At 37.4% G+C, this 544760-nt stretch overlaps 10 protein-coding genes and 2 non-coding genes across 14 annotated transcripts; 4 read left to right on the top strand and 8 right to left on the bottom strand.

The window, feature by feature from the left end:
- Positions 1-2860: 2860 nt before the first annotated feature.
- Positions 2861-5288, bottom strand: smim19 (small integral membrane protein 19). The gene is made up of 3 exons (XM_059346499.1): positions 5037-5288; positions 4151-4275; positions 2861-3326 (listed from the first exon to the last, which is right to left on the bottom strand). Exons 1-3 carry the CDS (start codon positions 5153-5155, stop codon positions 3268-3270), a joined length of 303 nt encoding a protein of 100 aa, XP_059202482.1. The 5' UTR covers positions 5156-5288; the 3' UTR covers positions 2861-3267.
- A 2154-nt stretch (positions 5289-7442) lies between these two features.
- Positions 7443-20789, bottom strand: fam199x (family with sequence similarity 199, X-linked). Its single transcript, XM_059346338.1, has 8 exons — positions 20699-20789; positions 17693-17871; positions 16119-16338; positions 15865-16023; positions 13950-14111; positions 13056-13239; positions 12382-12485; positions 7443-10267 (listed from the first exon to the last, which is right to left on the bottom strand). The coding sequence occupies exons 2-8, from the start codon at positions 17857-17859 to the stop codon at positions 10094-10096; spliced, it is 1170 nt and encodes a 389-aa protein (XP_059202321.1). The 5' UTR covers positions 17860-17871; positions 20699-20789; the 3' UTR covers positions 7443-10093.
- A 75-nt stretch (positions 20790-20864) lies between these two features.
- On the top strand, positions 20865-30568 carry commd5 (COMM domain containing 5). Its single transcript, XM_059345460.1, has 7 exons — positions 20865-21096; positions 23052-23212; positions 25715-25743; positions 25844-25894; positions 26272-26367; positions 27077-27152; positions 29797-30568. Exons 1-7 carry the CDS (start codon positions 20976-20978, stop codon positions 29896-29898), a joined length of 636 nt encoding a protein of 211 aa, XP_059201443.1. The 5' UTR covers positions 20865-20975; the 3' UTR covers positions 29899-30568.
- A 6335-nt stretch (positions 30569-36903) lies between these two features.
- LOC131981687 (LON peptidase N-terminal domain and RING finger protein 3-like) lies at positions 36904-50576 on the top strand. Its single transcript, XM_059346091.1, has 12 exons — positions 36904-37827; positions 41927-42045; positions 42170-42292; positions 43186-43302; positions 43405-43588; positions 43699-43774; positions 44690-44804; positions 46645-46766; positions 47401-47559; positions 48314-48476; positions 48586-48735; positions 50224-50576. Exons 1-12 carry the CDS (start codon positions 37140-37142, stop codon positions 50380-50382), a joined length of 2175 nt encoding a protein of 724 aa, XP_059202074.1. The 5' UTR covers positions 36904-37139; the 3' UTR covers positions 50383-50576.
- Positions 50577-66778: 16202 nt separating this feature from the next.
- On the bottom strand, positions 66779-144226 carry zgc:66433 (uncharacterized protein LOC321250 homolog). Of its 3 annotated transcripts, none has more exons than XM_059346202.1 (16): positions 144115-144226; positions 103915-103997; positions 94594-94774; positions 91650-91776; positions 85611-85748; positions 85451-85510; positions 78811-78966; positions 78626-78719; positions 76619-76913; positions 75973-76528; positions 73282-74488; positions 72157-72260; positions 71141-71303; positions 70880-70998; positions 70016-70109; positions 66779-67503 (listed from the first exon to the last, which is right to left on the bottom strand). In XM_059346202.1, the coding sequence occupies exons 1-16, from the start codon at positions 144177-144179 to the stop codon at positions 67013-67015; spliced, it is 3933 nt and encodes a 1310-aa protein (XP_059202185.1). In that variant the 5' UTR covers positions 144180-144226; the 3' UTR covers positions 66779-67012. The 3 variants fall into 3 exon arrangements, with proteins under 3 accessions (XP_059202185.1, XP_059202186.1, XP_059202187.1); XM_059346203.1 differs by having other exon boundaries at positions 75988-76528; XM_059346204.1 differs by lacking the exon at positions 144115-144226 and adding an exon at positions 126872-127491.
- Positions 144227-147309: 3083 nt separating this feature from the next.
- dcps (decapping enzyme, scavenger) lies at positions 147310-153067 on the bottom strand. Its single transcript, XM_059346211.1, has 6 exons — positions 152852-153067; positions 152200-152350; positions 150809-150954; positions 150609-150722; positions 149349-149459; positions 147310-148659 (listed from the first exon to the last, which is right to left on the bottom strand). The coding sequence occupies exons 1-6, from the start codon at positions 153050-153052 to the stop codon at positions 148393-148395; spliced, it is 990 nt and encodes a 329-aa protein (XP_059202194.1). The 5' UTR covers positions 153053-153067; the 3' UTR covers positions 147310-148392.
- Positions 153068-154094: 1027 nt separating this feature from the next.
- On the top strand, positions 154095-178629 carry ids (iduronate 2-sulfatase). The gene is made up of 13 exons (XM_059346563.1): positions 154095-154271; positions 156009-156145; positions 156224-156401; positions 157186-157274; positions 158636-158836; positions 165360-165530; positions 165621-165747; positions 167080-167256; positions 168412-168518; positions 172842-172958; positions 173378-173488; positions 176123-176248; positions 176336-178629. Exons 1-13 carry the CDS (start codon positions 154196-154198, stop codon positions 176414-176416), a joined length of 1698 nt encoding a protein of 565 aa, XP_059202546.1. The 5' UTR covers positions 154095-154195; the 3' UTR covers positions 176417-178629.
- Positions 178630-194860: 16231 nt separating this feature from the next.
- aff2 (AF4/FMR2 family, member 2) lies at positions 194861-458584 on the bottom strand. Its single transcript, XM_059346008.1, has 26 exons — positions 458439-458584; positions 380707-380827; positions 365856-366525; positions 364120-364553; positions 313123-313167; positions 305528-305614; positions 300472-300508; positions 297649-297709; positions 289293-289347; positions 274348-274385; positions 244815-244932; positions 241905-242007; positions 241644-241794; positions 241253-241468; positions 238733-238937; positions 227884-228939; positions 227657-227772; positions 220297-220534; positions 214721-214854; positions 211903-211966; positions 211153-211289; positions 207174-207245; positions 203738-203831; positions 201066-201118; positions 198963-199186; positions 194861-197809 (listed from the first exon to the last, which is right to left on the bottom strand). Exons 1-26 carry the CDS (start codon positions 458489-458491, stop codon positions 197688-197690), a joined length of 4704 nt encoding a protein of 1567 aa, XP_059201991.1. The 5' UTR covers positions 458492-458584; the 3' UTR covers positions 194861-197687.
- Positions 215752-215823, bottom strand: trnaw-cca (transfer RNA tryptophan (anticodon CCA)). Its single transcript has one exon. It is a non-coding gene; the product is annotated as a tRNA-Trp (tRNA).
- LOC131982408 (U6atac minor spliceosomal RNA) lies at positions 387415-387498 on the top strand. The gene has a single exon (XR_009395393.1). It is a non-coding gene; the product is annotated as a U6atac minor spliceosomal RNA (small nuclear RNA).
- Positions 458585-482953: 24369 nt separating the features above from the next.
- On the bottom strand, positions 482954-509839 carry fmr1 (fragile X messenger ribonucleoprotein 1). The gene is given in 15 exon segments (XM_059346006.1): positions 482954-485930; positions 487613-487692; positions 489475-489675; positions 490766-491000; positions 493556-493646; positions 493648-493936; positions 494694-494772; positions 494970-495140; positions 496026-496142; positions 499276-499369; positions 500648-500796; positions 501580-501651; positions 502574-502667; positions 503535-503587; positions 509135-509839. Coding segments are annotated over 15 exon segments (1989 nt in total). The 5' UTR covers positions 509186-509839; the 3' UTR covers positions 482954-485717.
- Positions 509840-515978: 6139 nt separating this feature from the next.
- On the bottom strand, positions 515979-543834 carry rab33a (RAB33A, member RAS oncogene family). Its single transcript, XM_059346007.1, has 5 exons — positions 543612-543834; positions 536980-537529; positions 524504-524644; positions 522805-522885; positions 515979-521081 (listed from the first exon to the last, which is right to left on the bottom strand). Exons 1-5 carry the CDS (start codon positions 543722-543724, stop codon positions 520857-520859), a joined length of 1110 nt encoding a protein of 369 aa, XP_059201990.1. The 5' UTR covers positions 543725-543834; the 3' UTR covers positions 515979-520856.
- Between the last annotated feature and the right edge of the window lie 926 nt (positions 543835-544760).

Here is a 544760-nt window from a genome sequence, read left to right as displayed (position 1 = left end):
GAGGTACTTGTACTTCCATTTTATGTAACTTTATACTTCTACTTCACTACATTTTGAGGTAAATGTACTTTTAGTCCACTACATTTAGCTGACTGCTTTAGTTACTTTTCAAGTCGAGATTTAACAAGAAACGTGATACATTTTAAGTGATTAGCTATTTTTATCAGTGAAACCTCTTAACAGTATATTAAGTAGTTAAAATGAGCTCTGTCTTGAGAAAATGGAGACATGCTGCTTACATCAATGCATCAATATTAATAATACAATAATATATTTAGAATGTATTTACCAATCTGAGTGGGTCCATTCTGCATTAAGAGTACTTTTACTTTTGATACTTTAAGTACATTTTGATGCTGATACTTTTGTACTTTTACATCAGTAAGTTTTTAATGCAGGACTTTTACTGTAGTGGAGTAATTCTTTAGTGTGGTATTAGTACTTCTACTTAAGTAAGGGATCTCAATACTTTTTCCACCATTGGTTGTTAACCTTATTACCACTTATTGTAAGTCGCTTTGGACAAAAGCGTCAGCTAAATGACATGTAATGTAACCCACTAATAGGAAACTTGAGCTGGATCTAAACCGATTTGAGACAGATTAGTTTATTTAGTGAAGCATAATCTGCATAGACTGCTGTTTAAATCACACAAATATTCTGCTGTATGTGTGTTTTGAAGTTTACCCCATGTTAATTGATCAATCAAGGCTCCCAGTTGGTCTGTTAGCTTCACTGCAGCTCTCTGTCTGCAGGAGCTGAGTGGACAGCGGCTGACTAAACTGACATTTACTAATTTACTTAATAGTTTTCATTGTGGCTTCATGGGGTAAAAAATCAGCAATGTTTGTATGTATTGATATTTATTGATTTTATATCCTCTGCCCAGTGCCAACTGTAGCGAGTGAGGAGTAATGTAGTGAGAACTAGTGATGTACCAATGAAGCCTCATGAACCATTTTCTTTAATTTCTGAGTCCACTAGATGGAGCTGTTGGTTTATAGAAAAAGGTTCACGCAATGGTGATTGAGTGTGCTTTTAGCTCTTGGTGGATCAGAGAGCTCCATCTAGTGGGCTCAGAAATTAAAGAAAATGGTTCATGAGGCTTTATTGGTAAATCACTAGTGAGAACGCAAACAGACGTTATGTTGATCAAAACTAATTTATTTATCCCCGAGGGTAAATTCAGTTAGTCTGGTAGAATCTCTGTTAGAATGAGACAGCCTGATGGCTGTAGGAGAGAAGGATCTTTTGTATCTCTCCGTCCTGCAACAGAGAGAGAGGAGCCGTCCACTGCTGTTTTTTTGCTCCATAAAGGTTTTGTGTAGCGGATGATCTGGCTATTTCAGGATGGACTCGGACATGTTGACAGGACATCTCTCCACCACCTCCTCCAGTGTGTCCAACCTGGCTCCATTCAGAACCAGCTCTTTAGACCAGTCTGTCCAACCGCCTTCATCTCTGTGTCTGATGCTGCCTCCCCAGCAGACTGCAGCATAAAACAACACACTACCACCACAGACTGATAATACATCTGCAGCATCTTACTACAGATGTCCAGAGATCTGAGCTTCAAGAAGAAAAAGAGGCGGCCCTGCCCCTTTTTGTAGAGAGCGTCAGTGTTTAGGGACCAGTCCAACTTATTATCCAGGTATACACCTAGATACTTAGTACTTGGCACCACCTCCATGTCCACCCCACAGGTATTCATGTGTTTGATAAGTTTACAACACAAATGTTTTATTCATTATTTGTGTGATTTAAACAGCTGTCTATGCAGTAAATGCTTTACTAAACACGACAAAAATTTTAAAAAAGCAGGGGTCTCAGTGAGATGAACGCCTCACACCCTCAGTGGGGATTGACATGTTTAATCCTATTATTCTAAATTGGCCCTTTAATTGCTTCTGACCTTCTTCATAAGGAATACAAGTTGCCTGGGTATGCCCATGCTGCCTTGCACACTCGATTTTGTTTCGAACTGCAAGGCGGCATGGTGTCCATGGCCGATTCTTAGCCCTGCTTTTAGTATCCAATCACAGAACGGGGAGGGACGGCAAGACGATGACGTGTACTACTGGACAGACGGAAGCTTGTAGTTTTCTTACAGATCCAACATGGCTGCAGCAGACGCCAAGCTCTCTTTGGATCTAGCTGTAGACACTGTTCTAGATAGTTCAGAAAGAAAGTTTATTCTAAAAGAAGAACGTTTGGCTTTACACTCCTTTATCACCACCAAAAAGGATGTTTTAGCCTTGCTGAGAAACAGGATTTGACAAAAGCCTAATCTACCAACTAGCCCCGTTAGTGGCTAAACTAATGGGGTTTAGTGAGACCCCGGACGTTGTGCTCGTCTCACCATTGATCGCCTTGATGGAGGACCAGATATAATTAATAAATATATGTCTGAAGAGTGTGCATATGTCGAGTGTCCATCTTCCTTCATATATATCTTGCACAAACGGCAATAAACGTTTGGCGCCATCGTGTAAACATCAGTCGTCTTTTTCCTCGATGCTTCCTCGTTGAATTTCTGTCACTCTACATATGTCATCTGGTATAACTGATACTAGCTAAGAGCTACATACAGACACTTATGATAGACATTCGTAGCGCCCAATAAACGGCTCTGGAGGATCATAAACCACGCCTCCTCTACGGAAAAATGAAAAGGCAGTGGCCAGACTATATCTCATTTGCGATATAGTCTGGTGTTAGCCAGGCTAGTATAGAAGCCCCAGTTGGATGAAAACGGAATTTTTGTGATTTTGTTGTTGTTCCACTAAATCAGAAACCCAGAACAATCATTATTCTTAACTCGAATCAAGTCAGGTCTGAAAATGAAGACATTTATTGACTGTTTTATGTGTGTTATGTGCTTTTATTTTCACATTTGAGAATTCAGATTTTACTACCCAGCCAACAGAACATTTAAAAAAACAAATAAAAACAAATGGAAACCAACTAAAAACTATGTTACATTTAAAAGATTTTCTATGTGCAAAAAAAAGACCTCCATGGTGGAATTTCATTTAATCTCACATCATACTGAGAGCATCTCAATAACATCTGTACCTGCTTCATGTGTTCTAGACAAAAACAGACAACAGATTGTGAATTAAGACGCTTCTGAATCAAGGAACCAAACAGAAACAACCTGGACAGGAGTGGTGTCTCTTGTTCTCTGTCTCATCATGACAGCCATCTTAGTCTTTTCTGATCGGCTCACACACACTGGAGTGTTTGCTCCCACAGACCTTCCTGCTCTCATTCCATAGAGAGCTGCACACTGTCCGTCTGGCCCTGCTGCTGCTCAAATTTCCTGGCTAAAAAAAGACAAGAGAGAAGAATATTTCAATTTATCACATTACCCAGAATGTAAACAGACATGAAACACAGGTACCTTTTAAACCGATCAAGGTCTAATTCATCAAACTAAACATCTGTCAGTTATGAAGGGTTTACCAGTGGTGGAAGAAGTATTCAGATCCCTTGAGTAAAAGTACTAATACCACACTGTGAAATGACAAGTAAAAGTCCTGCATTCAAAACTTACTGAAGTAAAAGTACAAAAGTATCAGCATCAAAATGTACTTAAAGTATGAAAAGTAAAAGTACTTGTTATGTAGAATGTACCAATCAGGCTGTTTTATATATTCTAAATATATTATTAGATTATTTGTATTGATTTATGTATGTATTTATGTAACTTACTACTTCAAATACTGTTATGAGGTTTAATTAAAAAATGTCTAATCACTTTAAATAAAAAAAAAAAAGAAGTATTTTTATATTATATCTTGACCTGTAAAGTACCTAAAGCTGTCAGCTAAATGTAGAGGAGTAAAAAGTACAATATTTACCTCAAAATATAGTGGAGTATAGTGAAGTATAAAGTTACATCATTAGAAATATTCAAGTAAAGTACAAGTACGTCAAAATTTTCCTTAAGTCCAGTACTTCAGTAAATGTACTTTCCACCATTGGGGTTTACAGAAGTAAAGAAGACTCTCTGACGTTTAACAAAATTATATGAATAATAATAATGGCTTGACAACATTGTTACATAGGGTATGGTGCAAAACACATTTTGGATGATAAACCCAAATCTATGCTGTGTTTTTCACTACTAATCGACACTAATGCTCACCCAGGGAGTACATCTCCAGCTGCTGCCGCAGGCGCACCTTCTGCAGGCTGTCGTAGAAGTTTGGCTCCGGGCTGCTGCCAACAGTGGGAGGCAGAGCGAAGATACGCATGATCTTCCTCTTGTTTCTACGTTAAAGGTAAACAGAGAGATTTCAGAAATATTTTATGACTTAAATAATGGCATTACATTAAAAAAAAAATACATATGGAGATTTATATGAAGCCCGAATTAGCCAGAAGACCCCAGAAATAATGTATAACTTAAATATTGCATGCATGGTGTACGATTTTTTCCCCATGAAACCAAGAAAATACGAACATTTTCAAAAGGAGTTTGGTGTGATATTTAATATTTAAAAACGAGACGCAAAGGGTGAACAGAGAGGTTTCAGGCTATATTGGCTATAATAAAGATGGAATTACATGCAAATATATTACATTTAGAGAATTATATGAAGGCCATGAGACCCAATACATTTTTTATAACTTAAATATTGATGCATGGCGTGCGATTATTTCCATGAAACCAAGGAAACATTAAAATACGAATATTTTAAAAAGGACTCTGGAATGATTTTTAATATTTCGAAACGAGACGCGAAAGGTGAACAGACAGGTTTCAGAGAGCAAGACAGATATAATGAACAGGATATATTTGCTATAATTAAAATGGCATTACATTAAAAAAATATATTACATTTAGAGAATTATATGAAGGCCGAATTAGCCAGGAGACCCAATAAATATTTCATAACTTAAATAATGATGCATGGTGTACGATTATTTCCATGCAACCAAGGGACTTTTAAAATAGGAACATTTTCAAAAGGAGTCTGGTGCTGTACAGAGTGTAGCCGTTTTATCCTCTGGTGGTGCAGTAGACTCACTTTCTGGCGTACATGAGCAGGCCGAAGCTGACCAGGATCACCAGCAGGTAGACGTTAGTCGCCTCGTTCCAGGCTTCGTGCACCGAGTAGTCGATAGACTCGGGCTCGTGACCACCCATTGAAACACGACAACTACACCCAGATGCGGGTAAATATGTCAAAGAGGAGATTTAATATGTCCGCTATCTTAGCTCATATCTATTCAACCATATCAACAATGTAAACACTATGACGCCATATCCGCCTTCTTCCTCTCCTCAGCTTCCGTGGAGCCCACTCGCTCCGAGGCGCGCTGTTGCCCCCTACAGTCCACAGTGTCAACTACAGCCTAAATGGAGTCCAGCTAATTTGAACATCATTTGGGAATACCTTGCATAGATGTATATTTATTGAGTCAGGGTCTCTGCAGGTTTCAACAAATCAAATTTAAGACTTTTTAAGACTTTTTGAAGACCATAATGAATACAATTTAAGACCCATTTCACATCCATATTGGCAAAAAAGTACAAAAGACATGAAGGAAAATTGGAGGCCAGGTATGACTTGCAAAGTTTATGAATTTATTCACAACTCAAATTGTGACCAGGCTGCACAGGTAATAAGTTCTGTTTTGGAGTTTTGTTACAGTGTCCTCAAACATCAAAACATATTTTTTATTTTTTATTTTAAGAGAATCTTAGACATTTAAGGCCTTAAATTCAAAGACGCACATTCAGAGACGCTTAGCCTTTTTAAGACCCCGCAGATACCCTGTTGAGTGGAAATTAATTTCTTCTAAAATGTGATTTAAAAGGAAAACACAACTAAAATCATTGATCAATTACCTGTAAAGTGATCAAATCTTCATAAATTGAAACAAGCTCTGCAGGCCTGGGAAATTATTTAGAATCATATAGGAATTGGAATATTTAAAATAAATATATATTTTTTAAATCACTATTGTTATAGTTAAACAACTTAAAGTTGCTGTAAACAATATTCAAACCATTAGGCTTATAGAACAGCAAAACACTTAAATTTGACAATTTTTTGACAAAAATTAACATACTTTTTTGACTGACTTATTTTACTTTTATGACTTTTTTTCAGTTTCTGGACATCGCATAATTGGTGTTTTTCTGTCATTTCATTTCCCATTCTATGGTGTTTTTTCACTATTTTTGGACAAACTATACTACCACATGTATCAACAGAGTATAATTGGGCCATTTCTAGCATTTTTAGGCATTTCAAAGTTTGACAGTTTATGACAAAAAGCAACATACAATATTGGTACATAAAGTGTTTTTCTGTTTTTTTTTCTGGCACATTATGCTCTAATATGTATCAACAGACTACAAATGAGCCATTTTATAAGATATTTAGGCATTTTAAAATTTGACAAATTTTAACAAAAATCAACATGATATAGTATGACTTTTTTCAAGGGTTAATTTTTGGACATCCCATTATGTGGTATTTTTCTGTCATTTCTGGCCATAAAAATCCAGAAATACTTGGAGCAGTGTTGCTAGCCATTACTGACTTTAAAGTTTGTTTCATTCGCAGAATGCAGGCTCTAATATGTATCAACAGACTATAATTGACCCATTTTAAGCATTTTAAAATTTGACAATTTTTGACAAAAATCGACATGCTATAGTATGACATTTTGGGACATCCCATTATATGGTGTTTTTTCCACTATTTTTGGACAAACTATACTACCACATGTATCAACAGAGTATTATTGGGCCATTTCTAGCATTTGAAGTCATTTTAAAATTTCACAATTTTTGACAAAAATCAACAAAATGGTATTGATAAATACATAGTTTTTCTGGCAAATTATGCTCTAAAATGTATCAACAGAATATAATTGACCCATTTTAAGCACTTTAGGTATTTGATAATTTTTGACAAAAATCGGGCCATATTATGCTCAAAGAGATTCAATGCAATTCAGATTCCCTTAAAGACATGGGAACAATAATATAAAAAGGAGAAAATAAAGGGGAAGGGGGGAGAAACAGAGGTCGTTGGGGACTTGGACCAAATGACTTGGGTCACAAGTCTGGAAAAAATACACAAGAAGGGAACCTCTGCACCATTTCAGTTTAGCAATGCATAAAGAATTGGACATTGCAAATTTAAACCAACAAACACGAAATAATAGCAATAAATAAACTAATAATGAAAATGTAAAAATAAAAATAATAAAACAATAAAAATCATAAAAATTATAATTTAGAAAATGATAGTAAAACATGTAACAATAAAAATATAATACAAATAAATACAAATCCTAAAAACATTATTTCTCCTTCTTTAATGATGGGCTTGATTACAACCAGCAGTAATGCGGCCTTATATTTTGTATATGTGATAGAACAACCACACTTGAAGAAAATGACCTGATAGACAAAATAGGATGCAACAATGTAAGTTTATTGTTCAAGTTTACAGTCGATCCGAACCATCCAGTGGTCTGCACACAGTCCTGCCTGAAGCACCAACATTCTGCTATTCAATATGCTTCACTGCAGGAAACACGGCTCCATAGTGGTGTTGAAGAAACTAATACATGTAAAAACACGTTAGTATTGTAGCGGATGGTTAAAATCTGTAACTCAACTGGTGTTACATAATTCTAACAATGACACTGAGGGAAAAACAGAAAGTTCGGTTTACACTTGAACCTTTTTTTAACCATATTTAATCAGGTCAATTTCATTCATTATCAGCAATGACATGGTGCCTTATTTACACAAATACCTTTGTTGCATCACACTGGTTTATTTTTAATTTTTTTCAAAATTATCTTACTTTTCAAAATAGAGTTTTACTAATTCATAACTACAGAATACATAAAGCTGCATTTAACATAATTGCTGTAATTAATAACTTTATACATGAAACAAGGACAAAGTATTAGAAATAACAGCAGGCTTTTAGCCCCGATAACTGCAGTGGTTCATCACGTTACAGATGAGAGCTGCAGGAAAGTGTTTCTCACACGATAAGACAGGAAAAAACACACACACACAAAAAACAATATATGTGGTTGCTACTCCTAGCAAATATGAAAACGGCATGGTAGCTACAACTCCACAGAAAGCCGAGGTGTTAGTGCTTCGTCAACACTTTGTTGTAGATTTTTACGGAGCAAAATGAGCACACTTCTTAAAGTTAATGGGCCAATGTTAGAAGAAACCAGCTCAACTTTAGCGCCAAAACCAAACCAGCAATATCGTACATGGACAGACACAATATGATCTGTAAAAACTTCTTATAAAGACTTCACTGATGCTCAAATGCTTCAAAGTTATCATGGTGGTCAAATCATTCAAAAATCTACAAAGGAGTAAATGATGGAGAGCCTGTGACCATTTAGTTCTGTCTCAGGCTAAACACACAGTAGGAGTGCTGACAGACAAACAAAAAGGACTTTAAAAAAAAATGTCTGACACGATGACCCAACTCAAGTGACACAACAGCTAAATGCTTCAAAATAAGACTCAAAATATTGCAAAGAACCAGTGGCAATTGACAGCATTTAAGCTACGATAACCAATCAGTTCACTACCTTCTTATAATAACTATATATATACACATAAAGGGGGGAAAAAAAATCGAAATCAAACCTTTATCACCAAGGAAAACCTTAAAGCAAGCAGTAAATATGCTGTTATTTATCATTTATTTACAACACATAAGCTATTTTTTTAACAGGTGTATGCAAATAATGAAGCAAGTTGTTAGTTATTGGAGCACACAGGGACTGTGTGTGGGTGACGTTTTAAACATGCAGATTCAGTGCTCCCTCTAAGCCTTTAGGGTGAAAAGGGGACCACGACACTCAGCAGGTAGAAAGACAGACCAGCTCACTTCCATTAAAACAGTTCTTTCATATCTGGGAGTTATTGTATCATTGTAGCATTGTAGAGAAATTGCTTATCAAGTCAAAGTTGTAATTTCACGATTTTGTGTCGTTTATCCTAGGTGTGTCCCTATAACAACATCTGGATTTACAGTGAATCTGTTTGATAAAACTGCTACCAATTGGTTCTAATTGTACTGTAGGCCTTTATGCTCTAACATTATCGGCAGCAGTTTATCTGAACAGTTTGGCCTGTGCAGATGTAGCCCTGTAGAGGATGGATGTACAGTCATGGAAAAAATTATTAGACCACCCTCGTTTTCTTCATTGTATTGTTCATTTTAATGCCTGGTACAACTAGATGTACATTTGTTTGGACAAATATGATAAGAACAAAAACAAAAACAGGCTCATAAGAGTTTAATTTTAGAGCTGACATCTAGACATTTTCCATGGTTTTATTGATAATGATTTTGGTTATTATCAAGAAAAACATGTTAAATGTCTAGATATCAGCTCCTAAACTCTTTTGAGGTATTTTTGTTGTTATCATTATATTTGTCCAAACAAATGTACCTTTAGTTGTACCAGGCATTAAAATGAACAAAAAAATGAAGAAAAAGGCTGGTCTCTTAATTTTTTCCATGACTGTATGTGCAGAAACGTAGCCCAAATATTGCTAGCTGGCATATAGTTATGAAGAAATAATACATGGTTATTGCAGAGCAGCATCTGTGTAATGTGGCCAAACTCTTAACTGCTTCTCTTGCCTGATCTGTCCTTCTGCCAGCGGTGGCTGTATTAGTAGCAGTGGCTATACAGCATCTAGAAGCTGAAATATTTGGCCATTGTAGTGTATATTTGTGTATCTGTTGTTGCAGCATTAGCACTGGCTATCAGCAGGCTGGCCTGAGGTCAGTATCTAATCAAAGCAGTTTCTTTTGCGTTATTGCTACAGCTATCAGTTTTAGCACTAGCAGTACTACACTAGTATCAGCAAGCGATAGGTCAAGCTATGTTAGAGGCTACTACAAGCTATTTCTGCCAATCAGACGTTTACTTTTACAAAATGCGTGGTGTTAGCGGACTGGAAGCAAATGCATGCAGTGATGTGGAGCGGCGTGGTCTAGGAGCTCTATGGCGGTGGCTGTGTGGTGAGGGGACAGGCGTAGAGGGAGCACTGATTGATTCACTGCTGTCACATCAGTATGTCCAGGTCGTCGCCGTGGTCGTCCTCCTCTGTCACCCGCAGCGCCAGCACCTCCTCGTTCAGAAACAGTCCACTCAGACGCTCCTTGCGGGCCTGTCGCTGCTCTTTCATCTGCCGCTTGCGGAGGGCTTTCTGCTGGAGCTTACGCTGCTTGGACCGTTTCTGGAAGACGGAGTGACGAGAGAGAGAGGTTAGAGATGAAAACAGGATGAAAGTGTTGAGGTGCAACATTTTTTTTTTTTTTAACATGTTTTTATTTGAAGAAATGAACATTGATCACAGATATTCAACATACATCATTTTCCCTATTATCTTTCCCCTCCACTATCCCCATCATGCTGTCAATACGAAAAAAATAAGTAAATAATGAAAATAAACTTGTGAGTGAGAAGCACACCTCAAATGTTATAGGCATGAAAATATATACAAGGTTAAAATAATACTGTAATACAAACTAAATAAAGATAAACAAAATAAATGAAATAAAAATAAAGGAAAGAAAAAATATATAAATATATTAATAAGAGAAAAAGTGGACATCAAGACAGTACAAATCGCTATTTGCCTTCTTTAATTTTTTTTGAGGTGCACCATTATGCGACATAAAATGAAGCAGAGCAGGGTCAGAGTTAGTTTGAGGCAAAGAAAGCCTGACTGATACAGGATTTGATGCTGATACTGATGTATGAGGGGAAAAAATTCACCAATAAAGCGGCCAATATAGTGGGTTTTTAGATAATAAAAGTGAATGAAAGTGTCTTTACTTTTTAGGTTCAGCACTTATTTTGTAGTTTTATCTTATGAAACTAGAAGACCTAAGGAATCCCTTGGAGCATGTCAGGATATAATGTCGGGAAGTTACTGAAATAACTCTGCAAAGCTAGGCTATTTTTCATTTGGATTTTCAAAACGGTCATGTGACCTCTGATGTCCTGATATCTAAATGAATGAAATGAGCTCTCTAGGTTACCACAAGTCTCCTCTTTACATACATACCATGCTACCAATGCTGATAACATGCACTTTAAGGCAACAACCTAATATATTTTCTCATGCATTAAAATGTGGTATGTCTGACAACTTTACGTGTATATTTGTGCACACTGAGGTCCCTAAACAGGCTTTGAATGACATAAATTGGGTATCAGTGGAAAGCTGAGACTCTTGTGGATTCAATGAGCCCAGTTTCCTTCATGTGAGCTGTTTTAAGTCATCAGTAGTGGCCAGTTCATTGCAGTGAGGGCATTTCTTGAGTCTCGATCTCACTGTTTAAAATGAGCTGCTGTGACCTCTAGGATAATCACAGCCTCATGAAAATGTACAACCATAAACTAGAGACCTAGAGCGTTCAGAGGATGTGCAGCTTTCCTAGACAGTTATATTGTAAAAAATAGTAATATTGAAAGTAAGGGCTGTTTGAAGTACAGAAGTGCTCGTCATCCAATCAGACTTCAGATAGCAACAATGTTCTGAGCCTCATACACCTTATTAGGTTTACTTCATTAATTGATTATGTCATGTTTGTTAGATTTTTGACCAGAACAACCTGACAAACAGTGCTGAGCTGAATCTCTAATTAATCTTCAGGTTCACAGCTTTCAGATGATGATCACCACTTCTGTGTAACCTGACCTGCTATCTCCCCCTAAACAGCCACTGCCCACAACCCCCAGTTCTCAGTAAAAGGTCTGTAATAAGAGGTTATGGAATATTTAGCATTATTATACATCATATAAACCATTCCCAGAGATGAACACTCAAGATTAAATAAAAATGTAACAAATAAATATAACTGTTTGGTGTCATTTGCTCACAATATAAATAAAATCTTTAAAAAAAAACAGCTATATGAAATCTTTTCTAAATCCCCCCTAAGCATAATTTCCTGCACTATGTTGTCATAAAAAATATGATGTTGTTCAATTATTTTGATTGAAAGCATTCATGTTTTCTAATTATAATCTCTGGACAGCAATGATGCTTCATAACTTGCTAACCAATATGTACCTTGTGTTTTCAAAAAACAATTTGCATGACAATTTTGGTTTTCAAAGATGCAGAAAATGTTGTAGTACTAAAATTACCCTGACAAAACTTTTTCACATTTTTTAAAAATAGGTTATCTAGTCAAAACCCTTATCCACCTTATACTAGACTCTTCCTGTCTGTTCTATGTCATCAAAATGGAATTAGAAACATCTAGTGTAAAAGTAACAAGACCAGGAAACTAGACATTGTTTTCACTTCACTCAGAAACAAATGTTGATGGTTCTTACTTTAGAGTCTCGTATGCGTTCTGCAGCACTGGAAAGGTTGCCATCGCTGTGAGCTCTGCTAATGTTGGCAACGCTGCTTCCACTACAGGCCGATGCCGTACCACCTGGAACACAAGCAAACGTAAACAGTATTACTGACTGCAAAATAATTGAAAATTATTTTGAAATGTTACTTAATGTTGGAGCTGCAACAATTATTCGATTAATCGAACAATAACCGATTGTTAAATTAATCATCAACTATTTTGATAATGTAATAATTGGTTTGAGCAGTTTTTTAAAGACAAAAGTCCAAATTCTCTGATTTCAGCTTCTTCAATGTGAATATTTCTGGTTTCTTTGTTCCTTTATGACAACAAACTGAATATCTCTTTGGTTTGTGGACAAAACAAGAGATTTGAGGACGTCATCTTGTGGTTTGGAGATACTGATTGATATTTTTATACATTTTATTGACCAAACAAATAATCGATTAATCGTTTAAATAATCGACAGATTAATAGATAATGAAAAGAATAATTAGTTGTAGCCCTAGTTAATGTTACAATTTCTTATATTTTTTACCAATAAAAGGGCCTTTCTGTCACTGTTCATTCACAGCAGCTGAGCGGACACTGCCCCGTCGCTGCAGGACCCTGTTGTGGAGGCACCATTACTGCTATTTATGTGCTCACCTGCTACAGAGTTGGAGGCTGTGGAGCCGGTGGAGGAGCTGGCAGAGCTAACCATGCTGGCGTTGCTGCTGCTTGCTCCACTGACTCCTCCGGTGCTGGCGCTGCTGTGGCTGCTCCTCTTCCAGCCCTCTCTAGTGCTGCTGGCCCGCTGCCTCGGGCTGTGCTCTCTGATGTAGTTACGCACCTGGTGACATCACACAGGTCAGAAAAAAATCTACTTTAAGCATGCTGCATTACTCTGGGTTACAATTGCATTGGTTTAGAAATACATGAGCAAGGAGTTATTCTCTTCAATACACAACACTGACCAACAGACATCGTGGCATTAAATAACCTAAATGCATTTAAATTTATTCTTCACATGAAATGGATTACATATAAACCCTAAAAGCACAGGTGAAAATCAGACTTTCATGTTCATGGACAACTGTTTTTATAGGGAATGACATTTCTTTGCAGACGGTTACTAAATATTCTTTGTTAACATATTTATTTGACATGTACAGGTGCATCTCAATTAATGAGAATATCACAGGAAAGTTTATTTTTTGTCAGTAATTCAATTAAAAAAGTGGAAATAACACATTATATAGCTCCATTACACGAAGAAAGAAACATTTCATGTCTTAATTGATTTAATTTATTCTAATTATAATGATTATGGCTTACACTTAATGAAGACCTAAAATTCAGTGTCCTAAAAAAAATTGAATATTACAAAAGACCAATTTTAAAAAGTGTGTTTAATATGGAAATGCTGGCCTCTGAAAAGTATGTCCATCTATATGACTTGGTTGGGACTGTTTGTCTTGAGCTAAATAGACTTTTCATCATATTCTAGTTTATTTAGGTGCACATGTACAGTTGGTGGTGTATTTCAGAGTTACTGCTCACCTGTTTGAGTTTCTCGTCTGTGAGACAGTTGAGCTCGATGATGAACTCGCTGTCGGTGGGAGAGATCTGAGCGCAGGGGTCGATGATCTTGATGATGTCCAGCTGCTCTCTGAGGCCCATCTCTGTGCTGACCTTCCGACTCAGGTACTCGATGTACTCCACCTGCAAGTGGAAACACAGACGTGTAGTTTGAGATTTGTTCCTTTTGTCAAGGTATTTTCTATTTAACAGACTACTACTGAAGCAGTAAGTAGGGAATGAAAAAGTCAAAACCAAGCTAAATTCAATCTATAAGGTTAAAAACTGTCCAATAAAATATTGTTTATATCATAAGAGCCATCTGACTCGATAACATTTTTCTATAAGTGATTCGTATTTTAAATGCCGCTGTAATATGTGGCACTTAGCACCATGCATTATGTTCATCGTACATTACTACAACAATTCACAGAATACAAGACAGCAAAATAACATTGCATGAAAACAATATTCGTAAGAGGAAATAAATCATGAGGAAACGTGGCTAATTATTACTACAGCATTTTCATTGTGGCAATGCAATGGCATTATTGGGGCTTATTTTTTTACAAAGCACCACTTGACTTGGAAGACATGAAATTTCAGTGCAAATGTTGATATGTAATAATTTCAATAACAACTTGAACCAACTTGGATTCCAGGTGCCAATGAGTGAGGCAGAATTGTCAACGAACCATAAGAATAACTTTTCTACTGAGATGTTAGATTGTAAACAGAATGCCATCACACTGCTGGCCCAAGTTTTGGAATCTGCAATGATGTGGCTTTTCAAAAATTAATTATGATATCCGCCCGTCTTGATAAAAGACTTGCCACCATACCCTATTTTATAATGAAAGGGGAAGTAATTCACTATTTTTCCATCAGTCATTTGAAAAGTGGTACTAATGTGCAGTTTAATGTATTAAATGTGATATTGTACAGTATGTTCTGTCGGGTGAAGTGTATATAATAGTGTAAATAATGTACGTTGCTTATAATTTTGGGTAAAGTTCACATTCAGAAAATCACTTCTTTTAATGTTGTTATCCAACTTCAGCTGTACGCCACATAGTGACACAAAAGCTTTGTGCATTTTCAATTTTTTACAAGGGATTCTGTTCAATATGAACTTTAACTCATGGACTTCGATACAGACCTTTTTTTGCATAAACCTGTTGGAATGTTTTGAGATCAGAATACAACTAGAAAAAACCTTTTTGTTTGGACGTTACTTTAACGTAACAAAAACGTTACTGTGTCCATTGCTTAATATTGCAGCTGGTAAACAATAAAACAGACCATTTCAATGTATTTATATATATAGAAATAATTTATTACGTCCCTAGCACTAGACTAAACTGGTCTAATTTGTTCCCCTGGACAAATACTGAATTTGGAAAAACTGCTTTCAGTTTCTCTGCTGCATCTACCTGGAACATCTTACAACATTTTCTCAAACTCAACACAATTATAACTATGGGCCAGTTTAAAACTATGATAACCAATAACTCTGCCTTTCACTGCAACTGTTCAAATTTTTTTCAACTGTTTTGTCTGTTGTTTGTTCTTCAGTGTTTTTTCTCTGAGCTCTCGACATCATTGTAAATGAGGGGTTGCCCTCAATGATTCCTCGAGAAATAAATGAAGGATAAATGAAAAATGAAATGGTCTTGACAGCGCAGCTCCAAAAAATGAAGCATACAGAGTAACCTGTTTATTTAAAATGCAAGTCATGCCACAATCTAAAGATTACCAGAATCTTATATTAACCTAACTGGGACCTTAACTAGAAGAAAAACTAGTAGAGGGGTCAAGGAGGAGTCAGTTTCACCGTGGTTTTATCCTGAGAACTTAAAAACACAATAATACAGATAGGTGTGTTGGCTTGGTTTACTTGTTCATCGTTGGTCATGGCGCTCCATGGTAACTCATCCAGGTTGCGATGAGGGTGCGGCTTTGGCTTTCTCTTGGAAAACAGACAGGGTGAACTCGGCACGCTGGGGATGATGTCAGACAGGACATCACTGCCGCTGGCAATGTCACTTCCTGGCAACTGGGAGGACAGAAGGAGGACAGGCGGACAATGAGGGAGCAGAGAAAACACCAAACACCCATCTCAGTTATATAACCAGCCAGCAAACAACCAACCTGCCACTCAAATTCGCTGTCGGACCAGTCCCAGTAGGTGCTGATAGAGGAGGAGACATCGCTGCAAACACTGCCCTCTGGGAACAGGTCCAGAGACGTCAGTTCTTGGTCATCCAGAAGGGAGTAACAGTCGTCCTGATCCCCCACAGACACAGAGGAGAAGAGCTCCTCGCTGCACTCTGAGCTGGCAACACTCGTCCCACAGGAAGTAAGGTTCCACCTGAGGAACACCAAAGTATGTTCTATGATTCATTTCTGGAAATCTTCTCATCATTTCCCTCAGACTGACAGTTCAACCATGGCAATGCCTTTCTCTGTGTACCACATTATAAAGTTCATCTTAACAAGGGGATATACAAAACATGGATGCCTGAGGAGTCACTGAGGACACTTTTTAGATTTTAGGTTTCTTCAAATTAAGGTGATAAAATGCTTCTTTCACATTTTCTAATGGCAGTCATTTTTAGTACCATGTGACAATATAGTCACACCATGACCCTAACATAGTGGCAAGAGGTGTGTTGGAGTTCTTGATTTATAGAGACTCTATCCCACATCGGACACCGTTCATTCATTCCCTGATTGGACACATCTACAATGCTGCACTTTCCGGTGTTTTCACAGTCATTTCGAATAAGAACGCCACCACCAGTGAAGGTATAATTGATTTATACATATTTAACAATCTACGGGGGAAATTTAATTTTTGCAGATGGAGATTTACATGTCTAATTACAATACGAAAGTAAATCGGAGAGAAAGCAGTAAGAACGCCTGAGTGACACTCAGGCTTTATATTTACTGTACTGTATTTTATTGTAAAGGACAGAGGCATGGTGTGTTGATAACGATGGTTGCTAACAGTTATACTTATTTGGCTTACCCAGAAAAATCCAATTTCCCCCGAAAAACTCAGCAGCCCCCATTGTTTTATTGTTTTACAGCAAGAAGATCCAAGTGTCCGATTTGGGATACAATTAGCACACGGCTAATTCACCGGCGTTAGTGCCCTTTTGCTGACTCTGGTAAACCCGAGGCTGTTTTAACGTACACTATTAAAACAATATACGGTCTGAAAGATAAGAAGTTAGACTCTAGTTTCACACCATTTGATTAATTGGAATCATAACATGATCCTTTATAGTAGTAGTTAATGTGAGATGTTGACAGAATCTTAGCCGAACGGTGTCCGGTGTGGGATACAGTTACGCTATGTTGACACCTGTGTTTCATTACTGTATTATTTCAATTGAAAAGCAGCAAACCACCAATTGCCTATTTTATATATGGATGTGAGACAGTGCAAACACAGTGTGAAATATAAAAATCCTAGTGCACTGCCACAGTTGCAAACTGACTTTTCTGTCATTGTCAACCACAACATGTGCAACCTGACAAGCACATTAACATTAACATTGGCAGTGAGATGAATACCACAATGTGCAATGGCAGATTGGCACATCCTGCAGCTGTTTGTGGTCCAGCTTTTGTTGCTTAGGAAGCTCTAGCAGAAAGCTGGATTTTTGAGACAGGTGACATACATTTACACACACAAACACACGCTCTCTACTTGCCTGTTACTGTGGAAGCGGTGTAGAGGATCTGTTCTGTGGCACGATGACAGTTGACAGCCAAAGTCACTGACATCCAGGGTTCCCACATCACTGAGGTTGGCTCTTTGGGAGAGGAGAGGGAAAGGATCCTCTGGAGCTAAAAACTTCTCATACAGAGACTCAGACATGGCTAGATGTACCTGAAACAGAAACAGAGGGACTTATCAACAAAGATAGTTTCAGTTATTACCACCAAGTTCAGTAAAAGACATCTGAGACACACACAAAAAAGTAGTAAGTATCATTTGGGAAAGGTATTTTATTGGACTCCACGAATTTCACAAGTGTCAGTGACCCACATGATATGAATCTTTCGTTTAATTAAGTTTGTCTGTTTAATTTACTGATGCCATGTTTAGACAACATATATTTTGCTGATGTCCTTCTTTACTAATAAACCTAACTGTATTCAAGATAAGATATCCTAATAAGTAATAAGAATAAGAATTTAAAAAATTAGACATATTTAACAGGAATACATCAACAGTATGTTTGTGATCAAGTTCAAGAAATATTCTTATAGATTTTACATCAGATTTTTTACTATTGCATTTATATAAATATATAGAAATAATTTATTACTTCACATTCTGCTGGGTATATTGTGAAGACCTACAAGGCCTTATTGATATAATAATGCCATGATTAATGTATTGATTATATTTCATTTGATATTCTGAATCTGTAAAATAACTAAAGCTATAAAGTATAACGTTGCATTAAACAGAAACAGAAACAAAAATACAAGCACCTCAAATTTGTATTTGTAGGTAGGTTGTATTTGTACTTTACTTGAGTATTTCCTTTTTATGTAACTTTATACTTCTACTTCACTACATTTTGTAGGCAAATATTGTACTTTTAATCCACAACATTTAGCTGACAGCTTTAGTTACTTTTCAGGTCGAGATTTTAACATGAAAAACATGTAAAGTGATAAGACATTTTTTTTTTTAAATTAAACCTCACAACAGTATATGAAGTATTTAAAATGAGCCCTACCTTGAAAAAAAATGAAAACGCTGCATACATAAATGCATCAATACAAATAATCTAACAATATATTTAGAATATAAAACAAGTTACCTGAGTGGGTCCATTCTGCATAATGAGTACATTTTGATGCTGGTACTTTTGTACTTTTATTCAGTAAGTTTTGATGCAGGACTTTTACTGTAGTGGAGTCATTTCACAGTGTGGTATTAGTACTTTTAATTGAGTAAGGGATCTGAATACTATTTCCATTTTTATGTAAGCTTATAATTCTACTCCACTACATTTGAGGCAAACATAGTACATTTTACTCCACTACATTTAGCTGACAGCTTTAGTTACTTTTCAGGTTGAGATTTAACATGAAAAACATTTAAAGAGATTACTTTTTAAATAAAAGTTACCCCATTAACAGTATTAAGTAGTTAACATGCACTCTCTTTACAAATTTAAAACCCTGCTTACATAAATGCATCAATATATATTTTTCAATAATATATTTGGAATATATAAAACAGTCTGAGTGAGTCCATTCTGCATAAAAAGTACCTTTGATACTTTAAGTACATTTTGATGCTGATACTTTTGTAGTTTTACAAGTTTTGAATGGAGGACTTTTACTACATTACTTTTTCTCCATACATAAATGCATACATAAATCAATACAAATAATCTAATGATATATTTAGAATATATAAAACAGTCTGATTGGTACATTTTGATGCTGATACTTTTGTACTTTTACTTCAGTAAGTTTTGAATGCAGGACTTTTACTTGTAATGATTTTACATTCCACAGTATGTATTAGTACTTTTACTGAAGTAAGAGATTTCAATACTTCTTCCACCACTGCTGGTAGGTAAGTTAACTGAAAACTTATTTTCAATCATTAGCAACTCGAACTAATTTACATTTTGGGCCTCTGTTGGTAACATTAGTGACGTTAGTGTACAGAACCAATTCATATACCCAATATAGCTTTTTTCTAACCCACTATGGATGTTTACCCTCTGGAGTCCATCTATTTATTGAAAATACACGTTTTATTTGCAGTAATAACTTATTTATATATTATATTTTTATATGATATGTAGACAAGCTGAGAAAGCCAGTTGAAAGTACAATCATAGGAGCTTTCACAGTGTGCCATTTATGTTTCTAGATCATTTTTAAAATGTGAATTTTTTTTTCTACAATGAAAACTATTACTATTTTTAATTTACATGCAAATAGACTGTTTTGTAGTTTTATTATTTATTTCAGTTTTTTTGTGTGTATAAATGGTTACAAAAAAAAAAAAAAAGTACATTTCAGTAGACACCTGTGTCTTTTGTTTGTATTTTGGGTTCCTGGCAGCTTTATACTTTGTTAATTAAAATAAAATGAAAAATCTGACTGATAGCCAAGTTTGTGTGGAGAAAAAGGAGCCATGCATGTGATGTAAGGACAGACTGAAAGATGCTAAACAGAGACAGAAATTAATGCATAGGAAGTTGACAAATTTGAACCAAAATCTCCTGGACTTCAGAGGTTTAAAGAAAGTGCTCATCATGGTTATTGTTGACACTAGATGCCATGCTCGCTACTACGTGCTGCTCTTTTCTACTCCCGTAATTGTTGTTTTTCTTGACAACAAAACAGAAATGCTTTACTGTGAACAGTCCATCGTACGAGAAAAACACAGTCAAAATGAGAACAAGCGTTAAAATAAGAAGCTACGTTAGTGTGGGTACATGTTATATAAAGCGCTTTAACCGTGTTTGGTTCAGGAGATGATGATCGCTCTGTGACTGAAACACAACACAGCTAGCATCGTTAGCTCCCGTTAGCTGCTAATCCTCCAAATGTCCACGCAGCGTTTAGCAGGCCATTAAACGACACCTAACTTATCATTTCCCCCACAATCACTAGTGTGGACGCTCTTTAAACCTGGTAAAGTTGGAATTAAGAAGCTATCTGTGTTAAATACCAACCTTTTGTCGTTCAAATAATCATCATTTCTGCCACCTCCATTTGCAAATCCTTTCTTTTCTAACCGTTGATCTGAGCTGTCACCGCGAGACTCCCGGGAGCGCGCACGGCGTCATACGACGTAGAGGCAAGCACGGCGTCATGTGACGTAGAGGCGGAAGCTGTCACATCAACAGAAAACTAGCAAAGAAACGAGATTCTCGACTCGTCTGTGCTTAAAAATTAAACATTTTTGCGTTTTGTTACCTCAACATACGACATATTAGTGCATGGTCAGTCATGACTTCAAGCCATTCATTGGACTCCAGCTTTCTGGGAGGCAGAATACCTCCAGAAATCGAGTCAATGTCGAAAAACCTAAAGGATGTGGACCAAGAGATGTTCAGAAAAATACTGAAAGGTAAATACTACCAGGCCTGTCACCATAACACATTTCATTAGGTCGATATACAGTCATGGAAAAATGTATTAGACCAACCTTGTTTTCTGTTAATGTTGATGCCTGGTACAACTTAAGGTACATTTGTTTGGACAAACATAATGAAATATAATAACAACAAAAATAGCAATAATAGAGTTTAATTTAAGAGATGATATCTAGACATTTTCCATGGTTTTCTAGTTAATGAGTTTGGTTATTGTCAAGAAAACCATGGCACATGTCTAGATATCAGCTCTTAATTTAAACTAAAATGTGTAAAAAAAATTGTTATCATCATCATATTTTTTTTAAACAAATGTACCTTTAGTTGTACCAGGCATCAAAATAAACAATAAACTGAAGAAAACAGGGGTGGTCTAATATTTTTTTCCATAACTGTGTTTTCCCAGAAACTATCACAATAAACGATAGTATTGTTGTGTCTATGTTTTAGTTTTATAACAATATTAGAGCATAATAAGTATATCCTTTTCCACAGCAATGATTTTTTAATTCTCGAGAATATTAAACATTGGAATTGAAATCTGGAGAAGAAATACTAAAATATCCTACATAAATAAAACATAAATAAATAAACAACAACCAAAACAAATAAAATAGACTTTCAGGCTCTTTTAACAAAACATGGCAATGAGATAATCATTATGTATTATATTATTTTATTATTAAAATAACATATAAACAGCTGGAATGGCTGCTTGGGAATTATGGGTTTTTTTCAGCGATTCATACTGCCTGTCAAACATTTGCAGCATTACTTTAAAAATAAACACAAGAAGTCATGCATGTAAACCACAATATATTGAGTCCAGAAAAAAACTATCGTGTCCATTTTTACATATCGAACAATAAGTCAATATATTATTTATCGTGACAGATCTAAATATTACATGTCTGCAAGGTGATAAAGTAAAGTGTTATTGTCTCCCTAAACAGCTATTGTAGTATTTAAAGCTTGTGCATTGTGCTAGGGGCATTTTTTGGCTTTTTCATTTTTGATTTTTGATTAATTCTGGCTGTGTTAATGCGTATAGCATTCCGTTTGACTGAAGTAATCTGTGTAGCCAAAATAAAACGTGCTGCATACATTTTGCATAGTGTCACACTTCGCATCGGGCTTATATTTTTCACCAGATTGAGATATTTCCTTATGTTTGCGCTGTGGGGCAAATACATTACATTTTCTTGGTTTCCATTGGGGTGACTGTGCTGCTGTATTATGGAGCAAAACAGTGTTTGATGCAAATAAAATAAATATTGTAACTAATCATTGACAATGCTGGAAGAAGTATTCAGATCCCAGATGTTTGGTTTGTGGAAAAAAACATGAAAATAGTCAGAAACGCCATCACCAGAACCCAAAGTGATACCACAATGTTTTGTCCAACCAACAGTCCATATTCGACATTATTACTAATACATTACAATTACATATAATGGTTTCATTTGTAAAGCTGGAACCATTGTGTCTTACTTTCCAATTGATTTTCTGTCAATCATTACATGTAGTTAAAAAGTACAATATTTCAAGCACAAAGTGAATAAAGAATAAAGACTTAAGTACAGTACCTGAGTGAATGTACTCAGCAGTGGTGGATGAAGTATTCAGGTCCTTTACTGAAGTAAAACTGCTAATACGACACTGCAGAATTACTCCTTTATAAGTAAAAGTCCTGCATTCACAAATTACTGAAGTAAAAGTACTAAAGTATCAGCATCAAAATGTACTTAAAGTATCAAAATTACTTGTTTTGCAGAAAGGACCCATTCGGATTCTTATATATATTCTAAACCTTATATTAGATTATTTGAGGCTTGTGACCTGCCCAATGCTTTGATAAGTCGATATGGTTCTAGTAGCTGAAGCCATTAATAATGTGTCTTAATGTCCCTGTTAATGATTCTCTGTCCAGCTGTGGTCAGCGCCCTGGAGGGGAAGGACTGCAGGGAGGTGATGAAGTCGATAGCAGAGAGCAGCACCATCCCTCAGGAGAGGCTCAGTCACATCATAGCTGGGATGTACAGAGTGCTGTCTGAGGCCATCCGCATCCCCACAGCATCACTCAAACAGGAGGTGAGCTGCTGTTAAACACTGGACATTATACAGTAGTGTTCAATATATTAGCAATCCAATGTGACTTACCAGATTAATCCAGGTTTTTAATATATTTTTTATTGCTACATGGCAAACAAGGTACCAGTAGGTGCAGTAGATTCACAGAGACCCAGCGTGATATACAGCTCTTAAGGCTGTGCAATTGGGCAATTAGTTGAAAGGGGGTGTGTTAAAAAAATAGCAGTGTCTGCCGTTGACTTTACAAACTCAAAACTATTTTGTACAAACTTTTTTGTTTCTAGGATTTATCAATCCTGTGATCACTAAACTAATATTTAGTTGTATGACCACAGTTTTTTAAAGCTGCTTCACATCTGTGTGACATGGAGTCAAGCAACTTGTGGCACCTTTCAGCTGTTATTCCACTCCAAGATTCAATAACAACATTCCACAATTTATTTACATTTCTTGGTTTTGCCTCAGAAACAGCATTTTGTAGCAATAAAAAATATACTAAAAACCTGGATTAATCTGGTTAGTCGAAGTTGACTGCTATTATATTGAACACTACTGTATGTTGGAACATGTTGTCACAAAGCACTACATTTTGTGTCAGTCACTTGGCAGCTTACAGATCTGCCTTTTCCACAGCACACACTGAATGCCTCTTTAAAATCAATTAAATTCAAATTCAAAATGACTTTATTTATCCCCGAGGGGAAATTCAGTTAGTCTGTTAGCTCTGTTAGAATGAGGCAGCCTGATGGCTGTAGGAGAGAAGGATCCTTTGCTTTAAATTTTTTATCCCACGATTTTTGTAACCCATTTATTTTTCACCCTGTGCCAATTGCCTATTGCATGATCCTGGGCGCTACCTTGTCTCTGTCAGCCTGGGGAGAGCCCTGAACTAGACTCATGCTTCCTCCGATAAATGAGCAGTTAGCAGACTGCTTCTTGTCACACGGTAGGACGTATCGCGTGGGAGGATCACGTTATTCCCACAGGTTCGTTTCCCACCCATCAAGCACCCCGACCCACCAGATGCTGAGCAACCAACCAATGTAGCGACTAGGATCAGTTAGGGTTGTCACGATACTAACATTTTCAACTCGATACTGATACTCAGGAAAATATTCGATACTTGATACCACAGAGATAAAAACAAAGACCCCAAAATTTAACAGAAATATTTTTATTAACAAGAAAAATGCAACATGTAAAAATTAACAGAACCACAGGTTAAATATTTATAATAAAAAACAGTTGTGCAAAAAGAAACTACAACTATGATAACAAGGTTCAGGTCTGAGGTAGTGCAAAAAATAAATAAATACAATAAACAATAACAATTAGAACAATATTTTGGATGCTGTGCACAATATTAGGCAAGCTGGACAAGTCGACTTTTCTCTGCTTCATTCTTGGACTTCAAGAGAGAAAATAACACTTTTCATCGATACTTTTGAAAATGAGTATCGTATCCGGATACAACGTTTTAGTATCGATACTTTTTTGAGTATCAATACTTTTGACAACCCTAGGATCAATGCATGTTTTTGGGACAAGGGGGACAAGGGGAGAACATGCAAACTCCACACAGAAAGGCCCTTTTGCCGACCCCAACCAGCCCCACTGGCGTTGGAGACATGGAGGTGGGGACACACCTCCAACCCCCACAGCGGGAATCAAACCCAGGACCTTCTAGCGTCCACTGCTGTTTTTTTGCTCCATAAAGGTTTTGTGTAGTGGATGATCTGGGTATTTCAGGATGGCCTGGAACATGTTGACAGGTCATCTCTCCACCACCTCCTCCAGTGTGTCCAACCTGGCCCCAACCACAGAACCAGCTCTTTAGACCAGTCTGTCCAACCGCCTTCATCTCTGTGTGTGATGCTGCCTCCCCAGCAGACTGCAGCATAAAACAACACACTACCACCACAGACTGATAAAACATCTGCAGCATCTTACTACAGATGTCCAGAGATCTGAGATTCCTTAACCCTTTATCGGGCGAAGAACCGTATTTGGTAACTTCAGCGGATATCCAAAATAAAAAATAAAAATATTTCGAGAAAAAGTTGCAGATTTAAGAGATTTAAAGTGGCAAATCTGCACAAAAAAATTCAGAGATTTATAAGAAACAAGTGGGGAAAAAAGCAACTTTTTTCTCGCAGATTCACCACTTTAAATCTCATGAATCTGCACATTTTTTTCTCACAATTTATTTCTCAAAATATTATCCCCCTCCCGGGGGAGGGGGATAATATGTGGGGTTTTTTTTACACATTCTGGCTGTATGTAATATCCTCCAATATTCTCTAGGGTTGAAATTTGGAATTTGCAAGTATTTCAATGAGTGCCCTATTAAGGGTTAAGAAAAAGAGGCGGCTCTGCCCCTTTTTGTAGAGAGTGTCTGTGTTTAGGGACCAGTTGTTATAAAAGCATTGAATTACACAATTTGAGATGGGAATATTTTACATTTTTAATGAAATAATATGTTTTGTTTGTTTCCCTGTTTAGGCCTTCAGAGATGATCTTCGAGAACTGAGGCAAGGCTTCTCATTAATCATCACACCATCACTCCTGCTTATACACAACATACTTTCAACCTCAGATGCTGAATTTGTCATCTCTGTTTTGTCACTTTAGAATACCTGAAGACTTCATCACAGATTTCTCCAGTGTGGTTTTTGGTAATCGGTACGTTGATTTACAGCCTCTGAATTTAGAAACTCAGTCTCTGTTTTTATGTAGTTTCATCTCTCAGTAACAATATAACAAGATTTCTGGTATTTCAATACACAAATAGTCGATTCTTGTGTGAATCAAATACTTGACATTTAAACATATGAAAACTTTAGTGCAACAATTATAGAGAGTAAATATTGAAGGAAAGAAATTAAGGAAATATGAGCATGCAATTTAGATGATGTATCATGATATCTTGATATATGATCTAAATATACTTTTTTTACCTCAAGAAAACAGTCTGTTAGTTTCAAGGCAGATTTATGCGTGACTTTCAGATCAGTGCTGCTGTTATGGATGGCAGAAAAATCTTTGCTTCATTTTTGCAGGCGTGCAGCTCTAGATGCAGCGACGTCCCAGAACGACCCACACCTCCCCACATTAGAAGACTTTAAATGGAGAGTGGATGTCGCCATTTCTACAAGGTAATGTACTGAGGAAGAGGAGGGTCAACCTGTAGAATGTAAAGTGTTTTATTGGTAATAAATGCAGCAGAGGTGGGTAGTTAACTGAGTGATGATGCTTATTGCTTACAAATACAATGTAGAAATACACAGAATGATAACAGACATGACATACATTTTATGAATGCATAACATAAAACAAAAAGAACACACAGACAATACGTAATTACATTTCACATAAAACATGGTTGACATCACAAAACAAATACAAAACAAAACAACACAAACAGACAGCTTCATCAATTAAAGTTGATATTTAGATAATTACTTTTAAGTTGCTTTTTAAAGCTATATAGATTTAATTGAGTAATGTGATAAGGGAGTGAGTTCCACAGTTGCATTGGCCTATATGTATATATATATATATATATATATATATATATATATATAGTAAAGTGAAACAACCTCCAACTGTATGCTTTGTTAAATAATTATGTGCCTCTGAAGTGAAAGACAAATTTCTATAAATAATAAGAGGTGATTTTGTTATTATGACATTCTTAATAAAAACCATCAGTAATGACAAAAATCTAGTTTTTACATCTAACCAACCTAATGATTTGTGCATTTTAATAACATTAGTTCTCCATCCACAAGAGAGAGCTACTCTTGCTGCTTTATTCTGGACCAACTGCAACTTCCTTATATTACTCAATGTGTGTCTCCGCAGCTCTTTAGCCCGGGCCCTGCAGCCTTCTGTTCTCATGCAGATGAAACTATCAGATGGGACCTTTCACCGCTTTGAGGTACTTAAACTATTGACATGTTGTTACAGGCAGTTTTACAATCTCCTTAAAAAATAACCTGTTTTCATTCAGAATATACAGTATATGCCCAGCAGCGGTGGAAAAGTATTCCACTCCCTTAAGAAAGTAAAAGTACTGATACAACACTGTGAAATTACTCCACTACAAGTAAAAGTCCTGCATTCAAAACTCATTGAAGTAAAAGTACAAATGTATCAGCATCTAAATGTACTTAAAGTATTAAATGCAAAAGTACTTATTATGCAGAATGGACCCACTCAGATTGTTTTATATGTTCTATATATATTATTTAAAAATGATCGATGCATTTATGTTAGCAGGGTTTTAATTAGAAAAAGATAGGGCATATTAACTACTTAATATACTGTTAATGAGGTAATCTCTTTGAATGTATCATGTTTTTCATGTGAAATCTCGACCTGAAAAGGAACTAAAGCTGTCAGCTAAATGTAGTGGAGTAAAAAGTACAATATTTACATCTAAAATGTAGTGGAGTAGAAGTATAAAGTTACATAAAATGGAAAGACTCAAGTAAAGTACAAGTACCTCAAAATTGTACTTAAGCACAGTACTTGAGTTAATGAACTGGTCAACTTTGAGGGCCTCTGTGTCCCGAATGGTTAATCATTCTGGTAATTTAAACCATGTTCTAACTCTCTCATAAAGATTAACATGTAGGAAAAAATACACTCAGATCATGAGTCTGAGTTCAGGAAGTGATTGATTTGTGCCCCTGGTGTTATTTGGGCACTGCAGCGTCTCTTCAGCCTGAGGGGAGAAAGCAGTTGGTCGTTAGCCAGTGGGCTAATGTAGGTCTGTTTCAGCTGTTACATAATGAGATCACAGTGGAATAATTAAGGTAACTCTTATTAACTACAGCCTAACCTAAAACCATGTGCTTCTGATACAGTATTGTTTATTTGTTAATACAGTATCTGCGTGGTTCAACATTTATTCCAAAACAGAATAGAGTAAAGACTGTAGAACTATTGTGTCTCTGGGATTATTAGTCTTTATTACAGATAATTTTTAGAATAATAGCAAAACCTCTGACTAGGTTCCTTTTTTGTAGTTGTTGCAAATACAGTCATGGGAAAAAATGATTAGACCACCCTTGTTTTCTTCAGTTTCTTGTTCATTTTAATGCCTGGTACAATTAAAGGTACATTTGTTTGGACAAATATAATGATAACAACAAAAACAGCTGATAAGAGTTTAATTTAAGAGTTGATATCTAGACATTTTCCATGGTTTTCTTGATAATAACCATCTTGTCTAGATATCAACTCTTAGATTAAACTCCTTTAAGCTATTTTTTGTTGTTATCATTATATTTGTCCAAAAAATCTACCTTTAGTTGTGCAAGGCATTAAAATGAACAAGAAATTGAAGAAAAAAAGTGGTCTAGTAATTTTTTTCATGACTGTATATATAGTATACTGTGCTGACAGTAGAATTTTTTCATGCACAACCCAGAAGCAACCATTGTCATATTCTAATAACTTGTATTATACATTTACAAAAAATGTGCTCATTTAAATAACTGCAATTAATAATGACTGATTTAGAAATAATCCAAAGAGTGAGCAGAGGTGATAAACTCAAATCTTCAATAAGTTTGTGAGGCACATTCCTCAACAGGGGGCGCCAGACTCCACACCTGCAGGATAATTGCAGGATCGGCGCTGCTGTTAAAGTAGGTTACTCTGTGGACAGAAGCAGGAGGGAGGACTTCTACTACGGCCGTCCCTCTACCTGCTGCCGTGGTTATGTAATCAGATTACAGCAGAATTAGAAGATTAGTAGAAACAACATCCGGCGTGCAGAGTCTATTGATGGATGCACCTTATCTCCGTGGTTCCCAGGATCTCTTCCGGAGTACAACTGAAGAGTATCAACAAACAAAACAATCAAACAGAAGAGGTGGCTGCACTTTTCTTTCCCTCTGTCTGTACGGAGATGTATCTTACTCAGTACAGTGACAAACTGATAATGACTCACAGTCAGCTTGAATCTTCAACACAGATATGAGAGGCATAGTGATGCTAGTAGCTATAAATAAAACCCCACTGTTTGTGCATTAGTCAATTAGAATAAATCGTTTTGGAAGTAAGCCACCTTTACACTGTAGGGAGGTCAGGGGTCAAGCTCAGGCCTTTTTCAGAAACCAGTCACTATTTTAGTTTTACTATTTTTTGCATCTTTAACCCTTGTGACTCACTTTAAAAAAAGTTGTTCTGAAGTCCTTAGAGGACAAAAAAGTCATTTTTTTCTTTCACATTCACTGAATTAAAATGTTCCTTTTCTATAACTGCTGTGCAATACAAAATATTATTGGGCTTTTTGTCATGTCTACCAAATATTAATTCATTTTCAGAATTTTAACCCTTTAAATACCAGTTAGTCACATAATGTCACTGTTTTCTCTAATAAAATCCCTCACAAAAATTAAATTATTTTCTTTATACTAAATGCAGGGGGGGATTCTTTTCTCACAATATGTCAATTACTTATTTCTGTCAGTGCTCCATTATACAGCAGCAATAACTTTATGATCAATGATCCAATGTTATCGATGCAAAGTAAAACAAGATCTGCCTTTTATTGTCGTTTTCTTGCTCAGGTGCCTGTGTCCAAATTCAATGAGCTCCGTTACAACGTGGCTCTGATTCTCAAAGAGATGAACGATCTGGAGAAGAGGAACATTCTCAAAATCCAAGATTGATGCACCGTGCTGGCCTGTTATTCATGAGTTTTGCATAGAATATCGCTCATTTTAATCATTTCAAATGTGATGTTGTGAAAGATAAGAATACTCTGCCTGTCATCATGTAATGATGTGACGGTGTTGGCATCCAACATGCTTAACTGCTGACAGAGTGCAAAATGATCAGAACAGTTAGCCAGCTGGCTGCACCACAGGAGAACCTGATGACCACACTGAAGACAGAGAGACAAGAACGCCCAGTCTGTACCAGGAATCTATTAGTCTACATCACTCTTCTCCTTGCCTAGCTGTAAACTGAACATATAAGCAGTGTTCAATTCAGTGGTGAGATATGAGACAGCTGCAGTATCCATTGTGCCTAAATACAAATTCAGTCAAGTGAGCACTCAGACACTCTGTTACTGAGTAGCCACTTTAACTGGTCTCATGTGATCTGGTCTGACGATGGGCACATCACAGAACAAACTACTAGATTTATTTTCTACTTGTGCTTTTATACATGTAATTCAATCTGACAGAACAAATGTATCCTTCAGATTGTAGCACTGCTGTATAAAATGTTAGTTTTCTGTTGTTTTGGATGTTTGCCATAGTAACATACAAAAATGTTTACCTCTTGAACCTCTTTTCTCTAATAAAATCTGTCCATTACTGTATTTGTAAAAAATGATTTGTTCTTATTTTACCTCTATGGGATCATCATCATAATCCATAGCCAAGTGGCCATGGGTGCACTGTGATGTGTTTCACCAGTCCTTTCCATTTTTAAACATATGTTTCTTGCTTTTGAAATGAAAAAGGAAACACAGGACAGACGGGTAATAGAAAAAAAAGACCCCCCCCAAAAACGTACAAATAAAACAAAAGACCTGAACAGAATCAGCACATCACAAGTAAAGAAATAACATTAGCCACTGTCATGACAATAAAATAAATATACACATTTACACAAAAGTTGTACAAAGTAGTGATGTGCCAATGAAGCCTCATGAACCATTTTCTTTATTTTCTGAGCCCACTAGATGGAGCTCTTGGGTTCATAGAAAAAGGTTCAAGCAATGGTAATTGAGTGTGCTTTCAGCTCTTGGTTGAACAGAGAGCTCCATCTAGTGGAGTACATGGTAAATTAGGTTCAGAAAGAATTATTAGGCTACGATTTTGCTAGCTTGTCAAAGCCACAGGTTATCTTGTCGGAGCTCGTCTGAAGCATAACGGTAATGACCTTCTAGTACAGCATAACATTAGCTTTTTACTTCTGTCGGCTGCATTAACGCTGAAAACATCATAAAAGTGGTGTTCATTTGATTATACTGCTGAACAAAACGCGTCAGCATCAGAAACGTTTGTTTCCCACAGAGCTTATTTTCTTGCAAAATCCAAAGCAAAAATCCCATAGGTGAATTTTCAATAGACCCCCTTGGCAATGCTACTTCTGGTTTGGCCTACAAAAATATGTCATTTCTTTTGCTCTCTATGACTGTAACAGCACTGTAATGTCACTATCAACCTTTATCCCTCCATAATACCATTTAATCCATCCATCCATTTTCATCAGTTTATCCGGGGCTGGGTTGCGGGGGCAGCAGGCTAAGCAAAGTATTCCAGGTGTCCTTCTCCCCAGCCACAACTTCCAGCAATGGGAGGCTCCCTCTGGATGTCTGAGCTCCTCACCTTATCTCTAAGGCTGAGGAAACGCATTTCAGCAACTTGAATCTGAAATCTCGTTCTTTCGGCCTATACCCAAAGCTCATGACCATAGGTGAGGGTTGGAACATAGATGGACCGGTAAATCAAGAGCTTTGCCTTCCGGCTCAGCTCCTTCTTCACCACACAATCCGATACAACGCTCGCATCACTGCTGACTCGGCACCAAACCATCTGTCCATCCGATGCTCCGTCCTACCAGTGCCATTTAATGGAATGCCGATACAAATAAATAGGCTATATTTTACACAAAACATCTGTTCTTTATGTTTATAGCCTCAGTAACATACATGATCCTGTGTTCCCCGACAAATCAGATACTAACACAAATCATCTAACTAAAAATTAACTAAACTCACAGGAAGAGGGTTGCCGGTTCCACTCCGGCCTACGGCTCTTCTGTGTGGAGTTTGCATGTTCTCCCCCTGTCAGCGTGGGTTCTCACTGGGTACTCTGGCTTCCTCCCACAGTCCAAAAACATGCACATTGGTTTAATTGGTGACTCTAAATTGCCCGTAGGAGTGAATGAGAGCGTAATTGTCTGTCTCTATGTGTCAGCCCTGTGATAGTCTAGAGACCTGTCTAGGGTGGACCCTCCTCTCATCCAATGTCAGCTGGGATCGGCTCCAGCCCCCCACGACCCGAGTGCGGATAATCGGTTAAGGAGAATGAATGAATGAATGAATGAATATGTTCTTGCAGTAGCTCATTTCTGACTCTTGTCATATGTGACCTGGATCCCTTCAGACCTTACATTCCTCCATGTTTCTGCATTCTTTACTTAAGGGATTTTTTTAGACAAGCACAAGTGCATGCTTGTAATGCATCACATAAATACCCATCTTTCGTTCCAGCCAAGTTAGATCTTGTATAACAGTGTATAGGGGCGCCTGCTGGTCCCACCCGGCCCAGAATACAGAGCCCAGACAGCCTGTGCTAGAAGACCTGGCTAGACTGCATTGCTGGCCCATTTAAATACTCACATAACAAAATCCTCAAGGTGTCATGGGACTCAAGAATCTGTGATTATCGTGTGTCTGACTGGCCGTGTGTTTGTGTGTGTGTGATGAGTGTGCATGCTCGCATAATACTCTGAGTGTCCTCATTTGCATATATGTCAGTCTGTCTGTTTCTGCATGTGTGTCAGTCTGTCTGTGTCTGTATATGTCAGTCAGTCAGCGCCCATGTCTGTGAGTGGGATTGAGTTCACAGGCTAGACTGGCCGACCTACTATTACCAGCACCACTACTACTGACACTGATAGACTGACCAGCCTATAATCTCCCCTCACACACGCACACATGCACACACACAGCAAACGGGTCTTATTTTGAGGCTGCAGGATATAGCCTACTACTCCAGGTAATGCTAATAATACCTTATATCAGAACGATTTAGAGGGCAATCCTGTAACAACAGTCATTAAACTCTGGCCTTAACCTACTTCTAGTCTTACAGTGAGTCTGTGGAACGGGCTCAACAGCAGCAACTGTGCACAACAGTCACTATTACAGGATAATGCTAAAGTATACAGTCATGGAAACAATTATTAGACCACCCTTGTTTTCTTCAATGTCTTGTTAATTTTAATGCCTGGTACAACTAAAGATACATTTGTTTGGACAAATATAATGTTGATAACAAAAATAGCTCATAAGAGTTTAATTTAAGAGCTGATATCTAGACATTTAACATGGTTTTCTTGATCAGGATTTTGGGTATTATGAAGAAAACCATGGAAAATGTCTACCAGGAATTGAAATGAAAAAGAAATTGAAAATGGGGAGGTCTAATAATGTCTGTCCATATATATATATATATATATATATATATATATATATATATATATTAAAGGAACAACAAGAAATTGAAAATGGGGGGGTCTAATAATTTCTGTCCATGACTGTATGTATATATATATATATATATATATATATATACATATAATTAAAGGCTGTATATATATATATATTAAAGGCTGTAGCAGCGTGTTTTATTGCTTATCAACTCAGCTTTTATTTGCAAGAAGAGTATTTCAGTCATCCTTGAATAATTATAAATAGGCTTGCAATGCTACACATTCTCAGTCATAAATTCTATATACTCATAAGATGTGTACAGTTAAAACTTTGTTTTTAATGTTTATTTGACAAGTGGGGGGAAAAACATTCAAAATGCACAATCGAGTGGGTTTTCTTTTTTCTAACACACATGCATATTTTGTGTAGATTTATTTTCAATTCAGCAAACGTCATCATTAGATAATAATTCATTGCCATGTTTAAACATAACATTTCAGAAAACTTGCAGTATGAAAAATAATTGTCTTAATGTAAGTAATCAACTAAGGATGTTTCATGGTGATATAATTGTTATTTTTATTGTCATTTGTATATTTAAACATACAATTTCATAAAGCTTATAGTACAAAAAATAATTGTCTCATGTCTCACTGTAAACGATTAACTCACATTGTAGATGACACTTACATATGTGCATATTATGCTATGATACAGCCAGTGGTGGAAAGTAACTTTGTACATTTATTCAAGTACTGTACTTAAGTATAATTTTGATGTACTTGTACTTTACTTGAGTATTTCCATTTTATGCAACATTATACTTTTACTCCACTACATTTATCTGACAGGTTTAGTTACTTTACTGGTCAAGATTTAACATAAATATGATCAATTTAAAGTAATTAGACTTTTTTAGATTTTTTTTCAAATTAAACTTCATAACAGTATATTATGTAGTTAAAATGATGCATGTTTTAACTAAATTAAAGCACTGCTTTCATAAATGCATCAATATAAATAATCTAATAATATATTTAGAATATATAAAACAACCTGAGTGGGTCCATTCTGCATAAAGAGTACTTTTACTTTTGATACTTTAAGTAAATATTGATGCTGATACTTTGTACTGTACTTTTACTTCAGTAAGTTTTGAATGCAGGACTTTTACTTGTAGTGGAGTCATTTCAGTGTGGTATTAGTACTTTTACTGATGTAAGTGATCTGAATACTTTGTATACCACTGGATACATCCTTACTTTAACAGCATTCTAAATGTGTATCAGAAGATGTCACATTTTTTGTCATTATAGCACTTTTATGCAACAAAGAAATTAACAAAGTGTTGGTAAGTGACTGTTGCCTGATAGTTTGAATGTTTAATAAGTTGATTTCTGTCCAGGTTTTATTGCCCTATGTTGTCTGACCCAGGGAAGTCATTAGTACATGCAATTAATGGTCCCTTCTTCTGCAGTTTATGTAAGAGCTGAACAGGTTTACCTGCCCAGCCCTGCCTCTCTCGACTGTCTCGTAGACAGAGTGGTTAAGATGTTTGTTTACTTCCAGAACTGACTGCAAGGTATTTTCTAACCGTCAGCATTCAGATGTTTTACTTAAGTCAATGAACTAAGTATTCGGATCCCTTACTTAAGTAAAAGTACTAATACCCACACTGTGAAATTACTCCACTACAAGTAAAAGTCCTGCATTCTTACTGAAGTAAAAGTACAAAAGTATCAGCATCAACATGTACTTAAAGTAACAAAAGTAAAAGTACTCATTATGCAGAATGGACCCACTCAGATTGTTTTATATATTCTAAATATATTATTAGATTATTTATATTGATGCATTTATGGAAGCAGTGATTTAATTTAGTTAACACATGCCTCATTTTAACTACTTAATAAACTGTTATGAAGTTTAATTATTAATATTATTAGTCTAATTACTTTAATTCATAATTCATAATGTTTATGTTAAATCTGACCTGTAAAGTAACAAAAGCTGTCAGCTAAAAGTGGAGTAAAAATTTCAATATTTGCCTCAAAATGTAGAGAAGTAGAAGTATAAAGTTACATAAAATGGAAATACTCAAGTAAAGTACAAGTACCTCAAAATGATACTTAAGTAAAGTACTTGAGTAAAGGTACTTAGTTACTCTCCACCACTAACTCTGTGGCAGCAGTTAGTTTAAGATCATCAAAGTGCTCATTAGCAGCATTCATATTCCCACATTTCTTCATGAATGCTGCATGTGGAAATCCACATAAAGTGTCTGGCTGACATTGTGCTCAAACTGCTCCCTGTGTAATATAACATCCAGTATAACTTTTACAAATGTAAAATTCTACTTGACCAATGAAGTATGACTTTATTCTGATGTTAAAAAAATTACATAAGGCATTTTTTTTTGTTGCTTTACTGTCACATAACTGCTTATAAAACAGTAACAGGTCACATAATTGCTGCTTTTCTTGTATAATGACATGGACAGAGAAGGAATGCCACTGAAAACCAACACCCATGGTTTAACTATGCTGCCCCAGATACTGAACCAACACCTATTTTATTTCAGACGACCAAATAGATCACTTAATGACACCCAAGATGTTTTGGTATGACTTGGTACATAAATCAAACTATAGAGCATGAATCTGCCCCTGTGCTCATGTCGGGCAGTAGATTTTTTTTTTTTTTACTATATGGAGTCTTGGGCTATTTTATCCATTTTTGAATCCTTTTCATGTCTTTTTATGTCTTTGTAAGTCTTTTTTGGCAATTTTGTGTCTGTTGTGTCTTTTTTTTAGTCACTTTGTGTCTTTCTTTAGTCATTTAGTGTCTTTTTTTAGTCATTTTGTCCCTTTTTAGTCATTTTGTGTCTTTTTTTTAGTCATGTTGTGTCTTTTTTTAGTCATTTTGTCCCTTTTTAGTCCTTAAGTCCAACATAAAATGTGATTTTGAACCTTCTTTTTTACTTTCAAAACACTATCATGCTAAATAAAGAATTTTAAATGTTGCAAATGTGAACAAAGGTTGCAAATATAACATATAAGAGATAATTTTAGATAATATTAAAAGATACTTTTATACAAAAATATATTTGAGCTTGTCTCCAGTTTTACTTGGTATATCATCATCAAACTGAAACTGGCCTCATGGAGTTTACAGCCAGAACTTTAGAGGTAAATTTACAGTAGGGCTCCACGCTGCTTTGTTTTCTAGTCTGGATGTCAAGAAGAAGTCATGATTTGGCGCAATGGGAGACTCGAGAGGGTTAAAAACATGAATATATCACGTAACACACGTCCCTTAAAGTGATAAAGTTTGTTATTTTTTGGGGAAGCCTGCAGCTCTGCCCTGTGTGACCGCCAGTGACCTGGCCCACCTGGGCTCCACACTGACCCGCCGCTGATTACTCACGTCCCGCATGCAGGTCAGACAGGCTCCGGCCCCCAACACCCGAACTGTTACATGGCAGATTGTTTTGTAACAGTTTTCCTGAACTCGTCCAATGAGAACAGCTGGCCGGCATCACATGACACAAATTTACGTAACCGTTTTTTTTCCCCTTATGCGCTGCTCCATTGAGAATAATATGGGTGCTCCCTGGACTCAGCAGTGTGCCGTCAGTGTGGTCATTCGTTCCCCAGCAGCAGGCATGACAGACAGCGGGGGTCTGGAGCAGATCCGCACCCATAGGTGAGTGGAGAGACTTCATACTTGCTGACTATGGGGACAGAGAGGGAGAGTATGCTGCAGCTGGCAGCAGAGGCTTTCCAGTTGAAAAACTTCGACCTGGCTGCGGATATCTACGAGTGCCAACTAGCGGGTCCCGGAGATCCACAGAGCCGGCAGGAGCTGATGGTGAAGCGGGCTGACGCGCTCGCATTTGGGGGTAAATTCCCAGAAGCTTTCGACTTGTACCGACAAGCGTCAGAGACAGAGAGACTGAAACCTGTCCACCTGAGCAGCCTCATAGAGTACCTGTCGGACAGTATCAAGAGGCAGGACTGGGGGGACCGGGGCCCGGGGAGAGGAGAGGGCGCGGCGGCAGCAGCAGCTCCATCCTCCGGAGTTGGAGCCACAGGTTTCGGCTATGAAGACATCACTTGCCGGATCTGTCTGAGCTTTCTGTTCGAGCCGGTGACTCTGCCGTGCGGACACAGCTTCTGTAAGAAGTGTCTGGAGAGGGAGATGAAGGAGAAGGAGCGGCCGGTCATGTGTAAGGAGTGCAAGGACAGCTCCAGAGTGGCCGACGTCCAGACCTACAGGGTCAATGTGGTCCTCAGCAACTTGCTAGCCAAGTGGTTCCCGACCTCGCACCAGGCCGGCCGGCTGAGGCGGGAGGGCAACGCGCTGTACGCCGAGAGGAAGATGGAAGCAGCGCTGGAGAGATACAACCAAGCCATACTCATAGGTAGGACATCCACTCAGCTCTCTTATAGGGTTCAGCAACATATGCCAATGCAGTTTGCATTCATGCATTTTTTTTACTGCGTATGTGCATATTTTTGCAACTTTACCCTTCTGTTAGACTACATTCCCAACATGCTTTTAAGTCTAACAAGGTTTTTTTTTTGCTGCATAACAGCATGTCACTTGACTTGTCATGTAACCTGAAATACATAGTAGTAGTAATAATGATAATATAACGCTGTTATAACGTAAAATCAAGTCAAAATCAAGTCAAATTTATATAACACATTTCATACGGCAGGCAATGTGCTTAAAGTAAAAATCATGACTAAACATTGCATTAACATTATATATAAATCAGATAAAATAAACCTCAATGTGACATACATAAAACATATAATACAGCATAAAATGAGGGTAGAGTAGGTTAAGAGGTTATTGTTTTATCATTGTTAAAAGAAACAACAATGATACTGCTGTGTTTCATAAGTGTGTTATATACTGTAGCTGTAGCTGTCTGCCTCTGCTGGCATCTGACTGAGCCTCAGCACTGAGCCATGTGTTGGATAACATGATTATGTAGGCTGGGCTAGTGGACCAAACATTTCGTAAGCACGTCACCGCCCCCCTCAGCTCCCTGTTGTGTAACGTCAAACAATGATTCAGGCTAATGTAGGTCAAGGGTACAATTTTAGGTCACCACTAGAGACAGCGATGCTAAGAGCTACCAGAGGATTTATATAGGCGGAGGGAACCCACAGACAGGGATTATAAACTGTTATATGCAAGGAGTTAAACTTTATATATATTCAGTTATTAGGATCCACAGTTTAAACTAAGGGTAAACTAACTTTTAGTGAAGTTAGTTTACCCCCAAAACACATTATGCATTTTTAAAATAATGTTGTAAGTTGCAAGATATCTGCCAGCGAGATGTCTTTTTCATAGTTCCTACATGTAGTTGCTCCCTATAAAATCTGTGGGCATCTTAAGTATCCGGGTGATGGTTTCTGCAAAGAATAATTGCTGTTGGAGTTTTCTAATGTTGTATGTTGCAAGATATCTACCAGTGAGATTATTTTATTGATTGTTTGGTTTGTGAAAAAAAAACATGAAAATAGTCAGAAACGGCGCATCTCCATTACCCAGATCCCAAAGTGATACTACAATGTTTGTTTTGTCCAACCAACAGTCCAAAAACCCAACATTATTACTAATAAATTACAATTATATATAATTATTAATAAGAAAAGCAGTAAATGGTTTCATTTGTAAAGCTGGAACCATTGTGTCTCGCTTTCATATTGATTTTCTGTCAATCATTATATGTATTATATGAAAAAATATCAGATACATTGAAGCTAGTGTAGTAAATAGGTACAATATTTCAAGCACAAAGTGAATAAAAAAGACTCAAATACAAGTGCTGTGAATTAGTACTTAAGTACAGTATCTAAGTAAATGTACTCAGCAGTGGTGGATGAAGTATTCAGATCATTTACTTCAGTAAAAGTACTAATACCAAACTGCAGAATTACTCCACTACAAGTAAACGTAAAAGAGGATTTATATAGGCGGAGGAAGTGTGGGGATGAAACCCACAGACAGGGATTATAAACTATTATATGCACAGATTTAAACTTTATATATAGTCAATCCACAGTCTGGAAGTTAGTTTACCCCCAAAACAAAGCATATTTTTTATGTTGTAAGTTGCAAGATATCTGTCAGCGAGATGTCTCTGTCATAGTTCCTACATGCAGTTGCTCCCTATAAGATCTGTGGGTATCTTGAGTATCCGGGTGATGGTTTCTGCAAAGAATAATTGCTGTTGGAGTTTCAGATTTTTTTATTTTAGTGCATGCATTGAGCACCATACGCTGCATGCCATACAGTTTAGTTATATTGGAGAGAGACAGACATGTCCGACATACACTTACATATCTGATTATGTATTATACAAAGCTGGATCAAGTAACTTGACTGGAATTGAGTCAGATCCCACTGTGAAACAGACTCTGTGGCACTTTGTCAACTCCTGAAAGTGAGAGTCTCCTCTGGCACACAAGTCTTATACTTGATCCGACCTCTTTTAACTTCACTGTGTTGTGCTGCACTGTACACACTCTTTATACGTTTAAAGTTACTAGTTTCACTGACAGTTGAATCCTCTGAGAAGCAGTTTCCCTGACAGCTGATAGAAGACACAGATATCTGGTCCCCACCAGTAGATTATTTATCTCCCAGCAGATGCAGTGGACCAGTAATTGTCTGTTAGCACCCACAGTAATGCCATGATATTATCCTGGGCTGTTTCCAGGATGTTAGTGTGCAACAGAATATTCAAAGTGATTCAGCTTGTTTAGCAAAGGTGATTCACTAAATAATAATTAACAAAGAATGACATAACTCTCTTATTATGAAAGGGCCGGTTTCAAACCACAATGACTTGCAGAGCCGGCCTGTAGGAAATGTTGATCTTTGATTTTGGCTGAGGGGTGAAGGGCTGCCCAGTGACTTAATTTGAACCTGTTATTAACTTAAGGCAAGCAATCAATAATGCTTGACTAAATAATTTGTGCAAATAGTTTGGGAGCAAGGCGACTATAGGCGTGTCGCTTGTTGTACTTGCAAATCTGTTGCGTATATCAGTATATTTTATGCAAATATATTTGATGCCATTAAGTGCGTGTGTGCATGTGTGTGTGTGTGTGTGTGTGTGCGCTTTGCATCGTCACATTATGGGAATGAAACATTATGTGATAAAATTTATATTTGCATCCGGATTAAGCTTTGGCAAAAGGTTGTGTCTAGACTTGTCGTAGTGATTATGGGTTTGATTAGGGCAGGTCTTCAGGGAATTAATGCAAGTCAGTACAACGTCCTTAGATTTATAATTATCTCAGGTGTGTGTGTTAAAAAGCAGTATTCACTCTTGAAAATATACGTTTCCAGCAGTATTTTTGCTCGTTCCTCTGTCCTACATCTGTCCACTTTTTACAAATACTATGCCTGATACTCTAAATGCATTTAAATCTAAAACCTGTGGCACACCTTAAATTTCTTAAATTGCCCTGTGAAATAATGCCCTCTTCTCCCCTATATCCCCATTCCTGTTTTACTCCATAGAATGATTTGCTACCTGTGTCTGTACTATAGCCGGGGAAACGTTTCCCTCTGATTCCCATAGGGGTAGCTGCGACGTTTGCATAAGTTTCTACCGTTATGAAACCTGGAATGTGGGTGACCTTGATAGTGCTGTGCGGTTTTATAAGGCAGCACTTCTTTTTTTTGCGTAACATGTTTTATAATGTGGGAAACTGATCAGTTTTAAACATTCCTTCTTCCATGTAACTTGAAACCTTATGTCACCAGTAAATGCTTTTAAAGACATAATAAAATAAACAAGTGGTGGCGATATATATATATATATTTTTTTAATCCTGCAGTATGTTGTGAAACAGTTGCTGCAGTATAGGGGTCATGAAACTGACACAGTATGTTACGGTTTTAAATGTGGTTGAACAAAAATCAACGTTTAGTTGATTGACAGAGTACCTATTTGCAATTAAAGTTTAAGTCATTTACCAAGAAAAAATGCCCAAAAACGTACTAGTTCCAGCTGCAAATGTGAGGATGATAATGTGGCTTCTCTCTGTTTTAGATCCAGAGGTTTTTGAAATAGTGATTTTTTTTTAACCCCCACTGATAATTTAAAAAGATTGAACATTGCAGGCCTTTTTTCTTGTCACACTTACAGGTGCATCTAAATAAATTAGAACATCGTAGAAAGTTTATTTATGTCAGTAATTCAATTCAAAAAGTGGAAATAACACATAAAGATCCATTACACACAGAATGAAACATTTCATGTCTTAATTTATTAAATTTCTTATTATATAATTATAATGATTATGGCTTACATTTAATGAAGACTCAAAATTCAGCGTCTCAAAAAATTTTAATAATACAAATTTTTAAAAAGTATGTTTAATATGTGAATGTTGGCCTCTGAAAAGTATGTCATCTATGTGACTCAATACTTAGTTGGAGCTACTGGAACCTCACCACCTGACTGTCTTTCTCTGTCTCTTCCTCAGCACCCATGGACCACATACTGTTCAGTAACCGCTCCCAGATCCACTCCAGTCTGAGACACTATGAAAAAGCTCTGAGAGACGCAGGGATGGCCTGCAGACTCATGCCTTACTGGTCCAAGGTATGGCTGACCTTCTAAAAATATTACAGTCATCAGCTTATGTTCATAAAAAATATAATCATTCTAATTAATATAATATTTGTACATATGTATAGCTATAAAAATATGTTCCTCCTGCCTACAGGGTCATATCCGTAAGGCCCAGGCCCTGGTGTCCCTGGGCAGGACGGAGGAGGCTCTGAGGGAGTACCTGGTCTGTCTGTCCATAGAGCCTGACTGTAGACTGGCCAAGACTGAGGCGCACAAGGTAAAGCCAGCACTACTGTTGTCATGGATTAATATCAGTTTAAAGTATACTTGTACATTTGTTAATCTTCCAAAAGACAATATTGTTATTGTTTTTCACATCATTTCCTCATTTTGCTGTATAGTTAACAGGTTAAAACTTATTTTTTGCAAATTAAAGCACCTCTGTGTACATTAATGGAAACCCATTTCTGAATTTATTTTCCAATTAATGACTTAGTATTTCAAGTTAATGACTTAGCAATATAGCAAAAATAATGGCATAACGTTTCAGAAATAATGATTTAGTATTTCAAAATAATGGCTTAGCATTTAAAAAAATAATGGCTTAGCATTTAAAAAAAATAATGGCTTAGTATTTCATGACAATGGCTTAGTATCTCAACATTATTATGTAATATTTAAAAAATAATGATTTAGAATTTCAAATAATAATGGCTTAGTATTTCAAAATAATGACTTAGCAATATAGGAAAAATAATGGCATAACGTTTCAGAAATAATGATTTAGTATTTCAAAATAATGGCATAGCATTTTAAAAAATAATGGCTTAGCATTAAAAAAAATAATGGCTTAGTATTTCATGACAATGGCTTAGTATCTCAACATTATTATGTAATATTTAAAAAATAATGATTTAGAATTTCAAAAATAATGGCTTAGTATTTCAAAATAATGGCTTAGTATTACAAAACAATGATCTAGTATTTCAAAATAATGGCTTAGGATTTCAAAATAATGGCTTAGTACTTTGAAATAATGGCTTAGTATTTCAAAACAATGATCTAATATTTCAAAATAATGGCTTTGTCATGAGACATTGCCATTGAAATTGTTGTACTATCATAAATGCATGCAGAATAATCACACCGCTGCATGTTGTCTTCTCTCAGCTCCTGTGTGATCTCCTGGCTCCAGTTACTGATCAGGTCCCTGAACACATCTCGGACTGCTCCAGTACACTGTTTTTCAGAGGGCACATCAAGAACAGCATCCACATTCCCTCCCAGGTAAGAGATGCTACACTTTTGGCAGTCAGCAGGTTTAAAAAAAAAAAAAAGCATGACATTAAGGAGACAAGAGGTTTCATTATCCTCTTTCCTTTTTCTCAGATCTTTAGTCCTAGCTTGATGTCATCAGCGTCCACATCTGAGAGCTCAGAGGGAGGTGAGGTCAAAGGTCAGCGAAACCCTGATGTCAGGAGGCCGGACCATCGTTTCCTCCTCAAAAGGAAACAGAGGAGCACAGAGGAGGAGGTGGAGGAGGGAGGAGACGATTGCAAGAGAGCAAAGACTGGTGAGCTTCTGGAGTTTGCACACACATACACACAGTCAAAGGCACACATGTACACTCTCTGCATTATCAGAATTTATGTCTTATTTTTATATGACAATTTCTCCATTCAGAGCCAGCAGAGGGGACTGATCCAGTGAGTTCTGCAGTTCTGGACCCGACAGATCTGGAGTGTTCTCTTTGTATGAGGTGAGATTTGCTTTATAGCTTGACTCAGAGTTGCACCTTTATTATCACACACCATTCAATACAGTAAGCAGTTGTGTAACGTGCTAAATTACCACTGACATTTATACAGCCTGTTATGAAATCATGGGTTATGTGAAGCTTTTAGGGCGTCATTACAAGGAAATACAGCCTTGAAGAAGGAATATAAAAGAGTCTTTGTCTTGGCTGGCAGCCGGTGTGGGACCAGACAGCAGACATTCATGCCAATATCAATATCTTTTCACAATTTATAAACTAAATGATTAATGAAGGAATTAGGGCTGGGCCGATATGGACCAAAAAACATATCCCGATATATTTAGGCTGAATATTGATATATGTTATGTATCCCAATATTTTTATCGCAAAGTGAGAGCAAATGTTCAGTCAGTCAAATATGACATGTCACTGGGAGTTTTATTGAAACCGTTCACCTAACTGAACATAAATACTGTATAACAACAGGAGTACCTTTTTAAAAAAAATCAAAACTCCATAAAGTGCAAGTTTAAATTAAAAAATATCTTAAATAAAAATAGCCGATGAAATCAAATCGGCCAATCTTTTTCTGAAATAAATATATTTATATGAGAAAAAGAATATCAAACATTACAAAAGAACTAAATATGACAAACCCTAGTAAGGGCAGCATTAATATAATATATATTTTTTAACTGTATCGATATATGCGATATGGTCTAATTCTATATCACATTTAAAAAAAAAAAAAAAATATATATATATATATATATATTGATATATTTTTTATATCGATATATCTCCCAGCCCTAGAAGGAATTAAAAAAATAACTGGGAGAATGTTTTCTTATGAAAATGATCAATAGTTTCAGCCGTGTGTTCTAAGGTTCTGTATGTTTTTCTGTGTCTCCCAACCAGACTTTTCTATGAGCCAGTGACGACACCGTGTGGTCACACGTTCTGTCTCCGCTGTCTGGAGAGATGTCTGGACCACAACCCTCAGTGTCCACTCTGTAAAGAGGAGCTGTCCGAGGTACGTGCTGTAATGCTCCCCTATAGTGTTACTATCACACACACTCTTATCTTTTGGCCACCGAAAAGGAATTACGCACATAGGGAATCCCGCAGGAAACCCTCCCAAAATCCAGTCACGTCAACTATGACGACCACTCCATTCACAAATTTGGATCGGTATCAAAAATGTGCCACACGTGAACAGGCCTACCAGCGAGGGTGAACAAACGGTTACGCGCCTGCAGTCACAAATAAAACAGCAAACAGACCAAAATCGCGATCAATCAAAACACAAACCTAAGTTACGATGAAGCGTGATTATCAGTCAATGCAGTAGTGTGCATGAGTGTAGCTGTAATGTAAAAAGAAGATGTTGTTCAAAACATTGATTTAGTGTTTCAAAATAATGTCTTAGGATTTCAAAATAATGGCTTAGCATTTTAAAAATAATGGCCTAGTATTTCAAAATAATGGCTTAGTATTTCAAATAATGGCTTAGTATTGCAAAATAATGGCTTAGTATTTCAAAATAATGGCTTAGTATTTCAAATAATGGCTTAGTATTGCAAAATAATGGCTTAGTATTTCAAAATAATGGCTTAGTATTTCAAATAATGGCTTAGTATTGCAAAATAATGGCTTGGTAATTCAAAATAATGATTAAGTATTTCAAAATAATGTCTTTGTTTTTTAAAATAATGGCTTAGGATTTTTTTTAAATGGCTTACAATTTAAAAAATAATGGCTTAGTATTTCAAAATAATGGCTTAGTATTATAATATAATGTCTTAGTATTTTCAAATAATGGCTTAGTATTTTCAAATATGGGCTAAGTATTAAAAGTATTAAGTATTAATGTTGTGTGTCCGCAAACAAAACAACAAAGGCATAAAGGAGAGGGACCGTCACAATTTGCCGATATCCCAATCTGACACCAGTGCTCTCTTAATCCCAATTTAAATCTATATAGCCTTCTGTGGAAGTCATTGGGGTCGTTTTTATGTAAGGTAACATGAGTCCAGGGGTCGCTTTTGAACTAAAAACAGAGTTGGTGGCCTGCCACAACTGATTGAATGTAACCAATAGTGGAATTGACGCACAAACTGTGTTTAATATGGAGCGGTTATGTCACGGCTGATACCCGATGACTCAATAAGCTCACTATCAGGGCCAACCACACATACCCCTTTTCCACCAACGTGCAGCGGGTTCTGTTTCGGTTTGCACAGCTAATTCCAAACCGATTTTCCGGAGAATATCGACCATAAATAAATTTGTTTGGAACCTGAAAAGTCAAGCTGGAATCAGGTTTTGTGGGCTTGCATATCTTATAGTGCTCTACATCTTCTCATATATAGTTATTCCACTTGGTCTGTATTACAGTATACTCCTTTTGTGCATTGCGCAACACCCTCTTTTGAAGACAACCTTAATTAAAATGGTACTGATCAAATGAATGCAGGCTGGTTCCCAGCTGAAGGCTGACCCTAACCACTTTGAGAACCAGAGCTAATTTGATGGAAAAGGCACAAAACTAGAATACAGCACAAATATCCATACCGTGATTCGATTCCACTCCAAATATAATGAGTTCTTCTTTGGCCCACGCTTCACCCTGCTACTAAGTCTCATGAAAATCAGGCCAGTAGTTTTCCTGTAATCCTGCTGACAAACAAACAAACAAACAAACAAACAGCCAAAACTTTCTTTGCAGAGGTAATAAGATGAGGTTACAGGTTAAAATAGAGAGCAGGCCTCAATATGGATGTCGCTGAAAACTATGTGAGTTACTATTTCTCTTGTGTTTCTGCCACTATAAACACAGCTCTAACATAGTCTCTGTCTGTATCTCTCTCCAGTACCTGGTCCAGAGGCAATACTGTAAGACCGTGTTAATGGAGAACCTGATATCCAAGTATCTTCCCTCCGAGCTCTTAGAAAGACAAAAGATCCACAAGGATGAAATGGCAGAGCTCTCAAAGTAAGTTTTGTGTTCTCATCTGCTCCTTTCTGCTATCTAAATATCTGCTTGCACCCTTTTTTTCCTTGCCAAATGCTATCTTCACACAGATTATGGCTTGTGTTAGAATATGTGTGACTGACATAACATGCTATGTAAAGACCTTTGACGGTTTGACCCACTAACCCACAGTAGATAACACGTGTCTGACACACTGACCTCTTAGCGTGCGTCATCTCAGGCATCAAGTAGCACTGTGCTGACGGCTGGAAGGGACCCCAATAAAAACCTCCTAAACTGGAGGGAAATTGATGCCCTCCAGCAGTAGGCAGGATGTTTTTGTATTTAGCCTAAAAGCTAGGTGTGCGTTTTCTGGAATTGTAGTTTTAAACTATGTATTTTGTTAACAATTTTAAGACTTTTCAATTAGATAGATAGATAGACAGACAGACAGACAGACAGACAGACAGACAGACAGACAGACAGACAGACAGACAGACAGACAGACAGACAGACAGACAGATAGATAGATAGATAGATAGATGTTAAAAAATATTAATAATTTAAATTGGCTCACAAGTTGAGATTGAGAGTTAATTCTTGACCCCTGTGCACCACATTAAACACATGTGTCTTTGTTTTTGTCTCTCCTCAGTCTTAACAAGAATTTGCCTATATTTGTGTGCACCATGGCCTTCCCCACTGTGCCGTGCCCTCTCCATATCTTCGAGCCCTGCTACAGACTGATGATTCGCAGATGCATAGAGACGGGAACCAACCTTTTTGGCATGTGTCTGGGAGACAACCTCAAAGGGTCAGTATTAAGGAATCATGTACGGGTGCATCTCAATTAATTAGAATATCATAAAAAAGTTTATTTATGTCAGTAATTAAATCCAAAAAGAAGAAATAACACATTATATAGATCCATTACACACAGAATGAAACATTTCATGTTTTCATTTATTTAATTTCTTCTAATTATAATGATTATGGCTTTCATGAAGACCTAAAATTCAGTGTCTCAAAATTTGAATATTACAGAAGACCAATTTTAAAAAGTATGTTTAATATGTAAATGTTGAAAAGTATGTCCATCTATATGACTCAATACTTGGTTGGAGCTATTTGACTTGAAGTACTGGAAATGGACCTTTTCATCGTAGTCAAATTTATCAAGATGCACCTGTAATGTGTGTGGCATGCATTTGTGGAAAGGTTTTTTTTCCGCAATTTCTTTAAGCTTTCTTAGCTTTCTAAATTTCTTTCCACCTCAGCTCTTTTAATTAACTGTGTATAGATCCTGGAAGGACAGAAAAGTCCCCATTGAAACCAACAGCCATCACAGCATAAAATAATGTATTCTGTTATATCAGACAGAGGTTATAATAGGTTTGGATTTTTCATTAGTTTTAGTTTAAAAAAAATTTTGTGAATTTTTGTTTTCAAATTCATTTAGTTTTATTAAGTTTTTTAGAGTGAGTTTGCTCATCATTATTATTTTTTATTTTTTCAAAAGGCTTAGTTTCCAGAAAGTGTAATTTTGCGCCCTCCTCTCTTGTCTGCAGGTTTGCAGACTACGGGTGTCTGCTGGAGATCCGCGATGTGAAGTTCTTTTCTGACGGACGTTCAGTTGTGGACACCATCGGCAGACGGAGGTTTAAAGTCATTCAGCACAGCGAGAGGGACGGATACAACACAGCTGATATCGAGTACCTGGAGGACGTGAAGGTACGAACAGAGAGAGAGGGTACAGGTGGAGAGAGAGGAGTAGCTGGGAGGGAGATGGAGAATATCTTATAACTCAATTGTGTGTGTGTGTGTGTGTGTGTGTGTTTAGGTGGAGGGTCTGGCAGAGCATGAGCTGCAGTCCCTGCATGACACGGTATACGACCAGGCGCTGGTGTGGGTCAACTCCTTGAAGGCCGAGCAGAAGGAACGCATAGAAGGACACTTTGGACCCATGCCTCAGAAAGAATCTAAACTTCAGGTAAACACTTAAAATTTAAAGTCACAATTTTTACTTAAATTATTAAGCCTTCTTTCAAATGCGTCTTGTGCTTAATTTAACATGAAAATATGATGCCGCAATTACTGAAAACAGGTTATTGACATGTCGTCGTGTGTGTACGAGTCGATAAAATAAACTTATGTCATAGAAGTCATTTGTTACCAACCCAACTTGAGTAAAAACATGAAACTCAAATTAACCTAAAATGGACAAAGCTAGGTTACCATGCACCATGGTTACATGGTTTTCATGTGGTCATGTGTTAAGAGAAATGCAAAGCCAAATCTAAGAAAGAGCTGTAAAAGTTTGAAAATAGCAGTTTTAAATGTTTGACAATACGTGTGGGACTTGTTTGTTTTCAAGACGTTGAAAAAGGGCTAAAATTATCATTATAAAACTCCAGCTGTAATATGCACTCCACCATTGTGTCTCACTTTAAAAAAAGTTGCTCTTTTGTTCTTTAAGGACATAATATCTGCATCAAAAAACTACCAAAAAGTCTATGTATTATTGTTTACATGATGCAAATGTTGAAAAACACAATAGTGTCTGTTGACTAAATGCTCAGAATTTTTTTCCAGTTTGGGATATGTCAGTAATATGCAACAATATTGACTTTGACGCACTTTCTTCTATAATGCAGCAGTATTAATCTAACCTGATGCTGCCAGATGGTTTGTTACACAGAACCAACTGAGGAAAAGTTACTAGTAACCGCTTAGAAAAGGGCAGACACTTGAAAAAAAATACCTGGCAGGTGATTGGACAAACCATTTGTCTATCACCACCAAAAATTAAGAACTCTTTTGCAACAAGCAAACTCAAGCTCTAAGCTCCCAACAAGCCACCTCAGACCCATTTTAGCTGGATGAAATTTCTGTCAGTTGTGATAGAAGCGATGATGTTGCAGCATCTACGCTAACCTCTTCAGGAGCCGCTGTAGTTGTTTAGAATGACCAGTCACCTCTCTGTGTCGTCACACACACACACGTAGCTGCCAGTAGCTCCTCACAGGAAGCCGATTGACCGAAGCGCTGGCTTAAATGCATGACTTGGAGCGTGGCGAGGCGGGTTTTACGGTCTCGTGATTCAGTGATTCTTGCATGATCTCGTACCTGCCGTGCAAGGTAAGCAATAACTCTAGTGGAAACCAGGAAATGGCATGAGGCTTCATTGGCACATCACTAATTATAACCATGGTCTGATATAACAGAATACATGATTTTATGCTTTGATGGCTGTGGTTTTCAATGGGGACATTTCTGTCCTTCCAGGATCTAAACACAGTTAATTAAAAGAGCTGAGGTTGAACTTAAAAAAATGCGGAAAAAGATGGTACACCTTTTGCAAAAATGCATGCCACACCCATTAAACCAGCCGGAAATGAAAAATTTCCCATTGAGGCACAAGTGTTTAAGTTACTATTTAGTCTTTAAAACGCTCTCATTGTGTCTCCTCCTCCTTTAGGACAGTCCTAACGGCCCCTCATGGTGTTGGTGGTTACTCGCCGTTCTTCCATTAGAAGGCCGGGCCCAGCTGCCGTTCCTGGCCCTCACCTCTCTGAAAGACCGCCTCAGCGGCATCCGCAAGGTGCTGCTCCTCATGACCCACAGCAGGCACCGGTGACAGTGAATCTCTCCCGGAGCGTGCACCCGCCTGGAAAAATGAAGTAACCGCCTCCTCCAAAGCAGCGGTTGACCTGTTGTTCTTCCTTTTGATGCTCAAAGAAACTGATGCTGTTGCACCTTTCCTTGTTGTAGCGCCATCCCATTCAGAAAGCAGCGCCGGACTCCTCTACACAGAACTCTCTTTAACAGAAAGAAAAAAAAAAAAAAGCAGAGAGAGATCTGATAGATATCTTCATTCATTCAAAACATTCTCCCAGGAACAATGCAGACTTAAGCTCAGGCAGGAAGGAAATCTGAGTTCTCCAAACGACATTACAGAATCACAATCATCCGCTTCCGTTGAAAAAATCGGATGTCACTGTAACAATGCTAATGCGCACACGCTAACTACGACAAACTGTTGTACTGATATGTCTTCATTTGTCCAGGTTCCACTGCTGCCTTTCTGGTCTTCTTCCATTTTTGTAGTTCTATGCTCTTCCTCTTGCATACATGTTTTCTGTGTGAAAAACTTTGCAGTATGATATGAGCAAATTCTCTCCAAAAAAGCTTCCTGTCTGAACATAGCTTTAAAGCAAATTCTCCAGTTCGGACATTCAAATTCATCTACTGCAAATTCAACCAATCAGTGTCCCCCATTCTGTAAATGTACATAAATTCTGTAAGAGAGCAAACAATGGATTTGCCATTTTGTGTAAAGGCACTCACTACTGTTGAGTGAATAATGGTAATAATACTTATAAGATATAAATAATTGATATGTCCGATAGACATCTATGTGTTCACTGTTCTGCCACCTTTTTGTCACTTTAACAACAATCATGTTTTGGCTGCTATTCTGTCTTCCTTCCTTCACTTCTGTCCCTGTCTGACTCCACATCATGCAGCTGAATAACAACAGACTGAACATTTACATTGGCGTGCTTTAAGGCTCTTGTTCATGTGTTTTATTCATCCATTATTTTTCTATTTGTTGGATTTTATTTATTTTTTCATTATTTATGCATGCAGTGGCATTGTTTACATTTCACAGAATGACATGTTGAGCTGCTCACTTTCCAAAGGTTTTTTTTAAATTTTTTTTAAAGGGATAGTTTTTGCAGTGTGGTTGTATGAGGCACTTATCCATATAAATTAGTGTATTGGCGGTAAGCATGCTCCCAGCTTGGGGGAAGCAGACAGGAGTACCAGCATCGAAGCTGGGTTGCTTGTCTAACACTGTCTCAACTATTCAGACCCCTATTGCGACTCTTTTTCAAAAAAGCGAATAGCGACAAATCTAGCTACTTTTTCTGGTGTTTTTGGAGACTTTTGGGGACTCGCTCCTACTCTTCTTAACAAGTAGCAGGCGCTGTCCCAAAGCACTCACAAGCTGCCCAGTCCTCCCGCAGCAGTCTCTCCCAGCAGGAGATGTTAACCCCTCAGCATCCAGTTTGCACCAGTCTGCAAATGAATCACGCATGCACGAAATCGCCGCTCAGTAGCGGCTCAGAAGCAGCTCAGAAAGAACCTACCTGAGGTACTTTCTGAGCCACTACCTGAGCCGCTAACCAGTGAAGTTGGGCAGATCTTGGTCAGATCCTCTCTCCCACACCACACCCATATCGGCTCACTAGAAGAAAAAGTACTTAATGGAAACACGCCTAAAGTCACACAATAACAAACAACGTACATGGGCCTTTTTTAGCTGGCACAGTAGCTTCTGTGCTGGTACTCCTGCCTGCTGACCACCATCTACTGTAGGCAATATGCTGACTATATGGATAAGTACCTCATACAACCCCTCTTTAAGAATCACAACTATCCCTTTAACTTAACATTTAACCAATAATACCTAGGGTATTTTTGTAAAAACGTACACGATCACGAGGGGTTAATGACTTTGAGCCAATATGGCTGCCACTAAAAACCGTCCAGGACACACTGAAGAGTTGAGGGCAAATTCTCTTCCAGACCACATATTTTTAGACCACTGGTGACCCAAATCCACCCAGTATTTCTATTGGCCTGTCACAATCCGAGTTATGTTGACTTAAACATATTTGTATTCCCTCTCTGTCAGCAGCCTCTCTGTACCAGAGACATGTGTAATTCTTACAGGCTTTAAGAGAGCCTGTCAGTAATGCAGAAATCAACATCTGGATTTCTGAAACCATTATGTCCTAAGTGTATTTATTCAGTATTTATTCAGACTTATTTTGCACGTCAACTTTGAGTAAGGGAAAGAAACTGTGCAGACGGGTCTCAGGATGTGTACTTCCATTATTGTGAGAGTCAGGATACTAGTTTATAGATTACCTCAGAGTAAAGTGTGACCTTCTGGTGGATAAATTGGTACGGTCCAGAAGTGTAAGGCAATTTGCATCGTCGAGCAGACCAACACTACTGCAAAAGATCTGCATTCATATGAGTTTGACTGATGTATGCTATCAGTAAAGGCCAGTGCCTTAATTCTGTGGAACAATTTTACATGTTAACTAGCAAACACCAGGCTCATTTTAAGGTTCATTTCCCACCCTTTATGGAAATGCATCCATTCAAACCAGGATTTCACAAAAAAAGAATAAGTATAATGGAAACAACACAAGAAAAACACATTTTTAGGACACATTTCTGAGAAAATGTTTGAAAACATATTGAGGCCTTGCTGATGTCTGTGACATGACTGTTTTTACATGGCAAGAGCTCATCTCTGGAAGATGCAAGAGATTAATGAGCTTTGCCTTCAAAATATTTTATTTTATATACTACATGTGTTTGATTTTACATGTTTCTATGTCTGTCGGGTTCTTTGTATTTTATAATTTTCTTCACTTAACTGGTGCGTTTGTGTGTTTTTATTTCATGTGTTATAGTACAGGGAGTGTCACCTCAAATCAAACATGTTTATTATTTTATATTAAAGCCATGTAATATAAAATGGAGAAACTGATAATACACAATATTTTATTTTCACCATAATCATTTGTTGAAATTTTTTTCGATGGTTGCAATATGATATAATCAAACAGCAATACTGTATTGCGATTTATTGTGTAATGACCCCAGTTAAATTCTATTGGAAGATGCTTGTCTAATAACAAACAACAACAAAAAATGATTTTAACTATCTCTTCACCATGGTATAAAACATTAGCCCAGTAACATTTGCTGCTAACTGGAAACCACTGAGAAGCTGTGATGCTCAAACTGGGCAGGAAAGGGAAAAGCCATTCAGTGTTTTTAATCACACATATATCATATTGTATGATATGTAAAAGCATATCGCACACATGTTTTAGATTAACATAAAAATGTATTTCCTGATAGATGTTAAGATGAAGCAGTTTGGCAGAAATGCCACCTAAACTAAAGTCACACACCCTATTATCATTCTTACATGAGTAAAAGTTTAAAATTAACATGAAAAACTCCCTGATATCTGTGAATTAAAGTTTGTCTGTGACAGCAGTTCTAGTGCCTTACGTAGGACTTCTTCCATTTTCACTTTCACTAGAATGGCACCTACTGTATGATGATAATATTTTGTGCGACAACCTCCCTAAATAACATCTCAACATAATGTCTTTAAGAACTTGGACTTTGTGGCGAGATAAAAAACTAGCATTATAATAAACATGATGACACTAATTAAAGCTAATCTGTTATGTAATAAAAGTAAATAAAGCAACTCTCTAAAGCTCACTTATTAGCATGTTGTGACATCTATATTTGATTAGTTGTTGGTTTAACTGTGGAGAAAAATAGACTAGCTGTTGCCCACCGCATCTCGTCTTTATGCTAACAGCTAACACTACTTAGCACACAGACTGTATGTTAAATTGTTAATTATAGTATCAGCTAGCACCAAAAGCCAGTTAGCTTACCTTATAACCTCCCTTAAAACAAACAAACAAACAACATAATTTGACAATTTGTGAGTTTTATTAGATTACTAATTAATGTATTAGCTAGCACCAGCAGCTAGTTAGCTTAGTTTATAACCTCCCTTAAAACAAACAAAGAAACAAACAACAATATAATTTGACAATTTGTGAGTTTTATTAAGTTACTAATTAAAGTATTAGCTGGCACCAGCAACTAGTTATCTTAGCTTATATCCTCCCTTAAAACCACAAGTTGTTTTTGTTTTGTTTTGTCTTTTTAAACAAACAAACAAACAAACAAACAAACAATATAACTTGACAATTTATGAGTTTTAGGGCCATAGCTTCTTAAAGACATTGTGGGATAAAAAAAAAATCTCCCAACCGTTAATATGGTTGGCTTATATTTTTAAGAGAAATTACAGCACCTAAATACTATGATTTTTATGTGCTTTTTAAATGTATGGAAAAGGATGAATTTTTTTTTTTTTTGTGAGATTCAGTATGCTTGGGATGTTTCCAGAGCTGTGCTGTAAGGTGGCAGCGCAGGTTATAAGCTATGACCAGGTCTGAATAAATACAGTGGTATTTACTTTGGTGTCAAATATTGAATCCCTGAAGTTCAGGAGCTACTGTTGTGGCTTAATGGTATTATTGTGACATCTTGTAGCACTCCAGACTCATGATAACTGCTGACAAATGTATGGAGGCCAAGTAAGGCTGTGCTGGCAATTCTTTTTCACTCAATATAACTAAATAAATAAGCTTGTGATTTAAAAAAAAAATCATTGCATTCATGGCCGTCCTCGGCTTCCATACAACCTACCACTGACACCAACCTTTTTATTCTAGTTTTAGTGTTCTGTGAGCTGTAATATGACTTGTGATTTCAACACCTACAGTTATTTTGTTAACCAACAACAACAAGAACAACAAAAACAATGCAGATATAGAAAAAGTGGGGTCCCTTTGATCTTCTCTTATCCAGCTATGCAAAAACAGTCATATGGTGAATTATTATTGCCCATGGTTATCTTAACCTTTCAAACTTCAAGAGGAAGTGTATAACTTCCTGTAGCATCCTCGGGGGGCCACAAAGAAAGAAAGAAAACTATGCTTCCTATTTTTGTTGTTTTCCTGTTGTTGTTGAAAGTGTAATTTGAGAGTCTTAAAAATAATGTTAATCATCTGTGTCCCATCACTGCATATATATATATATATATATATATATATATATATATATATATATATATATATATATATCAAGTTTGTGCTCATGTTAAAATGCACCATCTCCATTAACACAGAGAGAGACTTTGTGTCAACTAAAACTGTCAATTCAAAGGTTTCTGTGCTAAGTATTTGATACGGAGCCCAAATACCTGAAGTCTTTGGAGGAGCACTTGATTTATCTCACTTGGCAGAGTGAACAGCTTGGAAATAAATTGTATAACCTCTTGAATATCCTCTCCTGTTACTGACAAATGAGCTGACAAAATTCTGATTTAACATTTATGCTTTGCTGACTCTAAAGGTCTTCATGTCTTAAAAAAAAAAAAGAAAATGTCTCCAAGTGCTTATAATTTCAACTCCATTGCCTCTAAATGTGTCCAGGTAAATTAGCACAAAATGAATGTATGTATGTCTCAACATCTCTCTGATTTTTTTTTTCTGTACATGTCTGTTTTTGATAGTAAAACTTTAGTATGCATTACTTTTGCAAAAGTCTAAAGTCTTGAAGCTACAACTTGTGAATAAACCAAAAGGTTTGTGTTCTTGGTCCTGCATGGGATTGTGAACACACTGGACTGGACTGGACTCTGACATCTCCTTTGTTTGTGTTCTTCAGGGTCGCCTGACTCTCTTAGAAAGTAAAACAGATCAGATTACTGGATCACTTTGTATTTAATAATTCACAGCATTCTTTCAAAACACAGTAGTCTGGTCAGTGTTGTGGGCATTGGTGGAAAAAGTATTCAGACCCCTTACTTAACTAAAAGTACTAATATCAAACTGTGAAATTACTCCAGTACAAGTAAAAGTCCTGCATTCAAAACTTACTGAAGTAAAAGTACAAAAGTATCAGCATCAAAATGTACTTAAAGTTTCAAAAGTAAAAGTACTCGTTATGCAGAATGGACCCACTCAGATTGTTTTATATATTCTAAATATATTATTATTAATGCACTTACATAAGCAGTGTTTACATTTTCTCAAGGTAGGGCTCATTTTAATTACTTAATATACTGTTATGAGCTAAATAAATATAGCGGTCTAATCACTTTAAATTTATCATATTTTTATGTTAAATCTCGACCTGAAAAGTAACTAAAGCTGTCAGCTAACTGTAGTGGAGTAAAAAGTACACTATTTGCCTCAAAATGTAGCGAAGTAGAAGTATAAAGTTACATAAAATGGAAATACTCAAGTAAAGTACAAGTACATCAAAATTATACTTAAGAACAGTACTTGAGTAAATGTACTTAGTTACATTCCACAACTGTGTGGGAGATAGTTTTCAGCAACATAATTTGTACAACTCCAGTTTTGAAGATTTTCAAGTCAAATGTATTTTTCTAAACAATAAAATTTCTTTAAAAATAATTCACTGTAGTTTTGAAAGGCTTTCCAAAGAGAGACTAAATCATAAGGAATTTTATATTAAATAAAAAAAAAAAACTGGAGCCATTTTCACATTTGTAGGATAGGCCTACTTAGAAGCTACAAACAACAGACAATTAGCTTTGCTTAGCATAAAGACTGTAAACAGCTAGCCTGGCTCTGTCCAAAGATTACCAAACCCACCGTTCAGCAGCTTTAAAACTCACTAATTAATGCATTATATTTTATTTGAAAAAACTGGTAAAACTGGTTATTATGCTAAGCTAGGCTAACAGTTCAAACTTTTATACTTAAGTCAGCGGGTCAATTTGACCCGGAACAGAAGAGGCGTGTTGTGTTCATTTGTCAACATTACTCCATTAAAAAAAATAAAAATAAAAATAATAATACATTTTTTAAAAAACAATGTTATGTAAAACTATTATATTTTATATGTAGGTCTTTCCAATGTACATAAAAAAGTTTCAACATGCATTTTTATGAAAAAACGAGTGAACCATGAACTGTGAGAGGTAAAGAACAGCATTGCACTAAATATCGATTGAAATGGTTAGCTATGGATTTAATGATGAAATATAAACAGTGTTTATTGTGATTTTTGGTTTCTGAAACTTTTGAATAATTAAACATGCCCGGGGTCCTTGTTTCCTGAGAGACAAGAGATTTGATACAATCAAAGGAGGAATGTCAGGTGAGGTGGTATAAAGAGTAACAAAGTCTGCAATTTAAAAGGTTACAATATATAGTTGCAGAGTTAAAGGGAGCAAAAATTAAGAAGAGTAACATTTGAAGTTGAGTCATGTAGATAAATTGAACACCAGAGTGTTTGCATGCTGGCACTTAAAACACTTTAAAAAAATAAGTCCTATTATACAGGTGCATCTCAATATATTAGAATATGATGGAAAAGTCAATTTCCAGTAGTTGAAGTCAAACAGTCCCAACCAAGTATTGAGTCATATAGATGACATACTTTTCAGAGGCCAACATTTACATATAAAACATACTTTTTAAAATTGATCTTTTGTAATATTAACATTTTTTGAGACACTGAAATTTTAGGTCTTGGTTAAATGTAAGCCATAATCATTATAATTAGAAGAAATTAAATAAATTAAGACATGAAATGTTTCATTTTGTGTGTAATGGATCTATTTAATGTGTAATTTCCACTTTTTGAATTGAATTACTGACATAAATAAACTCTTATGATATTCTATTTTTTTTAGATGTATCTATATATGCAGTGTTTTTTAAATACAGTTACTCTTCAACAACATTAAGTATTAGGCAAGCTGAGTTAAATAGTGTATTTTAGGAGGTTAAAGCCAAAACAAATGGTCGATACAGTAAATCTGCACTACTGCTCACAAAACCAATTGGGTCATGAAAACATTCCTCTAAAGTAGAGGGTCTCTGGAGACGTCTGCAAACCTCTGATGGACACGGATTCAAGCTGAGAAAGAAGAGGGCGGTGGTTTGGTGTGTGTGTGTGTGTGTGTGTGTGTGTGTGTGTGTGTGTGTGTGTGTGTGTGTGTGCTGGGATAAATAAGGCAGAATAAACAAGAGTGAGACGCCAAGAAAAGACTGTTGAAGAGAACAAAACTGACACGTAGAGCGAAAACAAGAATGTGTGAAAGAAATGTTAAATGTGGACAAAGAGAGAGAGAGAGAGAGAGAGAGAGAGAGAGAGAGAGAGAGAGAGAGAGAGAGAGAGCTTCAGGCTTTTGGAATTTGGGCACCAAAACCAAAGAAAGTGACAGCTTGTTTTCACACATACACAAGTCTCCAATATGTTTGACTTGTGCATTCATACAAAACCAACAGAGACCGTTAATGTGCAGCTGAGGGACGGAGATATACAGAGTGAAAGAGGGGAAGCTGGACAGACAGGAAGACCGTTTATGCAAGCATTGCAAATGTAGGTCACTCAGCCAGAGTTAGAAACTTCTAAAGAGGCAGAAAAAGTATTAGAGAAAGTGAGATGGAGGAGAAGAGCAGTGTCTCCTTTCCTCCCTGGCACACTCTTTTATTTGTTGCGCGTCAGTATAATTACACTGCAGATTAGCAAGTTTAGCTCGCTGCAGTCCCATAAGGACTCTTAGAGATTTGAAGGCCTACTCATCATGCCAGTCTCTGCGCCTCTAAATATAGAAGTATAGAAGTTTTAATGACACCAGCATATTGCATATTATACAGTAAATTTCTGTCATCGAAACCTCTACTTATTGTCTAGGATGTATGCACCTTGTCTATTGACTAGACTTATTCAAGTGCACCCACCTGTCTTCGTTGTTGAATAATCACTCAACCAATAATATAAATTAACTTTGACTCATTATGAGTCATTTCAGTCATTATGTGTTCGCAGTGAACATGTTGGTCCACCACTTTAGTCCACTCTGAAATATCTAAGCTATTATTGGATGGATTTCCATGAAATATTATGCAGACATTCATGGTTCTCAGAGGATGAATCCTATGAGGGATGGAAAAATGACATAAGTAGAAATAAATAAATACATTAAATAGTGAATAAATGTATAAATAAATAAAAAATAAACATAGACATAAAAAAAAGTATAAATAAATATATACATGTGGAAATGTAGAAATAAATATGAATTGCATGTAAAAATATAAAATGTACATGTATCTTTTGCATTTATTTATTTAAATATTTATTTATTTCTACATTTATTCGCTTTGTCATGTATTTATTTATTTCTACTAGCGACTTTGGTAACCTTGATGCCACACTCAGTATTAGATTTATTGTTTTTCCCTTCACCTTTCTTAGCAAACTTACAAAACACAAAGTACAGCTGGAGCTGGACGGGACAAATACTACTACTTCTGTGTTAATTAGCTGATGTTAGCATGCTAATTCCGACACAAAATGGCGCGCATGGTTAACATAACCTGCTAAACAATAGCATGTTAGCATTGCCATAGTTAGTGTTCTGATGCTAGCATTTACCTCAACGCACTACTGTGCATCATAGCAGATTAGTGATGTCCCAATGAAGCTTCATGAACCATTTTCTTTATTTTCTGAGCCCACTAGATGGAGCTCTTGGTTAATTGAAAAAGGCTCAAGCAATGGTAATTGAGTGTGCTTTTAGCTCTTGGTTGAACAGAGAGCTCCATCTAGTGGAGTCAGAAAATAAAGAAAATAGCTTATGAGGCTTCATTGGCACATCACTTAGCATGACTGTAGACTTGAAAACAAAAAGGAAACTGTTGTCCTTAAGTTTGTGAGTGGGAAAAGGGCTTGTCACCTAATAATTGCCTTAATTTTTTGGGAATAAATTTAGCTAAATAAATCACATCACGATCTGTCTGCAAGGAACCCCTTGATGCAAGTTTCATGCATCTTACTGTGGAAGATTCAAATGTCTTAATTAACCTACAACAAATCAAAGATGGAAATAAAGTGAAATACCATAAACATTTTAAAGTTTATTTTCTTTTTATGCATGTACGTACTGTGTATAATGAATTAAATAACTTAACTTAAATAAGGGAATTTTAATGCCACATTAGAGTCAAAACACAACTGTAAGGAAAAGAGAGGAAAAGTGACAGGAAAGGACAAGATTGAATCTGGTTGTGAGGACCTGTAATCTGTCTTTAAATATTTCTTGATGTCATCAATTGCACAGTTGTTAAATATGTCATTGGAAACCAAGCACTGTCTGTTTCTCTGCAGGCTTTTACAGTCAGTGTTGTCATTGTTGTGTTAATTGAAATTCACTGTCACAGTGGGGATCAAATGTGCAGCTATAGTGTCACTGGAAACAATGACAGTTTGAGAATCCGACCTTACCAGGTCCAGTTTATGTACAGAGGTCCATGAAGTCAATGAGGTCGCTGAGGTCGGGTTTCTACAAATGTCTGACCAAACCTCAAAATATGCTGCTGTGTTTCCTGTGGATGTCCGCCTCATCCTCAGCTGCCAAAGAGATGTCGTATCCAACAAAACCCACAGTGAAGCTTTGGCAGCCTATCTGTCCATCTGACCTCCAATGAGACAGCCTTGTAGCTTTAAATGTCCACTTCAAACTGCAGACAGCCAGGACTCAATATGTATCAACATGCCACAACCTGACTGCTATCCCAATATTTGGAACAAATTATATTTAGATGCTTTGGCAACATTATTCTCTAAACTGTGTATGGATGGATGAATGCTGACTTGTGGTTTATAAAAGCTCTGAGTGGTGGCGATGACTAGAAAAGTGGTATTTAAATGCAGTTTACTATTTACATACACAAGACTGAACATGTTTGACCAACATCATATTGCAGAAAATAAATTGCAATCATACTTAATATAATGTTAATGTTCCTATAATGTTCCTAAATTTATTTAGCCCATTGGCTTTATGATATTGATTAGCTTGCTGTTTGCCAATTGCAGCTACAGCTAATGTTTTGAAGTAATCTGGCTAACCTTAGCTTAGCTTACAGTTAGCAAGATGGCCACCAATGTGTTACATGACTCTTGGCTAGTCAGAGCTTTGTAGCATTACATAATTAATTCTTAGCTGAAACCAACTCTTGTCAACGTTAGTAGCACAGATCAAATTAGTCGGTGAAGTTCTTTGGCAGGCTAGCCGGCTAGCGTCACAAAACAAAACTGTCGGTACATAGAACAAGTACATTTACTCAAGTATTGTACCTAATTACAAATTTGAGGTACTTGTACTTTACTTTAGTATTTACGTTTTTTGTAACTTTTTGTAACTATGCTTCTACTTCACTACATTTTTAGGCAGATATTGTCATTTTTACTCCGCTGCCAGCTTTAGTTACTTCACAGGTCGAGATTTAACATAAAATATATGATTAATGTGAAGTGATTAAACTTTTTTTATATTCAATTGGTATATTAAGTGATTAAATGAGCCCTGTCTTTACAAAATGAAAACACTGCTTACATTAAAGCATCAATACAAATAATGTAATAATATATTTAGAATATAAAACAATCTGAGTGGGTCCATTCTGCATAACGAGTACTTTTACTTCAGTAAGTTTTGAATGGTTAATCATCTTGGTAAATTAAACCACGTTCTAACTCTTTCTCATAAAGTTGACTTGACAGTGGTGGAATGTAACTCAGTACATTTACTCAAGTACTGTACTTAAGTACAATTTTGACATACTTGTACTTAATTCAGTATTTCCATTTTATGTAACTTTATACTTCTACCTCACTACATTTGAGGCAAACTTTGTACTTTTTACTCCACTACATTTAGGACTTTTACTTGTAGTGGAGTAATTTCACAGTGTGGTGTTAGTACTTTTACTTACGTAAGAGATCTGAATACTTATTCCACCACTGCCCACAACACTGACCAAACACACTGACAGTCACGAAACATATGAACAAGTAACGAGTTTCCTGTCCTGATGCAGCTGCCATGTGAGGAGGGAACGTACTGCTTGAAAAAATGAATGAATCACTCAGAGACTACTCTTACCTCCCTAGTCATATAAAATATCATTTCAAAGTGAACAAAACTTTCACAAGAGACAAACCAATACCACACACTGTTAGAAAGGTAAGTTAGCCTACAGTCCATTCAAACATGGACAATACAAAGGGATCAAGACATGTAAAGTACTCCTTATAGTATTTTTTATTTTAACACTGCAAAAAACATGAAGCTTACCAAGTATTTTCTTCTTATATCTAGCAATAGTATCTTAATTATATTGTTTTTGGTTTAATTTACCTACTGACCATATCTTTATGTGCTTATTTAATTATTAGCATTATTAATATGTGCTTATCTTATTGTTTAAAGACTTTTTTTTAGGATTTAGCATTTTTTTTAAAAACTTTTTCATGCTTTTCAAGCTATTTAACTGTTGAATATGGTGAGTTTTTACCTAAAATATTGGATCCAAAAGCGTTTTAGTTGCATGTAATTTGAATGGTATTTCAAAGCATTTTCTTCCTTCCAAAATGTGCTCGTTTCAAGTATTGCTGGCTTATTTTAATGTTACTACAGTCGGGCTATTCAAGCTGCATTTGCTCAAAATAAATATATTTGGATTTATTTCATCATTGGTTTTTCCAGTGCCTAGATGTTTTTTGAATTTATTTATTTTTTACCTATTTAAAGAATTCTTACAGAGAAAAAAATATAATTTATAGGACACTCATTGAAATACTAGATTTTTCAGTAAATTGAAAAAAAATCAAACATAAAGTGTTATTGGAGGATATTGGAGGACTTTTTTTTCTAAATGTTTAATCTTTATGTTGCAAATCAAGGTCAGTTGAGTTATTATTATTATTATTATTATTATACTGATTGGTCAGATGCCATGGCGTTGCTATCTGTGATGTAGCCTGATCTTCGCTGATTAGCTGGAAGAAATCCATGTGGTTCTATGATCTCAAAGAGAGCGGGGGTAACCCATTTTGGATGTCTGCTGAAGTTACCAAATATGGTTCTTATGGCCCGATAAAGGGTTAACTTACTGCACTGGCAGGTAATTTTACTTGTTTCAAGCATGTATTTGCTTAATTCTAATAATTTATTTCTTATTTTTGTCAGTTGGTTTTTGCAGTGAATGTATTTCTCTCCTTTGGAAGAATGTTTCATGTAATGTCTGACACAAATACCATCAGACATGGGAGTGGTGTACACTGATTACAACACAGACTTACAAATGCTGTTAACACTAAGTTTTTCACATCAAGATTAGTAGCTTTTTGTTTATTTTCTTCAAAAGTTTCTGTGCTCTACTGATGGTATAGTGGCCTCAGTCAGCATTAATCCCCCCCTCCCCCTGGGTCTCACCCAGCGTCTCTTTCAGTGGCGCTGGTCTCACCTCACCTCTTTGATTCGTGCCAAGTTGGTTAGTTATATAACCTGTAAATGAGAAGGTCAGCACCCAGCAGTCATTGCTATGGATACTTGGCACGGGGACACACACATCGTAGATCTTGGCTGGTCTAGTTTGGAGCCGTGTGTGTGTGTGTGTGTGTGTGTGTGTGTGTGTGTGTGTATCAGAAGTAGGCCAGCGGCAGCGTTACCTAACTCACCCAGAAAAGACATCTGGGGAGTTTGAGCAGCCCTCCCACTGATTACAGCTTCCTGTACACATGCACGCACACACGTTCACATGGTCCACCAATCACACACATGCAAACATTGGCTGATGTTGTGCACACAATGATGCACACAAACATTTGGCTCAAATTCTGCCCACACAGGAGAGAAAGCTGCATACACCAACACAGATGTGCACACACGCAGCTGCATGCAAAGACTGTACTGTTAGTGTTCAAGACACACGATTATTTTCATTATCGAGTAATCTGTAGATTATTTAAACGATTAATCGATTAGTTGTTTGGTCAAACGTTGAAAAATATCAATCAGTGTTTCTCAAACCCAAAGATGACGTCCTCAAATCTCTTGTTTTGTCCACAAACCAAAGAGATATTCATTTTATTGTCATAAAGGAACAAAGAAACCTGACATATTCACATTGAAGAAGCTGAAATCAGAGAATTAGGACTTTTTTTTTTTTAAAGTGCTCAAACCAATTACTTGATTATCAAAATAGTTGACAATTAATTTAATAATTGATTGTTGTTCGATTAATTGATTAATTGTTGCAGCTCTCGTTGGTCATATGATTTTTTGGGTATAGGTTTTTAATAAGTCAGTATTATTTATTGTATTATAAAATGAGTTTAAGTTTTAGTGCTCTGCATCACAAATTGACTCACTATAAACACTGCAGATGGAAAATCTATTCAGTGAAATTGGGCCGCTAGTTTTAAGTGATAAAATAAATCTCATTGAATGTTTAAGGTTGATTAGATTTTTTTTCTTCCATGAAAGTGACTTAAAATGTGCATATGTAATTGAACATCTTGCTTAAAGGGTTGTTGTGCAGATTTTTTAACTCGAAGGTCAGTTTACTCACTGTAAGAAGTACGATTCAGCATGTAAAAACAGTTTTGCAAAATAGTAAAGTGTGAATACATTTATTTAATTTCTGAATTAATTAATTTCCTACAAAAACTTTTCTACTTACAAACTTGTTGTTGCGTTTGAAAAACATTGCATTTACCAGTCATGGAGAGACTATAATATGAAATATGTCTTATGTCAAGGTGCATTATGGGGAATGTAGGATCCAGCCTTTTTAGAGCTTGATTGTATTCCATCTAAACTGGATTTAATTATGATAATTAAAAGTTAACAAACCACATATAGTAATTAGTTGTTTTTTTTGGCCTAAATATGACAACTGTGGGAGCCCTCTTATCATGACCTCAGTGTCCGATTATGAATTTCTGATCATGTTTGTGATCAGTGGTGGAAGAAGTATTCAGATCTTACTTCAGTAAAAGTACTAATGCCACACTGTGAAATTACTCCACTACAAGTAAAAGTCCTGCATTAAAAACTTACTGAAGAACAAATGTACTTAATGTACTTGTTATGAAGAATGGACCCACTCAGTTTTATATATTTAAAAAAATATGATTAGATTATTTGTAAGCATAATTTTACTGTTTACTACTAATATGCTATTATGTGATAATTGCATGTTTTTCATGTTAAATCTTGACCAGAAAAATAACTAAAGCTGTCGGCTAAATGTAGTGGAGTAAAAAGAACAAGATTTGCCTCAAAATGTAGTGAAGTAGAAGTATAAAGTTACATAAAATGGAAATAAAGTAAAGTGGTAAAGTACAAGTGCCTAAAAATCTACTTAAGTACAGTAGTTGAATAAATGTACTTAGTTACATTCTACCACTGTATGTGATCAGTTATATGAAACATAAAAATAGAAGACCCTTTTTTTTCACTAAACAGTAAAACATAGATTTCATATAACTGCCTTTTAGAATTAATATAACGTTTGTCACATAGCAACACCATGACAGAGATAAATTATTTTGTTTGTTCTTTACTGCACATTTTATGTACAAGACAAATTTAAAGGCAATACAAAATAAAACAAAATGCATAAAACATATATAGTTACTGTGAGATAGATACATTTCATTCCTTTAGTGATGCTTTGCATCCTGCAGCAAACCAATCTCCAAGTGACTTATTAGCAGTGTTTGGATTTATGGATCATTTACATGTTTGGTTATTACTGGAAGATGTTTCTTGCTCTTCAGCAGCTCACTGCCAACCTGATGAAGCTCTGAAATGCATTAAAAAAGCATGAAAGTCAATGTTTTTCTTGATTCCTGAACAGATGACTTGTTGGAGTTTTTGTGTAGGATGCAAACATACACTGTCTGTAGTTATGTATTCATAATTAAAAATATAATTTACATTGACAACCTGGAACATGTTGGACACACTCTGCACTCGCTAACACAACAAACATTAGTTTAGTGTCAGTGGATCGTGTTACAAGAAGTATAATAGTCTAAAGAAGCTGATAGACAGACAGCAGACTGAGGGTGTGGATCAGCACATTTCAACCAAAACTCATGACCAGAAAATTCTTATTCAGCTTTCTTGGATCTTATCCCATTTTACGCTCTGATCACAATATTTTCCACATTCCTCAGATGTGAGCATGTATCACTGCCTTAAAATAAACACACACACACACACACACACACACACACACACACACACACACAGACAGACAGACAGACAGAAAGACTTTTGTCTTCATCTCTTTATCATTAGTTTGAACCAACGTTGTGTGAATAAAAATTCCTCTTAATAAAATAATTCTGTCTTCCCTGAAATATTTTGTGACATCGGGTGGAGTTATTTGAGATAAAAATGTAGATTTTCTGCTGTGAGACTGCAGGTATTTCCTCTCATTCAGGCACATTTTAACATACTAAAAGACTAAAAAAAAATATGGATCCACTTCAAGTCAGACGTATTAATGTTTGGGGTCCTATCCTCTCATTTAGAAAACATGAATGTACAACATATAGAAAGAAGGAGTTAAAGCGTCTTTAGCTGTGATTGGAGGGTTTGGACCAATCTGAAGACGTAAGCCAGAAAGATAGAAAACGACAAACAACTCTTTGTGTGCAAATGCATTTTGGTCCATCCAGACCCCTTTCAGATCCGACCCGCCCGGGCCTCTGTACATGACTGAAAGCTGTGCCCGTCACTGGACGATCTGGGGCATCTCGCTCCAGGCTTTGGCCTTCTTCTTGGCCAGGGCCATCCAGGGAGGCTCATCCTGGGGCAACGCTTGTGGAGGCAGGCCCCGCTGGGAGGCCGGGGTCGGGCCGGGAACTCCCGCAGCTCTCGAACCGGACTTCTCTGGGGCGGCGGTTCTCGATGAAATAGGAGGGGAGGTAAGTGTCGTGCTCTGGGTCTGGGGTGCCTTAGATGACTCTGCAGTTTTGGAGGGAGGAGGCGGGCTTGTGCAAGAGGGGGATTTTTGGGAAACGGGGGGTGAGAGGGATCGTTGGGGTGCGTGAGGTTGGGCTGGGGGTTTGGCGGTGGCAGCGGGGAGGTGGGGTTTTGGAGGGACAGGACAGGGCAGCGACTGGGACTTAGGAGGCTGAGGTGGTACCGGAGTTGGAGGAGAGAGAGCTCTCCTGGTCTCCTTTTCTACAGACGCTGAAGGCTTACTGGTCTCCAGCGGACTCACTGGAAGAAAAAACAAGAGACAAATGCCCAAATTAAAAGAGTCAGAGGAATAAGAAAGCCCAAGTCAGTGCCAAGTCAGAAAAAATGGTGATTGTTAGTGATGTGCCACTGAAGCCTCATGAACCATTTTCTGTGCCCACTAGGCAAGGCAAGGCAAGTTTATTTGTATAGCACAGTTCAACACAAGGTAATTCAAAGTGCTTTACATACACATTAAAAACAGCAAGACACAATTGAAAACAGTAAAAACAGTCAATTAAAACAGGGAAATGGAAATAAAAATACAAATAAGATAAAATAAGATACAGCAGGATAAGAAAAGAGATAAAATAATAAAAAGCACAAGTCAAACATTGCGTAGTTAAAAAGTAAGGGCAGTAGAGTAGAGCAGATAAGTGTTAAAGTTAAGAGTACGCTGCAGTAAACAATAGTGTTTTTAGTCCTGATTTAAAGGAGCTGAGCGTTTGGGCACTAGATGGAGCTCTCTGTTCAACAAAGAGCTAAAGCACACTCAATTACCATTGCTTGAGCCTTTTTCTATTAACCAAGAGTGCCATCTAGTGGGCTCAGAAAATAAAGAAAATGGTTCATGAGGCCTCATTGACACATCACTAGTAATTGTAATTGATATATGGTTCTTAATTTTTTTTCATCAGGTGGAAAAAGTCTTGACTGGATCATTTTGTTTCTTAACAGGTGAAAAAACCCTACCTATTTAAAGATTTTAAATCAAGAAACTTAAAAAGATTATCCTGACTTACAACATGGATCAACAGAATATTTTTAGCACTTGCCTCTCAGGATTTATACACAAATGTATAATAAATACAGAGGAAACTGTATCAGATTAGGCAATTAAGAATATATCAGCTGCACTAGTATCATAATTGTTTTTGGAGTAATAACACAGCAGAGTGAGGAGCAGTCATATTATGTGAAACACAACAGTTCAGTGATCTGGTGATCTGAGTTTTTAGAATATGTGGTTTATTTTTCCAAAAGTTTGGGGTCACTAGTCTGTGTTGTTTTCCGCAAAAACAAACTGTTTTATTAATGAAATGAGTTACAAAATGAATCAAAAATATAGTAAAAAGGATTTTTGTCAAAAAAGGGTCAAATTTTAAAATGCCTAAAAATTCTTTAAATGGCTTTATGATAGTATGTTGGTACATATTAGAGCAGATTATGGCCAGAAATAGAAGGAAAAAGAACATATTATGGGATCTATAAAAATGACCCTTGCATGTAGATTTTTGTCAAAAATGGTAAAATTTTAAAATGCCAAAAAATGATAGAAATGGGTCAGTTATTCTCTGTTGATAGTATAGTTTGTTCAAAAATAATGAAAAAACACCATATTATGGGATGTCCAAAAATGACCCCCTTAACAAAAAGTCTTATGTTGATTTTTGTTAAAAATGGTCCAATTTTAAAATGCCTTAAAATGCTTAAAATGGTCTTATTATAATATGTTGGTACATATTTGAGCAGATTATGGCCAGAAATAACAAAAAAAAAACATATTATGGGATCTCCAAAAATGACCCCGTCAATAAAAAGTCATACTATAGTTTATAAATCTATTTCAGAAGAAAAGCCGTTTCCAGCTTTAATAGTAATTTACCACATTAACAATGTCTCAACTGTTTGTCTGTTATTTTAATTTTAAAAAAAGTTCTTTCCAAAATAAGGACATTTCTAAGTGACCACAAACTTTACTGTGTAGTGTATGCATATATAATTTACCTTCACTACTTTCCTCAGCAATTAAGAAGAATCTGGATTATTATTCTGTTAAATGATTATCTTTATCAGTCATGTCTGAGTGCGTCAGGGAACACGGAGGGTAAAGTATGAACTGAACTGTAGTCAGCTGTTGCAGTAGCACAGTTTGTCCAGATGAGGTCAGGATTGTATTAGCTTTACTGTCCTGCAACATGTGCAGACGAAATAGTAGAAAAGTGGAGTTTTGTGAACTCAAATCACACATTTAGGTCATAACAGGAGTTCAGGATCATTCAAAATTTCAATTACACTCAAATTCACAAAATAAAGTCTGCTGCAACTGATGTATAATTGTAAATGGATTTTGGCAGTACAATGTGTTTTGTACTTTCAAATGATTGTGTGTGTGTGTGTGTGTGAGTGTGTCAAGGTTATTATAGTTAACGAAAACTAACAAACTAACGAAAACTAGAATTAAAAAAAAAAAATTGTTAACTGAAATAAAAATAAAAATGAGTTTTTTGAAAAACGATAACTAACTGAAACTGTATTGTGTGGTTGCAAAACTAACTAAAACTAACTAAAATTATAGTGAAAATGTCCTTCGTTTTCGTCTTTGTCAACTTTTTTCATACCCCATTACAAAAAAACTAAAACTAACACTAAAACTAATAAAAACTAAACTAAAACTAAGCATTTCCAAAAAATTAAAACCTTTTTTAAAAAACTATTATAACCTTGGTGTGTGTGTGTGTGTGTGTGTGTGTGTGTGAGTGAGTGTTCTGACCTTTGCCGGTGGACTCAGCTGCTTTGTTGCCGTGCTCCCTGCTCACAGCTGAGCTGACGTACATTGGCAGTGAACTCTTCCTCTCTTGTTCCTCCTGATGACAAGAGAGCAGAATTGAACATTGTATTTTTTTGGACCACTGGAGAACCAAACCTAAACATCACGTCAGCTGAGTCGACTCCATCAGCAGCGTACTGGACTGGAACTAACACACTGGTCATGTGCAGATCAGACTCTAGCAATACAAGTAGTTACTTAACCCTCCAGCAAGAATGTTTGTGGGTTAATTTGACCCGGAGCAGTGTCACAAAACCAAAAAATCCCAATAAACATTGTTTATATTTCTTTAGTAACTCCAATAACTGCAATGGTGTTCTTTACCTCTCACAGATCATAGTTCAATGAGGAGAATTCACTTGTTTTTCACAAAAAATGCATGTTAAAGCTTTTTTTACGTACATTGGAAAGACCGACATATAAAATATAATGGTTTTACATGACACACACACACACACACACACACACACACACACACACAGCCACACACAGCCACACGCACACGCACACACGACACACACACACACAGACACACACAGCCACACACAGCCACACACAGCCACACGTACACGCACACATAGACACAACAAACACACAGACACACTTGGACACGACACAACACAGACACAGACAGACAGACAGACAGACAGACAGACACACCCACCCACAGACACACACGCAGACACAACAAACACACACACACACACACACACACACACACATGCAGACACACACACCTGGACACAACACAGACAGACAGACAGACAGACAGACAGACAGACAGACAGACAGACAGACAGAGCTTACCTTCCTGACAGTAATCTCATCCAGTGAGTTTTCTTTATAGATCTTCTGTTTCTGTTTGGCTACAGAGATCCAGCTGGGAGAACCTGATCCAGGAGAAACAGCACGAGCTGCAGCTGGGTCTGCATCAATAACACAGCAGACACACTGTTACACCACAGGCTGACTCATCTGGAGGCTGGTCAGCTCAAGTTTTGGGCAATTACACAAGCAGTGTGCACTAAGTGGTAGAATAAGAAAATGTTTTTATGTGTGAATACACACCTGACATGCGCTTGGTTTTCCCTCCACCGTCTCCGTGTACGTCAGGTTTCTTAGGGAGGGCAGGCTTGTTGCTGATTGGCTGACTTATGGAGGGCTTCATGCTGATTGGCTGCGGTGAGTCGACTTTACAGCTGGTTGGCTGAGCTGGAGGCTCGGTGGTAGGCTGAATAATAGAAGATAATTACAAAATTAAATACAAAAAAAACAGCATTAATTGTTTTTTTTTGTCCACTAGAGGGCAGCAGGAACAAGCGATAAACAACACTCTTGTTGATGTTTACTGATTATTTAAGGATGCCCATTAAAAGCACATGGGTGTGCCTCCACTAGGGCTGGGAGATATATCCATACAAAAAATATATCGATATATTATTAAATGTGATATTATCGATATAGTTTTTTTTTATATATATATATATATATATATATATATATATATATAAATGCTGTCCTTACTATTGTTTGTCATATTTAGTTATTTTTTTATTTTATTATTTTTAATAATGTTTTTTTTTTTCTCATATAAATATATTTATTTCAGAAAAAGACCAGCCTATTTTATTTCATAGGCTGTTATTATTTAGGATTTTTTAAATTTAAATGTGCACTTTATGGGGCTTTGATTAAAAAAAAAAAAAAAAAAAGGTACTCCTGTTTTTATGTATTTATGTTCACTTCAATAAACGGTTTCAATAAAACTACTTGTGACATGTCATATTTGCCTTTGACTGAACATTTGCTTTCACTTTGCGATAAATATATGGGAATAGATATCATATACATCGATATTCAGCCTAAATATATCGAGACATGACTTTTGGTCGGTGTCGCCCAGCCCTAGCCTCTAGTCTTTACTGGGATAATGAAAAGTTCCCCCCATCCACAGCAAATAATTAATTATTTCCCTAAATCTGAACTATGCAATCTGTTCCAAAGGTTTTTGAGAATTTAAGATTCCAGAAAACTGCTTGAAACAGTGTGTTGCTTCGAGATGTTTCATATATGAAGGGGCTCACCTCTGTGGTTTCTTCCTCCAAGCTGAAGCGCTGCAGAGTTGAAGTTTTCCTCAGCCGAACTCCAAACGGATTTTCGGGGTTTCCCTCCGCTACCACGGAGCTCTCTGTAGGGTGGAGGGAGGAGAAGTTGGTCTGTGGTTTCACTTGATTTTAACTCCTACAGAAAGCTTACCTCATGTGACTGAGAGCAAACTACTGTCATTGTAGAGCAAAGAGAAAACATGTCTGAAAATAATACTGCTTGGTTCCCAACATTTTTGGTCTGAGAGGCCCCACAGCCTTATCACATCAACATGCACCGCTTCAGTGGTTCCCAATGTATCACCCAAATGTACAGTCATGGAAAAAAATATTAGACCATCCTTGTTTTCTTCAATTTCATTTTAACTAAAGGTTTTCTTGATAATAACCAAAATCATTATCAAGAAAACCATGGAAAATGTCTAGATATCAGCTCTTAACTTAAACTCTTATGAGCTATTTTTATTGTTATCATTATATTTGCCCTAACAAATGTACCTTTAGTTGTACCAGACATTAAAATAAACAAGAAATTGAAGAGAAAAATGGTCTAATATTTTTTTCCATGACTGTATAACACAAAAAAAATGTTATAAAAATTAATAATTCTATTTTTGTCAATAATAAGGTTGGTTTGGTCAGAAATATTACTACTACTGTTACTCTTAACACAAGATAAATTAAAGCTGCAAGCAGTGGTGAACTGGCCCGAGCAGAGTGCACTGACAATTATTTGTTTCTTACCAAGATAAAAAAAAGTGTTACATCATTTATATTCTTTTAAGAGTTAATTTCTTATTTTCAGCATTTAACATGCTTATTTCTAGATTTAATAATCTTAATTTAAGAAATCTTCTGTCCATTTTAATATCTGTCCATGCAGCAAGATCATTTCCCTCAGATTTAGTGTTTTTATCTGGTTTTTAGACACACCTTTTTTGCAGTGTACAAAAGTACCTGTATTGGAACAGAGGCTGAGAGGAACTAACTAGTGGGCGGAGCCAAAACACTCCGCCGCTTTCCAAAAAGTCCTCACGCCTCAAGTGTCCTAAAGTCAAGCAATCTACAACAGTCCTCTCCCCTGGACATGGTGGACGTTCTTACCTTCTGTGCTGGCAGCAGGTGAGCTCAGAGCTCTGATGGATGGTGGTGATGTGGGAGAGCTCGTCCCTGCGTTCCTCACTTTCCCAGGGCTCATCACCACTTCAACCTTAGCTGCTGGACTCGCCGGCTCTGCTTTCACCTCCGGATCCTTCTCAGCCTCCGCTTCCACTTCAACAGGGCCCGACGAAGTAGTTGAGATGCAGGCAGACGGAGAGGAGGGAGGGGTGGAACCAACTTCTCCATCCCCGGCAGACAGAGACCTCTGCCAGGCTGCAGCGATGGTGAAGCGGGCTTTGCTCTGATCTGAGCCAGCGGACGGCTTGTTGTCCTCTTCTTTTACCGAGACAGCAGCTGTAGCATCTTCTTCTTCTTCTACCGTCTCCTCAGCTGGTTCTTCCTCTGCTGATGCTGTTTTTTGCTCTGTCTCACTTTCTTTGGGGTGTGCAGCGGTTGGGGACTGTTGAAAGAAAGGCGTGGCTTTCTCTGAGCTCGGAGAGAGCAGGTTGATGTGGATGAAGCTGGTCTTACTGGGAGTGATGGTTCCACTCTCTCGTGCCTGAGTCTCATCGTGTGACTCTGGAAGAGACAAAGAAGGCGGCTTGGAAGAAACAGGAGCTTGTTCTGTGGCTTCACTTGGATCTTTTTCCACTTGATTCATGTCTGGTTTGGCTGTTTCCACACATTCCTGCTGCAGATCTGCTTTACTCTCTTCCTCTTGCTCTGATTTCTCTTCTGTGTGCTCCATCTCTACGTCATCCTCCACCTTCTCTTCTCCATCTTCCCTCTTGTCTTCAAAGCTCTGATTGAAGCCTGCTTGACTCTCATGCACTGTAGCACATACCTGATGATCCAGCTCTGCTTCATCCTCACGTGTGTCATCTCCAGCCTCCTCTTCCTCCTGCACGGCCACTTCTTCCTCTCCTGCATCAGGAAACATCTCCGTCATCTCTTCTGCATCATCTCTCTCCTCTTCTACCGCCTCCTCTGCCTCCTCTACTCTCTCTTTCTCTCCATCCTCCTCTTCACTCTTCTCCCGTCCCTCCTCCTCCACCTCTGGCTCTTTCTCCAGCTCTATGGCCTCATCCTCTCCCTCTCTCTCTTCTTCTCTCCTCTCTTCCTCTGCCTGGACAGTGTTTTCTGCAGGCACATCAATTTGTTCCTGGTGGGTGACTTCCTCTTCCACTTCTTTCTCCTCTTCTTCTTCTTGCTGGAATGTAAAGGAGAGAAAAAATACAATACAAGTTTACAGGTGCATCTCAGTATATTAGAATATGATGAAAAGTCAATTTCCAGTAGTTTAAGTCAAATAGTTCATATACGTCTATATAGTCATATAGATGGACATACTTTTCAGAGGCCAACATTTCCATATTAAACATAAAATAAACTTAAAATTGGTTTGCAATATTTAAACACTGAGTTTTAGGTCTTCATTAAATGTAGGCCATGATCATTATGATGAGAAGAAACAATAAATAAAGACATGAAATGTTTCATTCTGTGTGTAATGGATCTATATAATGTGTTATTTCCACTTTTTTAATTGAATTACTTACATAAATAAACTTTCTATGATATTCTTATTTATTGAGGTGCAGCTTTATATGCAAATTTTATCAAATGCATGCAAACTGAGCTGCAAGGTAGACTGACATATACAAACACATTTGTTTTTCAGTGGCATGTAGAAGTGGTTTTAGAAAGATTCTAGCAGGCAGGCAGCTTTTTTCAGTGAAAAATCTCAGTATAACCTAATTTTTCACTCCTACTTGACTGTCTCCAGTGGTGGAAGAAGTTTTCAGATCCTTCATTAAAGTAAAAGTACTAATACCACACTGTGAAAAGTATTCATCATGCATTAAAATGTTCCCTGACCCTGTTTGCAGTGGTGGAATGTAACTAAGTACATTTGAGTATTTCCATTTTATGTAACTTTATACATCTTCTCCACTACATTTTGAGGCAAATATTGTACTTTTTACTCCACTACATTTAGCTGACAGCTTTAGTTACTTTACAGGTCGAGATTTAACATAAAAAACATGATCAATTTAAAGTGATTAGAATTTTTTTTTTTTTAAATTAAACCTCATAACAGGTTTTTTGGAGCACCTAATACTTTTTTTGAGCCCCTCATACCACAACTGACACCACTGAATATGATTTTGCCTGCTGATTTCCAACAGCACCAGCAGAACATCATTATATACAGTCATAGAGAAATGATTAGACCAGCCTTGTTTTCTTCAATTTCTTGTTCATTTTAATGCCTGGTACAACTAAAGGTACATTTGTTTGGACAAATATGATGATAAAAAAAATAGCTGATAAGAGTTTTATTTAAGAGCTGATATCTAGACATTTTCCATGGTTTTCTTGATAACAATCAAAATCATTAACAAGAAAATCATGGAAAATGTCTAGATATCTTAAATTAAACTCTTATCAGCTGTTTTTGTTGTTATCATTATATTTGTCCAAACAAATGTACCTTTAGTTGTACCAGACATTAAAATTAAACAAATTAACAAGATATTGAAGAAAACAAGGGTGGTCTTATCATTTTTTCCATGACTGTATATAAGGAGTTTAGGGATGAAGGTTCTCGTATTCTGTACAAAACAGAAGATTTTTCACAGTTTTTTAACCTCAATAACTAAACAAACTAACAAACAAATCACAGATACATACACCATGTTGACTGACTTGTTCTATCACTCGTTCTTCTTCCTCCTCCGCTGCTTCCTCTTCTTCTACTTCCTCAACTTTCTGCTCTTCTTCAGCATCTTCAGAAGAAGGAGCCCTCAAAGTGGCTTCTTCTTCCTCTGTGGTGGGATCTGACGAGAGGGAGGCAGCAGGAGCAGCCTGATCACCAACAGGCTCCTCTACCTCTGCCTCCTCCTCCTCCTCCTTCACCTCCTCTCCTTCCTCTATCTCGACCTCTTCTCTTTCCTCCTTCTCCTCCTCCACCACCACCACCTCCTCCTCCTCCTCCTCCTCTATCTCCAGCACCATGCCCTCAGTCTTCATGCTGAGCGAGCAGGACGCCAGTGGAGTCTTCAAGGAGCTCAGCACCTCCTGTAAGAAGGAGCTCTCCTCCTCCTCCCTGTTCTCCTGGACTCCATCTTCTTCTTCTTCTCCGCTCAGTGCCAAGTCGCTTTCAACGCTCTTGTCCTCCACTCCGTAGGAGGTGCCTGGAGGGTCCAGCAGGTACTCTCTGGGAGCAGCAGGGGGCTCTGGTGTGGCTCTGGAAGCAGATATGAAGGAGTCAGATTGATAGAAGGAGAAAGGACTGAGAGGGAGGAGAAAACAAGGAGGAAATGATGCTGATAATCACCTGGGACTGTCCAGAGAGGAGGCTCTGGAGCTGGGTTTGGAGGAGGACAGGGGCTGGGCGTCAAGGGCGTCCTCCCCTGAGAGACACGGCTCAGGAGCAGAGGAAGAGTCCGGGTGAGAAACATCCTGTTCAGCTTCAGACTCCTCCTCTGCCTCCTCCTCCTCCCTGACCTCCTCGTCTCCTGACAGGGAGCGTCTGGAAAGCTGTGGCTCCTCCTCCTCCACCTCCTCATCTTCCTTTTCCTCTTCTTCTTCTTCCCTCTCCACCTTTGGTTGCAGCTCATCACCATCTACAACTGGGGTCAGAGGTCAACCTGATACATTACAGTGGCAGTGTAGGAGCCTAAATGCAGTTTTTTGTTGTTAACAGAATAATTGAAATTCATAAGAAATAATAATAATAATATTTACAATATGTACATGTTTTGATATTTACAATATATGTGGATAGATATATTTGTGTTTGGTAATGGTAATTTGGTAGGTAATGTGTTTTGTGGTCAGTCGGGACAAGCGGGGAGTGGAGCCCGATAGTTTTTTGACCTCCCTCTATCTCTATCCACTACTTTTCTAATTTCGTGTATAGGACGCGATTTTTATTTCATTTTGTGACATTTTATATTTTGTATTTTTCCTGCATTTTTCTGAGTAAACATTCAAATTTACCGGCTGGTCTCTGTGGATTTATTGGATGTGGATACGGGGAAGAGTGGTACGAGCGTCAAATTGAGGCTTCACCTACAGGCAGCAACAATATGGAAGTCTACGACTGTCAATGTTTTTTCTTTTTTGAACGATTTATTTATTGAAATTTTCAAACAAAGTACGACATTTCAGAATCAGTACAATTAACATTAGGTATTAAGATATTAGGTAAGAATCAAGCTCTATTTCAATTCTGACCATGAACGTCACCTATAGGAGCAGCTCTATTATGTAAAAAGGTTACAAATCCTCCCCAACATTTATCAAAGACTGATGGTTTTTTCCTAAGATTAAACATGATCTTTTCTGATGGCAGGTATCATGAAAGCTCTTTAAGCCACAAAGAAACACCAGGGGGTCCTCACTCTTCCAGTTGATAGCTGTACATTTATTAGCTGCAATTAGGGCTAATCTGGTGAAGCAAGTGTTGACTCTTATATTAACTGGTAAAACAGACAGGTCCCCCAATAGTGTCAGCCATGGATTGGCTGGGATTTCCACCCCCACAATTCCTTTAACATTGTCCAAGCTAGATCTCCAGTACTGCTCCAAACATCTACACGTCCAGAACAGAGAAGGGATCCTGTTTCAGTCTTACACCTAGGGCAGTATTCAGAGTAGTTACTACTTATCTTATAGAGACGATGAGGCGTCAAATAAACCCTGTGTATAAGATTAAACTGTAACGACTGTCAATGTTCAATTAAATAATTTAACCATCTTATCTGATTTGTACGATGGCGTATTAGGGCCAAGTATGAAACAATAAAACAATACGGACCCGGGGGAGGGGGGAATATTTTGAGAAAAAAAGTAGCAGATTTATCAGATGAAAAAGTGGCAAATCTATTAGAAATAAGTAGCAGAATTATAAGATTAAAGTGGCAAATCTACGAGAAAAAAGTAGCAGATTTATGATGAAAAACGTCAGAAAAAATAGGCTACATAGTAGATTTGCCACTTTTTTTCATACTTCTTCATATTTTTGTGTGCATAATGTATGACAAAATTATAGTTAAGAGTCAAATTTTCAATATAATAGTAATAAAAATAAAATAGAAAAAACATAAGAAATGTGTAATATAAATGCAATTGTTAAAACAAAAAACAAATTTCAGATTAAACTTTCCTTTCATTAATGTTGTAAGAAATTGTGCATTTTTAAGTATTTAATTTGCACACACAAATAGAAAATGTAAACTTAATTTTAATTGAATTCAATAATTTCACATAATCACTGGGCAGTCGGTGATTTCAATTAATGCAGAGTTATTGATTTAAGAAAAAGAAAGGTTGTGCTGACCTTCTTTTGTCTCCTGTTGCTCTGAAGCTTCTGTTCTGGATGAGTTCAGTGTGTCCTCCACCACAGAGTCTCCCTCTGGTTTCATCTCCAGCTTCTACATGGACAGCAGACATCACCACAGTCAAACATTGCATTTTATTTGTTCTATCTGTCAGGGTTTGTGCTAATGTTGGTGCGTGTCTTACAGTCACAGGTTTCCTCCTGTTGCAGGCTTTGTGTCTCAGGCCCAGCTTGTGTTTGGCAGCAGAGTTATCCAGGCAGCCGAAGGGACTGGCCGGCTGGCTGAAGTCCCCCGGGACCACCAGGGGGCTCACTGCTCTGCTGGAGGTGGCGCAGGACAACTGGGAACAGACAGAAACCAAATATCACTAAAAAACAACAGGGGAAACACTCCAGAGGGATTTGAGAACACAGGCAAAGTTGATTATGATAAAAAGTTGGACTGTTCTTTATTTGATGAAGGCAGCAGATATAGAAACCAGAGGGAACTAACAGAGAGAGAGAGAGAGAGAGAGAGAGAGAGAGAGAGAGAGAGAGAGAGAGAGAGAGAGAGAGAGAGAAAACCAGCACAACACATAGAAAACATCCACTCCTCTACTACACAATATATCAGCTGACACATTCATATATTGTTGTTGTCTCTTTATTTACTATTTTTACTTAATGAATTGTATATTTGTCATTGATTTGTCTCACATATATTTTCCATTTTGTTTTATTGATTCTTATATGTTTCTGTTATTGTGTATTGTCCAAATATTTGGAAAAAGTTGTTTTAATATTCATGATTTGAATTGAAATTGACAGAGAGAGAGGGAGAGAGAGAAGGAGGAAGAGAGAGCGAGAGAGATAGAGAAAGAGGAAGAGCGAGAGCGAGAGAGAGAAAGAAAGAAAGAAAGAAAGAAAGAAAGAAAGGGCAAGAGAGGGAGAAAGAAAGGGAGAGAGAGAGCGAGAGAGAGGGAGACAGAGGGGGCGAGAGAGCAAGAGAGAGAGAGAGAGAGAGAGAGAGCGAGAGAGCCCAGCTGTACAAATATTAGCAGTCCTTATCTGCAACACTTACTCTGTCACCAGTAGAGATGTATTCCTCTCTGTCCTCTGACACATTTACACTTGTATCAACATAACATCTTAGAGTTTTTACCTTTTCTCATCCAATAATGTATCAAAAACAACCCAAAAACTCAATATTAGTCACAGTGTGACATCTCAACACATGCTCAGGCTAACTAAAGGAGTACAGTGACAGTTTTATGTGACACATTTCTATATTGAGATCTATGTTCTGCTGAGAAAAAGTCAACAGCAACTCTAGACCTCCTCCCTTTGCTCCACTGTACAACCATGATTATGAACAAGTTGGGATGCTGTGAAAAGCGTAACTGAAACAACGTGCTTTGTCTGCAATCTATCTCCAGCTGCAAACTGTACAAAGACTAGATATCTGATTCTTAACCTCTTCTTAAAGTTATTGTTTTTCACTCATTCTGTTTTTTGGAAGTTAAACACAGCGACCCTGCTGACTTGGTGTTGTGTTTGGTTTGTGGCAGAAGTTTCAGAGATTAATACCTCTAAACATCAGCAAATGAAACCAAATCTATTGAGGTCATAGGATATTATGATTTGGGTGAACAGACTATTTAAGACTCACATTATAATCTGATTTTGAAGCTCAAAGCTAGACTGAGAGACAGTGCGACAGTTAGGAATATGATCTTTGTTTACATCTAGATCTCTGTTTAGGGAGTTATCAGGTCTGTGTGTGTGTGTGTGTGTGTGTGTGTGTGTGTGTGTGTGTGTGTGTGTGTGAGAGAGAGAGAGAGAGGCGGGTTGAGGCAGAAACGCTATAACTACAAGCAGACAAGCTGACTGCCAGAGAAACCATTGGAATGCACTCTGCACAAACGCACAGATACAGGCACACACAGACACACACAGACATGCAGAGTGGGTCAGTGGAATAACACGGACTGTATTATGGACAGAAGAATAAAAAAGAAGGTCATAAAAACAGAGACAAGGACCAAGAGACAGTGAGGAAGAGGTCAAGGAATAGACTTCTATTTAAGGTTGAAGAGCAGTCACACACACACACACACACACACACACACACACACACACAAAAACAGACAGACAGACAGACAGACAGACAGACAGACAGACAGACACATGCACAACCACACACACACATACAAACACACACACACACACACACACACAAACAGATAAACACATAAACACATGCACAACCAAACAAACACGCATAACCATACACACATACGCAGAACCAAACACACAACCACACACACATAAACACTCAGACAAACAGATACACACATAAACACTCGTAAACACACAGACAGACACACACACACACACACACACACACACACACACACACACACACACACACACACACACACACACACACACACAAAGCACATGACAGCTATTTACAGTGAGACAGACACAGATATCATAAATCAGAGCTGTACAAAATCACAAAATTTGGCTTAAAAAGCTTAAATTAAACATACTTAATGGAAAATTGGACAGCTGACTATTTAAAGTCTTTTCAGTACAACCAAACATTTTTAACACACCGAACATTAACATCATTCTGTATTGAACCAGTGGAGTCGCCCCCTGCTGGCCATTATATGAAATGTAGTAGTAAGGCACTTTTGGCTTTACTTTTTAGAGCCAGAAGATATGTCCATTTCTTTTATATGGTCTAATGCTTTATCAGAGCTTTTTCACTGAAAATCACACTGATGAGAGCAGTGAGAGTGAATCCACAACAGTGAAGACGGTGGTTGAAACCAAAACAACAAGCTTAAAGACGCTAAAACAGGAAAGTTTCTCTGTGGTTTCTTCATAATGTACAGCAGATTTTACAGTCAACACAGCAAATTGTTGATATAAAATTATGAATTAGTGCAGCTTTAGTACACAGAGTTAAAACAACATATCAACAAATAAAGCCTGCACTGCTTCTATTTACAGTAAATAGTAGTGATGTGCCAATGAAGCCTCATGAACCATTTTCTTTATATTCTGAGCCCACTAGATGAAGCTGTTGGTTTATAGAAAAAGGCTAAAACAATGGTAATTGAGTGTGCTTTAGCTCTTGGTTGAACAGAGAGCTCCATCTAGTGGAGTCAGAAAATAAAGAAAATGGTTCATGAGGCTTCATTGGCACATCACTAGTGAATAGATATGAAGTCAGACCCAAGTGCTGGAGTGATTTTAGGCTGATATGGACACACTGTCTGTTATCCCTGCAACTAAATCTAAGTCCATTTTAGGATGAAAATAATCAAATAAAAATCTCAAACAAACATTCTTTGTCTCCATGAAGTCTGTCGTGAATTCTCTGCAGCTCATGAGTCCCTGCAGTCCTCCTTGACCACATTCCTGTGTGTGGAATGCACTTTAAAAAGGGATATTTTCAGGTTTTTGTCTGCATGTCTTTGTAGCGGGCCATTTGTGGTTCTTTCCAGTGGGAAAATGACTGGCCTGAAACCCTTCAGAAATTGCTAAAACGGCACTATCATTAAATGCTCATTTGTCATACTTTGCTGACTGTGCTGTTACCCACATTATAGCCAGCAAAGCTAAATGGGTAGCTGAGGTTTTTTAGGACATTTTCCTTATCACGAATTGGCTCTGTCCAGCTGAAGAGTACTTATAATTTGCAGTGAATTGTTTTAACTGACAGTGCTGCTGGGGATGTTTCAAGTCACATGGGCTGAAACACAAACACTCATACAGTAGGTCAGAAGACAATTAGAGGATACAGAGGGAGAAAGATCCTAATCCTAAACTACAGAGGATGGGCTTGTTGGCCAATAACTTATGTTGGAAATGTCATACAGAGACGGGAACATTTGTACATGCATTCTGGGAATGTAAACTGATAAAACCATTCTGGGAAAAAGTTATAGACCACACGGGGAAAGGGTTAAATATTACAATAATTAAATGTCCGATGTTGTGCCTGTTAGGGCACCACACAAAGCTGCTGATGGCATCAGTGTGACCTTATCGCAGGTCTAGGCAATATGGCAAAAAAAAAGATCAGGGTATAGTTTTTCCTTTCATCCGATCTTGATTCTTATCAAGATTTTTTCATAATGTTTTTAAACTGCCAGTTTTAAAGCATCTGTACTGAAAAGTAAAGAAACTAGAGATTAGTGCAATATTTTACTAAAATACAAAGTAAATAACAAAGCAAATTAAATTAGATGAACATAGAAAAATATAAAAACTAATTTTACTCAACAGTACAAGAAATGTAGAAAAATATAAAATAACGCAGTGAACTACTTTACAGTCCAGAGTGTTTTTGCTGTTAATGTTTTGATAACTTAATTGAAACAAGTTCCATTCAGTAATGACTTGTTTCTCTGTAAGTTTTCATATGTCCCATGCTATTGAATGCACCATACCCATTCCGGTGCTATTGAATGCACCATACCTGTGGGTGAATTGCCATGCTGTGAATATTAGTTTTCTCTCGATACAGCGGAGGATAGATTGTAATTTCCTTCACTCTTTCCCAACATTCACATGTTCCAGTTTATTGCTCCAATTTATGGCTGACATCTATTTTACTGCCCTCAGCTCTGTGTTTAGCTCCACATTCAACTTACAAACAAGAGTGGAGCAGGAAAAGGTCGACTATGATGGGCTGTTGTCACGTAAATATGCTCACAGCTGATCACCATAATCGACCTGAAATTTAACGTGATCACTAAGTTTCCCCCAAAGTTCAGGCAGTGGCTTGACCTTAGTGCTGGACCATACTGTCTTATGAGCATATGTTAGTCAGAGTTAATAATAAAAAATTAGAACTTTAAAAAGTCATGGGACCATTTTGTTGCCTATTGTACTGTGAATGTATCGTGATGAAGTAAATATGCTGCTTTGGTGCCTGAAATATTATTCTCTTCTGGGCTTATATTTCCTTGTTTTCTTTTCCTTTTCTAAATGTATTTTTTGGTTGGAAACGCACTTGCGATCAATCTGGAGACATATCACTGTAATGTATAATACCAATGCTGTCTACTCTATTGTTGTTGTTGTTGTTTTTTTACATGAAAACTAAATAAAAAGTGGAATTACAAAAAAAAGTAAAGAACAGGGGTTAACAGACAGATAAGAGTGGGGGAAAATAGGTCAGTTTTTACGTCAGTTGTGTTTCAGTGATTAGATTGGGAAGATCATGAGATGTTTTCACTGTCATAGTCACATGAGGAGAAATGACACACAGCCTGAAGGTTTCTCTACAAAGCTGTATCACACAGGCAGAGGACTTCAGTAGCTGTCAGGCTAGACACGGGGAATTCCCTCACTGTGCTACATGAAGGAAGTTTGTTTTACAGTAGCACCATTGACTGGAGTTTAGAGGTTCACTCTTGTTCCTGAGGGCAGCCATGTAGCTTTGTAATGTGGAAGTTAAATGTGTTAACTGTAGAAAACGTTAAATTCTTCACGGCAGTACATTGCTGAAGTTCTTCTGTCCCCATGTACCTTTGACAAGAAGTTTTTCGGTTCGGTTTCTTTGTCTGTCTGTAACCAAATCAAAGCTTCAAATTGAGATGTATATTAAATTCACTTTATTATATGTCTCATTTTAATTCTTGCGAAAATTTGCAACCATTTGCACGAACCGCATTCTGTGAAATTCCACGCTCTTCTCTAGCACAACTGGGAAACCATAATTGATTCATCTACAGGCCCTTTCATAGTGCGGTCCCACAAATGTCCCTCTATATTACCGAAGAGATCTGTGCCTTAGAGCGTTCATAGTGATCCTGCGATGGCATGATATTCGTGCCCATTCATAGTGCGTCCTGGAACGTGGAAGGGTAGTGGGAGGAGACGATACTGGGAGGAGACGACAGTTAGAGGAGACGATAGTAAGAGGAGACAATAGTGGGAGGAGACGATAGTGGGAGGAGACGATAGTGGGAGGAGACAATAGTGGGGGGAGACAATAGTGGGAGGAGACGATAGTGGGAGGAGACGATAGTGGGAGGAGACAATAGTGGGGGGAGACAATAGTGGGGGGAGACAATAGTGGGGGGAGACGATAGTGGGGGAGACGACAGTGGGACTACACAGTTAGCTCTGCAGCAGTACAGTGTGTATGTGTTGCAGCAGCATGTGTTCACTTAGCGACCTCTGTTTGTTTACAACAAGCACAGGACACAGTTGCACAGTTAGCAATGCCGGTTTGTTTACAATAAGCGGCAGATGCTTTGCACAGTTAGTGACGGCGGCCGCAGTCGTTGTGCAGCTGATGAACATGATTCGATGACTGTAGGACCAAGTGGGAGGTGTGCGTTAGGCGTCACACACGATTTCAAATATTAAACCTAGCCGGGATGGCCAATTTATAGTGGTCCCGCTTCCAACAGCCACAGCAATTTTCCACCTGTATGACTACCTCTGGAGGAAGTCAGGAAAATTGTTGGGATCACTTGATCCAGGCATCCTGCTTTGGGCACATTCATAGTGCAGGCAAGACAATGTCATGGTGTGAAACAGCACTATGAAAGGGGCTTATGATAAACAGTCACATGACAAATATTCACTAAAAATCTAGATTGATAAAAAGAACTTTAGGTAAGAGGAAAAATATGTATTTTTGGGGTGAAGTATCTCATCAGTGTGTTTACATGTTTTGAGGAGCTCTACCGCATATATATGAACATATTTTTGTTTAGCATCTCCAGAGGGAGCTGTGAAGCTGATCAGTTGGGCATAAGGCCTACAATGTTGAAAGTGACTTCCAACAATGTTAAAGGAGTGTTTGTTTACCTGATCATCATCACTGTCTATCCCCTCCAGACTGATGGAGCTGTTCCTCTGAGTCTCATTCTGACATGGAGAGAGAAGAGAAAGAATGAGAATCACAGTGTTCAAACAGCATTCAGTTGGACTTCAGACTGGGACATGACTCAATAGGATTCTTTTTTACCGTGACTGTGTGTGTTGTGTATTCAGGCGGACTACAGGGCAGGCCGTCGTCCTCGGACATGGTTCCAGCATCGTCTGTTCTCTTCACACACATGAGGGACGGAGGAGAGCCCAGTCTGATGGCCTGCTTCAGCTGGAGCTGCACAATAAAAAGTCATTTGTTTAGGGTATCCACGTTGTCTTAAAAAGTCTTAAACATCTAAAAAACAATCATTTGAATTAAAGGCCTTAAAATGCCTAAAATTCTCTTAAATTTTCAAAAAAATGTCTAAAATACGACATTGAAAGGTCTTGAAAATGTATCAATGTTACTTTTATTTAAAACTAATGCATAAACTTCAGTCTTGCTTTTAAATGTTTCAATTTTTGAGGACGATATAACATAACTAGAAAACAGAACTAAGTACCTATGCAGCCCGGTCACAATTCTAGCTGTGAATAAATTCCTATACAGGTGCATCTTAATAAATTAGAATATGTTGGAAAAGTCCATTTCCAGTAGTTCAAGTCAAACAGCCCCGACCAAGTATTGAGTCATATAGATGACATACTTTTCAGAGGCCAACATTGACATATTAAACATACTTTTTAAAATTGGTCTTTTGTAATATTACATTTTTTTGAGACACTGAATTTTAGGTCTTCATTAAATGTAAGCCATAATCATTAAAATTAGAAGAAATTAAATAAATTAACCCATTGACGCCGGGAAAGCATTACCGCATTTCTACCATTAAAGCTGGGAGCGCTGTTGCGTCACTCTAGCATTAAGGCCGGGACAGCGGATATGTCATTTTGTACGTCATTTTTCCACCTATTTTCGGTCTCTTGGCCAATGAAATGCATCAGAATCATAATCAGAATACATGCGGGAGTGTTGCAATGCAACATCGGACTTTTCCAGAACTTTGAAATCATGACGGAAGACGAAGATGACGGAAGCTCAGCAGTAAGTGACGGGAGCCATCTGATGAATACAGCGCCGATGATTTAATTGCTGATCCGGACTTTGAACCCTCGGAACCAATCGACCGGCATTTATGGATGAGGAATATGTTTTTACACAACATATTTTCGCAAAAGAACAGACAGATTTGTGGCCATCTGGAGATAATAATAATATTATTAATAATAGGCCTATATTGTAATAATAATAGGCTAATTGATTGTGATGATGAAGAAATCATGACTGTTTATGTTTTATATTACTTTATGCGTCGTTGAGTACCCTGAAAAGTGCAATATATAAAATGTATTATTATTTATTATTATTATTATTATTATTATTATTATTATTATTATTATTATGATAAAACATTTTTTTTATTACAGTAGGTTAATGAGAACTATGTCTTGTTCTTCAAGTGGTCATATCATGTTTGCATCTTGCTAATGGGCATGTATTAGTATTATGCATAGGATTTTTATTCAGACAAATGTAACATTTGCTGAGTTTGTTGATTTTTAAAAAAAACTTTATTGAAGGTTTGGACAAATAAACTCAACTTCGTATGAAAGCCACGGGTATAAGCTCTCAAATACTTTTTGAATTCCATTTTTATCTGCTACAGAGGCTGAAAAATCTATTATTTAGTAGGTGTTGAATTTCCAGAAAAACTTCAGGTTTTAGGGGGTCATTTGAAAATCGCCCATAGGTTTTCCAGGCATTCGTTTCCAGGCGCTTTAGGCCTTAATGGGTTAAGACATGAAGTGTTTAATTCTCTGTGTAATGGATCTATATAATGTGTTATTTCCACTTTATGAATTGTATTACTGACATAAATAAACTTTCTATGATATTCAAATTTTTTGAGATGAGGCTGTACTTTGTCAGTCATTTCTGGCCTCCAAATTTCCTCCATATCTTTTGTACTTTTTTGCCAGTATGGATGTGAAATGGGTCTTAAATTGTATTCATTATGGTCTTAAAAAGTCTTAAATTTGACTTGTTAAAAACCTGCAGAGACCGGCTTGTTTGTATCCATGTCCAAACAGGGCCACACTTGTAGATCTCACAGGAGGAAGTGAGAGTGTGTAAAAATATGTGTTTGAGTATGCATATGTGTGTTTACAAAAATGTACTGATCTTACAGTCTGAAAATCCCTGAGATTGAGTATGATTAACAGAGAATGACTTGTGAGGACAATCAGCTGGCACTCAAGCGAAACAGTGTGTTTTTTAGGCCTTATGTGTGTGTGTTTCTGTGAGTGTGTGTGTGTGGTAGGTATCACAGAAACTCAAACTAACAGACTTGTTATCTGCCTGTTACGTGTTCCCCTGTAACAGTCACTCAAGGTCTCATTGACTCAGGTTCAAAGCAAACACTGGACAACACAGCTTTTCTTTGACACAAAGATACCGACTGCTGCTGTTTTCCGTGTTATTATTTAAATATTGTTACAGTAAAGGCTAATATATACTCTGCAAGAACAGAGAAATGTGTTCTCTCTCTCAGGGCTGCGAGAACAAAATTATGTCATTTTTGTTCTTGCAGCCCTGGGAGAGAGAACACATTTCTCTTTTAAAAACATACAGGAGATACCTGGAGGTATCATATGAAACTAGAAGATCTAAGGAATCTAAAGGCACCATGTGTCAGGATATCGTGTTGGGAAGTTGTGGAAATAACGCTGCAAAGTTAGGCTTTTTTTTATGTTTCATTCAACAAAATTGAGAGCAGTGAAGCTTGTCTGTGGCTTTGACTCTCATTGTGGAGAAAGTGGGATGAATAGACTTAGAATTTTCTCTTATTTGACAAAACAATTCTTGATTGAATTTAATTTTGTGGACACAAAATGCAGTTAAACCACAATATATTGTATCGCAATACTCACCATATCGCAAAATGCTTAAAATCACAATAATATCGTATCGTGACTCAAGTATCAGGATAAAATCGTATCGTGGGGCCTCTGATGATTCACACCTCTAATATATTACATTGTTTGTTTTAAGTTACATATAAAATATCCATTTCCATGAGTCAAGTAATTCTAACACAAACCATTAAAGTACCAATTATGTAATTAAATCAATCAAATCTGAGATGAATAGAAATTGTATGTAACTATAGCTATACATAATTTACAATGATAAGAATTATTTCATAACGTGTTTTTTGTTCCAGTGACAAATTTATATCCAATTGAAATGACAAAATGCTTAAAATCACAATAATATCGTATCGTGACTCCAGTATTGGGATAAAATCGTAACGTGGGACCGATACGCTGATTCTGATCTGTGCACAGTGTCTTTGTATTTGACTGTGGAACTTTCTTCTTTTCTAACAGGCAGCTCAGAGGATTAAGGTCAGGAAATCTCCATTAAGATTGTTTTCCACTGTTTATGCAAATCAGTGTTTTCCCTTCAAGCTCTTATTTCTATCTAATATACATACTTATGCAGTTTTGCTTATGCGTTGATTACTATCATCTGTGTGGTTGCCGTCTCATCTGCAAACAAACCTGAATTAAAGACTTCCTCTGACTTTTAGCTACAGGAGAAAGTTTCCCTTTTTAGTAAATCCCCTGCAGGCGTTTGTCTAATTCTCCCTGTGCTGTAGGTAGCTTAGTGGAGCAGTTGATCTGGAGGTCACTCAGTCTGTCTGCGTGGCACATCTTCCCTTTTTAGCCCACTGTTGTGACAGACGTTTGTTCTGTCTGTCTGCTTTTCTTTTCATCATCCACTCATACTTCATTTTGCTTTGACAGACGCTTCGGTTTCAACCTCCCTTCGTGATACATCAGCTCTGCTCCTCTGACTAAATATAGAAACTAAATATACAGCAGATCAGCTGGTCCGGCTCCGTCTCTCTCTGTCAGACGCTTTATTGATAAATCCTTCCTGTGACAGCTCGGTGCAGGCCACTCTCACTCCCGCACACACACTCTTTATTTCTCTCTTATTCCTCATTAACCTGCAGTGAATTCCTCCACAGGCAGGTCAAAGGTCATGGAGACTTGTTGACATATGAGCTCAAACAAGGCTTCCCCTGAATATTAGAGGTGTGAGTCACGATACAATATTATTGCCATTGGACAAAAATGTGTCACTGGAAGAAAAAACACGTTATTAAATAGTCCTTATCATTGTAAATTATGTAAAGATATAGCTATAGTTGCATAACATTTCTATTAATCTCAGTTTAATTGATTTAATTACATAAATGGTACTCTTCTGGTTTGTGTTAGAATTACTTGACTCATGGAAATGGACATTTTATATGTAACTTAAATGATTCAACCTGACAAAAATGGACCAAATTAAATTAAATTAATTAGTTTAGAAAACAAACAATGTAATATATTAGAGGTGTGAATCATCAGAGGCCCCACGATACGATTTTATCCTGATACTTGAGTCGCGATACGATATTATTGCGATTTTAAGCATTTTGCGATATGGTGAGTACTGTGATACAATATATTGCGATTTAACTGTTTAACTGCATTTTTTCTCCACAAAATTAAATTCAATCAAGATTTTATTTGTCAAATCAGAGAAAATTCTCAGTCTATTCATCTCACTTCAGTCTTTTTATTTCTCCACAATGAGAGACAAACCCACAGACTGACCAACAAAGTATTCAGTCAAACTGAACTGAACTGATATCAAACATGTATGGAGGACAGCAACTGCAGCATTTTATCAAACTTTCACAAACAACAAGCTTCACTGCTCTCAATTTTTTTGAATGAAACATAGAAAAAGCCAAACTTGCAGCGTTATTTCAACAACTTTATAGACACAATGTTCTGACGCACATGGTGCCAATAGATTCCTTAGATCACAGTGAGCCAGCTATGGAACACTAAATATCGATACTTGGCGGCCATAGATCGATATAATATTGCCACACAAAATATCGCAATACTATGCTATATCAACTTTTTCCTCCAACTCTAATACACACACACATTTCCCTGGTGTTACAAGCATACAGAAAAAATATTAATTTGTTGCCACTTTTGCCAAAAATCAAACTGGCAATTAAAACTTATATATATACAATTGCATATAAAAAAAATAAGACTTGGTTAAAGTGGAAAGTAAATTAATACAGGTGCATCTCAATAAATTACAACATCAAAGAAAAGTTTATGTATGTCAGTAATACAATTCAAAAAGCGGAAATAAGACATTTTATTAATAATTTCTTCTAATTATAATGATTATGGCTTACATTTATTGAAGACCTAAAATTCAGTGTCTCAAAAAAAAAAAGAATATAACAGAAGACCAATTTAAAAAGTATGTTTAATATGGAAATGTTGTCCTCTGAAAAGTATGTCATCTATATGACTCAATACTTGGTTGGGGCTGTTTGACTTGAACTACTGGAAATGGACTTTTACATCATATTCTAATTTATTTAATTATTTAATTTAATGTATATACTTTTTTATAGGAGTTTTTGGGGAAAAAAGAAAAATACATCAAAGCCAGTGTTATTGCTAATCATTGATATATCTCTGAGACTGTGAAATAAATTAAAATCCAGCATATTCCTTAAAGTGAGCCCACTACTGCCTCCGAAAAAAACTGCAAAAATACTGACGGCCCGTCGGAACGTTTAACGATTACTGCTTTGGTTTGGAGTTGGATTTTGTGGTTTTTATATCATTATTTCTCGGAAATAAAGCAAAATTGAAATCTAAAACTTTGTCACAAGATAAAACAGACATCAAGGGGTTAATTTTTAGTTATAACTCAATTTTGACCAAGAATGTAGTTACTGCAATTAGGCTTGTTAGGGCAGTATAGATTCCTTAGATCTTCCAGTTTCATATGATTTTCCAGTATATTCTTAAATTGAAAATGATATGGCCTCTGTAAAAAAAAAAACACTTCAAAAATACAGGCGGCCCGCTTCTAAACATCGATACTTCGAAATAAAAAATGCAAAATATTGTGATACTATGCTGTAACCTCTATCATACAGTTATGGAAAAAATTATTAGACCACGCAAAATTTCTTCCCCCTGAATATCTATATCTCATACTCAAAGACCAGGCTTACTATTTATCTGTATTTACCTGTAGGGATTTCACTTTTCCATGGATGCTGTCCTGAGACGCCCCCAGAGCCTCGTTGGCCTCCGACAGGTCCGACACAAAGACGGAGTCATGTGACAAGGCCTTGCTGCCCAGACTGATCTTTGACCTGTGAGAAACAGGAAGATAAAGAAATAAACAGAGCAGAAGGTGAAGCTTCACAGATTTGAAAACCAAATAAGCCAAATAAACTGGAGGCTGAGATGGATGAGTATTTTAAAACAAACACTACTGACTCATTGTTTACCCCACTGGTATCATTGCTCTGCTGTTTTAAGTTGATATTCTCTTTTTGCTTGCTGCACAACCACATTGTCTCATATCCCTTCATGACTATAAGGACAAACTCAAGTGAAACTGGAGCAGATATATCCTGTGACACTGAGGAAAAGTCAAGAGGAGAGCAGGAAGGAAGTGGCACAGCTTAGGAAAACAAAAGGAAATCAGGGCTGTTCACAGGAAGACACATTCCACTATTTGTTGGGAAAACAGGAAACCCCCAGCCTCAGCTGGAGAAGAACAGGAGATGGATGTTCAAACATGATCTTCCTTTTCTTAAATTATCTTTGTCCTTTTCACACAAGAGGAGATATTTATCTAAACGAACAGAATCAGTAGAAACAGAAAACTGGGCTGCAGGGAAATAAATAACTGGAATCTAATATTTTATTATCTGCTAGCAGTATGTACTACTGCTAGAAAACATTGATACACTTGAATACCAAGTTGTAATTTGTCGTTATACCGTATTGATTCTCAAAAACTCTAATTCAAAGTTTACATACAGAGATTTGTAGCAGACAGACTGCACATAAAGTAGTGCTTTGATGTAAAAGTGGGGGATATAATATACAGTCGTGGAAAAAATGATTAGACCACCCTTGTTTTCTTCAATGTATTGTTCATGTTAATGTCTGGTACAACTAAAGGTACATTTGTTTGGACAAATATGATGATAACAATAAAAATAGCTGAGAAGAGTTTAATTTAAGAGCCGATATCTAGACATTTAATATGGTTTTATTTATATTTCTTTGCTTATTATTGCTCATGCTTGTATGCTACACAGTTTACCTCAGGAGAGAACCTGAATGTTTATCCATTTAATGTCTCTACACTGAAGTTTAACTGGGTGTCTCTTGAACAAGGTTATCACAATTAGCGAAAACTAACAAAATAACGAAAACTAGAATTGAAAAAACATTTTTGTTAACTGAAATAAAAATAAAAATGAGTTTTTAAAAAAACGATAACTAACTGAAACTGTATTTTGTGGTTACAAAACTAACTAAAACGAACTAAATTATAGTGAAAATGCCCTTCGTTTTCATCTGTCAACTTTTTTCATACATAAACCTTTTTTGTTGATATGAAATCTATTTCATCTATCTGGTTTTATGACTTAATAAACTTATTGGGGCTGAGATGGATAAGACAAAGGAAATAAAGGAACATTTATTGTGACCTTACTGGATCTGGCACCCAACAAATACCCCATTACAAAAAACTAAAACTAAAACTAATAAAAACTGAACTACAACTAAGCATTTTCCAAAAAATTTAAACTAATTAAAACTAGCAAACACTAAAAACTAAAACTAATTGAATTTGAAAACAAAAATTGACAACGAAATTAAAACTAAAATCAATGAAAAATCCCAAACTATTATAACCTTGCTCTTGAATGCTTAAGTTAAAAGAAAATAAACAAGAGCTGTTGTTCTGAAACATTGTGTCCCTTCATAGATGTCCTGGTAAACAAGAAGAATTTTAACAGCTTTTTCTTTTTGGTAAAGAAATCACATTTTAAAGGATATCGTCAGATTATTGTTATCGGAAATTGAAAAAAAAAAAATAGAGCTTTTTTTTTACCCATATTGCCCACCTCTCATTTGATGTTGGATAAACTTTTTTTACGTTATGCATATGGTGGTGTGTTCTTTATACTATGAAAGTTTTCATAAAACACAATATGCTACCTTGCTTACAGTATTGTAGTTTATTGAACTGTAACCTCTGTATCATTATACGTATTGCCAGATTCTTGCCAATAAAAAGCCCTAAAAACGACTATGTTTTATTACTGAATCTCAATATGAACCTTTTTTTTAATCTTTTAAAAAAAAACGTTCATATTGACCAGCGGTGGAAGAAATATTCAGATCCTCTACTTCAGTAAAAGTACTAATACCACACTGTGAAATGACTCCACTACAAGTAAAAGTACAAAAGTATCAGCATCAAAATGTACTGAAAGTATCAAAAGTAAAAGTACTTGTTATGCAGAATGACCCACTTAGACTGTTTTATATATTCTAAATATATTATTTATATAATATATTATTATTCATTATATATTTAGGTAAGCAGCGTTTTTATTTTCAACTAATATACTTTTATGTGGTTTAATTAATAAACATGCATACACGTCATAAATTAATATATTTTTCATGTTAAATCTCGACCTGAAAAGTAACTAAAACTGTCAGCTAAATGTAGTGGAGTAAAAAGTACAATATTTACCTGTAGATGTAGTGAAGTAGAAGTATAAAGTTACATAAATGGAAATACTCAAGTAAAGTACAAATACCTTAAAAATTGTACTTAAGTACAGTACTTAAATAAACAGTTTCAATAAAACTACTTGTGACATGTCATATTTGACTTTGACTGAACATTTGCTCTCACTTTGCCAAAAAATATATATCGGGATATATATCGTATATCGACATTTAGCCAAAATATATCAGGATATGACTTTTGGTCCATATCGCCCAGCCCTATTTTATAAATATTTAGATTTATATATATACGGGTTTCCATATTGAAGTATGTTGTAGTATTACTGCTTTTAGTCTGTGTATGTGACTGTGTTAATGTCTCACTAAAAGTGTTGCAGTGACAATAAACACTTGTCTTTTCATACCCAGAGCCCTTTTCCTTCTCTGATCGAGTGAGCGTGTTATTTTCGGATGTTTTGCTGACATTGTCGGTGGACTGGCTGCCTTTAAGCCCCGCATCTGCTCCTGCTCCTGCGGCTGGCGGCTCCTTTCTCTTCTTCCTAGCGAAGAACTTTTTAAATGTCTGGAACTTGGACTTTTTCTTCCCTGTGCAGAGAAATGAGAAAAGAGAAGAGTTACCTTCCTCTGACAGCCCCACAGTGAAACTCTGTATAACTGCACAGCGATATGTTAATGAGACGATTACACACACAGCATCTTTACACACACACACACACACACACACACACACACACACTGCCCTCACGTGAACTCTAGTTGGAGCAATTAACCGTGTGTTGGTGGTGAAGGCCCAGGCAGGTAGGCAACCCTGGAGAAAGTGCACACTGAGACCGATGTGTGTTTACACAGACACACACACACTCCTCAGCTTGTAAAGCTTCCCTCCCAGTGAGTCCACCTCCATTAGCACCGCAGTGGAAAAACTCAACAAGCCTTTTATAACTCCTTAAACAGCTACAAACTGCTTTCACTGCTTTCAGTCAGCGAGGCGCTCAACCAGACCATGAAACATCCTCTGGTCCTCTCTCTGTCCCACAGTCAGCAGGGACAACATTTAGTCTTCTATTCTAATCACATTGGGGAGAGAAATGCCTGCACTTATCTTTGGGTTTAATAACAAGACGAAGGCTATATTCACACCAACTTTTGCTCTGCATGCAAAGACGCCGTCATTTATCTGAATTAGAACCAGCGGGCGGCTGCAGAACCCCGCAGCACTGCAACACTGCAACACTACATCATCTGGCAAGACACTGCAGTGGCCAATCAAAAACATGCAAGCACACATCCTTGATAGATCACATTGTTTCAAGAAAGCTTCACTGCTCTGAATTTTTTTTGAACGAAACATAAAAAAAGCCTAACTTTGCAGCGTTATTTCGACAACTTAGATCCCTTAGATCTTCTAGTTTCATATGATACCAGTATCACCAATATATTCCTAAAAGTGAGCCTGCTACAGCCCCTGGAAAAACAACAACAAAAAAATACTGATGGCCTGCTGCTAAATATCAATACTTGGCGGCCATGAATCGATATAATATTGCCACGAAAAATACTGCAATACTATGCTGTATTGATTCCCCCCAACACCCCTATCATATATACAGAATTTTTTGGAAAAAAACTGCTAAGATCTCAGTAGCCCCTTTCAAACCGCCGTTTCAAACTGCAATATTAACGCCTCTGTGACGCACATGATCTCCTAGTTTCATACGATACCAGTATCTCCAGTATATTCCTACGGCCTCTGGAAAAAAAAAATGGCCGGCCAACCAGCAGTCGGAACACTAAATATTGATATTTTGCAGGCATGAATCGATATAATATTGCCACGCAAAATATTGCAATACTACGCTCTATTGATTGTTTTCCCACCTCTAACAGGTGACAGCAGCAAGGAAGAAGAATACAGGGATAAAAGGATGTCTTTTTCTTTTATTTGTCCATTTAGAGTCCTAAAGAGTGAAATGCTAAATCAGGAGAATACTCTTTAAAGATGGTCATAGACGAATCTGCATTTATCTGAGCTGTAGGAGCTTCACAGCACTAAGCATTGCATTATGTTGGACTCAATGACCTCTGACCTGACTCAGGATTGTAAATGAACATTGCAGTAAAGAAAAAAAGCCAAATCCACCCATCTTTAGTGTAACAAAAACTCATTTAGAGCATCTCTGATGGAGAAATGATTTTCAACGTATGGACCAAGATTGTGGACAATGTTGAGACACAGAGCAGATGGGAACTGTGAACAAAGAAGCAGCTGGAAAAACAAAACAACTGTTCCAAATCCAACTATTTTGAGAATCCACATCCCTGGGCCACAAAAATGCTTCACAAGAGACTTTAAAAAGACACATTCTTTTTAAAACAAGCTGTATCATTTCTGTGTTTCACCCGGTGGGGAATCCTTCAGCATTCCTCTCTTTCTCTAAAAATACACTTTCTGGTTGGAGCTAAATCACAGTGAAAAATGTCTGGAATCTCAGGAGGGTATCGAGGTCAAGGCGCTTAAGATTTCTGAGTCATTTGTTAAAGAGAATGTCCTGAAATGACCAAGCTTATATAGAATTAACACTTTGTCTCATACGAGAGTACATACAAGCACATTTCTTATTTGCATAACTGAGAAATAGTTTACAAATACATTGACATACATCCAGTGGTGGAAGAAGTATTTAGATCTCTTACTTCAGTAAAAGTACTAATACCACACTGTGAAATGACTCCACTACAAGTAAAAGTCCTGCATTCAAAACTTACTGAAGTAAAAGTACAAAAGTATCAGCATCAAAATGTACTTAAAGTATCAAAAGTAAAAGTACTCGTTATGCAGAATAAACCCACTCAGATTGTTTTATATATTCTAAATATATTATTGTATTATTTTTTTAACCCTTTGATGCACAACATGGGTCAAAAATGACCTGCATTCATTTCCCATGTTATTTATTGCTTGCTGTGTGTTTCTGTGCAACTTATTTTATGATTGAACATTCTAAATATTCTTTAAATATCTTGTTTTTGATAACAACAGATCATTATTTTAATTTTGCTTCTCATAATTTATGAAGAAAAAAAGTTTTTGTATTATTACATAGCTAACTACTTGGCTAAGTAGCTTGCTAAGCTAACTATTTAGCCAAGAAGTTAGCTAAGTAGTTAGCTTAGCAAGCTACTTAGCTAAATACTTAGCAAAGAAGTTAGCTTAACAAGCTACTTAGCTAAAAAAATGGATATGGCTCATTTTTCAACCATGTTGTGTATTAGAAGAGTAGTGACAGAAAAAGGGATTTTATTCAAAAATGAATAAAGGAAAACATAAAAATTAGGATGTGTGATGATCAAAAACAAACTAATTGAGGAAAACCTGGAATACTGAACGATGAATTATTGCAAAGATATAGAACATAAAAACTGTCGGGTCACTTTAGACCCATGTTGTGCATCAAAGGGTTAATGCATTAGTGTAAGCATCATTTTACTGTCAATATAGGGCTAATTTTAACTACTTATACTGTTATGTGGTTTAATGTATACATTTTTACTAAAGTAAAAGTACAAAAGTATCAGCCTCAAAATGTACTTAACTAACTTAACCTCACTCAGATATATAGTGTAAATATGTTTTTACATTATTTGTATTGATGCTTTTATGTAAGCAGTGTTTTAACTTTGTAAATAAAGGGCTCATTTAATTACCCAATACACGGTTATAAGATTTCATTTTTAAAAGTGTGATCACTTTCAATTAATCATGTTTCTATGTTTTTATTTACGTTATATATTCTAAAAATTTTATTATTGATACATTTATATAATCAGATTTTACAATTTATCAAAATAAGGCTCATTTTATCTACCTAATATACTGTTATGTGCCTAAATAAATATAAATGTCTAATTACTTTAAATGTATCATGTTGTTACGTTAAATCTCGACCTGAAAAGTGACTAAAGCTGTCAGCTAAATGTAGTGGAGTAAAAAGTACAATATTTGCCTCAAAATATAGTGGAGTAGAAGTAAAAAGTTACATAAAATGAAAATACACAAGTTAAGTACAAGTACCTTAAAAATGTACTTGATTAAATGTACTAAGTTACTTTCCACCACTGCATACATCTCACAAAAAAGTAGAAAATCAATCTGCAGTTATAAACTGTCTGCACGGAGGCCTAAATATAGCATCTACCATGCTATTTTGATCACTTTCCATCAAACCCATTATATAGAAGAATATTGCCATTTTTCATCCAGTTTCTGTGAAGAAACGTTGGCTGCAAATTCTCTCCAGACCTCAGAATGAACTGCTATATTTACTTGAGGAGCTTCCAACCTGCTTTTGATGACGCTTCAGAGGCCTTTCTGCACTGCCAAGATGAAAAATCAGAGGGAAACACCAGCCGACGGTGCCATTTATTCTGCTATTTTAAGCACAATACACTATTAAGTTAAAGGTCTGCAGAGTGTTGCAAAAGGCCACGGCTTCAATGGAAGGTCAGAGGAGCTCTACGCTCATTGTAACAGTTATTTTACAATATGCATTCTCTCTGTATATGACCTCACACGTATATTCAAAATAGCATCATGGGAATTTCAAGGCAGTCGTTGTGAAGATGGTGACCTTTGACATGGACACAATGTCATGGATGGAGTGAAAAAAGAGGAGGAGAATTTGTAGAGTCCACTACATTTAGCTGACAGCTTTAGTTACTTATCAGGTCGAGATTTAACATGAAAAACATGATACTATTAAAATTAGCCCCGTCTTTACAAAATGAAAACACATGCTTACATAAAAGCATCAATACAAATAATACTTTACTTGAGTATTTCCACATATGTAACTTTGTACATCTAAATGTAGTGGAGGAGAAGTATACTGTAAAAAAAACCCTGTTGTTTTTACGGTAAAAAAACAGCAGCTGTGGTTGCCAGAACTTTACCGTAATAAATACAGTAGAACTTTTTTAATATTACGGTAAAAAGATATAAGCACTGTTGATTTCACGTTTAAGATTGCTATTTTATTCCATTTTTTAAATGTATAAATATAAAGTATTTCCAAAAAAAGAAACGCTGTTCTGCCATATAATTGACAAGAAAATACTTTACAAATGCTGCATGAATTTAACATTTTACCATTAAATATTACAGTATATTTGTGTTAGAGATATGATGTTTAATAGTTAGAAAAAGTATTTTTACAAAAGATAAATGCAAAAATTACAATGATGGCTTGTATATATATTACAGTATATTTTTGTTACAAACACGGTGCCAGTACATTTTACAGTAGAGTAATGTATATATTTTTTAAAAACTGTAAAAAAAAATACTGTTTTGGCTGATATATACATTTACGGTGTTCCATTGTTACTGAAACTGAATTAACCCATTTATCACTTTACGGTCATTTACTGTCATGGTTTAGCAGTTTTTCACCGTAAAATCTACAGACATTTTTTACAGTGCAAATATTGTACTTTTTACTCCACTACATTTATCTGACAGCTTTAGCTACTTTTCAGGAGATTTAACATGAAAAACATGATGAATTTAAAATGATTACACATATGTTTACATTGAACCACATAATAGAATAACAATTTAAGTAGTTAAAATGAACCCTATCTTGACAACAGTAAAATGCTGCTTACATTAATGCGTCCAAAATAATAATCCAATGATATATTTAGAGTATATAAAACAATCTGAGTGGGTTCATTCTGCATAATGAGTACTTTTACTTTTGATACTTTAAGTACATTTTGATGCTGATACTTTTGTACTTTTACTTCAGTCAGTTTTGAATGCAGGACTTTTACTTGTAGTGGAGTCATTTCACAGTATGGTATTAGCACTTTTACTGAAGTAAGAGATCTAAATGCTTCTTCCACCACTGGATGTATGTCAATGTTTTTTGTAAACTATTTCTTAGTTATGCAAACAAGACATGTGCTTGTATGTGTACTCTTATGATACAAAGTGTAAAATCTATACAAGAGGCACATCTCTGCACTGTTCTGGGGTCAGGATCATTGTAGTAAAACTCACTGTTGATGGATTTGGGAGCTACAGATTCTCACAGCAACAATTGTTATTTTGTCACCAAAAGTGATGCATTTTTGTTTTGCATGAAAGACACAAAGAAGTGGGAGATGAGGAGGTGGAGAGAGGATGAGGGTCTGCAGTGTGTTCTTATGTAACAGGTTGATGTAATACTTTAGATCTCAATTGTTGTCAGTGTGTGTGTGAGCCACTGCGATTGTCTGATGAAGTCCTGACTGCAATGCAAAGCACATAGCAGTATTTTAAGTGGTTAAAATCAGCCCGACCTTGAGAAAATGTAAACGCTGCTTAGATAAATGCTTCAATAGTCATATATAATATATAAAACAGTCCGAGTGGGGCCATTCTGCAAAACGACTACTTTTACTTTTGATACTTCAATTTCAGCTACTTTTATTACATATTCTACTTTTTTTCCCCCCACTACTATAATTTCAACTTCAATTTTGATGCTGATACTTTTGTATTTTTACTTCAGTAAGTTTTGAATGCAGGACTTTTACTGTAGTGGAGTAATTTCACAGTATGGTATTAGTACTTTAACTGAAGTAATAAAAGTAATAAAACTCTTATATGAACACACTGATCTTCTGCCAGAGGTAGAACCATTTTGTTTTTTTCGCATGTGAAAGATCTTTACACTGATACGCGTTTTTGTCAGCACTCAATTACAATTTTGGTCTGTTTTGTAAGATCAATTGCATGTAAATTTGTAACTGGAACAAAAAAACAACATGTTTTTACATAATCCTTATCATTGTTAATTCGATACATTCAAATAGCTATAGTTGCATAACATTTCTATTCATCTCAGCTTTAATTCATTTAATTACATAAATGGTACTTTTCTGATTTGTGTTAAAATTACTCGACTCAATGGAATGGACATTTTATATGTAACTTCAATGATTCAACTTGACAAAAATGGACCAAATTAAATTAAATTAATTAGGTTAGAAAACAAACAATGTAATATATTAGAGGTGTGTTTATCCTGATACTTGAGTCACAATACGATATTATTGCCATTTTAAGCATTTTCCGATATGGTGAGTACTGTGATACAATATATTGCAATTTAACTGTTTAACTGCATTTTGTGTCCACAAAATTAAATTCAATCAAGAATTGTTTTGTCAAAAAAGAGAACTGACCTGATATCAAACATGCATGGACGACAACAAAAACTGCGGCATTTTATTAAAACTTTCCTCAACTTTAAACATAAGCATAGCCTAACTTCGCAGCATTACATCGACAACTTAGATCCCTTAGATGTTCTAGTTTCATATGATACCAGTATCTCCAGTATATTCCTAAAAGTGAGCCTGCTACAGCCGTGGGAAAATCACCAACAAAAAAAACACTGATGGCCCGCTGCTAAATATCAATACTTGGCGGCCATGAATCGATATAATATTGTCACGAAAAATACTGAAATAATTCAAACTGCAATATTAACGCCTCTGCGACGTTTTGCCTTCAATCTGAAGTTGCAGAGGCGTTATTGGGGGCTCAACTGATCACGCCATTAACATGCCATCGCGGAATCAGTATTAAAGGTCTGAAGGCAAAAATGAGGGTGGAGCTTGTTACGGCACTTTTGCAGTAACACAGTATAGGAAAAGAGCTGGTGTGAGTGTTTTCTGACCGTTTACTCAGACTTTCTCTTATTTACAGTATCGTGCCATCCAAATGGAGCAGGTCTAAACTTGTATCAGCTCTATTTACAGACTCCAACCCTCTCAAACTGCAGATCCAATTAAAGCACAGCAGCACATTCAACTGGGCGCCAACCAGAGATAAGCTGCCGGCCCGGCACCGTCACTGGGCCAACACCAGCAGATTGATATGGACATGAGTGACAGACTCTGTGATCTGTGGAGTCACGTCCAACGTCAGCTCTCCCATGGGAGTCACATACAAGTGAGGGACCCAAATTAGTGCTAATGGTCTGTTTCCTGCTGTAATACAAGTGGATTTTTTATGAAATGTCAGAATTAAAAGAGTTCAGATGTGGTCTGAAGCTGCAGCATGAGAGACTGTTTCTCTTTGACCTCCCAGTGCTCTTCTTTCCTGTTCCCATCATATCAGCAGCATGTGTGCTCTCCATCTGTATACACACTGTGTATCTGGGTTTGTGTGTGTGTGTGTGTGTGTGTTTGTGTGTGTGTGTGATGATAGCTTTCTCTTTTCCTTCATTTCCTGCCAACAACAGTGAGGAGATCTCGATATTTAAAGCTGGGCTGATCTTCTCTGCTGTGTCTGTGTACATAATCTTATCGCTGATACGTTTTACAGTACTACCATGTAGGGCTGGGCGATATGGACCAAAAGTCATATTCCGATATATTTAGGCTGAATATCGATATACAATATATATATATTTTTATCGCAAAGTGAGAGCAAATGTTCAGTGAAAGTCAAATATGACATGTCACAAGTAGTTTTATTGAAACTGTTCAGTTAACTGAATATAAATACTGTATAACAGGAGTACCTTTTTTTTTTTTTTTAAAGCTCCATAAAGTGCATATTTAAATTTATTTTTATCTGAAATAAAAAATAGCCTATGAAATAAAATAGGCTAATCTTTTTCTGAAATAAATATATTTATATGAAAAAAGAATAGTGAACATTACAAAAAACAAATCCTAGTAAGGGCAGCATTTATATATAAAGAAAGATTTTTTTTATAAACTAATTCCATATCACATTTAAAAATATATCGATATATCGCCCAACCATACTACCTACTAACTATCACACTAATAAACTTTGTTATTTTATCTTATCGGCAGAAGCTGCAGCTCCTAAGAAACCATTTTCACTTCACAGCTCATGCAGAGTTACAGATGTTTATAGTAAAGTCTACAGCCACTTTATTAGGTACAGCTGGTCAACTGCTTGTTTATGCAAATATCTAATCAGCCAATCACATGGCACCAGTGGTGGAAAACGTACTCAGATCTCTTACTTCAGTAAAAGTACTAATACCACACTGTGAAATGACTCCACTACAAGTAAAAGTCCTGCATTCAAAACTTACTGAAGTAAAAGTACAAAAGTATCAGCATCAAAATGTACTTAAAGTATCAAAAGTAAAAGTACTCGTTATGCAGAATAAACCCACTCAGATTGTTTTATATATTCTAAATATATTGTTTCTTTAATGCATTAATGTAAGCGGTGGTTTAATGTATAAACATGTGTAATCATTTTAAATGTATCATGTTTTTCATGTTAAATCTCCCGAAAAGTAACTAAAGCTGTCAGCTAAATGTAGTGGAGTAAAAAATATAATATTAACTTCGAAATGTAGTGGAGTAGAAGTATAAAGCTACATATGTGGAAATACTCAAGTAAAGTACAAGTACCTCAAAACTGTACTTAAGCACAGTACTTGACCGAATTTCCCTTCGGGGATGAATAAAGTAATCTATCTATCTATCTTGAGTAAATGTACTTAGTTACATTCCACCACTGGATGACAGCAACTCAATGCATTTAGACATGTAGACATGGTGAAGACGAGCTGCTGGTGTTCAAAGCGAGCATCAGAATGAGGAAGAAAGACAATTTGTTGTAATGAATACATAAACAAGGTGCGTTCCTTCACTGAAAAACTTTTATCAAATCAGATTATTACCTGAGCACTCTTCCACGACGTCAGCAGGCTCCTGATTGGCCATCACATCTGGAGGTCCTGATGCCATGGCAGCGCTGTCACTGCTGTGAGACACAGAGAGTTCATCAATACAAAACAGTAATGTAACAGGATTAATTAGAGTCTCTGATGATACAGTAATATCACAATAATGATGGTGTCACGATACACTGTGAAAAATGTCTGTAGATATTATGGTGAAAAACTGCTAAACTATAACAGTAAAAGACCGTAAAATGATAAATGGGTTAATTCAGTTTCAGTAACAATGAAACACCGTAAATGTATAAATCAGATATTTAGAACATTTTCTTTTTGAAAAATACATTACTCCACTTTAAAATACACTGGTACCGTGTTTGTAACAAAAATATACTGTAATATATACAAGCCATTACTGTAATTTTTGCATTTCTTTTTGTAAAAATAACTTTTGTCACTGTTAAATGTACTAAATACAATATCTCTAACAGAAATATACTGTAATATTTAATGGTAAAATCTTTAATTTATGCGGCATTTATAAAGTATTTTCTGGTCAATTATATGGCAAAATAGCGTTTCTTTTGACGGCAAAAACTTTATTTTTTACGGTAAAAAATTGAATAAAATGGCAATCTTCAATTTGAAGTCAACAGTGCTAATATCATTTTACCGTAATTTTAGAAAAAGTTGCACCGTATTTATTACGGTAATCTTCTGACAACCACAGCTGCCGTTTTTTTACCGTAAAAACAACAGTGATTTTTTTTTTTTTTTACAGTGTACGGCGATTCAGCCATAGACAATAACCTCTTATACATCACGATATCTGCCTAATTGAGGGAATTATCTATTAATTTACTGCATCATTGTGTCATTTTCACTACATTTTGTTTCTTTTTGCAGGGCTCTGTTATCTTGTAGCTATTTATCCTAATGCGCCTCCATCTCCTTATATAGCTCCTTATATATGCCAGCCTCAACACTTGCAGTGTGATCAAGATCGCTGGATTACAACGTGATTAGAGTCCACATTTGGGCGTGTCGTGACTGCCAGTAAGAGTGGCTCGGCATGTGCAGGCAAAATGTGAAATGACACAGGACTGCACACAACAAGCAACCGCCTCATAAAATCTTATAAAAAAAACAAAAAACCTGCTGGATAAACTCCAGAATGCATTAACACTGATGTATCTCTTCACTCCTTAAAAGTTCAACATGTGTGTCATGTTTCTTAAACTGTTGGGACAAACTTCAATTTGCTATTTTAAACTTAAGCTGTTGTTACACTTCAGCTTGATCACCAATCACTACAGTCCAAACAGTCTCAACAGAAGCATCTCAGCCATGTTTCCAGTGCTCTGCTCTGCTCTGCTCTGCTCTGCCAGCTTCAGGTGTCGATGCCCAGCAACCCCCAACACAAACTCAAACACATGAAATCACATTACAAACTGATGTCTTGTTATTTCTGCAGCATGGAGCTCATTAGACCGCTCAGTGAGGCTCAAGTGGACCGGACAACAGTAGAGGTTTGTATCAGATACTAGAGGGGCATCTCAACCCATTAGACTATCATCCATCCATCCATCAAGTCAATCATATCAATCATACCTTTCAGAGGCCAACATTTCCATATTAAACATATTTTTTAATATTGGTCTTTTGTAATATTAACATTTTTTGACACACTGAATTCTAGGTCTTCATTAAATGTAAGCCATAATCATTATAATTAGAAGAAATTAAATAAATTAAGACATGGAATCTTCCATTCTGTGTGTAATGGATCTATATAATGTGTTATTTCCACTTTTTGAATTGAATTACTGACATAAATAAACTTTTCCATGATATTCTAATTTATTGAGATGCACCTGTACTAGAGGTGGGGGGAAATCGATACAGCATAGTATCGCAATATTTTGCGTGGCGATATCCATCTTTAAAAGCAAGACGTGTCTGTGTGTGTGTATGTGTGTGTGTGTGTGTCTAGGGCATATCTCTCTGACCGTTGGTCAGACTGACCTCAGATTTCGTATGTGGCTTGAACATGGCACGAAGGTGTGCATCCTCCATTTTGAAGGTTTTTGAATTCATTTTTCAAAATATCATTATTCACGTAGGACGTGTTGCGGGATTGCACTGTTTCTGATTGGACGTCTTTTAGGGGAGCTCCGCCCCACTGTGTGATAGGCCTACACCTGGTCACCAACACAATTCACTCTGGATTTACACGCCGGACTCATCTCATCTGGAAGTCTATTTAGCCTACCTATCTTTAGGAGTTTTAAAGTGCGTTACAAGGTTCGATTTTCCATATAATAAATAATATTCTTATAGTTTACAGCGAATATCAATGTTCAATGTGTATGTGCTGGATGGTGTGGTACCTTATGAAAAGTAAGTGTTTTATGGAGGTGCAGACGTTGTAGTGTTGCATGTAATGTGCAAATTCTGTTATTTGCGATTAGCATGCTAAGCGGAGATTTAGCTTTATTCATTTCTTATTTTGCATCTCCCGCTATACAAATACATACTTCCTACGTGCACTGCACTAGTTGTATCAATTCATGGCCGTCAGTATTTTCGCCATTTTATTTTTTTCCAGAGGCCGTAGCATGCTAACCTTTAGGAATAAACTGGAGATACTGGTATCACATGAAACAAGAAGTTCTACTGAATCTATAGGCACAATGTGTGTGAGGATGTTGTGTCGGGAATTTGTTGAAATAATGTTGCAATAACGCTCTTTAATGTTTAATTCAAAAAAATTGAGAGCAGTGAAGCTTAAAGTTTAAGGAAAATTTGATAAAATGCTGCAGTTGTTGTCCTCCATACATGTTTGATATCAGTTGAGTTCAGTTTGACTGAATACTTTGTTGGTCAGTCTGTGGCTTTGACTCTCATTGTGGAGAAATAAAAAGACTGAAGTGACATGAATAGACTGAGAATTTTCTCTGATGTGACAAAACAATTCTTGATAGAATTTAATTTTGTTGACACAAAATGCAGTTAAACAGTTAAATCTCAATATATTGTATCACAATACTCACCATATCGCAAAATGCTTAAGATCCCAATAATATCGTATCGCGACTCAAGTATCAGGATAAAATCGTATCGTGGAGCCGATACACTGATTCACACCTCTAACAGATACATTTCAGAATCATCCCCGACAGGAAGTTGGAGGTCATGTGATAGTTCAGCTCCAGCATGTTGAGCTTTACATGACCTTCTATTCTCGTCTCTAATGTAATATAATGAGATATAATGCACTTTGTCTACTTTATTTCCTGTGCAGGTTGGCAGGAAGCTGAGTCATGACTGATATGGTTTTCAGTAAATCGATCTCTCAGAATAATAGTGATACGTCAACATTCATTTGGTGCAATCATCTTCACGCCGTCTATTGACGTTGTGAGAATAGGATCAGAGCTGCAAGACATGTTTTCTTCAGCCAAACTTCTTATGTACAACAGAAGACAATCAGCTTGAAAGCTTCCAGCTGTGATGGGATACTACAAGGTAATACAGATGTGCAACAGAGCTGAAGCAAAAGCCGCCTGCTTTATTTCTCACTGGTCTCTGTGTCATAACTTTGGAAATATCTCAACAACTGTTGGATGGATTGCTGTGAAATGTTGTACAGACATTAACGGTTCCCACAAGATTCATCCTAATGACTTTGGGGATCCTCAAACTTTTTATTTAGCAACACAATGATTTTGTTATTTAAGGTTTCATCATAGTTCCAACAGGATAAATTGCAATAACTCAAAAAGGACTTTTCATTAAGTGCCAAAAAGAGTTCAATTTCTTTTATCTTCCCACTACTATGATTTGTGACCAATAAACCACAAAATAATTGCTGAAATGATAATAGACATTATTATCGGATTTCCAAATCCTTGACGTAATTATGTGACAAATGCTTCTATCAGGAAAAGTAACCAGATCAAAGCTTAAAATAGAGATATTTCTTCAAAATCACTTTATTATACATCCAAAATTTGGCAAAAAATAAACAGTTTGTATAGGCCAAATCCCGTAAAAAACATTAAATTCTTCTCTCCTCAGTGCAGCTGGGGAGTCATGAATGACCCCACTGAGACCAACAGTCACATGGAAAAAAGTATGTGAAACTTTGACTAAAGCGCAGGCTGAGAGGTTGGAAGTGGTAGTGGAATAATTATGTTTATAAATATGTTATATATATATATGTTTAGAATATATATATATATATATATATATATATATATATATATATATATATATATATATATATATATATATACACACACACACACACACACACACAAAACCATGGAAAATGTCTAGATATCAGCTCTTAAATTAAACACTTAAGGGCTATTTTTGTTGTTATTACATTTGTCCAAAAAATGTACCTTTAGCTGTACCAGGCATTAAAACTAACAAAAAAATGAAGAAAAAGCGTGGTCTTTTTTCCATGACTGTATATACATAATATCTTTAAGGATGGGTTAAATATAGACGTTGAATTTCCCCATTGTGGGATTAATAAAGTAATTCATTTTAATAATCCTAATCTTAAAAAATAATGTTAATCTATAGCATGCGGAGCACCCATCGACTGGTTAATAAAATTGTGTTAATACAGCTATTAATAGAACTTTGTGAATGATGACCTTGGGATCAGGTAAAATGGTTAAATAGTTTACCTTGCTGTAAACCAACTCCTCTGAGTAAGTTATTAAAATCATAACACAGACTGAGCATCTACGTCAACAGACCCGTCTCCATGGCAACTGAGCAAACTCCATCCACTGGTGAAGACCATGTGATATAACTGACAGCTCCCAGAAAAGCTAATAAGTCGAAAACACTAAAATATGCTTAAATATGGTAGAGAAATGACTGTAATTTCTTCAATTCTTCTTCTTCTTTTTTTTTTTTTTAAAGTTAACTAGACAGCCATGTTTCCCTGTTAGCTGTTAGTGAGAACAGGCTCTTTCTCTCCATTAAGGAAGCGGCTGGAGAGCTTCTTGTCAACGGTGTTTACAGTGAGTTTGTATTATAGAAACAGATGGAACATTCCAGAGGCCTGTTGACGTGCTGAGGGGTTTTCGTCAGTATTGGAATTACATAACCATGAGCTATTATCATCATCTTAACCCTTATAATAAAACCCTTATTGAAATCATGAGAATCATCAACGTCACCATCTCAACCTTCCTCTCCATCTCCAGCAGAAAGACAAGTAGAATACTCACTCATATAGTATAGTAGTATAGTAGAACGTCATATCACTTCTTACATAAACTGCACTGCAAAAAAGGTGTGTCTAAAAACAAGATAAAAACACTAAATCTGAGGGAAATGATCTTGCTGCATGGACAGATCATTTAACTTGACAAGATTTCTTGAATTAAGATTATTAAATCTAGAAATAAGCATGTTGAACACTTAAAATAAGAAATTTACTCTTAAAACAAGATAAATTAAAGCTGCAATCAGCGATGAACTGGCCCGAGCAGAGTGCACTGTAAATTATTTGTTTCTAACAAAGATAAAAAAAACTTTAGATTTAGAAGTGTTGGATAATTTATCAAATTTTTTTTGCAGTGTGTAAACTGTATTTACATAATTAAAATTTTTCTTTAATATTGTTGCATCACATGAGCATAAACAAAGAGACATGCTGTTGATTTTGTTGTTGCTGTTATGAGCTGATAGTGCTGGACTAAGCCGTTTCCTGTCTGATGCTACAGGAAGACACACACACACACACACACACACACACACATATATACACACATACACACACACACACACACACACACACACACACACACACACACACACACACACACACACAGGTTCAAGAGCCTTAATAACATCACTAGGAAACAGACACAGATAACAGACATTCATACAGTGTGTTGTCTATGATATGAACTCAGGACGCTCCAGGGAGAAAACCCTGTCTAAATATCCAATAATGCCACCACAGGAATACTAGATCTACCAAGTAACATGTATACGTGTTTGAAATTGAAATGGTTGAGATGTTTGTTGTTGATTTTTTGTCAGTGAACTGCTACAATATGATCAAAAAAGTTGAAAATCTCATAGTATCCCCTGATTTAGGCCCAGTTCAAACAGATATTTTTGAAAACAGATATTTTTTTTTATGGTTCCAATTGCTTGCTGGGTCAGTAGTAGGGCTGGGCGATATGGACCAAAAGTAATTTCCTGATATATTTAGGCTGAATATCGATATACGATATATATCCAAATATTTTTATCACAGTGAGAGCAAATGTTCAGCCAAAGTCAAATATGACATGTTACAAGTAGTTTTATTGAAACTGTTTATCTAAGTGAACATAAATACTGTATAACAACAGGAGTAACTTTTTTTTAAACTCAAAGCTCCATAAAGTGCACATTTAAATAAAATAAAAATCTTAAATAAAAATAGCCTAAATGAAATAAAATAGGCCAATCTTTTATTTAAATAAATATATATTTATATGGGAAAAGAATAACAAACATTACAAAATAACTAAATATGACAAACCCTAGTAAGGGCAGCATTTATATGTAGAAAAATATATATTTTTAAAAACTATATCGATATATGCGTTATGGTCTAATTCCACATCACATTTAAAAATATATGGATATATCGCCCAGCCCTAGTCAGTAGGTTGTGATAACGGCTCAGACTGGTCTCCCCTCAAAAAACATCAATAAAAGGCGTTTGTACATGCAGCAAAATACAACTCACATATGCTTTAGACTCTCCTCAAACCACAATCTTGCTGACATAGTAGTAGTAATTGCATCAACGGCGATTTTCTTTTGACCTTGACCAGGTAAGTGGTTTTGCAGCCTAAATTCACTAAAACTGCAGCCTTTTTTTACAACCACGAACCGTACGTGTATGTATAATAACGTGTATACAATTCCTAGAACTCTCATTTTGACAAACGCTTATATGTGTTGTTATGGGTGGTATTGACAAATGGTCTATTCTGTCATTTAGGTTGAAGAAATCTTGTTGTAAAGGCTACATCAAGACTACTTAAAACACCCACTAGATTCAAGAGGGCCTGATCCAGAACAGTTGTTTCTGAGGGACTTTATATCACAGACACTGAGATGGAGCAAATAACACTTGCCGCAGGAGAGGCCTCCATTCATCCATAAAGTGTTGAAGCAATAAGTTAGGATTTAAAGTTTGTCCAGGCGCTGGTCATCTCACGCCTGGACTACTGCAACTCCCTCATGGCAGGTCTGCCTGCCAAAGCCATCCGACCTCTGCAACTCATCCAGAATGCAGCTGCTCGATTGGTCTTCAATCTTCCACAATTTTCACACACAACACCCCTCCTCCCTCCCTCCACTGGCTACCAGTGGCTATTATGCTTCAAGACTCTAGTTCTGGCGTACTCCGCTGCTAATGGTTCAGGTCCCCCTTACATCCAGAACCTTGTCAAACTCTACACTCCTGCCCGTCCTCTCCGCTCTGCATCAGACAAACAGCTGGCAACCCCCACCCTGCTGGGTCAACTCGCCTCAAAACCACCTCCAGACTTTTCTCTGTCCTGGCTCCCAAATGGTGGAAGTGGAAGCAATACCTCGGTTAAGTCATGGTCACCTAAACAACCTTAAAAAAAAATGCTCTTCTTCTTATCTTCTTTAACGTAAAGCACTCCTGTAGCGATTACAGATAGCTCTTAAAGTGACATTTAGTCATTTAGCAGACGCTTTTATCCAATTCTGACAATTCTTTAAGGAGTAGAACTATGGTGTGGTGTCTGGATTGCCTTGGACCAAGGGGGGGCGGAGCCAGGCGCCGTTCACTGGAAGAGCGCATGTCTGTATCAGGGCGTTCAAGTAGCTGGGTGCAGTACCGGAGACAACTTTGTAGACGAGCATTGGAGATTTGAATTTGAAGCGGGCTGCAACAGGTAGCCAGTGGAGCTGGATGAGCAGCGGTGGGACATGTGACCTAGTTGGCTGGTTGTAGACCAGGAGCACCACCACGTTCTGGATCATCTGAAGCGGTTTTACCGTGCAGTCTAACTTATGTACTTACTTGGTTCCTGTGGTCTAAGGCCAGTACCATCAGGTTGAATGCACTTATTGTAAGTCACTTTGAACAAAAGTGCAGCTAAATGACATGTTATGTAATGTAATTTAAAAGTAGTTTTTAGACCTAGCAGTGCTGACAAAATGAAAAAAAAGGTGTTCCATCATTGTTGTTGTTGTTGTTTCTGGTGCATGCTAATTACATAAATCAACAATGAGCATGCACATATTGAGGAAACACTATTTTAAATGTCCACACGGATATAAAAAGAAACTGTTTTGAAAAATCGTTAAGGGAAATATCAAAAAAATATGCATACATTTAGACAGGGTCTTCATCACTGGCAATATTACAGCTGATACATATGCTACAGCTACTGTGAAGGCATATGTGGAAAATAGTTCTATTATTGTTCTTGGTGAGAGTTAGGTGGGAAAATCTACACCTCTCTCATGAGTGTGGGATCAATGTCCCCATCAAGTTCTCAGCAAGAAAATTCACGTATTTCCTGAAATAAAAAGTCCTTAAGTCAAGCGGAAGGACCATTTCATGGCTAAGTTCGAGGTCAGAAGGTCAGGGGGTCAAAAAGACTGACCTGCGGCCACTTCCAAAGCCGGCTCCCCATGGTGACATCCTCCGCTTCATCTATGAGAAGGATGGAGGGATGACGGGGAAGGAGAGGGACGAAGGGAGGCGGCCAGAAAGACAGAAGAGAGAGGACAAGGATTATAGATGCGAGGATGAGTAAGGCCAGAAATGAAGAGCCAGGGGGAGTGAAAGAGCGAGGGAAGACAGTGAGAAAACGGAGGAGACAAACACAAGACAGAGGGAGGGAAGGGGTCAGAGAGAGGGGTTGTGGGAAAGAGCAGCATGAGAGGAAAGAAGAGTCAGTTAGATAAACAGATGGATATTAGGAAGAAGAGAGGGTCAAAGGAAAAGACAGACTTGCAGTAAACACAGAGGCCTTTCTGTGTAAATGATGGCGAAATGATGGTAAGAAAACATTTTTCTCATTCACACATATTAAAAGATGTAAACAAAAGGCTTGAAAATGGCTTAACAGAAATAAACTCGGATAGAGAAGAGAAAACAAATCTAGGATAGATGATGCAATAACTCAGCTCAGTCTTTAGGAATGTTCTGATTAGATTTTGTCTACAGTTATTGTCAGAAAGCTGAGGCTGTAATCAGTGGTTGTGTATTATTGTACTATTTATTGACAGTGGCTTTACCAGGTAGTGATAATTTAAAATGATCTTATTCCCACACAAACAATCAGACGTATCCTGATACTTTGAGTCACGATACGATATTATTGTGATTTTAAGCATTTCACGATATGGTGAGTATTGCAATACAATATATTGCACTGCACCTGAATACACCTTAATAGGTTTGATTCAATAAGTAATTGACTAAGTCATTTTTATTACAGATTTTTTTTTTTTACCAGAACAACATGACACACAGTGCTGAGCTGTGGTTCTCAGCTTCTCCCCCTAAACATCCAATCAAAAATCAATCAAATCAAAATTACTTTATTTATCCCAGAGGGGAAATTCAGTCCACTGCCCACAACCCCAAATTCTCAATAAAATAAAATCCCCAGAGGCCCCACGCTAAGATTTTATCCTGATATTGGGTTCTGATACAATATTATTGCGATTTTAAGCATTTTGCGATATGGTGAGTATTGGAGAGAGATGGACTGAAACGTTATTCTTTCCTGAGAACTGGAATACATTTCAGCAAAAAATGGATTTGACTAACGCAGATTCATTCCAGAACTGAGAATACATGTGGATTTGTTTTTACGTGACACTAAAGACTTGTAATCAAATGTTGCGATACAATATATTGTGATTTAACTGTTTAGCTGGATTTTGTCTCCACAAAGTTAAATTCAATCAACAATTGTTTTGTCAAATCAGAGAAAATTCTCAGTCTGTTCATCTCACTTCAGTCTTTTTATTTCTCCACAATGAGAGTCAAACCCACAGACTGACCAACAAAGTATTCAGTCAAACTGAACTGAACTGATATCAATGTATGGACCACTGCAGCATTTTATCAAACTTCCACAAACAACAAGCTTCACTGCTCTCAAGTTTTTTGAATGAAACATAAAAAAGCCGAACTTTGCAGCTTTATTTCAGATATAAGGGCGGCTGTGGCTCGGTTGGTAGAGCGGTCACTCACTAACCGGATGGTCAGTGGTTCGATTCCCTGACCATGGCAGTCTACATGTAGAAGTATCCTTGGGCAAGATACTGAACCCCAAATTGCTCCTGATGCAGCGTTCATCGGTGTGAATGACTTCCCAATGGTGGCAGGTGGCACCGTTTAGGGTAGCCTCTGCCACCAGTATGAATGTGTGTGTGAATGTCGCAAAGTGACTAGAAAAGCACTATACAAGTGCAGGTCCATTTACCATCACCATTTTACCATTTCAACACGATATCGTGATGCACATGGTGCCTATAGATTCCTTAGATTTTCTTGCCCGCTACAGCCTCTGGAACACTAAATATTGATACTTGCCGGCCATGAATCAATATAATATCGCCACGCAAAATATCTTGATACTATGCTGTATCGATATTTCCCCCACCTCAACAAACAAGTCAAATCCAGAATAGAAGAGATTGCAACCTACAGTAAACCCTGAGTACATAATAGATCCACTGGTTCATCCATTGGAGAAACCTGCACCCCTTTACATGAATCTGATGGCCAAGGTGTCATGTCTTAAAAAGCATTTATGTTAAAGTCATGACGGCTGTCTCATCAGGTTGGACCTCGTAACATTTCTGTATCGCTTCCAACATGGCTCATCAATAAATTGAATGCTGTCAGATAAAGGCTGCAGCAGCAAAAGGTACAAAATACAAAGAGATAGATTAGATAGATAGATTAGATAGATTAGATAGATAGATAGATAGATAGATAGATAGATAGATAGATAGATAGATAGATAGATAGATTAAATGTGTGTTTTTGAGATAGATTAAATGTGTGTTTTGTAACATTGCCCAACCCTCATGATGCAACTTGGGCAAAGAGGGGTTAAAAAACCCTCGTATAACCACAGTCAATACCTCACAAACAGTCTCGCCGTATATTTTCACCAATGTCTCAAAAACAAAAAGCTTTTTCACTTGGAGGCAGCAATGTAACATAAAAGGGCTTTAGAAACAGTCTATATTACACATTTTACAGCTGTGGTAACCAAATATAATGCATAAACTAAATTAAACAGTGAAACATAATTTTACAGCGTAACATGTTGGAGAGGGCGTGGAAACCTATAAAACACTGAAACTATATTTCACAGTCCAGCAAAACATTTAACAAGCTGGAGCTCCATCTTTACTTTATGTTCTCATATACAAGAGCAACTTAGTTCATCTGGTAGGTCTGAACATGTTACTTTACAAAAAGCAAAACCACAACTCAGGAACAATTGTTTTTTTTTTTTTTTTACTTTTGCATTGCAAATTTGATTTTTTTTCTCTGGCAGTTGTTTGTTAACTTGGTTTTATGAAAGACACTTCTGCAGTGTTGCATTTGTTGCTTTCATGTTTTTGCAAAAGAGAGCGAGAGAGAGAGAGAGAGAGAGAGAGAGAGAGAGAGAGAGACAGAGAGAGAGAGAGACAGAGAGAGAGAGAGAGAGACAGAGAGAGAGAGAGAGAGACAGAGAGAGAGTGTGCATCGGCCTCATTACGTAACAATGGATTAGTGCGTCAAGGTATTTGTACCATTAGGGGGTCTGCCTTTATTAGACACATGAAGCCACATCATTAACACACACACACACACACACACACACACACACACACACACACACACACACACACACACACCTAAGTGCCATGCCATCAGCTGTTTAAGATAAGTGTTATCCAGCTGGTTTGGACCAAACTGATGCATCGTGACTGGACTGCTTCAGTGTTCAGGTCCACACAATGAATTCGACATCTACTGATTAGTGGGGGTCAATATTGTAGAAATTTGGATAAAAATGGGACATGTTGGGGACATGTCCCCACCACTTTTTGAAATGGAAGGTTTTGTCCCGGTCCCTTTCAAACTGCAAATTTTGTAAAAAAATTCTGAAAAATAGCTTGATCCAGAAATGTCAACTAATGAATGAGAATTCTTTGAAGGCGTTGGTAGTTGCATACAGTATATAATATGACAGTTATGTATTAACATAGTTAGTTATCCAGGGTGTACCCCGCCTCTCGCCCAATGTCCGCTTGGATCGGCTCCAGCCCCCTGCAACCCAAGTTGAGATAAGCGGTTAAGGATGACTTAATGAATTAATTAATGATTTTTTGGGCTTCTATGGGACACGAACAGCGGTCTCATGGGTAAAAGTCTTCTGTGTTTGATTAACCCAACCATCAACCTTGACCTCCTTCCTGTGTGGACTTTATCACTCTATGCTGTATCACCTGACTTCCTCCTTTAATTCTGTCATACTTACTACGGCCACTGGAGGTCACCGCCTAACAATAATTATAAATATGGGTCAAAATCATACACTGTATATTAAGATCACAGCTTCCATATTAACATCTTGATCGCCCCCTGGTGATTGGCTGCAGTTTAGGTCATAAACCCCGCCCTTTCCATGTTAGCGAATGGGACATGGGGCAAACTAGAAATTTAAGTACACAATAAATCATTGGTTTTAATTACTTTTTGATGCTATAAAACAGGAGTGTAATGTCATGATTGACAGTGGAATTGTGCTGCAATTGGATTTGGTGGGTATCACCACTGTCTTGACTATTTGTGGACTATTCTGGCTTGAGTTTCGTACAGCAGGAGGTGCCTCCTCCAACAGAGATGCCTCGTCCATACAGTCTATGGTCATAATTAGCTGCTTGCACGGTCGAGCTACGGGGTTGTTTTTTAGGGTGAGGACTGTCCGGGTAATAACTGAACGCTGAGCTCTTTTGTTGTAGATTACCATAATTTGTCCACTGGGTTCTTGTCCTTGTGACGTAAAACAAATCCAATCTAGTTCAGCCTTAATCCCTCAATGGAACCCGCCGGCAGACTCAGAGCTCCAGACTTACAGTGCTGAGTAATTGGCTCTTGTCCGCAGCAACATGCAGATGTCGGACACGATGTCTGACTGCAACCACTAAAGATTCCTTAATGGTATGGCCAAAACACATGTTTTTAAATGTAAAATATTTTTTCTATATGTTCATGTGCATCTTCTTACTTAACTAAAGGGGGCCTCTATAGTATCTCCTATGTTGGACTTTGAGCTTTTACAACACAAATCCACTCCATGCTAGTCCTAATCCTTCTGCACCACCAGCACTGGGCTAATATGGACCTGATTGCATTACTACAGCAATTAGAGACCACAGAGTAAGAGATTTACAATGAATCAGCAACAGAGGCAGAGCTTAGGAAAGGACAAACAGCTTCTAACTGAGATATTTTGACACTGGGAAAAAAACACACACCAGAAATATGACATCCACTGCTGCAGAATTTCAGTGGCTTTAACGGCAAACTAGTTCAAGGAATCTCTTTACGCTTACTTCCTTGGATAACCAGATTAAATTACAGTAACGATTTCCACTAGGTTCCAACAGAACAAACCCCTTGGCTGTTTGGCTGTACACAGGGAAAGAGCTAAACCTCAGTCATGTGAGAGCCGTTAAAGTATGAATGAAATTCTGTTTTCTGTCGTACAATCCATCCCTCAGTGCTGGTTTTAAATGGCCTGCAGAATATAGTACTAGAATAAAAAATAGGGATGTTTTCGGTGATGATCACAGATTTGTTCTTTCTGTGTGTTTGGTGGACAAATCTGGACAATTACAGCACTGGCTACTATATTCAATTTGTCATTTTAGTAGCAGGGATTCAAATCAATATATCCTTGCAAAGAATCCTTGTGGAAAACCTAAAGAAAAAACAGCCCTAAGATATATTTTTAGGAGAACTCTAGAAGACGTTCCCCATGTTTGAGACCCAAAAGCAAACCCTTAGCTTGAGTCCCAGCAGAGCGAGAGGAGATGAGAGGCTGAGCGAGGCGGTGCAGATGAATTGGCCGCAGTAATGTGATGTTAGTGGGTCTGTGACGAGCCACAAGCCTTCAAATTGCAGAGAGAGATGCCGAAAAGAATCAAGAAAGAGCTGCGAGGGAGGAGAAGGATTTCTTTTCCCAGTCAGCTGAAATGATAAACTTGGCTGACTGAGATCAGCCACTGAGTACAGATATAGCTATAGACGGACATGTTGTATATACAGACATAAGCAGCGTGCATGTCAACTTCAAACTGTGTACACAACATCAAGTATGTGCTATATGCCTTTTAAGGAGGCATGCTTTAAAAGCTTTCAGCTCGCCATATCATATGCTTAAAACAACCTGAGATTGTGTCGACTTGCTCGAATAACAGATTAGGGCTGGGCGAAAGAGGGGTTATATATATATATATATGTGTGTGTGTGTGTGTGTGTGTTTTTAAATTGTGATATGGAATTAGACCATATTGCATATATCAATATAGTTCAATTTTGTCTCTTTCTTTATATATAAATGCTACCCTTGCTAGGGTTTGTCATATTTAGCTCTTTTGTAATGTTCGTTATTCTTTTCTCATATATAAATATATTTATTTCAGAAAAAGATTGGCCTATTTTATAGCATAGGCAGATTTTTTAAATTAAATTTAGAGCACTTTATGGAGCTCTGATATAAAAAAAGGTACTCCTGTTGTTATACAGTATTTATGTTAACTTAAATAAACTGTTTCAATAAAACTACTTGTCGTATTTGGCTTTGACTTTGACTGAACATTTGCTCTCACTTTGTGATAAAAATATCAGGATATATATATCTATTGTATATCGATATTCAGCCTAAATATATCAGGATATGACTTCTGGTCCATATCGCCCAGCCCTATAACAGTTACATTATAGAGAAAATGGCTCTCGCTATTGTGCACCTATCTTTATTGTGCGCATGCTATAAATCATACTAGGATTACTTAAGTTCCATTCAAAACTCCTTCATCAGGCAGAACCTTTGCTTTAATGGAGAGATGGACTTAAACGTTCTTCTTTCTTGAAAACTGGAATTCATTTCAGCAACAAAAAAAGGATCTGACTAACCCAGATGCATTTCAGAACTGAGAGTACATGTGGATTTGTTTTTACGTGACATTAAAGACTCGTAATCAAATGTTGCAATACAATATACTGCAATTTTAACTTTTTAACTGCATTTTGTGTCCACAAAGCAAATAAGAGAAAATTCTCAGTCACTTCAGTCTTTTTATTTCTCCACAATGAAAGTCAAACCCACAGACTGACCAACAAAGTTTTCAGTCAAACTGAACTCAACTGATATCAAACATGTATGGACGACAACAACTGCAGCATTTTATCAAACTTTCAAAAACAACAAGGTTCACTGCTCTGAATTTTTTTGAATGAAACATAAAAAAAGCCGAACTTTGCAGCATAATTTTAACAACTTCCCAACCCGATATCCAGACACGCATGGTGCCCATAGATTCCTTAGAGCTTCTCGTTTCATATCATACCAGTATCTCCAGTATATGAAGTGAGCGTGATTCACCTTTGCGACCATTAACTGTAGGTTGGTGGTTCTGGCTAGACACTGACCATATTAATTCCATTGTTATGTATGTGAAAAATACTGCCAGCCCGCCAGCCATCGGAACGATAAATATTGATACTTAGTGGCCATGAATCGATATAATATTCATTCATTATCCTTATCCGCACTCAGGTCCGGGGGGAGCTGGAGCTGATCCCAGCTGACATTGGTACACCCTGGACAGGTCTCCAGACTATCACAGGGCTGACAGATAGAGACAGACAATCACACTCTCATTCACACCTACAGGCAATTTAGAGTCACCAATTAAACCTAAGTACATGTTTTTGGACTGTGGGAGGAAGCCGGAGTACCCGGAGAGAACGCAGACACAGGGAACACATGCAAACTCCACACAGAAGAGCCGCAGGCGGGAGGCGAACCGGCGACCCTCTTGCTGTGAGGCGAGAGTGCTAACCACTAGTGATGTGCCAATGAAGCCTCATGAACCATTTCCTTTATTTTCTGAGCCCACTAGATGGAGCTCTCTGTTCAACAAAGAGCTAAAAACACACTCAATTACCATTGCTTGAGCCTTTTTCTATAAAGCAACAGCTCCATCTAGTGGAGTCAGAAAATAAAGAAAAATGGTTCATGAGTCTTCATTGGCACATCACTAGGTAATGCCATGATTCACAGTGGAATTGTGCTGCAATTGGATTTGGTGGGTGTCACCACTGTGCAGACGCTGGCGGACTTTTTTGGCTTGACTTTTTGTTGATTATTTGGCTTCACTTTTGTACAGCGGGAGGAACAGATACAGTCTATGGTCATAATTAGCTGCTTGCATGGTCGAGCTACGGGGTTGTTTTTTAGGGTGAGGACCGTCAAGGTAATAACTGAACGCTGAGCTCTTTCGTTGTAGATTACCATAATTTATCCACTGGGTTCTTGTCCTCGTGACGTAACACAAATCTTGACTAAACTAAACTAAACTAACCACTACATCACGTGTAGCAACGATATAAAATTGCGATACTATACTATGTCCAGTCTTGAAGCTAAGCTAAGCTAACCCCCTGCTGGATTTATCTTTCTTCACTGTAGACACATGACAGTGCGTCATCAATAATTAATTTAACTCTTGGCAGAAAAGCAAATATTTCCCACAGTATCAAACCAGACATATCAGAGATTCAGACTTTGTCAACAATTAACACTGTAGATAAAGGAAAGTAGCGAGACCTCGAACATTCTGTGATGGACTACTGAACGCTGCTCAAGGTCCAGTCTGGTTACTTCCTTCTGCCATCTTGTCACATGTCTCTCAGCACGCTATCTAATAAAACATTAATGTGGAACAGCACGTAAAAAAAGGGAAGCATCCACACAGGATAAACATCTTTCACTCTCCCATTACTCTCTTCCCAGATGTTAAAACGCTTTTACATGGAGTTTTGTTATTGTCTAACCCATCTCCATTACTTGAAGAAGCTCATTTTAAGCCAAAGGGCCATAAAAGGATATGAGAAATATATAAAGAATGTGTCCAGATAACACAGCTCCATACCAACATTTCTTTGTTCCCTCCTCCTCTCTTTTTCTCCCCATTCTTTTACCTCCTGTCTGATTATCTCAACATCCCTCCTCTCTGTTTCTTTGTCCTCTCTCTCGCCAACCACACATACCTAACTGGGAACATGGCCTTTAAAACCGCGGTATTTCCTCTTGACCCATTCAACCATTCAACGCCTGCATAGTCAGCAGGAGACGGTGACCACGAAGGAAATTATTCATTAGATTTCAGTCCAGAGCTCTCAAGAATGTCACTGTTACTTTGACTTTGTTCGTATGCCTAAAAATGCAAAAAAAAGATACAAGAATGTGAAAGCACACAATAGTATTAGTAGTAAGAGTTTGTGTCCTAGTGTGGTATCATGATGCATGAGTCAGAAGGGTTTAATGCTGCTTATATCATTAATCAAAATACAGGATGTCTGCATTAATATTTTGGGAAAAAACACTCTCAAAATGAAAACCTCTCCATTGGCACAATCTTGAAATAAATGTTTAGCTGACCAACATAAAAAATATTTCTGTTACAAAAAAGACAAACAAAAACTTCACTTTTGTGCAGCTGGCAGCAGCAAATTCAGGTTTTTGTTACTTTTTTTATGCCGTTACTTGTACGACTGGGGCTTTGCTATGCATGCTGACCTTTGTTTTGGGACACGACCAAGTTAACTTCTCATTACCAGAAAAGCTAACTTTGTGTATATTCTCGGTGAGCATTTTCATTCTACTAGCTACCATTTAAGGTAAGCTAGACAGAACTTCCAAAAAGTGCTGGTGTTGTAGTACTCCAGATTGGTCATTTTTGGAGGTTTTTGGTCTTGTCTCGGAATTGAGGGCATTTTTACTCGGTCTTGTCTCGGACTGGGCGGACTCTGGTTTTTTTAATGAGACCGGTCAAGACCACCGCTGATTGGCTTTTTGTCCATGCGTTACTGATAAGAGTGAAAACGGACCCTCTCAAAAACAGCTAATAACTTCAAATCATTGTGCTGCTCTGAAAACAACAGGGCAAAGATCGTTTTTGTTGTCACATTCATTTAAATGCCAACTTAAATAAAAAGAAAAATCACATTTTAATGTTTTGTTATGATTTTCCTTTGATATATGGTCTTGGTATGTCTCAGTCTCGTACTCTAAAAGTCTTGGTCTTGTTTCGCTCTCTGTCCCTCCCGTCTCGGTAATGTCTTGGTCTCGGCTGGTGTGGTCTTGACTACAACACTACTGCACAGGAAACCCATCTATACATTAATCATGTACAGATAATTATATTCAACAAGGCTCAAAATTCTCAGTCTCAAGCCCACCTTCGAATAATCTGACAACAATTTAGCCTCTAAGGAGAACATCTGATGTTTCTGAGGTTCTGGTATAGTCAGAGGATATACGGATGTAGGAGCTATTTCATTAGTTTGATTATTATATTATTATTGTTTATTTTGTTTTTATTCTTGTGTGTACACACTCAAGGCACAAAGCACCAGACCAAACATGTATTAGGCATTGATTAAGGTAGCAGGTGGTAGTGACAGGTATTGCTCCATTTTGCTTTGAACTGGAAATTAAATGAACCAAAACGTGGATCCTGCCTGGACAATGGACTTCTTTTTGCCTGAGTACATCCGAAACAAACTTGTGCATGTGTGGCCTTTTGTGCAAGTTTTAAAAGTGAAAGAACTATCTTACAAATAGCCACGACAACAGATAATAGCTATCTGGGCCAAGACTTCTTCTGTCAAAACTACTCAGACTATAATCCAGAACACTTCCAGTGCCAAAATCTTGTCCCAATGGTTCTGCATTTATATGTTCTGTTTTTCCCAAATTTTCAATGATATACGCAGAATTCCAGTCAAAGTCATGATTTAATCCTGTCAAGCATCATAATGTCAGTGAACTGGTGACCTTTAGCATACGGTAAGATGCAGAACATCTGTGCTTCTTCAAATTACACTGCATGACTGCCAACAAAAACAGTTGCCTTAGATGTAGGAAAAGCCTTAGTTTCAAGTTGACAGAGCAACTTTGGTGCTTTAGAAATATGAATTACTGGGATTTTAATTACTGCATGCCTGCTTCTTTATTTCTAAACTGAACAGGACTTATATATCCTTAAAAGTCGGGTCATCTTCAGGTTAAAAAGTATTGTTAAAAATACCATGATTGACCAAATAGCTCCAAAATGCCTTTTACCCCTGAGGTTTGTTTACGATTTCTAAGCCAGTCTTTTTGTTTGGGGGTTTCTCTGGGCGTCTGGCCCTCCTCACTCTGCCACATTCTCTGCTCCATCTCCTGCTGTTTGAAACGGGGCTGTGCTCTTAGCAACAAGCCTTACATGGACTCAAGACAGAAACTGACCAAACAATCTCATCAGTCACTCTGCACAGTCTACATTCATTTACAGTTGCATCACCACTTCTGCTGAACAAAATCTACTGTAGTTACATAATGACTGTAAGACCAAGGAGATACTGGGAAAGATGGTGAAAAAAGGGAAGATGCGCTCCAAACCACCACTGAAAGACTAAAATACCTGAATAGTGCATGTTGCATCATGAGTTGTGGTCAATTAAGCCTTTCCCTTAGGAAAAATGAGTTGCTCATGTGTTGCTCAATTTCTTCTCTGAGATCAGTTTGAGCTTCACATATTCATATCATTCTATAATAGATCAACACTCTACAACAATAGATAAGCTAGAAAAAAGGGACAAAGACAAAGGAGGTTGAGTTGAGAAAACCATTTGAGCAATACTTGAGAAGTGGGATCAACTGAGGAGATCTCATAGCTGTCAATGTCTCAATTGTCATGTCTCAATTCAATTCTCCTTAAAAAAATAACCATGACATAATACAACTATGAGATCTCCTCAGTTGATCCCACCAAGGTTATAATAGTTTTGGATTTTTCATTAGTTTTAATTTTGTTGTGATTTTTTGTTTTTAAATTCAGTTAGTTTTAATTGTTTTTAGAGTGAGTTTGTTAGTTTTGATTAGTTTTTATTTTTTGGAAAATACTTAGTTTTAGTTAAGTTTTTGTTAGTTTTAGTGTTAGTTTTTTTTTGTAATGGGGTATCTGTTGGGTGTCAGATTAAAAAAGGTCACAATAAATGTTGCCTTTATTTCCTTTTATTATCCATCTCAGCCCCAATAAGTTTATTAAGTCATAAACCAGATAGATGAAATAGATTTCATATCAACCAAAAAGGTTTACGTATGAAAAAAGTTGACAAAGACGAAAACGAAGGACTATATATTTCACTATAAATTTAGTTAGTTTTGTAACCACAAAATACAGTTTCAGTTAGTTATCGTTTTTTTAAAAACTCGTTTTTATTTTTATTTCAGTTAATGAAAAAGTTTTTTCAGTTCTAGTTTTCGTTATTTCGCTAGTTTTCGTTAACTATAATAACCTTGGATCCCACTTCTTAAGTATTGCCCAAATGGTTTTCTCAACTCAACCTCCTTTGTCTTAGTGATGTCTTTGTCTCTTTTTAGCTTATCTATTGCTCCGAAAGGTCCCTAAGGAGAAGTAACTCAGAAACAAATGATCACAGAATGATACGAATATGAGAAGCTCAAACTGATTTCAGAGAAGAAATTGAGCAACACATGAGCAACTCATTTTTTCTACGGGTTGTGAAGCCCTGTGCTTGTGCAGCACACAATCAGTATTTACCCGTCAAAAATTCTTAATAATGTTTTAAACAATATCTTCTTGATTTAACTCAGAGGTTAACAAAAGTAGCCTTTTTAGCTGCCAACTGTCAATTTTGTCCTCTGAAACTGTTGCTAGCAGCTGTAGCTAGCTTGTAAATTAAGCTAACGGTAACTCCGCAAGTTTTCTGAAAACGCTGTCTCCTGCTGACTTCTTTTTAAAAGTAAGCATTAGAATTAGGTCATATTGTTCATGTTTTGAAAAGGTTTGTTACCGCTTGCAATAAAACAACATGAGGGCTTTAAGAGTGAGGCCTCACCAGTGTGTTTGGCAAAATTTTGCTATCCCACATAGCAAGTTTAACTGTGATGGCTGTAATGTACATTTACAGTACATAATCCCAAAAAGGTCTGGAAAGACCAGCTATCAAATCTACTTTTTATGTCACATACACACAGTAGAAAAATATGAAAAATTCACCCTTGTATTATAATTAAGTTACTTAATGATATGCACCTTGGTGTAACTTGGATGCAATGTTTTATTAGCATAAGCTAGTTAGCCAGACATGCTAATAAGCTAACATTAGAGAACACACAATTCCAATTACACTTTTGCTGGCTTTGGAGCGTGGAGACCCAACAAATGTGCAAACATCCCAAGTTTCTGGGATGTTTAAAAAAAAACTTTTTTTGCTGTCCTATATTCAGCCTCAGTTAAAATCTGTTTGCACAGGCATCCTTTAATTCTTCGGATGCGTTGCTCGATAGAAAATCTTTTCTGAGAGCATAGGGAAGGAGTTACTCTGTATACGAGTTTACTTTGAGGGCACCATCAGTGATATTTTCTTGGTTTGTCTGCATACTGAAAGTTTGTAGAAGGACGTGATTAATGTTAACCTTGGGTTAAGTTTAAACCACTTCTAGAATGACACAATTGGGGTTCTTTAGTTGAATCTGTGTGTTTTATGTCCTGCAGCCCACCCCTAATTCACTTTCTCCCTGTGTCACACACACAAACAAAATGTTTGTCTAAGTCAGCTCTGCTGAGTGGGCCATAAAAGCTTGTATTGTTGTCATGTCATGAGACTGAAAGGCCAAAGAAAGTGGAAGGGGGTATCAGAGCGTCTCCCCAGCTCTGGTACATAAAAAGATACTTTACTATAGTGAAAAAGCTAAAGGCCCTCATTATCCTAACCCTCTGTGGTCCAATCACACTGCCAAGCCCGCTCCTAAATATAGCCAGTCAAAGCATTAAAACCAGTTCCAGCTATAAAGGAAAACATTCACTACAATTTAAATGAGGAAAAGGTCTAATATATCCACAGCTATCAAGTATCAGCAACAATATGACTGACCCTGCATCAGAGAGAATTTACAGGAATCATGTTCATTCCCTGCATGAAACTAGAAATGAAAGCGAGGTTAGTTCTGGGATTTTCTGACTAGTCATTCACTTCCAGTGTAAAATAAGTCTCTTCAGTCAATCAGCTCTGAGTCATACAGCTGACTGTCAGCGCCTACTACAAGCCATCAATTGTCTCAGTAAACAATGAGAAACAAAAGTTCCATTAGACAGCTGCAACAAAAGACACTGTCAACTCTGGGAAAACCCCCAACTTGCTAATTAAAATCAGCGCACTCTAAGAAAAGATTTGTAAATTCTGTCAGAATTTGGATTTGTGGTTTGGTCAACATGTTTGGCTCTTCAGTACAAGACACTGCCAATTGTAAATGAAATAAATACATTCAATTACAGAGTGTGTGACTACTGACACATATTGAGATATCACAAGCAGTCTGTGGCCCCAATAAAAGTGACAAATCTCTTTCCAGGGCCAAATAACAACCACATCCTGTCACACCAAGTGTTAAAGGTGTTGTACATGTTGAGTCGTGTTGTTAATAGCATGATGTCAGTTGAGATTGTGCAATGTGCAGGAGATATTTTATGGCTAATACATGAGTTTCACAATATCATTTCATCATGATCATTTACCAGTAATACATGCAACTAAAAACATCATTAGAAAAAGGAAACTTACTTCCTGCTCTTGAAGCATCCATACATCCCAGCCATGTTGTAAAACTGCAAAAAGATGCTTTCCTGAGACAAAATACTTCTTTCGCCCTCAAAAAAACGTTTTGTCCAAGAATATAACCCTCAAATCCAACAGCTTGTGCTGTTGTCCCACATCAGACTCCCTTCTCTTTTTGAAAAACCACTCTCTCTTTGCACTGGAGAAGACTGCGCTCTCTTCCAAGTCAAACCATCTTCTGGGGTTCCTCCCCCTTTTGAGCTCCACTCAAGTCAAATTTCGTACAGAGCTCCCTTCTCCAAACTTTGGCAGCAAAGGCACAACAGCAAGCCAATCCTTACCACTCCAGTACTCGCATACAACGCCAGCCAAAGTGGGATCAGTATATCACATAGGAAGCTCAGAAATATGGAAAGAAAGTTTGAAAAGCAGGAATCTTCTTTTCAAATCAACCAGGAATGTCTTCGAAAAAAAAGGCTTTTCCGCGAGAATCGTGTCTCACAGAAGAATCGCAGAAATCCTACAATCAGCAGTGAGCTAGAGGACAAACAATTGACTAGATGAGTGAGTGAGTGGCTGCTGCATGCCTCACTCCTCTCCTCCCGGTCACCACGGCTGGTAATGCAGCAGAGGGAGGGCTGGAGGAGGGAAGAGGATAAAGAGGGTGGAGTGAAGGAGGAGGCGAGTGTGAAGAAGAGGCTGCCCCCCAATCACCCCCCATTATCCTCTTTCTTTGTCTCTCTACTGTTGAGTTACATACAAAAATATTATTGTAAACTGAACAATGGCAAATCTTTCATTTCTATGATGAATATCTTTAAACAGATGCATTACCTGTACAGTGTTACTTTGACACTTTACGGAACAAATAATAATAATAATAACTTAAATTTATGTAGCGCCTTTCACGAAACCCAAGGACCTTTTACAATACAATGCAGTAGGCATGACTAAAAAATTGAGGGTTTGAGTTTGAGGGGTTAAGTGACTCCATAAGCTTTTGTGACATGAAAAAGGTTTTGGAACATATCCAGGGAGGCACATTGCAAAAAAGGTGTGTCTAAAAACAAGATAAAAACACTAAATCTGTTTAGTTTCAATTATTAAATCTAGAAATAAGCATGTTGAACGTTTCAAATGAGAAATTAACTCTTAAAGCAAGATAAATTAAAGCTGCAAGCAGCGATGAACTGGCCCGAGCAGAGTGCACTGACAATTATTTGGTTCTTACCAAGATAAAAAAAAAACAACCTTTAGATTTAGAAGTGTTGGATTATTTATGTTGTTTTAAGAGTTAATTTCTTATTTTAAACGTTCAACGTGCTTATTTCTAGATTTAATTACTTAATTTAAGAAATCTCGTCAAGTGAAATTATCTGTCCATGCAGCAAGATCATTTCCCTCAGATTTAGTGTTTTTATCTTGTTTTTTGACACCTTTTTTGCAGTGCAGCTTTGGGGGTTTCAGCCTGGAGAGAGTTCCAGAGGCTGGGGGTTGCGGAGCTGAAGGCAGGAGCGAAAAAGTTTTTCGTTTGGTGCGGGGGTGATAAGCAGACATGTGTTAGAGGACCTCAGCTAATTGTCAGTTAGAGGAAAAAAAGCAGGACTGACAACATGAAAGCTTGAATTCAGGCTGGTCTGTCATGATGGTTTGGAATAGTTATAAGGCGTGTTTCCATTAGGGTAAATAGTGGCTGCTGGGAAAGTCTCAGGCCACGCCCTCTCAAATGTCCGCTCACTCGGCGTGGCTCCATTACAAAAAAAGGCCCCAGAGGGATTTACGAGACTCTGGAGGTGACGAATGGTTTTCAATCGTTGCGTAATCACTTAGCGACAGTTTCGACCGTGATGTCACATACGCGAAGGTTTTAAAAAATGGTGCGTGCTGTTGTGGCATCGAGTACTACGTCACATCCCGCTTATCGTTTTATCCAATAAGCAACCAGGCTTTTTCACGGGACGAAAAATGGCCCTGCTCTTTGACAGGGCCAAAAAAAAAACTCCGGTCAAACGGTCACTTGGGGCGGCTCACATTCAATTTAGGGGCGTTTCGGCGAGGGAGACACGCCTCACTCCGAGTATTTGACTATAGTGGAAACGCACCTATAGTTTTTTTGTTACCATGTAGGAAGTAATCACTTTTACTGACATGGGGTCTATCTGAAAGATGATGTCAACTTGCAACTTGCAGTTAACATAATACGAACAGAACATTTTACCACCTTTTAGCTCATTGTTTTGGTTGTATGGACTTCAACTTTACGTTACAATTTTGTTCCCTTCGTCGTTGTTTCCAGCTGAAGCAGTCAGAGTCAGAATGAAAAACTGTGATGTTCAGCGTTCATGCAGTCTGTTTGAACTTTTTCTTCTTTTTTTTGCCAGTGTGCAAAATGCTAGAAGACTGTGACAGTTGCACTACTGCGTGTTTAAAATAAATGAAAATAAACCCAAATGCCATTATTTATTTTTATTTTTTATGTTACACCCCTGCCTACTAGACCACTGGACGTACCCACATGTTGACTATTATTTTACTGTAATATCTTGCTTTCATGACTGACACAGGTGACGTATATTTGAGAGTTAATACAACACAAGCAAAGATGACGTCAAGAAACAACACAAGAGTAAGTGCCATGGGTTCAGTTTGAGTCCATTAGGATTTAAGTGCTTTTAGGTCACGCAAGCGGTCAGTGCAAAAGTTTGTTTTATTGTATTTTATTGCATCTATATCAACTGAGAATAATGAAGTGCTGTATGTTAATGAACCTTGAGAACATGCTGGCAGAAATTTACCTGACAATTTAAGACAAATAAAGGCGATATAACATTTTTAAAAAGCCATTTTCTCAGTAATCCAGGGACATATTGGACATCATATCTATTATAAGTACTAGGAGTCCATTCAGTATAGACTTTCCTGGTACACTCTGTTGTTCTACTTTCATTTAATGGATTTGCATTTCAAAACGAATCAATATACCGCACTTAGTGATGACAGCACTGATTTTCTGCTTGATAGATGTGATGGGACCTTCATAATGGAGGTCGTAGTTTGATTTAAATGCAACTGCAAACTACAGTCATGGAAAAAATCATTAGACCACCCTTGTTTTCTTCAATTTCTTGCTCATTGTAATGCCTGGTACAACTAAAGGTACATTTGTTCTGACAAATATAATGATAACAACAAAAATAGCTGATAAGAGTTTAATTTAAGAGCTGATATCTGATGATAATGATTTTGGTTGTTGTCAAGAAAATAATGGAAAATGTCTAGATATCAGCTCTTAAATTAAACTCTTTTGAGGTATTTTTGTTGTTATCATTATATTTGTCCAAACAAACGTACCTTGAGTTGTACCAGGCATTAAAATGAACAAGAAATTGAAGGAAAAAATGGTCTTATCATTTTTTCCATAACTGTATGTAGAGAACAGAATGTGCTTCCCCCAACAGCAATATGGATGCTTTGTAAAATTGGAATTCAAAGTATGTCTGTGATGCCACATGTTGCCATGCACTACTGTATATTAAGAGAGAAAAATGTGCAGCTTGTTTGAGTTAACTGAACACTGAAGTGGCCAACTCCTGCATGCCACTGTCCATCAAACGCCTGCACAAAAACAGATCCGCCAGTTAATCATTCTATCTATCTCAGTAGGGGGTCTAGTGGTCGTGAAACAGCCTGTCGCAGTTAATCACTGTAAGTAGGGAGCTTATCTACCTACAGCCACTACAGCTCCAAGTGCTTATGCATGTGTGGCTGCGGACGGTTGATCCTGAGACTCCCTGCTGCTAAAACCCCTCAGACACACTCACAATCAAGAGAAGGACTCAATTTTAGATATCTGGCCAGTTTACTTAAATGATCACTGAGGAATCATTACAGCTATCAGAATAGTATCATGTATGACAGGGCACATCTTTACACGTTTCAATAGTCCAAGGATTAGTGAGATTCCAAGAGAAAGTTTAAAGATTTACTTCTTGGAAAAGTGCTTTGTCACACAATTGAACCTCTTCACTTAATCTTCTTCCACGTATACACAGGCATTTGTTAAAACGTCTTTTTACTCTAAATGAGACCATAGTTTAAAAAATGTACATCATGCTGGAGTAAAGAAGGCTTGAAACTAGTGATTGAGACCATAAAAGCACTTGAAAAATATTTACTCAGTTAATAAATCAAGTAAGAAGAAGGCTTATTTTCCTTAGACATCTATACAACTAAGACTTCTTTGTGCAACCAGTGGAGTCGCCCCCTGCTGGCCATTACAAAGAATGCAGGTTAACATCACTTTTCAGACTATCCAAAGGGTCCAAATTCACCCCACCAACAATATATCTACACCTGTTGTTTTGGCATGCTCTTCACAATGCTTCAATTGTTTTTAGCATTTACATTCAGAAAGAGATTTTTAAAAATACAGTACTTGAATGGACGGGATTCCTTCTAAATCCCTGTTTTCAAAATGACCCGCGTCCATGTGGACTAGGCCTTATTGCCAAAGTGTCATCTTGAGGCGACTGACCTACAAAAGTTGACAAAATCATCCAAAACGCATTAATCATCAGACCACTCACAGAGGAGTGGTGATAGTGGAATGAATGTCTCAATCCCAGCATGCCCAGACTGAATGTTGTCTGTGTGATTCATTCCAAACATGTTGAAATTGATCTAAGCTGTCCAAGTCACTGGAGCGTGTGTGTGTGTGTGTGCGTCAGTGTAAACAAAGACAGAGCCGGTCTGTATCAGTTCCAGAGCTCTGCAGCTCCTTTTCAACAGCATAACACACAAACACACGGCCACTAAGATCAGTTTTGGCACACTGGGGCTGAGAAATTCCTTTAAACACACACACACAGACACACACGTTGCCAATAAACCAGCAGGAAGGACCCTCTCAGAGTGAAGTAGTGTTGACAAAGGATTTCCACCATTTTAATGTATGCGTGAATCAGTGCTTCCTCCGATACATTCAGGGTTGTCTCGGCTTTGCTAGATTAATTCCAGGAATCAGGATCCTGGGATTTCCCATCCTGAATCTCTCTTTGCTGCAGTGGGGAGGTCAAGTCACACAGGAAATCTAATTAATAAGTCACATAAACCTAACAGGAGTAACAAGTTTACAATTTTGTTACTTGATTCTGCAGCCGTAAGGACATATTGATTATTTTTGACAGACTGACACATCACAGCTGAAAGTGATACTCAGGATGAGAACATGAACGTATTCTGAAACATAAAGCTTCATATTCAAATATTTGTGAAACATGTTCAGGCTTCCTCTCACATACAACCAATTAGACAGGGTAAGTTGGCGTTTAGCTGCCAGACAGACGCACAGGTTTGATTGAGAAATACAGTACAGACTGATGTTCATGGTGACAATAGACCACTGTAATAATGAGTTTTAAACAATGGTGGAAGAAGTATTTAGATCTCTTACTTCAGTTAAAGTACTAATACCACACTGTGAAATGACTCCACTACAAGTAAAAGTCCTGCATTCAAAACTTACTGACGTAAAATGACAAAAGTATCAGCATCAAAATGTACTTAAAGTATCAAAAGTAAAAGTACTCGTTATGCAGAATGGACCCACTCAGATTGTTTTATATATTCTAAATATATTATTTTTTAAAAATTATCGATGCATTTATGTTAGCAAGGTTTTAATTTAGTAAAGATAGGGCATACTTAATTTGTAAATAACTGTAGAAAATCACTCACATTGGATGAGGAATCTCAAAATCACGACGTGTAGTATACTGGAGCATACAAGATTTTAAGACTGGACTTTCTTGTATAAACAGACCATTGAACCAGTTACACTGTTGCCACTACAGAGGCATCAACTCTATCTTTTGCTAGTATCACACCAGGTTGCTGAATATAACCAATAAAAATCCTGTCACATTTTTTTCTACCATACTTAGATAATATATAATTACTCCAATGTACTTGACATTGGAGTAATTATATATTATCTAAGTATGCATCATCACTGACAAGTGACGCAGACCAGAACTAATGAAACAATTGGGGGATTGCTCAATTAGGAAATGACGCATTCATTCATTATCTATAACCACTTATCCTAACTAGGGTCGTGCGTGGATTGAAAGAGCCTCCCTGGCAGAGTTTGGCACTGAGTTGTAGGTTAGTCAGTTGAAAGGAAGCAGGAGGAGGGTTTTCTTCAGAGGATTTTATTTTTGAGGTTATATTTTGTAATTATGGCTGATACTGGGGCAGGATTAACCAAAAGAAAAAGAAAATAACTGACCAAAGAAGCTAATAAATTTAACCTCGATTACGGTGGGAGCATATTTATTCAATGAAACAGGTCGAAAATGTGCGTGACAACATCCAATCAGAGTGAGCCATCGTGGAGCTAAACGCGGAGCTGAGGGCAGCGAAATAGATGTCAGCCATGACTGAGCAATAAACCAGGGAGGTAAAGGTGAATGTTGGGAAAGAGCGAAGGAATTTACAATCCATCCGCCGTTGTATCGAGAGAAAACTAACATTCACAGCACTGCAATTCACACACAGGTGTGGTGCATTCAATAGCGTCGGAACGGCTATGGTGAGTTCAAGAGCGAGGGACATATGAAAACTTACAGAGAAACAAGTTATTACTGAATGTAACTTAGTTCAATAAAGAAGTTAGCAAAACATTTATAGCGTGTGCTTTCTAACAACAACAAATCTCACAATTTGTTTATCTTGGGTCTTGCATACCTGCAAAAACACTGAGGAGTGTAAATTAGTTCACTGTGTAATTTTATACTTTTTACATTTGTTGTACTGTTGAGTAAAAATTGTTTTTCTATTTTTCTATTTCATCTTATTTAATTTGCTTTGTTATTTACATCGTATGTTAATATAATATTGAACCTAGCTCTAGTTTCTTTAGTTTTTAGTACAGATGCTTTAAAACTGGCAGTTTAAAAACAAAAATAAAAAAAATCATGATAATAATCGAGATTGGATGATATGAAAAAAATATATCATGATCCTTTTTTTTGCCATATCGCCCAGCCCTACTATCAAGTCTCATAACTTGTGCACAACAAAAAATGTTAAAGCTGCATAAATAACGTTTTTGGCCACTGGGGGGCACAACATTAACACGTATTCACCTTATAAAGTTGTTATGGTGAACATGTTAGCAATTACATACCCATTTACAATCACACACAAAGCAACTTTTGCATTACTTTGAAGTCAAGTCCTTTACTTTTTGCTCCCCACAACTCACTTTTTTGTCTGTCATTTGGTGCCGGGCAGTTAGTGTACAGTGGGTTTATCAGAGTTATTTTTGCAGTTACCAGCCAAACATTAAAGCTTGTAAAAACCAAAACAATGAGCTGAAAGATGGTAAAACACTGTTTACAGCTGAGGGGAACCGCAGAGTCAGGTAATAATTATCTATAGGTCTGTCATCATGAGCAACCCCTTTCACGTCACACATTTGACGGTTGTAAATAAAACATTTTGATTAGTGCAGCTTTAATTATATAAGTGGGGTTTGCCTCTGTCCAGGTATCCGGCACAGCACTCCCAATCCAAGAATGTAACTCTTCTTTTAAAGTGGGAAAATTAACTTGGCTGCAAGTCTTTTGCAAAGGAATCTAAATACACCCCTGTGGAGTGAGATTTATGACCTTTCACTACATGAAACACCTGGATTCTTACTCATTTTACCTAGAAAAAAAAACAACAAGAAGGGTTTTCAAAACACAGCTATCCAATGTCTCCGTGTATGAATTTCTCAATCCCAACATGTCAAAACGTATCCCAGAGCCGTGGCGCAATTCTTCGTGAAATATGTAAATGTGCACCAGTGTGTGTATATATGTGTATAAGCCTGTATCAATCATACAGCTTTCTGTTTATAGAGCCAAGAGGAATGTCGGTCAGTTTCCCTTCGAAGAAAAAAAAAAATGGTTGTTGGTATTTCCTGAAACGGCCCGAGTCTGGACACACTGAGAGAAAGAGAGAGAGAGAGAGAGAGAGAGAGAGAGAGAGAGAGAGAGAGAGAGAGACCAGCTGGAAGACAAACTGGATGTTTGTCCTATCAATAATAATTATAATTTCTCTTATCTGTGTGAACTGGACTTTCAGAACACACTAATAGCAACATGCAGGCCAATTTGAATTCCACCAAAATTATGCTGTTATCTCAGTTATCTATATTAGGCCTTCTGTATTTTATTATATATGTCATATACCACTTATATATTTAAATATATTTATTCATTGATGTTCATACTACTACATGCAACAACCTGTTTAACCTATTTAACATACTAAAATATATTTTTTCCAATGTGCAATATCTGTAAAAATGCAAAGTACTTTCAGGAAAACAAAACTATTAATAATAAATGCCAAATAGCAGAAATGTATGTTCAGAATGTGTATAGAATGTATGTATGTCTTTTTTTTAATTTGTATTCTTTATTCTGTCTTCTATATCTATGTGTCTGTATCTTGAGCTGCTGTGATGACTAAATTTCCCCACTGCTGGATAAATAAAGTTATGTCTTATCTTATCATGATTTGTTCCCCAAACGTGTTTGGCTTTCATTAGTGCAGTTAAAGAGTTTTTTCTCTGCTTCTTTCATATTCATTCAATCAATTAGGAAGTAAAGACTATTTTCTAGGGAACCGTTGCTGCATCTAGATTGTGATTGTGAATACAAACAAGCCAGGGATCCCAGAATGATAACAGCTACAGCCAGACCTTATGGAGGCCCAGCTATGGGAGAACAGCTGGTACATAACCACATGATGATTGTGGTTAGTCATTTACTTATGCTGTATGAGGTCTCAAATGTGCGTCACTTTAGATAAAAGTGAAATTAAACTGTAGCATTGTAATGTAACATTGTATCATGGTGACAACACATGTATGTGTTTCAGCCGCTCCAGAAATGAGTGCCTTAGTTAGCTAGCTAACGCTGTCGTTAGCTATACCCTACTCAATACTCCTATTCCCCCATTTTCGACCAAAGCAGTTCCAGCAGTTCGGAGCTGGTGGTACAGCTGGTTTCAGTTGGTTCAACTTGAAAACCAGCTCTGAACCTGTTTGCTTTACCACAGGGTCTAGAGCCACGTCATTACATCTCTGATCACGTCTGTATATGTTAGGGCTGGGTGCTATATCGACATAAAAGATATATCGATATAAAAGACATATAGATATATCGATATATTTTTAAATGTAATATGAAATTGTTTAATAGGCTTTATGTGCACTTTATGGAGCTTTGATTAAAATACTGTTAGACAGTATTTATATTCACTTAAATAAACTTAAATAAACTACTTATGACGTGTAATTTGTTGCTTTGACTTTGAGCATTTGCAATATAAATATCGGGATATATATCGTATATAGATATTCAGCCTAAATATATTGTGATATGACTTTTGGTCCACACCGCCCAGCCCTAGTATATGTCTCCGCCCTCTCGGCAAATATAACAACAACAACGTGAGCATGCTAGCGATAGTCTGCTAACAAGTTGGTCAGATAGCCCCGCTCCCAGCCCCTGATGTAAGCGGTCCGCGGTTGAAGACCAGCACAGAGTTGGTGTCGCTGTGGAACCAGGTTTCCTGATCGAGAGTCGGTTCTTTGGCGTTCGAAAACCATGATTGGGCACTGCCCGGGAACCGGCTTGGTCGCAAAGGGGTACTAGGGGCTAGGAGAGCGGCTGAGAGACTTTTAGACTGAGCACTAGTGCCGGCCATCAGCCCGCTGTTGAGCTAATTTTCTGTATCCAGTGTAGCATTTAAACTAAATATGGTGAAACTGGTTAATTAACAACTAAATACTGTAGCTAGCTTGCTCATTCCATCATGCTTTAATGCTACACTGGTTACTGAAAATGAGCCGACTAAATTTTTACTCATCTGGTGAGGGCTATTTGCTGTGTGTGGATGAAGTATGAAGTTGTTCAACTGTAATCTTTTAGTGGCTAGCTCTCTATGATTCATACCACTCTACTGTTTGATTATAATGGAAAACCTTCTCTCAGTGAGTCCACGACTTGCTGGAAGTCAATTAATACGAAAAGCTAGTCCGCTACAATGTCTTTAGTACACATGAAAGTCGTCGGTGGTCGTCACCACCCAGACCTTCCTGCTTTACTGATGCACCAAGGTTATAATAGTTTTGGATTTTTCAGTTTTAATTTCGTTGTCAATTTTGATTTTCAAATTTTTTTAGCTTTAATTCGTTTTAACAGTGAGTTTGCTAGTTTTAATTCGTTTTTATTTTTTGGAACATGCTTAGTTTTAGTTTAGTTTTTATTAGTTTTAGTGTTAGTTTTTTTTGTAATGGAGTATTTGTTGGGTGCGAGATTCAATAAGGTCACAATAAATGTTCCTTTATTTCCTTTGTCTTATCCATCTCAGCTCCAAGTTTCCAAGTTTACTAAGTCATAAAACCAGATAGATGAAATAGATTTCATATCAACCAAAAAGGTTTACGTATGAAAAAAGTTGACAAAGACGAAAACTAAGGACATTTTCAAAAAAAATTTAGTTAGTTTTAGTTAGTTTTGTAACCACAAAACACATTTTCAGTTAGTTATTGTTTTTTTTTTAAAACTCTGGTTTTTATTTAAAAAATCTCTTGTTTTTATTTAAAAACTGTATTTTATTTCAGTTAACAAAAATGTTTTTTTGATTCTAGTTTTCGTTATTTTCGTTAACCATAATAACCTTGGTTCACACTATGACCAACAGATACACAGCAACAAGTGTTGGGTGTCAGTTTGTAGCTTTATTTTAGTCATGGGCTTCCATTAAAAGGACTTGTAGCTGGTTGCTTTGTCGCTCGTAGTGTGAACGAATCCATTCAGCTGCTTCAGTCTGAGGTCCTGTGGCGAGTTTCACAAATAGATTTTAGACTGGTCCGCAGTGTTAGGTCGCTTTTTATTTTGCTCTTGATTAGATTTTTACACAAACAAAGACTGACTTATTTTAAGCATAAAAAATTAGCCACCCTTTCCCCAGGCTAACTCTGGGAGTCATGTTTTCACGTGTCACTGACCTTCTGACCACTGGTACCAAATAACAAAAAAAAGAAAAACATGCCTCATAATTTTTGTTTTTCTAGCAATGTTGTGGAGCTCATAATGACAATGGAGAGAGAGTTTTTTGAGAGCACAGTAGAGCACCAAGGAAACTGTCCTGTGTAATGGGGCCTCATTGGAATGAATGAGGGGCCATGTGCTTATGCACATCCTACCATGACCTACAATTAACGTGCTATATACAAAGACACCAGAACAAGCTCAGATCAGACCCTGAGGCATGACAGCTAAGAGTGAATGAAGCTCAGTGTTTTGCAAAAGCAAACTGTTTGAATTTTGGTGAATTTTTTTGCTCACCAATACTTAAACAGTGGATTTCCCCCAGTTACATTTCTGGACTTGTGGCCGACCAAGAGGCCCTGCTTTTCTTTTCTTCTCTCTCCTCATTCCTCTTTATTCTTTCCATTCCCTTCCTCATCTCCATCACTTCTTTTCCCTCTGCTGTTGGCTCCAGTTCCTCCCGCTCACCCCTGCAGTGCAATGCCTTTTCCCTCTCCTCTGTTTTGTGGTTTCTCTCTGTCTCCTATTCTCTCCATTATTACAACGTGCCCATGCTGATCCAAATCTCTGTACGGAGGAGGAGGAGGGGAGTCTCTCTGTGGCTCTCTGAATTCCACCTCACATCTGGAAACCATCTTCCCTCTCTCTCTCTCTTTGCCAATCTCTCGCCCCCTTTCTCTGTCGCTCTATGTTGTAATGTAAATAGGCCTGTAATCATACTCCTGCACTAAGCCTGCCGCACTGGGTGGTGTGTGTGTGAGATCTTACACATAACACACTCCAACAAGCTGAGATTTCTTCTTCTTTCTCGCAATCTCAGGTCCCAGCTGAGGTTTATGGGGCGATAAAAAACAAACAGCCGTCTTCAACTTTACTTGCTCACTTACACACATATTCTGTGTGTGTGTGTGTGTGTATGTTCTTGTACTTCCTACATAGTGAGGACCACCACGTTTTGAACCAACAGAGTGAGGAAGGCCAAAATGTCCTCACTTCTTTAAAGGCTTTTTTGGGATTTCAGACTTTGTTTAACGGTTCAGGTTACAATCAGGTTTATGTAAAGGTAACCATGCATAACCATGGTTAGGGCTAGGGAACAAGGTTATTATAGTTAACGAAATAACGAAAACTAGACTTGAATAAGATAACTAACTGAAACCGTATCGTATGGTTACAAAACTAACTAAAATTATAGTGAAAATGTCTTTCATTTTCGTCTTTGTCAACTTTTTTCATACATAATGAAGATGGATAAAACAAAGGAAATAAAGGGAAAATTTACTGTGACCTCTTTTAATCTCCCACCCAACAGATACCCCATTACAAAAAAACTAAAACTAATACTAGTACTTACCCTGTCTTGTGAATACACAAATTCAAGCATAAGTTCCCCTTGTGGTGTGATCTACAGCCAAATGTGGTGAACTCACAGGTCAAAGGTCACCTCACTATTGTGGCATGTTTCACCACAATGTGTAGTACAGCATTTCACCAACACACCAATTGTAGTTTTGCTCTTTCAGTACTTTGAGATCTCTCAGGTCAATATTAATTTCCCCTCCGGATCACAATGACATCATATGAGTGCAGGGCTATTTTGAACAATTCTTTAGACTTTTCCTGACTGGCATGTGCAAACCCCTCCACCTTACATGTCACCCCATTACGAAAGGGGGACTTTGGCATGCACAAGACAAGACTAGGACCGCATTTGGTCAGTCATATACTTCATTGCACCATTGCACGATAGAATGTATCCGTGTCGCTCCCAGTGGGGATTCCAGTTTGAGGAACAATAGCACTTTTGCACCACTCTGTGCCGTAATAATTACCTTTGAAATGAAATGAGTGTAGTACTTAGACTTAAAAACTCTTTCGTCCCCCTGACCATCAGACTGTACAACAGCTCTCAGTTGGGGCAGGGAGGACAATAGACAATGGACACTTTCATTCTCTGATTTGCACTACATTCCTGGTCATCTTTGAAAATGTTTAATTTATCTGCACATTATTTTATTCTTCTTTTATTATTTATCTATCTATCCTTATGAGGCCAATGACACTCAGTCAGTCAGTCAGTCAGTCAGTCAGTCAGTCACACACAGAGCCGTGTGTAGGACAAAATTAAAATGCAGCTTACATAAATACAAATAATGTATTACCATATTTAGAATATATAAAACAATCTAAATTGGTCCATTCGGCATAAAAAGTACTTTTACTTTTGATACTTGAAGTACTTTTTGATGCTGATACTTTTGTACTTCTACTTCAGTAAGTTTTGATGCAGGACTTTTACTTGTAGTGGAGTAATTTCACAGTGTGATACTAGTACTTTTACTGAAGTAAGAGATCTGAATACTATGACTGTATGACAGGGATATGACTGTCATTAACTTGCATTGTAGCGAAATTCGTGTCAGTTTCACGGAAATTTGAGTGATTCTGATTTTGAGTTAAGCAAATCCGTGGCTATTTCATGGATTCCTGTGAGACCAGGTTGGCAAAACATTGTGGTGTGATAACATGAAACGCAAAGAAAATGTTTTAAACGTTGTGATTAGAGCGGCAACAATTATTCGATTAATTGAACAGTAATCGATTATTAAATTAATCGTCAACTATTTTGATAATCGAATAATTGGTTTGAGCAGTTTTTTTCCCAAGACAATAAATCTGAATTCTCTGATTTCAGCTTATTCAATGTGAATATTTCTGGTTTCTTTGTTCCTTTATGACAATAAACTGAATATCTCTTTGGTTTGTGGACAAAACAAGAGATTTGAGGACGTCATCTTGTGGTTTGGGAAACACTGATTGATATTTTTATACATTTTATTGACCAAACAACTAATCGATTAGTCGTTTAAATAATTAACAGATTAATCGATAATGAAAATAATCGTTAGTTGCAGCCCTACCAAGTCAATGCAACTGTGGGATTTGTATCATTCAAGCATGGTGACGACCACAACCAGTTCCCTTTCAATAATGTAAGAAATAATACAGAAGTAATAGTCTCACATCAACTTTTACTCCTGCACAGAATGCAACTAACAAACAACAAACATACGAGTGCCAGAGAGCATTCAGTAACACTTTGATTAAGAAGAGAGATTAAAAAGATAAATAAAAAATAGATATTCCAAATACTCTTGTATGAAGGCTATTAATGAACTATTAAAAACTTTAATTGGCTGATTGAACTGCAATTTCTATGTCTTGTTATTCAATTTGTGGGAGATTCATCTACATTACATTAAAAAATATACATTAATGTTGCAACTTGTTAATCTGGGATTTACCCGACTTCCTTTAACAATATATTTTGATCATGAATTTAAAACTTTTGAGTTTTTTTAAATTTATTGTTTAAGTATCATTTAATTGTTTTTTCTTGATTCATGACTATATTTGTGTATGATTTTATTGTATTTTAATAACTGTACAGCACTTTGGTCAACTAAGATTGCTTTTAAATGTGCTCTATAAATAAACTTTGACTTGACTTAAAAAGTTGTAGCTTCTTTGACGGACCATTAAAGTGTTCTTGACATGGCATCATGATATGATGATCAATAAGGAATATTTTATCATTTATCATTTGTGCCAGAGAGCATTCGGTTCCACTCGTAGCAGAACACAACAACAAGCTTCATGTCTAATTGTCTAATGATGTATCAGTGAGTTATCGTGATAGGATTTCCTCACAGAGGGCCAGTAAACAGGACATCCCTGTAAAACCTCTGAGGGTTTGTTCAATGACCCAGTGACAGATGACCTGATCAGCCTGTAATCAGGAAGCCTGTGACAGTTGACGGGCCACAGAAGCATATTTATCAAGCTTCTCAGTCAGATTAGCAGCACTGATGCCCTTAAGCTCATGTACCCTCAAGCTCATGTACCCTCGTCCAGAGTGATAATGCTAACTCCATTTACTGCAAATGACTAGTCTAACATCATCATTTATCAGCGCTGTGTGTGTTTGCTTTACTGCCACAAAGGCACACTGCAATCCTACATTAGGCTACAGTATATCCTCATGAGGATCAGATCAGCTGATCCAGGATCAATAGACTCTTTCATCCTGTGACACTGACAGACAGCACCACTCTATTCTCAATCAGTCAGTGGCTGTGTTCTGGATTACAGTGGTTCCCACACAGTGAAAGATAAATAAGTGTTTAATCTGGACCGTCCTTGACCTGCCGCTACCAACACTGAGCTCACACACACACACACACACACACACACACACACACACACACACGGTCACACTGACGGAGTGTGTACGTGAGCTCACAGTAATGCAGAATGATGAAGAATTACTTTTTAAAAAATAATAATTTTTGTGGACAATTTGCATGGGAGTTGGTACACAGATGGATTTTTTTTCTATATGCATATCAAAAATGCATATGTTTTATTATGCTTAAAAGCAGATGTTGATCATTACCAGGATTCTACTGACAAATTAAACAATTTAAGCCAACTGACCCCAAACACACTTGTGGCTTAGATTACAACCTGACATGCATATAAATTACCCAAATTCATATCGATTATTTATAAAAACTTTTAACCTCCACAATGACTGTTAAACTTACAGTTTAGCCCACATTTTAGAAAAGTTAATAAATATATAGCCTAGAAAAAGTAAGGATAGTAAGTTTGAATATCATATGCTTCCCTACAAAGTCTAACTGCAGTAACTAGCAAAGGGTAAAACTGAGAAAAACTGCTTTTAAGTTTGTTTTTTTTAAAAACATTTTTTAACTGGCCAGCCAAATGGGTTATAGGTAGGTAAGTGATATGACACTTATTTCTACATGTATTGATTATGTAATTTTTATGCTAAAGTATCATGATGATTTATTTGACCTTTGACCCCAAAAATGTAGTTACTGCACTCTGGTTTTGCTGTAAAAGGTTCTAATAGTAATGCACAAATACAGTGCAGTAACTACAATGTTGTTTTAAAAGTGTTTAACAATTCTAATCAAATATTTCTGTATTTTAGACTTAATATTATCAAGTAATGTTATATTTTAGTCTAAATATAATATTATTCCACTTTTTTACTTAATTACTATCTATCTAGATAATAATAAAAAAAAAATTCCCTATCAAATAAACTTATAATTTCTATTATTCTTGTCTTTAATATTATACTATTCAACACAATGAAGAAATACAAGGCTACACTGTATCACAGTAGGATTAGTCTGAAATAAAGCAAAATTTAAATCTAAAACTTTGTCACAAGATAAAACAGACATAGATAACAGACAGAGTTAGTTTTTTAGTTATAACTCAATTTCGACCAAAAATGTAGTTACTGCAGTTAGACTTTGTATAGTAGGGCTGGGCGATAAAGCGATATACTGCCCTTACTAGGGTTTGTCATATGTAGTTCTTTTGTAATGTTTGTTACTCTTTTCTCATATAAATATATTTATTTCAGAAAAAGATTGGCCTATTTTATTTCATAGATTACTTTTTATTTAAGATAGTTTTTATTTAAATGTGCAATTTATGGAGCTTTGATTTAAAAAAAAAAAAAAAAAGGTACTCCTGTTATACAGTATTTATGTTCACATACAACCATTTCAATAAAACTACCTGTGACATGTCATATTTGACTTTGACTGAACATTTGCTCTCACTTTGTGATAAAAAATATCAGGATATATCATATATCGATATTCAGAATAAATGCATCAGGATATGACTTTTGGTCCATATCACCCAGCCCTACTTTGTAGGGCAGTATAGCCTAGACTAGAGAAAGCAAGGATAGTACGTTTGAATATCACATAGATGTCCCATATAAACTTATTATTGGACTTCAAGAAGTGTTGAGAGTAATTCCAGCTAGAAACAGCCACCTCCATGGTCCCAGTGGTGCCAGTAAACATGCTCCAAACACTCTTTTCCTCCATCAACTCCAACCGATGCACAAACAGAAACACAAAGCTTACAGGGCTCTGTATCGAGCCATGTATCGATCAGCAGTCAAACGTCACGAGCCCCCGCAGCCCAATAACTCATCTCGGAGGACAACAAAGCTAAAGTTAGTCTGTCACACAGCTGAAGACACTTGAAGCTCCACAGAAACATGTCGGGTCCACCTACCGTGTCTGCTCTGTCTCACACGGTGTCAGAGTGAACTCATCCCTCAGAGACTGGAACCAAGACATCAGCGCTGTTGGTGGACTAATGATTGGATTATTTGTCTCCGTCCTGCCCTGCGTCCTGTGCTGCACGGTGCTGCGTTCACTGGCGGCTCGGAAATCACCTAAATCGTGAAAGTGTTGACATTTGTAATCGTCAGCTAAAGACCTACTTTATCAGCCGGGCGTTTTATTAAGAAGAGAGATTAAAAAGATTAATAAAAAAATAGATAGTTGCAGATAGGTATTCCAAATACTCTTGTATGAAGGTTATTGATGAACTATTAAAAACTTTAATTGGCAGATTGAACTGCAATTTCTATGTCATGTTATTCAATTTGTGAGGGATTCATCAACTTTACATTAAAAAATATATTAATGTTGCAATTTGTTAATTCAGGATTAACCTAACTTCCTTTAACAGTGACTTTGAATCATGAATTCAAAACTTAAAACATTTTTAGCTTCTTTGACGGACCATTAAAGGGTGCTTGACATGGCGTCAGGATATGATGATAAATGGTGGAAAAAGTATTCAGATCCTTTACTTCAGTAAAAGTACTAATACCACACTGTGAAATTACTCCACTACAAGTAAAAGTTCTGCATTCAAAATTTACTGAAGTAAAAGTACAAAAGTATCAGCATCAAACTGTACTTAAAGTATCAAAAGTAAAAGTCCTTGTTTGCAGAATGAACCCACTCAGATTGTTTTATATATTCTAAATATATTATTAGATTATTTGAAATGATGATACATTGACTGATTAATTTCAGAAGATATATAAGAACTTTAATTCATCATGGGGGTATTTATGTTTAATCTTGACCCGATAAGTAACTTAACCTGTCAGCTAAATGTAGTGTAGTGTGAGTAAAAAGGACAATATTCACCTCAAAATGTAGTGGAGTAGAAGTGAAGTTACATAAAATGGAAATACTCAAGTAAAATACATTCCACCAATGATGATTTAATTCCCTTACAGGTTTGGGTTCTGTTAATTAGTTCCCATTTTTACGAGGAACACTGAATGCACCTTAAGCACAAAGCCCAGCACCGGCCTACAGACTTATGATGAGATAAGAAAATTATCTCTACTTCAAGAAATCTTCTTCCTGTATCAACTGTAAACACCTCTTTGCCTGTGTGATTAAAAGTTGAAGGCCAGCTCTGGCTGTCACAGCTGATTCATGTCTCTGCCTGCAGGCTGCTGTCTGTCATCTCAACAGAAGGATCTTGTAGCTGTGAACCTCTGGCATCATGGCTATCAATCCATCTAAATAAGCTTCTCAAGCTCCAAAAGTATGTAGTCACTGAGGTTGAGTATAGTTTGGTGGAAAATGATCACCTTGTGTTAACATGAGCTGCAGTGTAACATACTATTTGTTCTCTTTTTGTAAAGAAAAGGGAGACAAACAGAAACCCCAGTTACTATCACTGTCCAAAGACTGGGGCTTGTTTTTGTATTCTCTAAGTTTGTATTTAGTGAAAAGAAAGTTGGGTCTTTTTGGGTTAATGCTGCCATCTGGTGTTATTACTGGGTTACAGACTCCACTAGAAATCACAGACCTTCATTCACACCCACTCCAGCACCAAAGACCTTTGCATTAAGTCAAAAGTGCATGTAGGAGCCAAAACTTGTATTTTTGCCTATAATAATAATAACAATAATATCTTTATTTGTCATTGTAACAGGTACAACGGAATTAAGTGCATTCCTTCTTCAGTGCAAAAGTAGCAATAAATAAGTAAAAAGTCACTATGGACATAAAAAAAAAGTGCATACAAACCTCTAGGCATAGGCAACATAGGCGGTCGCTTAGAACACCATCTGCTTGAGGGGCGCCGCCTTTTTTGAGGGAGAAAAATAAAAAAATAATTTTTTTTTCGAAGGCTATTGTCGCCCTCATAAATCACAAAATAAAGAAACAGATAAACAATGAAATTTGCTCACTTGTGGTGCTGAGTCATTTGACATGTGGTCATTGCCTTGCCCCCCTTAGACGGTCAGATCGCTATCACAGAGGTCAGGTCACGTCAAGTGGCAGACAGGTTATGTTTTGATATATCTTGCAAGATGAAACGGCCGTCAAAGTCCTGATGCGCAGTATTGAAAGAGAAGAGAAGAGGAGAAGTCCCAATATAAAGGTAACGTGTCATCTTTTTTGAAATGCCGTTTTGTGTGAAGATATTTAATTTGTATTAGCTTGCTACGTAGGTTGAAATAAAGCAATGCTAGCTTAACACAGCATTTTTCGCGGGGTTTGCACTTTCATTGTCTCTCTTGTCTCTAAATTTGTTAGCGGTCTCCAGCTGTGCTTCTTTGCAAATTTACTTGTAAGTTAATAATTCTATAGACAGACAGTTGTATTATATAGCCTGGTTGGCACCATGGGCAAACAAAAACGGGAGTTCCCCCCTCCGTGAAACAGCAAGCGGAGCTGTTCAACACGAATGGCTCCTGCCTAGGGCACCAAATGGGCTAGAGCCGGCCCTGCACATCCACATTCATAAAATGTAAAAGATAAAAGCTATGCTTTGGTAGCACCGTTCAGTGAGATAATGGCTGTTGGGTAGAAACTGTTTTTTAGTCTGTTTGTCCTGGTTTTTATGGATCTGTATGTCCTGCCTGATGGCAGCAGTTCAAACAGTTTGTGACCGGGGTGTGATGAGTCTTTCAGGATGGAATTGGCCTTTTTGAGGCAGCGGGAACGCTGCAGTTCATCCAGAGAGGGAAGAGGGCAGCTGATGATTTTCTGTGCTGCCTTAATGACCCCCTGGAGCATTTCCCTCAGTGCAGCTTGTGAACAAAACACAGAGGCAGTATGTCAAAATACTCTCAATTGAGCAGCGATAGAATGACACCAGCCGCTTTTGAGGGATGTTGTCCTTGCTGAGAACTCTCAGGAAGGAAAGTCTCTGCTGGGCTTCTTCACTAGCCCAGTGGTGTTGATGCCCCAGGTCAGCTCCTCCATCGTATTGACTCCCAAGAAGCAGAAGTCCGTGACCCTCTCCACACACCTGCGGCTGGATGGCTGTCTTTTTGTTTTTTAATTTTGTTAGGTATGGAGCTGGATTAGGGTCAGAAGTGTACACATTTTTTTCAGGTTAAATACAATTATGATCAGCTCTGGTAATTCTTTTGAATACATTTTTATTTTCATTTTTCACTTTCATGTTTCTTTCAGTTGCAGGTTTTATCTTTTCAGATTCAGATCTTATTTTTTACAGTTTAAAAAATAATTCAGTTTCAGATCTCGCTATAGTAATCGCTATAGTGCATCCATGTTGTTTAGTTTAGAAATGCAAGTACAGTGATTTTATTTTGTCTCAAATATTCCAAACAAATGACATCACCAGGCTGCATAGAAAAAAAGACTATTTAATTCAGTCAACAAATAGAAAACATATGAAAAACATTAAAACAGAGACTGGTTTGACATCTACCACATCCACTCCCATATTAATTTTTTTCTTATTATGCAGCAACAATATGAAAAAACACCTTGCTGAGGATTTACTGAAACATGTACGATGTATCCAAATGTGTGTACAGTAAAATATGTATAATATGTTGGTGATGGTAGGTATTGATAGAAGAATACAGCTAACTGGCTAATAGTGATGTGCCAATGAAGCCTCATGAACCATTTCGGATGGAGCTCTTGGTTTATAGAAAAAGGCTCAAGCAATGGTAATTGAGTGTGTTTTTAGCTCTTTGTTGAAGAGAGAGCTCCATCTAGTGGGCTCACAAAATAAAGAAAATGGTTCATGAGGCTTCATTTGCACATCACTACCATTTAGCAACCAAACTGATAAAAAGACAGAAAAAACTATGTCTGTCAGTTGATTGAAAAGAATTAAATAATAATTGACCAAAGACCAAAGCTTGTAATAATAGACATTTGTCTGTAAAAGGGAGACTTACTAGCTACCAGGAGAAACCATTTTCAGTCAGATATCTTGAGGTGGGAGTCACCTTTCTTGCCAAAATTATTTATTATTATTATAATTATTATTATTATGTAGACCTTCCCTTTACTATAACTTTAAAACTCATCCTACTACTGCCCCTGAACCCCTTTTATTTTGCAAGAACTTTTAAAAATGCTTGAAATATTTTAAATTAATTGCAAAAATAGACATGTTAATTTGAACAGGACTACAAAACACGTGATGGATAAGCACACAGTTGTGATGGGACGGTACCAGTGGGAGGTATCAGTGCTCTGTGGTAGGTCACAGCCTCCCCGCTTCCTTGAACTTGCTGAGCAGTCCGTCATCTGCCCTCAGAGGGAAGTACAGGGTCCTGGTTTTGTAGTACTGGGGATCAGACTGGAGGTTTTGGATAACATCGGCGAGGAGGTGGGCCCGCTCCACGCCGCAACCCGGCGCCTCGTAGCCCAGCTTGGTGAAATGGACGTGGAGGTGGTAGTAGGATGGCTGGTAGTGCAGGTAGACTCTCAGCTTACTGGCTGGAAGCTTGTAGCACTGCAGGATCGCCTCCTAAACAACATGATGATGCACGATTATAATATTTAGGGTCACATTACTGACAGCTGCTGGAAGAAGAGGACTCTTTCTGCTCTATTTTATACTTCCAGAGTGGACCTTATGACCTGAGAGATGGGTTGATATTGTGCAAGCTCATCCAAGAACTAATTCTCTGAAAAGAAGAGTGCTTTATAGAGCGAGTAAAATATGGAATGAATTACCACTTCATATCCGTCAAGAAAAAAGCAAAATATCCTTCAAAAAGAGATTAAAGATGTACTTTGTCAGTGGTTAATGTTACGTGTTGGGTTTTTTTTTTTTTTTTTGAGGTTTTTTTTTTTTTTTTCGTTTATTTTGGCTGAAAGGACGCTACTTTTTATAGAAGCGATGTTTGCCTGGATTCATGATGTCCAGGATTACAATCAATGATACTGGTTAAAGCTGTATTGTTTTTTTCTTTGTATTTTATTTGTTTTCTGATCAAATGCACTATGTGCTGCACATTTGTAATGTATTTTGTGCTTCATTTTGTAATGTACTTTTGTGCTGCACTTTTCTAATGTATTTTGGAATGTATTTTTACTGTTGAAGTTGTTGTAGGACTGTTGAGTATTACTTGTTGGAATGTGGACCCCAGGAAGACTAGCGAACTGCTAATGGCTAATGGAGATCCTTTAATAAAACATAAACATAAACCTCACCTTTCCTTTGTGGAAGATGTTCTGCAGCAGAGGTAGATGTTCTGACGTCAGGTCTCTCAGACTCCTGATGTCTCTCTGATGTGTGATGGCAATCAGGTATAAATTATCAACCTGAAAGGAGACACATATCATGAAACTGCAAAGTCCAAAAATTTACTTTTTGTCTTTCACTCTTTTATCAGATTTACCACTTTTTATCCATTCCTTTGAAGTAGTGATGTGCCAATGAAGCCTCATGAACCATTTTCTATATTTTCTGAGCCCACTAGATGGCGCTCTTTATTCAACAAAGAGCTGAAAGTACACTAATTACCATTGCTTGAGCCTATTTTTATAAACCCAAGAGCTCCATCTCATGGGCTCAGAAAGTAAAGAAAATGGTTCATGAGGCTTCATTTGTACATCACTACTTTAAAGTCTTTAGTCGCTCTGATGTCCTCAGAGGACAAAAAGGTCTGTGTGAAAAACCTGCCATAACATTATATATTAATATTATCTTCCTCTTTCACAGAGTTAAATGTTTCATCGAACATCAGTCCTGATCCTATCTATCAAATTCCTTTTCAGAATTCTAACCCTTTAAATGCCAGTTTGTTTACATAATGCCACTGTTGTTTTTATGAGAAAGCAAAACAAAATAAAACATGGAAATTAAAATATTTCCTGTATACATAATGCTCTAGATTTTTTAAAATGTCCTGCACTTGTAACCTTAGAGGAAAAAAATGTCCCCTCTCTAAAACTGATATAAAACACAAAATGTTCCACTTTCTAACCAAATCATTTTTATTTTTATTATTTTATTGGGGTTTTAGAATTAACATGACACATACATTAATTAGGGTTTACATGCCCACATTCATAGATAAAGAAAAGACAAGACCAAGAACCACTGAAACAAAGAACAAAACAAAAACAATAGATAAATAAAAAATAAAAAAAATATTTTTTTATTTTATTTTAATAATTTTTAATTTAAAAAAAATGTAAAACCTTTAAATGCCATTGTTTACATTATGCTACTGTCACTTTTAATCAAAGGAAAAAAACTAAATACTAAATACCAGAGTGAATTATTATTATTATTATTATTATTATTATTTCATTAATTTTTTTTAACAGTCTGGGATATGTCAGCGATTAGCTTAAACACTGATTTCTCAAATCTGATCGAATATAGTAAAAAATACAATTTGAAGACCAGATTAAATTAAATGTCACGTCTAACCATGTCTTTCCCATCACGTCCTGTTATCTTACCTGTTTCTGGTCCCATTTGAAATCTGGGAGGAGGACGAAGCCAACTTCTGGGTCTGGATCTTCATAAACGATCCTGTCAGCCTCTGCTTTCTTCTCCAGGATGTTGTATACCCACTGGAGGGTCAAAGGGATGTTAAGTGAATGATAATGTTAAAAAGTAGCTACTGATGCACATGAGGGGAAGATGTCAGGATGCTGACCTGCACACTGAAACTCTGCTTCTGAATGTAGGGCAGCGTGATGGACTCATAGTCCTCCCCCTTCTCCTCCACCAGGAAACTCTCTTGTCTCTGGTATTTCTTTACATGCTTCTCTGTGGCTGGACACACCACTGTAGTCTTGATCTCTGCAGAACACAAAACACACACACTATCAAAGCTTGGTCCACCATGTGCAATTACCGTCTAAGTGCAGTAATATTTATAGTAGTGATGTGCCAATGAAGCCTCATGAACCATTTTTTTTTTATTTTCTGACTCCACTAGATGGAGCTCTTTGATCAACAAAGAGCTAAAAGCACACTCAATTACCATTGCTTGAGCCTTTTTCTATAAACCAACAGCTCCATCTAGTGGGCTCAGAAAATAAAGAAAATGGTTCATGAGGCTTCATTGGCACATCACTAATTTATAGTGCAATAATATTTATATTCATATTATCTAATAAGATTACCTCTGTATGCTACCTCCTCATTCTCCTCCTTTTACATCTATATAGCTATTTATTCTACATTCCAATATTTTCATGCCATTTGGCGATATTTTTATACCTTCATTGTCCTTTAGGTGTGTTTTGTATTGTTGTTCTTAATTGTTTTATGCACCAATAGGAGTTGCACTCTAATTTCATTTATATACAATGACAATAAAGGCTATTCTATTCTATTCTCCAGCTACAAATGACACAAACATTGTTGTTGTTCTGGCCTGGTGGAAGTGTGAAAGAGTGGAAGAGTGAAAGGCAGAGACCATTAACTTTACCCAACATTAGCAGTGGTCATAAGACGTAGATAAAAACCTGTCCGTGTACATAAAGCACTGATTCTGAAAAAGTTGGGACAATGTGTAAAAGAAGTGAAAACAGAATGCTTCAAATTCAACATGAATGGTTATTTTCAAAATTCAGAAGTTTCAGTTAAACAACAAATATTACTGTCTCTATATACAACCTTTTTTGGGATAGGGGTTCATAGGGTCATAGGAGTAAGTGTATTTTATTGTACTGTATAATAATGTTCAATAACTTATTTTAAACTCACTTTCATAATGTAATCAACTATAGATGGATATGTTTGTTCTGAGTCTACAATTTAAATTCTTTCAGTCAAATTCCCCAATCAACTTATTAAATTAATGAATGCCTGAATTAATAAATAAATAAAGCATATAAATACACATACATACGTATATATATATATATATATATATATATATACATACATACATACATACATATAGATAGAAAAGCATATATGTATTTCAATATTTTCATGCCGTTTCAATTACTTATTCGTGTGGGCGTTTCAGGTGTGTGTATTTTTTTTGCCAAAGTGATTGCTGGTGTCACAGGACTTTGAATCAGTTAATCATACCGTTGAGTTGAGGGGGAGCTTGTAAGAGATATGTGCTGTAGATGTCGTTCCTCATCTGCAGCTTCAGCCTGGAGCCACTGAAGAGCTCAGCCAGGCTGTCTTCTGTGATGGGAGTCTTCTCCAGGATAACCACAGCCTCCTGGTCTGCAAGCTGCGGATGACATGTTCAACTGTTGTCTGCCTGTGCTGATAATAGGACGAGTATTTTTCATAAGCTATCGTTGTTATACTCCTTTCAATAATACTAGGTAGAGGTGGGGGAAATAATCGATACAACATAGTATCGCGATATTTTGTGTGGCAATATTGTATCGATTCATGTATCAATATTTAGCGTTCCGACCCCCTGCTGGAATTTTCGGTAGAATGCAGCTTAAGGCACTTCCTGGTTTGACTGCATGCTCAGACCCGGAGGTTGCTGCCTGGGATTCAAACCTCTAACTACTAGACTATTATTTTGAAAAATCAAACCGGAAGTTAATATTTCATTGTCGCTTCTCAAAACTACTGAGACCACTTTCAAAGTCTCTGCTACTTAAAAAAAATAAAACTACAAAAAACGTTTCCCTCTAACGTTACTAACATTTTATCTCAACTGCGTAACCACCGCTACAGTTATCTAAATTCATTCTAACGGCTATCTTTACCTTACCTTTCCATGGATGAAGATGTTTTTCTCCCGCGCAGACTCACTCAAGATGCTGGACGTTTTAAAGTCAGAGAGAATATTTTTAGACTCAGGTTCCTTTTCTCCTCCACCATTCTCACTGTCAGCTTTCGCCCTCTTTGCTTTCTGAGACAAATCTTCAGTTCCAACACTGTCTGCTTCTCGTTTGGCCGCGGTGTCTGCCATGTTTCTGCTGCTGCTGACTGCAAGTAGCCCAAGATCGTCTATCTATGAGGAGACAACTCACTCAGCAACCAATTCTGATCCACTAAAGAGAAGGTGGAGCTGTAGGGAATGACACTTAGGTCCAGTGGTGTAAGAAGTATTCAGATCCTTTTTACTTTACTTAAGTAAAAGTACTAGTATCACACTGTGAAATTACTCCACTACAAGAAAAAGTCCTGCATTCAAAACTTACTGAAGTAAAAGTACAAAAGTATCAGCATCAAAATGTACTTAAAGTATCAAAAGTAAAAGTACTCGTTATGAAGAATGGACCCACTCAGATTGTTTTATATATTACAAATATAATATCACATTATTGGTATTGATGCATTTATGAAAGCAGTGATTTCATTTTGTAAAGACAGGGCTCATTTAATTACTTAATATACTGTTATGAGGTTTAATGGGGAAAAAAAGTCTCTAATCACTTTTTGTTCAGTGCTCAAGTACTGTACTTGAGTAAAATTTTGATGTACTTGTACTTTACTTGATGATTTCCATTTGATGTAACTTTGTACTTCTACTTCACTGCATTTTGAGGTATTAGTACCTTTACTTAAGCAAGGGATCTGAATTCTTCTTCCACCACTCAACACTACCACACATTTCATAAATAAAATAAACTGTCATTATGAGAGTTCATGAATTTTTACTCTTTGTTTAGTTCTTCAACTTATTGTTACTTAAATAAATTATCCAGTTCCGTTTTATAAGGGACTCCCTTGATTTCTTCTATTTAAACAAGTAGGAATCAACTGGGATTTTTCTTGTTATAATTGCAAAAGTAAAAATGTTTCAGAGTGAGACCTCTCTTCAACCGCATCTCTTAACTGCATGAAAAACCCATACAACACCGGCATGGTATCAAAATGATTGACACATCATTTAACTAATGTGATTAGCGTTTTAGGGCGGGGCTAACGCTGAGTGGACCAATGACAACATGTCACTCGGGCGACGCGATAATCAGGAAATTATTTAAAGAAGACAACAACAACACGCTCATTTGTTTAGACTCCAGACTCTGGGACGAGGGCAGAAACTGTGGACGGGATGCGAAGTTAACTTCTTCAGTAAACCTGAAGAGTATTGTGTCAAACCAAAATGTCCATATGTATCAGAATATGGCTTCTCCTCCTGGTTCTTCACACGCTGGCTGTCTCTGTTGCTGCCAGAAGAGGTAGAGTTTGTTCCTTACTTCACAAATGTTGAATGATAGCTAGCAACACTTGTCAATATGTCGTTATGTGAAGGCTTCATGAGGATTTTATTAAATAAACTAGTTGTCTTGTTATCTCTTGGCTTGTGAAGTTATTTAAGTGGTTTGTGTTGCTTGTCTAAACGGTAAATCTTTCTAATTGACTGACGTTAATGAGCGCTTATGTTCATTTAGTGGCTGTAGCTGAAACAAGCTGGGGTTAATTCATTTAATTTACTCACTGAATGGTGCTTTGTGTGCAAGCTTTACTTCTAGGCATTTTTGAGTTTGACATTATGAGCTGAAGTGAAATCTGCTAGTTTCTGGTGTATGTGGTGTCCAGTGTCAGTAAAAACTGTACTTGTTGCTGTATTAACACCTGGTTTACCAGGGACAATTGACCTTACCAGTGGTGGAAGAAGTGTTCAGGTTCCTTTTCAGGTTCCTTACTTCAGTAAAAGTACTAATACCACACTGTGAAATTACTCCACTACAAGTAAAAGTCCTGCATTAAAAACTTACTGAAGTAAAAGTACAAAAGTATCAGCATCGAAATGTACTCAACCCGTGTGTACTCCTAAAAAAAAGTATAACACCCATGCTCCTCAGGGGTCAAAAAGGACCCCATGACATCAGACTGCTTTTAGGACATGTTTCACCTTTTCAGGCAACTCATGACCAAATACTTGATATATAATTTTTTTATTATTGGTAAATTTTAGTCAAATATACAAAATTAGACCTCATTTCAAGAGAAAAAAAGTAATATATGCATATGTGCAGGGGCACATATTCTGAAAATGTAAAGCAATTCTATGAAACTTAACCTATATGAATTGTATGTTGAAAATTATTTGGGGGACCCCAGGAGTACAGGAGGGTTAAAGTATCAAAAGTAAAAGTACTTGTTATGTAGAATTAACCCACTCAGATTGTTTTATATATTTTAAATATATTATTACATTATTGGTATTGATGCATTTATGTAAGCAGTGTTTTAATTTTGTAAAGACTGGGCTCATTTAATTACTTGATATGCTGTTATAAGGTTTAATTTTAAAAGAAAAACATCTTATCACTTTAATTATGATCGTCATGTCAAAAGTAACTAAAGCTGTCAGCTAAATGTAGTGGAGTAGAAGTATAAAGTTACATCAAATGGAAATTCTCAAGTAAAGTACATGTATCTCAAAATTGTACTTAAGTACAGTACTTGAGTTAACGTACTTCATTACATTTCATTACTGGACCTTACCTGCTGTTTGTTATTTGACAGTGCATTTTATGTAACTTTGAAATTATACAGAAAAAAATGCATAAAAATGAAGTTAAAATAAATAAATAATAAAAAAAATAGTGCACTTCCATAACCTACTGAAAACTCATAAACATTATATTCAACATTTTTGGTAAACTATATTAGACCTTTTTAGAGCATCATCGTGAAACACCATGAGTTAAACAGAGTGCAACACAATCATTTTTATCTCAATTATCTTGTTTTCCTAACAGTTGGAAGCCAAAATCTTAATTGAAAATAAAATCTGATTAATCACCCAGCCCTCGCTGCTATTAAGCTCTCCTTAGCAGCAACCTGGAAACTGCCTAAACTCAATACTTAACAGGTTCATTTGAAAGCTGTGAGCAATAAAAGAAACATGAACTAACTGTGTGTGTGTGTGTGTGTGTGTGTGTGTGTGTGTGTGTGTGTGCTTTCAGAGAGGAGAAATGTCCTTTTCATCATGGCCGATGATTTACGGACATCATTAGGCTGCTATGGCGACTCTTTGGTAAAATCACCAAACATTGACCAGATGGCATCCAAAAGTCAAGTTTTCCTCAATGCATATGCTCAGGTCAGTTGGTGTATGTGTTTAATGTCTGAAATATAACCTTATGGAAATATTCAAATGTGCATTTTCTTTCTCTCTCAGCAAGCCGTGTGCGCTCCCAGCCGAACGTCAATGTTGACCAGTCGGAGACCAGACACCACCAGGGTCTACGACTTCAACTCCTACTGGAGAGTCCAGTCTGGAAACTACACCACCATGCCTCAGCACTTTAAATCTAGAGGATACATCACCATGTCTGTGGGCAAGATATTTCATCCAGGTAACATTTAATAATAGGGGTGTGACGATACACTCAGCTCACGAGATGAGATTTTAAGAAAACAACAACTCTTAACGAGCCGCCGGCCCCTGCGACGTCATTCTGGCTGCTTGCTGCTTCTCCTCCTTCTCCTCCTCTTCTTCTTTTCATTTTGCTGCCTCCACAGGTCACAAATAGAAATTTGGATAAATCACAAATCTCGCGAGACTGATTTTCAAAGCGACAAGAAATATCGGTGAGATTAATCTCGCAGCGTCACACCCCTATTTAATAAAATACACTTTTAATACAAATCTTATTAGAGGGACTTCCTCCTACAGTCCAAAAACATGCAACTTAGGTTTAATTGATGACTCTAAATTGCCCGTAGGAGTGAATGAGAGTGTGATTGTCTCTGTGTCAGCCCTGCGATAGTCTTTAGACTTGTCCAGGGTGTACCCGCCTCTCGCCCAATGTGAGCTGGGATCGGCTCCAGCCCCCCGTGACCCGAGTGCATTTGAGCAGTAGGATAATAAATAAATAAATGAATGATTAATTACAAGGGAAAAAGCATAACTTCACAAGCAGGGTATGCTGGCACAGCAGCAAATTAAGGAAGTGACACAGAGCTCCCTGCTGAGTGGTTACCACTGAAACTGCAGAAACAAGCAGATTTACAGCAACTTCATGTCTGAGCTGCTTTTTCCTTTTTTAGGAGAAGCTAATCTGCATGATCTTGTTGTTGCATAAAACATCTATCGAATTGTTTATTAATAAATATTGCTGTGTTTTTTTCTTCCTGTAGGTATTGCCTCTAACCACACAGATGACTACCCATACAGCTGGTCCATCCCCGCCTACCACCCTGCCTCATTTATTTTTGAAAAACAAAAGGTGTGATCTCTTACTCACATACAGTGTTAACAGTTGTCTTACTAAGTACACTTAAAACATATCCAGGGGTAATGTCAGACGACTTCTCACCCTTCTGCTGTACATTATCGGGACCACCACTCTGCAAACGTATCCAGAGAGCTACTTAAGTTTTTATCGGACAGTAGAGGCGGGGGAAAGAGGCTGTATCGGGCTCACTTTTAGGAATATACTGGAGACACTGCTATCATATGAAACGAGAAGATCTAAGGAATCTGAATGTGCGTCAGGATATCGTGTTGGGAAGTTAAATAACGCTGCAAAGTTAGGCTTTTTTATGTTTCATTCAAAAAAATTCAGAGCAGTGAACCTTGTTGTTTTTGAAAGTTTGATAAAATGCTGCAGGTGTTGTCGTCCATACATGTTTGATATCAGTTGAGTTCAGTTTGACTGAATACTTTGTTGGTCAGTCTGTGGGTTTGACTCTCATTGTGGAGAAATAAAAAGGCTGAAGGGAGATGAATAGACTGAGAATTTTCTCTTATTTGACAAAACATTTCTTGATTGAATTTAATTTTGCTGACACAAAATGCAGCTAAACTGTTAAATCATTGGTCAGGCTCTAGTTCCTGTGTGAAACTGCTCACCACGAGGTCTGTGGATTATCTTGAGCAACCAGGTCATGATTTCTGGACAAAGATCTTGCTGTTGAGATGAGTTTTTGAGGCCCTTTGAGCACCACAAGCGAAGTGACTTAGTTAGTTATATTCAAGATAAGGCAGACATCTCTCATGTCTGCCTTGCTGTACATATTAAACTATTTGCATTTTTACAAACTCTCCTGTCCTCTCCTCTCAGCTCTGTGTAAACAACCTGCAGTTATCTCAGTGAATATTTTTCATGTGAGCATTTGTCTCAGCAGAATGTGGGTGTCACTTTGTAAATTTGGACATTGACATGTAATCCTACACGCCCACCAAAGTTGCACAGTGCAGGAAAAGGCTTTGGGGGTGCAGAATGTGAATGAAAGAGGCACCCTTCTCCGTATAACAAGTCGGTGTATGGTAATGATTTAGGATCTCTTATTCTTAGGTAAAGTAGTTATGTAATGTTGCTTTTAGTGCTCCAAAAAAATGTGTGTCCTGTTACTGAATGTACGGTGACCATTAACTTTGAAGTTATTGCTCCTATTGAACCAATCTGAAAGCAGCTACCTACTCATCCTTTAGTTTTCAGGTCTGTTTAGAAACAGCTGGGTGAACTCCATGTGGCATCAGTTCACCAGACCGTCCAACAGAAACTGAAGATAGAAACTGACATCTCCGCAGGAACTGTGCAGAAATGTGACTTGTAATAGTTTGTCTAAAAACCCTCATTTCCAGATGTGTAAGGGAGACGATGGTGAGCTCCACGCCAACTTGCTGTGTGCAGTGAACGTGACGGAGCAGCCTGGGGGGACCCTCCCCGACCTGGAGAGCACAGACGAGGCTGTGAGGTTACTGAAGAGTCAGGCCAACCATGATGCTCCTTTCTTTTTGGCTGTGGGATTTCACAAACCACACATACCCTTCAGGATTCCTCAGGTACGTGCCCCTCTTCTCTTCTTGAAGTGTAAAACACACCAGGGTTAAAACAACAGTTATATTAGGCGTGTTTCCACTAGGGGGAAAAGTGGCCACCAGGAAAGTCTCAGGCTACACCCTCTCAAAAGTCTGCTCACACTGCATGTCTCCACTACAAAAAGGCCCCCAGAGGGATTTAGAGACTCTGGAGGTGACGGACGGTTTTTGATCGTCGTGACGGATTAAACATGGGAGACATAACTGTGGCCGCCGCCGCTAACTGTACACAAAGTCAGTAGCTGATCAAAAAACAAAGCAGCATGGCTATTTATGCACAGCGTCTTCGCTGATCATAAACATTGGGATCTTGAATTAACGACATCACTAACTGTGCACAGAGTGTCTGGTGCTTGTTGTAAACAAACAGAGATCACTAAGTGAACACCTCCTGCAGCAGCAGCACATACACACTGTACTGCTACAGAGCTAACTGTTAGCATCCAGTCTGCAAATTGCTGATAGGCTAAGGGGTTAACATTCCCTCCGGCTCTGCAGCTGGGAGAGACTGCTGCAGGAGGACAGTGCCGGTTCGACTCGTTCTTACTCTTCTTAAGAACAGTAAAGTGCTGTCCACTGCTCCTTGCATGGTGTGTCCACCAGTTGCTTTTTTGAAAAATAGTCGCTAAGGGGGTCTGAAAAGTTCCTAAATATAGCAACAAACTTGCTAAGTTGGCAACACTGCTTCGCTGGCTTTTACAAATGGCGTGTATTGTCCTGTAGAGTACTACGTCACATCCTGCTTAGCGATCTATCCAATCAGTAACCAGGCTGTTTTCAGGGGAGAAAAAAGACCCTGCTCTTCTACAGGGATAAAGCTCCGGACGGCTCGTATTCAAATTAGGGGCGTTTCGGCGAGTGAGACCCGCCTCATTCCGGGTATTGGGCTGTAGTGGAAACACCCTTATTGTGAAAATCTTCATTGAATATATATTAGCTGCAGGTGACAGGAGGTTCAGGAGGTTTAAACTTCAAGACATGTCATAGTGACAACGTGATCTTTAAAATAACCACAAATATTAGACCAAAGGACACATGACTAGAATATAGTGAAGTGTATTACGTAAATATCATAAACATCCCCATTCTGTTCACTAAATTGTTCAATTATTTATTTATCAGTTGTTTTTTGTTGTTACTGTACAGTGACCTTCAGTGATAAGAAAGGCGCGTAAAAATAAAATGTATTATAGCATATACTATGTAATTTGGGCAACAAAAACAATATCACTACCAAATTCTACAAGCTTTTCATTCTCATTCAAGCTGTTTCTGAGATATTGATAGAATTCATTTGAGTCCTCCTTAAATGCACCAGTTCCTGCACTGCAATTAGATTTCCTAAAGTCTTATTTTTAATTATGCTCGGCCTTAAGATTTGAAGAGATGAATAGTTGCATGACAAATATCTCTCCACTTGATTTATTTGTTTATCTGTATTTTGGTCGAGCTCTCCGGCCCTCATGAAAGCAGCACGGTTAAAGAAAACACAAAACAGTGTAGATTAGAAGATAAAGACACTTGGCCAGAGGGTTTCACATTAGATACAAACCTCTGGATAATGTTTTCAGTGTGGAGCTAAAGTGACTTAACTTGTGCAGTGTTTAGCTGCAAGCACTGGTGTGCGATATGTTGCTCTGGAAAGAGCCTACTGTATCTGTCAAGGTCTTAAATGTTCAAAGTTTGATTTAAAAAAATAGTGCAGTTAACCCTGGTATCTGAGCAGCAGTTTAAACCAGTTCAGTCAATAGTGTCATTTGTTCATCTACTTGGCTCTTCACAGTGTTGTGCATGGTAAATCCTTCTCCTGTCACATGATCACACACTGTTTGTGTGAAGATACTTTTGTGTGCAGTAACGGCCTCACTTCTAAAGATGATCCATTCACTCATTTAAATGCCAAGTGCTACACTTTGGCAATCCTCAATAAAATGTATAACCATTTAGTGACACTGGTCAGATAAACTTGCAGTGATTACTGTGAGTCAGCTGCTGACCAGCAGTTGGTCATGCACGTCTGATGGGAGCTGCATGACTGGATGATGCTGTGAAGAGCCCTCATGAACCTTGACTGATGAGTTCCTGACTAAAGCCAGACTGCAACAATACACTCACTTTATTAGGTACACCTATTCAACTGCTAGTTAATGCAGATATCTAATCGGCCGATCACATGGCAGCAACTCGATGCATTTAGACATGTAGACATGGTGAAGACGAGCTGTTCAAAGTGAGCATCAGAATGAGGAAGAAAGGTGATTTAAGGGACTTTAAACGTGGCATGGTTGTTGCTCTGAGTATCTGGGAAATTTGTTTTGGACTAGACATTTGGAGAGGGTGTTTAAAGGAAGTAGTTGTAAAAGAGACAATCAGAGACATGCGGTGGCCAGCTTGTTGCAGGTATTTGGGTCACTTGAGGTTTTCTCAAGCCACAACAGCCTCTGTCCTGTAAAATGTTCTAACCACACTAGAACGAGTTCTCACATCTCATGACATTTATGTATGCTCTTTAACAGTCTGAGAATATTTGGTCTTTGTAAAACTAAAAATGAATCACGAACATACACGTTGTTTTTATTTCTTAAGAGGTTAACGCAAATATCTAATCAGCCAATCACATGGCAGCAACTCAATGCACTTAGACATGGTGAAGTTGAGCTGCTGGGGTTCAAAGCAGCTGTGGCTCAGTTGGTGGTTCGATCCCGACTATGGCAGTCTACATGTGGAAGTATTCTTGAGCAAGATACTAACCCCAAATTGCTCCCGATGCTGCGTTCATCTGTGTGTGAATTAATTCCCAATGGTGGCAGGTGGCACCAGTGTGCCCTGGTAGCCTCTAACACCAGTATGAATGTGTGTGTGAATGGGTGAATGAGCGTAGTGTAAAGCGCTTTGGATAAAATCGCTATATAAGTGCACTCCATTTACAACAACCACTCTAGTTTACTCTAGTTTACAGAGAACGGTCCAACAAGAGAAAATAAAAGAGTCTTGATGCTTGAGGCCAGAGGAGAATGGAGACTGGTTCAACAGGAACTCCGATAACCTTGTTACAATCAAAGTATGAAGAAAAGCATCTCTAAACCACAACATGTCCAACCTTGAAGCAGATGAAGACCACACCACCACTTTGTTCCCCCAATAAAGTGAGAGTGTAGTGTAGTGTGCACCAAAGTATGTCCATCAATAATGTGTTGCAAGAGGAAATAATATTCCCATATTGATATTTTCACCAACCCTAATTGTCACACTTATTAGGGCCTCGGGGCAATCGTACCGAGCACTACTGTTATACTGTGGATTTCTTCTTCTTCCTCTTCCGGGCGCAATTTCGTCCCGCTACTAGTCCTACAACTTGAAGAGTTGCAGGACAAATTATATATCAAAACGTGCAGTTTGATCGGGATCGGTGTGCTATTACTTTTCTCTACAGAATACAAATTTTTCGCGACATAAGTCGCGAAAAACTGCCCAAAATTTTGCATTGAAATGAATGGGACGGCCGACAAAAAATGAGCGAAAAAGAACAATAATTGGATATTTTTAAACGTCTACTTCTCCGGCATAATTTCACCTAGAGACTCCATTTAAACTTTAAACAGTAGACACAAGTCTTGTGTATTGGTGTATTAATCCACGTTTCGATAGGTCATAGTTTTTTATCAATCCCTGTTCAATGACCATGATCATTTTTGGAGAAATTCTGAGATTATAATGGGTGTGTATTGCACGAAATGTTCGTGTCACAGTGTGTGACATCATCGCCAGAGTGTAGAGGGAGAGAAAAAATTGTCAAAAAATAAATTTCAAAACTGCACTCCAGGCTGCAAATTCCACTCTACAGAAATAATTTATACTTAGAAATGTAGGAAAATTTGTCTTCTCACTCATAATCCTCTGGTAAAGCTGTCAGAGTTATAGTTTGGGCGTACGACGCACAGATTCGCCACCAAAACCACCAACAGCCTCATTGGCTCCCATATTAAAAACGCAGGGAGATTTCGGAAAAAGGGAAGATGGAACAGTTTTTTTAGATCGCTCTAACAAAGCTATTTTTTCATTTTTCTTAAAAAAAATCACATGTAGACGTTCAGGAAGAACTCAGGACGCAAGTAATTCATGCTAGCAAGGTTTGATACAGTAAGCTAGTTTTGCAGAAATTAATCCTGTTGTATTTCTGTGTGTTTTATAATTGTTATTGCATCTTTCAGTTTGAAAACTGTAGCTTTATCCAACTTAATTCTCAGCTCATTGGCTTATTGACGTATGGCTACAGAACTGAACAATTGGCCATGTTTCAGTTCAGTTTGTTCTGATACACAGTCAGAGATCAAATTAAAAAATACACAGATCGATTAAAAATTCCACGTGATCGTACAAATTCTTAACAACCATTAATCGATCATCGATTGATTATTCCCATCCCTAATGGATATGCATTAAGCTAATATCTGCTGAACGGTCAGTCTAACTCTACAGACTGAACACCACAGGTCTGTGAACACCACAACTCTCCGTGGCAGTAACTGGATGCATCTATTCTTCTGGTGGAATTTCTGTAATGCTCATCCATGAAGACGGACATTCACTTACTGGGATGCTTTGCACAATCCACTTAGTCCCCCAGTCCCTATGCTAGTGGAGTGGAAAGTCTTTGTCCTGCTGTGAGAGGCGCTTTGGCTTGACAGTGTTGTCGTCGACAAGCACTTAAAATCTTGGAGAACCATGATTTTTTTTAGGAGACCAGGGACTGAGCACACGGTGCCAGAGAATGAAAATAAATGATGTTGTTAACACGGAGGAGAGAGCATGTGGAGATGAGCGTGAGAAACAAGTGGCATAAAAACTAACTGTGATAGAGAGAGCAAACATTAAGTTCCCAGAGAATTAAACACCTTCTAAGCCAGTAGATAACAAAAACATTGTTTTTTGTAATTTACAGTGTTTTAATTAGGTTCCAAACATCAAGGTGCTAGTTTTGATGTGGAGCTGTGTGTGTGTGTGTGTGTGTGGGGGGGGGGGGGGGTAGTAGAATAAAGCGAAGGAGAGATATAGGTACCGTATGTGAAGTGAATTTAATGAGGACTGATGTAGATATATGGGAGATGCAATTCAGCACGAAGGAGGAAGAGAGCATGATGAAGTGGAAGATGAATGAGAGCGGATACGGACTGAACGCAGACGAATATCCGCATGCCGAAGAGGTTTCATACAAAGAGTAAGCAGAGAGATGAAAAGGGAAAAGGTCAGGCCAGCTCTCTCTGCCTGCATGTGATGTGTGCTACATGTGATTTGCCTCATTGTCTGAACACACACACAACTGCACTGTGAAGCTAAAGACATCTGGAGTCTTATAGGTCTGTAACTTCCCACATGTTAATGGTCATAAGGAATTCCTAAGTAATCACCAGGTCTGGTATTGATGTCAGAAGAGCAGCAGGTTAGTGCTGATTCATGCTACATCTTGGTAATAAGAGGTAATAACCAGCTGATATATTGAACTTGATTTAATGAGGTAGAATCAGGGCTCCAGTACTGTAACAAAATTTCAGAAACCATCCTCTTCCTTAAACGTTCCCTTTCCTCCCAACTGTCATCTCTTGTGTTAAAGCCAGTGGTTGAAGAAGTATTCAGATATCTTACTTCAGTAAAAGTACTAATACCACACTGTGAAATTACTTCACTACAATTTAAAGTCCTGCATTCAAAACTTACTGAAGTAAAAGTACAAAAGTATCAGCATCTAAATGTACTTAAAGTATCAAAAGTAAAAGTACTTGTTATGCAGAATGAACCCACTCAGATTGTTTTATATATTGCAAATATATTATTGAATTATTATTATTGATGCATTTATGCAAGCAGTATTTAGGGCCGCTACTGACTAGTTTACGCTGATTGGAACACGGTTGAGACTGCGACTTTGCATGTGTGATTCTGTGCAGACTGATGCAAACTGGAAGCTGAGGGGTTAACATCTCCTGCTCTGACTGCAACTGGGAGAGACTGCTGCAGGAGGACTGGGCCACTTGTGAGTGTTTTGGGACGGCTCTACTCGTTAAGAAGAATAGGAATGATTCGCCAAAAGTCTAATAACACCAGAGAAAGTCGCAAGATTTGTCTCTTGCCGCTTTTTTGAAAAAAGTCACTAGAGGGGTCTGAATAGTCGCTAAATATAACAACAACGTCACAGGTAAAGTTGGCAACACTGCTTGCTGCGTAGGTCAGTTGTCACATTGGAACTGTGTTGGTTAGCCACTACAAAAGTACCTGTATGGGAACAGAGGCTGAGGGGAACTAACTAGTGGGCGGAGCTAAAACACTCTCTTTCCAAAAAGTACTCGGTGGAAACACGCCTATTGTTATTGCAAAAATACCCTCAATATCATGATATTCTTTTAGGACCCTATCGCCCATCCCTATTTTGTATTGTCTATCTGGTTAAATATTTTGCATTGTTTGGACACCTGTTGCTTTTATATTCCAGGAGTACCTGAGTCTATACCCCATAGACCAAATGACTCTGGCCCCTGACCCCAGTGTCCCTGAGCTCCTCCCCCCCGTGGCCTACAACCCCTGGGCCGATGTGAGGAGGAGAGACGACGTCCAGAAGCTCAACATCAGCTTCCCCTATGGACCCATTCCTAAAGACTTCCAGGTAATGACTGGCTGCTTCTCACCACTTGGTTTCATGTTGCTGCTCCCTGAAACATCCACTTATAACAGCGTTGTGCATCATGTCTTCCAGCTGCGTATCCGTCAGCACTATTACGCTGCCGTTTCTTACATGGACGCTCAAGTCGGCCGTCTGCTCAGCACTCTTGATGAGCTGGAGCTGGCTGACAGCACCATGGTGGTGTTCACCTCAGATCATGGTGAGGAGACCAGAGTTTGAGTTCTAGTCAAAACACTGACATAATTGTTCATTCTTCAAATATAGAGCAAAATTAATAACCTGGATGTTGGTTATCAGGTTCCAGTGGTGGAGTGTAACATTTACTCAAATACTGTACTTGCGTGCAGTGTTAAGATACTTGTACTTTACTTGAGTATTTCCATTTTTATGTAACTTTATACTTCTACTCCACTACATTTTGAGGCAAATATTGGACTTTTTCCTTACTAACTGATGCCTTTAGTTACTTTACAGGTCAAGATTTAACATGAAAACATGATGAAATTACTTCAGTTTAAGTAGTTAAAATGAGCCCTAAACACTGCTTGCATAAATTCATCAATAATAATAATGATCCAATAATATATTTGGAATATATACAACAAACTGAGAGGGGCCATTCTGCATAATAAGTACTTTTACTTTTGATACTTTGAGTACATTTTGATGCTGATGCATTTTATCTAACTTTATACTCTTACTCTACTACATTTTTATTTTATTTGTATTGAACTTTTTATTCCTACATTTAGCTGACAGCTTTAGTTACTTTCAGTTCAAGATTTAACATGGAAAACACGAATTTAACAAGATTACACATTTTTATAAATTAAACCACATTACAGTTTATATAGTTAAAAGAAGCCCCACCTTTACAAAATGAAAACACTGCTTACATAAATTCATCACAACAAATAATCTAATATTTGTTACATATATCTAAGTGGGTCCATTCTGCACAACGAGTACTTTTACTTTTGATACTTTAAGTACATTTTGATGCTGATACTTCAGTAAGTTTTGAATGCAGGACTTTTACTTGTAGTGGAGTAATTTCACAGTGTGGTATTAGAAGTTTTACTGAAGTAAAGGATCTGAATACTTCTTCCTCCACTGCTTATTACACATTATTTATGCAGTATGAAGTGCTCCTTATCTTTGACCACCAGATGGCAGTGTTGTAACAGCATATAGTGCCCTTACTTCCTTCCACAGTTTAGCTGTCCTCTAAAAACCCTGCTCTTTCTTGCACTACCTCCTTTTTTTTAAACTTTGTGACTTGGAAACTCAATTTGTTTTAATGTCTCCTTCAGTGGAGGATGTTGGAGTGAATCCTTTCCATGGCTGTTTGATATATACCCAGTAAAGCTCAATCAAATGCCATCTTTTTCAAATATTAGATGACTTGGAATCTTTATCTAAAATGTTAATTTTCTGCTATAGAAAATTTACCACTTTCAGTTCAGTTTATTTCCACCATCTGCCTCAGTGTTTGTGAACTCAGTCTTTGGTAACATGTCTCTTGTTGCAGGCTGGTCGTTGGGAGAACACGGTGAATGGGCTAAATATTCAAATTATGACGTGGCGACACGTGTCCCTCTTATCTTCTACGTTCCCGGGGTCACCGCACGCCGTCAACGCCTGTCGCCAGTGGAGTCCACCTTTCCCTTTATTGATGTCCTCACCCAATCAGAGCTCAGCTTTAAGAGTAAGACCCCTTTAGTTAATGTAGACTTACACAAAACATGTACAATGCTTTAACCATTTCATAGCATCATGAAGTCACAAAAGGGAATTTAATCTAATATTTTGGGTCCTAATTCCTCCATTTAAAAAAAATAAAAATGAAAAATAAAAAAAGTAAACAGATTGGCAGTTAAAGGGTTAAAAACTCCAAAATATCATTACAATTTGATATGTATATTTTAGGCTGAAGTAGTTGTAAAAGATTGACTCATTTAAAGTGGAAAAAAATATTAATATATAAGACTTTTACAGCAGTTTTGGGGAAATGGTCATTTTGTGTCCCTAAGGAACTTAATTAGTAAGTTTTATTTAAATCTGACATTGTAGAAAAAATAATGATGCAATAAAATCAATGTTGTAGCCAATCATTGACCCATCCCAAGGCCTTATAATAATAATAATAATAATAATAATAATAATAATAATTATAATTGCTAAATACCCCTTAGGTTTTTTTAAAAAATAGAAATGTATTTTGTTTGTTTTTTTGTTTTGTTTTTTCATAAAAAAGTGGGATGTTGTGTTAACAGACTGGCAGTTAAAGGGTTAGAAAAAACTCTGAAATATCATTAAAATTTATATTTCAGGATGAAGTAGTTGTAAAACATTGACTCATTTAAAATGGAAAAATTTTTAATGTATAAGATTTTTACATCAGTTTTTGGGAAGAGGTCGTGTTGTGTCTCTAGGGAAAAATTGGTACGTTTTATTTAAGGATCACATGAGGGTTAAGAGTAAGACCCCCTCAGTTAATGTTGACTAACACAAAAACATGAACAATGCTTTAATCATTTCAAAGCACCATGAAGTCACAAAAGGGAATTTAAGGTGATATTTTGAGTCCTAATTCCTCCATAAAAATGTGTTAAAACATGCATTATTACACCAACTTGACTTTAATGAAGTCTTTGATATACACAGAGATCTCCCAGAAGTATTTAGACAGGGATACACTTTGATATTTCGCCTCGGACAGTTTTAACTTCAAGTGCAAATGGTGCAACGGTGATGAAATCTAAGAGCAGGGCGTCGAGTAATTTCTTGTGGATGTCTTGACTAATTTGCTGTCGTGGCTATGTAAGGCTTTCTCTAATTGGCTGAGCCGTCTCTCTTCCAGATGACAGAGTTATAAGAAACATGGTGGAGCTGGTGGATGTTTTTCCGACCGTCTCCTACCTGGCCGGCCTCAGAGCACCTCAACCATGTCCTGACATCTCTTTCCAGGTACGAACGGATGACAGTTATTGCATTTATTGAATCTGGTATTTTTCACTTAAGCTATGCACTGATAGCTGAGTTTATACTGAACACTAGAGCCTGACCAACATGCAATTTTAGTAGTGGTGGAAAGTAACCAAGCACATTTACATTTACTAAATAACTGTCCTGAAGTACAATTTTGAGGTATTTGTACTTTACTTGAGTATTTCCATTTTATATAACTTTTAATTCTGCTTCACTACACTTTTGCTTGTAGTGGAGTAATTCTGCAGTGTAATATTTGTACTTTTTTTTTTTTTTTTTTTCCAACAAATATTTATTGAGTTTTGTTTTACTAAATTGACACATGGGTCACAAGAAAAATATAAAACAAGCAAACATGGCAGCCAAAGGTAGCATAGTTTAAGAACAAGAGTCCTTGAGGATCCATTCAAAAAAGAGAACGCGAGTATAGAGCAGGGGTAGGCAACCTGAGGCTCCAAAGCAACATGTGGCTCTTCAGGTCGTCTGCAGTGGCTCCCTGTGTCTGTGATAAAATTATTTAATTATATACAATTAAATTGTAAAAATGTGCAGCTAATATGTGGCATGGCATTAAAAAGTCAACTAAAATCTGCATCATAGCTTACGAAACTTATGAAAGTTTAGTCTTAACCTCAAAATTTTGTCAACTTCGAGTCTAGTTTAGAGTTTTTCTTGCTAGACGAGCTTTCGATTCCAAATTTCCGGAGATATTTCTTCGGTGTCCAGCCTCTTACTTGCACTTTGGCCTTAGCTGCATTCTTCATATTAATAAATACTCAATTATGGCATATTAGTCATGTTGATAGGCTCATTTAGACTTAGTTAGGCCGTTTTATCTTGTTCGGCACAAAATAAATTTTGCGGCTCCATTCCAACATTTTTTCTCTTTTTTTTTTGGCCAACAATGGCTCTTTTGTTAGTAAAGGTTGCAGACCCCTGGTATAGAGGAAATGAACATAAGTATAAATATGCAGAGGGTAAAATTATTCTGGTCCAAGTTTGTTTATTAAATGAGCCAGATTGTTGTTCTTAATATAATGTATAAAAAGTCCCCACACTCTTTAAAACTCCTCTTGTTTATTCTTAAGCGTGTATGTAATTCTTTCCAGGGACAAACATAAAGATAATTCCTTAAACCACTGTGATCTGCTTGGTTTACCAATGTTTTTCCATGTTGAAGCAATCACTCGTTTTGCCTGTAACAAACACAAATGAAGAAAAACTTGTTCATGGTAATTTATGTTATGCCCCTCTGGGTATAGACCAAGTAAACAAAGTCTTGGTTCCCGAACTAGTGTAATAAATAGAATCTCCTGAACTGATACACTAACCTCTTCCCAAAACTCTTCCATTCTCGGCCACAGCCAAAAGCAATGAAAGAATGTATCTTTATCTTCATCACATCTAGTGCATGAATCCCGTATGTTACTGTTAAATTAGTTTAATTTTACTGGTGTAATATACACTCTCATTAACCAATTCAACTGTAGAAGTTTTAGGCGTTTATTAGCTGACTGGGTTTGGGCTGCCTTACAGGCTCTTATTTGTAGTGATGTGCCAATGAAGCCTCATGAACCATTTTCTTTATTTTCTGAGCCCACTAGATGGAGCCCTCTGTTCAACAAAGAGCTAAAAGCACAGTCAGTTACCATTGCTGGATCTTTTTTCTATAAACCAACAGCTCCATCTAGTGGGCTCAGAAAATAAAGAAAATGGTTCATGAAGCTTCATTGGCACATCACTACTTATTTGTACTTTTACTGAAGTAAGGGATCTGAATACTTCTCCCACCACTGCTCATTATTAGTTTCACTGTTAATAGAATTAGATTTCCAGTGGAGGCTGCTGAGGATTGTTTCCAACTCCAATAATTTAAGAGTGTTGTAAAGTCCAAAAGTTGTCCAAAATGTATCTAAAGAAAGAGATGAAAGATTGTTGTGAATATTGAAAATGATTACTTCTAACGAAATATTCTGCTTCAATCTATATTTGATGACTTTTAGAAACCTCTTCACTGCAGTGGCTCTAACGGCACCATAAATTACATTTATATAATCACATATTCATTAAATATTGATTTGTTTAATTGAAAAATATTCCATAAAATCATCACCCTTACCATTTGATTATAGAAGCTCTGAATGTAAAATAGCATTTGGTACAGCCCAATGGAAACCTGAATAAAATTGTGATAAATGAAATGAATTTGACTTGATAACGTAAAGCAAATAAAGGTCATGAAGTTTTAAATAAGGAACAAGTGCTTGCTACACATATGTGCCGCAACAAAAAAGTATTTATTCATTATTAACAAGATGTGCAATATAATTTTCAACACAATGGACTATATTATGTTCATTATAATGTGCAATATATCTGTGTATTACATCCTGCCATTTAATCACTCTACTCACTTTACTCCTAGGACACTTTATTTTTTATTGCAATATTAATATTATATATTGTCATTGTTACCTATTTTGTTTATTGATTTTTCTTATATTATCCTATATTGTGATTGTTTTTGTAACAATCTGGAACCAGAATTTCCTTCGGGATTAATAATGTTCTATCTTATCTTAAATGCTATTTTTGATATTCTGTAGATATATACAGGTGCATCTCAATAAATTAGAATATCGTAGAAAAGTTTATTTATGTCAGTAGTTCAATAACACATTATATAGATCCATTAGACACAGAATGAAACATTTCAAGTCTTAATTTAGTTAATTTCTTGTAATTATAATGATTATGGTTTACATTTAATGAAGACCTAAAATTCAGTGTCTCAAAAATTTTAATATAACAAAATACCAATTTTAAAAAGTATTTATAATATGTAAATGTTGGTCTCTGAAAAGTATGTCCATCTGACTCAATACTTGGTTAGGGCTGTTTGACTTGAACTACTAGAAATGGACTTTGAGAAGATCTTGAGAAGATCCTGTATCTATAAGGTAACGGTCTTGAAATCATTCATGGGACTGTCGGCATGCTGATGTTAGCATTAGACTGTAAGTTCAGCTTCGTAAAGCAACTGTAGACTCTTTCTAGTTGTATCAACGTTAACCCATCAGAACCCAGACCTATTTATCATTAAAGGAAAGTTATGGGGGATATGTAGAACACATTTATGATGTTTTTAAAATATATATATATTACCCCAAAATGTCAAAGATCTGAGAAGGCAGGGCGTCCCAGTGGCTCACACTGGTAGAGTGCTTACCATTAAGGCTGTGTCCTTGCTGCAGCGGACCCGGGTTCGAATCCGGCCTGAGGTTCTTTTGCTTCATGTCTTCCCCTCTGTCTCCCCCTTTCTATCGGTCACTATCTAATAAAGCAGTAAAATGCCAAAAAAATAATCTTTAAAAAAAAAGATCTGAGATGTGACATATGTCACATTGGGTGTTTATGGTATTTATGTTTATATCTGTATCTCTTATTTTAATATTTATAATAATTTGAATAATAATAATAATAATAATAATAATAATAATTTGACACCTTTTCTGCTTACAGAAACACAAATTTGCCTTTTTCTCTGCATCTCCACAACATTTATCAAAATTGTGACATTAATAGTGCTGTTTAAGAAATTATTTTTCAGATTAGTTTTTAAGTAACAAAATAATAATAAATTAATAATAAATAAAATCAACTAACCATGTGCCTTTTTGTTTGCATCTCCATAAGGTATATCAAAATTGTGACTTTAATTTGTAAAGGAAATATGGTCATAACATGTAAAATACAATACAGGACACCCTATTAAAGGATTAGAATTGTTAAATGGGTGTAAACAAAAAATACGCTTTTTGAAATTAGCTACTTTTTCACATTTCTGTTTCCAGTCACAGGCACATTTTGGAGAAGTCGCATCTTGTCAGTCACATGACCACCACACCAGTATGTGTTGCTTAGGGATTTATTGAGTTAAGGTGAAGCATCAAGCTGAATATGGGAATTTCTAGAAGATTTAAAGTGTTTGTTACACGGTTGTCAACATGTGTTCTTCAGGTCTGTGTAAACATCTGTTAAACTTCTGTAATTAACTTCCTTTCATCCTTAGCTGAAACCATGTGCTCATGTCTTGTTTTCTTTCTACAAACTGCACCAGAAGAAACCAAGTGAGACCTTCTGCTACCATTGTACAGTCTGTTGGAATGGCCTTGTATTAACATTGCCAAACAAAATGAACGGAGAAGTAAACACAGCGTAAACACGCCTGATCTGAATGTGGCCTAACGGACTCTGACATTTACTTCCTTTTACTCCTTGCTCTGTTTTTGCTGCTTTCAGGAGCAGTTGTGCACAGATGGAGACAACCTGGCCTACACCTTCCGACACCGCGAGCGAGGAGAGGATGAGGAAGACATTGCTTTTAGCCAGTACCCTCGACCTGCTGATACACCGCAGGTACCAGACGCAGTGTTTGGAAAAAGCAATTCAACAAGCTTTCATGAGCTGCATAAAGGTTAAATAATTTCCCATCGTTTTAATTAATGTGTCACACTGTTCCGTTTAATGAACGGATTTGCAGATGCATATAAAACAGTGAAATTAGTGAAGGTCATGAAAACTGGGTCCTGTTGAAAGACTGCCGCTCTCTGACCCCGCTGCATTATGTGCTCCATCGTACTGGAGCCGCCGGCCGCGGGCACGAGATCTTTGAATTAACATATCCAGATGAGTGGTGCACCTGCTGCAGGTTAATCTCTGCACGGAGCCGTTTGGCAGCCGTGCCGGCTCGCAGGACGACTTGGCAGCTGTAGAAAGCAGAAAGGTTGCTACAGTTTAAAGTCACTGTTATAGTTCAGTGTTTTCTTTTCTTTTAGGTGAACTCTGACCTCCCTGACCTTAAAGACATAAAGGTGATGGGTTACTCTCTGCGCTCTTGGGACTACAGATACACTCTCTGGCTGGGCTTCAACCCGAAAACATTTCAGGTTGGTGTATCACACACCTGCACAGCATGAAAATCATCTCGCTCCCATCTGTCTTTCTATTGGATTGAAGCACATTTCCACCAATGTGATGAAAAATGAAAAGGTCCTGCAAGTCATAATGTCAAAATATCAAAACAATGGCATGCTTGGTCATTATTTTGAGATACTAAGGCTACGTTTAAATGATGACGGTCTGAACAGAAGACGCAAAAGTGGTGTTGCGTCTTCACTTTTTATTCCGTGTTTAGACGAGCGTTTTCAGGAGTAAATCTGCGGCATACGGTGACGCAAAAGTGTGTGGAATTGTAATGGGTATCATGCCAGGCGGCATCACTTAGGCCTCGTTCAGACTGCCAACCAAAAACAGATTTTTAGCCCATCTGAACGCGGCCTTAAAGCGATTAGAGCATCTTTGGGCATGTGGAAGTTTTCACGCCACGCATTTTCATCAGCTACTACTTCCACAAAGTTCTCCACCATCCACTAGATCTCCCAGGTCTCGTCCAAAGCCGTCTGGCTCGCCTCCGACCAATTGGTGCATCCAAAATGTGATAGAGGTAATTACAGATCCTTCTCTGTTCACTAATACTATCTGTACATATCCTGTACATTTGGTGGAAAGACTCCTGTAAGTTTATTAGAGCTGCCAGAGCAGCTTGAAGGTCCCACGCATGGAAATAATCCTGCATGTTTGTTTATTTCCCTGTACTGGGGCATGTATGTGACATAAACATGTACATGACGTGAGCAGATCTGAGCAGAGTTTTGTATCTTGACAGTGTAGATGGACATGCTACGGAGGAGCAGATTACAGTTTTACACTCTCGAGGGTGGTTTCACATTTTTGTGTTTTTTAAGCCCCAAAAACGCCGTCACAGTCTAAACGAAAGGCACTTCAGATAAAATATTTTGACGTTTTTACCCGTAAGCATCCTCTGGGCCTAAGCCATTAGTAACATGACTTACTATATCAAAATAACGACTTGGTAAGTCATTTTGACTAAGTCATTACTTTGACATAGTAAGTCATTATTTCAAGATACTAAGGCATTATTATTATTATTATTATTATTATTATTGTTAGTAGTTATTTTAGTTTAGTTATTTTATTAGTTTAGTTATTTTGAAATAAGTTAATGTTTCTAGATACTAGATCGTTATTTTGAAGTACTAAGGCATTATTTTTGAATTTTGATATACTTACTCATTATAATCATGATTTAGTATATAAAAATGAGATTCTTAGTCATTATTTTGATATACTTAATCATCATTTTTTTATCAACAGTAAAAAAAAATGATGACTAGTAACTCATTATTTCGAGACTTTCTCATTACAACAACCAACAACTCTTTGATCTCAAAGTTTTCATCAGGCAGCAGCCTCCGTGTCTGAGCATGGAGGAAAACCAGGAAGTACCTTAAGCTGCATTCTACCGAAATTTCCAGCAGGGGACGCTTAGTTTGGCTGCAGAAAAATTCTGTCCATTCATTTCAATGCAAAATGAGAAAAATTCTCACTTGATTTATTCCCTCGGAATTTTTTTTAGGACAACACTATGGTCTCAATCACTAGTAAAAAATCTTAAAGACAATTTGATGTTAATAGTTCAAATAATGGCCCCATTTAAAAGAAAATAGAAGATAAAGAATCGTATGATTTGGGGCGTGGCTACCTTTGATTGACAGGTCACTAACAAGGCGAGCCGTCATCAGGAGAGAAGCAGAACAATGCGTATCCACGGCAACGTGTCAATAAAGTTATATATTACGTTATATAGATATAAAAAAGAACGTTTAGCGGTTTGGTCTCATAACTTTGACCCTTTCACTGTATTTTCACTTAATGACGTTTTGTTCATTAAAAATGTCTTGTTCAGCGTTTGGTTGGACTAACAGACACTCCAAGGAGTCACTGGTCAGTTTTCTGAGGTCAGTAACATACATTGTTTTTTTCTAGCCAAAACTAACATCCCAGTTAATGCTCCAGTTGGTAAATGGGGTGCACTTATATAGCGATTTTATCCAAAGCGCGTTACACTACGCTCATTCACCCATTCACACACACATTCATACTGGTGGCCAAGGCTACCAGGGCACACTGGTGCCACCTGCCACCATTGGGAATTCATTCACACACTGATGAACGCAGCATCGGGAGCAATTTGGGGTTCAGTAACCTTCCGGTTACTGGACGAACGCTCTACCAACTGAGCCACAGCCTCCAGTTAATGCTAACATGAATTAGCAGCAGCTTCTCTCAGTCAGGTTGAGGTGTAGAGAGGCTGTAGTCAGTGATCAGATCCCTCTCACTCCTCCACAGTCCAGATATGGTCTGCTCCCCGTATCAGACAAGATGGAGACGAGTGTAACGCTGAACTCGATGCTTCCAACGGGCCGCAAACCAATGAGTGACGTCACGGTCACTACGTCCATTATTTATATACAGTCTATGGTTTTCATGTTTTTTTTTTCTTTTACTGGCACTAATGGGCTCTTGTACTATTATCAGGTTCAGTCTGGGTAGCTGTGTGTGATGGATCCATCCGTCTTGTCTCGCACAATATGTTGGGGACATTTACCATGACGGTAACAGATTATATCCGTCTATCATCCATCTGCTTCCTGCATTAGGTGAATGTCTCAGATGTCCATGCTGGAGAGTTGTACATGTTAGCAGGCGACCCTGGTCAGGATCAGAACATCTACAGCGACTCGGACCACGGTGTGATGACGACAAAGATGGCCAGCCTGCCTCCTGTAAGTCTGAGTTCATTTCATAGAAATACACACAATTCACACTCATTTATTCATTCATTTACTGACTTGTTTTCTGTTGCGGTCTAGACTGCGAGTCTACAGATGAGAATGAGGCTGCAGCTCCTCTACCTCTCAGCAGGGAGGAAAACAAGTAGAAGGAAGGTGTGATGACAGAAATAAAAAACAACAGATGGACGGATGGAGACAAGTACAAAAGGGAAGACGGATGCATGCAAAACTATCCAGAAAGGGAGATAATTTCGTTTAATATAATGCATACTTGATTTAGTATTAAGTGGAATCACTATTAATCTTTCAGGCTCAGCTCTTCAGGCTAATGTTCCTTGTTAAGAACTCGTTGGCAGGCAGTAAAAAAATCACTGGTGCGGATTCTTTCTTTGACAAAGAAACTTTTTGTCTTCCTGCTGCGAAACACAACCCCCAATGTTGTCGTTGTCGCACCTGCCACTCACGTCTGTGTAAACTTGATAATTCACTCGTGAGAAGGAAGTGTCATTCTGCTTTTACTTGACTTAATTTTAGCAGAAAATAGACAGACTTCAGACTTCTACAGTAATAAAAAGATCAGATCAATTTCCCTCTCGTGTTTATGATAATATACAGTCATGGAAAAAATTATTAGACCATTGTTTTCGTCAATTTCTTGTTAATTTTAATGCCTGGTACAACTTAAGGTACATTTGTTTGGAAAAATATAATAACAAAAATATCTCATAAGAGTTTAATTTAAGAGTTGATATCTAGACATTTTCCATGGTTTTCTTGATAATTATTTGGTTATTATCAAGAAAACCATGGAAAATGTCTAGATATCAGCTCTTAAATTAAACTCGTATGAGCTAATCGAAGAAATCGATCTAAAATTGTTTTCCTTGACTGTAGAGTTAGCAGGTAAGGCACTTCAACCCTAAAGTGATTATTTGTAATTGTCATTTACCCCCTTGCATTGAATTCTGAAAGAAAACTTTCTACAACAAAAACAAAGAACCCAAAACCTGAGAAAATCATTGATGAATTCAAATAAATGGAGTCTGTGTTTAACAGCAAAACATCTGTTCAAACTCACACAACTTGTGCAATATAATCAAAGTCTCATTTAATATTTATTCGTATACTCACTACTTACTAACAGTCCCACTCTCGCGCAGGCATTCTAATTGTTTGTGCATGAAACAGTAATGTGTAAATTATTTAAATAGTTAGTTTTTAATGTAAATGCATGTTTCAGGGAAGTACTGAGCATATGGCTGGCTAAAGAAGACTTGCATTGTGCTGCAAAATGTGTGTGAGAGTTTTTACAGCACATCGAAAATGTTTCACTGTGGAGGCTTGTGAGGGAAACCAAACTTCAAGAGTTCAGCTAACACAGGGTGTGTAATTGTTATAGTATAGTTATAGTATGTTAGCATGAGGACTGGAAACAGAGGAAACGGGTAGCCTGCCACTTCAAAGCTTATATGTGAACAAACAAAATGTAAAAATGTAATGCACTAAAGTCGTCATGAAGCCACAACTTGTTTTTCCATTCCTGTTTGTGCTCAGACTTACTGTAATAATAGAGATTGAACTCGTTAATTAGTAAAATGTAGAAGTTGTTGTGGCATTATTTTCCAGTCTTTATGCTAAGCTAATTGGCAACTGGCTCATACAGTCATGGAAAAAAATATTAGACCACCCTTGTTTTCTTAAATTTCTTGTTCATTTTAATGCCTGGTACAACTAAAGGTACATTTGTTTGGTCAAATATAATAACAACAAAATATAGCTCAATAAGAGTTTAATTTAAGAGCTGATATCTAGACATTTTCCATGATTTTCTTGATAATGATTTTGCTTATCAAGAAAACTATGGAAAATGGCTAGATATCAGCTCTTAAATTAAACTCTCATGAGCTAATTGAAGAAAACAACGGTCTAATTATTTCCATGACTAGAGCTTGCAGGTAAGGCACTTCAGCCCTTCATTTTAATGCCTGGTACAACTAAAGGTACATTTGTGATAACTGATAATGATTTTAGTTATCAAGAAAATTATAGAAAGCTTAAAGAAAAATAGCTCATAAAAGTTTAATGTATCATTGTATTTGTCCAAACAAATGTAACTTTAGTTGTACTAGGCATTAAATGAACAAGAAATTGAAGAAAACATGGTTGGTAATATATTTTCCCTTGACTGTATGTAGACACAAGACGGCTATAGATCTTCCAGTGTAACTGCTAACTAAATGAATAGTTTTCCGTTGAAGCTGCTGATGGACACGTGTGATTGGCTCTGACGACTCTGCCTCCTTGGTGAAAGAATGATATCACATGGATCAAGCTGGTATCCGCTAAGACTGTTTCATCTGAAGGAATATTGAGGGGAAACCTGAAGAATTAGGCCTTTTGATTAATAGCGACACCAGTTAGTGTTTTTGGAGCAGGAGCTCCTCTGTGTTCTATTGATCATCCAGTCAGCCTCAGGTGTCGTCTCTTCACTTTGAAGCACCAACAGCTAAAAGGGACTTGCACGGTTTCGTACTGTAGTGTTAAACAATATGACATTTCTATTTGCACTTGATGTCACTTGCAGCTATTTTGCCTTTCCCCTCCTTGTAAACAGTCAGTTCAGATCAATTTGCAGACCTAAAATGAAGTGAGTAAAAGCCACCCGTAATAATTCAATGCAAATGAAACAGACTGGAGCGACATTTTACTGCTGTTCCAATGCATGAACATTTTGTGCTGTGGCAATTTAGGAAGAAAGCAATTTCAGCTGGAGTTTCAGGTCCAACAGTGAATTGCTGGGATTCGGTCTGTCAGCTTTTATTGTAGGCTGCACTGGCTTCATATTAATGGGATGCAGATGAATCATGTAATCAGTGTGCTGCTATCATATGTCTGAAGAATTCTTAAGATGGGAAAATTAGCAGATTCATTAAGGATTCGTCAATTTTCATTGCTGACCTTGTATCCTTTAACAATACCAGTACTAGCAATGTAAAGTGTCCATACAGACTCATACTAACAATGGTGTAAAAAAACGAGCTTATCCTTGGGTTTGGTTACATCAGAGCAGCTTGGAGCTCCAGCTGTCTGAAGGGAAAATAAAAAATAAATGCTGCAGGAATAATTCAAATCTCAAGCTTGGCAAGGACACGCTGTTAATATATTTATGTCTGTTTCGATTAGTTTGTTAAAAAAATAAAATATTTGCTGCAAAAGTTGGCTTTTTCTTTTTCTAACTTCTGATCACAACCTCCTCCAGTGTGTTTGTCTGTGTCTGTGTTTGTCCTGCAGAGACAAAGCTCACTTTGCAGCCTGTCCACACACCCCACCACTGTGTTGTGATGCATTCTGTGCTCACCCACAGCAGACGTGTAAAGCTGCAGAGCAGTGAGGGAGCTCCTCAGGGACTTCTCCAGTCTATTCTGTGTTTTCTCTCCTTCCTCCCCTCTGTCGTTTGTCTCCTCTGGAGCAGAGAATGCTTTTTGCTCTCTGGCGCTGGAAGAATTTGGACCCGACTGAATATTTCCTAATTTGTGCACGATTCCACAGAGTCGATCTGTCCGGGAACACACAAACGGTTAAAAGCCTTGTAATTGCATTTTGAAATATAGTATGAATTCAGTCTCATGCCTTTTGAGTTTGTTACCGTTTTCAATTTCTGGTCAATCATGCAGAACATGTGTCGAACCCAGCTTGAAGTGAAGCCTGCACGCTACAAATGAAAAGTCAAAATTTCCCAAAGACCAGGGGAACACTTCACATCTCTCCTGCCAATTTTACCTCTCGTAATCATTTCTCTTTTCATTCCATTTTCCTCTCCTTCGCAAAAACATACATATTTGACTGGGCGGCAGATACATTTATTTTTATGATTTCTAACTATTTGTGCAATGAACATTTGAGAAATATTTGTAAAACACAAAACTAATTTTTCCTGTAAACTTTTATTGTTTCCTTTTTAGCACAGCAGTTGGCTGCCTATTAATTGTGATGTGCCAATGAAGCCTCAAACTATTTTCTGAGCCCACTAGATGGTGCTCTTTTATCAGAAATAATCAAAAATGGTTTTTGTTTTTGTTTGAAGAGGTGTGTAAAGAAGTGATGTGCCAATGAAGCCTCATTAATCATTTTTCTTTATTTTCTGAATCCACTAGATGGAGCTCTCTGTTCAACAAAGAGCTGAAAGCACACTCTGTTACAATTGCTTAAGCCTTTTTCTATAAACCAACAGCTCCATCTGGTGGACTCTGGAAAATAAACAAAATGGATCAGGAGGCTTCATTGGCACATCACTAGTGTAAAGCATTGTTACACTTAATACCTTATTAAAGTCCTTTAAAGTCTTCACTAAATATGAGTCTCGACAGGCATTCTTTCTCAACTTTGCACAGGAGGTTTAAAAAAAATAGGGTTTAAATCATGAGTTAGTCTGCATTTTTGCAAAATAAATAAAATTGGGAACCAGACCCAAAATCGAAAAAAAAATAAATAAATATATATTTTATATTTTTGCATTGTAGTTTATAATATGTGCACAAGCCAAAGTAAAAAAGTATTAGTGGCATAACGACTTCACAGTACACACAGTGGCTTTTGTATGCATTTGCACTTGCATAACATGTTAATTAGTGGGCTTTTGAGTTGCTGATAGGTGCATTTTTGCTAGCCTTTTCCCTAGTGATGTACCAATGAAGCCTCATGAACTGTTTTCTGAGCCCACTAGATGGTGCTCTCTGTTCAACAAAGAGCTCAATTACACTCAACCCTCAATTACCATTGCTGGAGCCTTTTTCTATAAACCCAAGAGCGCCATCTAGTGGGCTCAGAAAATAAAGGAAATGGTTCATGAGGCTTCATTGGCACATCACTACCTGTTAATGTCAGGGTTACATCTTGTCATGTGTAAGTAACATCTTCATATATAATGAATTAAGTAGACTATTGCTGTCTTTGACCTTACTTTATCACAGCGTTCAAATAACGACACCTGTGTTGTTTGTTTGCTATATTCTAGCATCTATTGAGCAACATTGGCATCAGTAGCAATGGCCACATAAACTATTTTCTTTAACTCTGTTTAAGAGGGCTGAAAGCACACTGAATTGTCATTCCTTGAGCATTTTTTTCTTTAAACCAAGAGCACCATCTAGTGGGGTCATCAAATAAAACTTAGTGATTTCTAAATTAAGCTTCATGATCTAACTTTGAGCTTTGTTTCTGGCAACTTGATGAATATAAGTCCAGTATATGCTCTCCTTAGCTCTAATTTTTGTTCCCCACCTGCAAACGCTCCATTATGTTCACCAGCCAGTTGCTAACTGTCCATCTGCTGTTTGTGGCCGTGGTATTGGCTGATCTTTATTGGAGCTTTTTGCTGTCTGAGTTGCACTGTCATGTTTTGAAATAGAGGTCTGAGTAAGTGCAGCTGTAACCGCTCTCCTCCACTCTGCCTGTATTCATGTCAGCTCATATTTCTGCCTCAGTGGTTTTATCAGATCAATATTTATCATCACAAGCAGTGATCTCTGACCACGTTCAAATTGATCTAATGGCAATTACATTACTGTTTACCTGCTGTTTTCTCCCTCTCCTCTGCTGCTGCCCTTTCTCTTTCTCACTCTGTCTTACCTGCTCCTTCCCTCCAATGCACTCTGTCTTTGTCTCACTCTCATCGTCTATCATTATGTTTCATACACTGGTAATCGCATTACCGCTATGGGCTCATATTCTGGCAGGTCACGCTGCCTTTCTGTTAACGTTGCCGACATACACAATTACATTAGAGAGAGGAGAGAGAGTGTGTAAAAACAGCTTAGCTCAGCTGCATCATGACTAGGGTTCGTCTCAAGGGTGTGTGTTCGTGTGTGCATCAATCCGGTAATAGTACACAAACTGTAGTATACTCTGAAACCACTTCTTCAAGTCTTTCGGAGGCAGAGTATTTCTCGGAGGAGCGGTTTTTCACCAGAAATTCTCTTGAATGGCCAAATTAATTTTGTAGACTGGGCTGTCTCCTTCTTTTGAGGCTGCTAAGCCGCTTACAGTATTTTATCTGGCCAGTTTTACATCATAGAGACATTGTAGGAAAGTTCTAATATGCTGTGGCTGGTAGTTAGTTCGGTGTATTGCTGCAAAAGTATCCACTGTGCTCACCAGCAAGTCTGTGTGCTGTTTGGTGCTGGGCAGGTACTGTTGAGCAGTTTTATGCAAGATTTTTGGCTGCAAAAACAACTGCCTGCTGTGGTTTGAATTACCAAATGATTATAGTGTGACCCCACATAATTCCCAGCATAGCAGCGTTCTAATCAGCCTTAATAACTGAAAGTATTTAAATGCTGAGAGCTGACTTACTGTGTCTCAAGCATAGACTGGATAAAAGATGGGGACATGGCCACTGTGAAGTCACCCATTGGTTTGTGGAAAACCGTTCTGAAGCCTTGAGTTTGGCAATTTTTAGCTAGTGGAAGGGATCCAATCGTACGGTTGTGCCACTTCTCATGTGAAGCTCAGTTAGAGAGATGGCAGAGAGGACGGCCAGTAAGTCTTTAAAGTAAGTAACTCAGCTCTGACCTAGTTAACTGGTTCCATGCTGAAACATGATGTCCTGTAAGCTTTACAAGCCTGTTTTAATGTTTTCATAAAAGCAGCTGTGCCTAATATTCCTCCGCACAGTTCACTGTCAGATCCCAAAGCTGCCAAAGGCTGCACAGGTACCTCATGTCATGTACCCTCGGTTAACTTTCATGTTCTTAATATCATTCAATTATTCATGATTGCAGTTGAAAGTTTTTGAAAGTAACATTACACTGGTACCCAATAGTGTCCATCACAAGGTACCGGCCCGAAGTAATACCCTACTTTATCGTCTTTGTATCTCTAAATTGGACCAAAAAGCTGTATTGAAGAAGAATTGAAACCAGGCGGCAACCTCAGAGTCTGAGCATGGAGGCAAACCAGAAAGTGCCTTAAGCTGGATTCTACCGAAAATTCCAGCAGGGGGCGCTAAGTTTGGCTGCAAAAAAATTCTGTCCTTTTATTTCAGTGCAAAATGAGAAAACTCCTCACTTGATTTATTAGCTCAGAATTTTTTTTAGGACAACACTATAGTCACTAGTAAAAAATCTTCTTCAAGACAATTTGATGTTAATAGTTCAAATAATGGCCCCGTTTAGAAGAAAATACAAGACACTACACACTACATTATTTATATACAGTCTATGCTTGAAACTAGCGATTTAGACCATAAACTCATTAGGAAAAAAATTACTGATCTGACAAATCAAGTGAGAATTAGGGTCTTTCTCTGATAGACTTCATCTGAATTGGACTTGTTTTTGCAACCAGTGGAGTCGCCCCCTGCTGGCCATTAGAAAGAATGAAGATTTAAAGTGCTTCTTTACTGGCTTCCCTTTTGTAGACTTGGAGGTTGCCACTTGGTCTCAAGCGACACTGGCAGTCTTACATTTGTTTTGACCAGTAGGAACATTTTGGAAGTCCAGTACCACAAAGTGCAAGATGTCGTCATCTTTATGAGCAGGATTTTGTCTGTTAGTCCCGTACCATAAGCCAGTATGATTTATATGTCATACATGCCAGTGATTCCCTCCCCATTCTTTATTTCTGACCCACTATATAGACATCTGTACTGGCTCCAAAGCATGTGGGGCATCAAGGAAGCAGCCAATTAGAAGTCAGACAAGATGTGATCTGTTGGCTGCCAATGTGAAACCAGTTTAATCAGGAGTCATTCAATTAGAGCTGACGAGCTCTTCCCTCGTTAACGCCTCGGAGCTGTGAACCACAGAGCTGAACAGAAAGCCCCCTGTTTGAATCAAGCCACTTTTGCAGTGGTTAGTGCTGTTGCCTCCTCTGGGTTGATAGCTTTTTGCACGTCCATGCCCAAAGGTCCATAGTCTTATAATCCACCTTCTTGCCTGTGTTGGTTTTCTCTCACAGTCCAAAGACAGGCAGGTCAGCTTGATTGGCGATTCTAAAATGCCTTTAGGTGTGAATGATTCTGTCTCCATGTTTCAGCCCTGAGACATGCTGAACACCTGTCGAGGGTGTACCCCGCCTCTCGCCCAATGACAGCTGGAATTAGCTCTTGCCCTCACACTCGGCCCTCTAAAGGATAAGCGGGTTTAGTTAATGGATGATGGACTTTTAAACATGTGGCAAAGAATGAGGGGCACTCTATTAAAATTGCCACTCTGCGAATTTAGACAGAGGGAATTAACTTTCTGATTGGGTTTCTTTTAATGCAGTTGAATGGCTGTAATCAGCTCTTTGCTGGTCGCTATTGAGCCAAACCTGTGGTTTTAAAATGAATTTTTAGTGAAATGTCAATTATAGCAATAACAGGCTAGTGTTAATGAGAATGAATGAGATCAAAACCACCATCAGAATAATCAGTATTTTTAAAATAAAGTTGTATATTATAATAATAAAGCAGTATGTTTCTGGTCAATGCTCTATAGGCTTTAGTGCTTACAGCACCTCAAGAGGGTTAATACTTATGTTTTGTTGTTTTTATAGATTAGAGCAGGGGTCAACAACCTTTGCCACAAACCTTATTTTCAGCCTTACAATGAAGATAAAACAGCCTACTAAGTCTACCATCAATTAGCCTACCAGCATCACTAGAAAGTCATAATGAGCATTTTTTAAATATGATTTTGTCAGAATGCAGCAACTCAAAACTAGACTTGAAGTTGGCAATATTTAGAGTTTCGGGTTTTAGACTTTCGTAAGCATTTTAGTTGACTAAAATGTTAAAACATTTTTCAATGTCATATATAAGTGACATATTTTTTACAAATGAAGAATTCAAATTGCTTTGGGCCTACACCAGTGATACATGAACATTAAAATGTAAAGAAATGACACAGGGAGCCACTGCAAATGGCCTGGAGAGCCTCATCTGGCTCTGAGCCTCGGTTGCCTACCCCTGGATTAGAACTGTTAGCCTACAAAACAATTACATCTTTAGGTTTTAAAAGTCAGATTTATTGTTTTTACCATTTTTATTTGAATTTCACATTTTCCTCTATTTGCTTAATTTGATTAAGCATCAACAGCTGTACAGATGTTATGGATGTTTATATCACAGATACAGCGACCAAAATTACTACTACTTTTCTTTTTTTTTCCTTAATATTTTTATCAGGAGGTAAGGCACATTAGAACAGGAACCAATGTTATAATTACATGGAGTATCACATCACATCCGCATCACAATTGAAAATATAAACATATCAATACAATAGAAATACTGTGCATCATGATGAATGAAGAGCAAGACATACGGTCTGCCTCCTAGGATGTTTTCTTATTTTATATTTATGGCCCAGTAGGAACATGATCGGGTGACTAACAAACAATGTGTAAATCAAAAAATATTAATAATAATAAAAATACATAAAAAAATAAGGTGAAAAAAAATAAAAATAATAATAAATAAAAATTAGTAACTGAGGATTCTTGTATATAATAAGTAAATAAGTGTTTTAGCTACAGGATGTAGACAAAAATACAAGGGAAGCCAAAAGACAGGACAAGAGAGAAATACTACTACTTTTCTACAAGACACAACCACTTTACTACATGACATGCCTATAAGATAACTGCAGGTATAACGTACTTTTGAAAAATCCAAACCATGATCTTTTCCTCAACCTAACAAAGTCATTTTGGTCCCCAATTCTAACCAAGTAGTTTTTGTTTTGGCTGAACCTAACAAGGTGGTTTTAGCACCTTAACCTAATAATCAAACTGACTATTTAATGAGTGTATCATGCAGTACTGTGAACCTGCAAATGGACCTACTTGACGTTATTACCATCTCCTCCACTGCTGTTGCTATCAGAAACGTTTGCCTCTGAGCTGCACTACCCACTAGTGGACATTAACACCCATGCCAACGTTAATGGTGCATGGAAGTATGTGGGCAGTCACGGTTACATCGTTTGAAACAGACGTACCAATTTTCATATCTAAAGGGTGCATGAATGTTCTTTAGAAGCAGATTAAGGATTTCTTTTTGTAAATCCTGGATGAAACATTGCTTTTAATTTGAAATAAAGCTCAATTCATAATAATATACATTTTTTCAAATATATATTATTATGAATTGAGCTTTATTTCAATTTTAAATGAAGCTCAGTTATTTAATTCTATTATTATAAATTGAGATTTATTTCAATTTTAAATAAAGCTAAATTCATAATAATATTTTTATTTATATTATATATAATATTATGAATTGAGCTTTATTTTCAAATTAAAAGCACACTTTTGAAGATGACTTTATTTTTACAAAGAAATCCTTAATCTGCTTCTAAAGAACATAATAATCTGGATAAGAATAATATAAATTTAAATGTATATGGCGCCTTTCAAGAAACCCAAGGACGCTTTACAATACATTATTCTATAAAATAATAATAAACAGGATTGGTTTAGCCTGATATCTGCTTGTTAGTCTGAATTAATTAAGCTACATTGCCCTTAAATTATCCCTCTTAATCCAAAAGTATGTATTTGATTTAAATACATATGCATTCAAAACCAACTCTCTGCTTCTATTTAAAGGCCCCAAGCTGAGACTCTTCATTCACATAGTGTGTAAGAATATAACATGGGAATGGATAATGAGCTTCTCACAACTTTAAAACTCTGCCAGCGTGTTGCGACTGCTCCACCAGAGTGCTCACACAGGGGAGACTTGCTCATCGTCCGCCTTCATCCCAGCGCCAGTCCACATGTAAAAGTCAATAACGGCAGCGTGCAAGTGCTCATGCTACATTAGCTGTGTTTCTATCCAGCTGTCTTTTTAAAAAAAACGTCACAAAGAATAAATCCAGCAAGTTTCAGCTGAGCTGCTGAGTGGATGTGGAGATGCAATCATTGCACACTTACAGCAATTTTAATAGTGATGTTAAAGTTAGTTTCAACTGTAGAGAAAGAATCTACTCGGGTCAGATTTCCCACTGGGGCTAATGGATACTTATTGCTGCAATATGCGTGTGTGTTCATACATTTTTTGCTCTCTGTGCATGTGTGTACAAGTGTGTTATTGTGTGTGATGCTTAACCATATCTCTGAGAGCTTATTTGACTGCATGGTTACCTATAGCAATTAAACCTATAAATCTAAGCTGTCAGTGTGTTGGCTCTACACCAAGGACACTCAGCCAATGTCTCAGGGTCTGCAAATAGGCTCTCCACCTCCTTCCTCATTTAGGGAAATACTTAATTAGACGGGATTTATGTCACCCACAAAATGCACACTTTAATTTGGACTTTAACACAAGACTCCTTGTTTTTCCTCCGTCTCTATTCTTCTCATTTCTCTCACACACTCTCAAGTCCACTCTGCTCTTTCCCACCGCCTCTCTCAAGACACACGGCCTCTTCCTCCCTCTTGAATTCTAATGTGCGGCTATATTCAATGAATTAATCATGCATGGTGAAGTAGGCTAATAGTTGCTATGATGTAGAAATAAGAGTCCATTAGTGTTAATAAGAAGACTAGCTTGGCTCTTATAATGTAATACATCAAGGCCACTCAAAGGCAAGGGTCTTATTTGTAAAAGAATCTTGTTGAGTGTGAAAAGATTTTATTCATTAAAAAATGTATTGTAAGAGCACATATTGTGGTGTTTAAGGAGGATTCTTTCTGCTTTTGTTACCTTTACTGAATAAGAAACTTCATGCAATATGAGAGCAAGGTATTTTTGTTTTCTTGTAATGAATCAGAAAAATGTAACCTCATCATGAGTGCAAAATCTTTATAAAAGCCATTAAAAGCTCATTGAAAGACACAAATTATACAACGAGAGCAACCGGAGCACTGGTTCAAACAGATTTTAATCCATATTTTTAGAGACATTAAATATTTAAAAACAATGGAACTGCATCACAACTTCTGATCATCACACAGAACAACTTCATTATAAAAAGAACCATATAAAAGGCCAAAAGATAGCACTGATAGAAACAGAAAAAAAAAAGCTGAAGTTGTGCAACACATTTAAAAATACAATGCGATCCATGATGGACAGATGTGTTCAGGTGTTGTTTTGCAGAAATCTTTACAATGTCGCTTTTAGCCTGTGATGTACATCAGAAGCACAGACAGAGATTTGTCAAGCTGTCAGAGGCACTGTGTTGCTGCCTGTCTCAAAACCCCCACCAATGTCTGGCTTAGAATGAGCTAATTTGACCATATTGGGATTTTAACATTAATACATGCCACATGAATTTTGATTCCGTTGGCAAAGTCAAAGTCAATCATTGCCAAGAATACTGTCTACTGGTAAATCTGCAGAGTCAGGTTTAAGTCAGCAGATTTACAAGTAAGTAAGTCTTTGTTTGGAGAAAATCAGGTCTTAACAATGGTAGGCCTGGTGGGGCAGAGCAGCTACATTTATTTTTTAGAGTTGTGGCAGTTAACCTGTTGACCTGGGCCCAACCTACATCACAACCAAGACCCAGGAACCCAAGGTTCTCAGTCAACACAGTTTTCTCTGAACTACCTGTTTTATGGGTTGTTTTATTCTGAGCCAGTTTGAATCCCTGCCTGATTTAGCACTGCTGCCTGTGTCCCAGCAGGGTTACAATATTAGCTATTACGAAAGAACTGCACATGGGACAATGAAACCATCAAACCTTGGCAGAGGTTGCTATGGTTTCCAATAGAATATAATGGTTGGCTGGTTAAAATAATACTGCTTTAAAGTTTCCCCATTTACTGTAAAATGAATACACTGTCTAATTATTAGTGAAAGAGTTGATTTTTCAACTGACACATTTTTACCAGATAATTTGTTGCTTTAACTCCAGTATGGCAAGTGTTTTATGTTTACTACTGCTTTACCCTGATACAATAGCTTTGTATCGACGACAATATAAAGTGCCTATTAAAGGAATTTAGCTTTTTCCCAGAATAAGAAGTTTGATACCACTGTCAGGTCTATACGCTAAATATGAAGCTTAAGCCAGCAGCTGGTTATCTTGTTTTAGCATAAAGAGTAGAAGCAGGCGGAAACAGTTAGCTTGGCTCTGATTAAACTCTAAAACCTTAAATTACCACCACCTCTAAAGCTCACCAAGTAATTTATTGAAAGTTAGCTTCTAATGAAGACAATGAACTCAAAGACGATGCCTGGATAGCATTGCCAAGCGACTAGGCTATCAAGATAGCGATTAGCTTATGTAGCGCCACTGTATCCCACATCGGACAGCTTTTGGCTAACATTCTATCAAAATTTCACATTAACTACTAATATAAATGATCATGTTATGCTTCCAATTAATTAAGTGGTGTGATACTAGAGTCTAACTTCTTATCTTTCAGACTGTATATTGTTTTAATGAACGTTAGCCTTGGGTTTACCAGAGTCGCTAATGCCGGTGAATTAACCGAGTGCTATCTGGTCACTTGGACCTCCTCGCTGTAAAAGAATGGGGGCTGCTAATTTTTTCAAGCTAGCTGCTTCCCAGTTTCCATTCTTTATGCTAAGCTAGGTCAATGTCTCCTGGTTTTTGGTCGATAGGTAACAGATGGATGTGAGAGTGTTATCAGTTTAACTCTTGGAGAGGAAACATCAAAATATTTCCACAAATGACTAACTATTCCTCTAAGCGTATTGGTACTGCACAGTTTATCAAAATTTTATAGAAATCTCAATATAGACTAATGTAATACCTAAACTGCAGGAAGGTGTAATACTTCAAAATACCATTCTGAATTGAGTATTGTGGTACACGATATCCAGGCCTACAATTAGAATTCTGCAGACTTTGTTTGGCACCGATTCTTGCAAAAAAAAAACAACACATCATGATCATTTTAATATATTTTTCAATGAAACTCAGAATATGGCTGTGAAAAGGGTCATTCCCTCCAATATGGTTGGTCTCTGGCAATTGCAAGTCAACAAAACTGCAATTAGGTATTTTTTCCCAATAGTACAATCATTTTATTATACAAATTGTCCCACATTAGTTGATTTTACTTACCATGAAAGTGAATAATGATGGCTTCTGCTTATCAAGTATGAATTAAAAATTATTATTTTCTAGAACTGACCTGTGTTGTAGTGACAGCGTATTATTGCCTCCCTCCAGTGACCACCGGGGGATAAATGGAGACTAATCTCTTTCAAATATTTGCATGACTGTTGCATGACTCTGACAACTGGGAACAATCATATGGGGAAAAAAAACAAGAAAGAAAAGCAGCTCTCTAGTAGATTACAGGAATTTGAGAAGAAAAGCAAACTTTATTATCCTTATAAATACTGCTAGTTCATTTACTGTATGAGGCAGTTTTGGCAATTTCCTAAGCAATCAAAGTGTATCTGTGATTTTCTGAAATGCAAACAAATATTAGAGACACTCATCACTACTGGAGAGATTATCAGTGTATTATCGGCTTGTAACCATCTGTTGTCAAAAAATAAATCAGTCTGTTTAGCTCTCTATTGTAATCACACCAGCAGCGACGTTGTTTCTGTCACTGCTGCTTTTGATAAACAAGTTGACAACTGTGATAATGTAACAGGAGCTAATGAGATATTTAGTAAGATGTCAGCAGAATAAAAGGCCATGCTGAGGCAGTCTGTCCCCGAAATGTCTCAGAATATACCGACATACTGACATTGCATATAGTCAACAGAACTGTTGCATGAGTTCAACATTTACCATAGCCGTCATGTGACATGTAGCATAGTGGGATGAAACTGATGTTTCCCATGATGTCACCAATGCAATGTTTCTGACATTTTACAGCATATTATTGTATAAGTATATTGTACCGCTGCATATAATCAAAATAAGGAGCATTGTGTGAAATGAACAATAACCATATAGTAACATCACTGTTTCACCATAAAAACAAAACAACATCGAACATCATTGAATTGGACTGAGCAACACTGTGGATCCACTATTGACTTGAAACGACTGAGGTCTAACAGAAAAAGTTTGTGGGTTTGTTTGTTGGCTGTTCTAGAAATCCATTGGCTCATTGGGACACTGCTAATTTGGCTTCATGACCTCAAATAATTAACAAAAAAAAAAGTTTAAAAGGCATTTTAGTTAAATAACAGGGAGTGGAGTTTGTTCAACATTTCCAGGCTTTCAGATGAAGAACCACGAGTCCATTTTAAAGGAATAGTTTCACATTTGGGAACTGCGCCCATTCCTTTTCTTGCTGAGACATACCACTGTCTTGTCGTGTCATGTGTTAAATATGAAGCTAGAGTCAGCAGCCGGTTGGCTTAGCTTAAAACATTTTTTTAGTGATGTGCCAATGACGCCTCATGAACCATTTTCTTTATTTTCTGTGCCCACTAGATGGCGCTCTTCTTATAGAAAAAGGCTCAAGCAATGGTAATTGAGTATGCTTTCAGCTCTTGGTTGAACAGAGAGCTCCATCGAGTGGGCTCAGAAAATAAAGAAAATAGTTTATGAGGCTTCATTGGCACATCACTAGGGAAACAGCTAGCAAAAATTCACCTACCAGCAATTCAAAGGCCCACTAATTAGCATGTTATACAAGTTTTTTTAATGCATACAAAAACCACTGTGTGTACTGTGAAGTCACTGTGTCTGACTCTAATGCTTTTAAGCTTTGGCTTGTGCACATATTAAACAAACCACAGCGCAGGGATAGGTGATAGGCCAAAAACATAAAATCTAGATTTTTTGGATCACGATTTTATTTATTTATTTTTCTGCAAAAAATGCCTGAAGACTAACTCATGATTTAAACCCTATTTTTTTAGACCTCCTGTGCAAGGTTGTTGAGAAAGAATGCCTGTCCAGACTCATATATGTAGTGAAGAATTTAAAGGACTTAAATAAAAGGTATTAAGGTAATGATGCTCCATGCACCTCTTCAAACAAAAAAAACAAATTTTTTTGATGAAATGTGAAATACGATCACAATCTCCCCTGAGTTACAGCCTTAAATAATGGCCAGAAGTGTTTTTGCATAAAATGATGGTGTCACAGTAGAGTGACCTTGGCTATAACATGTCATCACTTCATCTTTTAATTCTATTATGGATTTTTTTTTTTTTTTGGTAGTAATTAGCCTATTTATTCTTAAATTATGGTCAAAAATGTATTTTGTGAAATTTACATAAATCTGATCAGTGAGTTGACGTTTGTGCCAAATTTGAAGAAATTCCCTCAAGGCGTTCCTGAGATACAGCATTAAAAAAATGGGTGGCTAGACTACCCAAAAATATAATGCCTTGGGCTATGGCTGTTGCTGCCTTGGAGGCATAAAAACTCAGATAATGTGGTACAGTCATTGCTAGAGACGAGCTAAACAACTTTAATGTGTACTCTTTTGACTAGTGATGTGCCAATGAAGCCTCATGAACCATTTTCTTTATTTTCTGAGCCCAATAGATGGAGCTGTTGATTTATAGAAAAAGGCTAAAGCAATGGTAATTGAGTGTGCTTTTAGCTCTCGGTTGAACAGAGAGCTTCATCTATTGGGCTCAGAAAATAAAGAAAATGGTTCATGAGGCTTCATTAGCACATCACTACTTTGGACTTTCACAATGTAGATTTTACACATCATACAAAAATAAACATTCCACCTAATTCAATTAATATCATTTATCATCCAGCCTTACAACAAACTACATACAATATGTTAATTAGTGAGCTTTAACAGTGTTGGTAGTGTTGGTAGATTTTGTGAGTTTTGTAATAAAAAACAAGCCGTTTCCAATCTTTATGCTAAGCTAAGCTAACCAGCTGCTGACTCTTATTTAGGGAACAGACACAAGCGTGGAATCAAGCTTTTTATCTGACTTTCTGCAAGAAGCGTTTCTCCTAAAATGTCATCCTTTTCCTGTTAATTGACTTGAAGTTCTTGAACATTACCTCCATCCGACTGTTAACTTTAGTGTTGTGCATTTAAAGCGGCTCTGTATTTTCAGGTGATGTGTAGAACATTCACACTGTAAATGACTATGCAACAAGAAATACATTGACTGTTTTTTTTTGTTTTGTTTTTTTCAAAATGGACACAAGTAGTTCTTGGTCTGAAGCTATTATTTATTGCATGCGATGGTTTACATTTTTCAGGCATTTCAGACAAACCCATACTTGCTCAAATCATCAAGAAAAAATCCCCAGCAACTAATGCAAATTTGACACGTTAAATCACACATTTTTCTTAAAGCCAAACCCTGGTGTCGTCATAAACGCCAGTAAAAAGCTTGTGGAAACATTTTGATTTTACGAAAAACAATCTCATATTTATACCAATATGGTATGGAAAATCATTTAGGTTAATTCTTTGTTCTTAAATAAATAGAGCAATTCCCACCGGACACAAATAGAGGCACTTGAGTTTCTTTTTTTTTTTTGTCAAAGTGAAAATTACTTTTCACATCCGCATTGTCTTCCATACACATTCAGCGATGGTCAAATGATCCAAAACTTAAAAACTCATGCTTGATGTGCTGGATTTACACAGACCATTTAAAAAAAAATCCAGATTTTAAGTATTTATAGCACAAGTGAAAACAATTCATTTTATGTGCAATAAAGGGTTAAAAATCAGATTGAATTCGGTGCTGTGTAAATGCAGCCATAGCTTGTGCATGGACACACAGTCACACACTCATTCTTTGCTCTCTCTCACACACATTCACACGCGCACACACACACACACACACACACACATATATATAGATACCCTACTCTCTTGTTTCACTTCCTCATTCATACACATTGAATCATTCACAAGACACTAAAAAAACAAAAACAAACACTGTTTCCAGGAGTCACAGTCTGTACATTATGGTACACAAACATCAGTATTGTCCAGCCAGGTAATGATTTAAATAGACTTGACAATCAACTGTACACATATACACACTAACAACACAACACGACAATTGTTGGGAAACGACTACAAGATATCCAGCGGATGATCTGAGCTCATTAAGCCCATGTTGCTGCAGAAAAGCCGATGTGAGATTTTCACCCTGTTTACTTGATCTGCACATGGGTGTGGGCTTAATTAGAGCCAAATCACGCTGAATCTTGTAGTCCCCCCCCTCCCCATAAGTGTTTGACACCTTAGTGGGTGGGTAACTATGGGAAGTAGAACTGAGTGGAATTTCAGAAAAGTCCATAACCAGTAAAAGAGGAGCCAGACAAATGCTTTTCTTGATGGAAGAAAACCCTGATTTGTAGGACGAGTGAATGCTCGTTCTGCTGAGCTGTTAACTCTTTGGACTGCGACTTAACTAGGTCTTGTAATCCTCATTTCAGCTAGCTTGATGTTAGTTATCTTGATTCTGTACTGAGAGGCTGAGATCTTAGAGCTTTTACTTAAACAAACCACTGATCCAGATCACATGTGCTTGATGGATAGCTGGACGAGGTCAGGCTATCCTGAGACTCACAGTATGTGAAGCTTTTAATGTAAGTGTCCCAGCATTAATGGGAATTGATGGGAATCAAACAGCAACTCATTTTTGGTAGTGATGTGTCAATGAAGCCTCATGAACCAATTACTGTATTTTCTGAGCCCACTAGATGGATCTCTTGGTTTATAGAAAAAGGCTAAAGCAATGGTAATTCAGTGTGTTTTCAGCTCTTTGTTGAACAGAGAGCTCCATCTAGTGGAGTCAGAAAATAAAAAAAATGGTTCATAAGGCTTCATTGGCACATCACTGCTTTTGGGACCAAAACGTGTCCATGGAAATGGGTATCAAAAACTATCAAGTATGAAAAGCTGGAGTCAAACATCAAATTCTTCATCCTGTTCACTCATTGTTTGATGTTTAAAACAGAAACTGGACCCAGATAGAGGTTTTAACATGAATAATTAGATTTCTTGATCCAGAAACTAATGCAGAATTAAGAATGAAAAACCAGATTCAAAATTATAACCCTTAAGATTTCACTTGTGGTTTATGTAGACACCTGTGATCACCAATGGTAACACTAACAAGGTCTTAATAATGCTAGTCTTTTATAAGTCCTTTTGAAATTACATTTTCATCGATCACTTGGGCAGGAAACGAGATTTGAGTAGCTACAGCAAAAGAAGAGGAGAATCTTGCGTATCTGTTTAAATTGTAGGTTTGATGTGTTCTTTTTGGCTGTAGATTAACATGTACAGATGCAAAAATGTTTCCTCTTCAAAGTGCCTGTGACTGGAGTTGCCTTGGTAGCCAGGGTGTTACAGCTAGTGATTGCCAAATGAAGCTTTATGAACCATTTTCTTTATTTTCTGGGCCCACTAGATGGCGCTCTCTGTTAAAAAAAAGGGTCGGTTGCACACCGAGTTGCCATCTAGTTGCTATCTCACGACAATTTTGATTTCAGGTTTGATTCCATATGAGCTTTTGGTCAAAATGACCCATCTCGCGGTTCGCGGAGCATTCTAAAAATATTGCACGTCATTATACATACATGTACAGTTTGTGGGAAAAAAAGGCAGCAGTTTCATTGAATTAAGGCTACAAAACCACTGATCTAGGTTTAGGTCAAAACAATTCCCAGCAAGGCGTTATAAAAGACAGTTTAAACAGTAAATAAATGTACGTAAATACTGGAAGTGAAGTACCGTATTTCCTCAATTTAAAGCCGGGCCCCTATTAATGACCAGCCTCATTTAGTAACCGGGTGTAAAAACAATTTTTAGTAAATAAAAGCCGGCCTCTTTTACCGGTGTTATGTCAAAGTCTGTTCCCCCGTCGATATGTGTCCCCCTTACCTTAACCTGCACCAACCTGACCCCTGACCCCAACCAGTCCTCCTTTAAGTTGTTAACATGAGCCCAAGTTTACCTTAACCCCAAACAGTTCTCTCTACAAGGCCTAACCTTAAACTTAAATCCTAACTCCAACCGTGGAGGTGATGCTACGGAGAACACCATTCAGGAAACATCATTTGACGGTAACAGATTTCCACACAACACCTGTATTTTGAAGTTTGGCCACATGAGTTAGTACTGTAGGTAAATATCGTTGTTTCTCCTGCTGTCCTAGTCATTCTCCGTAAAGTCGAGCCGTTTATGCTCGTTCTTCTAAGCTTTTTAGTAGTTTAGACATTTTAAATCCTGCTTAAAATGAACATTCAGCGTGCTGTTCGTTGTTTGTTTACATCCGAGTACTTCCAATATGGCCGACATCCAGGTAACTGGCTACAATGCGCTGTGTAAAACACTCTAAAAAGTCCCGGTCAGAGCTGCTCTGATTTTCTTTTTTTAACAAAAGCCTCCTTCAAATAATAGCCCGCCCCTATTATTAGCCGGGTCCCAAACTGATTTTTTATTAATAGAAGCCCCGGCTACTATTTGAGGAAATACGGTAGTTACGCGGTCGACCTGACTACTGGAAGTGACATAGTTACTTAAAACTGGATATCAATACAGGTGTGTTTTAAAATTCTGGTTTGCACTTTGGTTTGACTTGGGCATAAAAAGTGCATGTGTACAGCATTCAAATCCAGCACAGGAATGGCTGCACAATTATATGAAAGGTAACTAATAAGTGTTAATACATTCAACGGATGAGGCAGAATAAATGGCAGCCATAAATTGTACCAAGTTTGATGTGATGAAATTCTTAAGGATTAGAACTTAAAAAACATGAATTTGACAGCCTTGTCATCTACAATGGCATCATAACAGTCCTTCTGCAGAAACCATTTAGTATCCCTGTGACTAATTACTGTGAGCTGTTAAATTACTGAAAGAATACACAACAGAGGAATAAATTCAGCCTCCATCAATTCAGCTCTAGTGGTTGTAGGTGAGCCGCTTTCCTTTAACAGCATGGTCCTTATCTAATGGATTGGACCGGTACTCAACTTGGATCGATATCAGCCTGAGGCTTTAATTCTAGTCCCAATCACAGACACATTTCTGGGCCACTGCTGGAGCAGATGAGCCTCTGTTGAGCTCCTTCCTTACCTTCAGCCTCCTTAATCACATCAGCCTCTCACATATCTTTTTGAAAATGATCCTCTCTTAGTAAAAAAAAACCCTTTTACCTTTCCTCTCTGCTTCTTATTTCTATTCAGGGACACGGGGAGGTTTGTAACATCTATTGTCCCTTTAGGAGTTTAAGCTACCTGGACTGATATACAGTCGCTCCAAAAAGCAGCATCAGCCAAATGTTTAATGTGCTAATTTGTATTCTGTGATTCACAGTTGAAATTCCCAAACTTAATTACTGTTCAGTCCTAATTGCAGGTGAATTTCAGCCCAATTAATCCACCCAGTCTGTGCCGTTACATTACTGTGGGTGGTGTCGGGTCATTTGAAGGATCCCAGTGGGAACTGAAGCATCGTCATGAGTCTCATCTCACTTGTTATCCCAGTTCTAGCTCCCAGGCCCATTTCTTTATCTTTTTTTTGTGTTTTGGCTCTGGTCCAGTCCTTACAGCAGGTGAGCCTCTAAGCGGAGCCAGTGCAGTCCTTGTCTGATGTATCGGACCAGCTCTGTCATGCTGCTCTGCTGACTCAACGCCTCCATCACAGAGTCCAGCTCCTGGAAAAACTCTACAGGAGAGAGAGACACAGTTACTGAGGGTTACTGTCTCTGCTGCTGGTGCTGAAATGAAACAGATGACTACAGTTTGTGGGGTTTTTTGATAGTGCTGTGGGCATCAAGAAGTCATTCATCCTGAACTAGACATTTAACATTTAAAACTTGGCTTCAACACTTTCCACAAACGACTGAAGGTCTTTGTTTGTTCTTGCTGATCTGTAATCTAATTAATGAAATGTAGTGGTGGTTCAAGGCAGCATGATAGTTAGCTCAACACATTGGATGTTGTTTGGTTTATTTAGTGACTCAGGCAGCATGATAGTGTAACGCAGGTATTTCTCTATGTTAACTAATTTATAGTCTCACTGGGTAATTGATTATTACTAATACCACACTGTGAAATTACTCCACTACAGTAAAAGTCCTGCATTCAAAACTTACTGAAGTAAAAGTACAAAAGTATCAGCATCAAAAGTAAAAGTACTCGTTATGCAGAATGGATCAACTCAGATTGTTTTATATATTCTAAATATACTGTTACATTATTTGTATTGATGCTTTTATGTCAGCCGTGTTTTAATTTGGTAAAGACAGGGCTCATTTAATGACTTTATATACTGTTTCATTTAAAAAAAAGTGCAGTAAAAAAGTGCAGTAGAAAGTACAATATTTGCCTCAAAATGTGGTGGAGTAGAAGTATAAAGTTACAAAAAAATAGAAATACAGTATAGTAAAGTACAAGTACCTCAAAATTGTACTTAAGTACTCTTCTTGAGTAAATGTACTTGGTTACTTTGCACCACCGATTAAGACCACTTTTATGACCACTTTACTTCAGTAAGTTTTGAATGCAGGACTTTGACTTGTAGTGGAGTGATTTCACAGTTTGGTATTTGTACTTTTACTGAAGTAAGGGATCTGAATACTTTTTCTGTCACTGCTGTACACAGAAACCATGTTTCTTTTCTTTTGTAAGACATATCAGACATACTGGTTTTAGCTGGCAAACTGTCATTTGTTCTTTTTCTTACTCGATGGTATGAATTAACATTTCTTTAGACTTAAATCATTCGTTTAATTAAAGCTTCTTTTCTTAATGCCTGCTGTGAGGTGTCAAAAAATACAATACATGTAAAGTAATTAGTTTGTTTGTTGTGATCCTACCTTGGCTATCAGTGGCCAGTCTGTCAGCCGTCTCCCAGTGTTCATAGCTCCGCAGGATGTTGTTGGTGATGTTAACGTGACTGGCAGCCATGTGGTGAATCCGCTGGGGAATAGCCACACTTCCTGACGAGCCTGGGGCTCCTCCAGATCCTCCCCCTGCTCCTCCACCTCCACTGCTGGCTGGGGAGGGGCTGAGTGAGAGGGGAGATGGAGTCCCATTGACCCTAGAAAAATACAGAGAGGCAGTGAGTCCCGGTAACACCAAGAGAATTAAACAGGGAGCTTCTGTATGCTGGAAGGGCTTTTGAGTTGCTTGATAACATACAAAGAGGGAAGTGTGCACCGCAGTCTGTCTGCCAACAGTTTAGTTGTTACATATTTTCCAAACAGACTTTCTGGTGTCAAGGATGTGCCTGCTGAATAGCGTCTTTATTAGTTTTCTATTTTTAAAGATAAGAGTGCTAAAAAGTTTGTGACTGCTGTCAACTGCACAAAACAAGAAAAGTATTATTTTTAAGTGGCTGTGGGTGAAAGATGAGAGGCTGATGGGAAAAAGAACATTTATCCTCTTCAGGAAAGTAAAATATGCCACAGGGATGATAAGCATCATTTTGAAGGTAAGTTCAATAGAAAATGTGTTATTTAATTGGTTTTATTTTTGATTACTTGGGAAATGGCAGCAATCTGTAAACACGAGTTATGTTTGCAGCCATGAGTTCGATATTAATTCTACTTTTATCTGTTTTTTTGTGCTCACCAGCTAGTTGCTAACTTTGCTGTTTGGTGCTGAGCAGCTTGTGTACAGTGGGTTTTCAAAGGCTTTCTACTAAAAACAGCTGCCTGCTGCCGCTGGACACAAAGTTGATGAGAGCCGTGGGAGTGAATAGTAAATTTACCATCCAAACCAACAATGAGCTTAAAGGCTCTAAAATGTTCAGTAAAGCTGAGAAGAATAGCAGACCGAGATTATTCTCGGTGGGGTGAGTAACACCTTTCACATTATATAGAGTCATATTATATCATCAAGACTTGAGTCATTGTGGCTTGAACTTGAGTCAATTAATAAGTTAAGTTAAAATATTTTATTTTATTTCATGTAATGCTTAATTAAATGTTTATCTGTTGAATAATTATGACTTGATTTGCCTTAACTTGCCTTAACTAAGGACTTGACTTAACTTGCCTTAACTAAGGACTTGCCTTAACTTGCCTTAACTAAGAACTTGACTTCCCTTAACTTGCCTTAACTAAGGACTTGACTTAACTTCCTTTAACTAAGGACTTGCCTGAACTTGCCTTAACTAAGGATTTGCAGAATGACTTAGGATTTGCTTGTGACTTGCACCAAATGACTTGGGACTTAGTTGTGCCAAATTGGAGAAAAACTTTCTCACTTTGGGTGGGATGATGTTCCTAATTATGGTGAAAATGAGTCAAACTAAATCACAGTGTTTTGTCTTGGCTATGCAGGGGAACTACAGCAAAATTCAGACAAAGCAGTGATCATTTCAGGCCATAAGGCTATAAAAGGTGTTAAATGTGAGAGGGCTTTCTGATATTCACTGTACAGTAACATCCATCATGTTAATATAAACGGCTCCCCCTGCCTGCACAGCTGGGTGTGTGGCTCTGGCAGTGATGTAATGTCTGTGATGTGGCCTTGACCCTTGCTGACCCAACGACTTGTGCCTGATCCACACACACACACACACACACACACACACACACACACACACACACACACACACACACACACACACACTGAGCTCCAGTCCTGCTGTTGTGCAGTGTCAGAGCTGTCCAAAGTCATTAGCTTCACATCCACAGCTCCTCCACCCCTCTCCCTCTCCTCCTCCATCTATCATCACTCCCTCCATCACTCCTTCTCACCACTCGGCAGCCCCTCCAGTCTTCTCCTCCTCCTCACATCTACAACAAATCAATCTCTTTATTTGCTTCCTGAGGGGTTTGTTTGAGCAAGTGGCTGTCATGGGCGGCATGGTATTTTGCAGCAGAGCTCCGGTGAATTATAAATTCTCAATTATCTGTGTGAATGAAGGTGTGTGTGTGTGTGTGTGTGTGTGTGTGTGTGTGCGTACTCACTTCCCATTGGTCCTCCAGGGAGAAGGTGCTTGGTGGGAGCTCTTGGCTGAATTCTGGGTCACAGAGAGACACATTTATTACAACATGTTTTTATGGGTTAAAGTATGTACGTTAGAAGATCCAGGAAAAAGGGAAGAGAGTGAAGAAGGACAAATGATGCACCAGAAGTCGTATTTTACAGATTTTGCCTGTGCAGTATGAAGTTGCAACCAAAAGACTTTCATACTGGAAATGAGAAACAGTTAGCCTGGCTCTTGCTGAAGGTAATAACATCTGCCTACCAGCACCTTTAAAGCTCAACATTTAACTTGTTAAAACTTGTTTGTTTAATTTGTATATTATCCAAAGTGTAAAAATTACAAGTTGTGTGCAGATGTTTTACCCTTTAACAGAGCCAAGCTAGCTGTTTCTAGTTTTATACCAGGCCATGCAAACAGCCTGCTCCTGTAGCTGCTTATGAGCACACAGCTAAGTGCCTTCAATCTTCTCTTCTAACTCTTAACAGTTAAATGAGAAAGCATATTCTGCAAAGTGTGAAACTCACTCACTGTTTATTTATTGGCTTGGCACACATTAATAAACATAGCTGTGAAGGTGCCAGAGTTTTCCAAAAGGCTGTTTGCAATCAGCTATTTACTAAGTGATAAACAAGGCATAAAAGCTCAACTAACTGGAATTAAATCTGAAGTAATTACCTTTTTATTTTAAACAGGGAGCTGGAATTCAGATAGATCAATATCTACAACCTAACACTTTATTTTATGTAGTTTTTAGTACACCGAAATGTTATGGTAAACTTTCATTAACTGAAAACACTGTGAAAGGGTCAAAGCTCTAAGACATAACCAGTGGTGGAAAGTAACTAAGTAGATTTACTCAAGTACTGTACTTAAGTACAAGTTTGAGGTATTTGTACTTTAATTGAGTATTTCTATTTTATGTAGCTTTTTACTTCTACTCCACTACATTTTTATGCAAACATTGTACTTTTTATTCCACTACATTTAGCTGACAGCTTTAGTTACATGTTAGGTCGAAATGTAACATAAAATATATATGATCAATTTAAAGTGATTTGACATTTTTTAAATTAAATCTTTTAACAGTATATTAAGTAATTAAATTAGCCCTATCTTTACAAAATTACAAAAAGCACTGCTTACATAAAAGCATCAATACAAGTGATGTAACAATATATTTAGAATATATAAAACAATCTGAGTGGGTTCATTCTGCATAACGAGTACTTTTACTTTTGATATTTTAAGTACATTTTGATGCTGATACTTTTATACTTTTACCTTATTAAGTTTTGAATGCAGGACTTTTTCTTGAAGTGGAGTAATTTCACAGTGTGATATTAGTACTTTTACTGAATACTTCTTCTACCACTGCTGTACACAGTAACACATACTGGTTTTAGCTGGCACTTCTTCATCATTCTTTTTCTTACTTGATGGTATGACTTAACAACACTTAAATATTCAGTTTAATTAGACTTAGGTAAAGGATCTGAATACTTCTTCCACCACTGGATATCATAGACAGTGCACTGTGTTTGTGACATGGGTAGCCACCCCCTTAAACGATACTGTGTTTTATCACCAATTATACTCTAAATGGGACCATAATAAACAAAAGTAACACCATGCTGTAATAAAGAAGAATTGAAACTTTGGTTTGAGAGCATAAAATGATCAGGGAAATGTTTACTGAGATCATAAATCAAGTGAGAAGTAGGGTAATTTTCCAATTGACTTTTACACAATTGGACTTAAAGCAGTGTAGTCGTCCCCTGCTGGCCATGAGTAAGAATGCAGATTTAAGGCACTTCTGCATTGGCTTCACTCTCATGCCTCCTGCTTGTGCACACAGCATGTAGGCACAGAACTACTCACTGGGCTTTCCCACTCAATACAGCACAAACTGAGGAATTAACAGCTTCAGTTTACATTTACCATCAGCACTGATTAGACATCCACATACAAGACAGCAAATTTTCCCTTAAATATTAATATAACATGAATCGAACCCCACTGAGCCTCCAATTTGCCCCATACAGCATGTGTCACCCTGAACATTAAATCAAATGTTACTCAGTGACAAGCACTTAAAACCCACACGAATGTGTCATGTGTGGATAATTATTTTACAGATCTGGTTAGACTGTTTTTGTGCCGTTTCTCTTTTCAAAGCTCCGACTGCTTTCATTCCTTTTTTTTCTCTCCTGTCAACACGTACTGTATGTACACAGCCTGCGCACACATACACAGCTAAACCCCCAGTCAGTCCCTTCCCAGGAATCCAATCCCATCAATGCAAATGCGGCACTGTGATAATGACATCCTCAGTAATTAATTAAACTAAACATAATTAATCAAAACAAGCACATTAAACCCTAACAATCCACTGTGATGATTGATGGAGCTAATTAATACATTAATATCAAAGAGAAAGAATGGATTTTAATAACGCCATGCAAAATTAATGCACAGGCACCATGAAAATGAATATGAAATGTATTTGAGGGATTGTAATTGGCTTTTCATGTTTTTCAACCACAGAGGGAGAAAATGAGAGAGAGGAAATAAAGTCCCTGTCCAAATGTGTGTGTGTGTGTGTGTGTGTGTGTGTGTGTGTGTGTGTGTGTGTGTAATCTGTGTGTGTGTTACCTTGAAGTACTCCATGAGCGACCGCGAGTACTTGACAGCGTGGTCTTTCTTCAAATGGAACATCCTCAGATACAGCAGAGACAGACAGCGGTTACTATGGAAACAAAACCATTAGAAGGCAGATGAATCCTCTGTACAAATTCCCTTTAAAGCTCCATCCTCAATATTATTTTCATGTCATCCACACAAAATGCACCCGGACTTCAAAAAACGCCCCACAAGTCCACACGGATTAGGAAGAACTTCAGTGGACTGAAGAACGTGGGAAATGTTTAATACTAGCATGTGATGATATTAAAATCCACATCTTTGTGAATTTATGAAGCACAAACATGGTGACATGTTTTTGAAGCAAAGAAGACAAGGTTTTATCACCCTTAGAGGAGATTTTCTATGTTTTCTAATAGAAAGTTTGCATGGTGACAATTGTAGCTGCTATATTTTCACAGATTGGTTCTCAAGAGGCACACTGCAGAAACCAACCGACAAAAAATGAGAAATTAATAACTAGAATTAAACAAACACATTCTTGAAACAAGTTAAATCATCTGCCAGTGCAGTAAGTAAATTTTTCTTGTAAGAATTCTTTGAATAAGTACAAAATATCTAGGCACTGGAAAAACCAATGATGTCTTAAAATAAGTCCAAAAATACTTATTTCAAGCAATTGTGGCTTGAAAAGCCCAAATGTAGTAACATTAAAATAAGCCAGTAATACTTGAAACTAGCATGTTTTTTTTGGTCATTTCAGTATCTGTGGGTAGATACTGGTTGGTAGAAAATGCTTTTGAATAACATTTAAAGTTCATGCAACTAAAACTCTCAATTCGATCCAATATTTTAAGTAAAAACTCGCCATATTCAACAGTTGAATAGATTGAAAAGCATGAAAAAGCTCACAATGTTAATCCTAAAAATAAGTCTTTAAACAAGACTGAAATCCCTGTGAAGAGGTTATTACCTAATTTTTGTTACAAAAACACACATGTTCTTAAAATAAGCACATGAAGCTATGGTCAGTAGGTAAATTATACTCAAAACAAGATAATTAAGATACTATTGCTTCATATAAGAAGAAAATACTTGGTAAGCTTCATGTTTTTTGTAGTGCACAAACAACTGATTCAAGACAATTTGTGGCTTCCAACAGTTTTCTTATGTGTGGCAGTCTTCTAAAGTGTTGCAGGTCTGTTACGAGCTCAGAACAGATTGTCTGCACTGGGGACTGCATAATAACTATAGTGCCTTTACAAGAATACATTTGGAGTTTCACACTCCAACAGCTGCCTCACAGTAGCCAGGTTTCTATCCAAAAAAAGTGGGAATGAATGCTTGTTTTCATCCACGACCGATTATTTCAAGTTGGTTCTTTGAGATAAACAGTAGGTGGAGCTAATTCTCCAACTGGAAAACCATTGCAGAAGAAGAGGGTGCAACAAGATGACGTTAGAGCGTCACTCAAACCTTAAATGTTGTAAAACAATGTCTGTATGTTAAATGTTGACCTGAAAAATAACTAAAGCTGGCATCTAAATGTAGTGGAGTAAAAAAGCGGGATACAAAAAACTGCATTATAAATTTGTGCAATAAAACTGATATGTGCAATACAAATAATATGTGCAACACACTATCTACCTCGTCTATACCATTTTTAGTATTTTAAGTGGTAATTTCTATCAATTTTTATATTTGTATGACATCACATGTCCTTGTTTTAGCTCAGTGTTCTACCGTATTTCAAAATGTTTTACTCATGTTTGTTTTGTTGTGGCACTCCCAATTTTGTTGTATAGTTGACTTTATAAAAACAAAAGAGGCTATTTGATTTGAAAAAGTCAAAAATTTGCCTCAAAATGTAGTGGAGTAGAAAAATGAAAATACTCCTCAAAATTGTACTTAAGTACAGTACTGACTAAATGCACTAAGTTACGTTCTACCACTGAAAATTGGCTGCTGCATCTCAATAATTTAGAATATCATAGATAAGTTTTTGTCAGTAACTCAGTTCAAAAAGTGGAAATAACACATTATATAGATCCATTACTCACAGAATGAAACATTTCATGTCAATTTATTAATTTCTTCTATTTATAATGATTATGGCTTAAATTTAATCAAGACGATCGATCTTTTGCAGTGGCTGCCCCTAAGCTGTGGGACAGTTTACTGCTGCATATTCGGTCGTCAGAGACTTTGGACATTTTTAAATCTTCTCTTAAAACTCACTTGTTCTCCCAGGTTTTTGAATCTGTGCGAGAAGAAAGTTGTTTTTGTGTGCTGTATTGTACATTTTCTTTGATTTTTTTGTTATTCATTTATGTATCTTTTGGATTTTTTGTTGCTTTCCACTTATGTATCTTTTGGTTTTTTTTTGTTGTTAATCATTTATCTAAAGCACTTTGGTCAACTTTGGCTGTGTATAGGTGCTCTACAAATAAATGTTATCTTGACCTCGAAGACCTAAAATTCTGTGTCTCAAAAAAAATTGAATATTACAAAAGACCAATTTAAAAAAGTGTGTTTAATATGTAGGGCCAGGACTTTAATGCGTTAATTAAGATTAATTAATTACACAGAAATGAACGCATTTTAAACCCACTTATTTTTGCACCACGGAACGTTTCTCACTGGATGAGTTTCAGGCGGACCGATTATACTGGAGCACCAACTAGCGTTCATGAGTTCAGACAACAACAAACCACAGTGAACATGAAGGAAGAAGCTGATGAGAGCGCTTTGGTTGGCCCCGTGGATGATGGGACATTTAGTTACAAAAAAACAACGGATGGAAGCGTCTATAAGAGCATGGTTGTTGCTATGCAACACGTAATTCACATATCACCGCAGCACATCCAGCCTCAAGTATCACCTCAATGCTAAACATATAGCAGCTAGCGGATAGTGTGGTAGCTAGCGTGGATTGTGTTTTACTTAAAAAACCAAAGTATTCTAGTTTACAGAAGGTCTACCTACCTATAGGCTACCTGAATTTATGAAATGTACTATATTTCGAAATATGCTATTGCTACACTTAATGGCAAAAATTGCACTGGTCTGTTGGACTTGAACAAAAATAAACAATATTTTTGTTGCTTAAGCTTATGTATTCAGTCATTATTCAATGGTATACTAAAAATCCATGTGAAAAAAATTACTTCTCGCTGTTCTCAGGTCAAATATTCATATGCGATTAAAATGCGATTAATTAATTACAAAGCCTCTAATTAATTAGATTAATTTTTTTAATCGAGTCCCGGCCCTATTAATATGTAAATGTTGGCCTGTAAAAGTATGTCCATCTATATGACTCAATACTTGGTTGGGACTGTTTGACTTGAACTACTGGAAACGGACTTTTCCATCATATTGTAATATATTGAGATGCACCTGTATTGTACTACACACACATACACACATGTTAAAAAGCGAATCGTACCACAACACGGCGAGCTTCTTCTCAGCGACGGTGGCTGAGTGGCTGGTGAAGTTCTTCAGCCTCATGGCATACCTGTAGACGAGAGAGACTCATTACTCTGCTGCTGACATTTCCACTGATTTATGTTCTTAAAATGTATAAAAACACTTTATTTTTCTCATGATAGTGAATAAAAGTCTACTCAAGGTTTATATTAATTAGAAAATCAAGGTTAAAATCATTCAAGGAGCTGCTCTTTCTGAGCATACAGAGTATAAAACAGTGACAGTTACGGCACTTAGTGCTTCATTCATTCAGTTCGCTGACAGCCGCCATCCACTCTGCTGAAGTGCCCTTCAGCAAGACGCTCTGCAGGTCAGCTTTATCTCACTCCGCGCTTCCTAATTAGGTATCTTCAGAAATGCTGTAGGGGTCAGCTGTTGCCTGGTGCCCTCGGTGACCTGACGTGATTGCTTAGCGAGGTGGTTAATCAGTCAAAGTGAAATTCAGCCGTGACAGGTGAGAGCAGTAACACCTTTATACTTCATTGATCTCTGGAGGAAAAATCTTGTCCTTACTCCTGCTCCCTCCTCAGGGAGGTCAAAGGTCAGAGTCACAGATCGGCAAACCACGCAGCTGGTGACCATTCAGCATGTTGCTCAAGGACACTTCAGCAGGATGGATGAGCGGAGCTTGAACCTGAGTCCTTCAGTTAAAAGACTCTCTCCCACTACAGCACCCTGCTGTCAACCTGCCTGCTTTCAAAGCACCCAGTCATTTGTTATTCTTACTTTGCTCTCTTAAAGCCGCACTTAGTGACTTCACACACCGGCAGCTGTGAGAGGCAGGAAAACAGCAGAGATGCTGTAATGCAACAGTGGCTACACTCTGCTCATTAGCAGCCCGCAGGTCTGTCATGCTTTAGACAACAACGATAAAATAAAAAAAATACAATGTCGGAGAGTCCAGACGTTTTTGAATAGAGCGCTGGCTTCACGCTAATTAGGGCTTAGCTTTTATTCCCAAACTCAACTTTTGATTAGTCATTTTGTGTGGGCAGAGGGGTGAACATGTGCAACTGCACAATATTATTTCAGCTAATAGGCTAAATCTACAACAGGTCAGGGAGGTTAGGCTGATAAGAGAGGTGTAATTTTCTACATATGAATTCTGAAACAATATAATTTGGAAGCAATTATTTGGAAATGTGCGGAGACAGTGCACAAGATGAGTACCCACTTATTTTTTTTTTTTTCAGGAAAGAATCATTGAATTACAGCATATATTAGCTGCTGACTGGTGCAGTGTGTGAGCTGCTGTGGACTGCCAGATAACTTTCCACAACAGAACTGCTATATTGGTATATTTATATATTTATGAGGACTTTGCCAGTTAAAGTTACTTTATATTTTATTTATTATCATGCTGTGCAGTGTATTAGTTCAGTATTATTCACTTTAAATAAACAATGGTTGTTGATAGAGTAACAAAACACTGTAGTATTTTTATAGCACGCACACACACACACACACACACACACACTTGCCAGATACAGCACCTCATTAGCAAGTATAAGGTAACATGATGCTGCTCTAAATATGTGCATTTTTATCATATATTTAAAGAAGCGATGACAAGGTCATAGTTCATGTTAACATGCTGTCTCTCACAGGTTTGACATGTACAGCGGAGTGTATCTGCTGTAGCTGCTTGCTTTCTATAATGGCTCGGCAGTGTTGCCGACTTGAGTCCTGTGACTTGATTCAAGTCAGACTTAGAATATATATTCTAAATATATTATTAGATTATCATTATTGATGTATTTATGTAAGCAGTGTTTTAATTTTGCTAAAAGATAGAGCTCATTTTAACTACTTAATATACTGTTATGTGGTTTAATTAAAAGAAAATTATGCATATGTTTGTTCATGTAAAATTATGCATATTTTTTATGTTAAATCTCCTGTAAAGAAACTAAAGCTGTCAGCTAAATGTAGTGGAGTAAAAGGTACAATATTTGCCTCTAAATGTAGTGGAGTAGAAGTATAATGTTACATAAACAACAAATTAACAAATTGACACTTGTTTGAAAAACATCAATAAAAGACTTGACTAAAACTTGAGGCAGATGACTAAAAAGGACTTAAACATTTTTTTCTAGATATTGTTAAATTGTAAACATGACTGGGTCATTTCTAGTGCAATGTGCATAAACTACTACTACAAAACCTCACAATAAATGTATGTGAATGTATCTTTTTAGCTAACTTAGTAGCTTACTGGCTGCACACAAGTTAGAAAGAACGCTATATTATAATTTTACAGCCCCATTCTCCATGTTGTTCATTCAGAAGGCTTGTTATTGATGGATTATCAGTAATATTAATAAGGTGTAACCATATAAGCTGCAACACTTTTCGTTAGGACTTGAAATAAAACATTTTATGACCATTGTGACTAACAGCAGGGACTCGATTTCACTCGCTTAATTCTCACAACAGTAACTTGGGACTTGTCTGAAACTTTAAATATTTAATAACTTTAATATCACTTGCTTGTGACTTATGTATGACTTACTCCCTACTTTTGGTTAGGACCAGAATCAGATTTACTGTATAAAGTATATGTGCAACATACAAGGAATTAGATTCCAGTTTTCAAATGTTCCAGAGTTACTTATAGAGACAAACAGTTAACAACAGAAGAAACTGAGCTGAGTTAAAGAGAGAGTGCAAACAATAAACAAAAATGCACATATATGCCAATAGTGACAAAATAAATAAACAGTTAATACAAGGAGTGGATGATTGGTCCAGTCTATTTATGGTGACTGAACACTGGATCACTGTTTATCACTGTGACAGCCTGGGGGGAAAACATCACTAATAATGACAATGTAAAGTGTATCATAATACAAAAGAGCTATTGGAAGGCCATGTGAGTTTGGGATACTGAGAGAAAGTTATTGTATCCAAAGAAAGTACATGAAATGCTTTACACTGCTATGCTAATTTCAATCTAACACCTATTAATTAGATGTGGGAGTGAGTCACACATGTGCAAGTCACAAGTCAAGTGATAACATCTGATGATCTCCCACAGATTCCACATTTAACTTATTTAACATTTAAAGAAAGTGGTCATAAAAAGTTTTATTAGACTGGCCACAAAGTACTCTTACATCCTGCCCACGCCTTAGAAATCTTACTGATATTTGATCATTTCTGTAAATACTAGTGATGTACCAATGAAGCTTCATGAACCATTTTCTGTGCCCAATAAATGGAGCTCTCTGTTCAACAAAGCGCTGAAAGCACACTCAATTACCATTGCTTGAGCCTTTTTCTATAAACCCAAGAGCGCCATCTAGTGGGCTCAGAAAATAAAGGAAACGGTTCATGAGGCTTCATTGGCACATCACTAGTAAATACCATTATTTGTTTTTATTTAACTTGTTTAGAGATTTGTGATATGACAGAAATGATTATCATCATGGGATGTCCAAAAATGACCCCCTCTAAAAAAGTCATATTATAGTATGTCTGTTTTTGTCAAAAAATGGCAAAAATGTAAAATGCCTAATAATGATGGAAATGACCCAATTATACTCTTTTGATACATATTACAGCATAATATGGCCAGAAATTAGAGAAAAACACCATATTATGGGATATCTAAAAACTGAATAAAGTCATACTATAGCATGTCGATTTTTGTGAAAAATGGTCAAATTTTAAAATGCCTAAAAATGCTAGAAATGGCCCAATTATAATCATGAAAACTGTTGCAACCTGCTCACGCCTTATAAATCTTACTGATATTTGACAATATTGACAATTATTGTACCAGTGATGTACCAATGAAGCCTCATGAACCAATTTCTTTATTTGTATTAGAAAATAAAGAAAATGGTTCATGAGGCTTTATTGGCACATCACTAGTAAATACTATTATTTGTTTTTATTTCACTTGTTAAGAGACTTTTCTGTCCATCCAGTACCTGATTAGCTCCACAGTCTCAGAGTACATGGTATACGGAGATTTGGCCTCTAGCGGATCTCGCTCCATCGCATTCCCACACTCTATGAAGGAGAGGGCGCCGTCTGCGTAGTTCACCGCTTTACCAAATTTGTCCATCTACAGATACAGACAGAAAGACAGACACATGAGTGACAGAAAAAGCCAAAATGTGACAACAATAAGAAAGACAAATTATAGCAGCGGAGAGACAGAGAGAAGAGAAGCCGTGAATGAGACAGAGACAGAATAAGCAATGTCTTAACAGCATTGTGGCAGATGCACTCTTTGAATAATCTCCCGCTAAGATGCAAATCCCCAGATAAATGTGGGGAAACAACGAGTAAACATAAGATAAATAACAAGTTAAATAAATCTCATTTCATTGTTCGGGTGGGGATCAGATAATTCTTTTGATATTGTATAATCCTGCAGACATCATCAGTCCTTGAATGCAATGTTCCCTTGGAGACAAAGGGTGCAATAAATAACACAAATTATACAGTACAGTACTTGATATGAAATAGATTTTCATTCTTCGGAGGCTCCTCGTGCACACACGCATGAGCAGTGACACACACATCTCAGCGAGTACACACATAATTACAGTCTACGCTGCAGATGTTAACATTGTGTGTCTTCCAATCATTTTCTTGCTATCTGTGTGTGCCTGCTCTATGTGCTCCTGCATGGAGGTGTGAATGTGTGTGTGCTGTGGAGGACGACATCTTACCAAAGCATCAGCCTTGTGCTTCAGTCTCTTGGCCTCCTGCATGTAGTAGTCTGCACTGTGAACTCTGAAACAGCACAAAGAAAACATAAACAGTATGTCTCCACTGACACGTCGTTTAACAAAAACTAAAAAAAACAACCCTGCAGAGTGATTTACATAATCACTGGCTACAAGTAGCTTGCAGTGAGTTATATACAGTAGCCTACTTAGGTATACAAACCTCAGGCTTCCTGTAACCTTAGTATAACAACAAAACATGTTGTTTCATGAATAATGGAAGAAGCCTTTGGGACAAATAAGTAACAAGATGTATCATCCTTCCAGGTTTCAACACAACTGGACCAGTGGTGAGGTAGTTAGAGATGTTTTCCACAGTTTGGCCTATTAGTGCGTTGTTTTAAAATATCCAATATACAGCACGATGATGGCTTAGCTTTCAACCAGCTATGTGTGGGTGGTAGGCTATATGTAGATGATCAGTTTCTGGCTTGCCTCCAAGTTACCAGCACCCGGAGCTTCATGCTCATTTCTCCAGCCACCAGGTGTTAATGAGCATGTTACACTCGCAGTTGGTTTAGGTAGGGTCCCATTCTACTGTGTCAAGCCTTGAGCATTGACTGTTTGAAAGAAGTAGACGTAGTTGACGTCACCCACTGCTTTGAGGACTGCTGTTTCTACAAGTTTGGTATTTTAGTTGTGGACATAGTAAAAAAAAACAACCTATAGTTCAAAAGAAAAAAAGGAAGCCCTACTTGATACATATCAGAGCATAATATAGCCAGAAATTACAGAAAGACACCATATTATGAGATGTCCAAAAATTAAAAAATAAGTCATACAGCATCAAGTACGTCAAAAAAGGTCAAATTTGAAAATGCTACAAATAGCCCAATTATACTCTGCTGATACATGTGGTAGTATAGTTTGTCCAAAAATAGCAAAAAAACACCATATTATGGGATGTCCAAAAATGACCCCGTAAAAAAAAAATATATATTTAGATTTTTGTCCCAAAAAATTGTCAAATTTTAAAATGCCTAAAAATGTTTAAAATGGTCTTATTATAAAATGTCGGTACATATTAGAGCATAATATGGCCAGAAATGACAGAAAAACACCATATTATAGGATGTCCAAAAATGACCCCCTCAAAAAAAAGTCATACTATAGCATGTCGATTTTTGTCAGAAATGGTCAAATTTTAAAATGCCTAAAAATGCTAATTGTACTCTGTTGATACATGTAGTAGTATAGTTGGTCCAAAAATAGCGTGAAAAAAACACCATATTAGGGGATGTCCAAAAATGTCCCCTGAAAAAAAGTCATACTATAGAATGTTGATTTTGGTCAAATTTAGAATGCCTAAAAGTGCTTAAAATGGTCTTATTATAGTCTGTTGATACATAATAGAGCAGATTATGGCCAGAAATGACAAAATACCATATAATGGGATGTCCAAAAACTGAAAAAAATGTCATAAAGGGCTACCTTGTAATCGTGTTATAGTCTATTTTTACTTTAAATGGGAACAAAATTTAATAAATAAACATCATCCAGCAATAAAGACGACCTGAAACTAGTGATTGAGACCATAGACTGTTTACTGAGGTGATAAATCAAGCGAGAAGAAGGATAATTTTTGCATGAACTTCTATACAACCAGACCTCTTTTTGTAACCAGTGGAGTCACCCCCTGCTGGTCATTAGAAATAATGCAGGTTTAAGGCACTTCTGCATTGGCTTCACTTTTCAGACCCGAGGGCAACATCCACTCTTTTTATACCGTCTGTTGTCTCAGGTGTGTAGAGTTAAGTAGATCTCTGTGGACCTGCCTTCAGCTCTGACCACAAGGTGTGTCATAATTATTAGAAAGAAAGGGAAAAAAGTGTTTTTTGATTGATGACACAGTGTTACATTATGTCATGTTTTGTCCAGTCAAGGTGCTGCCCCCAGTCGTAGGCTGGAGCCTGTGTGAGTGTTGATTGGAGAAGAAGAGTGGTGTGTTGGGAGGTTGAACACCACATGCGCAGCAGCAGTCTGGACTAGTTTCAGAGATCTGGTGGCAGTGTGACATGTAAAGTTCAGAGGAAGATGACATGTATTGCTATTTTCTCCGACTGCAGCTGCTTGTTAATTGGTGGAGCATCATGCTGCTGTCAGTGTCGGGGTTCTCTCTCTACCTGGGCCTGTTGACAGGATTTTGGATCACGTCTAATTATCCTTGGTTGGATTGTGTGTTTTAAAAAAAAAAAAAAGAAAAAAATTCATGAATTCAGGTTTGGACAAGACCTGTTTTCCAGGGGTCCCTTTTGGACTGTGTACAAACTTTTGTATCTCTCGAAAGTGTTATCATAAACATTAATTCTAGTGGTATTTTTAGCACAGGGGCTGTCAAGCTTTTCCATGAAAGATGCAATGACAGTTTAGAGTTGATACACTTTTGCTGAATAAAGAAAACCGTCTTGACTGAATGTTTTAGTTATCTCAGAGAGAAGACTCATACAGCATCATTAACGCAAATCTTCTGATGCAAAAACAGACAGATAACATTCATACAGTGGAATAATCAACACACTTCCATGTAGAGAGGAGACACCTGCTGTCTCCTCACAGAGGAAATCCAGGGATTACTTAAACAAGCATCGAGGGATGCATACAGACTGCGGGGTCTTATGAACAACAGAGATGATTAAAATAAAAGTGTATTTATAAATCACTCAGCTGTCAGGCTGTCAGACATCAAACAAGAATCTATTGCACTAAATGTATAGTAAGTGTACACGTCAGCATGTTTTGTATACACTGTAGTTGTACGTACGTGTCGCTGAATGACAGTCTGGGCCTGCGAGGTTCGGCAGGTTCTATCAGCGGTTCCGACCACACCTCTGAGTCTGACTGTCCGTTGGCATGGTAAGCATCTCCGTTGGGCTTCTCGCCGTTGGTATCAACTTCCTGTAGGAGAGATGGCATTCAATCCATGGTTATAATAGTGATACAATGTGTGACTTTCAGCACTTCATTGACAGTGATGATTCACTTTGGTGCTACTTTCTTGAAGTCTTTACCACATGAACTCAGGTCTGTTACAACAGTGTCTTCCTTTAAAAGCAGACTAAAAACATCTTTTTTTCTCAAGCTTTTAGTTAGGTAAAGGGTAAAAGGCTCTTTTAAAACCAGTACTATTGTTGTTTCTTTTAACAATGATAATACCACTAACTCTTACCCTACTCTACACTCATTTTTTATGCTGTCTTATATGTTTTTATTTTATGGTTTATTTTATCTCTTTTATGAATAATGTTAATGCAATGTTTAGTGTATGTATATTGTATATTTTTTACTTTAAGCACATTGAGTTTACGCCTGCCGTATGAAATGTGCTATATAAATAAATTTGACTTGACTTGACTTGACTTTACCAGCTGAGTTAATTGTCTCACTGTCTCTAGTAAAACGATTTTTGTCAAAAAAGGTGAAATTTTAAAATGCCTTAAAATGCTTAAAATTAGAGCACAATATGGCCAGAAAAATACCATATAATGGGATGTCCAAAAGTGACCCCCTCAATAGCATATAGATTTTTGTCAAAAATGGTCCAATTTTTAAAATGCTAGAAATGGCCCAATTATAGTCTGTTGATACATGTGGTAGTATAGTTTGTCCAAAAATAAAAAAATATTTGGGATGTCCAAAAATGTTTGAGAAAAAACAACATGGAAACAGCCAAAATGGCAACCTGGAGGCTTTAAAACAGCTATCTACATCACAGTCACTGCATCCAGTAATGTTATACAGCTTGTGGATACAATGCCATCCTGTCAATCCTTCATCTACCAAACAGGAAGACTTTGACCCTGACATGATTTGAACACGCAACCTTATGATCTGGAGTCAGATGCGCTACCGTTGCGCCACAGAGTCCTTATCTAGAGGCAGACAGGTAAACTTCTCCATGTGATTGTTTAGAGGTCCATTAGAAAATAGACCTACTTCTCACTGAATTTATTACCTCAGTTAACATTTTTCTAATGAGTTTAATGTCTCAATCACTGGCGTTAGCAGAGACATAGCGTTATTCTGGCTTGTATTCTTCTTTCATGAGCTAGTTACAAAAAAACGAAGATGGCGACGGCCAAAATGGCGAAGTCAAGGCTTTAAAAGCAGAGTTCACAAACCTATGGGTGAAATCACAGTGACTGCATCTGTTACCGTTATAGCGTCTATAGCAGCATTAAGCTTGCTCTTTTCTATGACTTTCGTGAACAAACTGTTGACCCTGACATGATTTGAACACACAACCTTCTGATCTGGAGTCAGCTGCGCTACCGTTGCGCCACAGAGTCTTTACTTGAGATGTTAACTGTTGATACATATTAGAGCATAATATGCCAGAAATAATAGAAAACACCATCAAAACGTCCAAAAATGACCCCCTAAAAAAAGTCATAATATAGCTGTTGATTTTTGTCAAAAATTGTCACATTTTAAAATGCTAGAAATGGCCCATTTGTACTCTGTTGATACATGTGGTAGTATAGTTTGTCCAAAAATAGTGAAAAAAACACCATATCATGCAATGTCCAAAAATGACCCCCTCAAAAAAAAGGTAAAAAATGGTCAAATTTCAAAATGCCTAAAAATGCTTCAAATGGGTCAATTACAGTCTGTGGATACATATTAGAGCACCATAGGGCCAGAAATGACAGGAAAATACCATATTATGGTTCGTTTTTTAACAAAAGTAATCGATTGTTTTTTATTTTTTTTACTATTCCTGTTCTGATATCCAACGCAGAGCTGCCAAGTGTCACGCTTTGAGTGTGACAGTCACGCAATTTAACCCATTATCACACCACACGCCACACTTGACATTTCTCACGCTTATATTTCCCCATTCAATACTCTGTATTTATTTTTTTCATGATAATAAACTTTCGTCCTCGCGGCTTGCCGTATCTCGAGTATCTCTGATTGACAGACCGAGATAACCAATCCCAGACCAATCCATCAGTCCTTTGTGCCTAAATCTAACCAACCGCGGAAGGCACCACGCAATATAAACCAATCAGAAGCAACGAAAGGCGGGTCTTGGCGTCTCTAACTTTCTTTCACACACAACAGCGCCGACATTTAAAACCCGCTCGATGTTGCTTGAAGACAGATGGTAATTAACTACTCAATTTTGTTGACAGTTGATTCACTGTTTCTCCTTGAGTTTCCTAGTTAATATGTACTGTTTTAAGGCTGCTTTAAGTCTATCACTGTCCTGTATTTGTTGCAGAGCTGTGTAACATTTATTTGCCTCTTCTCTTGACCAGTTCACACTTGAAAAAGAGACTCTAACGTTAGTCTCAATGTGTGTGTGTGTGTGTGTGTGTGTATGTCAGAGTTACAGACTTGTGAATATCAATTTAGACCCCTCTAAAGCAGTGTTTCTCAAAATTCTAAATTTCAAGGTCTATCCTTAACTCTGACAGTGTACAAATGGAACCAAATTAGCTTTATTGGCATGAATGGTATCAACCTTTGTTGCCAAAAGCAGAACATACATACAGACATGCAATTCAATTACAATACAATTAATACAATACATTAAATATTAATACAAACATATTAAATATTTTACATTAAATATATTTCATATTAAATCTCTCTCCTTCGCGCTCTCGCTCTCTCTCTCTTTTGGCAAACATGGCGGAAGGCGGAGCAGACACGCCCATAGACAAATAGACGCAGCATCAGCTGCTGTGACGCAAGAAATTCGGCCGCCATCTTGGAGTGGTGATCCGCTCCACTCAGTGTAATTAGTTTGACAGGAGCATATAACTGTCAGCGCATTTAATTAATCTTACCTCACTGAATACTACTGATTTTCACACGTTTTTTTGTCATACGTGTAGCTATGATAAAGGACACATGTTTTGGCATGTTTTATTATTCATAGTTGGCTTAACAGTAATTGAATATTCTTATATGCTATAAGTGACCAGACGTCCGAGATAAAAAAAAAAAAAAAAATTAAAAAAATCACACAAAATGACAGAAAAAAACCTAAATTACTTTAAAAAAAAAGAAAGAAAATGACAGAAAAAAGGACACAAAATTACTAAAAAAGACACAAAATGACCTTAAAAAGACACAAAATGACCAAAAAAAGACACAACACAACTAAAAAGGACACAAAATGACAAAAAAAAACCTAAACTACTTAAAAAAGACACAAAATGACAGAAAAAAGACACAAAATGACCTAAAAAGACACAAAATAACTATTAAGGACACAAAATGACCAAAAAAAGATATAAAATAACGAAAAAAATCACACAAAATGACAGAAAAAAAACCTAAATTACTTAAAAAAGACACAAAATGACAGAAAAAAGACACATTACTAAAAAAAGACACAACATTACTAAAAAAGACACAGAATGAACAAAAAAGACACAAAATAACTAAAAAGACACAAAATGACAGAAAAAAGACACAAAATAACTAAAAAAACACACAAAATGACAGAAAAAAACCTGAATTACTTTTAAAAAAGACATAAAATGACCTAAAAAAGACACAAAAAAACCAAAAAATAACTAAAAAGGACACAAAATGACAAAAAACTAAATTACTTAAAAAAGACACAAAATGACAAAAAAGACACAAAATGACAGAAAAAAGACACAAAATAACTAAAAAGGACACAAAATGACCAAAAAAAGACACAAAGTAACTAAAAAAGACACAAAATGACCAAAAAAAGTGCCATGGGAAAGAGAGAAAGATGGCCTATATTTTGCATTTTGTTGTCCAAGTAGCTGTTACTTTGTTCAGTGACAATAAAGTTCAATCTAATCAATTCTAATGACTGTTGATTGAGGGTGTGTGGTGGCAGCGGGGCTCAATGGGTGCTCAGCAGCCCTAAAGCTCTGACCCTCGACTCGCCCCTGGCCGCTGGCATGTAGGTGAGGACATCAGTCTTAAGGAATAAATCGACGTTAAAAGGCCAAAGGCATCATGGTGCTAGAGTCTCACTCTTGTCATTTTCTGAAACTTGGCAGCCCTGCCAGCGACACCAGTCACGAGTCAGTATGGGCCTGAAAATCAGCCTAAAACAGCCCCTTAAAGTATTTTTTACACTAATACTAGAGTATTTATGCACTGTAGCATTGCTGCTTTTACTTGAGTAAAGGATCTGAAAACTCCCCCCACCACTGAATAAAAACACTTATATAAGAACATCTTTTAGTGATTTTGGCTCCTGAAACCCCTGGAAGAGCCGGTAAGGAAATACAGTCTGACTCACATCGGTGGAGATGTGCTGTAGATTCATAGCTTTTAAGCGTGGCATGTCATTAACTCAGGAGTTATTTTTGGAACAGTGTCAGTGTCAGGTGAGCAACTCAATTTTGCAGGAAGATAATGCCACCAGCCTACTATCACTCCAACATAGTGTAAACCCAAAGTGAAGCCAGAACCAGGAGACATGCATTATCTTGAAAAGCATTAACAATGCTGTGAGACTTCCTGACCCATATTCATTGTCGGGATGGTAAAGGACCCAAAATAACATTAAATGGCTAATGTTTGAGTGGTTAAACATCAAGACCTACTGCTACTAGGTATGTAAATGTTACTTTAAGTCGGCAGAAACTCAGAGGATAACAACTGCTATTAACGACCAATCTATGTAAACAATAAGGAAATAGAGGGGAAACAGAAGAGTTTTAGGGGAAAAATGTCTTGCTGTGCCATTGGATGTAAGAACAGTAAAGCAAAAAAAAAAAAAATGTCCTTCATTCTCATTGATTACTCTATCAAACACTCCCTTTAAAGCTAGACTGAGACATTTATGGTTGGAAGCCATTAAAATGGGTCAATTATAATCTGTTGATACATATTAGAGCATCATGTGGCCATAAATGACAGAAAAAACACCATATTATGGGATGTCCAAAAATGACGCCCTGGAAAAAAAAATACTATACTAAAAAGACACTAGCATGTCGATTTTTTGTCAAAAATGGTAAAATTTAAACTGCTAGAAATGGCCCATTTGTACTTGTTGATACATGTAGTAGTATAGTTTGTACAAAAGTAGCAAAAAAAAACACACCATATTTTGGGATGTCCAAAAACTGAAAAAAGTCAAACTATAAAAATGTTAAAATGCATAAAAATGTTGGAAATGGCCCAATTATACTCTGTTGATACATGTGGTAGTATAGTTTGTCCAAAAATAGCGAACAAACACCATATTCTGGGATGTCCAAAAATGACCCGCTCAAAAAAAGTCATACACATATTAAAGCATAATATAGCCAGAAATTGCCATGTTTCAGAAAATGCATCGATTTAATCATATTTTTGATTATCTAAATAGTGATATGTTTGAGTACTTACACTGCCATTTCTCGCATGTGATGACACCTTGCCTTCACCTCTCCTGTGTCTGTGTGATGAAGAGGAAGAGGAGGAGGAGGTGGGGCAGGGCAGCACCCCAGCGGCGCCGCCCTCCTGGCTGAGAGAGGAACTGCTGTCACAGGTTCGTTTACGAGGGGGGTCGTCGGAGAGCGGGGACAGGAGGGGCGGGAGCAGCTTGTCATCGCGCCGCCGAGACTGCTTCCTGTTTAGTGAGCTGCTGAACACACAGAAGAGACACAAAAGGGAAAAAGAAGTGTGATATTTATTTATTCATCCTAACTGAATATTATATTTCTACTAAATGTGTATTATATGTGTTCTAATTAGCCGCCTATCGCTAAACTGTGATTCTTGTTTCCATTAACACCCCAGCACGGCTTAGTGATCTGTGAGGAAGAGAGGTGTGAGGCAGAGCTGCAAGTCCCAAGTTGTTTTTCAGCTCTTATGTATATAATAATTAATGCACTTAATAATGAAACATGTCCAAACAAAGGATCACAATTAATCTTGACAATAAGGGGAAATAATCATGATAACTGAAAAATGAAAAACCACTGAATCCACAAAGAATCTCATCATAAAAACACACAGAGATACATTTATTTTCTACCACATGTTTATTATTCATACTGTTATTGTGTTTACTCTTCAACAGGCCTTTCAGCAGATAGAAGTTCATGTGCCTTGGGGAATCTGCTGCAATCAGATTTTAGCTGCTGTCAGTCTCTGGAAATTACTGCACTTAAACGGTTTAAGTGGTTTTTCAAATTTTGTGCGAAAATTACTTCCACTTTCTATATTACTGAATCTTTAGAGCAGTATTTCAGCCTGAAATTACTGAGCACTAGTAGGAAATCTTTCATGATGAGAAAAAAACTGTTAATATTCAGTACTAAAGGCTGTGTTTTGGTGTCTTTAAAAAAAAATTGATTTCATGTAAAGTTTTTTTACTTTTGGTGTCAGAGGTTCTTCCAGAATGCTGATCATAAAGTATAATTTGAGTAACTTTTGCTTGAGTCTTCTTGATTGTTTCTTTTGCATTTCAGATACAGAACATGGGCTCTATTTAAACCATCTACAGCACATGTGCATGCTGCATTAAGGGCCAATTCCAATTTTCTGAGTTAAACAGCACATAAGCTGGCTGAAAGGGGTTGTGTTTATTAATCATAGGTGTGTTTTCGTGAATTAAACCAATTAAAGTGTCATCTCCCATTCTCTGATGGCAGATTCTGCAATTTGGAGAAGCGAGCAGTTCTCTGCCTCTGCTGTCTCCCAGTCCTCTGTCCCATCAACAACTCCATTTGACTGCATGTGAGCAAATACACCAATAACCTATTAAACAGCTGAAAAGTGCTGCTACACATGCCTGTGTCTTTGTAACAGCAGAGTGTACATGTGTTGTGAAAGAGCCTATGGAGGCAGATGTTATTGTGCTAATAATGCACCCTTTAAACAGCAGGAAAATACTGTGCCATTGACTTTAGACCGGGTTTTGTGGGTCAATAGTGTAATCACTCTGCTTCCTCAACATAGCAATGCACCAATCATGCATCTGACCACACCTCATTTTAAGACCAACACACACTGTAAAAAAAACCACTGTTGTTTTTACGGTAAGAAAATGGCAGCTGTGGTTGCCAGAACTTTACCGTAATAAATATGGTGCAACTTTTTGTAATATTACGGTAAAATTACATTAGCACTGTTAAAAGTTGTGCTCTGCTTTGCTCAACTTTGTGCTAAGTGTAAGATAGGTCCCCAAGTGTCATGCTTCTGACCCCAAACAGCTCCTCCCAGCGGCCTTGTGTCCTTACAATACCCTCCAACTAACTCTAACTCCATCAAGCCCCCCCTGAACTGATGTTGGACTTACTTTCTGGGAACTTAACTTGTTGTGTTGTATTTTATTACTCAACATGATTCCCAGCTTCGGAACTGCCAAGCACCTGAATGCAATATTGTCTTCTCCAGTGTTGCGGTTCAACCAGTGACCCTGTTAACCGTCAGCTTTTAGCCAAATGCCTTTGCGTCTGTGGTTGACATAAATATGACTTCTACTTTTACCCTGTTACCGTATGTTCAGCTTGGACTGGGTCAAACATGTTTAGTTAATATTGAGACACTGATACACGAGACAGGATTTCTGGTTCTGCAAATGAATGCACCTGGCTTGATTTTACTCTTATCCCCAATATTTCCGCAACATTGTCAAAAAAAGTACAGTCTGAGACACAAAGATCCAGCATGTTAACCCCACCTCTGAGCTAACAATATCTAACTATCTTATTGAGATTTCGTTTGCAGCTGCTGGATGATATTTTCCTTCTAAAATTGTTGTAATTCTGCCTTCCCTGCAAGAGCATCAACGATTATTCCCTCAGCTGCCTTATTGCTGCTCTTGTGACTCATATTGTTTGCAACACAACAGATAATATTTTTATGTTTTTCCTCTGCCTGGAAACTCTGGGGGTTTGATGCAGCGAGAAAAGTTGCTGAGCTTGCAGAACAACGCCCCGGGCTCCGACATTAGTGATAATATACAAAACCAGGGAGACAAAGACTAATTAGTTGCTGTAGTGCGTGTGTGAGTATGTGAGTTATGTGTGTGTGTGTGTGCGTGTGTGTGCTTTAGCGTCTGTGTACAGCATAATTGATGTGTGCAAGCGTGTTTGTGTGCATGACTATGCTAATTTGTGTGCATTTGTGTGTGTCTATCCTTAAGTGGATGCTGGTGTGTGCAGGAAAGCATGTGAGAGCTCTCATAGCTCTTTTAAAGGGATAATAAGTTGAGAAATTTAGAGCCCCACAGCACAAAATGACCACAGTATATCTGCCAGATATCAATACATTAGCAATGACTCAACAGTTACATGGGCAGGTGGCAAGATTCCTGGTTCCAAGTCCAACTGAAATTATTATTTCTTTGTCAGTTAACAGCAAACATATCTGCTCTGTAGATCATTTATCCTGTGGGTAGAAACCAAAAGGGAGGAATTTATGTTTAATATTTTTTGGCTTCATGATGAATACATTTTTAGAAAACTGATAGACTGAGAATTTATTTCCATACAAGTTAAAAAAAAAAACAAGCTAACAACTACTACTAAATTTGATATCACAATATTTTTTTGCCTTATGTTGATATTCGATATGACTCGATATTCATCGCGTTAAAGTTTATAAATGTATAAAACTGAATTGAAGTCTAAATTGATTTATATTATAAACCAGAAAGTTTATTTAACAATATAAACATCACAAAAAAATAAACTTTACTTGTCCCCGCAGGTATTTAAAAATATAATAATCTCAAAATAAAAGACGCCACTGTAGCAAGCAGGGTAGAGGTCTTATATTTACACACACAAGCTTGGTGGCTGGCATATAACGCCAAATATATAATATATAACACCATACAGTGGTGGAATGTAACTAAGTACATTTACTCAAGCATTGTACTAAAGTATAATTTTGAGGTACTTGTACTTTACATGAGTATTTCCATTTTATGTAACTTTATACTTCTACTTCACTACATTTCGAGGCAAATATTGTACTTTTTACTCCACTACATTTAGCTGACAGCTTTAGTTACTTTAGAAGGTCGACATGAAAAACATGATAAACTACAAGTGATTAGACATTTTATATTTTATTATTATTTATTAAACCTAAATGACAGTATATTAAGTAGTTATAATGAGCCCTACCTTGATAAAATTAAAACGCTGCTCACATAAATGCATATATAATAATACAATAGTATATTTGGAATATATAAAACAATCAGAGTGGGGCCACGCTGCATAACCAGTACTTATACTTACTTTTGATACTTTAAGTACATTTTGATGCTGATACTTTTGTACTTTTACTTCAGTAAGTTTTGAATGCAGGACTTTTACTTGTAGTGGAGTAATTTCACAGTGTGGTATTAGTACTTTTACTGAAGTAAGGGACCTGAATACTTCCACCACTCATGACATATATATATATAATATATTATATAATGGATATAACGCCATTGACAGGTGACAATAATACTACTGCTACTACTACTACTAATAATAATAATAACAATAATAATAATAAAGTTATAGACTTTTCAAAGGTTTAAAATTATTGGAAAATGTTTGTCTCTAAGTACAACAAATACATTTAAAAATTGACATTATGTTTTTACTCAAAAAGGGATGATTTCAGATTTCAAACAGATGTTAGGACTATTTATGGTCCAAATCACAAACAAAGGTAAAATAAAACTTCAGGGGTAAAAACTCAATCATTAACACGTCTTTTCTGATGATTTGTTCTGAAAAACAGCCTGTCTAATTAAAACAGTGATAATAACTGTCAAAGTCACAGTTTAGAAATTGCTGAATGGGTCTGAGCCGGATGATCACATCATCCACTTTACAGCTTCCATAAAAAGCCTCTTAGATGATAAACAGACATGCTGCGACGTCTGCCATACAATGTCACCGGTTCAAGTCCAGGTCACCCCCTCTCTCCCTGCTGTACACTCTTTGATAACGCTGGGATGGTATAAAAATATTTTCTTCTGCAGCTGTCACGTTGAGGCTTATTTATAGCGTCAGTCAGCTTAGTCTGTTTTTAATAATTCACATGGAAAGCTGAAATTCAGTTTGTCGCTCCTGTGTCACAGCGTGGATTGAACTCACCTCTCCGGTGGCTTCATCACCACATTAAAAATTTTAAGCCTTCCTAAAAATACTCAGGAAACTTGTCTGATTCTCTTCACTAGTGTTTGTCCCAGTCACATGAGAATGTGGTGTTTAGGTTGGAGAATGGTAGAAGGAAAAGTTGAGTTTTACAGGAATTACTTAGTTCTGCAGCTATTTTATAGGAAGGTCGGCTACTTTTATTCTTGATAAAGAATGAGCATGAATACCTGTCATCCTTGTTAACTAACATGGTTTAGAAACACACTAGCAGTGCAGTGGAGCAATGATTTTATAACTAGGTTATCATTTAATTAGTTTAAACCGCACACACGACATTTAACCTGCAAGCAGCCATGCATTACCGAACAGGCCCAATGGGCACAGCCTTTACCCTGCAGAGAAACGTAGCGACCACACAAAGATGCAAAATAACCAGTGGTGGAAAAATAATTCAGATCCCTCACTTTAGTAAAAGTAATAATACCACACTGTGAAAAAGTGTACAAAAGTATCAGCATCCAAATGTACTTAAAGTAACAAAAGTAAAATTACTCGTTATGAAGAATGTCCCTATTGTTTTATATATGCCAAATATATAATAAGATTATTTGTATTGATGCTTTTATGTAAGCAGTGTTTGAAATGTTGTAAAGATAGGGCTCATTTTAATACAGTCATGGAAAAAAATATTAGCCAACCTTTGTTTTCTTCATTGCATTTGTTCATTTTAATGCCTGGTACAACTAAAGGTGCATTTGTTTGGACAAATATAATAATAACAACAAAAATAGCTGATAACAGTTTAATTTAAGAGCCGATATCTAGACATTTTCCATGGTTTTGTTGATAATTATTTTGGTTATTATCACGTAAACCATGGAACATGGCTAGATATCTTAAATTAATTAATTAGCTCTCAAATTAAACTTGTATGAGCTTTTTTTGTTGTTATCACTATATTTGTCCGAACAAATTTACCCCTAGTTGTACCAGGCATTAAAATTAACAAAATGTATCTAATATTTTTTCCATGCCTGCATTTAATATACTGTTATAAGATTGGATTTAAAAAGGTCTAATCTCTGTAATATGATCATGATTTCATGTTAAATCTCAACCTGTAAAGTAACTAAAGCTACTTTGGTAAAAAAAGTACAATATTTGCCTCAAAATGTAGTGAAGTAGAAGTATAGAGTTACATAAAATGGAAACTATCAAATAAAGTACAAATACCTCAAAATCATATATAAGTACAGTACTTGAGTAAATATACTTAATTACTTTTCACCACTTAAATTAACCATAAAGAACCACAAGAGGCCTACAAACAGATTCAAAGCAACTGCAAAGAGACACAAAATAACTACAAAAAAGGGTCAAAATAGCCACAAAGAGACACACAATGACCAGAGAGAGAGAAATAATGACTACAAAGAGACACAAAACAACAAAAAGGGGCAAAACCACAACCAAGTCTGCCTTGCTTCTATGTAGGAAAGATGTTTAGGCTTTAAGCATGCCTCTGTCAGGGTCCTATTGTCTCATTTCTCCAACTGTCAATAAGGTATCAGCCGAGACAAACAGTTGAAATTTGACAGTCAGGTTAAGTTCATCTGTAAAAAGGTCAAACCAAATCTTAACTGTTTTCGTTTTATCAGAAGGAAACTGTCACATCAAGCAGCAAAACTCTACATGCATGCTATGATTCTTTCTCATTTATCATACTGCATCACATCATGGTCTCAGGCTTCAACAACCACTATGAAACCTTTAGTCTCCATATACAAGCAAGCAATAAACATCATGGACCAAAACCAATGAAATGGCATCACTGCCGCATCTTAAGGAAACACCTTCTCACTTTTGAAAATTTCATTAACCTCAGTATTCTAAGATTCTTTTTTAAATGTTTGAATAATCATGTGTCAACACTGTTTTCTGAAGTGGCCATCAGGCGTCAGAGCGACCACACCAGCATCCACTGGTGTCTCATCCCACAATGCAACACTTCTTTCTGCCAGTCTGCTCTCTCTGTAAAGGGGGCCACACTTTGGAACTCTCTACCCACTGAGTTAAAATGAGAGACCAACAGTAAAGCTTTTAACAAAGGACTCAAACAGTGGCTAAAATCTAATCAACAGTGCACACATGAATAGTTCTTAACTGGTTTACTGCTTGATCCTATTGCCTTTGCTCTGTTGCCTTTTTGTGTTCCTTATTGAAATTACTTGTACTTCTTTGACTTCTTTTTCTTTTTCTTTTTTCTTATCTTTGTCTGGTTCTTCCTTTTTCCATTCTTGTTATTTTAATTGCCCTATCTTTTCAAAAACAGCCTATGGACAAGTGTTGCGAATTAGCACCTGTGCTAAAACACTTAAACAATGCATCTGGTCTGTCCAATGTAATTGCTATGTCCCTATCAAATAAACACTAAATAAAATAAAATAAGTTAAATACTGTGCACAAAAGGCAGCAATGCTCCAACAAAGACAATGCAACGCAGATGTAAACAATGTAGGTTTATTCTAAAACCTCAGCTTTGCAAATGTTTATATATGAAAAGAAATGGATTCAACAGAGCCTCAAGGATGCACGTTATTTGTTTTGTATTGTATCGTAATGCAAACATAATAAAGTACATTAATACTCACTCTGTGGAGCTGTTCTTGTGGTTGTGTATTGGAGAGATACAGGGCGGGAGCAGCTGACAGTCTTTGTCCAATCGCAGCTTCTTATTGCCGTTGACTGATGAATCACTGTGGTCCGACTGGAACACAGAGGACAATGCTGGGATTAATGCTGGGATGAGAAAGGACACAGATGAGGATGTTGCATGTAGAACAGGATGAAATGTTTGGGGAGCTAGACGGAGCCACACCTTGTGTTTCCTCTTGCTCTTGCTAGTGTGTTTCTCTGTTGGGACCACCATGTTTCCAGCTGCCTGCCTCCTGTGTTTGCCTCCGCTCTCTCCTCTCTCCGTCCTCCCTGCCAGCCTGGGATTACTCTGCTCTTGTAAAGGGGGGTTGTCCAGGACCCCCAGACCTTGGCATACCTTCTCTCTGTCCCTCCCCGTTGTCCTGTCCCTCTCCCCAAGCCCCAATCTCTCTCTGTCCTCTCTGTCCACCTGCTGCCTCTCTCTCTCCGTTAATCTGTCTCTGTCACCTTGCCTCTCTCTGTCCTGCACTAATCGCTCATTTTCTTCCTCTTGCTTTTCCCCTTTAGCTAGTTTCTGCCTCTCTCTCAGCCCCGGCCACTCTCTTTCAGTCTGCTTCTGTTTTTCTCTTTCGGCCACCCCTATCCTCTCCCCCTGTCTTTCTCTGTCTCTCGCCTCACGTCCTTCCCTTTCTGCCAGTCTGGATCTGTCCCCCAAACCCTGGCCAGGCACCCTGCTGAGCAAACTCAGGTCAATTTTCACCCATAAACTCTGGATCTCTTGGTATTCCCTTAAGGGGGACAGAGGCACCTCTAGTCCGATGTTGGGGGGAGGGGACATGGACTCTGGCTCTTTGCACTGTCCTCCTAACCCTCCAGGATCAGGGACTGAAGTGCCAAACGAACCACTTATGTTGCTAATGCTTAGGGAGTTACAGCTACTACTGCTGCCATTACTACCACTGCTGATGCTACCATTACTACTGCTGCTACCATTAGTGGTCACATTGCTACCATCTTTGACTCGGAGTCCCTTCCCTCCAAACGTCCCCATGCTGCCAGCAGAGCTGAGGCATGGGAGGAGAGGCGTGTGTATGTGTGTGTTGGACAGAGTCTGTGTGTTAATCGCAGAGCGTGTCGTCTGAGGTGGCAGAGTGGGGATTTTGATGGCTTCCTCTGAATCCGACTGGCACTCAGAGGACGAGGAGGAGGAATCTGTTTCGATAAATTCTCTGGACTTGGGTGTGATTTTGGTGCTTGGACCTCTGTGTTTCCTCTTGTCCTGTTTTGGAGACAGAAATGACAAAGGACAAAAGAGAGTGAGATGTTTCAATCATACTGCCAGTAACTATTCATATGCACAGACAGATTATAAAATAAGTGGTTGCAGCCGGTGTGATGTCACCCATTCCTTTGTTCTATAGCATTTTAAAGCCGACTTTGGAGTTTTAGCCAAGGGCATCATGGTGGATCTGACTGAGAACCAGAGATGGGAAAAAAATTGATACAGCATAATATCTTGATATTTTGCATGGAAATAATATATCGATTCATGGCCGCCAAGTATGGATAATTAGTGTTCCGATGGCCGGAGGGCTGTCAGTATTTTCGCTGTTTTTAATTTTTTCTGGAGGCTAAAAATTGAGAGCAGTGAAGCTTTTTGAAAGTTTGATAAAATGCTGCAGTTGTTGTCGTCCATACATGTTTGATATCAGTTCAGTTCAGTATGACTGAATGCTTTGTTGGTCAGTCTGTGGCTTTGACTCTCATTGTGGAGAAATAAAAAGACTGAAGTGAGATCATGAATAGACTGAGAATTTTCTCTCATTTGACAAAACAATTCTTGATCAAATTTAATTTTGTCGACACAAAATGCAGTTAAACAGTTAAATCGCTATATATTTTATTGAAATACTCACCATATCGCAAACTGCTCAAAATCCAACTCAAAACCAAAATGGACCGCAGTAAGTTCACTTTGACTTTGATACTGTGTAGCCTTGTATTTCTTCATTGTGTTGAATAGTGAAGGCAAGAATAATATAAATTATAAGTTTATTTGAAAGGAGAATTATTATCTAGATAGTGATCAAGTAAAAAAGTGAGATAAATTTATATTAAGTCTAAAATATACAAATATTTCAATAGAGCTGTTAAACACTTTTAAACACACTTATAACAAAATCAATTTAAACATGTTTATTCACTGAAAACAAAATATAAAAGCTGAAAGAAGACAACAACATTGTAGTTACTGCACTTTGTTTATCATTACTATGAGAAGCTTTTACAGTAATTCACAACCAGAGTGCAGCAACTACATTTTTGGGGTCAAAGGTCAAATGAATCGTCATGATTTTTGAGCATAAAAATGACATCATCAATACATGTAAAAAATCACCTATAACCCATTTGGCTGACCAGTTAAAAAATGTTAAAAAAACTTTAAAGCAGTTTTTCTCAGTTTTACCCTTTGTGCAGTTACTGCAGTTAGACTTTGTAGGACAGTATGGTAAATGGTAAATGGAGTGCACTTATATAGCGCTTTTATCCAAATCGCTTTACACTACACACTACGCTCATTCACCCATTCACACACACATTCATACTGGTGTTAGGGGCTACCAGGGCACACTGGTGCCACCTGCCACCATTGGGAATTCATTCACACAACAATGAACGCAGCATCGGGAGCAATTTGGGGTTCAGTATCTTGCTCAAGGATACTTCGACATGTACCGAACCACCAACCTTCCGATCAGAAGACGACCACTCTAACAACTGAGCCACAGCCGTCCCTATGAGAATCACTGCAGCTGCTAATCAGGAATGTTCAAACAAAAACCCTCATAACTTGTAATGTCTCCACACCCTCCAGTGTGTCAAATTCTAAACCACTACCATGATAAAGGAGGGTTTTTGTCTTGCTTAAATGTTATCAAACAATGCATTTTTAAGCCCTGTGGGGAAAAAACTGGTGTTGACAGAAAGTATAATCAGTGAAGCTAAAGATATATATTACCAAGTGTGATTGTATCATGCTAATGAAGCAGCACATGCTTGTTCTACTAATCTGTGAGGTGAAATGAAACATGTTTGATTGTCTAATTTTGTATGTTGGTGATAATCACTGCACACCAGCCACACAGCTGAACACAGGCAGTCTGATGTTTGATCCAAATTTGAATATGCATTTTTTATTTTTTTTTACTTTGAATTCTTCCTCAGATGTAATGGCAAAGTTTTTTTCTTTATCACAGACCATTCACTGAATGTTTCTACTCAGTGATGGCAACAATGGGATTCAGCCTTGATGCTGCATTGTCGACTGTATGAAGGTTTTCACACACGAGTCCTCTTACTGGTGCAGTCTAGACTGGAAGCGAATAAGTGATTCCTTTTTCTAAAAGCTGAAATATGTTGCAGACTACTCGCAGTCATTTGTCATTGAACCATCACAGTTCACAAGAATACTTTTTCTCCTGTTCTCTCTGCCTCTATCTGCTCAGGACATTACATGCTTTAAAGGTTAAATCTGACGTTGTACAAAGTGCTTTTGTAACCAAGTATTCACAGCACAAGCCATGTTACTGAACATCCAGCCTTGGAGCCTTTGTATCATGTGAAATCACTCACTCTCTCCATCTCTGTTCTGTCTCTGCATCAAGTAAAAAAAGCACCCAAATAAATTCATTTTACAACTAAAATTGTCTCCGTCCACACAAGCCTTTTAGTACCATTTCAAAAATAACTGTGTACACAGGATGTCTACTAACGCAGCTGGACAATAAAATTATTGCAAATCCATCAATTAATGTGTTGCAGGCAGTCGTAGCATTATAAAACTTATGCAATTTCACAGCAGCTAGCATTGACAACAAGGTCAGCAATACCTTTAGCTTTTTATTAATTTTGAATTAACCATTGGTAGTCAAGGGTAAATGCTAGATTATACCTACTGAACGTAATTACTGGAAAGTAGTGTTGTAGTCAAGACCGCACCAACCGAGACCAAGACATTACAGAGATCAGAGAGGACAGAGACCAAGACATTTGGAGGTTGAGACCAAGAAAATACCAAAAGCATATTTCAAAGGAAAATCATAGCAAATCATCAAAATGTGAGTTTTTATTTTATTCAAGTTGCATTTAAATAAATCCGACAACAAAAACAATCTTTGCTCTGTTGTTTTCAGAGCAGCACAATGACTTGAAGTTATTAGCTGTTTTTGAGAGGGTCCTTTTTCACTCTTATCAGTAAGGCATGGACAAAAAGCCAATCAGCGGTGGTCTTGACTGGTCTTGTTAAAAAAACCCAGAGTCCACTCAGTCTGAGACAAGACTGAGTAAAAATGCCCTCAATTCCGAGACAAGACCAAAAACCTCAAAAAATGGTCTTGAGACTGGTCTCGCATGACCCGCCCTACTCTGCCTCTGATTGGCTTAGCCTGATATTCTTACCCTAACCTTAACCAATCTCAGTCCTTATGCCTGAACCCAACCAACCCAACCGCTGTCCGATGAGTACGATGTAGCATCTATAGTCAAGGACATGCTGTGACTATAAGACCAATTCAAGAACAGAACATTGGTGCCTTTGTCGTCATTTTCAAAGGTCTATGTTTCTGCCCACACAGACTAAAAAGCACTTTTCAAACCAAAACTGGTCAGCAGCATTATCACAATTCTCCATAGAACTAAGTTAAAGTAGGAAAAGTTATGCATTTTAAAACAAAAATTGTATTAGAGTGGATGTAGCCTCAGTCTAACCCCTAAAACCAGGTCAGTGGCACTCAGCCCCAAGACCACTGGTTCCTACTGAGGATGCACATTTTCAAAAACACATTTCTGTTACCTATTTTCCTAATCAACTGGGCAATTTTTCTCTTCAAACAGGAGGAAAAAGTGCTTTTGTTGGGTGCTATATACAAAAAATTTGATTGATTACAGTGATTACAAAATTCAGCCGCTTGTCTGTTGACAAAGACCAGAAAGAGAGCTCCTATTTTAAAGTCTCTGCCTGTGTGCTTCAGAATCGATTTTAAGATCCTTTTACTAGTTTATAAATCTCTTAATGGTCTTAGTCCAGCCTATTTATCTGATTTACTGTTGGGTTACTGTTCCTATGGACCCTTGAGGACCCTCAGGTCTTCTGGCCTTTTATAAAAATACCAAAAGTTAGAACTAAAACCCACAGTGAGGCGTTGTTTTCTCTCTGTGGTCCACATCGGTGGAAGACCTGAAGACCTGAGACCCTCAGAGATGCTTCAGATTTTTAGAGCAAAGAGCAAACTTAAGATTTATTTATTTGCTACTATAATATATATATATATATATATATATATATATATATATATATATATATAATGCTCTGCTTTTTAATTATTTATTTATTGTTTTCATCTTTTTTATCCAGCTTCTTTTTTTTTTTTTTACTTTTTATTGTTATTATTATTTACTTTTGTTTTTTATTTTATTTTATTTGACTTTATTTCTATTTTATTTTATTTTATTTGATTAATTTCTAACCTGCCTAACCTAACCTGGCATTTGCCTTTTTCTGTGTTTTATTATTATTATTATTATTATTATTATTATTATTATTATTCTCTCCTTTTTTTGTGAAGCACTTTGTGTTACATTTCTATTGTATGAAAAGTGCTATACAAATAAAGTCTGATTAATTGATTGAGTATTCAGGGCTTCAACAATAATAAAGCTCTATTGCACAAACAAATAAGATTTAGAATAAGACAAGAAGAATAAGACATCAGATTTTAGCTACACAGACAATACTTATTGTTACATATTTATTGTTGGTTTTGGTATTTTTATAATATAATTGGTTGATAATACTACTACTTCATACCACTACATACAACAACCTATTTAACCTATCCAGCATGCTAAAATATATTTTCTCCAATGTGCAATATCTGTTAAATGCAAAGTACTTTCAGGAAAACAAGCAAACTCAAAAAATATATATAAATAATAAATGCCAAATAGCAGAAATGTATGTATATGATGTGTATAGAATGTATGTACATGTCTTATTGTTAATATTCTTTATTCTGTCTTTTTATATCTATGTGTCTGTATCTTGAGCTGCTGTGACAACTAAATTTCCCCACTGCTGGATAAATAAAGCCATATCTTATCTTATCTTATCTTAATAAGAAAAATATAAAATAAAAAACTGTCTTATAGCCGCTTGTGCTATTTAAGTTGTGTGTGAAGGATGGGAGCCAGCAGGGAACCAGCCTGCATAGTTTATTTGTTTAATATCTCTGCAAGGTTACACCTGCATCTCTGACCTTGTTCTGCATCAAATCATAATCTACTCTCAGATGTTAAATGCTTGATTTTTTAATGTGAAACGATCAATGAGTGTTGTTAGAGACAAAAGAAAGCAGTGATGCCTGTACAACATGAGAAAGCAACAACAGAGGTAGACGCAGCGAAGAAAAATAACACTAATGTTCCCAGTCTGGAGCAAAACCCACTCGCTTGGCAGACAGCAGGCAGTTTTCTCAAACTTTTGGAATCACTCCAATGCATGTTGCCATCTGCAAAATCCATTTTCAATAAACGCCATGTTGTGTTTTGTTGAAAGAGAAAAGAAAAACTGTCCCGTTTTTCATGCGTCTTTACACTGCTGGCGAAAGCTTTTTCTTTCTCTCTTTTTTTCTTGGGCAGAAGTGTTCTGCAGAAAGTTCTTGACCCCAGCAGTAGCTATCCTGCCAGCTGTGCTGCATGCTGAAGGCTGGCAGAGGTTCAAGCGTCATGATGGCACCCACAGCAGCGGGGAACATTCACTGGTGCAGGTGGACACTCACTGTAGACTGCTGTTGGTATCACACCTCTATATGTTAAAAAATGTCGATTTAAGTTTTTTTGGCAGGTTTGCTCATTTCAATTATATACAAAATGTCCATCTAATTCAGTCAAGTCATTTTACGTAAAGCATTTATGCATATGAAATTCAATAAAAAAAGAGATAGATTATATGAAATGTATGTAACTATAACTAATAGAATTTACATTAATAAAGTTTATTACTGTTAATTAATTCTGCTTGTGTATGTGACCAAGCAAATGACAGTTTAATCATTTAAATTTTTCTCGTAGATTTGCCACTTTTTTCCTCATAAATCTGCAACTTTTTTTACCATAGATTTGCCACTTTTAATCTCATAAATCTGCAACTTTTTTCTCGTAGATTTGTTGCTTTTTATTTTAAAAATTTGCTACTTTTTTCTCTTAGATTTGCCACTTATCACACCATAAATCTGCTACTTTTTTTCTTGTAGATTTGCCACTTTTTTCTCATAAATCTGCAACTAAAAAGTCTACTTCTCGTAGATTTGCCACTTTTAATCTCATAAATCTGCTACTTTTTTCTCCTAAATTTGCCACTTTTCTCATAAATCTGCAACTTTTTTCTTGTAGATTTGTCACTTTTAATCTCATAAATCTGCTACTTTTTTTCTCGTAGATTTGCTTTTTTTTCATAAATCTGCTACCTTTTTCTTGTATATTTGCCACTTTCAATCTCATAAATCTGCGACTATTTCTCGTAGATTTGCCACTTTTAATCTCATTAATCTGCTACTTTTTTTCTCGTAGATTTGCCACTTTTTTCTTGAAAATATTACCCCCCTCCTCCAGGTCTGTATTTGTTTTTTTATACTTCGTCCTAATACGCTCGTAGATCCTAGACTTATGTTAAAAAAGGTAAAATAAAAGCTTGTAAAATAAAAATCTTCAGCTGATGCTGAAGAGGAGCCAGGTCTCAGCTCCATCAGCCTGTTAGCTAACTGGGATGACTTGATGAGGTTTGTCTACAAGGTTTTCAACCATATTTAAAGTCATAATGAAGTCATGGAAACCGGAAGGAAATTTGTTGTTCAAAGCCAACAAATATAATTATAGTGCGAGGCACCGTGTCATAAAGATCAACATAAATCAAAACACGGCACATCCTGAAATAAATGCTGCAGTACGTTGTGTGAACTCTTTTGTTCTTCCAGACACAGGCGAGTATATTTAACTCTGTCTTATGTCAACTTCACTCTACTGTGTCTCTCTCTTGAGTTACATCAGGTCAACATCTATAGGATTAATACCAATATCCTGTTAATGATTTGTTGATGCCAACAGAATCTGGACCTGCTGATGATTTAAATTTAATTTAGTATTATTAATTTCTGTTTATTGAGAAAAACTCCACTTATCTTTTTCAATAAAAGCAGAGGGTCTGGCGAATAGGCATGGCAAAATCTCTCAGCTGTGCCCCCTACAACATTCCAACGGAGCGGCACCCTCTGTACACCATCTTTCAAAGATTCCAATGAGCCTTGGGGACCATGTTTAAGTTATTAAATATGTCTTTCAGATAATAAACATAAATAAAATACCTCATTTAGAGAAAATTGACCCCATTCATTTTGGGTGCATTCATCAAACTGAGAAAATATCCTGAATGTTTAATACAATTTTAAATAATCAGCTCCGAGTAAAGGCCACGGCACTGAAAACACTAAATGGCTAAATAGCAAAAGCCATGGTGCTCAAGTTTAATGACATTTTGATAATTATGGGGAGCATTCACGTAAAGGAACAAAATTTGGTCCATATATGTATCATGGGGAGAGGCACCAAAAAGCCTCTCTGACCCATACCCTAAACCCAACAGACACTTCGTTTTTGGTCAGTTTTTGGCCATTTCCAGGCCGTACTTAATGATCCCCTCCTGGATCGACTTCAAACTTGGTCAATCTGATCAGAAGACCTGTTTGATAAAAACTTGTTGACAATTTTTTTTATGTCTAATGTTTAAGTATGTCGGCGTGGCATGCCGCCAAAATATGGCATTTTCGCCATTAATCAGGAAGTTGCAATAACTTGAGCAAACGTTATTCAATCCTTTCCAAATGTCTCATGCATGATGAGCCTCCCGGGCTGATTCCATCAACATGTTCATATTTTTAAACTGTTTTAATTATGTGTTAACGAAATAATTGTCTTTTGTTTAGTTGTCAAGCACCTTGTAAACTTATTTCAAAAGGTGCTATACAAATAAAAGTTATTATTATTATTATTTATAGGTGTGTTTGAGGGTTAAGACTTCGTTTAGACCATGGGTCTCAAACTCGCGGTCCACGGGCCAATTGCGGCCCTCGTGACGATATTTTGTGGCCCTCACCTTGATATGAAAGTTTAATGTGAGTTTTAAATGAATGTCTCTTTACCGTGTTGTGTGTGGAAGGTCCCTTTATTGCGCAAGCTGGAGCTTTGTTTCACTTGTTTCTATGACGACGTTAACAAAAAGAAAGGCAGCTGCTACCAGATCGTTTATTATCTGCTGTGTTGTTGTTACCGCAAGAAGTGGAAATGTATATTACATACATTTCCACTTCTTGCGGTAACAACAACACGGCAGATTTTGTGTCTTTTTTTAGTCATTTTGTGTCTTTTTTTTTGGGAGATTTTGTGTCTTTTTTTTGTAATTTTGTGTCTTTTTCAAATAATTTTGAGTCTTTTTTTAGTAATTTTGTGTATTTTTTTTGGTGATTTTGTGTCTTTTTTTTTTTAGTAATTTTGTGTCTTTTTCTAATAATTTTGAGTCTTTTTTTTTTTTTAGTAATTTTATGTCTTTTTTTGGTGATTTTGAGTCTTTTTTAAATAATTTTGAGTCTTTTTTTTAGTAATTTTGTGTATTTTTTTGGTGATTTTGTGTCTTTTTTGGCCATTTTGATACTGCCTCCAGTGGCCCCCAGGTAATTTGAGTTTTAGACTCCTGGTTTAGAGGTTACAGTTAGATTTAAGCAGTCAGTTGTGATGGTTATGGTAGGGTAAGGGGCTGGGGAATGCATTATGTCAATAAAGGGTCCTCATAAAGATAGAAGTACAAAGATGTGTGTGTATACTTTACAGCGCTGGTGTGATCCCATCACAAGATGGTCTCTAGTTGTTATAGAATCTTCATTCCTGCTTTTTTCTTTAAGTGTCTTTGTAACATAAAGTCAGTTTACTGTTTCTTTCTCTCTCTCTCTCCTTGAAAATACCTAATCTTCATAAAACCACCGAGTGTTCACTCATTATAGCTTAAGACGATGGTCTTTGATTCAGTTCTATCTACTGACTCCCTCTCTTACTTTCCATATTTCGATAAAACCAGTCAGTGTTGAGCCATAATAGTCGTGTAATAATACCGTTTTTATCCCGTGGAACTTTATGGCTTTGACAAATCATCCAGAGACAATAAGGATGAAGTGATCATTACAGGACACACGGACAGCGTTACATCTGCGCAGCACTCGGTTGGAAGCGCTTTCTTGACATATTCCAGATGTTGATAAGTGAAGGGTAAATGTCCTGAGGTGCTGTGTCATGTACTTCCTCCTTGAGAAAGTCATTTGAATGGAAAAAAGGGGGATTGTTGGATTAGCACTCAAGCAGTCATAAATAATTACTGGATTAACTTTGAGAGATTATTATGAGCGAGCGTTCAGGCCATCGCTGAGAAGAAACATGGAGAAACTCTCGATGTCCTCCCACACACACACACACACACACACACACACACACACACAATTGTACTTCTATCTTTGTGAGGGCCCTCATTGGAATAGTGAATTCCCTTGCAAGGTTAAATTTTCATTAGTTTTAGTTTTTATTAGTGTTTTTGTATTGGGGTATCTGTTGGGTGGGAGATTAAAAGAGGTCACAGTAAATTTTGCCTTTATTTCCTTTGTCTTTTCCATCTTCATTATGTATGAAAAAAGTTGACAAAGACGAAAACGAAGGACATTTTCACTATAATTTTAGTTAGTTTTCTAACCACACAATACAGTTTCAGTTAATAAATGAATTATATTTTTTCAAACATAAACCTAATTGTAACATTGAAGTCTGAAATCTCAAAAAAGCCTTTAAAGAAGTGAGGACCGGCCAAAATGTCCTCACTTTGCAAAAATGCCCTCACTCTGTTGGTTAAAAACGTGTTACGGTCCTCACTATGTGGGAAGTACAAGAACTCACACACACACACACACACACAGAGAACAAACCTGGTTTACACTGACAGCAGGTATTGGCACGGGGGTTTGCTGCAGCGGTGCTGGTGGAGTAACTGTGTTGTTGTTTGAGTTGGTAGCACTGCGAGGCTCTTTCCTGGGGGCTGTTTTCCCACTGGGGGGTTTGCTTCGTGGCCTTGGGGGGTTCTGAAGCTCCAGGGAGGGGGGAGGCAACAGGTCCTTCTCCCTAGCTGCGGGGCTACAGTGGGGAAAAAATACAACACGATAGAGCGTCACAATCCGTATTAGATTCACCTTTGAGCAAGGCACTGCTGCTGTCATGCAGTATTACACTGACAAACAGTGGAAGATAATGGCTGCCTTGGCCAGCTGCAGGGGGTGAATGTGTGTTAAAATGAAAAAATATAAGACAGCATGAAATAATTGAAAGCAGCATGCATCCGGCCGCGCTTGTTTGGATGTGGAAAGCTTAAAAATGGAAAGGGGAAGGGAAGAAGTAGTTGAAGGAGAAAGAATAAAGAATCTAAGCTGGGAAGTCTGTGTTTTTCCTCCAATTAGCCTAACATCCAGCTGAGCAGCCAGTTTGGCACGGCATCTACTCAATCTGAGCATTTTTCACAACAGATGTAGGAGTGACAGTGTTCAGTGGCTAACTGCCAATATGCTCAGTGATCCACTGGAGCCTCTGTAAGCTCTCCATACTAAGTGACAGTGCTGCCTTATCAGTAACTGTAATAGTTTCACCAATAAAAAGTGACACTCCATCTTTCATTCAAGGATTTTTCAAGGACTTTCGAAGCTTAATTTCCTCAAATTCTAGGTCACAGAATGGCATAGTTAGAGACATGGATCAAGGTTTATTATGGTTAAACTGAATATTTTTGATAATGAGGGCTAGCAGGCTTGGTAGAAGCACAAATATAATGTTTTTATTTTTTATTTTAAGAGTGAGGCTTGATTAAGTTTGTTACAAGCACGCACTTGACTTCTCCAGGCAGGTCATGTGTGGAACAATGACACGACCGTGAGAGACACATGCAGACGGAAAACAGTTTATTTACTCACGTTAAGTAAATAGAAACAAGCACTTTCAAATACCCATATCTATTTGTTTCTATTCCCAAGGCCTTGATTGATTTGCCCTCTGTACACCATCTTTCAAAGATTCCAATGAGCCTTGGGGACCATGTTTAAGTTCTTAAATATGTCTTTCAGATAATAAACATAAATAAAATACCTCATTTAGAGAAAATTGACCCCATTAATTCTGGGTGCATTCATCAAACTGAGAAAATATCCTGAATGTTTAATACAATTTTAAATAATCAGCTCTGAGTAAAGGCCACGGCACTGAAAGCATTAAATGGCTGAATAGTTGGTGAGCAAAAGCCTGGTGCTCAAGTTTAATTACATTTTGATAAGTGGCAACTGAAATGTGAAGCCACTTCAGAAGTGCCTTTAACCTGCATTCTATCATATGGCCAGCAGGGGGCGACTACACTGGTTGCAAAAATAACTTTGATTGTATAGAAGTCTTTGAGAAACTGAGCCTACTACTCAATTTATTTATTACATCAGTTAACATTTTTTTTAAATGATTTTATGGTCTCAGTTGCTTGTTCCAAGTCTTCTTCAAACAACAAGATGTTGAACTTGTAAATGATGGTGCCATTTAAAGAAAAAAAAAAGATGATGAAGCAGGATATGCTTTAGGGCATTATGGGGCTAGCCCCCTGAAATGGGAAATACGGGGAGGTATCTAGACCTGGCACATCTTATCTTTGTTATGATAAAAGTAAGAATTATAATTCAAATAGGTCTCTTAGTCCTCTGGAGTCCATCTATTCATTGAAAATACACGTTTTATTTACAGTAATAACTTTATTTATATATGATATGTAGACAAGCTGAGAAAGCCAGTTGAAAGTGCAATCATAGGAACTTTCACAGTGTGCCATTTATGTTTCTAGACCATTTTTAAAATATTAATTTTCTTTCTACAATGAAAACTATTACTATTTTTAATTTACGTGCAAATAAACTGTTTTATTATTTATTATTATTTCTGCTGTTTTTGTGTGTATAAATGGTAAAAAAAAAAAAAGTTTTTTAAATGGTACATTTCCATAGAAACCTGTGTCTTTTGCTTGTATTTTGGGTTCCTGGCAGCTTTATACTTTGTGAGTTAAAATAAAATGAAAAATCTGACTGATAGCCAAGTTTGTGTTGAGAAAAAGGAGCCATGCATGTGATGTAAGGACAGACTGAAAGATGCTAAACAGAGACAGAAATGAATGCATAGGAAGTTGACAAATTTTAACCAAAGTCTCCTGGATATTAGAGGTTTAACCAAATTTTAAAGAACACAGTTCCAGTCACTGGAAACAAATTTCAGTTTTATCTGAGGTTGCCATGATTTACTAATGACCATTAATAATTTCTAGATTTATAAATGAATAATAAGTAAGATTTACTTTTGTGACGCAACTAGAAACGGATAGAAAAGACATATGACTTGTCAAAAATGCTGAGGAGGAGTCTTTTTTTTCTTACCTATGCTGGTTTGTTCTGCTCCATGTCTGGCTCTGATTCTCCTCTGCACTGTTTGACCTCTCCGTCCGTCTGGGCTGTTTCTTCCCCGTGGTGTTTCTCCTCGGGGTGGTGACCTCTGGCCCTGACAACAGGCCTGGCGACATCCTCATCTTTGACCGCTGGCCCTCCCCTGAGGCCTTCTGGCTGAGCTTGGCCTTGGCCTTCTCTCTGCCTGGGCTGCAGGAAGCAACAATTGATTTTTATTTTACGGTTAGAGACACATTTCTGTCAGTTGTTGCCAACAATTTGTTCATCCTGCTGTCAGTGTGAAATCCATTCATTCATAAATTAATTCAACAGATAATTTAAAAGTCACTTTGGCATATTTCCAGTATACACTTGTAGCTCGTACCAGAAGGCTCCCCTCGTGTCCTTGTGCTCCACCGTGGGTGCAGCTGGAACCGGGGTGCTGGTGGATCCGCAGGGCTTGGCCTTGGCAGCCGTACCCGCCCCTGGTGCTTCACTCCGCGGGGAGAAAATCCCCGGACCCTGGGTGATGGAGCCTGGGCACAGGACCATTGGAGCAGAATAAATATTCCAGATCAAACAAGATATTTTTTGCCACATAACGTAGTTTCTATTAGAGACAGCAGCTGTAAGCGTCCACACCAACCTGTGCCATGTTCCTGCTGTGGGGGAACCAGGGGTTTGGTCTGAGCTTGGACCTTATTCAACCAGCTGTCCAGCTGCCACTTGTTGGCTGAGGGCGGCTCAGGCTACAAGGGAACACAAGCAACAAGAGATTTAGAATGTTAAATAAATCTGGAGTCAATACACTTCATCATATTACAGCTATGGTAAATGGGGTGCACACCTCCTTTTTAAGATATTTTTTGGCCATTTTCAAGGCTTTATTGAAAGTGAGAGAAAGAGGGGAAAAAATGTGGGAAAGGGCTCTGAGTCAGATTCGAACCCAGGAGTGCCACCAGGAACGCCCTACACCTCCTTTTAATAGCTCTGTGTTAGGGCTGGGCGATATATTGATATGAAAAATATATCAATATATTTTTAAATGTGATATGGAATTAGACCGTATCGCATATATAGATATAGTTAAAATTTGCGCTGTGAGCTTTGCTCCAGGCAAGCTGCTTTATGTATATATATATATATATAAATGCTGCCCTTACTAGGGTTTGTCATATTTAGTGATTTGTAATATTTGTTATATTTTTCTCATGTAAATATATTTATTTTGGAGAAAGATTTTATTTCATAGGCTATTTTATTTAAGATATTTTTTTATTCAAATGTGCACTTTATGGAGCTTTGATCTAAAAAAAAAAAAAGGTACTCCTTTGTTATACATTATTCATGTTCACTTAAATAAACAGTTTTAATTAAACTACTTGTGACATGTCATATTTGACTCTGACTGAAAATTTGCTCTCACTTTGCGATAAAAATATCAGGATATATATCGTATATCGATATTCAGCCTAAATAGATCAGGATATGACTTTTGGTCCATATCGCCCAGCCCTACTCTGTGTTTGAATGCGAGTCAGTGGCCTCTGATGGGGTTCTAAGATTCCTCCTTCGATTTTTCGGTCTTTTTGCATTAATTTGCAGGAGAAGAAAAGAAAGCAGAGTTTCCTTATTGTTTGTTGTCCTTCTTACATAACGAGCACAACCAGCACTATGCCAGAATTTGATAACATGTACTGCTAAACAGCATGCAATCTCAACATACTAACCTGCTTAAACGAGAATCATAAATTTACTCTGGTTGTTTATCATTCTTGACAGGGTTGTCTTAATAAATAATCCATTTATTGATCAGCTGAGCTTGGTAACCTCTAACATATCCAGGCTAAATTTGTGGAAGTGACGTTGTTTGTGGATGTTGACATCACCATTTAATTTTAGTTTACAATAAAATTGTTCAACTTTTGTGGCTGACATAAACACATTATGCCACAGGATGTTAGGAAGCCAGCATTTTAAGCTTATGTAATAATAGCTTGTGTTATCAAAAAGAAACCAGGTCAGGTAGGTTAACACAGTGTCAATTTGAGTAATGTTATTTTGCTAAAATACAAGGTTGAAAATAACAAATTTGGAATAATTGTGTTTTCAGACACAATCCTCGGTTAAATGTGGTTTAATTTTAATTGTGATATGTCTGGAAGAGACTGATAATAAAGTTTTGAGAATATATACACTTTATCTGTCAAGAATAAATCACATTGTCACAATAATTTCATGAAAAGAGTAGCCTGGGTATACCCATACTGCCTTGCGCGCTCAAATTTAATTTCGAACCTCCAGGCAGTCTGGCAACCAGAGAGCCCTGTTTTAGGGATCCAATCACAGAGCGGGGAGGGAAGGCAAGACGATGACTCGAACTACTCGGCAGACGGAAGCTTGTAGTTTTCTTACGGATCCAACATGGCTGCAGCAGACGCAAAACTCTCTTTAGCTGTAGATGGTGTTTTAAATAGTTTAGAACGAAAGTTGAAAAGCGAAAGGTCTCTCGGCGGCTCCGCTGTCCCCCGGCTCGTAGCGAGATCCGAGAGGTGAGAGACCCGCAGCAGCTTGTTTATTGTCCATAAAATCAGTGCATGTGTGTGGCTGAATGACATGAGGGGGAATGAAGCGTGAAAATAAATAATCTTGCAGAAAGCGAGAACTGGAGAAGCAAAGCAGCAAGCAACACTCTCTCACAGACACACACACAACAAACATCAATTTCTGTCGCTCTACTACGTCATCTGGTATAACTGATACGATTGGCTAAGAGCTACCTACAGACGCTTTTGATAGACATTCTAAGCACCCAATAAACAGCTCTGGAGGATCGTAAACCACGCCTCCTCTACGGAGAAATGAACAGCCGTTCATTTCTCGTTTCCAGACTAATCTCATTTGTGATTAGTCTGGTGTTAGCCAGGCTATGAAAAGAGGTAAAAAAATATGTAAATCCAACTTTATGGGCGACCGTGTTAATGCATAGGAACATGGGAGAGAGTTCATTATTACTGTGCTGGCATTTCTGTCCAACCAAAAAGGATGGCTGTATCTATAGTGTCATTGCCATATCAACATTTAATTTAGTCTGAAAAACTCAGATTTATTCATTCTTTTATTTTTGTGAGATCTGAAAGTAGCCAATGATTGTTTGAACACTCTCCTTCATGATTTCCTTCTCTGCATGTCTCTCTCTCTCCTTCTCTCAGTGCGTCTGACTGCGTATAGGTCTATGAAACCAGACAGCGCTGAGCCATTAAAATAATGTGATAAATAATGTTATAATTCAGCTCTCTGCAGTTGGAGTTTTATGACTTTCAGATCACCGCCCAGAGACCGTGGGAAGGGACCGTTTAATGTACAGTTGGTAAGACATGCTGTGAAATGAAAAGTGGTCAATCAGGAAGAATAAAAAAACAATGAAAGTGCATCTCTTCATGAAATGTAAACAAAATTGGAGGCACTCGTCTGAACTGGAGACACACGTATTATCATTATCTTTTACTGCCAAATGTTGAATGATTGCAAAACGGAGATTAAGTTGCCATCTTACCTCTGGAGTGTGTGTGCGGGAGGCCTGATTATACTCGCTGTCACTGGAGCTGCTCTCTGATTCGTCTGTGTCCGACTCTGAGCTGCTCTCTGATTCGCTGCTGCTCCCTGATGCTCCACTATAGACAGGGAGAAAGGAAGGAAGGAAGGAAGGAAGGAAGGAAGGAAGGAAGGAAGGAAGGGAGAAAGAAAGAAAGAAAGAAAGAAAGAAAGAAAGGGGGAAGGAAGGAAGGAAAGAATGACGGAGGGAGGAAGGAAGGAGGGAGGGAGGGAGGGAAGAAGGGAAGAAGGAAGGAAGGAAGGAATTAGGGAGGAAGGAAGGGAGGAAGGAAGGAATGAGGGAGCAAGGAAGGAGGGAGGGAGTGAGGGAGGAGGAAGGAAGGGCGAAAGGAAGGAAGATAGGAGGGAGGAAGGAAGGACAGAAAGAAGGAAGGGAGGAGGGAAAAAAAGGAAGAAGGAGGGAAGGAAGAAGGAAGGAGGGAGGAAGGAAGGGAGGAAGGAAGGAAGGAAAGGAGGAAAGATGGAGGGAGGAAGGAGGAAGGGAGGGAGGGAGGAAGGAAGGAGGAAGGAAGGAAGAAAGGAAGGAAGGAAGAACAAACATATTTCTGTTAGTTATGTGTTTGTGTGTTAAACTAATCATTCCAACAGTGAAAATCAAAAGAGAATTCATTCTAAATCCACTGTCACAATGAAACAAAACTAAGACAGTTAGTGCTATTTGATATTTTATATTAACCATCAGTTCGAACTGGAAGGAAAAAGGAAGTCTCTCTGCAAATTTAGAACAAAAGGTCAAACTTTATGCAGATGATGTTTTACTTCATCTTCAGGAATGATTCAATCCACTATACTCATCTAGATATGCCAAACTTCATATATTTGAAAACCCAAGGGCAACACTGACTGGTTTCAACTTCACTTACACTCTTCTGCTAGGAAAGATTTTAGATGAAACCTTTTACCTCATATCATTATTACAAAACCTTTACAGCCCAATGGACTCACTGATTATTTTCACCTCCATAATGGAAAAATTGTTAATGTTAAAATTTAAAGAATATCTTTCATATGTACAAATATCTAACGTTACCAATATCAATATTTCCTGAACTGAGAACCTGATGGGTAGCTCCTGGTAAGAACAATTCACAAAACAAAACATTCTTTATCACCTTTAAATGTAGCCCTGTCAACCTTAATGACTCATCCAGGCAGTTAATCAATATCAAAGTTATATAAGGCATCCTTGATGTTATGACAGCTTCACAGATCAGAGATATCGCAATCGGCTGAGAATCCAGCTGAGTGGAAATGAAATACATAAAAGGACCTGGTACCAAAAGTGAGTTGAATCAAGTCGAGCGAGCCTGACTGGTCTCCCCCAAAAACGTCAATAAAAGGAGTTTTATGTTACTTCCGTGGCTCACATCACCCTCATAACTACTTCACTTTCAGCATTTACGTAAATGTATTTATTGTTTAAACTGTCTTTTATAACGTCTTACCAGGAAATTATTTGCCCTAAACCTAGGTCAGTGGTTTTGTAGCCTAAATTCAGAAACTGCAGCTTTTTTTACAACCGTAAAACGTGTATGTATGATGACCTGTGTGCTGTTTTTAGAACACTCCGCTCTGTACTGTGAGCCGTGAAACGCTGATTTTGACAAACGTTCATATGAGTCTCTATGGGTGGTTATAAAAAATGGTCTATTCCGTCATTTCAGTTGGGTTGAGATCATGTTGGCAGAGCCGTATTACATAGATTTATATCTATATATTAATATTTATTCTTATGGAAGTTTCACACATCAGCGATATGGAGATTGGCTGAGAATCCAGGTGAGTGGAAAACAAAATACAGAAAAGTATCTTCTACCAGAAGAGTTGAGTCAAGTCGAGCAGAGTGTTGTCCACAGACAACATTTGTTTACATTTTACTTTCATATTAAAGAATGAATTTCCAGCCTAATATACAGGTGCATCTCAATGAACTAGAATATCATAGAAAAGTTTATTTATGTCAGTAATTAAATTCAAAAAGTGGAAATAACACATTATATAGATCCATTACACACATAATAAAACATTTCATGTCTTAATTTATTGAATTTCTTCTAATTATAATGATTATGGCTTACATTTAATGAAGACTTAAAATTCAGTGTCTCAAAAAAAATTACAAAAGACCAATTTTAAAAAGTATGTTAAATATGTAAATGTTGGCCTCTGAAAAGTATGTCATCTGTATGACTCAATACTTGGTTGGGACTGTTTGACTTGAACTACTGGAAATGGACTTTTCCATCATATTCTAATGTATTGAGATGCACCTGTATATAATAACTTAACTATACTCACTGCTACTGCTGATTTCTACTGTAAAATGTATTATTTTTCATTCATTTTATAACCTTGTTTTGCAGTGAGAACCCTGTGTGTCTCTCGTCAGTTCATAACATTCTTATGATATATCATACTCTGACAGTATCTATTGTTGTTTCCTGTGGTGGAATTCTTCAGGTGGTGTCGCTGGATTTTCATCTCATCATTAGCTGGAAGAATCTAACTCTCTGCTCAGAAAATCTGCTTCACACTCCAGCTCATTGAAAGAAAACACATCCTCTACACCAATATAAAGACAACACATTCATCTCCTTGATAGACTTGATTTAGAGGTATGGGGGAGGGGGAGGGGGGGTTCTTTCCACTGTTATCACAAACAACATCAAGATAATTTCTAATCTACTCCAACTGCCTCAATTAGCAGAACGTATCATCAAACTCTTAAGTAAAACACAACTCTCTCTAAGCTGTATAAATTAATCTTTGTTTATCCGTTCTGTTGTGTTTTTGTCTCATTTCACCAGTTTTAGAAAAAAAAGGGGATAATTATTGGGGAAGCCAGCCACCCTGTCACTGATTCAATAAAAAATGACACAAAATATAATAAATGGCAATTAATAAATGCATAAACACAGCTTTTTGAACCTGTTCAATTGTCTCATCCTCTCTGGTGCTTCGCTCGGCCTTGTGTTCATCCATCCTTCCACACTGCTTTGAAATGGCCTCCTAGAGGCAACACACCCGCTCGTCCCGACTTAAGAACACACACAGAACGCACTCGCACACACAGAAACTGCAATTATGTGTAGTTCTCTTTGTGTGTGTGTGTGAGAGTGTGCATGTAATTTCAGTTCAAGGCTGCCATCACAGCAGGCACCAATCTGTGTGAGCAGTCAAGCAGCAAATCCATCAACTGTTCCTGAGGCAACACACACACACACACACACACACACACACACACAGTGACAGATACTGTATGAAAGCAGTCTCTGCCCTGTTTTTCTTCTTCTATCATTACTCATCTCTTCTCTTTGTCTCTTCCTCCGTCTCTCTTTCAATTCCAATTAAATTTTCACCTCACTTTGCTCTATTAGCTTCACAGTTGAAACAATATTGGCAAAGCATCGAGTTAATCTCCCTGTATACATGTTTGTGTGTCACGTCTTCCCTATGCAGACCCTCCTCCGTGCAGCCCCCCTTTGAAAAACATATAAAAGCACTTTCAGAAGCTGTACGAATACAAGAAAGCTAGTTAGATTCTGATTTCAATAAACAACGCAAGCACGGAGAGAACTGAGAGATCTTGTCTGACTGAGTTTTTATTTGCGCTGGCTGGTAAATCAGCATCACAATAAAACAAGAAATGTAATCAGAAATACAATTCCCATTAAGTAAGTTATCGCTCATTATATTCAGCTTTCTCTCTAAGCAGAATAATTTAAATTTCTTTCATCTACATTTCCCAATAACCCGGGGAAGTTATTGATGCACGTATAAACAAATCACTGCAGGCAGGAGATGGAAAAACAACAGGAGAGCTCAAAGACAAGGCAGTAAGAGAAACATCTGCCACATCAAGTGCAGATCATCCTTATACCTGCAATAATTCATTGTTTTCTTGCCACTTAGGGGCAGCAGAACAAGCTGTAAACATAAAATTGACATATCGCCTTAAAAGTTAATATCCAATATTCTGAGATCGGTCTGTTTAGCCTCTGGGGGCAATGGCCAGTATTACTGAGGTTCTGATGCAGCCAGCAGACATCTAGGCAAAAACTTCCTCTTCCATGCACGGGTCATCGATTACAGTCTGATTAGCACCTACTAAAACTACTTGTGACATGTCATATCTGGCTTTGACATAATATTTTTAAATGTGATATGGAATTAGAGATTTGTTTGTATGATGCCACCTTTGCCAACTCCATGAGCCAGAAAATGGGCTAACCTTGGTCGAATGATGCATAAATAGTCCATTAAATAGTAGTGATGTGCCAATGAAGCCTCATGAACCATTTTCTTTAATGTGTTTCTTTAGTCCACTAGATGGAGCTCTCTGATCAACAAAGGGATAAAAGCACACTTAATTACCATTAATTGAGCCTTTTTCTATAAACCAAGAGCTCAATCTAGTGGGCTCAGAAAATAAAGAAAATGGTTCATGAGGCTTCATTGGCACATCACTACTAAATAGTACAATGATTAGTTGTAGTAACGTGATTTTAGACACGGCTATGCTCAGTAAACATGATCTTGGGTTTTTCAGATTCTTCCAATGTTCTTGTCTGGAGACGTGGTTCATTTAAAAGTACAATATGTATTCCCTACTGGACTATAATGTATGTGTTGTGCTCATCAGCTGCTGTCGCTGCCTGAAGCACAAACAAGATGTAATCTGACAAGTTCTATGTTCAAATCACTGAGATGTGACGAGTCTTGGATCAGGATTGTCAAACAGTGTTTCAGTTTTATTTTTTTCCCAGTGAACAGCCTGTTCATACATGGATTACTGGAAGACTGGGATAGATTTGCCAGACAGATGGCGATAAGAGACACTCCTGGACTTATGTCTAAGGCTGGTTTTAAATGTCCCTTATTGCCTTTAAAGAATCTTTTGATGTGTAACTAAAGAGAACCAAGAGTCCTGTGAGTCAGCCGCAGATCTCTGTTCTACAAGAGACTCATTAGCATTCTTGATTTAAATCCAAAAGGAGATTGACCAGACTGGAGCACAACAAGAGTGTGTAGCATTTTAATTCTTCTTTTAAACTTTTTGAATGGACAAACTGTTGGAGCCAAAATAGGATGAAAGTTAGTGCAGCAGCCGTCACTGAGTATGTTTGTGTCTTTTTGCACATTTTTTAATTTGTGTTTTAAAAAAACAAGAGACAAAATATTGCAAACAAGTTTTTCTACTCGGCTGAATAAAAGCAAATTGCCACAATAGAAAGACTTAGCAAATATATCATGCTGTCTCAGTTTTCCCTATACCAACAGCTATTTCCAGGATTTTATGAGGAAACTAGGGATTAGACCATAAAAACAAATGGCTGGCTTGACCACATATGGGCAAACATCTATGCTTCAGTACGTTTTGTCTGTCTCTGTGCTGCAACCCAGTTGCCAGAATAAATATTGGCATTTTACATTTTCTGAAAAACCACAAAGACGATTTTTATCGATTAGTATGCTGAATATGAACATTTCTGAACTGCTGTGACACGTTCTCATTGTGACACACGGCTGGTTTGAACACACCGCAAATGTGTCACGACCATAACACGTTGTTAAGATTACGGATTGCTTTTAAAGCTCTTTGGTTGAGGTTAGGCACCAACACTGCTTGGTTAAGGTCAGGTGAAAATAACAGGATTAGGCTTAAAAAACACTATTCAACTGTTTTAAAGTGCTTTGCTGGTTGGTGCCAAAATTGCCCGATCGTGTCGATTCGCCCTTTACAACATCAGGAAAATTAGACCCTACCTAACCGAGCAATCAACACAACTTCTGGTACATCTGCTTAATGACATGGTAAAAATGCAGAATTACCTGGTTTGGATGTGATCACATCACTAAATGGGCATTATCTGCGGTAATCGTTCATAGAGTCCTGCTCCACTTTGTTATCAGCCCATTCAATCTGCTGCTAGATACGTTGTTGGCAGAGCCCTCCAGTGGACAAACGAATTATGAACAACGCTAAGGGTGGCGTGATGTTATTGAGTGTGAAAGGGAAAGAGGAAGCCCAGATATATAGCATAAGTCACGTAAAGTCGATGTAAGGGGCAGGTAGAACTAGAGGTTGGAGGGGTCAAACAAAGCCAGCACTGAGACTGGGGTTAGGGTCCCACATGAAAACAAAAAAGTACATGTTATTTAAAGTAGAGTTACTTACTGCTTCACATATTTATGTTACCAAGAGATTTATTACACTTCCAGTTCCCACAGCGACCTGGTAGCACCTTCACTTCCAGCATTTTCGTGCATTTATTTTACTTTTTAAACTATATTTATAACACCCAACCAGGACAATTTTGCCCTAATAAGTAGTTTTGTCGTTTAAAGCTCATTAAATGGTCTTTTATTGAAGCATCACCAGCGGTGGAAAAAGTATCCAGATCTCTTACTTCAGTAAAAGTACTAATACCACACTGTGAAATTACTCCACGGCAAGTAAAAGTCCTGCATTCAAAACTTACTAAAGTAAAAGTACAAAAGTATCAGCAAAAACGTGTACTTAAAGAATCAAAAGTCAAGTACTCGTATGCAGAATGGACCCACTCAGATTGTTTTATATATATTCTAAATATATGATAGGATTATTATTATTATTGATGCATTTATGTAGTCAGTGCTTTGTGAAGATAGAGCTTATTTTAACTACTTAAAATACTGTTGTGAGGTTTAATTAAAAAAAGATTAGAAAAATACGTCTAATCACTTAAGATTTATCATGTTTTCATGTTAAATCTCGGACTGAAAAGCAACTAAAGGTGTCAGCTAAATGTAGTGGAGTAAAAAGGACAATAGTTGCCTCTAAATGTAGTGAAGTGGAAGTATAAAGCTACATACAATGGAAATACTCAAGTAATGTACAAATACCTCAAAATTGTACTTAAGTACTGTACTTGACAATATGTACTCAGTTACTTTCCACCACTGAACATCACTGCTTAGTTTTCAGTGATCGGTCATTAAATGGGCTGATAACAACATACTGCACCTACTAGAATTCGTCACTGGACAAAAAAACCTCCAACAAATCAGCATCTGTGGTAGAATCGTGAAATAATACAGAGTGGTTCCAGAAGACATGACCTCATTGTCCCCATTGGCAGCTATGACCCTGGACATAAACATTCAGTAAAAACTGGGTACATATGTTTTTTTAGACACTTCTGTTTACTGGACAATAATAATAATCACATTCTTATGTTACCAACGCAACTATTACAGATCTAGTTCTCACGTTCGGCATTTTGTGCATTTACTTTGCTTTTTAAACTATCTTTAATAATGCCTAACCAAGACATTTTTGCCCTAAGAGAAGTTCTTTTGTCATTTAAACCTAATGAAAGTAAAGCCCTTTATTGAAACATCACTGCTTAGTTTTCAGTGATCGGCCATTAAATGGACTGATAACAACATACTGCACCAACTAGAATTCGTCACTGGACAAAAAAAACATTGGTGGAAATTTACTAAGTACATTTACTCAAGTACTGTACTTAAGTAAAATTTTGAGGTACTTGTACTTTACTTGAGTATTTCTATTTATGTAACTACACCACATTTTGAGGCAAATATTGTACTTTTTACTCCACTACATTTAGCTGACAGCTTTAGTTACTTTTCAGGTCAAGATGTAACATAAAAAAGATACATTCAAAGTGATTAGAGTTTCTTTTTAAAAATAAAGCTCATTAATTAAGTCGTTAAAATTATCCCTAGAAAATTAAAACACTGCTTATATAAATGCATCAATACAAATAATCTATACATCTGAGTGGGTTCATTCTGCATAACAAGTACGTTTACTTTTGATACTTTAAGTACATTTTGATGCTGATACTTGTGTACTTTTACTCCAGTAAGTTTGAATGCAGGACTTTTACTTGTAGTGGAGTAATTTCACAGTGTAGTATTCATACTTTTACTTCAGTAAGGGATTTGAATACTTCTTCCCCCACTGAAAAAAAAACCCATACACATCAGCATATCTGTGATTAAAAAAAAAAAGAGTAAAATAATACAGAGTGGTTCCAGAAGACATGACCTCATTGTCACCATTGGCAGCTACGACCCTGGACATAAACATTTGATCATAACTGGGTATATATCCTTTTTAGACACTTCTGTTTACTGAACAATAATAATAATCATCTGTGGTTCTCTTTCAATAAATCCAGATTGATTGGGGAACGATGTGCAGCCAGTCTAGACAGACAGACATCACAGATTCAGTCCAACTGCTTCTCATTTGGCCCCCAAAAAATAATACCATTTGGTGGATACTTTTCATCCCAAGCACCTTGTTGTTTGATGAGTTCCTACATTTTAACTCTGGGAAACAAATCACTCCCCCTGGTGGGCTAGCCCACATTGCTGATACGACATTTGGCATGAAATCAAGGTGAGATCAAACATCAAGTGTCTGCTTTGTAGAAATGTGCTGTTTCCCACTTGTCATTAGCGCTGGAAATGTTTGATGAGATCGGATTTTTGGGATTGCTGGGCTTTGTCACGTATGACAGTGCATAAGAGAATGTATTTTGTATTGGCTGTCTTATATTTACAACATGAAATGTCTCTTTGGCTTGATGAGAAAATCTCCCCAATGGCTTGTACATGCCATATAAAATGGAGCGAGGCACATTTAATACATTTGATGGTAGTCTTTTTATTGCCTTTTCATTTGCCAAAAGATAAAAGAGACTGGAAGCATGAGACGAGTCTATATTTCCCACACTGATATGTTTGTGTTTTTGTTTAAATAGCACCGTGTGAAGTTAAAGGAAAGCGTGAGTGTCTTTCCCTCTCAATGGGATTTTCAGTTGAGTGCTCTCTAGCCTATTTTATTCTGGCAACACAAACAGAATGTGCTGGAGGAACAGGATGAAAGGAGATGAATATGTGTGTGAAAGCATTACATCTGGCTCGCTTTCCTCTTTTTTTTTTTTTTTAGGCTCAGGAATCAGCCATCAGCCGTCTAAAATAATTTAATGGCGTAGTCGGTGCCAAATTAAAATGCAACGCCAGCTGGTGCAGACTGACAGACTGGCTTTTACTGGACATTTTAGGTACATTTCTCTGAAGTTTTTGTTGAAGTGAAGACGTATAAACTTCACCCAAGAGTGAATTTGTTGAATATATTTCCCACAAAAAACAAAGTTTCACCCATGTGTAAACAGGTATTTTTGTACCTTTTATTCAGTTATACTTCTATTAAGTTTATTTCCACCTCAGCTCTCATTGTCAGCCAACTATTCTTAATATATTTTGCTACTTTCATTACTATCTTATGGCAAGCCCTTTTAACATTTAATCAGCAGGGCTGACTAGTACTGATTTAGTTTCTACAACTATAGTCATGGAAAAAAGTATTACACTACCATTGTTTTCTTCAATTTCTTGTTCATTTTAATGTCTGGTAGGTACAAATATAATGATAAGAACAAAAATAGATCATAAGAGTTTAATTTAAGAGCTGATATCTAGACATTTTCCATGGTTTTCTTGATAATAACCTAAATCATTATCAATAAAACCATGTTAAATATCTAGATATCAGCTCTTAAATTAAACTCTTATGATCTATTTTTGTTCTTATCATTATATTTGTCCAAACAAATGTACCTTTAGTTGTACCAGGCATTACAATGAACAAGAAATTGTTTTTGTAGAATTTTTTTTTTTCCATGATTGTATTTAACAGGGCTGACTTGTACTGATTTTGTTTCTACAAATATATTTATTGCCATTTTATCTTTTTAATGCACATAAAGACATAAATGTACCTCCCAACTTCCTCTTCCTGTGTCAACAATTCACACACACCTACTACTTACCTCTAGATAAATGTAGTTGTCACTAATGGAAATGACAATCCAACATGTTCTGTAAAGCAATTTTTGACACATTACAAATATGTTACATGTAGAAATGGCTTGTTGAAACTGTCTTTAATTTAATTATATGTATCACTAATTCATTTTTGACTAGTAGGAATAAGGATGACAGATATCTACAATTAAATGTTCTAGGCCTACATATTGAAAAAGGGCTCAGCATTATTTCATTAAAATACCACAAAGCCAATGGTCGACTTTGAAATTACCATATTAATTTTGGATATGTATCCAGAATTACCATATTAATTTAGCCTATGTAGCCACAATTACCATATTCATGTTACACATTTAGCCCAAATTACCATATTATTAATGTTGCACTTATTATAATTATTACATGTCAAAATTGAATTTTCGATATCTGTTATTGAATAGAAGTCAATGGCAAAGTTGACTAGTATGAATTAAGTTAAATTAAATGAGAACTAGATGTCTTTGTACAATGTTGTAGATGCAACATTGTACAAAGACAATATATTCAAGGTTCAATGTTTTAACCCTATTCTTATGTTGCAGGTCAAATTGACCTGTAATATAAAATGTAATATAAAACCATTGTATTTTATATGTGGGTCTTTCCGGTGTATCTTTTTAACATTCTTTTTTTTATTGAAAAAAGAGTGAATTATCCTCATTGAACCATGATCTGTGAGAGGTAAAGAACACACCTAAATATTGATTGAAATGCTTAGTAATGTAAAATTATTAAATCATTGAAATATTAACGGAAAAAAAAAAAGTTCTGTTCCTGAAAAAACAAACATAACAGGAGGGTTACATATACACAAAAAGTTCTGAAGTCGATGCATTTGGTTTAATTTACCTTTTACACAGCATCCCAACTCATCTTATTTTTTAGACTTGCTTGTGAGATGACATTATAGATAAGCTGGCCTAGAATTCCAAGTAACAAAAAGCAGTTGTTGATATGCGAAATTGTTAATAAAGCTTCTAATTAGTTATTAAAAGGGCTTGGCTTACACTGTAAAAAAACAAAAAACTGTTGTTTTACAGTAAAAAAAAAAGGCAGCTGTGGTTGCCAGAACTTTACGGTAATAAATACGATGCAACTTTTTGTAGTTTTACGGTAAAATTATATTAGCACTGTATATTTCCCATTAAAGATTGCCATTTTATTCTATATTTTACCGTAAAAAATATACATATATATCTTTTAAAGATTTTACCATTAAATATTACAGTATATTTATGTTAGATATGATGTTATTACATTTGACTCAACAGTGAGAAAAAGTATTTTTCCAAAAAATGAATGCAAAAATTATGGCTTGTATATATATTACAGTATATTTTTGCTACAAACACGGTGCCAGTGGATTTTACAGTGGAGTAATGTATTTTATTTTTTTAAATAAAAAAATTCATTGTTAAAATTCATTGTTACTGAAACTGAATTAACCCATTTATCATTTTACGGTCTTTTACTGTCATGGTTTAGCAGTTTTTCACTGTAAAAGCTACAGACATTTTTTACAGTGTATGCTTCCACATTCATGCCGCCATAATGTCTTTCTAACAGTGCAGAAACTAAAAAAAACACAAACACTATATAACCACTATGTTATAATTTCCTCTTCAATAGGTCTTCAGCTTGTTTAGGACGCAGAGGCTTCACTCTCTACTTTCTGTGTGTATGCCTGAGTCAATGTTGCATAAGTAACACCGATAAGACTTACAAAATAGCCTTTGTCAGATCTTCAGGCTCCAGCGGAGGCTTTGGTGTCTGTCTGTTTATTTGTGTGATAAAATCACAAGCACAGCAGGGGAAATGAAAGCCTCACAGCCTCGACAAAATGATCTGTTGGTTTGATATGTCCAGTGGGTCTCACAAGATCCACACGACACCCACATACTTACAAGCTCCAGCTAAGCTAGCAGCTACACTTTGGTGTACAGTGACTTAGAAATCTGACAGTTTTCACGGTCGGCGCCATCGACAAGGTCAAGTGGAGAACTGGCTGTAAGCAAATAAATGTCTTTTTACAATACACCTGAGAGTTGGAGGCTGCTGAGTGGATGCAGGTCACTTCACTCGTGTTATCAGTAAAAGGAACGGACTGAAAGGATGACACTGAGAAAAAAAAGTCACCTCTTTTATTGATTGCCATAAGGTGAGTGTGTTGATGCAGCAAAGGTGCGAACCATAAGCTGTTTAAAGGAAGCAGCCCCAGTGATGGGGTTTGTGGACTACCGTTATGTGTCTAAATCAGGGGTGGGCAATTAATTTTCCCAAGGGGCCACATGACCAATACCACGAAGGTTGCCGGGGCCGGACCAAGACTCTGAACTAAATTCTGCTCATTATTAATTTAATCGCTTCATAAAATACAGTAAATTATCTGGTTTTGAGCTGCTACTGATAATAACGATTTAAAATAAATCTAGTGAACTATCAGTTAAAGAGTCAAACGTCATTCAGCCAGGAATGCTACTAAACATACATTCAAATCACAAAAACAATATAGAGCATGTATGTGTATTAACTTTATGCAAAAAGCTATACGTGTTTTTGACAAGGTACCTCGGTTACTCGGGTAACTCAGATACGTAAATCGCCTTCAAAATAAAAGCACTGCGGTTGTATTTATTACTAATTTCTGGGTTACCTCACGTGGGCCGGACAAGGACAGCCAACGGGCCGGATGTGGCCCGCGGGCCGCCCAATGCCCAGGTCTGGTCTAAATAATACATGTGCATGTGGTAAAATGTTTCTAGCTTCTAGGTTTGCTTCCACATTATGTGGCCAACTGAAGTGGTGGTTCTCCTCCCAGTTGGCTAATGGACTAATGACATCACTGATTTTTTATTTGCTGTTTTGGCTTGAGGAAAGTTTTATAAATATAAAATCTCCATTGATCAAAAAGAGAGTTGTAGTCAAGAAGTAGGGTCACTTTCTCATAGACCTCTATACAACCGGACTCCTTTTTGCAAGCTACGTCCACTTCTTTTCTGATCCAGTCTATGATTTTTAATGTTTATGCTGTTATCATCTCACCATTATAATCTTTTTTCATAGTTCTGTTAGTGGCTGTGCAACTGCTGTGATGTTACATACGTATATTTTATGAAAAGTCTGAATGATGAAATGCATTTCCAACATCTGAAAACATTAATAATTTAAATGTAGCTATTTTATTGTGTTATTGTGCACATGACAGTTTGGGAATTGTGGCTCCGGTTTGTTGAACTTTGGTTTGTATTCATTAATTCATTATTCATTACAACTTATCCGCACTCGGGTCGCGGGGGCTGGAGCCGATCCCGCTGGACAGGTCTCCAGACAGACAATCACGCTCTCATTCACTCCTACGGGCAATTTAGAGTCACCAATTAAACCTAAGCTGCATGTTTTTGGACTTTGGGAGGAAGCCAGAGGACCCGGAGAGAACCCACACTGACACGGGGAGAACATGCAAACTCCACACAGAAGAGCTGCTGTGAGGCAAACGTGCTAACCACTACACCACCGTGTAGTCCAAGGAAAATTTTATAAACATAAAAAAATCCATGGATCAAAACTTAACAAGTTAAAGAGTCGTAGTCAAGAAGTAGGGTCATTTTCTTATAGACTTCTATAAAATCAGACTCCTTATTGCAATCAGTGGAGTCGCCCCCTAGTGGTCATTACAAAGAATGTAGGTTTAAGGCAAATCTTTTGTGATTTTAAGGCACTTCTTTTATGATTTTTCATGTTTACACTGTCATCATCACAACATTATTATCTTTTTCCATAGTACTGTCGTGGCTGTCTAACTGCTGATATGTTACATACCTATATTTATGTCTAAATGTAGCTGTTGTACAGTGTTATTGTGTACATGGGAGTTTGGGAATCATGGCTCCGGTCTGCTGAACTTTGGTTTATATTCAGCAATCCTTATATTTTGTTACATTTAGGAATTGTACTTTGACACTTGTAAGTACATTTTGTTTTTCTTCAAGCTGTCCTTTGTGTCGGGTGTTTGTTCTGCCTTTTAGACTTAAACACCAAACATGATGAGATAGCTCCCAGGATGTGGTAGGAGGTCATGGCTGATGTTTACCCTCCACTTTTCTCTTCTCCCAATACTTCAGCAGACTGTTTGGTCGCCTGAGACAGGATGTCAGGACCGTTTTCCCTCTTTAGACTGACGCTTTGCATGTTCAACCTTGGCATGAGCAAATTTCTTGTTTACCACCTGTACCTATTGACTACCTCCTGAAGGCTGCTGCCTCCCTTATGAACTGCTCAACCTCCAGCAGCTTTGTTACTTTCTTTAAAAGGATCTGTTGAAGTTCTGATTTTATATTCCCTCCTAACAAGTATAGTGACAATTGTACAAAGATTAAGAAAATAAATTGATTTATTTCTTTGTTTTTTTCACTATCTATTTTCAGTGAGTTTTGTAGCTACTATTGAGGATGAATCTTAATTTTAAGGATAATTGGGGAGTTAAAGCTAGAGTGTCTGATTTTTACAGACAAATAAACATCCATTACATTCAAGCCCTTGCTAAACAAGTTCACACAGTGCTAAATTAACTGAATAAAGATTATTTGTAGCAACATTCTGACATGTTTTTACATTTTTTTTTCATTCTACATTTAGACAATAATGCAAGGGAATAAAATATTGCGGAAAATTTGATAGTTAACAGTTGAATGAATAAAAATAAAAATAAAAATTGTGATTTCACATCTTACAGAATTTTGCTGCTGGTTAGCATAGACTGTACGTAAACACTGTATGTAGCCACCTTGGCGCTACCTATTAGTTTGTTCACTTCTGCTTTGGAACCTCAAATTTCCCATTTTGCCCAGGGCCAGCTTTGTATTTTGGAGTATTTTGGTTAGAAAGGTGTGTCAACAGTTTAAAATGAAAAGCCAACTCCTTTGTGTGTCTGTTATGATCACAAAACGCTGAACAAGACATTTTTAGACGACCAAACTGCTAAAATTAACTTTCAAAGTACAAGTTCAAAGTACTGAGACGAAAACACACATTGAACAATGGAAGATTAATGGTAGTGGCTTGTTAATTCCAAGGTAGTCGTGCCCTAAAACATAGCCTGCTTGATTGTCCATTTTACTCTCCATGGAACCATAATTCACTAAATGAACATCATGCTTTATTGAAGAAGACTTGAAACCTGAGAATGACACCATGTACCATTGTAGGCCAACCATGAAGTAGCATTTCCATGGGTTCTATTGAGAATTCTCCTATGGGATTTTTGCATTTGTGATTTTGGATCACAGCAGAAAATAAGCTCTATGGCAAACACACGTTTCTGATGGTGACATGTTAATCTTCACAAATTAACACCACTTTTATTATGTTGAGGCATTAATGCAACTGACAGAAGTAAAAAGCTAACGTTATGCTGTAGCTCGCTTTCCTCTTTTTTTTTTTTTTTTGGCTCAGGAATCAGCCATCAGCCGTCGAAAAATAATTTAATGGCATAGTCGGTGCAATATTAAAATGCAACGCCAGCTGGTGCAGACTGACAGACTGGCTTTTACTGGACATTTTAGGTACATTTCTCTGAAGTTTTTGTTGAAGTGAAGACGTATAAACTTCACCCAGGAGTGAATTTGTTGAATATATTTCCCACAAAAAACAAACTTTCACCCATGTGTAAACAGGTATTTTTGTACCTTTTATTCAGTTATACTTCTGTTGAGTTCATTTCCACCTCAGCTCTCATTGTCAGCCAACTATTCTTTATATATTTTGCTACTTTCATTACTATCTTATGGCAAACCATTTTAACATTTAATCAGCAGGGCTGACTAGTACTGATTTAGTTTCTACAACTATAGTCACGGAAAAAAGTATTACACCACCATTGTTTTCTTCAATTTCTTGTTCATGTTCATGCCAGGTACAACTAAAGGTACATTTGATTGGACAAATATAATGATAACAACAAGAATAGATCACAATAGTTTAATTTAAGAGCTGATATCTAGACATTTTCCATGGTTTTCTTGATAATAACCAAAATAATTATCAAGAAAACCATGGAAAATGTCTAGATATCAGCTTTTAAATAAAGTCTTATGATCTGTTTTTGTGTTTATCACTATATTATATATTATTATTATTATTATTATGTTGAAGCATTAGTGCAACTGACATAAAAAGCTAACGTAATGCTGTTGTGAACAACACCACGGTCTCATCACTACCGCTAGCTTCAGACAGTCTCCAACAAGCTAACCAGCTGTTTTAACAAGCTAGTGAAACCATAGCCATATAAATTGTTTATTAACATAATTTACAATCTACAAGACCTTGCAAGAGTTTTGAAAAACACAACTAGAGGCTGTGAGGTGACTAGTGAGAGAGTTCAAGTCTGTGTCCCGCGTGAATTAATGTCCCTGACAACCACTGTAGTGTCATTTAGCCTCAGTGAACATCTCTTCAGCTTATGTTAACCACAGACCTTATTTCAGGCATCTAACCACCAACCCATTCAAAATCCTCACTGAGTTTGAGATTAGACCCCAGGGCGCTAAAATGCTAACTTACTTCCAGGTTTAAGATCTCATTCCTGTGGTGCCCTATACAACTGGACTTCTTCTCACAAACAGTGGAGTCGCCCCCTGCTGGCCATTTGAAATACTGCAGGTTTAAGGCAGTTTCGTATCAGCTCACTTTTCCACAGGTTGATGCTTGGTCGTTAGTCAAGAATGAATCAGGTGCGTGGGGTTGTGCTCGGGGAATTCATTACCTCTGTATTTCTAAAATCCTGGCTGTGGCTCTGCATATATGAATGCTTAATATCACTGACTAATCTGACAGAAGAGTATAATCAATGCTTGCAGACATCACCGCTTCTGTAGCTGAAGAAGTTATTGACTGATGATAATATGAAATATTCCACATATCCACACATAGTCCACATATTGACTCCCTGGATCTATGACTTATTTATACATACTGTACTGTCCTATTCATCTTACATGATTTCAGAAAATGAGCAAATATTAACATCCTATAATCATTTTGCTTCCCTCCATGTGCTGCTCCGGAGCCTCCAGGGTCCATCTGTGTTACAGTGTACGCTTCAGTTTGGACTGTGTCACCATTAATTAACCAGCAGGAATTGAACATAAGGAGGACAATCAACAGACAATAGACAGTTACAGCTTCTATTTCTCCTCCCTATCGCCTCTGCTGGAAAACTGAATTGATCAGCCTGTGAAAACAATGGAGCGGATGGCTGGGAGCCAGACGGGCCGCCGCTCTGATAAACTGCAGCCAGAAGAGGCAAGATGTAACCGAGTGTGAAGCGGGAGGATCAAGCTGAAAAGCAGGTAAATATAGGTTCTTAAAATGACTGAGGAACTGAGTGAGAATATGCAGAATTATAACGGTATTACAGGATTGTGGAGTGAAGATGTGGAGGCCATCTGGGCTCAGTTCATCTGTCATCTTATCATCTGCCTTCAGCTCACTGGTTCTGCCCTCCACTTGGCAGGGTTTCCCGCAGCACAGCTGGCTTTACAATCTCTCTCTCCGTCTCTCTTTCAATCACTCACACTCTCGTGTGTGTGTGTGTGTGTGTGTGTGTGTGTGTGCGTGTGTGCGTGTGTGTTTGCATGCATACTTGCATGTGTGCTTGTTTATCCGACTCAGGGCTCCGTGTAAACCTATGATTTATGGAGCCTTTTGAGGGGATTTATGAAATTATTGCAGTTACTCCATTGCAGTCACATAAATATCTAAAGCTTCTTGACTTACTCTGTTCAAATGTATTTGTTAGGATAAAAACCCCTTGAGATATACCCTGAATTTTTGGAGGGCGTCCAAACATATATCACAGTGGCTTCACAACAAAAGAAGAGGCGACAGAGTGAATGAAAAAATATCAATATGGCAACATGCTGACAGATAACAGACACATAAAGAAGACAAACCACATTCATTCATTAAAGAAAACATTTTATCACTATAATGTGACCAAAGTGGCCAGTAATTGATAAACACTTGAGTGTGAGTGGATGACTAAACACAATGAGATGTAAATATTAGATAGAAACACATTGTTTTCTTAGTATGAGGATCAGGGAAGCAGAGATGTTGGATGATTGGAATAAATACACTGCAAAAAAGGTGTGTTTAAAAACCAGATAAAAACACTAAATCTGAGGGAAATGATCTTGCTGCATGGACAGAAAATTTCACTTGACAAGATTTCTTAAATTAGGTTTTGTTAAATCTAGAAATAAGCATGTTGAACGCTTAAAATAGAAATTAACTCCTAAAACAAGATAAATGATCTAACACTTCTAAATCTAAAGTTTTTTTTATCTTGGTAAGAAACAAATAATCTGCTCGGGCCAGTTCATCGCTGCTTGCAGCTTTAATTTATCTTGTTTGAGTTAATTTCTTATTTTGAGTGTTCGACATGCTTATTTCTAGATTTAATAATCTTGATTCAAGAAATCTTGTCAAGTGAAATTATCTGTCCATGCAGCAATATCATTTCGCTCAGATTTAGTGTTTTTATCTTGTTTTTAGACACCCCCTTTTTTGCAGTGTACATTTAATATGAGCTGATGCCGCACAATGTGCCTTCACATAATTGCATCATATTGTACAGTGCTGTGAGAGAAAAGGCTCCAAGGCCAGAGCTCCAGAGTCCATTATATGCTGTGTTAAGTGGAACAATGTGTTATTTTAAATGAGATTCCACACACAACATCACAATAGTCAAGAGTAGAATTATGAGTTGAGAGGCAAGTTTTTGAACAAACGCAGCATGCAAAGCAATTTCAAGATCGATGTGAAATATTGATTTCAGAGTTATTATGGGAGCAAATATGTTTTTATTTACTGTTTATGAGAAAAGGCAACTTTAAACAGCTTTAAATGGGATTTATTTAAAAACAGGGTCTCTGCAGGTTTCAACAAGTCAAATTTAAGACTTTTTAAGACTTTTTGAAGACCATAATGAATACAATTTAAGACCCATTTCACATCAATACTGGCAAAAAAGTACAAAAGACATGAAGGAAAATCGGAGGCCAGGAGTAACTTACAAAGTCTATGAATTTATTCACAGCTCAAATTGTGACCGGGTTGCACAGGTACTTAGTTCCTCTTTGTAGTTTTGTTATAGCGTCCTTAAAAATCTAAACATTTAACAGTGAGACTGAAGTTTATGCATTTGTTTTAAATAAAAGTAACGTTAACACACGTAATTAAGACATTTTATGAAATTTTTAAGATAATTTTAGCCATTTTAAGGCCTTAAACACAAATTATTGGAAATTTCGAAGTTTTAAGACTTTTTAAGACCCCGCAGATACCCTAATGTAGTTTTATGTTGTTGTTTTTTTAAATCAATTTGCATGCATAAACCTGTTATGTAGAGGGGAACTTTGGTATTAAAGCTAGAAAGTTGAGAGCACACTGGGCTGCATGGAACATCTTCATGGTTTTACACATTTATAAAGAAAGACCTGTTGAGAGTTTGTTTCAGTACAATTATTAACTTATGAAGCTTTTTCTTGGGCTTTGTTTAACCTTCTGGAGTTTCAGGCTATTGTGGCCATTTTTGAACCCTTTTCATTCTGCCTGAATATAGCACTTAAAATAATGTTTACCATGTTGGTATCATATTTTCAGCACAACCTCACCTCCATACATGTTTGATATCAGTTGAGTTCAGTTTGACTGAATACTTTGTTGGTCAGTCTGTGGCTTTGACTCTCATTGTGGAGAAATAAAAAGACTGAAGTGAGATGAACAGACTGAGAATTTTCTCTGATTAGATAAAACAATTCTTGATTGAATTTCACTTTGTGGACACAAAATGCAGTTAAACAGTAAAATTGCAATATATTGTATCAAAATTTAGAACAAAAGGTGTTGCACACTGCACTGAGCTTTACAGTGTAAACAACAAATATAACACTAAGATTGCATTTCAGGCAAAATCTAATAATTTATGGCAAACGCTTCATCGTGTGTCATAAATTATGAATTTCAAGCGTGAAAAACAAAACTTTTTCACCTTTTTACAAGCTGGTGGATTCCTTTCAGCAGTGTGTGTGTGTGTGTGTATTTGTGGTTATGTGTGTGTTTGCCTGGGGCAGTACTGTGGGGAAGGCTATAATAGGTTTCCATTCCTACATATGTAGTGTAATGCTCGCTGGCAGCAGCAGCAGTGATGGTGTTTGAAGAAGTGCATCACATTTGAACTCATGTCACACATGATGCAGCTGACTGGCAGAGTGCATCCATGCTGCCTCACCTGTGTGTGTGTTTAACCTGCCGACATGTTCACTTACTGTTTATCATCATACACACATTCATTCTGATGAGGGATATTACAGGTGGGGCAAATGGTATGACAGATGTCTTCTTAAAGCAGTTTTGCATCCCTGCAGTTAAATAACTCATCAACGAATTTCTATTATTTAGTATAAAGACATTTTAATATGAATATAATATGAAGCATAATATGAAGAAGTAAAATTTGTTGACGTTTTGCCCATAGACTAAAAACAAGATAAAAACACTAAATCTGAGGGAAATGATCTTGCTGCATGGACAGATAATTTCACTTGACAAGATTTCTTAAATTAAGATGATTAAATCTAGAAAGAAGCATGTTGAACGCTTAAAATAAGAAATTAACTCTTAAAACAAGATAAATTATCTAACAAATCTAAATCTAAAGTTGTTGTTTTTTTTTACCTTGGTAAGAAAAGTTCATCGATGCTTGCAGCTTTAATTTATCTTGTTTTAAGAGTTAATTTCTTATTTTAAGCCTTCAACATGCTTCTTTCTAGATTTAATAATCTTAATTTAAGAAATCTTGTCAAGTGAAATTATCTGTCCATGCAGCAAGATCATTTCCCTCAGATTTAGTGTTTTATCATGTTTTTAGACACACCTTTTGGCAGTGTAAGGCTGCATTTGCTTTCATTTCCCTGGGATATATTTGATTTAAAAAAGCATCAGTTCCAGAAGGCCAAAACAACCTGATTACAGTAGTAAACACTCAAGTGTGAAAGGCAAAATGCTCAAAACACGCTGCCAGTAAACGTAACCTTAAAGGTGAGGACACACAGAGCAAAATAACACGAAATCTGAAAATATATTTTGTATCATCCTTTGTTGGTTTCAAGGTCAGCTAACCAACGTTTCAGTCGCTCGGTCTCTCTGACTGTGTGTCAAACTGGTTCTAAACGAACATCAGGAGGATGAAGTTTCACATCAGTCCTGGAGCTCATGTGTCTCAGAAACATGACATCTGTTTAAGAACTGAACAATGGGGCTGCCTCGATCCATTACCTGTTCATCTCTGCTGAACCGAATGATGCTGCGGTTATAAACTCCATTACTACCTGTCTTTTGGCAGAAATAAATGGATGAGCAATATTCATTCATTCATTATCCTTAACTGTTTATCTGCAAACGGGTCGTGGGGGGCTGGAGCTGATCCCAGCTGACACTGGGCGAGAGGCGGGGTCCACCCTGGACAGGTCTCCAGACTATCACAGGGCTGACACATAGAGACAGACAATCATGCTCTCATTCACTCCTACGGGCAATTTAAAGTCACCAATTAAACCTAGGTAAATGGTAAATGGACCTGCACTTATATAGCGCCTTTCTAGTCGATTTGCGACCACCCAAAGCGATTTACACTACAGACTGCGCTCATTCACCCATTAACCCACACATTCATACTGGTGGCAGAGGCTACCCTAAACGGTGCCACCTGCCACCATTGGGAATTCATTCGCACACTGATGAACGCAGCATCAGGAGCAATTTGGGGTTCAGTATCTTGCTCAAGGATACTCTGACATGTAGGCTGCCATGGTCAGGGATCGAACCACCAGCCCTCTGACCGCTCTACTAACTGAGCCACAGCCGCCCAAAGTGCATGTTTCAGGACTGTGGGGAAGCCGGAGTACCCGGTGAGAACCCACGCTGACACGAGGAGAACATGCAGAAGAGCTGCAGGCCGGAGTTGTACTGACGAGCCTCTTGCTGTGAGGCAAGAGTGCTAACCACTACACCACCGTGTAGCCCATGAGCAATGTAGAAGCTGTGTAGCCAGAGGGGGTCCTTGAAATGACAAACTTGTTTATTTCGGTTTGAAGTTTAAAAGGTTTAAAGATGTTCGACTCCGGCCTGCAGCTCTTCTTTGTGGAGTTTGCATGTTCTCTCTGTGTCAGTGTGGGTTCTCACTGGGTACTCTGACTTCCTCCCAGTCCAAAAACATGCACTTACCAGAACTTTACCGTAATAAATACAGTGCAACTTTTTCTAATATTACGGTAAAATTATATTAACACTGTTGATTTCACTTTTAGGATTGCCAATTTATTCCATATTTTACCATGAAAATATAAAACGTTTTTCCATCAATAGAAATGCTGTTCTGCCATATAATTGACAAGAAAATACTTTATCAATGCCGCATAAATTCAAGATTTTACCATTAAATATTACAGTATATTTTTGTTAGAGAAATGGTGTTTAGTCCATTTAACAGTGACAAAAAATATTTTTACAAAAAATAAATGCTAAAATTACAGGGAGGTCTTGTATATATATTACAGTATTTTTTTTCTTACAAACGCGGTGCAAGTGTATTTTACAGTGGAGTAATGTATTAAAAAAAACAGTAAAAAAAAACAGTTTTGGCTGATATATAAATTTACAGTGTTTCATTGTTACTGAAACTGAAATAACCCATTTATCATTTTACGGTATTTTACTGTCATGGTTTAGCAGTTTTTCACCGTAAAATCTACAGACATTTTTTTTACAGTGCAGGTTTAATTGGTGACTCTAAATTGCCCGTAGGAGTGAATGAGAGCGTGATTGTCTGTCTCCATGTGTAACCCCTTTGATAGTCTGGAGACCTGTCCAGGGTGGACCCGCCTCTCGATCAATGTCAGCAGGGATCGGCTCCAGCCCCCCACGACCCCAGTTCAGATAAACAGTTAAGGAGAATGAATGAATGTTGGACTTTTTATATTTTGCCATCGTAACGTTTTTTTAAATCGCATAGGTCAGTACTATTTGGGGGTCCTTGGCATGGCAAATTTGTTTATTTCTGTTTAAAGTTTAAAATGTTAAACGATAATAATAATGATATACTGTATAGTTAAGTCGAGTGGTGTGACCTATCTGATGTTTCTGCTGGGCTGATTTTATAAAACATAAAAACGTAATACATTTCAATTTTTTTACGCATTTTTTATTCATTATTTTATTAATTAAACCACAAAAAAGTATATTAAAATAATAATACAATAATACATTTGGACAATCTTAGTGGGTACATTCGGCATAGCAAATACTTTAACTTTTGATACTTTAATTAAAAAGTTAATGATGAGCCCTTTCTTTACAAAATGAAAATAATGCTTACATAAACGAATCAGTACAAATAATCCAATAATATATTTATATTATATAAAACAATCTGAGTGGGTCCATACTGCTTAACGAGTACTTTTACTTTTGATTCTTTAAGTACATTTTGATGCTGATACTTTTATACTTTTACTTCATTAAGTTTTTAATTGAGGACTTTTTCACAGTTTGGTATTAGTACTTTTACTGAAGTAAGAGATCTGAATGTTTCTTCCACCACTGATTCCGCAACCGTGAAATTCTTTAAACAGGTTACTCTGCCTGTACATATACGACCTTTATTGACGTTTTTGAAGGGAGACCAGTCTGGCAGCAGTGATTTCCAGTGATGCCACTTTTTAGGTTGACAAACAAAACCAGTTGGTTCTGTTGCACCTGAGAATTCAGTTTCTACCTCTAAGATGGTCCTCTTCTTTTGGAACTAAAACAAAATTTTCATTAGTTTTGGAAGAAATATTCAGATCTCTTACTTCAGCAAAAGTACTAATACCACACTGTGAAATTACTCCACGACAAGTAAAAGTCCTGCATTCAAAACTTACTGAAGTAAAAGTACAAAAGTATCAGCATCAAAATGTACTTAAAGTGAGAGATACAAACGTTTCATGAATCATTCGTGAACCCTGTCGTAAGATGATTTATACGCTGGTTTCTACGTTTGATTGCTAAATGAGGGCCAGTGTGTGTATCCTTGAATTCTGAATGCAGGACTTTTACTTCCACCACTGGTCAGTAGTTCCTCGCTGCTGTTCACTCAGCACCATTAAACTGTCAGTTGGTGATGCAGGAGTTTTCAGCCCCTAAACAAACATTGTAATTGGCTCTATTGCTGCTAAAATAATTAGAATAGAACCAGATCTACATAGCTGCAGGCACTTTTTCCTCACCAGGGTATATATATATATATATATATATATATATATATATGATAAAAGATAGGACATAATGAAGAAGGAAGCAGATCTTCTGCAAAGATCTTTAAAGATTACAGAGCAGAAATATAAAAATGATACAGTTGAATATACACTACGGTGGGATGGATGGGGTGGGTGGTTGTATGTGTGTGTGTGTGTGTGTGTGTGTGTGTGTGTGGCAGCAGAATAACGATTGGTATGTGGGTGAGGTTGTCAGAGCAAGGATTTTTTTGTGCGTCTGTATGGATGGTGTGAGGAGTGTGGGTGAGGGAGAGTGTGTGTGTGAATGTGTGTGTGTTGCTCTCCATGGGGGATATAGCCAGTGGATCGCTCGCAGCATCTCTAGTCCCAGCGTCCCCCCGGATACGTGTATGTGTGTGTGTGGTGCTCAGTAGATTGGGCTGCAGAGTGAATGGGCTCATTAGCGGTAGCAGAGTAACACATGGCCTGGGGCACACACAGACACACAGCACACGCTCTCTCTCACACATACACACACACACACACGGTCACACTCCAGACTTGCATACTAATGCGTTCAGACTGTGAACACAACGAGTCTCATTTATAAAAGATTCTTATATTCTTATGCAGCAGTCTGAGCTTTACAACACATTCCAAGCACAAGATGAACTTATGAAAAATTTATCTGCGTGCCAAAATCAGCTGTTTACATGAATTATCTCCAATGTTCTGTGATGTTACAAATGAAACTAACAATTTTTTTCCAAATGATTAATTAGGTGACATGTTCCCCCAAGATGTTACAGGAAGGAAATAATGTATCACAATGTGAAGCCCACACAGAATATAACTGTGGAAAATGGAAATAGACTTTATCACCTCCAGAAATGGCAAAAAAAGTTTTTTGGACAGTTGATCATGTACATTGTGTCCTAAACTGGGAGCAGCCACAGAATTTCTGCTTAAATGAGATTTTTTGTGTCAGCATTGACATGAATATGGAATAATATGGATTTTTTAATAAACACCAGCAAACAAGCATGGCATTGTTTTGAGAGGTGGCAGAACTATGGCCGTTTGGAAGAAACCTGCCAACTGTAATTCATTTATTATTAATTAATCGATTAATCGATGCATGCATACATGGGTAAAATAAAAGATGTACAGTACTATGCAAAAGTTTGTCATGATAATGGACACTTTTATTTTGAAAGGACGAAAACAGACTTGATCCTGTCAATTGTAAAACTAAATCAACTGAGATTAAACTGTAAAGATTAAATCAAGGAGTTCATTTTTTTTTTATGTTTTAGCTCCCGAAGCGGCATGAGGTCTGATATGATCTTCATATTTAGGTGTGTTTTGTTTTTAAATCATGTTTAGATAAAATTAAACTCAGTAATTCATGCTTGCAAGGTTTGATACAGTAATCTAGTTTTGCTCAAATTAATACTCTTGTATTTCTGTGTGTTTTATTATTGTTATTGCAACTTTCAGTTTGCAAACTGTCGCTTTATCCAACTTAATTCTCAGCTTATTGACGTACGGCCGCAGAACTAATCGATCGGCCGTGTTTCAGTTCAGTGATACTGATACGCGGTCAGAGATAAAATGAAAATGTAAAAATACTCAGATTGATTAAAAATTCCACGTAGTCGACCAAATTCTTAATGACCATTAATCAATCATTGATTAATCATTCCCATCCCTAGGCAAAACCATTCATTATATGAACTCTGGGTAATGAAGTGAAGTCATTATAACCAATTCAACTAAAGAAACTTTTCCAACGTGCACCACAGTAGCTCCAGCCTCCCTGCTGGGATGAATGACAAGAACAAGGAATCTTCTGCCTCACATTCCACTTTGAAATGTGAAAAGCCGGAGAGAGGCACTTTCATTGACCCTGAAAGGCTTAAATATTCTCTGTCAGTCGAGTCTAGATTGTTATTGCACGCTCACACTTGTATAGATCTTTTGTGTCTCTTTTTGCCTTCAAGGAGCTTTAAGAAGCAGCAGTGAATTTAGTTCTGTGTTAACCCGCGCTTTGTTGGGCTGTTTAATCTAAAAAATGTCACTATGTTTTGTAAAATAGTATTTTTTTTTATATGAAAGGTGCAAGGTGACTCGTAACCATAACTGTCAAATAATAATAATTGAATAGACTACAGACTAAAGTATTTCTCTCCGGAATGTAGTGAAGTCATAGACTGTATAAAAGAAATGGACCATCTGAATCTGAAAGGTGAAGCCACTGCAGAAGTGCATTGAACCTGCATTCTTTCTCATGACCAGCAGGGGGCATGGCAGATTGTATAGTCTTGAGAAAACTACTCTACTTTTCAATTGAGTCTTTTCTTAAGTGAACATTTTCCTAATGAGTTTATGGTTTCAATTGTTAGTTCAAGTCTTCTTCAATATAGCATGATGTTAATTTTTGTAAATTATGGGTCAAATAGACATTAAAGCAGGGTAGGCGTGGGTACTATGTGATCAGCTGCTACCATGGCAACTTGTTAATCATAACAGGGACATAGCAATGCCTATAAATGGAACTGTGTGCATTTAACTAGCTGTGAACTTGTTTTGGGGTGTTGTCCAGGTTTTTGTCTTAGGAAGTTGGCCCTTTCACAGTATGTTTTCACTGCATGAAAGGCATAAACTGTATCAGAACATTTCGGACGCTAAAATATCTTGATGAGCATGTGTTTGTATTAGAAAACACTTTTTCTCGTTGTAGGTACATCTCTTGTTTTATGCCTGGTTTTTCTAGCCAAAATTAGCCCCTAAGTTACTATCACAGTTAATGTGAATTATGGATGAACCTTGCTGAGCAATTACTGTAGCTAGCTAGCTCAAATTAGCTGGTAACTTGCTTTGCTAATGTAGCTTGTCTCTGCTGGGCTTGTAACCTGTGTTACAGTCAGTTCAACCCCCTAACCTCTCTACCCTCTTGTTCAAATGTGGTCATTTCTGACTCCAAAATGCCAAACTCAAAGCTACAAAACTGTAAACCAATGGGTGACATGGTGGCTTCTTTTTAAACCCAGTCATCAGAATAAATGTTAGCATTATGTTTCTGCAAACCACAGATTTGCTGAATCTCAACAGTCTTAACAACGGATATGGAAATGTGAATGTTTCTGAGCCGATGCAACTCGTTCTCAATTCCCCCTTTTCGCCCTATGTGAACCTAGTTCTTTTGCTGGTGCTGGTGCTGTTTCGCAGTTGGCTCAACTAGCCAACCGTCTCAGAACTTGTTTTCTTTTCCACAGACTCGAAAGCCTTGTCATTACATCAGTGTACATGTACTACACAATTGTGCTGCTCGTCTTGAATGCTATGGATGGCAATTACGTTCTAATTGACACTGAACCTAAGATGTTAATGTTAGACTTTGTTGTAAGCTAACGCTAGCCCGCTAACACTAGCCTGCTAACGCTAGCCTGTATCAATTACATTGCAATTAAACAAATCAAAATAAAATGAATGTTAAACGTTTTAGTTGGTCTTGTTAGTCAGTTTATCCCGCCCCAGCCCCTGACGTGAGCGGTTCGTAGTTCAAGACCAGCAAAGAGTTGGTGCTGCTCTGGAACCAATTTTTCTGTCCGAGAGTCGGTTCTTTGGCAGTCGAAAACAAAGAACTGGTTCAAGATTTGTTGTTCCCCGATGGTGGAACCAGTTCCTACCAGAGCAGGGGCGTCCCTCTCTACCTTTAAAAACCTCCTGAAGACCCAGCTCTTCAGAGAGGACCTTCTCTCCTAGCACCACACCACAACTCTGCTCCTTAAAGAATCATCACTAGACCTTATTGCTGCACTAACGGCTCTTATCTCACTATACCTTGATTGTTTCCCTTTTTCTGTAAGTCGCTTTGGATAAGAGCGTCTGAGAAATGACTAAATGTAAATGTAAATGAAAAGATTAGACACCGGCTCTGAACCGGCCCTGGAGCTGCCTTGGTCGGAAAGGGGTAAATGTGACACATGATGACCACAACTTATTGTCAGGTAAAAAAAGAACAGGGGGAACCAATAATTTGGGGGACTTGCATTGCTTCTAACATCACACTGCTTCATGACCGGGCCAAAAACAACAACAAAACATTTCAGATTAAAGTACCTGTGTTTTGCAGAAATGGAAATTGCCAACATTTCTAGCTGGCGACCATCTTTTATACATTCCATGAGTGGAGTACAAGATGAAAGTAGCATAAAATGTAAATTGTGAAGTAGAGTACCTCAAAATTGTACTAAAGTACCAATGCTTTATCTCAAAACAATATTAAAGAGGAGGTTTCTGCACACTTTTAAGCGAGTTGAATAAAAATCCAACATTACAGCTAGGGCAAAGCTTTTCATCTCCACAAAAACCTTGATATCCACCCATATGTGCACCATATGCTCCGTTTTTGGATGAACTTCACATATTTAATTTGTGTTAAGCCCTAATGAGACTATGTTTAGGAGAAAAAAGCTGAGGAAATCTTTCTCGCTGACCTTCTCCTGTTATGTATGTATACTGTATACGTATGATGACACACAGGAGTTGATGTCTCAACCGTAATCCCAGGTGAGCCTGCAGAAGCCTGGCTCGGATGTGGAGAGATTTATGCACTAACCTACAAATAGTGAGTATAGAGGACATCTGCTGCCTAATTCCAAACGGTCCAGAGTTGAGTGTGTGAGTGCAGGCTGATGACTGGGGTTATCAAGTGGGCACCTGCCATCACAGATGTTTCAGTGAATTAGAGCCACTACACCTCCAGAAAGCTGAATAGTGTATGTGTTTGCAATAACCTTCAGACATTACTAATCCTGGACACAATCTCTGATCCACAAACACTTAAACAGCATCCAGTAACCTCAGCCTCTTCATCTTTTACATTTAATGTGATATGCAGCCACAGTGACGTCTTTGACCTTAACAGAGAATCGTCCAGCACTGACCACAGCTGCCTCGACTGTATGTTTCAGGGCAAAGAGCATTTATTTATAGCGTGTTGTTTGGTTGCTATTGAAAGTCACACACTGACTTTATATACTCAGCCAAATACACACACACACCTGCACACAATAGAGAAGAATGATGCTTTGGATAAATGTCCTGAAAGCCCAAAATGTGCAGAATACGTTACATTCTCTCAGCCAAAACAACAAACTAATGTGAACATCTTTTCTCCATTTGGTTGTAACACAATATAAATATACCATTGAGGTGAGTAAATGACAATTTTAGAACAGTGAGTACAGCCATTTGTCTTACCTTAGAGCTGTGCCTCTGGCTTTGGGCTTGTCAGTCACCTGTCAATACACACACACACACACACACACACACACACACACACACACACACACAAACAGTGAGTCAGATTTTTTGGATACAGTTTTATTGTTTATTGAACCCTTTGATGCAAGTTTTTATGTTTTTGCAATAAATTAATTTCATCATTCAGTATTGCAGGATTTCCTCAAATAACCTGTTTTTGATCATCATACATCCTAATTTTTTTTTCATTTCTTACTTTTTGAATAAAACCCCTTTTTTTATCACTACGCTTCTAATGCACAAGGCCATTTTTGTTGTGCATTAGAAGGTGTTTATACGTTGTCACCAATTCACCAATCTAAAACCTGACAAAGAAGACACAAATATTAACTATCCTATTTTGTTAGATTTGTGTTTTTCCAATGGAAATTATTATTTGGAGGCTCTAATAAGTCTCAAATGTTAAATATGTGATTTTCCAATGTAATCTGGTGGTTCTAACAACTCTTTTAAAGTTAAACCTTAAAAATAAGACAAACATAGTTACACATATACTCAAATTGTTAATTCAGTGTATCACTTTTTGTATCACTACGCTTCTAATGCACAAGGTCATTTTTGACCCATGTGTGTAAACTTGATGTAATAATACAAAACTATTTTTCTTAATAAAGTATGAAAGGAAAAATGGATATAATGATCTGTTGTAATAATAATAATAATAATAATAATAATAATAATAATAAAAAGATAGTCAAAAAGAAGGTGTTATATTGTGCAAAGGTTTAAATTGAACTGAAAAGTGAATAATTAATGGATACAGAACATACACTAGGTAAATTGCCTCTTCGGTTGTTTAGTTATGAGGATGTTTGAATCATGATATTAAAAATAAATAATAACACAAGACAAAAGTCTTAGTATTTTGAAAATAAAGTTTAATATTTTCAAATATATATGTATATATACCATTTTTTTTATTTAATTTAATTTTTATTTCTTCTTCATTGTTGGTTTGTTGGTTTATTTCATTGGTTGGAGTTTTATTCATGCTTGTTCTGTCAAAGCACTTTGTGAACGCTGTTTTAAAGGTGCTATATAAATAAAGGTATTATTATATTTATTACTATTATTACTCTGTATGTGGGAAAAAGACCACAATAAAATAGTAGAAATATATATATATATATATATATATATATATATATATATATATATATATATATATATATATATAGCTACAGACTTTTCACCAAGGCTTCATAAATTAATAGGATTAGAGAAGGACTTTACAGGGAATATACTAAACTACATAATAAATAATAGACTGTACTAATTGATTCACTCGTTTAAACTTCCACTCTTCTGGCACTCTCTTTTTTTCCCTCAGTCTGCTCTCTTTCTCTCATTCCACTTCAAGGTTTTTCTTTCTTGTCATTAAAAAATAAAACCCTCCTTCTTCCCTTCCTTTCTCCTCTCCTCGCCCTGTCTCCTCGGTGCCCTCTCTCCTCACCCTGGCCTCTGTTCATCTCTATTCATACTTCCTCTCCTTTCAGTCAAAGAATGGGGTGATTAAGTTTGTCAGTGAAGCCTTTCCTCCCCTCCCTTCTCCCCTCTCATCCTCTTTTTTTTGCCTCCTCTCTCGTTCAACTCAGAGTCAATTTTGTACATGACTACATCAATTACAATAACAAAACACAAACAATAAACTCAATTTCTGCAAATATCAGCCATTAATTCATCTCCAGGCACTGAAACCTGACAATTAGAATGAATTAGTCAAACAAAAACAGGACCTTTTCTCGCCTCTGGCTGCTTGTTCTCGCCGTCTCTCCCCCTCTCTCAGAATAAGGTGATTAACTGGACCAGTGAAGTTTCTGATAGATCGATGTGTGCTGCAGGCTACAACAACAAACCTCCTCAGATCTTTGGCTTTGGGAGACTTGCAGAGGATCTATGAGTGAATATATTTAGCCAGCTGGTGGCTTTACTTGGATTTAAATAAAGAACAACCCTACCGGTATTTATTCACTCAATCTCTTCGGTTACAACGCGGCTGGAAGTATTGTTCCTGACAAAGAGGGCACACTGTTTTACCCAAAGCGAGACAATCATACCTTAAAGCTTTAGAGACGTAAATCGCTCTGTATATGATTTATTTTTATTTGATAAATCTCCATATCCCCTTCTTTCTCATGTGGGTGCGAGGCATCACTGTGTTTCACATCAGGCCTGGCGATACAGTTTTAACAAGGCTTTAAACGCCTCCGCAGCATCTTCAACCGGAGCTCAACAATGAATTCTTCGCTCCTCTATACGCTGTCACTTTACTTTGCGCGAGACACTTTATAAAGCATTTCTAACACCTGAACACCGGGTTCAAAATCCTCAATATCTGATGCAACTCTTGCGTTGAGGTTGCACTGCTGAAAATATAGCAGCTGCTGGATTTTCACTAGTGCAAAACAAAGTCTCTCCATATCCAGAATTTGAGCATCTTTCCATCAGCTGCAAGCCGGATTTAACACAGCCGCTCCACCAAAGACTTGTTAAATTTCCCATTGACATCTGGCTGTGCACAGAAATAATATTAGCCTTTAGAATTATATGCATATCTTTAATCTTTTTGAGCCACATTACATATTCATGCATGATTAGACAGACAGTCACTGGCCCATAACTGTTTCCTCAGCGACATGTGATCCCCACTGTGTACAGTAGACAAAATGAACAAATGTTTTTCTTTCTCACATGTCAACCGAGATAAGATTTTTCTATTTACCCACCTGCCTTTAAGCCCTTTTCAGTCACTTTCACCCTTCCATTTACTCAGTGACCTTCTGACCTCGCTGATCGATGCCTTCCTATACCTCACACACACTCTTGTTTACTGTAGCATGTGCTGACCATCTGTTAAAAGTTATCTCAGTTTGAAGGTCGATAAGTAGCCTCTGCTCTTTGCTTTCCCCCCCTGTACTGTGTATATGACACAGGAGAAAAACCACTGGACACAACCTGAGTTAAGTCTTGAGATGCGACACCACCTCATTATCTCAACAATTATCATATAAACGTGATGCATTAACTGTATTTTAGCACCTTGTCAGCAGAAGCTGCTAATTTTTATTTATTTGCAATACACCATAATCATTTTTCCAAAAACTCAGATGTTGTTTTGACTCCTACCTTGGTGTCCTTGAGTTCGCTACAAACATGCTTCTCTTTTCACATTTTCTTTATTTATAAAACATTTTTTAAAACTGCATGTTTAAAACCAAGCCAAACTGTGATTTCAGGCTGTGGATAACTACATGCTTTAGTTGCTTTAATGATAAGTTTCCATTGAAGTGGTGAAAACTTGAAAAGTCAGACCTGCTCACTTAAAGTCCGGGGGGGAAGTAAAATCAGAGATTTGTATGAAAATAGATTCAAAACTTACAAAATAACAGTTGAAAACATGTAAAAAAAAAAACCTAAAAAAAACCCCTTGAAAACTACAGTCATGGAAAAAATGATTAGACCACCCTTGTTTTCTTCAATTTCTTGTTCATTTTAATGCCTGGTACAACTAAAGGTGCATTTGTTTGGAAAAATATAATGAAAACAAAAAAAATAGCTAATAAGAGTTGATTTTAAGAGCTGATATCTAGAGATTGGTTTGGTCAATGGTATTCTTGATAATAACCAAAATCATTATCAAGAAAACCATGGAAAATGGCTAGATATCAGCTCTTAGATATCAGCTCTTAGATTCAACTCTTGCGAGCTATTTTTTTTATCATTAATATTTATCCAAAAATAAAGTTGGATGAAGCTACAGTTTGCACACTGAAAGTTGCAATAACAATTATAAAACAAACACAAATACAAGAGTATTAATTTGAGCAAAACTAGCTTATTGTATCAAACCTTGCTAGTATGAATTACTGAGTTTAATTTGATCCAAAACTTATTTAAACACAAAACACAATTAAATATGAAGATTACTGTGAAAACTAACCTCATGTCTCTTCAGGGGCTAAAACAAAAAAACATTGAACTCCTTGATGTTATCTTTACAATTTAATCTCAGTTGAATTAGTTTTACGATCGACAGGAAGTCTCTTTTTGTCCTTTCAAAATGAAAGCGTCCGTTATCACAACAGGCTTTTGCATAGTACTGTATACATATATTTTATTTTGCCCATGTTTGCATGTTTTTATACATACTGTAGTGTGTATAAAAACATAGCGATTAATCAATTAATTGACAATAGATGCTCAAGTTGGCGGGCTTCTTCCAAACGCCCATCCCGAGTTGAGGTGCCCTACCTTGCATTAAATGTAGAGTCTCTCGACTTTAATTATTACATTTTTAAAAAATGTATTATCAGTCTCTTATTAAGCACCAGGGAAAAGGATCAGTGGTGCCACATCACACAGCAAAGTCACGTTTTTAATGAGTGAGGCTGTTGTTTAAACGGTCATCTCGTAGCGGCTTTGATAAGAGATGAGCTGCTTCACGATTAGTCTGATTCAGCTCTGCAGGTAATTGACTGATTGATCACTCATACATTTGCTTCACAGTAATTAATCAAAGCCGCACGTAGCAATGTCAGGACATGAACAAAACCTACTGAAGATGGCTGAATTCCATTTGGCTACTCCAGTTTCAGGGTGCATAGTGACACACATCACTGTCACTGGGATACTGTGATGGACAGAGTCTATTCATGTTATTAGTAGATCTGAAACAATTACTCGACTTACCAATTGCCAGGAAAATTATCTATTTTTAAATTTATTTCAGGCCAAAATGGCAGACAAAGCTGTTTCAGCCTATCAAATGTGGAGATTTCCTGCTTTTCTCCCTTTTATATCACATTAAAGTGAACCCTCTTTGGGTTTTTAACGGACAAAACAAAAAAATTAAAGAAAGATTTTTAAAAATGTAGATGGACACTTTTTCTGACTTTTTTTTCAGGCCAAATGATTAATGGAAAAAAAAAATCAGCAGATTAACTGAGCATGAAAGTAATTGTTGGTTGCAGTCCAAGTTATGACAATAGTCACACTATCTGCTGCATGACAACAGAGTCTATTGACATTAGTTTAAAGTTAGTAAAGGTCAAGCAAACCCTGCATGCTATTATGTTAATTTTCCCACTCACAGATATGTCTTAAAGCTACACAACTAAAAGTTATATCCTGTGACATTTTGTTAAAGGGGACATTTTTTTGGATCACATTCATGCTGGAACATGTTCCATTGTGTACTTTTTAGTTTAGAGATTTGATTTTTGATTTTTCATGTCATATAGTGCCCCTACAGTGCCGTTATTCCACTGCTACATGTAACTACATGCTAACATCAATGAAACCTGTAATCTTAGTTGCTGATGTTGCTTAGGCCTATTTCTCAATTTAAGGTCAAATTCCTGCAACAAGTTCGATTGTGTAGTTTTTGTTTAAGAGCTGTTTTTGGTGGTTTTTCCCTGGTAGGAAATGCTATTGCAGTGTCGTTATTCCACTGCTACATGCAGCTGCATGTTCATGCTAACGTCAATGAAACCTGTCATCTTAGTTGCTGATGTTACTTATTTCTCAATTTCAGGTCAAAGTCCTGCTGAAACATGTTCGATTGTCTATTTTTTTGCTTAACAGCTGGTTTTTGTGGGTAGAAAATGCCATTACAGTGTCGTTATTCTACTCCTACATGTAGCTAAATGCTAACGTCAGGAAAACCTGTTATCGTGGTTTGTGATTTCTTCTCAATTTTAGATCACGTTCCTGCTAGAATATGTTACATTGTGTAGTTTGTACAGAGATGGTGAGAGTACACATGTGGCAGCCCCGGAAACACTGACCAATCAGAGCAGACTGGGCTTTTTGGGAGGGGTTCTTAAAGAGACAGGCACTAAAACAGAGCATTTCAGACATTGTGTGAATAGAGGTGCAGCAGCCATGGGCAGTATGAGAAAAATAATGTGTTTTTTCAACATTAAAGCATGTAAACTTGTTCTACCCCAACCTGAAAATGAGCATACCAGGTCCCCTTTAAGCTGATGTATTATGTCGTTTTACAGTACATACACTGCCCAGCACCTTCGTAAACCTGTCTCAATATTCTCGCAGCCACGACTGACTGTGCTACAGTGTGTGGTAGATGACCATGTTCCCCAGTGTGCTGGACATTTTTACCAGCTGCAACTGTATTTTTATATAAAGACAGAGCTTTTAAGCGTGACTTTGCTCTGACCAAGGTGATCTGTCATCACAAGCTCGCAGAGAGAAAAGAGAGAACTGCAGGGAGATAGAGAGACAAAGGACAGTCCTGCAGCGGTAATTGGGTTGCTGTTTTTCTGTCAGTTTCTAAAGTCATTAGGAACATCTCTCTCTTTCCTTCTATCTCTCGTTTCCTGTCCTCCTTTCCCTCTCTCTTCCATCCCTCCTTCCTGTGCTCTTTCTTTCAATTCCCTCCTCTCCTCTGTCTCTTTGCTCTGTGCCAAAAACATATTCATCATACTCCTCTGCTGCCCTCACAGCGTTGTGCCACAGCATACTAATGACAGTGTGTGTGTGTGTGTGTGTGTGTGTGTGTGTGTGTGTGTGAGAGAGAGAGAGACAGACAGACAGAGACAGACAGAGAGAGAGAGAGAGAGACTGTCAGCATGTGTTTATAGTTATGTGTTTGCTGGCGTAAATGCTTGTGAGTATAAGTCGGTGTGTGTACACTGTATGTGCTCGTATGTGTGTATTTGTGTATTTGATTAAGAATGTGTGTGTGTTGTGTTTTACTTCAGGCTATAAAAGCTTGATAATACACCATGCACTCATTTGCTATAAGCCTGTTAACAGCATGCACAGAAAAATGCCACAGAATTCATCTCCATCGCTCTCATTCTATCTCTTTGTCTCTTCCTCACTCTTCTTCTTCCCCTCTCTTTATCTCCGCCTCCTGTCTGCATTGTTATCAGTCTGTCTCGTCTGTCTTTGTCTCTCTCTCTCCCTCTCTGTCCCACTAACTTATTCACTTTCTTCTCTTTCTCTCTCACTTATCTCTGTTTATGTTGATCACTCCTGATACTGTCACCAAAAGAGAAAGAGATTGACGACAAGATAAAAATACACAGGGCCCATGTGTTTTAAAGAAGTAGTTCAACACATTGTGAAAACAGAGTGACGTTCAAAAAACACTTTGTAATCCTGTGTCTCTGTGTTAAGAGTTGTCACATAACCCTGATTCCAAAAATGTTATGTTAAAAGTGAATTAAAGACAACGTGATAATTTGCAAATCATTTGTGAAATATATTCAACTAAAAACTGTAGAAAGACAGAATATTTCAAGCCCAAACTGATAAAACTGACGATAAAGCAAGATATGCTTTAGGGCGTGGCTACCTTAATGATTGACAAGTCATCACCACAGCAACCTGTCAATCAGGAAAGAGGCGTACAAGTGCCTGTTCTTGAGCACATTTAAAAAGCCTTGAACTTGTTTTTGAGTGTTGTCTGTGTTTTTGTCTTTGAGCCTTTCACAGTGTGTTTTCAATTCATGAAACTTAATTACAACATTTTGGTTGCCTAAAAATGTTGTTCAACGTTTGGCTGTTCTGACAGACACACTCAAAGGAGTTTTTGTGTTTTTTTCTTCTGGTAAATACATTTTGTTTTAAGCCTGTTTATCTTTAGCCAACACCAGTGTTCCACTTAATATCACAGTTAATGTGAATTTCAAATCCACTTTGCTGACCAAGCTAGCTAGCTAATGGTAGCGTTAGCTCACTACTTAGCATTTGCTATTCTAATGGTGTATGGCTCCATCAGGTCAGTAAAGTGTGTTAAACAGGTGTCAAACTCCTGGTCTGAGCAGTGAAGGAAACCCGGAAGTGCCTTAATTGGCGGTTGCAAAAGAACTCCTATCTATCTCAATACAAAATGAGACGACTTCTCACTTGATTTATTACCTCAGAAAAAAGATTATGGTCTTAATTGCTAGTTTTAAGTCTTCTCCAAAACCATATGATGTTAACTGACCATTTGCAAAACTCCCAACCCCCAAGGTCCATCAAGCTTTGATCTCTGAGCGACAAGGTGAAACGGTTTGCATATGGGATTTGTGATTCTGACACTAGAGACCCTCAGAGTTTAGCAAGAGAGGACCCCTCTCCCAACTTAATATCTCGAATATCGACAGGCACACAAATGTCTCCAAGTTAAGCTAGCAAACATGAGCTAACTAATGATTGTCTAGCTATGCTAGATGAGATAACCCAATTTAACAGTTATGGTTGCTGTCAACTAGTATTCTTACCACTACTACCATCAGCCAACTATTGGCTAACATTCTATCAAAATTTTACATTAACTACTAATATATGGCCATATTATGTTTCCAATTAATTAGGTGGTGTGAAACTACTTTCAAACCATAGTGTTTCAACCATGTATGTTAGCCTTGGGTTTACTAGAGTAAAGGACGCTTTAACGCCGGTGAACAGTAACTAAGGGGGCGGAGATTTTGCGAACGGTCAATTGTGTAAATTATGGTCCCATTTAGAAGAAAATAGATGTTAAAGAAGCTTATAATTTGGGACGTGGCTACCTTGTGATTGACAGGATTGCTAACGTGGTGAGCTGTCAGTTAGGAGAGAACCAAAACAAGAACAGAACATAAGTTCACAAACTAATTGGTGGCGACACTGTGGCTACCTCCACACTAAGAGTAAAATGGAATATGTGGATTGAGTATAGCCATGGAAAGGGTAATGAATCCTTAAGTGAGGACGCCATATGAGCTGTAGAGAATCTCTACCTACTGAACACCTCCTTCACCTACGTTGTAAGACCAGGAGGGAGGAGATGATGAGAAGAAATGAATAAATTAGACCTCAGCGAAACACACACCTCCTACTACAGTAAGATACTGCTCTGGTTGGGACTACGAGTCACTAGCATTCGGTTATACAGTGAGAGAGAAAAGATGATCTTGATATAAAACAGCAGGGTTTCCTCTACATGTAATTGATTGTGGCGCACAGCCACGGCAAAATAAAAGCCACCACACCTTCAGAATAATGGTTTTGTTTTTTTTAACCTTTTGTTTTATGTTTATATTAATGTAAATTATTGTATGAAATGTGATTTTGGCACAAAACATGGTGTTTTTCATGAAATGTGAGGCTACGCTGCCATAATACCATTATTTTGAAAAGCCAACATTGGAGTCACCACCTGCCTGGCTGGCTGCAGCGCGCGAAAGACGAAGAGAGTAGAGATGACAGTCTGACGTGGAGGGAGAGAAAAGGGTGAAAGAAAGGTACCTAAGTTACATTTGATACAGTTTTGTTCAAACCAGTTAAAACCAGTTAGAGAGATTCTTATTTTTATTTTATTTTTGTACCATTGACACATGTTAAAGAGAGACTACTTCAGGCCTAATAAAGCATGTTGAGTCTTTGGTTATACAGTAGAGAAAGATTTAATTTGTTGTAGATTCATTTTTAACTCTAACGCTGTTTGAAATAGTCATAATTTCACATTTTAAAATTCCTGTTGTCGTCGTCACCCCTCTCTTCCACTCGGGCAGACCTCCCTCACAGTTTAAAAAATCCTGGAGGAAACCCTGAACAGTTTTCAGTTCATGTGTCTTTAAGGAGAGATAAAGGCACTGTGATGGACTTCAGACAGGAGAATGAGAGACAGGATAAACATGAATTTCATCCTGCCTGTTCATCCTATACTAAGAGTAATATGTATCCCCTATGATTAAGGAAGCCACTTGCTGCAGTTCTGAATGCACTCTAACTATCTGTAATTAACAGATCTACTTTCAGCATAATTGTAATAACTAAAAACCACTATAAATGACCTGCCATCATTTCTAATTATAATATCTGCCATCATTGTAATTATACAATCAGAAGGACAGTTAAAAGGAGATGAGGGGAATGGGTATCTTTTCATTAACAGAAAATATCTCACAGACTCTTTGATGAGTGCCGATATCAGTCCGCACAGTCGGGGAGGGGGCAGCAGCACGACCCCCACCGACTGCTTTGAACTCATCTTTGGCATCATTAGAGCGTGATGATGGTGATTAGAGGAGAGAGGGCCACCACGCCAATTTCCATACCGGAAAACAAGACGAGAAGAACTGCATCGCTCATGTGTAAAGTGTCCAACAAGACGCTGAACTATGGACCAATGGACACTGCACTAAACGTGGCAACACACCACAACATGATGCATAATAACCAAGGTTAAATAAACCAAGGTTTATCAAAATCAGACCAATGCTGCAGTAGGTATGGCCATTTAGTTTGAAGTTTGAAATTCTGACCTTAACTCTATGGAGTTTTGGGCTATTTTGTCCATTTTTGAATACTTTCCATCCTGCCTGTATAATATGTATAAATGTCATGTTGGTATTTTTTTTTCAGCACAACCTCACCTATATGACCTAATAATAATTTATTTTTTATTCTGACTTACTGGATGAAAATTTTGAACCAAAAAGAAACAAAGAAAAACCAACATAAATGTGATCTAGTGATTCTGTGTGATCCTGTCATCCAACTCTGGTTTTTAGTGTGACTCTATTTCATTTGTGTCTTGTGTGTTTAGCCTAACAATTTTGGTCATTTTGTGTCTTTGAAAGTCATTTTGTGTCTTTTTTTGTGTCTTTTTTGTGTCATTTTGTGTCTTTTTAGTTATTTTGTGTCTTTTTTTGGTAATTTTGTCTCTTTTTTAGTCCTTTAGCCCAACATAAAATGTGATTTTGAATCTTTTTTTTTAACTTTCAAAATACTATGATGCCCAATAAAGATTTTTAAATGTTGCAAATGTGAACAAAGGTTGCAAAAATAACATATTTAGATCCAGTTCTATCATTTTATACTAAATATATTTGAGCTTGTCTCCAGTTTTACTTGGTATATCATCATCAAACTGAAACTGGCCTCATGGAGTTTACAGCCAGAACGTTAGAGGTAAATTTACAGCAGTGCTCCATGCTGCTTTGTTTTCTAGTCTGGATGTCATGAAGAAGTCATGCTTTGGAGCTTTTGGAGACTCCAGAGGGTTAAATTATTACATTTTGTGTGTTTTTTAGCCCTCAGAAGAGTGTGAAGTGTGCCACTGGAGTAATTAGAGACTTTTGGATTGTTTAATTGCAATCAACGAGTAATTCAATCAATTTAAAAAAAAGCTTTTATAACTTGATGAATAGCATTTGCATTTAAATGAAGCTCAACAAAAGCCAAAGCGACAAATAATAATACAAATATCTTTAATAGAAGGTTGAAGCGCTCCAGGTATTACTGTGGACTTAAGCTCATAACAGGTCTTTAAAATTCAAGGTCTTTAAATATTTAATGCAACAAATTCAGAAAAATATATTTATTTTGAGGTGCATGTTTCATTGTCCCTTTTTCGAAGCATTCCATTATTAATTACATATTATACAGCATCACAACTTGTTTGGAGTGGTATTTCAGTTTTAAGGTACTTGTACTTTACTCGTACTTACCTATTTCCATTTCATGTAACTTTTACTTCTACTCCACTACATTTAGCTGACAGCTTTAGTTACTTTACAGGTCGAGATATAACATAAAATATATAATCAGTTTAAAGTGATTAGACATTTTTTTTAAATTAAATCTTATAACAGTATATTAAGTAATTAAATGAGCCCTGTCTTTACAAAATCAAAACGCTGTTTACATAAAAGCATCATTACAAATAATGTTATAACATATTTAAAATATATAAAACAACCTGAGTGGGTCCATTCTGCATAGCAAGTACATTTGATACTTTAGGTACATTTTAATGCTGATACTTTGTACTTTTACTTCAGTAAGTTTTGAATGCAGGACTTGTACTTGTAGTGGAGTAATTTCAGTGTGGTATTAGTACTTTTACTAAAGTAAGAGATCTGAATACTTTCCACTATTGGTCTCTTTCAACAAAGCCATTATTGAGAACATCCCTAGGGAAGTCCTGTTTGGTGGCTGTGACTTGTGTGGCACCGGAGAACAGTAAGGGGCTAAATTCAAATGGGACAAAAACACACGTTTCTAAAGCCTTTAAAGTGGGCACACTGTACAAGCTCATTTATGGGGAAGTATTGCTTCAAAGTATACACTGGCTGGTTAATATAAACTCACAACCCTATAAGGTCATTTCTGGAACTGATGGATAGTTAAAAGGTACTTCTAAGAAAGTGGAGCCCTTTTTCATACAATTTACAGTATCCTGTGACTGTTACAGTATAAACCTTTTACAACTTTAATGTCATCACTTTACTGGAATTGTTAGCCAGAATTTGTTGACCACAAAAGGTCTTCCTCAGGTCTTTGTACCTCCCTGCACATAAACATAAGATAAGGCATTTGTGTTTAAAACATAGTGTCATCCACGTAGAATTAAATAATGAAATAGTAATGTGCATGTTCCTAACTTATTTAATTGTTAAATAAGTTAGTAGTTGCATATCCTCTTTTTTTTGCCAGTCATTGTTTAACGTCTGATTAGTAGTGATGTGCCAATGAAGCCTCATGAACCTTTTTCTTTATTTTCTGAGTCCACTAGATGGTGCTCTCTGTTCAACAAAGAGCTAAAAGCACACTCAATTACCGTTGCTTGAGCCTATTTCTATAAACCAAGAGCGCCATCTAATGGGATTAGAAAATTAAGAAAATAGTTCATGAAGCTTCATTGGCACATCACTACTGATTAGCAACTTCACTGATACTTTTTCTTTTTACTTTTGAAAAAAAATAATCATAGCAGAAGATAGCTGATTAGACTGCATTTTGGCCAATGCTCTCCACACTGAATTTTTACCTGCATTCAACTGCAGCTTGCTAAAAAAGATTGGTCAATACCAGTGGAGGAAGAAGTATATAGATCTCTTACTTAAGTAAGTACTAATACCACACTGTGAAATTACTCCACTACAAGTAAAAGTCCTGCATTAAAGATTTACTGAAGTAAAAGTACAAAAGTATCAGCATCAAAATGTACTTAAATTATCTTAAATTTTCTTATTTATCTTATTATAACTTATTTAAGTATAACTACTCATTATGTAGAATGGACCCACTCAGATTGTTTTATATATTCTAAATATATTATTGTATTATTATTTTTAATTCATTTATGTAAGCATCATTTTAATTTTCTCAAAGTAAGATACATTTTATCTCCTTAACATACTTAGATGTTGAGGAGTTATGAGGTTTAATTTCAACAAATGTCCAATTTCAATTTAATGTTCATGTTAGATCTCGACCTGAAAACAAAACTAAAGCAGCCAGAGTAAAAAGTACAATTTTTGCCTCAAAATAAGTGGAGTAGAAGTATAAAGTTGCATAAACTGGGAATACTCAAGTACAAGGTCCTCAAAATTGTACTTCTAAATATATTATTACCTTATTATTATTGATGCATTAATGTACGCAGTGTTTTACTTTTCTGAATTGGTACTCGGTAGTACCGACGGAATTCGGTCGGTACCTATAAAAGTACCGAATTCGGTACCCATCCCTACATATCACATATATTGATATAATTAAATTTTTGTTCTTTCTTCATCTATAAATGCTGCCCTTACTAGGGTTTGTGTCATAATAATTATTTTTGTAATGTTCGCTATTATTTCCTCATATAAATACATTTATTTCAGAAAAAGATATTTTCTTTATTTTTTATTTCATAGACTATTTTTATTTAAGATACTTTTTTTTTTTTAAATGTGCGTGTTATGAAGCTTTGATTTTTTTTAAAAAGGACTCCTGTTGTTATACAGTATTTATGTTCACTTAAATTAAAAGTTTCAATAAAACTACTTGTGACATGTCATTTTTGATTTTGACTGAACATTTGCTCTCATTTTGCCATAAATATATCAGGATATATATCGTATATATCTATATTCATCCTAAATATATCGGGATATGACTTTTGGTCCATATCTCCCAGCCCTAATTCATATGCAGGTTATCTGTTTATAGATTAAATTAAATTAAATTAGGAGGGAAACACTGTATTTGATCTGGGGTTGAAAGGGTTAAATACCTAAATAAACAAGACTGATAGTGGTTGGATGCATGGATTTATTGATGAAACAGTAAACGAGAAGAGGAATGGATGCTTTTAGAACAGCTGAGCTGATTCCAGAACAGATGAATCAGTAAAAATAATAAATTAGGGCAGGGACGTTAACGCTTTAATTAAGATTAATTAATTAATTACACAAAAATTAACGTGTTAAAAAAAATATTTATTTGCATTTTAATCGCACTTATTTTTGCACCGCGGAACGTTTCTCACTGGATGAGTTTCAGACGGACCGATTATACTGGAGCACCAACTAGCGTTCATGAGTTCAGACAACAAAAAACCACAATGAACATGAAGGAAGAAGCTGATGAGAGCGCTTTGGTTGGCCCCGTGGATGATGGGACATTTTGTTACAAAAAACCAACGGATGGAAGCGTCGATAAGAGCATGGTTGTGTTGCTATGCGACAAGGAATTCACATATCACCGCAGCACATCCAGCCTCAAGTATCACCTCAATGCTAAACATATAGCGGTTAGCGGCTAGTGTAGTAGCTACACTTAATGGCAAAAATGTCACTGGTCTGTCGGACTTGAACAAAAAAAAACAATATATTTGTTGCTTAAGCTTGTCATGTATTCAGTCGTCATTCAATGGTATACTAAAACTCCATGTGAAAAAAATGACTTCTTACTGTTCTCAGGTCAAATATTTATATGCGATTAATTAATTCCAAAGCCTCTAATTAATTAGATTAATTTTTTTAATTGAATCCCGGCCCTATAATAAATACAAAGATGAACTTAATGTAATGGATGTAAGTGCATGAGTGATTGGAGCACAGATGGAGCGAGGGATGATTTGCACAGATAAATGAATAAACTGAGCTCACCTGCTGTTCGGCCTCTTCCTCATCGCTGCTGATCTTCAGGTCATCCTCCAACATTCTGCACGAAGACAAAGGGACACGTATTATTGTGGCCCTGACCCCCCCTGTCTGCTTGTATTAGAGCGGATATGGAGAGTCGTGATCTGCAATTCCCTTTGAAGAACCTTTCTGGCAAACGGTTTAATTACACAGCAAAAGCAGCGCTGGTTCATGTTGGGGAGTGTGTGTGGGGGGGATGTGGACAGTGGATGGAGCTGCTAAAAAACCTACCAGATGTTCGGCTTTTAGAGCTCGCAGAGGAAAGCCAGATTGTTTTTTCACCTGGAAACTTTCTGTCTGACAACCGCTGACCTACGGCCAAGAATTCCTCGGAAACAAAGAAGAAGTGCTCGCTGAGATCAGTCCCTCAGACTGGATTGTACACTTTGGTGGACTTCTAATAAATAACAAAAAGAGCTGCTCATTGCTCTGTTTTCTTTATTAGTCTTATTTGTTTTATCCTCCCCATGTTAGAGATGAAACTCTAACAATATAGATGTGAAGGCTGTAAAAAAGAAATACAAGATGGTCGATAACATGACCCCCCTCAGAGCTTCACCTGCTCCTTACCACACAAATTATTCAGTATTTATGTGCTGTGCATTGGCAAGCTCCCATGTTTTATTGCTTTATATAAACCTTCCACACAAACTACTGTTATTTTAAGCTGGCACTGCTATTGTTATGACAGGAGAATCCCCTAAAGGGATTTTTACTGCCTCACGAACCACTCTTGTCAGTGCTCGCACCGCTAAAAAAAACACTCCCCAGTGTTGTGGTGTTTTCAGATGGGACCGTATGAGTCGTGAATAACTGAAGCACAATAAGAAAAAGCTTTGCAGATAAGGGGCACAGTGCAGCACGCGGCGATGATAGATATGTTTGAATGAATGAATAATGGATTCATGTTTTATTTCATAAGAAGGGACAGATGGAGAGAGGGAGATAGTGAGTGAGATGGAGATGATAATGATGGAGAGAGGAGCGAGTGACAGAGGGGGATAGAGAGAGAGAGAGACTGAATAGAGACGGAGGAGAGGAAGCATGGAGGGGGAAAGGAATAAAATGCAAGAGAGAGTGGAGGCATCTAGGAGGACAGACACAGTCAGATATAAATGAGTTATGGACTAAAGCTTCTATGACATGCAGAGCTCAGAAAGTACAGCGTCAGATTTTTACAAGGCTCTTAATTGCCTTCATAAAATGGAGTCTTTATTTCTTAAAGTGAAGCGGTAGTAGAGCTCCATTACTTGCGGAAGTTTGTCTGAGAGGATGTTAATATTTTCCGAAGCTAAATCAAAGCCTCGCTCAGCTAATGACTGATTGCTCAACACGCTGCAGTAGAGAATTTCTGATGTACTCAGACTGCAAAACAAAACGCACACATAAATCTCTTGCAGCTGACTGGCTTTAAGTCGAAAGCTGAACAAGTTTCCACCAACTCATGTCCACAGTCAACACCAATGGGAGATCTAGACCAGGGGAAACTGAATCTTACTCTGTAATACTCAACTTGTGTTGCCCGGGAGCCATTTTTGAAAAACGACCTCTAAAAAATGGACAAGTCAGTTTTTCCATCACTAAAATCTCACCTATGGAGCGTTATTAAGACCCCTTCTCAACAAGCCAGACAGGCTATGGGATGGTTGGTACCAATAGATTCCTCAGGCCAAAGGAAGAAGGTATGGCTGGTTGTTTGTAAATTGAGCCATAGATCAAAAATGAGAAGAAGGCAGGGTGAACAGGAAAAAGCAATCCGGGCACTCCAATATATATATAGAGTATAAATAAAATGTCAACAAACGAGGAAGGAAATATTAAAAAAGCCTTTGTGACAGTGATAATGTCACATCATTACCATGAGGTAACAGCAGCCAGTGGAAGGCAATCACATGACCAGGATAATAACCAGACATGTAAAACATACACCAATATATTTACTCTATATTTAAAACAGCCAAAACTACAGTTCACTGTTAAAAAAACCCAACAACTGTTGTTTTTATGATAAAAAAAACGGCAGCTGTGGTTGCCAGAACGTTACCATAATAAATACGGTGCAACTTTTTTTAATATTACGGTAAAAAGATATTGGCACTGTTGATTTCACGTTTAAAATTGCCATTTTATTCTATTTTTAACGGTTTTTCCATCAAAAGAAACGCTGTTTTGCCATATAATTGACAAGAAAATACTTTATCAATGAAAAGGCATAAATTAAAGATTTTACCATTAAACACATTAATTACAATATATTTTCGTTAGAGATATGGTGTTTAGTTCATTTTTCTCAACAGTGAGAAAAAGTATTTTTTACAAAAGATAAATGTAAAAATTACAGTGATGGCTTGTATATATGCTATATTAAATACATATTACAGTGTATTTTACAGTGGAGTAATGTATTTTTCAAAAAACAAAAATGTAAAAAATAATGTTTTGGCTGATATATACATTTACGGTGTTTCACTGTTACTGAAACTAAATTAACCCACTTTTCATTTTACGTCTTTTACTGTCATGGTTTAGCAGATTTTCACCGTGAAATCAACAGACATTTTTTACAGTGTTTCTTAAAGACAGTCATACCAGCTAAGATCTAGGCCAGAGGGGGTCCTGCCTTGATATTACAGGGACACTGCCCCCCTTTAGAACCCCCATTGACAACTCTCATTTATTTAGACCAGCTCAGAGCCTTTATTCTGTCCCTTCATGCTTTCTTTCCTACTGTGCTTCACACTGAGGTCTACCCTATCCTTTCATTTAGATTTTTGTGCTAAGCTGTCATCACTGACTTCTGCAAGATCAACTGTTAATGATGCTTGAGCTTCTGAACATGGCGCTCTTTTCATTGTCTTTTCATGTTCATCACTGCACACTTCAAAGTTTTTACTGTATTTCAAAGTGTGCCGAAAATGTGAAACGCATAACTTTCTGTGTGGTAGAAGGTTGCCTAAGGCAGTGGTTCACAACCTGGGGGGCCGGGACCCCAACACAGGGCGCAAGACAAAGCTAGGGGTCGCAAGATGATCAAAAGAATTGTAGAACAGAAATATAGATTTTTCCGCAGCAGCAAATTACCTTATTCAAACTTTCTTCTAATCTTACTTTTTTCCATGTTGTGAGTTAGTGGGTAGTTTTACTTTTTAAAACATGAATGAAAATAATCACTCTTTTCTTTTAGCCATGGACAGAAGACATTCCTCATTCAAAGGTTGTCATGAACCAATGTTTGTCCTGACCCCCGGGGTTTGATACTGACAAAATCAGCGTAAACACTTCTGTGGCAATATTAGATGCTCAGAGCAAGTCGGGTGATGTAGTATAATGAGCGACAAAGTCTGTGTAGGGAAGATGTTGGGGTGGATGGATGGGTCAAAGAGAACATACTTAGGTTCCATAACCAATGCATTCATTATCCTTCTCCGCTTATCCGCACTCAGGTTGCGGGGGGCTGGAGTGAGAGGCGGGTCCACCCTGGACAGGTCTCCAGACTATCACAGGGCTGACACATAGAGACAGGTATGGTGAGAACGGTGAGAACCCACGCTGACACGGGGAGAACAGAACACAGAAGAGCCGCAGGTTCGAACCAGCGACCCTCGAGGGTCTTGTTTCTCGTCTTCACGCTTTCTGGATCCGTCTGGGTCCAACATGTCTTGCAGTATGTCTTTGCTTTCACTCAGGGGTAGATTGTAAAAAAAGTACAGTGGTGCCACTTGAATGTACACTAGGTGTGAGGCAAGAGTGCTAACCACTACACCAACGTGCAGCCCCAAAGAGTGAAAAGGGGAGACAGAGGGGAAGACATGGGGGAAAGGGCTCCGAGCTGGACTCGAACCTGATTCCGAGGACTGGGCCTCTGTGGTATGCGCTCTACCAGGTGTGACACCGGGAACGCCCCCAATGCACTTATTTTAACCCAAACCAGGACCTTTTCCTAAACCTAATCTAGAATCTAACCAATTAAATTTGTTTGAATTCACAACATTAAAACTGCGACTCTAGTGAAGCAACATAGGACTACCCAGTGCATTCTAAAGTGGTGCCATGGGTCCTAACCAAGTGTCTTTCGAGACAAATTGGGTAAGAATGGGCTGTGTTGGGTGTAGACAACGTTTTGTTTCAGGGCGTCATAACCCACAAAGATCAGGGACCACTGGTCTATGCACACAATACCAGAACACACTTGCAAAAACGTAATGTTATTGAGGCTTAAAGAAGCACTAATGTGCGAACAAATTTAATTTGACACTCACGATTATTTCTCATGTTGCTTAACAGATGAAACATTGTTTGTTAGACAACAGAAAAACAGCAGGATAGGTATGTTTGATGCTGTGTGTTAGGATATGTTTTTTTGCTTTCAGCCACAGCTTCCAGCTGAGGCTTCATTGGCTATTCTCACTCATACTGAGCCCTTATTAAAGGAAAAGATACATATTTGTATTGTTAAAAGATCTGTGTCTGTTCACACATGGATGCATTAGAAAATGAACATTCGCTCCACACTGAGATGTTTTAGCAGTGCTGAAATCCCATGCTAAATTTACATTATTACATTATATTCACTTAGAATAAGTGCATTCATACTCAAAATTGTATTATACTGTTGATACAACAACACTGGCGGCTTATTGTACTCCTCTGACCAGTCACCTGTTACTTAGCGGTGATAAAAAAAAGCATCCCAGTCTGTATTTCTCACACACTGAACATAACAGAAGTGAACTGGTAACCCCAGCAGAGTTAGTGCTTTGCTCCGTCTGGGATGCTACACTCTGCAGGGCACCATGTGTGACTGTGCACATTGTGACAAGTCCAGCACTGCTGTTAGAGAGCTCAGTGATAATAAAAGCAACAACTCTGGGTTTTTCTGTTTCTGCCTGCAGGTGAGACTACCACTCTGCAGACTGAGCAAACACAAAAGCCAGTTCGACTACACAAGAGCCTTCTTCCGCTCTGTTACATACATGCAGTTGTCTTAATATCATGTTATCGGATGAGAGCATAATGAAACTCCTGGAGCGGGAAGGTACTCTCTTCTCTAATGAAAGAAAAGGGGAAAAAACGCTTTTCTTCCTAATGTGGCATTAAGGTACAGAGCCTATTTGCAGGGATTACTGTTGGATGAGTTTTCTGTAATGGTCTGACATAGTAAACATTCAGCAAAGAATATAGCAATTAGCCTCAACAGCACAATTACTCTTGAATAAGACGAGCTAGGCCTATTCATTATCCCCAACATTTTACGCTGTTGAGCATCACAGTAAAAACAGAGAATAGCCTAATGGCTGCAGTAAACTAGGCATTGTTTTTAACCAATAACAATTATTTTACCCTAATAAACAAAGCAGCATTTATGCTTGAATACAAGATGGGAAAAAATTACACCTCAGGGCAAACAATAGTAATCAAAAGAAATAGGCTTATCGGCTTTGGGAGGAAAATAGTGTAATAAGCTACAGAAAGCACTACAGCTCCAGAAGACATCATCCTAATGGAGATATAATTAACTATGTAACTACATACCCAAAGAGGAGGAAATGAGAGTTTACATGCTGAATTACCGCTAACTATAGGCTGCTTTGACTTTTTCTTTACTTGCAGGATTTTTGCATCATCTTTTGGCCATCATGTCTTTTTCATTTTCAAAAGCTCCTTTTTGACACCACGCTTGCCACATTTTCTTTCCCTTTTTTAATTAGCTTTCATCAAATATATAAATAATGCATTGCACTTAGCACTTGAAAACTCTCAATTAATATGACAGCGGATAGAGCTAAAGAAAAATCCTCTCCCCCTTAAGATGAAGGAGGAAATTAAACAAGAAGAAGCAAAACATTTAGAGGAAAGTAAAAACTAATATTTTTTGGTTTTAAGTCGCACTTGCGTCGACAAGTGGATTTAGGCAATGTTCAGATATTAGAATTTAATGAATTTTCTTTGGTTTGGTTTGAAATTTAGTTCCTGTCAAATCTACATTTGACTGTCCATTAAGCCCCACCAATTTCAGCTAATGTTGCTAGACTTGTCAAACTTTCCCATTATTGCATGTTACATGTGATGACTTAGAGGAATTTTTGAAACAATGGTTCCTTATCTTAGACAAAAGCAGGCTTCATAGTAATAGTCAGTGACTATCTATTTCTACTATTTTGCTGGCTGAAAGAAAAACTGCTGCTAGCAGATTTTATAAGCTGTAGCTTGCTATCCAATTAACCCATTAACCCTCCAATCAAATCTGACATGTTATAAGTTAAATACTTCCTAAATATTATCCAGTTAACCCTAAACCTCACCCCTAACTCTAATCCATGCTATGTTAAGTGAGTACAAAGCTGAGGTACATGTTGCTCAGGTTCTCTAGGACCCTAGGAATGTAGGACTCTAAGACCATCGAACCCTGGAAACATAGGACTCTAGAGCGTATAGGACCCTAGGAACATAGAACTCTAACACCATAGGACCCTCGGAACATAGGTCTCTAAGACCAAAGGACCCTGGGAACATAGAACTCTAGATCATAGGACCCTAGGAACATAGGCAGGGACCATAGGACCCTGGGAACATAGAACTCTAGAGTCTAGAGTTCTATGTTCCCAGGGTCCTATGGTCTTAGAATCCTGTGTCCCCGGGATCCTATGGTCTTAGTTCTATGTTCCAGGGTCCTATGGTCTAGAGTCTAGACCATAGGACCCTGGAACATAGAACTAAGACCATAGGACCCTGGAACATAGGACCAAGTCCATAGGACTCTAGATCATAGGACCCTGGGAACAGGGCCGGTTCTAGCCCATTGGCTGCCCTAGGCGATATTGAGATTTTGCGCCCCCCTCCCCGAACCACATCCATTCCATGTATTCATTCTGATATAGGTACACTATGTTATATGTATTATGCTGTACACTAATATTTGATACATGAACTACAAGCAAGGTAATGGTCTCAGAACATTTTTATTTTTAGAAACTTTGGAACTTTACCAACAACAACTGAATTGAAAATACGAATAAATAAATAAGAAAACACAGATCTTCATCAAATTAAGAATGGCAAAGACTGAAAATAAATAAAATGTAGACATACAAATGCAATAAAAATAAACATAACGTGTTTTGTTTTGTGACTTGCAACTGCATCGTCATGACGAGTGACGACACCCATGCACGTATCATATTTTATATAATATAATATTATATTTTCATTCGAAATATGGGTTGGGGCATGTTCATTTAATTCAATGAGGGTTTTTATTGCCCATGCTTTTTAAAAAATGTTTCGTTAATCAATGTTGTTAAAACAAAGATGTATGCTTAAGGGCGCCACAAGGGGGCGCCCCCTGCCAATTTGGCGCCCTAGGCAGCCGCCTTGGTGGCCTGTAGGAATAACCGGCCCTGCCTGGGAACATATGACTCTAAAACCATAGGACCCTAGGAACATATGACTCTAGACCATAGGACCCTAGGAACATAGGACTCTAGACCATAGAACCCTGGGAACATAGGACTCTAGACCACAGGACCCTGGGAACATATGACTCTAAAACCATAGGACCCTAGGAACATAGGACTCTAGACCATAGCACCCTAGGAACATAGGACTCTAGACCATAGGACCCTGGGAACATAGGACTCTAGACCACAGGACCCTGGGAACATAGGACTCTAAAACCGTAGGACCCTGGGAACATAGGACTCAAAAACCATAGGTCCCTGGGAGAACAAATTTGTATAACTGGGCAAGAGATGACCCTGGGAACACTCGCATCTTACATTTGAGCAGATAAACATGCTGTCTAATCCATTCCTTACACTTTGACTATTGTGTTTTAATTTCAGAAAGGCTACAGGTCGAGCTATGTAGTTGCAGTTACAAAGCTATGATTGGAAATCACTGTTCAGGGGAAAGGGCTTAGCAAACTGTCACTTTCTAAAACAAAATTATTGAGCTTCTGTGGTCAAGCACGGGATAAATCAGAGTCGCGAGGCGGATTTACAAGCCAAGATTTCTTCCTTTCCAATCTCACCCTGCCATGAATCCTGCTGTACAGCTCTGTGAGTGAAGTGGAGTGGGCTGCAGCCAGAGATGTTGCAATATGCTCCTGGCTCACGTTAAATTAATGTAGCTGCACTTTCCCGCTCTGATCCACACAATCTTTTTTCCTCCTACCAGCAGTGAATTTCATCCAAGAGTCAGGCTTAATTTTACCTTGAGGCAAACGCAGCAGCAGAGGCAGCGGCGGGTCAGAAATTCACTGTTTATGTTTGTGTGTGTGTGTGTGTGTGTGTGCGTGTGTGTCGGAGAGGGAGATACTCACGACTTCTGTGGTGCAGTTGGTGGTTTCGCAGCAGGCTTGTTAGCTGATACAGTACATCGCTCTGCAACACAACAGAGGACATTCAAAGTATCACTGTTTTGCATGTGTCTTGGTTCGTGTGTGTGTATGCACGTGTTGATTAGTTTTTGACAAGCAGCCAGACTCAAATCACTGTAGATGTGTTTTACAATTGTCACGCTGGAAAACATGACACTCTGCTCCAGTGTTATTCAATTAGAGAGTGTGTGTGTTTGTGCTTTGCTTTGGTAACAGGAGTTTGGGTGAAAATTAAATCAAACTGAAATGCACTGCCTGACAAAAAAAAATAGAGGTGATGATTTATTTTCCAAATGGATATACAGACTTTTAGAGCAAAAGCCTTTCCATGTATTTTGTATTCTAGTCAGTTGTGTTTTCTTCTGTTCGTATCAGAGAGAAAAACCTGCCTGTGGGGAAATATTTCAGCTTTATATACATCACAAACATCTCAGAACAGTACAAGATGGGGGTTAACACGAGAGCACCAGTTCAGAAGAGCTTTTGATGATCTGATGCCCTGGAGTCACAACTACTGTATTGTACCAAATGCAATTTAATGATATATATGATGACACAAAAGAGATTCTGTCGACTGATCTAGAACTTTCTGTACATTTCTGTATGTATATGTGTGTTTTGGCAGCTAATATCTCTTGTATTAGGCAAAATGAGGTAATGTTGCAAAACAATAAGCATGTTTTAAGGTACTATTGATTTATACAATCTATCAGCTATTTACACAGTAAATTAACCAAAAGAGAGCTTGCTCTTCAATATGATATAATACATGGTCGCTTATGAAGTTGGAATCATTTTGTTTTCAGACACAATCCTCTGTTAGTTGTGATTTCATTTTCATCGTGACATGTTTAAAAGGTTGATTAATAACATTTTCTAGAAGATAAACACTTTGTCAGTCAATAATAAATCACATTGTCACAATCATTTCATGGAAATAGGTAAAAAATATTTTATTCCAACTTTATGGGCAACCGTGTATTAATATGCCGAAAGAAAAGTGTCAAAATAAATTATTTTTCCTCAAAAAACTTAACTCAAGATTCACATACTGGCTTTTTTCTTGTTATCTGAACATGGTCTCACAGGAATCTGTGAAATAGCCAAGGATTCGCTTAACTCAAAATCCGTTCAATAGCCACAGAATCACTCAAATTTCTGTGAAACTGACACGGATTTCGCTACAATGCGAAAAGTTAAATGACAGTCATATCCCGTGGCTATTCCATGGATATTTTTTCCTATTGGTTTGTTCCAAATCAGGTGACTTTCAAGGTCCCGGCGGTCAGAACAAAAAACATAGGACAGTTCTCTCATTTTTAGTGAAAAAAAAATCAATATTTTGACTAAGTTTCTGCATAAAAATGGATTTTGATTATATTTCTAGCGAGAAGTATATGTTTTATTTTCTAAATATTCACTCAGTGAATGTACATAATCACTTTGTATGTTGGAATAGCCACGGGATATAACATATGACATGATATGTCATTAACTCGCGAAATCCGTGTCAGTTTCACGGAAATTTGAGTGATTCCGTGGCACACAGTTTTGCTGTAAAAATATAAAAATTTCATGTAAACTTAATGAAGAAATACCACGATGACACAATTATCCTAAAAGTAATGGGATTATTCAGTATGAATTACAGTTATTTTACGGTGAAGTTCTGGCAACCACGGCTGCCGGTATTTTACCGTAAATTAAACATTTTTTTTTTTTTACAGTGTAACAGTAAAGCTGAACAGTATACTTTCCTTTTGGATTTAATTGGAAGCTTATTTTAAGCCTTAGAATAAAGATAACATGGCCTACTAGGTCTATATTAGCCTACCAACATTGAAAATAGGTCATAATGAGTATTTCTTTTTTATGATTTTGTATGATTTTTGTATGAAATATCTCAGGAGATTTGGAATCGAAAGCTAGACTAGCAAGTGAAACTCAAAACTAGACTTGAAGTCGGCAAAATTTAAAATGTAAGGTGCTGACCGGTAGATTTTCATAAGCTATAATGCACATTTTAGTTGATTAAAATGTTTTTAAAATCTTTTTGCAGTCATGTATAATCTACACATTTTTACAATTGAAGAATACAAATCAATTTGGGACAGCACCAATGAAAAATACAATTTCAAATGTAAAGAATTTGTATAATTTTTTGTCAGAGCCGCAGGGAGCCACTGCAGACGGCCTGAAGAGCCTCATGTGGCTCCGGAGCCGCAGGTTGCCTACCCGTGAACTAAACTATATATCAATATTTCAGTGCAAAAATACATATCCTCTGACAGAACATTTGATCTACATTGCCCTCCTCTAAGTCACTGCCGTCAGTTCAAACACCTGATAATCAATCTGTGCTCCACTCAAAACTTAAGCATGAGCTTGAAAATAAATGATCCAAATGTGTAATTGTCCATGAACGGCAGCGAATCACGGTTTGGTGTATTTCAGTCCCCCACACTGAAGGCCTGTGCTCCTATGTGTGAGCATCCTCGCTGCTTTTCATAATACAAAAAAAACACGGAGTCCACAATCAATCAAACCAATTTAGCCATGTGTGTAAAACCATGTTTGTCTGATTACTTGTTAAGATGAACACAGAAAGATAAAAGCAGAGGTTTGCAGAGTTCCCATGGCTATGAATTCATTTCAACATCAAGCTGCTTTTCCTCGCATTTCTTCTGGGTGGTATTGCCTTTATGGCCTCTCCGATGTTAATTACCATCGAGCTTTGAATGTGAGTGTTGATGCTGGGAAACTTACTCTGGGTGTTGTAGCCGGAGGTCACATGCTGTGACTCCTAGAGAGAGAGAGAGAGAGAGAGAGAAGGAGAGAGAGAGAGCCAGAGGGCGATGAGTTGAATGAATAAACCAACAGATGTCATTATTGATTTCACAGCAGCACAACGATGCCATTACACAGGATTCAGATCCTCTCATCTCACCGCGTCGACGCTCCACCTCATTCTTAAAAACTCACTGGCAGGATTAGTGTGACGCTGCGGGCTGAAAGCGCCACAACAGTCTTTCCTAATTCATTAACTACCAGGTCAGATTTACTGCCTCTGTGTTTACATCGCCATTTCTTTTGACATCGCCACCAATGTGATGTTTTGCATATTAAAAATGATTCATAAAAGCATTGAGCGGCGGAAAAACACCTGCTGTTTCAGTCAGAATACGACTGCCATTCCTGAGATAAATGTTGAATATAACATTTATGTTGGTTTTAATGTGACAAACACTCCCACTATTTACATTACAGCGGGTCATAAAACATTTTTTTGTGGGAGCTGGAGAAACTTTTCCAACATCTATCTTCTGAAGTGGCAATTCTTTAGTCCTTGCTTTTATTGTGTCTCAGTCTTTGTTGATTACTGTTGTCGTCTTGCTGCACTTCACTTCTCACACATCACCTGTCAAACAAACAGTGTGGGTGGTGCTACAGTGTCATTCCCTTGAAATTTCTGTGGGTGACGTTCTTTTCTTTGAGTGTTTACCGTTCATATTGAAAACCCACTTATTCTTTTTTTCATGAACAGCAAATTATTTGTTGCATGCCACAGGCTTTTTCTCAGGAAACAAGAAAACAGCGACCACATACTGAGTTTTTAAAATAGAAAATGGAAAAAGCTTTCTTTAACTCAAAGTGGGTTGAAATGTTTCTTTTGGTGCCAAACAAACATTAGAACAACTTTTTAATTAAAAAAAACCCTGGTTGGAATGGCATTTAAAATGGTGAAACTTTGTGGCTCAAACCACTTTCTCTGATCAATCACTGGATTTACTTTAAGGGAGGAAGCAAATCTGCTAAAAAAAATAATCCTGTCATGTTCAATTTTGGTGGAAATAATGACCAATTCAATGTGTTCATAAAAATCCATGGAATGACCACACCACTTTAACAATGCATTGCATAGTGGTAGTGCATATGTTACAACAAGTTCTCTAAACCATACCATCTCAGAGGTCATTTGTTCCTGTCCTCAAACACAATGTGGTTAACACTGTGCTGTCCCAGTTCAGCCTGTTCTCCCGTCATAAACATTAATGTAGGTCCATACCTGTCAAGTTTTGGATTTGAAAACAAGGGAAATTTTCCGGCGCCCGCCGCGAGCAGTCCCACCACCCCAACCAAGCTCCAGTACCCCTTACATTTTAAGACAGGTGTAGAAGAAAGCTAAAATCACCACTTGTCAACCACTTATAAACTACAATTGGCTTTATACACAGCTGCACTACTTCCTGAACTTCAGCCAGCTCCTTTGTTTCCTGTCTGCCATTATTGGACAAACTGATTCATCCAGGTGTGTCTGACCTCAGTTGTCACGACAACAATAATCAGACACACCTGGATTAATCAGTTAGTCAGAACCCTATGGATGACGTCAAGGTGAATACGTCAATTATTTATTTATTTAAAGATATTTTTGGGGCATTTTATAGCTTTATTAATAGAGAGATATTCAGAGTGAAAGGGGAAGGCAGAGGGAAAACGCTCCGAGCCAGATTTGAACCCGGGCCGCCCGCTCACGAGGACTTAGCCTGTATTTATATGCGATCTACCAGATGTACCACCAGGGACGCACCACATTTATTATTCATACAGTCTATGGTTGTCACTCATCTGACGTCACACACTAACCTCATGACAGCTGCCACCTACAGTACCTGTAGTAGGATACTGTGGGTGGCAGTTATCGCGAGGCTAGTGACAGAGCTCAGATTGGAATTTTTTTTTGTTTTTTTCCCGCCCGGGCCCGGTTAAAATACGGGAGATTTACGGGAAAATTCTAATACGGGAGGATGGCGGGAAAGAAGGGTAACATACGGGACTTTCCTGGCCAAAATGGGATACTTGAAAGGTATGTATAGGTCGCGTGTACAGGCAGCGAAAAACTAGCTATGTTTCCATATCTCAGCATCCGCTGTAATGTGTCCGCTGTCATCTTGCTGATGTAGTAGCGATTGACAGCCAAGTGAAGTTTATGAAGGGCGGATTCCCGCATTGGGTTGGAGGATAGGGTATGAAAGGGTCGAAAAATCGGCGGACTTTCACCCAGGTGAGCGGGGTTTGCGTCCCGTGTGAAAATGAATGAGACACAACCTCTTCTGCCATTTTTGTTGGAGAACTTGTTGCTCAGTTTCATTAGTGTTTAGGCAACACAACTACTTCCTTGAGGTTAGGGCAAAAAAATTCATCGTTGGATGATATAAGAGGATTTACAAGCAATTACATTGTTTACTTTTGGTGTCATGTGGTACACAAACACTGGTCTCCTGGGTCAAATTCCTGTGGTTTTACTTAGTTATCCAAAAGTGTCAGAAATTAGAAAATAATTTTTTTAATATAATTTATTTAATAACTCCATTACTAAACATTTCAACCAATAGTTAGTGCAGTGGTGTTCTTAACCTCTGACAGATCATGGCTGAATGAGGATATTTCACTCATTCTTCATTAAAAAAATGCATTTTAAAATGTTATGTATGTACAAGACCTATATATAAAATACAATGGTTTTACATGACATTGATTTAAAAATTTGAAAAATGTATTTTAATTTTTTTTTTTTTAATTTTAAGAAAAAATACTTTTTACTAGATTTTTAAACTTTGAAATGGGTCAATTTGATCCGCAACATAACAGGAGGGTTAAATCAGCCTGGACTAATACCAATCTATGTTTAGAATTGTATGGATGTTAAAAAAATACTAAATGTTAATAGTTTATTCATAAATGGACTTTGGGGCAGTCTGCAGGACCTGATGAAATATAGACAAATCAAACTTCAAGAGATTTTTTTTCCCCACCCGGCAACCCCGAACATATTACTTTTAATAGCTTACAAGTGACTTTAAACCAATAGATTCATTAACAATTAATAATGCTATTTATTACAACTTGAAAAAAACATTTAAAGACTGTGTGTACAAACTTTTGAAAGTAATAAAATATTTAATATGCAAATATTAACAGCTACAGTAGAGACTGTAGAAAAGAAGTGGCTCTCTTCTAGAGTTCATCCGGCTCCTTACCACTCACGGTAAGGAGGTGAATTAAACATGCAGTACTTCATTAACACTGTAATTTCATTGGCTGTCACTTGTGCCACTGCATGGTATGAGGCAACAGTAATGTGATTCTATCACAGCAATCACTGCCGCAGTGAATTTATGAATCAGATCTAATTAGCAGACTGAAGATTCTCAGTGACAGACTGCAGTTAGTTTTATGATGAGCCACCAATACGTGTGGGAGTTTAAGTGAAGGTTTTCACCACTTTCACATCTTTTTCCACTCACTGACTCATGCACAAATAAAGGAAAGGATGTAGTCAGAGCACAAGTGGAGAACATGATAACAACATTTTCCAAAGCATACTGTGCTACTAAATTAATCTGCACTGGAGCCTTATAGCATGCCCACATGGGCACAAGGCAAATTTACTCATGCAATTTTGACCACTGGATCACATTTATGTTCATTATTTTAAGTTTCAGCCATCCACCGTGGCTGAAATAAGCACTAATGCTGCTTTGTACTTGTTGTGGAAGTCCCACAACAATCTATCTATCTGTCTAGATCAGGGATGGGCAACTTAAATGCTGCCACAGGGCCACATATAGGACAGTGCACTTAACCAGATATGGTGAAACTGCAATTTTAAATATGTTTACAGTGCAGTAATTTAACATATTTCATGCTCAAATACATGTACACTGCAAAAAAAGTGCATCTAAAAACACTAAATCTGAGGGAAATGATCTTGCTGCATGCACAGATAATTTCATTTGACAAGATTTCTTAAATTAAGATTATTAAATCTAGAAAAAGGCATGTTGAACACTCAAAATAAGAAATTAACTCTTAAAACAAGATCAATTATAATCTAAGTGTGTTTTTATCTTAAGAACCAAATAATTTGCAGTTATAGGAATACAAAAGGTTTGAAGCAAATAAAAAATAACCACTTACTGTGAGTTCTTTTTTCAGTGCAAGAACTGGAGACCAACATTAATTGCAAGAAGTAATTTTGTGCATTTTTACACTGCAGTTTTAAGATTTCATGCTCAAATGAATGTAGGTGTACTGAGGGCCACTTCAAGTGAGGGTGCGGGCCATATGTGGCCCCCGGGCCTCCAGTTGCCCATCCCTGGTCTAGATAATACAAACCAAAGTTGCACACTTCCACGATGAATTTCAGAATTATGTCTGGATGACGGCCTGTATGGTGCTACTACGGTGGTATGTACCCAACATAAACATTTAGGTGGATTTAATTGCAATAAAAGGATAAAAAGTATGCTGAAATATCATCATCGTGATACCAATACTTAAAAAGTCTGAATTCATTTTTTGTGAAGTCTGTGCACGAGACAACAAGGAAACAACTCTTAAATTGGTTATTTTTCTAATGGAGTTTGGATCAGTTAGATCTATGCTGACTGCAGCTTCTACATCAATATGTACACACAAAAAAGGCAGATTAAGGTGGATTTAATTGCAATAAAAGGATAAAAAGTAAGCCAAAATAACTACATAATTATACCAATATTTAAAAAGTCTGAATTCATGTTTTGTTAAGTCTGTGCATGTGACAACAAGCAAACAACTTTTAAAATGGTTGTTTTTCAAATGGAGTTTGGATCAATTAGATCTAGGCTGACTGCCGCTTCTACATCAACATGTTCCCAAAATAAGAAGATTTAGCTGTGATTTAGTTGCAATAATTGATTAAATTGTGAACACACCATTCATGTGTGCAAACAGCTTGAACATTTACATTTTATTTTATACAAAGAGACTTGGCACTCACCTTGTTTGGGATGGGGAACTTGGTCTGCTCAGCCTTCCCAGGAGTGTGTATGGCTGTGAGCGGAGGAGGCCAGGAATGGGTCATCTCCTAAACACACAAATACACACATTTTTACCACATTTCTGGCAGTATTCCAAAGTAAATAAAGCATAAAACTACCGGTAAAGTGTGGAAAGCACCTGGTGAATAACAATGATGACTGAAGTTAAGCAAATTCAAACAAAGGGACTGCTTATGCAACATCTCTGATGCAGAGGAGTGGAGTCAGCATTCAATCAAGGTTGTGCTGAAGCATCCCCATCAGAGTGGACTTTAATATAACTTAGAGTACAAACTGAGAGGAGCATGGGGAGTTAGTGGCACACCAGGGATCAACACACTCACAGTGAACTGAGTGCAGAGTTGTTGAATTACCAAAATAAAAGCTGACTCCAGTTGGTTGCATTACAGCTAAGCAGCACAGCAGCAGAAACAGCATCCAATTTCAATTATTCTAATCACACAGCCCTCTCTGTTGAATTCCAGTCTCAGTATGTGGAAGCTTCAATTAGTTAACAAGATAAGCATGTGTGTGTTTGTGTGTGTTTGTGTGTGTCCCGCAGCTATATAATCTGTTAGATATTGGATGTTTCTCTTTCTCACAAACAGTGGAAAGATACTGCATATATTGGGAAATGTGCTCACAAAGCAAAGTGAGACTAATTTTTCATATAAGCGCACTCTTGTTTGCATATGCACCCTATTTCAAGAAAACAGAGCCCCATCTGTTAGTAAATGTTGAACTTTACTTCACACATACATATGTTCACACTCACACAGCTGCCGTACAGCAGGTCACTAGGTCAGAGGGCTTGAAAGGTCACTGACATCACAATTTCCCATCATGCGTCTCTTCGCCCCCTCAGGAGTGGATGACTCATATCCACAGATGACTCATGTTTTGCCTGTGTGTGGGTAAGAGTGTGTGTAGATGTGAGCCGTGCAGTTCAACGTGATTGAAGATTCCTGAGTTTAGTCTACGTGCATGTGTGTGTTTTCCCTCTCTCATGTTGTAATGCACTCGTTCTGACGACATATGGTGCGTTGCTAGGCAACCCCTCCCTGACATCATCATGACCCTCCTAGTAGAGTTGCTGTGTTTTGACAGACGGTTCTCCTGATGGTGCGTGTGTGTGTGCATGGAGTTAAATATGCATGAGTCTATAAATGTGTTGCTATAGTATGTGAATCATGACTCAAACCCACATGACAATGTGATTTTCCATTTATTATCTACTAGTTACATTACTCATAATCTCCCATCTACACATTAACACAAAGTGCAATGTCCACTGGTTGCATGAATAGATCTTCACACAACAGGGTCTATATTCGTGTCAAGCCACCCAGGAAGAGAAACCAGAAAAATCAGGCCCTACCTAACTCAACATGCCACTCAACTCTTGACACAAGCTGTCATCATCTCAAAACTCAACTACTGCAACGTCCTCCTGACGGGCTGCCAGCCTGCACAGTAAAACCCCTTCAGATGATCCAGAACGCAGCGGTGCTTATGGTCTACAACCAGCCAAAAAGGTCACGTCACACCACTGTTTTTCGGACCAAAATGATATGAGGAAAATGTAGTGAATATTAAGTTAACTGGTTCTTATATCTATCTTATTACTTAGACGGGGCAGATGCATGTATATGGGCTATATATACTGTATGTGTGTAAATGTTTATATGTTTATATGTACATCTCTATAATGGTGTCTATGTGAGTATGTGTATGTATATGCATATGCATCTAGCCTACACTGTTGTAGTTTATGTTGTTGTTTGTTTTCGAAAAGAAGAATTAATAAAACAAAAAATGAAAAGGAAAATCCAGCTCCACTGGCTACCTGTTGCAGCCCACAACAGATAATGTTGGCCTACAAAGTTGTCTCCGGTACTGTACCCAGCTACCTGCCTTGATACAGACATACGCTACCTCATGACCATTGTGCTCTCCCAATGAACGGCGCCTGGCTCTGACACCTGTTCGTTCAAGGCAATCCAAACTCTTTGCGTTTGTCGTTCCCCGTTGGTGGAACCACTACCAGTTCCTACCAGAGCAGGGGCGTCCCTCTCTACCTTTAAAAACCTCCTGAAGACCCAGCTCTTCAGAGAGGACCTTCTCTCCTAGCACCACACCACAACTTTACTCCTTAAAGAAGCATCACTAGCACTTATTGCTGCACTAACGCCTCTTATCACACTATACCTGGATTGTTTCCCTTTTTCTATAAGTTGCTTTGGATAAAAGCGTCTGATAAATGACTAAATGTAGGAGGAGCACTAAGCTTTAAAGCCAATTTTTGTACCAGTGGAATTACAACTTCCAGGTTTGTCAGGTGATCCTATGAAACCTGTAAAGATTTTTCCTGTAGGGTTACATTATGAAAATCTGTAATCAATGGACACTTTATTTGAGCATCACTTTTGTACAACAACCTTTGGAAAGTCTAGAAGAGTTGTATTATTACCACATTTATACATGAGCTTGTGAGTAATCACTCCGGTATGTTCATTAGTGCCGGGCCTCAACGTCCATCAACTGAATCATCCCCAGTGTTGGGGCCAAGTCCTTAGTGTTCCAGTCTGAGTCACCAAAGAAGAGCCGAATCGAGTCATCGATACCTGAGTTAGAGTACAAGTCCAAGTCACCAGGAATTTGAGTCGAGTCATCATTACCTGAGTTCTAGTTTGAGTCACAAAAACCGGGCTTCGAGCCCGACTTAAGTCCAAGTCCAGGAGTCAGTACGCCTTTTTTTATTTTATGTTTCTAGCCAACTTGTTTTAAAACCAAAGCACTTCAAAGAGGTCTTATGCTCTTGATGGCTTTATACATAATATTGATCTAGAAGAAACAGAAATAGCTACATGTGCCAGGAAGACATGTTGGGCTTCATGAAACAGCATTTTTGTAAAGGCATGTAGACTTAAAACTTATTTATTTTTATACAGAGGTAGACAAAAGCACACTTCTCATTTGTGAATGGTGACTGATTTGTTGGCTAGCTGAAATGACAACTAGCAGGTTTTATTAGCTGTTTTCTAGCTAGCTAATTAAGCTAACAACTAATTTGGCTTCACAAACTCTCTCCAGATGAGATTTTTATGTTTCCAGCAGACTTGTTTTAAAACCAAAGCACTTTAAAGAGGTCTTGAATATACGGAAGCGCACTGCATTCACTGGATAAAAAAAAAATAGACACCTTTTCTCGTAATTACGAGATCCTGATCTCAAAATTACGAGATCTTTTCTCGTAATTATGAGATCCCGATCTCATAATTACGAGATCTTTTCTCGTAATTATGAGATCCTGATCTCGTAATTATGAGATCCTGATCTCATAATTACGAGATCCTCGTATAAAGGAAACGTCTGTAAATCCTCTCTCAGTGGCAATGATGGCGCTATCGCAGTTAATCTGCTACTACTACCTTCTCGGTTTGAGACGGGAAATACTGATGTTTCTTAAAAATGAGGATGGTATTAATATTAGTATGTCAACACTGCGTGACAAAATAAAAGTCCTGTATTAATAAATACTTATTATCAAGCATAAAAAAGAGGGGGAAAGTATCATCATACACTAGTATAGGCTACTGTTCTCGGAACCACCCTGTGGCTAAACATCAGCACTGAAGCCATAACTTCACAAATCCTCATTTGCAATGATTATTATGTTTATAATGTGTGTGAGGTTGTCGTTGCAGCTGCTGCCCGTTCGTCACTATGCTGACAAGTTGCCAGTGACAACGCGTTGCCATGGTGATAAGATAAACAACATAAAAGTACTTCAGAAGTGATCAGCAGTACCGGCGATACCCGGCGCAGTTATTACATGAAGAGTAGACCTGAGGGCTTTAGTACAGAGGAGGCTCAACCAGGCTCTGTGTTCATGTTCTGGCTCAACAAAACCTTTATCCCCGGTTAGAGTTAACTGGTGTTATTTTCCGGTTATTGTCCGGCTCTGAGCTTTGTGCTCTGTGCGCGTTCTCATCAAAGGAGCTGCGATCGCGAACAAGCTTCCCCCATATTCCAGGGATTTATTATGATGCAGCTACTGCGTTGCCATGGTGATGAGATAAACAACATGAAAGTAGCTTACTTCAGAAGCGTTCAGCAGCACCGGTGCTGCCCGGCGCTGTGTATAACATGTGGCCTTCCCAAACATCAGGCTCACCCGCCGGCATTAGTTATGATTATGATTAATAATCAATAATAATTATGTTAATAAATGTGAACCGTGCATGGTTCAGAGAACAGTAGCCTATACTAGTGTATGATGATACTTTTCCCCTCTTTTTACGCTTGATAATAAGTATTTATTAATACAGGACTTTTATTTTGTCACGCAGTGTTGACATACTAATATTAATACCATCCTCATTTTTAAGAAACATCAGTATTTCCCGTCTCAAACCGAGAAGGTAGTAGTAGCAGATTAACTGCGATAGCGCCATCATTGCCACTGAGAGAGGATTTACAGACGTTTCCTTTATACGAGGATAATTACGAGATCAGGATCTCGTAATTATGAGATCAGGATCTCGTAATTACGAGAAAAGATCTCGTAATTATGAGATCAGGATCTCGTAATTACGAGAAAAGGTGTCTATTTTTTTTTTATCCAGTGAATGCAATGCGCTTCCGTATGAATATGCTTTTAATAGCTACATACATAATATTTGTCTAAGAGAAACAGAAAAAATGGCTACGTGTGCGAGGAAGACATGTTGGGCATTTTTATAAAAGTGTGTAGAGCTAAAACTTCAGTCCCAGTAGATAAGACTGTTCCTCTATGACTGTTTTGTTTCTAGTGAACGTAACGTTAGCTGGTAACGTTAGTTCTGGTATTGTTAGCTCGAGTCCGACTTGATTCCAAGTCCAGGAGTCAATACGCCTTCACTGAAATATCCTACCGAGAGGTCTGACAAGAAAGCACATGGCTCCTTATTATGCAGAACGTCTTTCTGCTTAGAGTAGTGTCATAGAGCCTCCATGATGGCAAGAAATTTTGAGAACTGCCATTTGTCTGGTCTCTTATGACATGATATCCTCCCTTACTACTACCTAACTTTGAGTCTAACTTGAGTGCGAGTCCAGGACTTGAGTACTCCATCCCTGAATATCAGTGACCCTACTTGAAATTCTTCAAACAGAAGAAGCAGTAGTGTTTTGTTTTTGTTAGTCAGTGTGCATTGGACTACATTAGCCATTAGCTACATTAGAGTCATCTCGGACCTTTCCAAACGCACCACCAAGAAGAAAATAGACCACATTGATCGTCCCACCCTGACCCGTTGAGTTGAATCCCCCAAACAGACATCCAGTGGATCCAACCCATTGGGATGTGTAAAAATGACTGCATTTGAGGATGTCAATGTGGTCAAAATCACCACTAAAACTCATGCCGGTTGATTTTCTGATTCCGACTGGTCCAATCTTTGTATTACCAGCCAAATCTGATTCCAATTAATCAATCATAATCATGATTAGGGGACAGCCCTATGTTTGTTAACCTAAAAATAGGCAAAACTACTGAAGTGTGGGAAATGGGATGAAGAAAAATAGTGTGGTGAAGAGAAAACAGCTTGAAGACTTCTGAAAGGCTTCCCACAGACATTGGAACCATGACAGAGATGTGGCAGATCCAGTGGACAGTCTGACCTATGTTAATGAAAAAGTCTGTAGATTGAGGATGAACCCACTGTAAAGATGGGTTAAACTGATCCCAAGCAAAAAGTGGATGTAAATATAATGTTGCTTCACCCAAAATACAGAGAAAAACTGAACTGAAATATATCACTGCAGGTAGTTTTACTCTTACTTGTCCAGGTACTGTTTTGATTTTGAGATGTCTGCATTAACTCCATACAATGGAGTTTATTCTGGATATTTATGGCTTCACATATAATGTCATGTAAAAATAATTAAACGACCCTTGTTTTCTTCACAGTAAAGCACTAAAGGTACATTTGTTTGGACAATATAATGAAAACAATAAAAGTAGCTCATAAGAGTTTAATTTAAGAGCTGATATCTAGACATTTTCCATGTTTTTTTCTTGATACTGATTTTGGTTATTATCAAGAAAAACATGGAAAATGTCTAGATATCAGCTAAAAAAACTAAACTAAAAAAATAAACATTGTTTATATTTCTTTAATAACTCCATTTCAGTTCAATCAATATTAAGTGCAGTGGTGTTCTTAACCTCTGACAGATCATGGCTCAATGAGGATAATTCACTAAATTTGGAATAATTTTGTTTTCAGACACAATCCTCTGTTAATTGCGATTTTACTTTTATTTTGATATGTCTGGAAGAGATGATTAATACAGTTTTGAGACAATATAAACTTTATCTGCCAAGAATAAATCACATTGTCACAATCATTTCATCGAAAGAGGTAAAAAAAAAATATTTTATTCCATCCGTCATGAGCGACTGTATTATTTGGATAATTCTAGCTGTTTATAGTTACCTTACAATATACTTTAATATTAGCAGGGAGCCATTCACGCATGGGAGGCAGAGAAATTATTCCTCCCATCATATCATAAGGAGGTCTGAATGGCCCAACCACTGTAAAAAGTCAATAGTCTCTTGCAGGTTTGAAGTCAGTTCAAGCAGCTTTACTTCTGAACACAATATCTGCGATACACACTGTTACCCTGAATTGTGAAAACATCCAAAACAACAATGTTTCTGTGACAACCGACTTGTAGCTGTGCCGTCACAGAAAGGGGAAAAAATGAACCGCGGGCCTCCGCTCCGATTCACCTCACCTCACATTTTGAACTCCCCGATCTTTCCACTTGACACGGCTAAAAACCACAGACTGAATTCAATAGCGCACCGATATTATTGACAAAGGCTTTTCATGCAGCTCACAGCACACTATCTGTCACACAGCCTGTTGGCCAGCGTATTGATTTGTGAAGGGAGAAAGAGGGGTGAATGACAGAGGGCAGAGAGGGATGAGGAGAGGAAGACGGACAGGGGAGAAAGAGAGAGCCAGGGATGTGACAAAGGAGAGAGGAGATAGAGACTAATACGCAGAGGAAAGAAGGAGATAACTTGACATAAAGCAGCCAGAGAAGGTTCTCGTCTTTATAGCTGCAAAGATTTGTGGGAAAACATTTCGGCTTTGACATCACCCTGAAGGAACACAGTACCAAAACAAAGAGACAGGACAGAGAAGAGGGGGAACTGTGGAAAAAAATATGTTGCTTGATGTACTTTTGATGACATGCAGATAGGGAAAGAGCACGATGGAGAGATGAAAGAAGAGGAAAGGAGAGGATTGTGGAAAAGATTTCTGCATGAAGTCATCTTACAAAAACAAAAAACTTGTATAATCATTGACCTGAGCCAACACATCTCCTTCTTTCCACTCCCTCTGCTTCTGCTTCTCTCTCTCTCTCCTTGTCTTTTCTGCCTAAAATCAGACTCTCTGGAGAGAAATGAAGGTCTTTGTGAGCAAACAGAAAACAGCTGATAATCAGTGCAATTACTCAGTGTGTGTGTGTGTGTGTGTGTGCCCAGGAAACATACCCGCAAAATCTCTTCAACACAGCTGGAGTCATTTGGTAGGCTGACCTGGAGAAAACAAAGAAAAGAGAGAGGAGACTGACTTCAACACTATATATAGCACCATTACATTACATGTGAAGCAGCAGACACACACAGAGTTATAGGCAATGAAAAAGTAAAGCAGATTCATCCACAGCACAGTGGTAATTGACCATTCTCTACGCCCCGCTCCCCCCACGTCAAGCTTTCTGTTCTCACACAGCACAAACAGTTTACAACAACACTTACAGCAGATATACCACTCACTTTTATTTTTATACGGAGGTAGACAAAAGCACACTTCTCATTTCTGAATGGTGACTGATTTGTTGGCTAGCTGAAATGACAACTAGCAGGTTTTATTAGCTGTTTTCTAGCTAGCTAATTAAGCTAAAAGCTAATTTCTCAAGCAATTTTTTTCCAGATGAGATTTTTATGTTTCCAGCCAACTTGTTTTAAAACCAAAGCACTTTAAAGAGGTATTATGCTCTTGATGGCTATATACATAATATTTGTCTAGAAGAAACAGAAGCTACGTTTTACGAGATAAAACTTACTTTTATTTTTATACAAAGGTAGACAAAAGCATACTTCTCATTTCTGAATGGTGACTGATTTGTTGGCTGTTTACAGCTAGCAGGTTTTATTAGCTGTTTTTTAGCTAGCTAATTAAGCTAACAACTAATTTGGCTTCACAAACTCTCTCCAGATGAGATTTTTATGTTTCCAGCCGACTCGTTTTAAAACCAAAGCACTTTAAAGAGGTCTTGAATATGCTTTTACATACATAATATTTGTCTAGGAGGAACAGAAGAAATAGCTACGTGTGCGAGGAAGACATGTTGGGCATTTTTATAAACGTGTGTAGAGCTAAAACTTCAGGTAGCCTATTTCTGGTAACGTTACCTCAGATAATGTTAGCTCTGGTATTGTTAGCTCTGATGCCACATGGTGAAAATGTGCTATATTGTGACGTAGACATTATTTCAGTGTAGGCTAACCTGTAACCTAGTGATGTGCCAATGAAGCCTCATGAACCATTTGATTTATTTTCTGAGCCCACTAGATGGCAGCCTTGGTTTATTGAAAAAGGCTAAAGCAATGGTAATCAAATGTGTTTTCAGCCCTTTGTTGAACCAGCCCATCTAGTGGAGTCAGAAAATTAAGAAAATAGTTCATGAGGCTTCATTGGTACATACTACTGTAACCCCACAAACTAATAGAAAACCTAAGCCCGTTTAACACACAAACACTGCAACCTTAAATTATCTAGACATTACCTGGAGGAGCTCTATGTGAAATTACATATGAACAGTGTTGCCAACTCCTCAGTAAGGAAAGTAGCTATTGGTCATCCTAAAAGTCGCTAAATGACGTCATTGGCTAATTGCATAATTGACCATGTGCATGTAATTGTAATGGATGCTGTAGGACAGAGGAATAATGCTGCGGGAGGACTGGGTCGCTTGGGAGTGCTTTGGGACGAGGGAGGGGCCCGTGACACCACCCGCTGCTCATTAAGAAGAGTAAGAATGAGTCTCCAATAACACCAGAAAAAGTAGCAATATTTGTCATTTGTTGCTCTCTTTGAAAAAGAGTCACTAGAGGGGAATATTCGCTAAATGAAGCAAAAAAGTTGGCAACACCAGGTACGAAACCAGAAGAATATAAACTTCAGAGGATAAGAAAGAAGAACAATTTTTACGATGATGCAAACATAAATGTCTAACTGTAAAGACACTGAGGTTGAGGAACTTGTGATGGTAAGGGCCGACGGCAAGTAAGTAAGAGATTTGATTGTTTATGACCAAATTCTGAATTTGAAACACTTTTTTTCATCATGTTCTTCTCACTCTCTACCCGAGCGAGTGAACTTTTTTAACTTTTTCAAACTTCTGAGCGTTACCTTATGTTCGCTCCACCCTGCTAAAGCATTGCTACAGTACCACCTACACCAAGAGTTCGGAGCATGCCAAAGTGCAGTCCAGAACCCATCTGTTTATTACATGCCCAAAATGATTTCTGTCAAATTAAAAAAAAAAAAAAAAAAAAATTGGGTGAGCGTTTGGATTAGCAAGTTAGTTAGCCAACGATAACATCTTAGAGCAGATAAACACAGAATCAAATCCTTTCCCTACCATTTTGCAGAAAAAGAAAAAAATATATCACACAAGTCTTTATATTCCAAGAACTGCTTTTACTGCAGCGCTATTCACACCACATTCATCTATTTCAAAACATACATTTAAAATTGTCTTAAAACTGCTCATGTTGGTGATCTAAATTAACACTTAGAAAGTTAAAAAAAAGAAAAAAATGCAACAATGCAAAGAGGCAAAATTATCTTTATCCTCCTCACTCTAACTTTGTGTGAGTTATAAATACTGGTTTGTGCGTGTGGGCAGAGAAAAGTAATGGAAGGACATTTAGAAAGCTGGGATATTTCAGTTTTCAAATTAAAAAAAGCCATAAAACGCTTGTGGCTTGGCTTATGTCGTGTTAACCACAGGGCCATTTCAGCTCCACAACTGATGGGACTGCCTGCAGTTGTATTTAAGGAGAAAGAAAGAAGCGGCTTGAGCTTAAACATATGCAACTACTCTGATTGAATTTACCAGTTCAGTGGCTGCACACTGCTAATCTGTGTTAACATGTGCTCTTGTCAATAAAGTCTTTTCTATTGAACAGGACTGATCTGGACTGAAGACTGAAGTGACACCAGATGCCTGGGCTGTCAATTCTGCCAGCCTTACACACAGTTTAAATGGTCATGAAAGGTCAGTGTCAAAGAATGAAATTGAACCTTCAAATTACAAATTCAAGCACAAGTCGAACTAAAATGACCATAGCCAAGTTGCAGTTTATATCCATGTCTTCCCAGACTCATATGTAGTTAAGACGTTGAATGAATGTACTAAAACGCTATAAAATCACAACATTTTTAACTAATATACATTTTTTTGGTGAGTCATAGATTTGTTCACGACAGATGGTTGTTCCAAGTGGCAAAAACTGCAGTTCCTTGAATGGCCAATTGAGGCTGGCTCCAAAAGCAAGTCAATCCCCATAGACCCCTATGTTAAAATTTCCAACTTTAAAGCAGAAATAAATATTTTTAGACCCTAGTAAAATAAATAAATAAATAAAAAAACAGTTTTCGTCTTCATACCTTATATCCAGTAGTGGAAAAATGATTCAGGTCCTTTACTTAAGTAAAAGTACTAATACCACACTGTGAAATTACTCCACTACAAGTAAAAGTCCTTCATTCAAAACTTACTGAAGAAAAAGTACAAAAGTATCAGCATCAAAATGTACTTAAAGTATCAAAAGTAAAAGTACCCGTTATACAGAATGGACCCACTCAGATTGTTTTATATATTCCAAATATATTATTGGATCATTCTTCTTCTTCTTCTTCTTCTTCTTATTATTATTATTATTGATGCATTTATGTAAGCAGCATTTTACTATTGTCCATATATGGGCTCATTTAAACTACTTAATATACTGTTTTGAGGTTTAATTAAAAAATGTCCCATCACTATAAATGTATCATGTTTTTAATGTTAAATCTCAACCTGTAATTTTACTAAAGCTGTCAGCTAAATGTAATGGAGTAAAAAGTACAATATTTACCTCAGAATGTAGTGAAGTAGAAGTTTGAAATTACATAAAATGGAAATACTCAAGTAAAGTACAAGTACCTCAAAATCATACTTAAGTATAACACTTGAGTAAATGTACTTTGTTACTTTCCACCACTGCTTATATCCACATACTGTACATGGCAAATGTATGGAGGATATATTTTTACATAACTCACTTGTTTTATTTATATTAAGGCTTAAAAGTTATGAATGACTGAGGGCACCACTGCTCTGTATGACAGGTGGGTGCCGTCACAGGCCTCATTCAGCACACCTCAGCTCATTACTGCTCCACCTCTTTGCCTATTATTGGGTGAGCCGGGATGTAGGCGTCCATCAGCATATGGTTATACCCAAAAATGTTTATTGGGAGATCACAGTGACCACCAAATAGTAATCAGCTTATCTTTGAGTCCAAGTAGATGTTGATACCAAGGTTGAAAAAATACCTTCAAGGCGTTTGTGATATATTGTGTTCTCAAGAATCAGGGTTCATACACTTTTTCAGTGGTCAAATTCAAGCACTTTTCAAGGACTTTCAAGGTCCATTTTCAAGTTTTTCAGGTACCTTTCAATGGTTGTAAATGAAAAATTTGATGAGTACTTTGATACTAAAAGGGGTAATTTCACTTAACCATACCACCAGCAATTGTATTACACTTTTAACAACTAAAAGTAGTTTGCTAATCTCATAAAACATACTGGTATGGGAATTTAGGGGCTAGGAGCAAAAGGAAGCTCGCAAAAATCATCAACTGGCAGTTGGTGGAACTACACACGACCCAAACTAGGAGGAAAGCCCCACAAATACTTCAGGAGCCCTGAAAAACTCCCTTCAGTAAGAAGATACAAGGTAGAGCAACAAGAAACATCTCAGAAACAAGAAGACCCAGGCGGATCGCTCTTCATTTCAGATAGGCTATGTGTTGGACGGACAACCTGAAAGCATAATATCACCAGTGTGGAGGCATAAAAATGAACTCTCTGTAGTTGGAACTCTCTGCTGTGTCAGGTCAGCCAAAGTGCCTTTTTGCTGCTAATGCAAACTACAGAGTCTTTCTTCTTCTGTTTATTCCAAACAAACCGTTATTGCTGCTGCTGAAAACACGACTTTGTAAGCCAATGCCTATACAAGTCACATGAATAAAAGTCCATTGCCATATTATCGCTTCCAAAAAGTAACTGAAAGCAAAATAAAGCAATTGACTGGGCAAGATCTGGGCTTAGATCAATCCAACAAGCAGGCTCATTAAAGGAGAAGAAAGAGAGCGGCGGAGAACAGCTGGAAGAAGGCACAAAGACTGAGAGACTCTGTGAGCAATTCACTGTACTCACGTCTAACATAGTACAGCACCATAACCTCTGTCACACACCATTACTAATAGCACCAACATGAGCACAGGAACAATTTAGTAACCATGATGAGGGGGGTGACATCATCTTCAGCCTTAAATCACTGACCGTTAACATAACAAAGCAATGAAAGTGATTCTAGCTGCAGTGTGTGTGTGTGTGTGTGTGTGGTAGACAGACAGACAGAGTCTCAACTGCTTGAGCTCAACAACAAAACATCCATCTGTTTTGTAGACATGAGCTGTGCTTCCATACGAGCTCATTACTCTACATCAACATTATATTTATTAGACAGTGAGTCAACAGGAAACCACAGTGGGTGGATGAAGACGTGTGCTTTCCAAAGAAACATTTGAGGCTACTTTCAACCAAAAATGTAAAAATAAAACAGGCGTGCTACATTTATATTGTGTAAAAAAAATAAACCAATACTTTATTTAGCAAATAAAAGACCATTTTTATCATTACAGGATCAAATCGTGAGGTTCATTTTAGAAGGTAGACAGAAACTAACTTTAAATCCATAGAGCCAAGTGTCATTTGACTCTGTGTAAACAATCACACTGTTACGCCAATAAAAACCTTGGTAGCACTTTACAATAACAAACTAAGTGATGTTTATAGATGGTTTATAGACCAATTATTAACCATTTACAAAGTGCTGTACATATTTAATCTTTACATGTTTAATTTCTTAAAGTTATATGAATCATTTCAAAATCATTTACATACTTAATATGGTAAAAATGGTATAATGAGTGCAACTAAAACTATTAATAAACTATTAATTATAATTTAATTGTTTGTTAATGGTAAAGTAACTATAAACTTACATTAATATACCATGTTTTTGCCATTTTTAAAATTATTTAGACAGTTGAACATTAATAAATTATGTATTTGCCATGCTAAATGGCCTATATACGGTTTATAAATGATGATTAAACATTAATAAACTATCTGTTTACCATTTATAAATGAGGGTTATTGTAAAGTGTTTCCAAAACCTTTTTTAAGCTCTGTTTTGTGCCGCTTTTTTCCACAATGTTCACCAGCCAGTTGTTAATGTTTTGCTGTTAATGCTTTCTGCTGTTTGGTGCTGGACAGGTAATGCACAGTGGGTGTTTTTGTAGTGGTTTTGCCAAAAACGACAGCCATGAAATTGAGGGCCATAAAACTAAAAACAATGAGCTCAAAGACACTAAAACATTCTGTGGAGTAAAATGAACTGCAGGGTCGGGTTACTGGGTTTATTGCTATAAATGAAACCTTTCACATTACACACAGTCATTTCCAGAGGTGTGGACTTGAGGTACACACTTGATGACTAAAGACTTGTCCTGATAAAATCAAACCAGACGTTGGAGCTGGAAACATTGTTGGACAGAGGGACATCTGGAAGACCTTGCTGAGCCTGGACCCAGTTAAACAGATGAAAATGGATGGATGGAACTTTTTTTTTTTCTTTTCTGGATTTCTGCAGAATTGCATTTTTAGGTGATTAGATGGCGAGCACTTCTGTTTTGGAAACTGCTGTGAAACCCCCTTATAGTCAATATACCTAGGCAAGGCATACATCCTCTGAATGCCCTAGGTTTGTTTTAGTATTGAATTGGATTTTTAGGTATAATGACAATAAGGAGGATAGATTGAACATAGGCTACTGAACCACTTCTCTAAGTTTAGGGGGAAAAAAGTTCCTGGTTAGGCATTATAAAAGATAGTTTAAACCTACAGTACTCCTGGGCTCCTTTTTGACCCCAAATCATTTTCAACATACCATTAATATAGGTTAACTTTCATAGAATTGCTTGAAATGTTCAGCATATGTGACCATCTCCATTCTTTATAGATAATATACATTTTTACTTTCTTTAAACATTTTTACGTGTTTTATACATTTTTATAGCACCTGTGCTCCTCAGGGGTCAAAAAGGACCCCATGACATTAGACTGGTTTTAGGACATGTAGAAAAAAAATATTACCAACTTTTTTTTTTCACCTTTTAAGGCAACTCATTGATATATCATTTTCATATTTTTTTCATTATTATTGGTCAATTTTGGACAAATATACAAAATTAGGCCTCATTTCAAGAGAAAAAAAGTAATAAAACCTGATTTTTTTTCAATAGTTATAGTGAAATAATAATTTCTTGATGGGAATGTACAGAGTTGGTTATGTCAACTTTTAGTGAAACTTATGTTTTGAAAGCATTGTTCATTTTTGAATGACAGCAAAAATAAAAAAAGAATCACACCTGTGGTCCCTGAGGTGCATGGGTGTTATACTTTTTTTTAGGAGTACACAGGGTTAAAAAGTAAGTGGATGCATGTAAAGGCTGGAAGTGACGTAGGTACAAGGACGAGGTGACTAATACAAGTGACGTAGTAACGTAAAAACCCTGGCGCAAAAACACTGACAGGGGAACCTGGTCTTACAGGAATCCGTGAAATAGCCACGGATTCGCTTAACTCAAAATCCGTGGAATAGCCACGGAATCACTCAAATTTCCGTGATACTGACACGGATTTCGCTACAATGCAAGTTAATGACATTCATATCCAGTGGCTATTCCATGGATATTTTTTCCTATTGGTTTGTTCCAAGTCACGTGACTTTTAAGGTCCCGGCAGTCAGAACAAAAAACAAAATGGCGGCCAGTTCTCAAATTTTTTGTGAAAAAAATCAATATTTTGACTTAGTTTCTGCATAGAAATGGATTTTGATCACATTTCTAGCGAGAAATATATGTTTTATTTTCTAAATATACACTCAGTGAATGTACATAATCACTTTGTATGTTGGAATAGCCACGGGATATGACTGTCATTAACTTGCATTGTAGTGAAATGTGTGTCAGTTTCATGGAAATTTTAGTGATTCCGTGGCTATTCCACGGATTCCTGTGAGACCAGGTTGGACAGGGCCTACTGCTGACTGATACTAAACATAGTCCACTACATACAGTATGACAATGACAAGTGGGCCGTTTGTGCATTATAGGACACAGTGCCACCTGTGTAATTTCCCTAATAGTTTCACACTATACCGTATAATACCATTTAAATGTGTTTAAATTCCCTCTTCAGTGTAAAACACAGCTGACTGACAAAAAAGGAAACACTCATATGATTTCAGGCTCGCTGAGTCTGTCTATTTCCGTCTCTATCCATCCATCTATACATCTGTCTCTCCTCTCCTGCCTCACTTTAACCATCACTGTCCATCATGCTTGTGTTTAGCTCAGTGGAGCACAACACTGCTGACACCACCAGGGTTTGGTGTTTGCTTCCTGTTTGCAGTATGGACCTCTAAACCAGATAGCATACTGTATGTATTCTAATAAAGTGTATTCTTAGCCCAGAGAATAGAAACTGTCTTTAATGCACTGCAAAAAAAGGTGTGTCTAAAACAAGAAAAAAACACTAAATCTGAGGGAAATGATCTTGCTGCATGGACAGATAATTTCACTTGACAAGATTTCTTAAATTAAGATTATTAAATCTAGAAATAAGCATGTTGTACACTTATCCCTCTGGGGTCTGAGCCTATTTGCTCTTTATATACCACATAATATTTACTATACCCATGTTTGGTATTTTTGGTACAATCATTTTTTCACTTTAACCCATTTTATTAACATATTGAGGCCAAAAATACACAAAAATCATGAAATCTGAAATAAAATTATACTATTTAAGACAATAAAAAACACACATATGCTCAATGAACTGTTTTGGACCTAAAAAATGTAAACATAGGTTGCAAATATGAACATATAAAGGTAAAATTCAAATATAATAAAACTATACACAAAAAAATACCATAAAAACATGTTTATTTAAAGGAGCAGTGTTAGATGATTAGTCCCCTTTTTTCCATTTTTACAAAATGCCACGCCTGCCTCGTCCCATCCTACTTTTACACTTGAATAAATATTTTTGTACTATCAAATTAAAACGATCATATCTTTGGTTTTACATGACTTTGGAACATCAAACAAATCATAGACCCCAGAGGATTAAAATAATAAATTAACTCTTAAAACAAGATGAATTAAAGCTGCAAGCAGCGATGAACTGGCCCGAGCAGAGTGCACTGACATTTATTTGTTTCTCACCAAGATAAAAAAAACTTTAGATTTAGAAGTATTAGATAATTTATCTTGTTTTAAGAGTTAATTTCTTATTTTAAGCGTTCAACATGCTTATTTCTAGACTTAATAATCTTAATTTAAGAAATCTTGTCAAGTGAAATTATCTGTCCATGCAGCAAGATCATTTCCCTCAGATTTAGTGTTTTTAGACACACCTTTTATTGCAGTGTGGCTTTTAATAGACATGTGAATCGTACATGTACTATGAGTGTGTGGCAGTCTGTGTGTGTGTCTCCAAAATACTGTGAGATCACGGTTAATGTCAAGGACTAAAAGATGGAGGGAATATAAAAGAGAAATGAAAGATGAGTGAGAGCCGGAGAGGAAGTCTGCAGGAGGAGAGAGGACAGAATTCAGAGAGAAAATAGATACCAAAGAAAAATGAGAAAGAGAGAGAGAGGAGGGGGGGAATATAGCCGAAGCAATTACTGAGGCAGAAATCCTTTCTCTCTGAAATAGCTGCTCAGATAGATAGACGTCTACACACATGAACACACTGACTGACTCTCTCTCTCTCTCTCTCACACACACACACACACACACACACACACACCAACCTAAAGGCAGATACACTCGGGCAGACAGGTACATGTGGATACACAGAAAGACACAAGAGCCTATATTCACCATCAAACACAGTGCTTCATACCTTTTACTTTCATCATTGATTCATACGCTGATTATTTTCTATCTTCATTAATTGCTTGACCTATACACATCAGCAAATCCTCGCAACTGAAAAGCCGGAACACGGAAATAGTTGGCATTTTGCTTATAGAACGACAAACATTTAATCAAATGCTGAATTAATTGCCAGTTGTTTTTCTGTTTGAGCTACACAGACACACACTAATTATCACCTTGCATGGTGGAAAATCTACCTTTTGCAATTAAGTCATAAAGTGACTTCACTTTACTGAAGAATAGTTGTCTAGTTTTGTTTTCTGGTGTCAAAAAAAGGTCATTTTCTACCAACATTGAGTTGGTTCTGGCCAGTTTGAAAACCCAAGTACAAACTGTTCAGAGATTTCTAACCTAAAATACTGTAAATTTGTTTGGATTCGGCACGGGAAAAAGTCGGAAATAGTTGGTTCCTCATTGTAACCAAAAATGTCAGGTTTTCCTTGACCTGAAGAGTGAACTGGACATTTTCTGCTGGTTGGAAAGAGAGCATGGAGAAGGAAACAACGGAGAAGTCAAGTGAGAAGCTGTCAGAATAAAAGAGTGCAGTGGTCTTATTAAAAGCTGGTCCGTACTTATTTTCTTTGGATAAAAACAAATATGTGTTATAACAGAACAAAGGTTCACCGGTAATCAATGCAAGCTGCTATATTGCTGCTACAGTTTGCATGTTGTGCATTGTGCAATGAAACAATGACCCACCACTTTTCCATTCTTTATGTGTTGGGGGAATGGTCATGCATTAACATGATTACCAAATAATCTTGCATAACATTTTGCCATTTATTTGAAACCGGAAGAGACCATATTTGGACTGAGGAGACGCGAAGACGGGTGTATCTAAAAATAAACTATTAATGCTAAAACATGTATGTTATTTACTGGAAAATTTAACAACTGACTCCCTGGAGTGTCTTTTAGTACAACCAAACGCTGAATAAGATATTTTCCAATGAACAAAATGTTCAAATAATCTTTCATGAACTGAAAGCACACAGTGAAAGAGTCAAAGTTCTGAGACGAAAACACAGACAACAAGTTCACGGCAGTTTAAATGTACACACTGCAAAAAAGGTGTGTCTAAAACAAGATAAAAACACTAAATCTGAGGGAAATGATCTTGCGGCATGGACAGATAATTTCACTTGACAAGATTTCTCAATTAAGATGATTAAATCTAGAAATAAGCATGTTGTACACTTTAAATAAGAAATTAACTCTTAAAACAAGATAAATTAAAGCTGCAATCAGCGATGAACTGGCCCGAGCAGAGTGCACTGACAATTATTTTATTTCTTACCAAGATAAAAAAAACTTTAGATTTAGAAGTGATAGATAATGTATCTTGTTTTAAGAGTTAATTTCTTATTTTAAGCATTCAACATGCTTATTTCTAGATTTAACAATCTTAATTTAAGAAATCTTGTCAAGTGAAATTATCTGTCCATGCAGCAAGATCATTTCCCTCAGATTTAGTGTTTTTATCTTGTTTTTAGACACACCTTTTTTGCAGTGCGAAGTGCCATGGATAAGCATCGTTTTGATTCTATTCTGATGGCAGTTGGTAGTGTTAGCGACCTGTCAATCAACGTAGCCACACCCTAAATCATAAGCTGCTTTATGATCTATTTTCTTCTAAATGGGACAATTATTTACACTATTAACATCATATTGTTTTGGAGAAGAGTTGAAACTAACGTTAAAGACCATAATCTTTCCCACGAAAATAAACAGTAATAAATCAAGTGAGAAGTCTTCTCATTTTGTATTGAGATAGATAGGACCGGAGTTCTTTTGCAGAAAGTGTTAGCGATTTTCGAAAGACTGCAGGCTGAAGGCATTCTCCGGTTTGCTTCACTGCTCAGAGCAGGAGGTTTCTGGACCCGAGTTCAAATCCAGCCTGAGGTTCATTATGCTGCCTGTCTACCCATTCAGTTCTCTCTGTCACTATCAAATAAAGCTGAAGAATGTCCAAAAAATAAAAAGGACTACGCTGTAGTTGCTTTTCATGAGACAATAAATATTCTGTCAACATATCCAGTGGTGAAAAGTAACTAAGTACATTTACTCAAGTACTGTACTTAAGTACAATTTTGAGGTATTTGTACTTTACTTGAGTATTTCCATTTTATGTAACTTTATACTTCTATCCACTACATTTTGAGGTAAATATTGTACTTTTTACTCCACTACATTTAGCTGATAGCTTTAGTTACTTTACAGGAGACTTAACATAAAAAACATGATCAATTTAAAGTGATTATGCTTTAAAAAAAAAAAAAAAAAAATTAAACCTCACAACAGTATATTAAGTAGTTAAAATGAGCCTTACCTTTAGAAAATTAAAACACTATTCACGTAAATGTATAAAATAATACTCTTATAATATATTTAGAATACATAAAACAATCTGAGTAGGACCACTTTGCATCACGAATACTTTTGATACTTTAAATACATTTTGATGCTGATACTTTTACTAAAGTTTTGAATGCAGGACTTTTACTGGAGTCATTTCACAGTGTGGTGTTAGTACTTTTACTAAATACTCCTTCCACCACTGATCATACCTCGGACTCAATAAATCATTAAACACATTTGCTAATAATCAACATTTTGTTTAGATAAACATAACATATCCTGTATGATATTGGTACACACAAAGGTTCAGATTATTATTATCATAATTGTGAATTATGTGGTTCTGATTGGCTGAATGAGCGCTCATTACATCAATTTGTCACATTGGCGAGGAGCAAGTTTACACTCCACACGTCGCCACCTATAAAATTACATTACAAACACATTTTAATGTGATCCCACTCAGATGATTTCCTTTTATATCGCTGTGTCTTTTCATGTTGCAAATCCACCAGAGTGTCTTGTTTCTTTTGTACTGGAATTAAAAATCATTAAGAGGTAATTATAGTATTGTGTTTGAGACTAAACAGGCTCCTCTCTCTGTATGTGTGTGTGTGAGGGAGAGAGTGAGATGAATGACTCAGTGAAAGCACGTGGGATGACAAAATATGAATTAATAAAAACACCCCAAAAGACATACAGTCTATTCATATCTGGAATAACATGGAGACAGATGAATTTGACTTGGAGATTGGCAGGCAGGAAGAGATGAAAGAAGAGAAACAATGAGAAGATAATGAGCAAAGAAATAGAAAGATATGCAAAGACAAAGTCAAACAGAATCAAATCTAGAGCCGGATGAATGTAAACACCGTCTCCTGCTCCGTCCTCTGAGAGCTATTAACTCATCCTCTCGCTTTTATTTCACCACCACTTTTTTTTTCCTCACGAAGATGAGGAGAGTGTTTACTCTTGGTTGGCTAAATTACACAAAGTAACTGAACTTCATCTTCCGTCGCGGCCCTCCTCGACACCGGAGAGACCCAGATGTGCCACGGAGAAAAACTGTTGCTTAGCTGTCATGAAAAATGTCAAAGTCAAATACAAACTGTCAATCATCCAGCCGGGCACGATTGAAGTTTTGAGTCGTATACGGTTCAGACTGAGGTCCAACAGGGTTTTGGAAAATCTTCAAGGATTTTTGGTCCGCAGGCTTCTCGTTTATTCAGTTTCATCTGCTCCTTTTATCATCCATATTTCAGCTGTTTACAGAGCTGGAGTGACCGCCATCACTGGGATTACCAGCATGCTAGATAGATCATAAGCACTGCCCTCAGAGGAGACCGTGTGTGTGTGTGTGTGTGTGTGTTGGTTCAACAGCTGCTCTGTGTGCTTCAGTGTGATATGTGTGTGCATGTTTGTGTATGAGTCAGCCTGCCCAATAATCTTAAAATTGTTGAGTACATATAAAAGTAGGTCTTTCACCTCATGTTCTCTCTTCACACACTTTCATTGCTTCACCTCTCAAATTAAATGTAAGTAAGACAGTTTTCTGGCTTCTCCGGGAAGTTTGGTTGTGCTTTTCTTATTTTATTATCGCAGTACTATAGCAGTTGGTCTAATGTAGATGATATGTAGTGATTACTGGAAACTATATTTTGTATGCTGGCGTACACAGTCTGGCCTTAGTTTTCTGTTAGAAAAACTGCAGCTTCTCCAGAGAGATTTGTTAACCTCTTTTAATTGCTTCACACATGAACAGGTACAGGACTGTGGTGAGATTTCACAAAAATAAAACTGTGCGCGGGATCACGCATCACAACATGGCCACCGGTCCGGATCCATACAAACGCACATTATACAGCAAATAAAAATAATTAACCGTATAACGAACACTAAGTTATACCAGGCAGTTATGATTAGGCTCTGTTTGACACAGTAGCGACACACTTAACTGGTACTTTTTCTCCGGAACTGTTCGTCATTCATTTGGGTCTACTCAGGACTATTCAGGTCTTTCCGGTGACGTTCGGCTATGTCCCAAACAGGGCAGAGCAGGGGAGTCTGCACATTACTCTCATTCTACTGCTGCAACGTGTTGTAGTGGTTCGACAGTGCCGGGGTGCCAGTCAGAGCTAATCTGACAATTTTCTTTTGTATTTTGATTTGTCAAACTTACACAGGACCCATGCCTAACCATGCATGGACCCTACTAACAACCAGAAATCAAGTATGACCTTTTCCAAAGGCGACCCATTAAACACAAAACACACACACACACACACACACACACACACACACACACACAAGCATTTGCAATTCAACACAGTGTAGTATTATACAATTCAGTGTCCCAAATTCAACCCATAATTCAAACAACCAAAAATAGTCTCTTTCTTTCAACCAAAAATAGTCCTCTCCAGCCTGAAGAGTGTTTAGTGTTTATTTATTGGGTACATGAAGACTTCAGGTACCCAATAAATAAACAAAATATTCAGATTTTGGAAAATAAAAAGTTGGTCAACCAAAACCCGAACAAAGTGCCGCCTCCGGCGTCTAATAGAGCAGCTTTGACCGCGGCTTTACCTCCCGGTTGGCGGCAGACGTCGGAGAAGGACCATCGGGTTGAAGCCAGGAGTTTTGGAGCAAGAGGATTAATCCAATGGTGAGAAGCGAACACTACAGCATATAATACGGACTGAAAACCCGCTGCCAGGGATTGGCTGGTTAACGAAGCAGACACAGCATGGACTATACTCTAGAAATGTACTGTAGCCGTGGGCCACCATCTTGAATTCCCCATACCGGCATTTTTTTGATTTGCTGAACAGAGGGCCTGCTCGACTCCGGGGCGTTCGCGGACGTGACAGCATCGCTACAATGTAAAACTGTTGATGGGATTCATTGGTGATGGGGCAGGATGTCTGACACTAAAAATTAGAGGTGTAAATCAGCAGAGGCCCCACCATACGATTTTATCCCGATACTTGAGTCACGACACAATATTATTGCCATTTTAAGCATTTTACGATATGAGTATTGTGATACAATATATTGTGATTTAACTGTTTAACTTGTTTTGTGTCGACAAAATTAAATTCCATCAAGAATTGTTTTGTCAAATAAGAGAAAATTCTCAGTCTATTCATTTCCCTTCAGTCTTTTTATTTCTCCACAATGAGAGTCAAACCCACAGACTGACCAACAAAGTATTCAGTCATACTGAACTGAACTGATATCAAACATGTATGGACGACAACAACTACAGCATTTAATCAAACTTTCAATTTTTTTTAATGAAACATAAAAAAGGCTAACTTTGCAGCGTTATTTCCCGACACGATATGACACACATGGTGCCTATAGATTCCTTATATCTCATGGTTTCATATGATACCAGTATCTCCAGTATATTCCTAAATATACCGGTTGTCGGAACGCTCAATATTGAGACGGCCATGAATCAATATAATATTGCCACGCAAAATATTACGATATTATGCTGTGTCGATTTTCCCCCCTCTTCTACTAAAAATATCCTCCTGAACAATATCAGCAGTAGCACTTTCACTTCACAGCCAGAGGGTCGCAGGTTCAAATCCGGTGAAGTTTTTATGTTCTCCCCGTGTCAGTATTGGTTCTCTGTGGATCCTCCGGCTTCCTCCCACAGTCCAAAGACATGCAGCTTAGGTTTAATTGGTGATGCTCTGACTCTAAATTGCCCGTAGGAGTGAATGAGAGTGTGAAGGGTTGTCTGTCTCTAAGGCTACGTTCAGCCTGCAGAATGGGTCCAAATCAGTCTTTTTGCACATAATGTGAGTCAGATCAGTGTAAACAGGACAAATCACTTTGAATTTGGACTTTTTAAAATCAGACCCTTTTATCATATGTGGTCCTCAATCGGATACAGATCTGATGCTTTCCAATGTGTCCTCAGTCATGTCACAATTCATGCAAGTTTTATGTCACTGTTGAGTGACAATCGTCACAATTCTGTGCTGGCGTGGGTGGAAGTCACTCGGGTGCAGGATTACACAATCGATTATTACAATCCTTGCTCCGACTCCTCATCCACACACACCTCCCTACAGACGGAGCAGCCTTTGCTCCACAAAAAGCAATTATTAATAATGTTGCTCTCTTCCTCCTCATACTCCACCTCGTTACCATCTGCTCATAACTTCGGCGACTTCCACCGTAAACGCTGACTCCAGTATCCTCTATGTACCTCAGCACACAGCTTGTGACGTCTCTTTGTTATGTTCTTCATGCGGGTCAGTTCAGGAGTGTGACCAGTTCACACTGGTGTCTGATATAGGCCACGTCTTAAATATAATGTGAACAGCCTAACAAAAAAATCTGATCTGAACAAAATTGAGCATTAAGACCTGCAGAGTGAACGTAGCCAATGTGTCTCCCCTGTGATAGGCTGCAAACCTGTCTGATAAGCAGTTAAGGAGAATGAATGAATGATAGTACATATTGATAGGTATATTATGAGTATAATACAATTTTCTTAAATTGTCCAGGACTCTTTTTCTATATTATAAAAAAAAAACTACAAAAAGATTCTTTACTGCCTCAAGCGAAGGAGTTCAAGTATCTCGGGGTCTTGTTCAGCAGTGAGGGTAAAACGGAGCGTGAGATGGACAGGCGGTTTGGTGCAGCCAGCTGAGGTGGTTTGGGCATCTGGTAAGGATCCTCCCGGGCGCCTCTCGTTAGAGGTAGTTCCGGGCACGTCCAACTGGTAGGAGGCCCCGGGGGAAGCCACAACACGGTGGAGGGATTATATCTCTCTCCTGGCCTGGGAACACCTCAGGGTCCCCCAGGAGGAGCTGGATGTTGTGGCTGGGGAGAGGGGCGATTGGAATGACCTGCTTAACCTGCTGCCCCCGCGACCCGGCCTCGGATAAGCGGATGAGAATGGATGGATGGATGAATGGAGATTCTTTGCCACTTCTTAGAATTTCTCCAACATGTTACAGAGATGGACGGCTGCACAATGTTTTGTTCAACACATTCATTGTGTAATGCTACAACGTTTATGCTGCGTGATTCAAAAAGAAAACACACAGTTCTCATTTCCCATTACTAAAGTTACTAGTCAAACTGTCCTGTATAAGACAGGTGGCATTATGAAAAGTGTGTTGATGATGTGATGCTGTATTAATCCTTGAGAAGCTAAAATATTCAACCAGGGGATCCACCCAAGGTGGACTAGTTTGATATGTAATACCCCGCAAGAGATACAGAAACACAGCAGTATGATCAACTGACTGACAATCTCTGTAATATGTGTAACAACTTGAATACACATTTTGCATCATTTTTCTATCCATATATTGTATATGTTTGTGGTATTGTGGATTGTTTGTCATATATGTTGTCCCCAGGGTCAACACTTCAGAAACACTCACTCTGTATCTCAGGCAGAGAATTTGATATGAAGCCAAATTCATGAGGATTTTTGTACATTTGCTAACATAAACGCTTAAAAGAGAATACTTAAAAATTCTTGTCTTCAGATCTAAAAATATTACATCTCTCATGTGAATGTCTGAAAATTAAATATTCCTTTTTAATGTAACTTCTAATTACATGTTTAATGTCAATATTAATATGCGCCCATAATGTATGTGTTTATTGGAAAAAGGTGTTTTAGATGCCATAACTGGTATGTTTATAGATATATTGATTTTTTGGTGAGAAAAAAATGTCTTCTTTTTTTTTACAGCAGAAAAGCAGTTATAATAGCTACATTGCATTTATATAAGCCTGGTGCAAGTTCCTGGTGCTGTGCATGCTTGCCTACTGGTTTACTGTGACACTTAAACAGAAGCCATAATAATTTAGATTAGTTACAACCTGTGGAGAAAGAAGTATTCAGATCCCTTACTTCAGTAGTAGTACTAATACCACACTGAAATGACTCCTCTACCGTACTGGTCCCTGTTTTCTCCACACTCGGTTCACGGGGATGTCAAAGGTGAGTGGGACCTCGTCCATGTTGGTGATGTGTTCTGGCCGGATCTTCTTTTCAGTGATCTTGTTCTTGCAGTAGGTGCGGAAAATGGCCAGCTTTTCTTCATAATCCTTTGGCAGTTGCTGCGAGATGGTAGTTCTTGTGCGGATGGAGAGATTACGTCTTTTGATAAAACAGAAGCACCAAGAAGGGCCTCCTCGAAAGTCGTTGATATTCATTTCACGTGCTACCGCTGTTGCCTTGAGTTGAATAGAGACTGTAGAGACGCTTCTACATGCTGTTCTCTGTTCAATAACCCACTGTTCAATTTTGTCCTCTAACTGTGGCATCTCGCTTTGTTCCCTCGGAAACTCTGTTTGGTCTCCTTTACCTGGCGCAGATCGTCTTCTTGCGTCCTCCACTTCCGTACCATTGATTCATTCATGTTGAATTCTCTCGCAGCTGCTCTATTCCCATGTTCTACTGCGTGACTGATAGCCTTGGGTTTGAAATCCGCTTCGTAAGCATGTCTCTTAACAGGTGCCATTTTGGGGTCCTTATACACGGCGTAATATATTACCAGTATGTTGAAGCACAGTAGTATGTATTACTCCGCGAAGCTCCTGACTACGGTAGCCGTAATGATCAGACAATCCATCAAGCGATGTGGCTTCGTAGACAGATTTTTGAGTGCCGTGCACCACATAAAACTGGTTCGAGGTCAGTAAGCACAGCCAGGATTAATACATCAGACGCACCAGATTATAAAATGCACTTTCAATTTTTGAGAAAATTAAAAGATTTTAAGTGCACCTTACAGTCCGAAAAATACGGTAAATGTCCTGCATTCAAAACTTACTGAAGTAAAAGTACAAAAGTATCAGCATCAAAATGTACTTAAAGTGTCAAAAGTAAAAGTACTCAGACTTTTAAATATATTACAATATATTATTGGCTTAATAATTTTGATGTTTTTATTATTATTATTATTATTATAATTTATAATCCCACTGATATTAAGAACCTCTTTTTCAAGGCAGACCTGGCCAAGATAGGCAGCAGCAAATACAAAACAGTTATAGAATGAGTAGAGTAGAAGTGTAAAGTTACATAAAATGGAAATACTCAAGTAAAGTACAAGTAAATGTAATAATACTTGAGTAAATGTACTTAGTTACATTCCACCACTGGCTACAACTCTGCTTTTCCTACTATGACATGTCAAGATATTTGCAGAAAAAGGCATCACTTCTTTATTTTTTAACATTACTTTAGGAGAATAATAAATTGGGAGTTGGTCGATTGTCGTGTTTGTGCAGAACTCTCAGTATTGATGCTGCTTATTTGAGTTGTAGGTTTCTTTGATGCAGATCCATCTTGGTGGTGATGGCTGCCTTCTACTGTCGTTGTCTTCCAAACTAACTGTCAGCCGAGGCCACTATAGAGGTAATGTTACATTATACTACTGTACACATACACATATACCAGTTCTCCCTCTCTTTGCTCGCTCTCTGTCCCCCCCTCTTCCTCTCAATCCCCTCTTTTCTCTTCCATGTGCCTCTCTGTTTCTCTCCCTCTCTTCCTCCATCTCATTCTCCCCACACCAAGCTGTGGAGAGGCAGATAAGGAGTTGATTTACCATCCAATTAAATGTCGTCATTGAAACATTGCTTCAAAAAAGCCAGTCGTTTTCAGCCTGCGCTAATTGGCTTTCCACTAGCATGTGCACGAGTTAGGATGTGTGTGAGCACTCTTGTGTGTGGGTTTGTCTTTTTGTGTGTATCTAATGCTTTGCGTGGGACCGGCGGATTCAGATTGTGGTTGTTCCCCACTTTAGAAGAGGGTCGTTTTAAGTTCAAACTAAGTGCTATATGTGGATGTTTTTGTCTCTTCTGCCAGAGTACGGTGCTTCATATTCTTTCTTTTCCTTTCTAAACATTCAACCGTCCAACTGAGCCGAGTTACACATTTTGATTTGAACAAAAAAAGCTCAAAGCTCCACGTTTTTTTAGTTTTTTTATATTAACACTGAATCGCTGTACATGCAGTGGTGCCAATTTGGTGACTTTCTCGCTAGATTTAATGCCCTTTCAGACCCTCTTAGCAACTTTGTTTCTAAAAAGCGACTGGTGACAAATTTAGCGGCTCATTCAGACCATCAGGGAAAAGGCGAGAACTATATTGTTATTCTTCACAGTCGACAGTGCAGGGTCTCTTCCTCTACTCTTGCACCATGAGCAGGTAGGTAGTCAGCCGACCGACCTCATCAGAGCACATACAAGCTGTCAATGATGACGCTACACCTCCCCATATTATTGAATCAAAATAACTATACTACTATTAAATATACACTAAAATAGTGGTAAATAGATAATGTCCTCCAGTGCCAAGTATATAGTTTTTGACCATTTGGGATTGTACAATACAGGCCTAGTAGCTTGGGTTAGTGCAATAAAGTTTTATAAAAATAATTATAATATACAGTCATGGAAAAAAATATTAGACTATTTTTTCCTCAATTTCATGTTCATTTTAATGCCGGATACAATTAAAGGTACATTTGTTTGGACAAATACAATGATAAGAACAAAATATCTCATAAGAGTTAAATTTAAGAGCCGGACAGATGAGCGCAGCTATCCTTTTTAAGGACATTGCATTGACTTCCATTCATTTGGACAGCCTAACCCTAACCCTTACCCTTAACCTAACCATAACCAATTCAGTTAGCCATAACTTTACAACCTCAGAAGTTATGTTTTGCCATATTAGGGCCAGTCTTTTGTCCCCATGAGGACAACTGGTCCCAACAACTCCAGTGTTTGTACGAGAAAGGGTCCCCAGAAGGTAACAAAAAAAGTGTACAAACAAACACACGCATGCATGCACGCACACACACACACACACAGATTTGTGTCACTGTTTGGGACATTCCATAGACTTCCATTTATTTCCTGGATAAATACCCTTACCTTAGCCATTAGCAGTACTTACCTAACCTTAACCACTGACCCAAAAATCAGCTTTTCCCCCTATCGGGACATAGCTTTTGTCCCCAATTGAACAAACCTCCCCCATTAACTGGTCTTTAGTCTGAAATGTGTCCCCGAAGGGTCTAAGAACACAGACACACTAAAGTATAAGAGTCTACCTTTCTCCGTCACTTTCTTTCTCTAGCACACAAGCGCACACACACACACTGAAAAGAGGGGTTTTATAGAATTTTAATAAATCCATGGGAAAGCGGTCTCAAAACTCATTTATCAAACATTTAACACTGACTTAGCCATTAAAGGGGGCGAGAGAGGAATAGAGGAGAATAGATTGAAGAAGAGGAGCTATGATCAATGCCAGTGGACCATATAATTGCACCAGGAGTGGTTTAGCTGAAAACATTAGCCTTGTTTTCTGATGGATCACATCCTGGAGCCGGCTATCCAAGCTAAACGCTTCAATCTGTATTAGTATGACCCAGAGTCATCCGTCTACAGGAGCTGTGCCACTAAAATTAGCAAAAGTTTACTACACAATTGATAAGCTGAAAGGTAAAATGCTATGCTGTCCTTTCAAGGGAATCACAAAGTACTTGAAACCCATCCTTTCTCTTGTTCCTTTTGTTGTTTGTTCACTTTTTTGGAAGTCAAAAACTCCTCTCCAATCCAACTTTGCATTTCCACCTTTATCTTTTCTTGGCCTCCACACATTGATTTGCAGAGAACAAGGACACATACGGTTACATATGAAAAGAACTACAGTACACGTCTCCTCAGCAACAACAAAGACTGACACTGACCTTCCATTGAATCATTTTTTTTCACCTAGTGCACCATCAAGCGTGCCAAGATGAGAGTTTCCATCTCACTCTCACCCCATTACAGCATCTTTTCTGGCTGTTCTTCTCTGAAAAATACTTCCAATCTGTGACAAGTGAAACTATCAGCTTCAAAAACCATTTGCCTCCACTGTTATGTGGAAATTTCACTATAATGTCGTGACAGAACTGGCTGCTGTGTCACTTCCAAACTTCCCATGTTCAAGTCATTGTGCTTCATTATCACACATGCATATTCTGTGTTCTTGCTCTGTATTTATTAGATTCAATTCGCTGTGCATGTTTATCTTGTGTTACTGCTGTTGATTGGCGTTTGTGATTAACAAACATTTCTATGATTCATAACTGTTAAACTGTCTCTGGTTTAGTTTACGGCCCTGCACTCCCACACAGTCATTTTCCATATTCTGGCTGATTTCCATACATGTTGGTGGTACCATTAGAGTTATTTTAGTATTACGTCACAAAAGTCCATAATAAGAATGATTAAGGGGTCCTGCAATAATTACGTTACAACAAAAGATGTTGATTGACAGCCAAACAATGTTGTTTGAATTCTGCGTAGCTGGAACATTGAGAGACACATTTCTTGATCATGTCGCGACTCCCCCCAAAAAATACTCCATAGGTCCTTTGTTCAAGCAGCTTAACCATCCGAGCCACCACCTGTTTGCTGTTTGCCCTCCTGCCTTCAGGAAAATGCTACAGGTCACACAAATCACGGACAAACAGACCAAAGAACGGTTTCCTTCCCACACAAATAGGTACCCTAAATGGACAATAACACATAATTTGCATCGCCACTTTATCTTTTAACTATATATTATCTTTTTAGAATATTTATTACATGTGCGTAATGTCTGAATGTCTTTTCTAAGCACCCTATATATGAGAAGCATACACAAATTTTGTTGTATTTTTTGATGACAATAAAGGAAATCTTGGAATCCTTAATCTTATTACGACCCATATTTACATGTTTTGTTAGGTGGCGACCTCTAGTGGCCGTAATTATTACAACAGGGGCAAAGGATGAAGTCAGGTGGAATGGTATAAAGAAAAACAAAGTCCACAAAGAGAGACAGTGCTGTCCCCTCGGACTTGCACGTCTTTGTCTGAGGGTGGCAGTATTGCTAAAAGAGTAGAGCAAGTTGATAAAAGTTCAGAAGAAGTGGTCATCTGCAGCCTTACTTCAACAGTGTCAATCGTTTTAAGAATAAAGAGAACATATGCCTGTGTGTATTATATATGTAGAATATAAGGTATGTTGCTGTCACTGCTGTTTGAGTAAGGTGACGTTATGACGATGCTAATTTGTTAGCCTGTATATGGGGTCCTGCATTATACGTTAGCATTAAGCTAGCAGACTTTATTATTTGTTATTATAATGGAAGTATTGAGTGCTGTTGCTAACTGTGTTGAACATCCTTTGGTATTTAGATATGTATAAGGATATGTTTACATATAATGTGCGAAGATAATATTTAAATTTTCTTTGTTGTATGTATTTCAGTTTTACAGTCAACTTCAACTGGGAGTGATATTAAACCCTTAAAGAAAGGAAACATTGCCTCTCATTGGAGAATTGTTCGCTATCTTAAAACTAGACACAACACGGTCAGGGAGGGCAGAATAGAGACAGACGGGGTGATTGGATGAGTCAAACTCAGGACTTTGGCCCAGGACATCAATTTTTATATTCCATGTTAATCCAAATGTCAGATTGATATGTTTTAACTTGTTAACTCTATGGAGTCTTATAGGGCTATTTTGTCCACTTTTGAATCCTTTTTGTGTCTTTTTAAGTCATTTTGTGTGTTTTTTGTTCATTTGTGTCTTTTTGTGTCTCTTTTGTGTCCTTTTTTTTCGTAATTTTGTCTGTTGTTGTGTCTTTTTTTAGTTATTTTGTCTTTTTTTGGTCATTTTGTGTCTTTTTTTGTCATTTTGTGTCTTCTGTGTTTGTTTGTTTTTTGGTCATTTTGTGTCTTTTTTTTAGTCATTTTGTGTCTTTTCGTGCCTTTTTAACTTTAGTCCAACATAAAATGTGATTTTGAATCTTTTTTTTACTTTCAAAACACTATCATGCTCACTAAAGAATTATAAATGTTGCAAATGTGAACAAAGGTTGCAAATATAACATATAAGAGGGTTACATCCAGTTCTATAATTTTATACAAAATATATTTGACCTTGTCTCCAGTTTGACTTGGTATATCATCATCAAACTGAAACTGGCCTCATGGAGTTTACAGCCAGAACTTTAGAGGTAAATTTACCGTAGGGCTCTACACTGCTTTGTTTTCTAGTCTGGATGTCATGAAGAAGTCATGATTTGGCGCTTTTGGAGACTCCAGAGGGTTAACATTATTACACAAAGTGCTGTTGAGAAAGATCATGATGCATTGATTGTCAATTGGTTAATTTTCACTCATATGCTTTGGTACTCTTTATCTCCGATAAACTATTAAAAACTGCATTTAGTTTCGTACCCAAAAGGCTTTTGTGTTGTTGGGTTATCTAAAGCAAAGGTGTCCTTTGATCTCATTCCTTCAAAACACCCACTGCAACCTATGGGTCTAAGTATGATATTATATAATAATATTAAGAACATTTAATTAAATGCTGCTAAGATAATCAATACCGCTTGCAGCGCTTATGCAGCAGCAGCCAAGTAGCAGCACTGTAGAGTTACTGTTGTGTATGACATCTGTATTATACGACAAGGGGAGGGAGATCCACTTCTGTGATTAACTGTGAACAGAACACCTCCTACATACACCAACACACACTCCATCTTCCTTTCTCTATTTCATGAACACACATTCAACGAAAACCCCTTTTATAAATACACACAGCTATATTAATGGAAAGAAAGGGGCTTTATGTAGTCACACACACGCACACCTCTGTTTTAATTAGGGACTAAAGAGAGAATGACTGACAGGTGTGTTTGTGTATGTGTGTGTGTGTGTGTGTGTGTGTGTGTGTGTGTGTGTAGGGGTAAAATTCAAGCTGAGTATATTTGATTTGTTCCGTTGGAAGGATGTGTTTGAGAGTGTGTTTGTGCTCGCAGTGTGTGTGGTCTGTCTGTGTGGCTCTCAGCATGATGCCTGTGTACCAACTAAATAAGTGGCTCTTGAGAGGGGGGACAGCGGGTGGAAGGTGGAGGGTCTTTGGCAGTACAATAGGGCGTCAAATGTGTGTGTGTGTGTGTGTGTGTGTGTGTGTGTGTGTACCCCTCTATACATTTGCATGTCCATCCGTGCACACACATACATAATTCCCAGAGGACGGAAAAAATCCCTTTTGTCCACAAAATCAATGGAATCATTTCAACCAATTTATTGTGTCTTGCACTGATGGGACATTTTATGTAGATTGCTGCTGTGCCCGTTCCAAACATGCTGGTTCACAACGGGACGGAGCATTGCTGCTTGCAGCTTTCTCAAGAATATCAATACAACCTCACACTCGACACTGTGTTTCCTTTGGTTCTGAACAATATACATGCCATGACATAAGCCAGTTTTCCATCCAAATATATCACATATTTAAACCGTGTTAAAGTTAATTAAGAGAAGCAGTAGGTGGCAACAACTTGCCAATCAGAAAACCATTATACAGCAGCAGATGAATATTATGTTATTTAAAGACTGTCAGTTGAACCTTAAGCAGTAAAAGACAAGTTCGAAAATAGATGGAAATATCACATTTCTGCTAAATATAACTATGTTCAGTATAAGTCACTTGGCAACCATTTAAATATAGAATAAATAAAAATAAAATAAATTGCTAAATATTATAGTATGTTCAGTATAAGTCACTTGGTGACCATCTAAATATAGAATAAATGAAAATAAAATAAATTGCCAAATATTATAGTATGTTCAGTATAAGTCACTTGGCAACCATTTAAATATAGAATAAATAAAAATAAAATAAATTGCTAAATATTATAGTATGTTCAGTATAAGTCACTTGGTGACCATCTAAATAAAGACTAAATAAAAATAAAATAAACTGATAAATATTACTGTATGTTCAGTATAAGTCACTTGGCAACCACTTAAATCAAGTATAATTAAAAATAAAATAAACAGAAAAATATCACTGTATGTTCTGTTTCATCCACTTGGTGACCATTTAAATAAAGAATAAACAAAAAATAATTAATAACTTAATAAACACCAGTGTATGTTCAGTATCAGTCAATTGCTGGCTATTCAATTTTTTTTATTTTTTTTAAATATATGTATAAATGTTCTGTAAAAAAGTATGTATGTAGTTATGTAATTTAAAGACTGCAAGTTGAACCTTAAGCAGTGAAAAACAATGTTGAAAATAGATGGAAATATCACATTTCTGTTTGTTTCATATCCATTGCCCTCACTCCCTGTGTTTATCAGACCACAAATTTGACAAGAATTAGCCTACCAGCACTTTAGGTGGAGAACAGCCACCCACTATACCTTCAGTTGGCAGCTTGGGCAGCTATAATTTAACCAGCAGAGACTGCTGGATGTCACAGCGAGCTGGGGGCCAACAGCTTAGTCTAACCAGCAACCACACTGCAAAAAAGGTGTGTCTAAAAACAAGATAAAACCACTAAATCTGAGGGAAATTATCTTGCTGCATTGACAGATAATTTCACTTGACAAAATTTCTTAAATTAAGATTATTAAATCTAGAAATAAGCATGGTAAGGTGGTTGATGAGATATTCTGTTTGAAAAGGGAAGACCAACTGGGTTGGGGGCTGGAGTAATGTTTTGTATGTTTTCTACTTGTTTGTTTGTATGTTTGTTTATTTGAGGATGTGTTGTGTTTCACTAAACAGATTTATAAAAAATAAAATAAAATAGAATGCTTTTCCAGTCTGTTTTTCATGTCTTAACTTTCATGTCTAAATCGACAAAAATGAACACAGTAGCTTCATGATTACTTTAAGCTTTTTTTTTTTTTAATTCTCTGCAAATGAATCACTCCACAGGCTGTCATAGGCAACTGAGAAAACCTGGGAAGACCTTAGTTTTTAAGTTACGTTACAAATCTTTCACACATTGGCATCAAAAGCAATTAATACATGTAAATTGCTTAACATAGCACCTTTAATTAAATTCTTGGCCTGGGTGTCTACCAAAGTGTTAACATGGAGCAGGAAAAGCAGCAGAAAGACATGGAGGGTTTCATAAGAAAGCAGCATGAGTGTTCTGTTGACCAATTTTATAAATCATCTATACATTATTGTGGAGTGTCTTGGCCCTACGCTGTTATCTTTACTCTTTCTCTCTCTCTGCTGTCTGGTAGAAGTACCATAAAACCTGCAATAAAGAACAAGCTACATCTGCACAGGTCACCCAGCAGAGACATCTCAGCACCATCACAGGTACCAGCGTTGGCCCTCGGCCCGGAGCCTGACAACCACGGAGCTATAAAATGAGGTGAGACCTATGTTGCTTCACAGGCTAACTGTCTGAGTTAACAGTGCAGCCAGAAACACTGCTGCAGTATTTCACACTATGGTGGTGCACACACACTCACAGGATTACAGGTGAGCCACACACAAACACACACGGCACACTTTGGTCATTCAAAGGCTCTTTCCTTAATTAGCTGTAAATTAAAGCCCAGCCGATGTGAGATTGAGACTCATATTTGAGAAGGGAAAAATTGACCAATTACCAATGTGCTCGCCAGTATAGTACAAATAAACATTTTCCATGTGGGCTTTCCAATGATTTTCCACTTTGCAGAGATACTCAGAAGGCTGCTTTCTTAAACGGATAACTTCAAGTTAATGGATGTCGACATATCAGGTCGATATTTGAGTTTTTTACTTGTATCGGCATCGGCCAATACGTGCGTGCGTGCGTTCGCCGATCAATTAGCCCATTTCACTGAGCCAACACCAGGCAAGGCTCGGTGCAACATCTGCCATTCTCTGGTGAGCTGCTGCTGATACCAGAAAAAAGAAAAACACATCAAATATGTGGATCATCTGAGACGCCACCACCTCGAGGCCTAGAACAACATACACATTGTTTGATATCCAACTGTTAATATGTTTTGTTTGTTTTATTTATTTATTTATTTTTTGTTTAAATTGAGACTTGTGTAACATTTGTTATCATTGTGTCATTTTTATCATGTAAATGGAGGGGAAAAAGGCAATATCGGCTTCAAGAATCGACCCAAACAATCTGCAGCACATATCAGGGATCTGTTAAGACTGATGTCAAAATAATCGGTATCGGCATCAGCCTTAAAAAACCTGTATCGGTCGACCACTACAAGTGGTTAGTACAACAAAAAGAAAATACATTTAAGAATATTTAACATTATTGTACACTATATGTACAGTGAAGACACTGTCAAGAAATCAAAGTATAAATAAAAATAAAAGCTAAATGAACGGCACTTTATAGTTAGTAGGAAAAATTGACATTGATCAGAAGAATAAATAAAAATAAAATAAATTGCTAAATATTACTGTAAGTTCAGTATAAGTCACTTGGCGACCATTTAAATATAGAATAAATAAAAATAAAATAAATTGCTGAATATAACTGCATGTTCAGTATAAGTCACTTGGGAACCATTTAAATATAGAATAAATAAAAATAAAATAAAATGCTACATTTTATAGTATGTTCAGTATAAGTCACTTGGCAACCATTTAAATGTAGAATAAATAAAAATAAAATAAATTGTTAAATATAACTATGTTCAGTATAAGTCACTTGGCAACCATTTAAATATAGAATAAATAAAAATACAATAAATTGCTAAATATTAGTGTATGTTCAGTATAAGTCACTTAGCGACCATCTAAATAAAGAATAAATAAAAATAAAATAAAAGGATAAATATTAGTGTATGTTCAGTATAAGTCACTTGGCGAGCATTTAAATCAAGAATAAATAAAGATAAAATAAACAGAAAAATATCACTGTATGTTCTGTTTCATCCACTTGGTGACAATTTAAATAAAGAAAAAACAAAAAATAATTAATAGCTGAATAAACAACAGTGTATGTCCAGTATCAGTCACTTGCTGGCTATTCAATTAAAAAAAAAAGTAAAATATATATATAAATGTTCTGTAAAAAAGGCTTCCATATCAGAAAACATATACGCCTTTATTAGAAATAGCACTTTAAAGTTGCATATATTTATATTCTCTTTCAGCTGTGTGTTTAATGAAATGTTGACTGTCTGCTTCTGTTTAGCAGACTCATTGTTTCCTGTGTGATTACTTCAACAGTATAACTGTAAATGAACACTTCTCTCTCTTAATCTCTCTCCTTGACTCCTCTTCTATTATTTCCCCTCTCTTTCTCTGTATCTCCCTCACTCCCCTTTCTCCCTCCTCTCTCTCACTCATCCTCCCTTCTTCCTCTCCTCCCTCTCTTTTGCAGTTTAAGTCTAAATCAGGGGATTTGGGGGTCTTAAGAGCTGAGGTGTAAAACACCGACTGGTTTTCTGTAAGCTCCTAAGAGGAGAAAATAATCCAACACAAAGTCTTTTTCTCAACAGCAGCTCTCCTCCCCCCTAATCACCCTATTAGTTGCCTCTCCTCTCCTCTCCTCTCCTCTCCTCTCCTCTCCTCTCCTCTCCTCTCCTCTCCTCTCCTCTCTCCTCCTCTCCTCTCCTCTCCTCTCCTCTCCCCTCCTCTCCTTTCACTCCTCTTGTTTCCTCTCCTCCCCTGTCTCCTGTCCTTTTCTCCTTTCCTTTCCTCTCCTCTCCTCTCCTCTATCTCCTCTCATTTACTTTCCTTTCACTCCTCTCCTCTGTCTCCTCTCCTCCTTTCCTTTCCTTTCCTTTCCGTTCACATCCTCTCCTCTCCTCTTGTTTCCTTTCCTCTCCTCTATCTCCTCTCATTTCCTTTCCTTTCCTTTCCTTTCACTCCTCTCCTCTCCTCTCCTCTCCTCTCCTCTCCTCTCCTCTCCTCTCCTCTCCTCTCCTCTTCCCTCCTCTCAATCAATTCTAATAGGAGACCAAGCAGTCTTCCTCTAAGCTGATGATTTGGTGCCTGGGGTCCAATAATTTATCACATACACCAAATAACAGTGTCTTGTTAGTCATCAGTCATGGTTGTTTGCCTGAGTTTGTGAGTGTCTGTTTATTCCTGTACTAATGTCCGTTTAAATCATCAGCGCTGGAGCCGAGGCACAATGACGAGGCATTTCTTCTGATTGCAGGATGCCTTTTGTTCAATCAACCAATCACGCTTCATGTTTATTGATACTGAGCATTTCCATAAATCTCAGGCTTCGTGCCGAGGTTCATCTCTCTCTGCCAGACTTCTGTAATATCAAGGAACAATATACATAACAAAAAAAAAAAACACCAAAAAAAAAAAAAGAGAGAAAGAGTGAGGGAGCCATTTAATCGTCTATCTTCCATGTAATCTCTCTGATGCATTCTCCCGTTCAGGCTCCCAGAGAACTAAATCATAAACAGAAAAAGAAACAGAAAATGTTGTTTCCTCTCACTTTCCTACCCGGTCATGTTTCTCCTCCCTCTCTCTGTCTCTACGATGCTCTCTCGCCCATCTCTCTCATCTTCCTCCTCTCACTTCCATCCTTCTCGCTCTCTCTCTTTTTTATATTCATAGGATTTTAAAATGTCTGTAATGGCCCTGGTAGATCAAAACACTCCCTCTCCCACTGTGTGTGTGTGTGTGTGTACATCTGCTACTGTGTGTATGTGTTTACGTCCGTGTGTGTGTGTGTGTGTGTGTGTGTGTGTGTGTGATTTGCATATCGTGGCTATGCTCTGATTGGCAAACTGGCAACGCAGAGCCCAGCGGGGCATTTTTTATTAAAAGGGCTCTACCCCACACACACACACACACACACACACACACAAACACACACACACACAAAGTTAGGAACAGCCACTGGCCTGTATCAGAACCTAATGAATAATACTAAAGAGCTAGCAGTAGGGGTTCTCCGTGTATTGTTTTGTAACGCCAAGAGTAATAAAGATTTTTATTACCATATTTTTATGGGCACCAGACATAAGCTGTTATGGAATAGTCGGATATCTTATTAGCCGTTCAGACTGAGTTTTTTATCGTCTAGGATGAAGTTGCCTTGTTATTCATTATATTTTACTAGTCAAGATGTATAAAGATGTTTTAGTACTTTAACACCCTGGGGTATTAATATCGTTGCTATAACTGTGTGAATATGTCATTATCAATCACATATCAGAAATGTGTTCAGGACGAAATAAAATAAGTGTCAATTTGGAAATAATCTGAGGAATGATCCTAAAAAATGACATCCCTCTTTTATTATAAAGTATTTCAGTCATTAAATTACTCACTACATACTCATATTTGAGAGGAGAGTGGGCAATCCACTTTATTTGGCAGCATGTAAAAGTGTTAAAATTAGCTTAACAATAAAATGCTCCTTATGGCACCTACACACTATATGACTGTACTGATCACATTACACTTCTGTCCGTCTTAGAATGGGGTATTTTGAAGTTGTTGTGATTTGCACATTTGCACGACAGAGGGGTCAAACATTACAAGAATAGTAAATAACCTGCACTTCTACAGCACTTCTATATATACACTCACCACCACCACTTAATAAAGTGGTGGTGTGGTCTTCATCTGCTTCAAGGTTGGACGTGTTGTGGTTCAGAGATGCTCTTCTTCATAACTTGGTTGTAACCAGTGGTTATTGAGTTCCTGTTGAACCAGTCTCCATTCTCCTCTGACCTCTGGTATCAACAAGCATCAAGGCTCTCTGGATATTTTCTCTTGTTGGACCGTTCTCTGTAAACCCTAGAGATGGTTGTTAGATCAGCAGTTTGTGAAATACTCAGACCAACAACCATGACACGTTCAAAGTCACGTGTCTTGGGGTATTTTGTCCATTTTTGAATCCTTTTCATCCTGCCTGTATACACCACTTAAAAAAGGTTTAAATGCCACGTTGGTATATTCTTTTTCAGCACAACCTCACCTCAATTACCAAAATTCATTTTCATTCATTTTGTGTCTTTTTAATCATTTTGTGTCTGTTTTTAGTTATTTTGTGTCTTTTTTTTGTCATTTTTTAGTCCTTTAGTCCAACATACAATGTGATTTTGATTATTTTTCTTACTTTCAAAACACTGTCATGCTCAATAAAGAATTTGTAATGTTGCAAATGTGAGCAAAGGTTGCAAATATAACATATAAGAGGGTTACACCCAGTTCTATCATTTTATACTAAATATATTTGAGCTTGTCTCCAGAACTACTTGGTATATCATCATCAAACTGAAATTGGCCTCATTGAGTTTACAGCCAGAACTTTAGAGGTAAATTTACAGTAGGGCTTCATGCTGCTTTGTTTTCTAGTCTGGATGTGATGAAGAAGTCATGCTTTGGATCTTTTGGAGACTCCAGAGGGTTAAATCACCTTTCTTCCTCATTCTGATGCTCACTTTGACCTTCAGCAGCTCATATTCACCATGTCTACATGCCTAAATGCTTTGAGTTGCTGCCATGTGATTGACTGATTAGATAGATGCATTAACAAGCAGTTGGACAGGTGTACCTAATAAAGTGGCCGGTGAATATATTTCGGATCTTTCTTGCACAGGACACCTCAACATATAGGCTGGCATCAAACCACCAACCGTTCAATCATTGGATGACTCCTCACCAGCCGCCCCAAGACATTTCCCTCAGAGGAATCCCTGACAAGTCTGTCTGGTCTCCAAAATACTTTTTAGTCAACAAAACACATACAAGAAGTAACATGAGAAGAGAAGATGAGAAGAATACCATGCTACAGATGGTTCTTCCAAAATTGGATTTTCTCTTAGCTATCCAAGTAATTTTTGTGTGGATGAAATAGGCAGTGGTTCTTAGCTTTCCAACTATTGAGAAGCCTTTCACTGCTATAAGCCGTGTTTCCTTTAGGGGGGAAAGTGTCCACCTGGAAAGTCTCAGGCCACACCCTCTCAAAAGTCCGCTCACTCTGTGTGTCTCCACTACAAGTTAGCCCCCAGAGGGATTTAGAGACTCTGGAGGTGACGTATGGTTTTCACAGTCGTTAACTGTGAACAACGTCAGCAGCTGAAAGCAGCATGGCTAATTATGCACAGAGTCTCCGCTGATCATAAACATAGTGATTGTGAATTAACGGCTTCGCTAACTGCGCACAGAGTGTCCGGTGCTTGTTGTAAACAAACGAGTTATGAAGCCTTCGTTAAGAAGCGTAAGAAGGAGTCGCTGGATTTGTCTCCAGTCGCTTTCTTGAAAAATAGTCGCAAAGTGGGTCTGAAAAGTCGCTAAATTTAGCATCAAAGTCTCTAAGTTAGGAACACTGCTTTGCCGGCTTTTACAAATGGCGTGTGTTGTTGTCGTGTAGAGTACTACATGACGTCCTGCTTAGCAAGCAAGTGAGCCTCATTCTGGGTATTGTCCGGCTATTACCCGGTAGTGGAAACAGCCCTATAGAGACAGAGTCAAGCTCCGCCCCCACCAAACAGGAAAACAATCCATTCTCTCCATTGACTTTGTATTGAATGAAGGAGCCTCCTTGTCAATTGTTTCAAAACAGAAAAATCTTAAAGCTGCTGTGTGGTAATATGCACTACCAACAGGCTAAAGAACCCATAACTATGTATTTTAGAAGCTGATGAACCAAAAAAATACTTACCCTTTAACAAAAATATAGTCTGTAGAACAACAGAGAGTCTAAAAGGAGACATTCTCAGCTACGTTCTCAGAAACACCTACAGTAGTCTACTATTTTATCCAATTTCTTTGTGTGTGGATAAAATAGGCAGTGGTTCTCCTGCCCAAGTTCAACTAAACTTTTTTAACTATTGAGAAGCCTTTTACTCCTATAGAGTCAAGCCCCGCCCCCACCAGACGGGAAAACAATCCATCTCTCTCCATTGACTTTGTATTGAACGAAGGAGCCTCCTTGTCAATTCTTTCTCTTAGCAAAAACAGAAAAATGTCTAAAAGCTGCTGTGAGGTGAAATGTACTACCAACAGGGTAAAGAACCCATAACTATGTTTTTTAGAAGCTGATGAACCAAAGCTGCATCTCAATAAATTAGAATATCATAGAAAAGTTTATTTATGTCAGTAATTCAATTCAAAAAGTGGAATAACACATTATATAGATCCATTACACACAGAATGAAACATTTTTTTTACTCCTTTTATTTTCTGTGTATCTGACAATGTCTTGTTATTGTTCTTGCTCTGTCTCTTATTGTTTTTCTTTTAATGTAAGAATTGTTTAAGCCTAATGACATAATTCTCGTTGTGATTAACTGCTCTCTGTAGAAGCACTTTGTAAACTGCTGTTTTTTTGAAAGGTCCATCCATCCATCCATCCATCCATCCATCCATCCATCCATCCATCCATTTGCTTAGCCTGCTGACCCCGCGACCCCGCCCCAGATAAGCGGAGGAAAGTGGATGGATGTTTTTAAAAGGTGCTATATAAATAAAGTTATTATTATTATTACTATTATTATAGACCTAAAGTGTCTAAAAAAAAATGAATATTGCAAAAGACCAAGGTAACACTTTACAATAACTCTCATTTATAAATGGTAAACAGATTATTAATGTTTAATCATCATTTGTAAACCGTATATATATAGGCCATTTAGAATGGTAAATACATCATTTATTAATGTTTAACTAACTACATCATTTACATCATTTGTTACAAACAATTAGATTAAAATTAATAGTTTATTAATAGTTTTAGTTGCACTCATTTTAACATTTATAACACCATATTAAGTATGTTAATGATTTTGAAATGATTCATATACCTTTAAGAAATTGGTTGAAAACATTTAAAGATTAAACATGTATAGCACTTTGTAAATGGTTAATAATTGTTTTATAAACCATCTATAAACATCACTAAGTTGGTTATTGCAAAGTGTTACCAAGACCAATTTTAAAAAGTATGTTTAATATGTAAATGTTGTCCTCTGAAAAGTATGTCATCTATATGATTCAATACTTGGTTGGGGCTGTTTGACTTGAACTACTAGAAATTGACTTTTCCATCATATTCTAATTTATTAAGATGCACCTGTATATACTAAACTATGACAATTATATAGTCTGTAGAACAATAGAGGTGTCAAAACGGAGCCTACTTTTTACAGTACATTTTATACATTTTGCAACAAATACGTACTTCAGTAAAATCTTGAATGCAGGACTTTAACTTACTTTTACTTAAAAGGATCTGAACACTCATAATTCTTTTATTAAAATGTCACAGGCGGCTTTAAACTATGAATCAAATTCTTGACTGTGCGAACCCATGACACCGGGTACATGCTACCGCTGGCACACTAAGCCCTCAAATCACTCCAGCAGACCAAGTGGAAGCTGCAGTAAAAGTGCAGGGATTGACTGCTGTGACCCCTGGTCGACGATCAGTGGGAGCCGCAGCGTGTCGAGCTCTCAGCCCTGCACCGGCTTGAACCACAGACCTCACATTCACCGGGGTTGCGTGGCTGGAAAATTTTTAAAACCAGCAGTTTCATCTGACCAGCTTCTTGAAAAATGTCTAATTCAGGAAGTGTGAAGGGGGAAATTTAGTGCTGTGAGGAACAGCACTCTGAAGGGCGATAATACACACTATGAGCGTCTGATACTGACAGCAGAGATCAATGCTGATCATAGCAGCTAATCCAGCCAACAGAGTTATAATGTTAATCCTCAGGGTAAACAGTCCATCTCAAACCTTATTCTGTGTTATAAACAGCATCACTAAATAACTGCTCTGTGGCAGCCGCAATCATAAAACCACCACACTGTGTCTGTGGCAGGGGAGCAAATTAGCACAGCAAATTATCCTTATTAAAAAATAGACTAAATCTGTTTCTTTTACCTGAGCTCCCTATATATTAAGAATTAATTCAAAACGAATGCCTTCATGATGCCCAATCAGCCACAACAAAGTGTAGTCGACGCATAATTCAAAACCTGCCTAACACTGCTAAATGTTTTTTCTCCCGACTCCAATTAAGTTATTAAAGCACATACAAATAAGATATAATCCAGAGGATGAAGGACGCTCTCTTTAAAATGCATGCTACACCGTTCCACGCATCAGAAAAATATGCAACAATAGCTCAGAAGAATATGAATTCCCCTGAGAGAAAATTATAATCAGCGCACCTTAAAATGTTACTTTAAGAATATATTCTACATAATTAAAGTTTTAATGCCTGTACTGACATTCTTGATATTAGTTAATGCAGCCAAGTCACCTCGGATTTGCAAGTAAAATATATATATAATTTGCTATTCCTTTTTGGCATATATTCAGTTGAAAACTGTACAAAGACAATAGGTTATGTTCAATCTTTTGTTATTATAATTCTGAATTTAATGCATTCCGTTTTGACATCTGAAACAACATTAATGAAAATTGTGATTACATTAGTATCACAGAGAAATTCATTCATTCATTCGTTCTCCTTAACCGCTTATCTGAACTCGGGTCATGGGGGGCTAGAGCTGATCCCAGCTGACATTGGGTGAGAGGCGGGTACACCCTGGACAGGTCTAAGGACTATCACAGGGCTGATATATAGAGACGATCATGCTCTCATTCACTCCTATGGGCAATTTAGAGTCACCAATTAAACCTAAGCTGCATGTTTTTGGAGGTGAGAACCCACGCTGACACAGGAAGAACAAGCAAACTCCACATACAGGAGTGTCAACGCTGCAGGCCAGAGTTGAACTGACGACCCTCTTACTTAGAGGCAAGAGTGCTCACCACTATATGGGGTCATCCCTATTTTCCTCGCTCGGGGAACATAGGGCCTTTTTTCTAAAAGGGTTCCCAAAAAGGGTCCTATGTTCCCCTGAAGCAATACATACCGGGGAGCATAGGACCCTTTTTCTGAAAAAGGGTCCTCCGCAATCTATCAATCTTTACAGTAGACTCTGAGCATGGGCAGCAGGCCTACCGTCACATGGCCCACCTTAGCTCAAGCAGCCCTAAACTTAAATTTGCACAGCAGCTATTTTCTGGTTACTTTGCAGTTATTTTTTTTGCTTTTTAAATCTAGGATTACTCATGTAACTCATGTACTCATGTTTGTATATTCCCAGCCCTTATCATATTGTCTTGCATCGAGGCTTAGCTTTTTCCTTTTAGGGTCAGGGTTAGGTTAGGTTAGGGTTAGGTTATTTGCATATGCGCGTCAAACAGCCCATAGGCCTAGGCCTATTTGCCATGGAATTTGGCAGGAATGTTAGAAAAAGTAACAGACCGGGGACCCTTTTTGGGAAAAGCGGGGAAAAAGGATCCTATGTTCCCCAGTCTCATACAAAGAGGGGAACATAGGACCAGGGGAACATAGACACGCTCCTCACTATACCACCATGTAGCAGAGACAGAGAAATGTGATATTAAAACATTTATGTGAAATGATCAATTTCTGAAGAAACAACAAAAGTCTTTGCAGTAAACAAACACTCAATAGGTGAAAGATTGAGGTCCGCCTGTTTCACTACAGTTCATGGAGGCCCCTCTTTGATATAAAGACGTTGCTTCAGGATGTTTAGCAATTTCTAAAAAAAAAACAAAAAAACAATAACAAAAACACATTTGCAATAATATTATTGGAAAGGACCAACACCTTATCATTCTACCCCCTTTTATTGAAAATTGGGGGTTGTGGGGGATCAGATTTTTAGGGGGAGATAGTAGGTCAACAACAAAAGCCACATAGAAGTGTGCATCATCTGAAAACTGGAGATCTGAAGTTTAATTTAAAATGCAGCTCAGCACCTTGTTGAGCTTCTCTGATCATAAATCTCTAATAAAAACGACTTAATTCAGAACATTATGTATTGTTTTCTGAAGTCCATTGTTGCAGAAATCTTTGGGTTGATGCCATTTGTTACACACATTTGGTGCTGAATGAGGCTTTTCTTTTTTAATTTGAGAATTAATTTAAAAAAAAATCAGATTTTTGCGCAAACTTTGGTGCCTTATAAATATATAATTATCAGCAAAAACTGTAATTTAGACTGAGAAGTCCCTTTATTTTTTAGGGTACGGTGTCCTTGTGACATTACGGTATTTCTTCCTTATCTTAACATAAAAAACTTTGTGTTTTCTACAATTGAAAAGTTTTGTACTATTCCTTGATTTAAAATAATCAAAAGCATCTACTCGGTGATATTCCATTTTCAATTTCACGCTTTATTTCTGGTGCAATTTGACATTTTTTGCCTGTAATTTCTACAAACATTTTTTACAGTGGTAGCCTTACAAAAAAAGGAAACGACAAAAAAAATCTGATGTTCCGCCGGCGGGTCAGTGGAATGATAACGAATATAAGTAAAGTTTATATTCTGTTTTTTAGGTTTTTTTTAAAATATGGTAGGTGTAGCATCACAGCCCACTGTTGGTTACATAGGAATGTATGTGAGTGTGTATGTGTGTGTGTGTGTGTGGGTGTGTGCTCTCTGAGGAAAAAGCAATCTGTGAAATGTAAAGACAAATGTAGCAATGTACGTTTGACTTTGTCAGCAGTGTTTTAACTGATGCTGACATGCTATTTGCTCTCTCTCTGCTTGTACATCTTCACATGACATGACACAACATCACCACGTCGTGATCTATCTCCACACACAGACTCATTACCACTAGAGCCAGCTCCAGAACATCTTGTCACAGACCACAAGATGATTTCAGCTGTTGAACTTGAAAACCCACAGAGACTAGCCCGGGCTGCTGCCCTCTCTGCTCTGTGATCTCCCTTATCACGGGGCATCTATTGCTGTGATGACACCCTGCAGCCCGCCGCTGATGGGAGACCTCCACCGTGCTATTTGGCTAAAGTATATTTCTCCCCAAGCACCCTCTTCTCTATCTTACTGCAGCCACTCCACAGCGGTTTGATTCATTGGACTGTATTCTTTGTTTCTAGAAGATGACTTTACGATCATTTTACTATCAGCATAAAAGCTAAATCATCTCATCTCCCTCTCTCTGCAGAGGCAATTAGTCAGCTCTATGAAAATCAAATAAATTAAAGTGTTAAAAAGCTTTCATTGAGCCACCGAGGAGCTTTGAATTTACACCACTATCACCACTCAAAGTTCCACAAGATACTCGCTGCCTATATCAACGTATATAGCCTGTGATATAGTGAAAAATGGCGTTGTGTGTGTATATTCGTGTACGTCTCGGTCGTGAGTTGACAGGCAGCCTGAGGGAAAGAGAGGCCTGATGGGTATTATGCAAATGAAGCCAGCTGTTTGCTGCATTGGCAGACTCCTCATAACTCTCTTCTAGTTCTGCAAGAAGTGAGAAAATACTTTATCCCCGTTTCCCTCGTCGCCTCATTCTCTCGCCTCTCTTCTTTATTTCCTCAGAGAAGGTATTTCTATACACCGTAATTTTATACACACTCTCCTCTCCACATTTTACCGTTATTCCCCCGCGCCAGCCCGACTATCCGTCTGCACCGTTACAGTAATGAATGTACAAACAGGGAAAGCTTCCTTAAGCATTTGTTGACTTGTACAGTAGAAAGTAAATTATTCGGAGGCTCTGAATCCACAGCTCACTGAAAAACAAACAGTTTTCCATGAATAGGTCTCATGTTAATTCAGATATTTCACTACTGCAGACACTACGATTTAATTTCAGTGGGTAGAAACCTTTCTCTGCTTATTGTCTCTCAGTCTGATGCTCTCTCATCTCAGTAATTGCACTTACCATGGTCTGCTTTGGATATATATACTAATTTAAACATTAGAATAATAGAAATTATACGTTTATTTGACAGGGAAATTATTATCTCGACAGTGATGAAGTAAAAAAAGTGAGATAAAATAATATTAAGACTAAAATATAACATTTCTTTATAATATTAAGTCTAAAATACGCAAACATTTATAACAAAAACAATTTGAAAATGTTTATTCACTGAAAACTAAATATAAAAGCTAAAAGAAGACAACAACATTGTTGCTACTGTACTCTGTTTTTGCATTACTATTAGAACCTTTTACAGGAATGCAGTAACTACATTTTTGGGATCAAAGGTCAAATAAATCATCATGATTTTTGAGCATAAATATTCCATTATCAATACATGTAGAAATAAGTGTTATATCACTTATCTACATATAACCCTTTTGGCTGACCATTTAAAAAACTTTAAAGCAGTTTTTCTCAGTTTTACTCTTTGCTGGGTACTGCAGTTAGACTTTATAGGGCAGAATGTGTCAGCCCTGTGATAGTGGACCCCGCCTCTCGCCCAATGTCAGCTGGGATCGGCTCCGGCCCCCTGTCACACTCTGTTTTTGCATTACTATTTATTTTGTGTTCTGGTCTTGTTATTTCCTGTTTTATTTTGAAATAATAACTCGTTTCAGGTCACTTGCCCTTCCCTGTGTGTCATCTGTCTGATTGTCTCCCCTAATCACTGATTGTGTTCACCTGGTGCTCCCTTCCCTCCATGTGTTCCAATAGTCTGTGTTTTCCCTTGTCTTGTTCCAGTGTGTTTGACCCCGTTACCATACCAGCCACTTATCTCCTTCTTGCCACAGCTTGTCTTGTTTTTCGTCCCTTTGGATTTCTCGCAAGATCGATTTTTCTTTGTAATTTATTAGTTAATCGCTGTTCTTAGTCCATAGTTTTTTTAGTCAGATGTTTTGTTTTTCTTCCTTTTGGAGTGATTTTGTGTTTTTTATTATTTTTCCCCCTTTAGTCCTTATCCAGTTTCTCATAGTGTTTTAGTAGAATCTTTTATTTTTCCAATCAGGTTTTGTCCCTCCCTTTTGGAGCGCTTTTAGTTTGTAGGTGTTATTATTTAATAGTTTTCCCCCTTATCTTAGATTAGGGTTTTTATATTTAGTTTATTAGTGTAGATAGGTTCAGTGTTTATCCTCCATTGGAGCGACTTTCTTTGTTTAGTTTTTACTCAGAGTCAGGTGTTTTATAGCCCTTTTCTTTCACTCTGTGAGGACTTACCCTGCTGCATTCTTTGAATAAAGAAACTTTTAAGTTCACCTGCTCTGCATCTGAGTCCTGACTTGAGCCCAGCCTGACACTTGTGACCCAAGAGTGGATAAGCGGTTAAGGATAACGAATGGTTGAGCGGGTTCTGACTGGAAACAATATAGCTTTTTATATCTACAATGAGTATTGATGAAGTATTGATTGGAAAACAATGACCAGCACACAGGAGAGGAAGTCTTAACCTGGATATCAGTTACCCAGATATCTGCTGGCAGCCCAGCAATATTGGCTGTTGCACACAGAGGCGAAGTCTTTATCAGACTGATAGCCAATGGGTTCTGATTGGTACTTTGAAGGTACTGTGCAATGTGTTTGTTGGAGCTTTTTCTCTAAAAACAGAGCCGGAAACAACGTGGATGAACCATGAGACTGAACCAAATAGAAATGTTGTGGGCTGTACATCCAAAACAATGAGCTTTGCGGGAGTAAAAGAAATTCTCAGATCGAATTTATTTGATATACTATGGTTGACTGATAAGAAAATAAATAAATAAATAATAATAATAATAATAATAATAATATATATTTATTTGACATTAAGTGTATATATATCAAGAATATCTCTTATTTGAAGTGTGGAGTACCAGGGTTTAGGCCTAGATAAGTATTTTATACTTCAGCCTACTCCCTTTTTTTTTGGACCAAAATGATATCAGGAAGTGCATATTGGATATCAAGTTAAGTGGTTCTTATATCTATCTTATTATTTAGACGGGGCAGATGCATGTATATGTATAGGGCTATCTGTATAATGGTGTCTATGTGAGTATGTGTATGTATACGTATATGCATCTAGCCTACGCTGAGTAGTTTATGTTGTTGTAATGAAAAAAAATGAAAAAGATACTAAAATAGATGGTGGAGCTGAGGGGAACTGCAGAGTTGAATGAAAATTACTTGTGTAATTAACCTCCTAACCTCTACATGCAGCCTTGTTCACAATATATGCAATAAATTCATTGGTAATATAAAAAAAAAAGTGCAGCTTCAATGTAGCAGCTAAAAGATCAGGCCTTCTTCTGAAATAAGTCTGTTGTATTGTCTTTCAAAACTTACATTACATGTAAAAACACTTTGTAATTCAATAACTCTTAAGGTATTACAAAGTCACATAAATCCTCAGGCTTATAAAATGCTTTTATAATGGAAAATACTCTTATCTTTTATCCTCAAAGGGGGAAAAGAAGCAGAGGAACATTTCGGCTTTGCAGACACAACTTCCTTCATATAAAGTCAAGCTGTCACCATGCTTTTAGTGACACTCAATTGTCTCCACTGCATTCTCGTTCAGGTAAACAACACTCAAGTCAAGTGGATATACAAGAGTGTGTTTGTGAGGCCCTGTGAGCGAGGCTGCGAGAAGGTAAACATGGAGGTGACAGGTGACATTTCCAACAGCACTGTGACAAGTTTCATTTACATGTAGTTCAAAGTATAGAGCTGATGTAATTTCACACTGATTTGAAGGCCTGCTGCGGTGTTTCCGTCAGCTGTGTGTAGAGGTGCCTCACCACTAATGTAGCGGTAAATAAGAAGCAGGGTAGACTAAGACCTCCAGTCAGTAATCACCACGAGGCTAACACCAACCAAATCAATTCTGCTCTCAGAGAAAGCATTCATTTACGCCTTTTTGCATGAAAAGATCCTGCCTTTATATAACACACTGGCTTGGTAAAAGTGAATGTGGGCATTTACATTTATAGAAAAAAATGGATGTCAGCTTACTGAAGTGAATTTAAATGGACTCTCTACTACATCTGGCTGCTTGCCCTCTAACGTGTCTGTCAAAGTGTTTATGTTTCAGCAGAAACGGGCTCTGATCTCCAGCAGCAGGAAGAAGAAAATACATGCTGAACAGGTTATATAGGGACAGAAAATATCACTTTTACAAGGTTTTTTACCTGAGATTAAAATAGTTATTTTAAATATTTTGCTCCTACTTCAATAGATGAAAGAACTTGATTGAATTTAATAAATTAACTCCATCTTTTTCAGTTTTAAAAAAACCTTTAGATAGTGAAGTGCAAATGGTGCTCTTCTGTGTGGCGTTTGCATGTTCTCCCTGTGGGTTCTCACCAGGTACTCTGGCTTCCTCCCACAGTCCTCAATTAGTTTGTTTTTGATCATCATACATCCTAATTTTTATGTTTTCCTTTATTCCTTAGCTTGCTAAGCTAACTACTTAGCTAACTTCTTGGCTAAGTAGTTAGATTAGCAAGATACTTAGCCAAGTAGTTAGCTATGATAATAATAATAATAATAATAATAATAATACAAAAACTTTTTTTCTTCATAAAGTATGAGAGGCAAAATGGAAATAGTGATCTGTTGTTATCAAATACAAGATATTCAAAGAATACTTGGAATATTCACTCATAAAATAAGTTGATATCAAAAGACAGAGCACAGAAACACACAGCACCATGAAATAACATGGGAAATGAATGTGGGTCATTTTTGACCCATGTTGTGCATTAGAAAGGGGGTCAATATGTTGTGCATCAAAGAGTTAAGAGGTCTAAATTGCCCATAGGAGTGAATGAGAATGTGATTGTCTGTCTCTATGCCCTATGTCAGCTGGGATTGGCTCCAGCCCCGTGTGACCCAAATGCGGATAAGCAGTTAAGGATAATGAATGAATGAAGGAACCTTGCCACCAGATAGCCCTGTTAGCCCGAGGAGAACTGAAGCAGTTCTATGCTTCTGTATCCTTTTTTCTCACAAGCACCAGAATTGCTGCCTTGATCACAGTGTTTCTGTCATTCTTAGACTTGTTGTACTGTTTTGTGTTTTACAGGGTTATTTTGGATTCACGAAACAAACTAAGCAGGCAGCGGTAGACCAGCAAAAGTAAAAGGTAAAAAAAAGTAAAAAGTAAAATTACTGGTTTTGTCAGTGGAGTCTGGTGGCTCTGAAGAGAGCAGAGATAGCGGCTTCAGTTTTCACCATGAAAACTCAAACAGAGCTGTCAGACGGCAAGTTAAAGTGGTGAAAATATTCTTAATTTAACTGATAATCCTTTTTCTTCAGGCGGCTAAAATACACAGCCGTACATTGAGCCGTACATTTACTCAAGTACTGTACAATTTTGAGCTACTTGTACTTTGCTTGAGTATTTCCATTTTATGTAACTTTATACTTCTACTTCACTACATTTAGAGGCAAACATTGTATTTTTTACTCCACTGACAACTTTATTACTTTACAGGTCGAGATTTAACATTAAAAAAAAATATTCATTTATGTACATGCATGTTTATAAATGAAACCACATAAAAGTATCTTAGTTAAAATGAGCCCTACCTTGAGAAAATGAAAACACTGCTTACATAAATGCATCAATAATAATAATCCAGGAATATATTTAGAATATATAAAACAGTCTGAGTGGGTCTATTTTACATAGCAAGTACTTTTACTTTTGATACTTTAAGTACATTTTAATGCTGAAACGTTTGCACTTTTACTTCCGTAAGTTTTGAATGCAGGACTTTTACTTGTAATGGAGTAATTTCACAGTGTGGTATTAGTACTTTTACTGAAGTGAAGGATCTAAATACTTCTTCCACCACTGCTCAAAACATAAAGTTAAATTTTTACTCCAACTTATTACACAGCTTTGATTACAGCATTCTACATTCTGTTATGTCTGAATAGCATACCGCTGCTATGAATAATTAACCTAATAATGTTAATTGGAAGCTATTAAATTTGTATTAAATCCACCAAATCAAGTTTAAATGAATATTTAGTATCAAATGATTGATTTCTTTAGTAAGTAGATGTGTAATTAACAAGATAACGCACACCCTGTTTATTTTGCAATAATGACTCGCTCACTGTACATTACAAGACATGTCTTTGCTCCATCTGCTAATAACTATTATGTGATATGACAGAGTTGACCAGGTACATATTGTCAACTAAATGCCTGTCTAAACAGATATGTCTTAAATTGACATTTAAAAGAATCCACAGATACTGCGGACCGTAAGGGTGCAGGCAGAGCATTCCACAGGTGTACTAACTTAACTTTTAAATGATTTATTCTTATTACCATGCTATTGGTTGCTTAATGAAACTACAGTCGTAACAGCTAAACATCCTGATATATCACACTGACTCAGTCCAAAGCCGAATCATGCAGTTCCTCACTTTCAGATGCTGACAACATCGAAATGTGTGTGCGTGTGTGTCCAGAGGTAGATTTAAACCTACTGTAACTGTTGGGAAAAGATCAATAGTGTTATCACTCTCTCTCTCTCTCTCTCTCTCTCTCTCTCTCTCTCTCACACACACACACACACACAGTCCCTAATCAATAATTCTATAGTGCTAACAGAAAGCTTCCACAGCAGTTTAAAGGCTTATTGCACATATGGACAAACACACACACTTGCAAAATCACTGAACACTCAACAAGACAACTGCAAGCTAAATCCTAACCTGAACTCATTTGAAAACCGTTAAATGTAAAATCAATCCTGCTGATACACTCCACAGGAATTTTCTCTTAAAGCTTCAGCATTCATGTGTTGGGGATTTAAGGATGCCTCTTTTATGAATAAATGATACCTTGCACAGGTCGTCAAATATGTAAATAAAAGGGCGTTATCGTAAATGCTATCCCTCCCATAAGGATACCAAATATGTAAGGATGAACCTGAGTGACACTTGTATGGATCTCACGGTTCAAAAGTGTGGTAAGATGGCTCCAGATTTATTAATAATTATCATAAATAATTATTCATTATAATAAATGATATGACTTGGTTTACTCTAAGTCATAGCTCATTGGGGCACCATCTATAAAACAGAAAAATATAGCCAATTCACCTAAATCAGTCTCATAAAGTTACTAAACTATCAATTTGTAACTCTGGATAATAATTTACCTCAATAATTATAATCAAATTGTCATATTTATATTTAGTAGTGGTTGAAGGAATTGTGAATTCTTGTCATAGAAGAGGTTGGCACACCGTTCATAGTTAAACATTAAATGGACAGCATTTTTTAATCAAAAAGGTATTTATTCTAAATAAACAAGTAAAAGCAAATAAAACCAACACATGTGATGCATTAGAACCACCACTCACAAACTTTGAACTAAGGTTATAATAGTTTTAGATTTTTCATTCGTTTTAGTTTTAATTTTGTTGTCAATTTTAGTTTTCAAATTCAGTTAGTTTTTAATTCGTTTTTAGAGTGAGTTTGCTAGTTTTAATTAGTTTTTATTTTTTGGAAAATGCTTAGTTTTAGTTTAGATTTTATCAGTTTTTGTTTTTTGTAATGGGGTATTTGTTGGGTGCGAATTTTAAAAAAGTCACAATAAATGTTGCCTTTATTTCCTTTGTCTTATCCATCTCAGCACCAATAAGTTTATTAAGTCATAAAACCAGATAGATGAAATAGATTTCATATTAACCAAAAAGGTTTACGTATGAAAAACGAAGGACAGTTTTGTTTTCAGTTTTAGTTTTGTAACCACAAAATATAGTTTCAGTTAGTTATCGTTTTTAAAAAAACTCTTGTTTTTATTTTTATATCAGTTAACGAAAATGTTTTTTCAATTCTAGTTGTCGTTATTTCATCAGTTTTCATAAACAATAATAACCTTGCCTTGAGCCCACTTGTTCACTAATCAAAAGGTAAAATGTCGACATTTTTACCCTCGTTTGCCGGCGTAAAATGAGCAGCAAAGTCTTTCATTTCTGTTCAATCCTCCGATTCGCTGCTATTTGCTGTTTAAGCTGCAGAACACATCCAATAACTCATCTAACCAGAACAAATACTACGATGATAAGGTGCTGTAATCAGTCAGTCATTGTCTTCCTCCAGCCCTCGTTACTCTCTCCACCACCACCCTCCATTTCTTATCATCAGTCTCCCCTTTTTTCCTCTCACATCCCTCTCTTCCTCCCCCTCAGTGCTGTATTGAGTTTACATTTTCCTTCCAATAAATTCTCCCCGGAATAAATATGAGAGGAGTGAAAACTAAACGGTAAGCAGGCGATAACGGAGCATCCGTGGATGTGTGGGTGAAACAAAGTGACAGAAACCACTCACGGCCATGAATGTACTTACTCTCTTTTTCACCCTCTGTAAGAAAGTGTTGAAAGTAAAGTATATTTTAATTCCCTCCCTGTCTCCCTTGCTTTCTCCTTTCTCTGTGCCATATGCTCAAAGCTCCATCTCGGGCTCATTTGGAGTGCTGCACACACACACACACACACACACACACACACACACACCAGCTCTATCAAAGCACAGGAACAGCTGGCTTGCTCGATATGGATGACTACTCGCCTGTCAACCAGTTTCACACAGCACACACACACACGCAGATCATCAAGCCCGGTGTTTCTTGCTGTTTTGAAAAGGAGAGTGAGTGAGAGATAGAGAGAGAGGGAGCGGGTCAGAGAGTTAAGTGAGTGAGTCAGAGAGTGAGAGACTTGTGGAGGAGTTTGGTATTGTCACATTCATTTGACATTTCAATTAGCCCAATGTGTGAATGTTCACCATTATATCACTTAGCGAAATAATAACGGGCTTGAGAAGAAAAAGAGTTGCTGTTATTATGGAAAACATGCATTCAAACCCACAATGTCAGGAACACACACAGCATGTGTCACTTAAACTCAACCGAGCGCTCATGAATACATTTTAGATTCTGTTTCTGCCGGGGAGGTGGAGGTGGAGCTCTGTGGATGTTTGTGTGTGGTGGGGTAAAAAACTTTTTTTCTGTTTTGGCACCATTTCTTCAAAGTTCTCCAACATAGACGGCAGAATAGGTCATGTGTCAGTCCACAAATTACGGCACATATGTACGTATCTCAGCTCGCGGTACAGCGCAGCGTTCTAAAAATAGCACACACGTATGGTCTGTGGTTGTAAAAAAGGCTGCAGTTTCTGTGGATTTATGTTGTAAAACCACTGACCTAGGTTTAGGGCAGAGATTCCCAAAGTGTGGGGCACGGGCTGCCACTAGGGGGTGCGCGAGATGAAAAATGTAATGGCGGTCTGATGATTACACAATAAAAATTTTTCCCCACACACAATAAAGACTTGTAAATAAACATTTCCTTTGTAAAATGTAAAATCAAAAACTGTAATATTAATTAATTAATAAATACAGGCTATTTAAAATGCACTTCATCTTAAAATGAAGCGTAGAAGAAGTTATCTTCTTCCAGTTTTCCAACCTGTGTTATGATGATGGGTTTTTTTTATCTCCACGCTCATTTAAACTTGCTGCAATTTTTGTTCAACGCGGCTCAAAATATTATAACATTTTCCCAACTTATCTGCTCTCTGCCTCTGGTCCTGAGCCTGTCATCATCCTCTTTGCTCTTAAAAGTGGAAGCTTTCGCATAACTTTGTTGCATTATATTGAAACTGTGTTTCAGATTAATTCAAATGCGAGAGCTCATTTTTGTGATGGTGATTATTTTATTATATGTGTGTTCTGGTCATTTGAGCATGATTAAACATGCCGCCTTTAGTATGGCTATAAAAAAGCTTAATGCATTTTTTTAAACATTTTTTGAAGGTATGGGGGAATGGGGGTGCATCAACCCGGTTGGGACTTAGAAGGGGGCGCACAGCTAAAAAAGTTTGGGAACCGCTGGTTTAGGGCAAAAGACTTCCTGGTTAGGCGCTATAAAAGACGGTTTAAACAGTAAATAAATGTACATAACTGCCAGAAGTGAAGTAGTATCAAAGGTTCACTGACTACCGCAAGTTAAGTAAAAAACGTGATTCATGTAGTTTCCGTAAACAACGTGACTTAAGTTAAAAATGGTTTACTTTTTTTATTCACATGGGACGCTAACCCGGCTGTCCTGGGTAGATGTCCGCTGTTTGTTCAACCCATCCACCACCCCAACCTCCAACTGATCCACGAATCTGCCAAACTTCTTTTGGCTGTCAATCACTACTATGTCAGCAAGATGGCGGCTTTTGCTGCCTGTACACATTACCTTTATTGACATTTTTGAAGGGAGAACAGACTGTTTTTTATGGAGAAATTATCTGCCAAACTCTTTCAAATCCATCAACTCAACTCTTAATTTCATTTTATTACATACTCATCAGCACACATTTATGCTGCCGTTGCTTGATACTAGAGATGTATTTGGGAAGAACACTTAATTGCATTCAGTAATTGGTTGCACCAAATATGTTTATTTTTAAAACGCATTGCTGACATTCTTAATGCCAACATTATCTACACAAAGTGATTGTTGAAAGAAATTAAAATAAGAGGAATCTACAGAGTGAACCATCTGTGAAAACTTTTTTTTCCTGATCTTTTTGGTTTCCAACTCTCTTAACTGGAATATGAGTCTGTTTTACTTCAATGGTCTTAGTGTTTTGGCTGCGAAACAAATTGTGATTTTTTTAATGTGTTTTTTTCTGACAGTGAGATAGAAAAAAAAGATCCTTTAAGGCATTAGGTAGGTAGTTGGGGCTATTTTAGCAATTATGTCACTAACATAACTAATACTCTGCTCCGCTATCACACAACTTTATTAGTGTGTTTATCTGTTTGTGTGTTTACAGATATGTGTGTTGCATCAAAATAAAACCCATAACATCTGAAACAACAGCATCTGATTTCAGCGTGTTAGATGTATCTAAATAATAACTGTGAACATTATCACAATAAGTTATAATTTTGTGATGTAAATAAATAACACAATTCAATCATTAACGACTCCTTCTAGACATGTTTCAAGGTGTAGCCTATATAAAATATCTTTCTTCGAATAATAGGCTAATGTGACTGTATTTTGCACCCACGGTCAGTATTAGTAGTGTGTATAGGCAAACAAAAAAACAACAACCACAACGACCAGTATTCATTGAGTTATGACATTTATAGGATGTTATTACAATATTGAAAGTTGAATGAAGTTGATGTGCAATAAGTCCCTCAAAACGTAATAGTTACTACATTTGTGGGAAATCACGTGTTATGTTTGTAGTAGGCAGCGTCTATTTTGTTTGTGGAAAATGTATTATGTTTGTGGGATTATTACATTAAAAGCAGCAGATTTTTATTACGTTTGTGGACATTATTACATTCGCGGGCATTACAGGCTACTAATTACTAGGGTTGTGAACGATAAACCGTTACGGATACCGGAACAGCGAAACGGTTCTCGCGCAACATCATGGGTCTCTCCGGTCTCTTATTTTGCCTCCCCGCTTCCCTGTCTTGCGTTGTTTACTTGTGAAACGTTTTAAGAGACATGAGACGTCCTTTATTTCCTCTGAAGTGTCACGTGAAGCGACGTCTGTTTCTAATGACGGCAGCAGAGGATCACAGCTGGATCAGCTGTCAATCACTTTAACAGCTGTAGACATGTACTTATAATGATAAGTGTTTTCTCTGTTTAACAAACAGCTGCACATGAATAACAACCTGCATTCTGCATTTTACTGTGACCTGTGTCCTGCTCAGGGGCACAGGAATGCCTTTATTTTATATGATTTTTTTATTAGCCTAATATTTGCGTCTGTATACAGACGATCCTGGTGATAAAATCATTATTTCATATCTCAGAACATGATTGTGTCCACTGAGCACCGGCCAATGTTTTATTAGGTTAGATGATAAAGGAAAATGTAAATGTCACTCATATAAAACCTAAAATTGTATCGTTCTTACACAGTATCGATTCAAATCGAATCGGTTTGTAATAAAAGTATAATGGTTTTTGAATCTTATCGTAACCTGTGTATGTAGATGCGAATTGAATCGTTTATCACAGAGAGATGTGCAACCCTACTAATTACCAATAATTATATTTTAGAAAATTATTTGTAAATTGTATGTGATCAGTTCAGAACACCATTCAATACCAAAGAGCTGAACATGGACAGTAACAGTGTCGGTGTTGTTCTCTTACCTCCCCCGTGTGGCTGAGACTCAGTTTTGGCAGTTTGTTCTTCGTGTTCCCAGAGTTTCCTCCGTAAGCCTGACTGCTGTTAAATCCCTCTGTGGCCACTAGAGGGGGTTTGAGCTGGGGAGAGTCACTAGGCGCCTGGTCCTGGCCATCCATTGGTCGAACATACGCCGTGGGCTTCTGCTGGACTGCGATGGGCTTCCCTGATAGGCTACCAGGTGGGAAGGTGGGCGTGGTCAGTCCAGATGTAGGAGTGGTTAGACCTGGAGTGGGCGTCGTCAGAACTGATGTGGAAGCGAGCGGAGAGGATGATGTGGAGAGGTGAGAACCAGACTCATTTTCAAACGGGGAGGATTTAAAATGTCCACCATTTTCTGTGTTAGTGGAAGACTTGAAATGGCCAGCATCCATGGTGGAAGATCGAAAATTGCCACCGTCTATAAAGAGAAGGAAAAACCAAAAAGAGAAGTCTAAATAACCAAACCAACACCTGTTCTAGTGGAATATTACCCCGCTCTGTGCTGTCAAAATCTGATGACAGTTGATCGCCAAAAATCCCATCTCCCAGATGGATGGAGCCAATCACAATCAAAGCAAATTATGTGTTGCTTGATGGTTTGGAAATCAACTGAAAGATGTGGTTATCATCAAATGCAGATGTTAATTTTCAGAAATCCCGCCCAAAAGGTGATAGAGTCTGTTCTGCACTGAAATTATTCACTGAAATTATTCATCAGCCCTCATGGCTCCAAACAAATATCACCCATGAATATCAAAATATAAGAGGTCCTCCCTTTGTTGTGTGAATGGAAGATTTAATCAACCACATTCTGAGATATTCCCCACTACTGAAGGAAAAGCTAGACATATTGGGAAATGCTTGATGAGAGATGAGAAGACAGATGCAACTCTCATTTCTGAATGCCACAGACAGCAATTTATTAGCTTATGCCACATTCACGTCATGTTGTCTAGATCTTAATCATGGAGACCAAATGAAAAGACCAGTCGTGGCAGTACCCTTGTTTTAATTCGGAGATGGAGATATCTGGAAAGTCTGTTTAAAAAGAGTGTTAGCAAAATGGTTGTTATCCCAAATCACTGGAAGTTACATGCAAATTAAATGCAAGTATACTCAGTACCAGTGGTGGAAGAAGTATTCAGATCCTTTACTATAATAATTTAATAATAAAAAAATAATTAATGATAACACATTAACTAGGGTTGGGCGATATATCGACATAAAATATATATGTATATATACAGTCATGGAAAAAAATATTAGACCAACCTTGTTTTCTTCGGTTTATTGTTCATTTTTATGCCTGGTACAACTAAAGCTACATCTGTTTGGACAAATATATTGATAACAACAAAAATAGCTCATTAGAGTAATTTAAGAGCTGATATCTGGACATTTTCCATGGTTTTATTAAGATTATGGTTATTATCAAGAAAACCATGTAAAATGTCTAGATATCAGCTCTTAAATTAAACTATTATGAGCTATTTTTGTTGCTATCATTATATTTGTCCAAACAAATGTATCTTTAGTTGTACCAAGCATTAACATGAACAAGAAATTAGAGAAAACAAGAGTGGTCTAATCATTTTTTCCATGATTGTATATCGTATATCGATATTCAGCCTAAATATATCAGGATATGACTTTTGGTCCATATCGCCCAGCCCTAACATTAACAACACCCCTACCATGAAGCCTTTCTGTTGGGCCTTACCTGCGAGGGGGAGGGTTTTGGAGGGGTGGGAAGAGTGCCTCCTCCCAGAAGAAGAGGAGGAAGAGGAGGATGAAGAGGAGGAAGAAGGGCTTGAGTCCCCTTTTAGACCGAGTTCATCTTTGAGTGAGCTAAACAGCTCTTCGTGTCTCTGCTGCTCCTCCAGTAAAGACATTTTCCCTCTTCCACTGGTAGCTGCCGTGACCTGGCCCTGGCCGTTCTGAGCCAACCCCAGAACGAGGCCTGCTCCTTGGCTGCTCTGGCCGTGGCCCGCCCTCGACCACTCCATGGAGCTGCGGGACTTTTTTGAATTCTGATGTGGGACCGTTGTGGCGCTTGATGACGATGTGGTTGAAGCAGGAGGTTGCATGGACGTCGATGACGAGGAAGAAGCGTTTCCCATCCTCTTGTCTCCACCTCCCTCTGTTCCTCCTCCTCCTCCTCCTCCTCCTCCTCCCCCACCTGTTCCTCCTCTCAGGGCTTCGTTGAAAAGCTGGGACTCCATGGCGGGTCTCTCTGTCGTCGAAGTGGTCGGGGTCTGCAGGTTGTTGCTGCCTTTGGGGATTCCCACCAAGTGGCTCTGGTTAGAATGGCTGGTTAACAGGTCTTTCATTTCCTCGTAGGAGCCCAGTGTGTTCTGGACGCGACTGGCCAAAGCATCACCTTTATTAGTCTGAAAGGAGAAAAAGAAGAAAAAGACAAGAGGGAGGGAGAGAGAGAAGAGTATTAATTAAGTCTTCCATTTTTCCATTTCTTCAGGCTTGATGAAAAGCCCTCTTAATTCATCCGGAGAGGAACAGTGAGAGACGGATAGGGTGACCACTGACCACACATCAGGACCAGATGATTAATTAAACACATGCCACCCTTAAGAGGGTCCTGTCCAGGCTGGTGCAGTAAAATTAATGGGGCAAGAATCATTATAAGCCTGACCCCACATTCTCAAGCAATCATGGCTTGGAGGACAGTGCGGGCCTCGCTGATATATGACGCTGTAGCAACTTCAGCTGCTACGTGCTAATGCTGAGATGTTCCTCAGAATAGCTCCAGAGTACCTTTTGTGTCAGTCATTGATGGCTTCTTTAATGATGAAACTACACATGAATTTGATCATTTGGCGTTTTTGAAAGGACAAGGGCAATCAGCAGCAGTTTCACTACATCTATATTGGGAACTAGATTCTAGCAAAAAAAAAGCTGTGCAAGTGGAGGAAAAAGTGTAGATTTCTTCAACAAATTGTGACACAAATGTTAATCATGAGCCAAGTCTGAACGGCACCTGTGACGACTGTAAGCCCTAATATAATTTAAATGGGTGAGTTGTATAAATATACACGCTCCTAACAGGGGAAATTAGCTATAGAGACTTTCACCCAGAGAACATGGTTTGTGTCCGGCATGAAAACAAAAGTAAACGACTTTTACGTGGCTCACGTCACCTTCGTAACTACTTCACTTCCAGCATTAAAGACATTTATTTACTGTTTAAACTATCTTTTGTAAATGCCTAACCAGGAAGTTTTTTGCCCTTAACATAGGTCCAAAATTCACCGAAACTGCAGCCTTTTTTTACAACCTCGAACCGTACATTTTCAGAACAGTCTCTGGCACAGTGAGATGCAAAACGCTCAGTCCAGTTACTTCAGCTGCTACATGCTAATGCTGAGATGTTCCTCAGAATAGCTCCAGAGTACCTTTTGTGTAAGTCATTGATGGCTTCTTTTAATGTTGAAACTACACGTGAATTTGATCATTTGGCGTTTCTAAAAGGACAAGGGCAATCAGCAGCAGTTTCACTACATCTATATTGGGAACTAGATTCTTGCAAAAAAGCCATGCTAGGGGAGGAAAAAGTGTAGATTTCCATCCCGTATTCTGACAATTCTTTTCTACCTGAGCGACAAATTGTGATGCAAATATTAATCACACGTAGAGTCTGAACGGCACCTGTGACAACTGTAAACCTTGATATAATTTAAACGGGTGAGTTGAATAAAAATACATGTTCCTAATGGGCGAAATTAGCTACAGAGACTTTCCCCCAGGAGAACAGGGTTTGTGTCCCGCATGAAAAAAAAGTAAACGACTTTTTACGTGGCTCAGGAACCTTCGTTACTACTTATCTTCTGGCATTAACAACATTTATTTACTGTTTAAACTGTCTTTTTTAACACCTAACAAGGGTTTTTTTTGCCCTAAACATAGGACAGCATTTTTTTGCCTCAATTCACCGAAACTGCAGCCTTTTTTACCACCACACACCGTACATGTATGTTTAATGACGTGTGCTATTTTTAGAACAGTTTCTTTTACTTAATGATGAAACTACACATGAATTTGATCATTTGGTGTTTTTGAAAGGACAAGGGCAATCAGCAAGAGTTTCACTACATCTATATTGGGAACTAGATTCTTGCAAAAAGCCGTGCAAGGGGAGGAAAAAGTGTGTCTTTTTTACCTGAGCGACAAATTGTGACGCACATTTTTAATCACGCGCCGAGTCTGAACGGCTCCTGTGACGACTGTAAGACTTAATATAATTTAAACGGATGAGTAGCATAAAAATACACGCTCCTAACAGGGGAAATTAGCTATAGAGACTTTCACCCAGAGAACAGGGTTTGTGTCCCGCATGAAAACAAAAGTAAACGACTTTTTACGTGTCTCACATCACCTTTGTAACTACTTCACTGCCAGCATTAACAACATTTATTTACTGTTTAAACTCTCTTTTATAATGCCTTACCAGGACGTGTTTTGCCCTTAACATAGGTCCTAAATTCACCGAAACTGCAGCCTTTTTTTACAACCTTGAACCGTACATGTATGTGTCACAATGTGTGCTATTTTCAGAACAGTCTCTTGCACCTTGAGATGCAAAACGCTCAGTATAACAACTTCAGCTGCTACATGCTAATGCTGAGATGTTCCTCAGAATAGCTCCAGAGTACCTTTTGTGTCAGTCATTGATGGCTTCTTTTAATGTTGAAACTACACATGAATTTGATCATTTGGCGTTTTTGAAAGGACAAGGGCAATCAGCAGCAGTTTCACTACATCTATATCGGGAACTAGATTCTTGCAAAAAGCCGTGCAAGGGGAGGAAAAAGTGTAGATTTCCATCCCGTCTTCTGACATTTCTTTTCTACCTGAGCGACAAATTGTGACGCAAATATTAATCACGCACCGAGTCTGAATAATGTAAGATCTACAGCCTTTAATTTAACGGTGACATTTCATTATGAGTTACAGATGAATGATGAACACGAGAAAAGCTGAAAAAAATCAATGTGGCATTGTAATTTTAAAATACATTACTTTTGTGGTTTGATCAATAGATCCAGCTGTAAGGGAAGGTCTGACAACCTGCGCTCTGCTAATCACCCCTGTGGTAACATGGAGTGGCTGTCAAGTAAAGCTGCAATAGGTTTAAAGGTTGAAATGTATGAGAGGAAGCCAGTAAGACTCTTTATCTAATTTTCAAGACAGGGTGAAACGGCTTGTATTTGGAGAGGTTAATGAATTCATGAATAATGAATGTATATTCATAGAAAGCAGCAGCTTAACTAATCTTTGGTAATATTTCTGAAAAGAGCATCAAGTTACACATAGTAAGAAAAAATCCTCCTGATTGTAGTGGAACTTAACACCAATCATGCAGATCTGTGAGCGGCTGTCAGGGTCGATTTACAGACCACATCTATTTTCACAGTGGTCAGAAGGATAAAACCCACACATCATGCTAATCACTTGCAGGTTCAGAGAAATAATGTGCCAGATAATTAACATGATCCATGTTTTTCCTATGCAAACAGCTTCAGTCAATAACCAAATAATACTGTTACAACAAGGCAATGATCCATGGAGAGGTCTGCTGAGGAGGGAATTCTCTCTGCGGATGTGTTAAACACTTCACAGTCTTAAAAATTACTATGACACCACCCATGTATTTGCTCTAATGGAGGGTAATGCGAGCATCATTTGATAATAATTGTTGCCCTTTTTTAACCTCTACCAATGAAGTCATAATCTCAGATTGGTTTTCTGTGTCTTGGAAAACTGCTGGCCCAATTTTCATGAAACTTGGTTAAAGGCTGTAGGATTTCAGAACATAGTCTGGTTACGTTTGTCAGCTTACTTGTGCGAAGATTGATATTACTTAATTGGAAACAAAAGGCAGCCCCAACTTATCCGAATCTTATGACAGATGTTATGAGACATTTAGGGCTGGAGAAAATCAGATTCTACTGAAAAATCAGGAAACAAAGTTCTATAGAATTTAACAACCATTTATTGATTATTTTAACCAGAACACATAGTCTGAGGGCAAGTTATAGAAGTGCTCTTAATAGAAGGAAAGAAATTTTATTTTAATTTAATTTAATTTATGTATTTGTATTCCTGTCTCTGCTTATTTATTTATTTTACTTTTGGAGAGTGTATACATGTTTGAGTACATATATATAGGTATAATCTTTTTTTTATTAATAATTTTTATTTATTTATTTATTTTTATTTTATCTCCTACACCTCTCTACTTTTCATTTTGACATACATACGTTAATACAACTTAAATTACCTTTTTAGGTAAACGTGTACTTGTAAATGTGTATGGTGTCTGTAGAGACTGATAAGTTTTATGTTCAAAATGAGGAAAATCAATAAAAATAGTTTTTCTTAAAAAAAAAAAAAGGCTGGAGGGGGGCCAACCCTTTCAATTTCGGAGCAGAAATGATTCACAAAAACAATTTTATACTTTCATTAACATTACGAGATAGAGTATCTGAGAATAATCAGAAAGATGGCAATCAAATTTCCTTTGTTTATTCTGAAAAACGGCACCTGTGATGACTGTAAGCCTTAATATAATTTAAAGGGTGACTGGTATAAAGATACAAGCTCCTAACAGGGGAAATTAGCTATACAGACTTTCCCCCAGGAGAACAGGGGTTGTGTCCCGCATGAAAACAAAAGTAAACCACTTTTTGCATGGCTCAAGTCACCTTTGTAACTACTTCACTTCCGGCATTAGAGACATTTATTTACTGTTTAAATTATAACGCCTAACCAGGATGTTTTTTGCCCTAAATATCAGTCAGCATTTTTTTGCCTAAAGAAACTGAAACCTTTTTTACAACCACAAACCGTCCATGTCTGTATAATAACATATGTGCTCTTTTTTAGAACGATCAGCTCTGTACCATGAGCTGCAAAACACTCAAATATGACATTATGGGTGGTATTGACAAACCAGCCTCTACTCCCGCCAAAAACGGCAATATAAGGCTACGTTTACATGTTGACGGTCTGAACAGAAGACGCAAAAGTGACGTCACGTCTTCACTTTTTATTCCGCGTTTAGACGAGCGTTTTCAGGAGGAAATCTGCTGCATACGGTGACGCTAAAGTGTGTGACTTAAAGCCATAAGAGCATCTTTGGGCATGTGGAAGTTTTCACGCCACGCATTTTCATCAGCTACTCCTTCCACAAAGTTCTCCACCATCCACTAGATCTCCCAGGTCTCGTCCAAAGCCGTCTGGCTCGCCTCCCACCAATTGGTGCATCCAAAATGTGATAGAGGTAATTCCAGATCCTTCTCTGTTCACTAATACTATCTGTACATATCCTGTACATTTGGTGGAAAGACTCCTGTAAGTTTATTAGAGCTGCCAGAGCAGCTTGAAGGTCAGACGCATGGAAATAATCCCACGTTTGTTTATTTCCCTGTACTGGAGCATGGATGTGAGGTGAACGCGTACGTGACGTTAGCAGATCTGAGCAGAGTTTTACGTCTTGGCAGTGTAGACGGACACGCTACGGCGGAGCGCATGACAGTTTTACACTCTGGAGGGTGGTTTCACATTTTTAAGCCCCAAAAACTACTTCCCATAAAATATTTTGTCGTTTCTAGCGTCCTTGTGTAAACAGGGCCTAAGTTGTGTGTACAGGCAGCAAAAAATTAGCGATATTGACGGTTACGTCAATCACGTTGAACGTAACTTTTTTACTTTTTTAACGTAAAGCATAACGTTTTTTTTTTACGAAACTTGGGGTAATCACGTGGCCCTTGTAATTAATTCACTTCCGGCATTTACGTACATTTATTTCATGTTTAAACTGTCTTTTATAACGCCTTACCAGGAAGTTTGTTGCCCTAAATCTAGGTAATTGGTTTAATAAGATGAATCCACAGAAACTGCAGCCTTTTTTACAACCACAAACTTACATGTTAGCTATTTTTAGAATGCGCCGCTGTACTGCGATACGTACCTACGTGTCATAACGGGTGGTATGGACACAAGACCTCTTCTGTTGTTTAGGTTGGACATCTTGTGTTTATCTTGGCTTGTGACTTGCTTATGGAGCCGGCCTCAAGTGGCCATTTAGGGAACTGCAGCTTTTGGAACTTCTGGCACTGTCAACCTTGAAGGTTGCCACTTGGGGTTGACCCACTAGCTTCTAGTGATGTGCCAATGAAGCCTCATGACCCATTTTCTGTATTGTCTGAGCCCACTAGATGGAGCTCAGAAAATTTATAGAAAAATGCTCAAGCAATGGTAATTGAGTGTGCCTTTAGCTCTTGGTCGAACAGAGAGCTCCATCTAGTGCAGTCAGAAAATACAGAAAATGGTTCATGAGGCTTCATTGGCACATCACTACTAGCTTCCACTGTTGGGGCTTATGTACCATCAAAACCCGTGTGCATACAGAAAACAGCTGAGCAGCGCTCCAATGTAGTGAGCACTATGTGTGAAAGGGTTAACAGACTAACTGTTCCAGCTTTAGAGTAAAGCCCTCGTCATGCTGAATGGAATCCCTTGGGGACCTCATGTGATTTTGGTGAACTAATCACCAGGAATATAAAGCATGTTGTACATTCAGTGTGTGAGATAATGGAGGGTTGTGTTTCTCTCAAATTTACAGACATAATTTATATCTTATAAGGGCTGTTTTTAAAAGCCACCAAAATCAATAGCCAGATGAAATGTGCACCCAATATGCCTTTAAATGTCTTACTAATACTTTGCACTGCAACTTTGCACAATTTCTCAAATGGGAAGAGGCAGAAAGTCCATTCATTGAGATGGGATTAATGCATCAGATGACCTCTATGTCTGATGAAGTATGTCTATTATTTGTGATGAAATGTTCACAGATAGATTGAGGACAAGGTAGATTAGCACAAAAATATATCTGCAACTATAAAAAAAAAAACAAGGTTGAATCTCAGGTAACAGTCTCGGGTGTACAATCATACATCCTTGTGGTTTTGAAATCAACAAAAAACTAATCTCTACGTGACTGGAAGCAACATTCTCCTCTTGTATCGTGTCTTTCTTCACTTCACTGTATCCTTCATTTCTACACTCTAATAAAGCAGCAAAACCATGAAAATACCAAAAAATGAAACAGGGCAAAGAACCAAGCCTTATTTACAAAAGATTCATACAAGAAAGGAGAGAATTGCTTTCAAATAATCTTAACAGATGTAATTTCTGTGTGTGCACATACACACACACACAAACACTACACACCGTGGCGAGCCAAAGTTAGCTGTGAATAAATTAGCTCATCTTTTCTCCATCTCGGGCTCATGAATAAAAGATCTGGTGGCTGAAGAGGAACAGAAAACACATTTACAGAGAGGCAAAATGGAAAACAGAGGAGAAGGAGAGGATGAATACCTATGTGTGTGTATGTGTGTAAGTGAGTGTGTGTGAATAGATCATCCCAAATAGCTGCTAACAGCATAACGCTCTTTAACAGGATTAGAAGAGGGATTAGCTAATAGCTGACAGAGAGAATGAATACTGGAGAGAAAGAGAGAGAGGAAAAGACAGAGTGACACGCGACACATATACAGGTACAGAGAGAGAAAAATAAAGAAGAGACAGAGCGGGAATGATAAAAGTTCTATAAATCCTGTGTGATAATGAAAACGGGCTGATATAGATCTCTAAAGGAGCAGTTCAGCAAGTTCAGGCAGCACTTAGACACACAGAGGGTGCAGAGAGGTTGCAGAGGCCTTGGTAAATCCACTGAATTGTATCAAGCAAAGCAACACCCACAGAGGAAAAAAATGAAATTGTTAGTGTGGCAAATAAATCATCAGAAGAAAGTAGCAAAGTGTGCCAAAGCTGTTTTTCAAGTTTAGCAGCAGTGAGAGATAAAGTGTATGGAGGGAAAAGATTAGTTGGAAAGAGGTGAAACAAGTAAACATGTTTTCCCCTGTGAACGATGCAGTCACCTCTGGGCCAGGCACAAACACAATCTATCACCAGTTTCACTTTAGTCATTTTACCTTCAATTAGAGCTCCCAGTTTACATGTTTGTCTCTGTAATTAATAATATCTTCTGCATCAAACTTCAGTCAGGTGCAGAGAGCCAAAAACGAGAAAATAAAGACAGTCCCACTGTCTATCAATTTATTAATTAACTCATTCATTTTTGCATTAATTGCATTTCAAATAAAAAAATAAGTGCAATTTCTCTTAAGTAATAGCATATTTCTCCTCTCTCACTGGCTTTGCCTAGTGTTGGTGGCTTCCTGCCATCTGGAAAATGACTCCTTTCTAGTGGTCAGATTTTGGTAAACTTTGAGTATGTTATTAAGGACATCTAATACTACAAAAAAACAGCCGAGAAAACTTTTGTTAGAATTTTTTTTAGGGTTAGGTGTTTTATTTCATATATGCTTTCCATGTTTTCTTTTGCTAAGAGTTGGTAGAAGTGACAAAACACCAGTGGTGGAAAGTAAATAAGTACATTTACTCAAGTACTGTACTTAAGTACAATTTTGAGATACTTGTACTTTACTTGGGTAACAATTTACTTCTACTCCACTACATTTTGAGGCATATATTGAACTTTTTACTCCACTACATTTCTACTACATCTATCTATCTATCTATCTATCTATCTATCTATCTATCTATCTATCTATCTATCTATCTATCTATCTATCTATCTATCCATCCATCCATCCATCCATCCATCCATCCATCCATCCATCCATCCATCCATCCATCCATCCATCCATCCATCTTTTGGTGGAGTAATTGGTATAACTACTTTTACTTAAGTAAAGAATCTGAAGACTTCCACCACTGCAACACACCAAACGGCATATTTAAAAAGCATTTAAATAAATAACTTAAGAGTAACTTAGTTATGCAACTAGTTAGTCTTAAAAGTAACTTTCCCCAACACTGTGTTCATTATTAAAATATAATGCGTGCATTTCACGTCATGTTCGGGGGCCGCACAAAATGTTTCTGAGGGCCACCTTTCGTCCACGGGCCGCACATTAAGCAACTATAGTCCAAGGCTTTTAATCCTATCACACTGGCCTCACAGCATAAAGAGCTTTAAAAGATTTACAATTTAACAGATTATGTATTAAATATTTAGAAAGAAAAACACCTGATAAAAGGCTGAAAAAAATGTAAAAACTATGCATACAACCTTCTTATTTTGGCTCTTTAGGATCACTTTAATAATTTCAACCCCTTAAAAGTGACGCCAAAGTGCATCATCACCTCAAGACTCATCTAAATAGCAGCAGCTGTGAAATATTACAGTTCACACCGCCCAGTCCAGTCACACACACAAACACACACACACACACACACACACACACACACACACACACACACACACACACACACACACACACAAACACACACACACACACACACACACACACACACACACACACACACACAAACACACACACACACACCTCGACCTGACCTCAGCACCATTAATTAGTGGGAAACAATTAGTTGGAGTACAGAGGCACCTCGGATTAGATTCATTATGAGAACAACCTCTCATGTGCTGCCGAAACCTCGAGCAGCATCTTAGTGAGGAGCCCTCGTGTCCTCTGCGTTCACACACAGCAGCAGTTAAACACACTCTGTCAAGATTCAAAGCCAGTCTGTCCCAAGGTCGATACACTTGGCGGCATAACCAAGTGTTGAAGTGCCTGGCGCTAGCAAATGAGAGTTAACAAACCAAAATCAATTTTAAACACCGGGGCAGGAGAGTGGCCATGGACTTCATGCATGGCTGCTTCACTTTCAGCTAAAGAAGAAACAAAATGATGGCATCTCAAGTACCTTGGGGCTGAACAGACCACAGCCTTATGCTCAAGGATATTACACTGTTGGTTTCATGTGGAGAGCGAGAGAGGAAAATGGTTACAACAGCCTGGGATGATCCATCGGCCATCATCAGCTTTATCAGCCACAGAAACAGCATTCAAGTGCATTAGGGTGCGAAATAAATGTTTGGATAATTGTTTGGTTAGTAATAACAATTCCTTTCAATTGATTGCTTGCACAAGGCTAAATTGTTTCATATGAGCCTAAATCACAAAACAGGGCTGCTTCAGACGAGAGCGGGCCATCCTCGCTGATTAAAATGTCGTAAATTCACTCCGTTTTCCACAAATGAAATTCTGGTGTCAGGTATGTCCATTCTCCTCCCGCTGAGATCAATCAAAACGTAACAGGGAAATATAAAACTGTCCCCTAAACAGCAACGGGAGAGCACTCTGTGTGGAGAATCAGAGCTCGGACACGTTGTAAAAATGACGTTAGGCTTAAAGGATTGCTTTGTGTTACAGTGTTAAAGGGGACCTGTTATGCTCATTTTCAGGCTCATACTAGTGTAACGCAGATCTTTCCGTACGTTAACTAATTTATAGTCTTACTTGGTATTTGACTTACAACCTCCACAGTATTTATCTCTTCAGATAAGATTTGTTAGAACTGCCACATTTTCAAAACGACCAGATCCTTCTGTTCCCCTTTTCCAAAAACTCAAGATAAGGACAATTTTTCAGATCAATATATACCAAATATGCATTTTTATCTTTAATTATATGTGTATTCCAAATTCCATTCCTAAAGCTTTCAGTGAATATTTCCATGTCAACTCACAATTACATAAGTACAATACTAGACAATTAAAAAAATCTACCCTCGATCAATTTTCCTTTAAATACAGAGGATCAATACTCTGGAATGATCAATTTAATAGTTCAATACAGTTTTCATCTCTGAACACATACAAGAGCAGTTTAGTGGCTGCTCTGATACTCAGGTCACTAAGTAGTACACACACTCATACACAGGCCCCCATGCACACACACACACACACACACACATTTCTACACTTTTGTTTTGTTTTACTTTTAATATTATTATAATTTTGCTTTGTTTTTATGTTTCATTATTTTTTTTCCATTTCATAATTACTTGTTTTTGATTCAACTTGTGAATTTAAATATAGCTAGAGGCCTGTTGAAGCCCTTTTGGGTTTCTTGCCGCTACCTTGCACCTTCCTTTTGTTGTTATCTCTTTATCCTTGTCTTTTGTCTTATTATTGTGCAAAATATATATATTTTTTTTTTTAAACAACCCCAACACACCTTTCACCAGATCAAAAGTAATTACACAACAAAATAACTGTTTATCTGCATTTTGTGTTCACAAAATTAAATTCAATCAAGAATTGTTTTGTCCAATATTTCTCCACAATGAGAGTCAAAGCCACAGACTGACCAACAAAGTATTCAGTCAAACTGAACTGAACTGATATCAAACATGTATGGACGACAACAACTGCAGCATTTTATCAAACTTTCAAAAACTTTAAGCTTCACTGCTCTCAATTTTTAAGCATTATTTCGACAAAATATCCTGACGCACATGGTGTCTATAGATTCCTTCCTAGTTTCATATGTTACCAGTATTTCCAGTACAGGTGCATCTTTATACATTAGAATATGATGTAAAAGTCAATTTCCAGTAGTTTAAGTCAAACAGCCCCAACCAAGTATTGAGTCATATAGATGGACATACTTTTCAGAGGCCAACATTCACATATTAAACATACTTTTTAAAATGATTCTTTTATAATATTAAAACATTTTTGAGACACTGAATTTTAGGTCTTCATTAAATGTAAGCCATAATTTCAAACTGATAGACAGTTACTGTAGTGAAAGTTGATACATTGGTTGTTTTAGATTTAAAGTCAAGTATTCTCTTGATTATTCATTTCTTTCTTCCGTTAAATGACCAGCATGTTGTTAGTGTGGAGCCTGGAGACCTACAGTCTCTTACGCCCCTTTGGAGCACATTAACACTACAGGGGAAGGTGTGGAAGGACATACTCACTGTGCTGCCCTGCAGTTTAATTCATCGTTCCAGACAGACAGTATTTTAAACAGCAGTAAATAACCGGATACGGTCTGTAATAGACATTCAGCAGGACATAGCCAAAAGCCAGAGGGAGAGACGTGAGGTCAAGACATTGAGGAGAATTTGGAGTCAGAAGTCTGACTCCTCTCCTGGAGACATAAAACAAATATTGATATCGTTCAGTATGGCTCACATGTCCAGAGAATATCATCATCTCCCATGTCCATCACAAATTAACTTCTATAAATCCACTTTCTGTTCCTTAAAACTGCAGAACTAGTATTACAGGACTAGTATTACCTTGTGTTATAGTGTTACGTGCAAATGGGGCTTAAGAATATAACAAGGGGAAAACAGCTGAATTAGCTAACGTTAGCATTGCTAACTCCAAAGTTTAAAATATGCAAACCAATACGAAAACTGAATTAACATGTTGTGTCTCATTAATTTTTTTAATTTCTAAATAAAACTGTCCCCGAAACAGCAACAGGAGAGCACTCGGTGTAAAGAATCACAGCTCGGACACGTTGTAAAAATAACATTAGCTTAAAGGATTGCTTTGTGTTACAGTGTTAAGGCTAACTATATTCCTCAAGAACTGAGAAATGTGTTCTCTCTCCCAGGGCTGAAAGAACAGTTCTTCAGAACCTGTCACACCAAGCTGCAAACTATACATGCATGCTATGATTCTTTCTCATTTATCATACTGCATCACATCATGGTCTCAGGCTTCAACAACCACTATGAAACCTATAGTCTCCATATACAAGCAAGCAATAAACATCATGGACCAAAAACCAATAAAGTGGCATCACTGCTGCATCTTAAGGAAACACCTTCTCACTTTTGAAAATTTCATTAACCTCCGTATTTTAAGATTATTTTTTAAATGTTTAAATAATCATGTGTCAACACTGTTTTCTGAAGTGGCCATCAGGCGTCAGAGCGACCACACCAGCATCCACTGGTGTCTCATCCCACAATGCAACACTTCTTTCTGCCAGTCTGCTCTCTCTGTAAAGGGGGCCACACTTTGGAACTCTCTACCCACTGAGTTAAAATGAGAGACCAACAGTAAAGCTTTTAACAAAGGACTCAAACAGTGGCTAAAATCTAATCAACAGTGCACACATGAATAGTTCTTAACTGGTTTACTGCTTGATCCTATTGCCTTTGCTCTGTTGCCTTTTTGTGTTCCTTATTGAAATTACTTGTACTTCTTTGACTTCTTTTTCCCATTGTTCTGTTGCTGTTTTTTTCGTTGTTTTGTTTTTTCTTATCTTTGTCTCGTCCTTCCTTTTTCCATTCTTGTTATTTTAATTGCCCTATATTTTAATTGCCATATCTTGTCAAAAAACTGCCTATGGACAAGTGTTGCGAATTAGCACCTGTGCTAAAACACTTAAACAATGCATCTGATCTGTACAGTGTAACTGCTATGTCCATATCAAATAAACACTTAAAAAAAAAAACTTTGTTCTTGTGTGGTGTCCAGGAACACCTGGACACCTGTTGTTTGATTGGTCAGAAATTTGAATTTGAATGAGATGTGTGCTGCAGTGGGAGGGCCCTATGACGACTTCCCAGGAGTTCTGCAGTGGAGTTTCTCGTGAAGTAGGAAATGTCCTGGCCAGAAAGAACTTTTTTCTTGTTCTTGCCACCTCGAGAACAAGAACAAATTTCTCTGTTCTTGTGGAGTATGTAAAGGACTTTAAAGGGTTTAAAGGGTCATTTTCAGGTTCATAAAAGTATTTTGGGGGTTTTAATGTCTTTAGAGGCTTTAATGTTCAAAAGACACATTATTTTTCTCATAGGCCCCATTGCTGCTGTATTCACCGTCTTTAAGCTCCACTCCTGTCTGCTCTGATTGTTTAGCGTTTCCATGTTCAGTATACTGGCACTTTTTAATTTTATTACTCCAAAGTTTGAAATATATACCAACCAGCCAAAAAAGTTGTGTCTTGTGTATTTAATTTCTACACGAACAAAAAATGTAAAAATGCCAAATTGTGGCTTTGGGTAGAGTTTCATGCTGTCAATAATTCTTGACAAACTTCCATTCTTTATTTTGTGCTCTGCTAACTGCCTCCTTAACGGACAGCAGAGTGGTATTCAGTGATCAAGTACTCAAGTACTGTACTTAAGTACAATTTTGAGGTACTTGTACTTTACCTAAGTATTTCCATTTTATATAACTTTATACATCTACTCCACTACATTTCAGGCAAATATTGTACTTTTTACTCCACTATATTATTATTATATTATACAGCTTTAGTTACTTTTCAGGTCGAGATTTAACATAAAAAACATAATACATTTAAAGTGATTAGAACAATGCTTACATAAATCCATCAATACAAATAGTCTAATAATATATTTAGAATTTATAAAACAATCTGAGTGGGTCCATTCTGCATAATAAGTACTTTTACGTTTGATATTTTAAGTACATTTTGATGTTGATACTTTTACTTCTGTATGGTGTGGTATTAGTACTTTTACTGAAGTAAGGGATCTGGATACTTCTTCCACCCCTGGTTGTATTAATCTTTTCACTTAACTATTAGAAAAAAAAGCCAATAATCACATTTTTTTCAAAATAATTGATTTATGACCAAATAATAAACTAATTGTCTTACTTTATACGGTTCTCCAAACAGGTTGAATCCAGTGGAGAACAGGTCTTCATCCTGCTGGACCTCCTGGTTCCTCCTCTCCCACTCTCTCCTCTTCAGGGCGCTGCGATCCGACTCCAGATGACTGGAAGGACACAAAGAGGAAAAAGCTTGTTAGCATCTCCCGCCGAGGCCGGCATGCTGCCTGCCACCAATCAGACTCACTGTTTCTTTTTCACGAGAATTGCTAACAAGTCATGTTTGGATCTATAAAAGGCATTGGCTGGAATTCTTCTCCTGCTGTGTGATTAGAGCGGCCGGGTCGCTGGTAAAAGGGAAATGAGAGAGTAAATGATGTCGGTCTGAATATGCCTCAGATTCAACATAAACACTAGAGAAAAAGAAAAAAGAGAGAATCCTGGTTTCACAGTGACACCATAGAAAAGACGAGTAAATAAACAAGTAAATATACCGTATATCCAGCTTTATGATTTATGAAGCTGAATGGGTTTTTTTTTCTTAAGATGACTAGTAATATTAGACACAGGCTATTTATCAAACCTGGTTCTCTGACATGTCGCTGGATATGATATCCATTCACCTCACTTCCAACCCATGCTGTCCTCCACTGAAACTAATATTCTGATAACCTCTTCCTGTTCAACATGTACACGGTGCCCTCAGTGTTTGTTCAGACAGCCAAAAAAAAAAAAAGATATGTGTGTTTTGTCCATCTCTTTGAATCAGCTCAGCCCTGAGTTTAAGTAGTTATTTTTCTACTCTGGACTTTTGAATGAAGCACTCTAGCCTCACAGCTAGAGTGTCGCCAGTTCGACTCCGGCCTGTGACTCTTCTATTTGGAGTTTGCATGTTCTCTCCGGGTTCTCTGGCTTCCTCCCACAGTCCAAAAACATGCACTTAGGTTGAATTGGTTGTCTCTATCGGTGCATTTCCATTAGGTACTTTTCGCTCTAGTGAGCCGATATGGGTGTGGCTTGGGAGACAGAATCCGCCCAAGATCCGCCCAGCTTCAACGGTTAGCGGCCCAGAAAGTACCTGCCTCAGGTAGGTACTTTCTGAGCCGCTACTGAGCCGCTTTTAACTTGTCGACGCTGATTGGATACGGTTGAGACGGCGACTTTGCGCATGTGTGATTTATTGCAGACTGGATGCTGAGGGATGAACATCTCCTGCTCTGACTGCAACTGGGAGAGACTGCTGCAAGAGGACTTGGCCGCTTGTGAGTGCTTTGGGACGGTGCCTGCTACTCGTTAAGAAGAGTAGGAACGAGTCTCCAAAAGTCTCCAATACCACCAGAAAAAGTCGCTAGATTTGTCGCAAGTCGCTTTTTGAAAAAGAGTCACTCGAGGGGTCTGAATTGTCAGTAAATATAGAGACAAAGTGGCTAAGTTGGCAATACTGCTTGCCGCGTCGGTCTGTTGTTACATTCAAACTCTGTTGATTAGCCGCTACAAAAGTACCTGTATGGGAACAGAGGCCGAGGGGAACTAACTAGTGGGCGGAGCTAAAACACTCAGCCACTTTCCAAAAAGTACTCAGTGGAAACACGCCTTATGTGTCAGCCTGTGACAGTCTGGAGACCTGTCCAGGGTGTACCCCCCCTCTCGCCCAATGTCAGCTGGGATTAGAGCCAGCCCCCCATGACCCCAGTTAAGTGGTTAAGAATGAATGAATGAATGAATGAATGAATGAACTTTTGAATGATCTCCAGCAGTGTAAAATGTGATTTAAGAAGCTGTTTGATCCTCATACCCCTACAAAGTGCTTATTCAGTGCTACTGCAGCCTATCGTGTTGCTGTGCCTTGTGTCTGGATCTGCAGGAGACAGTCTGATTCCAAAAAAAATGTTGTTTTTTTCTTTTAAGAAAAAGATCAGCCAAGGTTAAAATACCTCAAAATCCATGATGAATAGTACAAAGGTTGTTTCATTTAAAGTGGTATCTGCTGTAAAAGATCTGGTGTGTCTTTTAGATGTGAAGGAATGGTGGTAAAAAAATTAAAGAAAATAACTGTACATATAACAGATACCTCACTCTGTGGGTTCAGCATGGAGCTGAGGCCAAGAGGTAATTTGCTTAGTTTAGCATAAAGATTGGAGGAGGTCTCCAAAGTAAAAAAGTTTGCCTTAATCCAGTCTGAAAGGCTTCAACATGCATCTCATTTCTGTTCACAAACAGATATTTAAGCATGAAAATGTGTGGTTTTAAGGCGAGTTCCATGGTGTAATTATTCTATTTCTTGACAAGCAAATATATCCATCACTGTAACCGACTGCTTTTCACAAATAAATAGCAGAAATGTATGCATATAATGTGTATAGAATGTATGTATATGTCTTATTTCTTATACTCTTTATTCTGTCTTCTATATCTATGTGTCTGTATCTTGAGCTGCTGTGATAACTTAATTTCCCCACTGTGGGATAAATAAAGTCTTATCTTATCTTATCCTATCTTATCCTATATAACTCATCAACATGTCCTCATATCTTACAAAATACGACAGTTCGAGTTAATGTTGTGAAATGTAACTACTTTTTAAGGTTGAGCCACCAAAAGTGCTTGGCTGAACTGAGGCAACAAAACTACTCGGTTAATTTTAGAAAAAAAAAAGATCATGCTTTGAGTCTAAATAACTACTTCAATATGTAACTAGATTAGGTAGAACGTGACTTAGGACGTGACATAGTTACCTAGGTTAACTTGTAACTTTTGGTTTCACACAGGACACGAATAGCGGCGTTCTGGGTCAAAGATCAATGCTTTTAACCCAAACAATCACCACAACCTTCTCTCTTTGCAGACTTTTTTGCTCTCATATTACGCTGCCTGAATTCCTCTTTTGCTCCGGTTATAATTACGATCACATCAACTGACAACAAATGTCCATGTGGGTCATGTTAAGCTGTGGCTCGTCGCTAACAAATATGTGGGTTACAAATACGGCCAACCTCCACTTGTTTAAGCATTATGGTAAGAACGTGTTAGACCTGCCTTGAAAATAAAAGCAAACACATGTAGCTTTCAAAATAAGAGCACATGGATGTGTTAACAGAGTCCATCACATAATTCACAAGAAGACTGTCAAAATATGATGACTTAAAATATCACAGAACCCTTATTCTCCTTCACAATAATTCATTAGAATATGCAATGATTAAGATGGAATAGTGGCATGAGAATGTGAGAGAGGCACCAAATTTAGGCTTTTAGGGCAAAAAATTCTCCAGGGGAGCATGTCCCCGGACCCCTCTACTTTCTTCGGGTCCCCCCATTACAGTCTCAGAAAATCCTGTGGGAAACAATGGTTCTAAAGCTTGTTTTGCAGTCAAGTGTCATTTTTTAAACTTTGTAAATTGCTGATTTATATTTCCACACACACACACACACACACACCATCCAGGGGACAAATAACCCTTTACCCTTTACGTGTCATCACTGTCAGTGTTTATTTTTCTTTAGCATAATTATTTTGAGGATTGCATATAATTTACTTCTGTATTGGGACACAAAGTGCTAATATAATAAATAAAAAATTAACTTATACGTTTTTGTAGTTGTATGCTGCATTAACCCATTTAAGCCGGGAAAGCATTACCGCATTTCTACCATTAAAACCGGAAGCGATGTTGTGTTGCTAGACACGTCGTTTTGTTGTATTTGTAGTTTTTTTCCACCTATTTTCGGTCTCTTGGCCAATTAAATGCATCAGAATCATGATCAGAAAACATGTGGGAGTGTCGCAATGCAACATTGGACTTTTCCAGAACTTTGAAATCATGGCGGAAGACGCAGAGGGAGCTCAGAAGTAAGCGACGGAAGCCATCTTGATGAAAACAGCACCGGCGATTTTATTGCTGATCCGGACTTTGACCCCTTGGAACAAATTCGGCATTTATGGATGAGGAATATGTTTTTAGACGACATATTTTCACCGAAGAACAGACAGATTTGTGGCCATCTGGAGATAATAACAATAACAATAATAATACTAATTGATTGTGATGATGATATTAGAAATCAAGAATGTTTATGTCTTATATTACTTTATGCGTCTTTGAGTCCCCTGAAAAGTGCAATATAGATAAAATGTATTATTATTATTATGATTATTTTTTTAATTTTTTTTATTACAGTAGGCTAATGAGAACTATGTCTATTTCTTCCAATGGTCATATCATATTTGCATCTTGCTAATGGGCATGTATTGGTATTATGCATAGTATTTTTATTCAGTCAAATGTAACATTTGCTGAGTTTGTTGATTTAAAAAAAAAAAAAAAAAACTTTATTGAAGGTTTGGACAAATAAACTCAACTTCGCCCATAGGTTTTCCAGGCATTTTTTCCAGGCGTTTTAAGCCTTAATGGGTTAATAATGCATGGTTGGCACACCTATTATTATTATTATTATTATTCACCCAACAGCAGACCTATGCAGATTGTAATATCATACTGCTTCTTCACTTGACAAAAAAACACTTCAGATCAATATCTCTTTGGTTTCCAGAAATGTACAATGCTAACATTAATTGCTGGCAACCAGGCTGCCTAAGAGCTTCTGCTTCCAGTCTGCATGTGATGGTAAGCTAATTATCTCCTGGCTCCTGCTTAGCAAGAAGACAAGACTTATTCAGAAAGAGACCGAGTAAGCAAGCCAAGAATATCTGACCTTTGTACAGCCTGTGTTATATTTGCAAAATGCATTAGGAGAAAAAGTAGCCAAAAACAGTCCATCAGTGAATGATGAAATTAAATGAATGAGTGTCTTTATGCTACGAGGTGAAGCAACACACACTTGATTGTTCATGTTGTTTAGCATGGCAATAAATTGTCTTCTTCAACAATATTAGCCAAAGCTCAAAAAGGCAACCCTTTTACAGTTTTTCTATTTATAATAAGGTCAATATGATGTAACATATGCCATTAGCAGGGTACTTTCATTCATGAGTGCATTCATTTTTAACGTAGGTGGGCCCAGTGGGAAATGAAGCCCTAATCCAGGCAGTGTTTATGACGTGCTGTGCCCACTGAACCACACCACACTGCAAAGGACAGATGCATTTACGTCCTGTCGCAGTGTCATTGGATGGATCCCAGTAAAATCTGCTTTTAATCTTTCAACATTATTGCTATGAACTCTGGTTTTCTGTCTTGAAAGCTAGAATTATTGCTTGTGGGTATAATTCAAGATTGTTTCTTGTAGCATATAAAATACGAGACAGCTGACGGGAAACGATGATAAAAATGATTGGAGATTGGTCTGTGGGGAACAGAGAGGGTGGTGAACTCCAGGTTTTTGGAACATTTTTCTTACGTAATCATGTATTTTTAGTGAAAACCCCATTTAATGCAGTTACCGATTCACCCTGGCCCTCTAAACTTTTCAGTCACCAGCCTCCAGTGAGAAATCTACAAGCTGGCAGCCGAACTCGACTCTCAGAAGTACAAAGTAATGTGTGCATATGTGTTAGTGAGTGAGTGTGTGTGTGTGTGTGTGTGTGTGTGTGTGTGTGTGAGGGAGAGTTATGCATGAGGAGGTGGCCTGCTGACCCCGGAAAGGGCATCCTGTTGTACCACATCCACTGCGAGAGATGAGACAGGCCGGCTAATTAGCGATCAACACAATTAAAAGAGACTTTCTCTTTTTCCCTACCAGACCTTGCCTTCAACAATTAATCTGTCAGCAAGATGTGAGTGGGAGGGAGAAAGAGCGGAGAGGCAGTGAGAGGAAAGAGAGAGGGGAGGGAAAAAAATCACAAAGACCCATGGGACGGGAAAAAAAGACCCAGTTTCAGGGCAACAGACAGTTTCTTAAAAAGGAAAGAAAAATAACAGAATGATGAAAGACAGAGTGGAGGGATGGGGGAGAGGAAGGTAGAATAGGAGGAACAGCAGTGGGAATAGCAGACAAAATGACTGACAGGTTAGGTGTTTGTGTGTGTGTGTTAGTGTGTGTGTGCATGTGTGTAACAGCAGTATACGTAGATGTGATCATTGTGTGTGCTGGGACTGCTGGTTGACATGTGCATTGTCTGTCAGTGCAGAAAGATAACTGACAGAGCTGTCACTATGACAAATACACACATGTATACAGTACAAACACACACACACACACACACACACACAGCGCTGCAGTCCCATGCTACAGATCACTGTCTCTGTCACACACTAGACGTTCACACGGAGGGAATCAGGTCAGACGAGGTAATTAACACATCCAGGGTTTATTTCCAAGCGTGTGGCAGGAACAGAGTACGGCACTACCTGTCACACACAGGTTAAACTGCTGCTTGGTCTTTTTACACATCAATGGATTGACTTTTTAAAAAAAATTTTTTTTACAGGTGTCTGAACCGTAGCGCTGCGGTCAGCCAGGACAAAAAGAACCTTTGCTACCGTGGATGCTTTGTTGTAAATCGAGGTTTTTGAAATATACAGAACTGTTAACAAAAGGTTAGATTGGCAAAAGTTAAATTACAGTGAACCTGCTAAGGGGGATCAGTTCTACCAGTACCAGAACTTTTATTGCTGCTTGGATTGTTTGAGAGCATTTACAATTTTTTGTGTAACATTTGGAATTACCAAAAAGAGAAAATTTAAGTGTATTTGTCATTGTTAAGACTGCCCATTATTCTAAAACCCCAATAGTCAGAAAAATGTCTAATTGGACTTGAAGCCCATTTGTCTGACAGCCCATTAACCCAAAAACAGTGTTGTATGAAAGGAAAGAAGGTTAGCACTCCCCTTGACAAGGATGGAATTGGTCCCTGTGGCAACCAACACATTAATTTTATATTCAGTAGGCTATGGAGTCTCCCCCATACCAGGATGGTTGGACCCAACCTGTCATATGCCACTTGGCATCACCTGTCAATCACTTGAAAACTCAAAGATGGAGTCGTGGTTGAAGCGTAACAGTTATAGTTTTAAATGGTTATATGCTCACTGTTTTTACTACATTAGTTTGAATCACTATATTTTAGTGATGAGAAATATTTGCAATACATTTAGTCATAGATTATTAACATTTAAAATGTTTCAAATATATATATGTATATTTTTTGTTTATCAGTTCCAAAGTTTAATAAATCAGACACTGATGGCACAGCGCTCTGTTTTTAAGGCTTTTTTTTTTTTCAACCAAAAATGCTTTGCCCTGGTTAGGGGGTACTTGGCTGAAAAATATTTCACAGGGGGAACATCACTGACAAAAGGTTGAGAACCTAAAAATACCCTTGAGCAAGGCACCTAACCCCACCAACGTAGCCCCCTGGGATTGGTTAAATGCAGACCATTGTGGGATTAATAAAGGATAGATCTTATCTTAATCTTAAATGACCACTGCGACAAAAATACACACTCTAGCAATACGCCCTTTCATACTGCCAGTTCAAGCCAAGATAATACGCTGTAATGTCTCGCCTGGAGTATGAAAGCGCCAGAGGCAGGATAGGGCTCACCATATATCGGCTAGTGATGTGCCAATGAAGCCTCATGAACCATTTTCTTTATTTTCTGAGCCCACTAGATAGAGCGCTAGGTGTATAGAAAAAGGCTCAAGCAATGGTAATTGAGTGTGCTTTTAAGTCTTTGTTGAACAGAGAGCTCCGTCTAGTGGAGTCAGAAAATGAAGAAAATGGTTCATGAGGCTTCATTGGCACATCACTAGAGTGGCCAAGCCGGCAAGGTGTGGAATACATGACAGTCATCAAATCATGTTTCGCTGGAGTCTGTAGAACCTCTACAGCTAGAAACAGCATGGCAGCAGTTCCTCCTGCTTTATTGGTTGAAGTAAAAGTATCTTAACCCATTAAGGCCTAAAACGCCTGGAAAAAATGCCTGGAAAACCTATGGGCGATTTTGAAAGAACCCCCTAAAACCAGAAGATTTTTCAGCCTCTGTAGCAGATGGAATGAAATTCAAAACGTATTTGGGAGCTTATACCCGTGGCTTTCATGAGAAGTTGAGTTTATTTGTCCAAACCGTCAATAAAGTTTTTAAAAAATCAACAAACTCAGCAAATGTTACATTTGACTGAATAAAAATCCTATGCATAATACTAATACATGCCCATTAGCAAGATGCAAACATGATATGACCATTGGAAGAAATAGACATAGTTCTCATTAGCCTACTGTAATAAAAATAAAAATAATTATCATAATAATAATAAATAATAATAATACATTTTATATATTGCACTTTTCAGGGTACTCAATGACGCATAAAGTAATATAGGAGATAAACAGTCTTGATTTCTTATATCATCATCACAATCAATTATTATTATTATTATTATTGTTATTATCTCCAGATGGCCACAAATCTGTCTGTTCTTCGGTGAAAATATGTTGTCTAAAAACATATTCCTCATCCATAAATCCCGGTCGATTGGTTCCAAGGGTTCAAAGTCCGGATCAGCAATAAAATCATCGGCGCCGTTTTCATCAAGATCGCTTCCGTCACTTACTTCTGAGCTCCCTCCGCTATAGTCGTCTTCCACCATGATTTCAAAGTTCTGGAAAAGTCCAATGTTGCATTGCTTCACTCCCGCATGTATTCTGATCACGATTCTGATGCATTTCATTGGCCAAGAGACCGAAAATAGGTGGAAAAAATACAAATACTACAAAACAACTGCTGTCCCGGCCTTAATGGTAGAATAGCACAACAGCGCTTCCGGTTTTAATGGTAGAAATGAGGTAATGCTTTCCCAACTTAAATGGGTTAAACCATTTTAGACCACAAGATAGCGGCAACAAAGAGTGGAGCCTTTTTTCAAAAAATACAACTAATGGTTCATGCAGCTTAAGTTGGACATAATTAATTTTAGGATCTATGGGGCTTTGGAGCAATGGCCGTTTGTTTTCAGGATAATGAGCTTTCAGACAGATGGGCTGTTGGTGCAGTGGGACATTTGTTGGACTATTAGTGTTTTGGAATGATCCTCTGACCAGCATGGGGAGCTGGGAGCCAACAGCAACTCTAGAGTAATTTACAGAGTTGTGAGGTTAAATGAAAACCTGTTGTTGCTGAGTTTAGGCAGTATAGCAGTTTGCTGTCAAATCAAATCAAATCAAATCAATTTTATTTATATAGCCCAAAATCACAAATCACAGATTTGCCTCAAAGGGCTGTACATGTTATGACATCCTCTGTCCTCTGTCACTGCTACTGGATCCACAAGACAGAGAGAGCTGATGGCAGCTGGACCCTCTTTTCTTTCTAAGTTTTGTTGAAACACTTTTGCTTGTAATGGGCTTAATACAGTTAATGACTATTTAGAGCTGCTAGTGATCAGAATTGCACTGGACCAGATCTTGAACAAGAGGTAGAAAAAGCTATAAGCAACATTCAATGACCACACACAGACAAATAATGAAGATTATAATATAAACAGAAATAAATTGCCATATTTCAAGTTCCTGACTGGGTGTAAATTAGTATCTCATCTCTACAATGTGGATCCAAGGCATGGTAGGTAACAGCATTACACACAGAAAACATCTATTTCAATATTAATTCCTGTCTCTTATTAAGTAACAACCATCACAGATGAATCAAACTTTACAGTAGTAGTACTTTTTAGGCTATCAGCAATAACTGTACCCAAGGAACAATGACACATAGTAGAGAACTCACTCCATTAACTTAACCAGTGGTGGTTAATGACTTCCACAGGCACAATGAATGAGTTTATAGAGGTATTCAGAGAAAAACACCTAGTCCAAGTAGAGTAAAATGGGGCTGTGAGTCAGAGTCTAGGGATTGGGGTGTGTGAAAGTAAGGCTGGGAGTTGAACAGATGTGTGGTGCTAGCCTTGGTTTTATCCCACCGCCATGGCAAGAGAGGATTAAAGTTGGCAGGTCTTGGCTCAAAAATCTTATATTCAGGAATCCAGGGATCTAGAAGTTTTGACTGGGTTGGCTGCCATCAACTTCAATTACCTCCAAAAAAAAAACCAGTCGTCGGAATAAAATATTGGCATTGTATGTTTCTGCAAACCACAGATAGGTTGATATGAAACATATTTGGCACCCTTTAGTGTCTGTGTGAGACACACCAGGCTTTCAACTAACTCCAATGTAAATCCATCAGTGTCAATATTAGACATCAGAAGAATTGCTCCAGAATCTAGGTTAGGGCTGGGCGATATGGACCAAAACTCATATCCCTGTATTTCTAGGCAGAATGGCGATACGATATATATTGGTATTTTTTTTTTAAAAACGTGCAATTTTAGTTTTAGTTGGACACTTATGTCATGGAATTGACCATTTAAAGCAAATGGCTTTACAGATGAGTTTGGTGGAAAAAGCTCTGTGACAAGTAGGAAGGAAGTGTCAACTAAGATTCTGCTGGAGAACTAATCCCCCTCAATAAACAGATACACTGTTACTTAATGTCATTAACGACAGTCAAACTTGTCACAGGGAGGAGGTCAGGGTGGATCATTAGACGTTCACCCAGGAGACCGTGGTTGGTGTCTCATGTGAAATTTTTATCCCATTTTTATCTTTTCCTCAACCTTACTAAGTAGCCATGTGTTTCAAACCGCAACAGTGTGTCAAAAAGTGACACCAAGGGGTCCTGACAAAATGTGGATATGCAAGCAGTAGGGATGTAGGGATGGGAATAATCAATTTATGATCCTTAAGAATTTGGTCGATCTGTGTATTTTTTTATTTTAATTTTAATCTCTGACTGTGTATCAGTATCACTGAACTGAAACACGGCCGAGTGTTCAGTTCTGAGGCCGTACGTCAATCAGCCAATGAACTGAGAATTAAGTTGGATAAAGCTACAGTTTGCAAACTGAAAGCTGCAATAACAATTATAAAACACACAGAAATACATACAAATTAATTTGAGCAAAACTATCTTACTGTATCAAACCTTGCTAGCATGAATTACTGAGTTTAATTTTATCCAAAACTTATTTAAACTTATTAAAACTAACCTCATGCCTCTTCGGGGGCTAAAACATAAAACATTGAACTCCTTGATGTTATCTTTACAGTTTAATCTCAGCTGAGTTAGTTTTATGATCGACAGGAAGTCTCTTTTCGTCCTTTTAAAATAAAAGCGCCTGTTATCAAAACAGGCTTTTGCATAGTACTGTAAATATAAATTTTATTTTGTCCATGTATGCATGTTTTTCTACATACTGGAGTATGTAGAAAAACTCAGCAATTAATTGATCGTTAACATTATAGATGCTCGAATTGGCAGGTTTCTTCCAAACGCCCAACCCTTGTAAGGGTTCAAAATCATCTGAACAATCATCTGCGCCAAGATTCATCATGTGGTGAATTTGTGGAAATGTACGATGCCAACATTTTATTCTGGCAACTGTGTTGCAAAAGACCTGACCTGCAGTTATTAACATGTCAAGAACTGAACATTAGTCGATCCTCTTTCTCAACTGCCAGACAACTTAAATTGTCAGATTAAAATAAAACTTCACAATTTGTCCTTCAACTTGACAATGCAATTTAAGCTGAAGTAAATTTCTCTTCAGTGACCTAACCAGCCAGAGAAAACCTTTTGGGTAACATTTAACACAACTTTGAACTATTAACATTCCAATGTTATCTGTGTTTTGATCTACATCTTCTTATTCAGTTTTCTTTTTATAAATCACAGGTAGCAACTAGATTTGTAAATTATCTGCACTGCTCATAGATAATATTATAATATCCAGTTTTGAAAGAAAGAAAGAAAGAAAGAAAGAAAGAAAGAAAGAAAGAAAGAAAGAAAGAAAGAAAGAGAAAGAATAATAAGGATGATGGACAGACGGATGGACAGATGGATGGTCTGGTGGGGATTATAAGCAATGGTGATATCAGCAGTGGGCATACTGTCGATGTTGATATTTTCTCTGAATGAAAATGTAGCGATGGAGCAGCTTTCTTTTCTACCACTCTGCTTTCCTTCTGTGTGTGTTAATGTGTGTGTGTGTGTGTGTGTGTCCTGAAGTAATGCTGATAGCCAGAGTAAGCTCTGGGAATTTAATCTCAGCAGAGCTATGCTGTGCTCCCCTGATAACCAAACACACACACACATACACACACAGTGTCTGAAACACAGCCTCATCACACTCTCATTCACTTTCACGGCACAGAGCTTCAGTAACATGCTCTTCCTTCGTCAACTGCTGCTCAGGTGCCCATTAGCAAGGCACTGAACCTGCAGCTGAGCAGGGCACGGTAGCAGACAGCTGCCTGGTAGAAATGCAGACTCAAAGGTTAACCATAGGAGTTAATGTACAGGTTGATACAGTATAGTATTGTGATACTTTGCATGGCAATATTATATTGATTCATGTCTGCCAAGTATCGATATTTAGCGTTTATTTAGCGTCACTTTTTTCACCTTTTTTTCGGATGCTTTAGTGGGCTCACTTTTAGGAATATACTAGAGAAACTAGAAGATCTAAGGTATGTATACTGCCCTACAAAGTCTTACTGCAGTAACTACATTTTTGGTTGAAATTATATATGTATATATATATATAACTTAAAATGAACTTCTTCATGTCTGTTTTATCTTGTGACAAAGTTTTAGATTTCAATTTTACTTCATGTCAGATAAATAATTATATAAAAACCACAAAATCCAACGCAAAACCAAGCAGTAATTGCACTTACCACTTACTTACAGCAAAACCAGAGTGCAGTAACTACATTTTTGGGCTCAAAATTCAAATAAATCATCATGATTTTTGAGCATAAAAATGTCATCATCAATACATGTAGAAATAAGTGTCATATCACTTACCTACCTATAACCCATTTGACTGGCCAGTTAAAAAACATTAAAAAACATTAAAACAGTTTTTCTCAGTTTTACCGTTTGCATAGGTACTGCAGTTAGACTTTGTAGGGCAGTATAGGCACCATGTGTGTCAGGATATCGTGTCTATAAAGTTGGAAGTTGTCAAAGTAGTACCAGCTTATATTAAATAAAAAGTGCAGCTGCCATGTTTGTCATTAAACTACAATTTATATGTTCTAGTAGTTAAATTAGTATGGAATTGTGCACAAATTATGGTGTTTAGTTTTATTTATTATATTTACTTATATTATATAACCCAGAAGCCTTACATTTCGTGCCAGTACAAAGTTAAAAGCTGTTTCCAACACATGCACAGCAGCCAGATGTTGGAGCTGGTCAGCGGATTGATGTGAACATGTTGAAGTTTCTGTGTTCGTCGTCAGTAGGAAGAAAGACTCCGGTCTGCGTATGTCATCATGAGAGTTTCTGGAGCTGCTTCATTGAAAATCAACTGAAGCCTGACTTTGTGGACTCACGCTGCATTTGTGTCTTATGGGAATAACTGTCAGATCTGTTCAAGGCAGCCGCTTGGAAATATATTTGAAATCATTGGAAGCCATGAAGACATTTTGTCAGTGAGCCAACACCAGAACCCCGAAAAACCAAAGCAGTGAAACACAATTCACTCGTCATTATTTGTTGATATTTGAGTCATGGTTTTCACACCAAATAAGAATTTTTCATGTGAAACCAAGCAGCAGGTACAATAGAGGTAGAATAACATATACCTTGCAGTATTTATGTTATTTGAATTCAATAACAAATCACAGTCAATAAGGAACATGTGGCAAAACAAACACATAGTAACTGATCCAACTACGCCAAACCAATAACCTTCTAATGTCGTAGAAATGTTTTACAGAAAAACAATTGACGACCAGGTAGATTCGAATTACAGCCTTGTGCGGGATTTATTGTAGGTATCAAAAACAGATATAGATGCCAAAGGTGACAGACAAATCCAAAGATCAGAACAACTCTAAAGAGACAACACTCTGTGTTTCTCTTTTTAGTTTGTAGGTTCATGCGTCATTATTTCTGTGTAACTAAAGTTCAATGTCCTGTAATTTCCTGTTATGTTCCACTTTTGATATACTAAGATAAAACAGGTTGATGATGATTACTTGTGGCATTGAGTTAAAACTAAACACTTTGCACGTTGTGTTTAAAAAAACAATATCTATCCTATATCGCCTTGGGCCTAAAAACTAGTGATCTGCCAATGAAGCCTCATGAACCATTTTCTTTCATTTCTGAGCCCACTAGATGGAGCTGTTGGTTTTTTAGAAAAAGGCTCAGACAATGGTAAATGAGTGTGCTTTTAGCTCTTTGTTGAACAAAGACCACCATCTAGTGGGCTCGGAAAATAAAGAAAATGGATCATGAGGCTTCATTAGCACATCACTACTAAAAACACCGGGATATGAGTTTTGGTCCATATCGCCAGCCGTACTGTATGTGTTTATTGAGGGGAATTAGTTCTCCAGCTGAATCTTTGTTGACACTTCCTTCCTACTTGTCACAGAGCTTTTTCCACCAAATTCATCTGTAAAGCCATTTGCTTTAAATGGTCAATTCCATGACATAAGTGTCCAACTGAAATTACCCAATCTAAAACGCACTGCCAGTCAGTTAAACTCAGCATACTCTCTCTCGAACCACCAAGACTGAGTACACCCAACACAAAACAAAACAGACCCCTTTAAGTGCTGGAGGTTTTGTTCCAGAAAGTGTAAAATCCCCCTTTTCAGCGAACACAATGGGGCTTTGTTCGTCCATCTTGATGGCAAAACTGCTCAGAGATTGTTTTTTATTTTACATAAAAGTTTAACCCACGCTTTTATTAGTGGAACCTCTGCCAGTAATGGGGCCATTAAGGCAATTTGCTTTAAAATTAATCATTGTATTAATCTATTCCATTTAACAATGAAACCCTGCTGATTATTATACCTTTTTACTCAAGTGGTGTTATAAAAAAAAGCCAGTCATATTTTCAATCTTTGTATTTTATTTAACCTGCATTTAACCAGGCAGCTCAATTAGGAATAAACCCATGAATGTGTTTGTGGTGTGTGTGTGTGTGTGTGTGTGTGTGTGGGAGAGAGTGAGGGGATGAGGGGGTAGAACGAGTGTTTTGGAATGACAGGGAGAAGTGAGGGGGATAATGAGAGGAGGAGGAAGAGGAGGAGAGGGGGAAGGAGAGAGGAATAGCTGTCAGGCAGCAGACAAAAGCTTTGTTTGAAGTGTCAGTTCAACGACGCATTTCGTGCGTGTTTGTGTGTGTTTTCTGGTTTGTGTGTTCATTCAGACGGCATTAGACATCAGAGAAATATCAGCAGGCATTCCTGGATAGACGGAGGAGGAGAAGAAGAAGATCCAGAACGCCATCAGTTTGAGAATATACAGACTTTAGGTTCCTGTATGTGGATGGTAAGGAGCAGGATATCAGAAATCACTGCTTTGTGTCTTTTTGTGTGTGTTTGACATGAAAGCAGGTATTATAATGAGACACAGCCTTCACACACGTTGTTACCTTTCCGGCTTTGTTTTAATGCACATCACACAGACCTGTGTGTTTGACACTGATGGATAGATAAATAGACCGGGAGCGAGGACGGAGCAGGGATATGAGAGGACCGAGCAGCTTTGTGTTTTCTGTGTGTGTCACATCATAGCGCAGGGGAGATGACAACGACACACAAACATAAAGAAATCACACAGTATGTTCTCTCATTTACATATGTACATATTTTCTTAGTGTTTATTTCTTTGTCGTTTGTTTGCACCCAGAAAACAGCGATTTCAAATCCGTTCAATATGAAAAACTGTCTCGTAATCCTTTTGATTCAGAAACAGAAACATCAGAGGTTGTAAGAAAGTACGACGAGATGTAAAGCCGTGTGAAGGCTTTAAAGGATCACACCAAGCAAGTCTGCATTAAAAACAAGCAATGATATAAGAGCATGGGTTTGTTTTCAGACGTAAAAACAAAATAATAGAATAGATCACTTGAGCACATAAATCCGGATAAATTGGATTATTTATATTGCCTTAATTACAGAAATGTAACGAAAACTGGAAATTCTACATAAAGTTTTGTGTTCTTATCTGGTTTTAAGTATTTTTTTGTTGTTGTTGTTTATTTACTGTCCCAGAGAAATTTAGCACAGCACGTTATTACGACACATATTAATGGAGAGTCAAGGTGGAAGTGAAGTTAAGGAGAGAAGAAACAAAGGTTGAATCGAGAATACAGATATGAGGGCTGTTTCCACTACCGGGCAATACCCAGAATGAGGCGAGTCTCACACGCTGAAATGGCCCTAATTTGAATACGAGCAGTCCGGAAACAGCTTTTGTCTGGACTTTTTTAGTCCCTGTAGAAGAGCAGGGTTTTTTTTCTCCCCTGAAAACAGCCTGGTTACTGATTGGATAGATCACTAGGTGGGATGTGACGTAGTACTCTACACGACAACAACACATGCCATTTATAAAAGCTAGTGAAGCAGTGTTCCCAACTTAGCGACTTTGGCCCTGTTTACACGAGGACGCTCGCGGGTAAAAACGACAAAATATTTTATCGGAAGTGCCTTTCGTTTAGACGGTGACGGCGTTTTGGGGGCTTAAAGACGCAAAAATCTGAAACCACCTTCCAAAGTGGAAAAGTTAAATACGCTCCGCCGTAGCGTGTCCGTCTACACTGCCAAGACGCAAAACTCTGCTCAGATCTGCTCACGTCACTTATGTGTTTATGTCACATACATGCTCCAGTACAGGAAAATAAACAAACGTGGGATTATTTCCATGCGTCGGACCTTCAAGCTGCTCTGGCAGCTCTAATAAACTTACGGAAGGATCTGTAATTACCTCTATCACATTTTGGATGCAGCAATTCGTCTGAGGCGAGCCAGACGGCTTTGGACGAGACCTGGGAGATCTAGTGGATGGTGGATAACTTTGTGGAAGAAGTAGCTGATGAAAATGTGTGGCGTGAAAACTTCTGCATGCCCAAAGATGCTCTTATCGCTTTAAGTGATGCCGCCTGGCATGCATACAATCGAATTTCACACACTTTTGCGTCACCGTATGCACGCAGATTTCCTCCCGAAAATGCTCGTCTAAACGAGGAATAAAAAGTGAAGACGCAACGCCACTTTTGCGTTTTCTGTTCAGACCGTCCTCGTGTAAACGTAGCCTTTGTTGCTAAATTTAGCGACTTTTCAGACCCCCTTAGGGACTATTTTTCAAGAAAGTGACTACAGACAAATCCAGCGACTCCTTCTTACTCTTCTTAACGAGCCGCTAACAAGCCGGAGGCCGGCTTGTTAAGAAGAGCCGCCGTTAGCGGCAGTTAGCTACAGTTAGCTCTGTAGCAGTACAGTGTGTATGTGCTGCTGCTACAGGAGGTGTTCACTTAGCGATCTCTGTTTGTTTACAACAAGCACCAGACACTCAGTTAGTGATGTCAATAATTCACAATCACTATGTTTATGATAAGCGGAGGCTCTGTGCATAATTAGCCATGCTGCTTTCAGCTGATAGTGATGGTGAAAACCATACGTCACCTCCAGAGTCTCTAAATCCCTCTGGGGGCTACCTTGTAGTGGAGACACACAGAGTGAGCAGACTTTTCTCACTTAGGATCCTAATTCATTGATGATTAGTCATCATCAATCGCTTGAAAACTTTGGGAACTACTGGTGTAAGGGGTGTTCTGCCTGCACAAGTCAATTCAAACAGGAGTTGCAATTGTCCTAATTATCCCACTATCAATAGGTTTGATGCAAAATGTTCATAGGTGAGTATTTTACATTTTGATGTTGTGTATTCATTACATCCCTGGTGTATTAAGGTCTTAAGAGGGATGGTTTCAATTTGAACTGTTATTCCATCAACGAGGAGAATTTGTGATTTGATAGCAGTGCCTTAAAATCAATGTTTTTCAATCAACTTTAACCGAAATTTAGCATTTCTTCAGTGTCTTTACAACGTTAGAAAATAAAAATACCAATATCTTAAAAAAATGTGTGTTGGCAAAAGTGTGTGTGTGTGTGTGTGTGTGTGTGTGTGCGTTCATGTATTTAATCATGTGCCTCTTTGGTTTAGGTACTCTAACATAATGGCTTTTGGAGCCCAGTGAAACAAAGGATTAAAGAGCGAGAGAAAAAGCAACAATGAGAGAGAGAGAGAGCGGGAGAGCGAGATGTTGAAGTGTGTGTGATACAATGAAAACAGGCCACTCAGGCACATTTCTGAGTGCAAACACTTTTGAGTAGAATCATTGTCGGAGCAAACATGGACTCTAGTGACTCTAGAGGCCGTTCTCACGCCATCTCATCTCATCTCAGTGCGGCCGTCACACCCCACAATTCATCCTAAAACAGCCCCTCGCTGCTCTTTGCACAAGGATGAGATTCATGATAACATGGCCTCTTAGAACATATCAACAATTTGAATTATTTGACTTTAATATATCCCAGATGTGTGTGATAGATATTTCTCATAGTTTCCCAGTGGTGCAAAGCAGAAAGTAATCATTTTTGAAAAGTTTGACTCCCTTTAAAGAATCTTTTTCAGCTCTGTCCAACTGCACATCAGTGATGATGACCTATTCTTCTTTGAGAATACAAGAGCATTATCAGACGTGTGATAATTCACAGCTAAGGTGTGAAGATTCATACTGTTTTCATTCATAATGGAACATGTATTCCTTTTAATAATTAGGTGCTGCTGACAAATGTCCAGATGAAATGTAAGAAAGGATTTTCACAAGTTTTTTTTTTTTTAAGAAAATGCAGAAATGTGCAGAGAGGCGACTTTACCTCTGGACTACTGTGGAGCTGATATTAAAACATGTACAAATATCTCTCAGATAAATGAACTAGCAAATACAGTTTTGACTAAAAGCAGAATCTTCAAACTTCACAGGCATGGGCCAACTTTTTCTGTCGTTCTCTCAGATGTCCACTCTTTTGCAGCTGCACTTTCTCCAGTTATTAAAGGGGAATGCACCTGTAGGACCACTCCATGTACACGTCCTTGGAAACTCCATGTCTTTATATAAACACTCTTGTCTGTGTGCACATCCTTTTATAACGCCAATGGAAGCATTAGTGGTCACTAACATAAAAAACATGAGAAAGTACAAGAGATGTTCTTCAAGCAAAATTAAAGTCTATTAAAGTAAAGGCAAAATTAACTCAAGCAGAAACTAAATAGCTCTATATATGCTGGAGAAATTTCATACTGAAACTGCCGTTAAAAAGATTAGTCGATCAAAAACTGTTTTCAAGAGCAATTAACTGTTTAACCCTTTGATGCACAACATATAAACAACTTCTAATGCACAAGATGGGTCAAAATTGACCCGCATGTATTTCCCATGTTATTTGATGCTGGCTGTGTGGTTGAATATGTTTGTTTTTTAGTATTACAATAGATCATTATATCCATTTTTCCTTTCATACTTTATGAAGAAAAATAGTTTTTGTATTATTATTATTATTATTATTATTATTATTATTATTTATTTATTTATTTTTAATTCAAAAAGTAAGAAATGAAAACAAAAAATTAGGACGTATGATGATCAAAAAGATGTTAATTGAGGAAACCTGGAATACTGAATGATAAATATTAATTTATTGCAAAGATATAGAATATAAAAACTTAGTCGGGTCACTTTAGACCATGGGTTTCAAACTCGATATTTTGTGGCCCTCACCTTGATATGAAAGGTTAATGTGAGTTTTATATGAATGCCACTTTACCGTGTTTGGTGTGGAAGGTCCCTTTAATTCCTTTTTTTTGTAATTTTGTGTCTTTTTTTTTTGTCATTTTGTGTCTTTTTGGTCACTTTGATTCTGCCTCCAGCGGCCCCCAGGTAATTTGACTTTGAGACCCCTGCTTTAGACCCATTTTGTGCGTCAAAGGGTTATGGACGCTTTCACAACCCAAAGTTTAGTCCGTTATAACAACCAGTCCGAGACCACTTGCAGAGACAGACTCAGTCTGTTTTCAAACCGACCCTAGTGCAGCCGACCAGAATCCGACCCAATTATAGGAAATGAACCAAAACGCAGTGGATTGTGGGCGACCTGCACAGTGAGATGGTCACAGATAATATTATAAAGGTGAAATTTGTGTAATTCAGTTTCACTCTGTAGGCTAGCACTGAGCTAAAGCCAACGTGTAATAGCAGAATTATCAACATATTGCTCAAAATAGCAGAACGTAGTAGGAGCATCAAGGCTCGCCCTCTCTGATTCTACAGCTGTCCGATCGCTTGACGACCCGGAGCCTCAACAGGAGCTCCTTCTGACTGTTTCTCTCCACATTGGTTCGGTCAGAACACCAGAGCAGATTACGGCCGGTATAATTGAACATACTCAGTTTGCGTTCATTTCCATGTTACTTTGTTCATTTCCGTGTTTACATTTTTCACTGCCAACTTTTCAACCAATAAGAAATAATAGTGTGAGTAGATTTCCAGCCCTCCACCTTTGTACACGGCTAGGGCTGGGCAATATATTGGTATATAAAAGATATATCAATATCTTTTTAAATGTGATATGGAATTAGACCATATTGCATATATCGATATAGTTCAATTCTTTTTCTTTCTCTATATATATATGCTGCCCTTACTAGGGTTTGTCATATTTACATTATTTTTTGTAATGTTCGTTATTATTTTCTCACATGGAATATTTATTTCAGAATAAGATTGGCCCATTTTTTATAGGCTGTTTTTATTTAAGATGTTTATTTAATTTAAATATGCACTTCATGGAGCTTGGATTTAAAAAAAATCTACTCCTGTTGTTATACAGTATTTATGTTCACTTCAATAAAAAGTTTCAATAAAACTACTTGTGACATGTCATATCTGACTTTGACTTTGCTCTCACTTTGCGATATATATCATATATCGATATTCAGCCTAAATATATCAAGAGATGACTTTTGGCCCATATTGCCCAGCCCTATACACCTATACCCCTTTTCAAATCTTTTTATTTATTTGGTCCGCTTGATTTCACTCTAATTCAGACGAACCAAACGGACTTAGGTTGTGAAAGCGACCTTAGTGTCCAACCAGTTTGAAGTTTTTGTGTATTCTCATGTTGAAGATGTTTCTTCATTTACTTGTGTTGTGTCTATTTGCTTGGGCTTGGGTTGTGAAAGCGACCTTAGTAATTTATCAATCAAGACCACTAAGGGACTGTACAAAAATAATTTGGGTGGGAAGGGGTGCTGGAAGTCATGTGTTGATTTTAGAGAAAGTAATGCCTTGTCATCATAAATATTTTCTTTGGACCAGAATTTCACCAGAATGGAGTAAGGCACAATTTGTTTCATCAATAATAACTGCAAATAGACAAATAATAAACAATTAAAGGCACAATGTGCAGATTGAGTGTTTCTCATTAAAATGCATTGCCTATACTCCTCGGGCCAAATAAGCATGATCAATGTATTTCCTTCCTCATAAAACAATTACAGAGCTGTGCGTCCTGGTGGCTCACACTGGTAGAGCGCTTGCCATGTAGGCTGAGGCCTTGCTGCAGCGGAGCCGGGTTCGAATCCAGCCTGAGCTCCCTTTGCTGCATGTCTTCCCCTCTGTCACCCCTTTTCACTCTGTCACTTTCAATAAAGCATAGAAATGCCTAAAAAAAACAAAACAATTTCAGAGCTGATTTTAACAACTTTTTAAAGCATGCATTATTCACATTCATGTCTTTTTCCACTGCCTTTCGTGGTAAATTGCTGTTTAGTATACAACTTGTGTCAGAAATGTGTTTTGCCCGCATCCTTGCGTACAAAAAGTCGATATGGTGCCCTTAAGGATCTGTACCTTATATTCTGATAAAAAATTAAATATGAATTAGATCACATGATGCTCTGGCCCCATATATATCATCAGGTGTCTGAATGTCTGTCATACATAAACCAATTACGTGATAGGTCACAGTCTCCAGGGAAGGTTAATATGAAATTTGGAAGAAAAAGATGCAGTCCCTTCACAGGAAAACCAAAAACAGTTTTTGCTCCTCATTCTCCCACTAATCATTTTCACACAGTCCCTTAGCATTTAATATTTTCATCTTAATTGTGAGGATTTGCTGCTGTCTTAGGTTGGGGGCTCTTATTATAATTAGCATTTTCACTTTCTAAATATTTTGTAAACGACATAATGACCTTGGAGAGTAATCAATAATAGAAATAATTGTTAGCTGCTGCACTAATAGAGACAAATTAAATAAACCTGCATTATGGATGCATGATCGGGGTGCAGAACACATTTTTAAAAAATTAAAACCATGTTGCTTGTTGTTGGATGTTTGACATAGTAATGATGCTGATTCACCAATTATTATTGGTAATTACAATCAATCAATAACACTTCCTGTGGACTCCTCCACTGTGTCCTCAGCCTTCACCCTGATTTTTCCTCGTGGGCTCTCAATGAACTCTGATTACACCCGGCACCGCTCGTGTTTCCATGCTGCAGAGAGCTGCTTCCTATCATCACTTTTGAACATTTCTCTCTCCGCTCGGCCTTTGATGTGTAACTCCCGAGTCTGCCTGAAGGGTGCTGACATGTGGCAGCGGGCCTAGTGACTCCCAAACTGCTCCGACACCAAAAAAAAAAAAGCATGATGTGAATCATGGGGAGAAAGTGACTGTGCAGTGGCAACAATGACATGTGTTCCTTACATTAGAACCTATCATGGTTATTAAGTCACAGGAGTGTGTTGTGATAAAGTGAGGCACTGAACCCTCAACTGCTCTGGGCTTCAGTCCCCCATGTTCATCTCTACATTTAACCCTCTGGAGTCCACCAAAGCGCCGGAGCACGACTTCTTCATGAAGCAGCATGGAGCCCTGCTGTCAACTTCCCTCTAAAGTTTTGGCTTTTCCATAAGTTTCCATGTCCAATTTAGTGCATCAACTCTTTTTCAGCAATGGTTAAAATCACCACGACCAATTGTAACATGATTTTACTTTTTTTTTTTTAGATTTTTCAGATTTTGCAGTGTGCGTTTCAACTTTTTTAATGCAATCTTTTGTTGACTGTTTTTTTTTTTATGTGTTTTTATGTGTTTTTTTGTAATTTTTTCATTTTTTTGTGTTTTTTGTAATTTTTGGGTGTGTTTTTTGTGGTTTTTATGTGTGTGTTCTGTGTGTTTTCTGTGTTTTTTTGTGTGTTTGTGTGTTTTTATGTGTTTTTTGTAATTCTATGTGCGTTTTTTTAATGTGTTTTTTGTCTTTTTTTTGTGTGTGTTTTGTGTGTTTTTGGTGTTTCAAAATGTTGATCCAGTAAGTCAAAATGACAAAATAATAATCGGGTGAGGTTGTGCTGAAAAAGATGATACCAGCATGGCATGGTAATCATTATTTAAGTTGCATATACAGGCAGAATGAAAAAGAGTCAAAAACCAACAAAATAGCCCCAAGGGTTAAACGGCACGTCCATTCTTTTATTTATGTCTATTATTTCTTTACTTACAGTCATGGAAAAAAATATTAGTCCACACATGTTTTCTTCAATTTCTTGTTTATTTTAACGCCTGGTACAACTAAATGTACATTTGTTTGAACAAATATAATGATAACAACGAAAATAGCTCATAAGAGTTTAATTTAAGAGCTGATATCTAGACATTTTCCATTGTTTTCTTGATAATAACCATAATAAAAAAAAAACATGGAAAATGGCTAGATATCATTTGATAGTTTTACCAGGCATTAAAATGAACAAAAAAATTGAAAGAAAACAAGGGTGGTTTAATCATACATCATAGATAGAATGCGGGGGAACATAGGACCTTTTTATGAAAAAAAAACTTACATTTGCACAGCAGATACTTTCTGGTTACTTTGCAGTTCTTTTCTTTTGCTTTTTAAATCTAGGATTACTCATGTTTGTATATTCCCACCCCTAATCTTATTGTCATACATTACATAGGCCTATTTGCCATGGAATTTGGCAGTAATGGTGGAAAAAGTAACAGACCGGGGAACATAGGACCCTTTTTGGGAAAAGCGGGGAAAAAGTGTCCCCAGTTCCCCAGTCTCATACAAAGAGGAGAACATAGGACCAGGGGAACATAGACAAACTTCCGTTAAATGTCCTTTGTGTTTTTTGTGAGATTTAACTGTTTATTGTTGTTTCATGCATTTTATGCTACAGCCTGTGTACTATTTACAGCATAACTTACAGTCATAAGCTACGTGAATGAAAGCTTTGTGTCTGTGTACTGACCGTTTAAAGTACGGTCATAAGCTATGTGAATGAAATGCTGATCTAGCAACATAAAATACGACCCGGAGTCTGCTCATGGTGTTTTATTTTGAAAAATGACCGGATTCGCTCTTCAATTTCTTCACTTCCTGTCATAACGATCTGCTCTCTGTCCAGCTTGACGCGTCGAGCATCAAAAATAGAACAGACCCGCAATTCACGCGTCTGAAAAGGAGCGCTATGGAGCCGCTGGAGGTTGATACATTGACTATAATGGCCGCATATTACTCGCAATGCAACGGATGGGCCCAGTGGAATTTGGGGGTAACAGAGTGAAAAATTGAACCTGCCATCGACGATTAATAAAGTACTTCTTCTACTCCTTCTGTCTTCTTCTCTCCAGCTGCCAACACAACAAACAGAAAGTTCTAAATGATGGTGTGACAAAAACCATGATTGTTGGCAAAGGAAAGCTGATTATTCCCTGATTAGTCCGATCAGTGATAAGGGCTTTCTTTATCTTCTGACGTTCACCTGATAATGAGGGGTTAATAATTTAACACACAGTCAAAAAGCAGCCCCCCTCCCTCTCCCCTCCACACACATACACACACGTCCATACTTAATCTGCAGACTATTAGCTGATGAGAAAGAATTACTGCTTGGTAAATTAGTTAATTAGATAATGAATGAACACACTTAACTACATCCTGTATTCTGTGAAATCAGAGCGGGAGAGAGAGAGAGACGGCAAATTATCTGATAACAGGTTAGAGAAAGAAAGACAAAAGATGGAGAGAGAGAGGGAGGGGGGGGCAGGAAGGGAAAGACAGAAAGAGTCAGAGCGAGGCATCTGGTGACGTTAATGTTTGCCTCCGAATGCTCAGAGAGCCGGGCTCTGGCTAAAACAAACACATACACACACACTGGACACACACACACACACACACACACACACACAGTGCAGTATCCCTCACCGTCTTTCTCAAAAACACCCATTAGGAGGTGTTCATGCCCTTGTACACACTTGGTACACAGTTGCACAAACCCATACGCATCCATGCTACAAGTCTGCAGACACACACACACACACACACACACACACACACACACACACACACACACACACACACACACACACACACACAGTGCGATAAGAAAACAATGTTAGACAGGCAGTTTATCATAAGGGCAGGAAGAGACAGAGAAAGATTAGAGACCATCCCCGTATTCACAGGAACATAAACACGGTGTGTGTGTGTGTGTGTGTGTGTGTGTGTGTGTGTGTGTGTGCGTTTTCCAGAAAATGACTCAGAGGAGAAAAAAAAGGTAATTTTGGGGGAATTAAATTTAGATTAGGTTGACATGAACTTTGCGTCTTTCTGTGTTTGTGTGTATGTGAGTGTGTGTGTCTCCCCATATCTAATGACATTATGTTTGTTAATATCTGTGTCATATAATCCTTGTGCTTTAATCTCCTTCACTTATATCCCTGCACATATACATTTTTGCCCGTGTGTGTGTATGTGTGTGTGTGTGTGTGTGTGTGCGTGTGTGTGGGCTTGCTAATTTCCACGGTGAATGCAGTGTTTAAGGCTGTTTATATGTTAATGAGATCTGTCATCTAGAACATAATAGCTTTACTAATGTAATCACAGCCATTATCACGCTTATGATCTCTGTCTCAGACATTATCTCTGATGTCACATGCTTGTCACTGCTGCTGGGATCCTGTGACAGCTTCCGCCGTCACTTCTGTATGCTCCGGCCGCTCGCACGCCGGTGACATTTCCCCGTGTTCCTTGTTCACAGTGAAGGAATTATGTGATACTGAGAAATTAATTGGAAAGACAGCCGTGTAATCCTCACGTTTTAATCTGGCTCATTTACATGTGTGTACATGGTCACATACATACATACTGTATAGGCATGTATACACTCAACTCACAACTCCATTTCCGATACAGGGTTCAAGATATGGATTTCTGACAAAAATGTGAAAGAAAAAGATTCCTTAAAGGAGACTTATTATATTCATTTTCAGGTTCATTTTGGTGTTATGGGATTCTACTAGAATATGTCTACATGCCTTAATATTCAAAAAACACATTATGTCTCTCATACTGTCTGTCTGAATATATCTGTATTAATCCTCTGTCTGAAACACTCTATTTTAGTGCCTGTCTCTTTAAGACCCCTCTCCTGAAAAAAGGCCACTCTGCTCTGATTGGTCAGTGTTTCCAAGTCTTCCACATCTGCGCTCTCATCGTCTCTGCACCTTCATTGCAGCCGGGTAATGACTGTAACGGCATTATAGGAACACTTTCTACTTATATGTCGTACAGTTGTGACAACTTGTTTGAAGGCACAGTTTTTGAACACAGGCTTTGCGTATTTCTCTGTGGATTAAGTGTTTTAATACTTTCACAGTATTTACACAGCATGTAGACTAGGCCTGGGCCGATAATCAATAAATCAATTAATCGCACGATAAATTAAATGAACTCAATAATTTTGCCGGCCTCGATATATCGCCATGCGCATGCGTGTTTGTTTTCCTCGTCTGTTCCCTCCAAGCAGGTTGGATGACAAGAGGGTTCACTCTGTGCTCGATCTCAGCACCTGGGCGCTTTTGTTCCATAGCAGAATGAGCGGAGTGAACCCTCCTGTCAGTCATCCAGTCTCTTTGTCTCTGTGGGGAAGGCTGGGCCGCTAGCATTGGCTACACACAGAGTGCAGCAGGTGAGCCTCGTGCGGAGCAACGCGAGGAAAAAAGATGATTGCAAAGCCAAATGCCACAGCCCCGGTGTGGGAATATGTCGGTTTCAAACCGAATGAAAAAGGTGAGCCCATCAACACACGGACGAGCCTGTATGCCGAATTCGTTCAGAAGTGGTGGCAACAAAAAAAGCCACCACAACAAACTTGCATGCCCATCTAAAGCAGAACCACCCGACCCAGTTTTCCCAGCTGGGGAAAAAAACTGCACCTGGAGATGCAGAGCCTTCGTCCCGACAGTCAACACTGGTCGACAAAGTAAATATAAACGCTGTGCGCTCACAGAAAGTGGAGTTTGCTACATCGCAAAATAAATGCTGCCCTTTAAAAAAAAAAAAAAAAAAAAAAAAATGTTTGTTTTATTTATTTAGGATATTTAAACGTTCTTAAAATTACAATTACAATGGTAAAAAACACTGAGAAATAAGAGTGTATTGCATTTGAAAGGGTGTGCATTATTATGATATATTATCATGTTGACAATAATATCGTTTATCGGCAATAATTTGTGGGACAATATATCGTCCAGCAAAATTTGTTATCGTCCCAGGCCTAATGTAGACCTGCTTTATGATTAAAAATACATTAAAATTTCACCCTTTACAATATGGGACCTTTTATTAATTCTCAGACAAAAAACACATTTCTGAGGTAGGGACTAACTGCAAGGCACAAACCATACAATGAATGCATTTTTAAAATAAAATAGGTAGGGTAAACTGTGCAAAACAACACAAAAATAAATAAAAATGCAACTGAAATTATAATTTATGTTAAATAAGAAAAGCATTTTTGATTTTACAAACAAATTCCACATCGAAATAACTAGGGAGGGACTAAGTGCAAAACACAAACTATGCAACAAATTCATATTAAAAAGAATATATATATATATATATATATATATATATGTATATATATATATGTATATATATATATATATATAAAACTAGCCATCTTTAACAAATTAAAACTCCTTTTTATTCTCTTATATCTTAAGTTAAATAACAAAAAATAAATTTAGATTTTTCAAACAAATCCCACATTAAAATAACTGAATGAATTATACAAATAAATAAAATCTCTTCAAATAAACAAACTAAGGCTTGCTTCTACTTTAATAAAAGCAATGCAGTCTTGTAAAATCAATCTTTAAAGTACAACTTTTTTAAACTTTTAAAAGAAGAAATAACAAAAAAAATTTTTTTTCTTGAAGGTACAATGTAAAGCAATGTATATGTATTAATCTCTTTGTATTATTAATGTGTGAATGGATATTGACATAACTTTTTTTTTTTTTTTAAATCAAAACCAACTCTGCAATGATCATTTGGTAGAGAAAATCCTCAGGATGTGTTTATGTGTGCTTCTGAGTGCCTTTTTATTCATTTGTATTATTATTTTAAATTATATAAAATCCATGGGATAAGAACGTGATTTATGAACAATTTTAGATTTAAAAGTCACAATTTTTGTCCTGACTATATTATATTATATCCATCCATTCATCCATCCATAAGCAGGGCATTCCATGTTATATTACAGTTATTTATATATGTTTGTAAATACGAAGCATTTTGTACAAAAAAGTTATAAAAACGACTTTGTATCACTGACAGGGTATAGTGAATGGGTAGCAACAATCCTTTTCTTTACATATCTATAAACGTATGCCTAAACACCTCTCCACTGTCTTTCCCGTGTCCAACATATATTTCTTTTCTCACTAAATTGATTCTCAGTGTTGCCGGGCTGACGTCCACCCTGAATAGAATCAAAGCTCAATTGAAATCCTGCATACTTCCGATTTTGTAGCATTAAATTGCTCACATTATAAGATACTGAACACTGCCACAAAATATCAGCTATTGGCAGCTTTAGTGCAAATACTGGCTAAAAGCTTCCCTCAGGTATCATAAAATCTACTATAAAATACCATTAGCACTAATCCACTACAGCGTGTACAACAACAGAACAAACTAGCTCAAAGTAAAGCCACAGAGTGCTTTGTGGTGTTTTATAGTACTCTCTGCAGAACTGTCATAAGCCAGCTAACCATGCTTTATGGCACCTTGCAGAGCCAAAACTACCTGTTGTACAATAGGCTGACAAGTACAGAAACACAAGAAATAATGAATGAGTAAAAGCCAATTATCCCCCTTCAGTGGCATAAACAAACTATCCTGCTGTTCTTACATGACCTCGTCTACTCTGCTGCAACACTCCGCCTGTCCTCCTTTTCCTTCAACCAATCTCTCTCGCTTTCTCACTGCCTGTGTGCATGTGTGTGTGTGTGTGTGTGTGTGTGTGTGTGTGTGTGTGTGTGTGTCTGTATGCTTTTGCCTGCCAGCATTACCAAGCTGTACTGGACACACACACACACACACACAGATAAACACACGCACACACAGTCACTACTGCCTGCCAGTTTGTATATATGCAAGACAGACGAAGGAGCAGCATGTGTGTGTGTGTGTGTGTGTGTGTGTGTGTGTGTGTGTGTGTAAGTGTGAGAGTGTGTGTGTGTGTGCGTGTGTGTGTCTGAAAAAGATAATACAATTTTTGGGACTCCGGCAGCAGTACCTCTTCTTCTATGTTGCTATGGTAACAAGCTCCGGACCAGAGAGTGAGAGCGAGAAAGATGGATAGAGAGACCCCCAAGGACACACACACACACACACACACTGCAAACATGCCTCCACACCACCCTCTTCCCTCTCTCTCTCTCTCTCTCTCTCTCTCTCTCTCTCTCTCTCTCTCTCTCTCTCTCTCTCTCTCTCTCTCTGTCTCAGACAAAGGCTTTTCCAGCCAATTATCCGGCCCCGGCACATGAAGGGTTAACAGCTGCTCGGTGTCTGTACCACAGAGATTTTACCTCGAGCCATTTGGTCTTGGCTGTAATCGCTGCACACTATTCTGCAGCGTTACATGTATGCCAACTATGTGAAATAGCATTCTCTCATTGGGGGAAATTGCAATAACAGCGTCCCACCACACACATACACACACACACACACACATATATACACACATGTTACATGGCAGCAGTGTGACACAGTCTGACGTACCAGCTGACCACGCTGTGCTTATTGTCTTGGACTTACAGTGACTCTGAATCGATATCCGTGTCCATTAAAGTCATTTTACTTACCTAATTAGCATATATTTGTTGAGCCAGTATCAATACATGATTGTGTATTACACTGAATGCATATATTTTAAAGAACACAATATTTTTCAATCAATTGTTTTAATGGTAAATCAATACTGCAATATTCATAGGCACTAAAGTGATTAGGTAAGTCAGAATCAATACACCAGTGTATATTACATTATAGTAGGGCAGAATCAATATATTTTTTAGCATTACACTAACCCAAGTTGTCTTTTTTTTTTCTTCATAATTACACTTCCAGCACGCATGGAGAACCCGCAACAATCATTTGGAATCGTGTTTCTGGCCAAATGAGGTTTGCAATTATCATAATCACTCTTTCAGCTCCGTTTTGGTCTCCACCAACCCCCGAGGGAAATATCTGGCTCTTACCCCCCGTCTAGGCTTCGCACCTTTTAGAGGCATCCTTTCATATTCTTTTGTTGGGTAGATATTCAGGTTGCAATCAGGAGACTTGAATATTGTGGCAGACTTTGTAATAGCAGAAATATTAGAGGTGTGAATCAGCAGAGGCCCCATGATACAATTTTATCCCGAATATATTGCGATTTAACTGTTTAACTGCATTTTGTGTCCCTAAAATTAAACTCAATCAAGAATTGTTTTGTCAAATAAGAAAAAATTCTCAGTGTATTAATCTCACTTCAGTCTTTTTATTTCTCCACAATGAGAGTCAACTTGTAGGAACCCAGAGAGCCTATTTTCATTAAGATAGCATGACGTCAGAGGTCACATGACCACTTTGAAAATCACCATAAAACATTAAAATAAAAGCCTTTGCATCGTTATTTCGACAACTTCCTGCATATTTTGCCTATAGATTCCTTAGATCTTCTTGTTATAGTTATAGTCTAGTTATATAACACCAGTATTTCCCGTATATTTCTAAAAGGGAAAAAAAAAAATACTCAAAGCCCCCCGGAATGCTAAATATCAATACTTGGCGGTCATGAATCGATATAATATCGCCACGCAAAATATCGCAATACTATGCTGTATCGATCCCCCCCTTTAGCAAATATGATGTGCCAATGAAGGATCATGAACCAATACATGGAGCTCTTGGTTTATAGTAAAAGACTCAAGAAATGGTAATTGAGCTGAGATTTTCTTTATTTCCTGACTCCACTAGATGGAGCTCTCTGTTCAACAAAGAGCTTTTAGCTCTTTGTTGAACAGAGAGCTAAAAGGATGGCAGTTGAAAATAAAATTAAAATCTTATTTAATGGTATTACAATGACAATGGATCATGAATTTGTCAGTTTCACCAAATATAATGTTAAAAATAGTGATGTGCCAATGAAGCCTCATGAACCATTTTCTTTATTTCCTGACTCCACTAGATGGAGCTCTCTGTTCAACAAAGAGCTAAAAGCTCTTTGTTGAACAGAGAGCTCCATCTGTCATTGTAATACCATTAAATAAGATTTTAATTTTATTTTCAACTGCCATCCTTATTTAGGGGTGGGTGGGCAACCCAGCAGGACGAAAAAATACGACCTGTCAAAGAGCAGATGAGCTCATCAAGAGTCAACGGCCATCCACATCTGGAGAGGATGTGACAACAACCACGTCCTCCATTGGATCGCAGAATGGAAATGACATATGACACCGTATAATGCAACAAGAACTGCAGAAGATCGATCAAAATGGAAAAAACTGGTGAAAAACATGATGGTACACCTTCGGCCACTTAGCTACGGATTATCATGATGATGATGATGATGCCATCCTTATTAATGTGGTGTTTAAGTTTTCCTTTCACTTACTGCTATATGTGGCCTTAGAAAATATTTGATTAGATATTAAAATATAGAGTGTCATGTTAAGGGCTGGGCGATATATCGATATAAAAAATATAACAATATATTTTTAAATGTGATATGGAATTAGACCACATCGCATATATCAATATAGTTTAAAAAAGTATTTCTTTATATATAAATGCTGCCCTTTCTAGGGTTTGTCATATTTAGTTATTTTGTAATGTTCGTTATTCTTTTATCATATAAATATATTTATTTCAGAAAAAGATTGGCCTATTTTATTTCATAGGCTATTTTTATTTAAGATTTTTTTTTTTTAAATGTGCACTTTATGGAGCTTTGATTTTTTTTTTTTTTTAAAGGTACTCTTGTTGTTCTACAATATTTATGTTCACTTAGATAAATGGTTTCAATAAAACAACTTGTGACATGTCATATTTGGCTTTGACTGAACATTTGCTCTCACTTTGCGATAAAGATATCAGGATATACATCGTATATCGATATTCAGCCTAAATATATTGGGATATGACTTTTGGTGCATATCACCCAGCCCTAGTCATGTTACATGTTTACTATGAATTTAATATTAAAAGGTCAAAAGCAGCCTAAATTAAATTATTACTCAGCAGCAGGATACAAAAATGCTTCTTCATTGTTGTTGAAGACTTTTATGTCCAATATTGTCAACCTTGATGAAAGCCTCCTGTTTTCAGGTGAGAGAACTCAAAATAGTTTGTGTAGAGTGTGTACGTATGACTGCTTTGGAAAAAAGGAAGAGAGGCTCTTACAAAGTGGCAGGACTACTGTCATTTCGATCAGACGGATTGAAATAAATGACCTTTTCTTTGAACTTTTAGCTTTTATTCCCACAACAACAACAACAACAACAACAACAACAACAACAGAGTGGAGACTCTATAGAGAAACTGCAGAGAATTTTTAAACACATAAACCTCAATAAAGGACCAAAGGATAAATTGACCTGCCGGCTGTTGAAAACCTGATAAAAACAGCTGTCAGAGATCTCATGTGAGCTCTTTAATTGCTCGCGGCGGGTGAATGGGATTTCTCTGCCATTTATCTTCTGAGAAGAGCAATCCAGCCTGGTGGAACTAACTTCAGCCGGTAAGAACTTATTCGAGAGGCTAAAACACAAAGCCAGTGGCTCCATGAACCCACTACAGTGTATTTACAGGTAAGACTGGTGTGGGTGATACAGACATCACACTGCTTATTCACACAAATAAAAGCCAGACCGAGGTGGTGTTTGTTGACTTCTTAAGTGCACTCAAAATGCAGTGCAAGTCCATCTCGTGGGCCACAAGCTGCTTAGGCTGAATTTAAAGCCTCAGCTGATCCTGTGAATTCTGTCTTTCCTAATAGCAGGTCAATGGACACTCTACTAACACTGTATCACCGTCACATCTTTCTGTACAGAAAAGCCCCGAGGGCTCTGTCTTATCACCAGCGCTGTTTACTTTGCATACAGATGACTGTAGGAGTAAAGACCCTGATATGTTCTCTCTGAAACACTCTGATGGCACCGTAATCCGGGGCGCATTTAAGAGGCTCCTGAGTGCCGCTGGTGCCTTCGCTTCCTGGAGGAAAAGCAATCACCTCGATCCGAGAGCATCCAAAACAACAGGAATGGTTATAGACATCCCGTGTAACCCGACACCCCCATTAAATTTGACAGTGGATAGCCAGGCCATTGAGCAGGTGGATGAGTGTAAGTACTTGAGCACTCTAACTGGCCATGGGCTTCACTTTTAAGAGCAATAATGAACAGCCCTCCTCAGGATGCCGGGAGAGGCTCTTCTTGAGAACATGCAGCTGTCTACATTTGGAAAAGTCCGTGCCACAGGCCTCTGACAGATGTTTTACTGAATTAGTGCTGAGGTTCGACATCATTGTCTGGTTTGGATCTTTGTTTGAGCCCCAAACAAGACCATTAGACAAAATCTGTCTAACCTCAGAGCCATTTAGAAAGGTAGAATTACCACCTCGCAGCTGTATGTCTCCACCAACCACTCAGTTTATATCCATGTACACACAAGACAATGCTTCATCTACAAATGTTTTCAAAGTGGGCACCCTACTAGGAATGGGAATAATTAATCGATGATCAATTAATGGTCGTTAAGAATTTGGTCGATCAAATGGAATTTTTAATGGATCTGTGTATTTTATCTCTGACTGTGTATCAGTATCACTGAACTGAAACACGCTGATCGTTTAGTTCTGCGGCCATACGTCAATAAGCCAATGAACTGAGAATTAAGTTGGAAAAGCTACAGATTGGAAACTGAAAGTTGCAATAACAATTAAAAAACACACAGAAATACAAGAGTATTAATTTGAGCAAAACTGTCTTACTGTATCAAACCTTGCTAGCATGAATTACTGAGTTTAAATTTATCCAAAACCTATTTAAACACAAAACACATTTAAATATGAAGATCAGTGTGAAAACTAATCTCATACCTCTTCAGGAGCCAAAACATAAAACAGTGAACTCCTTGATGTTATCTTTACAGTTTAATCTCTTTTGAGTTAGTTTTAAGATCGACAGGAAGTCTCTTTTCGTCCTTCCAAAATAAAAGCGTCCGTTATAGAAACGTGCTGTACAGTCATGGAAAAAATTATTAGACCATTGTTTTCTTCATTTTCTTGTTCATTTTAATGCCTGGTACAACTAAATGTACATTTGTTTGGAAAAATATAATGATAACAACATAAATATCTCATAATAATTCATTTAAGAGTTGATATCTAGACATTTTCCATGGTTTTCTTGATAATAACCAAAATAATTATTAAGAAAACCATTGAAAACGTCTAGATATCAGCTCTTAAATAAACTCTTACTGAATGGCATATGCAACAGTGTATTTAGTGGGGACAAGACTGAGACAGACAGGTAGGCACAGCAGCTTGGTGTATTCAGTGCGTGTGTGTAAGTGTGTGGATGCGCGCATGTCTCGGAGGAGGACCGAGAGATGGGTCAGGTTTGAACGCAATGCAAAATATCTTTATATTATGAAACATGTAAAAATACTTTCAGTAGCTTGAAATGTGACGTTAGAGCAGCACATGAGACTATGGCGGGACAGATTAGAGTGTTTGATGAAGTCTCCTTGCTTGGCCGGTGATAGATTCGTGTCAAACTGTCATTATTGCCCGTCCAAGCGGTTCATGCCAGGCTCAAATCAAACCAACCACACTCTAAAAAAATTACACTGCCTCAACTTAAAAAATTTGTTGTAACAATTTGCATTTATCTTTTTAAGTAATTCCAACTAAGACATTATTGAGTATTTCCCATGAGACTTTTATAGCTGAACTAACTCAATTAGTCTGGTACAACCAACATTTTGTCCTCTACAAGCTTCATTATGTTGAACCAACTCAATTTTTGTATCCAATTTTTAATGTTAATAAGTGGTCAAATTATTCTATTTAAGTTGCTATAACTCCTTTATTTTACTTTCTTTCTACTAAAAAAAATCCTTGCAAATTGTTACCTCAGTTTTATTGAGTATAAGTAACTTATTTCATGTAAGTCAGACATATTGTAATACAATATTAAGTTTCATTACCTTAATACTTTTCCTTGTTAAGTGAAGGCAGAAATGCTTATCCAAAATCAATATATTTCTGAGTTAAGACATCTTTCTTCATTTTTAATTTTGATCAACTTCTTGAAATAAGTTATCAACTTAATAAAACAATGGACATGTAACAAATTGTATTTTTTATGCTGAAAAAGCTCATGTTTTTAAGTCATGCTAACTAACCTCCTGAATCTTTTTTTAGAGTGCACTGATGATGAATGTCATCAAAAGATGCTTTCTTTTTAAAAAGATGCAGGTGTTAAAGCTGTGTTGACAGGAAAGAGGAAGACTAGAAAACCGCAAAACCAACTGGGGCAGTGGGCATCAAGGCCAGCGTGGCCTCGGGGCAGATATGTTTTTTAAGGGCACAAGGCCAAACTGCGAGGAGACGAGGGCCCTGGCCCTGGTGGAATTCACTATGTCTCACCTTCTGTTCATAGTTCTGGATTTAACCCTATGGGGTCTTTGATTGTGCCGTCCCGATCAGATCATGTGACGTTTAACAAAAATATCAGGTCACATGGAGCGCTGCTATCAACTTCACTCCAAAGTACAGACTTGAAACTTTCTCCCAATATTTGTTTGACATCCCTAGGTCATGTAAAACCAAAGATATGATAGTTTTAATTTGATAGTACAGAAATATTTGAGCGTTGGTGTAGCTCTCTGTGTAATTTCACACATAGTTTGTTTTGAAGAGTTGCCTAAAAATATACATGTTTTTATGGGACTTTTTTGTATATAGTTTTATTATATTTCAATTTTGTATCCTATGTTTACATTTTCAAGTAAGCATATTTGTGGTTTTTATTGTAGTAAATAGTATAATTTTTCAACTCGGATTTCATGATTTGGTTCATGATGAAGTAGGTTAAAGTGAGAAAATAATTGTCAAAAGTATTCAAAAACAGCCAAAATAGGCTCAGACCCCAGAGGGTTAAATAACATGGGGAGAATATTATGATGTTACTTAAAGGTTGATATTGGACCTTTAGGATGTAAAATGTCATCGCATCATTTTATCTATCAAATATTTGAATGAAATGTCATGAGTTATGGCCAAAAACTCACTTTGTGAGATCACAGTAACCTTAACCTTTTGACCTCCATAATGGAATGAATTCGCCTGTGAGTCAACATGAAGGTCTGTTCAAATCTGAGAACATCTTCACCAGAATATGGGGCAGCTGTGTAGCTGTGGCTGGAGGCTTTAACAATTATTCTTGGGAAAGACTGAACAATACCTGCAGACTCTAATTACACACTTCACACTGAGTATAAACTGCTGCCAAACAGGCCTAGATGGGAGTTTTACAACTAATGCCAGGAACAGACTTTAACATTTTTTTTGAGACAATTGCTTAGACACATTAAGCGATCATATAGTCGTAAAACCTTCCTGTAAATTTGCCAAGAGACATGAGAAACGACAAGCTGGATCCCAACCAAGCGCTCTGTTCTGACTAGTTGTGTGAGGTAAACTGGTGATAGACTCACTCAACACTGTAAAAAAAGAAAAAATATATATTTTCCACAAATTTACTTGATTATTTTACAAGGTTTTTTCCTTGTTTTATGTGCCATAAAAATATTATTACAAATATTTAAAATAAAAATGGAAGTTGAAAATCTGTCAATTAATATAATGGGATATGTATTATATAGATTTCGGGGGGGTTTTTTTTTTTTTTTTTTACAGTATTATTCAATTGCTTAATATTCTTGGATGTTAACTTACAGTGAATAAAAAAAAAAGTGAGAAAAAACAAAAAAACTGTTAAAAACCCTGGCAGAAAAAGTTGCCAAACACCTAAAAAAAAGTAATTCTACAATTATATATGTATATTAAATACAAATATTAACTATATATTATCTGTATTTTTAAATAAATTATCTGTTAACATTTTTTAATTATATTGCTGTTCACTGTTTTTTGATGGTAAGTGGGGTTTTTTTACAGTACACCAGGCAACACCAACGAAATCATTCAACACTTTCAAATTCAAAAATTCAAAACATTCAAAACATTGTCTGCAAAACAGTGTCCTATCACAGAACACACTGTCAAAGTCAAGTTTAAACAAATTTGAAATTATGGATGTCAGTGATTAATCAATTATCAGTCAATTGTCATTAATAATTTAACCCATTGGAAAACTAGTAACCAATAATGCAGGATGTGACAAATGTAACTGTCAGAACACGTTGTGTATATTAGCTCGGTGCTGTTTGGTGAGCAGCACCCGAAAAGGCCAGAGCAATTGGAAAACAAATGCACTTCTGAAGCACAAAGTTGTGAAATACTGACAAATACCATCGGACACCACACAAGAACAAAGTTTTGCCCAGTTGATGTGTCAAGAACAGAGAAATTTGTTCTCTCTCCCAGGGCTGCAAGAACAGAAAGACAATCTTCTTGAATTTTCTTTCTTTGAAATTTCTCTGTTCTTGCTGAGTGTTTGTATTAGTCTTTTAGTGGTCGAATGATACAGGTTTTTTAAGGCCGATGCCGATACCGATTATTTTGACATCAGTCTTAACCGATCCCCTATATGTGCTGCCGTTTATTTCTTAAATCAAGATTACTAAATCTATAAATAAGCATGTTGAACGCTTAAAATAAGAAATTAACTCTTAAAACAAGATCAATTAAAGCTGCAAGCAGCGATGAACTGGCCCCAGCAGAGTGCACTGACAATTATTTGCTTCTTACCAAGATAAAAAAAAACTTTAGATTTAGAAGTGTTACATAATCTATCTTGTTTTAAGAGTTAATTTCTTATTCATGCTTATTTCTATATTTAACAATCTTAATTTAAAAAATCTTGTCCAAGTGAAATTATCTGTCCATGCAGCAAGATCATTTCCCTCAGATTTAGTGTTATTATCTTGTTTTTAGACACACCTTATTGCAGTGCAGATGTTCACCGAGCTTTGCCTGGTGTTGGCTCAGTGAAATGGGCTAATTGATCGGCGAACGCCCGCACGAATCAGCCGATGACGATACAAAAAAAACCACACAAATATTGGCCCGATATATCGGCCAACCAATATATCGGTCGACCTCTAGTCTTTAGCAAATAGGACATCCGGAGCAGAATTTACAGCAAAGGCAACCGTACATGCAATGGGTCAGACAGACTAGTGAGCCTACTCTGAAAATTCGTTATTTGAACAGATGATTTTAGATTTTTTCAGGGCAAAACAAATCTGTCACTAGTATTTTTGTCAGGATGTCCCAGTTACTGCAGTGGTTCACTGCCACTATCACACCTCCGTCTGTAGAGTCGCTCCATTACCGGCTGATACTGTGTACTCTGATCCTGACAGAACTCTACAGTACACACACCTTTGTCCCTGCATCCGACACAATCCTGCTCCTCTGCAGAGACACTCACAGCTCCCTCCATCAGCTCATGCACGCAAAAACACATTGCATTAATATGAGCTGTTTAGTTTATAGAGAGACATCTAGTGTTATGACAAAGCTCTACCACAATCTTTAAATTTAATTTAAGAACTAAGCGGGGTGAGGCAGCTTTCAGATATTCTGCTCCTCACCTGTGGAACAAACTACCTGAGGTCTGCCCACACGGTCAGCTCCTTTAAATCAGGACTAAAAACACTATTGTTTACTACAGCCTACTCTTAACACCTATCTGCTCTACTCTACTGCCCTTAATTTTTAACTATGCGATGTTTGACTTGTGCTTTTTAGTATTTTCCCTGTTATAATTGAAGCACTTTGAATTACCTTGTGTTGAATTGTGCTATACAAATAAACTTGCCTAAACTTGCCTAAACAAACAACAGTAGTGCAAGTACAGTAACGATGCTATGCATGTGCAGCAATGTGTTGGAAAATAACTAAAATTACATAAATCTATTATACAATAAGTTCTCTCTCTGTTGAGACTTTTCCCACGCAATCCAGGTTTAGCAGACAAGTGCCTCAGTAACTTCAGTCAGTACAATGCTAAAGATGTTTTTGAGTAACTGTCATTTTTTTTTTTTAAAATATCAAAAAATAATGAGCTCTGAAGACGTGAATGAATGTGAGCTGAGGTGAAAAACACCTCGCTTTGTGTTTCTTATCAAACCATTTTAATAAGAATCTCAGCAGGTAAACATCCTGTTTTTCTCTGTCTGTCGAGCAAAGCTGTACCTGGGGGCTCCAGGAAGAGGGCCTGACAGGACAGCCGGTGTTTTCTAGGTCAGTTCTTCCTGCATGGCAGACCATCAAGGCCACCCACGTACCTGGTCGCTACACCGGGGATATGATGTTTTGAGAAGCCTCGTTCTTCGGCAGATTCAGACAGACAAGGACTTTGTGTTCTGTCAGTGTGAAAACGTCAGACGGGACCTGGAATCTGTTTTCAGTTGTTATCCCTTCGCAGGCACAGGCTGGCTCCTGGTGATGTGGTGTTACACACTGACACAGCCGGCTCCAGAAGAGAGAAAAAATAACCACTAGTGCAGAGTGAGACTGAAAGATCAGTTTGTCAAAGCACTGGGCTGACAGTGGGATCTTTCTTAAATGATGAAGTTTGTTTAATCGTCTAGGGTCTATGATCACATAACGTGTCGACTTCACTCCAAATGACAGACTTGAAACTTTCTTCAGTTTTTTGTTTGATTTTCTGAGGTCGTGTAAAACCAAATATATGATTGTTTTAATTTGATAGTATAGAAATATCTATTCAAGTGTAAAAGTAGGATGGGACAAGGCAGGCGTGGCATTTTGTAAAAATGGAAAAAAGGGGGCTAATAATCCAAAACTGTTCCTATAAATAAACATGTTTTTATGGTATTTTTTGTGTCAAGTTTTATTTTATTTGAATTTTACCTTGATATGTTCATATTTGCAACCTATGTTTAGATTTTTCAGGTCCGACACAGTTCATTGAGCATATTTATGGTTTTAATTGTCATTAACCCTCTGGAGTCCATGAAAGCGCCGTAGCATGACTTCTTCATGACGTCAAAAAAAGACACAAAAATGTCAAAAAAAGAGACAACAACAGACACAAAATGACCAAAAAAGACACAAAATGACAAAATAGTCCAAGACTCCATAGAGATAAATACTTACGAAAATTGGTACATTTCCATAAAAATCTATGTCCTTTGTTTGTATTTTCGGTTCCTGGCAGCTTTATACTTGTAATTTAAAAAAAATGAAAAATCTGACTGATAGCCAAACTTGTGTTGAGAAAAAGGAGCCATGCATGTGATGTAAGGACAGACTGAAAGATGCTAAACAGAGACAGAAATTAATGCATAGGAAGTTGACAAATTTGAACCAAAATCTCCTGGACTTCAGAGGTTTAATAGTATAATTTTCTTTCAGATTTCATGATTTTTGTGTATTTTGTCTTACGTCAGACAAAAAAAAAAAATCATTAGACCAGCCTTGTTTTCTTTAATTTCTTGTTAATTTTAATGCCTGGTACAACTAAAGGTACATTTGTTTGGACAAATATAATGATAACAACAAAAATAAGATAATAGAAGATAATATAATAATCTTATAAGAAGTTTATTTAAGAGCTGATTTGAGACATTTTCCATGGTTTTCTTGATAATGATTTTGGTTATTATCAAGAAAACCATGTTAAATGTCTAGATATCAGCTCTTAGATTAAACTCTTATGAGATATTTTTACATTTGTCTAAACAAATGTACATTTAGTTGTACCAGGCATTAAAATGAACAAGAAATTGAAGAAATCAATGGTCTGATCTTTTTTCCCCATGACTGTAGTTCCATTGCTTAGACTTTCTGAGTTAAACAGAGATACTGAACATTGCCACAAACTATTATCATCTGCAAATTCACACCAGAGATAATCAGTATAGATATCAATCAGACTCCTGCTGCTACTCGACAAGCCAGTGAACAAGTGAGCAGGCAAGTTGCAAGTATCCCACACATCTGAAAGGTTACGGAGAGGCAGCCGTGAATCAGGCAGCTGCTAAACAACAGCCTTGGCCTTTTCAGGAAACCAGCCACGGGTCGCTGTTTCTCACAGTGATGGAGCGTGAGTGCAACAGGAGAAGAAACGGCACTGATGGCCATTTTGTTGAAACTGAAGCATTTCAGCACAATTCAGATTTATTTTCAGCTATAAACAGCACGAATATTGAAAAATAACACTATAATTTAACAGTTACAATCCATATATCACCAATGACATGAAATGCACACTGTCTGTGTCACAATATAAAAATTTTAAAAAGTTGACTTTTAAGGGCTGAAATAGATGAAAATGAAAAAACTCCAAACAGGTGTAGATGGGAGTTTTACAACTAACTAATGCCAGGAACAGATGTTACACTTTTTTTTTTCAAGACAATTGCTTAGACACATTAAGGGATCATACAGTCGTAAAATCTTCCTGTTTTGCCAAGAATTTGCCAAGAGATATGAGAGACAACAAGCTGGATCTCAACCAAGCATTCTGTCCTGTACAATGACATCTATAGCCGTGTTTCCACTAGGGAAAGTCTCAGGCCACACTCTCTCAATAGTCCTCTCACTCTGTGTGTCTCCACTACAAGTTAGCCTCCAGAGGGATTTAGAGACTCTGGAGGTGACATATGGTTTTCACTGTCGCTAACTGTGCACAACGTCAGCAGCTGAAAGCAGCATGACTAATTATGCACAGAGTCTCCACTGATCATAAACATAGTGATTGTTAATTAACCGGCATCGCTAACTGTGCACAGAGTGTCTGGTGCTTGTTGTAGACAAACAGATATCGCTAAGTGAACACCTCCTGTAGCAGCAGCACATACACACTGTACTGCTACAGAGGTAACTATAGCTAACTGCTTGTTAGCGGCTCGTTAAGAAGAGTAAGAAGGAGTTGCTGGATTTGTCTCCAGTAGCTTTCTTGAAAAATAGTCATCTTTTCAATGGCGTGTGTTGTTGTCGTGTAGAGTACATCGTCAAATCCCGCTTCACGATCAATCCAATCAGTAACCAGGCTGTTTTCAGGGGAGAAAAAAGACCCTGCTCTTCAACAGGGACGAAAAAAATACCAACAAAAGCCGGCTATGGACTGCTCGTATTCAAATTAGAGGCATTTCGGTGAGTGAGACCCGCCTCATTCTGGGTATTGCCCGGTAGTGGAAACAGCCCTTATTGCAAGTCTGTCCGTCCTGGGAGATGGATCCCTCCTCTGTCTCTCCCTGAGGTTTCTTCTTCTTTTTCCCCTGCTAAAAGGGATTTTTGAGGAGTATTTCCCTGGCCGCTGTGAGGGTCTAAGGACAGAGGGTGTCCTACCATGTACAGTCTGTGAAGCCCTTTGAGGCAAATCTATGATTTGTGATTTTGGGCTATATAAATGAAATGTAATTTAATTTAATTAACTAGTTGTGTGAGGTAAACTGGTGATAGACTCACTCAACACTGAAAAAAAGATATATATATATATATATATTTTTTATTTTATTTATTTATTTATTTATTTATTTTCCAGAAATTTACTGGATTTTTTTACAGGGGTTTTTACATGTTGTATGTATGTTATGCCATAAAAATATTATTACAAATATTAAAAATAAAATGAAATCTGTCAATTAATGTAATGGGACATATATAAGAAATATTTATTTTCTATATTTTTTACAGTATTATTCAATTGCTAAATGTTCTTGAATTTTAAATTACAGTGAATTCTATCTAAAAAAACAAACAAAAACAAAACACACCTATTGCTAAATGTAAAATGGCAACTTTCTGTTTTCTTACGTAAAACTTAAAATTAAATGTAAAAAATAACGTTAAAAAGTCTGGAAAGTTCGAGAAAAAAGTCTAAATGTCGCGAAAAAAAATTCGAAAGACAAGGCTGAGAATAAAAATGAAATAAAATGTTGAGAAAATATGTATATAATATATAACATAATACAATACATAAATGACATAAAAGCAGATTTCACCCAAAACAATAGTTTTAGTAGCTACTACCAAGAACAGCTCATTTATGTGTAAGAGGATTTTAGTTTTACTACACCCTTAAATATTGTAGTTATTGCCCATTGTATGACATTGATGAAACTTTTCAGGAAACCACCCACGGGTCGCTGTTTCTCACAGTGATGGAGCGTAAGTGCAACAAGAGAAAAAATGGGACTGATGGCCATTTTGTTGAAATTGAAGCATTTCAGCACAAATCAGATTTATTTTCAAACAGCACGGACATTGAAATGTGACACTATAATTTAACAGTTACAATCCATATATCACCAATGACACAAAATGCACACTGTGCACAATATAAAAAAAAATAAAAAAAAGTTGACTTTTTAGGGCTGAAACAGATGATAATGGGAAAAAAAATCTCCAGAAAGTAATTACAGCTGGATTCTCCACACAGCCCTGTGTAACATTACACAGATCTCCTTTTAGTCTCTAGGAATAGAAAAGTCCAACATTATCTCTGACTAAAATAACTAAAGCGTGATATTATAAAATAAATGAGGAAAATATTACAAATCCCCAACGAAGCCAAAAGACTTCATTCTGGAGGATTTACTGTGATAACATGGTGATTATACAGAGAGAACAAGAGCGACAGAAGAAGAAAAAGAATAAGACATAAGAATAAAGGGAAGACAAGGAGTGGAGGAGAGAGGACTAAATTACCAGTGTATAGAGAGATGGTGGTATTATGTGTTTATGTGAGAACTTGTGGGAGGTGGTATGTATGTTAGGCTTTGTGTTTATGAGTTGTTATTTACAGTAGCATTAACAATTTGACCTGGTTTCTTTCTTTTCGTCTTTTGAGGTTTGAATCCCGCAGGGCCTGACATTCGATTGTTTTTTGCTCAGGTTTTTTTATCCTTATTATTCTCCTCCTGCTGTTTCACACTGTCCCCCCGGGAGCCTGGAGACCCGTGTATAACTACATATCTAATGATGTGCAAATGCTTCAAAACAAATGGAGCTCCTATTTGCCTAATGGTGGCGCTAAAAATATTCTTGTGGCATTATCTTGAAGACAAAATTATAAGAACAATCATCGACTTATATCTAAATACATGTGAACAGTTTAGGGAGTGTGTAAAAATTATTTTAAGTGGAGGGAGGATGGAAATCACATTTTCTGGGCGTCTTAATCAGAGTTGGAGAACTCCGACATTAATCAGACTAACACGTTTACATTAGCTAGCCATTCGCTCTAACAGGCAGTCTGACCTCACTCAGAAACTACTAGTGATGTGCCAGTGAAGCCTCATGAACCATTTTCTTTATTTTCTGACTCCACTAGATGGAGCTCTCTGTCCAACAAAGGGCTGAAAACACACTTGATTATCATTGCTTTAGCTTTTTTTCCCAATAAAACAAGGGTGCCATCTAGTGGGTTCAGAAAATAAAGAAAATTATTCATGAGGCTTCATTGGTACATCAGTAGAAACTACAGTGATGCTAACAGAGTGCTCAGGCTGTTGTGGTTGTCATGACTTCTCAGGTGTTTGGTGTCCTGGAAGTGTTCCATTCACTCGTCCCTAGAGACCAGAAAACTTTACATTACAGCGGATATAGCTTTAACATAGAGGAAACCCAGGCAATGAAAATGCAAAAACTATTAGACCCTTAACATAAAGGATTACCTTCACCAAAAGAGTGTCTTTTGCTCAATTTGTTTGTCTGTTTGTCAGCAGGATTACGGAAAAACTATGAGCCCGATTTTCATGAAACTTAGTGGAAGGCTGTAGCATGGGCCAAGGAAGAACCCATTCAATTTTCGAGTGGATCCAAATCGTTGAGTGGATACACAAATTATTTTTAATTTCTGTTAACATTGCTTGATAGGACCTGACCTTGGTTGAGGTATGCGTTCCTCAAGTGCTATTCCAGTTCAGTACAATTTATTCATTTAAAATTTTGAAAGGGGTTAGAGACAAAGATAATATTCAATATGGTCTTTTGTTAATAAATTAAATTAAGCTAGAGCCCCCCCTTCCCAACCCAAGTAATTGAGTACACTCCCTTAGCCTTTGATTGAAATATATTATGCCAATCGATTAAGGATTTCTAAAAGGCTTGAAGAATAGAAAGCAAGCAGTATCACACATGACAAAGTCATCAAGAAAATTAAAAAGATTTTTTATAGAAATTCTGTGTAAAAATGCTGTAATTTTGAGGAACAAATATCTTTTTTTTAATATATATATATATACACACCTTTAATGATTGGGCGACCCCTTAGATGTATCTTAGATGTATCTACTTTTACAATACAAAAAGCATATTTTTGTATTATTTTAGGTTGGTAAGAGACTGATAGTATGCTGCAGTTACTCATTAAAAAATGTATTTCATCAAGATCAAGCTCATCTCAAGAGACGGAGCAAGACTAATGCTTTATAAGTATTTCAAGAGGAAGGAAGGATAAATGCAAAATAATGAAAAAAAATTCTATTCATCTATTGAATAACACTCTACGGGGGGGGGGGGGGGGGGGGATTATTTGAAAGACAACAGAAACACATATTGTGGGATTATGGAAAACAGTAAACACAAACAGATGTGTGTCTATGTGTGTATTAGGGTTGTCAAAAGTATCGATACTCAAAAAAGTATCGATACTAAAATGTTTTATCCGGATACAATACTCATTTTCAAAAGTATCGATACCTAGCCAAGGAATGAACACTTAAGTTAAGTTATTATTATATTTTTGTTATTGTTTATTGTATTTATTTATTTTTTGCACTACCTCAGAACTGAAGCTTGTTATCATAGTTGCAGCTTCTTTTTTCACAACTGCTTTTTATTATAAATATTTAACCTGTGGTTCTGTTAATTTTTACATGTTGCATTTTTCTTGTTAATAAAAATATTTCTGTTAAATTTTGGGGTCTTGTTTTTATCCTTGTGGTATCGAAAATGGTATTGAGTATCAGTGGGTGTGTGTGCTTGAAAACAAACCAATCGAATCTCCAGCCTTGAATGTATGTTCCAGTATTGACACAGACCTGTGTCTCCGTCTCTTCTCGTCCTGTTGTCTTTGAATATTTGAAGCTCAAAGACGACTCAAACTGGGAATGAAGAATGATCCACACACTGCCCAAAATGCACCAGATCTAATTCCTGAGAGCTGAAAAATGTCCTGAGAATACTTTTTAGAAATCACACTGATGAATCATGCTTCAGCTGACTTCATCTGTCATCATTTGTGTGTGCAAGCCAAACTTAATGAAACTGAAACACAGCAGACCATCAGATACACAAAACAACACCTCAGGATCAATACACATTTAGACAGCCTGTGCGTGGTTACAGATGCGCATACACACACATAATGCAAATGCACACACACACGCGCGCGGTTGAACACGAGCCAGTCTCACACACACACTTAGCGTATTGATTGAGCTCCCTGTTAGCCATTTTCTCCACTTGCTGTATGGGCACAGTGAAGGCTTACAGCTTGCAGTCTGGCCTCACCAAACCACTGACATCTATCTACAGGTTAATGAGGCTCAACTAAGGGTTTTTTTTTCCTTTTTTCTACTGTGCTTAGCACTAGTGTAGGCAGAATTACATACAATTAAAAAGAATATACTTCTTTGTCTAGGATGGTAGAATAACGTACTGAAAAATAGTCAGACCTCATCTAAAATCACAAAGAATGCAGGAGAGAGAGTACTGTCAATTTGATAACCATTCATTTTTGCAGAAGGGTGGAAGGGTGCAGCATGGGCCCAGAAAAACACTTTAAATAATAGTTCCAGATTTTGGCTGGCAAGCTGGCAGGATCATGTATTATACCGTATTTACTGGCTTTTTCAAGTAAAAAAATAGTGCCAAAATTGGTTTCTGATATGACAGGACTGTTGTTTGGAATGGGGTTCCCTTTAGTGTACACTAGAGGTGTGAACCAGCAGAGGCCCCACGATACGATTTTATCCTGATACTTGAGTCACGATGCAATTTTGTGGTGTGGTGTGTGGTGGTGACCTTTGTGGTGTGGTGGAATGGGTCACCTTTTCGTGTACACATAGTTTTGTGGAGTAAAACCTTGTAGTTTCGTGACTCTGCCAGCTCGCCGGAATTATCTCTTCTACGATCAGAACTCTGACACCGGAGCTCGGGAAAGTAAGCTTTGCAAAATGATCAATTTTGAAAAACAAATAAATGACTAAATGTTAATGTAAATGTGCTGCATCTATGAGTCCCTTGATGCATTTATTTTGCCCTTTGTTGTCATGCAAACACTGGAATCACTTGGAGCAATAAAATAGAACACATCTTCAACTCATAAACACCAAAGTTGGAGGAAACCACTTCCCGACTGAGGAAATGTGACCACCTGAATATCATGTTAACCCAGAATTGGCCTTGATGGAGGTCTCCACTCTCCAGCTACCATTCTGGTTTTACCCAGCTCAACCATGGTGAAGTAAACAGCACAAATAGCCCACATCTACATTATAAATAACCATAATAAATAAACTAGTGATGTGCAACATTTATTGTGACTTTTTCGAATTTGGCACCTAAAAAAAACTAACACTAAAACTAAGCATTTTCCGAGAAATAAAAACGAATTAAAACTAGCAAACTCACTCTAAAATCATGAAAGCTAAAAATCACAATTAAAACTAAAATTAACGAAAAAATCCAACCTTGGTCTGCATGTACATAATGCATTAGATAACACTTTGAGCCAGGTTCAACTTTCTTTCTTTTTTTCATTTACTTGGGTAAGTATATTGGACAGGCAGCCTGGCTGGCACAGTATGAAATAGTTGCACAATGCAGTAGCAGTTGTAGACGAGCCCAGTGCATGACAGTAGACTAAACAACACACTCCACATCCACACTTACAGCTGAGCTACGGCTTTATGGAACAGTACTCACACTGATAGAAATGTTGGACTACTGCCTGTGTACATGACAAATGCAAACATGTCTAAAGTGATGGATTAAATTAGATTGTGTGCTAGGTAAGCATGACATTTTCTAATGAAGCTTTGTGTGTTTGTGTTTTACAGTTGGAGGCATGCTGGGAGGGGGAGAGTTTTGGGGTCACAAAGCTAACATTTGTAGTATTCTTAGCAGTGGAGGAATGTAATTAAGCACATTTATTCAAGTAGTGTACTTAAGTACAATTGAGGTACTTTACTTGAGTATTTCTATTTTATATAACTTTGTACTTCTACTTCACTACATTTTGAGGCTAATATTGTACTTTTTACTCCACTACATCTAGATGACGGCTTTAGTTACTTTGCAGGTTGAGATATAACATAAAAAGCATCATCACTTTAAAGTAGTGATGTGCCAATGACGCTTCATGAACCTTTTCTTTATTTTCTAAGCCCACTAGACGGAGCTGTTGGTTTATAGAAAAATGATCAACCAATGTTAGTTGAGTGTACTCTTGATCAGAGAGCGCCATCTAGTGGGCTCTGAAAATAAAGAAAATGGTTCATGAGGCTTCATTGGCACATCACTACTTTAAAGTGATTAGACATTTTTATGAATAAAACCTCATAACAGTATATTAAGAAGTTAAAATGAGCCCCATCTACACAAAAAATAACATACATTTATTATTATTATTATTATTATTATTATTATTATTAATAATAATAATAATAATAATAATAATAATAGAAAAATATATTTAGAGTATATATAACAATTTGAGTCAGTCTGCATGACAAGTACTTTTAGTTTTGATACTTTAAGTACATTTTGATGCTGAAGCAGGTGCATCTCAAAACATTAGAATATGATGTAAAAGTCAATTTCTAGTAGTTCAATTCAAACAGCTCCAACCAAGTATTGAGTCATATAGATGACATACTTTTCAGAGGCCAACATTTACATATTAAACATACTTTTTAAAATTGGTCTTTTGTAATATTACATCTTTTTAAACACTGCATTTTAGGTCTTCATTAAATTTAAGCCATAATCATTATAATTAGAAGAAATTGAATAAATGAAGACATGTTTCATTCTGTGTGTAATGGATCTATATAATGTGTTATTTCCCCTTTTTGAATTTAATTACTGACATAAATAAACTTTTCTATGATATTCTAATATATTAAATATATATATATATATATATATATATATATATATTAGATATATCTAATATATTTGCACCTGTTTGGCCCTTTTTTAACATTCTTTCTGAGTTGATAACAAAAACAACACTTATCTGTGTGCTAAATATAAGTCTACAGTCAGTCGTCGATTAGCTTAGCTTAGCATGAAGGCAGTAAATTGGGGAAACAGATAGCCAGACTCTCGCAACTGAGTTTTGTCTAGGAAACAAAACTTGGTTAAGTTTAGGAAAAGATCATGGTTAAGTTCAAGACTTTACACGACGTTGTTATTTATTGAATTACTGGCATAAATAAACTTTTCTATGATATTCTGATTTAATGAGATGCACCTGTATTTTTACTTCAGTAAGTTTTGAATGTAGGACTTGTAGTGGACTAATTTCACAGTGTGGTATTAGTACTTTTACTGAAGTGAGGGATCTAAATATGTTTTCTTCCTCTGTTTCTTAGCATTACTGATGGGTGTAAAAACAATTCTTCTCCAATGAATGTAACATGTTTTCCACTGTGAGCCGTTTCCTGATGTCAAATGTACAAAAACAAATGAGATTTTCTCTTCTTTTCAAGAGCAGATACAGGACCTCAAGAGCAAATTCCACTGAGGAGGAGATGTGATAGGTCAACGTTTAAAGAGAATGCTAATGGCTATCACACAGACGCCCCATGAACCCAGCATGGGAGCCTGCCAAGGACTGGGAGACTAAGACTTGGGAACCACAAGGCTGGTACACACACACACACACACACACACACACACACACGCACAGACACACACACACACACACACACACACACACAGAGGCAGACATACGGAGAGAAACACTGCTACTGTAAAGCAAGAGAGATACACAAGCTCCACATTCACACAGAAAATAGATCTCTGTGTCCTGCTGGCTTTCAGACAGACAAATTGTCTGTCTGTAGATAATAGAGCCTCAGATGTGAGGATGAGGAGCACTCCTGAAATTCATCTATTCAAAAAAATAAGAAAGAAAGAGGAGATGTGGAAGAAGTCTGGATGAAATGGGAGAGAGTGAAGAAGAAATCACGACAGAGTAATAGAGATAGAAGACAGTCAGACAGAGAGGGGGCATGTTAATTAGGGAGTAGGTTGATAACAAATGTATTAGCAGGCCTCTGAAGGAAGGCAGAGGAGAGGAAGAGGGGTGAGAGAGATAGGAAAAGGTTAACAGAAAGAGGAAAGAGAGGCGAGACGCTGAAGAAGAAAAAGGCAGCAGCGAGAGAGACGCAGGATAATTATGAAGTAGTTGATAAAGAGGTAATAAATGTCCTGGAGGGGAGCGGGAGTGACAGAGACAGAGGAGCAGTGGAGGAGAAAATGAGGACTGGGATCCTTTTGATAATAAACTTTGAGCATTGAATGAAAAGTTATTACCACTTTATTAACTATGGTGAACAACACTTTAAGTCCCAGTGAAACAAAAGAGAGAGCCTCTAGCTTCTGTACTGTCACGTATGTCCCAGGGAAACTGAATATCTGAGCAGTGTACGCTTACAAAAGGGATTTAAATCCAATCCCGAGCTTCGGATCCTGCAGCTAAAAAGTGGGCGGGCTTAGAGGTTAGCGGAGCTCCTGGTAGCTAACAGGGGAGCTACCGAGCCCTGCTCACCTGTTGATCAATTATCTGGAGGTGGGTGGGGGGAAATATAAAAAGGGGAACTTCGCCAACCTTCAACCAGCTCTGTGTCACTGCAGGGCGGGATGCAGATGAACTGTGTCCAGAGGCTCTGGATCCCCCCTGCTCTACTACCGTTAAAGCTCTGTTTAGATAATAAGATAAAAATAAGCAAAATAAGACCCCGTTTACACGAGGACGCTTGCAGGTAAAAAAGAAAAAAATATTTTATGGGAAGTGCCTTTCGTTTAGACGGTGAAAAAACTCTGCTCAGATCTGCTCACGTCACATACACGTTCACATCACATACATGCTCCAGTACAGGGAAATAAACAAACATGTGGGATTATTTCCATGCGTCGGACCTTCAAGCTGTTCTGGCAGCTCTAATAAACTTACAGGAGTCTTTCCACCAAATGTACAGGATATGTACAGATAGTATTAGTGAACAGAGAAGGATCTGTAATTACCTCTATCACATTTTGGATGCACGGCTTTGGACGAGACCTGGGAGATCTAGTGGATGGTGGAGAACTTTGTGGAAGGAGTAGCTGATGAAAATGCGTGGCGTGAAAACTTCCACATGCCTAAAGATGCTCTTATCGCTTTAAGTGATGCCGCCTGGCCACACTTTAGCGTCGCCGTATGCAGCAGATTTCCTCCTGAAAACGCTCGTCTAAACGCGGAATAAAAAGTGAAGACGTGACGCCACTTTTGCATCTTCTGTTCAGACCAATATCATGAAAACGTGGCCTAATTCAATGTTCTTTCTTATATCTATGAAAAGTGATACACTATAACTTGTATATAACCCATCAGTGTTGGCTGTGAGCTTAGACGTGCAGGGCTGCATCTCAGGAGGACATGTAGTATATAGATCTGAAAACACTCGTCTAAATGCGGAATAAAAAGTGAAGACGCGACGCCACTTTTGCGTCTTCTGTTCAGACCGTCATGTAAACATAGCCTTAAGTTAAAAATGGGTTACTTTTGTTTCCACATGGGATGCAAACCCCGCTCTCCAGGGTGAAAGTCTGCTGCTTATTTGACCCATCGACCACCCCAACCTTCAACTGAATGTGGAAATTCGCCTTTTTAAACTTTGCTTGGCTGTCAATCATGGCTACGTCAGCAAGATGGAGGCAGATGCATTACAGCGGACGGTGAAATTCATAAATATAGCTTGTTTTTCGCTGCCTTTCTGGTCAGGACATTTCATACTTCAGGAGAAACTCCACTGCAGAACTCCTGGGAAGTCGTCATAGAGCCCTCCCACTGCACCACACGTCTCATTCAAATTAACATTTCTGACCATAAACCAATAGTTCTTGGACACCACACAAGAACAAAGTTCTGCCCAGATGAACAGAGAAATGTGTTCTCTCTCCCAGGGCTGCGAGAACAGAATGACATCATTCTGTTCCCTGGGAGAGAGAACACATTTCTCTGTTCTTGAGGAGTATGTTTTGGCCTTTAGAGAGGGATCACTTCAATCAAAAATTAAAATAATGAATTATGGAAATTTTATTGTTCCACCCATTCAGGGTTTCTTATAAAATGGTACAATGGTATCTGCATAATCAATGCACCTGTAAATTAATTGTTTAATCCGTTTATGCACAATCCATCTCCAGTTAGCTTTTCAGTCTAAGCATTGTGATGTTTTTGGCAAGACACAATACATGTTGCCACTTTGATATCTAAAAAAATAAAAAGTTGAATTTTCATGCTCTTACTGCGGGACGGTAATCAAATATTATGCTTTATTCATTTAAGACATTTCCTTTAAGAAGTTAAAGCTAAATATTAATATTTCTGTTCATTCCCAAGTCCCAAACCGTTTAACTACTAATCCCTTTGGCTCTTCCCTTCTCTGGATAGCCCAGGGGACACACACACACACACACACACACACACTCCTCTCCTTCAGGGGGAAATAAGAACCAGTGAGATGTTTTCATTTCACCACTTAGTAGTCCTACTTTGTTGAATTTCGTGAAAGTAAAGAAACAAAAGGAGGTATGTTGTGCAAGATAATACATCATCTTATAGTCTTCTGCTTCATAACGGCACAACGTAACATACTGCAAGTGTTGGAGCATCTCACAAATTTTAGGGTTTCAAGAGTGTTTTTTCCCTCCACTGCTGGCAGTTCCCATGGATCACCTGTCAATCAAACAGCTTCTGCACTGCACTTTCCAGAGATCTGCTGTCAATCAAAAAGTGTGTTTGTGTGTCTTTTTTCTTCACTTTCTCTGTTGCTGTTTGCATTTCTGTAGGTGGCGCTCTTCTCTTTGTCTGTCCAGCTACTCATGCTTTAACCAACAATACCTTTCTCCAGTGACTTTATCTATCAGAGACTTCAAACACTTCAGCTCCACAGGTTTTTTTATTCCTGAAAAGACTTACCTGCATGACATAAAGTGTTTATAGCAGTAGATAATTAAGCTTTGACAAATCGGCAGCCGGTTAAAAAATCATTGAAAGAGAATATTAAAACTTGTTTATTTATTTTAAATGCTGCGGATAATTATGTGTATTGTGCATTTCTTTTTTAACATGTTTTTATTTGTTTTTTGTTTGCAAATTACGGCAAATCAAAGAGGAAGACATTAATGCATGCAACACAGCAAACTCTTTCTCCCTATTCTCCCTCCCATCTCATCTTTGCCTCACCAAATAAATATATAAAAACATGTTAAGACTATAAAAATAAGAGCAAAATCAATACATAAAAATTTAAAAATAAACTAATAAATAAAAAATGTAAAAGAACTATTGATTAGGGCTGGGCGATATGGACCAAAAGTCATATAGATATATAAATAAATATATTTAGGCTGAATATCGACATACGATATATATCCCGATATTTTAGATAATACAGATAATTTGTTGCAAAGTGAGAGCAAATATTCAGTTAAAGTCAAATATGTCATGTCACAAGTAGTTTTATTGAAACCGTTTATTTAAGTGAACCTAAATACTGTATAACAGGAGTATCTTTTTTTTTTTTTTTTTTAAATCAAAGCTCCATAAAGTGCACATTTAAATAAAAAATATCTTAAATAAAAATAGCCTATGAAATGAATGAATTTTCTGAAATAAATATATTTATATGAGAAAAGAATAATGAACATTAAAAAGGAACTAAATATGGCAAACCCTAGTAAGGGCAGCATTTATATATGAAGAAAGAAAAAAATTGATCTATATTGATATATGCGATATGGTCTAATTCCATATCACATTTAAAAATATATCAATATATTTTTTATATTGATATATTGCCCGGCCCTAGTTCAAAGACGTGATCTAACCCAGTGTCAGTTGGTGTAACCAGTATTTTTTTCCATAAAAATCTGATTATATACAGGAAAATAAATGTGAAGAAAAATGAAAAAAGAATGCCATCCACATTTACATTGCAATATTATGGCATATAACAAATTTTAAATAATTTGTCAAAAATTTTGAAAAAAATTGATGTTTTCAGGATATGCTATGCTCAATATTGACAAAATACGTAAATGAAGAAATACTAAAAAATTATATTTTCAATTTTTATTTTTTTAAATGAAGTAATTACATGTATCAGTCAACTTAAATACACTGTAGGTGGATAAAATATTTAATATTTATCATTCTTTTTTGGTTACACCATTTGACATCTTGCCAACCCTTATTTCTCACTGACCCGTATACTGATAATACTGATCATTTTAATTTTATTACATTTTTAAAATGATTTTCCAACAGCAGCAAGTTGAAGCAGCAGACTTTGCAGCCTACAGTCCTGGCTGTGCTGAAAAATTAAAACATCAAAATGTTGTGGTAAAACATCTCTTTATGGCGAGTAGCACACAGCCGTCCCATGTCAAAATTGCAGGTGTTGTGCTTTGATAAGAGCATCATTAGGCAGTGTGTTAGCAAATGTCTTCGGGGTTCTCGTGTTAACACCGCAGACCAATTACAGTCAAACACACACTGTCTCCCTCCCTCTCTCTTCTTCTTCTCTCTGCGTCTCTCCAGGTCTCGCTGCCTCTTTCTACCCAGTGTAAATAATGTAATTTGTCACAGACAGGCCTCCTTGTAGGAGATGACCTTTCGAAACCTCACAGTAAATTGGCCTCGGCTCGAAAAAGCTACGTCATTAGCCCTCTCCGTCTCTGTCTCGCTCACATTTCCTCAACGTCTCCCTGCTTTCAAATTCAGTTTTATTATTTCTGTTTAATTTTAAATTCACTGTTTAATCTACTGTCCTGTGAGGCTAACCAGCTCTCTGTACCACAGCCACACACTCACACACACAAACACACACACTGAATGATCTAGCCCTGTTCTATATATCTATATCTATATATATCAGGGATGGGCAACTGGAGGCCCGGGGGCCACATACGGCCCGCACTCTCACTTGAAGTGGCACAAAATTACTTCTTGCAATTAATGTTGGTCTGCTGTTCTTGCACTGAAAAAAAAGTGGTTATTTTTTATTTGCTTCAAACCTTTTGTATCCCTATTTACATTGTTATACATGCATTTGAGCATGAAATATGTTAAGTTACTGCACTGTAAACATATTTAAAATTGCAGTTTCATCATATCTGTGCACGGTCCTATATGTGGCCCTGTGGTAGTGTCAATGAAAAATTGTGGCCCCCTCCAGCATTTAAGTTGCCCATCCCTGATATATATACATTTATTTTAAAGGGGTTTTGATTTGATGATGTGACCAAAGGGTTTTCATGAAACCCTCTCAACTGCTTGGTGAGCACTGTGAGAAGATTGACCTTCTAAGTGGCTTAGAAGATATATTGATTCTCATAGACTTTATATGGCTGCCATCTCCGATCCACAATGTTGATGAAGTGGCTCCTACCAAAAATTGAAACCTATGGTGATAGAGAGCATGTGGAAAAAATTTGGTGCTTTTGTCCGTCCGGCGTGTCCCCATTCTTCTTAAATCTGGTCCTAAGCCGCCTGACTATATATAAATGCATCAATAATAATATATTTAGAATATATTACACTATCTGAGTGGGTCCATTCTGCATAATGAGTACTTTTACTTTTGATACTTTAGGTAAATTTTGATGCTGATACGTTTGTACTTTTACTTCAGTAAGTTTTGAATGCAGGACATTTACTTGTAGTGGAGTAATTTCACAGTGTGGTATTAGTACTTTTACTGAAGTTAGAGATCTGAATACTTATTCCACCACTGGTGTTTTCACCGTAATGATAAATGAATAAGTTCAGAAGGCTAAAACATCCAGTTAGACAGGCTTCCAATATGTCTGTAAAGAGAGAATTAAGTCGGCTTACTGCCACCTTAAAATACCCACACACCAAAATACACACATTTATACAGACACACAGTCACAGCAGGTATCAGGAATATCAGCTGCCAACTACAACAGAGAGGAGTGAACAACTAGAGCACTGGGTTCAAGGCAGGGTGTGTTTGTGTGTGTGTCAAAGAAAGAAAAGAGTGTGTGTGTGTGTGTGTGTGTGTGTGTGTGTGTGTGTGTGTGTGCGTGTGTGTGTTTGTGTGCATGCGTTATCATTCCTCAGCACCATGCTCCTCTTGGCAGATGGCTCTGCCAACCTCGGGGCCCGGGGTGTGTGTGTGTGTGTGTGTGTGTGTGTATTGTCTTGGTATCTTGGGGGCACGAGGGCAGAAGCTACCTGGTGTTGACTGCCAAGACTCTCGCTCTCTCTCTCGCTCTCTCTTTCTCTAAACCCTCAAACACACACACGTACACACACACAGACGTACACACACAGACATACAGACGTACACACACACACACTCCTGCAGATATTCTTTGCCCAGTCACGACTTTTATTATGTATGCCACTGAATTATATTTTTTTAATATGGTGCAGCAGTTAAAACTGTTTATTGAAGACGCTGTGGTAAAGATGATGATAGATTGCACGCAATATTATTAATTAAATCTAACTACGTTACAAGTTGAGTTAATAACAACTTAACAGGAAGTGCCTGTCAATTAAAAACGGACTAATTGTGTTGGATTCATTCAAAATTCTCTTGATTTAGAATTACATACACATAAAGATTACAATTAATGTGATCAAAATAAGTAGATTCCATTTCAAACATTTTTATATTAAAGTTACTTTAACAACTGCCTCAAAATAAAGGAAACATTTACATTTAATACATTTTATCAAATATATTAAGTAAAATGAAATGACTACAGAATAATTTCTTACAGTGGGATTACCTGGTATTATTCATACTTATTATAAGCAGCAGTAAGAGTAGCAGTATTAGGAAATGTACACTGGTCAATAACTCAATATTATCATAGAGAATGACACCGTAACATGATTCTGGTGCAGAGCAAACACAGTACTTCATAAACTAATTAAACTACTAATTAAAAAATCACAACAAATTATGGAACAGTACTTCAAGCAAATACTCAATTAACTAATTAAACTAATTCTTAATTAGTTTTAACATCAAATTAGAGAATGTAATTTCAAACAAGCTCTTCATTAACTAATTCGACCCAATCTTAATTCAATTCTCACCGCAAATGAATGAACATTATCTGGAAAACGCTACAAATGAAATGAATTCATTACTAAATAAACAAAAAAAATACAGACAGGAACAGTTTCCAGCCACACATATGTGAATGATATTACAAGTTTTAGTTATTTCACTTTTGTCCTTGTCTGTGGGTTTGAATGTGGTTGAAAAAAAGCCTTTTATAGCAGCTTGGCCTCCTCTTATCTCTCCACTGTGTATTCTCTGATAAAGAAAACGACCCCAAAAGTAATCTAAAAAAAAAGACATAAAAAGCACTCTGGAGCAATAACTACACAGATAAATAGAGTATTAAAAGGTGGGAAACCGTGCCAATATTAGAAAAGCAGCTTCAACAGTGATCTGATCCCATGGGGAAGATCTGGTACAGTTATGTACGCTATTCTGCTTTATAGTCTAATTAGTAGTTACAAGGCTTTTAGTCACATCTATTGACAAGACCATTGCGTTTTTGCACACCATTAACTGAAAATAATATCTCAACACAGAGCAACTATGTTCATTTCTGCTTCTTTGGTGAGCTGGCAACTTAACTGTGAAATGTTTTCACCGGCTTTTGATGCAGTGAACACTCACTTCTATACTGTAAGTCTTTTTTAATAAAGATATTGCAGCTCAGAGAGACATACCTCAGTGTAAGTACTTCAGCTGCACTCATGAGTGACTTTTTATTGCACCTCATTGAGCCACTGAGTGCCTGTTGGGTCTTATCAGCTGATGTTTGTCATGGTGATTTGCTGTGTGTGGATGTTGTTTTTTTTCAATTACAGTTTCATTATGTGTTTGAAATGTAATTTAAATTAATTTGAGTTTTCTAGGACAATACTAATAAATGAACAATTTTCTTTTCTTTCATGATAATCTTTATCCTGGTCAATAAATAAAGTAGATGTCTGGCTTCTGGGTATAATGCTGCTAGCCAGTGGTGGAAGAAGTATTCAGATCTCTTACTTCAGTAAAAGTACTAATACACTAATACACTGTGAAATGACTCCACTACAAGTAAAAGTCCTGCATTCAAAAGTACAGATGTATCAGCATCAAAATGTACTTAAAGTATCAAAAGTAAAAGTACTTGTTATGCAGAATGAACCCACTCAGATTGTTTTGTAGATTCTATATTATTCGATTATTTGTATTGATGCTTTTTGTGTAAGTAGTAGTTAATTTTTTTTTTAAAAGCTACGTCATTAGCCCTCTCCGTCTCTGTCTCGCTCACATTTCCTCAACGTCTCTCAAGTTTTATTATTTCTGTTTAATTTTAAATTAATTTAATTCATTTTAGCCCTATATATATATATATATACATATATATATATATATATATACATATATATATATATATATATATATATATATATATATATTCAGTCTATCTTTTTATTTGTGCATTACATTATTACAAATGTATCTATATTGTTGTTGTTTTTTTTGTTTCAGATGGTTTACTGTGTCATGATACAATATTATTGCGATTTTCAGCATTTTGCGATATGGTGAGTATTGATACAATATATTGTGATTTAACTGTTTAGCTGCATTTTGTGTCCAAAAAATTAAATTAAATCAAGAGTTGTTTTGTCAAATAAGAGAAAATTCTCAGTCTATTCATCTCACTTCAGTCTTTTTATTTCTCCACAATGAGAGTCAAACCCACCCATTATAATTAATGAATACTTTCTGTGTGTTTTATAATTGTTATTGCAACTTTCAGTTTGCAAACTGTAGCTTTTATCCAAGTTAATTCTCAGTTCATTGGCTTATTGACATACGGCTGCAGAACTAAGATCACTATGTGATCGACCAAGTTCTTAACGACTATTAATCGATTATTATTCCCATCCCTAATTGAGACCATACTTAACTTACTTTTACTAAGGTAAAAAAAAAAAGAAAAAGAAAAATCAAGTGAGAAGTGTATGAGGATCATTTCTCATACACTTATATGCAAGCAGACTTCTTTTGGGAGCCAGTGGAGTCGCCCCCTGCTGGCTATTAAAAAGAATGCAGGTTTAAGGCACTTGTGCACTGGCTTCACTTCTCAGAGTTTCCTGAAGGAGCAAAGGTCCAATCAGTTTCCCTCAGAGCTGCTTACCAGAGTTCCCACACCTGCACAGTGAGTTAGGTTACATTAAACTGGAGCAGGTAAATTACACCCTTGCCCTTTGCCAGTGATTATTAGATTTCATCATTTCTCCAACAAGGGGCATGTAAGACTTGACAAGTTGAAGTTGATGCTCTGGGAACGTGGCGTATAACAGAACATATGCCTTACTGTATCCTGCTGAGGTGCAAATTGCAGCTGATGAAGCCTCCAAGACCTTCAACACCCCTGAAGAAGTCGCAAAATTAACATCTACTGTGGACTCGACAGATGGCAGGCTGCATGTTTCTGACACTCCGTAAGTCTTAAGTCATCTGTCTGGATTGGGAATTATTGTGGTTTTGCCACGGATCAAAGCCTAGGTCTGAGCTTTAATGTTGTAATAATGTTTGTGCTGCTGTCAGAAAGTATGTTTCATCAGAAGGCGATTTTACTAATTTTTAACACCTCAAATCAGCGAGTGATATGAGGAATACTGGCTTTGAACTGCCGGTTGGAAGAATGAACATGCAAGAGTTGCCATTTCTTAATTAAAAGACCCGTATTTGTCTACTTTCCTCTTTTGAGTGCATTCCATGGGAAATTATTTTCTCTGACTCACTTATTTGTCCAACTGCTGTCTCTCATCCAGTCTTTCCCCTGTGTCTGTATGTGTGTGTGTGTGTGTGTGTGTGTGTGTGTGTGTCTCACCCACTGACTCGAGTCGCAATGCTTATCGGAATGCACGGATTTAATTGACTGAGTCGCATCATGTGATTTAAAAAACATGCAATAGTGACTTTCCTGAGCCGCTAAACCAGTGTCATAGAGGCTAGAGATGCTGTGCTGGTTGAAACAGAAACGCTCCGTCAAAACTGAATAATTCTGAATAATTTATCAGTTTTAGGTCTGAGTTTGGATAAGAAGGTATCTGGGTGTGATCCCAAACCAGATTAGTGACAATTAGTGACCTTGGGGGGGATCGAGAGAGAGATGGGGGGATGACATATCCCCTCTTCCCCCCTTAAATCAATGTATTCTCATGAGGTTCATATGATTTCCATTACAAACTTTTGCAGCACAATTTGTAGGACATCCTACAAAATCTAATGTGAAACACCTGTTGTACACGATTTCGCGGTTCCTTTTTTTAAGATGTTGTTAATATAAAATGGTTCAGAAAAAAGAACAGGTTAGGCTTAAAAAAACACCACTCGACATAACTTCCAAAAAGGAAACTAACAATGGTCTTCTGGTTGAAAGACTGGGAGGTAGAGTCATCCACCACCCCTCGAGTCTGCCTGATTATCTTGATTTGTTACCGGTCAAAATGTAATATGATATCTAAGATTTCCAGTGCGATCATTGATAAGCCGGGGAAATATCTTTGTTTTAACTAATCATCCATCCATCCATCCATCCATCCATCCATCCATCCATCCATCCATCCATCCATCCATTTTCCTCCGCTTATCCTGGTCCGGGTCGCGGGGGCAGCAGGCTAAGCAGGCCATTCCAGGCAATAACGTCCAGCTCCTCCTGGGGGACCCCGAGGCGTTCCCAGGCCAAGAGAGAGATATAATCCCTCCAACGTGTTCTGGGTCTTCCCCCGGGGCCTACTACCAGTTGGACGTGCCCAGACCTCCTCTAACGGGAGGCGCCCGGGAGGCATCCTTACCAGATGCCCAAACCACCTCAACTGACTCCTTTCGAGGAGAAGGAGCAGCGGCTCTACTCCGAGCTCCCTCCGGATGTCTGAGCTCCTCACCCTATCTCTAAGGCTGAGCCCAGCCACCCTACGGAGGAAGCTCATTTCAGCCGCTTGTTTCCGCGATCTTGTTCTTTCGGTCATTACCCAAAGCTCATGACCATAGGTGAGGGTTGGAACATAGATGGACCGGTAAATCGAGAGCTTTGCCTTCAGGCTCAGCTCCTTCTTCCCCACAACAGTCCAGTACAACGGACGTATCACTGCTGACGCCACACCAAACCGACTAATTGAAAAAAAGGCAGCGTTAAGTGAGTTTAATCAGGTCAAGGTGTTGACATTGCTTTCATAACCTCCAGACTGGACTATTACAACTGCATTCTCTACGGCCTCCCCTCTGGGGCGGCTGTGGCTCAGTTAGTAGAGTGGGTTGGCCCCTAACCGAAGGGTTGGTGGCTCGATCCCTGACCGTCGCAGCCTACATGTCGAAGTATCCTTGAGCAAGATACTGAACCACAAATTGCTCCCGATGCTGCGTTCATCGGTGTGTGTATGAATGTGTGTGTGAATGGGTGAATGAGCGTAGTCTGTAGTGTAAAGCGCTTTGAGTGGTCGCAAAGCGCAAAGCGACTAGAAAAGCGCTATATAAGTGCAGGTCCATTTACTATTTACCACCAACCTTCAAAAACTAAAATACACCCGATCGCTCACCCACTCCCGCTCCAGAGAACACATCACACCCATCCTTCAGCACCTTCACTGGGTCCCTATCCAGCACCGAATCCACTTCAAGATCCTACTCATCACCTACAAAGCCCTCAATAACCTTGTTCCCCCCTGTACCTTACAGACCTCCTCCAACATCACTTCCCAAACCGCACCTCAGATCAATGCCAACACCTCAGATCTTCAGATCCTACTGACCCCCATCACCGGGACCAAGCACCTCAGATCATCAAATCCTACTGACCCCCATCACCGGGACCAAGCACCTCAGATCTTCAGATCCTACTGACCCCCATCACCGGGACCAAGCATCTCAGATCATCAAATCCTACTGACCCCCATCACCGGGACCAAGCACCTCAGATCTTCAGATCCTACTGACCCCCATCGCCAGGACCAAGCACCTCAGATCTTCAGATCCTACTGACCCCCATCACCAGGACCAAGCACCTCAGATCTTCAGATCCTTCTGACCCCCATCACCAGGACCAGGCACTGCACTGTTGGCGACGGAGCCTTATCCACTGCTGCCCCAACCGCCAAACCTGAACTCATAAAGTCTCATCTCTTTTTGTGTTTTGTGTATTTTGTATTTGCTTCAATTTGTTATGTTAACAGACTTTGAGTACCTTTACAAGTGCTATATAAATCAAATAAATTATTATTATCATTATTATTATTATTATTATTATCATTTCAGTCGCCTTTCTACTTATTTAGGAAATAATGCTTCTGAGTTAATTGAGAACTTCTTTGCTGGATTACATCTTCTAAGCAACAGAAGTCAGTTTAAATACAGCCAATGCAGAGCCCTTGGACCAGATGAGCGTAGTAAAGACTTTGATAAAGAGTTGAATGCAATTTGTTGTATGATCTCTCATTTCTTCTCATCTCAAAAGGGACACCATTATTTCCTTTCCCCCTGTTTTCCAGAGTCAGAAAATAAATTCTCCTGCAGGCCAACTGCTTACATGTGAGGTGAAGGTGGGAGGAGGGGGACCGCACGCTCCTCACATCTCTGTCGGGCAGAACTTCACTGATAAAGATAAATGTTCTGCTGAGGATTTTATATCCCATCCAGATGGTTGATATTTTATTTTCTTATAAGACACTTAAGAAAGTGAACAGATGGCTTTTTATATGGAGCAAGAGCAAACCTTAAAATGTCTACTCTCCAGCTCTCAGCCACAGATCGGGGTCTAGATGTACCTAATAATATCATTTGGCCTTAGAACAACCCATTTATACACATTTATTATCAGAAATAACATAAAAGCACATAAAATATAAAGTAGTTGTGTAAAATGATAATATAAGTGGTTTGTCCGCTCAACAATAGGCTTCATCAAATTAATTATGACTTCTAAAGATTCTTGAAATTGAAGCGTTTTATTATCTCCTGCACTACTTTGATGAATCGACAGCACTGTTTCTTTTACTCTACTTCTGCTGTGTCTATAGATATCTCTTGCCACAGCCGTGGGAAAAGCCACAGTCAGCAGTAATTATTTATGACATGTGGAAGATATCTGTAAGAATGCACAAACTCTGGGGCGTCCCGGTGGCTCACACTGGTAGAGCGCTTGCCATGTATGCCATGTGCTGTGGCGGAGCGGGGTTCGAATCCGGCCTGAGCTCCCTTTGCCGCATGTCTTCCCCTCTATCACCCCCTTTCACTCTGTCACTATAAATAAAGCAACAAAAATGCCAAAAAAATAATCTTTAAAAAAAAAAAAAAAAAAAGAATGCACAAACTCTATGTAGTCATAGCGGAGGAATTCAGCTGAGAATTATTCACATCCTCCTCATCTCCTCTTGCGATATAACATGGAAGATGCTTTTTAAAATGCTAATAAGTCACAGATGTGGTACTTGAACTCATTGTTTACAGCCATGTGTCATGTTGCAGTGATACTGGATCTAAATCCTAAAGTCAACTGAGAAAACATTTCAAGCTGATTTGGAGATTCTGTCTCGTTATTACTTCCCTATTAAAATGTATAAACAGCTGGAAAGACACATCTGTATAGTATTACATCGTTTGCAGGGAAAACACAGTCTGCAGTCCTCACAATTACTCTTTGGCCCCGAATTGAATAAATACTTCTGGAATACATCAAATCCAATTGAAACTGGCGACTTTAAAAATCTGGAAACACTTTCTTAAAGCTGCTCTAATCAATATGTTTTATATTAACAATGGATTAAATGGCAATGTGTAACAGAAAATTATAATTCAACTTTACAGTTTCTTTCAACTCTTCTTTCCCGGCTCAGAGTTTTGGTTTCACTGCCCACAGCTTTATTTTATTTGGTTCAGTCTCATGGCTCTCATCAGGGTGGTAGTGTACCTCACCGTAGACTACCTCACTGTAGACTACCTCACCGTAGATTACCTCACCGTAGACTACCTCACTGTAGACTACCTCACTGTAGACTACCTCACCGTAGATTACCTCACCGTAGACTACCTCACTGTAGACTACCTCACCGTAGATTACCTCACCGTAGACTACCTCACTGTAGACTACCTCACCGTAGACCACCTCACTTGCAGGTAAAAAACAACAACATTTTTTATGGGAAGTGCCTTTCGTTTAGACCATGGGTTTCAAACTTGTGGCGCTCGTGATGATATTTTGTGGCCCCCACCTTGATATGAAAGTTTAATGTGAGTTTTATATGAATGGCACTTTACCATGTTGTGTGTGGAAGGTCCCTTTCATTACTTTTTTTGGTAATTTTGTGTCTTTTTTAAATAATTGTGTTTATTTTTTAAATAATTTTGTGTCTTTTTTAATAATTTTGTGTCTTTTTTGGTAATTCTGTGTCTGTTTTTTGTAATTTTGTGTCTTTTTTGGCCCTGCAGGGCTCTTGTTTTATTTGCTCTGGAAGTTAAATCTGGTCCCCATCTTGATCAGACGGATTTCCAGCTCTTCTGGACATTCGTAGCATAATGCATGAAAAGCGGTTCATCATTTTTAAACAAAATTATATACAAACGTTGAGGTTGATTGAGACTGCCTGGTATAAATAAGTTTAGATTATATTTCATCAGGCGGACAGAGACGATAACAATTTCAAATGAATGACACAGTTGCTCCATACATGCCGGATGTGTTAAGATGTGTGTGATGCTTTTTTCTTCTTTTTTGTGCTTTGCTACCACTGTAATAATTTATGCAGATTGACTCCTTAAAGCTGAGTTTCTCCATATCAGTGCTAAAATAATTAGTCAATTAATTGATTAGTCAGTCTAGAAAATGAATCACCAACAATTTTAATAAGTGAAATTATAGGTAAATATGTTTGTTTTTTTTTGTTTTTTTTTTAAATACTGGTTCCAGCTACTTAAATATGAGGAATTCAATTTATCTTAAAAAAAAAAAAAAGTTTGTTAGGCAATCTGAAAATGTCATTGAGGGCTCTGGCGGAATATTTGTCACAATTTTATGAGAATTCACATTTTAACTTTTTTTCCCAGCTTCATTGTTTAATGAGGAAAACAACTGGTAGATTAATCAGCAATGAACAGAATTGTTATTTGCAAACTGACTCCCAATTACTCGTGATTTATCTCGATTAGTTCTCCTTCATTCTGCCTGTGACTTAATAAAATGTGAATATTTGAATAATTAGTAGTTATTGAAATGTGTTTATCTCTGTGTTTTGTTTACGAGGAATTAGAACTTCCCAAAAAGAAAAGCACAGCAATAATGAAACTAAAAGCTGAACCACGGACAGGGACTGCTCTCTCCCAAATGAACTCCAGGTAATCTCCCTGGTTCTCTGAGCTCAGGTTCACACCTGCTGACAGCTCCACTTTTACAGCCTTAAGGGATAATTGTCCGTCCGGTATGAGATAACAAAAAAAAAAAAGGATTCCTTTCAGATAGAAGGCTTCTTTCAGTTTTATCTGCTGTTAGTTTTTGAGCATTTGTTTGTGAATTCTTGGCAGTTTGGGATGAGACACAGCTTCCTTTCACAACCTCAGAGCTGCTGATGATGCTGGTGTGAAGTAGCATCGAGTAGAGCTGGTTTGGCAGGCCGGGGCCCATCACACAGTGAGGACGGAGATTTCAGTGTGATTAATGATTTTGTGCGTATTGAGCTCACACGTGTGACTGAGCTGATTGAGAGCTGGGGGAGGATTGACAGGCAAATTGAATATTGGACTGTGAGACTGAACATTGAATGCATTGACTGTAGATTGACTCTGTCACCATTTTTTCCCCTGCAGATCGTCTTCTCTACTTGTGAGCTCATCACACTGCAAAAAGGTATGTCTAAAAACAAGATAAAAACACTAAATCTGAGGGAAATGATCTTTCTGCATGGACAGATAATTTCACTTGACAAGATTTCTTAAATTAACCCTTTGGAGTTTGGGGCTATTTTGTTGTTTTTTGACGACTTTTCATTCTTACTGTATAAACGACTTAAAAAGTGTTCACCGTGCCATGTTGGTATTGTTTTCACCACAACCTCACCTATATGAACTGATTTGACTTACTGGATCAACATTTTCAACACAAAACACACACGAAATTACAAAAACCCCACATAAAAAAACACTTAAAACCCACAAAAACACACCGAAAACACAAAAATTGACACATATCACACAAAAAAACATTAAAGACAGAAGACTGCATTAAAAATGCTTAATGCAAACTGCAAAATTTGAAACCCCTTTTTTTTTTTTTTACCTTTGCTGAAAAAGGGTTGATGCACTAAATTGGACATGGAAACTTCTGAAAAAGCTGACAGCAGGGCTTGATGCCGCTTCGTTTTTTACTTTGCAACGTCATGAAGAATTCTTGCGCCGGTGCTTTCGTGGACTCCAGAGGGTTAAGATTGTTAAATCTAGAAATAAGCTTGTTGAACGTTTAAAATAAGAAATTATCTCTTAGAACAGATAAATGATCTAACACTTCTAAATCTAAAGTTTTTTTTTTATCTTGGTAAGAAACAAATAATTGTCAGTGCACTCTGCTGGGGCCAGTTCATCGCTGATTGCAGCTTTAATTTACCTTGTTTTAAGAATTAATTTCTTATTTGAAGCATTCAACATGCTTATTTTTTTACATTTAACAATCTTAATTTAAGAAATCTTGTCAAGTGAAATTATCTGTCCATGCAGCAAGATCATTTCCCTCAGATTTAGTGTTTTTATCTTGTTTTTAGACACACAGTTTTTTTATGGTGTGGGAGCAGCATTTGACTGCAAAATGTTGAACCCAATATTTAAATTTTACAGCACAAATCCAAAATCTAAAAATCCAATGAGTCAATAAGAATAAAAATAAGAATAATCGTCCCACAGATGTAAACTTCTAAGCTCCAAAACACACAGCTGGAATCTTAAAATTCTATGCTGATGATACGTGTAATCAATTCCCTAATTAACTACTTAAATGGTTCAACCAATCACCATCAGTGTCAATTAACAGTCAAAGCGATCTCCCCCAGATTCCACTGCCATGATTAGCCGACTACATGATGGGCAATTACAGCGAGGAGTACGCAACATTCAATGCAAGCCCTATTACAATTATACAAAGCCTTCAGATCTGCGAGTGAGAGAATGAAACAAGGAGTGAGATGGGAGGAGGAGGAGGGAGAAAGAGCAACAAAGAGGAGAAGAGATGAAAGGGTATTTCTTCAGGAAGAGGAGGAGGAGGAGACCTACAGTGTTGGATTCGTTCAGATTTAACAAAGGCGTGGGGAGCTTCAAGATTGTTTTCTCTCTCTCGTTTTTTTTCCCTTAAAGGGAAAATCCACTGTCAAACAGGAGCCGCACATCAATGGCGAGTGACAGACTTTTAACTCCAATCTGACTGATTTTCATGGTTTCTATTGAAGGTGTGTGTCAGCTTTTATGCCTGTAAAATCCATTGTAAAATTTGAGAAAAATAGGTCCATTTGAAAACAACTCTCTCTTTCTCTCGCTCTCTCTCTCCATTGTGGCGTTGTTCCCCCAGTGGAGGTGATCTCCTCCTTATAATCTTGGACAGTTGAGTCTATTTTAACATTTATTAGCACTGAGATGTCAGCTACATCAAAGCAGCTTTCCAGAGCTGCTGGTAAAAGACGCTGGTTAAGAGCAGTAACATCATGTGCAGCACTGGCTCCTTTCCCAACCAAATACATTTCATCATGCTTTCTTTAGCTTGGGCCCAGGAGGAAAACCTGCACGTGGCTAGTTTAAGGCTTTAGTATGCTTGAAATGAACCGATTCGTTGGAGTTAACAATGTTCAACGCAAGAGGTTTGGTTGGTACAGCAGGTATACTGTTGAGAACACTCTGCTGTCATGATCTCGTCTGGCTGCATTCAGCTTCTTCAGGTCCTTCACAAGTCTTTGTCGTCTCAACACAATGGGTTATACAAAAGGGGTCAACAGTGCACACTTTCAGACCTTGAAACCTTTATGATGTGGCAATTGTTTGCACATATGAAAAATGGTGGAGATAGCTGAGTAAAGAACACAAAACAAGAGCTTGATAAAAAAGTTAAACACTGCAAGCTTTCCTCAGGGTTGGGGAGTAACGGAATAGAAGTAACTGCCATAATCGATTTAAGATACAAAATATTAGTGATGTACCAATGAAGCCTCATGAACCATTTGCTTTATTCTCTGAGCCCACTAGATGGCACCCTTGTTTTATTTAAAAAAGCCTAAAGCAATGGTAATCAAGTGTGTTTTCAGCCCTTTGTTGAACAGAGAGCTCCATCTAGTGGAGTCAGAAAATTAAGAAAATGGTTCATGAGGCTTCATTCACACATCACTACAAAATAGTAGTAACTATTAGAGGTGAGAATCAGCGCATCAGCCTTGTGATACCATTTTATCCCGATACTTGAGTCACGATACGATATTATTGCGATTTTGCAATATGGTGAGTAATGCGATACACATATATTGCGATTTAACTGTTTAACTGCATTTTGTGTCCACAAAATTAATTGTAAAAATTATAATGAACTTAACTGATATCACACATGTATGGACGACAAAAATTGCAACATTTTCTTAAACTTTTCTCAACTTTAAGCTTCACTGCTCTGAATTTTTTTTTAATGAAACATAAAAAAAACTTTGGAGCGTTATTTCAACAACTTTCTGACACAATATTCTGACACGCATGGACAGATTTCTTAGATATTCTAGTTTCATATGATACCAGTATCTCCAGTATTTTCCTACATTTGAGCCCACTACGGCCTCCGGGGAAAAAAAACGAACTGATGCTAAATATCGATACTTGGCGGCCATGAATTGATATAATAATATAATAATAATAATAATATTGCCAGGCAAAATATTGTGATACTATGCTGTATTGATTTATTCCCCCAGCTCTAGAAACTATATTCTGTTAAAGTTACAGTATAACTCGATGGTATCCTCAATACAGTTAGTTTCTTTATTTTAAAGGGATTACTCACAGGGGAAGTCATGTTTTTGGTTCAGTTGTCCGGTGGTTTTGTTTGTCAGGATGACAGAAGAACTACTGGCCCGGTTTTACAGAAACTTGATGGAAAGGTGTAGCATGGGCCAAGGAAGAAATACAAAAAATGTGGATTTTGCACAAATTATTTTTTGCTTTTGTTAACCGTGTGAGTAAGAGCGTGGCCTTGACAGAGGTCTGCACTCTTCAAGTGCCTTTCTAGTTTTTATTTCTTCAATTTGTTCCATTCCCCACAAACACTTGTTCTTTTTTTTTTTTAATTAAATGAGCAACAATGTGCACTGTGCCTGCCACATGACTGTGGCAAAGGAGATGCGAACCAGGACTGTCAATAATGTGTTTTGGGCATTAAAAGGTGCCCAGCAAGTCCTTATTAAAGTATTCCAAAAGCAGTCTAAAGTGTATAGCATATCTAATCTAGTCTAATGACCTTTTAGGGCACGTATACAGTAATCTATAGTGAAATATCAAGATTAAGATTACCTTTATTAGTCCCATAATGGGGACATTTCAAAAGTCAAAGCAGCAAAGTGGACTGCAAAATAACAATAACTTGTAAACAGCTGTATAAACTAGAAGGTATTAGCAAATAAACAAGTATAAAAAAAAGAATAAAGTATTAACAATTTACATTAAACATTATGTACAATGTACAGTCATGAAAAATATTATTGGACCATAGTTTTCTTCAATGTCTTGTTCATTTTAATGCCTGGTACAACTAAATGTACATTTGTTTGGACAAATATAAAGATAACAGTAAAAATAGCTGATAAGAGTTTCATTTAAGAGCTGATATCTAGACATGATTTTCTTAATAATAACCAAACCCATTATCAAGAAAACCATGGAAAATGTCTAGATATCAGCTCTTAGATTAAACTCTTATAAGCTATTTTTGTTGTTATCATTATATTTGTCCAAACAAATGTATCTTTAGTTGTACCAGGCATTAAAATGAACAGGACACTAGGGAAAACAAGGTCGGTCTAATCATTTTTTTCATGACTGTAGAGGATCCATATAGATATCTATATTCCTCATTACAGCCATTCTTGAAAAGGGGAGCATGTTTGAAAATAAAAGAACTTGCTATCAAATCACCTGCAAAAATATTTTTGTATATTCTAAAATTGCCTAAAACAAGTGGAAATAACACATTATATAGATCCATTACACACAGAATGAAACATTTCATGTCTTAATTTATTTAATTTCTTCTAATTATAATGATATGGCTTACATTTAATGAAGACCTAAAATATCAAAAAACAATTGAATATTACAAAAGACCAATTTTAAAAAGTATATGGAATATGTAAATGTTTTCCTCTGAAAAGTTAACATCTATATGACTCAATACTTGAACTAAAAAAAACTGAACACACAATCCTCTCCAGCAGAACAATTTCCCCCTTTTTTTCCTGTTCCGTTAATCACGTTGTTCCCCTTCATTTTATCTCTGACCTCTTACAGGGGAGCTGAGCCACAGGTTGGGAACCGCAGTTCTAATACACCCAAAGATATTAAAGCGATAGCCATGCTGCCATTCACACCAGCCGAAGACATCTAAAGGAAATATTGACTACAAGCATGAGCCCAGCCGTTGCTTTATTATTCCGGACCATGAACATGCAGTCATATGTCAAGGAGCGCCTCCTCACTTTCATTCACACCTTCACCTACAGCACAAGATCTAATCAGGTTTCACCTTACAGCTGATCAACCCTCAGCAGCTCTGCTTATTGTTTTTTCTTTTTCTTTTTTTAATCAGCTGTTTCTGGCATGTGTTTTCTTTACCGTAATGAAGTGTTTTTTTTTTCCCGTACAAGCCTAATTTCCCATCAGGACCAACTGACAGCAGCAGCGTGATGGAGCGGTGGCAGAAGGGGGGTGGGGGGCTACATGTGTAGACACCCTGAGCTCGCTGTTGAGCCCTAGCGGCTCCACTCCAGCAGCGGGGGGTTAAGTACCTTGCTCCAGGGCCCTTCCATGGTGGCTGCTGAGGGACAGCAGTGTGTGTCACTTTCCTCTCTCACATTCTCCCCGCTGGAATACGGACTCAAAACAGCAACGCGGTTGCCAAGTTATTGTGCTCTCATTACAATACGGAGTTGAAGTGAAGAGGCTGACTGTTACACAGCATATACTGCACCTCTTACAATGCTCCTTGTAGAACCTGATAATGTAATAAATTCCTGATAATATAATAACCTAGATAATGTAATAAAAATCTGCACTTGAGTCCATTGAAAATGTAATAAAACCTGATAATGTAATAAATTCCCGATAATGTAATAACCCCGATAATGTAATAAAAATCTGCACTTGAGTCCATTGAAAATGAAATAAAACTTGATAATGTAATAAATTCCTGATAATATAATTACCCCGATAACGTAATAAAAATCTGCACTTGAGTCCATTGAGAATGTAATAAAACCTGATAATGTTATAAAGTGCATTTCCCAATAATGTAATACACTTTTTACCAATAATGTAATAAAGTATAACATTAATGGGAGGTTATTACATTATCAGGTTAGCCTTCATTTCGCAAGTCCTGATAATGTAATAATTCCCCAATATGTAATAATTTAACAGCAGACCACCCATTACTTGGGTTCAAGTGGTGATACTGTGTAGGCAACTCTAGCTCAAGAGCTCTAGCGCCACCAACAGGTCAAAGTTGAATGTTTATTAACTTTTGACCCGTTCATCCGTTTTTCACAAACGAGTTATCCATGACACACGAATGCATTCAACAGCTTCTTGAAATCTAAAGGTGCTTGGTGTTTTACTTTATTACATTATTGGCAAAAAGTGTATTACATTATTGGGAAATGCACTTTATTACATTATCGGGAAGTTATTACTTTATCAGGTTTTATTACATTTTCAATGGACTCAAGAGCAGATTTTTATTACATTATCGGGAATTTATTACATTATCAGGTTCTACACTCCTTTTACTATTTTAGCACTGCACTGTAAAAAAAACAACCCTGTTGTTTTTACGGTAAAAAAACAGCAGCTGCGGTTGCCAGAACTTTACTGTAATAAATACGGTAGAACTTTTTTAAATATTACGGTAAAAAGATATTAGCACTGTTGATTTCACGTTTAATATTGCCATTTTATTCCATTTTTTACTGCATGAATAAAAAGTTTTTCCATCAACAGTAATGCTGTTTTGCCATATAATTAACAGGAAAATACTTTATAAATGAAAACGCATTAATTAAAGATTTAACCATTAAATTTTACAGTATATTTTTGTTAGAGATATGGTGTTTAGTACATTTAACAGTGAGAAAAAGTATTTTTTTACAAAAGATAAATGCAAAAATTACAGTGGTGGCTTGTATATTATATTATAACTGAATTTCCCCCGGGGATGAATAAGGTAATTTTGATTTGATTACATTAAATACATATTACAGTGTATTTTACAGTGGAGTAATGTACTTTTCAAAAAACAAAAATGTAAAAAAAAATACTGTTTTGGCTGATTTATACATTTACAGTATTTCATTGTTACTGAAACTGAATTAACCCATTTATCATTTTACGGTCTTTTACTGTCATGGTTTAGCAGTTTTTCACCGTAAAATCTACAGACATTTTTTACAGTGTGTGAGAAAAAGCCTTTTCTCCTTTTTATCCACCCAGAAGGAATTTCCTGAGCATGGATATATACTCCCCTTCTCACTATATCTCACTCATACATACTGTACAGTGGGCGGCTGTGGCTCAGCAGGTAGAATGGGTCGTCCACTAATTTCAGGCTTGGCTGTAAATGTGCGAAAATTGTACAGGGCTTTGGATGAAAGCTCTATATAAGTGCGGTCCACACTGTACAGCCAGGGTCCAGCCTGACAAGCTGTTCTGGATTTTCCCAATAGCAGCTCCATTACTTTTCATACGTCTGATTTCTCTACAAATCAATGTTGTAATAAATTCAAAATCATGGAGAGAAATGTAATTATAATTCTCTTCTCTCAGCTGGCGGCCTCTCAGTCGTCTCTTATAAACCAGCCAGTGTTAAAAGCCTTAAACAGCACTTCTCCCCATAAGACTCTTTGTTCTTGTGTCCTCTGCTGCATGTTCAGCTGCTGCACTGTCGACTGGGAAGCAAGGCAGTAATGTGCAGCATGGATCAGGGCTGCAAATAACAATTATTTCCATTGCATATTATAGCCTTCTGAATTTCTGATAATGATTTTTTTATCGTGACCAAGATATATACTTATCAGAGCATTTTATAGGGTAAAAATCTGTCAGCGCTCTCTGGAGGACAAACTCTGTAAAGGTGAGACTTTTTCTAAACTACCTCAGATATCTACAGTCATGGAAGAAATGGTTAAACCAACCTTTTTCTTCAATTTCTTGTTCATTTTAATGCCTGGTACAACTAAAGTACATTTGTTTGGACAAATATAAAGATAACAACAAAAATAGCTCATAAGAGTTTAATTAAAGAGCTGACATCTAGATATTCAACATGGTTTTCTTGATAATGTTTTGGGTTATTATTAACAAAACCATGGAAAATGTCTAGATATCAGCTCTTAAATTAAACTCTTGTGAGCTATTTTTGTTGTTATCATTATATTTGTCCAAACAAATGTATATTTAGTTGTATCAGGTATTAAAATGAACAAGTCATTGAAGAAAACAATGTTGTTGTTTTTTTTTTCCATGACTGTATATATATATAAACTAGGGCTGGGCAATATGGACCAAAAGTCTATGTCTTGTCCCGATATATTTAGGCTTAATATAGATATACGATATATATCCTGATATTTTTATCACAAAGGGAGAGCAAATGTTCAGTCAAAGTCAAATATGACATGTAACAAGTAGTTTTATTGAAACCGTTTATTTAAGTGAACATAAATACTGTATAACAACAGGAGTTAACAACCTTTTTTTTTTTAAAATCAAAGCTCCATAAAGTGCACATTTAAATTAAAAAATATCTAAAATAAAAGCCGCAGCTTGCCTGGAGCAAGAATCACAGTGCAAATTTAAACAATATCGATATATGCGATATGGTCTAATTCTATATCACGTTTAAAAATATAACAATATATCTTTTATGTCCATATATTGTCCAGCCCTAATGTAAACTACCACACATGTACACGCAAACTGAAAAAAAAACATATATCATTATATTGCCCTGGGTGATTTATCAGTCTAGCTCCATTATAAATGCTATTTTTTTTTCTATTCATTGATTCATTATTGAGTCTAAAAGATGTCAGAACAAATGAAGAATGGTTGATCTGACTTTATCAGTCCTGATACCAATAACTGGACTTTGGTTATTGACAGATCTGACATCAGTGTTATAAATGTGTAATAAATAAACTGTACGTCTCAAATGTGTGGAAGTGACTGGGGTCATGTGTGAGGCTACACCAGGCTTTCCTAACTTTATAAAACAAAATTAAAGTGTTCAACTGCAAGAACAGATATATCTGTTTTGATTTATTCTCCTAAATCATGCTTGTTTTTTGGGTTGTCCTGTCCATGCAGGATATATTATTCAGGTAATAATAAGATTATTATTATTATTATTATTATTATTATTATTATTATTGTTATTAATAAGGTGCAGGATATACAAACAGCTGTTGGGTTGTTTTAATAAGACATCTCAGATGTTTTTTTTATGGTGCGATCACGGGGGAAATGCCCTTAATCTGTGGCATGTGCAAGAAAAAAAATAAGTAAATGTATTGAATTGTCATTTGTTAGGAAAATAACATTGTGCACCAGCAACTTGATAAAAAAAATTCTGCAAAAAACTGCAATTCAAGTGTAAGCCTTTAAATGCAGTATCAAACTGGTCAAAACAGGAATCATAATTCCCGTATAAACATAGAATTGAACTCCAAAAAAGAGCAGGGGCTCCATTGTCAGCAAAACCCAATCCAGCTATTTGATTCAGTAGGTGACTTCTTCAGATGTCCAAAGATATTTAAACCACTGTGACATTAACAGAAAATCTGCATCTAATGATGAGAGAAGCTGGAACCAGAGGACCTTTAATGTTTCTCCTTTAAAAAAAATGACAATTAGTGGATTACTAAAATAGCAGCGGATTCATTTTGCAGCCGGTGTTATGTCCTTACTGGTTTCCACACTAACTGGTTGCCGTACTCGTCAGTGCAGCTGTGTTTTGCCTCAGTTAGCAGATTTGTCACATATTTAATAAACATATAACTGGCGATTTCCAGGTCACATCTCCATCTACTGTGGATAATATTGTTGTCTAAGTGAACACTACATCACAGCCCCCTATACATAAAAAGAAAGCATGAAAATATAATGTTTGCAAGGTAAGAGCTGGATTCAAATTCACTACAACAAAATTTAATTGTTCATGAACCATCACCTCTACAATCATGGAAAAAAATATTAGACCATCCTTGTTTTCTCCCATTTCTTGTTCATTTTAATGCCTGGTACGACTAAAGTTGAATTTGTTTGGACAAATATAATGATAACAACAGAAATAGCTCATAAAAGTTCAATTGAAGAGCTGATATCTAGACATTTTCCATGTTTTTATTGATTATAACCAAAATCATGATGAAGAAAACCATGTTAAATGTCTAGATATCAGCTCTTAAATTAAACTCTTATCAGCTATTTTTGTTGTTATCATTATATTTGTCCAAACAAATGTACCTTTAGTTGCACCAGCCATTAAAATGAACAAGAAAGCAAAGATAAAACAAGGGTGGTCTAATCATTTTTACCATGACTGTATATGTTTATTAATTATGTGACGAATCTGCTAAATGAGGCAGAAAACAGCTGCACACACCAGTACAGGCACCAGTTAGTGTGGAAACCAGTAAGGACACAACACCGGCTGCAAAATTAATCCGCAGCTATTTTAATAATCCACTAATTGTCATTTTTTTTAAAAGGAGAAACATTAAAGGTCCTCTGGTTCCAGCTTCTCTCATCATCAGATGCAGATTTTCTATTAATGTCACAGTGGTTTAAATATCTTTGGACATGTGAAGAAGTCACCTTGTGATGGGCATGTTTAGAGATGCACTGATATATACTGAATCAAATAGCTGGATTGGGTTTTGCTGACAATGGAGCCCCTGCTGGGTAGTTGAAGTCAAATATATATATATTTTGGAGTCACTCTACTAACTCTGTATCACCCTGCAAATCACAGCAAACTGCGTCCAGATCACTGTAGCACAATGCTTCTCATGCATTTAATGAAAATATGACTGAAGGCTTTGTTCAAGAGAAAATCCATTCTGAGCGTTTGTAAACTTGAATGCAGACTGCAGGGATGATGCACAATCACCACACAGCCCTGGCATCCCACAACCATCACAACACAACTTCACTCCCTCATTATGTGTTCGTGAAAGCACCACTGACTGTGTCGCACCAGGTGGGAAAAGGAAACTCACCTCAACTTTACCACATTTTCTGAGCAGATGCCTATTTTTCAGAGCGGAATGTAAATATAAAGTGCGTAGCATCAAAGTGTCAAACTTACCTAACATTCATTCTCATGATCTCATCACTGCTGCTCACCATGTCACCGCTGTGTCACACACAACCCGGTGCGGACACACACATTCCTAAATATGAAAATGAGACAGTAAAAGCCGGTGTTTGCATGTGCATTTGTGTGTTTGCATGTGCATATTTGCATGTGTGTGTGTGTGTGTGTGTGTGCATGCTCTACGTGTGCATGCTGAGCCCCCCGGTTCGTCTCAAGCAACAACGGCAGCTTTCCGGTGACAAAGAAAGACGGTTTGCACGATTTCTCCGCGACTCACTTTGGCTGCCTCTCCATCTCCAAAATAACAACCCGGAACGCTGGATTATTTTTTTTAGCACAAAAGCGGAGGGATGCCATGTCCGATCATCGCAGCTCTTTAAAAACCTTCCACATGAAACATATTAAAAAGACAGAAGATAATAAAGCAGTGTGCGCAGGACTTACCATGGTTGTTCAAGCTCCCAGTCTCTGAAAAAGTCGAATTCAAAGAGATCCATTGCCGCTTCGGCTGGTGGTGGTGGTGGTTAAAATCCAAAGCTGGTGCTACGTGGTTCTACATAGGCTACTGATACTGACTGACTGACTGTGTGAGAGTGTGTGTGAGAGTGTGTATGTGTGTGTCAGAGAGGAGGGAGAGTAGACACAAGCGGCTGCCGCTGCCAGGAAGCTGCTACGTGGTCGAGGCAAGCTGACAGGCAGGCAGAGGTGGAGGGAGGGAGCACACACACACACACACACACACACACACACACACACACACACACACACACACACAGGAGAAGGCTGAAGAAGACAAGTCACACTGAGATATTCACTGCAAACATTTGCCTTCATAACAAGAAGAGCTATTTATACTGCACCATCTTATAAAAATAAACCCTGTCGTCATTTTATCCCCCAAAAATGTGGCTGAAAAATGTCCTAAATGCATTTTTTTAAAGTGCACTAATTGTGCTTGGTGTTAGAGATAACATGTAATCAGATCCATCTTCATTTTGCAGGAAACCACTTTACTGTGAGTGAAAAACACACTTCTGACATGTTATTTCTGCTCTGAGGACAGTCACCTCTGACTCACTATGTTTTCATGAGTCAGAAATATGAGAATATTTAGAATAAGGTGGAAACATTTTGCACCTATTTATATTTTACACAAGTATGTAAATGCACTTTCTCACCTAGCTATTAGGACATGTTGTTCAGTCACAGGGTTTGTATGGGGTAGGGCAGTGGTTTTCAAACTTTTTGAGCTCATGGCACATCAATGTGCAAGCCAAAATCTCAAGGTACACCTGTATTCATATCCGTGAAAAATAGTCTCCATGTTATCACTCAATAATCAGGGGTAGGGGGTAGCCAGCCTGTGGGGAAAAGTAGCCAGCTAGGCCCTGGACTTTCACCAAGGAGAACAGGGTTTTTGTCCCAAATGAAGAAAAAAAACGTCAATGATGCGGTTTAAACATCAATGAACTTTTGCGTCTCACGGTTTAACTTAACTCTTCCAGTAGTCACGTCGACCTCGTAACTACTTCACTTCCGACATTTACGTACATTTATTTATTGTTTTATAACGCCTTACTAGGAATGGTTTTCCCCTAAACCTAGATCAGTGGTTTTGTAGCCTATATTCAACAAAACTGTAGCCTTTTATTGACAATCGCAAACCGTACGTGTATGTATAATGACGTGTGAACCGCCATATAGGTCGTTTTGACCACATGGGTCATTATGGGTCTTTTAAGCACATGCAAGTAATGTTGACTGCAGTCAGAGGCACTGCTGGGAATTGAACCCAGTTCTTTAAATAAGCTGAGCCACAGAGCTTCCATCTAACTGTTTTTGTGCCTAAAGCTAACCAACCTGCAACCGCTTGACAACATTAACCACATGTATAAAATAGCAATCACGACATTTTGGTACAAGAACATGATGGTCTCCTGCAACCAGTTCCTACCAGTAGTAGAAAGTGTTTGGTGAGGTAATAAATCAAGTGAGAAATAATGTCACTTCTATATAGTGATGTGCCAATGAAGCCTCATGAACCATTTTCCTTATTTTCTGACTCCACTAGATGGAGCTCTCTGTTCAACCAAAAGCTAAAAGCACACTCAATTACCATTGCTTGAGCCTTTTTCTATAAACCAAGAGCTCCATCTAGTGGGCTCAGAAAATAAAGAAAATGGTTCATGAGGCTTCATTGGCACATCACTACTGTTTGGGAACCACTGGGGTAGGGCATCATGCAGGGCTGTAACCAGGAATTAATAACCGTAGCACAAATGTAGGCGAGTGTGTGTAATGCAGGATGTGAGACAAATGGAAATTAGTTTGATGCAACACCAAAATTTTATAAAAATTTTCAAAAATCTGCATAAAACTTTTTACGCTCGCTTGAGTTGTTTTTTGTCTTTTTTCGAAAAATAGTAAACGCACTAAAAGGGAGATGGAAACACTTAGTCCGAATAAGTTCTGACGTATTGAACATTTAACTGACATGACTGATCAGCTGTTCTTCTGCTGTTTATTCTCTCGCACAATCTCTTCTTCTACTGTTTACTGATGGATTAGCCTACAGCAGTATATTACACTGCCATCTTGTGGTGAAAGTATGTTTATGCAGCTTAGTTTATTTGCTCTAAACCAATTGATGGAAACATTTCATATTCATATTTTCTTTAATATATTTCAAAATTTTACGTCAAATTTGCTTTGAGTTTAATGGAAACACGGCGAATGTCTCTTCCATCTTGGTTTTTGTTTGAGACTGCCACTATGCCAGTAAAAATTCACCAAAGTTGGGTGATGCAAAGATGCAAACTGGAAGCAATTTATTTCCCCTACGCTTACATAGAATTGCAAATTTTTTGCAATTTTAATTTTGCAGTGCCATGATGTTGCATTATACAGATTCAGAAGGTTCATAGATGGCAAACTAGATATTATTTAAGTGGACAAGAGCAGGATGATACAATTAGGTGATATTTTGACTGGCTATTTTTTAAATTATTATTATTATTATTTATTTCCTCACTTATTTCATTAATTTATCTGTTCAGTAATCTTTTCTGTACATTTTATCTCCCCACCTGTTGTTTCAAGGCCTCCTTCAAAGTGACTGGATATAATTATGGTGATAAATTACTGAAGGCTTTATTAAATTGTAATGCAATTTACCAATTTTGTTTTTTAAAAAAGACCAGAATCAGCCTTCAAAATCCACCACTTAAAATTTGTGTTCAACTCACAAAGTAAGTCTGCAGTAGAGAATAACAACCCGTTCCCAGGAACTAAGGTCCTGCTTACGGGCATTTTTCCATACACAGAATGAGTCATCGAAAATGAGGGACAAAGCAGAGAGAAACCAAACACTGGGTGCTGCTCCTCAACTTTTCTGGACTGAACCGGTTTCATTTCAGCCCGACCAGGTCCTCATTAAACAAAGTCCTTCTCCTCTTGTCTAGATGATGACCTATTTTTTCATGAATGTTTTTTTTTTTGTTTAAATATTGTTCACTGCTGTAAGGGAGCATTTTAGCACTTTCTGGTGCAGTATCTCTCTGAACCATTGTTTCCGAGTCAGTAGGTCCACTGAACCTTTTGCAACATTGTCCCAAAGAGGCATACCTCTATCTTAAAAAAAAAAGCAACAACAACTGCATAATACAACTTGGTTTTATTTTCACACCATCAGTTCTATTGGTTATGATGACACTGTACCCACAAAGTAATTACTAAGATCTCAGAACACAGAAACTTTGCTAAAAGATCAAGGCAACAATCATGAGCGATTAAAGAATCATAAAGCTTCAAAATAAATCTAAAGTTTTGCTTAATTTACCATTTTATTTGGAGATAAAACCAAAGACTGTACAAAAGAAATGGGTAGCTTCCATGTCTGTAAAGTGACACCAATTCCAGTGTTTTAAACTTGTATTCTCTCTGATGGCCAGCAGGGGGCGACTCGACTGGCTGCAAAAAGAAATCTGAATGTCTGAAATCATGAATTTCAAGTCTTCTTCAACGCAGCATCATGCTCATTTAGTAAATTATTGTCAACGATGTTAATGATGTGCCAATGAAGCCTCATGAACATTTTTCTTTATTTTCTGAGTCCACTAGATGGAGCTCTTGGGTTTATAGAAAAAGGCTCAAGAAATGGTAATTGAGTGTGATTTAGCTCTTTGTTGAACAGAGAACGCCATCTAGTGGAGTAGGAAAATAAGGAAAATGGTTCATGAGGCTTTATTGGCACTTCACTAGTAGCTACATCCACTTCTTTTATACAGTCTATGGGTAAAACTGGAAAACGACGGTTGCACACAAATAACGTGGGTCAGAGAGGAACCAGGACTTTGGATTGTGTGGGCTGTGGTGAACATTCGCAACACCTCAATTCCAAAAAAGTAAATGCAACTGACTCAATGTTTGACTCTTGAAGTTGACTCTTGACTGCTCTTTTGAAAGAGTTAGCATTGGCTATTGATTTAATACTGGATGGTAATCAATTCTATTTAATAGCTGCTGAGTACAAAAAATATATTCTTTCCCTGGTGAATATATCTAATCCTGAAACTGGAAAACATTTGTTTTTTGTAAATATATACACTGATTTGTATTGACCTTTTACATAGTGATGTGCCAGTGAAGCCTCATGAACCATTTTCTTAATTTTCTGACTCCACTAGATGGAGCTCTCTGTTCAACAAAGGGTCTTTGTTGAACAGAGCAGAGTTTAACTTTGTTTAGCCTTTTTCAATAAACCAAGGGTGCCATCTAGAGGCTCAGAAAATGGTTCATGAGGCTTCATTGGTACATCACTACTTTTACACAGTAATGCAACTTTTTTGGAATCAGGGTTGTAACGACTGAATCCAAATATGCCAAGGTTTTCTTTAAACATGTATTTTTCAGTATATTTAAACATTTTCCTTGTATGTATTTTATGATTTATATATTAAAATATTTTACAGCTATTTTGTCAATATAAATATATCTTGAAATTTGAAAGTGCATAGGATTTTTTGTTATTAAATTGCCTGACCTCGGACATCGGCATGACACAATCCATTTTCTCTTACCTATTTTCATTGTTTTGCCGTTTTAGAGATTGATTGGTTCAAATTACTGACACTACCAGTGTGTAAACCATAGACTGTATAAAATAATAATTTAATAAATAAATAATATAACAATAAATAATATAATAAAACCAGGGGCCATCAGACTGATTTCATGGATCAGTTTAAACGATACAGCAGGTTGAACTGTGAGAGCCTGCACACTGAGGAGGACAAATGTTTGTGCTTGTTGCTTTTCTGGATTCTGCAAACATCAAAAGACTTTTCTTTGCCTTAGAGTGTGAACCAGTCTTGCTCCATCTGCCCGTTGAGTACAGTAAAGTTCAGGAGCTATAATCCACTGTGTGGTCACTCTCTGCTTTTCCTGGCTGACTCTGCTGCGCTGCACCTGGATTAAATATAGGATTGGATGTCCAAACAGCTGCTGCTCTGTATTTTCTAAACTTTAGCCTCCTGGACAGCAATGACTAACATCTATCTTTTGCTTCTTGTTATAAAGCGATGACTGGTCATTAGAGGTGGGGGAAAAATCAATACAGCATAGTATCATGATATTTTGCGTGGCGATATTATATCGTTTTCATGGCCGCAAAGTATCAATATTTAGCATTTTTTTCTTTTCTTTTTGGGAGGCAGTAGCGTGCTAATACTGGAGATACTGGTATCATATGAAACGAGAAGATCTAAGTAGTGATGTGCCAATGAAGCCTCATGAACCATTTTCGGTAACACTTTACAATAACCAACTAAGTAATGTTTATAGAAGGTTTATAGACCAACTATTAACCATTCCAAGTGCTATACATATTTAATCTTTAAATGTTTTTAACCAATTTCTTAAAGATATATGAGTGCAACTAAAACTATTAATGAACTATTAATTATAATTTAATTGTATGTTAATGGTAAAGTAACTATAAACTTACATTAATATACCATCTATTTGCCATTTATAAATGATGTAGTTAGCTAAACATTAATACATTTTGTATTTACCATTCTAAATGGCCCATATACGGTTTATAAATGATGATTAAACATTAATAAACTATCTGTTTACCATTTATAAATGATGGTTATTGTAAAGTGTTACCCCTTTTTCTTTATTTTTTGAGCCCACTAGATGGCGCTCTTGGTTTATAGAAAGAGGCTCAACTAATGGTAATTGAGTGTGCTTTTAGCGCTTGGTTGAACAGAGAGCTCCATCTAATCATCTCCAAAGAATCTATAGGCATCACGTCAGGATATCAGGATATCGTGTCGGGAAGTTGTCGAAATAACGCTGCAAAGTTCGACTTTTTTATGTTTAATTCAAAAAATTCAGAGAAGTGAAGCTTAAAGTTGAGAAAAGTTTGATAAAATGCTGCAGTTGTTGTCGTCCATACAGGTTTGATATCAGTTGAGTTCAGTTTGACTGAATACTTTGTTGGTCAGTCTGTGGGTTTGACTCTCATTGTGGAGAAATAAAAAGACTGAAGTGAGATGAATAGAGATGGGTTTCTCTTATTTGACAAAACAATTCTTGATTGAGTTTAACAGTGCAGTTAAACAGTTAAATCACATTATATTGTATCACAATACTCACCATATCGCAAAATGCTTAAAATCGCATTAATATCGTATCGTGACTCAAGTATCAGGATCATATCATGGGGCCGATACGCTGATTCACACCTCTAGTGGGCATGTTAGAGGGTGCAATTTATATATATTTAAAGTTTTCATGAAACAATGCAGAGAAACATGAAAACGGGATGCTAGCACTGACAAATGTCCCCTGCAACATTTTGCACTGCACACCTCTTAGTCCAGGTGGTCTCTGAAACCCTCACAGACTCTACTTGTCCCCTGCTTTTGTATCTTCATCAAACCACTTCACCTTTTGTCTGAGATCAGCAGCAGCGTGATGATAACAGTTTAGCAGCCCACCATCCTCACTCTCTGTCATACACTTGCTGCAACACATGCCCAGCGGCACGTTTTACTGTTTACGCCTCGCTATGAATAATGATTGACCAGATGGTTGAAACTTCTCGCTCAGCATGTGCTGTAGCGGTAGCTGTAAGTGTGGTGTCTTTGTGACATCACTGTCCTCTCCTTTAAAAGTCCTCCTACGCAGAAGCACGCATTTTACTCGTGAGGAGAGAACACGAGAAGTCCAAATGTATCGGAAGTAATGTTTTGAAGATATACTTCAGGCTGTATGTGTATGTGTGTGTGCTCGTGTCTTTCTTTTGGATGTTGTGTTTCTCTGTGTATGTGTACGCATGTGTGTGTGTGTGTGTGTGTGTGTGTGTGTGTGTGAGTATTTTGGTCTGGTCTGGGGCAACATGCCAGCACTACTCTGCATCACACTCCGCAAGTACAAACAGCAGCCTCAGATGAAGAGAAGGAAGAGAAGAGAGAAGAAGAGAGTCAACCATAGAGCATGATGGGAATAAAACACTGCCTGCCATAAGCAATATAATCTGAAAGTGCTGCTTCATGACCTTGATCATTTCAACCTCACAAATCAATATTCCAGACGTCTCCGGACCTTAAAAACACCACATCAAAATTCAACCAATTTTCAAGGATTTTAAGCACCTGCGGGAACACTGGTTTTGTGTGTGTTAGTGTGTGTGTGTGTGTGTGTGTGTGTGTGTGTGTGTGTGTGTGTGTGTGTGTGTGTTTAAGAAAAGGCTGTCCAAAACTAGGTCAGACACTGAGAGACAGAGAATGACTGGAGAAAGGGAGCAAAAAGGAAAAAAAGCAATTGTAGAATGAATTAATGGAGAATTAGATGATAAAAAAGATAAAGAGACATTAAAATAAAATGTAATCAAGGGCAAATATGCAGAAACTACACATAGAAATTCAATCCTGACTCGTTTCCATGGTAGGACGAGAGGAGCTGCTTGTTTAGAGATGTTCCTTTTTTTGCATTGGTGTCTTGTGGTATTGTTAAAGCCACAGCGGTGCCCGTAATTTATATTTAAATGATGACACAGAGAGTTTGAGTCTCACACACAGACATGCAGCACAAAAGAAATACAAACTGATAGAATAGTCAGGAAGAACCAAGTTCTCTGCTTTTAGCTCATTAAACTTGCTGTGTATCTTGCAGAAGTTGAGAAGTGCATGTCATGAATTTTCAATATGTGCCCAGGCTTTCTCTGCTCCCCTCCCTCTGTCTCATGAAGAGGCAGTGGATCAACGTGGTACCACAGCTCCCCCATATGGCCGAGAGTAGGACTTACATTTTTATTTTATTTTTTTACTTTTTATTTTGCACAGTTAAAAAATTACATCAAATGACAAAGATAACATATAGTGTAAAGTGCAGGGAGAGGCAGAAAACCCAGATGGGCTCATTTAAAGCTTCACCTAAAATTTCATAGTTATAAGAAAGTAATAAACTGATAATAGAAAAAAACATGTATAACATGAACAAGTTATAATGACAATACCAAAAACAATGCTATAAAAGTGTATTTGTGTGTGAATTAGAATTTTAAAACAGCAGTTAAATGAGCTTTTAGACATCTTCTGAAACATTTTATAGAGATGGAGTTCTTTACCAGATAGGAAAAGGTATTCCATAATTTGATGCCCCTAAATTGAACAATAAATTGACCTCTGCATGGAGGATGAAGATCTAAACAGTGACGCGTTGGATAAGAGTGAACCTGAGAATTAAATAAAAATAAGTCTTAAAGTGCTCTGTTAAGTTTTCATGATCTGAATAAACCTTAAAAATAAAAACACATATTTGAGAAATACTGATGTCATGAACAGTAAGTATCTGAAGTTTCTGAAAAAGAGGTCCAGATGAGGCATGTGACTCAGGTCGGGTTGCCATCCTAACAAAACGTTTCTGAAGAACCAAAACTCTGTGGAGTGTTGTAGGAAAGGTGCTTGCCCAAACAATATTACAATATGAAAGATATGGATAAATTAAACTATAATAAAGTGTACGAAGACAAGAAAACATGAGATGAAACCCGTGACTCCACTGGTCATCCTGAAGCAAAAGACTTGTTTGCGGGAGTTTTTAAGCTAGTTGTGTGCCCGTTTTTCTCACAAACTTTGGGACATAAAGCCAGTTTGAGAAGTATGTCACCTCATTTACCTCACAGCAAACAAATGTCATTCAAACATACCTTTCTTTCTAAAAGTACACGGTCTTATCGCCTTACATTACCTGGAAGTTGTCATGCAGAGGTTACCCTGTGCCATGGATGGATTACTGAACAGACCTTCTGATACAAAAAAAAACAAAGGCACCAAACCACCTACAAACAGCTGCAAAAGACCACAAAGAAACAACAAAGAGATATAAAACAACTGCAAATAGACTAAAAAGAGACACACAACTCTTAAAAGGGGCAAAATAACCACAGAGAGAAACATAGCAACTACAAAGAGACACAAAAATGACTACAGAGATCAATGCAACCACAGACCTGCAAAACAGCTGCAAAGAGACCTATGAAGGGTGGCAAAACAACCACAAAGAAACACAAAACAACCACAAAGAGACACAAAGCAACTACAATGAGATAGAAAAACTCTGCAAAGAGACCACAAAGAGACTCACAACTATGAAAAGAAGCAAAACAACCCCAAAGAGCAACAAAACAACTACAAAGAGACGGAAAAATGACCACAAAGAAACACAAAACAACCTCAAAGAGACAAAAATATACTACAAAGAGACCAATACAACCACGGAGCTGTAAAACATCTGCAAAGAGAACACAAAGACACTCATGACTATGAAAAGTAGCAGAACAGCCACAAAGAGAAACAAAAAGACTACAAAGAGATTTTAAACAACTACAAAGCAATTTTAAATGACTACAAAGACACACAAAACAGCCACAAAGAATCACAATCAACTACAAGGAGATAGAAAACATCTGGAAAGAGAACACAAAGACACTCATAACTGTGAAAAGGGGCAAAACAACCAAAAAGAGATTTTAAATGACACAAACAACCACAAAGAAACACAAAGCAACCACAAAGAGACACAAATGTAGCCTGGGTATACCCATACTGCCTTGCGCGCTCAAATTTCATTTCGAACTTCCAGGCAGTCTGGCAACCAGGGCCGTTTCTTAGCCCTGTTTTAGGGATCCAATCACAGAGTGGGGAGGGACGGCAAGACGATGACGCTTACTACTCGGCAGACGGAAGTTTTCTAGTTTTCTTACGGACCCAACATGGCTGCAGCAGACGCGAAACTCTCTTTAGCTGTAGATGGTGTTTTAAATAATTTAGAGCGAAAGTTGATTTTAAAAGAAGAACAATGTTTGACTTTAAACTCCTGTTTCACCACGAAAAAGGATGTTTTAGCCTTGCTTTCGACAGGATTTGGGAAAAGTCTAATCTACTAACTAGCCCCGCTACTAGCCCCGCTACCACTCGCTGCTGTAACGCCGTTGATCTCGCTACGAGCCGGGGGACAGCGGAGCCGCCCAGAGACCCGCAGCAGCTTGTTTAATGCCCATAAAATCTGTGGATGTGTGCGGCTGAATGACATGAGGGGGAAATAAGGCGTTAAATTAAATAATCTTGCAGAAATGGAGAACTGGAGAAGCGCAGCAAGCAACACTCACAGACACACACACCAACACTGCCGGTAGACTGTGAGCAGCCAGAGCCACATGCTGCAGAAAAACATTGCAGAAGCAGAATTGAGCATTTTAGTCTCAAAGTAGAGATGGGCTTGTCTGGCTATGTAAACCATAGATGTACACATCAATTTCTGTCGCTCTACATACATCATCTGGTATAACTGGTACGATTGGCTAAGATCTACCTACATACGCTTTTGATAGACATACTAAGCGCCCAATAAACGGCTCTGGAGGATCGTAAACCACGCCTCCTCTACGGAGAAATGAACGGCTGGTTTCCAGACTAATCTCATTTGTGATTAGTCTGGTGTTAGCCAGGCTTACACAAATGTGCAAAGAGAACACAAATACACTATGAAAAGGGGCAAAACAACCTCTTGGACACAAAAAAAAACACAGGCTAAACAGTAATTAAACAGTAAATTAGTGATGTACTAATGAAGCCTCATGAACCATTTTCTTTATTTTCTGACTCCACTAGATGGAGCTCTCTGTTCAACCAAGAGCTAAAAGCACACTCAATTACCATTGCTTTAGCCTTTTTCTATAAACCAACAGATCCATCTAGTGTGCTCAGAAAATAAAGAAAATAGTCCATGAGGCTTCTTTAGCACATCACTACTAAACAACTCTGTGTGTCTTGCGCCTATGTCGGAAATGTTGTGGGTAGTGATGTGCCAATGAAGCCTCATGAACCATTTTCTTAATTGTCTGACTCCACTAGATGGAGCACTCTGTTCAACAAAGAGCTGAAAACACATCATTGCTTTAGCTTTTTTCTATAAACCAAGTGTGCCATCTAGTGGGCTCAGAAAATAAAGCAAATGGTTCATGAGGCTTCATTAGTACATCACTAGTTGTGGGGTCTTTTGCATGTCTGTGCCCAGAGGTCCACTTTCTGATCATCCGCCAATGCCCTTTGCAGCTTTTAAGCATTTTTGTGGCAATTGTATTTGTAGCATTTGTATTCTACATTTGCTGTGTTGCCAGGCCATTCATAATGTCTACGATAAAGTGTTTTCACAGTAAAAATGATTGACCCTAGCTCATGACCTGAATCCTGTTTGTCATTGTGGGTTCTCAGTTATCATCATAAAAACCTTACCATTCAAAGAAATAAGAATATAAACGTCTAGGTGCCAGATGTGTAGCTAGCTAACTGAAAGACTGAAGCTTAATTCCAAGTCTGATGTGTGTAACCCATAGACTTTATAACCAGACTCAGCACTTAATTATCACCAAGGACTACATTTCAAGCACTCACCATGCTAATGATGCTGTAGGGACAGAGACTGAATAAAGATAGGGGGACTGCTTTGGGAGCTTCATAGCTTTCCATTTTTAAAGCAAATTCTGCTTTGTTCAAAAAAGTCATAAGGCTTTTAGAGTGATTAAATTAGCATTTAGAACATTTATTATATTATCCACTCAGAAAGTGATTTTAAGATTGTTTTCTTTGTCCAGGTTCAGAAGCAGTGATGAAGTGGAAGAGTTTGGCCTTGGCTCTTGATTGTCACTGTGCCCAATAGACCCACAACAGAGACTAATATTATCTTCTTTTATCCCAAGCATTCTCATGGTCATTTCACTAATGGACCAAACATGCTGACCCTAGTCAAAAACACAATGCTTCGGCATCAAAGGTTGTAACAATCGAAACAGAGGTGTGTCCTTGAATTAGCCATGGCACATAAACACTAGTGATGTGCCAATGAAACCTCATGAACCATTTTCTTAATTTTCTGACTCCACTAGATGGAGCTCTCTGTTCAATAAAGGGCTGAAAACACACTTGATAACCATTGCTTCAGCCTTTTTCAATAAACCAAGGGTGCCATCAAGTGGGCTCAGAAAATAAAGCAAATGGTTCATGAGGCTTCTTTGGCACATCACTAGTAAACACCCCTGAGGTTCAACTGACTGCCCAGGTGCTACAACGAAGTCTCAAATGACAGCATAGTTGACCTAAAAACATCAGAGACTGGTCAGATCCACCCACCTTCAAAAAACTTGTATTATATATATATATATATATATAAAATAATAATAAAAAAATCAATGTCATGTAAAACCATTGAATTTTATATGTAGGTCTTTCGAATGTACATTAAAAATGTTTTAACATGCATTTTTTAAATAAAAAAGCAGTGAATTATCCTCATTGAACCATGATCTGTGAGAAGTAAAGAACACCATTGCACTAAATATTGATTGAAATGGTTAGAAATGGAGTTATTAATGAAATATAAATATTGTAATTTTTTTTTTCCATTTCTGACACTTGGATAATTAAACATGCCCCGGGTTATTGCTGTTCGTGGAAGAAAAAAAACCCCATAACAAACATAACAGGAGGGTTAATGTCTGACCAATGCTTTTGATTTTAATTGTTTGTTTTTTATTTTTAACTGCATTTCCACTGTGTTTTAACTGTAAAGTGTCTTTGAGTATATTATAAAGCGCTCAATAAATTATTTTTAAAGAATTGTTATTATCATTATTGTTATTATTATGGCCATGTTTGAAGCAGGACAGTTATATCATCACATCATCAGATGTTGCCTGTCAGGGGGCTGAGTACATACCGTCAGAAGGGCCTTATAATAGGTCAAAAACCTCATGTAACATGAATACTGGGGTCTCATAGGAAGACTCACCCAACTTTTTGGTTATTTTAATGTGTTTTGATCATAGACTGTATAAGAGAAGTTAGTGAATCACCCATTGGTTTTTGGACTCGTTATGAAGCCTTGAGTTTGGCATTTTGACCCTGGTCCCAGGGGGCTGGAGCTGATCCCAACTGACTTTGGATGAGAGGCGGGTACACCCTGGTCAGATCTCCAGACTATCACAGGGCTGACACATAGAGACAGACAACTATTCACGCACTCATTCACTCCTACGGGCAATTTAGAGTCACCAACCAAACCTAAGCTGCATGTTTTTGGACTGTGGGAGGAAGCTGGAGAGAACCAACACTGACACAGGGAGAACATGGAGGTCCTGGAGACAGATTCTAACCACAGTGCTAACCACTACAGCACCATGTAGCACTATCTAGATTTTCTAGAGCCAAAAGTGACCATGTTTGAAAGGGAGACACTAAGTCATCAGCTAATCCTATAGCGCAGGGATTCCCAAAAGTGTGGTGCGTGGACCCCTGAGGGTGCACGGGCTGCTGCTAGGGGGTGAGCGAGATGAAAAATGTAATGGCGGTCTGATAATAACACAATAGCATTTTTTTCCCCACACTATAAAGACGTGTAAATGCACATTTCCTTGAATGTAAAATCAAAAACTGAAATATCAATTAATAAATAAATGCTTAAAATGAAGCGTAGAAGAAGTTATCTTCTTCCATTTTTCCAACCTGTGTTATGATGACGTGGTTGTGTAACCTCTACGCTCATTTAAACTTGCTGCAATTTTTGTTTAACACAGCTGAAAATATCATAACATTTCTCAACTTATCTGCTTTCTGCTCTGACCCTGAGCTGTCATCATCCTCTTTGCTCTTAAAAGTGGAAGCTTGTTCATAACTTTGTTGCATTATATTAAACTGTGTTTCAGATTAATTCAAATGCGAGAACGCATTGTTGTGATCGTGATTATTTTATTATATATGTGTTCTGGTCATTTGAGCATGATTAAACATGCCGCCTTTAATATGGCTATAAAAAAGCTTTTTGCATTTAGTTTTTTTGAAGGTGTGGGGGATTGAGGGTGCATCCACCCAGTTGGGACATAAAAGGGGGTGTGCGGCTAAAAAAGTTTGGGAATTGCTGCTATAGCGCTAGCTTGGTTAGCAAGAGGCATTCTCATTAAGTGTGACATTGATTGCTGTGTTAGTACAGCTGAACGCTGAACAAGACATTTTCAGCAAACAAAATGCTACAGTTACCTTGCTTATTGCTGTGGTAGCAATCAAAAGATAGCCAGGCCTTAAATCGTACCCCACTTTGTCATCTATTTTACTCTAAGGCTACGTTTACACGAGGACGGTCTGAACAGAAGATGCAAAAGTGGCATCGCGTCTTCACTTTTTATTCCTCGTTTAGACGAGCATTTTCGGGAGGAAATCTGCGTGCATGCGGTGACGCAAAAGTGTGTGAAATTCGATTGTATGCATGCCAGGCGGCATCACTTAAAGCGATAAGAGCATCTTTGGGCATGCAGAAGTTTTCACGCCACACATGTTCATCAGCTACTCCTTCCACAAAGTTCTCCACCATCCACTAGATCTCCCAGGTCTCGTTCACAGCCGTCTGGCTCGCCTCCGACCAATTGCTGCATCCAAAATGTGATAGAGGTAATTACAGATCCTTCTCTGTTCAGTAATACTATCTGTACATATCCTGTACATTTGGTGGAAAGACTCCTGTAAATTTATTAGAGCTGCCAGAGCAGCTTGAAGGTCCGACACATGGAAATAATCCCACGTTTGTTTATTTTCCTGTACTGGAGCATGTATGTGATGTAAACACATACGTGACGTGAGCAGATCTGAGCAGAGTTTTGCGTCTTGGCAGTGTAGACGGACACGCTACGGCGGAGCGTATTTAACTTTTCCACTTTGGAAGGTGGTTTCAGATTTTTGCGTCATTAAGCCCCAAAAACGCCGTCACCATCTAAACGAAAGGAAATTCCGATAAAATATTTTGTCGTTTTTACCTGCGAGCGTCCTCGTGTAAACGGGGCCTAAATGTGACCACAATTTACAAAATGAACATCACAATGTATTGAAGAAGACTTGAAACTAGCATTTGACATCATAAACTTTAACCTAATAAGAAAATGTTTACTGATAATAAATCAAGTGAGAAGTAGAGTCGTTTTGTCATAGATTTCTATCTGATCAGACTTCTTTTTGCAACCAGTAGAGTCGCCCTCTGCTAGACATGAGAAAGAATGCAAGTTAAAGACACTTCAGCATTGGTTTCACTTTTCAGACCCAGAGGCTACATCCACTTCTTTTATACAATTTATGATATTGGTACTTGACAGTAAAATCCTGAAGGTCATAAAATGCAGAGATCAGACGGAGCTAACAGAGGAAGATCGACCTTTATTTATTGAAACTGCTTGCATACAAAATATATTGCACTATAACCAGACATGTCAACCCAAACATCTTAAATGCTAGTAGTATGTACAAAAGGAAACAAAAAATGCCCAAAAGTGCACACAAGGTTTACAGCTTTTTTGACTACCCTGGTTTAAGTATCTACAGATTCTCTGTGTGTCTTCACTTTCTGGCACTATATTGTTGAACAGCCCACAAGGTGTCTAGTTAGTATTTGTTGATGTTATATACATTCTGCAAATAAATGACCTGTGAAATCTGCTGTGCACTGGCAAGCAACGACAAAGACATTTTTGGGTCATTTCATCTAATGTGGTTCCGTGTGAACCATGTTGCAACCCCAACTGGACTAAATGCTCGGTGAAAAGGGGGATGCAAAATGGCCATTTTTTATAGTAAAAAGGACCGAAAGTTTCCGAACTGAATTGAGACTCCCCAATTCAAGTTCTTGTGCTTTCTGCAATATGACTGTAGTTTGACACAAACAGTATCTTCTGGGAAATCAGGTCAGAATCAAGGTTTGTTGACGAGATGGTCTATAAATCAGTCACCTGAACACATAGCAAGACAACACAACACAGTGCTGTAGCTTTAAGAGTAACAACTGATTATTTCAGATGAATGCCCCGTTCCAATTTAAGAATCTTTTGGGGCTGGTGTTCACGCAAAATGCTGATTAAATAATAGGATTCCCCTTCTGAAACCCACTGGATCATGGGTAAAAAATACACTCTGTACACCAGGACATTAGAACGGCACACAGTTACGAGTTATATATCAAAAAAAGCTACAACCCCGCATTTGGCTGGAAAACATTCTCAGTGATCAACACTTCATGAGAAAAACAGTATTCAACCCTACAACTATCATTGTTAACTGACATGAAACTTTTCATTATGTGAACAGCTGCCAAAACGCTAGATTCGCTACATTCTAACTGAATGTAAAGTACCAGTCATCAATCCTAATATGAGAAGTTTCATGTGAATTAACAGCTATTTTAAAGAAGTATTACTCTTTCAGAACCATCTTTTGAATATTTAACAATTTTGGTAGTGCCATTCCACCTTATGGTAGTTCTAGTTAGTGATGTACCAATGAAGCCTCATGAACCATTTTCTTAATTTTCTGACTCCACTAGGTGGAGCTCTCTGTTCAACAAAGGGCTGAAAACACACTTGATTACCATTGATTTGGCCTTTTTTAATAAACCAAGGGTGCCATCTAGTGGGCTCAGAAAATAAAGCAAATGGTTCATGAGGCTTCATTGGTACATCACTAGTTCTAGTGCTGTTCTAATGTACCGGAGACAGAGGATAGCATTGAGGATAGTGTCATGCCAAAACAACAAACAGAAGACAGTGCAACTAAGCAGCATCTGTGCAACAGTAGATCTGCAAAAGATGGATGCCCTCAGCAGTGTGCCAACAGTAGGTATCTCTTCTGACACCCTGCATTGCCAGGGTGTATAGAAATGCACTGGTTGGTCCTGGGTATTAAATGCATGCTGTTGCTTGTCTTAACTTTGGTTTGGGATGCCAAATGCTTTATGTTTCACCTATTTTCAGACCAAGACGCTACATTTATTTTCCTGCCATGATCTCGACTGTACTCATCTTAGGTTAGTTGTTTCCATGGCAGGCCAATGGAAAAAGAGCAGGATTGGATAATGATGTCACAACCAGTCAGTTATAGTAGGAGATTCTTGATTTTAATCCCCATTGTAGAAATGCTTCATTAGCACCAATTCTTCAATGACCCAAACTGGTCAGCATGCAACAGTCTTCCCTCATCCTTTTTTTTGTATTATTATTTACATTTTCCACTATAGTACAAGCCTCGGCCTTGCATTACGGTTTGTTAGTAATCTCCATAAAAATCAAACCAGAGCATGAAAAAAAGCCATTAAACTGCTTCTGTTGGTTCAATTCCAGCAGTTCAAAAGTCTAAACCTGGTGTTTGGAGGCACAATAAAATACACCAACGAGCAGGTTGAAGCTCAGCCACAGATGCAGAGAAATCCATTGTCTCTGGCATGACACAACAGAGCTGATGTGAAGGTTAGACCTTTGTAGACTCAGTAACTTCTGTAGCCCCCCAAGGTCTGTAACACCTTCCAAATGCACCAAACTTGCATGTGGTTCTTTTTGTCAGTTCAAGAGAAACTGAACGGTTTTACACCAGTCAAGAAGAAAAAAATAATAAAAGGCTAATCTAAATGAAACACTTGTCATAATCTGTCACTGTGGTGACTGGAAAAAGAACAAGCTGGGTCTCTATATACGAGAGATTCAATTCCAGGAAATGACCAATGTACAAGACACTTTTATCCCATTAAAATCAAAGGGAAAATCCACAGTAAAACATTATTCACATAGGTTACTTAAGTTACTGTAACGTTTCCCAACAGTGTGTTAAAATGTTGAAAGGATTTTTTACATTTTGGAAAATACAGAATTGATGACAATACTCATAGCACTTTCATGTCCGTGCATATTAATTAAGGAACAGGTAGATGGTTAGCTCAAATGTGCCTTACGCTAATTAATTAACAAGTTGTACCTCATGTGTTGAGTCTGCACACAAACAGAAATGCATAAACAACAAGTAACACTAACATGTTAAACCAACCACTTTTTTTCCCTTTTTGTGCTTCAAATGAACTATTGAATTATGACATGTTTATTAGCTTAAAGGGAAACTTTGCTGATATTTAACCAGCTATTATTTAACCAACAACGCCCGGGGAGCTAAACACTAGTGATGTGCCAATGAAGCCTCATGAACCATTTTCTTTATTTTCTGAGCCCACTAGATGGAGCTCTTGGGTTAATAGTAAAAGGCTAACACAATGGTAATTGAGTGTGCTTTTAGCTTTTGGTTGAACAGAGCGCCATCTAATGGGCTCAGAAAATAAAGAAAATGGTTCATGAGGCTTCATTGGCACATCACTACTAAACACCCTTCATCTGCTACTACCCATAATGCAATGACACGGAACCGGTTGAAAATTGGCAACTTTTCTTTTAGGAGGTGATGGTCAAGGTTTGTTAGTAATCTCTATAAAAATCAAACCAGAGCATGAAAAAAAGCCATTAAACTGCTTCTGTTGGTTCAATTCCAGCAGTTCAAAAGTCTAAACCTGGTGTTTGGAGGCACAATAAAATACACCACATTTCCTTTAAAAGGTGATGGTAGGAGTATTTTTTAAAATAACAGAAAGCCGAGCTATTTTTTTGTCTTTTCTATTCCTAAAAACTACTCACAATAACTTTGGGTATTTTAGCTTAGAACAACACTCCACCCAAAATTTTCCAAAATAAAAGTTAACTCAAAGTCCACTTGCTGGCTTTTTTAACTGAGTAATCTTTACCTGCTAAAAAAGACCATGAGGAAAATCCTGAAAAAAAACAGTAATTGGACTAGTTCATTTTCAGGGGTAGGGGTCATAACACTGTTCTCATGAATAAACTCAAAAATACAAAAGGTTTTCAACATTAAATAGTCAACGCTTGTGGGCTTGAAAGGTGGTCTTAAAAGTTTCGTCTGTCTGTTATAGTTATAAGTTTTAACAGCAGGGGGAACAAATTGCACTTTCCGTCAATATGCTCCGTGTGCTCCAGACTAGGTTGAGAAATGTGTCTGTACATTGTGAAAACATATTACTACAATGCAACTGCTGTTCTCCATAAGGTCGAAACTACCTGCCAACAAACCTACAGTGTTACTTTAATGCACAAATTTTAAAATACTGTCCCCATGGCAACCAAGCCTGTCTCATATAAAGTCATGGAAAAAAAATATTAGACCACCATTGTTTTCTACAGTTTCTTGTTCATTTTAATACCTGGTACAACTAAAGGTACATTTGTTTCGACAAATATGATAACAACAAAAATACAGACATTTTCCATGGTTTTCTTGATAATAACCAAAATCATTATTAAGAAAACCATGGGGAACAGCAAGATATCAGCTCTTAAATTAAACTCTTATGAGTTATTTTTGTTGTTATCATTATATTTGTCCAAACAAATGTACCTTTAGTTGTACCAGGCATTAAAATGAACAATACATTGAAGAAAACAAGGGTGTTCTACTATTTTTTTCCATGACTGTATCTCATATATGAACTTCACATTGTAAAGAACTGTTGATCAAATAACGGAACTTCAGTCTTAATTCTTTAGTTGGTTTTCCATTCATGAATTCAGTTTTAGGGTGGATTTTCCCCATCAAATACAAAACAAAATCACCCTCTTGAACGCTGTTATTCAGGTTCTGCAGCACTATGGACATTTCATTATTGACAGCCTTGTGTGACTCAACCCTGCTATTGAGGATACTATTTTTTCACACATCATTAAGTTTATTATCAAGAGCTCTAGCATTTGACTGATATTAAACAGCAAAAAAAGAAAATATCAGGATAAGTGCACAGTTGAAACAATAGTACAAATCTTTTCTCAGACAAATAATGACATCATTATATACAGTATGCCACCCTCCCTTCTTTTTTCCATCATGTTTTTGTTTTTTTACAATACAAAGCAACTCCATACTGTTGATGCTCTATTGACAATATAGAGGTTACTTTCACTTGAGCCATTTATCGATGCACTGCAAAGAATGCTTACTGGGATAAAACTGCAACAAGGCTGCAAGTGAAAGCAAGTCAGAACAGATTAGTGAGAGAGGAACTGACACCAATAATACTTTTGAAAAATAATGAAAGAAAGATGAACTTTCCGGGGGGGGGGGGGGGGGCAAGAAAAAAAAGCCAGTTTCATGATTCATTACTCATGTTACATAACCGTTTCTTGTGACATTTTCTAAAAGGTAAAAGTTCCCCATGTGTCATTGACTCTGAACTGAAGGTTGTCAGATTTCATCACTGGCTGCTCCAGCTTAGGTCAAGGAGAAATGAGACAAAGTAACAGGTTTATAAAACTAAACTTATGTCTTTTTTTCCCTTTTTTTATTTTTTTTTTTACCATGTGTCCGAAACCTACTGAAAGTCTTCAAAATCCATAATAAAAAATGTACATGCATCGCAAGACTAGAAAGGTACACTGCTCTCTGGTAAAAGATACGACCTGGCTCAACTTCTGAAATCTTTTCAGTTTCTTTCATTACTTCAGTTACTTCAAGCGGAAAGCAAGATAGGAAATAAAGTTACACTGGGTCACACCATTTTGTATGTCCAGATAACATCTTTTTAAGTGGGGTTGTATGGAATAGAAATAGCTGAACCAAAGAACCAAAGGTGCCACTTAAGGTCATAAACTGCACTGGTCTACAAAAGTAACTGAATCCAATTCACAGATCAATTGAACCAGGTCATCAGCTACAGGCTTATGCTTGTTGACTGTACAAGGATACAACCGCTTCAATGTTACAAAAGGATCAAGTGGTTAAAGCAGGCAGTTTCCTGAAAACGCCCTTTGAGTTTAAAGGAAGCACAGAAATACCCAGCAACGACCCAGGTTGAATCAAAGCAGATGCTAGAACGTACTCACTGAACGGATTGACCGTAACCAGTGGTGGAAGAAGTATTCAGATCCTTACTTAAGTAAAAGTTTACTCCACTACAGGTAAAAGTCCTGCATTCAAAATTAACTGAAGTAAAAGTACAAAAGTATTTATATATTCTAAATATATTATTACATTATTTGTATTGATGATTTAATGTGAGCAGTGTTTTCATTTTGTAAAGATAGGGCTTATTTAACTTCTTAATAACTGTTATAAACTGTTATAAAATATATTTTTTTAAAGTAATCACTTTAAACTGATCATAAATTTTGTTTTAAATCTCGACCTGTAAAGTAACTAAAGCTGTTGCCTAAATGTAGTGGAGTAAACAGTACAATATTTGCCTCAAAATGTAGTGGAGTAGAAGTATAAAGTTACATAAAATGGAAATACTCAAGTAAACTAGAAGTACCTCAAAATTGTACGTAAGTGCAGTACTTGAATAAATGTACTTAGTTACTTTCCACCACTGGTCGTAAGGAATGAACCACCCTACTCTACCTCTGATTGGTTTATCCTAGTGATGTACCAATGAAGCCTCATGAACCATTTTTTTTATTTTCTGACTCCACTAGATGGAGCTCTCTGTTCAACAAAGCCAAAAGCACACCCGATTACCATAGCTTGAGCCTTTTTCTATAAACCTAGAGCTCCATCTAGTGGACTCAGAAAATAAAGAAAATAGTTCATGAGGCTTCATTGGCACATCACTAGTTTATACTGATATTCTTACCCAAGCCTCAATCATTACATCTAAACTAAATCAACCCAACTATTGTCCGTTGAGTATGTTCTAGCATTTATCAATGATGTCGCAACAGGAAGCAGCCATCTTTACACATCTGGTCCATTATCAACATCACATCATCCCTGATTTACATGTCTAGGTTGTGATTCTAGCCACAATTAAAGGCACATCTCACACAAAATATGGTTTCTCTGAGCATTCGCAGATTTCTTGCTCTGGGTCAGCAGTTTTTTCCACCAGCCTTCATTAAATCTGTATAAATCTCACACGATTACCACAAGAATTTTTCGCATTTGGGGCGATTTCAAAGTCTAGCCTTTTTTTGGGGAGGGGGTCTACCTGGCTAAATGACCAATTGTTAAGTATTGTAATGCTATGCTCACTGACGATAAGATAAGAGATAAAATATGACTTTATTTACCCCGCTGTGGGGAAATTTATTTGTCACAGCAGCTCAAGATACTCAAGATGCTCCTTATAAATGTCCTCCTTCTTTAAAGGAGTAGTTCAACATTTTGGGAATTACACATGATCATTTTCTTGTCAAGAGTTTGATGGCGCTCATCTCTAAAAAATGATGCTGGAACGGGCAGTTAGTTAGCTTAGCTTAGCATACAGCTAGCTAGCATGTGCGATTAAGAAGTACTTAGTTTGCAAGACAGAAAGGGGGAGACAGAGGGGAGGACATGCAGCAAGGGGACCTCAGGCTAGTGATGTGCCAATGAAGCCTCATGGACCATTTTCTTTATTTTCTGACTCCACTAGATGGAGCTCTCTGTTCAACCAAGAGCTAAAAGCACACTCAATTACCATTGCTTTAGCCTTTTTCTATAAACCAAGAGCTCCATATGGTGGTCTCAGAATATGAAGAAAATGGTTCATGAGGCTTCATTGGCACATCACTACCTCAGGCCGGATTCGAACCCTGGTCCACCACAGCAAGGACTCAGCCTTAATGGTACATGCTCTACCAGTGTGAGCCACCGGGACACCCCTATAAAAACAATTTCATTTTACATTTCTGTTTTTGCAGAGATAAAACAAACAGAGCCAGGTTAGCTGTTTCACTGTAACCAATATTTAGCTAATCTAATTGACTTGTCGCTCTAGTTTTGTTATTACAATACAGAGGAAAGTGGTGGTATCAAGGAGTTATACACCTTTAATAGCTAGGGAAGCTAAATCTGCAGGTGCAGTGAGTAGGATTTAATGGTGTCTAGCGCTGAGTTTTCAGATTGCAACCAAGTGAACGCCCCTCCCCTCACTCCTCCCTTTCCAAGCATGTGGAGAACCTATGGTGGCCTTCAGGGAATATAAAAACCCAAAGTATTTGATTCTTCAAGGCAAATTTATGATTTAATACAGTATTTTCATGAAATTGCAATAAGCCTACGAATGCACAGAGAAACTTCAAAATGTCTTTTTTTGCTTTGCTTTTTTTTGTTTTACAGTGACTTTATCACATCTTAACAGTTTTTTTTAAATCCAAACTAATGCTATAATCAATCTTCCTTCAATCATAAATCCACAAATACTCTCTACACTAGTCCATCTAAGTTACTGCAGTCACTTTGAATTTCAGGTACAATTTGGGACAAATGAGAATGTATGTGATCTTTAAAGGCCTTCATGCCACCACCTACACTGTCCTATTTATTCTGATGGTGGTGATGATGATGATGCCACTCAGGATATGCCCATGCAGCAGATTTATGAAGTCAGTTACACCGAGGTGTCGACCAAGCAGAAGCTTGGAATAAAAGTGGAGAGTTTGAAGTCAGCACACTGTTGATGTTACTTCAATGTCTGAATACCTGTTTAAACAAAGTCACTTTCAGCTATCTGATGACATGACTGTCTCTCTGTTTAAGTCTGTGTCGGTATGTTACAGAGCTCTAGCGATAGTCTGGAGCAACAATAGAATAAATAAATGAAAGAGAGAAGAAGTATGAATGACTGGAAACTGTGGAGGTCTTCTTACATCTTTGTACCTCCCCAAAATAATGTAAAAAATTACAAAAAAGTTAATTCCTTACGACCACTGGTTGTAAGGAATGAACCGCCCCACTCTACCTCTGATTGGTTTATCCTTGTGATGCGCCAATGAAGCCTCATGAACCATTTTCTTTATTTTCTGAGCCCACTAGATGGAGCTCTCTGTTTAACCAAGAGCTAAAAGCACACTCAATGACTATTGCTTGAGCCTTTTTCTATAAACCTAGAGCTCCATCTAGTGGGTTCAGAAAATAAAGAAAATGTTTCATGAGGCTTCATTGGCACATAACTACAAAAAAGGGTTTGAGAATCACCCAAGCAAGAAACATATATGTCCTACAAAAAGAGAAGGGGTAGGTTTAAACAGACAGTATACATCTTTTTGATCTATTCAGAGCAGTCAGGGGCCACATTCACAGAAATGAAGGAGCATAAATCCAAGGCACTACAATAAAAAAGCCTCATTATGAGCCAGAGGAGTGGCAGGAAACTTACAGATAGCAGCGCCATGACTCGGGTTAACACTTTGCTCTTAATCCAGGAGATTTCACAAAGGAGGCTTAGAAAACAGGACTTGTGAATGAAAATCTTGCTTCATTAAACCCAACTTTATACTCTTGCTTAAACTTAGTCAGGCTGACATGCACAGTCCTGCATTTTAAAAGCGAGGAGGAATGCATATATAATCATGCATATAAAAAATGCATTGCACGCTTGGTCAATGCAGAACAAGACCTGATATTGTATTTTAAAAAATTACATTTTTTTCGTACTTTGGTTAGAAGTCAGACTGCCCTACCATTTACAAAATGCAGCTAAAAGATTTAAATAAGATTAATATAAAAATGTTTGAGTAAGAGGGGTGGGCCCAGAATAACTTGGAAAACCAGGAAGAATAAAACGTACACCAAATTTTTATTTTGTCAAGGTATAACTCATTGAAACGTTTCTTCTACAGTAATACTGCAAACAGGTTTTCCAACTGCAAACCAAAATGGTTAAATACAAAGGTTTTCATAAATTAAAGAAAAGCTCATGTTATCAGGTGACAGTTCTACATTCACGATGTTGCCGCCCTAATCCTGCGACCTGATCAGGTTTGTCTGAAAGCAAAAGTTACCATAATATTTCACTGCTGTCCTTTGTTAAAATGTAAGTGAAACTAGTCGAATTAAGTCTAGCTTAACCTCGAAACCAACCACATAACGTCCGTTTAGCCTCTGGGGGCAGCTGCCAATATTCCTGGGGTTAGATATTTCTCTACAGTCTGATTTACAACTTCAATACTTGTATAGATGTTTTAGGCCCGGACGACGTTTTGGCTGATCTATGTAAACACATATCTGCACATAAATGCAGAAAGGAAAAAAATAAATAAAAAGCTAAGTTGTCATCAGATAGCTGACGTGTTACGAAATTGCAATTTGGCCAATCAGTCGTTTTCCACACAGACTGTGTACCTGCACTCAACTGAAGCCCTCTTTAATGTCAACGGCCAATAGACTCAGACTACAAACCAGAACGCTTCCAATACCAGAGTCTTATACTGATGCCTACAGATGCTGCGTTCATGTGTCGATATCTATAGAGCTTAGTAGTGATGTGCCAATGGAGCCTCATGAACTATTTTCTTTATTTGCTGAGCCCACTAGATGGAGCTCTCTGTTTAACAACAAGCTTAAAGCACATTCAATTACCATTGCTTGAGCCTTTTTCTATAAACCTAGAGCTCCATCTAGTGGACTCAGAAAATAAAGAAAATGGTTCATGAGGCTTCATTGGCACATCACTAGAGATTAGGTCTAGTTTATGGCCTCAGCCCTCTCAGTGAGTACTAGGATGTGGGCTCCTGGTGACAGGTTATTATTAATGAGATAAATGAGCTTCCGGAGAATTATAACAAAAAGTCCAGTGCTGCTGGGAACAACTGCAGAAATCTGGATTAACTGTACCACAAAGCTTTTTATTCATGACTGCAGTAAAGGTTTCAGTTATGAGTCATGAATATCTTTTAGAATTACGGTTTACTCGTGATGTGCAAATGAAGCCTTACGAACCATTTCCTTTATTTTCTGACTCCACTAGATGGAGCTCTCTGTTCAACCAAGAGCTAAAAGCACACCATTGGTTGAACCTTGTCCTATAAACCAAGACCGCCATCTAGTGGGCTCAGAAAATAAAGAAAATGGTTCATGAGGCGTCATTGGGACATCACTACTGTATACCATTGTGAATAAATAAGACAGTTATTACCTGTTTCTGTTCATTGTATGCTGAATTTAGAATAATTATATTGAGTGTTGAGATTTACAGTAGCTATTATGCATCTAGTTTCTTGTGATTCCTTAAAGGCCAATCCGGATTGTAAAAAAACATGTTGTCGATCCTCATGCAGTCTATTTGAAAACTATTTCGTACAGTAAATTTCCGATATGACTCAGCCGTGTAAAGAGAGTTCTACCCTTCACTGTCTGTTGGGGACATTAGGAGCTGCTCTGAACACAGAGAACAGAGTGGGTGTGGCGTGAATAGACTGAACGCTTCAGTGTCACTGTGGATTCCCAGTTACTCTTGCCCTAGTCGTGTGTCCTGTCACAGGTAATCAATTTTAAATATAACAGCAGTGCATGACATTTGGTACCCTGTTGAAGACTCTTAGGAGTGAGCGTCTCTGCTTCTGTGAATGTTTTTGTTAACAATTTATTTGCATCAGAGTGCCTCAGATTTATGGTTCCCCATCTATATGTTGTTGAAGTCATACTTGGTCTGACAATCCAAGAAACTGAAGGAATTATCTTGGCAACAGGAAACAAAACACAAATGATTTAAAACAATGAGATAAGCATTTGTTGGCAATTTCGTTGCCCATGCACACCCATCCCAACACACGAACACTTTGAACTGCTCTTCACTTTGCTGATCCCAAAGGCAGCTTTGCCTTGCCTGAAAGCTCTGTGTGTGACCATACATAGAAGTGAAAAAGATTTTGTATTTTGGAATTGATTAATGAAGTTCAATAGTCTCTCTGGCGATGCACCTGAAAGATGCTAAATGACACCTCTACTCGGTATAGTTATAATATAAGTGCAATGCTGTGTTACAGCTGACTCCCAAGTGTTGGATTTTGGAGGATTGGACCACCAAAAATGTATTATTTTCTTTACATTTCTTTTTTTTCTGGTGTGAGACAGTCCAAACGGGGCAGTGGCAAAAAAATGAAATCATCCACTTTAGATGATTTTAAAAATCAACACCAAACAATATTTTGCCTTTGATGGGTAAGGGAGCATGTTTTGGGTTAATGCCTCTGTGAGGGATGAGCTATAGTCAAATCCCTTCTCTTCTTGTTTCCTTTTATCTAAAAAGTACTGTTTCTTTTATTCGCCGCTGCAGAGAAGAACAGGAGATAGTGGAACAGTCAGGAACAAACCCGAACAGCACACTCAAACACCTCAACAGAGCAGACCAGCAGATACTAGATTGCCTCCGGTCTACGACTTCACTACTCTTCCATGCTGATGAAATATGTGTATTCATGTATTTGACAGAGACAGAGAAAGAAAAAAAAAACGAGAAAGACTAAGATGGTTTATGACGAGTTGCCTGTGTGTATTTCTGAGTGTGTGTGGGTCTAAGTGAGAAGGTCCTCCAGTGGTGGATCTACGACACTCCGTTCACCAGCGGAGGAGCGTCCTGTTTGTCCTTCTTCATCCCTCGGTCTCTGATGGGTCTCTGATGGTGGTGGCGCGCTGGGCCCTCACCACCCACACTGATGCCACCCTGGGATGAGGAAGGCCCTCCTCCTCCTCCTCCTCCTCCTCGGCCCCCTGAGGAGTGCTGCACGCTGCGCTCGTTGTTACCGTCCACACGGATCTGTGGGAGAAAGAAAATAAGTACAGTCTGGTTCCACAGTTCACAGCTACAAGTGGAGAGGAAATAAGATCAAATGCATGATGAACTGGGAGAGTGGGTGGGCCAGCTAGCTAATCCTCTGTCCAGTGGACAAGCTTGTTTCACCTGTTTTCACCTTCACCTGAAATTAATGTTCTACACAAGTAAGTACATAGTGTACACGTTGAATTGCACGGAAGTGTACTAACAAAAGTATCCAAATTGAGAAACAACACTACTTTCATTTGTGGTCTGCTGAACAGAGAGAGAGAGAGAAAGAGGGAGAGAGAGAGAGAGAGAGGTTTGTAATTGATTATAATTCAATGATTGTAAATATTGCTTTCTTTTATTGTTATTAGTTTTTCTTTTCTTTTAAAATGAATAATAGAATTATAATAATTTATTGTAAATATTGCTTTCAAAATTCCTTACTGTTATCTTTTTTTCTGATGCTTGCTTTGGCAATATATACAATGTTACGCCATGCCAATAAAGCCAATTGAATTGAATTGAATTGAATTGAGAGGGACAGAGAGAGACTTTGATTGTAATTCAATGATTGTAAATATTGCTTTCTTTTATTGTCATTAGATTTTTCTTTTCTTATTTCCTTTAAAATGAATGATAGAATTATAATACTTTTTTGTAAATATTGCTTTCTTTTATTGTTATTAGTTTTTCTTTTCTTAATACCTTTAAAATTAATGATCGAATTATAATAATTTATTGTTAATATTGTTTTCTTTTATTGTTATTAGTTTTTTCTTAATTCCTTTAAAATGAATGATAGAATTATACTTTTTTGTAAATATTGCTTTCTTTTATTTTTATTAGTTTTTATTTTCTTAATACCTTTAAAATGAATGATAGAATTAGAATAATTTATTGTGAGTATTGCTTTCTTTTATTGTTATTAGTTTTTTCTTAATTATAATTAATTTATTGTAAACATTGCTTTCCTTACTGTTATCTTTTTTTTTTAAACTTCTGACGCTTGCTTTGGCAATATGTACAGTGTTAAGTCATGCCAATAAAGCCAATTGAATTGAATTGAGAGAGACTGAATTGAGACAGAGAGAGAGAGAGAGAGAGAGAGAGAGAGAGAGAGGGAGGAGGTGAGGCAAGGAGGGGCTGAGTAAATCACTGCACAGCTTTACAGTGAAAAAAGATTTTTAGTAGAAAAAAATGTTGATATTGTGGCCGGCTGCCACAAATAAATCCGATGAGACACTTTATTCAAATCGAGGATTTTGTGCAAGGATGGAAAAAACTTTTTTTTTTTAAGGTGATGACCTCAGAAAATGACATTAAAGCATTCCAAGCTTCATTGAAAAACCTCAATAAAAGCTTCAAATGTAAAAAAAAAACAAAACAAAAAAACAAAAAGACATCAGTGCAGGCCTTGTAATTCACTGGCTAAGAAAGCATGAGAAGAAATGTGCATCATTCCTGGTTCTAAAAGTAGGACCAAATATGTGTCACAGAGTTTTGGCCACCTATTCCCTACTGAGACACAAATAAATGCAGGCAGCGATCAGAAAAAAACATGTCTGTGGGCATTTCTATCACTTTCTTGGTCTCCAATAATTTAGCTTAAAAAAGGGCTGCTTTGTAGATATTGTCAGGATTTAAACAGGAGAAAAGATCAATTTAGCGTGTGTTACCTGTAGAGTGTCCTCCTGCACTCTTGTCTTGGGGTCTCGGACATGACGAGGTCTTGGCTCGCTCCACTGCATGTCGTCACCTAAACCAGGACAGAAAAAGATCAAGTGTTATAAAATGCTTCAACCTTGTAGGCCTGTCATGATAACACATTTTTTAGGATGCTATATTTTACCAGAAACTATCATGATAAACTGTAGTATCGTTGCATTGATGTCATTTTAGTTTTATAACAATATTAGAGCATAATAACTACAAACTTTTTCCATAACAATGATTTTTTTAATCTCAGGAATATTAAACATTGGAATTTTGATTAAAAAAAACATAGATAAATGACAACCAAAACAAATAAAATAGACTCTAAGGCTCTGTTAACAAAAAACTGCACTAAAACAAATATTATGTATTATATTATTTTATATTATAAATAACATATGAACAGCTGGAATGGCTGCTTGGGAAATATAGTTATTTTTCGGCAATTGGTACAGCATGTGCATTGCAGCATGACTGTAAAGACAACACAAAAAAGCAGAAAAAGTGGTGAGTGGCATGAAAAAGAGTGGCGTAGCTCCTTTAAGAGGCAGGGCAGTCACGAATGGCTGAAATGTTGATAGCTTATGTAAACAAACACGCACGTAAACAACAATATATCGAGTCCACAAAAAAACTATTGTGTCCATTTTAGAAGTCAAACGGTAAGTCGATATGGTAATTATCGTGACAGGCCGACATCGTTCCAAACTAACTAAAGTTGAAACAAAAACCACTGACAATGTGACCATGGGGTTAAATCTGTCTGTCTTTGTAACATTTATGTCAGGGTAACTTATTTTTTTCCCCCCCAATATAAATGTGGGTAGCCCAGACTGAGGGCTCAGTTGGGAGAGTTGGTTGGCCCCCATCCAAAGGGTTGGTGGTTCGATCCCTGACCATGGCAGCCTACATGTCGAAGTATCTTTGAGCAAGATACTGAACCCCAAATTGCTCCCGATGTGCTGTGTTCATCGGTGTGTGAATGAATTCCCAATGGTGGCAGGTGGCACCGTTTAGGGTAGCCTCTGACACCAGTATGAATGTGTGTGTGAATGGGTGAATGAGCGCAGTCTGTAGTGTAAAGCGCTTTGAGTGGTCGCAAAGCAACTAGAAAAGCGCTATATAAGTGCAGGTCCATTTACCATTTACTTGCAAACACTCAAAATGAGAACGTATCAGCAAAGAGGGTCTGCAGGGAACTCATTACTTGAATTCTTCCCATTCTTCTCGCTAGAATTTAATGAAAAGCATCTCAAAGTGTTATTTATTTTCACTTCACTATACACTATACACATTTACAGGTTCATCTCAAAACATTAGAATATGAAGGAAAAGTCAATTTCCAGTAGTTCAAGTCAAACAGCCCCAACCAAGTATTGAGTCATATAGATGGACATACTTTTCAGAGGACAACATTTACATATTAAACAGACTTTTTAAAATTGGTCTTTTGTAATATTCACATTTTTTGAGACATTGAATTAGAGGTCTTAATTAGAATAAATTAAGACATGAAATGTTTTATTTTGTGTGAAATGGATCTATATAATGTGTTATTTCCACTTTTTGAATTTAATTACAGACATAAATAAACTTTTCTATGATATTCTAATTTTTTAAAGATGCACCTGTATTTCTGCTTCTTTCTCGTTTACTTTATAATAACTTCAATAATGACAATCTTCATTCATTATCTTAAAAAAATATTCTTCATTTCCTGTCAAATGGTGGAAAAATAACAGGAATGCAGTTATAAAAGTGGTTGAGAAAAGGTGATAAAGTGGATTGTAAAGATGAATGGCAGCTGATGAGAATCCCTATCTACCTTTATATCCTCCGCCTCCTCGTCCTCTCCCCCCTCGTCCCCGTGGTCCTCCTCCACCTGCTCGCTTTCTCCCATCTGTCCGTCTGGGCAGGGTCCCGCCTCCTGTCATCAGCTCTTCGGTGGGGGCCAGCGACCAATCGCTGAGCTCATCTTTGTGGTCCGACTCCGTCTCTGAAGCGTTGGATGCTTCTGAGTTGGTGCCTGGGAGGACAAGAGTCAAACTCCATTTAAACTGCCTTGCAAAAACAACGTGGAATTAACCTTTGGATCAGCGGTTCCCAAACTTTTTTAGCCGCGCATCCCCTTCTATGTCTCAACCGGGTTGACGCACCCCCAATCCCCCACACCTTCAAAAAATATATATATTTTTTTATAGCCATATTAAAGGTGGCATGTTTAATCATGCTCAAATGACCAAAACACACATATAATAAAATAATCACCATCATAACAATGAGCTCTCACATTTGAATGAATCTGAAACACAGTTTCAATATAATGCAACAAAGTTATGCGCAAACTTCCACTTTTAAGAGCAAAGAGGATGATGACAGGCTCAGGATCAGAGGCAGACAGCAAATCAGTTGGGAAAATGTTATAATATTTTGAGCCGCGTTGAACAAAAACGCAAAAATCTGTCTTTTTTATGTTTCTTTTGGAGTAATGGCGTCTTCCTGGCAGAGTGGCCTTTCAGTCCATGTCTCAGGACTCGTTTCACTGTGGATAATGACACACTCTTACCAGCTTCAGCCAGCATCTTCACAAGGTCTTTTGCTTTTGTCTACACAATAGTCCACAATTCTCTTCCTGATATCTTGGTTGATTTCTTTTGACTTTCCCATGACTTGACACAAAGAAGCAGTGTGTTTCAGGTGTGCCTTAAAATATATCCACAGGTGTGTCTCCAATTAACTCAAATGTTGTCAATAAACCTATCAGAAGCTTCCAAAGACATGACAGCATAATCTGGGCTTTCCCAAATTGTTTCAAGGCATAATAATGTTAGTGTATGTAAACTTCTGACTTTGAAGAAAGTAATAAAAAATGGTCTAAAAAATCCTTCTCTCATTATTCTGGAATTTAGCAAATAGAAATAATTTTGGTAATCCTAACGGACCTAAAACAGGAAAAGTGATTGTCTGATTTCATGTCAGACAGTGAGTAAAAAAGCATATGTGTCTTTTTATATAGTGTATGTAAACTTCTGGTTTCAACTGTATCTACAAGCACAGTATTTGAAAATGGAGCAATGGATGTAATTGATTTCAACAAGTTGATCATTTCGTTGTACCTGAGGCAAAAGCTGCACCTCCTCCTCGTCGCCCTCTGCCACCTCTTCCTCCTCCTCCGTAGGGCTTCCCTCCTCCTCCTGCTCCTCTCCCCATCCCCAGCCCCATGCCGTTATCGAACACATAGGTTTTGTCTTTGAGGTTTCGGGGCCCCGTCCCTCCTCCTCCCCCTCCCCCTCCTATCTGCCTCAGCTGCTCGTCGATCTGAAGACGCTCCAGGCGAAGCTGGTCCACCTCCTGTGGGCAGAAAAAACAAAAACATTAAAATTAGTATGTTTACATGCACACTAGAAGCCTGCCTTTTCATCATATCTCAGTGTTGTGGAAAGCTTCACAAGGTATTGCACTTCATGGCCTTGAAGCAGCAGGGAGCAATTGTGCTATTTGCCCTACAATAAAAACGGTCTAAAGTATATGGCGCATCATTTCTTGCATCATTCATGTAGTAAGATATCACTAGGGATGGGTACCTTTCACATTTGAACCAATACGGTACCGATACCCAGTACCTGGGAACCGGTACCGGTACTCAACGGTACCAATTTTCGGTACTTTTGCGTTTGTTTATGTGGTAATAAATGTTAATTTGTTTAATAATAAAATCTATTTCTTTCAATTCAACATATTTATTTCTCAAAATATAAACTTTAATAAATATATCAAAACAATATAAAATCCAGGATGAGCAGTGCTTTATTGTTGAGTGAACGTGCATTTTGTAACATGAAGGTTGCAGTGTTATCAAAGGATGCAGAGGAGCGCTCTCAGGTGGCAAGTGCATGGAGAAGAAAAAAAAAAAAAGGTTGCACGTGTGATTTGTTGTGATGACATCGTAGCTGTGCGGCGGAGCACCGGTCAGACATTATTGTGGGCACGGCATGGTTGGAATAAACAAAGTTGAGTCGGGCTGCTCTGTGCACATATCGAGGATGATGCAGGAGTCCGAGGGATTTAATTTCAGCGAGGCAGTTTGGAGTAAAGTGGCAGGTAATATTCCTGAGTTGAAGAGCGCAGTATTAGCGGAGATGCAGCAGCTAGCTGCTGGCTGCTAATGACTGGTCTACAGAAGAATGGAGAGAGCAAACAGAGTAAGGAAGGTCCAATCTGGAGGCAGACGAAGGCCAAGCCCGGGTAGAGACATTGGAGAGATAGCAGCTGGCGGCTAGCAGTCCTAGAGCCGGGCTGTTCGTCTCTGCGCCGGGTTGGAAGAGGGCAGCAGCTAGTGGCCGCGGTGAGCAGACAGGACCAGACGAGGAGGTAAATAGAAAAAATAAAAATAGTGCGATCGTCAGCACGCTTGTTAATCAAAGACGTCAAACGAAAACAGGTTGAAATCAATGCTCAGTCTAAAGTTAACACCGTTTAGGTACCGAAACATGGTACCGTTTGATTTTACATGAATCGGTACTCGGTAGTACCGACGGAATTGGTCGGTACCTATAAAAGTACCGAATTCGGTACCCATCCCTAGATATCACGTCATCCACATGTTTCCTACTAGAGGTGTGAATGAACAATACGATTTTATCCCAATACTTGAGCCGCGATACGATATTATTGCGTGTAAGCACTTTGCGATATGGTGAGTATTGTGATAAAATATATTGTGATTTAACTGTTTAACTGCATTTTTTGTCCAAAACATTAAATTCAATCAAGAATTGTTTTGTCAAATAAGACAGAATTCTCAGTCTATTCATCTCACTTCAGTCTTTTTATTTCAAACATGTATGGACGACAACAACTGCAGAATTTATTCAAACTTTTCTCAACTCTAAGCTTCACTGCTCTGTATAGCTTCAATATATGGCTGTGTCTGTGAAATAACGTCGCCATAGAGTCACATACCTGGTTCCAGTGTCTATAGTATGGAGCTATAACCATCGTAACTTTGCAGCGTTAATTCAACAATTTCCCGACACGATATCCTGTCGCACATATAGATAGTGTCTATAGATTCCTTAGATCTTCTAGTTTCATATGATACCAGTATCTCCAGTATATTTTTAAAGTGAGCCCGCAACGGCCTCCAGAAAAAAAAAAAAAAACAGCAAAAACTAACGCTAAACATCAATACTTGGCGACCATGATTTGATACAATATCGACACGCAAAATATTGCGATACAATGCTGTATTGATTTCTTCCCCCCCATCTCCATTTCCTATTAGGGATGGGCATCGATTTTCGAATATTCAAATTAAATCATAAGTCATTAAATCATAAAAAATCTAATAGTTCATCATATCTGGGAAAAAAAAGTTGGATTAAAGGTGCCTTCGGCGCGGGGGCAGCGTAGCATTTGATGATACACAGTGTGGCGGGCTAGATGCCAAGCTAACTGTGCACAATGTCAGCAGCTGAAAGCAGCATGGCTAATTATGCACAGAGTCTCCGCTGATCATAAACATGGTGATTGTGAATTAACGACATCACTAACTGTGCACAGAGTGTCCGGTGCTTGTTGTAAACAAACAGAGATCACTAAGTGAACACCTCCTGTAGCAGCAGCACATACACACTGTACTGCTACAGAGCTAACTGTAGCTAACTGCTGCTAACGGCGGCTCTTCTTAACAAGCCGACCTCCGACTGAAATACACATCCCTTGTCTCTGACTGTGATAACTATTGCAGAAAGCAAAGGGAGCATGGACACAAACCACAAGCCAAATTTCGTATTTTTTGGGGTCATATAACAACAATATTTTCCGATGTTAAAGCTACAAATAGTTGCATGTTTAGTCATAGTCTGTGGGATTGATCCAACATTAACACTGTGGATTGTACACACCTTAAGGTAGTTGAGGTGATAGTCCAGCAGTACTGTAGCATTAGAGATGCTCTCCTTGGTCCCCACAAAAACAAATGGCACCATCCCCTGTGACAGAGGGTTTAGATAGAGAAAGAAAGATTAAATGATACTGTCTCGCATCATTGGGATCAAAGGTGGATGATTTAGAGGGATGAGGGTGGAGCCTGACTTCAGGATACTGTAAAACAAAAAGGTGTGGTCTTTCTTTCCCACTGACCTCATCTGCTGCTGCCGCTGCTGCTGCCGCTGCTGCTGCTGCTAAGGGCTTTTTGTCATTCTCAGGCTCAATGCGAACCCGAACCACCCCAGACTTATCAACCACCTCCTGGATCAGTTTGCCGTTTTTGCCGATCACCTTCCCTACAGGGCGAAAGAACATCATCAGTGTCTGCTAGGGCTTTGAAATGTAACAATCTTAAATCTTAAAATAATTAAGATAAGATACGATAAGATTAGAGCTGCAACAATTATTTGATTAATCAAACAATAATCGATTATTAAACTAATCAATAGTCAACTATTTTGATAATCAAATAATTGGTTTAAGTTCTCTGATTTCAGCTTCTTCAATGTGAATATTTCTGGTTTCTTTGTTCCTTTATGACAATAAACTGAATATCTTTTTGGTTTGTGGACAAAACAAGAGATTTGAGGACGTCATCTTGTGGTTTGGGAAACACTGATTTTATTGACCAAACAACTAATCGATTAATCGTTTAAATAATCGACAGATTAATCGATAATGAAAACAATCCTTAGTTGCAGCCCTAGATAAGATATAACTTTATTTATACCGCAGTGGGTAAATTTTGTTGTCACAGCAGCTTAAGATACAGAGACATAGATATAGAAGACAGAATATAAAAAATAAGACACAAATTCTTAAATTAAATTCTATACACATTCAATACATACATTACTGCTCTTTGGGATTTATTTGTTTGTTTATTTGACTGAAAGTATTTAACATTTTTACAGATATTGCACATTGGATAAAATATATTTTAGCATGTTAAATAGGTTAAACAAGTTGTTGCATGTAGTAAAAGGAACATCAATGAATAAATAAACTAATTTAAGTTACCGCATGAATGATCTCATTGAGTGGTTTTCTCACCTACTAAGTTCCTGGGAACTTTGATGACATCTTCAGAGAACTCCAGGAAACTTCTTGCGACACGGACAGCATCCTGGTCCTGAGACAAACCACGGGCATGAAGCATCACACTAATTTGTAAATGCTCTGATTGGACAAATTGCAAATGTAAAATTCTGGGTGTCATGGATCTATATAATGTTATTTCCAATTTTTTAATCGAGTTACTGACATGAATGAATTTTTCTATTATATTCTAATTTATTGAGATGCACCTGTATCCTAGAGACTTCCTACCTCTCCGTATATGTGAAAGGTACACGTTTCCTCGTCCAGGTCTATGTTGGTGACTCCAGGGACTTTACGTGCTTGCTGAATGTTGGCCCCATGCGTCCCGATGGCCAGACCCATTAAATCGTCCCGAACCGCAAACTGTTCATGAAACCGTGACGCCAGCTGTCTGGAACTCTGTAGAAACAGAAAATACGAGCAAAAAACAACATAACTGAGCAAGTAACAGTTAAGTGATTCTGGTATAGCAGTGGTTCTCAAATGGGGGTACGCGTACCCCTGGGGGTACGTGAAGGCACTCCAGGGGGTACGTGAGATTTTAAAATATACATTTAAAAAGTACCATCCATGCAAAAATCCTTTAAAAATAATGATTTGATAAATATTTGAGGAAAATATAAGTTTAAGTTCATAAAATTTATTTTATATTCAGTAGGCTATTCAATTTGATTCTCGTAAAAACCCAGAGTCTCCCCCATACCAGGATGGTTCGACCCAACCTGTCATATGCCACCTGGCATCACCTGTCAATCACTTGAAAACTCAAAGATGGAGTCGTGGTTGAAGCGTAGCAGTTATAGTTTTAAATGGTTATATGCTCACTGTTTTTACTACATTAGTTTTAATCACTACATTTTAGTGATGAGAAATATTTGTAATAAATTTAGTCATGGATTATTAACATTTACAATGTTTGAAATAGATTTTTTTTTTCCAAATGTTTTAATTTTGTATGTGTTTATCAGTTCCAAAGTTTAATAAATCAGACACTGATGGCACAGCGCTCTGTTTTTAAGTCTTTTTTTTTTTCAACCAAAAATGCTTTGCCATGGTTAGGGGGTACTTGGCTGAAAAAATATTTCAAAGGGGGTACATTACTGACAGAAGGTTGAGAACCACTGTGGTAGACAATCCTTTAATAAAGCTAACGATCACATTATCATAAATGACACGTATATTCAAAGTTGCAGTTGCCTCATATTGTGTGTGCGAGCTGTGTGTGTGTGTGTGTGTGTGTGTGTGTGTGTGTGTGTGTGTGTGTGTGTGTGTGTGTGTGTGTACCTCCAGTTGTCTGTTGGCCTCTTCGTTCCTCAGCATGAGCGACAGTTTGGTGCGGAGGCTCCTGAAGTGCATGTCGCTCATCATGTTGGCCCGCTTTGTTGTGACCTCATTCACAGACTGTGAGAACAATCAAACAAAGAACAAAAAAAAAAAAAATCTGACTTTCAAATATGTTTCTGATGCAGGTGAACTGAAAACATTATGTGGTATTGCTGTAAGCCACTCACAGGATGTACTAATCAAACAGAATCAATGGCAGAGTAAAGAATTAGATTATGTGTATAAAAAGTAATTTAACCCTCCAAGCCCCCAAAAAAAGGCCAAAATTGTACCATTTGACATAGCCAGAGTTTAAAAACAGAAATTAATTTGTCAAATCTTTCCCAAAGCTTTCCTTGAACTAATCATATGCAACAAAATCCAAAAATCATTAAAATATTGATATTTCATTAAGTTATCTTAATTCTTCATGTATCATTTAAAATATTTCTCAAATTCTGCACTCCTCAGCACACCTGGGAGGCCATGAGGGACTCAGCTGAGACCAACAGTAAGGTGACAAATATTCAGTCAAACTTGAACTACATACTGTTTTAACAGAGCAGTGGTTGGAGGAGGAGGTTGTAAAAATGTAAATAGGGCGCCACAGGATTGAGTTCTTAAACCTAGAAGTAAGTTAGTATTTTAGCTCCCTAAGGTCTAACCTCTCAAACTCAGTGAGGATTTTGAATGCGTTGGTGGTTAGATTTCTGAAATAAGGTCTGTGGCTAAAACAAGCTGAAGAGATGTTCACGTTTTGTTGTCGACATAAAATACATTAGCAAATACTCCCACTTGTGAATTTTAGAGTTTTTATGTGTCCTTAAATAGACGGTTACTAACAAGAGGCTAAATGAGACTACAGTGGTTGTCGGGACATTACAACAGCATCCTATACAACAAGGTGGGATGGGCACCTTTATCCGTGAGATGAGACATGCACTGGTTCCTCCTCATTTATAAAGTCTTGATAGGCGACATGCCACCATACCTCAGCACTTTATTAAACTGGTCACACAGTAATTATCCAACACACTCTAGTGATTGCTTAATGCTCAATGTTCCCCGGACTAATACTGAATTTGGAAAAACTGCTTTCAGTTTTTCTGCTGCATCTATCTGGAACATCTTACAACATTCATTCAAACTCAACACAATTATAACTATGGGCCAGTTTAAAACTATGGGTGCTTTCACACCTGAAAGTCCGGACCAAGGTCCGTGTTCTGTTACATTGTATACATTTGGTCCGGTTGGTTTTGGTTTCACACTGCAAAAAGAAGAACGGACTTTACAAGACAATTCTACTGGACACGTCATCTCCCTATGTACTTCCGCGGCTCATTTTGTTTTGGTTACGCTGCGTTGTTAGGCCGGCCGGCATCTGACGTCAGTGTCACTTCCTTAACTTGCTTACACAAAATGAATCCAGCGAGCCACCTTTTACTCCGTTTGAGTCCTTTTCCCATGCGTTATTTCAGTCTTGTGGCAGTGAAGGTTTCTGCTGCTGTCCTCAGCTCCGTTGTGCACACAATTAAATGTTTGTCCTTGGTCTTGTGTTACCTTGCCGCTGATTAGTCGCGTAGCAACGCACACGCCGTAGCGCGCATGCAGCAGCACGGCCGCTGTCACACACACGCAGCTGCACCTCCAGGCAGATCGCCACAACAAATACTTTTGCTGGTCTTTTGCTACCAGCAGCACCAGCTTAATGAGCAATACGTAAGAGTGCTTGGTATTCGCAAGTACCGTAATTCGAGAGCAGAAGAAGAAAAAAACTTCCTGTCATTGATACGAAGGTCCGAGACCTTGGTTCGTTTGGTCCGGACCGAGACCACCTCTTTTGGTCGGACCAAACTTTGGTCCTTTGGCCCGGACCGTGGTCCGCGGCACCTTTCACACCTGGAATTTAGGTTCGGATCAAACTGAAAAGTCCGAAAGTCCGGACCAAACGAGATAGGTGTGAAAGCGCCCTAAGATAACCAAGAACTCTGCCTTTCACTGTAACTGTTTTTAATGTTTTTGCATATGTTTTTGTCTGTGCTGTTTTGTGTTTTCTCTGTACTCTCGACATCATTGTAATTGAGGGGTTGCCCTCAATGATTCCTCGATAAATAAAGGATAAATGAAATTAAAAAATAAATCACGCGAGACATAGACTTGAACTCTCTCACTAGTCGCCTCATAGCCTCTACTCATGTTTTTCAGAGCTCTTGCAAACTCTTAGTGTAAATTATGTTAATAAACAATTTATTAGTCTATGGATTAACTAGCTTGTCAAAGACCTTCTTAAGCACAACAGTAGTGACAGTTTTGACTGTTGAGTAGTTCACGACAGCATAATATGAACTTTTTACTTCTGACGGCTGCATTAGTGCTTCAAACATCATAAAAGTGGTGTTCATCTGTGAAAATGATCCTGCTAAACAAAACGTGTCACCATCAGAGACGTGTTTGCCACAGAGCTTATTTTCTGCAAAAATCCCATAGGAGAATTCTCAACAGACCCCATGGAGATGCTACTTCTGGGTTGGCCTACAAAAATGCATAATTTCATGTGCTCTCTATACTGCCCTACAAAGTCTAACTGCAGTAACTACACTTTTGGTCGAAATTGAGTTATAACTAAAAAAGAAACTTGTTGATGTGTCTTTTATCTTGTGACAAAGTTTAAGATTTAAATTTTGTTTTATTTCAGAGAAGTAATGATATTAAAATTGCAGTAACTACAAATCCAACTCAAAACCAAAGCAGCAGTAATTGCACTTACCACGGTCTGATTTTCATACATATACACATTTAAACATAAAACAAAAGCAATGTAGCCTTGTATTTCTTCATTGTGTTGAATAGTGAAGACAAGAATAACAGAAATCATATGTTTATTTGATTGGGAAATTATTATCTAGATAGTGATGAAGTAAAAAAGTGAGAAATTATATTAAGACTAAAATATAACATGTCTTTACAATATTAAGTCTAAAATACACAAATCTTTGAATAGAGTTGTTAAACACTTTCAAATATTCATAACAAAATCAATTTGAAAATGTTTATTCACTGAAAACTAAATATAAAAGCAGAAAGAAGACAACATTATAGTTACTGCACTCTGCTTGTGCATTACTATTAGAACATTTTACAGCAAAACCAGAGTGCAGTAACTACATTTTTGGGGTCAAAGGTCAAATAAAAAAGTGATTCAACCAACCAAAATGACCAGCTGCTTTTTCTCCGAGTCGTAGGTGACACTGAACGCTCCCACCGCCTTTTTATAGTCTTTGTGTGCTGATTCCTTGGAGCACCTGTCAACACAGAGTTACACAAATAATTAACATAATTAAGGTAATTCATTTCCCTAAATAATTTAGTCATCATTACTGATTATTTAAAAATACGTGTGCACATACCATCAATTCATCAAGGGTTCCTGTAAAACTGAGCAGCTCGTGCACAAGTCTAATTGCTTTAAACTAGGAATGGGCATTTGGAAGAAACCTGCCAACTGGATTATCTATAATGTTTACTTTGAAAGGACGAGCAGACTTCCTGTCGATCGTAAAACTAACTCAACTGAGATTAAACTGTAAAAATAACGTCAAGGAATTCAATATTTTATGTTTTAGCCCCCGAAGAGGTATGAGGTTAGTTTTCACAGTAATCTTCATATTCAAATGTGTTTTGTGTTTAAATACGTTTTGGATAAAATTAAACTCAGTAATTCATGCTAGCAAGGTTTGATACGCTAAGCTAGTTCTGCTCAAATTAATACTCTTGTATTTCTGTGTGTTTTATAATTGTTTTTGCAACTTTCAGTTTGTAAACTGTAGCTTTATCCAACATAATTCTCAGTTCATTGGCTGATTGATGTACGGCCGCAGAACTGAACGCTCGTCTGTTTCAGTTCAGTGATACTGATACACAGTCAGAGATAGAATTAAGATAAAAAAATACTCTTAAAAAATATTATTTCCATCCCTAGTTTAAACTGAAATGCTCTTGAATTTCCAAACTTTAAAATGTTCTGGTGTTTTGCTCTCCCTCTCGCTCTTTTCTTTGCTTCACTTTCAACTTTCATAGTCAATACAGGGATCTGGAATGGATCCAACTAGGGCTGGGCCATATATCGATATAAAAGATATATTGATATATTTTTAAATGTGATATGGAATTAGATATAAGATATATATATATCTTAGATATAAGATATATATATGCATATATCGATATTGTTAAAATTTGCACTGTGATCTTTGCTCCAGACAAGCTGCGGCTTTTATTTAAGGTATTTTTTATTTAAATGTGCACATTATGGAGCTTTGATTTAAAAAAAAAAAAAAAAAAAAAAAGGTACTCTTGTTGTTATACAGTATTTATGTTCACTTAAATAAACGGTTTCAATAAAATTACTTGTGACATGTCATATTTGGCTCTGACTTTTACTGAACATTTGCTCTCATTTTGGGATATATATCGTATATCAATATTCAGCCTAAATATATCGGGATATGACTTTTGGTCCATATCGCCCAGCCCTAGATCCAACCAAAAGGTAACTTGTAGAAGGGTCATGTCAAACTTACATCTGCCGTAGATCCTCAGGTACGTCCAGTCGGATCTTGATGAAGGTGGTTTTGGTGGCTGGTTTATTCGGGTTGACAGGCCGTAACCGCTCCAGCGTCACTATCTCATTTAATGTGGCGTCGCATGCAGCGTACTCTATTACGTAAAACTACACAGACATAGAGAAGAGAATGATGTCATTTTGAGAAGCCATTAAAAAAAAGGGAAAACGACTGCATCAATTCATAAGTTATAGACATCGGGTGAATAACATAATCCAAACTTAGTGGAAAGAATGTGAAAGATAAAAAGAGAGAAAAGAGGAAAAGAGAGCTAGAAGCACGAAAATAAAAAGAGACTAGATGAGATAAAGTGTAAAACCAGGCCAGAGGGGAAAAAATGGCGACAGGTTAGCCTGAATTAAAACTTCAAATTACGTCGTTCATAAATTAATATCTCAATTCTGTTCACAGGAGTGAGACACCCATAATGACATTTAATCATATTTACAGTATCATATTTCTCAATAAATTAGAATATTATAGAAAGTTTATTTATGTCAGTAATTAAATTCAAAAAGTGGAAATAACACATTATATAGATCCATTACACACAGAATTAAACATTTCATGTCTTAATTTATTTAACATAATTTCTTGTAATTATAATGATTATGGCTTACATTTAATGAAGACCTAAAATTCAGTGTCTCAAAAAAATGAATATTACGAAAGACCAATTTTAAAAAGTATGTTTAATATGTAAATGTTGGCCTCTGAAAAGCATGTCATCTATATGACTCAATAATTGGTTGGGGCTGTTTGACTTGAACTACTGGAAATGGACTTTTCCATCATATTCTAATATATTGAGATGCACCTGTATATTAATATCGACAATGTTGAACAGCTACTTGTACGATGATATTGGATTTAGGAGTCTGCAGTCATACCTCTCCTTTGACCATGCGAACCTTGGCCAGCCACCATCCACATGGCTCTTTGTCATTGGCCCTGGAATATACCTGACACACACACACACACACACACACACACACACACACACACACACACACACACACACACACACACACACACACACACACACACAAACACACACACACAAACACACACACACACAGCACATTTTTACAAAGCTTTCCACAAATCACCCAAACCTGAGATTTTCTGGCACCGAAATGTATGTAAAGATAAACTGATGTTGACTCATTTCCTATTCAATCATTTCTAAAAAGGAGACTTTTAGTACTAGGCCTATAAATGTAATACAAAACAAACTGAATGATTTACTCAGAAAATAATTATGAAGTGAACAAATGCTTTTTCATGGCAATTTCAGAGAAGAAATAACATTAAATTACCCCAAAGTGTGTTTTTTCGAGACTATTACACCATGTACCTTCAGCTCATAGTTTTTCTTTTAATTTGACAAACAAATACAGCAAAGAAAAAATGAAAGAGTAATAAAATACAATTTAAAGCCTAATTGCTACCGCTCTTTTCTCAGAATTTTCCTTTTCTTGTCTTCTCCTCATCATCACAAGTCACACGCTTATTTCCAATTCGAGGTCATTTTCTCTGAGTTTTAAGAATCGGTTTGCCTACACAGCACTACTTTTTTCCCCCTGAATTCATTCTGAACTCTGATAACTGTATATATGTATATATTAACTTATATTGTGTGTGTGTGTGTGTGTGTATATTGTTTATACTTTGTATACAAATTGTATACTTGTTTTATTTTATTTATTGTATCTCATAATTCTTAATATTTTCGCACTGGAGTCTCTGTAACGAAAGCAATTTCCTCCTGGAGATTATTTAAGTAATTCTGATTCTGATTCTCTGAATGCCTTTGCTATTTTAATAATCTCCATCTGATGTTCATTTTCTGGAACAGTTCTGAAAGTATTGAATGTGTCCCACCTCGACCTCATCGCTCTCATTTATCTCCTTGCAGAACCCTGTTGGAGGAGGAAAACGCACATCCTGGAATGGGATTTGGCGCTCTGGCTGCCAACTGGGACAGAGGGACACACAATACACAATCATTAAAATAAGCAGAATTTCACCACTAGCAAAACTTAAAATTCAACAGTATATATATTAGGGATGGGCGATATGGACCAAAAGTCATATCCAGATATATTTAGGCTGAATATCGATATACGATATATATCCGATATACGATATATATCCTGATATTTTTATCCCAAAGTGAGAGCAAATGTTTAGTGAAAGTCAAATATGACATGTCACACGTAGCTTTATTGAAACCATTTATTTAAGTGAACATTAATACTGTATAACAACAGGAGTATCTTTTTAAAAAAATCAAAGCTCCATAAAGTGCAAATTTAAATAAAAAATATCTTAAATAAAAGCAGCAGCTTGCCTGGAGCAAGGAAGGAAAAAATTATTAGACCACCCTTGTTTTCTTCAATTTCTTGTTCATGCCTGGTACCAGTAAAGGTTCATTTGTGTTACAAATATAATGATAAAAACAAAAAATAGCTCATAAGAGTTCAATTTAAGAGCTGATATCTAGACATTTAACATGGTTTTCTTGATAACCAAAGTCATAAACAAGAAAAAAAACATGGAAAATGTCTAGATATCAGCTCTTTAATTAAATTCTTATTATTATAGATATTTTTGTTGTTATCATTATATATGTCCAAACAAATGTACTTTTAGTTGTACCAGGCATTAAAATGAACAAGATATTGGAGAAAACAAGGGGGGTCTAATCATTTTTCCCATGACTGTTTATCAATATATGATATCTTTTTTATCGATATATCACCCAGCCCTAATTATATATATATATATATATATATATATATATATATATATATATATATTTGTGTGTATGCACATTACTCACTTGTTTTCAAATGCCACAGAGACCGATCCTTCGTGAACATCCTTCACGAAGGCCTGCAACAATCACATGAATATTAGAATAATCAGAGTTTGGAATACATGTTTAAACAGTCCATAAAATGGTTCCATTCTGCAACAAACATTTGACTCAAGCCCAAAGCTGTTAGCAACAAAACAGCCCAAATTCTTCTCTTTAGGCTTGAGTCAGGTTTGGCTCTGTCTCTCTCTGGTTGTACACACAGTCTGTGTCCATGTGTGTCAAGTATTGCAACTAGGACATGCAATGCCTAGAAGGAAAAAGGAGAGACACAGAGTCCAGTATATGGGTTGCATTAGCCTGGAAAGCTAACATTCAGTAATGGATGAAACGAAGCAAAAAAAACTTGCAAAAAGCAAAGATTCCCCAAAAAACCCCATGATTCAGAGAAAGCTTTTCTATTACACTAATATTATGACTTCCGTCACTTGTAACCACGCCTGTACAAAACTCCTTACAGGACTGAGACTAAAAAGAAGAAATTACATTTGAGTGACTATAAACAGCAAAGGCAGAAGGTTTAGTATGAAATGTCATATTAAACTGTGCTGGTGTAATGTGTGTGTGTGTGTGTGTGTGTGTGTGTGTGTGTGTGTGGAAGAATGGCTTATTGGGATACAACTGGCTTTTTTTCATGAGTGACTACTGATTTCAATGAATTGTTTGTTCTGTAAAATGTCAGAAAATGAGAAGTGAAATTGTTATGAGTCTGGATTAGTCAGAGCCTTCCACTGTGAGGACTTTGTCATGATTTTTTTTTCTGTGATCATTTAAGACAATAGCCAAAGTTGTGACTATTCCTTTCACATAATAATAACCTATAGTTTCATCACGATACGATTTCGTATGATTGTTTGGACAAATGGCCTCAATACAATGTTGATTACATTTATTCGGGGGCCTTCGATAGAAAGATAGATTTTACAAGGTCTTCTACTCATTTGATGATGATTTTTTAATGACATGAATATAAAGGTGGAATTTCAAAATAAAGGCATTTCTAAATGATGACCATTAGTATTGATATTTCCTCTTTGGATCGATGATTGTTGATCATCGATCCACTAAAATACAATAATGTAATGTCTTATTTTTTGTATTCTTTATTCTGATTTCTATATCTATATGTCTGTATCTTGAGCTGCTGTGACAACTAAATTTCCCCACTGCGGGATAAATAAAGTCATATCTTATCTTATCTTAATAAAACTTTACGTCTTAGTCAATAAAAACTAACACAGCCACTTCCTTAGTCAAATAAAACGTACCAGTCTTAAACTGCTTTAGGTTTCACAATGTTTCAGTTTGTCATGAAACACTGAACAATAACAACAAAAACAAAAAACATAATCCGCAATAACCTCCGTCCTATTTGGCTCTATTAAATCCTGTACAAGTGCCAGTTTTACCACTTCAGGGATTAAAGTCCTGGACTCAGGCATCAAATTGTCCTTTCTTACCAAGTGAACTACGGACAAACACACCTCTGTGTCCAACAGCTCTATGTACATGCTGGAGATTTTATAATATTTAGGAACTGAGTCACTCACACATTGCATTACATGTATTTATCTGATGGTTTTACCCAGAGCGACTTACAATAAGTGCATTCGACCATGTGGTACAACTCAAAAACTGCAAGAATCATGCAAGAACACCAACTTTTTTCTCTTTTCTTTTTTTTTGGGGCCAAGGTGCCCATGGTGTGAGTCATTTGAGTTTTTAAAGTAAACAGCTCAAAGTTGTGATTCTATTGGTAACAGCCAAAACATCTAATCTAATGTCAATATAGAAAAGAATAAAGTATATGCTAGGAGATATACTATACTATATACCAAGATTAGGTGTGCACAAGGTGGACTTTTTCAACAGATATCTTCAAATATTTTTTTTCTATTAAATGACATTAAAAAACACAAACACAAACAAAAACTAGGGCTGGGCGATATGAACCAAAAGTCATATCCCGATATATTTAGGCTGAATATCGATATACGATATAAATCCCGATATTTTAATCGCAGTGAGAGCAAATGTTCAGTCAAAGTCAAATATGACATGTCACAAGTACTTAGGGGTGTGCCATATCGTATCGTTCATGATAATATCGGTATATTTTTTTTATGGTTAAAAAAAATGCATATCATGATATTGGCAACGTTCTTACTTCTTGATGTAGTGGTTAAAGTTGTTTTAATCACAAAAAGCTACTTACTCCCTGTCGCTAAACACATGCAGCTTTCAAAATAAGAGTACAGTGTGTTAAGAGAATCCACCACAGAATTTACAAGAAGACTGTCAAAATAAGATGCCTTAAATAAAACATACAAGAACCTTTATTCTCCTTTACAAAATTTCATTAAAATAAGCCCCCGGAACCCCTAAATGGTTATTTTTATTATTTTCTCATATTCAAGAGTCAAGAGTAAATTTTTTTTTGTATTTGGCAACTGTTGAGATTTGCACTTCAAACTACATTTTAGGTTTTTAACTATTCAGACTAAAAAAAAAATCATGTTTTCTATATCTTTTTAAATATTTCCTAATATCGTCAAGAATATCGTTATCGCAAAAATAGCCTTCAATATCGTGATATTCTTTTAGGTCCATATCGCCCACCCCTACAAGTACTTTTATTGAAACCGTTTATTTAAGTGAACATAAATACTGTATAACAACAGGAGTAGCTTTTTTTTAATTAAAGCTCCATAAAGTGCACATTTAAATAAAAAAATATCTTAAATAAAAATAGCCTGTGAAATAAAATAAGCCCATCTTTTTCTGAAATAAATATATTTATATGAGAAAAGAATAACGAACATTACAAAATAACTAAATATGACAAACCCTAGTAAGGGCAGCATTTATATATAAAGAAAGTAGAAAAAAACTATATCGATATACGCGATATGGTCTAATTCCATTTCACATTTTAAAAAATATCAATATATTTTTTATATCGATATATCGCCCAGCCCTAACAAAAACATATATGGCCTAATAATACAAATTCAATTATTTGACATAAACTGTCAAATGAGACATGTCATTGTATAGCCAAAATGTTTTCATTGGCAGATTGCAAATCAATAATCACCACCTACGGTATTGTATTGGAGTGTGTTATTCAGAGAGAGCTTTTAACGCTTCAATGAATAAACTCAGAGACTGACTCAATGTTTGCAATGGACCTCTGCATCACAGCCCACATCTGCATTTTTTCAGTAATTCAAATACTGTAGAATGGATCAGTATAATTATCCAGCCAGCAGCAAAAGTTGAGCAGTTGGCAAAGTCTGCCTTTCAGTGTAAAGTGATAATGAAAAATGCATTTCAAATCCAAAAAGGATTTTATGGATCCCATCCTGAAAATTGGCTAATTGCCTTTTCGTGCTATAATTTAATTATAATTATAATTAAACCTGCCAAATGATAAAACGGTGTTCAAACTGCATGCCAAATATCTTTGCATCTACAAAAGTGATTTTTGGCCAATGCCACACCCAACTAATTACATATACTGCTGACGGTGCCAACTTTAACTTGTCTTGGAGCCAAAAAAAATCCAAAAGAATAAACTTTTTTTCTTGATTTCTTTTACTTTCACCCGGCATTGAATGCGGCATAAGGCTCCATAACGATCATTGCTACAGTGCAGTGCAGCACAGGTTGGCAGGATGGTTTTCCAGCCAACTAAACACTCATTATATCATTATAGAAGTTATTTCTGATGGTTGTACTGCACACTCCTTCGATTAATATTCCTTACATTAGACTTGAAACTACAAAACCTTTAGAAAGATGACAGAGCTTAGAAGCAATTACAATTCGATTTAATTAACTATGCAACCAAAGTAGTTAATCCACTGTTGATCATTGGTCTGATATTAACTGTGGAACTTGAAGTAGACAGTGAGTGGATGAGAGCTGAAGCTATTTTATTCATTGTTTTACTAACATTCTTCTTTTTTTCTGCCAATCATACATTTATTTAATGGCTGTAGTCTCTTTGCAGATTACGGTTTCAAATCAAAACAAGACTTCTTAAATGTTGGTTAATATATATCTGTATATTTTTCTTTCCTTGTCATTCCTGCTTCCCTTGTTTCTCCCCAATCTTCTGATCAACCCACAAAAACTGGGAATACTAGGCTTTAATCCCACAGCAGTACTTTCACTTTGGATGCCTCAGTATATTTCCCTAACAGTTGTTTACCTTTCACCATCATTCCAATAGCAATTATTTTTTCCACTGTGGTACAATTAAACAGGATTTACAGACACTGATCATAGGAAACATACCTCTATATTAATATCTTATAAATCTGATTTATATGGTACATCGATATTCACCCTAAATATATTGTGATATGACTTTGGGTCCGTATCGCCCAGCCCTAGTTTGTGTTTTTTAATGTAATTTACTAGAAAAAATATCTGATGATAAAAGTCCACATTGTGCACACCTAATCTTGGACTATGGTGCATTTCTTACTAAAAAGCATATAATTTATTATTTTCTATATTGACATTAGATTAGATGTTTTGGCTGTTACCAATAGAATCACAACTTTAAGCTGTTTACTTTGAAAACTCAAATGACTCACACCATGGGCACCTTGGCCCAAAAAAAAAGAAAAGAGAAAAAAGAAACCTTTGCTATCTCTTATTGTATCTAAATGCAGCACAGAAGTACATCAGTATATTTGATAAAGTTGGTGTTCTTGCATGATTCTTGCAGTTTTTAAGTTGTACCCACATGGTCGAATGCACTTATTGTAAGTCGTTCTGGGTAAAACCATCAGATAAATACATGTAACGCAATGTATTAGTGACTCAGTTCCTAAATATTATAAAATCTCCAGCGTGTAAATAAACACCTTCAATAAAAACTACTTGTGAAATGTCATATTTGACTTTGACTGAACATTTGCTCTCACAATGTGATAAAAATATCAGGATATATATCGTATATCGATGTTCAGCCTAAATATATTGTGATATGAATTTTGGTCCATATCGCCCAGCCCTACTCTGTAGTAGAATATGATCTGAGAGCCAATGCATTACCCCCAAATAGATGTTCGTCCTACTTGTTGACGCCTGTATTCAGAATAACCCTACAACTGATAGCAGCCTTAATACAACAACAGCTACCTGCCAGTGGTCAATGTGGGAAACACAGAGGCAAAGCAAAACAACACCCATGTTGCTGTTATCCTCAATTAACTTAGCTGTTACTTTAAAAAACACAAACCAGGACCGAATTGTTGCATTTAGCAACCCCTGCCAATCACTTTACAGATAACATAAATAAAAAACAACATTAATATCAATACTACAACAATTACATCACCATTAACTCAAAATGTAGCCAGCAGAACTGAGGTTAGAGCAGCATCTTGGCCCTAGGTTGAGCTTTGTTTACAGATATTGAGCGTCCCGGTGGAGGAGCTGAGGCCCGGACAAACAGCAGGTAACGACACTTTCATGTATGTAAGCCTAGTATTTGTGCATGGTGTGGTGGCTGAGGTAACAAAGCACAATAAAAGTGATAAACTCACCTTATAAAAGGCCCCACTTGTTCCCCTCACTTCCACGACTAGTTCATCCATGACGCAAGTTACTACAGCTCGCTAGCTAGCTAACTACCGTCAGCGATGTTAGTAGCTAGCTAGCTAGCTGGCTAGCCTGCCGCTAGCCCAGGCAGAGCTTCTATCGTTAGCTCCGCTAGTTAGCCACAGTAGCTGCCAGCTGGATGCAAGAAGAGGCCACGATATCTGAGAGTGACCGTGATGTTGTTTCCCGTTTTGCACCGTCTGTGAATCCTCCGTTTGTTTCTGGCAAATTTGCGATTCCGGACGTATGGTGAATGAAGTCCGGGTGATGTAGCAGGCTGTGTTAGCTTGTATAGCTAGTTGTGTTAATGTAGTGTGATTAGTGGTGAGCAGCTACTGCTGGATGGATGCAGAGCTCCATGTGACGTCTGAGCCTTCTTCCTCTGCTCTATCCGAGGCTGTTTCACTCATCTGAGCCTTGTGCTGCTCTCCACAGGTAATACACAGGAATGTCCAGTTCACATAGCAGGACAATCTATTTTATACAGTCTATGAGGACAATCTATCTAAATAAAAGCCACAATTGTCTTTATCCTGATATGAACCCCATCCTATTTCCTAACACAAATCAAAACAGATAATATTATGTCAGCACTATTCTGTCCTACAAGTCTAACTGCAGTAACTACATTTTTGGTCAAAACGGAGTTATAACTAAAAAATTAACTCCTTATGTGTGTTTTATCTTGTGACAACATTTTAGATTTTAATTTTGCTTTATTTTAGAGAAATAATGATATTAAAATTGCAGTAACTTCACTTTGACTGTGATCCAGTGTAGTCTTCTATTTCTCCATTGTGTTGAATAGTGAAGACAAGAATAATGGAAATTATAAGTTTATTTTTTTATAGGGAAATTATTATCTAGATAGTGATTAAGTAAAAAAGGGTGGGATAAGATTGTATTTAGACTAAAATATAACATTTATAATGTTTAGTCTAAAATACACACATCTTTGAATAGAATTGTCAAACACTTTTAAATACACTGATAACAAAATTAATTTGAAAATGTTTATTTCCTGAAAACTAAATATAAAAGCTGAAAGAAGACAACAACACTGTAGTTGCTGCACTCTGTGCATTACTATTAGAACCCTTTACAGCAATGCAGTAACTATGTTTTTGGGGTCAAAGATCAAATAAACCATGATGTTTTTTGAGCATAAAAATGACATTATCAATACATGTATAAATAAGTGTCATATCACTTATCTATATATAATCAACTTGGCTGGCCAGTTAAAAAACGTTAGAAAACTTTAAACCAGTTTTTCTCAGTTATATCTTTTGTGTAGTTACTGCAGTTAGACTTTGTCTACTACCCCAAAAATGTAGTTATTGCCCTCTGGTTTTGCTGTAAAAGGCTCTAATAGTAATGATAAACAGAGTGAAGTAACTACAATGTTGTTGTCTTCTTTCAGCTTTTATATTTTGTTTTCAGTGAATAAACATTTTCAAATTGATTTTGTTATAATTGTATTTAAAAGTGTTTAACGGCTCTTTTCAAAGATTTACATATTTTAGACAATATTATAAAGAAATGTTATATTTTAGTCTTAATATAATTTTTATCTCACTTTTTTACTTCATCACTATCCAGATAGTAATTTCCCTTTCAAATAAACTTATGATTTCTATTATTTTTATGTTTAAATTAGTATGTATATCCAAATCAGACTGTGGTAAGTGCAATTACTGCTTGGTTTTGTCATTATTTCTTTGAAATGAAGCAAAATTCAAATCTAAAACTTTGTCACAAGATAAAACAGACATCAAGGAGTTCATTTTTAGTTATAACTCAACTTTGACCAAAAATGTAGTTACTGCAGTTAGACTTTGTAGGGCAGAATAGCCTCTGAGGAAACATTTAACTGGCCATACATTATTCTTCCTTGATTTTCTTCCCTACTTAATTTCACTATATCCAGTCCCACTGTATGGTTATGTATAAAGATATATTCTCCTTGAGACACTCCAGCCTAACAAACTTGCTGTGATGACTGAGGAGTCAGCAGCCATTCATATTTACTTTGTACATTTAATGATTGTATTGTGTATATAAATATATGCATTTTTTTTTTTTTTTTATTTATGCTATTTTTTAGTCATTATTTCACATGTATGTCATTTTATTTACTTATTTATGATCATGGGTCTGGGAAGGGGTTGTTCACTTAAGTTTATAATATGTTATAAAAGACAAAATAAATTGTATTCCTGTATGCACTTTATGTCAATGTCTAGTATTTGATAAATTACGGAAGCCCTGTACGGAAGCCCTGAACCGCAAGTGAAGAAATTTTTTTTTGAGATGTTATCTTGTTATTTCGAGATCATATATAAAACATTTTGGAAGATTTTTTTTTTTTTAATTCTTTTTTTTTTTTTTTTACATATGTGTATTATCTCGAAATAATGAGATATTATCTGGAAATAACGAGATATGATCTCGAAATAACAAGATAACATCTCAAAAAAAAATGTCTTCACTTGCGGTTCAGGGCTTCCGTAATCTGGATCTTTGGTGATACTGATAACTGATAATTTCACATTTGTATTTTCAAAAGAGCACCTGGGGGGTAATAAAGTCTGAGATGTAATGAGCAAAGATGGATGATTAAAAATGTCAACATTGAAAATATGACTGCACCAAGTCTAATCACCATAATCAACAAAAAACAAACAACAGTTCTGTCTCTTCAAATGTTCATTTATTTATTTTTTCTTGCACATCAAAAATCAACAAAAATATCCTATTTTGTCTTTTATAGGGCATCTGCCTAAGAATTAAATTATATACTTTGACGAAATCTGTCAATCAATTGTATCGGTTAATATTTTTATGCACTTTTTCTTTCCTTGTCATTCCTGCTTCTTTTGTTTTTCCCCAATGTCCTCATCAACTGTTCTTAAAGCCTGACAATCATCAAAACTGAGAAAACAATTGCGCTACACTGTAAAAATGTCTGTAGATTTTACGGTGAAAAACTGCTAAACCATGACAGTAAAAGACTGTAAAATGATAAATGGATTAATTTAGTTTCAGTAGCAATGAAACGCTGTAAATATATATACAGTTGAAAGCAGAAGTTTACATACACTATATAAAAAGACACATGCTTTTTTTCTCACTGTCTGACATGAAATCAGACAATCACTTTACCTGTTTTAGGTCCGTTAGGATTACCAAAATGATTTCTATTTGCTAAATGCCAGAATAATGAGAGAAGGATTTTTTAAGACAATTTTTTATTAGTTTCTTCAAAGTCAGAAGTTTACATACACTAACTTTATTATGCCTTGAAACAATTTGGGAAAGCCCAGATGATGCCGTCATGTCTTTGGAAGCTTCTGATAGGTTTATTGACAACATTAGAGTTAATTCGAGACACACCTGCGGATGTATTTTAAGGCACACCTGAAACACACTGCTTCTTTGTGTAACATCATGGGAAAGTCAAAAGAAATCAACCAAGATATCAGGAAGAGAATTGTGGACTTGCACAAGTCTGGTTCATCCTTGGGTGCAATTTCCAGATGCCTGAAGGTGCCACATTCATCTGTTCAAATAATTATACCCAAGTATAAACACCATGGGTATGTCCAGCCATCATAGCGCTCAGGAAGGAGACGGACCATGTGTCCCAGAGATGAACGTGCTTTGGTCCAAAATGTGCTTATCAACCATAGAACAAAAGCAAAAGACCTTGTGAAGATGCTGGCTGAAGCTGGTAAGAGTGTGTCATTATCCACAGTGAAACGAGTCCTGAGACATGGACTGAAAGGCCACTCTACCAGGAAGAAGCCATTACTCCAAAAGAAACATAAAGCAGCCAGATTACAGTTTGCAAATGCACACAGGGACAAAGACCTTAATTTTTGGAGAAATGTCCTGTGGTCTGACAGAAAAAATTTTGGAAACTGCGCTCGAGGCAGCAAAGGCCACTCTACAGAAATAATGTATACATAGAAACGTAGGAAAATTGATCTTCTCACTCACATTGGTCTGCTAAAGCTGTAAGAGTCGGACAAACACACACACCACCACCTGGTCTATTATCTTACATGACTTCCTCCTCTTTTCCATTTTGAAAACAGTTCAAATTGTAATATAATAATGTATGGGTGAGAGTCACGGGCCAGAGTCAAGCACACTCAAAATTTCTTTAGAAATATTCTAGTTTTTCTTATACTTGCTTCAGGTTCATCTAACTATATTTACTTTACCAGTGCTCAGATTTTCATGAACTTTTTCATATTTTCAGCATTTTTCCCCACTTGTCATAGTAAAATTACTGTTGGTCTGTTTCCGATCAGTAGTCTGTCTTTTGATAACTGATTTGCCAAGCCACATCATCCACTCCAAGAAATGTTCCCCACATAAAAAGACCTGTCTAATATATCTCAGCATTACTAAATTCATAACATGCCTAAAACCTCCGAAATTTGAATGTAACCACATTCTCCAAGATGTCATGGCACATGTTGAGTGCGTATTTGATGCTAATACACATCTGTGGATGCACTTTTCATTGGTATACCTGGAGATTCAGTACAAAGAAGATAATTAAATGAAAGGTTTTACCTCTCTGATCTTCTTGCACTCAACATTCAGCAGCACTTGTCTGCTTCACCCATTAATGGACACATGATCTGCTTGAGAATTAAATTTTCTAGCCAAAGACAAGGAACAGCCACAAGCCACATGTTTGGAGACAAAGAGGGAAAGATGAAGACAGACAGAGAGACAGAGAGACTGATGCAGAAAGTGTGATATATGGAGGCAGAAAAGGAGAAGGAAATTGAAAGTATTATGGGTCACTGAAATATAGAAGCACTGACAGTGAAATATAACACAGGGATAGAAGGACTTAAAGAGATAACCTATAGAAAGATTAGGACAGAAATAGAATCAAAGGGCGGCACAAACAGAGTAACAAGTAAAGGGTGTAATAAGATACAGGTTTGAGAGAAAAAGTGAAAGAACGAAAAAACAGACATGAAATCTGAAGTTCCTGTGTGTGGGAAGGAAACAGGCTCTAACAATAAATACCTCAGCCAGGACACATGGCCAAAACAGACATGTTACTGAAAACTTCATCATGTTAATGCTTAGGGGGCACATAATCTCAAAGCAGTGCAGCCTGGTCTTCTATAAATGACATTCCCATACAACCAAACAGCATCTTCAAGTACGTTCAGAGGGAAATGTAATGTGTGTTTTTGATGTATCATTTATAGCTTATGTCTGCATACACTGTAAAAAAAAATGTCTGTAGATTTTATGGTGAAAAACTGCTAAACTATCACAGTAAAAGACTGTAAAATGGTAAATGGGTTAATTCAGTTTCAGTAACAATGAAACACCATACATGTATATATCAGCCAAAACAGTATTTTTGACATTTAAAAAAAAATACATTATTCCACTGTAAAATACACTGGCACCATGTTTGTAGCAAAAAATATATTGTAATATATATACAAGTCATCATTTTTGCATTTATTTTTTGTAAAAAAAATACTGTACTAAACACCATATCTCCAGCAGAAATATACTGTAATATTTAATGGCAAAATCTTTCATTCATGTGGCATTTATAAAGTATTTTCTTGTCAATTATATGGCAGAACAGATTTTCTTTTGATGGAAAAACTTTTTTTATTTTTTATTGTAAAATATGGACTAAAATGGCAATCTTAAATCAACAGTGCTAATATAATTTTACCGTAATATTAGAAAAAGTTGCACCGTATTTATTACGGTAATGTTTTGGGAACCACAGCTGCTGGTTTTTTACCGTAAAAACAACAGGTTTTTTTTTTTTTACAGTGTAGGGAGGAGTTTGTGGTAGATGTAGGGGTCAAATAAAACAACCAATGGACTTGAACCCTGTTTGTGTCCTATGTGAACAATTATGTATGTACATAAACATAAGAAGCATACTAAACCAGCCTCGTCAAACATCAATATAGGTTGTTTGTACAGACAGCCAATAACTTGCGACATCAGCTGACGTAGTAGCGACTGACGGTGAAGCAAAGCTTAAAAGGCAGATCTCAACCTTCACTTGAAGGCTGGGGTGGTGGATAGCTTGAACAAATGGCGGAGTCTCTCCCAGGAGAGTGGGGTGTGAAAACAAAAGTAAATGATTTTCAACGTAAGTTACGTGAGTCACAAACTTACGTTTTTTTACGTAACTTGTGGTAGTCATGTGACCCTTAACAACTTCAATAAACTGTCTTTTATAACGCTTTACTAGGAATTTTTTTGCCCTAAACCTAGGTCAGTGGTTTTACAACATAAATCCACAGAACTGTCAGCCTTTTTTACAACCGCGAACATATGTGTGTGCTATTTTTAGAACACACCCCCTGAGCTGCGATACGTACCTACCTGTCATAACAGGTTGTATTAACACATGACCTCTTCTGTCGTTTAGGTTGGAGAACTTGTTGACTAAACTTACTTCATGTACGTAACATACGTAACTTATGTATTTAATGTAACAAACATACTTATTTTAACCAAAAACATGATTTTACTAAACCTAATCAGGTAGTTTTGTTGTTATTCACAACGTTAATCACGTTTTTTTATTTTTTATTAAACTGTGATCATATTCCGTGACAAAATTAATTTCAATTTTTTTTTTTCCCATTTTAATTGGGAATGCATTTTCCTTATTCGGAAACATAATTTTTAGGAGATAGGGCTGTGCAGAGATAAGTTTCATATTGAATGATTGAATTGGTCACCAAAGAATGAAGATCTGAGTCAAGTGAATCTTATTCAGCAGGTTTATCAGAAGTCCCTTTGTGAGATTGTAACAACGACAATGTTACATATGAAACATATAGAAGAAGACAAATCTGATACAGTCCAAAAAAACAACAAACTCACAGTCAAAACAAAAAATTGTCATCTCAGATTCAACAATTATCATAAAATGATGACATCATAAAATCAAGTAACACCACTCTTAAGGCTTTTGTTAAAGGAGTAACTTGGTATTTTGACTTTTAAACTGATGGTGATCGGAGTATTGACTAGGTAGTATGTACTGCACTGTAGGCGTGAGGGCGCTAATCCCTGTCAGCAGGCATCCATCATTCGTTAAGTAAGGACTGCTGTTCTGTAGCGAACTGAACTCCACCTTCCATGATGTTACATTAAGCTCAATGGGGCAAAAACATAAATGTTGACTCCACTGTTAATATGTTGACTGTTATCCATTAAAATGGCAATTAAAATCCAGTTTAGCCAATTGGATCATGACTGAAAGTTAAATTGAATGCTGAAAATAGCTAGCTAACAAACTAACCTGCACCAGCACTATTATGTACACTGCCTGAAGGTTGTGATGTGCCAATGAAGCCTCATGAACCAGTCCACTAGATGGAACTCTCTGTTCAACCAAGAGCTAAAAGCACACTCAATTACCATTACTTGAGCCTTTTTCTATTAACCAAGAGTGCCATCTAGTGGGCTCTGAAAATAAAGACAATGGTTCATGAAGCTTCATTGGCACATCACTACCCGAAGGTAATGCATGAAATAGTTAACTGAAGGCATATGACCAATGTTCCCTGAGTGAGGGAACGCCTGCTGATGAACCCTGTAGGACTAACAATTATTTCCATCATCAATTAATCGGCCAAGAAATGTGTCATTAGTGTACAAAATGTCACAAAAAATCCCCATACTGTATTTATTAATGTCACAAACAGAAACCTTTAAAATATGTTGACTTTTTGTGGATGAACAAAAATACCAGAGTAAAAATTCAAAATGTCAAGGCATCCCTTTAAGAGCAAACATGGGTTATTAAAAATAGTCACAAATCAACTGCAAAAAAAGTCCCCAGCAAAATATAATAAATAAAACATAGTATGTACAGGGAAAATGGAAGGCAAGCAAACAAACTGTACATTTGTATTATTAATTTTTAGACCTGGATAAAACACCAATTCAGTTATGATTTCAAATGTTTGGAAAAGATAGTGAAAATATTGAGAGCTGAATGTGAAATTCATAACTTAATCAGTGGTACATGCTAATAACAAGGCAAACTTGATTATACCTCAATTTTTCTTTTTCAATCATGTGAAACCAAGTAAAATGTTATTTTATTCAGATCAGAAGTTTATGCAAGCAATGGAGGCACATTCTTATTTTTCCACAACACGTTTTTCTTATTATTAAGCTAGCACAGTCATACAGTAATACATATGTATTACAGCGACTGAATTAGCCAGGTTGAGCTAACCTTAGGTAAACAGCCACAGATATTTGTTAGAGATAAACAGTTGTAAAGTGTAGTCCTCCCCTCATATACTAATGTTCTGCGTTATGATGCAGCCCCCTATAATCCTGAACAGAACTAGCAGTTGAGAAAATGGATGAAAAGATATTAGCTTTGTTGTTGAGTGTTCTTCTCTCCAGCTTTTGTTGAACCTCAGTCATAAGGTTTAATGTCACAGATTTGCCTGAATACAATGAGAGTGAGTAGAGCTCAATTGTCAACGATGTCATTTTATTCTCCTGTAATAGCTGCATGATCCTGCTGCTTCTCATACAAACATGTTGAAACATGTAAAAATCACCAAAACCAGATACAGCTATAGCATTAGCTGTATAGTTTTCACTTTGCACAGTATTTAAATCGCTCAATGGGAGGAATTAATTAGGTCTGTCTGAAATGCTCACGGTTCTGAACTTTTTACATATGGCATCTGTATATATTTATAGGATTGCAAAAGTAGGCTCCAATGTTAAAATAGGGTAAGATATGGTAAATGTGCTGCTATATTGAAGTGACAGCATCAAATTGACTCCCACCGGCTTCATAGCTCCAACGTTCAGTTATTTACAATGTGTTCTTTCCTCCACCACCAGGTGTAACGTCTACATAAAAAGTACACTGCATCTCTGAGTACAGCAAATTATGAATATGGCTTTCTACAGTCTTTTATGCAGCCTGTATCCTCATGGCTCCAATAGTCCTGGATTTGCTCCCTCCAATTCTGGAACCCATTGTCTTATTAGTCTGACTCCAATAGTCTGGGGGGCAAGGGTCAATATTTGTGGGGTTCCAGTGTAGCTAGCGGTTACCTGGAGATATCCAGGCTTATGTGCCGTTCATTGATACAGTCTGATAAGCAACTTTGGACGCCAGAATGGAGCTCGAGTTGAGAGACGACGATCTATGATAGGTCTGTTTCTTTGCGAGACTGTCCTACCCCTAAAATGACTCCATTTACACAGCAGCTTATGACAACCCATATTTACGTTTATTGTTAGGAAGCGCCCTCAAGTGGCTGTAGTAATTATGACAGAAGCCACGGCGGAAATGAGGATACGGAGTATAAAGAACGACAAGGTCCGTTAACGGGAGGTGGATACGTCAAACAACGCAGGACTTTGACCCAGAAGACAGGTGTACGTGTCCCCCGTGAAATCAAAAGTCAATGTTGTTATTAATTTAACCTCCGTGCATAGCTATATCACGTTCTACGTCACATTTCACCCCCAGTCATCTGCATAGCTACCATAACTACTACAACTACCTGATGTCCGACAGTTATTTTATGCCAAACTATCTTTTCCGAAGCCTAACCATGTAGTTTTGTAAAATGTTATGTCATGTCTAGAAATACATCAGATACTTAAATATGGAAGTCCATTAACATAACAAATGCGCTTATTTTTACCGAAACAACAACCTTTTCCTAAACCTAACCAAGTAGTTTTGTTGCCTAAACCTAACCAATGCAACTGTTGCATGGCGACTGTTACGTTTAGCGATGAGGACAAGTAGATCTCCTGCTAACAATAGGGGAGCTAATTTAGGAAACAGTCTTGTAGGTCGTATTAGAGGGTAGGAAAATATGACCTATGTGGTTGTATGGTTCAGAGGGCTTCTCTGTATGTGAGTTCTGATCAATTAAAACAATGCTAATGAAAGGCAAAATCGTCTTCAGAAAATAGCCGAAAGGTTCAAGGATTGCATTTCAGACAATGCGTGTCGTCTCTTTAGCTCTCCAAAAAGACTGTTTACCTGCATACAACTAAAGCCCACTCAAAAGTGACTTCTTAATACTACTACAAGACTACAAACGAACTTCAAACGGAAACCAGAAGGCTTCTGACAACAAAATATTGTCCAATTGCCTACAGATCCTGCACTGATATGCAGATATGTGTTTATAGAGATAACATTCCCTGACACAGACACCAGACTTTAAAGTCCACTCATACGGAACATGTAGCAGTATAAGTATGTCCATTATGTATACAGGGGTCACAGTTTGCTATCATGTTTCCTGTTCTCTCTGAGACTGGAGGCAGTGATACTGATGTGGAGAGCACATCAACTAAAACGGACGGAAGGCCTTTACTTTGAAAAATGTTCATTACAGAATACGGAAGTGCTGTGACAGACTGGCTACCTCAAAGTCACATACAGCAAAGACCGGGTATTTTTGCATTTGCACACAAAGGGAAAGCTGGAAAAGCCACTGTGCCAGAGGGTAAGCATAGAGGGGATATGTTTACACCAGGATTAGATGAGAAAAAGGAACCTCGCCTTGATGGCCCTTCTTTATAGGAGAGTGCAGTTCTCCTGCATAAGGGTAAGAGGATCTTACAGCCTCTAAATCAATATGTGACATGTTGCCTGACAAGCTCTAGATGCTCCATTTTCAGGAAACCTTGTTGTCAAGGTCTTCCTGCATAGGTCCTTAGAGCTCATCTGGACATTTCACCGCATATTTTACCCATATTAAGTTTGTCTCAGAAGTGTTTTCCCATCTTTCCCTTGTATTTGTGATCTCACAGTGATTTTAGTCAGCTGTCCTGCTTGTAAAGGACTGACCCAGATAGATATCAGGTAATTCTGAGACTAAAAGAGTCTCATTTATCCTCTGAAATAGTTGATTTCCACATAAGAGGCCGTCAGATTGTTTGGTAGGTTGTATAAACCAAGATCATCTTGAGTGGTTAAAAATCTGAGAAACCTTTACGCTACTTTTGCCCGACAGAGTTGTTAAACCCAAGACAGGCAGCTTATTAAGGCAGTAGAAAAATGTTGTGAAATACTGCGTTCACCTGGGATGTGGATGAGAATCAATAAGGATAAGGCAGCAAAAATAAGACTGTTCTAATGTGTTGCCTCAGAATGTTGCTGTTAGTAATGGCTGTCAAAAACACCAAACCAGGGCTGGTTTAGAAAACAACAGCATCAAGACTGTTTGTTGTAGATCCCCAAATGACTCATATTTTGTGTTGTGTGCTCTGGGCACACTGAAAGGATATTCACTCTGTCTATGTTTGAGTAAATGGAAGAATTTCTACACTAAAAGGCAACATCGTCTCATTTATGAATTGTTAGTAAATCCCTTTGTCCTAGTTTCTCTCTATCTTCACCAACCTGTCTCCTATCCTTGCACAAGCTTTCCTCCTCTTCCTTGAAACAGGTTGCTCTTAGTGTCAGCCTCAACCCTCTATTCCTCCTCCTAAACCACAAAAGTTGCACTTAATTTAAAAAAAAAGAAGACATGTTTTAGCCTCACTCCACTATCATCCCTCTCCTCCTCTTACTCGACATATACAGTTACTCGTCTCTCTTCCCCTTCCATTATGCCTCCCACTCCTCTCTTTTCCTCAACAAGGACAATTACTCTTTGTTTCAGTCTCTTGTGTGAGCCGAACTCTCCCATCCTCTCGCTCCACGTCTCTGTAGAGCAGGGATTTCTGGGCCTTTAGGCGGCAGGCCAGTGACATGAAGATGGAGTCGACGTTCTGGCTCTCCCTCGGGTCCTTTGCGGACGTTTCAAACAGCAGCATGTTGTGGGAGTCAGCAAACTTCAACGCCATGTTGGACGGCACCTAGGAAAGCATGATTGTTTGGTTGTTAATACTAACATTCTAGGAAGGTAAATAAAGAACTATATAGTGTATACCAGTGATTCCCAACCGCTGATAATTCAATTTCACCTGATTGGTACTCTAACAAGGTTTTTCAACCAGAGCTGGTTTCCGGCATGCTAGCCTGCTAGCCTGTATCAATCACATTGCAGTTAAACAAATCAAATTAATGAATAATACACGTTTTAGTTGGTGTCTCTCAACAGCACCAAGTTGGTCTTGCTAGCCCGCTAAAGCTAGCACACTATCGATCGCCGGCTAATGTTAGCACACTATCAAGTAGAGATGGTCCAATCAGGTTTTTTGGGACCGATACCGATCACCAATCACCTAAAGCCTCACCGATCCGATTACCGATCAGAACCGATCGATCAAGTGGGATGATATTAATATTTATATTTTACTCTTGTTTTCCCCCCATCAATTTATCCACTCATGCACAGGCCTATAGTCTTTCATTTATGTTAATCTTGTAATAATTTATTTACTAGATTACCTAGATTGACCTTTATTCATTGCATAGCAGTAACTTTAATATTCCTTCATAGCAGCAGTGTCACTGTGGAAAACAACATGCCAACATGGCCTCTATAGGGCAGTCAAGAACAGGCAAGAGCTTCATGTTGAAAGTTAATTTATTGATACTATTCATTTTAAATTGCTGTATTTCTCACCACGAGGGTTGTAGGACTGTGTGCTCTCTATTGTTGTTGGCAGGAGAGCCCGTGGGGTCGGCGTTTTTTCTTCTTTTCGCTCGTCTGTTTCAGGAAATCATTGTGTTCTTTTGTGTGAAATGACTTCAAGTGCCTAATTAAATTTGTCGTGTTGAAACTGGTTGGGTTGTTTCCCCCACGAGGCACTAAACGCTTGCATAAATTGCAGCTAGTGTGTGTGACATCGGACTCACTCACTTCGAAAAAGTTCCATATGTCAGACATGTTGTGGGTGTGTGTAGGTGCATGCAGGCTGCGTGACCACAACACAACACTTCTTCTTTGTTTTAAAGCGGCAGCGTTTCGATAGCAATCAGTTGCCGATCGATCGCCGTCATCCCTACTATCGAGTACTGCACTGTGTGAGATAGGTAAACATCTGCAAAGTCTTGAGCAGAAGTTGTCATGTTCTTCCTCTTCACTTTCAACTGATTGCCCTGACTAGGTTAGGAACCCATATAGCTCAACTGCAGTTGGGAGGGACATGACTTTGCAGGAGCAGAAAGAAAGAACTGAACTGAGACAAAATCGTGGTCTGAAGCTGAGCTTTGCTGATCTACCTTTGACAGTTTTTGGCTGACTTCTGCCAAGGAGTTATCTATTCTGGGAAACAAAGCAGTTTCAGCTCTTCGCCCTTACTCCACAACCTATCTATGTGAGCTGGGCTTTTCAAGCATGACTAATATAAAGACTAAGAAAAGAGAGAGACTCAGAGTGTTGAAGATCTTCGTGTTTGTCTTTCTTCAATTCCTGCAAGAATATCAGCTTTGTGTTCAACTAAACAGGCCCAGGTTTCACACCGAGTAAGTAAATTGAGACTAGATTTTCATTATATTTCATTATAAATACTTTTTGTGTAATCTTGTTTGGTGGTATGCCATGTGATTTTTCTCACTTAAAATATGTGCCTTGGCTAAAAAAAGGTTGGGAAACACGGGTGTATACTGTGGTCCTTATGAGAGTGCACTCACCTGTATTTGGTCCACAAGGTCACACTTGTTTCCCACCAGGACTCGAGGTACTGATGCTGAGACCCGATGGCCATTACACTCCTGGAACACAATACAACTTTATAAACTGTAACCATCTTAATATTTGAGTATAAATATTACCGTCAGCTTCGTAGCTATGATTATGAGATATTTATGACAGCTACAATATGTCCCTCTTGGCAAATAGAACAGCCGGTGCCAAAATAGCTGCATACTATTAGCCACCATTCCCACCAGCTCAATATAAATAAAATCCAATACTAACACTAATCTCATTCAGCCAATTGAAAAGGAGCTATAAAACATGTACAGTGTGTTTATCTGCCACAGGGCTAGTGCTAGAGTAAAGAATGAAGAATCCAATGCTTTCAATTCTTCTCACATGGCATAGCATTAGTCACATATCATTTTACAGCTACAATTAGTTGCAATGCCTCTGCAACTACTAGGACTTGCATGTGTTCTCAGGAGACTGTCCTCATCCCCAGAAACTCTCAAAGGTCAATTGAACAAGCAGCTTATTACAGCTAATATTTATGTTTACTGTTAGTATAAAGAGTGACAAAGTTCGGGAAGGACATCGGGCTGGTGGATGGGTCAAACAAACAAACAAACAAACACACAACTTTGACCCAGGAAATCTCTGTTTGTGTCTTGTGTAAATTTGGTATGTTATATCTGGTATTTTTAACTATGAGGACGTGTTGGTGCTCAGCTGCTGGTAGAGACTATAGCCATGTTTCCACGACGGGTAAAAGTGGCCATCAGGAAAGTCTCAGGCCACACCCTCTCAAAAGTCAGCTCACTCTGCGTGTCTCCACTACAAGTTAGCCCCCAGAGGGATTTAGAGACTCCGGAGGTGACGTTTGTTTTTTTTCACTGTCGCTAACTGTGCACAATGTCAGCAGCTGAAAGCAGCATGGCTAATTATGCAGTCTCCTCTGATCATAAACATGGTGATTGTGAATTAACGGCATCACTAACTGTGCACAGATAGTCTGGTGCTTTTTGTAAACAAACGGAGATCGCTAAGTGAACACCTCCTGCAACAGCAGCACATACGCACTGTACTGCTACAGAGCTAACTGTAGCTAACTGCCGCTAACGACGGCTCTTCTTAACAAGCCGGCCTCCGGCTCGTTAGCGGCTCGTTAAGAAGAGTAAGAAGGAGTCGCTGGATTTGTCTCCAGTCGCTTTCTTGAAAAATAGTCGCTAAATTTAGCAACAAAGTCGCTAAGTTGGGAACACTGCTTCGCCGGCTTTTACAAATGGCGTGTGTCGTGTAGAGTTCTACGTCACATCCCGCTTAGCGACCTATCCAATCAGTAACCAGTGTGTTTTCAGGGCAGAAAAAAGACCGTGCTCTTCAACAGGGACAGAAAAAATCCCAATAAAAGCCGGCTCCGGACTGCTCGTATTCAAATTAGGGGCGTTTAGGCGAGTGAGACCCGCCTCATTCTGGGTATTGTCCGTAGTCAAAACATCCCTCATATTGTGCTGGTGACATCATTCAGAGCCAGAGTCTGTGCAGTGTCAAACCACGGCTAATGAAGAGTCTTGTGGGATGGACCAGTGGAGAGATGCTGATGTGTTAGGGAGTGGGTTGTGTTCATTTGATCCTTTCTACACCAACAAAGACTATTTAGTTGCTTTCCAATGTAGTGAGCATGTTACCAACCTCTATCCATGTCTGTAGATTGCGAAAGGAAGCCATCTTGGTCACATCATACACAAAGACCACTGCATGGACGTTGCGATAGTAGTGTTCCACCATAGATTTACGAAAGCGTTCCTGGCCAGCTGTGTCCCATACCTGCACCTGTGGAGATACACATAGACTGTGTTTTGTGATATGACTGAAGAAAAGTGAATATGTATGGGTGTGTTTTTTAGTGTGTGTGTGTGTGTGGTTTTCAGATTTTTTAGGCTAGAGATAAACATGTCACACAGCCAGAGCAACAGAATCCAGACACTTAAGTTTATTACGTAAATAAATCTCATTAGAAGACAAACAATCTGGCGACAATGAGTTGTCTTGTCTAAGCCTACAAGAGCTTACAAGAAGCAGTACACAGCACTGAACCATGTCAACAGGAAAGAGTGCTAAGATATTCCTGGCTATAGAGTCTCAAGAGAGCACTGCTCTATAGCAATGAGCTCAATCATTTACAGAGGCCAGCTCTGTAGGTCTACTCTGTGCTGTATGCAGCGTTTGATGTATGTCAAAATTAAATATAGAAACATGACCAATGGTGGATTCAAACTAGGGCTGGGTGATATGGACCAAAAGTCATATCCTGATATATTTAGGCTGAATATTTTTAGCGCAAAGTGAGAGCAAATGTTCAGTCAAAGTCAAATATGACATGTCACAACTACTTTTATTGAAACCTTTTATTTAAGTGAACATAAATACCTTTATAAATACCTTTTTTTATTTGATCAAAGCTCCATAAAGTGCACATTTAAATAAATAGAAAATCTAAAATAAAAATAGCCTATGAAATAAAAAAATAAAAGGCCAATCTTTTTCTGAAATAAATATATGTATATGAGAAAAGAATAGCGATCATTACAAAATAACTAAATATGACAAACCCTAGTAAGGGCAGCATTTATATATAAAGAAAGAAAACAATTTGAATTATATCGATATATGTGATATGGTCTAATTACATTTAAAAATATATAGACATATCTTTTATATCAATATATCGCCCAGCCCTATTTCAAACCCAAAATAAAACACCACATTTCGACCATTTGCAGCAATAGTTGGGTTTTCCATCCATTTGTACTGCAAATTTTACCAGAATTTCAAGAAGATCGGCAAAATACAACACAAATCAATGCTTGTTTCCATCCACATCATTAAGGAAGAGGGGCGATACAAGTTGACATGATTTAAAAGAGCAACAGTTGAACCACAAACTGGTTAACAATTTAGAAAATTTGATGGAAATATGGCTTTTGTGTGTGTGTGTGTGTGTGTGTGTGTGTGGTGAGTCAGAAAGGTGTCATCAGATCTGTGTGTGGCAATGACAAGACTGCTAATCTGCAGCTATTTTTTGTCTCTTCAGTGGAGCAGTTTTAACGTTTTTTAACTGGTCAGCCAAATTAGTTATATGTAGGTAAGTGATATGACACTTATTTCTACATGTATTGATGTTGTCATTTTTATGCTCAAAAATCATGACGATTTACTTGACCTTTGACCCCAAAAATTTAGTGAAAATGTTGCCCCCCTTTTGCTCTAAACGGTTCTAATAGTAATGCAAAAACAGTACAGTAACTACGATGTTGTCGTCTTCTTTCAGCTTTTATATTTAGTTGATTTTGTTACGATTTGCGTATTTTAAACTTAATATTGTAAAGTCATGCTATATTTTGGTCCTAATATGATTTTATCTCACTTTTTTTACTTAATCACTCTGTACATATTCATTTCCCTATCAAATAAACTTATGTTTAAATTAGTATATATATTACTGCTTGGTTTTGAGTTTGATTTTGTGTTTTTTATATAATTATTTCTCTGAAATAAAGCAAAATTGAAATCTGAAACTTTGTCACAAGATAAAACAGACATCAAGGAGTTCATTTTTAGTTATAACTAGTTATAAGAAAATAACAACAAAAAATGTAGTTACTGCAGTTAGTCTTTGTAGGACAGAATTCAGTAGTTGCATCCATTTATTTTACATTTACCACCTAACCATGTACTTTCCCCCCTAACCATAAGCAAGTAGTATTGTTGCCTTAACCTACCCTAACTGCCATTTCACAACATTTACAATGTAATTTAAAGGGCAACTGTTACGTTGATCTTCTAGCAGCGGTAGGGACACTAATTTCAAACATTTCGAGGGTTGGAACAAACAAGTTACGTAGTCGTATGGTTTGGAGGATGCATTTAGCTTTATTATCGACACACCAACTTTGACACCGAAGCCAAGCATAAAAACTTTTTTTGTGTTATTTAAAAAATACATTCACAACCTGGTCAACAATAATCATTTTCAGATTTTTTTTCACTCCCTGTTCTAAATTTACTTCATAATTTTAGGAAGAATTTTAAGTCTGATGCCCAAACATCTCACAAGCTATTTCATCAAGCTAAATATTTCCTTTAGCTGGTTTTATACTGTCAGATTCAGCCTTTTTCTGCAGTACACCTGGCAGCATGTGGAGCTACTCTATGGCCGTGTCATTTTAATTACAGCATTTCATCAAATGATTTAACCAGATGGACAATGAGGAAGTGAGCTTTCCCCCCTTCTCTGCAAGAGAAGTACTGATATTGATTTCACCTAAAAAATGGTGAAGGATAAATACTATTTATGGCTCATGCTAGATCACATATATTGCGCTCAAATTGTCAGTTTGCTGAATATCTGTTTAGTCAGTACCAACTTGTATATCTACATGGACGCCTCCCAATACACAAAGTGAAAATGGACCAATGATTTATCTGCTATTTCCATTTGAAAGGACAGGCCTGGCTATTAGCATCAGATGTTGAAAGCTGCATGTCATGCAGCTCATAACATCAAAGCTTAGTCTTTGCTGAACACTGTGTGGCCCATAATTAACAGCAGAAACTGATCATGCACAAAATAGATCTTGCAAGAATGGTAATAAGGCTTTTTTGTATTGTTTTTATACTTACTGTCAGTGTAAATGTCTTTTTTTAAATAATTAAATGAAATATTGCAAAATTACCTGACATTTTAAAAAAATTATAAAATCTCCACATGTGGACAGAATTCTGCCTGTCAATAGCTATGATTGTCAAAGTTGTGAATCATTATTTTGAAACCTTACCCTGTAATCTATACTTAGTTCTCTGCTCTTCTATTTTTAGTGCTCTGCACTTTATAACATTTGTCGTTGCCAATCTGTGTGATACTTTATTCACCTGGAGGACAGGAGAGGAAAAAGAGTCACCCAACTATGTACAATTTACATTTAGTTTTAATATTTTATGTGTCTTTTATTTGTTTTACTACGTTTAACTACATCTTCTATTCATTTTACTACGTTTAACTACATCTTTTATTCATTTTACTACGTTTAACTACATCTTTTATTTATTTTACTACGTTTAACTACGTCTTTTATTAATTTTACTACGTTTAACTACATCTTTTATTCATTTTACTACGTTTAACTACATCTTTTATTTATTTTACTACGTTTAGCTACGTCTTTATTCATTTTACTATGTTTAACTACATCTTTTATTTATTTTACTACCTTTAACTACGTCTTTTATTCATTTTACTACCTTTAACTACGTCTTTTATTTATTTTACTATGTTTATCTGTTTGATTTTATTGTTTTATTTATAGCATCATTTTAGATTTATGCACTTATTTATTGCTGATTGTTAAATGGAAATGCTTGTTTTATTGTTTTTATAATTCTGTGTACAGCACTTTAAAGACGTTTTTGTTGTTTAAATGTGCTATACAAATGAAGTGGATTGGATTAATATTTTTTTAATATATATATATATATTTTCCTCCTGTTATATGTAAAGTGCGAGTGAAATTTTGACGATAATCTTTTTAAAGCTCTACTGCACCAGTGAAGTAGTTAAACTGTAGAGTAGGGTCCACTGTTGAGGCCATGAAATCACCATCTGGACGACACAGATTGGAGCTTCCTGTCTCAGCTCTGGCAATAATTGATCGTTGAGTCTGCTGGATCTAAAACACCTGCCTGCTTGTAAATCTTCTGTCACGAACTGGTCAGGTTAGTGGCAAAAAAGAAGGGAGTCCACACGTAACATACAAAGCCAAATAATTTATTAATAAATCAGATAAATATAAATTAACTGATCAATGAAATTATTGAAATTGAAATTAAGTCAAAACAAACCAAAATGGATGTGTGTGAATAAATGTCAGTCATGTATGCAGTGTATGGGTGTGAATGAAGTGTGCTGTATGTGAGTGTTGTATGCAATAGGGAAAATCAAACTCAGTCCCACATGGCAGGTGGGAACATGAGACCCAGGTTACCAGCTTGGAAGCAGCAAAAAGAGTGAGTGCTGGATAAGACTGCTCTTAATTACCCAGCACACAGGTGAGGCCATTTAGGCTGATGACCTGCCCACCACTGCCAACAAGGAAATAGGACAGCCAATCAGCAGGCAGAGGGACAGGACGTCACACTCCCCTCCTAAAGAATGGGGTCCCACCACATTATCCATCAACTCCTCCACCTCTCCACAACCTGGACCCTAGGAGCAAATTGAGGAGTGAGAAGGCAGAATTTTAAAACAGCAAACTAGACAATCAGTGAGCACACAAACCACTAAGGCGACCGAGAAAGGGCATCAGCCATAACGTTCTCTGATCCCTTGATGTGTCGAATATCCAAATTGTATGGCTGTAAAAACAACGCCCACCGCATCAGCCTCTGATTTGGATTCTGAAGTGATCACAGGAAAGTCAGTGGGTTGTGATCTGTGTAAACAACAAGTGGGGTTAGACCAGATCCCAAATACACTTCAAAATGCTGTAATGCCCATATTAAAGCAAGCGCCTCCTTCTCTATCACAGAGTAGTTAAGCTGATATCTATTGAATTTCTTTGAAATAACGCCACAGGTCTTTCAACCCCATGGTCTCCTGGCTGCAAAAGAACAGCCAGCACAGGCTCCGCACAAAGTGCCTTGACATTTTCAAACGCTGAACTACACCTGTCTGTCCAGATATATCATCAAACCAACGTAACCAACCAACCATCCATCCATCCAACGTAACCCAACCAACCATCCATCCAACGTAACCCAACCAACCATCTATCCAATGTAACCAACCAACCATCTATCCAATGTAACCCAACCAACCATCTATCCAACGTAACCCAACCAACCATCTATCCAACGTAACCCAACCAACCATCTATCCAACGTAACCCAACCAACCATCTATCCAACGTAACCCAACCAACCATCTATCCAACATAACCAACCAACCAACCAAATGTTGAGTGCTGGAACCACTGAAAAGTCTGGGACAGCCAAACCAAAATTGGAACCTCCCCAGCCCTGACTAACTAACAGACATTTAGCAACCCCATAACTACCTACACTCCTCCCTAGTCTTCGTGCTACTACATATGGTGGGTATTTATGCACTTAAGCCCACTGGGAAGAAAAAGCAACTGTTACCAGCGACCTTTCCTTGCACCATGGATGTGCTCCCGAGACGACTGCTCTGCCCACGTTTGCAGCCACACTAAATTCCCCAAGACCAGCTCCCCTATTGGAAACCAGCCTCCTTAGCTTAACAGGGGACTACTGGTCCCTTATAATGGTACTTGCCTGTCCCAACCCAACACAAAGTTCCAACACTTTTATTTACTGCAACCAAACCTCACAAATTTAAGTTAACAAAACTTAGAGACAAATGTTCAATTGCTACTTCCAAACTCCGACAAAATCCCCCAAAATTCAAACTAAAAAAAAATTACATGTGGACCTCCCAACACTGGCAGCTAACTAATTGGCTTCAACAGGTGCTACTAATAAGCCAATGGACACTTTGAAACCAAAAAACTCAGATATAACTAAGACCAAAACACAATTCCCAACAAGAACCCAAGCAAATATCGGTGTCAAAAGTTAATACTGAGACAAACCATACTGAATTGTACTAATGTACCCTTACAACATTACCTAGAATCCTGATTGAAGTCAAATGTACAAAATCAAACAATGGTTTGGACGAGCCCCCATTTTGTCACAAACTGGTCAGGTTAGTGGCAAAAAAGAAGGGAGTCCACACGTAACATACAAAGCCAAATAATTTATTAATAAATCAGATAAATATAAATTAAGTAACTGATCAATGAAATTATTGAAATTGAAATTAAGTCAAAACAAACCAAAATGGATGTGTGTGAATAAATGTCAATCAGTCATGTATGCAGTGTATGGGTGTGAATGAAGTGTGCTGTATGTGAGTGTTGTATGCAATAGGGAAAATCAAACTCAGTCCCACATGGCAGGTGGGAACATGAGACCCAGGTTACCAGCTTGGAAGCAGCAAAAAGAGTGAGTGCTGGATAAGACTGCTCTTAAATACCCAGCACACAGGTGAGGCCATTTAGGCTGACGACCTGCCCACCACTGCCAACAAGGAAATAGGACAGCCAATCAGCAGGCAGAGGGACAGGACGTCACACTTCAGATCTCACATGACAACCACAACTGTAGACACCAATTATTTGACCGAATAAGATTGGATAAATCCTTTTCTCAAAAGTAGAGCTGCAACAATTAAACGATTAATTGATCTAGAGCTTATTATTGTTATTAAATTAATCTTCAACTATTTTGATAATCGAATAATTGGTTTCAGCAGTTTTTTAAAAACAAATTCTCTGATTTCAGCTTCTTCCATGTGAATATTTCTGGTTTCTTTGTTCTTTTATGACAATAAACTGAATATCTCTTTGGTTTGTGGACAAAACAAGAGATTTGAGGACGTCATCTAGTGGTTTGGGAAACACTGATTGATATTTTTCAACATTTTATTGACCAAACAACTAATCGATTAATTGTTTAAATAATAATAATAAACAGATTAATCAATAATGAAAATAATCATTAGTTGCAGCCCTACTCAAAAGTGTTATATTTCTAAATACATGCAGTATTAAACCTTGCTGTTAGCAGCCACTGAAGCTGCATTGTTAGTGTGCAGAATAAGCAACACAATGTCAGCTTTTCTGCTCCTAGGGGCCCTGCTAAAGTGGGCTTAAAGTTTAACATTTCTCTGAGTGTGGTGCTTAGGGCAAAAGTCAGGGATCATTACTTTTAATCTTGCTTATTCCCTAGTGGGACTAAATGTGACAATATTGACAGTGTCTGCTCTTAATAATTCTTCTGTGAAAGTGTCATTATGTCCTGGATTAGACGTCAGGAGGTTACCAAAACATAAGGAATCATCCTCTGGGGACCTTAAATATCCACAAGAAAATTTAAAATTATTTGTGGGCCTGATGGCATCACGTGACAGACCTGGAAATTGTAATTCCACCGTTTGGCCGCTACAAAAATTGTCTTCAAAGCCCAGCACTCTTCCAGGGCCGACATAAAAATTAACTTCAATTAGGTACAGCCTTTTTTATGGTCTAAACCAGTGGTTCTCAAATGGGGGTACGCGTACCCCTGGGGCTACGTGAAGGCACTCCAGGGGGTACGTGAGATTTTAAAAAATACATTTAAAAACTAGCATCCATGCAAAAATCCTTTAAAAATAATTATTTTAGGAAAATATAAGTATAAGTTCATAAAATGAATTTTATATTCAGTAGGCTATTCAATGTCATTCTCCTAAAAACCCAGAGTCTCCCCCATACCAGGATGGTTGGACCCAACCTGTCATATGACACCTGGCATCACCTGTCAATCACTTAAAAACTCAAAGATGGAGTCGTGGTTGAACCGTAGCAGTTATAGTTTTAAATGGTTATATGCTCACTGTTTTTACTACATTAGTTTGAATCACTACATTTTAGTGATGAGAAATATTTGCAATAAATTTAGTCATAGATTATTAACATTTAAAATGTTTGAAATAAAATCACTGAAAAAAGGTTGAGAACCACTGGTCTAAACTATTAGCATTATTTTCTGACCATCTCTGAAATGCTTCATGGATACTGACACGTTTTATTGTGTTGATGTTAGACTCTCTTTTTGAGAAGTTCTTCTTCCTATTTTTGAGTTGCTTGCCAATGCTGGAAAAGCAACTTTTTCTGTCATTGCATCAGGCTTTCACCATCTAAAGGGACATGCACATGCATCTTCATTTTTAGAACAGTCAATAAGAACACCTTGGCTCTGACATGACCTGTGGAAGTCTCCTGTCACAGGCTATATTTTAAAAAGCTTAAAATCAGAATCATTGGGAGGCTCAGAAGTCTAGTTTTCTCTCAGATCACTTGAATTTTAATATGATGAGGTTATTATTGTCATATTATTGTGAGGTGGTGTTTTATTTTGTGTTCTGGTCTTTCTGGTTCTGGTATTTCCTGTTTTATTTTGAAATAGTAACTCTCCTCTCGTTTCAGGTCACTTGCCCTTCCCTGTGTGTCATCTGTCTGATTGTCTCCCCTAATTACCGATTGTGTTCACCCGGTGCTCCCTTCCCTCCATGTGTTCCAATAGTCTGTGTTCACCTGGTGCTCCCTTCCCTCCATGTGTTCCAATAGTCTGTGTTTTCCCTTGTCTTGGTCCAGTGTGTTTGACCCATCACCATACCAGCCACTTATCTCCTTCTTGCCACAGCTTGTCTTGTTTTTTGCCCTTTTGGATTCCACGCAAGAGTGATTTTTCTCTGTAATTTATTAGTTAAGCGCAGTTCTTAGTTTCATAGCTTTTTGAGTCAGCCATTTTGTTTTTCCTCCTTTTGGACTGATTTTGTGTTCTTTATTATTTTCCCCCTTTAGTCCTGATCCAGTTTTTCATAGTGTTTTAGGAGAATCTTTTATTTTTCCGATCAGGTTTTGTCCCTCCCTTTTGGAGCGCTTTTAGTTGGTAGGTGTTATTATTTAATAGTTTTCCCCTCAAGAGTTTAGTTTTTCCCCCCTTATCTTAGATTGGGATTTACATATTTAGTTTTTGTAGATAGTGTGTTTCCTCCTTTTGAGCGACTTTTCTTTGTTTAGTTTTTACTCATAGTCAGGTGTTTCATAGTCCTTTTCTTTCACTCTGTTAGGACTTACCCTGCTGCATTCTTTGAATAAAGAAACTTTTAAGTTCACCTGCTCTGCATCTGAGTCCTGACTTGAGCCCAGCCTGACAATTATGGATTTTTTCCCTATTGACACACAAAAAAATTGCCTATCCCAGCTTTAATAGATACTTCTAACAAAACCTTTACTCAAAGACCTATCTTGGCATACTCTACTGATATTCACCAACATTACCTCCCCAGCTTTAATGAAAGAAATAAAGCCAGATGCTAATCTTGAAGTAAACAGTAGAAAGTAGAACTATGTTGGATTATTTACATTTGAAAAATCATTACACTTTGCCACAATGCTTATCATACTGCACATTTATTTGTTTTTGATGAGACGTTTCAATGATTCAGACACGCTGAGCTCATAGTTTTAGTGTTTAGTGTTTGTGATTCAGCATTAGGGGGCATCTGGAGGTTGCAGACAGACTGTTCTACTGAGACAGAAAGGGGGGAAGGGAGCGTATGTATGTGTGATGAAGAGGCTACAAGCACACGTACCTCCCAAGTAAGACAGGGACAGAATGTACATTACAGTACAGAGGAATATATCTCAATAACAAGCCTAATATTTATCCACAGGTTATCCATACGAATAAATAAAGATGTGACAATCTTGACTAATCCTATTTGAGGTATCTCAGGATACTTCAAATAGCCTGTTCTTTTACTGTTGCACTTAAACTGATTTAGCTGCATCTGTCAATAAGCTTTGCTACTAAGGATGTTTCCTCATTCAATTTTAATTCAGCAATTACCTAGAAAAATACCTAGAATCACTGTCAATCATTTTAATTCTTGATTCAGCTGCCTGATCTTTTTTATTACTTCATTATCCTTTCTTAAGGACAGAAATGGTTGTATTTGCTGCCCAAAACAGCTTATATGGCCTTTCTAAAACCAACTCAATTAATGTTGTGAAATTATCTCGCGGTTGCATTTTAATCACATGTCCATTCCATTTAACGTTGTGAAACGTTGTTTAACATGTGGTTAATGTTGTGGAACAGAACGACTTGGTTAGGCTGAACAGGAAATGAACACCACTTTTAAGGGTGAAAGTCCCGTGTTTGTTGGATTAAATCATCCACCTCCTGACCACATCCCTCCATCGACTTGTGCTCTTTATATTTTAAAATGGCCCAACATTTTTTAATGCACATGGTAGTAGGGCTGGGCGATATATGGATATAAAGGATATATTGATATATTGTTAAATGTGATATGGAATTATACCATATCGCATGTATCGATATAGTTTAATTTTTTTCTTTTATATATTAATGCTGCCCTTACTAGGGTTTGTCATATTTAGTTCTCTTGCAATGTTCGTTATTCTTTTCTCATATAAATATATTTATTTCGATGCCGATTTTATTTCACAGGCTATTTTCATTTAAGATATTTTTTATTTTAATGTGCACTTTATGGAGCTTTGATTTTAAAAAAAAGGTACTCCTGTTGATAATTGTGGGTAATAAGAAGTTACGGCAAAGATGGTCTGTGAATATGAAGTTAAAAAAAATCAGAAAATTTTGAAAATCAGACCTCCAGAGTCCACTGGCACGTCTTTAAGTTGCTTTTGTTGTTTAACAAATAGTATGACGATATTCAGTCTAACATAGGCTTTAACTCAAAGAAAAGCATCACATTCTCACTACTGATAACCAGGTAATGTTTGAGCTTTTGCATGAAAACTTACATAAATATTAACAAAAAAAATCAAAGTAGCTGCAGATTAACGTTATGCTGTCAATAGACTAATTGATCACTAATCATAAGTTATTTACAGTTTCAAGACCTCCACAGTTTCTCATGGATTTAATTGTAATTTAAGCAAGAATTGACTAAACGTAGGTTGAAAGGTTTGCATCTATCATCTGAGATTTCATTAAAATTAACCCTTTGATGCACAACATGGGTCTAAAGTCCAATAGTATTTATGTTCTATAACTTTGCGCTAAATTATTTTCATCATTCAGTCTTGCAGGTTTTCCTCAAATAACTTGTTTTTGATCATCATAAATCCTAATTTTTTGTTTTAATTTCTTACTTTTTGAATATTTTTGAAATTTCACTACGCTTCTAATGCACAAGGTCATTTGTGACCCATGCTGTGCATCAAAGGGTCAATTCACCAATCACCAATTTAAAACCTGACAAAAAAGACACAACTATCCTATTTTGTTGTTGTTTTGTAATTGGTGTTTTTCCAATGGAAATTATTATTTGGTGGCTCTAATAAGTCTCAAATGTTAAAATATGTGATTTTCCAATGTAAGCTGGTGGTTCTTGCAACTCTTTTAAAGTTAAACCTTAAAAATAAGACAAACATAGTTACACATATACTCAAATTGTTAATTCAGTGTATCACTTTTTGTATCACTACGCTTCTAATGCACAAGGTCATTTTTGACCCATGTGTGTTAACTTGATGTAATAATACAAAAACTATTTTTCTTCATAAAGTATGAAAAGAAAAATTGATATAATGATCTGTTATAATAAAGAAAGATATTCAAACACACAGCCAGTATGAAATAACATGGGAAATGAATGTGGGTCTATTTCGACCCATGTTGTGCATTAGAAGGTGTTTAAATATTGTGCATCAAAGGGTTAAGGAAACACAAAAACCTTAAACAAAAATATGATTATTTTTCTATAGAAATATGTCTACCATAGGCTACCAATGACATTCATTGTTTTGTCTTGTTCCTTAAGGCTACAAGGACAAACAAAGACTACATTACTATAACATGTATAATTACATTTTTAATTGAAAAACACACCTAAAGATAAGTCTATGTTGTTTTCTAAGGGTGAAATAAGAGAATGGGCCCTGTGTGATCGTGGCAGACTTTGAGCTGCAGCTGATCAGACCAAAAAAAAGAAAATTATCAAAATGGAAACAAATTGACTAAAAATAGATGTAAAAATGACCAAAAGAGACACAAAATTACAAAAAATACAGTCATGGAAAAAATGATTAGACCACCATTGTTTTCTTCAATTTCTTGTTCATGTTAATGCCTGGTACAACTAAAGGTACATTTGTTTGGACAAATATATTAATAACAACAAAAATAGCTCAGAAGAGTTTAATTTTAGAGCTGATATCTAGACATTTTCCATGGTTTTATTGATAATGATTTTGGTTATTATCAAGAATGTTTCCATGACAGTAGATGGACATGTATAATTACATTTTTAATTGAAAAAACACACCTAAAGATAAGTCTATGTTGTTGTCTAAGGGTGAGATGAGAGAATGGGCCCTGTGTGATCCTGGCAGACTTTGAGCTGCAGCTGATCAACAAAAAGAAAAGAGGGGGAGGGAGAGAAGGAGGAAACACCAGAGATCAGCATCCAGACCCTGTGGTGCCTTTACCTTGATAGTCTCCCCTTCGATCTCCACCGCCTTCTCCCTGAAATCCACGCCGATGGTGGCCTCAGTCTTGTCGGGGAAGCTTCCTCCGGTGAAGCGGAAGGTGAGGCATGTCTTCCCCACGTTCGAGTCCCCGATCACGATGATCTTAAAGATCCGCGTCTGGATGCTCAGCTCCAGGGAGGAGGAGCTCAGATCCACGGAGGACGTGATGCTCTGGGCGGCATCGGTGCTGCTGCTGGCGGCTCTGCTCCGGCTGCCTCTCTGGTAATCCATGGACGATGTCAGGATGGTCACATTGTCGTCCGCTCGGTTCCTCCGTGGCACTCCTTTCCCACCTCCTCCTCCTCCTCCGCCGCCGCCGCTGCCCGGAACTCGGGTCTCCTCCTCCGGGGAATCGTTGGTCATTGTGCCGGAGGAGGTGATGTGCAAATCGGTGTGCGTGTGTGGAGAGGAGAGGGGGAGTACGGATGGATGGATGAGTGAAGGGAGGGGAAAGGAGGAGGAGACCAGATGCAACAATACCAACCAGACTTCTCCTTCACAGTGTGGCCTTAAAGGGAAAAGCATTGTGAGGAGGAAAATCACTTTAGAGGAAATAAGTTTCATTTGGCCAGTATAGTTAGATACTGAATAAATAAAAAACAAGAAAAGAATATACAGTCATGGAAAAATGATTAGACCAGCCTTGTTTTCTTCAGTTTCTTGTTCATTTTAATGCCTGGTACAAGGAAAAGTACATTTGTTTGGACAAATATAATGATAATAACAACAATAGCTCATAAGAGTTTAATTTAAGAGCTGATATCTAGACATTTAGCATGGTTTTATTCATAATGATTTTGGTTATTATCAAGAATGTTTCCATGACTGTAGATGTAAAAATGACTAAAAAAAGACAAAAAATGACTACAAAGATGCAAAAAACATGAAAATTATCGAAATGGAAACAAATCGATCAAAATGACCAAAAGAGACACAAAATTACAACATTTTTTAATGCCTGGTACAACTAAAGGTACATTTGTTTGGACAAATATATTAATAATAACAAAAATATCTCATAAGAGTTTAATTTAAGAGCTGATATCTAGACATTTAACATGGTTTTCTTGATAATAACCAAAATCATAAAAAAGAAAAAACATGGAAAATGTCTGGAAATCAGCTCTTTAATTAAACTCTTATGAGCTATTTTTGTTGTTATCATTATTTTTGTCCAAACAAATGTACCTTTAGTTGCATTTAACATGGTTTTATTCATAATGATTTTGGTTATTATCAAGAATGTTTCCATGACTGTAGATGAAAAAATGACTAAAAAAGACACAAAATGACAAAAAAAGATGAAAAAATGACCAAAAAATGACACAAAATTATCGAAATGGAAACAAATTGACTAAAATAGATGTAAAGAATGACCAAAAGAGACACAAAATGACAAAATATACAGTCATGGAAAAAATAATTAGACCACCCTTTTTTTCAATTTTATTGTTAATTTTAATGTCTGGTACAACTTAAGGTACATTTGTTTGAAAACATATAATGATGACAATAAAAATAGCTGATAAGAGTTGAATTTAAGAGCTGATATCTAGACATTTGCAATGGTTTTCTTGATAATGATTTTGGTTATTATCCAGACCAAAAGGTATTAAAATGAACAAGAAATTGAAGAAAACAATGATCTAATTTTTTTTGACTGTATAATCATTATACAAGTAATCACTATAATTATTTTGTCAACACCAGATAAAAAATGATGCTATAAACCAACCATATAAACCAAATAAAATATTTCAGTGATAGAATGGAAGAGCCAAATGTAGATACATACATCTATATAGAAATATATACAGATAAATTAACCATACATACCCACAAAGTGCAATACGATTACTATTTATTTACTTACTTTTACTTGCGTGTTTAAATGTTATGTTCCTTTTTACCAGTGGTGGAATGTAACTAAATACATGTACTCAAGTACTGTACTTAAGTATGATTTAAGGTACTTTACTTGAGTATCCTCAAGTATATTTCTACTCCACTACATTTAGCTGACAGCTTTAGTTACTTTGCAGGTCGAGATTTAACATAAATAACATGATCAATTTAAAGTGATTAGATTTTTTCTTAAATTAAATGTAAGTAGTTAAAGTCCGACCCTAAATTTAAATAAACACAACATAAATGCATCAATACAAATAATCAAATAATATATTTAGAATATTTATAACAGTATGAGTGGGTCCATTTTTTTTTTTTTAACTGTAGTAGAGTAATTTCACAGTGTGGTATTAGTACTTTTACTGAAGTAAGGGAGCTGAATACTTCAGCCATAAGAAGACTCTAACTCCAGTTAATATAGTAAAAACATTTATACATAAGTAGTTCTGAGTATGCAGCTGAAATAGTGATAGTGGAAACAATGTGACTGTAGCTATCAGTGAGAGAGAAAGTGAAACAGATTTTCTCACACTAGTCATCCAGTCATGTGGTCTGATCAGCTGGTCATACTATCACATTCCATGAACCAACATGGCCGTAATGCATGGGACCGCAGTGTCACCAGCAGGCCTAACAAACAATATAGCAGGGATTACGATTCAAATCAACATTAATACAAAATAATGTATTAGTTGTCTTTAAATGGAATGATTTTCAATGATATTTAAATTGATATAACGGCTTTTAAAGGTCACTGGTAGATGCATAATGCTGGTTTTCAGTCACAGCTGAGTCGTTTGTCACAGTTTCACAGACCCAGCAGGTGCTGTGATGCAGAATCAGAACCAGCTTTCTGCCAGACTACTGACAGGGCTGCTGGGTAACAGCTAACAAGTACATTTACTCACATACTGTACTTAAGTACAATTTTGAGGTACTTGTACTTTATGAGTATTTCCATTGGTAACACTTTACAATAACCATCTAAGTAATGTTTATAGATGGTTTATTAACCAATTATTAACCATTTACAAAGTGCTATACATATTTAATCTTTAAATGTTTTCAACCAATTTCTTAAAGGTGTATGAATCACTTCAAAATCATTAACATAGTTAATATGGTGTTAAAAATGTTAAAATGAGTAACTAAAACTATTAATAAACAATTAATTATAATTTAATTGTTTGTTAATGGTAAAGTAACTATAAACTTATATTTAAATACCATCTATTTGTCATTTATAAATGATTTAGTTAGTTAAACATTAATAAATTATCTATTTACCATTCTAAATGGCCTATATACGGTTTATAAATGATGATTAAACATTAATAAACTATCTGTTTACCATTTATAAATGATGGTTATTGTAAAGTGTTACCTTTCCATTTTTTTTTCTAAACTTTATACTTCTACTTCACTACATTTTGAGGCAAATATTGTAATTTTTACTCCACTGCATTTAGCTGACAGCTTCAGTTACTTTACTTTACTTTACTTTTACCTAACCTACTCAGGTTGAGATTTAACATAAAATATAAGAGAAAGACTTTTTTTTTAAATGATATCTAAAAAAGTTGTATTTATTTATAACAGTATATTAAGAAATTGGATGAGCCCTGTCTTTACATAATTAAAATGCTGCTTACATAAAAGCATCAATACAAATAATATATTTAGAATATATAAAACAATCTGAATGGGTCCATTCTACATAACAAGTACTTTTACTTGTATTACTTTAGGTACATTTTCATGCTGATACTTTTGTACTTTTACTTCAGTATTTTTTGAATGCAGACTTTCTAGTGGAGTAATTTCACAGTGTGATATTAGTACTTAATTAAGTAAGGGATCTGAATACTTCTCCCACCACTGCTAACAAGGACTACAGGACAGACGAGGACTACCATATATCTTCTGCTAGGTTGTGCTGAGCAGGTACCGAAGGAGGACAGCTACATCTGAACCTAGAATAAAAAATCTCCAAATATCTAGATTTTGTCAGAGATTGTTTTCCAATGTACGCTGGCTCTTAAATGAATATCTCTTTAATGTCACCACTCAAATGAAGCTATAGATATATGTTTTGGATGCATTTTGTTAAAGATTAGAGATTATTCTTGAAAGATTTGTGACAGATCTGCAACTATCTGGAGTCAAACATTTGAATTATTTATTATTAGGTTTCAGAATAAAACAAAGTCATTTCATCGCCATCTTGAATAAAAGTCTAAAGCAGGGGTCAGCAACCTTTACTAACCAAAGAGCCATTGTTGTCCAAAAAAAGAGAAAAAATGTCAGAATGGAGCCATAAACCGTATTCTGGGCCTTACAATGAAGATAAAACAGCCTCCTGAGTCTAAATTAGCATTAGTATTAGTCATAATGAGCATTTATTTTTATGTTTTTGGCAGGATGCAGCAAGGACCCAAGTGCAAATGAGAGTCTGGACACTGAAGAAACATCTCAAGAGATTTGGAATCGAAAGTGAGGGAAACTCAAAACTAGACTTGAAGATGTCAAAATTTAGAGGTGAATGCTTCCGGCTGTAGACTTTCGTAAACTATGATGCACATTTTAGTTTTTAAAACATTTTTTAATGCCATATATAAGCTACATATTAAAAAATGAAAATGGTTTTAGGCCTACGCGGATGATAATACTGAAAAATAAAATGTAAGGAAATAACTGATTAATTTCAAATCTTTTGTCACAGCCGCAGGGAGCCACTGCAGACGGCCTGAAGGGCCACATGTGGCTTCAGAGCCTCAGGTTGCCTACCCCTGGTCTAAAGCCATGCCAGCTGTTTTGTACCAGCTAAATGCTAGTATCAGCACGCTAGCTTCCCTCCCCCAAAATATGGCTCCATATGTTGTTTGTACAGCAGCTTTTTACGACCGATGTTTAAGTTTATTGTTAGGCAGCACCCTCTAGTGGCCGTAGTAATCTTAATTATGGTGGGAGTCAAGGCAGAAACAGGCGGCAACCTCCCGGTCTGAGCAGTGAAGCAAACCAAGAAGTGCCTTAAGCAGCATTCTTTTAAAAATCCAACAGGAGTCGCCAACGGTGGTTGCAAAAGAACTCTGGTCCTATCTATCTCAATACAAAAGGAGACGACTTCTCACTTGATTTATTACCTCAGAAAAAAATCTCCTGGCAACATTCTGCTCTCAACCGCTAATTTCAAGTCTTCTCCAAGACAATATGACGTTAATTGAGTCAATAATGGCCCCATTTATAAGAAAAAAGATGATAAAGAAGCTTATGATTTGGGGCGTGGCTACCTTTGATTGACAGATCACTAACACGGCGAGCTGTCAATCAGGATGGAAGCAAACACTAAAGATCCAAGGTGCTGTGTCCATCCAAACAGCAGTGAACCTGTGTATGTTTTCGTCTCTTTGACATTGTGTTTTCAGTTCATAAAAGTTCATTTCAAAATGTCTTGTTCAGCGTTCCGTTGTACTAAAAGACTGTACTGTACTGTTTTTACGATAAGTTATTTATATGTTGTTTTAGCATTAACAGTTTATTTCTAGATACACCCATCCTTGCGTCTCCCTATAGTCCAAATATGGTCTGTTCTGGTTTAAAAAAAGTAAAGATGTTGCTTCAAATGGGCAGTCCTCAACCCAATGGGTGATGTCATGGTGAATACGACCATTATATATACGCAGTTTATGGGCAGAAATGAAGATACGGAGTATAAAGATTGGCAAGGTCCTCTTAGGAAGGTCGGGGGGTGGTGGATGGATCAAATACAGACAGGGCTTTCACTCACGAGTTCTGTGTTTGTGTCCCCAATGAAATAAAAAGTCAACCTTATTTAAGTTCTGTATGTAATTTAACTTCTGCATGATTATGTCACGTTATATATCACCAACGTAACAACCTCATCCGTACTATTTATGTGTTTTCCAAAGCATAACCAAGTAGATTTGCTGCCAAAACCAAACCAGACAGAACAAACAACCAATGTGGCCATATGTTTTGGAGGACTAACATGCTCACAATGACATTTTTGCAGGTATGTTTACCATGTTCACCATTTTAGATGATCATTCTTAGTGCACTTACATTTGCTGAAAAGCACTAAACACAATATATATTATTAATTTTGGTCCAAAATAATTTACTATATGAATGAGCAGTGCATAAATGTCTGCACCAAATGTCACTGCAACCCATCCAATAGTTTAAAAATAATAATAAATCAACCTCATGATCCCCTGACTAAAGGGAAAATGAGAGGATTTAATAGAAATTGTCTTTTGGTAAGCATTGAAATCTGAACTAAATTTTGTGGCAATCCTTCCAATAGATGTTGAGATATTTCAGTTTGTTGACAAACTGACATTTCCATCCCAAGAGCCAGACTGCTCAGATAGCTAAAAATAAAATTGCAGTTGTGCCATTTGACTGGTTCCTTTCTTAGCAGCTTTCTTCCAAACCTCACCATTTCCATCTTTCTTTCTGTGATCAGTATCTAACGGCATGCTTACATTTAGCTTCCACTCTAACACTCGTGCAGATCCCATCCATTATGTTTACCATCAATATCTGATTATGGGAGATATCTAAAAATGTCATGTGGAATCAGGCAGCAGCAGTGTTTGAATAGAGCTTTGGAGGTGTGAAACAAAATGCAAGAAAGAAAGGAAATCAGGGTCACTCACCGTATGAAATGTAGCTGTGCAAAATAGCTGCCTTGCTTCCATTTGACTCCCAACAACAGCAAAAAAACAACAACAACAACACAAAATTCACACACACGCACTTGTGCACACATACAGAATGCACATGTGCACACACTCCCTGTCTGTTGATATCAGACTGAAATGCAGACAGAAATACCAAACACTTTCCCCCCCTCTTAGTCAATGTCTGTGTTAAACACACACACAGTAACACACAGATACATACACAGGCACGCCACTTACTGTGTGGAACAATCCCTCACACACCGACACAATCTCTTCCTCACAGACATAAACACTGTCTCTCAAAGAGACACACATAATCTCTCTCTCCCTCACAGACACGCACACTCTTGCTCTGTGTTGAACAGTCCCGACGCTTGTGTCTGACAAAGCTCCCTTCTTCCTCAGTCAAAGACCTGTTTGTCTCAAAGGCTCAGTGGGACATTCACATTCTGGGGAAGACAAACCAACAGTGAAATATAACATTTACATACTGTACATACACACATTTGGATGCACCAAAACAAATACTGTAGTTTCACATTTATGTATGTGCACTGCAAAAAAGGTGTGTCTAAAAACAAGATAAAAACACTACATCTGAGGGAAATGATGTTGCTGCATGGACAGATAATTTCACTTGACAAGATTTCTTAAATGAAGATTGTTAAATCTAGAAATAAGCATGTTGAACACTTAAAGATAAATTATCTAAAACTTCTAAATCTAAAGGTTTTTTTTTTTATCTTGGTAAGAAACAAATAATTGTCAGGTCACTCTGCTCGGGCCAGTTCATCGCTGCTTGCAGCTTTAATTTATCTTGTTTTAAAAGTTAATTTCTTATTTTAAGCGTTTAACATGCTTATTTCTAGATTTAATCATCTTAATTTAAGAAATCTTGTCATGTGAAATTATCTGTCCATGCAGCAAGATCATTTCCCTCAGATATAGTGTTTTTATCTTGTTTTTAGACACACCTTTTTTGCAGTGTGTTTGTGGCGCTACATCTAAGAATAGGGACAAACAATCTATCTAATCTTCTAATTTTGTAATTCCTTTGTTGATTTTTTCCCAAGCAACTGACAAATAAACTATGCACTCCACCACTAGCTTTGTCAACAGCTG

This window comes from Centropristis striata, chromosome 12 (genome assembly GCF_030273125.1).
Source record: "Centropristis striata isolate RG_2023a ecotype Rhode Island chromosome 12, C.striata_1.0, whole genome shotgun sequence".
NCBI lineage: Eukaryota > Metazoa > Chordata > Actinopteri > Perciformes > Serranidae > Centropristis > Centropristis striata.
The sequence above is the reverse complement of the archived record's forward strand: the minus strand, read 5'-3'. Positions and strand labels throughout refer to the sequence as shown.

Excerpts from the sequence above, each read along its gene's own strand:
- smim19 (XM_059346499.1), bottom strand. The coding sequence starts at position 5,155 with ATGGGTGGTCACGAGCCCGAGTCTATCGACTACTCGGTGCACGAAGCC. Across the intron at positions 4,276-5,036 it reads CTGCTCATGTACGCCAGAAA|AAACAAGAGGAAGATCATGC; the intron begins GTGAGTCTACTG and ends CCTTTAACGTAG. Across the intron at positions 3,327-4,150 it reads GCTGGAGATGTACTCCCTGG|CCAGGAAATTTGAGCAGCAG; the intron begins GTGAGCATTAGT and ends GTCTTTTTTTAG.
- fam199x (XM_059346338.1), bottom strand. The coding sequence starts at position 17,859 with ATGTCTGAGTCTCTGTATGAGAAGTTTTTAGCTCCAGAGGATCCTTTC. Across the intron at positions 14,112-15,864 it reads CCATGACCAACGATGAACAA|GTGGAGTACATCGAGTACCT; the intron begins GTAAACCAAGCC and ends TTCCACTTGCAG. Across the intron at positions 13,240-13,949 it reads CAGACGAGAAACTCAAACAG|GTGCGTAACTACATCAGAGA; the intron begins GTGAGCAGTAAC and ends TGATGTCACCAG.
- commd5 (XM_059345460.1), top strand. The coding sequence starts at position 20,976 with ATGACTTCAAGCCATTCATTGGACTCCAGCTTTCTGGGAGGCAGAATA. Across the intron at positions 25,744-25,843 it reads GATGATCTTCGAGAACTGAG|AATACCTGAAGACTTCATCA; the intron begins GCAAGGCTTCTC and ends TTGTCACTTTAG. Across the intron at positions 27,153-29,796 it reads GGACCTTTCACCGCTTTGAG|GTGCCTGTGTCCAAATTCAA; the intron begins GTACTTAAACTA and ends TTTCTTGCTCAG.
- LOC131981687 (XM_059346091.1), top strand. The coding sequence starts at position 37,140 with ATGGGGACAGAGAGGGAGAGTATGCTGCAGCTGGCAGCAGAGGCTTTC. Across the intron at positions 43,589-43,698 it reads TTGCAAGAGAGCAAAGACTG|AGCCAGCAGAGGGGACTGAT; the intron begins GTGAGCTTCTGG and ends TTCTCCATTCAG. Across the intron at positions 43,775-44,689 it reads GAGTGTTCTCTTTGTATGAG|ACTTTTCTATGAGCCAGTGA; the intron begins GTGAGATTTGCT and ends TCTCCCAACCAG.
- zgc:66433 (XM_059346202.1), bottom strand. The coding sequence starts at position 144,179 with ATGTCTTGGTTCCAGTCTCTGAGGGATGAGTTCACTCTGACACCGTGT. Across the intron at positions 94,775-103,914 it reads CGTCGTGGAAGAGTGCTCAG|GGAAGAAAAAGTCCAAGTTC; the intron begins GTAATAATCTGA and ends TTCTCTGCACAG. Across the intron at positions 76,914-78,625 it reads GCAACAGGAGACAAAAGAAG|TTGTAGATGGTGATGAGCTG; the intron begins GTCAGCACAACC and ends CTCTGACCCCAG.
- dcps (XM_059346211.1), bottom strand. The coding sequence starts at position 153,052 with ATGGCAGACACCGCGGCCAAACGAGAAGCAGACAGTGTTGGAACTGAA. Across the intron at positions 152,351-152,851 it reads ACATCTTCATCCATGGAAAG|CTTGCAGACCAGGAGGCTGT; the intron begins GTAAGGTAAAGA and ends TGTCATCCGCAG. Across the intron at positions 149,460-150,608 it reads TCAAATGGGACCAGAAACAG|GTTGATAATTTATACCTGAT; the intron begins GTAAGATAACAG and ends GTCTCCTTTCAG.
- ids (XM_059346563.1), top strand. The coding sequence starts at position 154,196 with ATGTCCATATGTATCAGAATATGGCTTCTCCTCCTGGTTCTTCACACG. Across the intron at positions 157,275-158,635 it reads TTATTTTTGAAAAACAAAAG|ATGTGTAAGGGAGACGATGG; the intron begins GTGTGATCTCTT and ends CCTCATTTCCAG. Across the intron at positions 168,519-172,841 it reads GTCCTGACATCTCTTTCCAG|GAGCAGTTGTGCACAGATGG; the intron begins GTACGAACGGAT and ends TGCTGCTTTCAG.
- aff2 (XM_059346008.1), bottom strand. The coding sequence starts at position 458,491 with ATGGATCTCTTTGAATTCGACTTTTTCAGAGACTGGGAGCTTGAACAA. Across the intron at positions 380,828-458,438 it reads TGGGAGCTTGAACAACCATG|TCATCTGGAGTCGGATCGCA; the intron begins GTAAGTCCTGCG and ends GTGTCCTTCCAG. Across the intron at positions 244,933-274,347 it reads GCCAGAGGCACAGCTCTAAG|TGGAGCATCAGGGAGCAGCA; the intron begins GTAAGACAAATG and ends CCCTGTCTATAG.
- rab33a (XM_059346007.1), bottom strand. The coding sequence starts at position 543,724 with ATGTGTGCACAAGTGCGTGTGTGTGAATTTTGTGTTGTTGTTGTTGTT. Across the intron at positions 537,530-543,611 it reads GCACAGCTACATTTCATACG|GCCACACTGTGAAGGAGAAG; the intron begins GTGAGTGACCCT and ends TTTCCCTTTAAG. Across the intron at positions 522,886-524,503 it reads ATCTACAGACATGGATAGAG|GAGTGTAATGGCCATCGGGT; the intron begins GTTGGTAACATG and ends ATTGTGTTCCAG.